Here is a 520,986-nt window from a genome sequence, read left to right on the forward strand (position 1 = left end):
ATATTATGATGGGTGTATTTTTGACACAGGGAACAACAGTATTTATGGCTACAGTAGAATTATAAGTCCCTCTTTATCCCTGACACTAAGCACAGACTCTGGCACAAAACAGCTGCTAAATAAATATTCATCAGGCTGAACATTGAGGGAGATTATACAAGTTAGATGAAATGACTAGAAAGGAAAGCAAAGCAATAGTATAATGAAAAGCATAGAGCCCCAGATATGAGTAGCACACAGTTTAGGGAGTGCTGAGTCAGTGAATAATGAGTCTTCAAGGAAGCTCCAAGTTGGACATTAAAGGTAGAAAGAGTGTTTGGCAGGTGGAAAGAGGGACAGCATTCCAGAGAAAGATGGTACTGGCAGCAAAGGTCAGTAGCCCATTCCTTGGTGATCCTATAGTCTAGGTCTTCTATGTGGATCTCATCTCATATCACTGAGTTCTTTTTAGTGGAGGTCACTGATCAAATGAATGTTTAAATGTAATTTAATTTTCATACCTTTGTAAGTTTTTCATATCAATAGATTTGCAAATCAAAATATATATCTCAATATTGATGAGGAAATACGGGTACAAATTTCCTATAAAAAATTTGCATTTAGAGATGAAAATCTCCTTTTAGGGGGGCGCAAATGGATTCAAGGAAACCAAAGCCATGGCATTTTCCTTTGTGGCTTTGCTTTGGTTCACTTGCTTGTCAACTGCTTCCATCCTGGTTATGGAGGATAGAGAGAGGTCCCTGCCCAAGACAAAGTGAAAACCAACAGATTTGTCATAAAATGTGTGAAATTTATTATGTAGTCCTATGTTAATATCCTTTTAAGAATTTTACTTCACAGAGGACAGGCAGCTTTTAGAGCTTCGCTGCTCGGCAGTTCTGGGACCACCAACATCAGCATCACTTTGGGAGCTCGTTAGACATGCAGATTCCTGGGCCCCACCCTGGACCTACTGAATCAGAATCTGCATTTGAACAAGCTCCCAAGTGACACAAATGCCACTGGTCTGCACACTGTACATTAAGTAATGAGACTTGCCTCCTTCTCACAACCAGCAATCCTTATCTAAACCACAGAAACAAAGAAGGTGATTTGAGAGACTGTTTTCTCACTCTCCCCAAAATACACGAGTATTATACTCTAGGTGCAGGGGTAAGAAGTTCATTCATTATATACATAATGGATATCTTGGAGGATGAAGGCTTAGTTCTTTCGTAGAATCCCAACTGAGAGAGGCACCCAGAATCCTGAACTTGAAGATAATTCAGGTTGCTTCTATTACATTTAAACCTCCTTAAGTATGAACACATTGAGTTAGGCAGGTGTGAGCTGTAATCTTACTGTGAGATGTGTGCCTTCCCATTGGTGAAGTCCTGTTTTTTATTATTCTGAATTATCAGAAAACATAACCAGCTCACTACAAACAGCAGCATTCTAAAAATTCAGCAGACTTTGCATGCGTAATTTACAAACCCAAATGGTGCAGATCTAGCTGAGGCTGGGTTAAGTAAATAAGAGTATGGTATTTTTTTTTCACAGTTCCACATATATGTTGTATTTAAATAATTTTAGACTCCAAATACATTTTTCTCAGACTCCTAAAATAAAAATGAGGTTTTTTTTCCTTCTAGAAAGTGTAGAACAGACACTGGAAGTGTGGTAAAAGGAAAAATGAAATTTGTCCATCTTCTGGGCCCATGAAAATGGGACCATCAGCAATACTTTCTGGTGACTTTGTCCATTAGCATTCATTACTATTGCACATCTGTCCTGTGCATGGAAGTATGCGTAAGATCGGATGTGGGGAAAAAAGAAGCGTCTTTGAGTATGAAGCAGCATCTGGTCTCACTACCTGGAGTAAGAAATCAGGGAAAGCTGAGGCACATTAACAGCCAGGGACTTCTTACAGTGACCTCCTGCAAAATTGGATCAGGCTTTTCCCTGGCAGTTGTATTAAGCTCACACATTTGATGAAATGTGCTTATGAAGTCGGCATATTTCGCTGCTTTCTTTCTTTCCTTTTTTTTTTTTTTCTGGGGGATAGATTCTTTATTATCTGCTGAATTCATTTCACTCTGTCAATATTCTATAGAAAAAATGATGGACATTCTATAATTTTGACTTTGATATTAATTCATAATGTTGATGGTTCTAGCTTAGGGCTGCTTTCTCTCTCAAAGCCTTTCTTTCTTTTCCTCCCTCCTGCCCCTGACTCTAGGTCTCACGTTGTTCCATTCAGCAGCTGAGTTTATGACAGCTGCGTCTCTCCTTATTGCCTTAGCACACGGCAGGTCTTTTTTCATATTAAACTCACGATAACGGCAATGAAATTCAGATTTATAGCTGGAAATCAGCCTATTTGTAATATAAACATAAACATTGGTGCATTTGAAACAGCTAAAGAATTTTTTTTCCTTCTTTGTATTTTTCCTTTCTTGGAACTTCATGACTTGAGTCTCAAACAAGTGCTATTTAAAAATTTTCTGGCACCATGTAATGTAATTGATAATAATGTTTAAGCAGCATCTAATATCATCCAGCATAGTGCAAAGTGAGCCATCCCAGGATATGAGCTTAAAAAATTACATTAACACTTAGACAAAATGAAATTTTTATACTTGATTTGCTCATGGTTGGACGGATGCAACTAAACACAATTTGAGCTGTCACTTTGCAAAGGGGAAAAAAATATGCAACTTTGGAATGTTTCAAATGAGCCCAATATTAGATTCTATAACTCAGAGTGACACAGGAAATACTATTTGCAACATGATTGGTTCATTAATATTTGGTAATTGTAGTACATCATTTTAAGGGGGAAATAAAGTGCAAACAAATGTTCCTAGCTTCCAGTCAGTCACAGCTGCTCAACTGCCACCACCAGGAAAGGTTTGGAAGCTAAAGGATACATGGATTGGGGGACGTTATATTTTACCCTCCCCATTTTCATTTTGGAAGAATAATTTTCATTATAAACCAACATGTCAGACAAAGCATCTACATTTAAAAAAATATTATTTCACGATTTTTCACATGCACGTTTGATGTAAACCCTGGAGGTGTATTCCCTGAGTACCTATTACCTCCATTTTAGGGAAATTACATTAAATTATTAGTGACAAATTTACTTGTCTGCCAATGTATTTTTCTGGAATTTTACTACAACATCAATACTTCGCTGTTTTATATGGGCCCTCATTTACCTGTCTTTAAAGGCAGCCACCCCGTGGGGAGCTCTGTCTGTCACTAACAGAAGCTGGAAAGAGTCTTTAAGTTGAACATTCACAGTTTTGAATTAGATGGAAAAAATATGTTGCACTTTAAAAATACAGTGTGCCCTTCTGAATTTTACAATTAGGCAACCTGTTTTGTAATCTATTGTCTCACTTTTTGGACAAGGATAAAACAACGTAGATCACCCCCAGGTACTAGGGTAGAAACAACAGGCATTATTCTGAAGTGTGAAATATGTCTGCTAGGTAGCGACAAGACAAGACAGGATAGATGTTCACATTTCTCCGGTTTATTTTAGGGAAATTCACAGAGCGAGTTTCCTGTGATGCAAATGAGCCATAGACTTCAGGGTCCCTCTTACAGGGTGCCCTTAGAGCTGCTGGGAGCTGTGGAGGAGGCTGTAGGTTGGGGGGGCGATACCGGAGTGTCACTAGGAAGCTCCCAGAAATCTCAGAAGAGAGGGACCTAAGTGTCCAAGGCCCCAGCACCTGATTCTGATGGATTTTCTCATTTTAAGTAAATATTAATGTTGGAACATAATTCCATATTCTTTCCTTTTTTTTTTTTTTTTTTTTTGACAGAGTCTCGCTCTGTCGCCCAGGCTGGAGTGCAGTGGTGCCATCTCAGCTCACTGCAAGCTCCGCCTCCTGGGTTCATGCCATTCTCCTGCCTCAGCCTCCCGAGTAGCTGGGACTATAGGCACCTGCCACCACGCCTGGCTAACTTTTTGCATTTTTAGTAGAGATGGGGTTTCACCGTGTTAGCCAGGATGGTCTCGATCTCCTGACCTTGTGATCCGCCCACCTCGGCCTCCCAAAGTGCTAAGATTACAGGCGTGAGCCCCTGCGTCCGGCCCCATATTCCTTTCTTACAGAGAATTCTCCAAATTCTATAAGCTTCAGGCCTCCACAAAACCTGGATCTGTGGCTAAATAAGGATGCTATTTTTCTTTACATCCTGGATTATAACAGAGTTCTGGTAAGCAGAAGATGCCTATCTGAGTCGTAGAATAAAAGTTACATGTTAAACTGTAAAGTCCTGTTGAAGGAACTGACTTCTGGTTGGGTGAGCCGGAAATACATGGAAAGCTTGAAGCAGAAACAAAGGGAAAAATGAAAAATAATAAGCAAGGATGTCAGTTTCAGGGAGGGGCTGCGTCCATCTCTCCAGTTTCCTGTTGATGTAGAATTCTCCTCCATTAGAATTTACGGAAGCAATGCTTGGCTCTGATGACATTTCATATCCTCCTGTCTTGTGCTGTGCCTGGTTCTCTGGTTTGCATATCTATTTTTATGTTTGAAGCTCCTAAGTTGTTCGGTGGAAGATTTCGGTTCGTTTTCAATGGGAGATCTGGGGTCCTCAAGCTGATCAAACCTTTTTCTCTCTTGAGAAAAAAAATATGCTAATATTTTGTGATTGTAGATATATAACGTGGAGTTGAGAATTATGCAGACTTTTTTTTCCCCTGAATTCTCAGGAACTATTTTTCTGAGACGTGTGCAGCTCCCCGTGGTTCAAACTTTGGCGAGTGACTGTTCTCCCTCCCCGATGCTATGCTAGCCAGGAGCCTCTATTTGTAAAGGCCTTTCCCTTCCCTCCCCAAATAAACACAACCATTTAGATCAAATTAACTAGAATATCTGTTTCAACTGACCTAAATCCATCCTCTGCTATGGCTTGGGAGATTTGACCTTAATTAAACCTCTATTTTGCCAGAGAATGAGACTGCTGGAGGGAAAGACCATATGAATTTCTACTTTCATTTCAGGTGGAACATTTGTAGCACCTGGGGACAGATTGTTAATGAAATATTTGCTTTATCCAACAGCACTTTATCGAGACCTAGAAATTTGGCAGTTTGGCAAATTTTAAATGGGGGAGAATCGCAGGTAACGCTGCAGAAGGGAAACGATAAGAGGCCAGTCCTCCTGAAGGAGTTAAAAGGGATAAGGACTCAGGATACAGTGGAGGGAGACCTACAGATGTTATGACAGGAGGATTCCCTTTCTAACTTCCTCCCTAAGACCCCTTCCTCAGTAATGGCCCATGGTGCTAGGCCACTAAAATTCAGTATAATTTTAATAATCACAACCCCCCTGGAAGATGGATGCTACAATCCCCATTTTTCCCACAAGAAGACCAAGGAGAAGGGAGATGTAACAATTTGCTTAAAGTCATCTAAGGGTCTGGCTGGGATTCCCATCAAGCTGTGTTTCACCCAAAGATCTGGTCCTTTTCTCTTCTGCTCAGTCATCTCTCATGCATCTACTAGCTTCGAATGTTGACCTGTTTTGAAATGTTTACTCTTGATTTTTGGCCAATTTTAGTATATCTTGAATGGTACTTTGTAGGCTTCAAAGATATTATCAAAAGTGGAACAAGAAGAAGTTAATAAATGGAACAAAAAGAAGTTAATAAATAAGGATGCACTTCGACTAACTTTGGTCCCTAAGGCATTGTCGTCACTACGGGGAAAAGAATCAATTCTGAACTTGGGAATGAAATTTGTCAGAAAATTGGACAAACTTGTACTCACCATCTGAAACTGCATCAGTTCTGAAAGTATGTAATAAAGCACTGTGGGTTCACATTTATTCAAACCAGAAATGCTGTCCTAAGTGTTGAGACATTGTTGTTAATATCTCCTGTCCCTCCACCTCTGACAGCCACTGAAGCTTCATGATTACTTTAAACCAAAGGTTGGAATTGGTGAATGACAGCCACCCAGTGGAAATGTCGTCAAAGCCTTTTGTTTTTTCCCGCATTGATTGCCATAAGAACAATATTTATGTTCTTTGACGCTTGAAATCGATGCTTCCCTTTATGAGTCTCAACCTGAGAAACACATGTCTACTATTATACTGCTGCTTTTGTGCTTTTGTGCTTAAGGTGCTACCAAAACAGAACTTTCTTCTTTTGCTACTTCTAGTATCTTGGGTGCCCCTGCCCATCAAATGCAATTGTAGCTCTAGGATTGAAATGGTAGCTTGTGTGGACAAAACTGGACCATGACTAAGTATTTATTAAAGCCTACTAAGAGCCTGCATGCTGGTGCGTACCTGTAGTCCCAGCTACTTGGGAGACTGAGGTGGGAGGATCCCTTGAGCCCAGGAGTTGAGTCTAGCCTGGGCAACATAGTGAAAACCCCCACTCTTAAAGTAAAAGCCTACTAGGGTGCTACGTATTTTGGAGGTACAGAAAAAATATAAACCACATTCCTAAATTTAGTTAGAGAAACAACCAATAGTAAGGTTTATGGCCTCCCATGAGAAAAAGTTGAGATGTGGGATAGAGATTGTCGTGCATATTCAGAAAAACTCTGGAAGCCAGTGATAGTTTTGTGGAAGTGGGTGGGAGTGGGGTTTGGTAGGCAGGAAATGGGGTAGAGCATTCCTGGTGGGAGGCACAGGTCGGGCTGGAGGGAAGAATGTCTGCATCTAAGCCTGGGCATCCAGAAAAGGTAGGAATACACTTGGATTTGGATAAGGAAGCCAAGGACTGTAAACTTTACAGAGTGTCCAGCATGAGACATTAAAAGAACATTGACTCTCTGAGTTCAAAAAAAGGCAACGCTATTGAAAGAAATGCCGATAGCTTACAGATATATATGTGTATTCTTTTTTTTTTTTTTTAATTGAGATAGAGTCTCACTCTGTCACCCAGGCTGCAGTGCAATGGCGCAATCTCCACTCACTGCCAGCTCTGCCTCCCGGGTTCATGCTATTCTCCTGCCTCAGCCTCCCAAGTAGCTGGGACTACAGGCACCCACCACCATGCCCGGCTAATTTTTTGTATTTTTAGTAGAGACGAGGTTTCACCATGTTAGCCAGGATGGTCTCAATCTCCTGACCTTGTGATCTGCCCGCCTCGGCCTCCCAAAGTGCTGGGATTACAGGCGTGAGCCGCCGTGCCCAGCCGCAGACTGTATTTTTATTTTCTCCATAGTGCTTATTTTTATTAACGTTTATATAGCTTTGGGAAGAATTTTGAAAGTGTCCTTGTCTTGAATCTTCTCATAAGACAGTTTTGATATTGAATTTTTCTTATCTTCCTATCTTAAACACCCCTTGATATGGGAGCTAATCAATGTTTTAGTAAACTAGGATATTCCTGATTTAAAATATGCTCGCTTTCCACCTCCCTCCTCCAGAAGTGCCCTCTAAATTATCCATGGTAGTCAGCTGTGACAAGTCATGGTCCCATCACATCTCATGCCCCTTGTCACAAATTAGGCCAGGATTCTAGTTCAAAAATGTGATTTTCTAAGCTACCGAGGAAGAACAACAAAACATGATGAATGAATGTCCAGGATTCAATCAATTGGTACCAAAGATCTAATGTGTCCACCTGGTCTCTTTGGTGTCATCCTTAGTTTGGGGGCACAGCTTCACCTTCAAAGAATTATCAGAGCTTGTTTTGCCTTTTTCAAAGTTCAAATCTGTTTCCATCAACAGGAGACTTTTTCAGATATAAACTAAGGGAGCTGGAGTTGCAGCCATCTGTCTGTGGTTTGAAATTCACATGTGAGTCTTGACAAAGTGCTTCTCAGCTCTTTTATCTCTCCATAAGGTGATAGAAATAAATCTAATTTTGAATATCAACCTTGTCATTATGAGCTGTGGAACCCTGGGTAAGTTACTGAAATTTTCTGAGCTTCAGTGTCCTCGTCTGCAGATAGAGAATGACAATAATCCTCCTAGGCTTATTATTTAAAAATTACATTTAAAATGTCAAGAACCTGGCCAAGTGCTTGGCTCATCAGAAGATCTCCTGAATCTTCTCTATCTTTGCATTTGTGATGAGATAGAATTTTCCAATCACAGGATGTGTTACAGTTCAATTTGGCGGAGAATCACCAGCAGGTTTTTTGAGCACCAGAGGATGGTGATGGCCACCTAACCTCTTACAGCCTGGCATCCTCAGATAACTCAGATATGAGGAACTGCCCTGAATGTCGAATACTATAATGATCATTATCGATTATCGACTGGACTGTAGACACCGGACCACACTGCTAGTGTCCAGTTGTAACAAATTCATTTGCCAGGCACAAAAAGACCCTGTGGGTTGCATGGATTTTCCATTATGAGAGATCTGACAGTGCCTGAACATTAGTTAATGACGTAGAAAGAAGTGGCTCTATTGCAGTGTAGGCCAATGTGCAGAGCCAGAAGTTCATAGGCAGCACTGCCTTGGGAGTCAACGAGAGATGACAAGGACATTATTTAAGACACTCAAGTGGGACTGCATGAATAGAAAGGATAGCATCTGCGTAGCTGGAGGGAGGCGTCATTTTCCTACCCAGAAAAGATGTCAATTCTTAGGATTTGAGTTAGATTTTTTTAAAAAAACAAGTTAACATTTTGAGAGCCCTCCCTGTGGTATACTTTTCTATAACACAATTGCCTATCAAAAAAGTTTCCTCAGTGATTTTCTCCTGTAAACACAGTCCCAACAAAGACAATACCTTTTGCTAATAATGGCTCAAGTGACTGTATTTATTTTTTCCATAAATTTTAATAAATAAACAATTTTTAGGCATGTACATCTTGTATGGAAATATCTGTTAAGTAAATTGTAGAAATTTATGTTCCTGGTAAAAAGCATTGAAGTAGATGGTCAGTTTTCCTGATTTTGTTTTGTATGTTGTATCATATAACTGTCAAGCTATCGGGACTACCTATTTAGAATATAAATAATTATATTGTAGGGATGAATGAATGTACCTGCATGATCCCCAGTGTACATTTCAGCAACTTCTCTGGGAAGAATTCACATCTTGAATCGGTCTTAAATATTCAGTGCCTTTGATTTGCCCTTTCTATTTCCCTCACCTCATTGTCAGAGCTTGCTCAGAAGTCAGCCACCGTGTGGTCTGCAGCTAGATTCCCATGTTATAAGCAGCCCATCATATCAATTACAGCTGATAATAGGGCCTCTTCCTCCCAGTTGCAGGACTTATGTACCTTTCAAGATGGTGGAGAAATAGGGGTTTAGTTTAGAGCAGAAAGAACTCTGTGCATTTGCTGTTTACGAACTCATCTGCACCTAATCTCTCATTGCAGCTCAAGATGGAGGGTTTATGATTAATACTGTTGACACAGAAAATGGCCGAGTGCTTAGCTTCTTTTAAATATATCATGCTCAGTGCACACAGACCCTGAGCATCCGTTAGAGAGAAGTGACAGCGGACTTGACCTTTCTCTCTGAATCTCATGTGGAAGAAGGGAATTAGCTTGCTACAATAGCACTTGAACTTGCTTTAACTTATCGCTTTCCTCTTTAGAAGGAGGAATGTACGTTAGAAATGTGAAATCACCTTCAGGCCTCATGTTGTTTAAAATGAAACTAAGCTTCCTCATAATATTAAATCGGACGTGTCTTTCAAAAGAATTTGCTAAGGGGATAATAAATAACATCCAAGATTTCTTTTCCCATTTTTTCTTTCTTGTTAAGTAAACCAATATTTACATTTAGTGTTGACATGCATTTTATACATGTGCATATATGTACAAACACACACACACACACACACACACACACACACACACACTGAATTTTGCAATGGCCATTGAGCTTCCCCAGGAGAACACAGGAACAATAGGTCCACTAGTGAGGTGTGAGTTACAAAAGCTTTTAAATTGGCTTCCATGTAACTGGAAACCAAATAAATGGCTATGGAAAATGCAAAAGGAGACCTAGCAGCACATTGGTGTTTGTTTTTTTATTCTCCATAGTTGCCAATTACTGCTATTAGATCTAGTATGCTCCGCTTAGACCCGAAACAGCTGTGATTGACACAGACTTCAGCCAATCATAGTGTTTCCTTGTCAGCTGTCATTAACCTGTGATCAATTACCGTGATTTTAGACTAACTTGAATGGAAAGTAAAAGCACATTGTTACCCAAAAGCTCATCAGGTAAATATGCCATATAAAGAAATAGATCTTCTCTGACCTCTCTGACATTTTCAAACTGTTTAAAAGCTGAAGTTAACTCTTTCTGATGGCCTTTCATCTCTAGTTGACAACAGAGAGCCCCGGAGTGGTGACAGCCCTTGTCAAGTGGGACCGTCTTATCAAAAACAATACCCTCCGGATCTTTCAATCCAAATATTCTAATCTAAAATAATTGCATTTAAAATTTCATGTCGCTTTTATGTCTCCCCCGAACCATCCTGGTATGAAACTACACAAATCTCTTCTTCAACCCCCTTGAAGATTCTGTTTTTCAATATGGCTAGTTTAAAAAGGCATCATAGAGGGGAACAGGCGAGTGTTGAAATTATAAAACTGTAGCTGGAGTGAACGGTTACAATTTGTTCTACTGTGTCTTTTATTTGTATCTACACGCTTCCAAGGTGTTTCTGCAAGTGTCAGTCCCTGTTCTGTCTCGGTATCACTGTACTTCTTGTGCTCAGCCCGAGCGGCATAAAATTATGTCTCTGCAAATATAGCAGAGATCCTGGATTTAGTTGTGAGTTGCTGTGAATCATCCACTGAGTATTTAGAATTTTAACACTGTGTTTTAGTTATATCTTCTGAACTCTCTTCAATTTGGGATTTGGAGGAACCCTGTAATTGACATGTAATTGTAAACAGAGTGATTTTAGTGCACATCTGCACTGGATCCCAAGTCACTTACAAAAGGACTTCGCTAGTTTATAGATTAGATGGCAAGTACCCCTCACCTGTTACCAGCCCCTTTGAGAAAGAGTCTAGTGTTGCAAAGGACTGGTTTATATTTTGGTTTCAGAAATGTTTCTTTTTTGACAGGATTCTGCCACAGCCCTGTGCTTGCCTTACCTCCTGAGAGCTGGAATCGCCTTTCTTACCCCTGACCAAGCCCTGTCACATCCGTCATCTCTGGCTATTCTTCTGGTCTGTCCTCAGCAGTTGTCTTGGGACATACACGGTTCATTTGCCTGTTCCTTCCCCTCCCTTCTCCTTTCTTGTAGGCTAAACTCCTGACCGGGGCCCCTCATTGTGTCAAGCTATTTTTTTTAAATAGCTTTCCTCCCTTGAACATATTGTTTAGTAAAATTTGTTCAAAGAGAGGATCTCATTTTAGATTGAAAGAAAAAAGTGGCCAGGCATGGTGGCTCACACCTGTAATCCCAGCAGTTTGGGAGGCCGAGGTGGGTGCATTGCTTGAGCTGAGGAGTTCGACCTCAGCCTGGGCAACATGGCGAAACCCCATCTCTACCAAAAATACAAAAATTAGCTGGGCATGGCAGCATGTGCCTATGGTCCCCACTGCTCGGGAGGCTGAGGAGGGAGGATCATCTGAGCCTGGGAGGTGGAGGCTGCAGTACGCTATGATCATGCCATCGCACTTCAGCCTGGATGACAGAGGACACCTGTCTCAAAAAAAAAAAAAAAAAAAAAAAGAAGAAGAAGAAAAAAAAAAAGTTATCCTACTCAGATCCGTTTTTATCATGAAAACATAGCCGACACACTTTCTATTCATAAAGGTGAGGCAGGGCTACCCAGTCTTTTCTCCTGTAGAGCAGTCAAAGGTTCCAGATTCCAGCAAAGAGAGCCAGGAAATAAGATCCTTTCAGATCTTCCCTGATTTCAACCCTGAGAGAAAGCAATAAAAGTGGAGACATGTATTCCCTTCAGTGTTAGCTTTTCTCTTAGATATATAGTGCCTGTAGAATCTTTTCATTTTTTATTTTAAGCTTTTACTCAAGATAAAAAAGGAGAAAAAAAGGGGACCAAATGGTATTTACATCTTTCAAAAAACCAACAAGAGAAAGAAATGATGTGTTCAAAATAAGAGGCTGTTTCAGAGCTGGAAGTCTGTCCACTCCTGGGAAGACTGCTGTCCGAGTCTGAGCTGTTTCCATACCACATGCAAACTCCTGAATTTTATTTGTAAATGGCTGCATGACCACTCAGAGATGTTCCTGACCAGACCAAGTCTTTCCTCACCAACCTCACTTCTGCCCCGTACACATCACATGTGTTCACGTGAGAAATGTTGCTGGACAGCCTCTCTCTGTTCACACCTATTCTTTTTCCTTTCTTTTGTTAGGAAGAATGCTTCATCCTTTTCTTTCCAGACATAGATATCACCAAGGATATTACCTAAACCTTAACATTTAGCACTACATTTCAGGCGGCAGAAGATGGAGGTAGCAGAAAGCCCGGATTCATTGCATTGTATTGCTTGAGCTATTGGATCTAAAGAAAAGTTCTAATAGAAAACAGCAGTGTGCTGAGGGTGTAAAAGAGGTTAGGGTTCAGATGCCTGAGGCTGGTATCAGTAGGACATTGGTAGCACTATGACCGCACCCTCCCCCTGCTGCAGCAGCAGGAACTTGGTCCTTGACTGTTTCCGCCAGATTAATGGGCCTAGGGTTATTTACACAATACTACTTGTGAAATGCACAGATGCGGGCACCAATCCTGAACACCATGCCCAGTGCAACGGGGCACATAATCTCCATAGAACAGAACCTCCAGAAACATTTCAAAGTAGCCATAACACTCCATTTAGGACCCTGTGAGGTTATTTTTAGGGACGACCAAGGTCTCATCAGGCCTGTGCTAGGGCAATTTCTTCCAACTTTACTCTCATATAAATCAAGTTACCTTTGTTTCAAAAAGAGCAAATCACAACCATCCTGCTTCTAGAAACTTCCACCTGTTTTCCTAGTCAGTGCACTGTTCATTGTGAATCTGAGACTTCTGCCTCACCTCCAGAAAACAAAACAAAACAAAAAAAAGCAAAAGCTAGGAACAATTTTGATTTTCCATGTGTAAATGAAAAATAAGGAGCCAATATTTTTTTCTTTGTTATTTTATCCAGATGTTTATTTCTCTTACGAACATTAAGGAAAAACCCTGAGTGGGGGCCCTGGGTGGATCAGAGCTTTGGGAATGGCATTATTTATGTTCCACGTGAGCCTCAACTACCCCAAAAGAGGATGCAGCTCTCGCGGGTCCAGGTGAAATTGTTTTGACCCAAAGACAACAAGGGAAGTCTGGATGTGTTTTTCTGTATTAAAAATTACCAATATTAATCTTCTAAAATCTAGATGTTAATTTTGACTATATAAATAAAAACTTGCTTTCTATTTCATCTGTTCCCCAAATTCTAATAGAAGGAAATCCTCCAGCTTGATATCTTATTAGTCTTTCCTCTTAGAGAATTTTCTCCTCCAATTTTTTTCTGTCAGAATGAATAATAAAATATATGGAGTTTCACTGAGATATGCCCTCATCTCCTTTTTTTAACCATCCTAAATCCATACTTCTTTTTTTTTTCATTTCATCAAAATCATTTTTTTCTATTATATCAAAAGCTATCAAAAGCAAATTATTTTGCCACGTTTACAGTGCGTGTTTCTGTGCTTTCAGAATACAGCTAATTTCATGTAATATTTGCAAATATTGGCACTATTTTATGAGTTTTCTTGTAGTTTGAAAATCCCTCATCACCAAGTAATCCTTGTTTTCTGATCACTGATAGGATGGTCCTCACACTGTCTTCAATTCCTGTTTGCCCCCAGTGGAAATATACCTCATTTTGTTTTGTTTTTAAACAGCTTTATTGCAATGTAATTTACATACCATACATTTCACCCATTTTAAGTGTTTTGAGGAAACAGAAGCCTTCCTTCTCATTCAACTGCAAAAGTTTATTTATTATTTGAAACTGGAAAAGCTACAAAACATGATCAAATAGAAATCTTAAAACATTCTGGGAACCCCATTCTGTTTTAATGCATAATTTTCCTATTACAGCAGCGTGTTTGCACCTCTGGAGTTAAGGTCATGGCAGCGTTTGCATTATAAACCCTTTTTTCAAGGGTTTATAAATGCAGCTGCTATTGTTTGCCTAAGACTGAAGCTCGCCTCATGAGGTTTCAATGCAATAGAGCAGCTTTTTGGGGTTGAGTTTTCTTTAACTAAATTAAAATTTTAAAACACCACATTGCCCTTTAAAAAAAATATCATTGCAAGTGTCAAAAAGCCTAGCTAGGAATTTCTCCCCAAATAACTTTTTTATGTATATGCAGTTTTTAATTGCCTTTAGTTTCCCAAAACTCTCCACCGTGCTCAGTTTGTGATTAGTTATTTGCCTCAAATATTTACAAACCTAAATCCAACTTGGTTTATAAACTAAAAAAAACATGTTATGTACAATTGCTGTCTTTCAGCATTAGCAACAGAATTATTTTACGGTGTGTAATATAGCCCAAAGATAGTTTCAAAAGATAGATAGCCTGTCACATCTTATGAGAAGTTGTATGTGTGTATATGTGTAAATGGATATTCTCTAGAAGATTTAAAATATTTAGAAAGAAAACCATTCACATTTTAGGATCATATTTTGCCCTTTTCAAAATAATAAAAGTGGGTGGTGGAGGGTACAGAAACAACTATAAATTATTAAATTAGCTTTAAACGTTAAAGAACAAAAAAAGATTAAACAAAATACAATATTAGAATGGCAGTTTAAATGAAGTATAATTGAGAATCCTGACTTTGTTTGCACACAATTGCCAGAAACTCCTAATCAGACCTTCACTGGATAATTTTAGAAGGTGTTTTCTTTTCAATCACAGAAGAGTATGTGTTTGCTTAACTATCACCTTATGCTTCAGAAGTTGGGACTCATGTAGTTTAATTTTATTTAATTTCAAAAAATTTTTTATGTAATATTTTTCAGGCAAATTTATATTTTCTATGGAAAAGATGAATAAAATCAGATAGAAAAGATTATTAATGAGTATTGTGTTCTAACATGTATGGTTTCATGAGAAACAGCTCTTTCTCCGCCAAATCATCTACAGTGCTCCAGACAAAAGCATTTTTTATTCACATCTGTTTTAGGGGAAGCTAAAAGCCCCCAGGAGTCAGTGACCCCCTTCTCCCCCACATCTACATCTTGCCCATCCATGGTCTCAGTGCCTTGAGGAAAGGTTTGTTGAATGAATAAATGATTGTCCTGCTTATCTGAGAAGAACCCCGGGAGCTTGTGGACAGTCATCAAAAACTAAAAAAAAAAAAAAAAAGAAAAAAAAAAAAACAACAAAAACTGCTTTTCTAACCCTCTTTCTTCCTCCTGCTTTTCAAAAACAAAATAAGATCAGCAAACAAACAGAAAGGTTTAATCTGGATTTATGAGACCTATCACAGGGGTGACAGCTTGAGTTGATGTTTCAGCTGTTTCTGCTCGAATTGAGGTTCCAGCAGCGGCTGACAAAGCCTCCATCAGGTAGGTGCAAGAGAAAGGTTGTGTCAGAGTCTTCCTGTTGTCAGAGGCTTCGGTGCTGTCCTAAGCCCTGAAATGCAGTCGCTCGGCTTCCCAAGCCCCTGGCTTTTGACAATGCTTTGAATTCAGAATCTATGTATCTAAGCCAAAATTTTTGTCACCAAATAAATAGAATCCTAAACTAGTGTTGAGAAAATAAACATATTTGTTCCTTGCTAAGATACTTAACAATCCCTCTCTATCCCAGCCTGATCATTTTTATTGGGAGGTTCTATTTATCATCCTGTTTCTTTAACAAAGTATTGTTTAATTTAATCATACTCTAAACTCGGGAACATTCAAGGAATGGGAAAGATAATTTTGTAAATTCAGTGCTAAGAAGTTTGTTCTTTAATGTATTTCAGTTAACAGACTGTTTGTTTTTCCTGTGGGTAAACAATAACAAAAAGGTGCCTTGGAGTGCTTTTATCCCCAGCAAAGCAAAGCATTTTCAGAGCAAGAAATGTACGAAGCGGAGGGGGAAAATGCACAGTGTTTCTGTATAGCGATGGCTTGGGAACAAACATGCCTCCCTGTACCCGACATTCATACGTGTGTGAAGAAAAGGGGCACACAACACCCGGAAAGCAAATACAGTGATGGAGGTGTGAAACCATCTCCTTTTGTGAGTGATTGCGTCAGATTTTCATTCTGGAGTGAAAATAAATCCATCAGGCCCGGCCCCTCTCCATTTCCCATTAATCCCTCAATCGCTGTTTTTTTTTTTTTCCCTCTAAAGTAAACGCTTCTGAAAGTGCATACTTGGCTCTTGAAAAATGCAGAGTGCAGGGCTCCCTAAGAAAAATTAAAATCCTGCTTTCTGTTTTATGCAGTGGGACAAAATATTTTCAGGTCTGGCTGAGATGAAGAGGAACGAGGGACATTGCTCGTTTGAAATCTCAACTCTCCTACACAGAATCAGTAACAGCCAAGAACCATATTGCCTGACTGTCCCCACCACCCACCCCCCCACACACCTGGTCTAAATATGTATTTACAAAATATAAATACATATTTACACATTTGAGTAACAACTGTGGAATTTTCACAGCTTAGGCGATTTGAGAATAGCGTTTCTTCTTTCTATGCCATGGGCTAGAATGAATTAGGATTTGACTTGATTGGGTTTGAATTTTTGGAGGTAGCTGTTTTTATCTGGCATGTCTACAGAGTTTTCTTAAATGAATATACATATGCCTCTGACTAATTACCCCTCCCTCCTTCCCTCCCTTCCGCCCTCCCTCCCTCCCTTCTTTCCTCCTTCCCTCCTTTCCTTCCTTCCATCGAGTTACCTATGATTTTCCTGCTAAGTCGTCCCCCAGTGGTTGAGGGTAAAATCCACAGTCTGAATCCTTTTTAAGTTTTAATTTAAAAGTAAAAATGTGGGTGCTTCCAATTGTGTCCACTGATACCCTCTGTTTAAACCAAAACATTCTAAAGGAAAACTCCTTTCTATTGTCGGCAGCCCCTTCAATTTCTCGTCTGCCTTTCTTAGGGACAGTAATGAAAGGCTTTAAATTGATCCTTTTATTTTTTTGAAATGGAAGTAGTGTCAAATATTCGAATTTGTCTTGATCATTTATTTTCCACGAGCAGGGAGCAAACACTGTGAGTGACACGTGCACATTCTGTAGGTGGTTATGATTAATAAATTGGTTGTATGATGCAGAAATCAAATGATGGAGCGATGATGATGATGAGCAAATCAAATGTCTTTGCATTGCCTTCTCACTTCTGAAATGGCATGAAGCAGGGATTTTACCAGAGTCAATCCAGCATCTGCATTTCTACCAGAATGAAAGTTGCAACTTGTGCATATTGAGACTGGGAGAAGCAGAGGGTTTCTGCCAATTTAGAGGAGGAAAACATCAGATTGTTACAAAGTTTATGAGTAATTGAAAGTCAGTCACTACTGCTGCAATGTATAAAGTCTGAGCACCCACAAATAGTGAGGAGAAAATATATGGGAGATAGAACCTAAAAGCTAAGAAAGAGTAATTAGAAATGCTAATAATTCAGTTGTGTATGTTCATTGTGCAATTTTTCATGGCCAAACTCTCTATTTTGTTTGTTTTAAAGGTTTTTGTCACTTTTTTTTTGTAAAATACCTTTTAATACTTATTAAATCTGGATCTAGAAGTCATTAAGCAAAAGCTCTGCTTATGGACCAAGGCTGACAAACATATAGTACCCTTTTGCAGACAGAGCCTGAATCTACTGGCGGATAATTGCCATGGATTTAGTCATTAGTTAATATCACACCACATCAAATAGAGGAAAAGCCACGAGAATGCATTTCTCCTGAAAAAATTTGTTGTTTTCTGCTTTTGAATAAAAGCATTAATAAGTATTGAGCTCTAGAGAAATTTTTTCAGTATCATCAAGATAAAAAACAATGTTGTTGTTGTTGTGTTATTGTTTTGTACTTTTCAATAATCTCTGAAACTGAGCCAGTAAGTCATTTCACCTGGTCTATATTTGTAATCTGTTCCTTCAAAGCAGAGTCAGCTGAAATATTCCAACATACATGTTTTTAGTGCCTGCTGTGTACAAGTAATATTAAGCCAAGTGTGAGTTAGAATTTCTTATGTACACTGTCTTGCCATGGTGGGAAGCTTTGAGCACTTATCTTTGGGATTTATGGTCAGAATATGGGACCAGCTTCAAGAAAGCACCCGGGGAAATGGGAAGGAAGTATAGGGTTTGTGGACAAAGAAGTGCTCTGGGGCTTAAAGCTGATTTCCACACATTTTGCCCATCTCTAATCTTCAGTCTAGGTGGGGATTGCAGTGTTATTTCTCGGGTCATCTTTATGAAATACACCCTTCTCCTATTCTTTTCTTGTTTTTTTTTTTTTTTATTTTTTGAGACAGAGTCTTGTTCTGTTGCCCAGGCTGAAGTGCAGTGGCACGATCACAGTCCACTGCAGCCTCAGCCTCCTGGGCTCAGGCTATCTTCCTACCTCTCAGCTTCCTGAGTAGCTGAGACTACAGGCACGGACCTCCATGCCTGGCTGAATTTTTTATACTTTTTGTAGTGACAGGGTTTTGCCATGTTGCCTAGGCTGGTCTCAAACTCCTGGGCTCAAGGTATCCATCTGCCCACCTCAGCCTCTCAAAGTGTTGAGATTACAGGCATGAGCCACTGCACAGGACCTTCTCCCATTCTTTATGTGAGAGTGTTCAGTATTATATTTTAATATTTTGTGACAGTTGCCAGTTAAGAAGACCCATGTCAGGTTTTTTTATGATGAAACTTGCCTGTGGGTAAGTAGTAGTATTCATAATAATACCTTGTGTTGATATAGAACTTTTAGTTCAATCACGGTTTTTTTCACATTTGTTCCCTCGTTGGAGCTTCAAAAACGATCATGTTGGATAATTAGGGATACCTGGTATTTTCCACATTTTATAGAAGAAAAGTGGGCATTTGGGTTGATTCTACATCTTTGCTATTGTGAGTAGTGCTACCATGAACATACGCATGCAGGTATCTTTATAATAGAATGATTTATATTCTTTTGGGTATATACCCAGTGATGGTAGACAGGATAAAGAAAATGTAGTACATATACAGCATGGAATACCATGCAGCCACAAAAAGGAATGAGATTGGCTGGGCGTGGTAGCTCATGCCTGTAATCCCAGCAGTTTGAGAGGCCAAGGTGGGTGGATCACCTGAGGTCAGGAGTTTGAGACCAGCCTGGCCAACATGGTGAAACCCCGTCTCTACTAAAAATACAAAAATTAGCCAAGTGTGGTGGTGGGCATCTGTAATCCCAGCTACTCAGGAGGCTGAGGCAGGAGAATCACTAGAACCTGGGAGGCAGAGGTTGCAGTAAGCCAGAACCATGCCATTGCACTCCAGCCTGGGCAACAAGAACAAAATTCCGTCTCAAAAAAAAAAAGAGAAAGAGAGATCCTGTCCTTTCTATTTGTTTTTGTTGTTATTGTTTGTTTTCCGAGACGGAGTCTTGCTCTGTTGCTCAGAGCTGGAGATTACAGGCGTGAGCCACCACGCCCAGCCGAGATCTTGTCCTTTGCAGGGACATGGATGGAAGTGAAAGCCATTATCCTCAGCAAACTAACCCAGCAACAGAAAACCAAACGCTGCATGTTCTCACTTATAAGTGGGAGCTCACCAGTGAGAACACAAGGACACATGCGGGGAAACAACACATACTGGGGCCTGTCAGGGGAGGGCGGGAAGTAGGGGGAGAGCATTAGGTAAAATGGCTAATGCGTGCTGGCTGTAAACCTAGGTGGTGGGTTGATAGGTGCAGCAAGCAGCAACCATGGCACCGTTTACCTATGTAACAAACCTGTACATCCTGCATATGTAGCCCAGAACTTAAAATGAAATATAATAAAAACTCATTTACATTAAAGTGACACTGAGCCAGGGGGTCCATACGCTGAGGCCCTGGGAGCAAGACAAGCATGGTTTTTTTTTTTTTTTTTTTTTTTGAGGCGAAGTCTCACTCTTGTCCCCCGGGCTAGAGTGTAAAGGCGCGATCTCAGCCCACTGCAACCTCCGCCTCCCGGGTTCAAGCGATTCTCCTGCCTCAGTCTCCTGAGTAGCTGGGATTACAGGCACCTGCCACCACGCCCACCTAATTTTTGTATTTTTAGTAGAGACGAGGTTTCACCATGTTGGCCAGGCTTGTCTTGGACTCCTGACCTCAGGTGACCCGACCACCTCGGCCTCCTAAACTGCTGGGATTACCGGCGTCCGTGAGCCACCTTGCCGGCTCCGCATGGATTTTTCTTTTTTTTGTTTGTTTTTGTTTTTGTTTTGTTTTGAGACGTTGTCTCGCTCTGTCGCCCAGGCTGGAGTGCAGTGGCCGGATCTCTGCTCACTGCAAGTTCCGCCTCCCGGGTTTACGCCATTCTCCTGCCTCAGCTTCCCGAGTAGCTGGGACTACAGGCGCCGCCACCTCGCCCGGCTAATTTTTTGTATTTTTAGTAGAGACGGGGTTTCACATTGTTAGCCAAGATGGTCTCGATCTCCTGACCTCGTGATCCACCCGTCTCGGCCTCCCAAAGTGCTGGGATTACAGGCGTGAGCCACCGCGCCCGGCCCCTGCATGGATTTTTTAATGGCCCTGTGAAGAAAAAACGTCTTTTATATTTTTAAGTGGTTACATTTTAAATGGTTTGGTAAGTACCCATATGATAGCTTTCACTTTACCTCTTGGCCTAGACCGAGAAAGCCCCAAGAATTTACTATCTGGTCCTTGAAGAGAATGTTTGCTGTTCCCGACATCCTTCTCTCCAGCCCCCCAGTTCCACGCCCTACACCAGCCTTCCCCCTGTAGCCTACCCCAGACTCCCCTCCTATGTTAGATTATTGACTTTGTAAGCAGATACCCGCTGGCTTTTTCCTTAGTGTTTGGCATGCCAGGTACAGGACTCTGTATGTAGGAATTTGGCTAATACTATTTGACCATTTAACTTACCCAGACAAACCCAAGTATGCCAGCTATGCCTGGAATCCTGACTTAATTTGGGGCTAAGGTTAGAAATGGGGATGTGGTGGAAACGTGAAAGATTAGCTGATTGAACGTTAGGATCTGATTTCCAGTGTAAAATGTGTTTTAAGCAAACCTGGGATCCCAGAGATAGTGTTTTCTCTTGCGCACTTTTATTCTAAAAGGGAAAATGCTTATTGTGTTTAATTTCTTACTCCTTCCCCGGTGAGATTTTTCAGTGAGCTGCTTTTAAGCTCCCTTTGCTGCCGTGACTGTTTTGAAATAAAGACAATAGAAGAGACAGTGTTGCTAGACATGGTTCCATTTTAAGAGTGTCTTGAAAGTGTTTGAATGACCACATCCACCACCGGTAGATGTTTCTTAGGATGAAACTCTCAGGCCTAAATCATTCCTTTTTTAGTTACAGCAGAGCCCAAGCAACCTTTAAAGCAGAATGTGGTCTTGTTAGGCAATCAGAGCTGGGGTATAACAGTTACCGTTGGCTCAGTAGTCCACAAGAAGGGTGAATTCAGCTAAGCACATTTAGTAAATTAAGTAGAATTTTAAAAGAATAGAAAACACATAGGTGAAAAAAAAATGGACTTTCTTCTGCCTCAGTCTACCCCAGCAGAGATTTAAAAAACTGTCCAGACATGGTGACCAACACTGGTATCTTCTAGGAAGCCTGGAGCCAAACATTCTCCTTGCACTGTTTAGCACAGGGCAGACAACACCCAGCAACTCCTGATCATGGGAGATTTATTATTTTTTATTTATTTATTTATTGACACGGAGTCTCCCTCTGTCGCCCAGGTTGGAGTGCAGTGGTTCAGTCTCTGCTCACTGCGACCTCTACCTCCCGGGTTGAAGCAATTCTCTGCCTCAGCCTCCCGAGTAGCTGGGATTACAGGCGTCCGCCATCACGCTCAGCTAATCTTTTTGTATTTTTAGTACAGACTAGGTTTCACCATCTTGGCCAGGCTGGTATTGAACTCCTGACCTGGTGATCTGCGCCTCAGCCTCCCAAAGTGTTGGGATTACAGGCGTGAGCCACTGTGTCCAGCCCATGGGACATTTTAACGAGGCAACTTGCTAAACTAGGGCGTATCTGATTAGCTGACCTATGTTTCCAGTGGATTAGATTTAAAATTGCCTGGGTAGATGATTTGGGGCAATGGCGACTTTTCTTTCTCTTTAAAAAATAGTGTTTCTTTGGTAATTACTGAATTATAAAATGTAACCCAATATAGAATACTAGGGGGAAAAAATGGGGAAAAAAAGAAAACCTATTTAAAGCCATAATCCCTCTGCCCAGAGCCACTAGAGGTACTATTCCTGCACATTTAGTTTTATTTTCTGTTTATATAATCTATCTATCTATCTATCTATCTATCTATCTATCTATCTATCTATCTATCCAAACAGTGTTGAGATTATACTACATTGGTTTTCTAGTCTAATATTTATTTTAATAATATAGCATGGCTGGGCTTGGTGGCTCATGCTTGTAATCAGCACTGTGGGAGGATGAGGTGGGCAAATCACCTGAGGTCAGGAAAGTTTAAGACCAGCCTGGCCACATGGCAAAACCCCGTTTCTACTGGAAATACAAAAATTAGCGGGGCGTGGTGATACATGTCTGTAATCCCAGCTACTCGGGAGGCTGAGGCAGGAGAATCACTTAAACCCAGGAGGCAGAGGTTGCAGTGAGCCGATATCATGCCACGCCACTGCACTCCAGCCTGGGTGAAAGAGGCAGACTCCATCTAAAAAAAAAAAAAAAAAAAAAAAAAAGGCATATTTTTTTCCTGAGTATTTTTAACAAGCATATTGATGACAAAATATTCCATTTCATAATGATATAATAATTAATGTATTCATTCATTCTCCGTGTGTTGGCCATGTAACTCACTTTTGTGTGTTCATTTGTTATAATCAATAATGTTATTTTGAATTTTTGTAGGAGGGATTTCTGGAGGTGGGATTACTGGTTTCAAGGTTCTTAGATAGTTTTCAGGCTCTTAGAAAGTTTTCATCAACTTATATTCTTATTAACTGTCTATGGGAGCACATCTCACCAGCTTTCAGTATTCTCGTATTTTTAATCTTGCCCATCTTGTTTAAAGAACGCCTCAATGTCTTAATTACGTTTAATTTTGTTATAGGCTTATTAACCAGTTGTATTACATCTGAGAGTTATCAATTCCTGTCTTATGCCCATTTTTTACTGACATATTTATCTCTTTTTCTTATTGACTTGCATGATATCTTAAGGGTATCAGATGGTAATTTTTTTTTTTTTTTGAGTCACAGTTTTGCTGCGTCACCCAGGCAGGACTGCACTGGCACCATCTCGGCTCACTGCAACCTTTGCCTCCTGGGTTCAAGCAATTCTCCTGCCTCAGCCTCCCGAGTAGCTGGGACTACAGGTGTCCGCCATCACACCTAGCTAATTTTTGTATTTTTTTAGTAGAGATGGGGTTTCACCATGTTGGCCAGGCTGGTCTTGAACTCCTGATCTCGTGATTCACCCTCCTGAGCCTCCCAAAGTGCTGGGATTACAGGCTTGAGCCACTGCACCTGGCCCAGATGGTACTATTTTTAAGTTATTTTTCCGTAAAGAGTGAAAGAAACTGAGTGGATTAGGAGGTTGAGGTTTTACATGGAAGATTTAAATAGACACACATAGTTCTTCCTAAGAATACTTTTTGGGGGTGTGGTATATATGGACGATTAAAGCAGGATAAAGGCCTTGATTTTCTCCCCTGCCCGTTGGAGGAATCGTCTCGTGAGACCAAAGAAGGTCTCGTAATAGAGAGACATTGCTTCCTTGCACCTACCTCACATGCCATGGTGAAATGGAAGCTGCTTGTTCTGCAGTATCTATACGGTCTCAGCACTGCGTGATACACGTTTATCTCTAGGACTAAATTTTTCATGTCCTCCCAAATTAAACAGTTGAAACGTCATTTTAGAATAAAATATCTTACGTAAAACCCACCACCCAGATTTTTCAATGTTTAACATGTTGTCATAGTTGCTTCAGAACATTTTTTTCTGTTCTTTTCTGTTCTTTTCCTTTTTCTGTTTTGTTTTGAGACAAGGTCTCTTGCTTAGGCTGGAGTGCAGTGGTACCGTCACAGCTCACTGAAGCCTCGGCCTCCCAGGCTCAAGCAATCCTCCTGCCCCAGCCTCCTGAGTAGTTGGGACTACAGGCATGTGCCACCACACCTGGGCTCATTTTCTTTATTAGAAAGAAAAAAGTCACAGCCCCCAAGCCCACTCCCTTCCCTCTCTCCTGAAGTTGGTGAGTTTTGTTCTTGACCATGTTATACTTTTGCTACACTCAGATATTTTTTTCCATCATTTCCTTTATTCTGTGTTCCTAAATGTTATTCTAAGCATCTGTTTCAGTAATGTGCTTTCTGTTCACTTAACATTATTTTCTAGATGGCTTCACCTTTTAAAATATTAAAGTGCATATTGAAAAAAGCTCTAGAAGCCAGGGAATATCTGATGGGGTAAAGGTGGAGAAAGTGATGAAATTGAAGGAAGAACAGTACTGGGCTACGGAACCAGAAATCAAAAGAACTGTCTGTTAAATGCCCGTTCTGTTGGATTACTATGGAGAATGTACCAAATCATAAACATATTTTCTGCCCTCAATGAGTTTTAACTGAAGAAAAAGGAAAGTAAAACTAACCACATGATGAATTAAAATAGAGCGCCAAACAATGTTTTTCTTTTTTCTTTTTTTTTTTTTTTTTTTGAGTTGGAGTCTCACTCTGTCGCCCAGGCTGGAGTGCAGTGGCACGATGTTGGCTCACTGCAACCTCTGCCTCCCGGGTTCAAGTGATTCTCCTGCCTCAGACTCCTGGGTAGCTGGGATGGGATTACAGGCATGTGCCACCACGCCCGGCTTTTTTTTTTTTTTTTTAGTAGAGACGGAGTTTCACCTTATTGGCCAGGATGGTCTCAATTTCCTGACCTTGTGATCTACCCGCTTCAACCTCCCAAAGTGCTGGGATTACAGGCATGAGCCACTGTGCCTGGGCCACACAATTGTTAACAGTACAAGAATTTTTAAATGTCCCAAGGCAGTATATGCTTCAGTATCAGGAGATGAATTGAGTTCTCTCATACTTAAAAGCCAGTCTGGAAATATATTTGCTAATAAAACACTCAACATTTTTGTTTCAAAAACAAAAAAGGCTATCACTCATGGTGCTGAGGTTGTCCTCAAATATTTACTGACCACCTGCTTTGGGCAGGACATTATGCTAGGTGTAAAGAATAGCTTGCAGATCTGGAGTTAGACTGGGTTCCGATCCCCATGTTCAGGGCAGTGGTATTCCATGACAAACCAGATTTGGGTATGTGCCTACTCTTCTGGAAGGGGTTGGGTGTGAGTGGTAGGCTAAGCCTGTGTTGACAAAGACAAGCATAATGGTGTAGATTTGAAAAATCCATGATGCTATTAGAAGATAAAATGACTGGGTGCGGTGGCTCACGCCTGTAATCCCAGCACTTTGGAAGGCTGAGGTGGGGGGATCACAAGGTCAGGAGATCGAGACCATCCTGGCTAATATGGTAAAACCCCGTCTCTACTAAAAATACTAAAAAAAAAAAAAAAAAAAAGGCCAGGGATGATGGCGGGCACCTGTAGTCCCAGCTACTTGGGAGGCTGAGGCAGGAGAATGGCGTTAACCTGGGAACCTGGGAGGCGGAGCTTGCAGCGGGCCGAGATCGCGCCACTGCGCTCCAGCCCGGGTGACAGAGCGAGACTCCATCTCAAAACAAAACAAGACAAAACAAAAAAAAGTAGAAAAACCAAGGTCTATACACAGAGCTAAAAGACACAGCAGCCATGGAGATATGGGGTGAGGAGCAACAGAACGGGGAAGAACAAGTCCAGTGCCTTCGTGGTTCTTGGTGATGTCTCAGGTACCATCTCTTGGGAAGTTTCTCATGATTTCTTCCCAGGGATGATGCTGCTTCTTTAGAAACAGTCCATTTTGGGTCCTTCTCTCTGGCTTTTAGTCTGATCTTGTTAATACGACCTTATCCAGATTTGGAGGTTATTTACAGTTTGTGTGCACCTGCAAGGCATCCTATATTCTGATACAAAGAAGATTTCAGAATTCTCTTACAAAATGTTGGCATGGTGCCGTGTACAAATAAGCTACTCCGTATCTTCTTACTGACTCCAAAGTCCCGCAACCCCAGCCCTCCCAAACTTATCCCAAAAGTGGGTGGGGCAAACGAGGAGAGAAGAGCCATCACCATCATCAGTAGCTGTTAGGCTGACATCTGCGGCAAACTCCAAGCATAAAACAGAGTAACCCGTCTATCCGATCAACAGTAACTGGCCTAAGAATCCACAGAGTAAGAATTCCATTCTCCAAAGAGAGGCCTCATCTTTTTCTGCCCTGAAAGTGAGTCTCCTTATCCCGGTAGAAGTGTATTCACCAGTGGGCTGTTAAAGGTTTAGTTTAGTTTTGTTTTGTTTTTTTAATGACATTTTAATCTGGAATTTATTATTCGTTGTGTAAACCATTTATATAGTTCTCAATCAGCTGCCATCATTTTTGATGATCTCTCCTAATGGAGGGAAGCAGTCGTGGAGAAAATCCAAAGCGATTTACAATCCAAATGCTGTTAGTGTTTGCTTGTGAAATGTAACGTCTGGTTTTCAACTGGAGACAGGACCAGCTTCATGGGCAGGCAAGCTGTGCGGTGGCATGGAGCCCTGTACCCAGATGGGCCCCACTTCTGCTGAAATGCTGTGCAGTCACTGCCTTGAAATTTGAATCATTTTTGAACAAGGGGCTCCATATTTTCATTTTGTAGTGGACCTTGCAAATTATGTAGCTGGTCCTGGTTTTAGACTGACTTTTCTTGGATAGCTTGTAATACGACTTTGCATCTCAGAGGACATCCACACTGATGGAAGAGACTTCCAAAAGGCCAGTTGAGTGTCTGACTCCAGCTCATGGCTCTCCTCTACTGACACCCCCAAGGCTAATGGAGGGATAATAGACATGCAGTGAGATCCACTGAGGGCTTAGACCAGGAAGCTGGGTATTACCTGTATCATAAGACTTTAAAGATCATAGAGAACAAACTCATCCTCTATAAGAACTATGATAGTATGAAGAAACCCACTCTTTAAGATAGTATTTGAAGGCCAGGCATGGTGGCTCACACCTGTAATCCCAGCACTTGGGGAGGCTGAGACGGGTGGATCACAAGGTCAGGAGTTCAAGACCAGCCTGGCCAAGATGGTGAAACCCCGTCTCTACTAAAAATACAAAAATTAGCCAGGCGTAGTGGCAGGCTTCTGTAATCCAAGCTACTCGGGAGGCTGAGGCAGAGAATTGCTTGAAGGCAGGAGGCAGAGGTTGCAGTGAGTGGGGATTGCACCACTGCACTCCAGCCTGGGTGTCAAAGTGAGACTCCGTCTCAAAAAAAAAAAAAAAAAAAAAAAAGAGTATTTGAAGAAATGGGTGATCAAGAATGGTGTTCTAGGCCAGGCACAGTGACTCATGCCTGTAAACCTAACACATTGGGTGTCTGAGGTGGGAGGATTGCTTGAGCTCAGGAGTTTGAGACCAGCCTGGGCCACACAGAGAGACCCTGGCTCTACCAAAAATTTAAAAAATTGGTCGGGCATGGTGATGCGTACCTGTGGTTCTAGCTACTCAGGAGGGTGAGATGGAAGGATTGCTTGAGCCTGAGAGGTTGAGGCTGTAGTGAGCCAAGATCATGCCACTATACTCCAACCTGGGCAACAGAGTAAGATCCTGTCTCAAAAAAATACATAAAGAAAAAAAAAAGAAGAAAAAGAATGGTATTCTAGCATCACAGTATGAAATGTATAGCCTACTCTTGACCATCAAAATAAAATACTTATGAACTGAGATTTTTGGAGAAGAGGTGATATGGCTTGACCTAGCTAAGCCAGAAGAAATTGTCCTGGAGAAGGCATCTGATGGAGAGAAAACAGCAGAGAAAATAAAAGTAGATGCAAGCTAGCGAGCTCCCTGAAATGCAGAAATTTGTTTTACTGAGAAGTCTCATATGTCTCACAGAACCTGCCTTCCCCAATTGTCCTGTCCCTCCCTTCTGAACTGCACTGGAATCCAAGCCTCCTGGAGTTCCTTAGCAGCCTAACAGGAGCCCTTGGTCCCCTCTGTCATATTGAATCACATTTGAAGTTCCCCCTCATGAAGAGATATTTGGGAGCTGTTACTGACCATCCCAAATCCCAGCGGTCATAGCAATAATGTCACTATATGCTCCAGAGCCACACAAGGCCAGCTTCAACATTTACTCATTTTTTCATGCAGCAGTTGCTGAACTTCACACCCAAGAGCTATACTGAACTCTATTGGATGCCCAGTATTAGTTTCTAGGTTTGCTTTACTATGTTAGCATGAACTATGTGATTTAAAAGCAATAGAAATTCATTTCCTCGCAGTTCTGCAGGCTAGAAGTCTGAAATCAAGGTATTGGCAGAGCTGTGCTCCCTCTGAATACCTAAGACTGGAATCTGTTCCATGTTTGTCCACTAGCTCCTGGTGGCTGCTGGCAGTCCTTGGCCATCCTTGGCTTATGGATACATCATGCCAGTCTCTGCCTCCATCTTCCCATGAGGCTCTCCTCTCTGTGTCTTCTCATGGTCTTTGTGAAAAGATGCCAGTCATTGTGTCTAGGGCCAACCCTTATCCCATATGTCCTCATCTTAACTAATTACATCTCCAAAGACCCTATTGTCAAATAAGGTCATATTCTGAGGGGCTGGGTGGACACAAATTTTAGTGGGACCCTATTCAACCCAGTACACACAGATTTTCAAAAAGATACACTAACTGCCCTCGAGGAACTTGCCCTCCTGAGTGAGAGAAGGCAAACCTAAATAGATAGTCGACAGAGTAATGAGGCCCAAAAGAAATATACAGACCAAATGTTATGGAAGGTCAACAGAAGGGGAAGCAATTTCCAGAGGGTAAGATTGGGGAAGGCATCATGGAAGAGTTGACGTGGTTGTTGGGTTCTAAATGAGAAGTTAAGTAGCACTGAGATGCATAGAGATAATGTACTGAAAGAGGTTGGAAAAGAACACGAGCCAGGGCAGGGAGGTGCAAATCAGTGGTGCACACAACCATGAAATATGCGTCATTCAGGTTGACTAGAGAATGGAACATACAGTGGTGAACAATATCCAGAAATGTCTGCTGGAGCAGACTGTGGACACCATGAATGCCTAGCTAAAACATCTGAACTTTTGTTCAGCATTTACTGAGGAGTCACTGATTTTCTTTTTAAGAGAGGTGATAGGTTGTGCTTTAGGCTTTAAGTAGAATCAATATGGCAGAAGTGTGTAGGATGCCTTCATTCATTTCTTCATTTGTACAGCACATATTTATTGTCTACTAGACACTAAGGACTATAGCAGATCTGAAATAGAATAGTGAGTTATAGTGACGTTTCTTACCCACTAGAAGCTTACTGTTCAGTAGAGAAGAAGAGAAATAGATCATGGAAGTTGAGTGTCATGATTGAACGTGCTATGATGGATGCTATGGAACATAGAGGAGAAATGCTTATCCTAACCATGGAAAGCTTTTTGGAAAGAGTAATATTAAAGCTGAGATGGGAGCACAGGTGGTGAAGAGGGCACTAAAGTTGCTCTGGGCAACATGTTTGGAGGTTCATAGGCGAGGGCCATCAGGGAAGGCTGAAAGAAATCCTCTTGCAGGAGGAAAAGTAGTAGGTGGGGATGACCAGCACAGTGAGGCTAGAGGTGCAGGAGGAGATCAGAAAGAAAGCTAGACAGAGACAGGAGCAGGCTGAAACTCCACCCTGGAGGCAATGACAGTGCTATAGTTTAGCAACACTCCCATTTGGAGTCTTATGAAAAAGAGATTAGAAAGTAATGGTCGAGGCCGGGTGTGGTGGCTCACGCCTGTAATCTCAGCAGTTTGGGAGGCCAAGGTGGGTGGATCACAAAGTCAGGAGATGGAGACTCACATGTGGCTAACACAGTGAAACCCCATTTCTATTAAAAATGCAAAAAATTAGCCGGGCGTGGTAGCATGCACCTGTAGTCCCAGCTAACTCAGGAGGCTGAGGCAGAAGAATTGCTTGAACCCGGGAGGTGGAGGTTGCAGTGAGCTGAGATCACACCACTGCACTCCAGCCTGGGCGAGAGAACGAGACTCTGTCTCAAAAAATAAAATAAAATAAAATAAAGTAATGGTCGGGAGAGAGAAAACAGTGGCGTGGCATAAGGCAGTGGAAATAGAGAGAAGATACCTGATTTGAAAGCCACTTTGGAGATACAGTCTACTGGGATTTGGGACAGATGAGATGCAGAGGTGAGGGAGAGGAAGGTGCCACAGATGGCTCTCAGGCATAGGTAACCGAATGCATAGTTCAGTGAGTTAGAGACCAGTTCGGAGTGGTGATTATTGAGGGGGAAAGATGGTAAAGTCAGTTCAAGTGACTTTGTGGCTCTTGGGAGATATTTAAGAAGAGATATCAGTAAAGTGACACGAATTTGGGTATCAGTCAAGATAATCTGGGCTTCGATAAGTGTCAAAGCCATCAGTATATCTATGGTAATTAATACCACGAGATGTATCACACGCAGAATGTGAATAGAGTCAAAATGGACGAAGGCCCAGCCCAGAACCATGGCGCCTGAGCAATTATGGAATGAGCAGGTGAAGGGGAGCAAAGGGTGTGGCCAAAGAAGTAAGGTAAAAACCAGAAAAAAAGGAGTCATGGAAGCCAAGGGAAGATACTATTTCAGGAGGGGAATTGTCGATGCTTTTGATGCAGCTGAGAGGTCAAGGAAGTTAAGGACTGAAAATAGTCCATTGGATTTAGCAAGCAAGCAGTCCTTGGTACACTTTGCTAGAGGACATTGGAGGCCATGATCCGGCCCATGGGATGTGCTGACCCGGAAGAAGAGAGCAGAGGCGGAAGTAAATATGATGATGGACAGTTGGGTAAGCAGTCTCGAGCTTGGGTAACAGGGATGATGGTGATGTGATTGACAGAAAGAGGGAGACAGAGGGAGAAGTTATTTGTGTGCAGGAAAGGAGAGATAATGAGCTCCATTACTCTCAGAGAAAGCATCCTGTGTAACATCTTCCTGCTTGTGCAAGCAACCGCATAACAAAACCCCTCATGTTCCTCATCCTCATGGGACCGTGTTCCCTTAGAGACCTGTGCAAGGACTTCTCCAGGGTATTGACAGGAAATGGAACTGTGGGTCCATACCTGAGTTATAAGAACACTGGCTTCCCACATGGCTAACGATGAAATTGGACCCTGTACTCAGACCATACACAAATATTAATAACAAAAAGATAATGATAACAAAAACATGAAAATCTTATATTGGAAACAAAAGCACATTTCTAAGTATTTCATGGCTTGAAGAGAAACTGTCATGGACATTAGAAAATATTTGGAACTACATGATAAAATATCACATATCAATGTTAGGCTTGTGGGCGGCCAGTGGTTCCAGCGTCATTTATTGAAAAGTTCCTCTTTTCTGCACTGATTCTGCAATGTCACCTCTGTTACCTATCTAGAGCTCTATATTCCCAACTCCACCTCTAGACTCTATTCTGTTTCATTGGCCAAGTTATCTTCTATCCATTAGTATCACACTGTTCTGATTAATATGGCTTTATGAAAATTCTGGCAAGATAAGTCCTATCACCTCCCAGTCTTAATTCTGTCTTAATTAGTCTTGTAAATTTTCACTAATAAAACCTCTATTGGTTGGGATTTTCACTGAAATTACCTGCAAGCTATACATCCATTGGGAGGTAATTGATTTACTTTTGTTTTTATATTTTTACCTATTGAAGCTTCCCATCTATAAATATGGCATGGTTCTCTATTTGGATATTTTAAATTATTCCAGTAAATATTTAGATTTATTTCTAGCTGTATTTTATACTATTTTACATATCTTTTAAAAATTTAATTTGATAACTCAATTTGATTATAAAAATATAATTGTTTATTGTCCATTGAGTCAGTATAATATTACCAAACTCTCCTATTAATTCTAATTTCAATTTAGATTTCCTTTATTATATTACTTTCACAGTCATGTCTTATATAAATAATTTTGTTTCAGCCTCTCAATCATTTTTACCCTTCATGCCTCTTCTTGCACTGGCTGTGACCTCCAGTATAATGTTGAATAGGAGTAACAAGAGTGGGCACCCTTTCTTAATTCCCGTTTCACATAGGAAGCTTTCGGTATTTCACCATTAAAAAGAGTTTGACATGGGTAAATACGTTGTATCAGACAAAGGATATTTAACACTATTTCTAAGTTGCTAAAAGTTTTTATGTTGAATAAATAGATTTGAATTTTATCAAGTTCTTTTTTGATTTATTGGGTTAATTGTATCATTTTTCTTTTTAATGTGTTAATGTGGTGACTTACAGTACAGTTATCTCTCAGTATCCATAAGAGATTGGTTCCAGGATCCCTGCAGATACCAAAATCTGCAGATGCTCACAGTCTTTATATACAGGGTCGTAGTATTTGCATATAATTTCCTTCCTTCTTTTTTCCTTCTCTTCTCTTCACTTTCCTTCCTTCCTTCCTTCCCTCCCTCCCTCCTTCCCTCCCTCGCCTGCCTTCCTGCCTGCCTGCCTTCCCTCCTTCCCTCCCTCCCTTCCTCCCACTTCCTTCCTTCCTTCCTTCCTTCCTTCCTTCCTTCCTTCCTTCGTTCCTTCCTTCCTTCCTCTCTTCCTTTCCTTTCCTTCCTTCATTCTTTCCCTCCCTCCCTCCTTTCCTCTCCTTCCTCCCTCCCTCTCTCCCTCTCCTTCCTTCCTTCCTTCCCTCCCTCACTCTCCCTTTCCTTTCCTTTCCTTTCCCTTTTGCTTTTCCTTTTCCTTTCCTCCCCTTTCCCCTTTCCCCTTTCCTTTCCTTTCCTCTGAATACTATATTTCAATCCATGCTTGGTTGAATCCACAAACACAGAACTTGCAGAAATGGAGGGTCAGCTGTAATTAATTTTCTAATGATAAGCAAACTCTTCATTTCTGGGATAAAACCTGTTTGGTTATGATATGTTATCATTTTTATTTGTTGCTAGATTTAGTTTGCTCATTCTTGAGAAATTTACACCTATTTTTTGATTGATGTTTTCCCTAATTTTTCTTTCTCACAATGTCCTTGTCGGAGTTTGACATCCAGGTTTTGCTAGCCTCATAAAATCTGTTGGAAGACTGTTCCATTTTTTCTGTTCTTCAGAATAATTTGAGTAATATTAAAAGTGTTTGTTCCCTGGTTATTTGGTAAAACTCATTGCTGAAGCCATTGAAGCCTTAGTTTCCTTTGTAGGAGGATTTTTGATTACTGATTCAATTGGTTTTTCAGTGTTCATGGTGAATATATTTTCTTTTTCTTTTTGTACCATTTTTGGTAAGTTGTATTTTTCTAGGAATTTGTCAATTTTATCCAAACCTTCAAATCTATTCATATAAACTTATTTATGATCTCTTCTTATTTTTTACATCTGCACATCTGTAAGTCATTTTCATTCTCATTACTAATACTGTTTTTTATATTTCCTATTGTTTTCTTGGTTTCTTGTCTTACCAGTAGTTTCTTTGTTTTTATTAATCTTCTAAAAGTTAGAGATTCGAGTTTTGTTGAATTATTCCTCTGCATATGTATTTTTTCAATTTCCATTTATTTCTGCTCTTTTATTGTTTCTTTCTATTTTTCTCTATTAAAAAACTTTTTATTATGAAAAATTCCAAGCATATGTAACAGTAGCAAGAAGAGTAAAATGAACCCTCAGGCCCCTATCATTTACATTCAACAGTTACTGACATATGGTCAATCTTGTTTCATCCACATTTCCTCCCACTCTCCCCTGCCCCAGGATTATTTTCAGGGCATAAGGCCAGCCAGTATGCCATTTGCTTCATAAATATTTTAGTATATATCTCTAAATAATATGGAAAGTTGGTAGTTTTTATTTTTATACTTTATTTTGGAACATTTAAAAAATATACAAAAGTACAGGAAATAGCATAATGAACCTTCATGTACCATCATCCAGTTTTAGCAATCGTCAATTCATAATATCTTATTTCTTCCACATCCCACGCCCTTCTCTCCCCCACAGATTATTTAAAGAAAAAATCTGTACATGTTTTTATTTGCAACCATCTGAGTATCTCTGCAAAAGCGAAGAACTTCTTTTGTTGTTGTCGTTTTGTTTTTGTTTATTTTGAGACAGTCTCACTCTGTCACCCACGCTGGAGTGCAGTGGTGTGATCTCAGCTCACTGCAACCTCTGCCTCCTGGCTTCAAGCAATTCTCCTGTCTTGGCCTCTCGAGTAGCTGGGATTACAGGCATACACTACCACGCCCAGCTAATTTTTGTATTTTTAGTAGAGATGGGGTTTCACCATGTTGGCCAGGCTGGTCTTGAACTCCTGACTCAGGTGATCTGCCCATCTCGGCCTCCCAAAGTTCTGGGATTACAGGCACGAGCCACCGCACTGGCCAAGAACTTCTTTACAAAATATAGCCAACTAACAGTTTATACCTAAAAATTATTAACAACAATCCTTTAATATCATCAAATATCCACTAAGTGTTCATTTTCCCAACTGTCTCAATTTTCTTTTTTACCATTTCCTTGAATCAAGATCCACATCCAAGGCCGGGCGCGGTGGCTCAAGCCTGTAATCCCAGCACTTTGGGAGGCCGAGACGGGCGGATCACGAGGTCAGGAGATCGAGACCATCCTGGCTAACACGGTGAAACCCCGTCTCTACTAAAAAATACAAAAAACTAGCCGGGCGAGGTGGCTGGCGCCTGTAGTCCCAGCTACTCGGGAGGCTGAGGCAGGAGAATAGCGTAAACCCGGGAGGCAGAGCTTGCAGTGAGCTGAGATCCGGCCACTGCACTCCAGTCTGGGCGACAGAGCGAGACTCCGTCTCAAAAAAAAAAAAAAAAAAAAAAAAAAAAAAAAAAAAAAAAAAAGATCCACATCCATTTCATTCATTGATAGATCTCCTGAGACTCTTTTGATCTATAGATTCCCCATCCCTCCGTTTGCTTTTCTCTTTTTTTTTTTTTTTTTTTTTTTTTTTGAGGCAGAGTCTGGCTCTATCACTCAGGCTGGAGTGCAGTGGTGCAATCTCTGCTCACTGCAACCTCTGCCTCCTGGGTTCACACCATTCTCCTGCCTCAGCCTCCTGAGTAACTGGGACTACAGGCACCTGTCACCACACCCTGCTAATATTTTGGTATTTTTAATAGAGACAGGGCTTTGCTAGTTAGCCACGATGGTCTCGATCTCCTGTCTTCGTGATCTGCCTGCCTTGCCTCCCAAAATGCTGGGATTACAGGCGTGAGCCACCATGCCCTGCCCCCTCTGCTTTATTTTCTGGATTTTTTTTTTTTTTGAGACAGAGTCTTGCTTTGTCGCCCAGGCTGGAGTGCAGTGGTGCCATATTGGCTCACAGCAACCTCCGCCTTCCGGATTCAAGCAGTTCTCCTGCCTCAGCCTCCTGAGTAGCTGGGATTACAAGTACCCACCACCGTGCCCAGCTAAATTTTTTTGCATTTTTAGTAGAGACAGGGTTTCACCATGTTGGTCAGGCTGGTCTCGAACTCCTGACCTCATGATCCACCCGCCTCAGCCTCCCAAAGTGCTGGGAATTATAGGCATGAGCCACGCACCTGGCTTATTTTCTAGTTTTTGAGGCATTGGTTCTGTAGATTTTTCCCAAGATTTGGATTTTGCTCTTTGCATCCCCTTGTCATTTAATGTGCTTTGTTCCTGTATTTTGTGTAAATTCGTAGTTAGATCTACAGGCTTAGCTGCATACTGGTTTGATTTTTTTTTCCCAAAAATTACTTTATAGGGGATGAGATATCATCCCCCATTAGGAGATGACACATGATGTCTCATTTTCCTTGTTGTGATGTTATAGCCATTGGTGATCATGACCTTGATCCATTGGCTCATTAGTGATTGTGAAATGGCAGTGTCCTATGACGTGCCTTCTATTTGTTATTTGGAAAACTTTTCAAAACAAAACTAAACAAAAACGTCTCCCCAGCAAATACCCGATTACAGGTAAAATTTGTACGCTGACAAACACTTGATTATTTCCCTGCATTTCCAGTTTTCAAAATAATGAGTTGGTTCTCTCGAATACTCTAATGATGGCCAGTGTCATCAAAAATGTTACTGTGAACTCTTGGATTTAAATATATTGATGTGTTTCTGTGTGCTTAGGTTATTGTTACTGTTGCTGCTCTTGACCCCCTTGTAGCCAGTGGGAATCCCTTTGAATTGGTTCCTGTGTGCTTTTGATTTAGCCTTTGTCGTCACTGGCACCATTCTTGTTTTCCAGCATGTCCCGTGCTCATCTTGTACAATTCCTGCCCCAGATGGGAAATCAATTATTTTTCCAATGAGCCCTGGTTCCTATTGGTTGGGAAGAATAATTAGAGACACAATCTGGATGTTAGACCTGTTCATTGGTAGTAGGTCCGTTATGGTCTTTAGGTGTCTTTAATAGATAATGTTGGAAAATGTTTTGTTTATATCATGAGTTCACACTGATACTCCCAATTCAAATTCAGAGCTGCAGGTTTTTACTCACCTACATCACCTCTACATCTGCTGGTCCTTTCTCCCGTGCTCCAAATTCCTATGCCAATAGGATTGCTTCTTTTCTTTATCCTACCATATATGTACAAAAATCTCAGCATAACAATACGAACACTACCACCACCAATACAATTATTGAAAATGGTGAACTTTTAGAGTATATTCCATTTAGCTGTACCGTCAACTTGTTTTTTAAAAACACTTTGAATAGTTCTTCTCTGAGAGGTAATGTTTCCAACTAGTTACACAGTTAGCGTCGCTTGTTTCATTTTACTTTCAGTGTTTAGGCATTGCATTTCTAATTTATTGCTGTTTTATACTTTTACTAGGTTCCAAAGTCAAATGCACAAGACAGGGTGTATTCTTTTTTTTTTTGAAAGAGCGTCTTGCTCTGCTGCCCAGTTTAGATTAGAGTATAGTAGTGTGATCATAGCACACTGCAACCTTAACCTTTCAGGCTCAAGTGATCCTCCTACTTCAGCCTCCCAAGTAGCTGGGAATACAGGTACATGCCACCATATCTGGCTTTTTTTTTTTTTTTTTTTTTTTTTGAGATGAGAGTCTTTATCTGTCGCCCAGGCTGGAGTGCAGTGGCACAATCTCGGCTCACTGCAACCTTCGCCTCCCAGGTTCAAGCGATTCTCCTGCCTCAGCCTCCTGAGTAGCTGGGATTACAGGTGCATGCTACCACGCCCAGGTAATTTTTTGCATTTTTAGTAGAGATGGGGTTTCACCATGTTAGCCAGGATGGTCTCGATTTCCTGACCTCATGATCTGCTAGCCTCAGCCTCCCAAAGTGCTGGGATTACAGGCGTGAGCCACTGTGCCCGGCCAAGCTCATTTTTTAAAATCAATTTTTATTTGAACGAGACTTTGGGCTCTCTTGTGTTCTAAATGTTTCTCCTCTGTCTGTGTCTCTCTGTCTATGTCTAGATCTCCCCCCGTTCTCTCTTGATCTTTCTTTCTCCCCAACCCCCAGCAGTTCATTTGTTAAAGAGAAACAGTTTGTTATAGAGAATTTTCTACGGTCTGAAATTTGAATATTGCATGTCCTTGGGGTGTTGAATATATTCCTCTCTCTTGTTTTCTTATACAGTCATAGTTAGATCTAAAAATCTTAGCTTTCTGGACGTACCTTATTCTTTTTTTCTGTTTTCTTCAGATAGATGTGTATTCCTTTGTAAACTTTTAAAGTGGTATCATTTCTTCTACGTACAACTTTATCTGCATTCGTTAACTTTTAAAATGTAGTTCAGCATTTTCATTGTCATTCAATTTTAATAGTTGCTAATTTGTTATGATTCTTTTCTTTGATCTATGGATTTTCTTCTTTAGGAATGTTTCCTAAATTCCTGATTCATAGGAGTTTCCCTAGTTACCTTTACGTTGTTGAGTTTTAGTTTAACTACATGTATTCAGAGAACATTGTCATTGCAATCCTTTGAAATTTGCTGATATTTGCTTTACCATTTGTGGCCCAGTGTGTGCCCCATTTTTGTAAAAGTTCCATAAGTACTTGAAAATAATGTATATTCTGTTCTGTGGTTGGTATGTTGTACTATGTTTATTTAAGTTGTACTATATGAAATTGCTGTTTGTACAGGTCAAAATGAAAATTCTTCATTTTTTTTTGAAAAGGATGTTTTGTTTATTTAAAGTGTATGCAATTAGCATTGATAGTTTTTCTTGGAATGGACTATTACATGATATATTTCATTTTAATAAAATTTGACATTTTTAGACTGTGAATTACTCAAACTCTCCAATTACTATTTCTCCATTGGGTGTGTTTTCTTTACTGGAAAGTGCTCCAAATCCTGAGAAAAGTGGCAACACATTGGATACAAGTCTGGTGAGAATGCTGGACACATGTCATAGCCCAGTTCTGTTGCTTTTGCTATGGGAATTTATGATGAGTGTGGTGGAGTGTTGGCATGCAAACGTTTGGGAATATGTCTGGTAACCAATGCAGCTTGCTTTTAGTTCAATCTCTGTTGCTTAAATGCAGTCACTAAAAGCATTTTGGGAACAGTTACGGTTTTGGTCATGTTTGGTGCAGCTTCATCAACATCTAACCATTGTCCAGGTCATTTGCAATTGTTATACAACCAAGTTTTGTCACCAATTATGGTTCCCTCTGAAAAGCAATATGTATACCTCCAAACATCTCAGTTTGTTAAAAAGTATTTTATCTGCTGGTATATTTACTTGCCTAAATTTTTCATCTTCCCTATTGCTGATGTTAAGGCATTGTCACAAATTTCAAATTGTAATTTGTGAAATAGCTTTTATCATGGTTCTGAATTGATCTTTTGAAACAGAGTTGGGCCTCTCATAGGCCTTTGAGACTCAGTTCTTCAGAATGTAATTTTTGAAGAACCAGGCAAAAATTTCTCTCTTTCTTTCACAGAGCCATCTCCAAAGGCAAAATTGATGCTCCAGCCTGTTTCGGTCATCTTGTGTCTGTTTAAATTCATATTTTTTAAAAGTATTCAGCATTCTTTGGAAGAAGTCAGTATTTACATAGTGGAAAAAATAATAGCAAAAACAGCCCAATTATCAAAGAAAATTAAGGAATAGAATTCTATTAAAAATGCTAAAGAGACTGTAGAATATATATAAGATATCAATTTCACTAACCTCAGACAATTTTTAAGTCATCTAATACTAACTGCTTCACGTGGTAAAACAATATGTCCATTAGGTCAATTTTAGTTCTGTGTTTTTCGAATCTTCCGTGTATTTGCTGATCTTCTGTCTGCCTCATCTGCCAATAACACAAATGAGTTAAAATCTTCATCAATGACTGTTGATGTGCTTGTTTCTCCTGGTAATCCTATCACTTTTTATTTTATATATTTGAGACTGTGTCATGGAGTACATTTTATTTTTTCAAAAATCTTTCTTAGGAACTGATATTCATAGTACATTTTTAAATTAAAGTCTGTTTTGTCCAATAATAGTATAGCTGTGGTAGGTTGCTTATTTTCCTCCCAAAATGTTTCATTTATGTTTTTGTTTTTGGTTTTTTTCATTTTTTACCTCCAACTTTTCTGTATGGTTATTTATTTATTTATTTATTTGTTTGTTTATTTATTTATTTAGAGTCTTGCTGTGTCACCCAGGCTGGAGTGCAGTGGTACAATCTCAGCTTTCTGTAACCTCTGTCTCCTGGTTTCAAGTTTTTCATGCCTCATCCTCCTGAGTAGCTGGGATTATAGGCATGTGCCACCATACCCGGCTACTTTTTTTTATTTTTAACAGAGATGGGGTTTCACTATCTTGGCCAGGCTCATCTTGAACTTCTGACCTCAGGTGATCCTCCTGTCTCAGCCTCCCAAAGTGCTGGGATTATAGGCATGAGCCACCATGCCTGGCCTTTTGTGTATGTTTTAATATGTCTATTAAAAACAATATATAGTTGTAGTCCATGTCTATTTTCTTAGTTTAGAATTTTCTTATTTTGTTTTATTATCTTATTTTGTATTTTATATTTGTATTTCCATATACATTCTATTTCTCTCTTAGCTTCTTTTGGATTAGTTGGTTATCCCATGTTTATTTTTCTCTACTACTACTCTGGAAGTTAAATGCCTTTTTTTCTTTCTTTTTGTTAATTAAATATAAGTTATTCAAATTCTAAAATTAATCAATATGTTTTCCTACTCCTGAATCATCCAAGACCTTGAAACATTTTAACTGCACATACTACCTACCAACTGCTGCTGCCATGATTTGTTTCTACTCATTTAATCCCACAAGTCATTACGTATCAAGTCAATGTTTCTTTAGATTCACACACGTAGTTTTCACTCCCTGTGCCTTTTATTCCTTATCACATCTTTTTGTTGTTTGTTTGTTTTTGTTGTTTTTTGTTTTGTTTTTGTCGTAAGTTCTGGGATACATGTCTGGGATGTGCAGGTTTGTTACATAGGTAAACATGTCATGGTGGTTTGCTGCACCTATCAACCCATCACCGAGGTATTAAGCCCGGCATGCATTAGCTATTTGTTTTTTATGCTCTCCCTGCCCCCACCCCCCCGACAAGCCCTAGTGTGTGTTTTGTTTGTTTTTTGAGATGCAGTCTCGCTCTGTTGCCAGGCCAGAGGGCAGTGGCACCATCTCAGCTCACTGCAACCTCTGCCTCCCAGGTTCTAGCAATTCTCCTGCCTCAGCCTCCCAAGTAGCTGGGATTACAGGCACATGCCACCGCGCTCAGCTAATTTTTGTATTTTTGGTGGAGATGGGGTTTCACCATGTTGGCCAGGATGCTCTCAATCTCTTGACCTCGTGATCCACCCACCTTGGCCTCCCAAAGGGCTGTGATTACAGGTGTGAGCCACTGCACCTGGGCTGTTTGTTTTACCAACAGTGTAAAAGTGTTTGTGTCTCTCCACAATCTCACCAGCATCTATTGTTTCTTGACTTTTTAATAATTGCCATTCTGACTGGTATGAGATGGTATTTCATTTTTTGGTTTGCATTTCTTTAATGATTAGTGATGTTGAGCTTTTTTTCATATTTGTTGGTCACATGTGTGTCTTCTTTTGAGAAGTGTCTGTTCATGTCCTTTGCCGTCTTTTTAATGGGTTTCTTTTCTTGTAAATTTGCTTAAGTTCATTGTAGATTCTGGATATTAGCCCTTTGTCAGATGGATAGTTTGCAAAATTTTTTCTCCCACTCTGTAAGTTGTCTGTTTGCTCTGATGATTGTTTGTTTGCTGTACAGAAGCTCTTTAGTTTAATTAGATCCCATTTGTCAATTTTTTGCATTTGTTGCAATTGCTTTTGACGATTTCATCATAAAATCTTTGCCCATGCCTATGACCTGACCTTATCACATCTTCATCTTTGACTTAAAAAATTTTTCATAATGTCCAAAGTATATCCTTTAGACTTTCCTTTAGTAATGCCCTGATGTTGGCAAGCTGTTTTTGGTTTTCACCTTTGTTCTTAAAATATTTTTCCCCCACTATCTGTTGAAGTGTATACTTTTAGTTACTTATTCTTAACATATTGCTGATTGTATTCTATGGGCTTCTCACTTCCATTGTTGATGATCAGCAGTCAGCTGTCCATCTGTTTCTCCTCTGAAGATACATTATATGCTTTTAAGGTCTTTTGTTTGTCTTTGCTGTTCTGAAATTTTATTATGAGGAGTTTAGATATGGATTTACTGTTACTTGTTCTACTTAGGATTTACTAGGCTCTATTAATCTGACTTCCATTACTTGTCTATTATTTTAAACACATCCTCTGCCTCATTTGCTTTCTTTCTCATTGTCTGGTACTTCAATTAAATGTATGTTAGAACTTATCTCTCTAAATCTTACTTAACCACTTTTTCACATTTTCTGTACTTTTGTCTTTCTGTACTATGCTTTGCATGAGTTATTCAGATAAACCTTCCAATTCACTAATTCTATCTTCACCTATTTCCAGTCTGCTCTTTAGCCTGTTTTTTGAGATTTTAGAATTCAATGTCTAAGCATATATTTAAAAATTAGTAAATGTACTATTTATTTTTGATTTGCCCTTTCGTGTTTCATAGTGAGTTATTTTTTCCTATGCTTTTTATTATTTCTTATATAGTGTTAATCATTTTGTATACATTCATATTACAGTCTCTATCAGAATCTGATCAGAATCTGTCCAGTTTTATTAGAAGTTCTAGAGGGTCTTAATACTCTGTTTATTGAGTTTTGCTGATTTTCTTTCAAGATAGTTTTTTTATGCTATATTTTGTCAATTGTGAGTTTATTTCCAGTGGGACATTTGTTACATGAATTGAATTGAGCATATCTATCTAGAAAGATTTTGTAGTGCATTAATTTCTGGGATTTGTCTTGCCTGTACAAGTATAACTTATTTTCTACCCAAATCCCAGGTAGCAATAAATTTCATTATTATCTCCCTGAGGAGAATGGCAACATTTCTTTGATGGTCCAAAATTATGTGGAGGTTATTTTAACTCCACAGCACACAGGACACACAATCTTATTTTCTATCTCTACCTAGTGATTAAAACTGGTATCTCTGGGATCCTAAATTTGAAATGCATGCCCTATTCTTACTACACTATCCACAGTGTCAGCTCATGCGATTAACTCTCTGGTTTTCAGCCTGTTTTTTCCTTAGTACCACAGGTTTCCTTTCTTCTTTTGTAAGATTAATTGTGGATTTCAAAAACTTTTATTTAGATTTTCTAGCTTTGTTTTAAATGGGAGCATATTCATCTGGAATATTTTCCCTCTTTTCTTGGGAAAGAGGGATGTACAGGAATGGTAGCAGATGAAAAGGAAAGGAACCTGACTGGCCCAGATATTGTCACTGCAGGCTGAGTTTTTTGGAAGTATTTTCCAAGGCCATGTCAGGGTCCCCATAGCTGGGAAAGCTGTGGTATGTAGACACTTCCCACAACCCTGCAGTTTTAATTCTCCTACATCCTAAGACTAGTGCAAAAAAATGAATCTTATAGCCTTTTATGTTTGGATTAGTCAAATGCTACAGTTTAACTTAAATCAAGGCAGTACAACAATGACTGGAGCTTCGCAAGGTTGTTACTACTTGGAACGAATTCCCAAATCTGAGCGTGTGGATTTTATCGGCTTCTTAAGCACTCGTGCTATGTATCATCTGATATAACTCCAGTGCAAGAGTTGGGTTCAGATGGGAAGTCTAGATAAAAAAAATAGTTAATGGCCAGGCACAGTGGCTTATGCTTGTAATCCCAGCACTTTGAGAGGCCAAGGCGGGTGGATCACCTGAGGTCAAGAGTTGGAGACCAGCTTGGCCAACATGTGAAACCCTGTCTCTGCTAAAAAAATTACAAAAAATTTGCTGAGTGTGGTGCTGGGCGCCTGTAATCCCACCTACTCAGGAGGCTGAGGCAGGAGAATGACTTCAACCCAGGAGATGGAGGTTGTGTTGAGCCGAGATCACGCCATTGTACTCCTGCCTGGGTGACAAGAGTGAACCTCCATCTCAAAAATAAAAATAAATAGTTAACATTAGATTTAGGCTTAATTTTTTTTTCTATCTTCCTGTATCCTAACTGTGAAGAATGTTAGAGGTATGTAGCAATGAGATGTTATTTGTCCATTTGGGGTTTTGTGGAAGTGAATGCATCACAACTTTAGGTTTATAAAGTTTAGACAACCTCATGGAAGATGAGTGAAAGCTAATGTGAAGAACATATTTACAAGGGTTCCCACTTCACCATGGCAGACTTCTCCACAGCTCCTTTAGGGAAAATGCTCTTGCCTCTGGGGTGTTGTGCCACAGTTTTTCTCCCTCTCATTTCTCCAGTAAGCTGAGACTCTGTTTACTTTTTGTATTCCAGAATTTCTAGCCATTGTTTAGGTCTGTATCATCTATTGTAGTATAATTATGCTACCATTCTTTTGAAAAGCCATAATGTAGGAAAGGAAGGGGAAGCATATAAACGTACCCAGTTCACGACTTTGAATAGAAAATACGTTCTAAGGCTGGGTGCGGTGGCTCACGCCTGTAATCCCAGCACGTTGGGAGACTGAGGTGGGTGGATCACGAGGTCAGGAGATCGAGACCATCCTGGCAAACATGGTGAAACCCCATCTCTACTAAAAGTACAAAAAAATTAGCTGGGCCTGGTGGCACATGCCTGTAGTCCCAGCTACTTGGGAGACTGAGGCAGGAAAATTGGTTGAACCCAGGAGGCGGAGGTTGCTGTGAGCTGAGATCATGCCACTGCACTCCAGCCTGGGTAACAGAGCAAGACTCCATCTCAAAAAAAAAAAGGAAAAGAAAAGACATTCTAAGTTTTATGCTTGACCAGTGACATGGATGGTAATGCAAATGTTAGCCATTTACAGTTCTCATAATAGAATTAATAACTATTTAAATATAATACTTCAAAAATCACTGCTGTACTTAAATTCTTCAGCTTGATTCTTAGGACCTATTTGAATGTAACAAGGGTCCATTAGTATAAAACAATTTTTGTTCCTGTAAATGACAAATCTGATTTCAAATGTGAATAAAGGAGTCAGAACAATACCACTTATACAAACAGTATACAAAAGTAGAAATAATTAAGCTTTGTTTACAACTGCTGTAGTTGAAATTTTAATGTAGATAGGACTTTGGAAGGAATTAATATATTTCATGTGAAATCATAAACATAAATGAAGGTGAACCATTCTTTCATTAATGCCACTATTTTATTCTCTATGTTGGTGGGTTTCTGCCTATATTATAATATAAAATATTTTCCTCTGTTGAAAATACTTGAAGAAGGCCAGTAGTTTCACCATTGCTTAACTGAGAAAGTTAAAAAAATTGAGAAAATAAAGAACATTTTTCTAGAAAAGACAAGATGAGCATTTCCTAGATCTGTCCACTGAACAGGTCTAAAAGTAATGGCAACCCCAAAGTAATGAACACACCTTGTGTCTAGATTATGATCTCTAAATACCATTCCCCACTGAAAGGAACTAAGGCTTCTTAAAAGGCTGGCTAGCTTCAGCCTGTGGCAAGAAATATATAAGGTCACAGCAAGATATCTTGTTGTGCCAGGAAACAAAGAAACTATAAAGTCTAATGGGTCATGTCAAAAGAACACAAAAAACCATGAATGGGTTCCTATAGGCAATAAATGGGACACTGTGAGCATCAAAAAGAATAAGGAGTGGAAATACTTTAAGCCCAGTGACCTTCAAATAAAAGGTGGCAGGGGAGTGCTGACAGAGAGAGATGGCAAACCAAAAGCAACCACAACCAATGCATCACTAATTGAATACCATTAGAATTAATTCTTTACCCTGAAAGATAGGCAACTAAAAGAAAAAAAAAAGCGTTTATCCTGTCTTTCTTATACGAGTGGTATGTCTAGGTAACTAGATAGTGCCAGTTAATAAGGGAAACTTCTCTCTTTTTTTTTTTTTTTTTTTTTTGATATGGACTCTCGCTCTGTCACCAGGCTGGAGTGCAGTGGCATGATCTCAGCTCACTGAAACCTCTGCCTCCCAGGTTCAAGAGATTCTCCTACCTCAGCCTCCTGAGCTGCTGGGACTACAGGCACATGCCAAAATGCCCAGCTAATTTTTGTATTTTTAGTAGAGAAGGGGTTTCACCATGTTGGCCAGGATGGTCTTGACCTTGTGATCCGTCCGCCTCGGCCTCCCAAAGTGCTGGGATTACAGAATTGAGCCACTGCACCCAGCCAGTAAATTCTCTTATAAAGAAAAATTCCAGCTAACACGTAGAGAGGAAATTATAAAATTATATGATCACTATTTTAAGACACCTAATAGAATAATTATTTCTTCATAATACTAAAGACAGGATGCTTTCATTTAATATTTATAACAGGTAAATTTTTTATACATTGTCCAAGGATAATGTTTTATGTATTTATATATTTAAAATATATATGTGTGTATTATAATACATTATATAATATATTATGCATTATATTACACATTATAATACATTACATTATACATTATATATACTTTACAATACATTATATAAAGTTATACATATATAATAATATGTATAATATATATTTGTGAACCCAAAAGTATTTGATAATATTTTTTACATATACAGGAGAATATTTTTATAATTAAAATTTATACACTTTGGGAGGCTGAGGCAGGTGGATCACGACGTCAGGAGATCAAGACCATCCTGGCTAACACAATGAAACCCCGTCTCTACTAAAAATACAAAAAATTAGCTGGGTGTGGTGGCAGGCGCCTGTAATCCCAGCTACTTGGGGGGCGGAGGCAGGAGAATGGCGTGAACCTGGGAGGCGGAGCTTGCAATGAGCTGAGATCATGTCACTGCACTCTGGCCTGGGCGACAGAGTGAGACTCTGTCTCTAAATATGTATGTGTGTGTGTGTGTGCGTGCGCGTATATATATGTATTTATAATAATTTGTAATTTATATATTATACACATTTTATAATAATGTGTATTATATGTATTTGTGAACTTGAAAGTATTTGAGACAGGTCTCAATCAATTTAGAAAGTTAATTTTGTCAAAGGTTAAGGATGTACCCATGACACAGCCTCAGGAGGTCCTGATGACATGTGCCCAGGGTGGTCAGGGTACCGCTTGGGTTTATACATCTTAAAGAGACATAGGCATCAGTCAGTTCATGTTAAGATGCACATTGGTTAGGTCTGGAAAGCCAGGACAACTGGAAGTGAGAGGGCTTCCAAGTCATAGGTGGACTCAGAGATTTTCTGATTGGCAATTGGTTGAAAGAGTTATCAATAGAAAGCGACGTCTGGGTTACGAGAAGAGGTTGTGGAGACTAAGGTTTTATCACACAGATGAAGCTTCCAGGTGCAGGCTTCAGAGAGAATAGATTGTAAATGTTTCTTATCAGACATAAAGAGTCTGTTCCATCAGTAATTCCAACTGGGAAGAGGGTGTAACAAGGCATGTCCAGCTCTCCCTTCTCATCACGGCCTGAACTCGTTTTTCAGCTTAACTTTGGAATGCCTTTGGCTGAGACGAGAAGTACATTCAGATGGTTGGGAGCCTTAGAATTTTGTTTTTTGGTTTATATAGACACAAAATACAAAGCAAGAAGTAAAGCAAAATCTAGAGAATTATTGAATCTGAGTGATGGGGTTATAGATGTTGCTGTCTATTTTCACTACTTTTAAATATGTTTGAAAAGTTTCATAATAAAAAATAAAAATAAACACATTTGCCTCAGTCAAAAGGAGTAGAGTGGGAATCTGGAGGCCTAGATTCTAGTTTAACTCCTTATAAGTGGGAGTATTTTAAATAAAACACACCACTTCCTTGGGTGTCTCTTTCCTTGTCTGTGAAATAGTTTGTATTACATCTTAGTGTTTGTGTTACTATAAGCTTGGAAGAACCTGCATATTATATTCCCCTCTTTTAGAATCATAAAGCCTCTTAGCATTGTAAAGCCTCTGAGCAAACTAGGAACCAAACAACTGAATTTCTTTGCTCAAAGTTTCCCAAACATATTTAATGAAAATATCCTTCCCTTTTTTTTTTTCATTTAACATCTACGAAACTTGAGCAAAAGCCCTAGACCATATATGATCTCTAAAGACATCTTTAGTGCTAAAATTCTATGTATCTATGATTCCATAAGTCTTTAAATGTGTGTAGAAAATCCAAATAACCAGTTAATACAGTGGGAAAAAAATCAATCTAATCAGTTGTCTGACAGAAGTACCTATTTAAGTCAGTCCAAATGTTTTATCAAGTAACCCCAGGTATACCAGCTTGAGTGTTTAAAAAAAAATAATCTTGGCAGCATCCTATGAATCTGAGCTGTGTTATATTTGCAAAATGCTGGGCTTGAGCAGAGCCACACATCCATTTGGTCTGTCGTAGTGATCAATGCTGATTGCTCAACAACCAGTTTGGCTGGAGTGATTGACATCAGTCAGCAAGCTCAACATTGGAAAAGTTTATAGTCTGCATGTTGCTGAGAATCAATGAAATGACCACCGTAGCCTAATTTAGAATGGGTTTGATATTTAACCTGGAACGTGTTTGTGACTATGATGTTTCTTCCATACAAATTATTTTGCTACTCTTCACTGAGTTATTAAGGTTCGTAGGGTAAAAACTATAAAACTATGGGGGAACATAAGGAGAAAATAAGCTGACCATCATTTAAATCATTGATTTCTTCTAAAAAATTTGGATTTTTGCTTCTTTTATTGAAGATAAATTCAGAATTTTAAAAACAAAATTACACCTTCAGTCCCGTAATCTTGAGGAAAGAGAAAGCTGTTGTCCACAGTCTCCTAGTGTTTGCTCTTTGAAGAATTTTTTGGGAGGTTGGGAAGTGGGGACTGGGGGACAGGCAGGTGAGCAGAAGTGATTAATTAGCAACATAAGAAATAGCCTGCTCAGTTCTGTGTCTATTCTATAGCTATACAATTTATGAGCTTTTAAATGTAACTTTATATATTTTGAGATAATTGTAGACTGCTATGCAGCTGTAAGAAATACTACAGAGAGGTATGATATACTCTTTAGTCAGTGTATTTTGTAAAACTCTGTAGTACAATATTAGAACCAGGACCATGTGCCATTTTAAAGGGTTCACAGGAGACACCAAAAGTAAAGAAGAAGGAAGTGGCTGAGATACCGTTTCTACCTGAACTTTCTTTCAATTGCCTACCTGTCTCCCATATTTTAAGGGAAAAAATACAAAGTATTATTTTTTTTTTATCAGTAACAAGATGTCTTGATGCTTTCTCTGTCTGCATTTGTGTAAGTAAATCATACATGTTTTTGCTGGTAGAGACCTGTTCACATACTCAGCAATCACACTTAGAAATAAGCAGAGCCAGTAAGATGTTGTGACTGCTCCCACACCCTCCTCCCCTACAAAATACATTGAGTTCCAAAGTGTCTCAAGGTGCAAACCAAAGTAAATTTATTAGAATCTAGATCTAACTAAAAGATCCCATGGATTGAATCTGCTGTCTTATGAGGTTTTAAACATGTCATTTATTTTGCACTGGGGCCTACTTGAGGATGGAGAGGGGGGAGGAGCGAGAGGAGCAGAGAAAAAAAAACTATTGGATACTAGGCTTAGTACCTGGGTGACGAAATAATCTGTACAACAAATCCCCATGACGTGAGTTTACCTGTATAACAAACCTACACTTGTACCCCTAAACCTAAAATTGAAGTTTTTTTTTTTCTTTAATGTTGTTTAGTTTGAATGTTCTAAGGAGGATTACGAAGAACAGCTGTCTGCTCTTGGACATAGATGTTAAAACAGAACTGTCAGCAGGGTGTCGGCAGGTCCCCATCCGTTTACCTTTAAAAGACTTTTACTTCCGTGCGTGTCTATGATGACGGAAGAATCATTTCTCGTTTTTCCTCCCTTTGTAATAATTATCTGTCCACATGCTTGTGCCAGGTGAAACGTGCTGCAGCCATAGGTGCATTATCTATTCTTGACCATCACTCAGGTCCTTTGGTGATGCAGATGTGTGAGTGTGCCCAGGGTAAATATTTGACCACTGTTCCAGCTACCATTGCACAGCCCTCGAGTGACCTTGCATTAATTAGCTGAGAATTTCAGGGCTTTGAATCTGATTGAATCAAAATATTGTTTTTACAAGTTGATGAAGGCTCTTGATTGATGTGGGCCCTGCTGATTCTTTAAAGGATTAAATTGTATGTACAGATTACGGAGTCCTGGCTGTCACTGCTTAAATGGGGATCATTTTTTAACAAAGGTTGAAAAAAAATAGTGCCATGAAGTGTTTTCTTCCCAATGGGCGCCATGCTCATTTTAGTGGGTGTGTATAAGTATTAAAGAGAATTAGAAAAATTGAGGGAAATGGTCAAGAAAAATATCAAGAGGCAGAAGGGAAAGACAAAAAGAAATGGATGAAGGAGAAAGATGGGACTTGGCTTCCATTCATCCTGAAAATATATTTTGTGTGTACATCTCCCACGGTAAAGCCTGCCATATTTCTCCCTGGGTACAAGAGAGAAACACAATCATTGCGGTATGAACTGGTCAGGGCTTAGAGGAATTGAATGGCACAAAGCATCTCTAGTGAGATAGACTCACATGGCCCCAGGTCACACAACTCTCTGCCTGCTGAACCTAAGAGCCCCACGGCACGAGTGAGATGTGACAAGACCCAGAGTCAAGCCCTCGTCCAGAGAAAGGGCAAGACAAGCAAAGCTCAGGAGGGAAACTGACACAAATAGGGATGGAAGAAGAAGGAACACAGATTTTCTCCCCCTGAAAGTTCTTCCATGTGAATGAGAAATATTCACATGCCCAAATAAGACAAGTCTTAATATGTTGCCCTGGATATTTCTCTCACTCCAGACCCCTTCTATAGGTCCTACGTTGATGTTTTTTCCACCTGCACATTTACCAAACTTTAATTTCATCCTGCACCTGTTAACTGGAAAAATGACCTGTTCTCATGGACCCTGTGTTGTATAATGAATCAAAACCAATCAGCATACAGAGGAAACAATAAAACAAAGGACAAAACATCACGTGCCCAGAGCAGGGAGATCGCGAAAGGTCCTAGCCAGCAACTCCTTACACAGCTTCAGAGAATTAACCTTTGGTTTTTAAATACTTTTGGGAGCCTGTCGCTTCCTGTAGGTGTCTTCTAGGACAAATTAGTTGGAATCCTGGATGCCTTTTGAAGTTCTATTCTCACATATACTAGGAGCATGATTCTGAAAATTTAATGCATAATGTGTTATGGGGTGGGTAGGACACCTCAGTAGATAACTGTGATGTGTAACATGGCAAGAGGGCAGCTGTAAGAAGTCAAACTGTGCGCCACTGGCTTAGTTTTAAAAAACTAATCAAACACACAAAATGGCATGAGGACCATTTAAAAGAGCATGTGGATAAGTGCAAAGTGGTAGCTTGAAAGTTAAACACTTAAAGATGGAACAAAGGAGAATGCTGAGTAGAACGTCGTCGGTGGGGAAGACCTTCAGGGGGCTGTGGGTCATTAGAGGTGCCTTGAAGGGACGTGGTGGATGTGAAGGCAGTGAAACAGAGGGAACTGTCCTGCGTGACAAAGAAATCATGGCAGTTCGTGGTTGTTTGACTTAGTTGAAGCAGGAGAGTGATGTGGATGAAGGAGCAGAAAGATAGTTCAAGGAGGTGTCTCTTGACCAAGGACCTTGACTCTCAGACTAAGATGCAGAAAACAGAGGTGATGAAGACCCATCATAGAAATCTGTGCAGAGGCATGACAGGAGGAAAAACCCCTATGTTAGGAATCCCTTCACCCATTGTCACTGTTGCTGTAGAAACCACACAAGTCAAACCTTAACTGGGCACGTTTTCAATCTGGAGGGTTATCAGATCATCTGGGGAATTTTTTAAATATACGAGTATCCGGTCTCTACTCCCAAAGAATTTGATTTAGAAGATCTGAAGTACAATCCAGAGATGGGCAAATAAAAATTCCCTAGGCTACGGCTTCCAAACTAAGCTACATGAAAATGACCTGCGGATCTTGTTGAAAAGTAGGCTTTGATTCAGTGGGTGCTGGGTGGGGCCCGAGAAATGACGCAAAATTTCACCCGGGTCCGTTACAACGGAGGCATAGTCACCCACCAGATGAAATTTCTCACCATTTCTTTAAGCAATGAGAAATAAAGAGGTGATTTCTTTAGAGGGCTTCAAGCACATCCACAAAGTAATGAGACCATTTCTTTTTTGCATCAACAAATGAAATCAGTCTCATTGTACTTTAGCCTCACATTTAGGGGAAAGGGATAAGAAAACAGAAGTCTTAAAGTTTCCTTGGAGTCTATGAATAATAGATTACCCTTCTACATTATTCTTCCTGTTTTAAGGACCAAGCTGGTATTATTTCGAAAGAAAGGAAAAAAAGGAAAACAGAAAAGAAGGGAGGAGAGGGAAAGGAGGAAGAAAGAGAGGAGACAGGTAAGCAGGCTGGAGAGTCATGGTAGGTATGGGTGGACCAGCGAAAAATGTAGCTGTGGTGAGAAAAAGGAGATATAAAGCTATACCTAAATTTTATGTAAATATGTACACGCACATATACACATTTATATAATGTAATAGATCATGATATTGTGTAGTTTTCTATTCATATACACAGGCATAAGAGAAACAACCACACTGGTGGAAAATAAACCATTTGATTCTAACACGGTTGTTAGAAATATCATAGTTATATACAGCATCTGTATTAATATAGGTTAATATAATTTAATAGATTAAGTCATCATCATAAAGTTAACCTTACTTGATACCTGCCAGTGGCAGCAGCATGGTAAGAACCAAGACTGTAACACACTTGACCAAAACATTTTGAGTCCAATGCAACTACAGCTAAGACCGTTGATCACTTTCATTCTCATCTTCTATTCTAAGCATATGCTAGTTCCATCCTCTTTTTTTGCAGGCAAAACTCCTGTTCTTTTCCTGTGAAGGGCTGGGGGTTTTATGTGCTGTGGTTTCTGTTGGTGCAGAACCTGCATCCCCTAACCCAGAGCAGCGCGAGAGAAATGAGGTTTGACCATCACCAGGAAGTTCAGGTCTTCCCCAGGTTAATTTGCCATCCCTTCACACTGGGGAGGGTGGTGAGGGTCTTCAGTGTCAGAGCACGAGTGAGAGCATGGGAGTGAGGCATGGACTTCTGGGGGTGCCTGCGGCAGGTTAAATATCATTGCAGAATCACAGTGCATAAAATGCAATAAAATGCACCCTGTCCCCTCATTCACTATAACTCTCTTATTATCTTGGGCTCAGGTGTGTTGTATGAATATACAATAATGGAGCTAACAAGATGGTTTGGGGTCACGGAGGGATAAACCATGGCGTGATCCAGCTTCGAAAGCTGTTCCAATAATGAAAATTGTAGAGCGGTCTTGTGGCTAGTTTTGTAATAAAGATATACAAAGATGAATATAGGTTTCCAGGAATTAATCTGAGAGCATTTGATCCAATTTATACTGGAGTGGCCGCATTGAAGGCAGCTCAGTAGACAGCATTCCAATTTAGGTTGATAGAGTGCTTTGGGATCCCAGGGAGGAAGGGTTCCCTGTAATTGGGAGATGATTTTATTTTTGAAATGCCCATCTCTTGGCTTTGTCAAAGGCCACATATCTGTCTGCCTTGCCTGTGAATACAAGCCAGGCACAAGGCATCGAATCCCGTGGTGCGAGCTTCTGGTTCAGTATTCAGCATGACAGACAGGCTTCCAGTTTTATTCTTTCAGAGGGGACCCCAGGACACACTGCATTTTATTGTTGTGATTGTTCTGTGGACCAAGCAACATTAGACCTACGGAGAGGGGAGGCTCAAGACAGCTTTATGTTGCCTTCTCCTTCCTCCCTTTCTGTTTCTGACCTGCTAAAAAGTGCCCCGGTTTAAGTCTCCTAAGAGTTTTCGCTCTGAAGCCAGGAGCGTGGGTCTGAGAAGTGTGTGGAAAGCTGTTCTTACTTTGTCCTTCAAAGTGTGTCATTCTTTGGCAGATGGCCAGGTCGGGGACAGAACTGAAGACAGCTGAATGCAGGCCGTGACTCTTTAAGAACTGGAATTCCTAGCACACTCTTAATAAAACAGCCCCAAACCACCCGAAGAATGTTGACTATGCCTACCTTATTGTGATGCTATGTTATCTGTTTGATTCTCTGAGCTGCCAATTCAGAAAAAGGTTTTTTTTTTTTTTTTTTTTAAGAATATTTAGATTCAAAATCCATTTGATGCTTTCGGTTGACTTTTCTTTTTTAAGTGGCATTAGGGAATTATTCTCCTCAAATCCTGCCTGGGTAGCTGTTAAGAGAGGCTTGTGTTAAAACTCCTGTTCTGCTTAAGATGAATCAGAAAGCATTGTGACTTCTGGCATTTTCCCTTAGAACTTCTGGGCTGCTTATTTGTAATTGTATTTAGTCGGTCTCACTGATTTAATTTATACCTATATGGGTGATCTTATATATTTTATCATATTAATATATGAATTATGTATTTACAGTTCACAAAAATTATGTATTTACAGTTCATACAAATGTATGAATTATGTATTTATAGTGGTCATTGGAAAGCCCTTCTACACTCAATTTGAGACACCCCTTTCACGACAACCAAAAAGCAGTTTGTGCAACACATTTTGATTTGTGCCATAAATTACGACTTAGTGTTTTCACACCAGTATTTAAGAAGTTGGCTCTGTAACTATTTGTTGCAATGTGTGGGAATGAAATGTAATTATTGTAATTACTATTGAAGGCTTTTTTTTAAAAAATTTAATTCTATTTTAATACTTCCCTAAATTATGTGTGTTGGCCTGTATACCATACACCCAAGGTGGTGTAAGATGTGAACCGTCTTTAATAACAAAAAAGCAGTTTGCATTCAACCGAAAATAGCCCACAGCTAACATGAAGGATATAGTTCTGTAGCCAGTGAGCCCAGAGAGAGTTTAATCATTTAGCCTGAAGATTACAACTTAAGGCATTTTTAGAGGATTTAAAAATATATATATCTTCATACTCTGGAATTTGCTTATTACTTACATAAATCACCTTTTTGTTTAGCACAAAAGAACTAAGCTTTTTAGTTCATTTTTACTTTAATACTATCTGAGCTTAGATTATCTTTGATGGGAGGTAGGAGCGGTATATCTAGATGCTGCAAATGAGGAAAAAAATGCATTTTCAATTGTCAGTAAAATTTAATTTCTATCAACAATTTCTTAATTGTTCCCCTGAAAAGCAAAGCTTTAATGTGTCAGCCTAAATTATAATACAAAAGAAATAAAAAATTATGCTGTTACCATTTCCCAGTTTTAGAAATTACTGATTAGATTAGAGAAAATTATTCTTTATAATTTTACTATAGAAAAGCTATACGTCTAGTCATATCACTCCATCGAAACGAAATTAGGGAATGAATGATGTCTTAACACAGTGTTTGCAGACTTTTTTTTTTTTTTTGAGAAGAAAAGGTTGCAGCATCTAATTTTAGTCATGATTTGTCTTTATTAAAAGCTCTTGTCAGGGAATTAAACTTTTTAGTTCTGGGCATTGCGTTAAAAATACTAAGCCTATCATGATGTTAGTCTTATAATAAAAATTAGACTGATTTTAATTTAAAGAGATTTATAAGTGACTCTCGCGGGAATTTGTTGTTTTATTCACCAAGTTAGTACACCAATAGAAACATACCAATGATGTTTAGCTTGCAAGTTAATGAAAAACAAATCCCCTATTGAAATAAACTAGATTTTTTTTCTTTTAATATAGAAAGATCAAGCTCATGCCCAAGAAACTTTTCAAAGAGAAAACTCAACTAAATTTCTTTCTCATGTTTTTAAGATCAAATGCTTTCCATATCATGAAAGTCGCCATTTATTTGGGAAAACCTGCCTGCTTAGGATTTATTAATGCCATTCATTTGATGAGATGGAATTTTTACAAGTGTGATATAAAGGTCTAAACTAGAAAAAACTAGGAAGGAATCAGAAAAGCATTTTAGTCTTAATTATTCACCAATAGACATCTTAAGAAACATGTTTATTGTGCATGAGAAAACCATCCCCATGTTGTAAAAGAATGCTAAATCAGTGTGTATTTAACTTCAGATAAAAGTTGCAAAGCAGAAACAAGCACCCATTAGGGACACATTATATGGGGTTGCATTTGTGATGGGAATCCTAAGGATTTTTCTGAATATGTTAACTTTTTTTGGATAACTCAGTGATGAAAGCTTACGGCAGAGCAAGTGTATTTCTTCACACAAATTTGTAAGGATGGCTTTGATATCTTTATCTTTAATGTTTCAAAGAAGCTTTGTTAAAGTCCAGTTCCTGTAAAATATATACCTGGGAAGTGTCAGATCACAGGAAAAGAAGACTTTTAATATTCAAGGAATAACTGTTTTTTAAGGAAAGCTTGGGAAACTGCCTGGGCAGCCTATTTTTAGGACTTCACACCCTCTGCCTCATGGCACACTCTGCCTTCTCATGCAGGGGGTGATTAAGGGAAACGGGTGGTTGCCCTTTACAGTAAATGATCAGTTTGTTCTTTTACTTTCCAAATATGCAGATTCAGATAATAAAGAAGCGCCAGTGGGTTCCTTGTGGGATTAACTGTTCTCAAGCTCCATCCGGGCATCTGTGTGCTCTTCCGGCCCTGCCCAGGAGTGCGCATGTGTGTACATCCAGGTTTCACTGGCAGACCTAATTTCAGAATACATAATGCATGATTTTGAAACCAATTTGTTATTGTAATAAAATATTTTTTAGGAATGCATGGAAGTACTCGAGAGGAGAATGTTAAATTATACATGCATTGTGGCCGAGTGGATTCATTTAGCTCAGTCTGCAGGTGAATCTCCTTGTGACCTTGGCACTTGCTGGCTAGTATAGAATAACAATCAAAGCTTGGATTGGAAATCCGACCATTTCCAAATATTAACAACTTCTTTCAAAGGAAATGCTGATTTCAGCATTTATGTTAATGGGAACATCAGTATCTCTTTCAGAGTTTTTAGGGGAGGGCGGAGAAATTAAAAAAAAAAAAAAAGCAGCCATGATCTTAATAGGATTAAAAGCCAGGCTTTTTATTTTCAAAACGCTCATTTGTTTTCTGCATTCTGTTTTCGTATCAGGGCTGTTATTCACTACTCTAGGATCCACAGGCCATGGAAGACTCACAGAATTGCATTGGTAACGACAGGAAGGTGACATAAAAGGTTTCTGTCTGAAAGGAATTCTATATTCCTTCCCAGCCCATTTTCTCCTTTCTTATAAGTCAGCTTGGGAAAGAGCGTTCCGAGTTAGAGGGTGGAGAGGACAGACATGCTCAGGTCCCTGGCTTGACTTCTCTCTATTCCCCTTCCACATTAGGGCGCACACTTGAATCATTAGAGAGGCATTAATTGAAACAGCCTGTGACCCATGCGAATCAGATGAACTGCCAGGGCTGGAGAAGTTTAGCTGTGAAGTTGAGTCGCCGGAGGCACATGACATTCTGTAATCTTCTTATCTCGGAGGCTTTCCACCGGCAGCTCACCCACGGCTGTCTGTCGGAGCCGGACAGCGGGGCATGGAGAGTGGCCCAGAATGGAGACAATAATTTACCATGTAATTTGTTTTGAGATTCCTTTGATAGATTTCACCACCAAAGAAATTTACAGGAGGATGAGACCCCAACCCCTGAAGCCAGCTCGATCCTGTGGCTAGCGCCGGGGTAGCTCCATGCTGCAGCCTCGCGGATGACGGTGGTGAATGGGACTCACGTGGACTTACCTGGTGGGAAGAGGGCTTTTCTCCCTTTTCTCTTTCCTCCCCCTTTTTTGTCCAACTGTGGGAGGAAGAGAGGATGTCGAAAATCAAGTTCCACATGGGTTGAGGAAATCTGGGTGTAGCACTCCAAAAAGGCAGGTAATTTGGGAGCTCTGGTCTGTTTGGCAAATCACCTGTCCCATTTTGGGGGAATACATGTTCCTGTTTTGGCATAGCAGGTGTGCTAAGGCAAGGCAGGTTTCCCCTAGCTGCCTTATTCAGGGGATGTTACAAATGGAAAGATGATGGAAATGCCCACAAAGACATTAACAAAAATATTCTCACCCTCAAAATTGTTTTCTGAAAAACCAGGGAAAAGAATATCAAAGGAAAAATACGCGCGCTTTGGGTTTTGCTCACTTGTGTTTTTAGTAGTTGCTTAATGACCTATAATGTCACTTCTCTAACAAAAGGAACGTAGAGGAATTTGGTAACTTAAAAAAAAAAAAAAAAAAAAGAGTTGGGGGAGAAGGACATTTTCTTCCAGCCTCTGAAAGAAACCAAATTGACAACTTTCTGCGGTACTTTGAATGGTATTTGCAACATTCACCTTTCCTTCCTGATCGACTTTGTTGAAGAACGTAATTTGAGGCTGTTTCTTTTTCCTGCCAGAAGAGTTGGTTGGTTGGGGTGGTACTTTGTTTTCTGTTTGAAGGAATAGCAGATAAAAGGGGAGGCATCACTAGATTTTGCTTAGTAAATTGGTTTACATTGAATGTCCTTTTGAGAAAAAAAAAAATCTTTCAATTAGCGTTTTTCACTGAAACAGAGATTGTACTGTTCAAGGCTCGTTATTGAAAAATTCGAAGGCACATAATATTGTTGCCTGTTGACATGAAGATGATCTGTGAGTCATGTCTTAATTAAAAGGGCTCTTAAGCTACAAGGGATGCAGGCAAATCCAGACTCAGAATGGGAACAAAATGAATGGATGAAGTCAGTCAACATCCTTTCCAACTCGAAAGGATATTCTCTGTCTTCACATGGAGGTTGAGTATGTACTGTGGGATCTAAGGAAAGAGAAGACACTGGATATTGGTTCCATGGAATGACCTTGGCAAACGAGAATGTTCTGTGTAGAGAAAAATGCAGGTGAAGAGGGCTGATGTTATCCTGGTAGAGAAAGCACTGGCAGGATGGCCCAAGTAAGGGAGATAAGGAGCTCTTCTGGAGATGACAGTGACCATTGTTCTCCATCTTCTGTAAGTTCAGAGCAAGAGAACTTGGAGGATTAGTTCAAAGGAAGAAAAGTTGTGAATGCTTGAAATGGAATAGTGTTCCCCCAGAATTCATGTCTACCTAGAATCTTAGCATGTGATCTTATTTGGATATAGGGTCTTTGCAGATGTAATTAGTAAGGAGCTCCAGATGAAATAATCCTGGATTTAGGGCATTCGTGTCCAGTGATTAGTGTCCTTGTTAAAAAACAAACAAACAAAAAACAAGAGGGACCCATCTGTAATCCCAGCACTTTGGGAGGTTGAGGTGGGAGGATCTCCTGAGCCCAGGAGTTTGATAACAGCCTGAACAACAAAGGGAGACCCCCCCCCCCAATCTCTACAAAAAATTTTAAAAGTTAGCTCAGTGTTGGCTGGGTGCAGTGGCTCATGCTTGTAATCCCAACACTTTGGGAGGCCAAGGCGGGCGGATCACCTGAGGTCAGCAGTTCGAGACCAGTCTGACCAACATGGAGAAACCCCGTCTCTACTAAAAATACAAAAATGAGCTAGGTGTGGTGGCATGTGGCTATAATTCCAGCTACTCCGGAGGCAGAGACAGGAGAATTGCTTGAACCCGGGAGGCAGAGGTTGCAGTGAGCCGAGATCGTGCCATCCATTGCGCTCCAGCCTGGGCAACAAGAGCAAAACTCCGTCTCCAAAAAAAAGAAAAAAAAAAGTTTGCTTGGCGTGATGGTGCACACCTCTAGTCCCAGCTACTCAGGAAGCTGAGGTGGGAGGATTGCTTGAGCCCAGGAGGTTGAGGCCACAGGAATATGTGTGACACACAGAGACACTGGGGAAAAACCACATAAAAGCAAGGAGCGCAAAGGACACCAGAGCCACCAGAAGCTAGGAGCATGGCATGGAGTGAATTCTCCCTCGGAGCCTCCAGAAGGAATCAGCCCAGTTGATACCTCGATTTCAGACTTCTGCCTTCCAGAACTATCAGATAACACATTCGTGTTGTCATAAGCCACTGAGTTAGTGGGAATTTGATATGGCAGCTCTGGGAAACTCATACAGCCAGAAATGTACCACTCATTGTGGGTATTTTAGGTCTATGAAGAGATCATCTTAACAGGAGAAGCCATCTGATTTTCACTTGCCATCTGCAGGGGCCTCTCAGTCTGGCTTATGTCTATGAGGGTATTGGTGGGACCAGGGCCCTCCCGCCTGCATATGGAGACAGACTTTCAGTCCTATCAGGAGAGAGACAAGGCTGCACCAGGACAGCGTGCTCTGGGAGCCTCAGGCTAGTGTTTCTACAGCATTGCCACAGCTCTGCATGAGCAGGAGTCTTAGACAAGGGGTCTTCTACCCAAGTAGATCTAAATCCAAGTATCTTCAGAACTCATCTTTTCTCCTTGGTAATCCCCCCACCAAATTTTTATGTGTTAATTTTTAAATCCTAGAATTTGGCCAAGGATTCTTGAGAACACAAGAGAGTCACCAAGACCCCACTGGTCCCCTGACTGGCAACACAAGTGAGGCACAGGATATAAGTTGCACCGGTGCATCGAGAACTCCCTAGCTTGGCAGATGTTGATGGAAACCCTATTGAGAATTTCTTACTTCGTATAAAAAAGGGACTAACCTGTGTAGGAGAGTAAAAAAGGGCACCAAACCTAGACTTAGATGGGAGATCTAGATTGGGCTGAGTTATCTTGGACAGGTCACACAACCTAAGGAGACCTTATTTTTCTCATTTATATATTTAGAACACGAGACTAGCTAATTCTTCTCTGAGTTCTGAGAAATAAACAGGACAATGTGTGTGAAAATATTTGTAAGCTATTAAGTGCCCCCAAAACCTTAAGTATTCGAGGTAACCTTTGGGGAAAAGGACCCACAGTTAATTTTTTACCCCTTAGCACCACCTTGTGTCCAAGTTACTACTCTTGAATTTTAGAAGTTCTACATTACAGTATGGACCAGAGGCCACTGAAGAATTCATCGGGGTTTTCTTCCTGATGCCATCGATATGAAACTAAAAGAGAAAATTGAATAAACTTTGGAGGACCTCACTATTTCCTTAGAATTATCATCAGATGCAAATATTTGAGAGTAAAGGCCTTTTTTTTTTTTTTTTTTTTTTTTTTGAGATGGGGTCTGGCTCTGTTGCTCAGGCCAGAGTGTAATGGCACTATCTCGGCTCACTGCAGCCTCCACCTCCTGAGTTTAAGTGATTCTCCTGTGTCAGCCTCCTGAATAGCTGGGACTGTTATTCAGGAGGCCTGTGCCACCAAGCACAGCTACATTTTTGTATTTTTAGTAGAGATGGGGTTTTGCCATGTTGGCCATGCTGTTCTCAAACTCTTGACCTCAGGTGATCTGCCTACCTTGGCCTCTCAAAATGCTGGGATTATAGGCATGAGCCACCATGCCTGGCCCCATAATGTTTCTTACTACTAAGAAAGCATGATGACTGAGAGGTATCCCCAAAACCATCGATTCCAGTTTGCTTTTCCCTAAGAGAAAAAAGAGACACCTCAAAGTTAAATACATTGCATAGCTACTAGCATTTAAGACCATAACGTGGAGATACAGAGTTTTGGAAAATTTACCATCTAATTTTTATAACCTGAACAGACTTGAACATTAGGTGTAGAGAGACCTCAGTGGTACAATTTTGAAGTATGGGGAGTAGGAGTGGGTCAGGCTGGAAAACAGAGCCTGTGGAAGTTCTAATACCCAGGGTGGCCAGAGGGCCTGATTATAGAGTACAGGGGGCTGTTGGGTCTGAGCTATGCCCTTGTTTGTACTGAGTTTGCTCTGGCTGGGGTAGGGATGAAGGAAGATGGGTGGAAGAGAGGCAGTCAAGGAGCCGGAGTCTTGGGATAATGGTGGCAATAACTGGAATCCTGTGTAGTGATGTTGGAACTCACATCTTCAGATGCTTGATATAATTTGAGGGTAGAGAAAGCAAGTTCCATCTTGAAGGGATGGAACCGAGGGATAATGGAGATGAAGCAGGGGCTAGCATTTTGGATGAGAACTGGGGTGTAAACCCCAGTGTGGGGTCAAAGCATGGAATCGGTGGAAGCTGTGGCTCAGCAAGCCTGCAGCCACCAAGCCCTTGGTCCAGGGCACCTGGGGTTATGCACAGAGCGAGGATGATGCTGACCATGATACGTGGCCATCTATTTCCCACAAACTCAGGATAGGGAGAGGTTGAACAAAACCCAGAGGTCAAATGTCTTCTACACATCTAGATGGAGACTTGTGACAAGGTAGGAAGCAAACACTCACCTCACCTTTGCTACTCCTGGCTCTGACTGAGTGACAAAACCACAATTAAGCTTGGCCTATGGTCTATCCCTAGTGTGCATCCTGCTTTGGATTTCAATTGAAGCCATTTTTGAATTAACTCATTCACTTGCTTCTTTTTTATAAATACATTTTAAAGAAATGCTTTGAGTCCCTTGAGAAGTTGATCTAGTAGTCTTCATCCAAGACGCTGTTACGTCATTTTTCTTTGGGTGTTTTGTCTTCCTACCTAGATTACAAGCTCCTCAAGGATATTGTCTATACCTTAAATTTTTTTTCTCTCTTGAAAAAAAGAATCCTAGGACTCCAAAACAAAATGTTCTAAGAACGCAAGGCTAGGAGTATAACCTGTTCCAGGTGGTAATCACTTTCCTTCTGCATTTTGACAGGTAGAAGGGCAGGGATGGGGGAAGGCAGGATGTGGAGGGTTGGAGGATAGGAAGTGATACTGTACGTAGATTATTGCTGTTTCACACAACACAGAGCCAGGCAGGAACCAATGACATCCCCTAATACTGTAGATTATTACGTGTGATATTAATGTGTATAAAAATTGGACCTTTAAGACTGCACTTTCAGGGAGGCTGAGGCAGGCGGATCACGAGGTCAGATCAAGACCATCCTGGCTAACACGGTGAAACCCCGTCTCTACTAAAAATGCATAAAACTTAGCCGGGCGTGGTAGCGGGCGCCTATAGTCCCAGCTACTCAGGAGGCTGAGGCAGGAGAGTGGTGTGAACCCGGGAGGCGGAGCTTGCAGTGAGCGGAGATGGCGCCACTGCACTCCAGCCTGGGCGACTGAGCGAGACTCAGTTTCAAAAAAAAAAAAAAAAAGACTGCACTTTCAGAGGCTGACCACCTCCTTCAGCACCTCCTGCCTTGACAAAGTCTTAGTCTTGGTCTTTGTCTTCATCTGTAAAGATCCTGGGTACTGCTGGTTAACTAAAATTTTCCAGAGCAATATTTTGAATCACTGGCATTAGAACTGCCACTGAATGGTTTACACATATTTCAAGCAAAGGTTTCGTTTATGGGAGGCAAGGATTTTCTGCTTATCTTCCTGTAATGGTGCAGTAGCCTTGCTAGGGGGTGGATTCTGAAGTATCACTTAACAGCAATCCATTTCCTTAAGATTCTTGATAGCATGGTTTGTATTTCACCACTAATAAATAGGACCAGTTTTATAGAAAGGCTTTTAAAAACATGGGAACATTTGATTTGCCTGTACTCTTTTATTTCCAAATAGTTTTGTCTGATCTTTTTTTGACCCTCTCAATGTCATTTTAAAGCCATCTTTGAAAAGGGAGACATCATCTCTGTCTTCTCTGGTGAGACAAGTGAATGAAGAGGCTTCTCATAGCCACTTTTTTTTTCTTTTTTTTTGAGACGGAGTCTCGCTCTGTCCCCCAGGCTGGAGTGCAGGGGCGCCATCTTGGCTCACTACAAGCTCCGCCTCCCGGGTTCCCGCCATTCTCCTGCCTCAGCCTCCCGAGTACCTGGGACTACAGGCGCCCGCCACCACGCCCGGCTAATTTTTAATGCATTTTTAGTATAGACAGGCTTTCACCGTGTTAGCCAGGATGGTCTCGATCTCTTGACCTCATGATCTGCCTGCCTTGGCCTCCCAAAGTGCTGGGATTACAGGCGTGAGCCACCACGCCAGGCCTCTCATAGCCACTTCTTAAGATGGACACACCACCGTGGCCTTTGCAATTCAGAACTGCAGGGCACAGCCTTCACCCTAGAACATTTCAGTGACGACTTTGACAGAGAGATTCCTAGGACAGGTGCTATCTTGGCAGAACCTAGGGAATATTCAGATCCAGAATGCATTGCCCAAATCCCAAATATTTTGCTGCAGCAGATACATTGGCCAGACTCTCTTTGAAGGAGGATGTTAATGACCATATCCCACTTGGATATTTAAAAATGTATTCACTTGTCTCAAAAGAGTTGCCGTGTAGATTTTTAGAGCTCTTTCATTTTAAACAAAATCTATTTCAGCACTTTCTTCCCAAGTTAGGAATCTAGGTCCATTCAGGTTTTTCATTTTTCAAAGTTGAAATGCAAAACTGCTCCAGGGTGGAGAGGTGGCCCCCACAGCATAGCCCAGTCACCCTGATGCCCACAGAGACAGATCAAATACACTATGAGGGTCTGGAACAATTAAAATGGACTTTCGATTAGTATTATCGTCATAGAACTCGGCAGTTTTGTTTCCTTTTGAGGAATAAGCCTATTTTAGGTAGCTGGATTTTTGTTGTCATCAGAAGGGAAAAGAGAAAGAAAGCGTTGGGAGAGAATTAGTTGTCTTCAGTAAAGTATAAGAATAATAAACCCTAGTTACTTTAAACTTGAAAAATTCCAAATTTATGATAAGTTGACCTTGTTAAGAGAAAGTTTAGGTGTCTGTTATCTTTCCACTAATTTTCTAAATTTGGACTGTGACAAAATGCAGTGGAGCATTTTAAAACGAAAGTAACTAAACTGTTTTTAAGGGTTTGAGCTAATTAAATTTGATATGTAAGTATTTAACACTTGTTATCTGCGTATCTTTTCTAAGGCCTTCTACTTAGAAATAGTTCTTTCATTTTTGGAGGCTTAGATAATTGTATATGCAGTAAAAGTGGTAAAACAATATTTTTATTGAAAAAATTCATAAATGCAGATATTTCATGAAGAATGACCTTAATGCATAGTTCCCATCTGCACACGGATGGAAACTTAACACATTACCTACCTAATGTCCACTGTCAGTGGAAAATTCTAGAATTTCAGTCTTCTGTCTCTGAAAATCAGACTGGTTCGAATCTGGTATAGCGCTGTCAGATTTAGCAAATAAAAACACAGAACACCCAGTTAAGTTTCTATTTCAGATAATCAACAAATAATTTCTTTTCAGTAGACACTTGTCCCAAACACAGAACATCTTTTTACTGACTATTTTAACATATTATTTCTTTATATAATACTTCCTGTATGTTATCTGATAGCCCTAATTAGGGATCAATTTAGATTATGTTTGTTCCTTTTCACTAATGATCTCATACTTTTTTGTCTATTTGGTTAATTAACTCTTCCAAGGTCTCTGTCTTTTAGATAAGTAACAGAATACCACCTCCTAGTCTGGTGGAGCGTTTTAACTTGGCCTGTCTTTAACCTGAGGTGCTATGAAGTAGCACCGACTCACACAAGTGAGATTTTGGAGGCTCTGAACTAGAACACAGCTGTATCCCCTTCCCATCTTCTGGTTATGGAGATCTTATCTTTAAATCAGAGACAGTACTCGTGTGACCCACATGCTATCGATCAGGTAGTTCACAGCCTGCTGCCGAATCCCCAACCTGGGCCGCTCCTTTCACACCTGGGGATTCCCCAGGGATTTTATACTCTGGCCCTGGATTTACCCCAAACCCGCCAACAATTAAGATGATAGTGATGATGATTCAGGCTTTATGAAGTACCGACTTGATGGGGTAACATAAGAGAAGAACGACAGGGCCATATGTGTAGAAAACGATCATGAAATCTGTGTGAATCTTGGCATCAAAAGAGCATTTAAAAGTCAGCCCTGACAGTGTCTTTAGGATAAGATGGCATTGACTTCTGAAGGGAGTCGGTAGCCAGTCTGAACACAGATGGGCCTGAGAATGGGTCCTTTTTTGCTTCCTCCACTACCTGTATGTCAGCGGCGGAAGGAGGAAGATCTGGATTTTCAGTATGATCTTTACTTAGCAATAATAAACTGAGCATCTTTTGCACATTTGCGGTCTCCGAAATAGTCCTTGAAAAGATTCCTGTAATTGGGAAATCTTCAGCATCTTAGGACTTTAACATTTGGTGCAAAAACCAGTCAATGGAAAACAATGAAAGCAAAACAGAGAAGGAACTTGACAGACAAGCTCCTGATCATCAGGCACTGGGTTTTTTTTTCCCCCCTCAGGTCTTTAGTGGATGAAATGTCAAGTGAAACAAGCCCTTTTAATTCTTCTATTAAATCCAGCTTTTAATAACAAGCATCCTGGAAGAAGAACAGATAATATTTGTCTTATAAAATGTAACAGCCGGTTCCCTTCCTGAACACAAACCTGCTCACAGGACTTTGTCTTAGGCTCAGGCCTGACACGTTTGCAGATGCTCCAGCTAGTTAATTAATCAGGTCCAGATGCTGCTGCTTAACGATTTTCCCACTGTCCCTACCTCCCTTACCAGGGAGGGCACGATGGCAGAGAGGGAGACAGGGTAGAGCCAGAGTCCGCCACATACCTCTTTATTCCAAGAAGTTCTGCCATGTTTTCTTCTATGTTTGACTCAAATGTAGAGCATTTGCACTGGCCAGCAAGGAAGTGTGTGTGAAAGGGCAGACACCCATCAGAGACAGCGGCTTATGTCAGATGCAGCAACCGGACCTGAGATGGGGATGTGCACCTTCATTTCCATTGTTTGCTCTTCTGACAGCTCATTAGGTGGCCCAGTGTCTTCTAAGCTGAACTTGGAAGGGATGAACAGGCCCGAGAAAAGATCTGAAAGAGGGTGCTTTCATCAAAGCCCAGTGTTGCACAGCTAATGCCATCACCTAAATGCAGTGTCCATCAGTGAGCTGCCCACGGAACCCTTGACTTGTACTTGGAAGTTGCGGGGAGACTGGGTGTGGTGGCTCATGCCCATAATCCTAGGACAGAGGCTGAAGCAGGAAGATCTCTTGAGGCCAGGAGTTTGAGACCAGCCTGGGAAACATAGTGAGACTCTGCCTCTATAAAAATAAAAAAATTAGCTGGGCATGGTGATATGTGTCTGTAGTCTTAGCTACTTGGGAGGCTGAGGTGGGAGGATAGCTTGAGCCCAGGAGTTCAAAGCTGCAGTGAGCTGTGATAGCGCCACTGCACTCTAGCTAGGTGACAGAGTGAGGCTCTGCCTCTAAACAAAAAAAGAAAAAAAAAGAAAAAGGGAAATAGGGGTGCTTAAGGAGCAGAGAAGGGAGAGGAGAGGTAGCTTATGCCTGTAATCCTAGCATTTGGGAGGCCGAGGCAGGTGGATCACTTGAGGTCAGGAGTTCGAAACCAGCCTGGCCAACATGGTGAAACCTCGTCTCTACTAAAAATACAAAAATATGAGCTGGGCTTGATGGCAGGTGCCTGTAATCCCAGCTACTCAGTAGGCTGAGGCAGGAGAATCACTTGAACCTGAGTGGCAGAGGTTGTAGTGAGCCGAGATCGTGCCACTGAACTCCATCCAGCCTGTGCAACAGAGCGAGACTCTATCTCAAAAAAAAAAAGAAAAAAAAAAAAAAAAGCCCTTTTCTTCTGTGGATGTGCGTGTGGGGGGAGGGGCTTTAGGTGAATGCAGAGCCCATCCTTGGAGGTTTAGGGTTCACCCTTCACCGTGGTCCCTCTAGCCATCGTTGCCATGCAGATACTGCGTAATAACAGCACTGAGCTTTCTGTGTTTAATCGACTGTCCCGCATCTGCTTTTGCTATGAGAAATGAGAGGCCTCGACAGTTACTCCAGGCGTGGTGGTAGAAACAGACCTCAAGCTTCAGTACCATTTGACAAGGCAAAGAATTGCCCTCCCACCACATTGTGCTGCTATTTGGAGGTGCTTTCCTTTAGAAAGTACCAGGTGCCTTTCCTCTCTGAGCATATGAACTGTTTATGAGTCAAAGTTGTCTTCATTTATAGGGGATCTGTTTTCTTTCTTTCTCTCTTGAAAAAACCTGTTATTCAGTGGGCTGTAAAATGGAGAATAAAGATCAGAGGTAGTGGAAATAATATCATGTACGTGGGCATACACATTAGAAATCTCCCATAAAATGTAGGCATTTAGAAATTTGCACTCTATTATTTTACTGTGGCCTGTTGGGAAGCCATTCTCCCTACTTGTACTTTCAGTCTTGTCCTGGAACATCTTCATAAACTGCTGTTCTCTCTTCCTTTAACTCTGCTAGCTTTCTGAAGGAGGGAAGGCCCATTCAGAACCACTGTAGATGATGGAATTTGGTTTTCTGAGTTATAATTGCTTTGATGCAGACTGAGATGTCGTGCTTCCACTGAAAGACTCCAGAATGGTGTGTGTTTGGGGGTTTTTGTTGAGCAGGTTGATTTCATTTTTTTGCCCATCCAAATGTCACAGGTATGTGAACCAGAGCAACTCCATCTTGAATAGGGGCTGGGTAAAATGAGGCTGAGACCTACTGGGCTGCATTTCCCAGACAGTGAAGACATTCTAAGTCACAGGATGAGACAGGAGGTCGGCACAAAATACAGGTCATAAAGACCTTGCTGATAAAACAGGTTCAGTAAAGAAGCCAGAAGCCGGCCAAAACCCACCAAAACCAGGATGACGACGCGAGTGACCTCTGGTCATCCTCACTGCTACACTCCCAACAGCACCATGACAGTTTGCAGATGCCATGGCAATGTCAGGAAGTTGCCCTATGTGATCTAAAAAGGGGAGGCATGAATAATCCACCCCTTGTTTAGCATATCATCAAGAAATAACCATAAAAATAGGCAAGCAGCAGCCCTCTGGCTGCTCTGTCTGTGGAGTAGCCGTTCTTTTATTCCTTTACTTTCTTAATAAATTTGCTTTCACTTCACGAACTCACCCTGAATTCTTTCTTGTGTGAGATCCAAGAACCCTCTCTTGGGGTCTGGATCCAGACTCCTTTCCTGTAACACAAGGGTCTAATAGTACAGTACTAACAGATTGTTTGTTTTCCCAAAGTGCTACTCCCCTTGGCCTTTCGGTCTTGCTTCTTTGATTGTCCAATGCAGCCTTTGTTGGTCTCCCATGACAGAAGACCAGGCAAAAGGCCTGGCCACGTATGGCCCTCATTCATCCTGCCCCTCCTGGGGTCCTCAGCTGCCTCAGCTCACTGAGGCCTTCTTAAAGCCAGTCTTATTTTAAACCACATCCTCTAGTGGAGGGCATTGAGTAAACAAGGCCAGGATGGGTAAGCCCCCCACTCCACTCTAGACATCACCTCAGCTTGAGCTAAGTCACCCCTCAGGACTCCTTCCTTTGGTCCTCCTGCAACATCTATCCTTTCTATCCTCTTTCCTAACCCTCCCCATGCTTTCCTGCCCCCACAAAAACCCCAGTAGATTTTTCTCCAGAGGACAATAAGCCTCCGTCTTTGGTGCCGTCCAGAGCTCAGAGGGAAACTTGAGGTCAACGTGGCAGGCTGTACCGCTTTCTTTTGAAGCAAACAGATGGTGAAGGTTAAATGACAGCTCTCTGACTGCCTCTTTTGAAGTAATTGGAGATAATTTGTATTTTGAATCAGAACTTGACCATTGTCAGAAGGGAAGAAGGTTAATATGGAAACGATTTTACATTAGCCCCTGTTTCTTCTGCCACCCCCCTCCCCACTCCTTTCGTTCTCTCCTTCGGATCCTTGTTGCTTTAATCCTTGCTCCAGGCAATTGGTAAGATTGTCTCTGGGCTCGGTGTGCCTCATTTTAGGCAGTGGCTGTTATGAAAGCCAACAACAGCTTATTAAGGCCAGTGATAATCTCTTCCACTGATGCATTGTTGCTTTCCAGAGGTCCAATTAAGGCCGCACATCGGAAACAAGATCTTGTAAACCTTACCTAGAACGGTTTGCAAACAAATGCTCCGGCTGCTTCCTCATCTCTGCTTAGAAACACAAACTGACTTCATATCACAGAAAACACTGTGTCTGCATTTAAGAAACGGACATGCTTGTCTTTCACTACCTGCCACCCTCCCTCTCCAGATACTTAAACAAAATGTAATTTAATTTCAAAGCCTGGCTTTGGACCCCCCTGCCATATGAAGTATGGTATTGTTTACCTCCTAACTGCATCCTTTTTTTTTTCTTTTTCTTTTTCTTCTTTTTTTTTTTTTGAGACGGAGTTTTGCCCTTGTTGCCTAGGCTGGAGTGCAGTGGCACTATCTCAGCTCACTGCAACCTCCGCTTCCTGAGTTGAAGTGATTCTCCTGCCTCAGCCTGCTCAGTAACTGGGATTACAGGGGCCTGCCACCACGCCCGGCTAATATTTTATATTTTTAGTAGAGACAGGGTTTCACCATATTGGCTGGGCTGGTTTTGAACTCCTGGCCTCAAGCAATCCACCCATCTCGGCCTCCCAAAGTGCTGGGATTACAGGTGTCAACCACCGTACCCGGCCAACTGCATCCTTTCAAAGAGTTTACAGTACTTCCTGAAATCCCACTGGGGAGGGAAAGGGAGGGACAGAGAGCCCCTTAAAAATACAAAATGCCAGCCGGGCATTGTGGCTCACACTTGTAATCCCAGCACTTTGGGAGGCCGAGGTGGGTGGATCACAAGGTCAGGAGATCGAGACCATCCTGGCTAACACTGTGAAACCCCGTCTCTGCTAAAAATACAAAAAATTACCCAGGTGTGGTGGCAGGCGCCTGTAGTCCCAGCTACTTGGGAGGCTGAGGCAGGAGAATCGCTTGAACCCGGGACATGGAGGTTGCAGTGAGCCTGGGTGACAGAGTAAGACTCTGTCTCAAAAAAAAAAAAAAAATGAAATGCCTTGAATGTTCTAGAAGAGCCTTAAGAGAGTGGCACGTGGATTCCCCCGCCTCTTGCTCCCGTCATAAATTCTCCCAAGGCTAGCAGATTCTTAAAGATAAAAGGGAACAGGGAAAGAGGCTCTATGTGACCGTAAGTGTTCACTTAGCGGGCATTGGGTAGGAAAGATGCTGCCTTCTGGAGGTGGCCGTGATAGTCGTCTAGCTAACTCATACCTGTACCACCAGGGAATTGCCAGGTCCAGAGACACTGAGGAAGGTCAGGCCTATTTATAATATCCTGGCCTAGTGGACATTGGACCTAATGGAATCAGATGGTGAGAATAAGGGAGGCTGTACCTTCCTAGGTGAGCAGAGTTCCTGGGAGGCTGGCAACTGCAGGGACACTGAGTAGTACAAGCAGTCACCTTCCATTCCACGCCTCCCAAGTGTGTCAGCCACCAGAGGAAAATATGACCACCCACGGGTTGAAGATGAAACTCAGTCCTTCCCATTCTGAGGTCTGTGAAAGCAAGAAATTAGCCACAGTTTGCCATAAAAGGAATCTTAATAACTAATATTTAAAAATGAAAGTTTTAGTCTATGCCACCCTGAAAAGTCTGAATCCATAGAATGTAAAGAGAAGGTGGGAAAGTGAAGACTGAGGTCTGTCTACAGCATGTTTAAGTGCTATTTGCAACTGAAGTGCTGAAGGCAAGATGGTATTTTATTCATATACATCTGGTTTATTATGAAGCACTTTTTTTTTTTCCACTAACTTGGAGAAAGCAAAGAAGATATTGTCATGTTATTCCTGGCTTTTTCTTAACCATCCAAAGTAAAGAAATGGCTGCAAACCTTTAGAAGCAATTCGAGTACCTCGGTGGCTTTCATCAGATGTTCTCTGTACAAGGAAAAGAAAAAAAAATCGTTCTATCTTTTTATTTTTACTTTGCTTTAATCTTATTTGATGATGTCTCAACAGGCTGGGACATGCTTTCTTGGATGGCAATTTCCCTGCACCATATGTGTCTCTCACAAGATAGCAGAGTGAGATGAATCTTGGCAGGAAGAGAACTAAACACATCGACGAAGAAAAGAAAAAATTTATTTACTTAACTCCCTGTTGCCTGCATACATTTCCCCCCTTGTACTACGACTCCCGGTGCAGCAGTTCAGACTTAGTTTGTTATGAACAACCGTGTGAAATACAGCCGCCATTTATCACTTTTTCTGATCATCTGCCCTACTTTTTCTGAAAGCTCACATTAAGCATTTCAGTGATCAGATGATGAAACATGATGAATGGAAAGAGAAAATCCAATTCTTCCATAGACCCCATAGATGGGATAAACCCCAGGCCTGGCCCCTAGAAAAAGCCCCTTCTTCCCCACCGCACCCTACACTTGGTGACAGACCTGGAGTCTATGGTGCTATCTAGCCAGGTGGGATCGCCATCATGTCCTCAAGTTGGCTTTGAATTTTGAGTTGCCATTAAGACATCATTAACAGATTAACATGACCAGTCTATGCTGTCGTTAAATATAAAGAGGTTGTGACCAGTGACATTGGAGGTGACTAGTGGTTTGGACTATATTGGAAAATGGCTCTGAGATACCAATGTTTCATCACATTCACCGCAGGGACCAAGGATTATTTCAAAGGACAGACCAGAGCCCTGGTCTGGACTCCGTGCTCACCTTTTAGATGAGGAAGGGAGATCGTTGGCTGTCATGCATTAGTGTCGTGGGGGTTAGAGTTCCTGATGACAATGTTGAAACTGTGGAATCTGTATATTTTTATCTCATGTGATGCTTTCAGAGAATATCCTAGTGACCTTCTTGTGACCCCTAGAGAGCTAGAGCTCAGAGAATGAAGTTCAATGAGCCATTTCAAAATGTGCTGAGATTAAGGTGAAATCCAAAACTAAATAAAAAATACAAGGAATCTCTTTCATCAGCCATTATTCTGAAAAAGAAAAAAAAGAAAAGGAGTTACAAGACTTCTTTTTCAGGTAGCAATTTAAAACATTGGGAAACACTGGTTTATTGGGATAAAATGTCCATGTTTGATTTTTCTCATGGAACCAATGAGCAAATGGCATACATGGTGCTTGTCACCCCTTGGATCCAATTTACAGGCGATGTGATTAGGACAGTTAGCAGAGCCCGGCAGAATGTGACAAAAGGTGCTTGAAGGATAAAGTTTCCTTGGAATACTCAGGCTGTGGATGTGAATGAAAATCCTGAGAAGGAAAGTTAGGTCACAAGAAGAGAGAGTTAAATTCAGAATTAGCTGCCTTCAGAGGTGCATGTTAACTGGTATGTTATTTTCCAAGAATTTTACAGGCAGACGTATCAGTCTAGAGCAGGAAAATCTAAGGTTTTTTTAATACATAAAAAGCAATATAAATGCAGCACGACAAACAAGTATCTAATGTTCTTTTGCTACTGAACAAAATGCCTTTCTTCTCTCATTTATACTCATGTCCTCTGAGAACAGAGTTCAGAGAAAATTTCGTCTTCTAGTCCTCAGAAAAATATCTAAGATTTTGTGGTTGTATAGAACCCATCCCAAGTCTACTGATTTTTTATTTGGAATGCTAGTGGTGGTGAGAAAACGAGAGTGTGAATGTGGAAGTGCAGTTTCTAACTGTTTTAAAAGTCAAGGTGATTTTATTAATATCATAGATTCTATGTCTTACAATGTTTTAGCTTCTGCCCATTTGGATCAGGATGGAATGATCATTTTTGAATGAAACGGCATGATGTTAGTCAATATGGATTTTATGGCTAATTTTTCCAATTACTAATGGTATACTTTTTAGGTGCCAAAAACATGTACAGGGCATAATAGGTATGCATTTCTCTTCATTGTGCTCTTGCTTGACTTTGCAAATTGAAAGGAAGAGGTGGGAAAAAATTACCGAAAGCAGGGTGGAAAGAGAAGGTTACTGGCAATGATGTAATTTCCCTTTGGTATCTTGTCCCACTAAAAACTCAAGATCGCCCCATTATAAATACCAGATCAATGCAATTTATTTCATGAGTTAGGGCTCTAGTTAGAAGGCTATTTCGATGAGATGAGTAAAGGATACATGACTGTGTGCTTTCTCTCTCTTCCTCTCTCTCTCTCTCTCTCTCACACACACACACACACACACACATTCATTCACTCACAGACGCATCTATGCTAGAATTATTTCTATCCTTTCAACATAAAACATCAAGATGGAGTTAGTACATGTTGATGATACCTGTTTATATGCATGCATTATACACATAATATTAATAGCACATGGAAAGAAAATGAGTTACTCTAACACCTCTTCCAAAACCGTACCAAAATATAAACTCCCTGAAATCATTTGAAGTCTCTGAATCTGTAAGTCTTACTTTCAGGCTTCGGGGACAGGATGTAATGAAGTGGGGGGTGGGTACATGTTCTAATTTATCCAATTTCTCTAAAATGAAGCTATGTACATTGATATGAAAATGAGATGTAATCTTTATGGTTTGATAAACGGACTCCTTTTAAGAGAAACAGTTCTGAAGTTTAGCCAGCTCTAAAGGTTCCAGACCGCATTAGGAAACAAAGAATATGAACTCTGGAAAAGTCTCTCAGGTTTGGATAATGGAAAGTAGACAATGAGAACCTGAGATTGAGTCCGCCTCCCTCACCCTTGGTTAAACGTAAAGCACAGCTGCTTCCTTATTTATCAGAAGGACAGTTAATAGTTTGGTAACTAGATTATCTTTTTAATTAGATTTTTACTTTTAAGACAAAACAGATGCATAATTTGGTCGTATTAGTTAGCTCATTTGTACTCACTTTTTTTTTTCTTCATGCTAATTGTGTACTTAGTAACTGGTATTGTTTGAAGAAGGGAGGGTTGTTTCTGTTGGACTGAGTTTTTGAGTGTGGGGGCCATTTGAAAACCCCTCGCATTTTCCCTTCTCATGAAATATCAGTTAATTCTCAAGAGGAATTCAGACAAGGTGTTAAAACTAGGATAAAAGCATTTTAATACCAGAAAATCTGCTCTGTCAAACCAGAGGCCGTTTTGCTGGTGGGAAAGCAGCAAAAGTAAACAGTAGCGATCTCTCGTGTAACAGAAGATTTAGGTATAATTTGTTTAAATAGTAGCAATAATGATTATTAATTCACCCTTTGAATGTTAACAAAGACTTGGTTTTTGTTAGTTTGTACTTTAGATTCATTTCCAAGCTCAAGTTTGTTTTAGGCTAATGCTCCCATCAATGGGAAATGCAATTAGCTTTAGATTCCTATTCCCCTCTCTCCCCAAAATATATTTGATGTTTGGTAATACAAAATAAAATAATTCCCTTTCAGAAGACTGCCTTGGAAACCTTATGATCACAACAGAGTGAATTCTTGTTGAATTCTTCTCTACTTCCCTGGGAAACAATAAGGAATTCTTTTTGTTCTTTGCCACAGAAGGTATAACAAATGGATTTCAAAATACCTGCACTATATAAGCGGTGCTTAGAAGAAAGAGAAAAATCAAAGCAAGAAATAAAAATTACAAAATGGTAGAGCCAGACCACTTCATCCACAATTTGTATCTGACCTCATCGTCGAAAAACTTTGTGAAGGATCACGGTGGCTTGTTTTTCTCCCTTTGACGCTGGAACATTAAAACTAGTTTTAGTTCTGTTTTATCCTGTGTGGTGTAAAAGGGCCAGAGTCCCTAGAGGACCCGGCCACAGGGACGGTGGGCATTCTCCAAAGGCCAGCCCCACACTGGGCCTACTGTAAACATAGGCAGACTCAAGTGCAGGGCCCAGCTTGTCCCGTCAAGTTTATCGTCCACTCCATCAAAGGGTCTAATGGTCAGCAGAGGGGGCTAAATGTGTCCCCCGTGACCTGACATTAACGGAGTGGACTGGTTTAAGTGTTACTGAGGGTGTCTCAGAATGATTTGGACGCCAATACCCGTTTGCCTCAATGAGCCGTCATCTGGGTCATGACTCAATACAGCTTTGCCCTGACACAGCCCAGCCCCGAAGTACTCCTGGGGGACCTGGCCTCACCTCGGAGACCAGCAGACAGCAGGGCTGATCAATGCCCTCTGACGACAAGTGAAACAATCACCTTTTCCCTCACCCCTCTACCCTTCGCACCTCCCACCCCTCGCCCGTCTGACCAGCTTGAAAATGATAAAGATAAATTGTTTTATCTAAACATAGAGTCTGACACTGAGAAAAGACAGGAGTGAGGAGACCCACCCAGTTTGTCTAGAGCCTTAGATTCCAGCTTTTTGCTTCTCATGTAATTTTGATGGGGAAAAAAAAAAAATCAGTCTGTATATCAAATGTAGAGTGCGTCTGATCCAGAAAAAGAAAGCAAGAAAGCAAGAAAGAAAGAAAGTGAAAGAAAGAAAGAAAAGAAAAGAAAAGAAAAGAAAAGAAAAGAAAAGAAAAGAAAAGAAAAGAAAAGGAAAGGAAAGGAAAGGAAAGGAAAGCAAAGCCAGGAGTTGGTGAATATTTTCTGCTCAGATTTAGGCTGGCCTATAAACATTAGCTTTGGAGGTATTAAGGAGACCCGGGGCATTTTTCTGTGTTTGGACTGGGATTTTGACAAAACCATATGCATAGGAAATACATTTAAATTATAAGGTTCTTTAAGAAGCAGAGTGTTTTTTAAAAGGAAACCAACAACATAATACTGATGTGAGAAATCTTTAGAAAAGGCTTGAAATACTTTTAAGGAGAAGATTCCCTGCAGAGTTCTAAAATAACCATTTAAACCATTTTTACATTCCTATTTATTTGGATTTGAAACCAAACTAAAGAAGATAGAAAAACGTAAATATTCTCTTCCTATCATGACTGTCGTTTTCTTCCTGACATTAAAGAAAAAAAAGAACCTGAATTAACACCCAAAAAGAATTGTGATGTGGATAAAAATATATATGAAAAATATTTTAAATATATTTGAAATACCTGAAAATAAGTGGATTAAAATGTTTAAGAATTACGTTCCATTTACTAATAATGCTATTTTTCATATTGATTTCCATGTAATATTTCTTCATAAAATAATTTAAAAATCATTTTCCTTTAGGCAGAAAAGGAAAAATACATTTCTATTAGATTGAGACAATCCTTACCTAAGAGGTGAATATTTTCAAAACTGTATATCTGAGTATTTTAAAAAGTGTATCAAAAGAAAATTTAATCTCAAAGCATCACCTTGTGAACAATTTATAAACGTCCCTTTTGTAATTTCTGAGAAGTAACTAAAATTGCATATACATGTTTTTTTAAAACAAAAACAAGTGCTGTTTTCATATTTTAGCTGCTGAGAGCCATCTCCACTCATATTTTTTCATTTGCTGAAGTGAACTGGGAAAGTAAATCAATGGGAAAAGTCAAATAGTTTCATATTTCTTATAGAGAACTGTAATTTACTAACTGTGCTTTTTATCATTGATGTCTAATTTGTTTACACAGCAATTCAAAGGCACATTTTATTTACATAATTATTTATACAAGTTATCTTTCCTTCTTGACTCTATTAATTTTTTTATATTTTGTTTACACCTTCTAGTGGAGTGGAGTAAATATGTTGTATATACAATGTTTCCGTGTGTTATTTCAAAAATAGTTCATGCCATTGTTTAAAGATGATTTTTTAAAATGTACATATTTATGTGGGTTATTTCTAACAAAAGAGTGAAGTACATTTTATTCTTTGTATATGAGCATCAGTAACAGATGAATGTCTTCCTTTCTGGAAGGACAAATATTTATTATATAATTGCACTTTTTTTAAAAAAAGGCTAAACACCCAAAGTGTCAAAAGTCAAGCTTAACAAATTTAAAAGCAATGAAATGAAAACCCAGTTAAGCACAAAAGGTCTTTTTTGAATTTAGTGAAAAGCTGTTGCAAGAACTAAAGAAGACGAGATCTGTGCCTCCAGTGTTCGGTTTATTAGGTCCAATGCTCGTCTTCAAAGGAATATCACAGCCGTGTGGCATTTAAGGATTTAGAGGAATTCTGAGAATTTGAGTGCTTTTTGCCAAAATGGATTCCGTGTGCACTTTAGCCATGAAAACTGATTTAGGATCTTTTCCTCTGGCCATATTTGTCCATTTAGATAACTACCAAATTATCAGTCTGCAAAGACAGAAAAATCAAGGAGGGATGGAGCTAAACAGAAATCGTACATATTTGCAGAAGAAAAATCAGAGTCGTGTGTTTATAGCAAGGACTGTATAAGTGTGGTTATAGAGCAACCAAAATGGGGTTCTGCAAGTTTTCAGATGCTAAAGCAGCATTTGGGTAAATCTTTATTTGCTCCAAGCATGTAAAGATGCTAGTAAATGTTTTTAAAGTAACATTGAGCATTGTGTCTGTGTTCACAAGTTCCAAAGTAATCAGGAAGACCATATTTTTCCTGCACTTTTGAAAGAGCAGTAGCCACAGGAATATGGTTTGGAAGGGTCCTGAATGTTTGAGGAAGGCGCACAGCTGGGAGGGAGCCAAGATGTGTCACCAGGGCAGACTGGGTTTGTGTCCATCAGGGACAGGTCCCTTTCTTGAGTCAGGTTCAAATAAGGCATTTTAGACTTAGTGTTCGGATAAAAAGAGCACAGAGTTGACCTTGTGGTATGAAAATCAAGCCCTACTCACTATCAAGATTTTTGTCAGTGAAGCTGTGTCTCCCCTCTTGACAAACCCCCCATCCATGGTTGAAACCTGGTTCTAGGATTAGCAAGGAAAGTGGCGAGGATCTTAAGAGACCTAATTTGGGGACAAGGGCTTCCTGTCCCTGGAACTAAAGGAAAAGTCAAAGAAAGGGAATGTTTCAGGAGAGAGGCTGAGATAAAGAAATTCTGAACTTTGAACAAAAGGAATGAAGTAGGATTTAATTTAAACCAGGGTATTACTTTCTTTTTATTAGCTTTGATTGTACAGGTTTTGTTTTTTTTTTTTCTTTCTTTCTTTCTTTCTTCCTTTCCTTCGTTCTCTTTATGTTTAATTTAAAGCCAATTTAGTAACATGGGGCTTGCTCTGTAAATATAAAAATAGAATAGTACCATAGCCCATGTGCGGGGGGGAGGAAATGGGGCATGTACCCTCGCTAGGAACATCACTGCATTTTTACACAAAGAACAAATCTCTCCGTCCTACATTGTCATTAGGATGGAGAGATTTCTTTTTCTTTTCTTGTTGTTTTTCTATCATTTCAGTGTAAGAAAAGGACCCCTCTCAAGATGAGGTTCCTGCTTTTGCAACGTTGGATATGTTATTATTACAAAATGTGGTTATATTCTCTGCCTCTTACATTAACAATGGGGACAGGGGTAGGGGGTGGGTCGGAGGGGCCTGAAATGACAGAATGAGGGACACACAATAGGATGGCCGTGACTCTGAACAAATAAATAAAACATGTGAATCACAGTCTCTGCTCTGCTCTGCCTCCCTCCCCCCCTCACCCCCCAACTGTGATTAAATTTGCTGTGGTCATTTCCCAAATGTCTGCCTGATTAAAAAAGGAGAAGAAGCCGAAGAAGAAGCAACAGCAGCAGTAGCAGCAGCATCAGCAGCACCCATAGCTTTTTCTCACACCGTGGCTTAAAGCGAGGACCCTTCCTGGGGCTGGCAATCTCCACTCCTGCCAATCAATCCTACGAGCACAGACACGCATGCCGCTTTCATTACCGAAAATGCTCCACATCTGATTGCTGTCCTCTTCCTACCCGCCTCCCCCAAAAAAAGAAAACAAAACAAAACAACTACCGACCCTGTAATACCAACTCTGCCCCCTTAATAAACAGCTACCCAAACTACCTCCAGCATCACACTGAAACCCTAGCCGCCTGGGGCTCAGTAATGGGATTTCTCATACCCGGTCCTACAACCTCCAACGCAGCTTCCCAGAAACCTATTGGATGCACAGGGGGAGAAAAAGAATACATTTTAATAAATCGAGGGGAAAAATGATTTGGGTTCTGTAGCCCTGTTCTTTAGTAATAGAAAAAGGTGAGGTTGTAGTGGGGGAAAGGGAGGGGGAATTTAATATTGAAGAGATAATAGCAACTATGTTAATATCCGGAATTTTCAATGTACCATAAGTACATTTTGTTTTTCCTTTTAGCACGATTTATAATTAAAGATTTTAATCTGGCTTCACATTGAGTTAATAAGCCCTTTGATTGATTAGGATTCATAAAATTGCCATTTCCCGCTGATGCTTTGTGTTTCTGGGGATGTTCTTTTGAAAAGCTGGGTTAAGGTGAATAGGAAGCCGTCATTGTTTAGGCTGAGCTGTGCCAATTCTGGGAACTCAGAACTGCTTTATTCAGAGTTTGTCCCCTGCAATATCTTGTTGTTCAGCCAAATTAATGCAGATAGGATCTGCTGGGCTGCAGTTTACTCAGTTTTTAGGGGAAAACTTTTTTTTTTTTTTTCCTCATTTCAGCAGGTGTTCCACCCAATTTCTGCCTCTGTTTCCTGACCTGTTCTTTGGCTGCACAAAACAAATAAATAACAACCAGGAGGAAACAGCATCAAATTGATAAATAGAATGTTATCAACTGTTTCAAAGATAAAGGCGAGAAGAAGAGCACAAACTAAAGACATGTGAATGCAGCAAACCGGGGGAAACTGGGCTCCGATTTTTCTTTTTAAAAATTCAACTTCAGACTGTGTGGCCAATAAATTATCCTTTTGCATGAATGGCCTATAGTGCAATATGTGGGAAGTATCCTCCTTCAGCTAAGGGGATGTCTTAGAAATGTAAACACAAATGAAAAAATAGGAGAGAGACACCGAAGCCAGGAGGCGGCCCAGCGCTGTGCTAATGCTGTTTATCAAGTTAAATAATATACCCTGCCACCCCCTCCCTCTAAAACCAAACCAAAATTAAAGGCAAAATCAAGAAACGACGATAAATTCTGAGAAGAAAAGGAAAGACAGAAAGAAAATGGGAGAAGGAGCCTGTGATTTGAAATGTCCTGCCAACGGGATAGGTTTATGATACCCTGGATGTCTGTATGGGGGTCTGAGAGAGAGTGCTCCCCACGCTTATTTTTAGCGGAGGTGGGGGTCGCGGGGAAGTGACTCTGTTTAGCTTCCCAAGGGCCTCACTGTGGAGACTGAACCAGAGCAAATTCCCTTTGTGTTTCTTGCTCTGAAGGGACCTGCTATTGTTGTATGAGGGGCCTCTTATAAGATCCAGTCGAGCTGGGGCTGTGGGTAAAACCTTTCCAGATAACACTCAGCTTGTTTTGGAATGGATACTGACTCTCCTCTGCTCATCATCCTCCCCCATTTACTTGGCTCGACTAACACTTTAGTATCTTTTTATTCTCATTTGGATCCTCACCAAAGGCAAATGTTTTTAGGGCTAATGAGAAAAGCCAGAAGTCATATCCATGGCCGGGGAGCCCAGAAGTGTCCCCCAGGTGGACTGGGAGGTGACTGCCAGCCTCGCTTCTCTCCCGCACCTTTACCTGGCATTCTTCTGTGACCTGAAAACCCCGTCTCACTCCCTCCCACAAGCATCTTTGGTCCCTTTCTGGCTGGATCCCCATCAACATCCTCAACATCCCCTTGCACAGCCACAGGTCTCCTTTCCCCAGGCTCCCTTTCCCTGGAGGTTTCTGGGTTTTGCCCCAGAATAGCAAACACCAGCACACAGTAGATAGCAGCCAAACCCGTGGAGGAAAAACGAGTTTGGGTTTCCAGCCAGCCAGCCAGCAGTGCCCCCACCCTTCCCAACGAGTTGTTGCTTGGCCGTCGCTGACCTCCTGAATTCCGGACCCGGCAGGCCTGATTGGTGGGCTTTTAAACGTGACTAATGAAGAAAATTTACCCTAAGCGGGGAGGGGGCCCCTCCTTACAACCAAAGAGAATGTGCCTTGATGCATTCTATTTTTAAAAAGAAGAGAAGAAAAAGAGAAACCCCGACACATGCATTTGTGGCGATGCGGAAATACATTTACAACAAACTCTCCCCTCCACCCCCCTTTTTTTTTTCTCTCCCTAACCCAGGTCCTAGGCAATGACAGCAGAGAACGAATAATTCCCGGTGCAGTGTCTTACAGCTAAAGGTACCTTTGAATGAATGTCAGCTCCTTTCTACCTTACTGCAGTCGATCGATGCTTCATTAGGGCCGAATTGTCTTTGCCCATGCAACCTTGAAAATAGTCCTTTTAATTACCTGTGAGGAAGTCGGGGACCCTCCTTTTCCCCTCTATCTCCCTCTCTCTCTTCCCTTCTCTCTCTTGTACCTTTTTCCCTCTGCCTCTCTCCCTCTCTCTCTCTCTCTCTCTCCCCCCCTCCCCCACCCCCTTCTCAGCAGAAGGCTCTGGGAAGTGGGGGTGGGCAGATGGGGGTCACTCGCATTTATTCACAGTCTGAGTACATCATTCCTTGATAGAGAAGCTGGGAGGAGAAGAGAAGGTGGGGGCGGGGGACTTGGGCAGGGGAAAAAAATGGAAAAGAAAGAAATATCGGACCCTGAGGTGAGAGGGCAGGGTTCAAGTCCAGACTACAGATCTATTGAAGAGGTTTCAGCCAGGCAGGCCTCCACTTGACTTTCTCATCAACCAGCTTTATGGATTCCCAGCTGCTCCCTTTACACCACGGCTCTTACATCTCCCCGCTGCTAATTACCAGGGGTTTCTAAATAACACAGAGCCAGGCCCTGCCGGTGCCTCCAAAGGATTCCGGACGGGCTTCCTCCAGGTCACAAGGAAAGGGGGGACCTGTTGGCGAAATATTTCAGAGGGACCAGGCAGAGATGTACAGCTCAAATTAATCCCTCCCATTGAAACTGAAGGCGTTCCATATAATTGTAGGCCTGGCAAGTTGAGTACTGGAAGAAAGTGCATAAATAATCGTATTTGTTATGCACTATTAAAAATTCAGAAAGATTTTAAATTCAAGTGATAATCTGGTCATCCTGAGGGATAGGCTTGTATTTAATAGCCAGGTATTTTTTACCTATTCAGTTATGATGAGAAATATTCTAATGAAGTCATAAACCTCAGCAGAGGAATGTTAATCACCTGTGTGCGCTCTGTTAGAGCCGTGTTGAAAAACATACCTGCCCGAGCTGAGCCTCCTCCTCACGTGGTGATTCAGGATCGCGTGTGCAACCCTTCTCCTTCTCGTGGTCCCCAGGCACCTGGAAATATACAGCTAAAAACTACAAAGCTCATCTGATCTCTTCAGTGGCCATATTTCTATCCAAGCAAGGAGCCAGGGGTCAGGAATACATTTCCCCCAAAATTTACACAACAGAGTGAAGTTCCATTGCTCTAACCCCTTCCCAACACACACACACACACACACACACACACACACACACACACGCACACACATGCACTCTGAAGGTTTAGGGTTCCCAAATAAAATACAACATGCCAGTTAAATTTGAATTTCAGATACATGATAATATTTTTTAGTATGAGTATGCCCCAACTATTGCATGAGACATATTTATACTTTAAAAAAACTGTGCATTGTTTTTCTAAAATTCACATTTAACTGGGCATCTTTTTGTTTTAACTAGCTAAGTCTGGCAACCCCATGCAGATTCCTTTTAAATCCAGATATTTCCTGCTATATCAAATGAAGATAATGATATCAAGTCACTTACAAAAATGCCTTATCATGAAAAGATTTATTCAATATTTTAGGGTCTAGTTTGTGACACTGAAAAATGAGGGGTTACCCTGTAGACCAATACTCCTGTTAAGAGTCATCTCATTCCACCTGGACATATAAACTCCACCAATTCAAGTGGTCACAATGGACAGGTGTCTGTCCATTTAGCTCAGTTGTATAAAAATAAGGACGCTAGGGGAAAAAAAAAATCTGCATGTTTAGAAATGCTCAGGTCGCACTGTCATCACCATACTGTCATTGAAATATCTCAGCCCAGTCCTACCTTGTGCAGCCCCCGCCCCAGGCCCACCCGAATGTTCTGGTTCCGCTGTGAGCAGGCAGCCTTCCCACAGGCTCCATTCGGTCGCTTCAAAGTGCATGGGAGAAAAACGCTTCCTGCATTCATGTGAGGGATTTGACCTCACTCAGGGAGCTGTGATGTCACCACATTAAGCTAAAAGAACCACCAAACAGGGCCGGGCGCAGTGGCTCATGCCTGTAATCCTAGCACTTTGGGAGGCCGAGGAGGGCAGATAACGAGGTCAAGAGATCAGGACCATCCTGGCTAACATGGTGAAACCCTGTCTCTACTAAAAATACAAAAATTAGCCAGGCGTGGTGGCAGGTGCCTGTAGTCCTAGGTACTCGGGAGGCTGAGGCAGGAGAATTGCTTGAACCTGGGAGGTGGAGGTTGCAGTGAGCAGAGATCATGCCACTGCACTCCAGCCTGGGTGACAGAGCGAGACTCTGTTTCAAAAAAAAAAAAAAAAAGAAGAAGAAAACAACAACAACGAAAAAGAAGAACAGGCGGGCAGGAGGACAGGGCTGCTGGGAGGGGAGACAGAAGGAGGAATGGCGACTGCGCTCCTGTATTTGCTTTGCAAGCCACCTCTCTCTCATCCAAGCGTCCCACGTAAGGAAAAGGGGGGATGGCAGGACCAGGTGTCCGTCTCTACATGCAGGGACCAAGCACATGCAGGGACCAACACATGCAGGCACCAAGTGGGAAGGTATTTTTAGATCCTCTGTGTCATCTGCCAAATAAAAAGAATTGGCTTCCTAGTTTTGTGTGTTTGATAGCATGGTTTTTTCAGTTTTATTTTTATTTTTTTGAGACCAGTCTTGTTCTGTCCCCCAGGCTGGAGTGTAGTGCTATGATCACAGCTCACTGTAGCCTCAACCTCCTGAGCTCAAGCGATCCTGCCACCTTAGCCTCTTGAGTAGCTGGGACCGCAGGTGTGCACCCCCAAGCCTGGCTAATTTTTTAAATTTGTCATAGAGATGAGGTCTCATTATGTTGCTCAGGCTGGTCTCAAACTCCTGGCCTTAAGTGATCCTCCCGCCTTGGCCTCCCAAAGTGCTGGGATGATAGCATGTTTTTAATACTTCATGGGGTCTGTGGAGAGGAGAGTAGGAAGGTCACATCAAATCTCACATGAATTTGCTGGGCCCAAAATAAATATTCATAAAGGTGGGGACATGCTCCAGGCTGCAGATGGGCAGGTAGAGAATGAGGCTCTGGGTCAGGCTGACCTGGTGCTTTGGGGTAACTCCTGCTGGGTAGGCAGGGCCAGGGCTGCTGTTTCTGGAAAGAGCTGGGGAAACCAGGTTTCTGAGATGACCCCTACCGTCTATTCCAAAAGAGCATCTCATTTTCCTGGGTCCGAAATCCCTGCATTTAGGAAGCATAGCCCACGCAGTACATGCCTGCATCTCTCTGTGTGCCTGGGCTCAGCCTGGCCCTCACTGATGTCCTCAGAGGCTTCTGACAGCCAGCAGGTTGATGACTTTGCATGAGACTGACTCTGGAATTGGCAAATATGGCTTTCATGGTCTTGGTTGCCATTGAGGAGTATGTTCACCAAGCACAGTATCTGATCTAGAAAACGGTGAAGGTGATGCACAATGAGATTATTTTCAGATTGGTATTATTTAAAGAGCAAGTGGTTATAAATTACTTGAAAAAGTCAAAGGAAACTGTGTACGCAACTTTTTAGGAGCCAGGGAATGGAATTTTCTGCATGGGAGAAAATAACTCTTGTTCTTCTTCCTGCTTTTACTTCTGGTCATATGATTGATCTTTTTTCTCTGCTAAGGCTGGACAATAGACTAGATCCTCTGAGGAGATTCTAATGAGACTAAAAGTTAGGAGCTGGGATCTTTGGGGACCTGAAGGAAAAAGGGGTTATTTCCTTTGCAGTTTCTTATTGTGAGAGAAAACATACCTTCCCTGAAAACAGATGGTTAAAGTAACTTTAACTATTTGGGAAAAAGAAAAAAAAAGAGTTTCATGTGAAAGCAGGAGCGTTCTGTTTCATTTCTACTCATCTAGGACTTCGCCTAGCCCATGTGGTTGTGGAAGCAGTTATTCCTAAGGGCTGCTAAAGATGTTTTCCTCTTGGGCCCATATCACATGCAAACCAGCACCCACCTCAGGCCAAAGAAACATGCATTTTTGGCCGGGCGTGGTGGCTCACACCTGTAATCCCAGCACTTTGGGAGGCCAAGGCGGGCGGATCACGAGGTCAGGAGATTGAGACCATCCTGACTAACATGGTGAAACCCTGTGTCTAATAAAAAAAAAAAAAAAAAAAAAAATTAGCCAGGCGCGGTAGCAGGTGCCTATAGTCCCAGCTACTCGGGAGGCTGAGGCAGGAGAATGGCATGAACCTGGGAGGTGGAGCTTGCAGTGAGCTAAGATCGCGCCACTGCACTCCAGCCTGGGTGACAGAGCGAGACTCCGTCTCAAAAAAAAAAAAAAAAAAAAAAAAAAAAAAAAAAAATTTCTTTCTGTATGATTTGTCTCCATGAAACATTATGACAATGAGCTCCAACATTCTCCTTCTAACACTAATCACCTAAATATATAGCTTATGGCAGTCTAAGTACTGCTGATTAACAGCGATCATATCTGGAAGACAGACTTCTGCTTTCATAGCACAGATGTCCTTAGCAGAGTCTAAATTCCTACCGATATTCGTATGTGTGAGTGTGGGGAGAAAAACAGTTTGTCTGTATATACTGGGTGTCGAAAAGCAATTTCTTGCTGCAGTGAGTTTAATGTATTCAGTAACCTTCTATTTATTTGGGTATTATTTGCTGAAAACATTTGGAAGGCTTTGGCATAGGAGTGTAAGAAAACCCAGACCAAGTGTTGATACCGAGCTTCCCTCTTCACACACCAGCGGCCCGGACCTACACGGGCAGGCGGTGGAAGAGCCGTCTCTCTTTACTGAACAGCATCAAATAAGGTCAGTAATGCTGCTTGTGCGCCCTTCTTCTTTTATTGTCCATGTTATCGAGGAAACCTATAAAAGTTCCCTCTTTTGATATCTTGACCCACGGTGTTGCTCGCATGCTGCTTTGTGGTTTAGAGATTTAAAGAAACAGAGAGGGAAAAGGAGTGAGAGAGAGAGTTTGCCTTAGGTAATAAACAGCGGTGTAAGGCCAGAGGCCTTATAAAAAAAAAAAAGAAGAAGGGGAAAAAAATTTTAAAAAGAGGAGAAGCAGCCGTAGCAATGAGGAAGTTTAGAAATGTTCAGGGGGCTGGAGGCTTGCAGGTTTGGCGGGTGGGTGCGCAAAATCAATTTCACCTGATAACAATGTGGAATCGAATTCTGGACATTCCCAAACTCATCTACACCCTGACTTGAATGCAGTGATAGGTGTACGATGTATGTGTCTACCAGGCCACACAGTCGCAGAAGAAATACTTGGAAGCCCACAGATACCCTTGTTCAATTCTCCTAGTTTTCAAAGACAAAAAAAAGAAAAAAGAAAAAAAGAAGTTGTTTGGTAACATAGGGTATTAGTTTCTGTTTTTAGTGGAAATTTAAAATTCAGTGCTGTCGTTTCCCCCTGCACACAGTCTTCCCTCTGGATCATACCTGCTTAGGGGATACATCGCATGTATCTCCTGCCTCATGTGTTACAGGTGTTGTTTCTGCCAGTAAGGTATCTCAGAGACTTTGGATTTGACTAATGCTTTTAGGTTAGTCCACTGTACACTCTGTATGGTTTGCACGGACCTATCTAAGACATGTTTATTGAAAAGATGGCAGAAAATGGTGCTTTGTTGTCGTCGTGAGTTTGTCCGATGACTATGGAGGGCAGATCTGTTTACTTTTTCTGACTGCTTCCATGTGAGGTGTCAAGCTTGCGAAGGTGGGATTTCTAAACTCTCATGTCTCCGTGGTATTAGCCAATGGGCGTGTGGCAGATATGAGGAATTAGGGGCTGTGCAAGAAACAAGGCCACTTGCCTGGGAGATGGGGACATTTGTGTGTTACTTTCCCAGATCTTTTGTCCAAATGTCTCCTCTCATCCTTGCTTCGATGGGAGATAAGATTATTTCCTTGGCGAGGAAAGAAAACTTACATGACTTTTTTAGGGAGGTATCATTTTATAAATATTGAAGCTTTTGTTTCTAAAATGCAATTAATGATGTACTTCATGCAATTAATGATGATACCTTCAGAGCTGAAATTGAGGTTGATTACTCAAGTAGAGGATGACTTTCTTTTATTTTTCATGAACTTTTTATTATATTTTATTTCAATAGCCTTTGGTGAAATTTTTTTCCCCAAACTCTGTGTAGCAGAGGAAACAGAAGAGGGCATAAGATGAAAAACTGGTGACATGAAGTCTTTTCCATTTTTTATTTTAGGCTGACTAGTGTTAAAAAACACACACAATGATACAACAGTCATTGACGTGATATGTACATGCACTGCGTGATGACGTGCTGCTCACATTCATTGCTCGAAATGCTCTTATATGATCACTTGGACACTCCACCTGTTTATTTGTACAGTTTACTCAGAAAAAAAAATCAGAATGCAAAAATGAGCAGTCAGCATGACTCTAGAAAACATTTAAGGCAGTGAGCCCCGTATGTGAAGAATGAAGGCAAGGGTAAGAGTTACTTTTAGCAATGGCCTTTTCAAGATTGTATCGATAAGTCAAATTCCAAGATACTATTTCATGGCTTGCAAGTCCATAGGATTTTGAAAAAGCCATGACCCTAAATGGCCAGCTTTTGTCTCTTCGCCACATGTCATATCTTCCTGGTTAGGTATAAAAGCAGCCTGACTTGTGGCACCAACATCTTTTCACAGGACTCCTGAAGAATGAACTGCTTCAGGTATGGAGAGGGACTTGGGCTACTGACTCATCTTTGGATCCTCAGACTTTGCCTTCCCATTAAGCACAATTGTAGCCTCTATATTTGCTGATCTTACAGGCTACTTGTTTAAGTCATTAAGACGTGATCTGTAATCCCAGCACTTTGGGAGGCCGAGGCGGGCGAATCACGAGGTCAGAAGATCAAGACCATCCTGGCCAACATGGTGAAACCCCGTCTCTACTAAAAATACAAAAAATTAGCTGGGAGTGGCAGCACGTACCTGTAGTCCCAGCTACTCAGGAGGCTGAGGCAGGAGAATCGCTTGAACGCAGGAGGCAGAGGGTGCAGTGAGCCAAGATTGCGCCATTGTACTCCAGCCTGGGCAACAGAGTGAGACTCAAAAAAAAAAAAAAAAAAAAAAAGAAGTGACTTTAGAGCTGGAATTGGAACACAAGAAAACATTCCTGAGGTTTTTCTTTTAGGGCTGAAAGTTGTATTGCTGATGCTGAACTCTGAGCTGCTGAAGTTTTGAAGATAAGCATCAGCCCAAAGCATCATGTCTACTTAAGGCTTGGATACTCTGCGTTGAGAGAATAAATTCAATTGGTCATAACTGAGACAGGTCTCTTATTTGCCCAGCATGTGATGAAATAGATACCTTATTGCTGGTATCTCTTGGATGCTCAGGTCAGATAAACCCTAAGGCAAATTAACATGAAGTTGAAAGGTAGGATTGGCCGCTGTTCACTGTGTAAGTTTCTTTCTTTCTTTTTTTTAATAAAGAATGTCATTGAATTAACCTATGCAAATACATCTTCCCAAATAATAAAACACAGATCCCTTAGTTAAACGTATGCCTACCATGTATTGCTCTCATTTTAATAACAGCAGATTAGTTCCTCCCGTCCCGGAGCCTGGAAACGTAGTCCTCTGACAAATGCAGAGTCTTGTGGGCTATGCAGGAGTGAGGCAGAGAAAACCTCATGTGTCAGGAGCAGCTTTAGAGAATCAAGCCTAACTGGTGTGATGTTTTCCTGAGTGTGTCCTGGGTATCATTTTAGGTGGCACACACAGCAGCACTGCTTAAAAGTAGCTTATTTAATCGAAAGTGTATTAAAATATGATTAACATATTAAATCCATGATTTTATAGATACTTTGGCTTAGGTTACAATTAAATGAGGTTACACTTTATGCGGATGGAAGAAATTGCATTTCTTTTCTGCAATGCGTTGACTTTGGTGGCACACCATTACAGCAAGAATCATGAAAGTGATGTCTAAATTTAGTGTATGATGACTTTTTGGGTAACACTCGCCAATGTAAGCTGAGGCTGTAGCTTCCAAAATTTTCACTACCAAGAACCTGTTTTATTATTTTTTTCCTCGTGTGAACTTCATATTTTGAATGATTTTTTAAATTTTATTTTTCTGATATAAACTTTATATTTTGAAAATGTTTTAGGCTTACATAAATGCGCTTATTATGTAGTAATTCACTTTCTATTTAAATATATTATACCTGTAGACAAGCATAAAGTTATCAGTGTGCCCGACTGCACTGATATAACCCCAATCAACTAAGCATAATATATGCTGAGAGCACTTGTTTACAAGTATCTAAAACCATCTCCAGCTTACACAATGTTAGAAAATTTATATTAAAAGATGATGGGCTCGGCCAGGAGTGGTGGCTCACACCTGTAATCTCAGCACTTTGGGAGGCTGAGGTGGGTGGATCCCAAGGTCAGGAGATCAAGACCATCCTGACTAATATGGTGAAACCCCATCTCTACTAAAAGTTTAAAAAATTAGCCAGGCCTGGTGGTGGGCGCCTGTAGTCCCAGCTGCTCAGGAGGCTGAGACAGGAGAATCGCTTGAGCCCAGGAGGCGGAGGTTGCAGTGAGCCAAGATCGCACCATTGCACTCCAGCGTGGGTGACAGAGGGAGACTCTGTCTAAGAAAAGAAAAAGAAAGATAGGGGGCACATAGAATCCAAGGGCCAACCCTCTGAAATAGCTGGAGTCAGAAATTGAAAGGTGATGGGCACCACAGGCAAAATTTTTTCTTGGTCTCTTATTGCTGGTTCTCTTTGCAGATTGTTATTCTCTCTCAGTAGACTGTCTTTTCCTGCTACCCTATCCTCACGGGAAAGGGAGGGTATCTATCCACAGTTCCCAACTTCATCCTCCAGCAATATGGAAAACTGGTTCTCGCAGGTTTAACTCCCTGTCTGTAGGGGAGACTCTGATTGATCCCATTTGGGTCAGATAGCTGCTCAGATCTCACCAGTGGTGCACTGAACTCTCCTCATACCAGCTCCCGAGAGTTGGTTGTTAAATTCCTAGGAATTTTGATAAGCAGGTTGTTAGCACAACCTTTATGAAAAATGAAATTAAACTTACAATTAAATAGCAATTACTGAAAACTGACCACTTCCTAATTATTTTCAAACATTTTACTCTTATTTGTGCTCTTGAAGTTATGTATGCCCATTGTATCTCTGGTGAAATTAGGCTGTTATGGGGTACTACTTATTGTACATCTTTTCAACTCTCTCCGTTCGGGGACATAGTGTTGGAAGGTTGAAATCAACCACAGTGGGAGAATTTACACCAGGGAAATTGGCTAACACTACAAATCAAAATTTTTTTCTTTTTTTTTTTTTTTCTTTTTTTTCTTTGAGAGCTGGTTGTCAGACATTTACCAGCACATGACTTAATCAAATCCCCTCTAGGTGGCTATCGGGCCTGGTTCCTCTGCCTGTGAAAAGGGCACTGAGAGCATCCCACTCCATACATGGGTCGTAAGAGTGAAATGATTGGGGAGTCCCTGTGAGATGGATTATACCCACCAAAATCTAAAGGCTTTCCTTGTGTACAAAGAAAATATCCTGGTGATTATTCATTTGTCTTTACATTTTAAGTTCCAAAATGCCGCAAGAAAGACTCAGACACACAATTTGGCAACTGTGACGATTACAATGATGCTGGTGGTGGTGGTGGTGGCAGCTAGCATTTATTGTGCATTATTTTGAGAGCTTTACGTATATGAAGTTTATTTCATCCTCAGAACACCTATCATTCAAACCAAATTCAATTTAATTCAGCAAATATTTATCAAGTACCTAATATCTGCCAGGTACTGTTCTAAATGTGTGAGATCTATCAGTGAGCAAAATAGAGATCCCTTGGTGGTTACATTCATTCTGGGGCAGACAAACGATAAACGCCATAAAGTTACGTGTTATAGCATGTAGTAGACGGTGATGCATGCAATGGAATCAAGCTGAGCGAGACAGAAGGGTAAGAGAAACTGAAAGGTCTGGAGTTGGTGGCAGGTTGCAATTTTAAATGGGATGATCAGGGTAAAACTCATTGAGAAGATATTTAAGCAATGGGTTGAAGGAGATAAGAGAGTTGCCTTTGTGGATATTTAAGGAGAAGAGCATTCCAGAGAGAGATAACTGCAAGCACAAAGGCCCTACAGTGGAAGTATACTTTGTGTGTTAAAGAAATATCGAGGAAATCACTGTGACTGGAGCCGAATGGGCAAGGGGAAGAGAAGTAGGAGGTCATAGAGGTAAGGGAGGTAGGTGTTAGATCACCTTGCAGGCCCTTGTAAGAACGTGGGCTTTTACCTTGAATGAAAGGAGGAGCCATCTGAGGACCTTGAGCAGAGGAGTAACATGATCTCACCTGGGTTTCAGGTGTGATCCAAAGGATCTCTCTGGCTTTTGGGATGAGAATAGACAGCATAGAAGCAAGGGCAGATCAAGGGCTATAGCCATGATCTAGGTGAGAAATGCTGTTAGCACTGACCAGGGTGGCAGCAATGGGGAGACAAGAAGTGGTTGGGGTTGAATTCTGTGTACATTTAGGAGGAAGCACCAAGAAAATTTCCTGATGGGTTAGATGAAGGCTGTAAAAGAGAGGGAGTTCAAGATGACCTCCCAGTACTTTTTTCTTGAGCAAATAGAGGGATGAAGTTGCCATTAACTGAGATGCCTAAGGCTGAGGGATGAGCAGATTTAGAGGAGAAAAACAGTTTGACTTAATTGATTTTCAGATGTCTATTAAAAATTCAAGTGAAGATGCTGATTAGCCCACTGGATATTCAAGTTTGGATTTGGAAGGAACGTCTGAGCTAGACATACAAATCTGGGACTCCTTGGGACATAGATGATATTTAAAGCCATGAAACTGGATCTGGTTACCAAGAGAATGAGGATAATGACCCCGTAGGAGAGAGAATTATTGATGATGCAACAGAGGAAGGGAGAATAGCTGGAGAGAGAGCCTTCTGTTGGCACGAGTAGGATCTAGTATGAAGTAAAGTGTTTCGCTTCAGATAAGAGCATGAGTGGTTTATGCATGGTAACTAGAAGGCAGAATATTAAAATGCAGATGCTGGTTGATGGGTACAAGTGATAGGCAGGAGTCCTTGGAAGTTCACTTCTGAATCCTTCCCTTTTCTCGGTGAAGTAGGAAGCAAAGCCCTCAGCAAAAAGTGAGAATGGGGAAGAGGCATTGATGGTTTGAGATGAAATGAGAAAATGTCATAGTCATCTTGGAGTGTGAGACAGTACATGGATGGATACGTACACTGATGGTCAGGCAGTATAACAGGATATTTGGGGTCCTTGATCATGAGGTGGTGCATTAGTCCATTTTCACGCTGCTATGAAGAAATACCCAAGACTGGGTAATTTATAAAGAACAGAGGTTTAATTGACTCACAGTTCCACATGGCTGGAGTGACCTCGTGAAACTTACAATCATGGCGGAAGGCACCCCTTTACAGGGTGGCAGGAGAGAGAATGAGTGCTGAGCGAAGGGGGAAGCCCCTTATAAAACCATCAGATCTGGTGAGAACTCACTCACTATCATGGGAACAGCATGAGGGAAACTGCCCCATGATTCTGTTATCTCCACCTGGTCTCACTCTTGACATGTGAAGATTATAACAATTGAAGGTGAGATTTGAGTGGGGACACAGAGCTAAACCACGTCAGGTGAGTACAATTATTATTCCTAGTACAATAAGGAAACACAGGCACAAAGAGATTAGGTTAGTTGCCTAAGGCTACACTCGTAGAAAGTGGGGAGTCAGGATTCAGATTCGGGCAGCCTGGTTCCCATCCGTCCTCTTAGGCACCATGAGATATGCTTTTAGAGTTAACTAATGAATGGCTGATTTGTGCTTCTGGTGATGACTACTATATTAGTCCATTTTCACGCTGCTGATAAAGACATACCTGAGGCTGGGTAATTTATAAAGAAAAAGAGGTTTAGTGGACTCACAGTTCCACATAGCTGGGGAGGCCTCACAATCATGGTGGAAGAGAAAGAGCAAAGGAAGGTCTTACATGGCTGCAGGCAAAGACAGAGAATGAGAGCCAAACAAAAGGGGTCTCCCCTTATAAAACCATCAGGTTTCCTAAGTCGTATTCACTACAATGAGAACAGTATGGGGGAAACCACCCCATGGTTCAATTATCTCCCCCCAGGTCCCTCCCACAACAAATGGGAATTATGGGAGCTACAATTCAAGATGAGATTTGGGTGGGGACACAGACAAACCATAGCGACTACTACAATAACAATATTCTGTCTTTTTTAAAAAATATTTTTTAGAGACAGGGTCTCACTCTGTCACCCAGGCTGGAATGCAGTGGCACAATCATAGATCACCGTAACGTCCAACTCATGGGCTCAGGCCATTCTCCTACTTCAGCCTTCCAAGTAGCTGGGATTAAAAATGCATGCCACACACCCAGTCAATTTTTAAGTTTTTTACAGAGTCAGGGTCTCACTCTGTTGCCCAGGCTGGTCTCAAACTCCTGGTCTCAAGCAATCCTCCTGCCTTAGCCTCCAAAAATGCTGGGATTACAGGTATGAACCACTGTACACAGCCTAAAAATAACAATATTCTATCAGTAGGACATAGCAAATCTGCAGTTCACATTCATCAAAGGAAATATTTTTTTTTTTGATACAGGGTCTTATTCTGTCACCCAGGCTGGAGTGCAGTGGCATGATCATAGCTTACTATAACCTCTAACTCATGGGCTCAAGCTATCCTCCTGCCTCAGCCTCCTGAGTAGCTAGGACAATAGGTGTGTCCTGCCATACCCATCTAACTTTTGAATTTTTTGTAGACATGGGGTTTCGCTACATTGCCCAGGCTGGTCTTGAAGTCCTGGGCTCAGGCAGTCTCCCCACCTTATCCTCCTAAAGTGCTGGGATTACAGGAGTGAGCCACCACACCTGGCCAAGAAATATTCTTAATTTAAAAAACTAGACAAGTCCTGCATAAAAATCATCACATAAGAAAGGCAGAGAAGTAAGTTCTGGATTAGTGTTTTTTGAAGGGGAAGTTATTATTGAAAGGTTTTCAAAAGCATATAAATAGTAAAAGACGTTGACCTGAAAGGTTAGAAGAGAATCATCTGGACATACCGAGCACTGGGGATATATTTAGCAGCACTGAGGGCAAAGAAGGGTGGCCAAGGCTGTGCCAAGACTGAGCCCAAAACCAATTAGACTGGCAACAAAGATTTATATTAGGAAAGGCAAGACATCTTGAATCTCTAAAAAGCCATGCAACTGGTAAATTTCCCAACAAATAATGACAGCTTGGAAGAAAAAGGCTATTTGGCATGTTTGACCAAAAATAATGTATACCCCTGTTTCATCTCTCCTGTTAGGAGCATAAAGACAACTTTCAGGTTTTCAGCATGTTGGCGTGTTTCTCCTGTGCAGAACTGTCCCAGCTGGCAACTGAATGTGTAGCCTTAACCAAGGGGCAGAATTCAATTCAAATCCACACCTGGTTGTTAAGCATTTTCTGGGCAGACACTGGCGTTATGAAGACAAATAAAATGCAGGCATGACCTCATAAAGATTGTAATATAAAGATAATATAGATAAGCACACAGACAATCATGGTGCAGTGTGAAAAGTGCATGGACAGCAAAATATATAAAAGACAGCCCCTCAGAAGGGATAATGAGCTTTTCTTAATCAATGAAAGCCTGCAGAAAATTGAGGAATGTTGATAGGGTTAAAATCATAGTGTAGAATCTTGCTCCTTGAAAGGGGTCCCAAAAGGGGTCCACAGACCCCACTGGCATCATTTTGGGAGCTTTGTATGTATATTACAGTCTCTGAGCTCTGATTTAGAAACCTGAAAAGCCTATTGTAACTTTTGTAACTATTGTAACTTTTGGAATGGGAGAAGTAGTTTTCCAGACATGGAGACACATCTCTGGAAGTTCTGGTCACACCTGAGCTGCTTAGAGGAGGTAATTAACTCCTGTTTGGCTGTGTCCCCACCCAAATCTCATCTTGAACTATAACTCCTATAATTCCCATGTGTTGTGGGACAGACCCAGTGGGAGATAATTAGCGGGGCGATTTCCCCTATACTGTTCTGGTGGTAGTGAATAAGTCTTACGAGATCTGATGATTTTATAAGAGGAAAGTCACTTGGTTCTCATTCTCTCTCTTGCCTGCTGCCATGTAACACGTGCCTTTTGCCTTCCGCCATGCTTGTGAGGTCTTTCCAGCCACGTGGAACCGTGAGACCATTAAACCTCTTTTTGTCTGTAATTTACCCAGTCTCAGGTATGTCTTTATCAGCAGCGTGAAAACAGGTTAATACGTTAACCAAGGACACAAGCCATACATTTCAGCTATCAAATACAATGGAGTGGTTCCACCCCAACACACACCCACCCAAAATACTTCCTCATAGAGCTGAATTTTGCATATATGGGGAATTACTTTCTAGGAAATTTCTGCTGCCCAGATGCTACGCATCATCACACAGCCTACGATCCCCTAAAGAAGCCACTGAGAAAAGGTGCATCAACGGGGATACCTGCAAATGACACAATTATTTCTAGCACTCCGAATCAGGAATTTAGAGGGGGGTGAACATCATTTTCCACCGAATTACTATCTAGGTGAAGGCGTAAAGTTACAGTGCCATTGACTTCCTCAGAGGTATGACTCTTTCTGGAATTATTCTTTAGATTCTGATGGGTATTTTCCCATTTTTCCCCTGGACACCGGGCACTGGCCAGAGAGCAGTTTCATCAAGTCTACTAGCTGACCTCAGCAGGCTCCCAGGAGGCAGGAGCCAAGCAGGTCTTTGCTGTCTCTGAGTGTCACCGCTGCCGGGGACCTGCCAGCAATCTCCCTGCCTGGGCGGGTGCCATGCTAAGTTTCTGTCTGTGGGAGGCTCTTTGAATACATCACATGAGTGAAACCTGCTGAATTGGCTTCTCTAGAATGGACAGAATATTTTTTATTAATCCTGTTCCTTGGCGCCAAACCCTTTGATTTCTTCTCCTTTCTTATAGAGGCATTTTTAAGAGTGTATCTGAAATTAATAGCAAATCCTTTGACCAGGGCAGCTTTTCCCTCAGCAGCCACTCTGTCCAGTGGGCAAAATTATCACACACATGCAAGGGGTCTAACCAGAGGAATGAAATACAGGACTGACCAATGTCCAGATAATTTAGACCCTCAATATATTTCACTCCATTTTCAAAGTAGAGGAAAAACTGCCCACCTCTAGCCTCATCACGAGTATTGTTTTCCTGGAATGTATTTATGCCGTGTGACCTCTTTCTTGGCAAACTCATATTTTATTCTTTGTTGTCCTCAAGGAAACCCCTAGCTTATTAATTGTTAAACATGTTATGGAACTGGGGATTCATTACAAGCTGTTCTCAATTCAGAAGGTTGGACAGCCAGATGCCTGTCCTGCATCCAGGAGGTTGATGTTCTGTAATGTATCATTATAATGTAGCCGGTGTCATGAAGCTGCAGTCCTGTGTGTGATTCCCATGGTGCCAGTTACCTTGGTTCTCTGGCTACAGACCGTAACTCCATCCTGATGCTGTGCTTCAAATGTTTGGTGTTGGTCAAAGTAAGACTGAACAAGAGGCTATGGCCAACACATCATCACTACTTCAGGAACAAGAGTTCATAGCACATTTCTTAGCATTCATGTATATTTCCAGGCTTTCTTCAAGCCTTCCCCAGTCAGCTGAATTCTCCCCCATCTGACTCCCTCCTGCACTTTTCTACTCTCGTGATTGCTTATCCCATGCTACTTTAGATTCCAGTAATTAGTGTCCATGCATTAATTTCCCTGCTGGGATTGTAAACTCCTTGAAGACATAGACCATATTGAATACATTTTTCTACCTCTTACGGGGTTTTCACATCCTCAATAAATAGTTGTTGAAAGCATAGATAGAAGGATGGATGGTTGGAGAAATGGATGGATGAATATGTGTGTAAGTTATCTTTTCACATTTGTTGGCTAGTACTGCTATTGATATCCATCAAGGACAGATAACTCAGAGATATAAAATATAGTGTAATAATCATGCCTGATAATGATGCTACATCTTCCACAAAACTCATAAATCTGATAAGGTAGTGTACATTAAATACCCATAATACAGTGATAATGTATTGAATTTCCCTTCCCACGAACAGAACCAAATCCTTGCGGATGTTTCCCACATGTCAAAGCTCTCTGGGAGGCTGCTCCCATTTTAGAGAAAAGGATACTAAAATGTAGAGCAGTTGAATTGTTCTGCATCACACAGTACATCATAGGATCAGTGGAATTAGTGGGTGTATTCGTTGTCTATTGATACATAACAAATTCCTCCAAAATTTAGCAGCAACAACAACAAGCATCTATTATGTCAGTTTCCCTGGGTCAGGAGTTTGGATTTATGTAGGTTCGCTGGGTACCTCTGACTCAAGTCACTCTTTAGGCTGCTATCAAGAGGTTGGCTGCGGTGGTCATCATTTCAAGGCTTGAGTAGGGATGATTCATTTCCAAGTTCACACACGTGACTGGTGGCAGATCTTGGGTCCTCACTGACTGTTGGCTGGAGCCATGCATTCCTGATCTCGTGGGCCTTTCCATAGGGGCAGTTGTCTGCTTGCACACATGTCTGCTTGCTTCCTCCAGAATGAGGGCCCTGACAGAGTGAAAGAGAGAAAGGAAGACAGAAGCCACAGTCTTTTTGTAGCCTAGCCTCAGAAGTGACAACCCATAATGTTTGCTATATTCTGTTCAACTGAAGTGAGCCCCTAGGTCCCTCCCACACTCGAGGGGAGGGAGTGACATAAGTGCCCAAGTACCAGGAGACCGGACTCACCGGAGAAGTTCTCAGATATTGTCAACCACAGTGGGTCCCCAAGGCTCTCAGAGGGACCGTCTGTGACCTGCCTCTTGCCTGTCTGTACGTACAGTATTTAGTCAGAAGGTGGTGCCAAATAGGAGTTCATAGACACAACCTGTCTCAAAAGTGCAACGTCTTTTCTCCTTTTTGACAGAATGCAAGGTAAATGGGGCTTCTTGCTGGGAAGTTCTGCCAACAACCCGTCACATCCTGAGTGTCACCTAAGCCTCCTACCTTCACCACCTGAACTCTTTTTAATAGACATTGATGAATTTCTGGGAAATCCAAAAAACTGTATAGTCTAGCCTTGCTCTGCATCCACAATGAGCACCCAGGCTGGAGCTGCCTGAGATGGTAAGATTGCTCTCCCAATGGGATCAGTGGTCAAAATGGTGAATGTGTGAGTAGAGAAAGGAAAAAGCCCTTCTTGATGGTTGGTGGAAGTGAAACCCCATCCTCAAGCTAGTTGTCTCTTATATTGGGAAGGAATGCTTCGAATTCACTGAATTCCCTGGGAGTTTATTCTTTTGTGTCCCTTAAAGTGAGGATTGTATAATAAATGTAATCAAAGCGATCCCGAATACTAGATAAGAAGCAGAGGGTGTATTTAAGCCCGTTTTGCTTCGAATGGTCATTTGCCCTGCAAGTCCACTGTTATTGCCAAATCTCCTTAACTCCTTAAGCAAGATAATGACATTTTATTAAAGAGCAATTGCTAGATTATTAGCCACTGGGCTTAAAACACTGGAGGTGTCATCATTCTCCTGCTTCCCTTGGCTCGGATCAACATGGTTTAAGCTGCTTCTGAGATGTGAAGTTCATAGCCAGCAGTTCTCCTCATCCCCGCTCAGAATTAACCAATAAATTAGAATAACTAAGTGAGAAAGGGTGAGACAAAGCCAGTGTCAAAACTGGAGGCCAGGGCCTGGGTCATTTTGAATATGAAACGAAGCATGGTTTATGTTTTGTATTTTATAGGTTTTAAAACTAAGCTAAAGGATAACGTTAAGGATCAAGGTCAGGGTGTTATCTTTTGTGGGGTGAACAGGGTGGGGGTGGCGAGGTCACAGCTTATGCTCAAGACCTGGCCCCTCCTTTCTCTGTAACATTTATTTTCTGGAGCTTCTGTCTAATTAATATAAGGCCTTGCTAGAGCACACTGGCCCTCATTGGGCCTGTCACTCGTTAATCAAGCGACCCTTCTAGCCTTGGGTAATGACCTTGAAAGAATATATCAGCCCATGATGGCGGAAGTGAGGAATTAAATTGTTTCTCTGAGTGCTTATGGTCATTGCTGACAATTTATATCTCACAGCTGCCCTGGGCTGGCCACGCTGGCCATTGTGCAGCAATCATTTTCCTGGCTGGGAATGGATTGTGTGCCGGACAGGGACCGAGCTGGCTTCCTGCACGTCCTCATCTTTATGTTATTTCCTCCCCCCTCCCCAACCACCTTCTTTTAATCATGTCTTTGTTTGAGAGGCAGGGATTGTACAAAGTTAAAAGCTTTGTCATTAAGGCCACCAAGAGTCAGAAGCTTGGGGTAAACCATGCGTCTGGCTCTCACCTGCTTTGTCTCCAAACACACTGCTTTCGCCTCTGCTGATGTAAGGCTTAAAAGGGAAGTGTCTTGAGAATTATGTTAGCTCAAAACTCATAAGAGAAAAATTACTAGAAATATTAAAAGGTTGCAAGGGGTGTATTGTGTACAAGTGATTAAGCCTGAACCCTTCCTGGGTCTCTCTAGGAGGTCAGGGAGATATTGGCTGCTGGTCCTGAGGGGAACAGGCAACGAAAGGGACTTCCGTCCTTTTACCTTTTATGGTGGTATTTTTGGGCTTAGTGGTATCTTGGGGTACGCTGGTGTGCAGCCAAAATTGTACCCTCGTACCAAGATAAATGTAATCTGTACCTGAAATTAAGCACTGTATGTCCACGCAGAGTTCGTGCACCCCTTCTCTTCTGTTTATTCTTGAAACTAAGTAAGTGAATTTTAAGAGCTCTTTTCCATGAGATCCTCTTTTTCATCATTTTATTAGATAGGGTTGGGTTTGCACAAGAATTAAGAGGGAGGGTCTTCACAGTAGCTAAACTCCAGCAAACAAATTGTGTCCCTTCCCATATCTACTTTCAAGCTACACGTTACTGGATTTTGTGTGCAAAGCTTTATAAACACAGTGGCATGACTTTGGCTTGTCCTGAGTTTTGTCTTGTATGTAGACATGACACAGTGATCACTAAATGTATGTGCTAAAATCTCAAAGAAGAAAAATCACCAACAGAAATCTCCCCGGGTCGGGAGAGAATTACGTGTACGTAAAACCGAAGCTTGACTTGTAACACCCTCATGTCTCTGGGTCCCTGTTCGCCCTAGGTCTCTTTCTCCTTATTGAGCAATGCCTTCCATAGGCAGGGAATTTTTTTTTTCCTTGGGTCTATATGGCATGGGGGTTTCTACCAGTCACAGCTCCCCCTCGAACCCGGAGACAGTCGTTCTTACGTGACCGTGTTGTGTAGAGTGTTTAGCTGAAGGAAATGGACAGTGAGAAGAGCTTCTGTTTAATTGCTCAAGTGTACTGGCCGTCTGTGAAAATAGAACAAATATTCATTCTGCCCTCAGCCCACCTGGGGAAAGACTGTGTACAAACATGGAAAACGAAGATCTCTGACCACACAGATGACTCTGAAGGCAGAAGAGCAGAATACCAGCTGACCACTTGCACACTAACCCTAATAAGGGTCGCATCTAGGTGTTTGCTCTTTAAGCAGAGAGCTCATGGAAGGCCAGGGCTACATCAGTTTGATCTTTGAATTTTTTACCACGGCAAGTCTAGAGGCTTCCATAGAGTAGGACACTCAAGAAAAATGAGCTGCATTGAGTGATGGAATTAGTTCATTCATTCCATAATCAGAACATGAGAATCAAGCTGTTTTCACAGCTCTTTGGGAAATGGTAGGGACAGAAGGGCCACAAAGATGATTTCTGCCCCTCTGCCTTTCTGTTTTCATCCCATGCATATATTCTCATGCAAAGGTCACAAGACTTCAGTTGATGTTTTGCCATGCCTCCCTCAAACTCCAACTTTGCAAGAATCACCTGTTCAATGAAGGGGTTGGACTTGCTGTTCTCTATGGTTCTTCCTAGCATGGCATTTCTGTAATTCTAGTGGACTGCCTGTCACTTTCTGAGGGAGAAAGCGAAGTAACAGGAAAAGAATGTGTTTATGTATAAAAAATGGCCAGTGTTGCCTGTATGCCTTGCACATGGTAGGTGACCAGAGAGATGGCTTGGACTGGCTGGTGAAAGGAATTAGCTGACAGATGAGAAATTACTCTATTTAAATCACCCAGCCTTCTGTCCTTCCCTCATGCGGACATTCACGCCAACCCCTTACCATGGTTCCTAGCACAGCAGAGCTGCCAGGATGTTATTTTTCTAATATATACTTCTAATGATAAGGCTACTATTTACTGGAAGAGTTTACAAACTGAAATGACAGAGATTTTGAAAGTTTCATTTGCTTTTCTACTGAAGTTTTCAAAATCAGTTGATCATCCCCTTTTGCACAGTGAGGTGGCTGGAATATTTTTAACCACCTCTGCTTCTATATTTTCAATGGTGGATGTCTGAATTGCCACATCTAAATATTGTAAGTTTGTTTGTTTTAATAAAGGATAGAGTTTCTTCAAAGCAGAAATGAGGTACATGCAAGAGACAAAACAAAATCAAGGAGGGGAAATTTAGAATTCAGGAAGAAGTGAAAGACAGAAGACTTTATCCATCTCCTTTATTTTCTTTATTTGCCTTTCTTTCCTTCAAAATACACACATAAAACAAAAACAAAAACAAACAAACAAACAAAACAGCTTCCATCCCCTGCCCCCCACCCCCAGCACTGTGTAAATTGCGGTGAAACATGCCAAGCATCCAGGGTGAGGGGCCATTTGCAAGGTTGATTTTGCCATCTGGGCATGTGGGAAAATGCCACAGGGTGTAAAGCATACCCCCATGTATGTCAGTGAACTCAGCACATGGGACAGGGCCACCCTGCATGGGAAGACAGCACCAATCCCGCCTCTAGGGTGGCACATCACATGCTGTCAGCAGAGCATATAAAATGCAGGGAGGTCACATCTGGTCATGAGTTCGGAAACCATGTAGTAACTGCATCAGTGCTGAAATTGGAGTGGGAAGAGATCTCATTGTACCAAGCAGGTGCTGTATTCCAAAAGTTCTTTGCTAAAGAACTTTCATGTCTTTATTTGCTGGTTTAGCCTGAATAAAAAAATGATAAATTATAATCAATCCCAAATCATTTCAGAAGAAGTCGTGTGTTATGTTCCCATATTATGGGAGAGAGGAGGAGAAATAAAAGAACAGTGAAACTCCCTTTCCTTGTGATATGGTTTAGCTGTGTCCCTACCCAAATCTTATCTTGAATTGTAGTTCCCGTAATCGCCACCGTGTTGTGGGAGGGACCCAGTGGGAGGTAATGGAATCATGGGGGCAGTTACCTGTGTGCTATTCTCCTGATAGTGAGTGAATTCTCATGAGACCTGATGGTTTTATAAGGGGCTTCCCTATGCCCCGCTTGACTCATTCTTCTCCTTGCTGCCACCACATGTAGAAGGATGTGTTTGCTTCCCCTTCCACCATGATTGTAAGTTTCCTGAGGCCTCCCCAGCCCAGTAGAACTGTGAGTCAATTAAATCTCTTTCCATTATAAATTACCCAGTCTTGTGTATGTCTTCATTAGCAGTGTGAGAACAGACTAATACACCTTGGCACAGAGTAGACACGAGGCACAGCTTGATAGTAAGGGAGGTGGTCTTTAGGGCACCCTCTCCTCAGGATCCCCAGGCCCTCTTGACCTAGATTTCCTGGCCTGTTTCCTGCTCTGGAATTGGACCTGGTCCAGGCTGCTTAGTCGACTAAGCCCTCTGCCAAGTAACCTCCTCCCTCACTGCCCCATATCATTAACCATTTTTTCAAATCCTAGTTCTGTACCAGATCCTGGGGTATGGATATGGCATATGGGATACACAAAATGCCTCGGAACTCCTCTTATTCCTTAGCAGACCCGATTTCAAGTTAGACAAAGAGAAACCTTTGTGGAAATCAGAATCCAATTGAGCAAGCGTTTCCTGAACAAGAAGACCAAAACGTATTTCACCTTCACAATAATGCTTCAAAGGAAGTTCATTATGTCTGTTTTATGTCTTTGCTTTTTCCAACCATGGTTGTAATATTTTAAAGATGCTTTTAAATTCAAATGAATTTCTGATTTATCAGTTCCCAATTTTTCACAATTAATTTTTTAAAATCTGGTATTTGTTATGCCCCAAATCAATGGACATCCATGCTGTGATGTCAGACTTCATTGATGGAATAATAATGAATTCTCTTTCCTATATTCATTAAGTAAAGGCATATATAACTGACAATCAGAGCTTCTGTGCATCATTAGATAACCAAGGCTGCCATGCAAACTTGCTATTTTTTTGGCAAAAGGGAACGGAAGTTGACATTTTCATCAAGGCTTGTGAAATATTTCTTATTATGGGAAAATAAATACTACTTTAGCAGAGTTAGAATTCTAAGAACACAGGTCTGGAAATCGCTACTTTCATTGGTGGAATTTTAGGTATTATAATAGGCAAAAGTGAAAAAATGTGGTGATTATGAGTATCTGCGATTTTGAGCAGGGTTCCAAATTTGTTATTAACTAAAATTCATTTTAATAAAATTTAAAATGCTATTATTTAAATTTTTAAATGTAAATTATTTTTATTTTTTTATTTTAAATTATTTTTAAAATCTTTTTAAAATTCTTGGAGTTTGCCCAGATTTCCACTTCTTTCTACTTTCACTGCATTTTCTCACAATGGCCTCTATGAGAGCCACCGGGGGGACAGCAGAGTGATGTGGGGCCTGGGGACAGAACAAGTACGGGAGTCAGTGTGAGACAGAGACATTGCCACCCTGCCTCCTACCCGCCCCCCACCCTGTCTGTAGGGTTTATCTGTTTATACAAGTAAGAGATGACCGGTACTATTGTGGTAGGTTCAGAGTTAGTGGCACAGTGACTAAATGAAAAAAATGATTATTACTATCATTATTATTCTTGCTATTATCAATGGTAGCTCACATTCGTCAAGCTTATTATGTGCCAAACTCCATTCTAAACTCTTTACAACAATCCTTTAAGGTAGATATGATTGTCTGCATCTTGTGGATGAGGTTGCTCCACAAGAAAGTGGCAAAACCTTTTGAACATCTGAGCTCTAAATCTGCTACATAGGGGTAACCAACCAACTAACCAACCAGCCACAACAAGACATAGTTTAAGCTTGATAATTGAAGGCCGGGATTCCTTAACTGCCTTAAAAATCAGGTGGCTATTTGAGATTTTTTCGTTCATTTGTTTTGATTTTGTTCTTTGCGTGATGATGTTCTGAAGTGTTGAATCCAGGAATCTGGAATTCTGAAGGGTCCGAGGATTGTTTTGTACACTGCGTTTTGTGATAGTTTTCCTAGTCTCTCTGACTTGATTGAGAGTTTATATCTTCCCTCTCTTCAGAACTATTAGCTGTGCCAACATATTATCAGTATCACTTTGGTATAGAATGATCTCTGTCCTTTTCTCTGTATTATTTTATAAACTCTTCAAAGGCAGAATCTATGTCTTCATAATCATCTTTTATTTTTCCATTGTAAATAGTAGGTGCTAAATAAATATTTGTTAATTAAATTGATTTTGTCTAAATTTGCATGTAACACCATAGGTGACTTGGTTTTTTCATTCAATTAACATTTATTTCAGGTATGTCTATTACGTATGCTTGCTAGACATCAGATGTTTGTAGAAAGAATGCATGAAACAGTAGACTTCTTCCCGAGCAGACAGGGCTTGGTGGTGAGAGAGCCAGATGGAGAATTTGAAGGTGCATCAGCTGTTCCTCTAAGTCCATTGAAAGAAGCCCAACATTTATGAGCTGAAATTTACCAAGACAATTATTTTATAATTACATAATTTTTCTAAAATATCCTCATCTGATAAAAGCTTACAGTTAATTTTTACTTAATACATGAATTTAGAAAAACTTAACACAAGTTTGCTAGGCTATGCCTTTGTAATTTTAGTTTTCATCTTAGATGAAGACAAAGGATTCTATAATTCCAATTTTAATTTATAGAATTTGGTACAATTTATGGAAAGTTTCAGAAAATGAGACTTCAGGGATTAGACATAGTCATAAAACATCACAATTGTAGAAACACCCAAGTATATTCCATTAAATCTTTTTAAGAGTGAGAGTTGAAGCAACACTTTGAAAATGGGTTCATTATCTAAAAGAAGACCTCATTTTTCTATTTCAAACTTGAGTTTGTGAAAAAGTGCCTGGTGTGAAATTAAATCAAGTTTACAATGAGTCTATTTAAACCAATCTCAAATGGCAGCAGTTTCCATACATTCTTTTATCTTTAAATATGTGTTGTACCTAAAATATCATAATTTTAATCTCTGCCTTGTACCTAAAATACCATAATTTTAATTTCTAAAAAAAAAAAAAAAACAGGCATAAGTTTTTTCACTCCAATTACACTGCTGGTAAACATACTTCATTTCCTAGAAATTTTTGTTTTGAAAAATGAAATGGTCTTAATTCCTAGTCGTTTGTGAGCAATACCACTTCCATATCTGAGTATGGTTTGCTAATCAAATGGTGTCTTGGAGGCGAGTAGCCCCTGGTAAAGGAAGTAGAAGTCGATGGAGTGGTAACACTTCAACCCCTCTAGTGGGAGTACTCCTAACAGGAGTATTGAGGCTGACTTCTGGAACCTTCAACCTTTGAAGTCCCTAGGAATACAGACTCCAATGAAGCAAGAATAAAAAGACAAGACAGGTGGCATGTGACCAGGGAGAACCAGGGACAGAGAATGGTGGTCTCCTTTGGGAGGTAGAAAATGGGAAGGAAAGAAATTTCAATCAACCGAGGTACAAAGCGCAAAGGTACATCATTCTGAAAGTAGGACAACTTATGAATGAGAATGAATCATGGGCCCAAGGTAGGGAAGAATGGGAAGAAGTTAATAAGGAAGGATTTTTTTTAAAAAGGCAGATAATAATTGAGAAATAAATAGGTATTTTAGAGATGTAGAAAAATATTTTTAAAATGTATAGAATAATCCTAAAAAGAGACTGATTAAATGTTGAATGTTTAATCCTAAATAAGTGAGGAAGAAATGGGTTTATAAGCAATAATTCAAAAAACATCTTTTTTTTCCAATGGCAATTTTCTGTCTCCTGATTTACTGGTGGTTTAACTGTTTGTCATAAATAACTATCAATTAGAAATACTGGAGAAAATTCCTAGGCTTCAGATCAAGAAGGATGAGTGATTTTCAATCCTGGAATTCAGCAGATCTCCCTTTTATCCCCGAGAAGTTGATGAGCTTGGAAATGTTTATATCTATCTGCTTACTTAAATGACCTGGGAAATTCACATTTTCCATTAGCAGACAGTGAACACCACTTAGTGCCTTTGAGACATTTCTGGACTTTGCAAAATCTCCTTGCCTTCGCTGCTTTGCCTCTTATGTGCCACGAATCTCTCTTGGTGCTTCTCGTTCCGTGGCATAATAGCCACTGTTCTGTTTAGCTGGGAAGACGTGTTAACCTTTTAATGGCAAACTGGTCACCGAGTGCCCATCCAATGCTTTTCAAAGACTTTGTTGGACTCAGAAATGAATGCAGGCAATAGGGCAGAACAGGGGGAAGAAAATAGCTGAAGGATAATTTAGGTTAGATAGATGGTTGTTTTGTTTTTTGTTTTTTTCTCTTTCAGCAAAACCTGAAAGCATTTGCTCAAATTGTTATTAGAGGAGTTTGCTGTATCTCCCTCTTTGGAGGTCTTTAAAATTCCCGTTTCTGCATAGTGGTTAAATATGTCTTGCTGGGGGCAGGGTCTTCCCTCTGCCAGACCAGGAGCAGAGTCCCACTCTGCTGAGGTTTGGGCTGACACATCTCCTCTCTGTCCCCTGAATGGGAAATTAATGGTGATTTCTCTCACAAAAGGTTAGGGACCTGTGGATAAAGTGACTTCCCAGAATCTGCCATTTGGCAAAGGCTAATTGAACCAGGCAATAAAAAAGGAACTAATAGGGAAATAACAAAAGGAAATCCTAGTTGTATATGTCCTTATTCAGGGAAATAAGACCTAACTACATGAAAAAGTAGATAACATTTCTAAACACTGTATGCTGAGTCTTAGATCAGCACTTTAAATAGTCCAGCGAAAGAAGGCGATGATCTCAGTGACTAGCAATGATCCATGTTTAAGTGACCTGCCTGTATCCCTGAGACCTGTCCAATATGGTAGACCATAGTCTCTGTAGCTAACGAGCACCTGAAATGTGATTAGTCCTAACTGAGATATGTGGAGTATAAAATATATTGCAGATTTCAAAAACTTAGTACCAAAAAAAAGTTAGTATCTCAATAATTTATGTTGATTACATGTTGAAATAATAGTAACCTGGGTAATATACTGGGCTGAATAAAATGAATAACAATAATTAATAATAAAATACATTATTGAAGTTAATTTCACTTTTTAAATCTTTTTTAATGTGACTACTAGAAAAAATTATATATGCAGGTTGCTTTTGGGACTCACATGATATTTCTGTTAGAAAACACTGCTTTAGACCTGAACAACTGAGGATCTACATCTCTGTACCTGAGGGCTACTTCTGGTGTTACACCAGATCAAAGTGATTGGGAATGTATATTCTCTCCTTTTTCCCTCTACCAATAACTTTTAGGAGTTGGTGTATAAATACCCCAGCTCCCTCGCCTCATAGGTGGGATAGTTGTAAGATACTATGTTTGCTACATTCATGATATTTTTCCTACAGTTACTCATTATGGTTTCACTCTTTGCTGCTCCTCCCTACTCTTCCCAAATAAACTTGATGCTCTCAGATTTCTTGCCTGGCGACTGAAACAACTAACTCAAACTGGGGCAGTGAGGGAAGAAAGCTGTAGTGTTAGAGATGGCATTTGAAAGGTAGATGGGATTTGCAAAGGTCAATGAGAAGGGCATTCATCTGTACATTTATTCATCCATGAATTTTGTAGATGGATATGCAGAAAAATATCATGAAGGTAGAAATGGCCAAGTCTGTTGGGGGAGCATGAGATGATAAATATTTCTAGTGCAAAGGAAATGAGTGAGCCATAGAGGTAGAAAAATGCAGAGATCCCCGAACAGGGATGACCTGGATTGCTTTGGAATTTAGTAGTCCACAGGAAGCTTCTTGTTGAAGGTGATGGATGGCAGAACAATACAGTCACTATGGCGCTTTAGTGGGTATCACTTTAATGGGAATATGGGAATGAAATAAAATGAGACTGAAGGAAAACAGACTGGTTCAGCCTGATGGATTTGTTATGGGAGGATGAAGACTTCCACGAGGGTGCTGGCAGGCAGAAGTTGAAAGGAATAATTACCCTAAATGTGCATGGTGTTGATCATGCATTTTTCTGTACTTGATCTCATGTATCAACACAGTAAGGGAAACAAATGCAAATACACCTCTTGAAGAAAGAAATGACAGAGATTGGTGTATAACTAGAAAGGAAAGTATTCAAGATGAACCCCATGGTGGAGAAAACAGTTACTTCAGTGTCCATCCACCCAAACCATTCAGCACCTATTCTCTGCACACCTACTGTGTGTCAGACACTGCTCTGGGCCTTTGGAATACAGACAGAGCTCCTGCCCTCCTGAGTTCATGTGATAAAAATTAATGGAGAACAAAGAAAGAAGAAATTGATTTGAGGAGAAAGGGATGATTTTGGTTTGGGGTATATTGGTTTTGAGGTTCAATTTTCACATGAAAATACCTAGTTGCCTACATGTTATTCCAGATAAGGGGCTGAGCTGGAGGTATGTCTAAGCCTTACATCCAATGAGGCGATACTGGAAGCTTCTAATCACCACCCTATTGCAGCCACATGCCATGTGTCACAATATAGAACATTTAAACAATCAAATTTGCATACAATGTAAAGTTGATAAACTTTGGGTACTTGAATATATTTTTATGTGTATGTGAGTTTGTGTATCTCTTGTGTGTCTCTTGTGTGCGGTTAATGTACACGTGTATGCATGCACACACACACTCGTATTTTCTTTTCTAATTCTACAGTTTTATGGACATCAGCCACGGTAGGAAGTAAGCCCTGGTTACAAAGAACACGCTGCTCTAAGTCCCGCTGTGCAGCCCCAGCTCTAAGAAGCAATTTAACGTGGTGGTTCTCTTTTTCTCGCAGTGATTATACTTAGCATTAGCATTTCGTGTGACTTGTGTAGCTTTTCAAAATGCATTTGTATAGCTCATGGAATGGTATTCTTAAAAGAACCCATGGGTCAGTGTTCAATGATAATGGTGAAGAGTTAGTGACAGAGGTGCTAACATGGTTTCCCCTGCTCTCTGTCTTTGAATGTAAATGTATTTCATAGGGATTACTTAGTTTCATGTTATATTCCATGAATGGCAATGACCAATGGAAACAATGTGCTTGCATTTGCACAGAGAATGTAATATTTTGACTGACTCTACATCATCTTCCAGATGGGCTTGTTTGACTGATTTAGCCCATCAGTCCAGCCACATAATCGTTTCGTTTAAACAGCTGGTCAGATGATCAAAATGGTGAGATACAGATATGGCTCCAAGAAACTTCTCCTAAATAGAGTCCCAGATTCCTCCATGACAGATTTTAAATTATCCCAGATTCCCTCTAGCCATAAATCATTTCAAGGAATTATTTTCTAGCCTCTTCGATATTACGTACTTCTAAAGAAACTATATCCGTAGGTTCTTGAATTTGTTCTCCTTCAACTCTTTCTCTCCCTCTCTTCCTCTCTCTCTCCCTCTTTCTCTCTGTCTCTCTCTTCCTCTTCTCTCTGTTTCTTCTTTTTCCTCTCTTTTATCTCTCTCTCTCTTTCTCCTGTCTCTTCTCCTCTCTGCTCTTCTCCCTTCCATCTGCTTCTCCATCCTAGTTTAAGCCCTACCACATTGGCACCATCTTTGTGACTCAGGGATTCCTTTACGTATTTGACTTGGTCATCCTTAACCAGTACATCCTGCTTGTATTGAAGGTGGTGTGTCTTGCACATCCCCCAGTGCACAGAATTGGTAATTGTCAACTGAGGAAGTTTAACAGAAAGACGAGAAGACTTGTTAAGTTTCCATTGGGCTGCCCTTCTGCACACACAAATACAATTTAGGTCAATGAAAGTTATGCAGATAAAAGTGTGGACAGGGGCCTTCAGGAAGCACATTTCCTGGCCTATGCAAGACTCTAAACATTCTGGGAAGGAGTATTCATACTTTGTAATGAATATGCTAGAATTCTTTTTATTTCTTTATTTCTAAAACTTAAACACTTTTGTTTCATGAGAAGAAAGAAATGGAAATATCAAGATTGTAAAAATGGCCAAGGCCAGCTCAGTTGTCTATCACTGCTTATGTGGCAGAGAGAGAGGAAAAGATGGGAGGAGGAAGGCTGGGACAGCGATCCTGGTAATTTAAGTCAGGCACATTGAAAGTTCATGTCAGTTCATTCATTCGTAACAACCTTACCAAGCTCAGCAGCCCACCCACCCCTCACCAGCCTTCCTCCTTGGACTTTTAGGAAGGGAATAGGACAGACATAGAGTGCTTTAGCAGGAGGTAGTCTCAAGGAGACCTTGGTCACTAAGGCAGAGGTTCAGCTTCTTTGAGCTTCAGCTCATCACTTGCAAAATGAATAATAATATGTATCTCAAAGAGTTATGACGGTTACATGAGATGATAGGGCGCAGTTTCTTTTTAACCAATAGTAACTATTATCAGTATTGGAATTATAGAATGAGAATTGTAAAAATAGTAGTTCAGAATATTCAGCTTCCTTATATATAAAGTAATAATAATGAGACCTAATTCATAGTTATTGTGAAGAATAAATTTGAAAATAGGTATAAAATGCTTAGCATAGTGTTGGCATATCACATAACCATGAATAAATGAAAGCCACTATTATTAATAGTAGCAGCAGCAGCAGTAGCATTAGTAATAGTATTCACTTACCAAATACAGACTTGTCCTTCATTGTGGCTCCTGCAGCTCCAATATTACTTTTTTTTTTTTTTTTTTTTTTTTTGAGATGGAGTCTCACTCTTTCACTGAGGCTGGGGTGCAGTGGTGCAGTCTTGGCTCACTGCAACCTCTGCCTCCCGGGTTCAACAGATTCTCCTGCCTCAGGCTCCCGAGTAGCTAGGACTATAGGTGCGTGCCACCACGCTTGGCTAATTTTTTGTATTTTTAGTAGAGACAGGGTTTCACGGTGTTTGCCAGGATGGTCTTGATCTCCCAACCTCGGGATCTGACCTCCTTGGCCTCCCAAAGTGCTGGGATTACAGCCACTGCGCCTGGCCTCCAATATCACTTTCTTTGTGCAGCCTTCTTCTACATACCAACCCCTCCTGCCTCTCTGAAACTAATCGTCTGGCATAGCCAAGAAGCAAAGAAAGCTGACAGTCCATGGGCTGCATCCTTCTGGTTGCTCAGTGTCTTCTCTGTGTTGGGCATGAGACAAAGAACCCCACAGGCTTTGTGCTCATTCCCGTAAGTCCATCAGTAAGTCTCCTTCTCAAACCTCCTGCTTTTCCATCTTCCAATCTTCCTCCTTCCAGGCTCCCGACCAATGAAGCATTTGCCACTGCTCAGGAGTCTTTGTAAATCTTTGTCTCGGACCATTTTATCCTCACCCCAAATTGGGGACCAAGTGCACAATTCAGAGCTCTGCGTTATGAAAGATTTATCCATCACCATTGTCTTGGGGGCTGCCCTTGAGGGAGGCTATTAGATCATGTATAGTTCACATCAATATATTGCCAATGTGTCTGTAAACCAGCCCCAAGGTTCTTTCTCCTCCATCAGTTAGTCATAGAAAAATGCTCCTACCTTGGGGAAATTCGTGTGGATTGAGAGAGGTGTCAGTGCAACAGATTCAGTCAATGTAAAGATCTGGGCCACCTGTTCTGGACCTTCTCAGGCCTAATCCTGAATATTCCTACATATCCATTATATGACCATATGTTGGTATGTCCATTCAACTTTATGACTCAATGGATCTAATAATATCCAGCTACTGAGTAGTAACTCCAGTCACATTGTCACCTAGAGCCCCATGGTCACAGTTCAGTTTCACGCCAGGGACTGCTTTTCAAAGAGCTGTCCATCTGTCTCACCCATCAGAACATGCCTCTCATCTATGTGCAGAGATCTCTGGTTGGCAGCTGAGCCTTGCCAGCCATTACAGTAATGATAACCACTCTGCCTTGAGTTATGTACCAAGTGGTTATGTACCACTGTCTGGCCTGTGCTAGTCTAGAATTCTATCATCCTCATTGAAACTAGGGAACCCTGTTCTATGATAGCATTTCCTTTTGTCCACCCTGATCTACAGAGGTCAGCCACCGACGGGTTTCACAGAGATGTTATTGCCTGCCTGCTTCACTAGTGTGTTCCTTACTGACTTAGCGAAGGGAGTGTCCTCTGGGCCCTCCCAGGCAGCATAGTCAGGTGGTGGGTTTTATGTTCTCAAACAAGACATTTATTCTAACTTTCCCCCCTACTGACCCTCTGACTTTTCCTGAATGCAATGCCAGAGCAGTTCTTGTTCTCTTGCCTGTTTACTTCAGACCATCGCCGCGGCCAAGCTTTTAAGATCTAGCCCAGGCAGGTACTAAGACTGGCTCCAGGTATCTTTGCCAGACCATCAGATCCTGAGTCATAATGGAATCTTATTATTCCATTAAATTCTTTGCCCATCTGCCTCCTTTTCCAACCGTTCTGTTCCAATACCCTTTAGATCTACTCTTTAACACATTTTTTGGCCAGGCGCGGTGGCTCACGCCTGTGATCCCAGCACTTTGGGAAGCCAAGGTGGGTGGATCAGGAGGTCAGAAGATCGAGACCATCCTGGCTAACACAGTGAAACCCCATCTCTACTAAAAATTCAAAAAATTAGCCAGGCGTAGTGGTAGGCGCCTGTAGTCCAGCTACTCAGGAGGCTGAGGTCTTATTTTATTTTATTAAAGAAAATAAAATTTATTTTAATTAAATAAATAAATAGTTTCTTTATTTTTATTTTTTTGAGATGGAGTCTTACTCTGTCGCCAGGCTGGAGTGCAGTGGTGCAATCTCAGCTCACTGCAACTTCTGCCTCCCGGGTTCAAATGATTTCCCTGCCTCAGCCTCTGGAGTAGATGGGACTACAGGCACGCACCACCATGCCCAGCTAATTTTTTGTATGTGTATTTTAGTGGAGACGGGGTTTCATCATGTGGGCTAGGATTGTCTCCATCTCCTGACCTGGTGGTCTGCCGGTCTCGGCCTCCAAAAGTGCTGGGATTACAGACATGAGCCACCACGCCCGGCTGATCCATTCTTATGGAAGTCTCACATTCCGCATTTCCCATGTCCTGCCATTCCTGCAGCGTGTAAGCTGTTTCTTCCCAGGACAGATACTTGATTTCTCCACTTGAGTCCTCCTGAGATCTAACCCTGGTATTGGGCTGCAGGCAGTGAGAGGTTGTGGGATGAGCCTTGAGGACCACAAGCATGATCTTACGGGAACCTGGCTCATGCTGGGTCTTTGCAGGTGAGTCTATGTGAGGGGAGGTTGCTTTTGCCAGCTTTAAAGTTTCAGGGAAGTCCAGAAATTCAAGATTCTTAGAATCATCTACCCAAATTATTGAATTTTAGGATTCAAAGTCTCATTCTTTTTCTTTCAGAATCCTGGCTCGGGCATAGGATCCCTGCTAAGACTGTGCATTTCATCTCCTTTGCCACCCTTGTACCCTCAAAATGAAATCCTTGGCCTGGTTTTGTGCTCTATCTGCCATGTTGGAAATGAAGGTCTCCTCAAATGCTGCCCTAGAGAGCCCCTGGTTTTCATAGCTACCTTGGATTGATAGTTATCCAATCGGAGTTTATCATTTTTTGAAGGTTTTCAAAAACAGTTAACAGAAGTCATTCAACTCCATAAATTTGCAATGACCCTTTCCTAAGACCAAGCACATTTCACAGAGAGCACAGAATTTCATAGTCCACCTTCTGCTCATGCTTTATCACTTTCCAAGACAGGTGAGGGTCTTAAGACTTGGATGCTACTGCATGTCAGGGTTTTCACCGTGCCTGGCACCAACTGCCTTGGCCTAGGTTTCCCTAGAATCAAGAGCAGGGGAGTGATGTGGGAATTGACCTCAGACAGTAGGAGTGAGGTCATGGTGGGAAAGAGACATAGAACAGAGGAAGACCAGTGCCAGGGTGGATTGTTGAGTTGGCCACTGCCATGAGGGATTGGTACTGAATCTTACCTGGAACTTCCGAGGAACTTTTCAAAATCAGTCTCAGAGCTCTTTACCCCGGTAATGAAAGGTAGAAGCAACTTTTAATTAACTTCCATTCTCAGTCGGCCAACTTCTAGGTGACCATGCCTGAATGCGGAACAGGTTCCTACAGGTACCTCATCTGACAACATCAAAGAAGCACAAGGCACAAAGCCAGAGGTACGAGGCACATCCAAAGGCAAAGCCCTGTCTGGTTGTACCTGCAAAAATCTGGTCAAAGCCTGTGCATAATTGGCCATCACATTAATTGCTGGAATAGACAGTAGGGTAGAGGAGATGTGCCACAGCACGTGTGAGTTGCCCTGTACAAGAGCCCACTGAGGTCTACCTCTGAGGACCTTTGTTATCCTAAGGACTTAGGGAGAAGTTGGCCAGAGCAAGGACATGGAACACTGAGTTTCTTCCTAGAAGAAGAGGTGAAAGAAAAAAGTCTTCCTGATTTATCTCCTTGATAAAGAGAAATCTGAGCTGCTGTATGGTTGCTCAGGTTGGATACTGCACAACACCATGTGCTGCTATTCACATCACAAAGATATAGATTGCTCCCCTTTGGAGCTGTCCAGTGTATCACCTGCGTATCACTACATGGTGACCCTAAGTAATTTTCCTAACTTTGTAGTAAATAGTTCAAAGTAAACAAAATGCAGTCTCTATCCTTCAGATTTCATGGTTTAGTTGAAGCCTCAGATAAAAAATTAGGATATGTGATATGACTGATGTTATAATTATGGTCCACATGAAATGTCGTAGATAATGAATAGCAAGTAATAAAGTATGCTGGCATTAGGGTTAGGGCACTCATTCAACACAAATGTATTAAGCACTTATATCTAGGTGCCAGGGACACAGTGGCAAACAAGATAGACAAGGTTTCTGCTCTGATGGAGAAATGTAAGATTCCAGTGAGGCAAAAGACAACAAGAAAATAAATAAACAAGCAAGTGTCAGGTCATGAAAAATGCTATGGGCAGGATTAGAAGAGAGTGGTATAATTGCAAGTGGCTAGATGATGCCTTCAGATTTGCTGATCAGGGATGTCTTCTCAGAAAAGGTGACATAGCCAAGATGAGAATGACAAGAGGGAGCCAACCATGCCAAGCTCATAGGAAAACAGCATTTGAGGGAGAGGGAATAACTCGTGCAACTGTCCTAATGGACGATGCCGAGCATGTTTGAGACAGGGAAAGGCCGGGCGTGGTGGCTCATGCCTGTAATTCCAACACTTTGGGAGGCTGAGACGGGTGGATCACTTGAAGTCAGGAGTTCGAGACAAGCCTGGCCAACATGGTGAAAGCTCGTCTCTACTAAAAATACAAAAATCAGCTGGGCATGGTGGCAGGCGCCTATAATCCCAGCTACTCAGGAGGCTGAGGCAGGAGGATTGCTTGAACCCAGCAGGCAGAGGTTGCAGTGAGCCAAGATTGTGCCACTGCACTCCAGCCTGGGTGACAGAGTAAAACTCGTCTCAAAAAAAAAAAAAAAAAAAAGAGAGAGAGAGACAGGGAAAGAAAGCAAAACTGTCTGGATCAAGGTGGGAGTGGTAAGAAGGGAAGTGGGAGATGTAGTCAGAGCCCACATCACGCAGAACTGTGCAGTGTGACTTTTATTCGAAAAGACCAGGAGACATTGAAGGGCCTGGCTGATGGATTGTTTCAGGGGTGAAGGGGGAGAAAGGAAGTTGGTAGAGAAACAGAGTGAAGAAGAGATGAGAACCGGGTACGTGGTAGTGAGGTAGTGCCATTTTCAAAACAGAGGGATCTGAGTTTTAATGGCTGTAGGTGGCAGAGGAGAAAGGGCATTTTAAAAAGAAGGAACATAATCAACAAAGCCAAAATATGAAAGCATTCCATTCCAGTAGTCACCGTTGTGACCAACTTGCTTCTATGAGAATCAAGGCCAAAGACAAAGTAGCTATTCCAGAGGAGGGAAGACCTTGGAAATTTCTCATCAACTACTATCAACTTTGTGCACACGCATTTCTCTATGACACTGCATTCGGGATGGGTTTGGTCCATTGCCATTGAATCTCTCTAGCCATCAAAGAGTCTAAAAGTTGCCATAAGTATTATTATTTGAGGCTTTGTAGATTCAGTACAGGGCTATCTTTTTCCTGAGATTGATTCAAAAGACATCACAGACACTCGGCACAGTTCTTACATTGGTTGAAGTGTCAAAGACACAGCCTCCTTTGACAAAGGAGAAGGACACACTGCTTCTATTTTTGCCTTTTAGGGCCTGTGTCTCACTAAGTCACAGTATTCATTCATGTCTAGACAATAATATGTACCACTGCATCTGCGCATATTTCCAATGTGTACTATTCTCTCTGGGCTGTGTTTTGCCTGTTTTTGATGATGGCTTGTTGGATGATGGAGAATCAATTGAGTATGATTCAGAGTCATCCAAAGTTCAGCTCCCACTCTTTCCCCTAACTGGTTCCATGTGATCACATACAAGCTTTGTTTTCATGCTCTGCTCCTCCTAAGTCACATGTGTGTAATGACAGTGCTGAAGAGCTGCATGTCTGTGCTTGAAGTGTAATATCCTGTCCCTGGCATGGAGTATTCCATGGTGGTATACCCAAATCTTTTTCCTGGAACATGCTTTTTGCCGTTGCTCCTGCTGCTGCTGCTGCTACTGCTGCTGCTGCTCCTCCTCCTCCTTCTTTTAAGATGTGTAAAGAGGAACAGCAACAAAAAAGGCAGTCAGTACTGGATCTAACTTTATTTCATAAAAGTTAAACATTTTCCCCAGAAGCATGTTAATTACCCCACATCTTATTGCTTGCACGTGGGCTATCATCTCACCCCTCTCACAGATGGTGTTGAGGCCTAGGAAAAATAATTCAGCATCCTAGTGGCAGAACAAATTCACTAACCTCTCTGTGAGCCTTGATTCGATATTCCTGGAGTGCCAGGTGGATTGCAATGGATTTGGTTTGCTAATAGGATCAATGAGCATTTGAGGGAAATCATCTTATATCAATACCATGTATCAACCGTAAGCATTTTCAAGAGGATCACACATGTTGTCCTTGCCCCGCTGCCTTGGTCCTAACATTTGTTAAGCATCTTTTACGTCTAGGTACTAATCGAATCTAATCTCACAAAAATTGTGCAAACTTATTATGATTATTCCATTTTATTGATGGGGTGTCCAAGGATTAGAAAGGTTAAAAGTTTGTCTGTAATCTCCCAGGTAAAAAAATGGCAGAGGCCAGGCACAGTAGCTCTTGCCTATAATCTCAGCACTTTGGGAGGCCAAGGTGGGAGGATTGCTTGAAGTCACGAGTTCAAGACCAGCCTGGGCAACAAAATGAAAACCTATCTCTACAAAAACTTTAAAAGTCAGCCAGGCATGGTGGCATGTACCTGTAGTTCCAGCTACTTGGGAGGCTGAGGTGGGAGGATCACTTGAGCCCAGAAACGTGAAGCTGTGGTGAGCCATGATCGCACCACTGTACTCCAGCCTGGGAAACAGTGAGACCCTGTCTCAAAAAAAAAAGTGGCAGAGCTGAATTTCACGCATTTTCTGATACAGCCTCCAGTGCACTTTCCACTGTGTCCATCTTAGGGGGAACACAAAGTACCTGGTTTAAACGGTTCTCCTAGGAGTCACTGTGGGGTGGGAGGTATTTTGTATTGAACTTAAAGGAATCTGGCCTTCAGCCCATTAAACTCAGGATCTATTCTATGCGTATACAGTAAGCACAGTCTATTCTGGATGTCTATATTGCCTCGTTTTTCTATTTTATTCCCTCTTTACTGATACAGTTTCACTCTTCTCCCCACAAAAATAAAACACCTGAACCAGGTTGTACCTGTCTAAAGGAATCAGAAAAGCTGTAGGCAGACATTAGGACAAAAAGCCTTGCTAAAACTGGACTGGGTATTGAATATGTCCCAAGAGTGTCAGTAGAAAACAGGTGAACCCAGAGACAAAGGAGGCTGTGCGAAGGAAGACGCATTCCACTTATGCGTCAGTGGAAGAGACCAGATGAGAAGGGTCAGGTTGGAGCCCTTGAGGTAATACCGTCTATTACACGCCGCACCGTTTGGAATGGATTTCTAGACACAAAATACGCATTATCGCCTTGGTTCAGCCAGAAAGAGGGCTCTCTCAAGCAGTATGCATATTAAAGTGTGTAATCTTGCCGTTACTATGGGGAAATAATTTACAGGATCATACAACCTGCTGTCTCCTGTCATCTGCTGGGACCCTGTGGTTGCCGTGGCTGCACATGGGGACTCAGCTACCGAGTTAATGTCACCTACTGTGTAAAATTGCACCTAAGCAGAAGGAGAAGGCTGATTGGTCGCGGTCAGGGCTACATGTGGTGAAGGCTTAACTAAGAGAAAAGCCATCTGCACCCCTGTGGTTCTTGGCCAGGGGGTGTCAGAGCCAGGCTTGACACGGAGACCTGCTTTGGTCTTACAGAGTAGGATCATTCTGGCTAATACACATGCACCTTGTGTTAGGTCTGTGCTCAACTTTTTCTTTGGGACTCTGTGTTAACCTGAGAATGTGATTATTCAATAGGGGAAGGAGATCTGGAAGCCAAGGCAGTATTTCCCACCATGCGCTGTTTATCTTAGCGGGGACAGAGTTAGGGAAGGAATGGGAAGTAGAGGAAGGTGAGGCAGAAAAATGGGGAAGAGCTCAACTGTTAGATTTCTTAGGCATTTCTACATACTGGGTCTGGGCCAGGTGGCACTGTGGGAGTTTTGAAACTAGTAGCATTTCCTGGAAAGATAGACAAACTTGCTGTTAAAAACCTAGACATCTTAGATCTGACCAGGCCTATGGCTTAGGAGACCGCAAGATCTAGTCTGCAGTGAAACAGCTGCAGACCTTAAGCAAATCATTGATCCACTCTGGGTTTCTATTATCTTTGTCTGCAAAATGGTGAAGTTTGAGCGAGGTGAATCTCATGGTCCCTCTCTCTCTGACCCCCACATCCCGCTGTCGTGTGAGTCCCTGAGTCTCTCAGTATCCCAAACCCACTGTTTAGAAGGGTGCCTTGCACACAGTAGCGACTCAAGAAATACTGAATGGATGGAAAGAGAATGTCCAAGGGCAAGTTACCAGTCTTCGCGCACGGAGTGGGAAGGATTCTGCTGTCGTGAGCCTATTCATGCTCATGTGTCTCTGCTCCTTGGCTGTGCTCTGCAAAGCCTCAAGTTTTTCCTGGGAACAGTGACAGTACATTTCAAGGCAGGCAGGACAGTCTTATAGTGTCAGCTGCTGGGGGTAAAGTGAGAGGCAAAATCTGGGATCCTGAGACTGAGAGCCGGTGAAAGAAGGCAAGTTTTAAGCCTGCGGAGTAATTAAGTGTTGGATCCTTTAGACCTGAATTGTTTCATTCTTACCCTGACTTTGCTGGGCTTCTGATTTTATTAATACGTAATTTTTGCCTTTTTTTTTTTTTTTTAATCTCCAGTGCGTTTCAGCTTTAGTCATTGCCTAAGAGTGACTGTCTAAGTAGTTAATGGACAGATTTCTTAGGAATAAGGAGACGAATTGCCCCTTTACTTTGCAATCAAACCGGGCAGGATGGGTCATCACTGAATAGGGTAGGAGGAAAGAGAACAGCTAAAGAGAAAGTGAGCAAGTGGTCAGCCCCACTGTTCATGTCCTGCTTCTTGTAAGTGACGTAAGCTTTCTCAGGGAGGTGAGCATTTTGTTATTATTATTTGTTTATCTCCACTATCAGGTGGTGCACTGACTGACGTTCTGAATTCAGACAGCAGAGCAGGCAGGATATACATATATATTTATATTTATTGTAGTTTATCAAGCACATTCATCTGAAAAGGCTTGGGTTGATTAATATTTTCCGCTGTCCGGTAACCATGGCAATAGGGTCAGCAGATATAATACTTAATTTAATCTTCCAGCTGCCTCAGTGTGCTTCACCAGTGTCCCGAATCATAGAAAGCTTTTTGCCTCTCTCTCTTTTTCTCTCTCCCTTTCTTTTTCCTCCCTCATCTTTGCCAGTGGCTCTCTCACATGACCCAAAAGGAATACACTGGGTTTTTTTTTTCCTCATTTCATTTTGTTTATGCACTTAAAATAAATTCCTGTGTGATTCCGCTTCCCACCAGAGCCAGTCTCCCCTCAACAACCCAACCATCCTCTTCCCCTACAACCTCCACTCCCCACCGCCCCCCCAACCCAGCACTCCAGCAGCCAATCTCCTCGGAATGACAGGAAACGTGGGAAGATCCTGATAGCTTTCATAGCTGCACCGTAAGGTTTATGAAACACACTCCTCAGCCAAATGAACCCATGCGGACCGTCCTCCCCGCCGCAGACCCAGGCGATTGGCTGAGAGCGCCTTGCTGGTCCGATGTGCTCTCCAGGTGGGTTAAGTGCATTGCTTTGTCTTTATCTGGTCCAGTTCCCTGTGTCATCTCTCTTTATTTCCCTTCTCTTTCCTTCCTCCCCCTTCTTTGATAATTATCATCTTCTTCTTCTTCTTCTTTTAAGCTACCATGTTTTTGCACACACTCCATATTTGGCTGGTTCTAGGAAAATGGAAAATTGGTTTTGAAACCTAGGTAGACTCTGATGCAGAAATAAACCAAAAAGAAAAACAGTTTGGGAAAGAGGAAGGGGGTTGAGGCTTGCAATTGACATTTTTGGTTTTCCGCTTTCAGAAAAGCTGATGTGAATTCTTTGATTTGAGTTCACTTGTTTCTTTCCTTCTTTGGTTTATCATCTTCCAGCCACTGTTTATTCTATAGCTATTTAAAAAAAGAAAACATTAAGATTTTTAAAAAGACATTCTTTCCAAAGCTGGGGAGTGGGATAGGAGGTGGGGGGCATTTAAAAGAGAGAGATGGGGGAGAAAAAGAGAGAAATGGCTGGAGTATGGATTATAAAAAAAACTGTAGCAATTTTTCCATTTCTGTTTACTTATTAATCAGACTTTTATTAATCCTGTCATTGACTCAAACAGTAAGCGTATTTTTCCATTTATGCCCCTCTTCCACCTTTTGTTGTTGTTTTTGGAATAAAAAACTATTTCTAGAGCAAAACAGTATTTTTTAAAGATGAGGTAATGAGTAACTATCACCCCAATTTCTTCCTCGGAGGAGCACAAACCTCAGTTCATTCCTTCCGGATTTCTTATTTTACTTTTGGAAGAAACAGGTCAAAACTGTTACCGAAAAATGCCAATTGTGGATCCGTTGACATTGGTCTAAAATTGACCCAGTTCGGTTGATTACATTTAACCAACATGGAGGAAGCCTCCCCCATGTTTCTCTGAGGATGTGTTTTGCGTAGATATGCATTTGATATCTTTGCTCTTCCAGGGCCATCCTGCGTTCCTTCCCCCATTCCCCTATTCAGGAAATCATGCCTCCAGGTAAATCAAAACACTGTAACTAACACAATGGTAATTGAAGGCATGGGAGCCAGGTCAGGAAGTGGAGGAGAATGGATGTGCAGCTGTCATTCTCCTCCAGGAGAGTAGGTGCCGCCATGGAGTACCACCCGCAAGAGCAGACATGTGCGGTCAACTCCTTTTGCAGGCAGGTCTCATGTTAAGCCATGTGACATTTCTCAGACAGATCCCTTCTATGTGAACAGTTATGACTGAAAGCAAAAGGAAGCCCCTAGTTGTCAGTGTGCCCAACACCACAGACACCCTCGGAGACAGATACCTGAGGATTTACCCTGGGCTGCAAATGCTATTTACCTAAGTGACCATGACATATAGATGCTGCAATGTGACACATGCATACAGCTAAGTATGGATATTTAGATAAGTGCCTCTAGCTCATCACCATGGCTACAAACACCTCGGAGATGAAATTGTGGATATCCACAGGCCACCGATCCTGTGGTGTGAATGCTGACTCCCATTTTAGGGATGCATCATCCAGTTCTGATTAGAGCAGCCCCTGAGAGAGCTGAAAAGGGGGCCTGCCATTCTGAGTGAACACAACATAATGGGATTGATCATCCTGTCACGAAGCCATGTGGCACACCAGTGAAAGCACCACGAACAGGGATTGCCATCGTGGTTAGCGTTATCATGTTGGTGAATCAGGGAGGCACTTTTAGGTTACAAGGAGCCAAGACGGAGCTTGCCTCAGTTAATAGACGCTGTTTTAATAATACCCAGGGAAGTGAGAAGTCCTTCAGCACACAGCTAGGAATCAGAAACTGGAATATTTGGGAACGTTCAGTAGCTGTAGTGGGTGTGCAGCCTGTGTTCATTGCATGGGGATACCAGGTCATCTTCTCACTCTTTCAGCAGCTGATATCCATGGCTTCTACCCCAGCACATCCACTGAGTCCAAGACTGGGTGTCTGAGAGATCGACTGATCTCTTTCTCTGTTTCCTTTGGTGTGCTTCTCAGCTCTGTACTGTCTACCATCTTTGGAATCCCTCGGCAGATCTGAAGGCCACATTCTCCACAAGTGAGAATTGGAGTGGTTAGACACCATGCAGGGCAGGACAGCTTTTTGGGCCAGACCACTTCATGGGCCACTGTCCCCAGTACCTATGATTGACTTGGGATCAGAGGCCCATTTCTGACCCTATTAATTGTGGTCAACTACTGGGGCAAGGAGTTACAAGGACAGCATGGCAACCTCATCAAAAAGAGAATGTAGGCAATGGCGGGCTTTCCGAGTTTCTTAAGGAATACCTTTAATCATTAAAGTTTCCATGGTCCTCGATCTGACACTGCCTGGCAGGTCTTGTTGGCACAGGTCATCAGATTTTGTCAAAGAACACCAAGGGGAAAAAAAAAAATGCATTTCCCAAGCTGTGTTCCTTAACCTTCTTTTAGAAGCTCCCGTTTACATTCAAGATGGCCTAAACACATGTTTCTTGATCTATGGGCTTTCCCCTACCCCCCCATTAGTGACTTTTAATGCTGCACCTTTAATGACTTTCCAGTGGGTTTACCTCCTGGTGGAGAGAAACAGAAAAAAAAAGAGATAACCCACTGCTATGGGAGACACAGATTATCAAAGTAAACAAATAGTTCTTTGTTTAAAAATAAAAATAAAAATCCTATATAACAGTAGTCAAACCTTTCCTCTGCAAAGTCCTTCCCCAGGGAGGTAAGGAGGCTACTTTCGGCTCCTTGTGCCCTTGCAGAGGAGACATTGGGTACGACCTGTCATGCCAGGAACAGCTTCCAATGGTGGGGAACAAGCTGCCTCACGGAGCTTCCATCTTCTCCACACAGCAGCTTTTCTTTCAGGGTTCTTTTAATTTTTCTAATTAATTTTGAGAGCTCTTTGAGACATTTTCCATTTTGTTCACAGTTTGAGTCCTGCTCTGAGGTGTTCTCAATAAATGTCATGGTGTCTTCAGCGGAATTCTTCCCGTGTAATGGATCCTTCGAAAGAGACTCGTATTCCTGTTTAATTTAGATGCCTGATCTGATTGTCAGTTTCAATCCAGCAACAGCTTTGATTATTGACAGTGACCCATAAATCATAAGGACTCAAAACACATTCAGAGCAGGGAGGGAGGCTGCTGGTTAAAAGTTCCAGAATAAGGGAGCACCTGTAGGGTACGATTTTTTCTTGAGATTTTCTGGGGTAGCTTTTCTTCTGAAACAGTTGGCTTATTTAATATCGACGTCCCAGAGTCTCAAATGGTCTGTATGTGAGTGTGTGTACAACCGTGTATCACTTAACAATGAAGACATGTTCTAAGAAATGCATCATTCGTCAATTTGGTCATTGTGTGAACATCGTAGAGTGTATTTACACAAACCTAGATGGTATAGCCTACTACACGCCTGGGCTATATGGTTTAGCCTATTACTCCTAGGTTATAAGCCTGTACAGCATGCTACTGTAATGAATACTATAGGCATTTGTAACACAATGGTCAACATTTGCGTATCTAAACATATCTAAATATAGAAAAGGTATATACAAAATGTGGTTTAAAAGATTAAAAATGGGTACCGCTGTATAGGACACTTACTATAAATGGAGCTTGCAGGACTAGAAGTGGCTGTAGGTATGCCAGTGAGTGTGAAGGCCTAGGCCATTACTGCACACTACTGTGGACTGTAAGCACTGTACACTCAGGCTATGTTAGATTTATTACAATATTTAATAAATATTTAATTTCAATATTCTTTCTTCAATCATATATTCACTTTAGCTTACTATAACTTTTTTACTTTATAAACTTACTATCTAAAAAAATTTGGAGTAACAGCTTAAAACACACATTGTGTGGCTATACAGAAGTATTTTCTTTATATCCTTATTCTGTAAGGTTTTTTTTTTTTGTATTTAAAATTTTTTTATTTTGTTTACTCTTTAAACTTTTTAAATTAAAAACGAAGGCACAGGCTGGGCGCAGTGGCTCACACTTGTAATACTAGCACTTTGGGAGATCAAGGTAGGCTGATTACTTGAGCCCAGGAATTTGAGACCAGCCTGGGCAGCGTGGTGAAATCCCGTCTCTACACAAGTAGAAAAATAGGCCGGGCATGGTGGAATGTGCCTGTAGTCCCAGCTACTCAGGAGGCTGAGGTAGGAGGATTGTTTGAGCCCAGGAGGTCAAGGCTGCAGTGAGCCGAGATCACACCACTGCACTCTAGCCTGGAAAACAGAGTGAGCCCCTCTCTCAAAAAACAAACAAACAAACAAAAAACCAAAAGCCCAAGTAGGCACAAACACACATAAGCCTAGGCCTACATGGATCAGGATCATCAGTATCACTGTCTTTCACCTGCACATCTTGTCCCACTGGAAGGTCTTCAGGGGCAATACCATGCATGGAGCTGTCACCTCCTATGATAACAATGCCTTCTTCTGAAATGCCACCTAAAGGGCCTGCTTGGGGCTGTTTTACAGTTAAATTTTGTATTTTGTAAGTAGAGGGAGCACACTCTAAAATAATGACACAAGTTACAGTAAATATGTAAATCAGTAACATAGTCACTATTACCATTATCAAGTATTAAGTACTGTATATAATTGTATGTGCTATACTTCTATATGACTTTCAGCACAGTAGATCTGTCGGCACCAGCAACATCACAGACACATGAGTAGTGCCTTGCACTGTGATGTTATAATAGCTATGATGTCACTGGGCCATAGGAAATTTTCAGCACCATTGTAATCTTACAGGACCGTTGCCATGTATGCGGCCCCTCCTTGATTGAAACGTTGTCATGTGGCACAGGACTATATTTTTAAAAAGACAAAACTTTGCAATTTGATTTAGTGTAGCGTTTTGTGACAGTTGGAGATTTTTCCTGTTTACATATTTTCTTCTTTTAATTATTAAGATCCCCTCATACATCTGTAGTCTCCATTCCTGAAGAGTTGGGTTTTCTCAGATTTGCTTTCATTGGTTCTAGTGTAAAGCTGCGTCTCTCATGTTTGCACATCAGGTGGGTATTTGTACCGTAACAGGAGGAACTTGAAGGCAATTCAGCTGTCTTCCCAAATGTGTGACTTGGAAAGATCCAGTGTTCCGCAATATGGAAAACACAGATGTCCTCCACTTTAGAGAAAGCCTGTCAGTCAGTTGCCACCTGTTCAGAAAAGGAACCACCAAACGCAGAGTGGCAGCTTGTTACCAACCTCTCAAACCCAAGTGCACTAATTGACTCACGTCCCCATCAAGCAGACTCATTTACAACCCGTGGGAAGTTGCTGCTCTCTCTGGCATGGTGGTACTGAAGGAAATGCCCCTTTGGTGGCTGAATCTGAAGCTTCCATTCTTTGTTGTCTGTGACCCAACAGAGGAGGCAAAGGACATGAGGGACTGAGAGCATGCCTCTCAGTTTCTCCCATAGGCCATCCAGCTCTCTTTAGATGCATGGTATTTGCAGGCTGCATATCCTTGCTACCTGGGATGCTAAATGAAATCTTTATTTGGATAAAGTTATTCTGTAGTTTTGCCCATGACTCCAACCCCCCTTCAGGTCTCATAAACATTTTGGGGAAGGGGTTATGGGTGAGAGTGGCATCTGTTCCTTACTTCTTACCTTGTGGAATCTTCCAGCACCATCCAGGTCCATCTCCCACATCAGAACTGAAGCACTTACTCCTTGCCCCCCCAGTTACTGGAAATATTGGAGGCTGACTACTTTCAATAAGGTCCTCTTTTCAGTAGTTACCCCAGGTTAAACCCCCTTCCCTAGGGGACAGCCTGCATTTCAGCTTGAGAGCTCCCCTCTCAGTTGAGGCCTTAGTTTTGTCTGTACCATATTTCAACTTCTTCTGCTACCCAATCCTGCTCCCTTTACCCCAGCCCAGGAAGTGTCGATGAACTTGGCTCTCTGCTAGCCAATAATTACTCCTTGAGTTCACTGTGTGTCCACAATGATTGCTAAATTCCATAAAAATGCTCTTTCTTTAAAAAGATGCTATTGCTATCACTTTTCCATAAAGAAATTCCTTCTTCAACACTTCAGGGTCCAAGGTTCCAGGTCTTTTGAAAAATGATTATTTTGACATTTTTCATTGATATGTGTAAACATATAATAAATAGTGCAGGTCTTGAGTGTACAGCTTACAGGTTAATTTTTACATATACACATATGTGCACATTCACGGAACCAACCCATATCAAGATGTCAAACATGTCCATCATTCCAGAAAGCTCCCTCATGTCCCCCAATGTTTCCCTGCCAAAATCCAATACCATTCTAACCTCTATCCATGTGAATTACTTTGGAGCGATTATTTTGCATATTTTAAGTTTCCATCTTTCATCTATGGTCTTCAAAATTTGGTGAGTGTTAATGGGGGAAGTCACCATTTCTGTTATGCTTTTACAAGGAGATAAAAACATTTAGAAGGCAGCATGCCTAAGAAAGGAACTCACAACTCAATATTTACATGAAGCACCAAAAAATATAAGCAATGGCCATTGTTAATATTGCACAGATGTATTATTTTACAGGCATTTATAGTTTGCAGAGAAGTGGCTGTAAAATGCTGCACCACCAAGTTGTCAAATTATTTACAACTTAGGTTGAAAGAGTGATTAGGCTGGGATTTTGAAGTTGAATTAGGATAAGCAATTTAAGCTCTGGATCTATTCAACTTTTTGTTTTCTAAAAGAGTGATAACATATTACAAGGCATCACCTTGTAATCCTTATAATCCTTTCTCCTTTCCCCAGCACCACTGAAGGTCTCCACCTTTTTCTACCCATATCTTTGGGAGTGTTTCAACCTTTGGTCCCATTCCTTCTTCTGGTATTGCCAGGATTCCCAGGGAGTTTCCAGTTCTTTTTTCTTTTCTCTTTTTTAAGACAGGGACTTGCTCTGTTGCCCAGGCTGTAGTGCAGTGGCATCAACATGGTCCACAACAGCCTTGACCCCTTGGGCTCAAGTGATCCTACTGCCTCAGCCTCCTGAGTGGCTGGGACTACAGGCATATGCTTCTACACCCGTCTAATTTTTTTTAAATTTTTTGTAGAGATTGGGTCTCACTTTGTTGCCCAGGCTGGTCTCAAACTCCTGGGCTCAAGCAGTCCTCTTGCCTCATCCTCCCAAAGTGCTGGATTACATGCATGAGCCACTGCACCTGATCTCAAGTAGCGTTTCATGAGATCCACAACTGAGTCTTTCTCCAGGAGGAAGAGAAAATCAAGCTATTGTGTAATCTTTGGTGGTTGCAGTGATTTTGTCGTACAGTTTTTGAGTGGCTGAGGACTGGTTAAAGCTGGAAGCAAATTTATATTTGGCTCCTTGTCCATACGCTTGTCAGTTGGAGATGATGGAATAGCCTCCAGGGACCCCTGAATTAGTCAGGTCCTGGCCAGGAAGACAGAACCTATGTATAACACTTTCCATAGGAAAGTTAATATGGAGTCTAGTTTAAAAGGGTTAAGCACTGGATGGGCATGGTGTGTTGTGGCGGGGGAGGAGACACTGGAGAGACTAGTAACAGCAGGAGGCTGACCACCCTCAGCCTGAAGGAACAAAAGGAGGAGATGGTAGGACACAGCCCAGAAACCAGGGCTACCTGTTGGAAAGTGGAATCACAAGAAGGCTGTCTGACAAAGCTGGGGTCATGGAGGAGAAGCAGCAACTTCTGGTGAGGTCACCCAAGGCAGAGGGAGGAGGAGAGGGGAAGCCTCCTACCTGACTCCTCCCTCACTCTCACCCTCCAGACTCCTCCCAGTGCCTCCCATTTGGCAAATCCCAAGCAGAAGTCATTTGGCAAGAGAACTTTCGGGAAACATAGTTTGCACAGGGAAGCCCCGCCCCACAGAATATGGAGGACAACAGAAGACTAGGGAGGGTTGAATCTGAGAGCAGAGAGTCCAACCACCAACCAACTTCCTTTCCCATCCTTCGTTAATCGGTGAAGAGCAAACCTTCCCACCACTTTGGTACAGAGCTAATTTTTAAAAATGTGTTTCTTTTTTGTTTGTTTGTTTGAGATGGAGTCTCGCTCTGTTGCCCAGGCTGGAGTGCGGTGGCATGATCTTGGCTCACTGCAAGCTCCGCCTCCCCAGTTCAAGTGATTCTCCTGCCTCCTCCTCCCGAGTAGCTGGGATTACAGGCACGTACCACCAGACCTGGCTAAATCTTTTTTTGTATTTTTTCTAGAGATGGGGTTTCACCATATTGGCCAAGCTGGTCTCAAACTCCTGACCTCAAGTGATCTGCCTGCCTCGGCCTCCCCAAGTGCTGGGATTACAGACGTGAGCCACTGTGCCGGCCAAGATGTGTTTCTAAGAAAAGCAAAAGGCCAAGCATTGGGCGCGTCTTTGTTTTCAGGGCCTAGGGGCTTCCAACTAGAGTCTGTGCTAAGGGGCTCTGTCTCTTGCTCCTTGGGAGTTTATGGATGCAGTGCCTTACTTTAGGATTTATAGGCTATCTCAGTTTCATAAATCAGCCATGTGTGCTCCGTGTGTGCGAGTCTGCAAATTCTAAACTAATATGTCGCTCTCTTTCTGTCTAGCATCATATTTATGTTAAGGCTCCATAAATCGTGCTCTACGTTTCTGCAGCACGACCGTGATGAAAGTGATGTAACCCACAATAGGAAAGAATGGAAATTAAAATGCAAGAAAACAAAATGAAATAAAAATTCACGTGAACTGCAATTTAAAGCTGTTTATTTCAGAAATGTGCACTGATGAGGGGAAGGATATCAAGTGTTCTGTCTGCATTTAGCTGCTTGGCCACTAAGCCATTCGGTCCATCTTTGCCATGCCAAATGGGCCTCTTGTCAAGGTCCTAAGATTTGTTTCTGGGTCAGAGGTGATGGTGGTAAGCTTCTGAGCCTTAACGTCTTTTCAGGGGCAGTATTTCCAGAGGGATGTTAGGGATCAGTGTGTTGAGGTGAGATTGTGAGGGCAAAACTGCCTTTTTCAAGGGCCAGATCTCCAGCCAGCAGGTGAAGGCAGAAGCGATACCTGAGGAAACACTTTCTCAGGTTTGAGCCTGGAATTTTGCTATTTCCTGGCTGGCTTAGCAGACCAGAACAAGGAGGATTTCAGCTGTTCCATTTTAGCCAAAGCATTTTTTTTCAGACGGATTTTAGTGTATTTCATGTGCACCAATTTCTTTCCTTTGCATCCAACTCCTAGACAGCTTGACTGGATCAGAGCTAAAGAACAACCCTGCTAAGGAGTTCACTTGACTGGCAGAGGGCATGATTTACAATGGAATTCACCTCCGATACAGAGCATCTTCCATTTCTTTAGGGTTATTCGCTTTTCAAATTGTTTATTACATTTGAAAACTGACTGAAACATCAGGTTATGCATTAGATCAGGGAATAAAAGGTAATATTTTAACATGCTAAAGGAATTCTGCCAGCTAGTCATAAGTATCAATCCATCACAATTATTAGAAACAATGTACTCTGCAGTAGTAAAGAGATACAGCCAATATGCAGACACACACTAAATAAATCCCCTGTTATGCTGTTTCCTCCCCTGCCCAGGCAAATGCAGGAACTATTGATACAAAAGAGAAACAAGGCGAGTGGAACTCAACACCACTCATTTTTTTCTTTCTGGTTTCAATCATTCCTGTAAGAAAGACTCTGAGTGGAATTTGTATCAGCGCCCCAGCTTCCCTCTTAAGATGGTAGTTTTGCTGGGCACAGTGGCTCACACCTGTAATCCCGCACTTTGGCAGGCCAAGGTGGGCAGATCACCTGAGGTTGGGAGTTCAAAACCAGCCTGACCAACATGGAAAAACCCCGTCTCTACTAAAAAAAAAAAAAAAAAAAAAAAAATTAGCTGGGTGTGGTGGTGCGTGCCTGTAATCCCAGCCACTCAGGAGGCTGAAGCAGGAGAATTGCTTGAACCCGTGGGTAGAGGTTGCGGTGAGCTGAGATCGCGCCATTACACTCCAACTTTGGCAACAAGAGCAAAAAATTCTGTCAAAAAAAAAAAAAAAAAAAAACCCAAAAACATAGTTTGTCCCTGGGTTGGGGAGTTTTAATATACACAGAACAAGATTATAATACTAATGATTATGTCTGTGCATCAACAAGGAAAGAAGGCCAATGGGGAGGAAGAAACAAGGGGGTAAATGGAAGAGGCAAATTGATTCAACCTAGAAAATAGACTTCGCCTGAGTGTTTATGCACAAATGGATGCCCACTTTTGTTTCCACTCGCTTTCCTTTCTTTTCCAGCCCGATCTTCATTAGCAGAGAGAATGCTGGAGGCCGCCCCCTCTTTCGTGCAGTCATTTGCTTTACGTAAACCAGCTAGCAAACCGCTCCGTCCGTATTGATGTAGACATTACCACAAATCGCCACTTAGGGACCTGAACGAATTGACTAACTGGTTTCAGATCCAATACACATAACTTGATCAGACACAAAGTTTAAGTACACTTGCAGTCGTGCCAACTGCACCTACCGGGAAGCGACTCTTTGGCTGCCAGCTTCAAGAGGCCCTGAGGGAGACCCGGGAGGAAGGCATGCAGACCTAGGCAGGGCCAGTCTGGAGGCTTCAAGGAGAAGGTGGAAAGAAATAAGCCACTCTGGGCAGGAAGCGAGGCCATTTCAAAAGCCACATGGCTGCTTCAGTCTAGGGTGCACTTGATACAACTTTTAATTTGGCTTTTTATCATGCATTCTAGCAGCTGTGAGGTCTGGGGACAGAGTGTCAGATGACATGGGAGGTGGGGAACTCAGATCCAAAAAACCTTGGCTGGCTGAGGGTCAACCGTGTGTGCATGTGTCCACCCATGAGCCTGCCACACCCAGGAACAATGGCTTTTGAGTTCACCATCTTCTCAACAGCTAGGAAATTACCTGAGTAGATCCAGGGAAGACCTTGGAAGGAATGAACAGATTGACTCTAGCAGCTCAGGACTGCTCTGCTATGTGACTGGACCCGAGCACCATGCAAGCCTGTCCTTCCTAGGTGCAGTGGGCCAGCCTGGCCCTGCCCGTACTGGAGGCAGCCGTTCACTTCAGACCTAATCCAGCTATTACTGAGTTGACTTCACCTCACTCCTTTGGGTTATAAATGTTTGTCTTCCTCCAGTCAGCTTGGGGATAGAAATGCTGTCTTTGTGTGACATGAAGCTTTCCTTCAGTGTATGATGTGATAGAACTTACAAGCCTGGATGTATCACCTCTGGGCTGAAACAGGTAAAAGTCGGGTCCTTTTCCATCTCTCTGCCCCTGACAAAATAACAGCCAAGGCCATATTCCAGATGACTCAGCTTCAAGAGGAAAGAGGACTTCCTAAACCATGTCAGCCGTTGTGTGGATGTGATATGTCAAGCCACTGAGATTCAGGGGTTTATTTGTTACCACAGCAGAGCTTAACTTTATCCTGACTAATAGAAATCTCATTAGTGTAAAAAGCAGGGTGAGCAAGAATATTTTGATGACATTTTGTCAAAGGTATATCCACTTTATAGGAACATGACAACCGTATATAAAAACTGCACCCAACAGAGTAACGAGATAAATATTAGTCACAGGAGAAATCTGACATTATATTATATATTCGTTCAAAGAAATACCAGTTAGCTGTCACCTCTGCAGTTTCTTAGTTTTCACTGGAGAGGTGGTGTTTTATTTTATTTATTTTTTGTGAGACAGGGTCTCATTTCTGTTGTCCAGGCTGGGATGCAATGGCACCATCAGGGCTCACTACAGCCTCGACCTCCCGGTTCAAGTGATCCTCCCACCTCAACCTCCTGAGTAGATGGGACTATATAGCACGTGCCACCATGCTTGGCTAATTTTTGTATATTTTTTAGAGATGGGGTTTTTCTGTATTTCCCAGGCTGGTCTCAAACTCCTGGGCTTGAGCTATCTGCCTGCTTCAACCTCCCAGAGTGCTGGGATTATAAGCATGAGCCACTGCGTCCGACCTATTTTATTGTTTTAACACAAAGGGATTTGTTAAATGGTGTTGTGTCAGTGCAAGGCGGAGTTATGTAACATAGCAATTCAATTTTTATTTCAGACATATCAGGTCCACCTTGAAACTAATTTCCACATTGGTTAAACCAAAATAAAATTTTCAGTAGCGTGAACAGTAAGAGAATATTTTTATGCCATTAAAAAGGTTTCAATGGGAATTGGGCAAAAATTTACAAACCTGCCTTGGAAACATTATGGAAAGCTTCCCATCTTTGGGAATATGTTAGTGGAAATACTGGAGTTAGTGTGACCATCCTTGAACTGGGTATCTCAATAGATGTAGCAGCTGATGTGATTCCTCCATTCTGAGCTGCAGCGGAATTCTTGATAAAACTGTCAATGTGTCTACTCATAGTATTTCCATTAAGTTAACTTTAAGGCGTGAAATGTAAAGGTTTTAAGATACTCTTCCACAAGTATTTGAATCGCTGCAATGGAATTTTGTAGAAATTGGTTGTACAACAGAAATTTGTAACAATTATATAAATGGCACATCTCATGTTTTTCCACTTGATATGATGTTTTTCATATTTATATAGCATGAATGGAGACACTGTTATCATTTTGTGATTTTATTGAAGTGCAGTTCAGACAAATTTTGACATTGTAGAACACAAGATTTCAGTGACTAATCTCCACTCTTGAAAGAATGCTAATGTTGTTACAATTACTATGAGCTTTGTTTTATTCAGTCAGAAAAAAAAAACCTATCACAGAAAAATCGTTTTAAGTGTTCTGAGTCAGAATTTTGTTTCTTTTTATAAAGTGATGTTACTGGGTTTTTTTTTTTTTTTCTACCTAATTCTACTCTTTAAAAAAAGTAAGGAGAGATTATTTTGAAATAAATTATTTGTGAATATTTTTTCTTAGAACTGAATTTAAGAAAAAAGATTTCAAAGATAATGCTGCTTAAAGTAAGCAAGTTACAGGGGGAAAAAATTGCTAGCATTGGTATTTGTTGCAATTTGGATCTAATGCGTCAGGTAACAAGGGTGTATGATGTTAATTGCTGAATTATTCCAGACCTTTGAAAGGCAAATCTTAGTGCTTCTATGAATTATGCTGGATTCAGCTGGAAAAAGCCCTAAATGGAATGATCTAGAGAAGCAATGGAATCATTTCTACGTTGCTCATCTCACTTTGTCATGAAATGATCTTTTTAATGAACTTTCAGTTCTTAAATCATATCTTAATGAGAACTTGCTAGTCAGATGGGATAAAAATAAAGATCCAATACAGTTGAATGTGCATCAAGATTTTCATCAGGAATGCATTAGAATGCCAAACATAAGGGAGGTATAGAATTATCTTGTCTCCCTCCCAGATTCAAATGCTGGGATCAAGAGGGCATTTTCCCTAATTAATATGTTTTAGGTATCACAGAAGTTACTGATGATGTTCAGATGATGAAATTTTTCTTGATAATCCATATGAATTGCTCAGAAAATCTGGAGTTCTAAATAGCTATCGAAAATAATCATACAACTCTTAGAGTTTGCTATGCATCTGATACTATGCTAAACACTTCGTATAATTTCATTTAATCTTCACAACAGCCATATGAGATAGAAACTATTATTAGTTCCATTTTACAGATAAAGAAAACTAAGGTTAAATAAATTGCAAGGGTCATTAAATAGTGGGTGATTAAGCTGGCATTTGGTTCTTTCTAGAACAAACGCTCTTAATCTCCAGTCTGTCTTGACATCGTAACAACTGGGTATATATTGGACATCAACTTCAATAGCAATGGGGTGATGAAAATAGAACAGTAATGTCTGGGGTGACAGACAACTTTTGCTGGATTTTGTACATCTTGTCCTACAGCTTTATTTTCCAGGGATCCTATGGCTTCCTAAGTCGCAGACAACTACCTGGAATAGGGGAAACTTGATAAGTGAAGCTTTTCCCAGTGGAATCAAAACATCACCCCCATCCCCAATGTTTCTTTGCCCAGGATCCCAGGAGGCAGCCATTGAGATTTGCTAGTTGTTTCCATCCATGTCAATATCAACACTTATTTTCATACCCCTGTGGTTCCTCCAGATGGGCTGACAGTGCCATGGCCTGCCACTGGGCCATGAGGTCCCTGCTGATGTGAGCTCTGCTATTCTTTCCATCACTCTGGCCTCCCCTTACCCCCACCCCACCCCGTGCAGGCCCATGTTGCTCTTTTCATCACACTATAGTAGGCTGTCCCTCCTTCCTTTGCCACCCGTATGGCTGCTGCCCTCAACCTGCCATGGTAGTGCAGCACTTCTGATCAGCCAGCCTTAAAGGATGGTGCAATTCCTTTAGCTTTGTTCAGTGTTTGCAGCTCTTACATTAGTTCCCAAAGGAGCAAATTTGTTCTCTCAAATTCTTCTAGGCTCCTTTCGTGAGGACCTTGTACCAGTTATTTATTGCCAAGTGAATAAATCACCCCCCAAATTAGAAGCTTAAAACAAAAGTGATACAGTTGCTCACTACTCTGCAGGTAGACCATTTGTGCTAGACATAGTTGGGTGAGTGCATTTCTGTTCCACATCATGTTGGCTGGGCTTGCTTAGAGGTCTGGGACCTCTCTTTCCATGTGGGTTCTCATCTACAAACAGGCTAGCCTCAGCTTTTTGCATATGGTACTAGAATGAGTCCCAGCAAAGAGCCAGAGAAGACAAACTCCTATGAATGAGCACTTTTCAAAGTTCTGTTTGCATCACATTTGCTAAAGTCCCATCAACCAAAACAACTCACAAAGCCAAGCCCTGAGTTAGTGCTGGAGGAGGCTAAGAAATCACATGAGCTGGGCACAGTGGCTCACGCCTGTAATTCCATCACTTCGGGAGGCTAAGGTGGGTATCACTTGAGCCCAGGAGTTCAAGACTAGCCTGGGCAACATAGTGAGAACCTGTGTCTGCAAAATAATAAAACATTAGCTGGGCATGGTGGCATGTGCCTGTGGTCCCAGCTACTCAGGAGGCTGAGGTGGAAAGATCACTTGAGCCCAGCCCAGGACATTGAGGCTGCAAGGAGCCATAATCATGTTGGCACTCCAGCCTGGGCAACAGAGCAAGACCCTGTCTAAAAAAATAAAAAATAAAAAAAATAAAAAATAAAAAAAAGAATCACATAGATAACAGAAAGATGTGATTTATTGGACCTTTGCTATAACAGATCTTAATAAGAGTCCTCCTGGGATGGGTTCAGAAGACATTTGAGTGGTACAGCGCCACACCCCAGCTGTCCACCATTAACTGAACTGTTTCATTTGTTATTAAAGTCTCTCACCCATGTGGTCCCTATCCAAACTGATTTTTTTACAAACCTCCACTCAGGAATCCTCTGATCTAGCACTGCCCCTATTGATGGTCTTTTGCCATTTCCTCCAGGTCAAAAACCCTTGCTTTTTTCTAAATAGCAAGCTATTTCAGCATAAGGAACACTATTCTTCTACCTAACTCCAATCTCTCATACCATTTTCCCTCATTTTAGTTCTGTTATTGCTGTCCATTTATAAGTCTTATTTTTCCAAGCAGGTTTTATGCCATAACACATATATACCTAAGATATAAATACCCAGTAACCCGAATTGCCTTGGCCTTACAATGGAAAGAATTTGTCTCAGTGTTACCTGTGAATTTCTTGTAAGAGTTGAAGTGGTCTTGCTCCAGGTTCTGGGTAAAGCCTGAGATCCTGAAGTGCAGAGTGGACCACAGCACATTGAACGATGGATTCTTTCTTAGCAACATTTGCAGATGAAAGCAAACTTCATTCCTGAAGAGAAAAAGAAAATGAGTAAGAGAGACCCTAGATTTAGCAGGAAATCAGGAAAGTCCTGGGCTAGAATAAAAACTGCATCACACCTGTAATCCCAGCACTATCCAGTTAATTTTGGTGTTTGGAATCCTTGCAGGTCTATCTTTATGTGGGGGACCCTCTGGGATTCTGGAATTGATAGGTATTCCTCAAAGGCAGAATTCCTCAATGCAAAAGCCAAGTGTTAGAGACGCGTTATCAAGTGATACTGTTACTGGTGGAGGGTGTCCAGGTTCTTGGCATCTTGAACAAAGAATTGAACAAAACACACAAACAAAGCAAGGAAAGAATGAAGCAACAAAGCAGAGATGTATGGAAAATGAAAGTACACTCCACAGGGTGGGAGTGGGCCGAGCACAGGGGCTCAAGAGCCCCGTTACAGAATGTTCTGGGGTTTCAATACCTTCTAGAGGTTTCCATTGGTTACTTGGTGTATGTCCTAGGTAAATGAAGAGGATGAAGTAAAGTTACAAAGTCATTCACTCCATGTATGCCCTATGTAAATGGAGAGGGTCTGTCCTGTCACAGCTGAATCAAATCCATTTGATTTAGTTCTAGGATGTCAGCATGAATCAGCCTTACGTTCCCTGCCTTCAGACCCTATTCTCCTGCCTCAACCCTTTAGGCCCGCAATTAAGCTTTTGAATAATCAGATGTCATTCACTCAACATGTTTATGGCTCAACTGCTATGTGCCAGGCACTGGGCTAGGAACTTGGGACACATTGATGAATGAGAGAGGTGGTGCCTGCTCTCCTGTTGCTCACAGCCTTGGAAAAGTGATTAGACAGAAAACTGTGTCATAAGTTCTGGCACTAGGCGCTTGAGAGCAGATGGTAGGAGGGGATTTCACCCAGACTTAGGAAGTCAGATAGGGCTGGAAGGCTGCCTGGGGGAAGCAGTATCTAAGCAGTGACCTGAGGAAAAGGATGAGGATGAGCCAGCCCGAGGGATGTGTGCATACCTGTGTCACTTGGTAGGGCGGTACACAGGGACATCCAGTGGGCGGAGGGAGTAGCTTGTGTGAAAATAAGAGATAAGAAAAAGCATATTGGGTTCAACACACAGAAAGACACTTAGTGTGGCTGGAACTCTGAGAAGGGAAGAGAGAGAAGTTGAGCAGGATACTGGACACTGCAGCCCTTATCAGCATGTCAACGGGTGGACCTAGAACAAAACCTAAACACAGTCCCAACATGGTAGAGTATTTTCATCAAAGAAGATTTTTTTCTTAAGAAAAAAATCATTGTAAATGCTAGAAAGTTTTTTTTCTGCCTCACTCTCAAGTTTACCTTCAAAGAGACTTGAAACCTGAACTGTATCTAAACAACTGAATGTTCTTCATTTAAAACCAGCAAGGAACGGGGGCCAGTAATTCACTTGTCTACCAAAATGGCATTTGGACATTACACAAAGGAAAGAAAGCAGTATCATGGTTGGCTATTTTCCTACTCACTCCATTCCTGAGGTCACCCATTGGTCCCTTCTGCACTGACATTGTGCAAGTGAGTTGTCATTTCCTCTTACTCATTTTTCAACCCTCTATTTGACTTTGCTATGACCTGATCTATTTTCAGTCCTCCTCCTATTTTTGTTAATTTCCCAAATGCATGCAACTAGCCATTAGTTCTTTCTTTACCCTTTGGAGGACAAAATTGGCGGGATCCTTTTATAGTCATGTCTCTGAGGACATTTCAAAGCTTATGAAAATTCCATTTCTTTTTTCCTTATGGGAAATGCTGTCTGGTTCTAAAGGCAAGTATGTGGCAGTATCCTTCCAGTTATCTAAGCAGAAGGTTTCTATTCCTTTCTGTGTTTTAACATTGTACATTTTTATGAAATACTACGTAAAAATAAAATGCGAACCAATGCATGAGATGTTCCTATGTAACTGGAGGAACATAGAAGAAAGACATCGTTATTTCCAGAAAGCCCTTCCTCATTGAAGGTGTTCCTCTGGCCGAACCAACAGATGCTAAAACACCGGAAATTGGAAGTTGTTTTAAAGGAGAGAAAACGCTTTGGGAAGTATTTGTCCTTTGCTCCTCATGTGGGTCTGCATTGTAGCTTTGGCATCACAGTTCTCTGCCACCCTGGTGATACCGTGCCTCTCATCTGGGGCAAACTTGGCCCCGAACGGACCATTCCCCCTCATTTACTCATGCCCTACAAAGGGCTGAGCTCATCATGGCGTCATCTGATATTCCGGTGGCCCATCTGGTCACCAGGCACCCAGCTCCCAGGGACATGGAATTAGGCCATCTCAAGGGAATGCCAAGGGCGAGAGTCTGCAAACCTCTTCGGCATGAGTTCGGGGCTTCATGCATCATGACTGGAGGTTTTTCAAGCCCATGTCTGAATTGTTAAGAGATTAGAGTCTCAATCAAGCCAGAACTTTAGACTATTTGGGAGTGAGGTGGAGGATGAAGCCCAGCTATGCTCCAGGAAGAGATGTTCTCTGCACCCTTACAATACGGAGAGGATGTTTCATGGAAAGAGCGTTTTCTTTGGGACATCGGTTTTTAGGCTTCTCTCTTCACCCAGGACTCTGGGCGGGAAGTATTTACTGCTGCACAACCGCGCCTTTCCTACCTGCAGCTCGCGGGCTCAGGCAACAGAAAGCGGCTCTTCCCCCTGGACCCTCCTGCAAACTTGACATTCTTGCAATCAAGTCCGTGCACTGTCTAGTGGGGGATTTCAGACTGTTTTCTTATTACTAAATGGAGAGGTATTAACAACACAATGCAGAAATTAAAAAAAAAAAAAAATAAAGGCAGAGGGTGGGGAATGGGAGGAAGAAAAGAAAAGACAGCCGCCTGCTCTTTTCTTCTTGGTATTATTATTTGTGACAAAGCCCTCGGTCCATTTTTCTTCATAATTTGCAGGACTCCTAATGGGAACAGCACCTCCCAATTACCATGGCTGCCAAAGGCTAATTTGGTTACCCTCCGGATCCACAATAGCGAAACTGTGTCGAGCCTTTGTCGATATTTGCATACTATACATACCAGGAATGTAAAACAGCTGCCTGGCCCCTCGCCACTATCATGGCAATTATGGGTCATTAGCTCCCCCGCCCCCCACTCTCCCTTTTCCTTGTTCTCTTCTTCCAGGGTCTGGTAGGCCCTTGTAGGCAGCTGACGGATTTGCAGAGACAAGAAATGAGAACGCGGAGCTGCGTGGCCTATTTGTTCAGCGTCGAGGCTGACGGAACTGCCATTTGAATTGGCAGAGCACAGCCCCCATGCTTTTATTTCTTGATTACCTCCTTCTCATCTTTTCTTCCAGCCTCTTTGGTCCCCACACTGGCTCTCAGCTCTCTTGAGGAAGCCTCTCTCTCTCTCTCTCTCTCTCTGTCTGTCTGTCTCTCTCTCTGTCTCTCTCTCTCTCTCTCAGGCTCTGTGCACGTGTCTATGTGTACGTATTTGTCCTGGCAGCCCGATGGACCTCCGGGCCAGGCGTGTGCTGACACCTGGAGCCGGGGCCCACGTGTTCTCTTCCTCCCGGGTCAGCCTGGGAGAGATCCGGCCTCAGATGTGCACAGCCAGCCCCCAGACCCTAAGCTGATCCACATTCAGAGGAGGGGATGTTTCACTTTCAAGTTTGTTCATTGAATTCTAACCCCATGGAGGGGGAAGAGGGGGCGGAGGAAAAGAAAAGAACAAGAAAGGATTTAGTATGAAGCTCTCTCTCTTTTGCAACGATGTGTTGTGTCTTGCGGTAGTTAATGGGAAGTTATGGTTTTGAATATAATTTTTTCCCTTCAAGCTGCTAATTTTATTGACAATATGGATAGATTGAAAGACCCAAAGCTTTTGTGTTGTTTTGTTAAAGCAAATAAGTGAGGCACAAATGTAAATTACATCTCCAGGTTCACATTAGAGGTTTGCAAATAATACTGAGCTAATGGTTATTGCAAAGGAAAATAGCACTGGGATCAATATTCTATACAGTGGAAGACGATACCTCTCTCTCTTTTAATCACCTCATTGCAGAAATGGCATTGAAATTTGAAATCTCATTTTCTCCATTTGTACAAATTGAACATAAATCACTATGAGTGAGGGGAGGCGGCAGGCAGCTTCGCTCTTTGCGGGATTGCATTACTAATTAGTGTTGGGCTAAAGCCCTACACAGCCTGGAGAGGCTTCTCGAGACCTCTGGCCAAATGCAAGATGCTTTGGAGAGTCTGGATGTGTGCAGGGAGGGGCCGGGCCCCTCTAGCGGGGAGTGGGTGAGGCTGAGGTCAGCCCTGCAAAAGAAGGGAGATGAAGGGCAGATCCTCACACATGATGCCATTTTCTGGGCTAGGACAGCAGATCTCCACCAATTAATTCTCTTAGATTTCAGTGGAATAAGAATGGATAGGACCTTACTATTCCCAGGAAGGGGCAAGGTAGATGTTGGTTTGCAAAATTTGCCTTTCATCTGTGGCTGCAGGAGTAGGGAGCAGGGAACCAAAGGATGAACAGCCCGGCTTAACACAGGCACTGCTATATCAGCTCCCAAGGCCACCGCCTGTGTCTCAGCACCAGTCTCCACTCCCTTCCCTCTGCCCTTCCCTTTCCTTCATTTTTCCACTCGTATACACTTGCACTGAGTGGCTCTCACGGCTCTAAGCTGGGTGATAGATATTATTTACAAAGGATATTCAGAGATGTCAAAGGGCCTCTGATATGTACCCACTTCAGTTCCATTTTCTCAAATTGCTCAAATGTTACTTACACTGGACTTGATTTATTGGCTATGGGGTCATCATGACAACAGGACTCAAGACCTTTCTCACCCTCCCTAGGCTGACATAACCCATGACCGTGCATTTCTGGGCTGGGCAGATATGGGAGAGTATGCCGTATTTTAAACAAAAGGGTGAGGAAATTGACATCTAAACTGTGGTAGGCAACCTGGGCACATTGATTCATGCCTGTAATCCCAGGACTTCGAGAGGCAGAGGTGGGAGGTTCACTTGAGGCCAAGAGTTTGAGACCAGCTTGGGCAGCATAGCGAGACCCTATCTCTAAAAAAAAAAAAAAATTACCTGGGCATGGTGGCATGCACCTGTGGTCCCAGCTACTCTGGAGTTTGAGGTGGGAGGATCGCTTGAGACCAGGAGTTTGAGACTGCAGTAAGCCGTGATCATAGCGCTGCACTCCACCCTGAGCAATAGAGTGAGACCCTGTCTCTTTAATTAATTAATTAAAACGTAACGCTAAAATTTGGTAAGGGGAGAGGAGAGGATAGGAAAGCAATGTGTCAACTTGGCTGGCAGAACTTCTGGATTTAGGACTTTGTTCTTTTTTTTTTTTTTTTTTGAGGTGGAGTCTCACTCTGTTGCCCAGGCTGGAGTGCAGTGGCATGATCTCAGCTCACTGCAACCTCCACCTCCCAGGTTCAAGCGATTCTCCTGCCTCAGCCTCCCGAGTAGCTGGGATTATAGGTGCGCACCACCACGCCTAGCTAATTTTTGTATTTTTAGTAGTCGGGATTTCTCTGTGTTGGCCAGGCAGGTCCCAAAGTTCTGACCTCAGGTGATCCACCCGCCTCAGCCTCCCAAACTGCTGGGATTACAGGCCTGAGCCACTGCACCCAGCTCCGGATTTAGGACTTTGCTCTTCAAGAGTTGGGAAGACAGCACAGGGAAGAGTAGCCGAGACCGAATCCTTGATATGTCTGTGCAGTGGCCACTTACCCTTTCCCTTGAAGTAAATAACATTCAGTTGGGTGATTAATGGAGGATGTTTAGTTCATTAAACTTGATACCCTGAGGGCAGGATTAACTGGAAAAATATGTATATATTTATATGTGAGGCTGCTCCCATAACGGCCCATGTGTATAGATGAGCCAAAAATGGAACAAGCTAGTGTCCGGTAATGTGGGCCTCAGCAACAGCCACTGACACTCGCATCCCCCCATGGCGTTTAGGGGTCCCGGTAAGATTGGAGGCAGACGCCTCTCCGCTGCGGCCGGAGTGGCCGTTGAGAAGGCCACCGTGCATGCTGCTGCACGGAAACAGCACGGTCAGGCAGTTGCAAAGCCAACAGCACCGCAGACATTCAGGGCACATTCTGCCCTCCATTGCCTGTCACTCCATCCCCACACTGCGGGGGAAAGGCAGAGTGACTCCCGGAGACTTACCACCCAGGGAACTTTCCGTCCTTTGCCTCATCCTCAGCAGTGGCAGGAGGAGTTAAAAATAGGGGAGGTGAGGGGGAAAACTGGAAACAAGGTTCATTACCTAAGGTTCCTCTCATCCATTTCAATAGATGAAAGCAAAGAAAATAAAGCAAAACCCATCCAAACAGTAAGCAGGTGGTGGCCGCTAATAGAGAAGAAATAAAAACCTTTTAGAAATCAGAGCCGACTACCAAACACACTGACAAAGTGGAATGAAAGTTCTGAACAATCAGTTCAAAGAAAAGGGTGTTTGAAATAAACCCTTAAAAACATTTCAAATGCTGAAGGAAAAAAAAAATAGCTGCTTTAGATATTTGAAGCCAGGATGATTTAATCCGGAGAGGGGACTTTTTGGATATTACTGGAGGAAAAAAGAAAAAAAAGGAAAGAGATTGAGAGAATGAACTGAGGAGTCCTTGAAAGTAGTGAGGTTCAGAGAACAAAACCCACATCGGGTCCCCACGACTGCCAATCACAGCAGGTTCACCACCAACTCCTGGGTTGACCCGGGGCTTTTAACCTCCCCATGCCTCCATTTGCCTAGCCATAAACGGGGGTTACTAATAGGCATGTCCTCTCACCCTCCAGGTCCCCAAGGAGGTTTAATAGAATAATGGACCTGATCCTATTGATGGAGAATGTGTAACTGCCGCATTGTGACCCCTACCTTTAGAGGCCAATCAGGTATGCTCCTCCCAGAGCCTTTCCAGGACCCTCCCCTATTTGGTGAGTTTCAACATTCATTCAATCATTTCCCATTACATATGCCTGTGATGTCGCTATATAGCAGGCATGGTGGCACAGGATGATAGAATGAGGAAGAAAGAGCACACGGTGCCCTCCCTCAGGCTGATCACAGGTTGAATGGGGCAGGTGTATTAACAGGTGATCATATAACAGGGTGCAGGAGCATGCCTGGGATGTTTCAGGAGTGCAGCCCAGAGAGGCTTCCAGGAGGAGGTGATGACTAAGTTTGTTTCTGGCAGAAGGGCAGAAGTAGCTGGATGTCAAGGCTGAGAAAGGTATCTCCAGCCAAGGTAACAGCGTGGATGAAGGATGAGTGTGGAATGAGTTTTGTGACTTGTATGGCAGGGTTTTGGGGTGCAAGGACAGAGTGAAGGCAGAAGAGCCTGGAATGGGAAGCAAGAACTTCAGCCACGTGTAATTGTTTAGTTCAAGAATTGCAATCGGCTGCTGGGTCTGGAGGTTGGTAATGAATAAATATGGCAGCTCCCCAGTCATTAGCAACTCTTATTTTTCTGAACGACTGTCTTGAACAGGTGGTTTCCATCTTCAAGCTCATGTCATTGGTAAGGAAGGGAGGGTGGATAGGGCAGAACCACTCTGCAGGCTCTAGCACAGTCTTTTACGACAAGGGAGGGGTGAGTCTGGTTTTGTTTTGTTTTGTTTTTTATTTATTTATTTATTTATTTTTGAGATGGAGTCTTGCTCTCTTGCCCAGGCTGGAGTGCAGTGGCATGATCTCAGCTCACTGCAACCTCCGCCTCCCAGGTTCAAGCAATTTCCCTGCTTTAGCCTCCCAAGTAGCTGGGATTACAGGTGTGCACCACCATGCCCGGCTAATTTGTTGTAATTTTAGTAGAGACAGGGTTTCACCATGCTGGTCAGGCTGGTCTCAAACTCCTGACCTCGTGATCCTCCTGCCTTGGCCTCCCAAAGTGCTGGGATTACAGGTATGAGCCACCGCACCCGGCCTGAGTCTGGGTTTTATCTGGGGAGTGGTCTGTGACCTTAATCATGATGGGATTTGCAGTCATCCTGTACCACATCCTATCAGATATTTGCGCCTCACTTATCTGTTTATGCAAGAGCTGGAAGGATGGGCACATAGGAAAACACTTTGAAGAGAAAAGGATAAGAAACTTTGGACATTTGCTCGAGTGAAAACAAAACCCAATACTCTTAATACATAGGGTACCAACAGGTCCCAGTTTACCCCGGGGAGTCCTGGCGTATACCTATTATCTCTTCATCCTGTCCACTTTGAATTTGTCCCAGATGATTCCTTTATTAGTTTTAGCAAAGTGCTGTTATTTATTATTGCATTAAAATAAATCAGTAAGGAGGGAGCCTGGGTAGCTCAGTTGGTAGAGCATCAGACTTTTAATCTGAGGGTCCAGGGTTCAAGTCCCTGTTCAGGCATGTCCTGTGGCTTTTGGCACCTAATTCTGACTCAATTTTTTTTTTTTTTTTTTTTTTTTGAGACAGTCTCGTTCTGTCGCCATTGCAGTGGTGCAGTCTCGGCTCACTGCAACCTCCGCCTCCTGGGCTCAAGCCATTCTCCTGCACCAGCCTCCCGAGTAGCTGGGACTGCAGGACCACCACACCCAGCTGGTTATTTTAAGAAGACTTTCCTATAGATGAATTCACATGTGAATCTGTAGCAGGTGGACTTACAGATTCTTCTGCAAAGCACGATTTTCCATTGATATCAGATGACTGTTTCTTTGCTAAATTTCTAAAATTTTTTTCTTCCAAGTTTTTATTATGCATGTGCAAATATGTAGTGCCTGCACTTAATGTATTGGCACTTGAGACAGAAGAAAAATTGCAAACAGTTCAAAGGCTCTTTTATCAGTGCTATTAGAGGCTTCACAAAGAAAATGCATAAGTTCTAATAATTGGTTCAAATTTTCACTTCCCATTCAGGAAATCAAATTATTAAAGTTTCTGGAAGTTCATTCTAAAGAAGGTGAAACATCTGATCTTATTGTTAATACTAGTAATACTCCAGTTTTTTAATGAACTTGTTAATTTAACAGTGAAGATGAAGTTACTAAATTTTGTGGCGATAACACCCACTCAAAATTTGGTGAAGCACAAATTCATGGTAAAAAGCAATGTCAATATAAAATTAAGAAACTTATGAGACACAAATAGGTTTGAAATTTGTTTTGATGTTCATATAATTCTCAGCTTCCTCCCACTCACTGCAATGTTAAATCAGTTAAAAATTGTAGTGGTTTAAATTTACAAATATTTGTGTATACTCCGTTAGAGCAATCAAACCACAATATTTTTGCGATGAAGTTGATGACGAATATTACAAAACAGTGTGGCAGTATGAACTTTTTATCTTTTTGCTCCTTGCCGTCAATGGGGTTTTTCAAGAGTTTGCACCTTTAAAGAGTTACTTTGTAAATCAACCTACACCTTATGCAGTGGTTTTGAACTTCTTTTATAAATAAGTCTGTAAATTGTGGTTATATTTTATTCAACACCAGTTGGATATATTTAATCAAAATCTTGAAATAATAGAGTGCTCAAAAAAACTCTGTCTTTTTTTTTTTTGCCAGGACTCTGACTAGTACAGGGACCCCTGGATGAAGCTGTATCCGTATTTTAAACATTTAAAATTTAAAAATGTATTTAGTTGCAATTGTTGAAAATGAAGCTTGCAAACAGGAAAACAATGAACTTCATCCCTATAACAGAAAGAAAATAACTGAACAAATTAAAAGTTGAGGGCTCAAAAATTATGCAAGATTTCCTGTTCAAAATTATGATTTCTTTTTGGAATACCTTGACCTACGGGAAGAATTTTTTGATATTTCCGTTTTTATGTGGATAAATTTATGTTTTTATTCAAGAGAATGAAATGGAAAAACCTATGATTTGGAATCATAAGTTGAGACAACTTATCTGAAGAGTTTTTCCCTTTAAAAATACCTGCCAAGTGCTTGGGAGGTAAAAAGACAGTATATAAGAAAATATTTGGGCTAAAGTATTTACATATTTTAATCTGAAAAAACAGAAAATTGCAATATACTCTAGCAGTTTGCTCTGAATTTATAAGACATCTCAGTAACTTTGGAGAAAGTATTTTCTTAATTAGAAATATTATAATCTTCAGTAACATTCAACTGAGGAACAGTTTCAAATTTGTTAACAACGAAATGCAACTTTAGTATTTTTTATATGTAATACTTCAAAAAGCATTAAAGTACAACTTTAGGGAAGAGTATATGATACGCAACTTTATGAAAAAAAGATTAAAAAATAAATCCATGTCTAAAATATACATTCCTTAGGCAAATACTATGATATAATAATATTAGAAATAGATATGGCAAAAAAATAAAATATATGCTAAACAGTATTGTTCTGCTAATGGTATTGTTTAGCATCCAAATAAGAGATTCAATAAGATAAATTATTTTCATTTTGCCTTCATGGAAACAGATAGATGTTATATTTATTTGGTAGAAGGAATTTTATTTTTGAAACTATGTTTTAAATAAAATTATTTTGTAAGTCCACAAATATCAAGTCAATGTATTGGTGAATATGTTAATATTTTAAATTACATAATTTTGATTATTCCCAGCACTATCTGTCACTCTAAAAAATGTGAGAGTGGCCTCCCTATAATAGAAATAAAAACTGAAGAACTACTCAGTCAAAAGAGTTAAGAAATGGATCGAAGAGTCAGAGAACAGAGGGAAGGACAGGAAGACAGAGGGAGGGAGACAGGGTGAGGAGTCCCAAGAGACAATAGTGAATCCCTGAAAATGGCCCAGGGACCTCATCATACAGGGTGCCTCTGGTGGCAGTTGCCCACCCACTCCTCCCAGCCCCATTTGGAAAGAAATAATGTATCAACTAGAGAGACAGTACTGTCAATGGTTGATTCTTTTCTTTACCCATTCATCTCCTACGCACTGGCTCCATCATTCATAGGTTCATTGACATAACCAACCACAAAGCATTTGTTGAGCATTTACTATGTGCCAGGCACTGGTGATGTGCAAAATGGAATGAGACGAAAGTCAGGGTGTGCATAGTCTAGTTCCAGAGCAGGGCCAGGAAGTTACCAACTGGGATGGAGGCCTGGGGGGACCCAGAGGAGCATCTGCTTGTAAGGGGGGACTAAAGAAAACTTCTCAGGGGGCTGATGCTAGGTTCTCCAGTTCAGTCAAGCTGCTGCCTCCACTGCCACCCCCACCGCTGCTTCCTCCTCCTCCTCTGGGAATGCTAGTTCGCCTGTTAGAGTTATATATAAAAATGCAAGTCAATGCTCTCTGCTTTTGATATTTTTTAATAGTAAAAGAAGAGGCTGGGCATGGTAGCTCACGCCTGTAATCCCAGCACTTTGGGAGGCCGAGGTGGGTGGATCACCTGAGGTCAGGAGTTGGAGACCAGCCTGGCCAATATGGAGAAACCCCCATCTCTACTAGAAATACAAAAATTAGCTGGGCGTGGTGGCACGCACCTGTAATCCCAGCTACTCAGGAGGCTGAGACATGAGAATCACTTGAGCCCAGGAGGCGGAGGTTGCAGTGAGCTGAGATCATGCCACTGCACGCCAGCCTGGGTGACAGAGTGAGAGAGAGCGAGAATCTGTCTCAAAAAATAAATAAATACACACATACATATATACATCCATACATAACAGAAGAGGGAGAATCCAGACCCCAAAGAATTTCCTTTGGTGTGGTTTCCAACTCCTGTTTCATTCCTGTCTGGTCTCAGACAGTGTCCTGGGAAGACTTTTAGGACCCAGTAGCCATTTCCTATTTCAGGTTCCTTGTGTGTTGTTTCTGAGCACAGAAACAAATCCAATTCAAGCAAATAATGCTGTCATCGGGATCTTGTGCAGGCATCAGAGGGGAGCAGGCCTGGCCAATGGAGTGCTCTGTTTGAAATATCTTGCGATCTTCAGAAACATTTGTTTTTATTCAGAAGCGTTCATTTGATGCTTCCCTGACCCACACAGTTTCCCTATGGGCTTAAGCTCCCATTTGTTAAAGAAACAGACGGGAAAACCCGTTGAATTTGTGTTTGTTTTAGCATTTAAGACAGCTTACCATGAGATGGTAGAGTTTGGATATTGCAGGTAGCAACATGTTCTTTTCAGCAGGCGTGCAAGGGAACAGAATCGTACAGTTGCTTTAGAGAGGTGGAAGCAGGAACCCACCCAGTTCCACGGAATAAATCAGTGGGTGGCACAGAAGTGGAGCCCTGTGATTCTATTCTGGTCTCATATAATTCCAATGAGTCGATCTAACATAGGCCAGGACAGTCAAGCGTTGGGCAGATTTTGCCCACTGCTGTTGGTTTTCTTATATGTCTCCTACCTTATTTTTGCCTCTCCTCCCATTCAAATGGAAATGATTCCATACACAAGTCAGCTCCCATAGCTTATTATTTTGTTTTGTTTTGCTTTGAGACAGAGTCTCACTCTGTCCCCCAGGCTGGAGTGCTGTGTCACAACCAAAGCTCACTGCAGCCTCAGTCTCCTGGGCTCAATTGATCCTCTCACCTCAGCATCCTGAGTAGCTGGAATCACAGACAGACACCATCATGGCTGACTAGTTTTTGTATTTTTTGTAGAGATAGGGTCTTGCTCTGTTGCCCAGGCTGGTCTCAAGCTCCTAAACCCAAGTGATCCTCCTACCTCAGCCTCCCAAAGTGGTGGGATTACAGGCATGAGCCACTGTGCCCAGCCCATCTCACACCTGATACAGCTTCATCCAGGGGCCCCGTACTAATCATGGTCCTGGCAAAAAAAAAAAAAAAGACAGCACACTCAGTGTGTTAATTTAACAAAGACAGTTTAATAATGGGACAATTTATGGAGGTGAAATGGTAATGGGAGTTGACAAGAGATGATGAAATTCCTCAGTGGACCAAGGTGGCAAAAGGAAGAACCGTGTTCCTGGGCTGGGTGTGACCTGCAGCTGTGGGAGAAGGGTGCTCTGCCAGGAGCTGTGACCACAGGTAAAGGGACACAGCCATGGCCCAAACCATGGTGAGGCAGGAAGGAGCCAGACTAACCAATCCCCTCACCACTGACCTCCTTCTGGGCCTTCCCATTGGCCAAACCCAGCTGAAGACAAGAAAATCTAGGTGATGCGGTCTGGAGAGGCCTTTCTCATGGCACAGAGGGTAGGAGGGAGAAGGAGGGAAAATGAAGGGAAAGTCTGGAGGGATAAATAGAGTAATACCCTCCTGACTCAGGCACTCATGATCCATCCAAAACTCAAGAGGCTATTTCTCCCACTGGTGGCAGAAGCCAAAAATGCTCTCTTCCAATGTGGTGGAGCTTTTCGGCAGGGAACTTGAAGCTTTGTAGCTTCATCAAAATCCAGCGTGGGCAACAGCCTGCCAGTACTGAATTTCTTAGTTTTACCAAGCCAGCTAAGTGTGACTTCACATCATGCCACCATAGGCAAGAGAATCCAAGAGTTATGTCTTGGGGGCGTTAGATTTGCTTTTTTTTTTAAAAAAAAAAAAAAAAGAGATTTAAAAAGTAGAATCCTGACCTGAGAGTCTGAAAACATGGGCTCATGTTCCAGGCGGCTGTGGGACTTTTGATAATTCTCTCTGGGTGTTTTCTCATCTGTAAAATGAGGAACTTGGGGGTAGAAGTTGGTTTAAGCCCCTTTTGGTTCTAACATTCAGTAGATCTTTAAATCAAAACCAAAAGACTATTAGGAGGAATGATAGGCTTCTCCAGGTGAATGTCTGAACCAGCCTCAGAAATGAGTCCGTGGGGAGGAAGAGGAGGTTCTGAAGTGCTCAGGGCACTGGATCAATTGAGCATCACCTTGTCAGGATCAGAAGGTGGGGAGGAGGATTATCACCATGCAGCGGGCTTGCTCCCGTTTGAAATGCTAGCTCCTCTCAGATGTCTCAGAATGCTGCAGGGTTTTTTCGAGGCTAAGACTAACCCTAAAGATTCAGGCAGCATCCTCATTTTCTCCTTTTCCAGCAAGAGGAAGAGACATACTTGAGTCTCCTTTATGTGAGTTCTTGTCAAGGGAGATGGTCAATAAAATTCTTTTCCTGTAATTCCTTTTGACCTAGTCCTTGAGGGTATCCTGACCCCTAAAGGGTCCCCTGAGCCCTCCTTTTACACCTATCACCCAAGTCAGTTGGGTGTGCAGCGAAGGGTAGAACTGAAGATGAATGATGTTTAGAAAAGAAAGACATTCATGGCCAGGTGCGGTGACTCACGCCTGTCATCCCAACTACTTGGGAGGCTGAGGCAGGAGAATCGCTTGAACCTGGGAGGCAGAGGTTGCAGTGAACCGAGATTGTGCCATTGCACGCCAACCTGGGCGACAAGAGTGAAACTCCGTCTGAAAAAAAAGAAAGAAAGAAAAGAAAAAGAAAGAGATTCACAAACTAGAGGTCTCTCTTGCCCACGTGTAACCATTGGAGGGCATGAATAACCTACCTTGGCTAATCTCTTCACCTGTGACTTGCAGTGGCACAGCGGTCAATCACTGTGGTCAGTCACCTCGGAAATGTGCATCTGTGCTTCACTTGCCCTTTTGTAAAAACAGCCCCAAGAGCAAAAGCTGTGCCAGTTACACATCCTAAGAGCAATCAAGATTCCTAAACGGCGCCGTTAATTGTTGACTATGATAACACATCTTGTTATCAGCTTTTCCTTAATGAATTCCTGAATAGATGTCATTAGACATTAAGTGCTACATTACTTCCTCTAAAGAGAAATATTTAAAGAAAAAAAAAAAATCATGTCCTGAATCAGCCCTGCATGCCATCCTTAACAATCTCAAACCACACTGTAGGATCCTGTTCTTCTTAGCGAGATGCTCACATTCACTTCTTTGCTTTCTGAGAATATGGATCTTTGAGGATAGAAATGAAGAGTAGAAGCTCACCCCAAAAAGGGGGCAAGAGAGTTTATAGTCTTAAGAAATTGACTGGATCCCCCAGGAAACAGGTAGCCATGATGAGGTATAGATAAACAATCTCAGTTTGTCAGCACCCTGTGTGGGGAATTAAACTCACAACTTCCATGTTAATGATACTTTCACATTTAATTTCCTGTGTGCCACACTGAAAATGTATCTGTTGAAAGTGGAATTTCACTCCATAGAACTGTCTTATTAAGTGAATGCGTGCGAGGTTGTACCTGTCACAACAAGATTCTGGAAGCTCATTTAGAACTATAATTTGGGGCGTGGGGGAGGAAGCAGAAAGGTTTGTGCCTTGTAGGACTATCACTGTTTTCTCGATAACATTATTACCATTGGTAATTGGTTACTCATTAGCACTAAGCATTAATTATTAATATTAATAAAAGCTGTGTTAAGCACCAGTGGTATGCTTTCTGCTGTGCTCAACATGGGACACTCTAGATCATCAGTTTAGCAGACAACACGCTAAACGTGAAGGCAGATACAGTCCATGACTGTCTGGATTTCTGTCTGGGATGGTCTTACTTACTATAGGACATTGCCTGGATTTCTGTCCGGGACGGGCTTACTTATTACAGGACGAGACAGCTTTGCATAAGTAGACGATGCATTGAAGCCCTCGTGGATATAGGAAAAGTGTACATTAGCAGGAGGAGTGAAAGTGTCAAACTCACTACTCAAAGTGTGTTCCCAAGATGGGCGGCATTGTCATCCCCTGGGAAGTTATTAAAATGCAGAGCCTTAGGTCCCATCCTGGACCTCATGAGTAAGAATCTGCATTTCTGTGCCCTCCCAAGGTGATGAATATCCACGTTAGAGTTGGAAGACCATCATTCTGGAGCAGTGATTCTCTAGCTTTTCTGCATGTTAGAATCACGTTGGGAGTTCTGAAAAATCCCAGTGCCCAAGCTTCACCCCAGACCAATAAAATAAAAATCTTGAGGCTGGGTGTGGTGGCTTATGCCTGTAATCCGAGCACTTTGGGAGGCCGAGGCAGGTGCATCACAAGGTCAGGAGTTCAAGACCAGGATGACCAAGATGGTGAAACCCCGTCTCTACTAAAAATACAAAAGTTAGCCGGGAGTGGCGGCAGGAGCCTGTAATCCTAGCTACTTAGGAGGCTGAGGTAGAAGAATCGCTTAAACCCAGGAGGCAGAGGTTGCAGTGAGCTGAGATCACACCACTGTACTCCAGCCTGGGTGACAGAGCGAGACTCTTTCTCAAAAAATAAATAAAAAAAAATTCTTGGAGGCTGGGACTAGGAATCAGGATGTTTTCAAAAGACCCAGGTGATTTCAATGGACATCAACTTTGAGAACTTCTGCTCAAGAAGACAGTGACACTAGGTTAACATAGAATTGTTTGAGAACCTGCAGAACTCATATTCTAATCCTTAGAGTGGATCCAAGATGGCAGTACATATACAGGTGCTCTGTTCTGCCCTGCACACCTCCCTTTGACAATGCTCCCCTCTCCCCTCCGCACCCCTGCTCATCATCCTCCAAGAGCCCCCAGCTGTTCAAGGAACCTTGGCTGGCCCTTCTTGGCCCTATGTTCGCTTGCTGCTTCCCTGAAGTTCTCTTGGACCAGTGTTCTCTTGCTGTCTTCCAGCTTTTGTTGCTTGTTCTCCCCTCCAGGTAAGATCCCTTGTCTAGGATTTCCTGGCTCTCCAGCAGCCTCTGTCCTTTCTTCAGATTATCTATCAAGGTAGAGGGGCTGGGTGGTGGGAAAGACTGGGGAGCCCCACTCTGCATCCTCCTGCACTTTAACAGTGGCCTCTACAGATAAGGACCTTACCAGTCTTTTGAATTGAGGGAAGCCTCCATTTCTTACCTCTAACATGATGATGCTAATACCTACCTTACAACTTTCCTTGTTAAATTCTAAAGCACTTATCACACAGCTTCTTCTTTCCTTCTCCTCCTCATTATGCAATGAATGCAGAAAGGAGACCATTGTTGTGGAGGCCAGCTGATAAAGTCAGAGCTGACCCTACAGGAAGATAAAGTAGAAAACTGTGCATTTGTGATTGGAGCATTCTAGGGAGATACTCTCCTGACTTCTGAGAAAAACTCAAATCTTTTCTCCTCCCAAATCTTTTCTCCCTTTTTTCATAGCAGTATAATTTTTTTCTTTGTGCAGTAGTGCAATCTCAGCTTACTGAAACCTCTGCCTCCAGGGCTCAAATGATTCTCATACTTCAGCCTTCCGAGAAGCTGGGATTGCAGGCATGTCCCATCACACCTGGCTAATATTTTGTATTTTTAGGAGAGACGGGGTTTCGCCATGTTGGCCAGGCTGGTCTCAAACTCTTGACCTCAGGTGATCCACCTGTCTTGGCTTCCCAAAGTGCTGGGACTACAGGTGTGAGCCACCACGCCCAGCTAATTTTTTTTTATTCCTAGGCACGTTATTGCAAAGAATAAGGACTACATATTCGAGCCTCCCTTGCAGCTGGGTATGAAGATGTGACTAAGCCCGTATGTCAGTTTCCAGGAACCGTCCTTGAGGGGTGGCTTGTGCATGCTGTTGCCCTCTTCTTTGTTCCTTCCATCATCCTGCAGCCTGGAAAATGAGGACAGTCATCCCAGGCCAGGAAGCTGAGGACTGTCCTTAGAGGTGTGGTCAATGAGCAGGAAAGGACCAGAGTTCTTGAGATGTTTGAGTGGACTTGGTTGATGTGAGCATGAAATGAGCTTCAATCTTGTTTAAGTCAGTTGTTTGGGCCTGTCTGACATTTGTAACCAAATCTAATCCCAACTGATGTACCACCTAAAGTTTCTTCTCCACTGGCCAAAATTCCACTTCTGAAGATCTATTTCTTTGGGCATTAAAGACTTTCATCAGCCTTTAGGAAAGCTCTGATAAATTACACATTCCACAGGATGGGTTCGTAGTTTAAATCCTTACAAGCATTGTTCTTAGCAGATTGCCCAGCCCCAGAAAGGTAGACAGACAGCATTAAGGAGCTGAAAGGCAGGGGGAAGAGCAGACAAATATCTATCCCTTAACCATTCTGCCAGCTGCTCTTTCAGAATAACTTGTCTCAGGGCCCATGAGGACAACGGTTGATGATCTTAAATCTGTTTCCTTTTTTTCAATTTTCTAGTATGAACACTTTCATACATATAGAAAAGTTAAAACAAAACAAAACTTTTCAGTGAATTCCCATATACTCACCACCTATGTTCAGTTGGTAACAATGGAATATTCCTGATTTATCACAATCTGCCCATCTATTTGTCCCTCTGCCTATCCATCAATCCAACTTTTATTTTTATTGTATTTCAATGTAAATTGTGCCTGTCAGTGCACTACCCCCTGAATACTTCCCTGCTACCTACTCTTGTTCATTTTTACACTTTCTTCTCTGTTTCTGTTCAACCCCCATTTCCTTGCAAGTAAGGGGAGCAGGAGCTGTGGAGCCAAGAATTGTGACCTAGAGTCCACATAGGTAGGGCTTGTCTTGTCTATTCCAAAGCCTGAAGTTATTGGGCAGTTAACAGAAGTGGCAACCAAAGTAAGACAGATACATTGTTCTTTTGGAGCTATCTTGCTTCCATTTCCTCTCTCCTCTTCAAGATGTGGCAAGGCTGTTCTCTACATTTCCTTGAGCTCCATAGGTCTCCCCCTCTTTTCCTGACTCCTGATTCATCCCATTTTATGACTTCTTGAGATGCAAAGATCATTCACTCCCCTGTAGCCAGAATCTTTATAACAACTCCATCTTTCTCTTCAACTAGCTCTTCCTCTATAAAGCTCTGCAGTGTAGCCTTCCTCCCTTTGTCCCATCCTTAGGGCAGCTGGCCAGACATGCCAGGTCTGTCACGCTCAACCTTTGTTACCCTAAAAAAATCAGTTTGCCTCCTCTTTGCTCAAAGCTCATGCTTTGCTCTGTGTCATCTTTCTTAGTGTTCCCTATGGTTGCAACTCAGCCCTCATCAAAGCCCCAGTCTCCTGAACATCCTCCTTCCCACACTCTGAAATTTTCAGAATATGAGACCTCCTAGCTCTGAAGAAGAAATGAGATCCCTACTCAGGATTAGGTCCCGAGCTTTCCAGCAACAACATAGGTGCTTATTGGGGTTTGATGAACGCTGCCATGGGTTGAGAATGGAGAATGTGCCAGGAATTGCCATGGGTTGAGAACAGAGAATGTGCCAGGAATCATCTAAGTACTGTGCACACATGCATGCTACATCATTTTATCCCCGCAACCACCCTTCTAGGTCAGCTATTTTTTTTTCCCCTTTTTCAGGTAAGAAAACTGAGGCATAGAGAAATTAAGTAACTAATTCAAGCTTGCCTAGGTAATAAAAGTCTTCTAGATGTGGGGTTTTGTTGTTGCTGTTGTTGGTTTTGAAACAGGGTTTCACACTGTTACCCAAGCTGGAGTGCAGTGGTGCAATCACAGCTTACTGCAACCCCATCTCCTGGCCTCAAGCAATCCTCCCACCTCAGTCTCCCAAGTGGCTGGGACCATAGGTGTGTACCATCATGCCCAGATAAGTTTTGTACTTTTTTGTAGAGACGGGGTTTTCCCGTGTTGCCCATGCTGGTACCAAACTCCTGGGCTCAATGGATCCAACTGCCTTGGCCTCCCAAAGTGCTGGGATTACAGGCATGAGCCACCGTGCCTGGCCTAGGTGCATTTTTTTTTTTCATCCGATTGGAAAGAATGATTTCTGTGCAGAATGTGGGCCTTATGCTTTGTAGAGTTATAATTAAGTTTATGTTTTCATGTTGCGGGTTTTTGTTTGTTTCCTATGACAATGTTTTTCATACTGGAATCTTCAGACCCCAAGGGTTCACGGGCATTCTTGTGTTTTACCACATTTTCTTTGTAAAGAGCTCTGCGCATTCTTCCAGTTTGAGAAACCGTGGCTTAGAGGTGAGGGGGTGGGGTGGGAGTGGGGGCTGTCCCTCACAGCCTGTCATCTCCTCACTGTCACGGCCTCCTAGACTATAACCTGGGCTGTTTAGATAGCTCTGCCCCTGGAACTTAGTCTCACAGTCCAGAGTCATTCATTTTCTTATCCACCTGATCTGCATTTCGAGTTAGAAGCGGAGCCAAGAAAGGAGAGAACTCAGGGGAAACGGAGAAAAGGAAGCAGTTGTATTCCAGGTAGGGGGAAGACATAAGCAAAGACCCAGAGCTGAGCATTTGCTGTTCTGAAACAGCAGAGGGGCTCCTCATCTGGGGTGCAGGACTGGGCAGGGCAGCTTACCTGCAGAGCCTTGACTGCCGAGCCAGGGGATGTGGACAACGCTGTAGGCGATGGGGAGCTGGAGAAGGAGCAGGTAAGGAGGACCCCATCGGGGTTCCAGTCTCCAGTGAGACCTCAGAGGTACCAGGAGGAGACAGGTGAGGCAGCTTCCGAGGTGGCAGGATGTGAGATGAGGGGTAGACACGTCCCTCCTGCCCGGCCCACCGAGGAAGTGATGCAGGAGAAGAGATTCCGCTAGTCTATCCCTCAGCCATGAGAAGGAAAACACACACCCTGATGACTTGGCTTAGCCCTCAGACCCTCCATCTAGATTTTAGCCATTCTGCCTCTGAAAGAAACATGTTTAATTCTGTGTTTTGAGCTGTCCTCTGCTTTGGCACAGCACGGGCTAGAGTGAGGGATAATATCTATGAACTCCAAGCTTTGAAATCAGGGAAGTGTGCTGGAGGGTTTGCTGTGTCTCTCTCAAGCACCGAGACCATTTCTGACCTCGTGCGTGAGCCGAGGAGACACAGATGAGCAAGAACAGCTGGCCAGTGTGCCGGGTCCTCTCAAATAATGATCGTGCCAGCCTGCTTAGGGCACGTGCACATCCAGCCTGCCTGCCCATGTGAAGGCGAGGCTCTCCCCTCCCGCCCAGCCTTGGTGGGCCCCTGTGATGTCACCACCATGTGTCTGGGCCTTCCAAGGAACCCGTACAACATCAACCACACTGTAGCCTTCGATGGCCAGTGGACATACTAGGAAAATGAACTTTCCCATTTGACAAAGGAAAGATAAAGAGAGAAGGACCCAAAGGCGGGTCTGGGACTAAGTTGGACCCCAAGCCCCTTGGCGTGACCAAGCCCCAGCACAGCTGTGACATTGGCAGCCGGCATTTCAGGCACAATAATAATTCTTCAGATCAAAGCAGCTCCGTCTTTAGACAATTATAGTAAAATTGAAGCTCTCCTCTAAAAGAAACACATGCTCGTGTTGTGTTTTCCCCTCTCCCCCCTCCTTATTTTATTCTTTATGAACAAATTGGTTTTCAGGGCTATAGAAAGAACCGATTGGAAGCTTAAATTCTCACTGTCTACCCAGGGGTGGATTCACAGGGGTGAACATGTAACATCTGAAAGCTGACTTTTTTTTTTCCCCCTTAAATTGATATCCAAGAATAAAAGAGAGAATGGTTGGAGAAGCTGATCAGGAATGAATAAAAGTCTCCTTTTAAGCTGAAATAACCCCCTCCCCCATCTTCCCTCCAGAAGAGCCGGACTGTAATTGCTTGCAATCACTCGGCACAAATTGTCTCCTCGTATTTGCTTTTTAATTTTGTATAATCTGGTCCATTTCGCTCTCTCTGCCTTTGAGCTTAACCTCTCTCTCTCTCTTTCTCTCTTTCTTCCACTTACTCATTCCCTTTTTCTCTTTCCCCCTTTAACTCTTCAGGACTGTGTAAAAATTAGTAATAATTCCCAGTGATATTTGATGGCTTTTACTAAGCAAAGGCACTTAGGAGAAAAAAAATACAGAAATACACACACACTCAAAATGGAAAGGATCTGGTTTGCATCCACTTAAATGTTCATTTCTGCATCCAAAGTATTGTTTATTTTAATGCATTAATACTGTTTCTTAAGGCATGGTAGACGTTTTAATAAATAAGTAGACTGACCCCAAAGTGAGCAAGAAAAGGAGTCAGAACAAGAAAGGTAATTTCTCAGAGTCACTGCGGACCATTTTTTTCTGGTTTCCAGCAGGTGTGTGTCTGCTGCACTTGCTCTTGCTGTAACGAACGCCCCTTCTGTTTAGCGCACCGCACCTCCAACAGCCACCTCCCCAGCCAGGGCTTGCCCTTGTTCTTACGCTGGTGCTTCATGATATGAGGGCCAGTGAATCTGGAATAACACACACCTGTAGGTCTGATTCACTTTCCAATAGTACAAAAGGTGATAGGAAGGTGGGGGGCGGGGTTCGATGGGGGAAAATGTCCAGAGGAAACATCCTCAATGGGCAGAGAAAAGAAGAGAAAACGAAAAGAAGGGGAACGGCAGGAGGGTATAAAGGGAAGCAAACAAAATGAAAAGCACAGGTTATACCAGAAACGATGAATGGGATCTAGGCTCAAATCTCTGCCTTCTATCATATCAGCACCATAGGCTCTGGTCTTCTGAGAGAAATTAGAGGTCAAGAGAAAGAATGTTAGTAGACAGCCTGGCTAAGAGTTTGATTTCTGTCCTGCTTCTGATCCTTACTGTGTGACTGTTCACAGCTTACTTAACTTCTCTGTACTTTAGTTTTCTTTTCTGTAAAGTTGAGGGGACAATATCACCTTCTTTATGGGATTACTTACATGAAATAACAATTGTAAAGTGCTTGGCATGGTTTAAGCACTCAGTAAATGTTAACTATTATTCCACCGTAATAGCAAATGATTTAAGGTACCAGGGTTCAATCAGGGAAGCAGAAACTATGAGTATTATGGACTAAGAAATTTATTATAGGCATTAGACCTTGCATAATTATGGGAGGAGTTGGGGCAGTAAGATCTGGAAGGGGAGTTGGAGTATCAGAAAAGTCACTGGAGAATTCTAACAAACATCTAAAGAAACATTAACACCAATTCTACACAATTTCAATATCATCCAGAAAAGAAGCACTTTCCAATTCATTTTATGACGATAACACTATACTGATACCAAACCCAGACTAAAATAGTACAAAAGAAAACTACAGACCAGTATCTCCCATGAACATAGAGGCAAAAATCTTTAACAAAGTATTTGCAAATAGAATTCAACATTATATAATGAGAATGATACACCATGACCCAGTGGCATTTATTATAGGGATGTAAGACTGGTTAGATATTGGAAAATCAATCAATAAAATCCACCACATTAACAGGCTAAAGAAGAGGAATGTATAATCACATGATTATATCAATTGATGCAGAAAAGTATTTGACAAAATTGAATACTTATTCATGATAAAAACTCTTAGAAACAAAGAAATAGTAACTTCATCAACTTTATAAAGAGCATCTACAAAAACCTACAGCTAGTGTTATACTTAATGGTAAAAGACTGAACCCTTTTCCCCTATCACCAGGAACAAGGCAAAAATGTCCACTCTTAACACTGTCATTCCATGTAGTACTGGAAGTTCTAGTCAATGTGTTAAGGTCATAAAAGGAAATCAAAGGTACATAAATGAGAAAGGAAGAAAAAGAAGTATTTTTATTTGCAAAAGACATGATTGTCAGCATAGAAAATCTCAAGGCATAAGGAAATTTAGGATTAGAATAAAAATGTTTGTAATCCCAAGGAATCTACAAAAAATAATAATGACAAAGCTTTTAGAATGAATAAGTTACTTCAACAAAGTCACAGGGCATAAGATAAACTTACACAAAAGCAATTGTATTTCTGTATACTAACAATGAGCACATGGAAACCAAAATTAAAAATACATCATGTATCATACCTAAAAAATATGCAGGTGTAAATCTATCAAAACATGTACAGGACTTGTATATTGAGAACTGTAAAGTGCTGATGAAAGAAATCAAGGAAGACCTGAATAAATGGAGAGACATTCAATGTTGATGATTTGGAAGACTTAACATAGGAAAGATGTCAGTTTTCCTCAAAATTGATATATAGGCTTAGTCTAATTCCTATCCAAATTCCAGCAAGTTTTTTAATATAGGAAAATTATTCAAAAATACTTATGGAAGGACAAAGGAACTAGAATAGCTAAAGCAGTTTTGAAAAAGAAGAATAAAGTGAGAGGAATTATCTAGCCAGTTTAAAGACTAATTAAATAGGTATAGAAACCAATGCTGTGTGGTATTGTTACATGGATAATGAAGAGGAATAGAGAACCCAGAAATAGACCCATGCAAATACTTACACATGATTTTTGACAAAGGTATAAAAGCAGTTCAGTGGAGAAAAGATAGCCTTTCAGTGACTGCTGCTTGTATACGTGAACTTTCATGGGTAAACAAAAGTGAACCTCAATCTTGGTTTACACCATATATGAAAATGAACCCAAAGTGGATCACAGAATTCAATGCAAAACATAAAACTATAAAACTTTTAGAAAAAAAGAAGAGAAAATCTTCAGCATCTAGGACTACAAAAGATTTCTTAGGCTTGACACTGAAAGCATGATCCATAAAAGCAAAACTGATAACTTAGACTCCAAAATATTTAAAACCTTTTACTCTATGAAAGGCCTTAATAGGAAAACAAAAAGATAAGCAACAGACTGGGAGAAGATATCTGGAAACCACATATCCAACAAAGGACTAGTATTTAGACTATATAAAGAACTCTTAAAACTCAACAGTAAGAACATAAACAATCCAATTAGAAAATGGGCAAATGTCATGAGACATTTCAGCAAAGATGGTATATGAATGGCAAATGAGCACATGGAAAAATGTTCAACATCATTAGCTATTTGGGAAATACAAATTAAAAGGGTGATGAAATATCATTACAAACCTATTATAATAAATAATTTAAAAATAGTGACTGCCAAATTCTGGCAAGGATGCTGTATTAGTTTGTTCTTGCGTTGCTGTAAAGAAATACCTGAGACTGGGTAATTTATAAAGAGAAGAGATTTAACTGGCTCACAGTTCTGCAGGCTGTACAGGAAGCATGATGCTGGCATCTGCTGGGCTTCTAGAGAGGCCTCAGGAAACTTACAATAATGTTGGAAGGCGAAGGGAGAGAAGGTGTATCACGTAGCCAGAACGGGAGCGAGAAAGAGGCAGAGAGGTACCACCCACTTTTAAATTGCCAGATCTCACAAGAACTCACTGTTGTGAGGACAGCACAAAGTGGATGGTGCTAAAGCATTTGTGAGAAACTGCCCTCATGATCCAATTAGCTGCAACCCAGGCCCCACCTCCAACATTGGGAATTACACTTCAACATGAGATTTGGTCAAGGACACACATCCAAACTATATCAGATGCAGAAAAATCAAGTGACTTATACATTGCTAGTGGGAATGTACAATGATTCAGCTACTCCAGAAAATAATTTGGGGGTTTCTTGAAAACAACAACAACAACAAGCAATTATACCACCCTACAATTGCACTCCTGGATATTTATACCACAAAGATCACTTATGGAAACTTGTGTTCACACAAACATTACACATGACTATTTATAACAACTTTATTTGTAATAGCCCCAAACTAGAAACAATCCAGTTGTCCTCCAGTGGGTAGATGATTAAGCAAACTGTAGTATATCTATAACATGGAATACTACTCAGCAATAAAAAGAACAAACAATTGATATAGGCAACCACTTAGATGAATCATGTAAGAATTATGCTGAGTGAAAAAAGCCAATCTCAAAAGTTTACAGACTGTAGGATTCTATTTACATAACATTCTTGAACTGACAAAATTATAGATATGGAGAACAGAGGAGTAGTTGCCAAGGGTTAAGGAGAGAGTGGGAATGGGAGGGAAGGGGGTGTGGCCCAAAGGAGAGCTCCTTGTGGTGATGGAACCATTCTGTATCTTGACAGTATCAAGGTCACTATCCCAATTGTCATATTGTACTGTGGTTTTGGAAATGTTATCATTGGAGGTGATATGGTTAGGCTTTGTGTCCCCACCCAAATCTCATCTTGAATTGTAATCCCCACGATCACCATGTGTCCAGAGACCAGGTGGAGGTAACTGAATCACGGCGGTGGTTTCCCCCATGCTGTTCTTGTGATAGTGAGTGAGTTCTCAGGAGCTCTGATGGTTTTGTGAGGGGCTCTTTCCCCTTCACTCACCACCTCTCCTTCCTGCCACCTGGTGAAGAAGGTGCCTTGCTTCCCCTTTATCTCCTGCCATGATTGTAAGTTTCCTCAGGCCTACCCAGCCATGCTGAACTGTAAGCCAATGAAACCACTTTCCTGGCCAGGTGTGGTGGCTCACACCTGTAATCCCAGCACTTTGCAAGGCCAAGGCAGGCAGATCACTTGAGACCAGGAGTTCAAGACCAGTCTGGTCAACATGGTGAAACCCCATCTCTACTAAAAAAAAATTACAAAAATTAGCTGGTATGTTGGCATGTGCCTGTAATCCCAGCTACTTAGGAGGCTGAGGCAGGAGAGTTGCTTGAACCCAGGAGGTGGAGGTTGCAGTCAGCCAAGATCGTGCTACTGCACTCCAGCCTGGGCGACATAGTGAGACTTCATCTCAGAAAAACAAAACAAAACAAAAAACAACCTCTTTCCTTTATAAATTACCTAGTCTCAGGCCGTTCTTTATCGCAGTATGAAAATGGACTAATACAGAGGAAACAACAAATGATACATATACATTTACCTCTGTATTATGTCTTCATGTGAATCAACAATTAAAAAGATTAGTTTTTATAAAAGGGAACTCACCACATCCAGTGACTCTATGAACTTTTCCATTATTGAAAATTAACTTTTTGTGTTTTTTCTGGTCTGTTTGGAGGAATTATTCAGTATGTCTCACATACGTGTCTACTCTTTCCTATTTCCTCATCTTACCGATACCCACCAACAGGGCAGATAGGTGTGACTGAAAGCAGATGGAAGAGTTTTATTAACTCCAGTAATTAGGCAAATGAGCTTCTTGGGTAAGTCGCTCAAAATGCTATAGACGGGGATGTTTATTCTGTGTGTCATCGTAGGGAGGTTTCAGTTGTTACTAATATGAAGACTTACTGATATGCTAAAATGATATCAATTCCTTAATTATTTAAAACAGGGAAAAGAGTTTACAGAGCAGGCAATCAGAAATCATTTTGTTTTCACTAAGAAGGAAAAATATCACACAAAAGCATAAGAAAATGAGATAAAGGTTGGGGGTGACCTGGGGTAGGGGGAGGTGACCGAGGGCACCAACCCACATTGGGACAAAAAGCAGGGGTCTAAGGAGAAGTTCAAAGATCAGGTGTAAGCTGAGGTGGGTGGATCACCTGAGGTCAGGAGTTGAAATACAAAAATTAGCAGGGCATGGTGGCAGGTGCCTGCAATTCCAGTTACTCAGGAGGCTGAAGCACGAGAATCGCTTGAACCCGGGAGGTAGAAGTTGTAGTGAGCCGAGATTGCACTACTGCCCTCCAGCCTGGGCAATTGAGCAAGACTCGGTGTCAAAAAAAAAAAAAAAAGAAAGAAAGAAAAGAAAAAATAGAAAAGAAAAAAGAATTCTACTTGGGTGTCTTAGCAGGTAACCACTGTGGGGCTGAAAATGTGTATAGAAAAGGAAGAAAGAAAAAGAGAAGAGGCATAATAAGAGAGAGAAGGGGGTTTGAGAGCAATTTCTATAAAGATAGTTGTTTCTGTTGACTAACCAGGAAATAGAGAAATGAAAACCAACAGTCATTTCGAGAACAGGTGTCTATTGTGGGATGGTGCAGGACAAAATGGTTCAAGCGCCTTCCTGTGAAGCCAGCACCTATAAAGGGCTGGAGAATCTGTTAAACACCTGAGCTTAAGTGCCCCTTATTTAGCTAGCTCGTGTCTCCATCTTCCCGGGAAGAAAGTTGGGATGGAAAGGAACTCCAAGCTTTTTGGAGCTACGCTGTGTGCTGAGAATTTCCATGCATTCCCTCTCTGAGTCATCACCATGAAGTAGGTATGACTCTTTCATTTTTATTTTATTTTTTGAGACAGAGTCTTGCTCTGTCGCCCAGGCTGGAGTGCAGTGGTGCAATGTCTGCTCTCTGCAATCTCCACCTCCCAGGCTCAAGTGATTCTCATGACTTAGCCTGCCCAGCAGAGTTGGGAATACAGGCGTGCACCACTACGCCTGGCTAATTTTTGTATTTTTAGTAGAGACAGGGTTTCACCATGTTGGTCAGGCTGGTCTTCAACTCCTGGCCTCAAGTGATCCACCCACGTCGGCCTCCTAGAGTGCTGGGATTACAGGAGTGAGCCACCGCGCCCGGCTGACTCTCTCATTTTGTAAGTGTCTGAATGTGGTTCAGAGAGGTTCAGCAGCTTCTTCAAGGCCCTTCTAATAATGCAGATGTGCATAGAAGGAAAGTTTCCAGTTCACGTGATGCAGTCAAAGCCAGGAGCTCTAGGGCTACCACCGATGGGCGAAACAGTCCTTGAAAGACCAGACCTCAAGGTCTCCATTCCTGATGCCAGCATTTTCTCTTTCATGGGGGCCTCGCATCACTACCGCTTTGTCCACCAGGCTGGTTTCCAGAGAGATGCCACCTCTTGGAGGAAAACTGTCGCTTTCCTCTGTAACAATCCTCCAAAATAGGAAGAGGGTTATGCTGGTTGGTTGGGGGAGGTGGTGCAGGAAAGGGAAGAGAGTGGTTCTTCCAGTTTGCACAGAAGCACAAGGCTCCGCTACCCTCTACACGTGGTGGTTCCACCTCCATTTCTAACGAAAGTAATGAGTAGATTTCCTTCCACCTGAATGTTATCTCCAGCCTGTCCCTTTCAACAGCCCCAGACCTTTCTATTACGCCTCGCTGAAGCGGAGTTATGGGGCAACCCTCTGACTTGGCTGTTCAAGTATTTTGCCTGGAATATAATTGCAAGATGTAAAGGGGAGGCCAGCAGAGAATTATCAGTTTTTAAAGGGCATGCATATGGTTTTCAGTAGTTGATGCTTAGTAAGTCTGTGTTCAATAAATAGTGCAGCTTGATTAAATCTTTTCCATCCTGATAGAAGGTACGTCTGGATCCCATTCTCCAGGCCTTGGAGCGGCACTCTATTAATTTGGAGGTTGTAATTTTCATTTTGACGTTGGAGCAGCTACTCTTTAGAACTGAAACAGAAGAGAGAGAAGCTTGTGGTTCTGAGTGGCACCTTCTTTCTGCCAAAGCTGGCTGTGGTCTTGCCTATCAGAACATAGTGTCCTATCTTTTGACGGTCATTAGTGGTAAGCGTTCTGTAATACTCACCAAGGAGGCCCAATTGCTGTGGATGTTTTCCTGTGAATATGGCTGCTGTGATACTTTGTCTTTTTGCTTTGGGTAGTATGGAAGGTGATCTATGTGACCACATGGGTCTTCCGTGCTGCAGAAGAAGATAAAGAAGGAAGGGAGGGAGGGAGAAAGCAGGGAGGAATGTATCTCTTCTATTTGAAAATTAATCCCAGTTTAAGATTTTTACAAATTGAGAAATCTATTTCTTTTCTTTCCAGGGACTTGGAGAACAAGGAACAAGGAAAATATCCCTATCTCATGACCCTGTCAAGTTCTCAGGGAGATGAACATATGACAGACTGCGGGACATCCTCACAAAAGAGGCGAAAGGCTCCTGACTCCTGAGGAGGACTCTGCTGCCCGCTGGCCCTGTTAGACGGAGGGCTCCCCTGGCATCCTATTCTTACTTGGAGCTTTTCAGAGACCACATATGGTCTCCAGGACTGGAGGAGTCTGAATCACAGTTCTTCCCAGGTAAGGGATATTTCTGCTTCGGGTCCTAAGAAATCTGAAGAACAACAACAACAAAATAAATAACACAATGTGGTTTGTCAAGGAACAACCAGCACCTGGGTAGTGGCGCATGTGCCATGAGTAGGTATAATGCTGGGAGCGTGTACCAACCCAGGTGAAAGGATTGCTCAGATAGGGCCCCCTCACACCAACCAAAATCAGATTCCCTCTGTAGAAATAAATTGGTAACTGCTTCTTAACAAAGCTTTGAAGTTAAAAAAAAAAAAAAGCAATATTTTTAAAAAAGGAAGAAAATTACAAGTGTATTTCTCCTGACACAGTTTTAAAAGCTGTTTGTAGCTGATTTACAATGCTCATAGTATTCAGCTTTTCATTTGAAATTCTAATAAGTCCTTTGAATGGGTTGGAGCTTGTTAGAAAGTAAAAGGAATGAAGTGACTTCATTGAATTATGAGCTTTTGCTGGCTTCCACATACACATCCTGGGTCTCTCTTCAGCGTCACCTTTCTTTTCATGGAATGTTCTTGAGTTGAGACAGGCAACAAAAGGACCTCTGGGGTGGGAAGAATGTAGAACCATCATGTATGTTCCGTTTTATTTAGCCCCCCTGGGTCTTTATTTTCCCTCTTTAGTTTGCATGTTCCTATGATGCACTAAGGAACTGGGTGAATGATCTCTATTCTCGCAATCAATTTTCCACTTTTTCCAAACTCTAAGAATGCAAATGTCAAGTTCCTGGGAAGCCTTTGGACCTCTCGGATAAGAGGTGCTATTTTTATGAACTAAATGCATTCACCTTTGCTCCAAAAGTAGGTGTGGCTGGTGTGAAAACCAGGTCTGTGTAGGTCTTCGTTTCTATCAAGGGGTCATTCTAATTTTATGAGCTACTCCATCTGTGATGGACACCCGACAACGTCATGATGGTTCAAAAAAGAGTCACATTGGGATTTGTAATGACAAGCTTCCATTTGTAAATCGTGTGAAAAATAAGTAGCATGTTCTTGGCAAAAAGGTCTTTATTCTCATTTGGTCTGACCTTGGAGAAGATAAATCAAAGCCAAGTTAGTTTTCTATTGTAGTTTTTTTTTTAACTGTCTTATACTTGAATATTCTAGCTTTCCCAACACTGTTATCATAAATGATGGAAAAGTCTTGAATATTTGCATAACATTATAGAAGATTTGTGACTGAAAGGACAGGATGTAACTTATGCAAAGCAGATACATCTTTTCTTTTGTGTTTGTAGTCTCGCTCTGCTCCCTGAGCCACACACACTCTTTATTGGGTGGAGTGGGCGGGAGGCGGTGGGGGGGTGATACCCTTCTAACTGGGAAAAGGAAGCAGTAATTGTGGAAACTTAGAATGGACTGGGGAATTAATAGAAAAATAAAGAAATTGAGATGTGTGTAAACGGCTTTTTTTTTTTTTTTTTATTTGGCTGTGAGAGTGAGGAGACAGAGTCTCATTTTTGCTAGCGTAAGTCAAATTTCTGAGGAAATTGCTGAATTGAGTAGCTCGAATGGTCCCATTACTGTATTAGAGAATTCAAAGAACAGGAATAAACTCCTCTTGAGATATTTATTCCTTTGGGATCAGCATCACTAAGTCGGTCGCGTCTACTTCAAAGAACCTACCATCTTTGTATCATCTGTAAAAGAGATTCAGGTGGAACATGGTTCTGTCTGGATTTTCTCTCTAGAATAAAAAGTCATGGGTACCCAAGATTGAGACAAAGACATGGTGTATACTGTAGACTCTTAGAATGCTTCTCTTATCTATTGTTGCCATGCACACCATCCCCGAACACAACGGTGTGAAACAGCTGTGATTGTATTATGCTCATGGATTCTGAGCATAATAAAGAATCAAGAATTTGGGTAGGGTGCAGTGGGAATGCCCTACCTCTGCTCCCTGATGTCTAGGGCTGAGCTGGGATGCCTCAGGGTGACAGCAAGATGGGCAGCTCACTGCAGAGCCTCACTGATACGGTTTGGCTGTTTCATCAACCAAATCTCATCTTGAATTATAGCTCCCACAGTTCCCACATGTTGTAGGAAGGACCTGGCGGGAGGTAATTGGATCATAAGGGTGGGTCTTTCCTGTGCTGTTCTGGTGATAGTGAATAAGTCTCACAAGACCTGATGGTTTTATAAAGAAGTGTTTCCCTGCACAAATTCTCTCTCGTCTGCCGCCATGTAAGATATGCCTTTCACCTTCCACCATGATGGTGAAGCCTCCCTAGCCATGTGGAACTGTGAGTCCTTTAAGAAATTGAGATATGTGTAAACAGCTTTGTTTTTCTTTATAACGTCTTTTCCTTTATAAATTGCACAGTGTCAGGTGTGTCTTTATCAGCAGCATAAAAACAGCCTAATACACTCGCCTTTCCATATGGAATCTGTGGGGCTGGACTGTCTGAAATGTTTGAGATGGTTCCTTCACTTGCATGTCTGGCTCCTGGGCCAGGACGGTTAAAACAGCTGAAGGTGGCTGGTGTTACTCTGTTTTCTGACACAGTCTCTTTGGGTGACCAGCTTGAGTGTCCTTCCAGCATGGAAGTCTCAGGGTAGTGAGACTTCTCACAAGGCAGTTAACATTCTCCGGAGCAAATGTTCCAGGTTGAGGGAAGAGGAACCTGCTGGTTCTCTTAAAAGCAGGGCCCAATCTGGCACAGTCACCTCTTCCACATCCAATTACACAAAGCAGTCACAGGCCATTGCAGATTCAGGGGGGATGGAACAGTAGACTCTACCTCTCAATGGGGAATCAACTAGTGACAACTTTTTGGGAAACAACCAGTCACATTGGATTTCATGCCCAGAGGGCCAACCGACAACCCGATAATTCAATCAGTCAACACATATTTATTGTACCTATTACAAATGGCTAATTACAGTGATAAGTAACTCAGATGTGGGACTGTCCTCTTAGAGTTTATAATTTAGCATGAAAGACACACATTAAGTGAATGGATGGATGGGTGGCTGGGTGGGTGGGTAGGTAGGTGAGTAGACAGACAGATACCTCATGTTCAGCCCAACCATGAGAGAAGGACTGCATATGATCTGATGTTTGCAGCAAAGTGGACCAAAGGTAATCTCTTTGAGAAAGAGATTTAGGCCACGTCTTAAAGAAGGAGTAATAAGAGACTTAATGACTTAACATCTGGTGCGTTAATAGAAATGGTAATAATTGGTTAGAAGGCAGCACTTTGTAATAACTTCAGTACCAAATGAAAATTTCTTGCTCCCAGTTCCTCGCTTTATTTGAAATCCTGTTGATCTACCTTGAAACTTTAGACAGGCATGAGCCTCTCCCTTAAGGAAAGTAAATCCAACAAATGGAAGGCCCACCCAGATTTTGGTCTTCACAAATTGCTTAGTTTGGGAGTAGGAATGGTTTTCCTAGGGTCACCATTTGCAAGAAATTCTTACCTATCAAAATGTACTGATTAATTGAGAAGAGATTCTTGGCTGAGTTGAACTAAACCATTACCTCTTCATGATGAGACAATATTTTTGGCTCCTGAACAAGATGGAAAATCATTTAACTACCTAGGACTACTTGCCTGCCTCAGATTTTTTAGTGTCTTTCTGCCAGCTAGAAGAGTTCATTATATTTTTAATGTGATTAAAAAATTAAAATAAAATGGTGATTTTTATATACAGACGTTGATGAAAGATGTGTTTTTAAAGCAGTAAATTAAAATCTCATTAATATTTCAGTGAGAATATTTTGTGCTTATCTGTTTCATCTCTATTTTTGACCTATGGCTTAGAGTTCACAGCATGAAGGAGGTGGTGAAATCTGTTCACCATAAAATGTTAATTATAAGTAAATTACAGCACAAACGTTCAATCAGACACATTAATTCTACATAAAGTGAATTATTGTAGCAGAAAATTTTGAAATGTGACTGAATTTTGTAATCTTTAGTCTCCTTTTTCTACCTCTCCCACTGATTCCCATGTGTTTATCTCAGAAACTCTCAGCTCTTTGTGTACTGCTGAGCTCAGTCTACTTACTGTGTTTTGAAAGTTAAATACAGTATGTAGCCCTCATCTCTCCAAATGATTCTGAATTGTCTATAAGTCTGTTTGTCCATGGCAACTTAAGTGAAATCTTCGATATTTTTCAGGCAGAAAGTTGGGCTCAAAATGAAGGTGTTGTGTTTATCGCATGGAACACTTCTCCCCTAAAATATGTTCAAAATATGCACACGTGTGTGTTATTGTTATAGTCATTTCTTCCTGTATTTAATTCCTTTTTTTAAAACATCCTTTTATGCCCAAAAGCTTATGGATCTCCCATCTGGGATCATTTCCCAGTTAATACAAATACTAAAAGAGTCAAAAATCTCAGAATAGTAATAACCAAAATAATAATTTAGAAAAATGCTTAAAACACCCAGAGTGCAGGTGGCTCACTCCATCAACATGTTAATTGTTCAGTAGTAGGAAAAATACCAAGGCTTTCTTGAACAAGAATGCCTTCATATATTCATTTGGTAATTAGAAATAAGGATGCTTGTCAATGTTAACAGGATATTTAATGTATTGATTAGATGCCTTCAGGTACTGGCTATAGGAGAAGCCGCAGATTTTACGAAATACTAGGGAGAAAAAATTTTCATTACTTGGTGCCACTAACAGTCACCTCAATTCAAGTAACAAGTAGTCTAAAGGAATTGCATCATAGCGGTTCTCGACTCTTAGTTGCCCTCCATTGTAAAGCTTTTTTTGATGGATCTGGCCTGTGTCCTTCCACTTACCAAGTCTAGTATATCCCCTAGTGTAAGCTGAAAGCTTGGGTCACATTTCGGAAACACCCCAGTTCAGATCAGGTGCCTGTCGTTTTCAAATCAGAAGCTGCAGGCCCTTGACTGGCCTCATCTTACCCACTGAGGCAGCATCATTACTCTGGACATGTATTCTGTGGCCTCATGAGAGCCTTATGACTTAGTGGAACAGAATGTACTGTTTGCCTACCGGTGTCTCGCTTCTGTATTAAGGATCCATCTTCCCATTAGTTGAAGGTAGAGTTTTTGCTTTGCTTTGTTCACTCAGATAAGCCATTCCATTTAATATGCTTGAAACTCAACAGAAGGTTAAAGCAGCCAAGAAAAATAAAAATGCTCTATATACTGCATTAATAAGAAAATGCAGAAATGGGAATCATAGTACTATTAGGAGAAAAAGACTCCACCTGTAAGAGAGATGGGGGAAGGAATTTCCAATTTGCTAATGGCAGAAGCTGTTAATCTGCAAATGCATGCAAGCATTGGTGAGTTTTCCTTCAACACGTTCAGGAAACCTTGAGGATTAAAATATCAAAGAGTCTGAGTTAGGGATCTGGCAGCATCAAGAGAAAAGAAGCATCAGTTTCCTAAGAGGCTAGATCTTCTAAAGAAAATAGCGGAGTTTTAAAAAATGTAGTAAAGTCAAGTGATTGCTACTTTCATTTGATACCACAGGCAAAATTATGAAAAACATGAAGATGAAAACCACAAACACATTCACAACAAGATGTTAAAAGCCTATATTTTTTCTTTATGGAATGACTATTTTTTTTTATAAAAATGACACAGGTCTACTACATAAAATTAAAAGTGGTAGAATACAAATAAAGCAAAATTTCATCAAAACTTGTACCACCTAAAAAAGTCTTTCAAATCTGGTGAATGTCTTTCTAAGCATTTGTTTACCATGAATATATGAAAGAAGAAAGAACAGTGAGACAGATACAGAGAATAAAAGATTCAAAGAGGTTAAGAACAGGTTTTAAAAAAGGGATTGTGATGACTGTAATTAACAATACTGTGTTGTTTACTTGATGTTTGGTAAGAGTGGATTTAAGGTACCTTCACCCCCAACAAATACACACAGTAATAGTAACGATAGGTGGTGATAGATGTGTTAATTAATTTGGCTTTGGTAATCAGTAAACAATCTATATGTACATCAAATAATCACACTATACACATTGAATATGTACAATTTTATTTAAATATTTTAAAATAGGGTTATGCATGGCAAAGATCAGAAGTATTGCTTTAATGGTTAGACGTTGTTAGGTTAGAATTTAACAAAAAATAAATATAGAGGTGAAACTGAAGAATTTCTGAACCTCAGAAGAAAACATTTTTTTGCCAGAATATAGTTCTGAACATTCTATGATTAAGAGAAAAAATGGAAAAAACCTTTTTCTAGATCAATTACTTTAACTTCATGCTTCAGTATTAGACAATATTGACTGACTCCTTGCTTAAAAGATGAGAAAATTAGCGCACAGCTACTCAATTTCCTTCCCTTGCCTCCTTTTATTATTATTTTACTTCATCAAGATTTGTAATATTTGTCATCTTCTCAAGCCACATTCATTTTGTCATATTTTATACTTCTATATTAATTACTAAGTGCTCAAGTTTTTTAGATCCATGTTCTTCATTGTTGTGTTTTTTATTTACCTTTAGTTGGATGAATTTTATTTTTAAGAAGACTTTATATTGTTGTTGTTGTTGTTGTTATTTGAGAGGGGGTCTTGCTGTGTTGCCCAGGCTGATCTCTAACTTCTGGCCTCAAGCAATCATTCTGCCTGAGCCTTCTGAGTAGCTGGGACTCCAGCTGCAAACCATTGTGCCCAGCTTGTTTTTAAGAAGACTTTTAGAAGATCGTTAGATGCTCTATTCTAATTTCTTGCATGTCTAAGAATGTCTATTACCTTTATACTCAAGGTACACTGTGAAGGCATAGAAAATAAAATAAAAGTAAACACACAAGAATAAATGAATAAATGAAAGGATGCATTAGCTGGGTATAAAATTTGAGGAATCACACTTTCTTTCCCTCAAATTTGTTAGACCTTTGTCCATTGTCTCACAGTAGTGAATACTGTCCTTTAACTACACAGTTGTTATATTTTGTTTGATTAATACATGGGCTCATGGGTGTCATACTCTGAGAATGTTTCACTGTTGCGATTATATTTAAACATCAACTTGACTAGACATTATATTTTATGAAACGTACTTCCTTGTTCTTTAGAACCTTGTAAATACGGCTTTCTTGTGTTTTGGATGTTATGGAAAAGACTGAGGCTTATCTAAATTTCCTGTTTCTAGAGTACTTGAGTTTTCTTTCTGAATAAATACAGAATTTTTAAATTTGTTCTTTAAGATGTACTCAGGATCAAACAATTCATATCAGTTTCTCATAGAATATACTGTGAGTAGAGAATACAACAGACAGAAAAAAAAAATCGTATATAGGGAAAAAAATGAATGTGCCTTAAAAGAGGAAGATATACACACACACACACACATATATACATATATATATACCTTCCCCTTTTAAGGCACATTCATTTTTCTCCTATATATGATTTTTTTTCTGTCTGTTGCAGTCTCTACTCCAGAAACATCTATTATTTTCTTTTACTATTACCTTCCTTATTTTTTCTTTTCCTTTTCATTCACTAAAGACTTTCTCAAGCCTTTGCCCTATACCCGTTTTTCTGTTTTCAGTCACGTCTACTCCGTACTGTCTGCACTAATTTATTAGTTCTATAATGATGTTTTAGTCCCAAATTTGTTTCCTAAGCTCCATAGTCTTTTTTTAAAAAATCACTATGTTACTTTAATAGCTTACCACTTCGTTTCTATTTTGGTAAATGTGTGCCATATTTAACTATTCTACAGCATAGTACTGAAAAAGATAGTTGTTTTCCCTGGGGTTGCATTTTCTTCCAGATGGGTGTTTCATCTCTTTTGTATACTGCATTCCCTTTTTAAAGTTATTATCCTCAACCTTAATGTATAATCTTTTGGCATCCTGGCTTAATGTGAAGGTTTCTTACAGATGCTTTACCCTGGATGGGCTCTGAGCATTAATATCTGCCCCTGCCCCCTGCCTCACAAACACACAGCAAGGCTGTCAAAACCAACATCCAAATGTGCTGATTTGGCAAACGCCCTTATTGGCGACAGATTGTGGATAAATAATGTTTCCCATATTCTTTTCTTTCAGGGTTCTAGCAGGCCCTTCAGTTTGACCAACTCCTTTATCTCACATCAACTCCTCAATGTTTTTAAGGTGTATTTACTTTTTTTTTTTTTTTTTTTTTTTTACAGCACAATGAAGTTGTTTTCAGCTGAAGCTTTAGTCTGAGAGGGCAAGTTTGCCATTATTAAAAACAGAGTTCCCTTCATGCTGTTATTTATTTTGTTCTTGTGTAATATGTGGATCTCCATGTAGACCTCTTTGTACTAATAGATATTGAATAAATTCTTCTTGACCAGCTTCCTACTTTACCTGAGACCCTTTTTTCCTCCTAGCAGCAGTTTAATGTGTTCCACCTGTTGTCTATATTGGGTCTTTAGTGGGAAGAGGTGCTCTGATGGGCTGTGTCTCAGAGAACCAGGGACTCTGTTCCTTTTCATGAAATTCTGTTAAATGTCCTTATAGAGGCAATGTTCCTGCCTCTAGCAAGAGGTAGAGAGCTTCTGATCTTGAAATTATGTTCCTAACTTAACCCAAGATGCCTATATACCCCTTGGCTTGCTTTTCTCCAAACTGTGGGATATTCAGGGAACATTCTAAGTATTTTCTTTACTACTTTCTATTCATTCTGGGATTCAGGGTACAGTTAAAAGCAGCATTGTGGTACATCAGAATCATTATCCCACTCTTCCTAAGCTCTGACTTTTTTCAAGATTATGGCTTGAAGTTTTATCATTTTCTTTGTTTGATGGTTGCTGGTGTTTTCCTGATTTTTTTTCCACTACTTCTTGTTCCTTTTATTATATGTTGGATCAGAGAGATTCTTTTTTGTTTTATTTTTAAGTTTAGGGGTACATGTGCAGGTTAATTATATAGGTAAACTTGTATCATAGGGATTTGTTATACAGATTATTTCATCACCTGGGTATTAAGCCTAGTACCCATTGTTTATTTTTTCCTGATTCCCTCCCTCCTTTCACCCTCTACTCTCTGGTAGGCCCCAGTATATGTTGTTCCCCTCTATGTGTTCATGTGTTCTCATCATTTAGTTCCCACTTAAAAGTGAGAACATGCAGCATTTGGTTTTCTATTCCTGTGTTAGTTTGCTAAGGATAATGACTGATATGGTTTGGCTCTGTGTTCCCACCCAAATCTCATCTTGAATTGTAATCCAGACTGTAATCCCCACATGTTAGGGGAGGGACCTTGTAGTAGACAGTTAGATCATAGCGGAGGTTTCCCCATGCCGTTCTCGTGACAGTCAGTGGGTTCTTTTATGAGATCTGATGGTTTTATAAGGGTCTTTCCCCAGCTTCACTCTGCTCTTCTCCCTCCTGCCACCATGTGAAGAAGGACATGTTTGCTTCCCCTTCCACTATGATTGTAAGTTTCCTGAGGCCTCCCCAGTCCTGAGGAACTGTGAGTCAATTAAGCTTCTTTTCTTATAGATTACCCTGTCTTGGGCACTTCTTCATATCAGCATGAGAAAGGACTAATACAATGGCCTCCAGCTCCATCCATGTTCGAGAGCAGGAAGATTCCATGATCCAAATGTACTCCACCATTTTCCCCTCAAATTTAAGATTCCACACCTTAATAGATGATAACTTGGTGATACTGAGGCTATGCAAAATGAATGATTGCATTGTCTTCATTTCAGAAACAGATCCTCAGAAAAGTATTCAAGTAAAATTCATTTATTTGTAAGGTGATCCCAGGAACTGGGAGAAGCATGAGGAACAAACAGGAAAAGGGTAGGATGATAATAAAGAGAACATTATCCATCAAGTTTCAACTTTGGCCACAGGAACTTCATTTCAAGACAAAACTCATGGAAGAGTGTAGAACTCATACCTCAGTTATTCCACCTCAGGGGAAAGGGAACTGGTGTATTTTATTTACACACTAACCCTGCTGTGCATTTGGACACCTGCTCCCAGGTGTTAATTCCCTCTCACTTCCTGCCTACCACAGGCACGGGCAGTGCAGCAGCCTCAGAAGGTCAAAGCTCTCAATAAGTGAGACTCCGGAAGTTGGAAGTTGGGTTTCCATGCCCTGAAATGATCAAATCCAGAGGAAGATTTTACCGTGTCTTCTCCTATGCTGGGGCACACTATTTGATTGTAAATTTCAGGGATCTTGCATCTGGGTAGAGCAGGCCTGGGAGGAAGGAAGATCTTCTCAGGGCTGCTCAGATAGTTCCATTTGGCTGGTTTCCTGCTTGATAACAAGTAGAGACCTTGACCATTGATCCCTTCTAGTTGATATGGTCATAAAATCTCTTTAAATCCAATGAAAAAGTCAGGGGAAATATCTTGGGAGGCCTGAAAAATGGTGAAGGGGTGCTATTTTGGTCAATAAAACTGGAAAAATCATGGATGTTCTCTGTGTGTGTGTGTGTGTGTGTGTATATATATACGTAGATATATACGTATATACACGTAGATATATACATGTATATACACACACACATGAATTAGATATTAGAATTATGTATATACACATATAGAACTATATATACACATCTATATTCATTACATATGAAAAGATTTTTTTTTAAATTTTTCAGACAGAATCTCGCCCTGTCACCCGGGCTGGAGTGCAATGATGCGATCTCAGCTCACTGCAACCTCTGCCTCCCAGGTTCAAGCGATTCTCCTGCCTCAGCCTCCCAAGTAGCTGTGAATACAGGCGCCTGCCACCACGCCTGGTTAACTTTTTGTGTTTTTTTCTTTTCTTTCTTTTTTTTTTTTTTTTTAATAAAGATGGGATTTCACTATATTAGCCAGGATGGTCTTAATCTCCTGACCTCATGATCCACCTGCCTCCACCTCCCAAAATACTGGGATTACAGGCATGGGCCACCGCATCCGGCCATAAAAAGATTTTTCTAAGAGGTGAGCACAGGTCAGGTGGCGCATACAAAATAAATGTGCATGGTGTTGCATGCTGCACGGGTGCTGCACTTCACTTGAGAGCTTTAAGAGTATTACTCAGTTGCACCCCCATCAGTTTCTATCTGATGTTCACCAAACAGAGCACATGTTTTTTGGAGGCCACTCACATAAATGTGCTCCCTTGGAATTCAACTTTCAAGAAATGCCCTTTTATAAAGATATTATACTGATTTTAATATTAGAAGGAGCATAACTTTTGGCTGCTGGACATGTCATATATCTGAATGGAGTCTTACAAATACATCCCGTTTATGCTATGTGACCTATCTGACCTTGTGGTTAAAAAGTGGCAAATTACATTAAACCTAAGGGAAAAAACTTAAAAGATTTCCAGACTCATTGAATAAGGTAGAGAGAAACAGTAGAGAAAAATGGTCATTTTAGATACAATACAGTCAAGGGATTCTAATCAGCTGTTTTGCACAATAAAGTGTATATACAGAAAATTATATTTTAAAAGGCAAGTATACTTCAGAAGTCCTACCCAAGGGGATCATATCTGTATGTATATTCATGGTAGAGGGAATAGCAGCTTGTTCACTTCCTGGTACTTGACAAAATTATCCATACTAGAAATCATTATTTTAAAATGTCTGAGTATTTTGTCTAATATTTTATTGAGGAAAAGCTGAATCTAGGATGTCAGGTGGCAGTGGTGGGAGAACGTGTAATATTTATTGACTAAGAGAAAGTGAAGGACTTGGCGTGGTGGCTCAAGCCTGTAATCTCAGCACTTTAGGAGGCCAAGCTGGGAGGGACGCTTGGCCCAGGAATTCAAAACCAGCCTGGGCAGCATAAAGAATACAATTATTTCATTTTACAGAAAATAAAAAAAATTAGCTGGGCATGGTGGCACACACCTGTAGTCTCAGCAACTTCTGAGGCTCAGGTGGGAGGATCACTTGAGCCCAGCAAGTAGAGGCTGCAGTGAGCTATGATCATAGCACTACAGTCCAGTCTGGGCAATAGAGCTAGACTGTCTCCAAAAAAAAGAAAAAAGTCAAGGAGTAACTTAACTGGCTAAATATACGGTGGAATTTTATGTGGATAGTTTTGAATCATTACTCTCCATGTCCACAGAGTAAGAAAAGGAGGGAAGGAGGAAAATAGATTTGCAGGGAGGGAGTGGGAAAGAGAAGGACTGCACCAAAGTCACAAGGCTCAAAATGCTGACCTTTAGCTTCCATTAGCAAGAGATTTGGGTCAGACATAAGGAATAACTTTTTGTTAGGCAAAGTGATAAATGATCACCATGGATCTTCAAGGGATCTTGTGGTATGTCCATTGGAGGAGCCTTTTAGAGAAGAAACGACCATCTTTTACAAAAAGTTTGCATGAAAGAGCCAGGCAATAGGTTGTACATCATTATCATGTCCAGGAACTCTGATTGTTCTCTGAGTGGGGATTGTCTATTTTTTAAGAAAAATGTACACACAGACACACATCTCCGTAACTTCCATCCACAAAGCCATTTTCTTACTCTTCAAATCTTTACAAGTATGTCATAAACATTTGGGCTGCTTCCCATGCTTGCAAATTTGTTTCTTTCCCTTCTTTGTGTTGTCACATAAAGAAAGCTTCAGATCCACCCATGAACTTACACGTTGTTCTGGACTGAATTCTGCCCTCTGAAAATTCACGTGTTGAAATTCTAATCCCCACCCCTCAGAACATGACTGGATTCAGAGACAGGATCTTTAAATAGATAATAAAGTTAAAATGAAGTTGTTAGGGTGGGCCCTAATCTACTATCACTGGTGTCCTTAGAAGAAGAGGAAATTGGACAGCTTGGGCAATGTGGCGAGACCCCATCTCTACCAAAAAAAAAAATGAAAATTTAGCCAGGTGAGGTGGCACATATCTGTAGTTCCAGCTGCTCAGGAGGCTGAGGTGGGAGCTCACTGCAGCCTCAAATTCCTTGAGCCCAGGAATTTCCCAAACATCCATTGCCAAAGCTCAATAGACTGCAGCCCTTATGCCTGGATCCTGCACTCATGGTGCTCCCCTTTATTCAAATCTGGGCCTTTTGGCAAAAAATTAAGGCGATGGGGAAAGAGAAGAGTGGGCATGGCCCTGAGGTGGGTCAGCTACTCACCTGAAGAAACAGGTCTCTTTTAAGATGACCATGTACTGGAAATTCTATCCAGAATTCAATACTGAGACACTAGTTGCTTTTCCACTTTTCTATTATAATCGCCTATATCATCTCATGAGTTTTTTTTACTTACATGGTTATCTATGCACACAAAAAAGTTATACTAAAGATGTTGTTCACTTATTTTTTAATTTAAAAAAGATTCCTTGAGCCTAGGAATTTAAGGCTGCAGTGAGCTATGATCTTACAATAGCACTCCAGCCTGGGCAGCAGAGCAAGACCCCGTCTCAAAAAAAAAAAAAAAAAAAAAGGAAATTGGATACTAATATGGACAAAGGAAAGACAATAAAAAGTTGCAAGGAGAAAAGGGTCATCCATATATGAAGGAGAGAGGCCTCAGAAGAGACCAACCCTGCCAACACCTTGATCTCAGACTTCTAGCCTCCAGATTATGATAAAGTAAATTTCTCTAGTTCTTTAACCCATTTATGCCTAGTGTTCCATTATTGGAATGCTAAGCGTATGGGAGTTATTTATATCCTACTGCTCAAGGTCATTGCTAAGGTCTGATTGCAGAAATTCAAAAAAATTGCAACCTCAGGCATGAATGGGTTTAATCCACTCAGCCTGTAGCCCTGTAGCTATAGCAGCCCTGCAAACTAACATGCATGTCCCTTCCCTTCCACGCTCTTCCTTCCCTTTGCCTTCTCTCGGGAGAAACTTGTCTCAGCTCCCTAATATTTCTTTGATTCTAGTCATCTGTAAACACACCCACCCTCCCTTCTTCAGGTTTTGGTACTCAGAGCCATCACTGCCTGCCTGCCTGACCCAGGTCTCTCTGGAGAAGGCGAGAGACCTAGAGTCCTGTTAAGAGTGAATCCTGGCCAGGCGCGGTGGCTCAAGCCTGTAATCGCAGCACTTTGGGAGGCCGAGACGGGCGGATCACGAGGTCAGGAAATTGAGACCATCCTGGCTAACACAGTGAAACCCCGTCTCTACTAAAAATACAAAAACTTAGCCGGGCGAGGTGGCAGGCGCCTGTAGTCCCAGCTACTCGGGAGGCTGAGGCAGGAGAATGGCGTAAACCCGGGAGGCAGAGCTTGCAGTGAGCTGAGATCCGGCCACTGCACTCCAGCCTGGGTGACAGAGCGAGACTCCGTCTCAAAAAAAAAAAAAAAAAAAAAAAAAAAAAAAAAAAAAGAGTGAATCCTAAGACCCTAACTGTTGAGAAAGTTTCCATCCACACATGATGTTGAATTCCACCATTTTCATTTTTCACAAAAAGTACATGTTTCAGGGAGGCTTTTTGCCTTTGTGCTTCTGTAGCGCATTTCAGTTTACAAAGTATTTTTGCAGATTTGACTTTGCTGAATCTTCCCCACATTTCAAGTCAATGGCTTTTCAAGACACTGAGACTCAGAAGGGTAAGTAACTTGATGGAAATTTCTCAGCTAGGAAATGACAGAGCTGGAATTTGAACCACGGAGAAGATATATGTTGTCACTGACTCCCAGCTCAGGGTGGTTGGCAATGGCTGCTTTATAGGGTAGCTGATTTCTCTCTCCTCTGAGCTGGACTTGCGTGAACTTCCTATTGGCATGAGTCGTTACCTCTGGCTTGGAGTTTGCTTGTGAATCGTTATTGCCCCAACTAAATTGGAAGCTCTGGGGAGGCAGGTTTTGGGCTGTGCTTGCTGTTTAGTTATGGGGTTTAGGGAACATCTGTTGATTGACTGGTTGGCTGGATGGGCTCTTTCACCAAAGGACACAGCACATCTCTTGGCATCTGGTTTTCCAAAGACACACGCAAAAATGACAGGGCATTCAGGAGGATGATCTGGTCTTTTAGACAAAGGTTGGGGGGGGAATGTATAAGAATAACACCGTGGATTGACATTATATTACAATAATTATAATTATTAGACCCTGAATTTATATAGCATCTCTCTCCCTCTCTCTAAGGGGCTCATAGTCCATTTGTAAGCAGTGGGCCTTATCCTGCTGCTAAATAGAAAATAAATTGCTTATCTCTTGGAAGAGAATTAACTCTTTCAGGGCACTGGGGTACCATTTAGTAAATTAGTAATCCTCTAAATGGCACTCTAGATATGTAACATCCCCTATATAAACCTAGAAAATGAACGTGTTCCCAGTGCTTAAAAGAAATCAGGGCATGCCAAACAGAAATCAGACAGCAAGCTTAAAATACAAATAATGTGCTTATCTCTCTTACCTAATAACTTTGTGTTCATTCTCATGGAAATCTGTTTGTGACTAAAGATGAATCTATTTGCTAAAAGCTGGCACTTCTGATCTTTTAATCTACTAATATGAGAGCAATAAAGAGGAAGGGGCAGATGATAGGAAAAGCAGAGTGGTGGTGTTTATGCACATGGGAGCTGCGGGAATTTGTTCAGCTAAACAGATTTTGAGAGACTGATGGATTTTTTCAAAGCCATTTGAAAGGCTGGCCACGATGGTTCCCTTAGGTCCTGAAAATGTTCATCTACTTCCAAAATAGTGACTGATGAATGGGAACTAGCCGCATAGATCTCGTTGGAACCATTACTAAGGTAGGTAGAGGCAGGCACCACTATGAATCAATAATAGCTATTTCCGACTTAGAAATCCAACTCTTAATTTGTTAGAAATGAAGTTGATGAAATTAACACAAACTCGGAGCTTCCGGAGACTTTCCATGACGGGCATGGAGAAATGGGAATGGTTACTTGGTGCCAAATGGGTCTATTTTTTTAAAAAAAGTACATTGACTACCCTTTTTCTGTCTTGTGTTTGTTTTCTGTCTCCCAAATTGATGGTCTGGTCACTTCATCCCATGTAAAAATTTTTGGAGTTCACCCATGGACTCAAATGCCTCTGGGACACACTGGTTTATCTGGGTGTTGCTCCACTGAATTCCGATTGTAGTTCAGTAACACAGTGTTGATGTCTGGGTGTTGCGCCGCTGAATTCTGATTGTAGTTCAGTAACGCAGTATTGATGTCTGGGTGTTTTTCCACTGCATTCTGATTGTAGTTCAGTAACACAGTATTGATGTCTGGGTGTTGCTCCACTGAATTCTGATTGTAGTTCAGTAATGTGGTATTGATATCTGGGTGTTTTTCCACTGCATTCTGGTTGTAGTTCAGTATCGTGGTATTGATGTCTGGGTGTTGCTCCACTGCATTCTAATTGTAGTTCAGCAACGCAGTATTGATGTCTGGGTGTTGCTCCACTGAATTCCAATTGTAGTTCAGTAATGCGGTATTGATATCTGGGTGTTTTTCCACTGCATTCTGGTTGTAGTTCATTATCGTGGTATTGATGTCTGGGTGTTGCTCCACTGCATTCTGATTGTAGTTCAGCAATGCAGTATTGATGTCTGGGTGTTGCTCCACTGAATTCTGATTATAGTTTAGTAATGCGGTATTGATGTCTGAGTGTTGCTCCACTGAATTCTGATTGTAGTTCGGTATCGCGGTATTGATGTCTGGGTGTTGCTCCACTGAATTCTGATTGTAGTTCAGTAACGTGGTATTGATCGTTGAGACTTTCAGTTTAGAGGGTGCAATGAGATAGAATTTGGAAACTGGCGGTATCTTATTGACTTTCTGATTTGTGCTTCTGGGAAAGTCATCGGATGGTCAGATAGGGTGCTGCCAGACAGTTTGGCAGTTCAGTAAACACTCTGTGTTTATTCCTCCGAATTGTGTACTGTTCCCATCGATGAACCCTCACTTAGTTTCCATGTACTTATGAACAACGCACTTGAATGCTAACAGCCGTGCGTGTTCCTCCATCTCAACCCCTTGCCTACACCGTAACCTCTTTTGAAGCCTTGGTCCTCCTCCTCTTTTTTTTTTTTTTTTTTTTTGTCCCTGTCCCCTTCCTGCCCCATTGACAGTCAGCTGCCGGGGGCCTCTTTATACAAGCCTTAGCCTTTCAAGGCAAATATGCCACGTAAGTCCAATTTCAGCAATCCACACACCTCTGAGCCCCTCAAACTCCAAGGAGCACCCTTGAAGAGAAGAATCCACAGGCTGCTAAAAAGAAATCAAAGGAGATCAGCAAAACATCTTGAAAGGGGGAAGGAGGGGTGAGCCACGCAGACTAACAGCCTCCATTTTCCAGGAGGCAACCTGACTGGCAACAAAAATAAACACTAATGAGAAAAATGTACCTTCAGTCTATATAATTGTAGTCTACTTTTCATACATCACACAGGGACTGAAACAGTGTAGCATCGGGAAGTAGCTCAGTGATTTCCCTCACGCATAGTATGCATTTTGCATTTAGTTGCTCTTTGGCACAAGTAGAGGTCCAAATAAACTGGGCTGGAGGATTCCAGGCCCGTGATTCCTAAACGCGCACTTCATCTCAAGATGAAGGTCAGTTGCAATAGCACTCTGAGCTCAAAGGTAGCAAAATCAGATGAACAAAGCTGGCATGAAAAAACAGAGCCACTAATCCATCTCCCAGGTGGCTCTTTTAATATTACAAACTGCGTTTCATCATTCAGCAGCCTGTTCAACTAAGGAGCCCGGTCAGCATCACCCTTCTGCTGGCTGACTCTTCTAACTTTCTAGCAAGTAACACAGCTGATAGATTTCTCACCCCGCCTCTATTGCTGACACTAGACCCTCAGAGAGTTTTCCAGGAAAGAGAAAGCTAGATTCTATTAATTTGCTTTGGTTTGGGGAGGAAGGCAAAAATCCCTAAGGTTGTATCCTGTGATGGTCTGAGACAGATAAGCTGCTCTTGTCCAAATCTCCATCCTTTCCTTTTTGGTATTCTATCACTCACAGGTTTGTACTCTCAGTGCAATGGGAGCTGCTGGCTTCACTGCTTTGAGCCTCTGTCACCTTTGTCTCTGGTTCTGGCTGTCACTTCTCTTGTGTTTTGTGAGTCTGATTTTCTCTCCAGTGGAAAACACCATCACTCTCTGGATAGGAAGTTTCCATAAAGGAAATTGTTGGGGCAATTACCACATATTTTATTCTCAAATTTTTAAGAGGATGCTGAAAATATGGAAAGAGCTTAGAGGTTCTGAAATGCTAATTTAACACAAATCTAGTAATAATAATTAAGGGTTTTCATTAATGTGATTATTCTTCCACTTCATCACTGTATCAAGAATTTTGCATCATTCTTGAGCTTTGTACAATCCAGAGGCAATGCACAGATATGTAATGTAACTTGCATTTGACGTTTATTGTTTTTCTCTGTCAACATGGAAAAGTATAATGCATTACAGTTTAAAATACATTTGGATGATTATTTCTTTTATCTAGTTATGTACATTTTGTAACTTGCTTCACATGTTCTCTTTTTCTGATTTTTGTTGCTTTGGTTCAAACGCCCAAGATTGTATTTGAGCCAGTATGAGTTCATAGTGATTGATGGACTTATCCCAGTGACTGCATTATCAGCATCCACCCTTCTGCAGAGAAACATCTTTACCAGGGAAGAGCCCATTTTTGTTTTCTCCATTTGCTGTTAATCTGACTTTGTGATAATGTCATCAAGCCTTATTCCGTACTGTTTCTTGATGAGCTGAAATTCTCTGGAGCTACGAGTTGCAGGCATGGGAGAGAGTGATAAACTGGAACCACAGAATTAGGCAAATACACTTTTGACATTCCTCTGCCTTGGACATAAAATTGATGGACCTACATTTGCCATTTCTTTTAGGTTTAGAGCAATCCCAGAAGCACCTGACATTCAAATCAAACTCTATTAGAACACCCAACTCAAGAAAAAGGAGCCAAGTAAAAAGTTGAACATTGATGTTGAAAGAGAATATCGTCCTTATTATATTTGGTGTCTAGTGGTTTCAGAAAGTAGCATGATGATAAGAAAGACTACAAAAGAATTTGCAAGGACCATTTTGGTTTCCAAATATTTTGAAAAATTAAAATGCATTCATGCTTAATGGGGAAACTTTGCAAATAGGGCAGACCTGGGAAATAGTAAGATTTGACTTTCTTTTGATTAAATTTCCCACTTGGAAACAGTTTTAGCCTCCACATACTAGTAAACATAGACTTGTTGGTGAAAATACCAATAATAATTATTATGTCATTTATGTAGAAATTATATATAGTAATTTTGAGTATTTGGAACAAAATTTAAATGTCAAAAATAATGGGGGGAAATGTCTTCTATAGGAACAAAAGGATGTAACACAAAATGCACACACTAATACTGATGAGGAAAAATATTTGGGGGAGTCTCATTTAATGTATCTTAGGAATATTTCATCAAAAATATTTAAAATAAAAATAATGCTTTGTGGCGTGAAGGGATACACTTCAATTTCCCACCACAATGACATATGAAACCCCTTATTCCAACGTCAGATAAAAAGGCATGTTATACAAAATCCCTTTCCTAAAAATAGTTAATTGGTATAATACTTTTTGTAGTTTGCTAGTTAAAGATAGACACCAGAAAGGGAACTGAGCATTTGTCCTTGCCTTTGTTACTAGTTAGTTGTGTGACCTTGAACCAGTCATTTAATCTCTCTGGCCCTAAGTTTTTTCATCTGCAAAATAAGGTATTTTATTTTCAATGGCAAAAACCTCAATTACTTTTGCACCAACCTAATATTACTCCAAAATTAAGTTTCTACTATTTGTAAGAAGTTATGTGCTTCCTACGCATCAGAGCTTCCAGATTGGGGTATCAGACAGACTGCTGAGGTCCAGGCCTCCCCAGAATCTGTCTAGCCATACAACTGAAGAAGTTTGAATCTAAGAGAAGCAAGACCGGCTTGAATCAGTTCAGGGCATCCCTGGAGGGAAGAAAGGTGTGATTTAGAATTCAGGGGAATCTGTGTCACTGGAGGGTCCTGGAAGCTCTATGCCTCATCCAGGGAGAAGACAGGATTGCTTTGGTGTCCAGCTAGCAGAGCATGGAAACAAACAAACAGGGGGGAAGCCATTTCCCACACCACCCTCCCCTGACTTCAGCTAGGATGTCACCTGGCTTCCTTGCATCAAACTCACAAAGAACAGTGCAGCCAAAGCAAGGGAAAGTCCTGGTGAGTTGGTGGTAGCAGAAGTCACAGCTTCTTGTTAACCCTGGTAGCAGTGGCAGTGGGTGGGTAGCTGATACGGTTTGGCTGTGTCCACACCTAAATCTCAACTTGAATTATAGCTCCCATAATTCCCATGTGTTGTGGAAGGGACCTGGTGGGAGATAACTGAATCGTGGGGGTGGTTTCTGCCATACTCTTCTCGTGGTAGTGAATAAGTCTCACAAGATCTGATGGTTTTTTTTTTTTTTTTTTTTGAGACGGAGTCTCGCTCTGTCGCCCAGGCTGGAGTGCAGTGGCGCGATCTCGGCTCACTGCAAGCTCCGCCTCCCGGGTTCACGCCATTCTCCTGCCTCAGCCTCCCGAGTAGCTGGGACTACAGGCGCCCACAACCGCGCCCGGCTAATTTTTTGTATTTTTAGTAGAGACGGGGTTTCACCGTGGTCTCGATCTCCTGACCTTGTGATCCGCCTGCCTCGGCCTCCCAAAGCGCTGGGATTACAGGCGTGAGCCACCGCGCCCGGCCCGATCTGATGGTTTTATAAGGGAAAACCCCTTTCACTTGGTTCTCATTCTCTCTTGTCTGCCACCATGTAAGACGTGACTTTGACCTTCCGCCGTGATTGTGAGGTCTCCCCAGCCATGTGGAACTGTGAGTCCCTTAAATCTCTTTTCTGTTGAGACAGAGTTTCACTCTTGTTGCCCAGGCTGAAGTGCAATGGCATGATCTTGGCTCACCGCAGCCTCCACCCCCGGGCTCAAGTGATTCTCCTGCCTCAGCCTCCCGAGTAGCTGGGATTACAGGCATGTGCCACCACGCTCAGCTAACTTTGTATTTTTACTAGAGACGGGGTTTCTCTGTGTTGGTCAGGCTGGTCTCAAACTCCCAACCTCAGGTGATTCGCCCACCTCGGCCTCCCAAAGTGTTGGGATTACAGGAGTGTGCCACCGTGCCTGGCCACCTCTTTTTCTTTATATAATTACCCAGTCTCAGATGTGTCTTTATCAGCAGTGTGAAACAAACTCATACAGCAGCCATCCCCAGTGCACTGGGCCATGGGAGCACTCGCCACCCTTTCAGGGAGCCTCAGCAGGTAACAGGGCTCTGGTGCAGACACTGGTGCTGGGAGGATGCCCTTGAGGTCTGCAGAGGCCACCTAGGCTTCAGCAGCAGATAGCCCTGACCACAAATGGCAGATTCCTAAGGTCCTGAGGGTGACTCATTGGTGAGTACCTGTGAGCCCCAACCCAGAACAGGGGAGAGCTTGAGTGGAGGCCTTGGTTCTAGGATAGAAGGTGAGACACGAAATGGGAACTATGACTCATGACCACCGCTTTATCCCAGAGCTTCTCACCCCGGGCAATTTTGCCCTTCGGGGGACGTTTGACAGTGCCTGGGGGGTAATTTTGTTTGTCACAAATGAGGGGAGAGAAGTGCTAATGGCATCTAAGGACACAAGTTGCTACCGAGTACAGTACAGCCCCACAAAGAATGAATTGGGCCGGGCACAGTGGCTCATGCCTGTAATCCCAGCACTTTGGGAGGCCGAGGTGGGCAGATCACCTGAGGTCAGGAGTTCGAGACCAGCCTGCCCAACATGGCGAAACCCCATCTTTACTAAAAATACCAAAAATTAGCCGGGCCTGGTGGCGGGTGCCTACAGTCCCAGCTACTCAGGTGGCTGAGGCAGGACAATCACTTGAACCTGGGAGGTGGAGGTTGCAGTGAGCTGCGATTGCATCACTGCACTCCAGCCTGGGCAACAAGAGTGAAACTCTGTCTCAAAAAAGAATGAATTGGTTCAAAATATCAAGAGTCCCAAGCCTGAGAAACCTACTTTACCTCCTTTGTGCCAATCCATCATGCAGGTGTGACCTGGGAAAACTCTGCCTCGGTGCACCTGAAAGCTGAACACAATGCCAGCCAGCCAGCCAGCCAGTTCAAACAATAATGAGGATGATTCCACGATCCTAATAACATCATAATATCACTAATAACAGCTAACATGCATTGAGTGCTATTTACTTCCTGCCAAGCACTATGGATGCATTTCAGAAGTATTCATTCATTTAATCCACCCCACAACTCTACTAGGCAGGTGTGACTCTTACCTGCAATGCCCTGTGTAAATAGCCATGCTGCCCCTGACTGGAAAGCATCAGCCAAGCTGCTTGTTTTCCCAGTTTGAGTGGGCACCTCAGGCAGACTCACCCAGAGGACTGTTGAAGTCACTGACCTTCCTCACCTCCGCCATTGTCCCAGCAACTGGAGAACAGAAGGCCAGCCCGGCACTCCCAGCCCCCTGTTCCCCATCTTGAGATCAAACCCAATTAGGTTATCTGACCACCTCCAAAAACACATTATTGTTTTCTGCAGAACAACAGCAACAGCAACAACAACAGCAACAACAACAACAAACACACCATCCGTAGATGAGTCCACACAGCACAAAGTCAAGTGGAAAGGGGTAGGGAGAGAAGCCAGGAACTTGAAATTTCTATTAAAATAGATCGTTAAAGTCTCCAAAGTCTGTTTTTGCCTCAGTTATTCAAGCAGATGCAGATTGTTTTTAAATTACGCAGATAATTGGGGCAGGGTAGCCCTAACCTGTTTCCATGGGACCTTAGTAGATAAACTTAATGAGATGGACTAATTAGTCCTCAGCCCCTGCTTCAGGGGCTTTGGTTTCCTTAGAGGAACACCACAGACCTCCCGTTCACCTTTCATCTCAATCAATCCTCTTGTATTTACTAAGGGCCCCAGGAGTGGGGCACGGGAGGTGTAGATCATTCAATTTGTCGCAGCACATATTTTCAATATTATGATAAGAAAGACAAGGGACCCTGCATTTTGTCAACTTTCGAGTCCAAGATCGATCCGCAAATAGATGGGCCTCCCTGCATTCTGAATTACAGTGTGTTTGGGCGGTTTATTGACAGTGGATAACTACTGACCACTAGTCCTGATAGAGTTACAAAGGTCAGGTCAAGGGAGGTCAGAGCCACAAAGGACGCCTCCTTCTCTTCCAGCTCACCCCCTCCCAGAAGGGACATGCAGGTCAATAACTGAGCCACCTGTGGGGTCTGAAGGCTCTTCCAGTCTTTCTCCCTCTGGCTGTGCCATGACATAACCCCCGTGCAGCCGCATCCTCTCCGGCTTTTACTCTGGCCACTGCCCTGGGAGTTACACAGGTGGCCAGGAAGCCACGGCTCACCCAGTAGGCACTGTGCAGCCACAGAGCGGGCTCAACTCTGTCTCCCGCTGCAGGCTCACTCCCCAGGCCCTTCCAGAAGCATCATTGCCAGCACAGGCTGGTCTTCTGCCTCGTAACCTCAGAGAGTTAAGGACACACAGAGGCAAAGGAAGTGGCAGGCTTCATGGCTCCCCTAGGAGTGTGGTCCCCCTGTGTGTATGCAAACTGCTCTTGGCAAGCAAAAGTTTAATTAAAAGCCTCTCAGAACGCCTCTCCAGCTGGGGTGGGCCTCGGTTGCCAGGAGGGGCCTTATCAAGTGGATTTGAAAACTTATAAACGATAGTCCTTGTTCCCAGGAAATGTCATCTGGTCTGCCTCATTGGGTGCCTTGCTGAGGAAGAGAGGAGTGGGGACTCTGTGTGTTTTTGATGTGGTATCCATTGTCTATCTGCAAGATGCAAATGATATTCAAATTTGGTTCCAGTGTACAGGCTGCGTGCGTATACCCCACAGCAGCCCTCAAGCAAGTGACTAATGGGAACATGTGTTCTTTCTATTTTTATAAGTCTGGGAGAACAAGGGGGTGGAGGGCTGAGCTTGTGGAGTTTCAAATCTCTTTTTGCAGGGGACATGCCACTGTCTGGAGTGATGGTAATACTCAGTGGCGGCTCCATGGCAGCGGGCCCTGACCTGCCTAGATGCCCTGCTGCACGGAGGACCTTGAGCTGAATAAATGGTCCTGCCTGTCCCTTCTATCCACCCAGCCAGAGAGAAACCCAGGGACACAGCAGGGCTCTTAGGACAGTGGGGAGGCCCCAGCCTTTCCCTCCTATGGCTTGGCCAGGTGTTAGTCTCAGCAGGACCTCATTGGGAGCTAGTGGAGTGATCATCTCAATATGAGTCTAGTTGGTACTGCAATGATCTGTGTTTTTAATTAGATGATTCTTAACTCTCTCTGTCAGGTCAGCTGTGGGGAGGCAGGGGAGCTTGAAAGTGACTTCAATAAAACCTGTCTATCCAGAGCCTTGTGTAGCCTCTCGCAGCCCAAGGTAGAAAAAACAAACCAAAACAAAAAACCACAGAACGATTCTAAGATGCTCTTAGGATCACAAACAGTTTCTGCTGCTCAGGCCCCGTTGCTGACATTGCTGGGGGTGCAGCAGCGGGTCTTTCTGTATCTTAATGTCTTCTACTTAAACCTCGATCCAGTGGACAGGAATTACATGGCAAAGAGGCGTGAGGTGACAAACAAGAGCTCTTGCATAAGGGAAACATTCTCTTCATATGTGAATAACAGAATGCATGAATCTTGAAGTGCTGAGATTTGAAGGGATCAGAACAGATCGACTAGATCAGTGGATCCCATAGAATTCTCAAGAGTCTTTTCAGGGGGGAAGGAAATGGGTTGGGCTCTGGACTCCTCACCCCTTTGTCAAAGAGTCTAGCTCCAGTTGATCTGCTTTATATTGTCTTTCAATATCCAGTCTACCGAATGGGGTTATGCTAACTCCAGCCACCTAATAGGGGCTGCCTAGATTGCTGTGCGGAAGACCCCAAGGCCAAGTCTCAAATGTATGAGAGAGAGCATTGTAATCAGTAGGTACAGGATGGGAGAATAATGGCCTAGAAACCATGCATTTGCTATCCCTAATATCAAATTTCTTTTGAAAAAAGGGCTCTGAGATTGTGAAAAGTTTGAAGACCACAAAACTCTATTTCTTGTACTTAGACAGAAATCTTCATGCAGATGTAGGCGGAGACACATTTTGATTTTAAAGATGGAACTTCACGTGTGCTCAGGGTAACCTCGGAACTCAGAACTCACCAGTTCTGAAGAACCTCTTGGTATAAGAAAGCAACACGCTGCCTTCATAAACTCAAACCCAAACATTCCCCTTGCCAAATGGAGGAGAATCTTGGGGATGAAACTAGAGTCCCAAGGTCTAGTTGCTTCTCCAGACACAGAGACTCACCTCCAATGACACTATTGGGAGACCCCAGCTTGTCCCATGAAGGTCATCACCTGCCTCCTTGCATTTGGTTTGAGGATTCCTGGGGTCCAGGTACTTAATACATTTCCAGTATTGTAATCAAAGTGCATCTCTTTGACCAAATTTCTCGGGTTTTCTCTCCCCCAAGGAAATAAATCATGGAATTGTATATAAAAGATAATTCATTACATCATTATTCTAAATAATAAAAACTGGGACTAACCGCGTGTTTAACAATCTAATTAAATTTATAAATAATGACACATTTATGGAATATATATGTACTTTTATAATCGGGAGACTTTTTCTTTTATTCTTTTTTTTTTTTTTTTTTGAGACAGGTTCTCCCTCTGTCACCCAGGTGGGAGTGCAGTGGTACGATCTTGGCTCAGTGCAGTGTACACCTCCTGGGTTCAAGTGATTCTCCCACCTCAGCCTCCTGAGTAGCTGAGATCACAGATGCATGCCACCGCAGCCTGGCTAATTTTTGTATTTTTAGTAAAGATGGGGTTTCACCATATTGGTCAGGCTGGTCTTGAACTCCCGACCTCAGGTGATCCTCCTGCCTTGGCCTCCCAAAGTGCTGGGATTACAGGTGTGAGCCACCGTGCCTGGCTGACATTTAAAAACAAAAACAAAAACAAACAACCCAGATTCCAGTAAAAATCAGAGTGCTTTATTTTTAAGAGTATCCGTAGAAACAGACTACCTTAGCATCTATAAAGGAAAAGCAAGGTGAATTTTCTGTTAATATCCGTTTAGGGTCCATAGACAAATTGCATAATTCAGGCTAAAAAGAAATCCACTCTTTCTCTGTCATTAGATGTTTGTCCGTCTTTATCACAAAACTTACTTCAAATTTCCATTTCTCTTTGCTTCTATCAAGACAGTGAAAATCCACATCTTATGTTCTAGAGCAGCCACAATTGTGACCCACTAGCTGACCCATTTTGTCCCCACCATGTGCCAACAACCTTTTGAGCACTGGAAGCACAAGGTAATTAGTGCAACATCCCTTCCTCTGAGGGACTTTTGGGGGTAAGGGGGGCACAGAAATGGAAACAAGAAACAGTGCCATGTGTCACCTGGTTCAATGCACTGGCCACTTACTTCATGCCAGACATTGTCCTAAGTATGTATGTGTCACCTCTGGTTCATGACCTGCAGCAAAGGCACTGTTGCCCCATTTCAGTGATGGGCTCGTTAATGGCCCACAGGCTCAGCAGCACAACTGACAGGTGGTAGAGCCAGGGCTCTGACCCAGCGATACTCGTCCTTACTCCTGTTATAAACCCTTGAGCCAAAATGATGTTGGAATAGAAGAGGAAACTTCCTCTCTTCTGCCTGCAGCGCAGAAGCACCACGTGCAAAGGGATTTTCTTCTGATCTGTTTTATTCTTGCTGTATCCCCAGCACCTAGAGCAGTGTCCGGAAAGAATGCAAGGTGGATGTGGTGTAGCTGAGGTAGGTTTGCCAGATTTAGCAGAGGAAATAAAGGACACCCACTTACATTTAAATTTTAGATAAACAATGTGTCATTTTTCGTCTAAGTATGTCTGATGCAATATTTAGGGTATACTTTAATTAAATGGATTCATTGTTGACTGAAATTCAGATGGCACTGGGCATTCTAGGATATCTGGCAACCCCAAGTCAAGGCAGTGGATGGCAGGTTGTACTGAGTTGAGTGGAGGAGGGCCAGCAGGGTGACCCGTGCCTGTAATCCCAGTGCTTTGAGAGGCCAAAGAGGGAGGATCACTTGAGGCCAGGAGTTGGAGACCAGCCTGGGCAACATAGCAAGACCCTGTCTCTAAAAAAAAAAAATTAAAAAATTAGCCAAGTGTGGTGGTGCATGCTGTATCCGGCTACTTGGGAGGCTGAGGCGGGAGGATTGCTTGAGCCCAGCAGGTCAAGGCTGCAGTGAGCAGAGATCACACTACTGCGCTCCAGCCTGGGTGGCAGAGCAAGGCCCTGTCTCAAACAAAAAAGAGTGGAAGAGAAGGCTCTCATGAATTACACAAGTCATGGAAGGCACAGCCCCAAGCCAGCTGTGGAGGGGTGAGGATACTCGGTTTTCCCAGGAAGCTGTGAGCAGCCTGCTACGGGCAACCAGACTAGAGAGCAGAGCTCCCACTGGGGGCCTGTGGGTCGACATGTTTTGTTCCATCTTCAAATTTTAATTAGTTCTCAATGCTTAAAATCTGGCAATTCTACATTTTTAAAATTTGGCTTAAAAAAATCTGAAGGTCTTGGCCAGGCGCAGTGGCTCATGCCTGTAATCCTAGCACTTTGGGAGGTCAGGAGTTCGAGACCAGTCTGGCCAACATGGTGAAATCCTGTCTCTACTAAAAATCCAAAACTTAGCTGGTCATGGGGGTGGGCATCTGTAATCCCAGCTACTCAGGAGGCTAAGGCAGGAGAATTGCCTGAACCCTGGAGGCAGAGGTTGCAGTGAGTCGAGATTGCACCATTTCACTCCAGCCTGGGCAGCAAAGCGAGACTCCAACTCATTAAAAAAAAAAAAAAAAAAAAAAAATCTGAAGGTCTTTATTTCCAAATGACATTTGATGGGAGGTGAGTAGCAGCCATCCCCTTGGGTGTGGGGGGAGGCTGGACTCTATTGGCTTCACTCTCCTATAACTTACTTTACCTACTTTGTTCTCTTGAACCATAGAACTTCTGTGCTGTTATCCCCAGAGTAGGGTGATTGGGAGAGTTGCTAGATATGGTCTATAAAATTGACAAAAGATGAAAAAGAAAGGAAGGCCCTGCCATGGGTGTAAAGAGCCCGTAAACCATGCTAAGGGTTTTCCTCTAGACATGGAGGGATCCATAGGGAGTTGTGTAAACCAGGCCAGTGGCATACCCGGATGTCCTTTAGAATATGACTCTGGTGGCCTCATGAAAGACGGATGGGAGCAAGCAGTGACTGGAGTCTGTTGGAGGCCCCCCAGTATTCACGGATATTTAACATGGTGAGGCTGACAGGGAGAACGCAATGGAGAAGACAGTTCCCGTAACTACTGTCTTCAGATCCTTGTAGAAGGGCCTCAGAGCCTCTGGAATCCAGAGGATTGGATTCTACTCCTGAGCAGGTTGTAAACGTGTGAATTTCAATGGGGAGCATGGTAGGTTTAAGGGATAATGACATGTAGTGATCCATACTTATTCTCTCTCTCTGTCTATTAATTTATTTATGGTGGGGAGGGAGGAGGGAGGCAACAGATGGAGTTAGAAACGGACATGACCCTGCATTTGCTCTGCTAACTCCCCTTGGTTTAAGGAAACGTGGCTATTCCTCGGCCCTGCATGCCTGGCTGACCCAGGCTATCCTCACTGGTGGCTGGGGGCAGATGCATTCGTAATGGAAGAGGTGAACTCACTGTTGGGGGTTCGAGGGAGTGCGGGGAGGTGTTTTCTTCTGTGGTAATAAGATTGTCAGGGCGCCTTCCTGGCCCGTGCATTGCAGGGACCGATGCAGGCTGCCAGAATGGGAAGCTCACTCTTCTTAATTAGTCCTAATGCAGTCGAGGCTGTTTTCTTAGCCTGACCAAAGGGAATAGTAATTAATATGGTGGGAGAGACAGACGGAGAGTTCAAGGCCAGCATGTGTGCCCCCGACCCTGGGGTCACTGGGGAAGGGGAACCTAGAAGACAATAGCCTGGCTCCCGCAGGCCTGGACAAAGGCTGGCTCTAGTTCTCAAACCTCAGCTCACTGTGGCCTTCCCATTAAGGAGAAATTCTGTCCTTTCACTCCTGGCAAAGGGACCCGGCTTAGTAGACCTCCCAAATAATATGTGTGTGTCTATGTTTGTGCATATGTGTGTGTGTGTGTGTGTGTGTGTGTTTTAAGGGGTAATTTTTCTCCCACTTAAATAAATTCACGAGGCCTGGGGGAGTACCTGTTTCTTTTCTTTCTTTTTTTTTTTTTTCAAGACAGAGTCTCGCTTTGTCGCCCAAGCGGGAGTGTAGTGGCACAATCTCGGCTCACTGCAACCTCCACCTCCCAGGTTCCAGTGATTCTCCTGCCTCAGCCTCCCAAGTAGCTGGGACTCCAGGCGTGCGCCACCATGCCCAGCTAATTTTTATATTTTTTAGTAGAGATGGGGTTTCACCATATTGGCCAGGCTGGTCTTGAACTCCTGACCTCGTGATCCGCCCACCGCGACCTCCCAAAGTGCTAGGATTATAGGCATGAGCCACTTTGCCCAGCCAAGTACCTATCTTAATGCTAGTCAGTGGCTACTGTTGCTGCTGATAGGGCTGGATTTGTACCACCAACACGCAGGGCACAGGACTCATTTCACCCCAGGTCTTGCACAGCATCCTGGTGCTAGGAGCTTGGAAATGAGTGTGGCCTTTTGCAAGCTGGGAAGAGGCTATCCGGGTGGGAACAGGTAGCTGGTGCCCAGGTACTGCTGCCATTAGCGAGCTGGGTGGCAGGCAGGCCAACAATACACAGTGAGGACAGAAGCCAGAGGCAGTGACAGCTCCATCTCCCAGCGAATCCCCACAGACAGAGGGAATGAGAGCCCCAGAATGATGGTGAATGGGATGCAAGCAACTGTCTCACTCATTATGGATGACCTTACCACTCACAAATGACAGGTAGACACAGAGCCCCAAATAAGTGACACTATATTGCATTTGCAGTGCCTCTTCCTTGTTTGGAGATGCTGATCTTTCCAGCAACAAAATTTAGTTCTTTTTAGGTTTTGCCCTCTACTTTCCTTTGGCTTGTTCTTCTTCTTTTTTTGCTTTAATTAAATATTGCTGCCTAACTCTTTCAGGTCAGCAGCAATGTCACCAGCATCAGCCATGAATCATGGCCGAGCTGACATTTTAAAAATGGCATCGTCAGGGTAGCAAGTGCAGGCCAGACACCCAGGCACAATGACTGGACCCCGTAAATTACACTAAAAGTCTAATCAGAATAATCAACACGCTGACATCTTTATGCATGTGGGCAGAACTCGGGGAAGGAAAAGGCGCTGACTTGGATTGCTCCGAGATTTTGCTTACAGCAGATTCTGGCACTTTCTGAGGATGCAAACAGAATCTTCAAGGTGTATCTTTTGAGTATGCAGTGACTGCTTTCCCCACGTTTATATGTTGTGATTAAAAACAGATATAATGAGTATCTCTCAATAGCATGTTGGTTTATATGCAGCTCATGCAGCCATCATATTTTTTCCTGCAAACCTCCCACATACACATAGTTCTTCATCAGTGCACGTACACATGAATGGCTGTCTCTCTCTCTCTCTCTCTCTCTCACACACACACACACACACACACACACACACACACACACCCTATGATTATAAATTTGAATACATTCTTGGGTACTCTGGCTACAGAACTGCATTCAAACTCTGTCATTATTAGAATGGTTTTCCTAATTCTGACCAGTTCTGTATTAATCCCCATGAATGTGATTTCCTGAGGCCAGACAGGATAGCCACCCTTCAGTTCAGGCCATTTATCACCTTTCTTGCTCTATTTTAGTTTTTGACCTTTTCTTTTTCTTTCTCAAATCTCCCCCTACCCCTGCAACCTCCTTTTTGTCCCTCTAGTTTGCAAACAAACAAACAAACAAGCCCTCCTAAAGCTTTGTCCTCCCTGACTCCAAGGGGTGCTCTTGGCCATATATAATGCAGAAAGAGCACCTCCCAGTGATTAATTGGCCCCACCAGGTCACAGGCACAGAGAGCCCATTTGTCACCAGTGAGCTCTGGCCATCACAACCAGGCTGTCCAGGGCTCATGGGCGGCCCAGTGCACACCAGCTGGGACTCACCAGTTAGTGCCCACTGAGGTGTGGCCAGCCAGGGCCCAAGGGTGAGTGCTATTGGTTGGCTGGAAGGAAGAAGGGGGACACAAAGGGAAGAAAAAGTGAAAAAAAGAGGATCACGGTTGACAGATGAGAAGCTGAAGCATTTTTTTTTTTTATGGTAAGAAAGTAGACTTTGTTTTGCTTTCATGGGTTGACTTTGTTTTGCTTTCATGGGTTTCTCATGTATTGAGCACCTACTGTGTTCCAAGAGTGGTTTGATAGATTCTGGTAGTGGTTTGATAGATTTGACCCGTCTGATTTCTGCAATGCTCTCAAGAGAAGGATATGGCTGATACCTGTATGCTGATTTTTCAGATGGATAAACAGTGCCAGGATCTCTGTGATTTGCCCACGCCAGGTGATTATACCTCCTCCCCTAGAGCTTCTTTTGTTCCATCACACACGAGAGGGGTCCATCAGACTGACCCACCTGCCATCCCCTTGAGTCCTCCTGCAGTGCCCTGACTACAGAACAGCCATGAAACCCATTAACTCCTGGATATAAACACCTAGGCTCTGGTTTCACTTTTTGCTTTTTCGACACACCAGCCATAAGGCCTTGGACAAGTCACTTTAGCGCTTGGATCCTTAGTGTTTTCATCTATAAAATAGGTTTCATGCCCTTAGAATTGTGATGGTTATATGAGATTATAAAACCTGGGGTATTATGCTTGGCATACATTAAGCAATTTATAAATTGCTAGGTGTGTAAGGTACCTACGTATGTATTTCTGTAATCATTCTGTAAGGGCCAGGCTGTCTGGGCACCCGCAAGTGGCCCCAGCGTCAGCACGCATCCCAAGGCACAAGACTGGGGAGAGAGATAACCAAAGAGATAGATGTCTACAAAGTACTTCCCAGGAATATACTTCCCCAGCTTCTCCCTCTCCATCCTCCTGCTTCAGTGGTTCCTACAGCCAAGCATCTGCTCAAGAAGAACTTGCTGATCATTCCACTGGAAAGCACTGTGTCAGGGGCTGTGCACTGGTCAGGGCAGAGAGGGCAGGAGGTGGGACAAGGGCAGTGACAGAAACACAGCAGAAGAGAGGGTGGGGACAGTCAAGACACACTCCCGCTGCTGGTCTTTGGCCCAGTTATGAGACCCCCTCGTGGACATGTTCTGCTTTGGAAAGCTCCAGATAAGAAAGTCCAACCCAGTGAACAATTTCAGGAAAGGGAAATTTCTATAGAATAGTGAACTCTTTTTGCTTTAAAAAAAAAAAAAAAAAAAAGATGGTGAAAGATGGTGATTACTTTTAAGTCAGTAGTTCATACTAGTTCTGTTTTTTGTTTTGTTTTGTTTTGTTTGAGACAGGGTATCACTGGGTCTCCCAGACTCAAGTGCAGTGGTGCAATCATGGCTCACTGCAACCTCAACCTCCTGGACTACAGTGCTCCTCCCATCTCAGCCTCCCAAGTAGCTGAGACTGTAAGCATGCACCACCATGCCCCGCTAATTTTTCGTTTTTTATACAGACAGGGTCTCGCTATGTTGCCCAGGCCAGTCTCAAACTCCTGGACTCAAATGAACCTTCCACCTGGGCCTCCCAAAGTGCTGTGAACAAAACGATCAGTAGCCCAAATTGTTGAGCTGCTCTGCAAAGTTGCATACGCAGGATGTGCAAAGAGAGCCACGTTCAAGCTACCAGAAGCCCCTGGAAGAGCAAAAGCTAGAAATGGCCTCTGTGTATCAGACTCTTCCTCCTTATGAGGCACTGAGTTGGGCACCTTGCATGACAGATTTCACTCAAGTTACACAGTGATGCCACAGAGTGTCATTACCTTTGTTTTACAAATGGGACAACTGAGTTGGGAAGCATGATTGGTGGGTGACTACTAAGAAGTGGTCTGAAGCCTTTCTATTTGTTAGTATGCTTTTGGGGTGAAAATAGTAAACATCTGTTTCAAAGTGGCTTAAATAATATGAAACAGTTTTGTCTCACCAAACAACAAATGTAGTGGTAGCGTGGGCTCTCAGATGGGTGGATTCAGTGGCTCATTGGTGTCATCAAGAAATTTTTCCATTTCTTCCGGATAATGCTCCTCTTGATGTGTTAGCTGGCCCTTCCTTCAGGTCCCCTTTGAATGGTAATATTGGCACAGAAATTAACATCTCACAGAGACCCAATATTGTCCAGAGGTACAAAGGAAGCATCAATTTCTAGATCTCTCTCCATTTTTTTTTTTTTTTTTTTTTTTTTGAGATGGAGTCTCGCTCTGTCTCCCAGGCTAGAGTGCAGTGGTGTGATCTCAGCTCACTGCAACCTCCGCCTCCAGGTTCAAGCGATTCTCCTGCCTCAGCGCCCCCAAGTAGCTGGGATTACAGGGGTGCACCACCATGCCTGGCTAATTTTTGTATTCTTAGTAGAGACAGGATCTTGCCATGTTGGCCAGGCTGGTCTCGAACTCCTGACCTCAGGTGATCTACCTGCCTCGGCCTCCCAAAGTGCTGGGATTACAAGCATGAGCCACTGTGCCTAGCCAATTTCTAAACCTCTTAACAGCAAACTTTTCCCCAGAATCCTTCAGCAGGCCTTCCTTCCATTGGGACATATGACCAGACCTAAACACATCACCGACAAATGGATGAGATCACAGTTTGCTCAGTCTTACCAGCACCCAGTATGGTGGAAGGTGGAGGATAAGACTTGGGTAAGTCGAAAAAGGATGAAGGAGAACTGGAAGTTGAGGCAGTAGTTGCCATTGTCAGCCACAGCCAAGACTCCAACACTCTCTGATAGGAAAAGAGGAAATGTTAGTCTTCTAGCTATAAAACTATGTCTATCCAATACTCAGCAAAATTGAAGGAATTCTGATTTTTTTTCCCCTAACAGCTCTTGAATAACAACAAAGGGTGGTGTTATGGGATGAATTTTGTCCCACCCCAGCCCCTGCAAAAAATCCTGTGTTGAAGTCCTAACCCTCAGTATCTCAGAATGGGACTGGATTTGGGGATAGAGTCTTTGAAGAGGTAATTAAGTTAAAATGGTGAGCCCTAATCCAGTTTGCCTGGGATTCTTATAAGAAAGAAGGGGAGAGTAGGACTCAGAGGGAAGACCATTTGAAGACACAATGAGAAGACAGCCAAGGAGAGAGGCCTCACGCAAAACCAACCCTGCCGACACCCAGATCTCGGATGTCTACCCTCCCAGAGCCTGGGAGGCTTCCTCACAGAGCAAATGTAACTCAGGCTACTTTGTTATGGAAACCCAAGCAAACGAACCCAGGAGGATTGTCTGTTTCACAGTTTCCTTCAAATCCATAATACTCACTGGAGATTGGGAATGACAGAGATGGTAGTGGGAGTTGGGAGGATGACTGCACATTATCAAGAGGAAAGAATACAGCAAAAGGCAGAGGAAAGAGGGCACATGAGTATTGGAGAGGAAATGTGAATGCCTTTGGAAATCTGGCCCATTGGACTGTAACTCTGGACATAAATCTGGGTGCCAGGAAGTCATGAGGCCGCTGACCTCTGGGAATTTGAAAGGGAAAGTTGCTTTGGGCAGAAAAATGACTTTGATTTGGGGAAAATTCTTTTTATTCTCTGTTAACTATGAAATCAATAATTTATGTGTTTTCTGTGTGCCAGTCACTGTGCTTGGGCTTTGAAATGGATAGACGGGGCGGTCCCTGACTTCAGGGAATTGGTATTTACTAAAAGAGAGTAAGTTTAGCATGAGTGGTGGGAGGAAGGTTAGTTTCAGACATTTGATTGCCAACCTCCAAAGCTCTGTTGTCGGGAAGTTTAGGATGTGCTGGAACCATTGATTTGTAAAGACAAATGATCCCATCCAAGGGTTGAGTAGAGGAAAGTATCTGCAGAGGTGGCCTCCCAAATAGAAAAAAAAAAAAGGTTCTGAAAACATCCTGTTTGATTTCCACGGATTATCTTCTTGGGCTTCTTAAATGGCAGAAGAAAAGAAAAAGATGTTTAGATTTAAGTAAAAATAGGTAGAAAGCAAGAACATCCAGAAGATAAACTATATTGCCTGTTTGTCCCTGAAGCGTGGTAGAGGAAATGTACCTTTCTGATGAGGAAGCTCCAAGCAGGTGCCAAGTCTTATTGTATGTTGTGATTTGTCCTGGAATCTTATAGGCCTTACCAGGAAACATCAGGAGGTTGCTCAGATGGAGGAATGTAGATGGGTTTCATGCAGGCTTTTCTGAAGTTCTATGAAATCTAGGGCTTTATTCCCTCATTATAAGTCAAGATAGGGCTTTGCCTCAGGTTTTGCCCTGAGCATGTGCGCTCCTGAAGAGAGAACCAAATCCTGACCAACAAACCCGTCCCCACCCAGACAGAAGCCCTGGAGAGATGAAACCAGGGTGGCCCATCCATCAACAAGCCTAGGTTCCACCACAAGTGCAGATTCTATATCAGTCAAATGATACAGGGAGTTGATGCAGATCCACAGAGATGACTATTTAAGTTCTCCTGCCTAGAATTTCTTGTCTTTTTTTCTGTTGATTTTTACTGGCATAAAATGTTGTACATTTTGTACATTTATCACTATGGCATGATGTTTCGAGGATGACTGTAAATGAAATATGGATGTATCCTAAAGATATTTATGTAATTTAGCAAAATTATTTTGCAAATTCATTCAAAAGAATCTGCTCAGTTCACATCTTGCTAGCATCACAAAACATCTCACAAATCACACCTTAATGTGGGAACAAGTACACATTACTTCAACATACCAAATATGTGAATGCACAAATACTATTTAAAATATTTTATACAATAAATTGTGACCACTCTGTTAAAATACCAGTTTCTAGAGAAAATTGATTTATGAAAAATATCTAATCACAGTACCCCGTGAAAGCTGAATTTTTTCAGTATCATTTAATGTTTCAAGCCAAGAGATTTGGATGGTTGTCTCATTTTGTTTTCCTTTTTTTTTTCCCCCATTCATTTGCTGAACAATCATCTTCTGAAACATCCCACTTCTGCCGTGGTATCAACTGGCACGTTACCAAAAAGATGTAAATGATTTAATTGAATTAGTTTAATTAGGTAAATTAACAGTTAAGCATATCACACACAAGCTTGTTCTGTTTCTACCACGTTATGGAGATAATTTAGTACAGAAGGAGAACGGGCATGACCAAAATTCCAATGAAATGAGCCAGACTAGCTGGCAGAGGGGAAAAAAACACAAAGATAACAGTTGCTGGAATTAAATCTGGGTAAATAATTTATGTGCTGGATTCATTATGTAATTTGAGTCGTAGACAACCAGTTGATAGTCAATGAATGTGCAAAAACATTGCTACTGAGTGGAAGCGTGAAGACGACCGAAGTGTTTCTGACCTTTCCCGAAACATATTCCCGGGAAAATTCCAGCGGTCCTTGGTAATTTAGACAAACTGAGGCAATGCCAGCCAGCTTGGCTAATCAAAAATCTGAATTAAAACAAAAAAACAAATGAACTGTGGTTTGACAGCCTTCAAGTATATGCCATGCCATTAAATCAAACAAAGCAGGGGTATTCAATCTCGGCAATGTGGGCATTGTTTGGGAGGACTGGCATTGGAGGGAGTTTCCAGGGCATTGCAGGATGCTTAGCAGCACCCCTGGCATCTACCCGATAATGCCAGTGAGCCCACCTTCCCTGCGGTGGTGATAATCCAGATGTCTCAAGACATTGCCAGATGTCCCCTGGGCGGGGGTGTCAAAATAACCCTGGTTCAGAACCACTGAGATAAAACCATTGAATACTATCTAATATGAATTGTGAGGAATTCAGCTTTAGTAAATTATTCACAGTGAGTTGTAACATTCATAGCACCTACATAGAATCTTATATAAAATTTGAAAATATTTATTACCTCAAGTATTTGAAACATTTCCTGGCTGGGCATAGTGGCTCATGCCTGTAATGTCAGCACTTTAGGAGGTTGAGGCAGGCAGATGGCTTGAGCCCCAGGAGTTTGAAACAAGCCTGGACAACACAGCAAAACCCTGTCCCTATATACAGTACAAAAAATTAGCCAGGAGAACCTTTAGTCCCAGGTACTTGGGAGACTGAGGGTGGGAGGATTACTTGAGCTCAGGAGGTTGAGACTTCAGTGAGCTGTGATCATGCCTCTGGACTCCAGCCTGGGTGGAGACCCTGTCTCCAGAAAAAAAAGAAAAAAATTTATATATTTTTATATATAAATGTATATATATATATATATCTGTTAATTCTCATTCATTCATTTGGCAAGAAGCAGGTATTAACCACTAAGCACACAGTATCGTTAGATTCAAAAAGTATCAACACCCTCATGGACAAGGAGTTCCAGGCAGACTTGTGAATGAGGAAATCACATAGCCAAAGCTGAGCACGGAGGGGCACACCTATGATTCCAGCTATTTGGGAGGCTGAGGCGGGAGGGAGGATGGCTTGAGCTCAGCAGTTCAAGTCCAGCCTGGGCAACATAGCAAGACCCCATCTCAAAACAAAAAAAAAAAATCACATGGCATATAGTAAATGCTGGCAAAGGTGGGAAGACCGAGGGAACCACATTTTTAAGAGAGCCCCAGCCTTAGGTAAATAGCTTTTAGTTCTGTGTGTCAGCAGGGGTGACCACCAAGGCATCAAAGCCTGAGCGAAGACGTTCACTGATCTAGTGGCAATGAGAGAAATTGGGAGGCTTTAAGCAAAGGAATGTTACATACAGTCAGTGTTGACTTCTGGAAATAGCAAAGGTTTTAAAGTCATACTCACATGAGTTAAATACTGATGTTGTCACTTGCCAAGTGAGGCAAATTGCAGATTTCTGAGCCTCATGTCCATATCAATAAATAATAGCTACCTCACTGCACATGGTGAGTGAGACAGTGTCCATGGAGCATTTAGCATACTATCTGCCCCATAAAAGTCACTCAACAATTATCAGTGCTTCTTTCCTTCATTAGCCGGTCTGTCCCACTCAACATCTTGCTCGTACAGAACACAATGGAAAGCCTATGTTTCCAAGGTTTGCACTCCCCAACATCTGGGTTGTGTTGTCAAACGTCACTGAAGTTGTCCAAAACTTTGCCACTGGATTTTGTTTACTCTAGAGCTGAGTGTTTAAATCCCTTAAATTGGTAACGTCAGTTTGACGTCCACGTTAATCTTCCACGAGATTTCAGGATCTGGAATCTGGAGGTGGCTTTCTCTACCGCATACCCAGGTTTGGAGCCAAATGTGGTCATTATTACCACAGAAATCAGGGAGGACGTGGAAAAGTACCCGTTGGAAGAAGTGATTTTTTTTTAATATACAAAGGAATGTAAATGTTTTGCCAAGCAAGTTTCTGGCAAGAGTGCCTCCAATGCCGGTATTTTCGTGCTGTAAGGAAACAGCGACAAGCAAACAGAGGGGATGGGAGACCTGTTTTACATTTGGAAATACCAGCAAAGCCACATTCCCACCCCTTCTGCAAATGTATCACTAACGTACACAATGCTTTGTATATATAATGGAATGAAGGGCTAAGCTGTTTTGTGTGGGATTCTGACATGTCTCTTTCTTTTTCTCACACACACTCTGCAGTGATACATCTATAAATGAAGGGGACATTTCATTGTCAGAAATATATACACACCATGTAGAACAAACACAGCCTGAACAAAGATGCCCTCTTCCCCCAACCACTGCTTCCCTGGGTACCCACTTCTCATCCTTTACTGTGACAGTGGGACTCCCCATTCCAGGTAATCGGGCCAGGTAGCTTCTGGGAGTTGAGCCTGTAGGGTGGCTGCCCTGAAGTCACTCAACAGCAGTCCTGTTACCACCGTCTACCAGCTGCAACTGATGAGGAAATCGGACTCTTCTTTAATCCCTTCCACACCCTGGGGTTTATTCTCAGAAGTTTATCTAACTTGTGAATGTAATGGCTATAATAATGTACAAGTTCAGATTAACCCAAAAGGGAAATGGCGAATTCCCAGTGGCCTCTGTCCATCTTTTAGGATTTAGAAGGTTCTAGAAGGAACGGTCAGCTGCTGTGCTTTATAGCTCCATCCCATGACCTACTGTCTTTCCTTGCATCACATAGCCTTTTCTTTTTCCCTTTTTTTTTTTTTTTTTGATACGGAGTCTCGCTGTGTTGCCCAGGCTGGAGTGTAGTGGCACCATCTCAGCTCATTGCAAGCTCTGCCTCCCGGGTTCACGCCATTCTTCTGCTTCAGCCTCCTGAGGAGCTGGTACTACAGGCGCCCGCCACCACACCTGGCTAATTTTTTTTTTTTTTTTGTATTTTTAGTTGAGACAGGGTTTCACCGTGTTAGCCAGGATGGTCTCCATCTCCTGACCTCGTGATCCACCTGCCTTGTCCTCCAAAAGTACTGGGATTATAGGCGTGAGCCACCGCACCTCTTTTTCCTTTTTAAAAAATTATTTTGAAATTATTTTAGACAACAAAGTTGGCAAAAATTGTTCAGAGAGTTTCTGCGTATTCCTCACCCAACTTCCCCAATGGTAACAATCCTAGATAACTGTGGTGCAACTATCAAAATTAAGAAATCAGCTGGGCATGGTGGTGCATGCTTGTAATCTCAGGTACTCAGGAGGCTGAGGCAGGAGGATCACTTGAGACCAGAAGTTTGAAGACAAACTGGGCAACGTAGCAAGACCCTGTCTCCAAAAAAAAAAAAGAAAAAGAAATTGCTTTTCTTAATTAATGGGTACAGTACTAATGCCAAAGTACAGATTGTATTTGGATTTCACCAGTGTTTTCACTCACGTCCTATTTCTTGGATCCTATCCACAATCCTAAATGCAGGACAGCTCTTAGCTGTGCTTCCTTCCTCTCCCTCAATCTATGACAGGCTCTCAGTCTTCCCTTGTTTTTCATACCTGGACACTTTTGAAAAGTATTTTTCCATGGCTGGATAGAATGTGTCTGAAGCTTCTCGTGATTTGATTGAAGACATGCATGTGTTTTGGTCAGGAATACCAGAGGTGACATGCCCTTCTCAGGGTGTTATATGGGGGGTGCGTGATGTCAGTGTGGCTTATAACTGATAGTCACTTTGGTAAGGTGGTGTCTGCCAGGTTTTCATGCCGTAAAGTTACTGTTTTTCCCTTTGTAACTGTTAAATATGTTTTGGGAGATACATTGAGATGATGATAATATCCTACTTCCCAAACTTTCGTCTGCTCCATTGAGTACCCTTGGCAGCACTGGTCTTGCCTACGACATTTATGACGGTGGTATCCTCACAGAGACTTTTCCACGTTCTCCCTAAAGTTAAGAAATAAATTTTCTTAATGAATGAGTCCAATACTGGTTTTTGAGTCCTCCCATTCCATCTATGTTTATTCATCAGCCTCCCACAACCTTTGGGCTGACTGTACACAACATTTTTATTTTCACCTTGTAGAATTTCTCCTAATCTCCCACCGTGGTCCCTATAAAGGATTCTGTAAATATTTTCAGAAGTGGAAAAGAAGAGGAGAAAAGCAAAGTAATAAAAGTGCCTACAGTGATCCCAATTTGTGCTCACTGTGTGACTTTGAACAAGTCACTGTCCTGTGAGCTTCTGTTTTCTCTTTTTTTTTTTTTTTTTTGAGATGGATTCTCGCTCTTGTTGCCTAGGCTAGAGTGCAATGGCACGATTTCTCAGCTCACTGCAACCTCCACCTCCCAGGTTCAAGCAATTCTCCTGCCTCAGCCTCCCGAGTAGCTGGGATTACAGGTGCCCATCACCTCGCCTAACTAATTTTTGTATTTTTAGTGGAGATAGAGTTTCACCATTTCGGCCAGGCTGGTCTTGAACTCCTGACCTCAGGTGATCCACCCACCTTGGCCTCCCGAAGTGCTGGGATTACAGGCATGAGCCACCATGCCCAGCCCCATTTTCTCTTCTGAAAACGCCATCTCTAAGCCCCTTCCAGCTCTAAAATGCTGTGATCCTATGACAGGCAGCTGGGTTGTGATGGAATCTGCAGCTGGCGTCACCAAACCGCCCAACAGTGAGATGAACGAACATGGGGCGGCGACAGGACAGACAGGGGAATTCAGGAAGGGGAGGAAATGGTCTATGAATCTTTTACAAGCACTAGGGATACTGACATTAATAATACTTTCCACACGGAGAAATACGTTGGAGGGAATGCTAAGGTTTGAGGAGGAAGCAGCTCCGTTTGGGATGAGGTCTTTTATCTTTGCCTGGCCCTTGAAACATACGAATCAGCCCTTTTCTCCCCAGATTGAAGAATCCATAGTGTGTGTTTTCACCATCTGTTTCATTACTTTGAATCAGGCTTAATACCCATTTAAGGCTTAATGATTGCAGAATTATACTGGATGTAAATATAGTTTTTAACAGTGTGGCTTAAAAGCTGAAGTTTCACTTTTATCCTCTTTATAAAGCTCACAAAACATGCAGACCTCAAGACTAAAAATTTTCTTAATGTCTTATAAGCCAAGTCTGTTTTTTCTGGTTTGCAGCTCAGAGCCAATTTGTATTGATATTTTAAATATACAATTAGAAATTACCGATTATTTTGCCTATCTTGCTAGCTGATTTTAGAACATCAGTCATTATTTAAAAAAAAAAAAAACTGAGAGAGAAACATTTGGAACTATAAAAGGGAGGGAAGTTTGGCTCCCAGGGGTGAACTGTGAATGGTGGACTGGGCTGAACACCCAGCAGTTGATCATGGGTAGAGGTCTTTGTCAAAGAGAGACAAGAATCCAGAGATGAGGAAAATTAAAATTTGTCCCTAGCTGGGGTTATTTAAGCCAGTTCTTGTGAAACTCCTTTCCTAGCTAGTCTGTTCTCACATCTGCTGGCTAATAGAGGAATGTACTGGTTTGGGATCCAGCCTCTTGTTTGGTTTTGTTTTGTTTCAGACGGGATCTCACTCTGTCACCCAGGCTAAAGTGCAGTGGCACAGTCACAGCTCACTGCAGCCTCGACCTCCCAGGCTCAAGTTCTTCCCACCTCAGCCTCCCAAGCAGCTGGGACCACAGGCATGTGCCCCCATGCCTGGTGGATCTTTTTAAATTTTTGTAGAGATGGGGGTCTCCCTATGTTGCCCAGGCTGGTCTCAAACTTCTGGACTCAAGCACTTCTCTCATCTTGGCCTCCCACTTCCCCCAGTGGGATCCTACCTCTTAATGATGCTTTTTAGAGAACTTTTGAAATATCACTGTCATAAAACTGCTTTGGTAAATATAAGTTGAAGAATCACAGGGAAAGTGAGGGTAGGAGAACGAGTGGCCAGTTTGTCACAACTTGTAGTGAAGATTGTGTTATTGATTAAACTGTAAGTTTAGTTCTTTGCAGACAGGGACGTCCATCTCTCGGTGACTGCTGCACTGTGAATTCCATATATAGTGCCTGGCGCATAGTAGGTGATCAATAATCCGGATGCATCAATAAATGGTTAAAGGTAAAAGTTATCTCTGTGTGGATTAGACCCTGATTTGTGGTCCCTCTCATTTACCTTTCAGATAATGGTTGGAGCTAGAGGTAACCTAAAAGGAGTATCTACACTCGAAGGCCTATGCCTTAAATTCATATACTAATTTGTAACAATATTTTTCATAATGTGTTTCTTGGAAGGTTAGTAGATACTATTCAGTAACAGAGTCCTGTGGTCAAACTGTGAACTCCGAAAGGTTAAACAGTTTTTTGTTTACTTTTGTTTTTAACTACAGGACGTGTCAGGGCCTTTGATCATTTGCATGGGTGTTGGGATTTACCGAGGGAGGCATAAACACTTTGAATATTGATTCTTTGTTTTCTTAAAGTATCCTTCATTCTAATAATCCAATGATCACAATTTGAGAAACATTGTTTATAATATGCAGATCATTTTTACTTGGGTAAGTCATCCTAGAACATTTGGTTTCTCCAGTCTTTGACTTTGAACTCATTACATACGTGTAGAAGAATTTCCAAATCAAACGCATAACATGAACAATGCCCCTAGGTACACAAATACTTGCTCAGTGGATGGATAGATGGATGGATGGTTTAGTGACTCTATTAGAGTAATATTGTTAGATAAATGACATCATCAGCACCAAGATCTGGGAGAGTTGTTGAGATTTCTCCAAAACCACAGTGTTCTCACTTCGATTGCCTCTCTCCTCCACCCCAGCCCCTGGCCTAGAGCTACTCATTGCCTTTTGCTAATTGCAGGAGCTTCTAAGTGCTGTTTCCACATCTGGTCTAACTGCCCTCAGATCTGTCCACACCCAGGCTTGCTATGTCTCGGGGTCATTTACATGGCAGTCTTTCCACAGGGTGCCCAGAGCCCTCTCCAACACAGTCCCATCTCATTCTTCCAGCCTCATCCTCCTTCACTCCCTTATGTACAGGTCACGTTTCACCCAAACCAACCTCCCCTCTGTTTCCCAAGTTTCCTTTGAACTTTCTCACTCCTGTGCTGTTCTTTGCTCTGTTTTCTGCCTGGAATGCCTGGGGAATCCTGAGTCATTGATGGCAAGGGCCTCTTGAACTATTACCTATTTTTTTCACTTTCGTTCCAAACTATCTTCTTCATAAGAATGTCTCTAGTCCTGCTATTTTCTGAATCTCTGTGGCCTTCTCTGATATCACTCATAATCGCCAGTAATCCATCTGTTTGCCCCGTTTCCACCTTCCTGCCCAACACGGACACTGTATTGTGAACTCCTGCAAGGCAGCATTCTCTACTTTTTTCCCCAGTACTTTGCACACCGTGGGCCCTCGACTAATAGTTGGTGAGCTGAGCACTCCTGTTAAGATCCATAAATGCATCTGTATTATTGCTCTTCAATAGCATAGCACAGAGAGACAGACATAGATCTTGCCCTAAGAAAACACGTTGCAAATAAGAAAGCCCAATTATCTTCTAGAATTTGGAAGAGTCAAATGTACTAATAGGCTACGATGTTGCAGAAGTTCATTTTAAGTCTGTTGTTTGGAACCTGGGTGAAATACTCCTCTAGAAACAGCATCACACGTGCTGGTTGTGTCTCCCGCCAGCCCACAAAAGCCTATTTAACTTGTAATGTGTCTAAAGTCCAATACTAATAGCAGCCCCGGGGGTTCATCGGCCTCTTCTCTCAGGCCATCAGCAGTCTTAACACTACAGACCTTGCCCTGAGGCAAAGTATGAGGCCGGGATGGAAAAGGATAAGGTAGATGATGGGGAGAAAGGAAGGGGAGGGGAGGGAGTCGTCTACTGTAAGCAAGAATGAGGCAAGCACAAATAACATGGCCATAACAAACTGAGCAAGGGAGTCCGTCCAGTCTGCCATGGCAATTCAGGTGGAATGGGTACAGTGCACTAGTGCAGGGACTTCAGGGGACAAACACGTTGACATTTACTTTCTTTTTTTGAAACAGTCTCTCACTCTGTTGCCAGGGTGGAGTGCAGTGGCGTGATTATGGCTCACTGTAGCCTTGACCTCCCAGGCTCAGATGATCCTCCCTTCTCAGCCTCCTGAAGTAGCTGGGACTACAGGTGTGCGCCACTGTGCCTGGCTAATTTTTGCATTTTTTGTAGAGACTGGGTTTTGTCATGTTACCCAGGCTGGTCTCAAACTCCTGGGCTCAAGTGATCCACCTGCCTCGCTCTCCCAAGTGCTGGGATTATAGACATGAGCCACAGATCCTGGCTGATACTTATTTTTATTGGAACGTCTTTGAAGACTGCCTATCTATGCCTGTCTTAGAGGTTTTTAATTGCTCTTCCTTAAGTTTTAGCCCCAGTAGAAACTAAATACATCAACAAAGAAACCAAGAAAGACTTATTTCACCACAAGGAGGCACCTGCTATCATGTAGACTGGAGATCACAAACTCAAATGTCTAAGGGGGCAGGCAGGCCATGAAAATTCATGAAACAGAACAGAAGTAAGGATGCTGAGCGTGGTGGTAACCTGCAGGGTACATGTCGCATATAAAGGACCAGCTTGAACTAAGCTTCAGTCACATGTGCACCCAGGGTTCAAAATATTCCATGTTTTCAAGAGAAGCCATCGATCTGAATTTTTATGTACTATCTCCTAGATTTTATATGCTGATAGTTAAATTTAAAATTTTAAAACAAGGTAAACTGACACACACACCCCAACCCCCTCACAGGCATACAGGTACACTTTTGGATCCTACCCATGACATCTTTGCTGTATATGGTCATATTTCACTTAATGTGGTCCTGAAAAAAAAAATAAAGAAGTATAAATGGAATTTTTGTGGAGAGAATCATATATTCCCATTTGATGGCCATTAAAATTTCAGAAAGGTATTCCCACAGATAAAGATTTTTTGTTCAACAACACTCTTGAAAAATCATACTTCAGGGAATAGTTTATGTACGTATTTCAAAGGGCAGGTGCCAATTTCTGATGAAATTTTAACAATAATGCACCAATCTCCTATTAAATTTAATTGCTAACCTCTTTAAATCCCACTGTACAAGAAGTCAAAAAATTGAGGACAGTTTTGGCCAAGGACTGAGATTCTAAAGACAGAAATTCACATCAGCATTTCTGAAGTCAACTGTAGCATGTGGCTATTCCTAGTCTCTTCGGATTCTCTATCACAGGGCCCTGTTTTTAAAATTCCAGCAGCATGAAAGCTGTCCAGTTGGTGGCCATCCGTGACATATTCAGAAGTGCTCAATGCCACCGGCAGCTCTAGGAGAGCAACCCATATCCATCTTATGTATCAGAGCTCTGTGCTATGTCGGGATGACAACTGGATATTTACAGCCTGGCATTTTGATTATTCGATGCTGGACTGTAGTTCTGGGCCTGCCACTGGGAACCTGGGCAAGTCACTTCGAGTCTGTGTGCTTTAGTTTCCCATCACCCATGAGTTGTTCTGGGAAGGAGATGGAATCGTGCTTGTGTGTGTAGCACACACGTTTTATACTCGGTAGACAGTAAACACTGTGAATCTTCGTTCTTCGGAATATCATTAGTATCATCAGAGGATGTAACCTCTCTTGTTGGGTCCTTCCTCCATCTACCGGATATTATCCTTTCAGATCACACTGGTCCAGGAGCAGGAGATGGGACAGCACTCATCTGGGCTGTGGCTACAAACCGAAGACATTTTTTTTAATTGTAGGTACATAGTAGGTATATATATTTTGGGGGGTTACATAAGATGCTTTTCTACAGGCATACAATGCATAATAACCACATCAGGGTAAATAGGGTACCCATCATCTCATGCATTTGGCCTTTCTTTGTATTACAAACAATTCAGTCATACTCTTATAGTTTTGTTTGCTTTGTTTTGTTTTGTTTTGAGACAGAGTCTCTCTCTGTTGCCCAGGCTGGAGTGCAATGGCACGATCTCAGCTCACTGCAGCCTCTGCCTCCTGGGTTCAAGTGATTCTCCTGCCGCAGCCTCCTGAGTAGCTGGCGTTACAGACAGCTGCTACCACGCCCAGCTAATTTTTGTATTTTTAGTAGAGATGGGATTTCACCATGTTGGTCAGGCTGGTCTCAAACTCCTGACCTCAAGTGATCCACCCACCTGGGCCTCCTGAAGTACTGGGATTACAGGTGTGAGTCACCATGCCTGGACTCTTGCAGTTATTTTTAAATGTACAATAAATTATTGTTGACTTTCGTCACCTTACGGTGCTGTCAAACACTAGACCTTATTTATTCTATCTAACTACATTTTTGTAGCCATTAACCATCCCTACTTCCCACCTGCCCACCTCCCCCAACCCTGCCCCCTGCCCGCTACCCTTCCCAGCCTCTGGTAACCATCATCCTACTCTCTTTCTCTCTCTGTCTCCCTGAGTTCAATTGTTGTTCATTTTCAGCTCCCACATGTGAAGTTTGTCTTTCTGTTCCTGGCTTATTTCACTTAACATAATGTCCTCCAGTTCCATCTATGTTGTTGCAAATTATAGGATCTCATTCTTTTTATGGTTGAATAGTACTCCAGTGTGTCATGTACCACATTTTCTTTATCCATTCATCACGGACCCTTAGGTCACTTCCAAATCTTGGCTGTTGAGAACAGTGCTGCAATAAACACGAAAGTGCAGTTATTTCTTTGACATACGGATTTCCCTTCTTTGGGGATTATACCCAGCAGTGGGATTGCTGGATCATATGGTAACTCTATTTTTTAGTATTTTGAGGAACCTCCAAACTGTTCTCGATAGTGGTTGTGATAATTTACATTCCCACCAGTGGTATACGATGCTTCCCTTTTCTCTACATCCTTGTCAGCATTTGTTATTGCCTGTCTTTTGAATAAAAGCCTTTATAACTGGGCCACGAAGACAGTTCTTAAAACGAGAGGTGCAAGCATGTTCCAGGAGTCAAGATTTTTTACCATGTATCCGAGGCATGGCTGTCCCCAGACCAAATGAAGCCATTTTTTTCTTGTCTTTGGCCATATCCAGGGTGGATGACTCAGCCAGGATATGTCTTCTCCTTGCTGAGATATATCACTGGGGTCTCCAGGGAACCCTAAGCTTTTAAAGGTCAGGACATGTTCTCCTGGCTTACTGCCTACAATGCTGTATCTTGGCACTGTAAACCAAAAGGTATTAATAGTTGGCTTGGTAGCAAGTAAGCTGCTCATTTGGGTGAATGCTCATGTAGCAGATAAGTTAACACTTCTACTTTACTGTGGCTGGCCTTGACCAAATGAATGAATCCCTGTATTGAATGCAGAGAAAGAAGTGTTTAACAGTGGGAGTCCCTTGCACGAGGCCATCCTGAAATGAATGGTGAGAAAGCCAACATTTTTTGGGGGCGGTGGGGTAATCTCTGGTGTTGATGTCTATAAAATTTGAGCAGGTCTGGCAGATGAGGACAACTTTGGTTGCCTCGCCAGAATGGGAGAGGACCACAACACCTGAGTCCCATGCAAGGCCATGCCTGTCTCCCGTCTGAGCATGGGCTCGGACCCCAGCACACAGCAGCATGTGGCCAATGACCCAACCCTCTGGGCCACTCCCTGGAAATGTCCAGGCCACTGCTGTCCTGACTTCAAGCCTGGAGGGCCCCAAGTTTGGCTAGCTGGGAACCGCATTTCCAAAGCCCCGCTCTGCTCGTGTTCCTCTCATTCCCAAAAGAGTAAGTATTCCCAGACCAGAGGGTTCCATACAATTGAAACATATGGAACCACAGCACTTCCAGCTGTTGGGATACCGAGTTGCCTTTATTTCTTGGCTGGACTGCCCTGGGGATGAAAAGGAAGGGCGGATGTGTCAATGAGGAACCAGTAGCAGCTGCATCTGCTGCTGGTTACAGTTATTGGCCTTCCAAATCCCTTTTTATGTCACCCCATTGGCTTGAGACCTCAAGACCTTGTCAGGGACTCTGGCTTGCCCGAGTTGATTTCTTCTGCCCGAGTTCACCCTCTCTAGTCAATTCTGCGCCAAGATCATTTCCTCCACATGTCTATTTTTATGGTGGATACAACAATAGACTTTTCTTTCTCCTGTGTCCACTCTGATATCATTTAATGCAGAAAAGGCTATTGGGAGGTCAGAATGAACAACCATCTGTTTAGGTCCCAGGCCAAATCCCTCCACCCAAGCAAAAAAAAAAAAAAAGAGCTTCACAGGCATCTGCAACCAGATCTTCTTCCTCACCCACCACCATCCACTCCTGCAGCTCACCCCTTTTCACTCCCGTCCTTCTTGGCCTCCCCAGGGGTCCAAGTCTCCTGTTTCCATCACAAGAGAAGGTGGGTGCACTTCCCCCAACTGCTGTTTGCTTTTCCCAGCCTGTGGGAATCAGAGGTTGGGGTAGGAATTGATAAAAGCCAGCATTTTGCCATAAAAGGAATCTAAGAGGGCAATGGAAGGCCATTCGCACGATTCCCCAGGCTGTCTGTCTTTGAAAAGGAAGATCTGGCCAAACCTACAGAACTGGCTGCCTCTGGAGTTTACTCTCTATTTCACTCTGTGCTGCACATCCTTGTGTATGAATTAAAGATTAAAGTCAACTTAACCTGCATTTTGCTATATCTCTATATGCAGGAGAGGAAGGGAGGCAGCAAGTGTTCAGCGTGATCTCCTGGTTCTAACACCAGACTAGGAGATGGGAGACTAAAGGTGGAAGGATCAGAGGTCTTTTCCTGACCCTGCCACTCCCTCATGCTGTGGTCTCTTGCAAGTCATTGACCTGGACTCTACCTCCATTTCTTGAACCATGGAATGAGCACAGTGACACCTTCTTGGACTACTGATGTGTCCTCTACCAAGCTGTGTGGTTCTCAGAGCATTGATGACATCATACCACAGGCCATGGAAGAAAGGACCCAAGGGGTGAAACACCATTCAGTGGAAAACCAGCATTCGGGCCCCTCCCTCATTTTCCAGTGCAATCGGTTTTGGATTGTACACAGCTGAACTGTCATTCCAGCTGCTTTTAGTCACAAAGCATAGCAGCCACAGTTACGGTCCCTTAGAACAAGGCTTCTAACCTCTGCATGACTGACATTTGAGGCTGGATCGTTCTCCTTGGTGGTTGGAGGTAGGGAGGTCCTGTGCATTGTAGGATGTTTAGCAGCATCCTTGGCCTCTACCCACTGAATATTTCTAGCACTCCCAAGTTGTAACAACCAAAAATATATTTAAACATTGCCAAATACACCCTGTAGGACAAAATCACCCTTTCTGCTGAGAACTGCTGCTACAGAATCAGCCATCCTTGGAGGAAGGCATCACCAAAACACTGATTCAATTAATTGTTACTCTAAGAAACTGAAACATGAATGCATAGGCTAATTTGGTGCCATATTTAGAAACGGGAATGTCGCCAGATAATATAAACCAGCCCCAGCCAAAGCTCAAGATGATAAGACTGCAAAAAGAAAATACATTCCCAAGTCCTTCTCTCTGTTCTTTTGCAGACATCTTCATGCCAGTAATATCCCGTTAGATACATTCCCAAGTCCTTCTCTCTGTTCTTTTGCAGACATTTTCATGCCACTGATATCCCATTAGTGCAAATCACAGATCATTGACCTGAAATAGACCATCCTTCGGCCCTAAAATTGTAGTAACATCTTCTGAGCACTCAAGAGTGTTCCAGGTACAGGCAGGATTTGGGCAGGAGAGTATTTTACAGATGCACATGGGTTAGGTGTGCCTATTTGGCTCTGAATCTGTAGCTAAGTATCTACGTAACAAATGTTAAACAGAATTTATCGCATTCCATATGAATTGTTGAGCCTGGAGCAGCTACATGAAGTTATCCGTATCTGCCAAAAATGAGACTTATTAAGTATCAAATAGAAAAAAGGCAGAAGCAGGCCCTAAAGGTGGACACTGTGATCATCTGAAGTTGTCTTCAGAAAGGTACCCATTGGTCCTGCCTCGACTATAACTCTGTGATAGCTCCTGGGGCTGTAGAAGCTCCAAGGAAGGACTTTGCAGATGGATGTAGTGATGCCTCCATCATTTACAAAGGATAGGAAAACCCACATGGTCAATAAGTTCTATGTCCACAACCAGAAATGCTTTAGAAATGTGTCAGCACAGAAGGAAACAGCTCCTGGTGCCAACATGGGGGTGCCTGTGAAACGGAGGAATTAGTTCGGGGCGTTCTTTGTAGCTGATGCACAGGCATCTGATGGGGCATCCTGAGGCCGGCTTCCCCGTCCAGATGTTTTTGCTCTGCTCCCTCCTCCTAGAGACAATGGAATGTGTGTTCCCTCTACCCCTCCCCTTGGCGTGTGCCCCTACGGGCATCTACGCTGATGCTGCTTGGAAACCACACATCCCTAGGAGGAATTGTTTGTGTGGCACTCTCCAACCTTCCCTGGGGCCAAGAAAAGATTTACATTTTGCTGTGGGTGTTCCACAAGTCCCAGGCATTTCCGCTCCTTTCAAGAAGATTCCAAATGAACATAAATCTTACTCCGGCTCTGACAGCCTCCAGTCATCTGTTTACCAAAATAAACTTTAAGCATACATTGAAAAATAATTCCTAGTGAAATATGCATCCCCATGGCATTCAAGCCTGGTATTTAATGTCTTTTTTTTATGGTTAATAATGCATCAAAAGCATCCCTAGTCTGAAGCTGTCATTACATCACATACATGATGTGCAGGGCCCCGTTACAATGACTAAAAACTTGGAGTTAGTTTTTATTTCTTAAAAAAAAAAAACAAACAAAAAACAAAAACTAATGTATAAATTACAGTGGCCTGTTTCCCTCTATCTGTGTTTCTTTTTAATAAATCTGTGTCTTGATGAGATCAATCCACTGAAAATACCTGGAGATGTTCTTTGCTTTATACAGATAAAGAGACATGCTATATAAACAACTCCAAAATCCCCTCATTAGATCTGGGTTCTGTTTGGAGAGCACCCTGGCCTTCTTTTTTTTATGTTATTCTATTGAAAAAGAAAAATCAGCCAGGATCGTAGAAAGCAGTACAGCTAAGCCTTAGTCTTTCTTGGTAGATGTGGGAAAAAAAAAAAAAAAAAAAAAACAGAATAATTTCCATTCTGGCCCCTAAATTTAAAAAATTCAGGAAAGCCCCATTTGTTTTTGGTTCATTGCAAAACACAGATGACTCTCAAAGTCCTTCTTTATTTCCTTTCTGGCTTTGGTCGCTGATGCTGAGAACAACACGGATGGTGGTAATGATGAGGATTAAAAGTTTCCTTCCTGAGTTATCTAGAGGCTCATATCAGCCTTGAAGAGCAACAGCCCCAGGTCTCATCACGGCCATCGGTAATGACCACATTTGTGCCCAGAAGTGATTTCTCTGCCACCTTGGACCATTGCAAATGGTCTGAGGATGATGTGACTCTGTGGGAACAACAAGCTCATAAGTGCTTGGAGGTTGGGCAGTCTGCTTACCTTGATTTGTGGCTCTGAGGACCAAATGAGATAATTAGATAATGTATGTAAAGTGCTTCGAATGGGCCTTCCACCTGGGAAACACTTCGGAAATGGTAACAGGACTTGGAGGGGCAGCAAAACGATCTGCTAAGAGCACGGCTGTGGACTCAGGTGGTCTGGGCTCGCGGGGACATCCTGAACTCAGAGACTTGGTGTCCTTATGTGTAAAATGGGGATAATAATAGTACTTGCCTTTCTCTATTATATGCTTATAATGAAGATGAAAATGAGGCATGTGTAAGATGTGAAGTATCAACGGATGGCATCTATTAACAATAATGATACCAACAACAATAACGGCAATTAGCGCTGCCTGTCTTCATATATTTGCAAACCTGCAGGTGATGTGATTTAATGGTCTGTTTGTGGCTGCTTCCACTTGCAATTTCCTAATAACATGGCACGAACTTGGAGCCAAGATGCATCCTAGGAGGTCCTATGAGTTTTTCTCTGAGCAGATAGAGTGCATCCCAGTTTTAGGAAGTAGAAAAAGCACTCAGAGATGGTCACTTTCATGTCTTGCAGGTTTTACATTTTGATTGTTCATTCCAGGAAACCATTACAAACCACAGAATAGAGGTTGAAGTCCAGCCCTCTTCTGTGCCTTAAGGGGGATCCTCTGTCCAGAGGCTACAGGCCAGCCTTGTCCAGGACTGAGCTGAGTGGGTTGAGGAGGTGGGAGGGGCTGGCCTCCTTTAGATGGCATTAGCTTTCCCCCAGCCCCTGAAGCTGGATTCTTGGCTAACCCAGACAGGCAGAGAGTTCCCACTGGTGCAAAAAGCATTTTTGGTTTTTTTCCTAGTACTTCTCTAAGATCTGAATTTATGGGGTTCCCAAGGGGACTCCTGCCCTTAAAACTCCCCACAAGAGTCTGTCTTCCATTTTTGCCTGGAAAAAAAAATCCCAAGATCCAAAGGCAGAGCAACCGTGACTCCAAATGCCACCAGCGCCCAGACATTGTGGGCAGTCTGCACGTTTGGCAAATTTGCCGAGCCTTCCTTCCTGGCTCTTGGCCTGAACTCCAGTTTCTGGGCCCCTGCCTCCCAGGGGCTGACAGGCCTCACAATCCAGAGACAAACACTGCTCGCTGTCCCTTTCAGGGCTGATTTAAGAAGTTACCAGTTGGATGTGTTCACCACCGGCCAGCCTTTCAGTGCTGAGCTCCCTCCAGCCCGCCCAGTTCAGACCCTTTCTTAGTTTCCCTATTGTTCTATTCCACGGTACTTTTTAAGTGTCAAAGCAAATTTGTGTTTCCAGTAAGAAAGCACCTTTTGCTTTTTGCCTTTAAAAAAAAAAATTGCATGTGGCCTTCATGATTCTAATTCCCATGGAAAACTTAACTGTATCCACAAGAAAAGGTACAAATGTGCACACAGACCCAGCCCGCAGACACTCCTGCGCCTTCACACACCCTTACAGATGCACAATTGCATACCGCAAAGCTGGCTAATGTTGATGCATCCAGGTTGGAAATGACAGGATATGGTGGAGGACCAGTCACTTAATGAACCCCTGCGGGACCAGTCTTGGTTACTAACAATTTCTCTCCAACTCATCAAGCAGGGGAGTCACAGCCCTCCGTGTTTCACTCCATCACGTCCCCCACTGCCCCTTCTTCCTGCTCTACACAAACAAACCAATTACTGCAACGGATATAAATTGGACCCCCTTTCTGAAAATGCTCCCTCAACCTTTTTTCCACCCTTCCTTACTCAGTTCCAATCAGCCAGCCCGCCAGGTGGACCGTGTGCCCACACATGCACACACATGCACACACATACATACACATGCACACACATGTGTGTGCCTATTTACACTCTTGTGTATGTTCTCTGCATCCAGTTCTTTAGTCCAGCCTGGTGTTAGCTCTATTACCTCTCAATCTACTGTCTTACGGAATACAGGTTAAGAATTACTTCTCTGTAATTTTTTGTTTTTATTTTCCATATGTACGACAGCCACCCCCAAGCCCTCCCCTCCGTCTGCCATACCTTAGGGTAACTTCCTGATTTATTCTTGGACAATGCCTTGTGTAACTCATATTGACATTAACAGCCCTCCCTCTCGTTACCAATTGATTACTTAGCTTGGAGGCTTTGTATACAGACCTGTCCCTGCTTTAAAAAAGGCATTAAAACATTGGATTGACAAATTTTTATAAGTTAAGGAGTGAGCAGTTTCACAGCTGGAAAATGAGCCACCATGGGTAAGATGGCAGGACAGTTTTCTCAACCTCAGTGCTACTCAAAGCGGGTCCACAGGTCGTTCCTGGTCTGTGAACCATTTGATAGGGATTCTCAACAAGTACAGAAATTCAGAGTAAGACTTGAAAAACTTTTATAGCCATCTGACATGACTGCAACATTCAAGCGACATTTTATTTTTCTAGTAATTCAACTTGTATGTATTTTACAAAAGTCTCAGGCCATGGGGAATTGGATATTAGCAACAAAAACAACAACCAAGTTGCCCTTCATGCCAGGTTATTTGAGAAGCAAGGTTCTCCATCATCAATGAAGACGTTCAAGTTTACCTGAGGAAACAAGGGGTCCCTTTGGAAGTTAGATCATTTTGGCTCAATTCAGTCTTTGTTTACAGATCCTTAACTGAGTGGTTGGTGTGATCAAGAAAATGCAGAAAAAGTTAAAACTAATATGTATGTAAATAACGATCACAAGAAACAAAGATAACTCAGTCTTGAAATGCAGATATGTGGGAAACGATCATATTTTGCAAAGATTCCGCTTTGAAATAAGTTTTGGCCAATAAATCTATCATGTTCCTTTCCTGGACTAGTATTTTGGCTCCATTTCCATAAAGAGGGTGACTCTTTTAAAATGCTGGAATCAGGTGATCCTACTAACTTGCCTATGAAAAGCTGGATGCAGTTGTTTTTCGGAGGACATTATTGTTAGTCTTTTGGCATTTACAGGTCTCTGTGGAGTCAGACCCTTGTTGTAACAGGGCTCTCTGTGTGTAAGCCTCCATGCACATTTCAAAGACAGACGTTTGTTCCCTCCGGCATGAGGAACAATTACCCAATTATCTAAGCAGAATGATAGGTGTCTATGACAAATCGTAGGCTGGAGACATTTTAGAAATAATAATAACTGAATTTTTAGTGCACCTTCCAGTTTTTACAAAGCACATGTACCTCTGTACATCCTAACTCTCAGGATGCTCAGAGCCAGCCAGCCAAGGGGACAGGGCTGGGCTTCGTGCCTTCATTTTAAGGCAGGCGTCTGTTACCTAGAACTCAGCACATCCCCTGTTGCTGCGTGTCCATCCAAATGCTGCACAAGGCCCAAGGAGATTCCCAAGGAACAGAAAGAACCTCCCCTTGCAGTCATTTTTGCTCTGTGTGCAAGGAAAACCCACAAGGGGACACCGGTGGAATCTGACAGTCCTCTGGGCTTTTGAGGTGTGTGTGGTTTTTTTTTTTTTTTTTTTTTAAATTACCTGTGGGCTTTATCAGCTGGATCGTGACTGGAGGCAGTGCAGGGGGAAAGGGAACACCGGGCATTAAAAATGACAAAGCACTTTCATTTGTGAGGGCCATCTGAGGAAGGTGGAAATGAATATATTTTTCTGAGGAGAAAGCAATTTCACAAGCCCTGCCTGCGTACAGATGAGCAGGACCACAGACCGGCTCGAGATGGCCACCGACATTCCCAGGGAAAGACAGATGATGGATGTTTCCTCATTAGGTGGCTGGGGATGGAATTTTACGCAAAATTCAAAGAAAGAAAAAAAAATCCCAGTTCCGCTCCTCTTCCTTTCATGAGGACCTTCCTGTACCGGAGCCAGACAAACCTGGCCACAGAAGTGACCCAGAATTACTCGGAGGTGACGGGGATGGCTTCTGGGGCAGATAGAGAAGCTAAACACCAAGCAGGCCTGGTGACTGGGAGAGACAGTGTCCCCTCTGCAGTAGAACAAAAGGTAATAAATGGCTTTTGCAGCAATTAAACACAAGAGCAAAGGTGAACCTCCAACTCCTCAGCATTATCCCTTTTTTAAGGAAAACAAAGATGACCAAGAGCCACCAACTCGGAAGAACCTCACCCCTAACTGGGGACACAAGCAACTGTCTGTTTTTTTTTTTTTTTTCTATCAGTGAACTTTTCGCTGCGGCACCTTATGGCTTTCATAGATCAGATGTTCAGGAGCAGCCGGGGGAGTCCCATTCCATCTTGCATTTGCTAAAATGCATTCGGAATCACATTATTATAGATGATGCAAGATTGGAAGATAGCGAAGATGAAAATGTAGCCCGGGATACTTCTGAGAGAAGGAAGTCAGACTGACCCCGTGGAGACCAAGCTGCGGGCTCTTTGTTTGCCACAGATCTGCTTGCCTGAGGGAATGGTTCAGCTCTTCCTTCCTTTTCATTCCCGTCTTGTGGGAGAAATGAAAACATGAAACAGGGAGAGAATATCCCCGCAAACTCCCGTCACACACCAACAGCTCATGTACACACACACACATGCACAAACAAAACGGGGCCACGGTTTTAGCATTTTGCTCAGACCTGCCACCTTGTTCATGCGGAAACTCGCTTGTGAGAATTGAAAATAAGGAAGGCAGGAACTTGTATCTTCTCTGGTTAGCTGTGTGGCGTCAGGGCAATCACTTACCCTCTCTGTGCCTCAGTTTCCTCATCTGAAAAAACAACAAAGCTTTGGATTTGATAACCTTAGTGATTTTTTTTTTTTATAGATTTGACTTTCTCTGATTCACTAAATTCATCTGTAAAGAAAAGCCTCACTCAGGAAAGCTCATGGGTTTTGTACACACGGGTGTGAACACCTATGTCTGTACGTCTGTTATTGTGTGTGCAGCCTCAGCTTTGCACAGGCAGTAATGCAATAATGCAGTAATCCATTTCATTCCTTCTCCAAGTCCAGCCTCTGGGGGTATACCCTCCGCTGTCTACACACACACACACACACACACACACACACACACACACACACACCACACACACACTTTGCACACACTTGTGATGGTTCTGTTGTATCCAGACAGCTACATCTTCTGAAAATCATAATTAGGGTGATGCGGGAATGACACATCTCTCCGGTCCCCCAGCACGGAGACAAAACAGCACTCGATTCCTGTTGGAGGCAGTGGAGGTAACCACGGCCTGCTCAAGCGTGTCGGGGGATTGGCTGCATGCTCCAGTGCACTGCAGCATGTCGATACTCCTGAATAAACTAATCAACCCATTTGCACCTTCGTGAAAACGCATCTTAGAGTCAATGAAATAGGTGTGGTAGAGACAATGCCAAGACTGAGTGGAGGAAAAAGAAAGAAGGATTATAAAAAACAAACGTGCTATCATGGGGTGCTGTGTGTCCCCAGGGTTGGAGAGATGTCTTAATACCCAAAAAACTGGAGTCCCTTCTGCTTGCTTTCACGGGGCGAAGTATTTACCTCAGCGTTTCCACCCATGCCTCAGAGGAGGGGAACTCCCCAGGTTCCCAGATTGTTTGTAACAATTGTTTAGTAAAGAGAATATTCTACCTTTCTAAGAATTCCACAAAAATCCGGATACTCAGGTTCCCAACCCTTCCCTTTAACATTTTTCTAAGGCTGCTTAAGATCCACTGCCAGCCGGGCACAGTGGCTCACACCTGTAATCCTAGCACTTTGGGGGGCCGAGATGAGTGGATCACCTGAGGTCAGGAGTTTGAGACTGGCCTTGCCAACGTGGCGAAACCCTGATTCTACTAAAAATACCAAAAAAAAAAAAAAAAAAAATTAGCGGGGCATGGTAGTGCAGACCTGTAATCCCAGCTACCTGGGAGGCTTAGGCAGGAAAATTGCTTGAACCCAGGAGGCATAGGTTGCAGTGAGCTGAGATGGTGCCACTACATTCCAGCCTAGGCAACAGAGTGAGACTCTATCTCAAAAAAAAAAATAAAACAAACAAACAAAAAACCCACTGCTACTTACCATGTACTTGTGCTGGCAAGAGAGCAACGCTGGATGGAGGTCTCAGTGTTATAGGAGTTCCCAGCCAATGGGATCGTGCCATCATGTACTACAAATGGTGTGCTTACGGGTCAGCTTATGTAAGAAGTGAGTCAGATGGTATCTGGGCATCCCATGCCATTTCTCTGATAAGTCTGGACACAAAGTATGGAGGGCACCAGTGGTTTGCTAATAAATAGGCTCTCAAAAATTTTTAAAGATCATCCTATGGATAATTTGCTGATTTCTGTGTTATAAATGCTCCACCTGACTTCCACAATAATAGCTGTATTTAATAACTGGCTCACACGACTCCTGAAAATTTAACAAACAGCTCTCATGAGCCAATGCAGGCCAACACCAGCACTCACAGAAAGAAATTCTCATGGTACCAATTGCAATTACCAACAGTGGAGGCTCTTCCCTGCTTCCCTAGAAATGCTGATGTGTTGTTTATCCTAGACACTGGTGAGAAGATGCGTACATGTCTGCTAGACACTTTTTCCCAGGTCTTCTCCTCTTTTTCTCCCATTTCCCTTTCCCTAAGAGCACACATCTAGGTCTATGGCTTTAAATTCTATCGATTTCCCAAAGACTCCTCAGTAATCCCTCCTGAACCCCAGACTCTCCATGTCAACCTCTAACAAGCATCTTAAGCTTAGCACTTTTAAAACAGGCCTCCTGGCCAGGTGCAGTGGCTCACACCTGTAATCCCAGCACTATGGGAGGCTAAGGCAGTTGGATCACCTGAGGTCAGGAGTTTGAGACCAGCCTGGCCAATATGGTGAAATCCTGTCTTGACTAAACATATAAAAATTAGCCAGGCATGGTGGCCGACACCTATAATCCCAGCTACTCAGGAGGCTGAGGCAGGAGCATCACTTGAACTGGGAGGCAGAGGTTGCGGTGAGCCAATATTGCGCCATTGCACTCCAGCCTGGGTGGCAGAGGGAGACTCTGTCTCCAAAAAAAAAAAAAACACACACACACACACACAAAACAGGTCTCTTGATGTCCCCCCATTTCCAAGACCTCCCAAAGTCTTGCCCAGCTTAATAAATACCACCACTACCCACATGCTCAAGATAAGAACTGTTTTTCACCGTCTACTTCCAATCTGTCAGCCAGACCCATTGAGTTTCTCTTCAAACACATCCCTGAATCCAGCCTTTTTCCACATCCCCACTACTAATAGCCTGGTCCAAGCCACCGTCATTGCTCACTGAACCACTACAATTCTGTCTTCGCTTTTCTCATTTCTATTCTTGATCCTTGCAATCTGTTTTCTATGCCATCGCCAAAGGTGATCTTCAACATGCAAATCAAATGCTATCTCTTTCCTTCTCTCCCTTTCTCTCTCTCTACACACACGCCTATACTCACTTTAAGACACTCTAGTGGCTTCACGTCACACTTAGAACTGTCTCCACTTACTCTTCATCTGCCTCCTCTCAACCTCACCCAGTGACGCTCTGAACCCATCACTGTATTGCAGCCACATCACTCTTCTATTCCTCAGACACAAGTTAATTTCTGCCTTTGCATTTGATTTTCTGTCTGCCTGAGCACCCAGATCTTTGCATGACTGATAATCCTTACTGTTCAGGTCTCATCATAAATGTCACCTCCTCAGAGAGGCCTCCCTGATTATCTTTGGTATTTACTGTCTGTCTAGATTATGAAGTCCATGAGTGCATAGACTGCTATTACACATTCGTGTAAGTACAAAGGCTGCTGACAAAGATGCTCCCAAATAGAGCAGCTGGATGAGCAAAGAAGTGAATTTCTTGCTCACAAGAGAGCCGCTTAGGTTCATTTTCTTATGCTGCTTCCACACTGCAGGGGGCATTGCCACCACCTACAGGATCAGTGTTAAGGTCTGGGTAGAGAAGTAGCTGGCATCGCTTAGGCTCATCTGCACTGGTAAGAACTCATCCACGTGGCCCCACCTCACCACAAAGGAGGTTGGGAAATGTAGGCCATCTGTGTACTCAGGAGGATACCCTGGTGCTTAGTGATATGGTTTGGCCCTGTGTCCCCACCAACCTCTCATCTTTCATTGTAATCCCTATGGGTCGAGGGAGGGACATGATGGGAGGTGATTGGATCATGGCGGTGGTTTCCCCATGCTGTTCTGGCGATAGTGAGGGAGTTCTCATAAGATCTGGTGGTTTGATAAGTCTGGTGCACTGCCCCCTTCTTTCTCTCTCTCTCTCCTGCTACCGTGTAAGACGTACTTGCGTCCCCTTTGCTGTCTGCCATGATTGTAAGTTTCCTTTCCAGTCATGTAGAACTGTGAGTCAGTTAAATCTCTTTCCTTTGTAAGTTACCCAGTCTCAGGCAGTTCTTCATAGCAGCATGGAAACAGATTAATACACTTAGTATGTGTTGAATGAATGAATGGAAAAAAAAATAAATGAGTCTTCCAGTTAACAATTAAATATGTCAATTCCCCTTTGAAAACTTTCATTAAAGCTGCAAAAGGAGGTTAGGAAGGTAAAATACAGCCTTCTCCAGTTTGAGCCTACATGGTACACTTGCACTGTGCAAGACATTCATAAATAAGCCAATCTTCAGTTATCATGGGTGTGACCTAATTCTCCATCCCCTCCTCCGCATAAGCCTCTTCCCATCATACAAACTAGAAAGGCATGGAGAAAGATGCCCGCTGGGAGGCTAACAGGGAATATTGTGTCTTTCCATTTTCTAACTCCCCGTCTTCCATTTAGGCCCTTCGGCCACTTTCCCATAACTTCAACAGAATTGCTACATTCCTCTAAGGCCCTGGCCTATTTATTCCAGGTAGGGTGATGATTATGAAATAACAAAGGGAAAAGAAAACCCAAGAAGTGTATAGTAAGCATTGTTTTCTTCTAAACCTTGTTGAAAGTGTAATTCTAAGATGTATATATAAGCATACTTAACAAAGTCCTGTGGGACAACTGGTGTGTAGTGAAACCAATTGGTAGATGTCTTATATATCTGCACTTAAGGTAAGTACTTAGGGACTTCTATAGCATCCCTGGGAAATTTTACTTATCAGGGCCCCTGTTCCAAGCACCTGTGGTAAGGTTCAAGTCTATAGGCCTTTTTAAAGTATTAGGCACATAATCACTTATGAAAGAAAAACAATTGGTGTCTTTTTATGTAGCCATATAGGGTCTTAATAATTTCAGAAAAAGAATCCATTTGCTAATAGTTAGGAGACAACAGCCTACTATGTGCCAGCCACAAGTCTAGATGCTGTGGATAGGATGATGGGCAATTAGTTCAGAATTTCTTAAAGAAAAAACAAGCAGAGCACAGTGCAAGGTGACCCTGTGGGCATGGGGGCCAGATGATTGGTTTTTTGGGGGGATTTTGGAGATGGACCCTCGCTTTGTTACCCAGGCTGGAGTGCAGTGGTGTGATCTTGGCTCACTGAAACCTCCGCCTCCCAGGTTCAAGCAATTCTCCTACCTCAGCTATCTGAGTAGCTAGGATTACAGGCAAGCGCCTCCACACCTGGCTAATTTTTCTATTTTTAGTAGAGAAAGGGTTTCACCGTGTTGGCCAGGCTGATCTCAAACTCCTGACAGTGGTGATCCACCTGCTTCGGGCTCCCAAAGTGCTGGGATTACAGGCGCTTTGTAGTCCTGGCTTTACTAACGTGAACTTTCAATCCCAAGGCAAATGTCTTTACCCTTCTGGGCCTTGGTTTCCTTATCTATCAAATGGGTTAATAAGAATGTGACACAATACGATGAATATAAGATGCTTAGGTCAGTGTCTGGCACGTAGTACACTGAAAATGTTACCTAAGGGGTACAGAGTTCAATTTACTTTGGGACCATGTCAAAGCCTCAATTAATATAAAATCTAAAAAGTTATTTACCATACCAGTTTTTATGATTTCAACAGGGTTTTCTGTACCATTACAAGTATATCTGGGTCCTTTTGTCTCTGTTCATGTAAAGTATTATTTTAAAATATTAAATAGGGCTGGGTGCAGTTGCTCACACCCATAATCTCAGCAATTTGGGAGGCCGAGGTGGGTGGATCACTTGTGGCCAGGAGTTCAAGTGCAGCCTGGCCAACATGGTGAAACCCCATCTCTACTGAAAATACAAAAAATTAGCTGGATGTGGTGGGGGGTGCCTGTAATCTTAGCTACTTGGGAGGTTGAGGCACGAAAATCAGTTGAACCCAGGAGATGGAAGTTGCAGTGAGTCAAGATCGCACCACTGCACTCCAGCCTGGACAACAGAGCAAGACTCTGTCTCAAAAAGAAAAATGTGTGTGTGTATATATATGTGTGTGTGTGTGTGTGTGTGTGTGTGTGTATCATATATATCATAATAGGATATCTGTAGTGTTGGCATATAGGTAGAAAACCACTAAAGAATCAATGTTCTTAATTGAACAATTCAGTATTTTCTAGTACTTTTCCTTTTGAAACAGTGCTTTGACCCACTGGATACTATGGTGATTCTCAAGAGAATGTGTTTTCCTGCAAGAATCATCGTCCTTTCGTTTTGGAGATTAGGTCCCAACTTTCATAGTGTATTCAGTGTGCTCAGAGCTAGGAAACAGCACACAGTATCAGAAGGAAGATTCATGTGAGAAGGAATGCACGTGACTAGTAGCAACTCGATTTTCTCGCCAGCGACTTTAAAGTCGTGAACAGCACCAAATACCTTTGGTATGTTATCATCTCTGCTTCAAATTGGAGTTCATAATTTTGATCTCAAAGGAACTAGCATATGAACAGCTGTCTAGATTGAGAGTACTGAATGTGACGTTTGTATGGAGGAAGGGGGAGGACCAGGAACTGCAGTTTCAGGAATGGTAAAACACTGTCAGTGATCACGGGGGATGTCATGGGCCCAATCGTCAGCCCACTGAGACTGACAAGAACGTACTGACAAGCAACATACTGACTTGATCAAAGAAATGTTCAGCTTAAATTGGAGGGAAGGACCGGGTACAATGGCTCCCATCTGTAATCCCAACATCTGGGGAGGCTAAGGTGGAAGGATTGCTTGAGCCCAGCCAGTCATGCTGACCTGTGAGCCAATGAAACTTCTTTCCTGGTCAGGCATGGTGGCTCACACCTGTAACTCCAGCACTTTGGGAGGCTGAGGCGGGCAGATCACCTGAGGTCAGGAGTTCAAGACGAGCCTGGCCAATGTGGTGAAACCCCATCTCTACTAAAAATACAAAAATTAGCTGGGGGTCATGGCAGGTGCCTATAGCCCCAGCTACTCAGGAGGCTGAGGCAGGAGAATCTCTTGAACCTAGGAAGTGGAGGTTGCATTGAGCTGAGATCATGCCACTACACTCCAGCCTGGGCAACAGAGTGAGACTCTGTCTCAAAAAAAAAAAAAAAAACCAAAGATACACTTCTGAAAACACTCTTGACCTGCCTTATTCAACGTTTCATCTGTCAGAAGGAGCAGAGAAACTGTTAAATCTGGTCTTAATCTTGATAAATCCAGAGGAACTGGTGGTGAAATCAATTCATGGGACCCATTTCAATAGGAATTTTATTTCATTTTACTTTTATCGAAGTTACTTATATACACAGTTTGTAGATTGATACAGTCCTTCCAGCTTTGTTGCAGAAATACACCAAAATCCCCCATCTAGCTCCTACTCCCTTATGGATAAACTCTTTTAATGCTTTAAACTGATTCCTTAGAACTTTACCTCCATACCGCTCAATAAAATGCTTTTTTTTTTTTTTTTTTTTTTTTTTGAGACATAGTCTCATTCTGTCACCCAGGCTGGAGTACCGTGGTATGATCTCGGCTTACTGCAACCTCCACCTCCAGGGTTCAAGGGTCCCGTGCCTCAGCCTCCTGAGTAACTGGGACTGTAGGCACATGCCACCACATCCAGTTCATTTTTTGTGTGTTTTTGAGTAGAGATGCGGTTTTACCATGTTGACCAGGCTGGTATCGAACTCCTGGCCTCAAGTGATCCGCCCGCCTCAGCCTCCCAAAGTGCTGGGATTACAGGTATGAGCCACTGCACCTGGCCTTGTTGCTATTTCTTGATTTTTATTTCTAGGAATTATCTACTGACTTCCCACTGTGAAAAATGAGGGCCCAGCTCTCTTTTAAATTCCCCTTCAAAAAACTCTCCCAAAATTCCCATCTTGCCAATATCGTGGTATTGTCATTTTTATCAGATCAATATTTAGCCTACCCGAGCCATGTAGTGTATTCCGTTTACTCTCCTTTCCTGAAGAACTCTGTTTTCAGTGGTTCTGTTTTTGCTTTTCTTAGTCTTCTGTCATTGACTTATACCTGAAGTCTCCCCCAGTTGTGTGCATTGTCTCTCAAGGTATCCAAATATATTGGGTATTCTACCAATTTCATCTTATGAAAGTTCTTCTAGAGCCTTCTGATCTGCCCCGCTTGGCACTGGTTGATTTCTAAGCCCAGAGCCCAGCTGTTGCTTCCAGATGTCCCTCCCTGTCCATCATCCTGTAGATTCCTTTCTTCTCTTTGATATGTTAGAGTCTGTTTCCTGCTTCCTATTTCATTTTGTCTCCACCTGGTAGTAGGTACTATTATGGGATCCATTTCACAGATGAGCCAAACCAAGGCATGAGGAACTTAAGTAAAATTCCCTAAAGTCTTAAGGTTTGGGCACAAGCAATGCAGCTAAGCCTCAAACTTAGAATCCAACACCAAACCTAGACTTTTTTTTTTTTTCGAGGCAGAGTTTAACTTTGTCACCCAGCCTGGAGTGCAGTAGTGTGATCTTGGCGCACTGCAACCTCTGCCTCCTGGGTTCAAGCAATTCTCCTGCCTGAGCCTCCTGAGTAGCTGGGATTACAGGTGCCTGTTACCATGGCTGGCTAATTTTTAGTAGACACAGGGTTTCACCACGTTGGCCAGGTTAGTCTCGAATTCATCCGCACACCTTGGCCTCCCAAAGTGCTGGAATTACAGGCATGAGCTGCTGCATCCGGCCAAAACCTAGGCTCTTAATTACTCACTGGGCAGTCACTGCACAAGCTGGGCCCTGTCCGCCCCAGGTGACTAAGGGCCTTGTGCAGGCTGTGCCTCCCACGTTCAGGTCAGTGTGTTGCCACAGTCCTCTCCTAAAGCACTTTTACAGGCCCTGACTCACTGTCCCTCATGGCAATTTCTTATTTCTGGGATTAGCTGGTTTAAAAAAGAAAAAAAATAGCTTCTGGGCATGTGACACTATTCTCGGGCCTTTAATGTCAGAAATAATGATGGCGTTAAATTGGAGCTCATTACCACGGAATGAGACCTCATTGAGCCCTCTTTTGCGGGGGGTGGGGGGGTTGTTTAATGATTTTATTTTTTTAAACCTCCTCCTCAGTAACTCTAACATGGTACACCAGGGGGAGAAGTGGGTGTTTGGAGTAGCAAATTTTTAAATAATAAGAAAGATCTCCTTTCATCGATGAAAAAAAAAAGGGTCCATCCTCCATTGTTCCCACCAAATGCTGGCTGTTCCTTTGTTACGGTCTCATGGAAATTTCCTGAGCCCCTTAAGCCACTAATACCAGTTGTATCCCCAGCAGCAACAACACGTCCTTAAGGCATTATTTTCAGGGCAGCTTTTCCCATAATGAGTCTGACAATCCTGCTTTATGATTTGTTGAGTGGTTAATTCAAAATATACCATTCTCTAGAACCAGCTTTCCAGTGGAATCCCCGCTAGGCCTCCAGCCACCGATGCAAAGGCTTGGCATATCCAGCTTCAGAGGGTCTCTTAGGACCCGATTGGATGATGGTGCCACCCTGTGCCGCTGCTTCAGAAAGAGAGCAGCAAGCCTCTGCTCCTGCCCGCCAGAGGCTTCTCACACTTCGTTGGTGAACTCTCAGCACCATGGTGACCAGGAATGAATGCTCATCTTGAGAAAGTGCGTGATGTCTTCACAGTCCTCATGGCTTTCGAAGTTTAAGAGGGATGTTGGCCACCAAGAGAAAGTACAGAGGTGGTGGGGCCTTGAGACCATACCACCCCAGGAACAGGTAAAGGGACTGGGGTTATTTTTTAACCAGGAGAAACAAAACATAAAGGTGAGGCACGTCAGTTACCTCCAGATACTCGATGCTTTATTTTTTTATTATTTATTTATTTATTTGAGATGTACTCTCGCTCTGTCACCCAGGCTGGAGTGCAGTGGTGCAGTCACGGCTCACTGCAACCTTCACCTCCCAAGTTCAAGTGATTCTCCTGCCTCAGCCTCCTGAGTAGCTGGGACTACAGGCGTGTGCCACCATGCCGGGCTAATTTTTGTATTTTCACCATGTTGGCCAGGCTGGTCTCGAACTCCTGACCTCAGGTGATCCGCCTGCCTCTGCCTCCCAAAGTGTTGGGATTACAGGCACAAGCCACCGTGCCTGGCCGATTTTTCAAAGAGGATTGTCCTCCTTTTCCTGACTGGCCCCAAAGGGTAGAATGGGAACCAGTGGGTGGAAATGATAGGAAATCAAATTTTCACTGCAGATAAAAAAGAACTTTCCAGTAGAGCTCTTGGGAAGCATCACAGCTTCCCTGTGAACAGCTGTGTGCTGCCTTGTACTGGAGCCATCAAGAGAAATGAGACGTCCATAGGTATCCTATCAGAGAATCAGGCACTAGGCCATAAGTAGGACTAATAATCTAAAATACACCTTCTAATTACATGGCTCCATAACTCTAAGAGGTACAGGTTTATGAATCACTTTTAAGATGAGAGAAAGACCTTTTGACAATTTTTAAGAAATAGATTTTCTAGATACAAGATGCTGCTTTAGACTAGGGGAGCAGCAAACTTTTTCTTAATGGGCCAGTAAGCAAATATTTCAGACTGTGTGGTCTTTTTTTGTGACTACTCAGTCCTGTTCTAGTGCAAAAGCAGCCAGAATGATACACAAACGAATCAGCAGGTGTGTGTTCCAGCAAAACTTTATTTACAAAGCAGGCAGTGACGGGATTTAGCTTATGAGCCATAGTGTGCCACTGCCCGCTTTGGAGGATGCTGGGTGCTGGGAAACACAAGAGGGACTTGGTGGGGAGGGGGGAAAGGCTATGCTAATACCCCACGTGCGTGTGAGTGTCACACTGATGTACAATATACATATGTGCATCTTTGCATATGGGGATGTATATTTGTGTGAGTGTGGTTTGGAGAGTGGTGAGGAGAGAAAGAAACAGAGCACATGGACGCCCACAGAGAAACAAAACCTCTAAGACGCGGTGGCCATAGTCCGTGAGGGCCAGTTCTCTGTCGTTGTGATGTAAAGACGCCAGCCCCAGAGGTATCCCAAGGGGAGTTGTTCAGAGTGTCTGAAATTCTGACTGCTTCATTCTCTCTGCTTTGGGCATCTGCCTTGGGAAGGAAAAAACCGAGCTGAATGTAACCATGTCCTGAAGGAGGGAAAACACAGTTACTCAGTTTGGTGCATCAGATTGGCTGGTTGTCACAGAGGCCTTCCAGTAGGGAAGTTGAGCCAGATTAGTGTCTGATGCAGCCAGGGGCATTAGGAAGTCTTCAACTCTCAGGGGGAAGGGAGCTAGCAGCAGGAGGTTGGGAAAGGCAGAAACTTGCCTGCCTGCCTGGCAGGTTGGCTCAGGGATAGCCCTCCATGGAGCCTCCAATCCCCTGCCAACTTACCCGGGGTAGTGAAGGGGTCATTTTAAAGGGGATATTTAAAAAATGGCTAGTGAGCATTTACAGGGACTAGGATATTTTTGATTACTTGAGCTGGCATGGTTATATAGTCTCAGGGTGGCTAAAATACTGTAAATTCTGTTTCTTGGGGCCATTGTACTTTCTTGGAGCCTTGGGTTTTCCCAGATCATTACCCTTTGGTGCTGTCTGACCACTTTCCTTGTCAATTGTCCATTCCTTCTAAATGCCTCCCTTTTCTTCACCCTGACTTTAAAAGCCTGCTACCCTAGGAATACCCCACACAGGCCTGGACACACGTAGACACTTCCTCAAGCATCTAGGAAGACCTGTGGCAGCCATTTGCTGCTGCTTCCTGTTTCCATGGCGGCCATTTTGTCATATCCAAGGAGAGGGCAAGAACAGCCTCCTGCGTTGCTTCTCAAGTACACTGTGTAGCACTGATTTTTTCCAATCATCTCTAAATAGAGGTTTCTCTCCCCCTCCTCCCAGCTCAGCATCCGAGGGCACAATGAGCGTGCCCTGCATTTGAAATCTGACGTCTCCCTCTCTCACTCATTCGCTCCGTCTTCAGCTTGGCAGAGCATTTAAAAATTGGTATCCCTTTAACTAGGCGAGCTATTCTTCTGCTGGGAGATGACCTTTTACACAGAAGATAAGACTGTCATACATGATCTCTGACATATGGAAGTTTCCAACAAGGAACAGTAAGTACCACACCAAAAGCAGTGGGTGTTTCTGTGCAACTTGTGTGTAAAGATATATTACTATACATGGTTCTAAATAAATTATTACCAGTTCTTAAAAGTACCACCAGCCCTCTTGAGGCACATCTGTTCAATTTTTTTATTTTAATTGAAAAGAAAAATTTTGTCAAATTTAAAGACTCTTGGGGAAAAAGATGGGGGAAAAATTATTGAAAAGAGGCAATTTTTCCATGAGTTTTGTAGAAATTAATTGTAGTCTCAAAGTTATGAAAATAACCTTTACTTTAAAAAAAAAAAAAAAAAAACCCTCCCACAGACTTGGGGAGTGACCCACTGAATGGCTTTTTCTTCTCCAAGGTATGTTATCCTGAAGTCTTCAGCATGACCCCTTGTTTCTTATAAGAAGCCTAATGTCTGATTTTCCCTCAAGCAGAACATTATTTGTTATTTTTTTGCAAAATGTTAATCTATATTATCATGAAGTTTTGGGATCCACAAAGCAGAATGAAATGTGAAATTTCCAAAATGGGAAATGAGAAGGATCTGCTCACCTGGCACAAATCCACTGGGTACCGCTCTCAGCGTTCATGAATCTTAACTTCAGAAGCTTGTCAGCTGCTCAGATAATGCAGGGACCGTGGGTTTTTAGTGTACCGTGGAAGTAGGGCTCATACAGTCTCATATAATATGTCGTAAGAGGGAGTGGGTTGTGCCAGGGATGTACTGACTCCTTGCAGCTCTCTCTAGTTTGTCAGTTAAGCAAGATGGCTGCTCTTGGAATGGAAGAACTTCTCTCTTAGCTATCGTTGGTTCCTTTCTGAAAACTACTGGAAAAATGGATCCTGAGAGAATTCCTAGGTTATGCGAGGAAGATCACTAACAGATTTATTCATTGGATGATGCTACCCCTGACCAAATAGAAGGAAATCTGATGTGGCAGGAGGTGTATGTAATCCCACCCTAAGCCAGTTCCAGATAGCCCATCAGTGATTATAGCCTGATTATTGCTCAGTGACCCCTCCAATCTCTGGAATCTTTTTTTTTTTTTTTCCACATATATGGCCTGAGTTTCTGATTCTCAGTGTCATTGTCTAAGGACTGTGTAGGGCTCTTGAACACCTTCTTTAAGTAGCCATCTGTCAGATATAAACTTAGCAACAGGTCTGTCACTGAGGCTGAAATTCTGACATTACAGTTCCTAATGTTGGGTTAAGAAAGGAATTGCTCATTATGAAAATGCAAACACCTCCAGGAGGCTAAAACTATATTAATGTTATGTCCGTAATATTATTTTTATGGTTTGATGATAGTCTTACACCTAACCACTATATGCCTTATCTCATCTCCCTATGATAACTCAGCAAAGCATGTATTTTAAAAATAAGCAAACTGAGATTCAGAGCATTTAAGTTGCTTATTTATACATGCACATCTAGTAAGGGGTGAGCCTGGAATTCAAATCCAGATCTATCTGGTTAAAAAACTGGTGAACCTGACTCCTGTGGGTTAATAAGATCCTTTCCTATCCGTTTACTAGTTGAAAGTTGTTTTGGTAAGAGAGTTAAACAGAGAGAGAGACGGAGGGAGAGAAACAGAGGGAGAAAGAGAGCGAGAGTGAGCATTGGTTACTTTAGGGTCAAGAAGACGCTAAGAGAACATGGAATGGTGCTAAAGAAAACATTACCTGGTATAGTTTCGCTTGAGATGATCTACCCTTTGGTAAGTTCTTTAGTGGTTCTTTGTGTTAGACCAAACTGCATCATTTTGTAACCCCACCCCCACCCTCTGCCATTTCATAGACCTTGGTCAAGTGAAACATTCCACGGGGGTTCGGGGCGTGAGACGCATCCTGCCCAACCACCTGACCACAAGGCACAGGAACGTCCTTATCACACCCTGCTGGGAGGAAGTGCAAGGAACATCACATTCCGTGGGAACAAAGGCCAAACTGCCTCATCATGGGCGTGTCTTATCAATATCATTCTGGGCAGCCAGTCATACTGCCCAGACCCCTCCTGCCCATACCTATAAGTACCCCAGCCTGTAAGCAGTAGTGGGCACTGGCATTAGGCTGGTCCTCCACCTCTGGAGGTCTTATGTTGGACATAAAGCCTACATTTGCTGTAGAGCTGCCACTTTCTCTCTCTCTGTATCTTTCTTTAACCCTCACCTTCCCTTCAAAACCTAGCAGTTGACTTGTAGCAGGATTCCTGAACCCTTTCCCAGGATCCCTTCTCTTGTTTTGACTGGAGCTGTTTACAGTTGGAGAGACTGGGGCTGCCAGGGTCTATAAGCAATAGCAGCCTTGGTGATGGTCAAGGCAGCAAGTGCCTCAGCTCTAAGACGGGCAGCCGTTGACTCATGCTCCTCCTGTAGATGTGCCAAAATGTGTCCAAACATGCAGGATTCTCATGCAGGAGTGTTCATGGCCCTAACTGCTCAGCCACAGTCAGATGGAAAGTTTTGGTAACTTTTCCTATCTGAATTTTTTTTCAATTGCAAAGCACAGAAATTGCAACTCCAAATGGCAGAAGCAAAAAGGGATGTATGGGCTCATATAACTGAAAAACCCATGGGAACATCCTGTGGCTAGGGGTATCATTGGATTAGGAGCCTAAACAAAGTCAGCAAGTTTCTTCTCCCCGTGTTGCTTGGAACTGTCCCCTCCATACTTATTCCTTTCCTTCTTAGAGTCCCTTCTTAGGGTCATGAGATACCTACAGCAGCTCAGATTCTATGTTGTCTCACGACAGATGCTCTAGGAAAGAGAGAACATTGTTTTCACAGAAGTCTCTGCAAAGGTCCCATAGGAACACACTGGGACACATGCTCACCCCTGAACCAATCAGAGTAACTTAGGAAGGATGCAAGATGCTGATTGGGCTAAGGCTGGAGTCAGCCCTGCCCAAAGCACATGAATGGAAATGGGAAGAGAGAAATATATCAAAATTGCTGCCATTGGGAGAGGGATGAATGGATGCTGGTAGTCAAAAGGCAATGAATGTCCACTGAGCTGTCTGTCTAGATTTGTGGCTATCGATGAACTAAACAGGAATGTTCCAGTATCTTCCTTGGTGTATGCTGCTAGGCTCGTATCAGTAAGTGAGGCCAATGAGGTGAGAAACAGGGATATCCAAGACTTTCTTTGATTGCAGCTGACTCAAGTTATGTGATACTGCAGGGCCGAATTCATGCCGTGTACGATATTGGTACTTAATGTTTAATGGTTCATCATACTTTTGTTTGTTTTGGAAAAAGAGAGTGCCTAAAACCTTGCTTCACAAAGGGTGGCTCCAAGACTGACTGCATCAACTTCAAGTGAAAGCTGCTTAGAAACATGAAATCCTTGACCTCACCTCAGACCTTCTATATCCAGGAAGTTGCCTAGAGCAGGAGTCTGCAAAATTTTTCTGTGAAGAGCCAAGTAATAAATATTTCAGGCTTTGCAGCCCATATGATCTCTGTTGTAACTACCCAAGTCGGCCTACTGTTAACAGCTCAAAAACAGCCCATAGACTATATGTAAACACAGGGGTGTGGCAGTGTTCCAATAAATCTTTATTTATAAAAACAGGGTGCAGGCCAGATTTGGTCCTTGGGCTGCAGTTTGCCAATTCCTGGCCAAAAGCATCTGACATCATGGCAGGAATCGAATTCACATGGTTGTTGCCTCTGTTTGGGAGTCTACATACCCAGATGGATTATTAGAACATGATTCCAAAATAATCTGCTCATTCATTAATTTATTTCTTCGAATTGTGTTTATGGAGCACCCGCCGTTTGGGAGGCCTTTAAAATGATTGCAGGATCCTGAATTTCCTGAGTGTCTACCACATGGCAGATGCTCTTCAGAAGGCATGCGTTCTTCTGGATGTGCAGAAATGTGTGTTTGTGAAGAGCACAAGGCGCTGCTGTTTTGTTAAAGACCAGCATCATTGGCAAGCAGGGTCCATTGTGCCCATCTCCCTGGGAAACCAGACACAAGCTTGGTCATGGAGAACAGAGCATCCTCAATTGGCCCGGATGCAGCTGTGAGGGGCAGAGTTGGAGGGGAGCTAACACTGCCCACCCCTCACCCCCGCAGTTCCTTCGGATCCACTTTCTTGTGCTTGCTCCACAAGGGATTTCGGGCAACAGAGAGGACTCCACAAAGATAAGCCGCAAGAGCTCTGTTGCTGGATTCAGGGTCCCTCTGCGGCGATGCTATTCTCTTCCCTTTGCAGAAAATGTCAGCTCCGCTGCCTCTCCCCGGCAGCTCTCGTCTGTGTGCGTTCTTTCATTTTTCTCCAGAGATCGCTCCTGTCCAGGATGGTTTTTATTTTACATTTGAAAAAGCGGAGGCTCTGCACGGAGCCACCGAGCCTGAGTTACCAGCTCCAGGCCCAGTGCTGCTCTACAGCCTCAGCTTTTTGCCTCGGGCTTCCTAAACCTTGCAGAGGGAGGGAGGGACGTTTCTTTGTGCTGCCTGTCACTCCAGCTGCTGTTCCAGCTGCTGGGTGGATGGCCAGAGTCTCCAAACCCGTTCCTAGCTGAGGTGAAGCAAGTTGTTACTTCGTTTTGACTATTTATCGCTTGAAAACTGTTGGCTGCACGTGCGGACCAATGACTTGCAGTTAAGTCATTGGGTCCCCAAGCCTTATGAGAAGAGAAGAGATTATTCAGTACAAGCCCTTCCTCCTCATGTAGGAATGTGGGGAGTGTCCAGGCATGTGCTCTGTCATCTCCTGTGTTAGTTTAGGATCCCACTTCCTTGTCAGTTTCATCCCCTTCCTCCTGTGTCCTGCCTCGTTAGACTAAGAATTCACCGGTTCCTTCAGACTGCAACAGGTCTTCTTGCCTCCCCTTTCCATAACCAGAGCCAAGAGGGGCAACCGCACTGAGCCGTGGACGAGAATGGCAGGATTTCTCAGGGGTAGCCCTCATCCAGGCTCCTGGGTTTCATCAACCAGAGACACACGTTTGTTTCTAGTGAAAGTTGAAAAGAGTCCTACCACATTCTGAACCTCACACACCCTCAAGGGAAGGTCAAGGAGTCAGCTCAGGGACCCCTGGCCTAGATGCCATAGCGGGGCACGGCATAGACGTTTTCATCAAAAATCAGCCTACATTTATTGAACATCTATTAAGCCTTCTCTTGGGGGAAGTGGGGTAGTCTGCAAAAACATCCCAGCCAGCCTCCCTGGTTTCCTCATTGCCTCCTGCCCCCGGCAATCCATTCCCCACACAGAAGCCTGAGTGGGCTTTTTAAAACATAAATCATATTATTCTCTTGCTGGAAACCTCCAAGGGTTCCAATTGCACTTAAACTAAAATCCATACCCTTTGTTCATTTTTCGGTTGGGTTGTTTGTCTTTTTCTAGCCAATCGGTAAGAGCCTTTTGTAGATTAGAGATACCAGTCATCCGTACTGCAAACATTCTTCTCAAATCTGTTATCTTCAGACTTTGTATATAACATCTTTGTCGTATAAAAGTTTTACATTTTTATAAATTCAAATAGGTCCAGCTTTTCCTTTATGGCTTCTGAATTTTCTGACTTAAGATGGTTACCCTTCGTAATACGATCGCACCTTATCACATCTGGATTTTTCTTCTAAGAGGTTTCTATTTTACATTTAAGTCCTTGTTCCATCGGGAATTTATTTCTGTATTTGGTCAGAAATGGGGGACTACTTTATTTCCCTCTGAACCAGAGGTTGACACACTATGGCCCACAGGCCGGCTGCCTGTGTTTGCAAATAAAGTTTTATTGGAACACAGCCATGCCCATTCATTTATGTATTGTCTAGCTCTGCTCTCACACCATAATGGCAGAGTTGTGTAGTAGCAGCAGAGACCGTAATGTTTTAGACCAAAGTCTAAGCAAGCTTGTCCAACCCGCAGCCCATGGCTACATGCAGCCGGGGATGGCTTTGAATGTGGCCTGTCACAGATTGGTAGACTTTCTTTAAACATGAGATCTATGCATGGACTTTCGTTTTTTATTTATTTTTAGCTCATCAGCTATTGTCATTGTTAGTGTATGTTATGTGTGTCCCAAGACAATTCTTCTTCCAATGTGGCCCAGGGAAGCCAAAAGATTGGATATCCCTGGTCTACAATATTTACTGTCTGGCTCCTTATAGAAAAAGCTTGCCAACCTCTACTCTAGATGACTAGTCATTGGTGCCAGCCCATTTTTTTTTTTTAAATAAACCACTTTCTGCCCTCTGAAATGAAATTCTGTCTTTGTAATAGATGAAATTTGAATGTATCCTAAGATCTTTCCCAGAATTTTTCCATTCTTTTCCCCTCATCTCTTTGTTTCTCTCTCTCTCTCTGCCCAAACCACTTAGATTTGATTACTGTGGCTTTATATACAGGTAGTCATATCCCTCATCACAATTTTTATTTTTCATGCTTTTTGTAGCTGTTCATAAAATTACCCTACCATCAGAATCTAAGATATTTTTATCCATTTCCAAAAATAATGAAAATCTTACTGGAATTCTAATTAGAATATCATTAAGTTTATATGTGTTTTCTGGGAAGAAAAGGCATCTTACAGTAGTAAGTCTTTCTATCTGAGAAAATATCTATTGGTTTAGTTCTTGTTTGGGCATCTTTCAGTAAGATTTTATAGTTTATTCATATAGGTCTGCATCAGTCAGGGTCTGGAGAAAGAAACCACACCAGTAATTTAAACAGGGAACATTTATGTAACATTTTAACTAGTAAAATAGTGGTTAACTACTAAAAGAGTTAAAAAGAAGACTCTAAGGAAGATAGGAATAGTAAATGCAAAAAGCAGCCACTATATCTAGGACTGAAAGACAGCAAGCAAAGATAGAATAGAGAACCCAGGGTTGAAATTCAGACCTCACTGGTGAAGATATAGTGACCCCAGGAATATATAACTCTGGGTCCAAGTTCCTTTTGTAGAGATGGGGTCTCAGGTTTCCCAGTCTGGTCTCAAACTCCTGGGCTCAAGTCATCCTCCCATCTCGGCCTCCCAAACAGTTGGGGATTACAGGTGTGAGCCCCTGCACCTGACCACCAAAGTTCCTCTTATGTTAAATTTCTAAGTATTTTTAAAGTTTTTAAAACCTTTTAATCTCTTGTCATTTTTTCCCATTCTCATTTCTGGGTGCTTAACGCTAGTGGAGAGTGAAGCAATTGATTTTTGTGTATTTATCTTTACTATCGTTACTGAGTTGTCTAATTTATTTGGCTAGTGTTTCATTAGAGTCTCTTGGGCTTTCTAGGTATTCAGATATATCAACACAAAAGTGAGAATTTTATCTACGTTTCTCAATATTGATGCCGGTGATTTTATTTTGTTATGTCAGTGCATTTCACTAGTTTCTCAGATAATGTAACTTTAGCAAGTTATCTATTCTACTGAGTTCTTTAAAAAATATTGAATTCCCTCTGTTCTTATTTTTGTCTTGTAAATATGTCTAATTCTGAGAGATGTGTATGGATACTCCAACTCTTACTTTCATTAAAATCTTGTATTTTAAGCTCTTTTTTCCCTTATATATTTAACTGTCGTGTTGTATGTTGCATACAGGTTTATGGATATTATATCTCCTTTATCAGCTGTGCTTTTTAACATTATATAATGTCATTCTCCATTCTGTTGTATACCTTCAACCTTAAATTTCATTCTTTCTGATGTCCACATTGCTACTTTTGCTTTCTCTTTTGCTTGGTTATGCTTCATCTATACTTTGCATTTTCACCCTCCTTTGCCAGTTTTCATTGCAGAATCAATTAATGTAGCTATACTCTAGAGTTCCTCCAGGAGCTTCACAGTTACTGTGTTTTTAGTCTCCAAAATTTCTGGTTGTTGTTTCCAGTGACTCTCAGTAGCCCTGGATGCTCCCATCAGTCAGAAGTAAGCATTGCACATACACTGTGCAATTTCCATCCTAATTTACCCCCTGAATTGGAACAGGAATTAGTGCCCTACAGAGTAGGATAAGTACTTTAGCAGTGGACCCCAAATAAGACTCCACCCTTTGTCCCTTATTACCTTGGACATGCCTGACTTTATTTTAGCTCATGTTGACCCAACCTCTTGCTTCATGCCAAGACAGAAATGACCAGCAGGGTCCTCTTCCTTTCTGCTTACATTAATACCTTCCATGCATTGAGTTCTGGCTCTGCGGAGATAACTTTGCCTGCTCTATACACATTGTCTTACTTCATTCTCAGAAGAATCCTGGGGAATATATTACTGTCTCTGGTATGTGGGTGAAGAGAGTTAGGTAGCCTGCCTATGGAGACACAGCCCGTAAGTAGCAGAGGTGGAACTTGGCTTTTATTCCATTTTATCTTGTATGCTGCTTTTCCATTGTCCAGAGACTGGCAGCCCACAATACAGTGCTGAGATTGGGGCTTGTGGGGTGATAGATTGGGGCCTGTGCTGAGATTGGGGCTTGTGGGTCGAACAGAAGCAGAAAGCCACGGCATTCCAGAATGACCCAATAATGGCTACTTACCAACTTCAGCAGACTTCACTATAACCTGTACTTGCCCTTAATACCTTTACTCCTCTGTGACTGTATTATCATTAAACATCTGAAAATTCAGTAAAAACATCATAAAAATATTTGGGATTATGCAGATATAAAGGTATAGAAATCTCATCTCCCCCTCCCCAACATGCCATTGACAGATCCTCCTTCATGGGATCATCAGAATCATCCACACACTGAGTTCTTGGGACTGTACGAAACACTAGCATAAAAGAACCTCAAGGTGTACTGTCTTCTTCCTTGAGAGTTTTACACTTCAGTTAGAACATGTGCCCCCAAAAGAACAATCTTAAAAAGGTAGATGGCATGAAGCATGGGAAGGTACTACAGTAAGTATCTCGGAAGGTCAGAGGTGATATTCTCCCAGGGAAAGATTTAAGGGGATAACGCACTTGAGCTTGGCATAAAGGGAGATAAGAAACTGAGCAAGTGAAAAGAAAATTCTGAGATGAGAGCAATGAGAGCCAAAGCATGGAGGGAGGAATATGTCACATGGAGAAGGAACAGAGAGCAGACCAAGTTGGTCAAGGACGAGGGTTATGGTGGAAGAGAATGCTGAGGTTAGTTTGGTGCAGATCAACCTCTGGTGAAAGACTTTGGCCCTTATCTTGCAGGAAGCAAGAAGCATGTCTTTTATCTTAAATTTATCTGTACGTATTTTTATATTTTTTTTAACCTTTAGCATTTAACCTTTAGAATTTCTTAGAACAGCGAAACCAGGTACTCAAGAGTTGCTTAGAGATAGTAATTTCACAGTGGCATACCTGGTGGATTGCAGTGGTGTCAGAAAGAGCAGTTTAGTAACCATGTAGGAACAAAAACAAGGATTTTACAAAAGAAAAACCTTAAAGGGTCAATCATTTGTGGGGGAGGAATGATTAGTTTTATGTGTTATCAAGTAAATGCAAATTAAAACAACTATGAGTTACCCTTCCTTATTCCCGAAATGCAAAACATTTTAAAGTAACAATATTCCATGTTGTCAGAGGAAGCACGTTGACTCTTTCATAGGCTGTTAATGGGAGTAGCAGACCTTTCAGGAAAGAAATGTGGACCATCCTTTCCCAAAATACCTGAGCCCTTTGACCTATTAGCTCCATCTGATGAATTAATCCTAACCAAGGACATAAGAATGTGTATAACATTTTTAAATACAAAAATCTCCATTGCAGCATTATTTGTAATAGGAAAAAAAACAAAAAACAAAAAAAACCAGAGTCACTTAAATGTTAAGGGATAGGGATTGGTGAAATGAATGGTGGTGCCATGATGGTATGTTCATATGGCTGAGTACCATGTAGCTACTAAAAGTGATGTCTGTGAATGGCAGCTGAGATGGAAAGATGTGCATGAGACAGTGTGCTCATCTTTACACATTGATTTCCAATACCACCTCTGTCATGAAGCAGGCATCTAAATGTGCAAGGGTCTGTTTCTGTCTCTCAGTTCTATTCCATTGATCTAGTTGTCCATCTCTGTGCTGATATTGTCTTAATCACTATGGCTTTATGGTAAGTCTTAATACCTGGTAGGTCTGAGTCCTCCTCGATGGTCACTATGTACGGGACAGATTTGGGCGAGGGGGACAGAGTGAAAGCAGGGAGACCACTGGGGGCACTGCTATAGGAATCAAAAGTAGCCATGGGCCGAGCATGGTGGCTCATGCCTGTAATTATAGCACTTTGGGAGGCTGAGATGGGTGGATCATTTGAGATCAGGAGTTCGAGACCAGCCTGGCCAACATGGCAAAACCCCATCTCTACTAAAAATACAAAAATTAGCCAGGCATGGTGGCATGCACCTGTAATCCCAGCTATTCAGGAGGCTGAGGCAGGAGAATCATTTGAATGTGAGGGATGGAGGTTCCAGTGAGCCAAGATGGTGCCATTGCACTCCAGTCTGGGCAACAGAGTGACTCTCTCTCTCAAAAGAAAAAAAAAAAAAAAAGAAAAAAAGTAGTCATGGTAGTGAAAATGTTTCTGAAAAAACTGGAAAAATTGGAGTTACTATTTTGCAAAGCCCAGGATATTAAAGGGCAATAATTAGAAGGTCTTATCCCAATATATTAGCAGCTTAGTAAAATGTCTTAGATCATGGAGCAACTCTCCAACCAGTTTTATAATTGTCAAGACAGAGAAGTCAGTTGCTCAGCAGGACATCAAATGTAAGGTGGGTCATCTATGTCGTCCATTGACACCGAGGATGCACATCCTCCTCTTCACAACTGCCACACTCCATCCGCCTCTCAACCACACTTCCTGGAAAGCGTAAATCTTCTCCTACAGTTGTTGCCCTTATAAACACCATGAATTAAGATTTCAACATTGACTCCAGCCAATGATGCAAAAAGCACGACGTGGCTGCTCACACAACAAACATGAAAGAGTCCCAGATGGCTGTGCCTTTTTAGAAGAACTAATCAATGATTTCAAGGGATTTCCTTCCTTTCATGAAAATGAAATGAATTAAAGTTCAGCAAGTAGTTGGTAGAAGCCTTGCTGACGTGGCTGAAAAATTCTGTGGACGAGCTGAGTAAAGGTCAGAGAGTGAAAATGGTCCAGAACCTTTAAGAATTTTTCAAGCATTTTCTACAGTGTTAAAGAATTGTAACAAGTCAGTAATAACCTTCTTAAATTTGAACTGTTCTAGGATTTAAAACTGTACTTCAGCAATTATGATCCAGCAACAGTTTAGAAAACTTAATTCTATAATATATAAAACTGCTGATTCTATAACAAAAAAATTATATAAAATCTAACATAAAAAGGTAGCTGTTTATATTGTTTAAAAGAAACCAATTGAAGAATAAGCCATAACTTATCTCAAAGTTACCTGTAGTGGGAAGGAGGAGGAATAGGATAGCCATGATGGCAAGGAGACAGACTTCTCTGAATATACCTTGTTTTGTACATTTGACTTCGGACATATGTAGATATTTACAGAGATATAAACCAAAAGTAAAATTTAGAAAGCCATCCTTCAAATCAAAATCAACATGAAATAAATGAACCCAATAGTATATCCAATGGATGGCATGATCACAGAGAAGGACCCATCTAAATTATTTTAAAGCATAGTAATTTGGTGTACATCCTTAAGGACAAAAAGACCTATAAAAAACAGTAAGCTGTTTTCAGTAATGATGTCCGATGGTTGGATTTCTGTTTTTCTGGGACTATTGGGTGTCTAGTATGGGATAAAGCAAATAAATATTTAGATTATTGTCATGGATAATTGAAATTATTTTAGCATGAAGAAAAGGAGATACAGCTGAAGGATCAGTAAAGTTAAATAAAAACTTGTAACTCTGAATTTGAATTTGAATGAGAAGTGTCAGTATAAACTTATAATGTATTTTATCTTAAATATCTATAAATGCCTATATAGTTATATAATTTTATATGTTACATAGAGTGTATGTGTGTCTACAATTTTTGCTGTGTTCACTGAAAAGGCTTGGAAAGGGTGACTAACCCATTAGTAGTGACCAACCCTAACATCTAAATTATGGTTTCTAAATGCTACTTCTCACTAAAAGGGCCCAGGGCTTTTTGGAGAAATGGCTAGTTTCAAATCTCAGGAAGGAAGTACACAAGATGAGCCTGGAACATTTTGTCACATCGAAAAGCAAGGATGCATGAGTCAAATTGAAGTGCCATTAGCCAAAGACGACACAAAATGATTATCAAAAGTAATAACTACCATGAATTTCAATGGATTGAAACGCACAGATGAACTATGTTTCAATCATGAGTTTATAATGATTCAAAATGAATAAACGAAAACCAAAACCTCAAGGTAACCAAATAGGGGAAAATTTCTCTTTATAGAAGTATTCTAGCTTTATTAAAAAGGGGGAAGAAGAGAAGGAGAAGGAGGAGGAAGAGAAAGAATGATAGAATTGAAAGATGCCCATTTTGTGAACCTTAAATAATTAACGGGTATAAGCAATGATTATAAATAACTGTTCACATCAAGAAAAGAGATGCAAGCAGGCAATGAAATCCCCTAATAGAGATCCATACCATCACCTATGACACAATCTTGCCAAAGAAGTTAACCTGGTCAAGCCATTGGATCTAACCACCAATTTGCCAGAGAAAAAGGAGACAGCAGAACATGTAAACACCACTGTAAGAATGCAATCTGCAAAATCAGTGTGTGAAACTTTATAACTCTCATGACCCAATTTCTTCGACAACAGTTTTTTTAAAAATCCCGGACAAAAAGAGATTGAAAGTTCACCACATTGATTAAAGAGACTTAAAAAGACCTATCAACCATCGTAATGTATGGGCCTTATTGGACCCTAATTCAGGCGTCAAAAGTAAAATGTACGGGACAATCAGAGAAATTTAAATACTGCCTGGATGTTTGATGACATTAAGGGAATCTTTTTAGGTGTAATCATGGTATTTTGGTTATGTTTTTAAACTGTATCACTGTGTTTTAGAGATGCATGCTGAAATAGTTACAGATGAAATTTTAAGTCTGAGATTTGCTTCAAAATAATAAAGTAAAGGAGAATGGGAGGAATAGATGAACCAAGACTGGCCTTGATCATTGTTGAAGCTAAGTGATGAATACATGGAGGCTTGTTATTTTCTATAATGAAAAAAATCTAAGTTATGATTTGTATAATTTCCTATACTATACAATTATATATGTTTGTATATATGTTTAAAAATTCCAAACAAGTCATTCTTTAAGAAATAACCTACCTGCTCTCTTTTGCTTCACATTTTTCCCATTGCCGGCTCCCTCATTTTCTCCGCTAACTGCTTTTCTTGCCTCTGCATTGATGGACCTGCAGAAGGGCTGGAGGATCTGGCAAATCTGCTGCATCCCAATTTACCCCGTGCATGCTGCATTCCATCCCCGTTCTCATCCCGAGAGTGCACATACTATGTAGCTTTGATTTTTGCAGATCCCGTCAATCTCGTGTGCAATAACATAGCGTTTATTTTAGCAGCATAACTTTCTTCAATAGCTTTGTGAGTCATTTGAGTCCAAAGTTTGCACAATCATTAATAGTCTGAAGGGTTAACTCAAAATTTCCAGTTACATTTTCTTGTATTGTGTAGGGAAATCGTACATCATAGGAATGTCAGAGATGGGAGTTTGTGAAGCCCTCTTTGTAAATTTCTAAACCAAAGACATATTCAGAGGCATGGCCTGAGGCACAGAAGGAGAATTTTATCATGTACCGCCTCATTTTGTTCTTTGAACACAGATAATCTTGTGCACCTGTCCTTAGCAGAACCTATACTTTCTGCTTTCAGTTTTCTTCAGCAGTCTAGTTCATTTGGTGGTAGCTCGGTTTTCTAGCTAGCAGGAGTTGAACTGGAAGGCGACAGGACCCCAGGGAGTTTCCACATCCTGATCCGCTAAGACTCTTGGGGGTCACCCCTGAAGGAATCTCTCGTGGACAGGACACTATCAAGAGGCTCTTCCATATTGCCTCCACAAAGATCCATTTCCTGAGGACCATTTGCCGCAGCATGCTCGTTGACCTAGGGGTCAGTGAGGGTAGAATGCAGTTAGTCTCTGCCTATCTGATCCATCTCACGCAAAACTCCTGACCTGAGAGCAATGTTTCATAAAACACAGCACAATTCAGCCAAAGGGCTAGGGAGTGAATAGCTAAACTGGTGAGAAAGTAGAAGGTGAAAAGCAGTCTGACAATTTCTCTCTCTTAAAGAAAATGGATCTGGAGACTTTGGAACCACTCCACCCCCACGCCCCACCACCACCACCCCACAAACTTAAGTCCCCAGGCCCAGGTGTCTCTAATTCTTCACACTGGAAAAGTTAGAAGTCTCAGGACCAGTGGCAACTACAAGTGTGTCTCTGGATGTTCAACTCGTTAAACTCTGTGAAAGCAATTTGACAGCATCTGGGATGTGTTTTGTCATTAGGGGTGGGGATTGGGACTGTTATTTATTTTAGCTAGGAAGAGGTGTGTGTGAAGGTGTCTGCATGCGAGGGTATATGTTTCGGATGTAGGTGTCACTGAGTTTGTGTTAATGGATGAGTGTGAGATTTTTGAGGGTTTCATTACTATTTTTGTTTTGTGTCAGCCCTCTGAAGAAATCCCCCTAAGCCCCAGGACTTTGATTCATCTGGAAATTCTGTGCTTCTCTCCAATGTCACTGGAATCATCCAAGGTCCTGTCCTTCTTTAAAATCATGGGCCATTTTGGCGGTGGTTATTGTGAGCAGCCAGAGAAAATCATCTCTGAAATTTACATTTTCCCTTCCTTCTACCTAGAGGAGCAAGTTGTCATTCTAATTAAACAACAACTTTATTACACGATGCAAGGAATAAAACCTTTGAATTAACTTTGACAAAATTCTAGTTTGAATAAAGTCTTGCAAATAATTACTTGAGTATAAATTATTTACCCATTAATTCTTTATTTGAATTTGGGGAAATTCAAATACGTTTTCTGGCAAGAGCTTCGTGATAAATGACTTGTGTAATTAGTAGTAAACGTGTTATTCTTATAATTTCTAATGTATAATAAGCAGAGCGCAGACATTTCTGTCTCACATGTTCCTTTTTAAACCCTTTATCGCCCTTAAAAAAAATCTTGTTTAATAGATCACAGACATGATCTTTTAAACTGTTTTCAGTAGTTATGCAAAATCTTCACAAAAGTACTGGTAGGCGGACTACAGGGACTTCTGGACTTTAATCAGCCATGAGAGTAGACAGGATTTAGAAGTCATTTCTCAACTCGGGATCACCTGCAGAAAATGAAAAAGTCCCAGGGAAGACTGCTGAGTATAAAATGCCATTGTGTACATAGACTTTTATGGACTCTGAAAAGCCCTTTGACTCCTTGGAAATAGAAGCTATGCTGGAAGTGGAAAGAGTAGAAAAATTCGCGTGACATGTGCATGTGAACGCAGCACTGATGTTTAGGCTTGAAAAAGAGTGGAGAGGTCCAGGAAGGGGGCTCATAGCCACTGAAAATCTTAACTGCTCGCCCAGAGGGGCTGGGCCGAGACCTTGAATGGGAGGGAAAGGGCATCGCGATCAGCGAGAGAGACTTTGAACTATTTACCAGCGACATTGACTTCAGGGCCCCAAACCAGGCAGCAATAAACCAGGAAGTGGAGCAAGGTATGAAAAATGGGCTTAGCATGAGGATGAAGAAACCATATTTAAAGGAAGTATGATAAAGGATAACTCCTGTTCCATAGATGATGCCTCTGTGAGCCTCACTAGTGCTTGCTGCAGCAAACCAAGATGGGCTGAGGGGTACACACTGTGTACCAGTTTCTGTTGGTGGAGGGAGCTTCCTGCCCTGCCTGTGCCACTTCTTATCGTTTAACACTGGGCAACTCACTTAACTTACTTGGGCCTTGGTTTCTTTACCTATACAATTGGAAGTTGGCAGGAGGCAGAGGTTGCAGTGAGCTGAGTTCGCACCACTGTACTCCAGCCTAGGTGATAGGGCGACTCTGTCTCAAAAATAATAATAATAAAAAGTAAAAAATTTGGGGTTGGAATGACTGACCTTAAGAACCCTTGCATATGCAACATTCTACAATTCAATGATGAGGTCTTTTTGTTTTGAGATGGAGTCTCGCTCTCTCGCCCAGGCTGGAGTGCGGTGGTGCGATCTCTGCTCACTGCAACCTCCACCTCCTGGGTTCAAGTGATTCTCCTGCCTCAGCCTCCTGAGTAGCTAGGACTACAGGCACTCACCACCATGTATTTGTAGTAGAGACAGGTTTTCACCGTGTTGGCCAGACTGGTCTTGAACTCCTGGCCTTGGGTGATCCACCCACCTTGGCCTCCCAAAGTGCTGGGATTACAGCCATGAGCCACCACACCTGACCAATGATTAGGTCTTAAGAGAGAAAAACTTGGCTTCCCAAAAGGATTCCAATCAGGAGAGCATCATCTCAAAGAGCTTTTTTGCTCCCTTCATTCCCAAGCATCTTGCACCTCTGGGTTGTCAACCACCCATACATCCATCACAGATTGTCCAGAAAACAGGGAAGAACCCATTACGTCCGAGATGACTGGAAAAAGAGAAAGTGAAGGACAGACCCGTGGCCAGTGAGGCATGTATCGGTTGAGTTTTTAAGCAGTCAAGTACCAAAAGAAAGGAGCCAGCGGCCTCCATGGCAGTCCAGGATGGCCCTTTGATTGGATCAGGATGGTCAGCTGTGCATGGCACCATGGGGACAGAAGCCTTCTGCAGTTGACCGTCATAACCTGGTAATCACACTGACAGTCCCGGGATATATAGTAGGTTGAAAATTACCGCCTGGAAACTCGAGTTGAGCTTGCATCATGTTATGGGGTTAGCACATGGGCTTTACTGGCCCCCAGCTAGCCACTCCAGGGAGCGCTGAGCTTCCTATTCATGTTTATGTGCCACCCAAATGACACCCCATTAATGGCACATGCATGTGCCAGCTTTGCCTTGTCACCACTGCCCTGAAGCTCTCAAATGTCTTAAACCTGCCTCCCCATGTGCTCGAACCTTCATTAATACTTTTGTTCAGGGAGAACGCAGTCTGCTAAAAAATAAAAAAATAAAAAATCAAATGACTTTGATGAGAGGATGCACGTGACTTGTTGGTCGTGGCCATTCTGTGACTCCCGAAGCTGACACCCAGGTGACAATGCAGCTGAGTTACAGCGGCATGTGCCAGGTGGCATGAAAGCCATCACCTTATGATCAGTTTTCTCCGTGGACTGAGGTGTTTCCAAAGAAAGGCTGCTGTGGCATACCCATTCTCACTGGCACTGGTCTGTTCTGGTTATGTGGCAGCAAGAAGCCAGAAGACTGGGGGCGGGAGGCACAAACCTCTGTGTGAAAACTTTGGCCTTGACATTACAGATGCAAGTGAGGAATCGTTCCATGTCTAGTGGTATAAAAGGGATCTTTTGTGTGCCTGGAGCCATATCACAAACAATCTGACCAAGTGATATATTGAAACAATTTCATAGGTGAGTTTCAAAAGATTGGCCCTGCAAATATGCCTTGACTATAATCTTGAGAGAGATGAGAGAAAGGACCATCCTAATTCTAAGTAATTAAGCTTAGTGTTCTTATATTAAAGAATATCTTTGCCGGACACGTGGCTCAAGCCTGTAATCCCAGCACTTTGGGAGGCCGAGACGGGCAGATCACGAGGTCAGGAGATCTAGACCATCCTGGCTAACACAGTGAAACCCCATCTCTACTAAAAAAAAATACAAAAAAACTAGCCAGGCGAGGTGGTGGGCGCCTGTAGTCCCAACTACTCAGGAGGCTGAGGCAGGAGAATGGCGTGAACCCGGGAGGCGGAGCTTGCAGTGAGCTGAGATCCGGCCTCTGCACTCCAGCCTGGGCAACAGAGCCAGACTCTGTCTCAAAAAAAAAAAAAAAAAAAAAAAGAATATCTTTGGCTTGTTAGCACAATCAGAATCACCTTGAATTTTTTAATAACACAAAAGCACAGCCTTGCCCTCCTGATCCAAATCTTCAGGAGCAAGAGCCGCCAGAATCTATAGTTTTAGCAGGCTCACAGGTGGTGCTGGTGCATAGTTAGGATTGAGAACCGCTGGCCTGCTGTTTTGTGGTGGAGCCGGACTTTTTCATCCAACAGCTTGTTTGTTTCTTCCTATAACCTGTGAGGCAGGAATGGTCTTCATTTTACTGATGAGCAATCAGAGAGGCTCAGAAAGTTCCACTGCATTCCCCAAGACCACAGATTGTAGCTAAGGCAGCCTCGATTCCCACCACAGGTGCTGGCTTCATCGGCATTCGATTTGTGCATTTGCAGAGATTCTGGTGCTTAGAAACCCAGTGCTCGGTTCAATGCTCTGCTGACACCATCTTGAAGTCCTTAATGTTTTTTGACAAGGACACCACATTTTACTTTGCAATGGACCATGGAAATTATGTAGCCAGTTCTGCTGCCTAGACCTGTGCACTGTATTGTTTCAACCCTACTAAATCCATGCTGGCGAGTAGAAAGTATTTCTCTCCAAATCGAACCCCAGCCCTGGAGTTGTTAGCTTAAGTGTGCTAGAATGGCATTTCAGGAGACAACGACAATAGAGAACAATGCTTTCATTTATTGAGCACTGTGTTCTGAGCTTTTCCTATTCATCTTAGTCCTCACAGAAACCTAATATAATTACTGTCACCATACTATAGGTGAGGACACCAAGGCAGAGAAGTCACAGAGGTCACATTGTATCTGTCTGTGACAGTGGATTCTGGAGATGGTTTTCCCAGATTCCAGTCTCAGCTCTGCCATTTATCAGCTGTGTGACCTTAGGCAAGTCACTTGACATCTCTGAATTTCAATTTCCTTACCAGTAAAATGGGGCTGGTAATAATTGCCTCCATGAGTTAATTGTTTCAAGAATTAAATGAATTAATGTGGACAAAGTGCCTAGCACATAATAGATACTCAATGAATATTGGGTCCGTTAACAACCTTTGCACTGAAGAATATTACACATTACAGACCGAAATAGGTATTTAAATGGTACCTTACTTAAGGATCTGAAGTGTTTTCACAGCACTGGATAATATAGTCAAGGTGCAATTAGCCATACATTATAATATTTTTAAGTGATTCAAGTGACACTTCTTACGTCTAAGTGTAATCTTTCCCACTTTAGCATTTATCATAGTTTAATAACTACTGAATGCTGTTGAATTAAAATACGATTCTGTCTGGGGATATGTTGACCCTTAGCATGATAAAACTCATCCAAGGCTCAGCTAGAGCCTAGAAAAAAAGCTCACCACAGCCACTGAATTCACACACTCTTTGGAAGCACAAGAAAAGACCATAAGTAAAATAGGGAGCCTGTGACCTCTGGAAAACGAGGCGGCTTCACACCTACACAGGCTAGGAGCTTACTCATATCATGATATTTCTGTCATATTTTACAGAGGCTTTTTGTTTTGCAGCTCTTCCATACTTCATTAATTCGTTTAATCTGCGCAACAACCTGGGTGATAAAAGGGGATGTAGTGTTAAGACCTTCCAGCTGGGCGCCGTGGCTCATGCCTGTACTTCCCCAGCACTTTGGGAGGCCAAGGTGGGTGGATCACCTGAGGTGAGGAGTTCGAGACCAGCCTAGCCAACATGGTAAAACCCTGACTCTACTGAAAATAAAAAAAGTTAGCGAGGTGTGGTGGCACATGCCTGTAAACCCAGCTACTTGGGAGGCTGAGGCATGAGAATTGCTTGAAAACCCAGGAGGTGGAGGTTGCAGTAAGCTGAGACCATGCCACTGCGCTCCAACCCGAGCAACAGAGTAAGACTCTGTCTCAAAAAAAAAAAAAAAAAAAAAAAAAAAGACCTTCCTTATTACCTCTATGTATACGCCAGAGTAGACCTACTACGTGCTTGTGTCTTGTGTTTGGTGCCGTACATACATTCACTCACGGAGTTCTCATGTGATTTGCATGATAACTAAGGCCACCCATTTTACAGATGAGAGGAATGAGGCTCCGAGGATACCGTTGATTTGCCTGGTGGCAGAGGTATTCAAGCCCAAGGTAGGCTGGCCAGCATCTGTAATCCTTAATCCCTTTCATTCTTTCCACACCCACAGCCACATGATTTTCTTGTTCTTTGATGGAAAGGGAGAAACCAAGCATGTGGGAGGTGGCCAGTAAACATTTGGTGACTGAAGGACTATGAGCTGGACCAGAATAGCACCAGAATGTTTTCATGTCTCTGTGAGCCGGCTTGAACACAAGACCCAGTCAAATGTACCATCATTTTTAATTATTCAAAAGCCGTGGAACATTTGTTTTTCTAAGCGGCTATTTTTCTTTGTTGCATATTGTTCTTCCTGCTGCACGCTGTGAAGTGTGCCACCTTGATATAAGGGCATGTGGTCTTCTGGACAGTGAGCCATCTTGGTTCATCAGCCTCATGGGATCTCTTTCTGCCTTGAGTACCTCAGATTGGTTCCAAAGCCATGGATCTCGATTTTCCCATGACCACACACTGGGCGGTGATGTAATGTTTCGTAAAGCCCTATGCGGTCCCTGAAATGATTTTCGTAAGAGATTCCTTCGCTCCTCAGAAGTGTTCCCTAGTGAGGGAGAACCGGGAAGAACTGGGAGAGCAGATGAAAATTACTCACTGTGCGAGAGAAAGTGTGTGTGTGCCTGTGTGTGAGTGTGTAGGAGTGTGTCAGCATTGACTCCAGCAGAGGGAATGCCTGGGCCCGCACACAAATCATTTGTAATGTGGGTCATCAGAATGTTGGGAGTCAGATGTTAGGCAAAAATACTTTTTAGTTATTTCAAAGAACTTTAGAATCCCAACCAAAAATGAACACTCTTTGTGGTACAATAATTCGAACTTTCCTCTATAGTCTTGATGTGATCATAGACCCTTTTAGGAAGTAATGAAATCTTGGAGCTGTCACCTCATCTCAGGAAAAATTGACCCATGCATTGCATGCAGACACACACGCATGTGCACACACACACTTTTGCCGACAATATCACGTAATTAATGGGATTTGTGGGCTACTCTGGAACCATTGCTCCATGGACTTGCTTACCTCTCTCTCTCTCTCTTTCTTTTTTTTGGTTTTGATTTTGTATTTTTGTAGAGACAGGGTCTCACTATGTTGCCAAGGCTGGTCTCAAAATCCTGGGCTCAAGCAATCCTCCTGCCTCAGCCTCCCAAAGTACTGGGACTATCAGTGTGAACCACCATGCCCAGCCCCTGTCTTTCTCTTTTCATCTATTTTTTTGTTTTTTTCCACTTAGAAATCAAAATAGAGCAGAATTTTATTTTCTGTAGTTTTCCCCCACTGTATTACATCATGAGCCTTTTAAAAAATGGTGCTACAAAATCTTCATAATGATCTCTATTAATAGCTACATGGTATCCCATCCAGTGTCCTTCTCAGAATTTTCCTCGGTACTCCCCTATTGCTGGACACTGAGGTAGTTCCACTCCTTTGCTATTTTAAATAACATTTCAGCAAATGATTTGCCAACATAATTCCCATTGCCAAACCTTTTCCATTCTCTTGGAGTATCCTAGTGATCATCACTTGCCTTTATTTAATTTAAATGTTCTTGCATCTAACCTTCCTGCCTGCGCAGAAAACATCTTCTTTATCACCTCCGCTGGATGTTTGGTTTGATCCCATCCTGCCACCATCAATTGTTCCATTTTGTTTTCTCTTGTACCTTTCCTGGGTTCCTTCCTTTTGACCAAGCAGACCCAAGTCCCCTCTTCTAGATAAATCTCTGTTGCCTCTATGAATTTGTATGCGCTGATTCCCTTGTCTGGAACATCCTTTCCTCTTGCCTGCACCTGGGAATCTCTATCAAGCCTGAGCCTAAGAAAGATGTTTTTTAAGAAGGTAGCTCCAGGATCGGGAGGGGAGGAATGTGACTTTCTACAGGCTGTGTCTATTTTGGTGAGCGGGGGGCCAGAGGGCTGATACAGATCTGTGCCCATGTTTAAGGATCTCAGCTTCTGTAGAGATGGAGATCTTGGTCATCTTTGTAAGTTCCTGAAGCAAAACTAGAAAGATCACAGTGTTTAGAATTGGGCTGACATCAAACCAAGTCTCAGCTGCATCATTTGCTAACTCTGTGCCTCTCTATATGTCACTGAACAGCAGTTTCTTCATCTGTAAAGGGATTAATGAGATATTATTTGGCTCGGTGGTGAGCCCCATAGCTAGCAAGTCATAAACAATTTCTCTCCTCCATTATAAGCTTTCATGCCCCAGCAATGTCTAGACTCATGTAAGGGCTCATAGTAGACACTCAATAAATATTTGCTGAATGAATAAACATGGACCGATAGCTCAGAGGTGTGGGCACCAGCTCTCGTCTGCATCCCCTCCTGTTGCCTGCTGCAGCTCCAGGCAATCTGTATGTGAAGCAGAAAAGCCTCTGATTGCAAATGCACGGGCGGCCAGGCAGCAGCTGTCTCCAGATAAGGGGGTGGCACCATGCCAAGTACCGGAGGTCTCTCCACAGAGGCTCAGTAATCATCACAATCCCTCATGGAATTCCTCTGGAGAATGCCTCTCTTCTCGGAACATGTGGCACTTCACAAACATCGTCTCAGTGATCTTCGCCACATGCCTGGGAGGGGGCGAGGCGCCACAGGGCACCCCAGATGCCCTAAGGACACATGGCAAAGGAGGGCCGATAATGAAAAAGGAGGGGGTGGGGTGGAGGTGGCACGTGTCCTCACTTTACAGGTAGACAATGGCAGAGAGAGGTTTCAGTGGCTTACCCATGTGAAATGGGGCACAGGAAGCAAATCCATGGTATCTTGTCCCAATATCTAGACTTTAGCTATAGCACTCCCATGAATGAAAAAATGCCCACAAATGGCAACTATGAGATGGGAGACAAAGGGAGATGGAACCACACAGTCCCAGGGTGCTTACAAGCCAACAGTTCAAGTCCATGGACTCCATAAAACTCAGTCCCAAGTCCTCAAAACCTTATATTAATAAGAATGTCCTAAAACTCACCAGCTAGAGTCATGATGCCATTATACCAAGCCTCTTGCTATGCCTGAGTTCCCTGGCTAGACTAGGCCATTGCTACCCTGTGACCACACTGTGGGGCTTTCCTTTGTAGAACTTGGCTAATTTGTAATTATTTGCTTAGTAGAGTGATTATACATATAATCTCTGTCTCCCTGACCAGACCGAAAGAACTACGAGGTCAGGAAATACTTTTATTTAGTTTCTATTATGTATACCTACTACTATATTGGTTGAATGGCTGGATTTATTATAAAATTTAAATAAATAGGAAATAATAGACGCCAGTGAGAAATCAAATCACAGGCAAGAAAATACCTGTACCAGGATGAGACAGCATTTGTTATGGTTATATGTACCCATAACTTTACTTGTTGCTACTTAAAGGTTTTTTGTTTTTGTTTTTTTTTTTCCCCCATTTTTTAAAACAGAGTCTCACTCACTTGTCACCCAGGCTGGAGTGCAGTGGTACTTTTGGCTCATTGCAACCTCCGCCTCTTGGGTTCAAGCAATTCTTGTGCGTCAGCCTCCCAAGTAGCTGGGATGACAGGCACGTGCCACCATGCCTGGCTAAGTTTTGTATTTTTGGTAGAGACAAGCTTTCACCATATTGGCCAGGCTGGTCTCAAACTCCTAATCTCAAGTGATCCACCCACCTTGGCCTCCCAAAGTGCAGGGATTACAGGCATGAGCTACCGCGACCAGAACTGTAGCTACCTACGGTCCTAACATGAAATTAATTCTATGTTAGGCACAATTAATGGTGTACATTCCTACAGCTCCATGAGGCCAAGGATGCTATCCGTCTTGCTTATCCATTGTATCCTGGGGGTGAGCATAGTGCAAAATACAAATTATGTACTAAGTAAATATTTGTTGAAGAGTGGATAGAAGGAGCTCACAGATGCTTTAAAATTCATCAATCCATGCCCCATTAATTAAGAATATTGCATAATTAAGACATAGTCTAATTGTGTTTTTCCTTTCTATTTTATTCATTCATCTTGTATTTATCATTATTTCCTGCCTCATTTGGGAAAAAAAAATTAAAGTGCCAGCAAGAGAAGTCTATTTCACACTATTGTTTTACTCAACAAATACTTGAGTGCATACTCAGGGGTATGCATAGGGTAAGGAGATGGAGATAAAATGGGAGAAAAACGATGCTGAGTGTCTTTCTTCATAGATTGCATTGTTGAAATGATGTTGGCTGAACAAGTCAATAGAATTTGGAGTCTTTTAAAAATATGTAACAGTTAGCTTTCGCTGCATAACAAACCACCCCAAAACTCTCTATTTTGAAACAACAGCCATTTATTTAATGTGTGATTCTGTGGGTCAGCAATTTGATCTGGGTCCTCTGAGTTGCTCTGCTGCTGCCCTGAGCCAGGCTCACTTAATCACAGCTGGGCTTATTTGTGAACTGGTAGGTTGGCTGGGGACTGGCTGACCATCAGCCTGGTGCCTCAGTTCTATTCCATGTGGCCTGGCCACCGGGACTCACACAGTGTCCTTTGTGCTGTCCTCTACAGCTGAAAGAAAGGCATGAGGCCAGCCCAGATCCCAGGTGGAGAAATAGACTCCACCTCTTGATGGAATGAGTTACAAAGTATTGTGATCATTTGTTTAATCAAATACAACACCTTTACCAAAAATGTTTTAGGTCCTATAGGTTACTTTAGTAGTTCTTACTTGTATATAAACTAAGCATGATAATGAAAGAGATACAAACCTGCCAGGAGTTTTATTTGACAGTACTCTGTTTGCTATTTTAGCTTCCTAATTCAGACAGCCTATCTGCCCTCCCCCTAATTTCATATTAGAGTGATGTTATTATTCATTTTCACCTCCAGGAGATAAGGATGACTTCATAACTGTACAGTCATGAGGACAGTGCCATTGGCTGGTGGGCAGGTACCCTGTTTGCCCTGCCTTGTCTTATATTATGCTGCACATTCTGCTCACATTCTAGGTACTGAAATATTAGATGAACTCATCGGTGGTTCTGAATGTTTCTTTGTGACTCATTTGCAGGATGTTCACTGATCCTTCTTTACACTCTGTGAAGTGTGCGGTGTGTGTCTGGTGAGGCCTAACACCCATTAGACGCTCCTGCTGTAAATTGGATGCGCCATCCCCCGTGAGCTGGTGCCAAGGTGTGAATTAGATAGAGACACTCTCAACTGTTCCTCTGGCCTCTGACTCGGTTCCTGGGCCATCCCATAGGTGGCCAAGCCCCCAGGCAGCAAGCCTGATCTTGGCTGCCCCAGGATAAGGAGACTCCAAAGTAGATAATGGGGGGGAGCTCCGGAAGCCCCCATGTCCCATTTGCAAACTCACACAAAACATTGTGCCTCTCGGAGACCTGAGCTGCTCCTGATTCCTCTCCCTAGATGCAAATATTCCTTACGTAGGGAATGTAGCAGGGAACAGAGGTACTGGGTGGGGGTTGGCAAGGAAGGCAAGGAGGCATGTGGCCCGGAGTGGAAAACCAAACCATTCTTAGCTGTCATCCTCCCAAATCATGCTGGAATAAGTTGTCCCGGATGGATTTATCCTCCATGAGGATATGAGAAATGACAATTGGCTCCTAAATCCCCTGGCTCGTTGATTTGGGTTCATGACAAGCATGAGGGCAGACGGATGGACAGCATGATTAGGGGCGAGTTGATTTTTTTTTTCAGACAATGTCAATGTTGAAAAAGAGAAACCCCTCCTATTGGCCAAACTGTACCACATGTTATGGGGGAGAACTGTCACCTTCATCTTCAAGTACATCAAGGCAGTCGCTTACAATATTGCCCCAAAGTTGCAGTAGGAAGTAATCTCAAAAACTGATGTATTATCTATGAGTACATATTTGTGTATGTGACAGTTTCTTTAAAAATCTTTGTTTGATGGACACCAGACCCCTAATTTGCTTACTTTTACAATGAGGGGAAGGAGACCAAGACTGAGGATGGAACTTCGGCCTTTATCTATAGTATTCTATTTTTTAAAAAAGAATAGATTCCTATATATCATGTGTAATTGAAAATTATATTTAAGAGAGAAAAAATCATTGATTCTGTTGTTTGTTTCTGCATAACCAGACACCTCAAGATTGAGTGACTTAAAACCACAATGGTGGTATTCTCCATGATTTCAGCTGGGCAATTCAGCTGTGAGCTAGGCTGAAGCTCTGTGGTCCCTCTCTCATCACTCAGACCAAAGCATCTTTGCAGGATGGTGGCTGGCTTCCAAGAGGGCAAGCCCCAAGTGCAAGCACCTATCAAGCCTCTACTTGCCTTGAGCTTGCCACTGTCTCATCGGCCAAAGAAAATCACACAGCCAAGGTCAGAGTTGGTATGGGAGGAGGCAAACAAGGGCATGAATCCCAAGAAGTGTGGTTCACTGGGGGCCACCAGTGTGCCAGCCTACCAGAGTCCTTTAGTTATTCCAGACCAAACAATGCTCTTGGGAACAGGACTTAGGCATGCAATGTGGCATTTGCTGACACTTTCCAAGCTTTGATGAGCTTTCCTACATCTCAAACTCAAAATGCCAAAACTACCCCCATTTCCTTATTTGCTTTTATATGTGTGTTTTTGCTTTTTCATTATCTTTCTTTTTATCTTCTTGTCTCCATCATCCAGTATGGAGGCTGGGGTGGCTTATGACCTCTCATTACTTTCTTTTTCATGGATCCCTGCATTGTCCCATCAGAAAAATAGTGAGGCCCTCCAGAATCAGAACTATGATTTCAGCAGCTTGTAAAGACCTAAAGTAAGAGATAGCATGGACTTCTAGGTCTCCTATCAACATATATGCTGTCAATTATTCAGTATCTATTTAGCATCATATACCAGACACTGCAGTCTTATGTTAAAACTGTATTCTCCAGAGTTAACAGTGCCAGCTCTGAACACAGACTACCCAACTTCAAATCCTGGCTTTATAGGGCCGGGCATGGTGGCTCATGCCTGTAATCCCAGCACTTTGGGAGGCCAAGGTGGGTGGATCACTTGAGGCCAGCAGTTCAAGACCAGCCTGGCCAACATGGTGAAACCCCATCTCTAGTAAAAATACAAAAATTAGCTGGGCATGGTGGTGGGCACCTGTAATCCCAGCTACTCAGGAGGCTGAGGCAGGAGAATCACTTGAACCCTGGAGGCGGAGGCTGTAGTGAGCCCAGATTGCACCACTGCACTCCAGCCTGGGTGACAGAGCAAGGCTTCGTCTCACAATAAAACAAAACAAAGCAAATCTCGGCTTTATGCTGTGTAAGCTTTGGCAAGTTTCCTCATTGGGTGGTTGTGATAATTAAATTAGTCTATACACAACCCACTGTTGTGTTGTTGCAATTATTATTATACTATTATTGTCACCTGTATCTTGCTGTTTAATTGTCACAATGACTTCGTGCTATAGATATTGACTGTCTTATTGTCCCTGTAAGGAACCTGAGGCACAGAGAATTTGGGTAACATATCTAATGCTACCCAGCTAATAAGTGATAAACTCAGGACTCAAACCCACATCTCTCTGCCTTCAAAACTGTGCAGTCAATCACTGCATTATGTCTTACTCAGGTTTACAGCACCTCAAACAAGGTAGGTTCGGGTGGGTCATTCTTACTTAGTTTTCTACCAATAGTTATTTGATCATTTAAAAAAATCCCATCTAACAAGAACCACCCCCATGATCAATACCCATCCACACTGAATCTTTAATGTTCTGTCTTATCAAATTAGCGGCTTCTGCCACAACTCAGGGCGGAAATCAATGTTCCCTTGACCTTAAACACGCACCAACTTGCAGACACTCATGCCTCGGGGCTTCAGTGGCTTGTGGGTAATGGGGGCTACTCTCAGACTCACCCACTTCCGGAGAGAAGATAGCTCCAGACGTTCCCTGCTACAGCTGGTCCGGCAGGGGTGGCCTCTCCATCCCCACGTGGGGCCTTTCCTTCCCAATGCCCCTGGGCTCACAGACACAGCCAGCCAGCCTCTGGTCTCCAGTCCTAAGAACATGGCACCTCTCAGCCTTCGGGTTCTTCTGCCTCTAAACTCTCCTGTTTGCAGCACTTTTCACAAATACTGAGCTAGCCACAGAGTTCCCCAGTCCTAGAGTTGAGATTGAGCCTTTGCTGATGGTGTGTAAGTTTCTACGCTAATTGATGTCATTTTCCCCCAGTACTCACCTTCCACTCCAGCCAAGCCTCTTGCCCTCTTATTCACCCCTGTGTCCCTACCTCTGCTTCTCTGCTCATGCCATTCCCTACTTCTTCCTTTTGTGCCCACTTGGAGTCTAATAATCTTTCTTGCCTAGTTAAAGCTTCACTGTGAAACATTCCAGGGGAGTCTCGCCCTTTTTGTTAAAAAAACAAAAACAAAAACAAAAAATAAACCCTCTTCTAAACTCCTTTTAGAACTTAAAGAACACGATGTAGCACCTAATTGTCTGTTACCTTGTATCATCTTCCTTTATGAGCTGTGGCATCTAGCAGAAAGCAAGATGCTCAATTTCCAAAAATTATATTATACCCTCTCTTATCATCCTCGTAAGAGTGATAATAGGCTGCATTTATTAAATACTTATTATGGACCAGGTACTGTTTGAAACAACGTACAAGTGTTATCTAGTTTAATCCTTGCAACCACTTTATAAGGTGACTCTTATTATTACCTCTGTTTCGTAGATGAAGAACTGAATCCCAGAAGGCACGTAACTGACACAGAGTCCTCTGGCTGGAATTCAGATCCTGGTGGTCTGACTTCAGAGGCCCTGCTCTTGGCCACTAGGCCATGGTGCCTCCCATAGCTGGACACAGAGTTGTTTTACAGTCCATACCTGTTGTAAAACTGTCCCCTAAAGCATACACTGTGTGCATATATGGATAAGAAGTCATCTGCATTAGTTATCTATTGCTGCCTAACAAGTTACCCTAAGACCTAGTGGCTTGAAACGTTTACCATCTTAGTTTCTACAGGGCAGGAATCTGGGCACAGCTTAGCTTGGGTTCCTCATAAGGTTTCATTCGGTGTCAGCCAGGGCTGCCCTCATCTCAAGGCTTGAATGGGGAAGGATCTGCTTCTGAACTCACTCACCAGGTCATTGGCAAGATTCACCTCCTCATGGGTTCTTGGCCAGAGGCTGCACTCGGTTTCCTGCCACATAGCCACTTCACAGGGCAGCTCACATCAGAGCAAGTGATGGAGAAGCGAGCGTGAGAGGCCGCCGTCCTTGTGACTTAATCCTGCAGGCGCCACGCCTTCACTTTTGCCATATTCTATCCATTAGAAGTTGGTCACTAAGTCCAGCCCACACTCGAGGGGAGGGGACTACACGAGAGTCCAGATACCAGGGAGTGGACAGTGCTGGGGGCCATTTCGGGAGCTGCCTACCACAAATCCATACAAAGCAAGGCCTCCCGAAGAAGCTAAGCTGACACTTGACAGATACGGAAGAGTTGGCCCAGGTCCATGCCCAGGCCTGGGAAGCCAGGCAGAGGGAGGATATGGTGGGAAGCCCTGGAAGGAGCAGGGCTGATTCACGCAGCAGCAAGATGCTTCCGAGTGGGGATGGGAGAGGGGCACAGGGAAAGATCCAGACGTAGCTGGGTGGGCCCAGGGTGCCCTTCCTTCTCCTGAGAGCAGTGCGAAGTCCCTGAAGGATTTTACACAGCAGTGGGTGGGCATGGAAAGTGGGTTGGAGCAGACCAGCCTGGAAGAGGGAAATGGGCAATTCCAGATGGAGCCAAAGAAATGTGAGGAGTCTGAGAGAGTGACCCGGAAGCGGAATCCACTCAAACTACACACCTCCCAACACAGGCTAGGGTTCAAATTCTCACGCCCTAAAAATTCCTGCCAGGTGCAGCCTGAACGCTACCACTCCCCTGTCTACTGGTCCAAGGGGAACCTATCATTTTAGGCTCCTTTTAGAACCTGGAGGAATGGGGCCTATAGGGTAAGCCCTCTGGTTTTCTGGCAAAACCGCGGTGACATTGAAGTAGCTCATCTGTAACAGGGCCCAGTGTGCCTCCAAGGGGTGCGCTCTCTCTCTCTCTCTCTCTCTCTCTCTCTCTCTCTCTCTCTCTCTCAATTCTAGAAGGCTCTGGCCTTCCCTCTACTCTTCTTACTTGCCATGTCAGTTGCCCTAGGTTACTTCTGTCACCATTTGTTTGCTTCCAAAAGACTTTACCATTATTTTTCCATATTCCTGTTTTCTCTCTCTTTCCCTCTCAATTTTTATTATTTTTTGTAATTAATTTCATTTTAACCTTCTTCCAAGTTGCAAACCTGCTGATGCATTTTGTGCCTGAAATTTTCAGTCGAGTAACAAGTATTATCGCTGGGGTTTTGTGGTGGGGGGTATTATTATTATTATTAATATCTATTATCTTAGTTTGGGTTTTCCCAGAAATAGAACCAGAGATAAAAATTTGAGAAATCATCTATTTGGAAGGTGAAATACTGGTAGAGGAGTGGGGAAAAGGAAAGAGGGGAAGGAAAGAAGCCCATGAAATGTGTATTATGAAGCACATTTCCACCATGGCCAATTGGAGCTGAGCTCCGCTGGGTAACTTTGGGAGGTGGGAGGTGATATGGGACACACACTCAGAGTTGTCCCACCCGAGGGAGGAGGAAATCCCAGTCAGTCTCTGTTTAATGGCTGCTTCCCACCCTGTTAACTCTTGGGCAACTCCCAGCACAGGCCTAGTGGACTCCCATGGCCAGGAAAAAAAAAAAAAAAAAAAATCCCTCAGGTGAGCATCGTAGGTGTTTGCAGCAAACAACCTTCATGTATAGGGTGAGTGTTGAAAGGACGTGAGTGAAACTGAACAAAATCTAATGATAATATTAATAGCTACAAATACTTTCAGGTAATTAGTCTACTTAATCCCCCATGGAAATGCTGGCTCCATCCTTGACACAAGAAGGTGCTCAGCATATGTTAATTAAACTTGTTAGCATTGCCATTGTATTGTCCAAGGTCGCTCAGCTTGTAAGTGTTGGAGCTGGGTCTCCCACTGGATGATCTGGTGCAGAGTCCATTGGTCTTTAGCATGTAGAACAAGGAATGTGTCACCACAGTGAGGGGTCCTGTCTCAGCGTGGGGAGAAGTTGAAGACAAAGCTGGAACTGGTATTACAGAGCACCGACTTTGCCAACATCACCATCTTGCTCTAGGTCAGTCCAATTAGCAGGGTTTGTCTGATAAAATTATGAAGAGGAAAACCCCAGAATGACCCCTGGGGCTGTACGTGAGACTGCAGGAAGAACAAATGAGGGTGTTACAAAGTGCATGCCAGCTGTCTCCATCGGGCCAGCCGTACCAGGCTGAAAAGCATTCAGTTAGGTCCTGTCTTGTGTTTGTTTCTGGAGACCCAAGTAGCTTGCTTATCCAGTGGGTTGGCAATGGTCGGCGGGGGGTGAATCCACCATTCAGAAACTGCTCATTCAACTAAAACCTAGTTGGTTTCTTGGCTGTATTATTCTTGGCCTGGATCTCTTCTTTAATGCTGAAGCCTTGATGTTGTTTCAGAAATGTGGGTCTCCGGGATGAATTCTAAACAGAACGGAAAGTGTGCAGTGGAAGGGTTGCGGGAGAGGCAGCATGAATGTGGGGGAGGAAAAACTCTGGACTTGGGAAGGACAACGGCTCCAGGCTCAACTCTCTCAGTAAGGAGCTGTGTGACCCTGAGTAAGAGAAAGGGAGGGAGCAAACCTAGACACAAGCGCTCCTACTATGCGTCAAGCCCTGTCCTTGGTACCGTCACGCCCTCTTGGAACTGATCAGCAGCACAGCCCTGGAAAGCAGGCATTATGGTCACCTTTGTACATAGTCTGAGATGTAAAGCGACTCGCCCAAGGTCACCTAGATATTAAGCAGAGGGAGCATTTGAACTCAATTCTGCCTGACTCCAACGTCCTTGATCTGTCCTCCCTGCTGTGCCACAGTTTCCTTATGTCCTTTATAGGGCTCTTGTATCACAGAAAGTGCCTTTTCTAAAGTGTCATTTCCTGTACATGACGATGTTGAGGATTGGATGAAGCAGAGCACCCCAGCTCCTGCCCTGCTCTTTAGTGTCCCTATTTAGGAAGAGGTAGCCACCAAAAACTCCATGGCACCTGCCTTTTCTGCCCCTAGTTGAAGGAGTCTGTGGCTCAAGAGAAGAACTCCTCAGTATGTGCAAATCAACGGGACAGGATCTGGTTCTAGTCACAGAGTTAGAAAAAACCCAAATGGAATTTTTTAAGCCAGGTTTCCTCTTATTATTATTATTCATGTCAGGAGTCCACTGGGAAAATCTTTATCTGCATTAAAACATACATAAGAAGAGGACAGAAGAAAAGGCAGAAAAGAGTGTGTCCTACAAAGCGTTTCTTTGAGCCCAGCTCTGTTCCTCTGTAAAGTTCTTTGCTGCGCTCTCCACAAAGATGGAATCTGGGTTCAAGGTTGAATGGAAGCCGGCTCCTAATGGAACACGTATCCCCCGAACACACCTCTAGGAGATTAGCCCGTCATTAAATATTTGTAGGATAACAGGGGAAGCCTAATTTAGTTTTTGTTTCTCTCTCTCTGTGGTTTAATCACAGATGAAAGAGACTAATAGCACTGCAGAGCTTTCTGGTGATCAAAGGCCAATCAATCCTCTTTGTGGAGTAATTAACTATTTGCTAAACTTGCAGAATTGATTTCCATTTAGGGCTAAGAGAGAGGGTTTTAAATGAAGACCGATTCACCAGGCGAGAGGAGGGAATCTCGGGGCTGATGCCAGGAGATACTCAGGGTGATGAATTGGAATCTGCTAATTAGAGACTGAAAAATACAGCCAGAACCTGACCCTATTCAGGAGTACTTTAGGGGAAGGACAGGCAGGAAGAAGGGTGGCTGAGGTTGCTGTCTCTGGCTGCCAGGCAGCTGTGCACACTGAAAGCGGGAAAATCCTTGGCATCCTGTTTGGGGCAGAAAGAGCTTGAATGCAGGCAGATGCTGGACTGGGGAGGAGGTCAAATGCACGTCGTCCGGAGGCCATGCTGGGGTCTGCAGGTAACAGGGCGTGGAAGGGAGACCTCGTGAAATGAGGGCCCCATACGGGCATGCCCCCCAGCACAGAGCTGGGCAGTCATTGTGCATGCCTGAGATTCTACTCGGGCACTTAAAACTTGGTTTTGCAGCCAGTTAAGAATTTGGATCCTGTTGGCGTCTATACAGATGCACTGAGAATCTGATCAGATGAATACACTCGAGACCTTACGTTTCAAGTTTCTGCCAGCTTAAAACTAGAAAAACTTGAGACAACCTCATAATGCCTCTGTCTGGGGATGCCAGACGAAACACAAGATGCCAGTTCAGTTTGAATTTCAGATAAATGGATACATTTTTTTAGTATAATGTCTTAAATGATTTTTAGTTTTAATGTAAGTGTGTGCCAGATGATTTGGGGTTTCTTTGGAGTTCAGATTGAACTGGGTGTCCTGTATTTTTATTTGCTAAATCCCACAGCCCTACTCTGGTTAGATTTTGGTCCCATATGACTGAGTTATAACCTCTCTGAGCCTCAGTTTCCTTCTCTCTGAATGAGATTCATAGTAATAAGTGATTGCTTCATTGTGAATATTAAATGAAATAACCGAATGTGAAGTACTTCATGCAGTGCAGCACGTGGCATATTTTATGCTCTCCATAAATGTTACCTGTCGTTATGGCGAACACTATTTATTTGGTAAATAAAAATAACAATGTTAAGTATTAATAATGTATTTCTCTTTTTCCTATCTCCCCCTGTTCTTTATGCCAAACCTCCTTTCTTCCTTTCTCCTCCTGCCTCTTTTTCTCCCGCTTCCTTTCGTTTTTCACCGCACACTGGGTCTGTACTAGCAGCATTCATGTGATTTTGTAAACTGCAGCGTCTCCATCCACTTTCCTCTCTGCAGAGGGGCAGGATGGCTAAGTGGCCATGAGCTGGTTCAAAGTCCCAACTCTGTTATCTCAGTCATGCTCTTTAACCTCTCTGTGCCTTGGTTTCCTCAGATGAAATGACAGTGATGTTACATGTCAGATTAAGTGAACTGATAGAAGAAGAGCACTTAAATAGTATCCAGCATATCATCAATCTTATTGCTAATAGCATGCATGTGTTAGTTTGGGCTTCTCCAGAAATGGTCCAGAGCGTGCTCATTTCAGTCAGGTTGTTTGAGCCAAGCAGGATCCTGGGCCAACCCAGAGTGAGTAAATGGATGGGAGTCTTCGCCTTGGCTTTCACAGATCCGCTCTGGCCAGGGGAACTCGGTGAAAACCAAAACACCTTTGGCGAAATGAGCCCGTGGGTGATTTCAGTGTTTTTAAACAAACGGGAATATTTTTCTTGTCTCTCGCAGACAGGTTCTAACTGTGTCTTACCATTTGCCTGAGTGGAGCCTCCCAGCAGGTCAGTTGTGAATGAACAGTGTTTCTTGAGAACTTAGATGATCAATTTCTCTCATGGTCACTGCCACCATGAACTCATTGCCACTGCCTTTGTGGATTCCCCCTAGAACTAGGGCGGGGCAGGCAGGGACACATCTCTTCATGTCCTGCTCCACATCTCCCCATCAGCAACCTACCCCTGGACCATGAGGCTTCTGGTCAGGCACACACACAGGCTTGGGACCCCGGCCCCGAACCAAGCCAGTTTAGGGAGGCCAGGCTGGATAGCATGGCTGATTGATCAGTAGACTGAGGGTTTCACAGCAGATGAAGTCCCAGATGAAGAAAAGCTTCAGGAAGGCTGTTTCTATTGGACACCCCTTGTACTACCCTGTAAGTGGCTAATTGTGTCCCTACTTAAAGCTTCTATGTGTCCCAGGTGCAGTTTCAACAGCTTGATGAGTATTGAAGCCTAGGCAACATAGCAAGACCCCATCATTACCCCCCGCCCAAAATTTTTAAAATCAACCTGGGGTGTTGACATGTGCCTGTAGTCCCAGCTACTCGAGAGACTGGGATGGGAGGATTGCTTGAACCCAGGAGGCGGAGATTGCAGTGAGTCGTGATCTTGCCCAGTGCCCTCCAGCCTGGGTGACAGAGAGAGACCCTGTCTCAAAAAAAAAAAAAAAAAAAAAGAGAGAGAGAGAGAGAAAGAAACCAAAGACTTGACAAATAGTGTCTCAGTTTATCCTTATAACAACCTCATGCTACAGGAGCTATCCTTATTTCAAAGATGAAGAAATGCAGTCCAGGCACAGAGAGGTTAAGCTATTACCCATGCTTACACAGCTATTTGATGGTCATTTTGTCATTAAAAATCACTTTAATTCAACTCCACACAGAGTTGCTGAGTACCGCTTTAGGCCATGCAGTGCACTGGGTGTCAAGAGGACAAGGATGCCTTAGACCTCACTCCTGCCCTTTCTGTGGGTGACAGGCATGAGCTAAAAGGCTGTGTATAAAAGGTAGTACCAGTATGGCAATTCCCCAGACTGAGAGAAATATGTAAGTTTCTCTCAGTCTGAATGGAAGTGATGAATGGAAAGGAAAATTGTGGTCTTTGAGGCTTGCCACTATTCTTGCATCCAGGGAGAAGTTATTTTATTTGGATATCCTGGAAATGGTATAAAAGTTCTCATACTCCTTATAATGGATCTCCCAGCTTTGGGAAGCCATTGACATTTAGATACTTTTGTAATGTTCAGCTGAAAGTTTGAAGGTCATACTACATTTGACAGACAAGGACCTGGACCAGAGGCTTTGAGTGAGAGCCTTTTGGGGGAGGGCACTGTGCGGGAAGGTCACCCCTATGGACCTGCCCCCCGGAAGGCTGGAGACCCAGAGGTAATGAAAACCATGCTGCCAAGAAGGCTTTGAAGAAAGGAAGAGGTTAAACATTGAAGCGTTTTAAAAGGATTCCATTTGATTCTTTATCGTAAATTGAATTCACCTATCAAACAGCCAGGACTTGATATTCATTGGCACATGAGACCAAGGCCTCTACCACTCCTTGTAAACAGGGGCAAGACAATGCCCACTTAAGACGGAGCTGCGCAAAATCCCCACTGCTCTTTAAATTTTTTAGGAAGCGGGGAGAAAATTGGCTGGGGGGAAAGAAATGGGTTCCCAAGTGATGTTTGAAGAAGGCCCCTCTGCACAGCTGTCCCCTCTCCTGGGCTGACCAACAGCGTTTAAATGCAGGGGCCGCCGTGAACTGACTCACTGCTGGATAATTACGTTAGGGACCAATACGGCCTGTTGAAAATCAATTCTGTTGGACCAGTGTGTTTGTTCTGAAAGCCACTCAGCCAATTCAGGAGTATATTAGGCAGCAGGCCCAGTGCGGTGACCTCTTCCGGATTGGGGTTGACACTTGAACGAAGGCGTTTGTCCAGTTAAAGGACAGTACTAGCAGCAGGCTCTTATCTCCCCTAAATTGGATTACTCAGATCTGCTTGTTCTCTTTAAAGATAGCTACTCCTGGGTTTTTTCCCCTCTCTTTCTATCTGTCTGAGATGGTTACCTGGTGATTACTGTTTAACTTGCCATCCTTACGTATCCTCGGACTGTTAACGCCAAATGCCACCAGTTTCACTTCCCTTTCCTGTGCGGGGAAGGTCATCGGATGCTGACACCTCCATTTTTCAGGTCACCGATTGGACCGGCGCATGGGTTTGGATCCCGATTAGCTGGCCCGCGTGCCCCCTTGAGGAGCTTATGATACGCTTTCCAGGAAGCAGAACTCAAGCTCTGGGATTGCACAGACTTCCTTGCACACATGCTGCTTCCCTACAAAGAGATTTCTCCCAAGAGACCGTCTTTGGCTCGCAGACTCTCAAAGCTGCTCACCAGTCAGTGTCCCTTGAGTAGAAATGCCACTAGTCACCAGGACCATCAACAGCATTCAACTATCTCGTCTTCTGGAACATTCTAGCACTTGACCGAAGGGTCAGGATACAGGAGAAATGATGAGTGAAACAGGAGCCTATATGAGAAGCCCAAGAAATCCGACATAGGGCCAACTTTCTCAGTTGAGTCTTCACCACCTGAAGCTGCAACAGCTGCCTTCACCACGCCTGAAGTTGTGTAGGGTGTCAAAGAGACACTCAGGAGTCCAGGGAGTCCCAAGTACCACCTCCTGAAAGAATCCAGGAAACACGTGTGGCCAGAATTACGGTTCTTTTAATGACACATAAAATGAAACACTCCACATATCCATTTGCTTTGACAGCTGAAGTTTTCAGTGTGATAAAAGTAGGGCCATGCACACTGTCAGCAGTTTACATTTCACATCCCAAACCCTGTCAGCCAATTAGACTGCAAGAAGGAGCGGCCGCATTTTCTAATGAGGCTATCATCAGGCTGCTCCCTCACCCAGAAAGAGCAGATATTCTTGTTCAGAATGGAACAGGTAATCATCAGGGAAAAAGGGTTGAATAAATCAGATGTGATTTCAGTGCAGCTTGCTATAGGTCCATTATAATTGGAATCTAGGCTGATGAAGACTCAGCATCCCCCCTCAAACTGTTTTGCTTAAAAGAAGGCAGATTTCTCTGTGTGGAAAAAGGTGACTTTCCCTACACAAGGAGAAAGGCTTCTGCCTTGCCAGTTCTTTATTTCAGAATAAAGAACTGAGAAGGCAAAAGCCATGGGTATCAGGCCTGAGTTCTCAAGGATCCATGGAAAGGGGAGAAAAGGAGAGGAGAGGAGAAAGGAGGGGAAGGGAGGGGAGAAGAAGGGGAATAAAGAAGAGTGGAGGGGGGAAAGAAAGGAAAAGAGGGAGGGAGCAAGGGAGGGAAGGAAGAAAAAAGGGAGAGACAAAGGGAGGGAAGGAGGGAGGGAAGAGGGGAGAAGGATGGAAGAGGGGGGAGAAAGGGAGGGAGGGAGGGAAGAGAGAAGGAGGAAGGAAGAGAGAGAGAAGTGGGAGGAAGGAAGGAGGGAGGGAAGGAAGGAGGGAGGGAATGAAGGGAGGGAGGTAAAGAGATAGACTAGCTCTCTACCCAAGCTTCCTCACTTACAAAAACTGATAGCATCTGTACTCCTTATCTCTTGAAATGATTGTGAAAATTAAACAAGATCACCCCAATGAAAGATATAGTTACAATCACCTTTTATTAACACAACTGTTAACACCTCCTGCAAGAGCACACTACACACTGTATGGGATCTCACAAATCCTGTGTGAGTCTGCTGACTGTGAACTTGGCTAGAGATAATTCTTCTGATCAGGTGATCCATCTCCAACTAGGTGTCGGGATTCCAGTGTGACTCCAGTGGGAGGGCGTGAGAACGGTGTGCGACAAGCAGCTTGGGGAATTCTCGGGGAATGTTGCCTTCCAAGCCTTGGCCCTGTCTCTTTTCCAGATTTTAAGATGTTTGATACCTTTGCTGTGGCATAACAAAAGTCTAGAGGTACCAGGAAGCCACAAGAGCTCCCTCAGGAGATCCCTGGGTGGGAAAGTGTGAAAAACACTCCTTGGGAATCTGTTCTGTTTTGATCTGTGTTATTAATTGATGCCCCCAAAAGAAGGCTGAGACACACAAGGTCCTGTGGACCCCCAGGGTAATAAAACCATCCCCATTCTTGCTTCGAAATCTTTTAAAAGTATATTTTCCCACTGTGTTTTAATGAAGTCATGGATTTTCCACTGAACCAATGTATTGAAATGCCACAAGACGGTATCTGATTCCCTACATAGGAACATAAGCGTTGCCTCCAATGAATGAGAAGTCCTTGGGCTTCTGATGGTTGAATTTGCCTCTACACCTGTCTTGGTGAGGGTTGGTCATCCTCAAGGAAATTTCCCATCTTTAACTGAGAATGCGGGTCCCACAAGAGCCTCCCAAATGAGCACCAAGGGTTCAGCGCAAAGAACATGAGTGTGTTGCTCGTGCCAATTGGGCTTGTGTGGCTAATTGCACCGTGTGCAGAAAATAACACCTGCGAAGATCAGTCCGTCTTCTGAACGCCAGACTCTCAAAGTCAACGACAAAGCTCTCCGGGTGAAGCCCATCAGTAGAAACGCCCGTGGAAACATCAAACACGGCTTCAAGTGGGAGGGTGACTGAGAGTGAAACTTTAAAGATGAATGAGAAGGCCACATTGAACGGAATTCTTTCAGGCTCTGAAGAGGATGGAGGCTGGGGTTGGGGGGCTGGGAGGAGGGCAAATGACCCACCCCAAGGGTGACGGACCCTTGCCAGAGAGGTGATTAACAACCCATCGCAGGGAGACTTAACGGAGCTGCTCCCAGTTGCATGGAAGATTCCAACAACACTAGGCTTTTCCTGAGGACTTATTTTCTCACCGATGTCAAGTAAACTTGGAGAAGCCGAGTGCTTGGGATGTAATTACATGGAGTATGTCTTGGTGGCCAGCAGAAAAATAAACCGTGGCTTTGGCTGGTTGGAGGCAGTTTCCTTTTAAGCAGTCGGCCTGCCCAAGTTCAAGAAGATTAGTAAACAGAGATGGAGAGGCCTTGTTTATAGTGAGAATGAAGCAGGCCACACAGTTCCTTTAAAAGGTATTTGTGAAGCTGCTTTTTTTCCCCCTTTAACCAGTCAACTGCCTAAGGAACAAGCTTGATATTCTGCTAGCTTTTTAAGAAAATACTTAAATATCAAAAGTTTTCAGTCTTTCTGTGTGTGCAAAATATCAGCTTCAAGCCCAATGGGAATCAAAGTTCTTGCTTAGCATACAAAGGCTTATGAGTTTTATAGTGTTCGGGACTTTAATCTACAAAGTATAATTTAATCCTCTTTGAGCTATCTGCACCATGGAGCTCTGGTTGTAAATAAACCATATGGTTACAGTGGGTGCAGCCACAGCTGCCTGCCTCCATCACTCACCCTTAGTAAATATTTCTGCAAAACAGATGAAATTAACTACTGTAACAGACAAATAGAGAGTGTAGTTCTCAGTGCAAATGTGTTACCACGGCACTCATGCTTAAACACAACTGATAGCTCCAAGTCGAGCCTCAGCCACCTGCCAATAACAATGACTTTCTCTCTCACTGAGTCTCACTGCCCCTGGTTGCTGGTATCTACCTCTTAGAAGGGTGAGGACGGTGCAGAGACACCCGCTGGGCAAGGAGGTTATGTGTGAGGAACGGGCTGAGTCCCGGATGCCCTAGATGTAGCAGATACTGATATCACAGAGTGTTTCCAGGGCTGGGTATCCCAACGAAGCTGTGAACACCATTGTGGACTGCGGGAATACCTGTTATGGGGCATCCAGGCCTGGAGAGCAGACAGGAATGAAGCTAAGAAAAGGTAGCAATTCCCTCCGGGCTGAGGGTACTCCCAGTAAAAGGAATGGTTGCGATTGTGAGCCCTGCTGTGTCAGGAAGTAGAATCAGATGGAAGAAGTTTGTTTGGGATGATATGAATTGGGGACTTAACTGTGTAAACATAAAGTTTGCAAACATTTATTTGTGTGTCTTCTGTATGGCTCTGGCATCACAGAGACCTGGATTTGAATCTGGGTTCAGCCACCTAGCAGTTCCAGGATCCTGTGCTGGTTATTTCATGACTCTGAGCTTCAGTTTCCTCCCCTTGTAACGTAGGAATGACCATACCTCCTTATAGTGAACATGAAGATTAATTGGAATCATCATCATTATCATTCTTAAATGAAATAATAAGGATAATTACAACAGTGGTAAATAGTTAACTTCATGATTTAGGGAGGAGAGAAGTCTCCTCTTCCTTGGCCTCTTTAGGTCACAGGTCTCTTTGGCTAGGTCTGCGGTCCCCATTCTCAGTGTCCAAAGAGCATGACAGGCTGGGCACAGTGACTCACGCCCTTATTCCCAGCATTTTGAGAGGCCAAGGTAGGCAGATCACTTGAGGTCAGAAGTTTGAGACCAACCTGGCGAACATGGTGAAACCACACCTCTAAGAAAAATACAAAAATTAGCCAGGCGTGGTGGCATACACCTGTAGTCCCAGCTACTCCAGTGGCTGAGGCACAAGAATCGCTTGAACCTGGGAGGTGGAGGTTGCAGTGAGCCGAGATCGCACCTCTGCACTCCAGCTTGGGTAACAGAGTGAGACTCTGTATAAGTAAATAAATAAAGTGCATGACAACTTGGGATGACCCATTCCATAGCTGTTTTGGCCAATCAGTGATTGTTCTTCACCGTGGGTATCACAGGTCTGGGCTGAGTGGGTAGATGCTGCCTGCCCAAACAAAGGGGGCCCTGTGCATCCATGGTGGCAAGAGGACAGATGGTGGGAAAGCCCAGAGTGTTACAGGTGTATGAGGCTTTCAAAGACAAACTGTCAGTGGTCTGGGAGGGACAGATGTTTCCCGAATGCTGCAAAAGTTCCAAAAGGCAGGCAGAGGGTGTATCCATTGGATCATCACACTTGGTCTGTGCATCTGAATGTGATGTTGAGATGGGGATGGTTCGGCTGGGGGGTCTCTCAATGCTCACAGCCAGGAGAGGGGCTGATCATAAGGTGCAGGGCCCCTGAGCCTTGAGGGAAAGAACCCAAGGGTGAGAAGGGTCTCAGAGGGGCAGCTCCCTCATTCTGGCCTGGGAGCCCTCCCCAAGGAATAATACATAGCCCAGAAGGTGCTCAGTAGAGAATCCCAGTGTCTTTGTGGCTCAGTTTCACACCCCAGAACCAAGATGTTCTAAATCCTGGCCACAGCTGTGTCGGGAACCCATCTGTGCCCTAGGGAAGCAGGGCCCTGGGCTGGAGTCACTGAGCACCACAGCCTTCAGGGCAGCTTTCAGGACTTCACACTCACAGATCAACATCATATAGAAAATCGCTGGGTCTCAGCCATCCCATTACTGGGTGTATATACCCAAAGGATTATAAGTCGTTCTATTACAGAGATATATGCAACCGTATGTTCATTGCAGCACTACTCACAATAGCCAAGGCATGGAATCAGCCCAAATGCCCATCAATGATAGAGCTGATAAAGAAAATGTGGTACACCATGGAATACGATGCAGCCATAAAAAGGAACGAGATCATGTCCTTCACAGGGACATGGATGGAGCAAGAAGCCATTATCCTCAGCAAACTAACGCAGGAACAGAAAAACAAACACATGTATCTAACTTATAAGTGGGACCTGAAAAATGAGAACACGTGTATGCAGGGAGGGGAACAACACACACTGGAGCCTGTTGGGAGGGGGTGGGGTGGAGGGAGGGAGAGCATTAAGAAAGATAACTAATGCATGCTGGGCTTAATACCTAGGTGATGGGTTGGTAGGTGCAGGAAACCATCATTGGCACATGTTTACCTATGTTTAACAAATCTGCACATCCTGCACATGTACCCTGGAACTTAAAAACTAAAATTAATTTTAAAAAGAAATAAATAATATTTTTATTGTCTGAAAATAAAAGAAAATAGCTGTGTCTAATTGGATAATATTTCTGTATAAAAAGGATTTAAATCCAGGGCTATGAAAAAAATGCTGTTAACTAAGATTTTGCTCCAAACCATTGACATTCAACCGCTTTAAGCTGAGTAAGGCTGAGAAGTTCCACAAACAGGACAAGGGATACAGGGCAAGTTGGTGCAACTTGAAAAACAAAGGCCCAAGGGACCCGGGTTCTCTATGCAGCTCCCCAGGTTCCCAAGCAAGTGTCAAAACTGAGATGTAGCAGTCGTCCACTCTCAAAGACCTGTGAGCAATGCTTTCTTGACTTTTCATTTTTATTGTCAAAGTTACAAAAAGCAGCAAGTATAGTAGAAAAATTACTGACACTTCATCCAGCTTCCCCAGCAGTTTACGTTTTGTCCCATTCCCTTACCATTCATGCCTTTTCTCCTCTTCCCCACATCCCTGTCTCCCTGTCTGTCTGTCTGTCTGTCCCTCTCTCTAGAGATGTAATTTTTCTCAGTCATTTGAGAATAAATTGCTGGCTTTGTGCTCTTTATCCCTAAACATGTTGGTGTATGTTTCCTAAGAACAAGAACATTATTTTACCTAATCACCGTGCAATTATCTAAATCAGAAAATTGAACGTGAGTACAATACCATCAATGAATCCATAGTCCAAATTCAAATTTTTTCCATCCATCCAATAATGTGCTTTATCTGGAAACACATATTGCTTTTCATTGTCACATCTCTCTAGTTTCTTTCAAAGCAGAACAATTCCTCATTCTTTATCTTCACCCATTCTTTTACTTTCTTTAACCTTGACATTTTTGAAGAGTACAGACCATTTATTTTGTAGAAGGTTACTCAATTTGGGTTTGTCTGATGTTTCCTCATGATTAGATCCAGGTGATGAATTTTTGGCAGTAGCACCCCAGAAGTGATACTGTGTCTTCCTCAGTGCCTCAAGTCAGAGGATATGATTTTGGGTCAGTGCCATTATTTGTGATGTTATCTTTGATGACTTGGCTGAGGTGCTATGTGCCAGGTTTATGCATTATTAGGTTGCTATTTTTCCCTTTGCAACTAATAAGAAATTGTGGAGAGATACTTTGAAGTGACATAAATATCCTGCTCTTCATCAAATATTCACCCCCTAGTTTTAGCATCCATGGACACTTTTTGTTTGAACCAGTTATTACTGTGATGTTTGCCCAATGATTTTCTAATTCCATCATTCCACATTTATTAGTTAAATTCTACTGCAAGAAGGAGCTTTCCCTTCTCCCCATTTAATGGCATATTTATGCATCCATTTATATCAGTATGAATTCATGGATTCTGATGGATTATTCAAGGGGTTGTAATCCATTACCATCATGATTTATTTTGATACTCAAATTGTCCCAGAGTTGGATAGCAGGAGCCCTTTCTGTTCTTTTCACATGTCTTTTTGTTGTTGTGGTGGTTGTTTTAGAGATGGGATCTCACTGTGTTGCCTAGGCTGGAGTGCAGTGGCATTATCATGGCTCACTTTAACTCCTGGGCTCAAGCAATCTTCCCACTTCAGCTTCCTAAGTAGCCAAGACTACAGGTAGGCACCATCATGCCCAGCTAACTTTTTAAATGTTTTAGAGACATGGGCTCTTGCTATGTTGCCCAGACTGGTCTCAAACTCCTGGGCTCAAGCATTCCTCCCACCTTTGCCTCCCAAATAGCTGAGATTACAGGTGTGAGCCACCGCACGTGGCCTCCTCTTCATGCTTTGAGCACTTTCTTGTTTTCTGTAGCAAGATGTTCAGGATCAGCTATAACTTACCTGACCTGGAATTCAGCCATCTCTCCAAAGAGTCCTGTATTCTTTTGGTGAAGAAGAGAATTTTAAAGATCTGAGCTTCAGGGCTACTGGGATATCATTAATTCAAGACTCTTTCAGTGGACAGAATGTATATATACACACACACACACACACATACATACATACATATATATGAGAAACATACTGATACTTTCCATTTCAGTCCTACAACATTTTAGCTTTCCCCTTCCTGTATATTTGGGGGAAAATAAAGTCTTCACTAAAAGAAACCAGACACCTAGCTCTCATGTTTCTCAATATATTCATTCATTTGTTCAATCCTGGAATACATAGGAGGTTGTTTTGGAATTGTTCATGCATACCGCTGTGAAAAAGATACCTGCTAACTAGACTGTAATATTTCAGCGAGTATTTAGACTGAGGATAGCTGGCCAGAACTCTGTTGGAAAGTCACTTGGGGCAGTTCCCCAACCCCACACAGTGTCACTGTGTTGCTCATTTGAAATACTGTTTGGTTCATTTGTTTCTATTAGGGGTGTTCTCCCCATCCCTGTGGATTTTTTGAGTATATAAAACATTAGCATGATCATAAAAGTTAAAATTAAGTAAAAAGGCATATTCAGAGAAGTGCCACTTTCCTTCCTAGCCCTTCCACCTGTTCCTACCCACTTCTTGCAGGAAACCAATCTCTTCCATTTCTGATTTTCTTTCCAATGTTTCCTTTTGTTAAAATAGGTAGATACATGTATCGTTTATTTCCTCTTCTTTCTTATAAAAAATAGAGGATACTAGAAATGATCTTTTGCACTCGTTTTCTTCCCTCAATATATCCTGGAAATCATTCCTCATTGACACCTGGAGCTCTTCCTCATTCTTCTAAAGCTGAATAGTACTGCATTGTCTGATTGCACCATCGTTTATCCAACCAGTCTTCTATTCGTGGCCAATGAGATTGTTTCCAATATCTTTCCATTGTGAACCATGCTTCAATATATAACCGTGTGAATATGTATTATATTGTTGGACAGGTATCTTCAGGGTAAATTACCTAGGTGAATTCCTAAAAGTGAGATTGCTGGGTCACTAGGTGTACAAGTACGTAGTTTTGTTAGCTTTTGCAAAGGCGCTCTCCTTAACTGTTGTACCGATTTGCATTCCCTCTAACAAGGTATGAAAAGGCCTGTTTCCCCCTAACCTCACCAGCAGAATGTCTCAAGCTGTCTAATATTTGCGAGTCTAATAGGTGAGAAATAATATTTCAAGGTAGTTTTTCAAAAACCACTTCATGTAGATATAATTCACATACCATACAATTCACCCATTTTACACTGCACAATTGAGTGAATTATAGTATATTCACATATATCTGCAACCATCACCACAGCCGATTTTAGAAATCTAGTATCATTTACCTATCACTCTCCTGATGTCCCATAACCCCCCACCCTAAGCAACCATAAATCCATTTTCTTTCTATAGATTTGGCTGTTTAAGATACTTTGTGTAAATGGACTCATAGAATATGTGGCCTTTTGTGACTTGCTTCTTTACCTGAGCATTATATTTTCAAGCCTTATCTATATTATGGTATATATCAGTACTCCATTCCTTTTTATGACCCAGTAGTATGCCATTGTATATATACCATATCTTGTTTATCCATTTATCTGTGGAATTTATCTGTTTGTCTGTTATCTAATTAAGTTGTTTCTACCATTAGTCTATTATGAATAATGCAACTCCAAGCATTCATGTATGTTGTGTGTGGACAGATGTTTTCATTTCTTTTGGGTATACCTCTAGGAGTAGAATTTCTGGGTCATATGGCAGCTCTTTGAGTAATCATTTGAGGAACCGTCAAACTGTTTTAATGTTTCATTTGCATTTCACTTATTATGTATGAAGTTGAACATTTTTTCTTATGTATAAAGGCTGCTTACATATCTTTTTTTTGGAATCATCTGTTCCCATCATTCATCGATTTTTTTATTGGCCTTTTTTCCCTCTATTATTATTATTATTATTATTATTATTATTATTATTATTTTGAGATGGAGTCTTGCTCTGTCACCCAGGCTGGAGTGCAGTGTTGCAATCTCAGCTCACTGCAAGCTCTGCCTCCCGGGTTCAAGCAATTCTCCTGCCTCAGCCTTCTGAGTAGCTGGGGTTACAGGTGCCCGCCACCACGCCAGGCTAATTTTTGTATTTTCAGTAGAGACAGGGTTTTACTGTGTTGGCCAGTCTAGTCTTGAACTCCTGACCTCATGATCCGCCCACCTCAGCCTCCCAAAGTTCTGGGACTACAGGCGTGAGCCACTGCATCTGGCCCCCTCAATTTTTAAGAAGCCTTTGTATATTTCAGAAATTAGCCTTTGGCCTGTGATACATATTTCAAACAATTTTCTCCTGTTTGTCACGCATCTTTTGATTTTGCTTATGATGTTTTTTTCCATGCAATTTTTTAAAATGTTATATAATCAAATTTATCAATCTTCTATTGACTGTGGATATTGACTCAAATTAGAAGTCATTTCTTCATGACCAAGAATTCACCCATATTTTTTTCCAGTACTTGTAGGGTTCATTTATTCACGTAGCTCTTTGATCCACTTGGAAGATAGTCTTTTATGTAGTTGGAAGGGATAGATCTAACTTTACTAACTTTATCAAAAAACTGTCTAGCCAGTCGTCCTAGCACCACCTAGTAGAAAGATCAGCCAGGCATGTGACTCACACCTGTAATCCCAGCACTTTAGGAGGCCAAAGTGAGAGGGTCACTTGTACCCAAGAGTTCAAGGCCAGCCTAGGCAACATGGTGAGACTTCATCTCTACAAAATAAAAAAACACGCATACACAAAAACCCAAGGTAGCTGGACATGGTGGCATGCACCTATAATCCCAGCTACTCAGGAGGCTGAGATGGGAGGATTGCTTGAGCCCAGCAAGGCTAGGGTGAGCCATGATCATCGTGCCACTACACTCCAGCCTGGGTGACAGAGCAAGACCTGTTTCTAAATAAATAAATAAGATCATCTGCACCCCAGTGATTGCCAGTGCCACCTTTATTATGTCCTAAATTTTCATATAAACTTGGCTCTATTCCCAGACTGTCTGCTCTATTCCAGTGGTTTATTCAGGCACCAAGACCATGCTGCTTTAACTCTTATGAGCAAGTTCAATAACCTTCCTCTGCTAAGACCTTAGCTCTCTGGAAGTTCTTCCTTGTATCTGAGCATCAGTCTTCCCTACTGCAACGTAAGCCTGTTTCCTCCTTGAGTCTTCCTGATCCCAGAGTTCTCCTTGCTCACCTCCCTCTGAGCTGTCAGGTGCTAGGAGCTGTCTCTTTTTATGCAAATGTGGCCGTTGCTTTCTGGCCCAAAGGTGACTCTCTCATTGACAGCCCTGACTGCCAACTCTACAAGTAATTTGCTGCGTTTGTTGAGCACTGCTGAATCATATCAACGCCATGATCGTTTTTGTCACCACCTACTCTTTAGAGCAAATGAAGGAGCTGCTGATGCCCCAAAGATAGGCTTTATCTGTGAAATATCCAAAGTCCTAAACCCTTGTAGGTCAGTTCATGCCTGGAACTCACCAGAAGAACATCCTGCCAGGATCAATATTACCATATGCCTCCTACTCTTCATGATTGATTAGTTGGCTTATCTCAATGGTTGAATAAGCAACCCACTCCCGCCCCATTGCACTTTGTCTTCTGCTCTTGGTGTGGTGGCAAAATGTCTAATAGAAAAATATAGGCTGGGCGCGGTGGCTCACACCTGTAATCCCAGCACTTTAGGAGGCCGAGATGAGTGGATCACGAGGTCAGGAGATGGAGACCATCCTGGCTAACACAGTGAAACCCCGTCTCTACTTAAAAATACAAAAAACTAGCCAGGCGAGGTGGCGGGCGCCTGTAGTCCCAGCTACTTGGGAGGCTGGGGCAGGAGAATGGCATAAACCCGGGAGGCAGAGCTTGCAGTGAGCCAAGATCACGCCCCTGCACTCCAGCCTGGGTGACAGAGCAAGACTCCGTCTCAAAAAAAAAAAAAAAAAAAAAAGAGAGAAAGAAAGAAAAATATATTAGTGCTTTAAAATTGTTATGGAACAAAAAGACAAAATAGACCTTATATACCTATTTCTCCCATTGTTAGATGGTAGACTATAAGGTTACATGCTTGGAGCAGTTAACCACTATTTGAGTTCATTTAACAAATACCTGGTGAGCAGCTCCTCTGTGTAGAGCTTCGTAATAGAACCTCTGAGGGACTCAAAGATGACTAAGACAAGATGGAGTCTTCTGGGAGTTCACTCAAAACTGGAGGAGATAATGAGAGAAGAGAGACGGGCACAAACAACTTCATTACAAGGCAGATGAGAGCAGGTGAAGAAAGAAAAAGTTGCAAAGTGCTATGGGAGGGTAGGAGAAAAGCTCTTCATTTGGAGCCTCTTTGGAAGGGATGAGACTTAAAATCAGATTCTGGAGCCCAAGTTGGGTGGCCCGAAGTGTATTGGCACATTCTCGCATTGCTATAAAGAAATACCTGAGAATGGGTAGTTTAAAAGAACAGTTTAATTGGCTTACAGTTCTGCAGGCTGTACAGGAAGCATCGCACTTGGGTCTGCTGGGGAGGCTTCTGGAAATGTGCAATGATGGTGAAAGGCAAAGGGAAACAGACACATCATGTGGCGAAGGCAGGAGGAAGAGAGCAAGGGAGGTAGGTGCCACACACTTTAAACGATCAGATCTTGCAAGAACTCACTCACTATGGCAAGGACAGCACCAAGGGGATGGTGTTAAACCATTCACGAGCAGTCTGCCCCCATGAGTCAATCATCTCCACCAGGCCCCTCCTCCAATACTGGGGATTACATTTCAGCATGAGATTTGATCAGGGACACACATCCAAACTATATCACCCAGAAAGATAATCTGGCATTTAAAATGGCTTAAGCAAAATCACAGAGGCAGAAACATATATTGGCGGGAGTGGGGGTGCATATGAAATTGCTGTTTTGTAGGTCAAAGCAGTCACATAAGTTTGCATGATTCCGTCAAATCTATCATGTTTTGGGGATACTATAGTCTGTTTGTAGACCTAATGGAACTGATAGACTAATTTGAAGGGGTTAAGAGGCCCCATATAGGAGATGTGGCTGAACCAAGTTGCAGAGGATTCTGACTGTTAAAATGAAAAAAAGTTGACCTTTATTTAGTGTGATTCATTTAATTACTTACATATCAAATATTTGCTGAGGCCCTATGATGTGCCCAGCCTCCCGGTTGGGGAAGCTCTGAGAACACAGCCATGTTTCAAAAGGATAAAACTGTCAGTAGTGTGTGTGGTGGGCTGGAGACAGGGGAGACGGTGGGTGACAAGACTCCTTAGGGGCTGCCTATAATGGTGTGGTGGGGATTGCTAGGCAGGGCTGAGGGTCCACGTGACACTCCTGGTCATAAATTTAAAGTGAGGCCAGGCAGCCTGGCTGTGCTGTTTTCTTCAGCACATTCTGATGCTCATCTGCAGACTGGGAAACAAATTAGTTAATTAGACATAGGGTTGTGATGAGCAAGATCAGTTAGGGTTTTGATTGGGCAACTTAGGATTTTGATGATCCAGGAGGCTGAGAGTATGCACGAGTTTTAGTTTTAGTCATGAACCCTGGAATCTAAACTGTGTAAGAAGGGAAGCAAAACATGAGGCAGAGGATGGGCATAAAAAGGGGATTAGGACCCCCCCAAGAGGAGACGAAGACTTGTTGAAATTGGAAAACTAGAAGGAGTGAGCTGGGAAGATAGAAGGTTCAAAAAGAGTGGGATGCTTCTAAAAGAGCATTTTAGAAGTGATGACATTGCTGGTGATGACAAGGTCCAGGGTATGACCAGGACAGTGGGGACCTAGAAAAGGTAGGAAAAAGGGTCATTAGAAGTGAGCAAGTCAAGCAGCAGAGAGGCCAGCACATTAGATGGATTGTCTACGTGGATATTGAAGTCATCAGGAGTAATGACAAGCAGGGATGGAGACAAAAACGGTGAGTCAGGCATTAAAAGATTCCATGAGTCAGCAGATGTGCTATGCAAGGTGATCAGTGGCTACAGTGAGGAGGAGGATTCGGTGCACGGTGTGACGGGATGTGCCTCAAAGGAGACTTTGGAGAACAGTAGCCTGGAAGCAGTAATGAGAGGTGTTGAATACATCCACCCACCTCCTGGCACTATTTGGGATGTGGAAGGAACAAAGCTCACCACTGAAGGGGCCTCAGAGAAAGCAGTGGCCTCCAGAGAATACTGTGGCAAAACAGTCAACAGAACATGTGGAGAGGAGGTTCAGGGACAGGGGGTTTTGGTGATGACAGAACAGGAGACCCACATGACATAGGATAAGGATTTGGGGGGCTAGGAATGGATGGAAGATTGGGTCAGGTTAAGAGCACACAGTCATGAAGGATAAGCACCTGGGAACATATGGATGATTGAAAGCCTGGGACTAACAGGTAAATGGAAATAAACAGGGATTTTTGAAACATGATGGTATTGAGTCTGATGGTCGTTTAGGGGAAAGTTGTAAATTATGCCTCACTTTTGGGAGGTCCCTTTGGCAGGCAGTGGTGGTAAGAAGCGGTGGTCAGAGCAGGAGTCCAGGGAACCTTGCAGTTCTGCCTTAAATCTTTCTGAGGGTGATATTAAGGCTGGATAGGGGACTCTTATGGAGAAATGGTAGAGGTTTGGGCAAGTGGGGGAAGGATCATGAGAAGGAAATTTGAAATTGTGATTGTTTTAAATTTAGTTAAGGGTTGATGACCCTTGAGAGTACAGGGGATGAGGTTGCAAAGATGGCAGAGAACGGATTCTGCTTTCGTGAGTGAAAGGTTTGGACCCAGAGTTGTTAAGAGGATTTAATGATTCTACCCTAAAAATACATGCGCACATATATTCATCATGGTACTATTCACAATAGCAAAGACGTGGAATCAACCTAGATGCCCATCAGTGGTAGACTGGATATAGAAAATATGGCATGTATACACCATGAACTACTACACAGTCATAAAAAAGAACAAGATCATGTCTTTTGCAGCAACACGGATGGAGCTAGAGACCATTATCCTAGGCAAACTAATGCAGGAACAGCAAATCAAACACCACATGTTTTCACTTGTAAGTGGGAGCCAAACACTGAGTACACATGGATGCAAAGAAGGGAACAATAGACACAGGGGCCTCCCCGAGGGTGTGGGGGATGGGAGGAGGGTAAGGACCAAAAAACTATCAGGTGCTATGCTTATTGTCCAGGTGATGGATTACTCTGTACACAAAACCCCCGTGACACGCAATTTACCCATGTAACAAACCTGCACATGTACCCCTGAGACTAAAATAAAAGTTAAAAATATAAGAAGATTCAAGGAGATAATTAACACCCAGTGCCTTGGCACAATCCCTGGTGCTTCACAGGTTAATAATGGAGTTAGTTCCCTGCCTCTACACCACCTTCCACTGCCTGCAACTGCCACCCCAGATACACACTGGTGGACACCCCAGAACAAATAGGAGCCTGGGTGTGGAGCTGTAAAGATCCATCTCCAGCTGTTAACACAACTTAGAACATGTGCACTGCTGTGAATGGCTAGAGGCAGAACTGGGCATTGAACTAGAAGAAAAAGAATCTGTGATGTGCTATCTGTAGAAATGTAGAAATGTGGCCAGACGTTTCAAGACATGGTGAGGGCGTGAAGGCAGTGAGAATCAAAAACTCATTAACTGCCCAAACTGCTGAGGACAAATAGAATAATGAACTTCTAGGCAAGAATGAAATACAGTTTTGCTTCCAGGAGACCATTTCCGCTCTCAGAGCTGAAGGCAGGGGGACTCTGTGCCTTCCTCCACTGTCAACTTCTGGTCCCTTTCGATTCAAATCGCAAATGCTCATGATATTGAATTCAGTTATTGGGAGAATCACACGACAGGACCTTGGGGACATTCAGGGACATTATTGTTATGTACATGAAATTTAGCCAAAACAAAGGTGACTGATACCCTGATCATGAATCTTCATTGGCCACGAACAGTAGAAATAGCTGTCAGAGTTGTATCTGAGTTTGTTTTGATGGCTTTAACTATAAAGTCATGGATGGTTACATCAGTGCTTTAAATATATCAATTAAAGGGGAAAAATATTCTGTAGCAGGAACTTGACTCCTGGAAATATTGGATAGATTCAGCAAAGTTACACGGGGTAAAAGAGAAGTCCTTTACTCAGTTGTTGAGTTTTTTAAAATCACTTTTTATCTTTTAAGTTCTAATTCACTCCAGTGTTTGTTTAATTCGGAATTGTAAAATTTCTGGAAAAATCGAAGTCATAGGGAAAAGAAACCTGTCTTTGTTTGTTTGATTTCTTTGTTTTCTGGGGAAAAACCCAGGGCCTAGCACATAACACTTGGTAAATATTATTATTATTATAGTTATCACTTCAACAGTTTGGCACTCTTTTCTTACTAAAATTTATCTTCTTAACGTAGGAGAGTGAAACTCTTTATGTATGTCTTGGTTTTTCTGAGAAAGACTCACATTTTGGATGTTGAAAACTGTGTTTGGTCAGCTAATAATTGGTTCTACATTTGCTAATTGAATTTACCTTGAAATGTTTTAAATTTGGCTGTGAATAGAGCTGCTGAATTCAGTTTAGTTTTGAGGATTTTTTCCCCCTTTGTGCAAAGCAGGCAAACTCAAGAACAAAACAAGCCATCAACATTAGGGTGGAACAAAGAGAGTTCTTATGTCAAGCAGATTCAGAAGCATTCATTTTGCAAAAAAATGAATGAGAAAGAAAAGGAGGAAAAGAGATCTCCTTATCCAATTTAATGGAAGATCACAGGACTGAGAGGAGGAGGGGCCAGGTTCAAACTTGGGGACTCTAAAACCCCTTCCACTTGCCCGGAGCGTCTGTCTTGGAGCCTCTTGAGCTTCCGTTCTTCGTTTCTAATCTCTCCAGGCACAAAGAAGAGCGACTGCGAGTGGCCACTTGGCTGGCGGTCCTTTGAGGAGGGGGCAGAACAATGGCCCCTCTGCCAACCTCGGGGGCTGCAGGGGACAGGAAGTTGACAGCAGGGGGAAGGCACAGAGCCCCACTTCCTTCAGCTCCAAGAGCTGAAGTGGTCTCCTGGAGGCAAAACTGCATTTCCTTCTTGCCTAGAAGTTTGTTATTCTATTTGTCCCCAGCATTTAGGGCAGTTAATGAGTTTTCAGCTCTCACTGCCTTCATGCCCTCGACATCCCCTTCCTCCTTAACCCCCTGCAGTCTGTCCTCTTGCCTACCTCCCTGAAAATGGCCCTCCCACGGATCAGCAAATTCAACAACCTCTTCTCTCTGATCAGCCTGTGTGGCTTATTCTCAGCAGAGAGGCAGCGATGAAGCTGGTGACCCTCCGTGGCCCCCTCTGCTTTCCTAGAAGGACGTCCTCCTCTGGCCCTGACGACTCCATTCTCCTGGCTCTGCTGCCTTTGGGGCAGACCTTCCTGTCCCCTTTCTCCTTCCTCCTTCAGCACATAAGCCTTGTCCTTGACCCCATCCTCTTCTCTGTCTGACTGCATCCTGGACATTCTCCCTCCTTGATGAGTGGGTGCATCACCCATTCTCAAACCAGCATCCCAGACTTGACTCATCTGAGACTGCACCAGCTCAACACTTCCACCTGCACCAGCAGCAGGATCTTCAGCCTGCCTGTTACAAGGTGGAAGTCAGCAGCCGTCCTTACCCTGCTCCTCCTCTTGTGTACCTTCTGTCTCGTGAAGGGACCACTTTTTGTTTTTTTGGTATTGTTTAGTCACTTGGGATAAAAACCTCCTTTGACCTCATTGCACATCTGATTTGTTGCCAAGTCTCACTGTTTCTATTTGAAGCAGATCTCACATCTGCCTTCTCCTTTACCAGTTCCTATGCTGGTTATACCTGGTATAGAGCCCTTGTTACCCCTAGAAAATCCAAATGCTTTCTGACTACCCCACACATACACCCTCATTATTGTTCTTTGTCAAATCATCCTATACCCCACCATCAACTGAATTGTTCTTCAACAAGATTATGATCAGGACACCACTAGCCTGGGCTGACTGGCTGGCTGGCTTGCCTGCTTGCTTGCTTTCTTGCTTTCTGTCTGTCTGTATGTCTATGTATCTGTGTATCTACCTATTTATGTGTCTATCTATGTATCTTTCTATGTGTCTATGTGTCTATGTATGTGTCTACGTATGTATTATGTCTATGTATCTATGTGTCTATGTATCTATGTATTTATGTGTCTGTCTACTACATGTCTATGTAACTGTATCTTTCTATGTGTCTATGTATGTATCTATCTATATATATATCTTTCTATTTATGTATCTATATGTCTACTTAACTATCCATGTGTCTCTGTATCTATGTATTTATGTGAATATCTACTATGTATCTATCTATGTAACTATTTATGTATTTATATGTCTATGTACCTGTCTATCTAAAATCTTTGGGAGGCCGAGACGGGCGGATCACGAGGTCAGGAGATCGAGACCATCCTGGCTGACACGGTGAAACCCCATCTCTACTTTAAAAATACAAAAAACTAGCCAGGCGAGGTGGCGGGGCGCCTGTAGTCCCAGCTACTTGGGAGGCTGAGGCAGGAGAATGGCGTGAACCCGGGAGGCGGAGCTTGCAGTGAGCTGAGATCCGGCCACTGCACTCCAGCGTGGGCGGCAGAGCGAGACTCCATCTCAAAAATAAAATAAAATAAAATAAAATAAAATCTTTCTGTCCTAGAACCGTATAGTAAGTAAATGTGAGGGAGAAGACAGAGAGATGGAAGGAGCGAGGGAGGGAGTAAGGAGGGAAGGAAGTCATAAAGGAAGGAAAGAGGAAAGAGATGAAGGCAAAAAGAAAGGAAAGAAGGAAGTACAAGACAACAACCATAGGTTTGTTTCTAGGTTTGTTGCTAATTTGGTCTCTAGAAAATCACTAGTCTTCACTATGTCTCAGTTTCCTTTTTGGAAACTGTACAAACTCTTGCCACCACTCTTGCTGCATGGAGTACGTTCATTGACTACCTTGAGGGCTCTGTGAGCTCTTTATGGAAAGAGATCACTATATATTTATTCATGCCATTGCCTCATCACTTTTGTTGGTGGTTTGAATTAGTCCCAGGTCCACATAAGTTTTGCTGTTCCAGCGGTCTTCCCATATCCAGTACAGTTAATATTCTTACACACCAGCAAAGGATTTAGTTTCTTCTCCTGACCGGAGGAAAATCTTGAGAGGACTTTATTTGCTAGAGGAAACTGAAAGAGGCAAAAAGAAAATACGTAAGTTTTTCTCTGGGTGGTAGTTCAGCCAGAGACCTGTGCTGCTGGGAAGATGTACAACCCTCTGTAACTCCAGGTGCTCAGAAACATGTGCAGCTAGTGGACATGGCCAAGTCAGGCATCCTGACATCCTTGCAGGAAGCAGGGGCAGCTCAGGCCCCTACACTGTCGTGTAAATGATTTAATCACTCACAAACACAAGTTAGGTTCTTTTCTTTTTCTCTCTAGTAGATACAGAGCTTTGTTATATAATTTTTTTTCTCCCAGTGTGTAATCTCTGTCTCTCAATGACTTCTTGTTTATTAGCTCCAGTTTTCTCCAAATTTCGTTTCTATCATCATCTGCTTTTATTATGTAGTCAACTTTTTTAGGATACTGGAAATGTCTCCTGGCCAGCCCTTCTTTGAGAAGGAACCTTGAGAAAGAGAGAATCAACATTACTCTGATGGCTCAGGCTCTATACAAGCCACATTGTCCGAAGCCACTTAGCATAGGGCATGGAGTTGACCATGGGTAAGAGAATCTCGGAAGATCTCATTTTTTTTCTTCTGCCTTGTTTTTCTTTGGGTGTGTGGTATAGGACTTTTAACCACTGATTTCCCAACTCTTCCTGTGTGATGCTAGCTGTCTTCTTTTAGAATAAGGATACTATGGCAGATGAAAGTTTTACTTGTGGCCATCTTTTTCTAATCCCCAGATACAAATTATTGAAGAGAAATGTCATCACTTAAAATCCAACCCCTCTACTGGTTTTAAATGATGACATCTTCTCTGCATAAGACTCAAGTTCCAGGTCCCTGGGAATGTAGCAGAACTTGCATACAAATGTGTTACTTTAATATACTATATCAACAGCTCATGATCTTCTACAGAAAGTACCAAGACTTCTAGGCATTCTCACCACTGAGAATGAGTTACTCCTCTTAACTACATCTCATGGGTACATCATGACACTTAGGAAAGCACAGCTGTGGATATACTCTCTGTACAGACCAGATAGCATGGTTTTGTTCTGTGGTGACAGAAGAACAAAGGACTCCAGGCATGAGGCCAGGGATGGCTCAACTCAAAGCATGGCTCTTGTCACATTGAGGAATAGTTAACACATTCTTGCCAATCATCTCTCTTGGACGTTTTCTACTCTCAGGATACCCTTTCTACAAATGCTGCTAATATGGTTTAGCTGTGCCCCTACCCAAATATCATCTTGAATTGTAGTTCCCATAATTCCCACGTGTCATGGGAGGGACTCCATGAGAGATGATTAGATTATGGGGGCGTTTCCTCCATGCTGTTCTCATGATAGTGAGTTCTCACGAGATCTGATGGTTTTATAAGGGGCTTTCTCTGCTTCACTCTGCACTTATCTCTCCTGCCGCCATGTGAAGAAGGATGTGTTTGCTTCCCCTTCCACCATGATTGTAAGTTTCCTGAGGCCTTCTCAGCCATGCGGAACTGTGAGTCAATTAAACCTCTTTCCTTTATAAATTACCCAGTCTTGGGTATTCTTTCATAGCAGCGTGACAATGGACCAATACAGCTGCCCACAGCTTTTCCCCTGAGGATCACTAAGCTAGTCCATGACCAGCAAGAACACTGGAAGCGTAAGGATTCATCAGAACAAGGCCAACATGGAGAGAAAGAAGGAAAGCCACCAATGAGTATAGGGTTGCTGTCACTCTTCCTTTCAGAAGGGACAAAGCCAGACCACTGGGAAAATCATCGTGTCTTAAGCCTATTGTCTTACTATCTGTCTTTTAATTACCTCCATGCCTCCACCAAACCACAATCATAAATAGTTGACAATGACCCTTCCTCCCCTCAACCTCAGCATCAACATGCCCTTGCCTCCCCGCTTGTTCAGCGATCATCGTAGCTGAACATATCCATATCCACCCATCAGCCTAGACATTTTTCCTTGCTCAAGCCCACTTCAAAGTTCAACCAGGCCATCTGTGTCTTAAAGAAGACCCTTAAATAAACAACCAAGGCAGTTTCTGACTACAAAATCCTGACATTTGCCTGTATTCCATTCCCTATGTGATACTCAGTGCAAAAGAGTATCTTCTAGTACATGCATGAATTGTTGCCTTCACTTTGCATGATCATCTAACAAACACAATCTACAGCTACTCTTAACCACACCTGTAATCAATCCCCTTTTTAATATCCATATTAACCAGAACCTGACTGATACCATCCTGGTAACTATATTCATTAACCTGCCCAGATTAATTATGAAATCTGCTTTATTTGCCACTCCTACTTTCCTTTCTTTCTTTCCTTCCTGGTCATTAGCTACTACCTGGGCCACCTGGGCTATTTCCCTTGTTTAGCAGTAGGTGGCTCAAAACTCTTTCCTCTCTTCCCCCGTTCTGCCCTAAGTATGAGGCTCCTTCTGCTATTGGAGCGACTGCTCAGACTGACTCTACTTGATCCCTGTCACATTCCTCTGGGCTTGTCAAAGGTCTGTATTGTGTCCCTGAGTAGCTAGGGCATGCCATGAAGAGTGAGCCCAGCCCAGCCCTAATCATGACAACCCAGCCCCTGTGAAAGATGAATAATAACAACTGCTCTAGCCAGTCCCAGAAGAGCCCACTGAGGACGTTTGTTTTGGAATAATGAATATGGAAATTTGGAATCCGTAATAAACTGCAAGCAGTCTTTCAACTCACTCGTGCCGAAAATTCACACTCGCCTTTCCCATAACTTGTCACTTGTGTTTTTTATTGTTCGATATGTAAACAAGGCCGGGAAGGCCTTTGTTCCTTGGTGCCTACTTAGATTTGCCCATTAATCCCAACTCCCCCCTCCCTGCTTTCCCACCAATGCATGCAGGATTACACAAAGCAAAAGTCATTAATTTTTATCTCTGACTATCTGTAGGGTTTTTAATGTGGCCTGGCTTGCTTATGCACCACCAATTACATGTCATAAGTGCTTGTAGATGCTGGAGCAGCATCATGGGCTGATGAATCACTGCCTCCTCTCCTGATTAGTATGCAAGGGGCCGTGTTCCTCTTGGAGCAGCTGGCATGCCAATGAGGATCTGGCTCCGCCGGTCAAGGCATCTGGACATGAATTCAATATGGATTGCTTTAATTAAATGGCTAAGCGCACAAGACGCTGAGAAACAACTCCATCATTGAGTGAAACTCGAAAATATAGTCGGCACAAGCAAGAGGGTGGAAAGGGTAGGAAGATATTTCATCAACACCGCCCACTACCTAAAATCCTTGAAATCCCCGCCGCTGCTCCCCACCGTGTGAAGCAAAACCACTTGCTAAGAGCATGAGGAATTGTGGAATCCACAGTGAAACACCAGAGGCGAATCTGGTTCACCACCCTTACATTTAGAAATCAAAACAGCAGAAGCAAAACCTACTAAAACCTACTCTTCTGCCCTTTGGAAAGGTTTTATTTTAACTAGACACTTGCTTTCACACTACCAATGAGGCTGATTTTGAGAAGGAAGGCAGCAATGAAAGGAGGGTGAAAAGTCTGAACTGAATGTACCTGTGACCAACAGTCCTAGAGGAAAAGAATGAGTTCATGTAGCTTTGCAAATATAAGGAGGACAGAGAGGTCCCTCGATGTGCTAATTCGCTGAAGAGGAGAAGGGAAGAGCAGTGTGGATTTGCACTGCCCACTTGGGATGGGCTTTGCATAGATCAGAAAGATGAAGTATCTGCTTGCTTATATTTGCTTTCAACCTGTCACTTGTTAGTCTGTTTCAACAGGAAGCAAATGGAATATTTTCATAAGGAACAGATATTGGAGCAATAACCCTGGTTTTATCCTTCTGAGCACTTGTCTTTAATTCTGTTACAAGTTCCCTCTTATGTCCACCACACATTGTATTTGGTTTGCCCGTGTATTTCATCAGGAGACAGTATCAAATAATAGCTGAGAGAGAACTCTGGATACAGGTGAGCCTGAGCTCTCATTTCAGCTTCATTAACTTCTAGCTATGTGGTCTTAGGCAACTTATGGGGCTTCTCTGAATCTCCTTTTCAGAATTAAACCTACCTCATCAAAATGTCACGAAGATTGAGTTAATCCACACCAAACCTATAATGCACGTCTTAGACTCTCAAAAATGATGGCTACTACTAGTATCTTGTGGAATGCAATCTGGTCAAGCAGTGATGTTTCACTGACCAAATACAGGGAATACTACTTCCTGATATTGACCAGATTTACCTATCTACACCAATAGGTATTTAAGGAAGACCTTTAAAATGGATGACTGTGCAACCACCGCCTCTCCACTTTCTACCACTTCTCTGTTCCCCACCGAAGATCTGGTAACATCCGTTGATTATAATACTCCCTACAGATGGATCCAAGAATCCAAGACTATTTTCTTTTTAAAATAATGTGAGACCTCATTGTTTAAAAGACCCTGAGTTGCTCTGCCAAAAAAAAAAAAAAAAGGCATAGGAAAATGGTCAAATAGGTTCAGCATTCTGGCTGGTGTTCCTCCCTGATCCTGAGCTGAAAAGGTTGATGACTAGTAAAGGAAATTAAATGCTTGTGTCTATGTTCACCCTGAGTCTACACAGCCCATTCTCTGGGATTTTATAAATCCATAGAGAATTGAGGCATTCCAGGCCAGCAAGACCATTAAGGTCCTAAGAGTCCCCTGGCGGCAAATGACAGAAAGAAAACTGTCTACTGTGCACAAAATTCAGTTAAAACACACATGAGTGTATGTAAGATTGCAGTTATGGTTAATCACAAAGATTTTATTCCAGGGCAACTCAACATATGACACTCCAGCCTGTCAGGTCTAAGCTTCTTGACATAAAGGTGGTATTCTTGAATAGTAAGGCAAGATACTTGCTGAATCCTGTCAGTGTCTTTCAAATTTTCAGAAAGAAGTCCAATCTAGTTTCTCCTTGGAGCATCATTCATTCATCTGCCAGGCGACACCTTTGTAAGGAACTATGTTATTAAAAGTAGCCATCATAGAAGAAGGGACCTGAGGACTGTGGTTTCATCCAACCATGGGTCATCCTTGTTTTCAATAAGGCAGACCCAGATCTGCTTCTAGGGAAGTTGGGGAGGGAATAGAAGTGGGTTATTTGGTTAAGCACTGACTCTTTGAGGGGTGGGAGTGGATTTAGGGAATGAGTCATCATACCTGGTCTCGTGGAATACTTGGAATATTGATCAGCAGTCACCGCAGTTGTGGTAGGTTGTGGCAGTAGAAGCCAACCTACTTGGGTCTTAAAATCAGCTCACATGCCATCGATTGCTTCTCCCTGTTCTACGTACGTAAGAGGAATGTAGAGCATCCACAGAACTCAAGAACAAGTAAGCCAAAAGGCTTCTCTGAACACTACTCTCCCAGCAAATAAAAACAAAAAATAGTTTAATCCTTAAGACCCATGACCATTTGTCTGGGCTTCGTTCCTGCCAAATGTTCTGTTTTGTGTTATTTAGACAAAGCCTTTCAAAGAGCCTTTGTGAGATATGGTTTTCTCAGGACTGTGACTTCTCTTATCCCCAGGAATGTTTATGTCCTATTCTTTGAACCACAAATATGTGTGGAGAGCTATCTAAGATGTCAAAATATGGACTTTGATGAGTTTGGCAAAGGAGTTGATGGCATCGCCTCCAAGGTATGTTGATGTTGGGAGTTTTAATATTTAAATAAATACACTGGAGACCCAAATAGGGGCTTATAGCTTCAGGTTTTGTTAACAACTTTACTGAGATATTATTCACTTACCATAAAATTCATCCATTTGAAGTATAGGATTCAAGAGTGTTTAGTATATTCACAGGTCTGTGCACCCATCGTCATAATCTAAGTTGAGAATATTTTCATCACCCCAAAATAAAAACCACACCCCCATTATCAGTTATACCCTATACTTCCTCCCCTCAACCCTTGGCAACCACTAAACTACTTTCTGTCTCTATAGATTTGCCTATTCTTGGCATTTCAAATAAATAGACTCATACAATATGTCGTCCTTTGTGTCTGGCTTCTTTCACTTAAAGTCGTGTATTTAAGGTTTGTCCTCTTTGTAGTGTGTGTCAGAACTACATTCCTTTACGACTTCGGTTTTAAAACTGCTGAGCACACACTGCATCGCACTGAGAACTGGCAAGTCAGCTCAGAATGGATTTCTGAACTTACTAACTGTTGAACATTAGCCCGTTACTGGACTTAAGGCTTTTCATATGTGGTTCATTGTCTTCTGGTCTGTCCTTTAGCTGCCTTCCAGATTCCCAAATTCTTAAATGGCCATTGACATGATACATCATTCTTTATGATTTATCTGTATTAGGAAATACAAAGTATAATTGAATAAATGATAAAGTATTTTGTCAATCCTGCAGATCTTGAGGCCATGGGCATGCCACTCAGCCGCTTCAGCCTCTGTCTCTCCACCTGTAAAAGGACCATCCCATTCCTGGGCCTCAAACCTCCATGATACTTCCATGACTTGGCAATGAAATGCCAACTTCTTAGTGTAATCACATGAGGTTCTCACAATATAGCCTCAGTTGACCTCAGTACACCGTCCCCTGTGTGTGTATGTAGTATTAGACCAAACTCCCTAATTCTGGGACACATGCATTTCTGTATATGCTGCTGCTTCTAACTGGCATGGCCTTCTGCCTTTCTCTTCTACAAAAAATCACTTCTCATTTGATATTGCTTTGATATTGCTGGATGGTTTTTTTTTTCTAACAATATCATTCTTGGAGGTGAAGAGGCTTAACCCATGTTTTAATCGTCATGGATAAATTAGCAGTGGTATGTTTTCTGTTGTAGGCTTGTTGGATTGATCTTTGAATGTTGTAGACGTGACTATCATTCACCAATACCCATTCTCCTCTACTCTAGACACTTGAAGGGCTACTTCTCACCTACCTTGAAGCAAGGCATGGCCATATGATATGAAATGAGAATGGATGTGACTCGTGTCGCTGTACTGGCCAGCTCCCCTGTGGAAACCTTCTCTAGATTCCCCAGGCAGAGTCATCAGACTCACCCCAGTTCCTAGGGCACTTAGATTCATTCCAGCCATTCTCTTATTGTGCCATAGCTGTTTACCCACACATCTGTCTTAGCACTGCGCATGCCATTTTTAGGCAATCTTAATACAGAGCACCTCTAAGCACCCAGAACCTAACCCCATGCTTGGGCCATAGTATAGCCCCATAAATATTTGTTAAACTTATAAATTAATTAGTTTGAGGGAACTGACCTCAAATCAACCATCCACCTCTCCCCATCCTCATGGCACCATCCTGGACTGAGCTACCACATTGCCTCTTGCCTGGACTACTCCAGGGCCCCTTGTGTTCTTTCTTCTGTCCTATAATCCATTCTCTACTTCGCAGCCAGAGAGGCTGTGAAAGAGTCAAATGAGCTCTAACATACACAACAGAGATTTACAAGTTCCAAAAGCACTATACAAAAATATAAGGTTTTTTATTATTTAATTTTATGCCTGTCCAATCTTGATTTTTAGAATAAAGGTGATCAAGAAAAGAGCAAATGTTGATCCCCTTGAGATACTTGGAAGCACTCTGGCTGTCACAAGACCGAGGCTGAGAACTTCAGGAGGCACGATTATTCTCTCAGGCGTGTGCTCCACACCCAGGGCCCAGAAATTCTAACTTGACCCTTCCAGTCCTCATTTATATCTTCTCCAGAAGTTCTGTAACTCCTGCCAGAGGACGTGAAATCACAGAGTTCAGGTGAAGCCTCGCTAATTTGTACAGTTTCTGAAGCCTAATACTCCCTCGACCAAAGGCCTCTCCCTTCTGTGTGTCATGTTGCAAGTAGTGGCTGGTGCCACACCCATTCTCAAATCACCAGGACAGCTTTCTTCAACCCACTTTCATGATTGCATTCTCTTCTTGTTCTCCATCATGCGATGAGACAGCTCGTAGGGCCACCTTACTTATTTAGTTTGCTTTGTGAAAACTACCATATCACTTCCTCTCTTGATCTTCCCACAAAAATGAATGCCTTACTTCAAGGGAGCTGGGCAGTCCAGCCCTTCACGTGTCTAGAAGTAGAGGTGAATGGGTATTGGTTAATTGTAGTCAAGTCTACCACACTCAAAGATCAATCCAGCGAGCTACAACAGAAAGCATACCACTGCTAATTTACTCAGGATGATTGAAACATGGGCCAAGCCAATTCACCTCCAAGAATGACACTGTTAGGGGAAAAAAAAAATAAATCCAGCAATATCAAAGACTAATCCAAGGTGAATTTCAGCAAGCCTCCTATCTGACTCAGTTGCTTCTGTGAGTATGAGTCCATTCCTCTCCATGTGGTCCACTAGGTCCAGTTTGGCTACGCTTGGCTCTATGCCTAACTCCGAGGTTCTTGTCAGCTACTCCAGTTCCTTTTTACTCATGTGATAGATAATCCCATTCAGTGGGCTTTCTTCTGGGTCAACATCAACCTGAACCACCTCTACCACACACTCAGGGCCAAGCCAAAGACCTCTGCTGAGAAATGTTATCACAGTAAGCAGTCATGGCTCCCATGGAAGGTTGCTTTGATGCTCGAAGAGCCCTTCTGGCACCTAAACAGATCTTTTATTCACTTGCCAATCCTCTTAAGCCCAGATGGGTCCATCAGCTTTGCTTTTCATCCTTTATGAGATGAAGGAGACCATCTGGGAACATTGCCTAGCTACCCACTGCTCTACCCAGAATGTATGTCTGTTCTCTCAGAGTCTTCACTGGTCTTAGAGGCAGGAAGTGATCCTCCTCCTCCTCCTCCATTCCCCTGACTTTCTAGCTTCCTAGATCCTCAGCCCCTTCCTATCTGCTGTTGCCCTTTTACCCAAAGACATGTACAGTCTCTTTTAACCCGGCAAATTCTGCAGTCAACCTTACCATTTACTCAAATTATTAACCTGCTTCTCTTCCTTCATGTCTTGGTCCAACTTCTCTAGCAAGTGGTCCATAGTTATTACTTCCATTTCTTTGTTTTCCTTCAATTCCTTTATCTTCCACACTCTTGTTCTTCTGAACGATAGCACCAGATACTGCTTACCTCCCTTGTTCCCTCGCGTCTTGAAAATCCACTTCTCCCTTGGCTTCAGGAATCCCATACTTTTTTGGTTTGCCTCTCACTTATCAGACCATCCTTCCTGCCAACTGCTTTGGAATGAAACAGGCTATCCTAGCTGGATGGTTAATCTTGCCATCCCTCAAACAGTGGTGCTGCCTCTTTCCTTTGCACCCTTTACTGTACTGTTTGCCCTACCAAGGATGCCTTCTCAACTCTGCTGAGTCTGTCCAGGTCCCACCAGGCCCTCCTGAAAGGCCATCCTTGCATGATCCCCACCCCCAGCCGCGATGATAGCTGTCCTTCCCAACCTAGAACAACCCTTGTTCTTGGCAAACTCTTTTGGTAAAAGGCCAGATAGTGAATATTTTAAGCAGATCACAGGGTCTCTGTTGCAGCTCTTCATCCCCGTCATTGTAAGGAAAAAGCATCAGTAGACAATATGTAAACAATGTGTCTTCGAACACATTGAAATGTATTCCAATAGGACTTCATTTACACAAAACAAGTGGCAGACCAGTTTGGGCCCATCCAGGCTGCAGTTTGCTGACCGTGAGCTAGACCATTTTATTTTCCAACTAAATTATAAACTCCTTGAAAGTGGAAGCTCTTTTTCATACTTCTTAGTGCTTTGAAATGCACTTGAAGAGAATTTATACACATTAATGGGCATTCAGTAAATAGAGAATGGTCGAATATGGAGACAGACCTTATAATGATCTATGTCGTTGGATGTTTCCTAGTTAGATCACCCAGCATAGCTCTCACCACACATTCAGAGTTCAGCATTTTCTGTTTGCTATTCTTCCTACAAAAATACTTCCCAAGCCAAGGGCTACTGGGGAAGATTGGAAACCAAGAGCAATTCTGCCTACAAGATAAGGGCTGTTCCTATGTTTGCTATTCCTGCGTTTGCTCTGCGACACTAGAAGCCGAACATCCTTCTCTAGGTGTCCTATTCAGATTCAATATCACAGCATATTTCCATCACCATTCTACCTGATGGGACTGTACATCAAGACATGCCACATAACCTTATTATTCTGTTATGGCACATTTAAATGGGAAAGTTTCTTTAAACCTAGCTGCCTCACCATTAAATGTGTGAAAAGTATATCATAAGCTGCCAAAAAAAAAAAAAAAAAGTCATGAAGATTCAAATGCCTTCTCTCTTTTCAGTGCTTTCTGGCTTATTTCATCTGCCTCTGGGCTCCCCCACGCCCCCATGCCTTCATTATGCAGACCAGGCTGGTGGACCAGGCAGGTCAGGGGCCCAGGCTTCCTCCCTCTCCTCTCAGAGCTGTGTGTAGGGCTAATGTTGCCAGCTTACTGAGCAAAGTCAGATCGACGGAGGGAAGCAAATGAACTGTGAGGGCTGGGCTTTGATGCCTTTTGGTTGGGAAATCACGAGTTTTATTCTCAGCGTCTACCTCCGGGATTTTTATGTGCTTAACGATTTCATACACTTTGTAGTTATTTTGGTCCTCAGGAGGGAACATGAGTGCAGCTGTCATGGAAAGTTGATAGGTACCAGAAGGTTTCCCTCTTTCTCTCTCAATCTCTCTCTCTCTGTCTGTCTTTTTCTGTACATATAGTTTACCATGCTTAGGAAGAGACACTCGCCCACCCTTTGGAGGAGAGGGACAAAGCTGGTGTTTTGTTAGTAGTCAAAATATAGAACAAAAGGAAAGACATCTAGCAGAAGAAGGCAAGTTGAGCTGCAGGCCAGGCCTGCCTCTCTCTGGTGGCCTGTAGCATGTAGGGAAGAAGGTTCTGGGATAAATATGTCCAAGCTACATCCTATTCTGGATCCTTCCAAAATAGGTGAATAGCCTTTGACCTGTTGTTCAAGAACTTATCATCTGAAAGTCACGTTTTTGTCTGTTGCTAAAATTGCAATGGAAACAATGCTGTATGCCACGAGTGGCTGGGTCCAAAGGGAATAACAATAATTCATAAAATGTACATGCCCTGGACTGAGTTATGTCCCTTTATAACTATTATGTAATTCTCCTAACAACCTGAGGAGGTCAGGTACCGCCGTGCCCCCATTTTTCAGGTCGGAAAACTGGGGCTCAGAGAGGTCACCCAGCTAGCTAGTGACAGGGCAAGTCTCTACTGCAAAGCTTAGGGTCTCACCTCCTGAGCTATCCTGCTTCCCTGTACTGCTTATATGGACTCCTAAGGAAGCCAGAGCATGTTATGGAACCCTAGAAAATTTTAGAGAGCAATATTCTATCACCTAAGACTCAGGAGAAATGTGGGGATGGGAGTGGAGGAGGCAATTTATGAGTGGGATTGGCCTTCCTCTGTGTCCTAGTATTCAGCTCCTTCTGCAGCTCTTAGAGCACCGTGCCTTCCCCCTTCTCGGCCACGACAGGACCTCCTGGGGCTCAGATCCCTCTGTCGGCACCCAGGCATCTACAGCATTGGCACAAAGAAGGAACTGAGTCAGTGGCTCATGGTTAGAGATGAGCCCTGTGCTGGTAGGATTGCTGTCATCCGAAACTATGACATTGCCAAGCTCATCTTCTGCCATTCTCCAATTCAAAAGATATTTGCAGGTGTGAAGCCTTCACTTCACTTTATGGTAATGAGATTTTCAAATAAAGCACAGCCAGCCATACTGAGGTGGGAAGGGGGCAGAATAAGTGAGGGATATGGGAATTTGGGGGCCTCAGGCATCCCACAGATGGTTTATGGTATCACTGGGAGCCCCCAGTGGGATGACAGAGCCCTGAGACTTCTGGCTGTCTCATGTGTGCCACAGCAGTGCTTGCTAAATAGCAGAAAGAAATCAAGCACAGGTAGATAGGTAGGGCTACTGGGATAATATCCGCTGAAATATCACCACCCTTTCGATATCAGTAGGAGGAAAAATTGTCACTACGTTAAAGGAAACAGGAAACCCGATTTCCAAAGGAAATCTTCCCCACTAGCTCTAATGTGAGATGATGTCGATCTGTAGCTGTCAATGGACTTTTATGTTCAATAAATAAATGCCGTGTAATTTGCCACCCTCGCAGTTATTAGAGTATTTTATTTAAGTGGCATTCGCGCTTGGCTATTGGTTACAGCCACAGCTCATGGATGGGTTTTGTTCACTGTTGATGTTTTCTAGAGCCAAGGTACAGCAGGTTCATCTGGAATATGTTTTTTTTTTTTTTTTTTAAATAGGGGGTCATTAGCCTGATGGGCTGATTCGAACGATGAATTCTGTGTCAAACAAAACTCATTGTCCACCTTCTGAATCCCAGGCCCTTGACTGAGACACAGAACTGAGGGTCTTCCTTTTCGTAGTGATTGCATCCCTGCGGTTCTTCCCTCTTCCAGACCTCCAACCTTTACCACCTCCTCCTTTTCTCCCTCGTTTGTACTGGATGCCAGTCTCTGTCCAGCTCTCTCTGGAGATAAAGACTCGCTTTAGCATACAGCACACTCTCCTTAATGCAACCGAGTTCACTCTCATCATTTTAATAGTGGACCTAAGGTATGTTGCCATGTGAACAAACCATCACGTCGCCATAGCAACCAGCCAGATTGCAGCACACCAGTCTGAGGACTGGACCTTTCTCTCTCTCTCTCTCCTCTCTCTCCTTCGCCTGGGCTCTTTCTTTTGTTAAATTTGCTGAAGTGCTCACAATAGGAAGATTCAGTCTGCTTTTTCAAGCGAGGTTTCGTTTAAACCTATAAATTGTTGTATAAACAGAAAGGCCAGTGTGGCACTAGACTTACTTTCAAAGCCAACTGGATGAGGACTTTGAATGTGGACCCCACCCCCACTCTCTGCCATGCCTTACAGTTTGATCAAAAAGAGATGATCACACGTATTGGTGGCATTTGGACTTAACCAACCCCCCGCCCCTGAGTTTCTTCTTAGCTTCCCCCAGCGGGACTTCGTGACTCTCCCGTCTGGGCCTGGTGACCACAGCTAGCCCTCAACGACGCTCGGAAGCCCTTTACAGTTTCTGAGCTCTGTGGGACCCGAATTAGACCCAATTAAAGATGTGGATTCTCCTTCCCCATCCCCTATTGCCAAGTAACCTGTGCTGGTTCCAATTCCAACCGCGTGGGGAGAGTGGGGATGTTGAAAGGATAAAATGATAAAGGGACATGGATCTCGTCTGCCTGCCCATATTCATCAACGTTGCTTGGCCTTTGATGCTCCTAACCTTCTCATCTTTGTTCAGGGAAGCATAAAGAATCATTCTTCCAAGCCCTCACATCTTTTCCTATTTGATTCCCTGCTTTCTTGCACATGGCGCATCTATTACCTGCTCCGGTCCTCGTGCGTCCCCTGCCCCCCATCCCCCACCTCCCCTCCCCTCCCCTCAGCACCTCACCCCCTCCATGGTATTGACTGCTGAGCTGGTCCTGAGAAATGCACCAGTGGGCCAGGCTGCGTGTGGGCCGACCGCAGGCTCAGCTGCAGACGAGTGTGGGGTTGGGTGCACAGCCCTCCACAAGCAAGAAGGTCCAGTTGGGCTTTGTGCATAAAATTACAGCAAACAAGCTTCAAATAACGTAGGACACTTTCATAATTGATTTATGCAGGGGCGCTGAAAGTTCTATTACCTTTTGTTTAGCTCAGGGGGCCTGACTCTATGCAATCCATTGCTGAAACTAATTACAAGATATAATTAAACTGTGACACAAAGATATTATACCGTTAGTTTACTAATGACACCGCGAAGCTGTACCACTAGCGCAGGACAGTGATTACGCTTCATTTATTATTTATCCTTTTGCTAAATGAGACGCTGACATTTTCAAAAATTACTTTGAGGTTTCTTAATTGTCGGCAGCAGGATGGACTAGAAGGAGATCTCCTTCCTCTTAGTTACTTATCCAAACCTCAGAAGCATTATTAGCCAAAAGAAAAAGGAATAAAGAAAAAAAAAAAGCAAAAACAGTCACCCAATAGTAATAAGTAAAGCCTAATTGCATCTTTGGATATTTTTGAATTTTTACAAACAGTGCTCTACAGTATACAGGGTTGCTGACCTGGGGTTTAGGTCCAGGGGAGAGAAGCTGTGTCGTGAGATTAAAGGTGACTCTAATTCTGTAACCTGGACAAGTGCAGGTGGCCCTGGATGTGTGTGGGAAGAGGCTGGGCCGAGAATGGCTGGAAGAAAACTGACCCCATGGTTCCAGCTTTTTCCAGGAGCCCATTTCAGCAGGTAGGGCTCTGATACTATAATATGGTTGGGTTTGGGCTTTTTCATTTTATTTTGTTTTTGCAGCTTTTCACCTTCTCCATGTCCCCAAACAAAACAACTGATTGGCATTACTGACATGGAAACTTTTGCATGTGAGACACTCAAGTCTACCTGACAAGGACCAGGACTAATGTGCACTTCTGGTTTGGCCTTTGCATTCTTATCCTCTGTAGCTGGGAGGACTCCCTGTAAGGACTCCTACCCCAAATGGATGCTTTTGCTTCATTGTAAAGGTTGTTGCCCACCTTTACCTTAATTGTCAGCATCACTCTGGCTATTGGCAAGAAATGCTCTGGGAAAGATTGGGAATGAGAATTCCCTCTATCCACTTTTAGGACCGGAATTCTCTGGGCCCATTTATTTGCCATCCCTTCATCTCCATGTGTGAACCTGGCTTTATTACCCCTCTCATTTATCACATTCTTGGAACAATGAAAGATTAATTTACTGGCTGCCGTTTGATGAGTATTTGATGCCGCGCATGTGTATGTGCACGAGTGGGTCTCCTTAGGGCTCATCTGGGTCAGGCTTCCTTACAAGGTACTGCTGGCCCCCAATGGCCACTAACCTCTCCGTAACCCCAGCAGTGATGCAATCACAGCAACCGCTGTTCGGCTTGAGACAGGGTTTAATTTCTTCTGAGTGTAATGGCATCCGGCATCTATAATTATGCTATTTTCTCTCCTGTGCTGATTAAATACGATTTACCCAGAGAGCTAAATGATGAATATTTGAGTGTAGTGTGTTGAGCCAATAGCTGGTAAAATAGCCACAATAAATAAACTTGGGAGGGGCCCAGCGACAGCCGTGACTCTGCCAGGTAACATTAGCAGGTGCAGATGGGAAGAGAGCAAGCTTAATACTGAAACCAGAACAATACTATCACCACCACCACCACCCAGAACAATACCATCACCACCACCACCACCCAGAACAATGCCATCACCACCACCACCACCCAGAACAATGCCATCACCGCCACCACCACCCAGAACAATGCCATCACCGCCACCACCACCCAGAACAATACCATCACCGCCACCACCACCCAGAACAATGCCATCACCGCCACCACCACCCAGAACAATACCACCACCGCCACCACCACCGAGAACAATACCATCACCGCCACCACCACCGAGAACAATACCATCACCGCCACCACCACCGAGAACAATACCATCACCGCCACCACCACCCAGAACAATGCCATCACCGCCACCACCACCCAGAACAATGCCATCACCACCACCACCACCACCCAGAACAATACCATCACCGCCACCACCACCCGGAACAATACCATCACCGCCACCACCACCCGGAACAATACCATCACTGCCACCACCACCCCCCGGCTGCTGTTTAAAGGGGAAGTGGCCCTGGATCATGGAAGTCTCATCTTGGGAGCTTCCTGAACCTCAGCAGTGGTTATACAACCAGACCTGCCCATCAATATCATGGTTGGGTATTGTTTTCACCACCACCCACCCACCTCTTAAGAATAATCTTTATTCTCTTGTATATAGCTAAGAAATGAAATTCAATATCACCTCTTCCCATCACCCTAGACCTGCCCATCTCATGTCTCCTGTGTTTATTAAAACGAGGCCTGGCTAGTCTCCAAGTTCCTCTGTCTGTATCAGTTTCTCACAGATTGAGTAAAATGTCTTTACATATCTCACAAAAGGGCGATACCAAAATCAGCCAGGAAACACTTGCAAGCATTCCCCCCCTCCCCCCGCCTTAGCTCAGGAAACAAATCAAGAATCTTGAGAAATGACAATTCCTTTCTCCACCATATCCGGATTTTTCTCCAAAATGATGCCTTGGGTGTTTGTATTCTCTGGTCAGGAGTGCAATGTGAATGTGAAGGCCTAAGCATAGCAACTGTTCGGAAGTATAGGTATGAAGGTGATAAAATCAAGCATTTTATCACAAGAATTTGCTGAGGTCACCAAAGTACTAGATCTAGTGAAGTGGGGAATCCCCAACAAGTATAAGACAAGATCCTTTCTTTCAAGGCACGTGGCATGTTATTTGGTAGAAAAGATCTGTGTACATGAAACCATTGGAAAAGAATATCGAAGAGTGTCTACTAAGTATTAGGTTGAATGGTAGAGATTACTTAAATCATCCGAGGTCAGAGAAGGAACAGGCCATTGTGAGTTGGGAGCAACAGGGAAGGCCCAGCATAGGTGATGACCTGTGGACAGTCAAGAGTGTTGGGGGTGAGGGTGGGGCAGACATAAAGGGGCAGGTCTGGAGGGGCTGCCACTGCAAGAAAGGGAGGCAGCCTGTGCCTGGAAACAAAGCCTCGTGTCCTGTCACCTTTAAATTGTATTGCCTGAGACCCTGCTTTTTCTCTCCATTCAGGTTGGTTTTCCTCAGTGACATTCACTGACCTCAGGGTTAGACTGCAAGACAGAGATTTGCAATGGGGATTTTCTCCTGGGGCAAGAGACCTGCTGTCTTTGCTAGAACACCTGAGGTTTGGGTTAGACTAGAAGCTTCCGGATTTATTTTTCCTGTGGTATCACCTTCTTTGTGATAAAACATCCAACAAAGGAGAGAGTGTCCTCTGAGAGCCTTCCCCATGGTCTGGCCAGTGTGGGCCCGCGGTTTCCAACCCTCACTAAGAGGTCAGGGAGGGCTGGTCCAGGCAGGATGAGGAGGCTGATGAGTATGCATCTTGTCTATCCTTGACTTTCAGGCTGAGCATTGCCTACTTTAGTAGCAACACCTTCTTCCTTGCAACTCCCAGGGGGGCTGAAAATAGAGTTAAAAGCTTCTCTTACACATAACTGAAAACAGGAAGCGAGTGGGCAATGACACCCTTGTAGGGAAATATTCTTTGAGTGTATGTTGATGCATACAAAGAAAACACCATTTCCTTAGGCACTTCATGTTTGTTAGTCATTTTGCTTTCCTTTCCTCTTTTGCTAACCTTGCTTTTTCCTTTCTTCTTTACTGCTGAAGGCTCGTATAATAAAACCATTGTATTTCTGTTTGGGTCTGTTTCAATGCCTTTTTTTTTCTTCAATACCTGGTCCCATGGCATGTTTTTGTGCGGCTTTTGTCTGTGTTGTCTTTTTGTTTGGAAATTATGTGAAAGATAAGCCTCCAGAGGAGGATAGCTTTGGATGGTCCAAAGAGATACTGGTATTCATGGAAATCTGGTAAAAGTGAAATTAAACTGAGAATATCAAGAGCGATTTTCCTATCGGTGAGAGGTCTAGTAAACTAAAAGGTAGAAACTTTACCATAGAAATTGCTGAAATCAGGGCAAGGCTTCAAAACTTTGGAAGGCAACAACGTGAGTATTTGTGCATTTCTACCACGTAGGGGAAGCTGAGGAGACATTATATCATTATATGTCACTTGAACTATTTTAAATGTTCTTTTTTCTTTCTTTTTTTTTTTTTTTTGAGATGGAGTTTTCACTCTTGTCATGCAGGCTAGAGTGCAATGGCACTCACTGCAGCTCCCAGGTTCAAGCACTTCTCCTGCCTCAGCCCCCTGAGTAGCTGGGATTATAGGTGCACCCCACCACATCCAACTAATTTTTGTATTTTTATTAGAGACAGGGTTTCACTATGTTGGCCAGGCTGGTCTCAAACTCCTGACCTTAGGTGATCCGCCAGCCTCGGCCTCCCAAAGTGCTGGAATTACAGGCATGACACCCAGCCTGAATTATTTTAAATATTCTGTATTCAAATCACAAATTATCTAATGAGAATCAAGAGTCAGGAGACAAGACAGTTGCCTCTAATTTATGGGAAAGTGGAAGGTGCTCAGTAAATTCTTTTTCTGTTGAATTGAACAATACCAGGAGGAAGAAAAGTTGTTGAGTCTTTTACCCTTCAATCTGTCAAATATTAAGAAATGTCCTAATGTGACAAGGGCTATCTGGAAGAATGAATAAACAGCCATCTGGTAGGAGGAGGAGCAGCCCAGGGATGTCATTCTTTCTCTGCGACTAGCAACTTTTCCTGTCTTGAGAGTTTACCTTTTTCATCCCCTCATTTCATGTCACCTAGACCATAACACACACAACAATTGAGAGAGGAAGGAGCTCCAGAGATTGCCATGTAGGAGCACGGACTACAGAGCCCAGTAGTTGGAGTTTCCATCCCAGTTCTGCCATTTATTAGTCATGTGACTTTGACCCATTTCTTGGATGTCTCTGGGTCTCTTATTAAAATGATGATAATAGTTGTACCTACCTATATTAGGGTTCTGCAGAAAAATAGAACCAATAGGAAATGTATAGGCAGCAAAGGAGAATTATAAGGAACTAGTTCACAAGGGGTGATTATAGAGGCTGGCAAGTCCAAAATTTACAGGGTCAGCCAGCAGGCTCAAGACTCAGCAGTGTTGATAGTGCAGATGAAGTCCAAAGACAACCTGCTAAAAAATTTCCTCTTGCTCAGGGAGGCCTATCTTTCTATTCTATTCAGGCCTTCAACTGGTTGGGTGAGGCCCACCTCTTAAGGAGGATAACTGCTTACTCAAAGCTCACCAGTATTTTTTTTTCTTTTGAGACAGGGTCTCTCTCTGTTACCCAGGCTGAAGTGCAGTGGTGTAATCTTGGCTCACTGCAACCACCACCTCCTGGGTTCAAGCCAGTCTCCCACCTCAGCCTCTCAAGGAGCTGGGACTACAGGTGTGTGCCACCACGCCCAGCTAATTTTTGTAGAGATGGAGTTTCCCCATGTTACCCAAGCTGGTCTCGAACTCCAGAGTTCAAGAGATCCACCGGCCACAGCCTCCCAAAGTGTTGGGACTACAGGTATGAGCTACCATGCCTGACCGAAGTTTACCAATTTTAAATGTTAATCTCATCCAAAAACACTCTCCAAGCTGAAACTTAAAATTAAGCATCATACTACCTCCTAGGGCTGTTGTGTTTGCCTGACACATAGTGTGGCCTATGTATGTATTTGTGCCATTCTTATGACTGGGAAAATGACAGTGATGATGATGAGGATTCCTAGTACCACTGTTACTAATAGCACTAGGGAGTCTGAAATGCCAGGTGTTAAAACCCAGCTCTGTTGCTCATTAGTTGTGTGACCTTGAGCAAGATCTTTAACCTCCTGGAGTCTACATTTTCTCATCTATGAAATAGGGACAATAAGAGAGATCTTCTAGGGTGTTATGGTAAATAAAGTCTTGTAAGTGCAGCATTCCAAATTGTGTTTTTTGACATGTAGTACAGACTGTACGAGTGTTTGTAGCCATGGTTGTGATGATGATGACTAGTACCATTTTAGCATTACTACTGAATCTGGCTGTATTCGTCTGTTCTCACACTGCTATAAATAACTACCCAAGACTAAGTAATTTATGAGGAAAAAAGGTTTAATTGACTCCCAGTTCCACAGAAGAAGCATGGTTAGGAGGCCTCAGGAAACTTACAATCATGGCGGAAGGGGAAGGGGAAGCAAGCATGTCTTTACCATGGTGGAGCAGGATAGAGAGAGAGAAAAGGAGGAGGTGCCACACACTTGTAAACTATCAGATCTCGGGACAACTCACTATCATGAGAACAGCAAGAGGGAAATTTGTTCCCATGATCCAGTCACCTCCCACCAGGCCCCTTCCCTGACACATGGGGATGACAACTCAACATGAGATTTGGGTGTGGACACAGAGCCAAACCATATCACTGGCCCATTGTTGGCCTTGGACAAGATTCTTTACCTAACCAAAACTTATCTGTAAAATGAGGATAGAGGCATAGCACTTTGAACTCTGATGCATAGTACGCATTATACAAATGTTTGCAACTACAGTTTTGATGATGATGACTGTTACTATTACTGGCGTTACTATAGAATCTGATACATTAACTAGCTGTTGACCTTGAGCATGCCCCTAAACTTCCCTGAGCCTGTACTTCCTCATCAGGAAAACGGGGCAAATGTAGAGTCGTGCCTTTCTTGCAAGGTGGCTATAAGGAACAAGTTGGACAGAGCATGTGAAGCATTTGGCACCATTCCTGGCCCATGGCCCATGGCCCACGGCCCACTGAAAGCACTCAATGAATGTTGAACCCTCTGCCTTTGCTCATGCATTGAGCGACAGGCACCAGGAAGGCATGAGTAACATTGCTGCTCTCTCATTTTCCCAGCCCGCCATCCTCCCAGCAACAACCTTGATACACTGTCATTAAGTCAGTGATCGGGACCGGGTGACTTCCCAAGTTAGCCACTCTATTTTGGACAACTCTAAGATGTAGAAGAGTTGTGTTTTTTTGTTTGTTTATTTGTTTTTTCTCTGTGTTTGGAAATTATGTGGAAGAAGATAAGTGATCAGTTCTCATCAGTGATTAGTGCCAGCTCTGTGGTCTGGGCCCATGCATAGCACGTGTGACCCTCTCCTTATGACAGCCCTCCAAATACTTAAAGATAGCTCTCACACCTCTCCTAAGCGTTCTTGTCATCAGACTAAACATCCCAACCTCCTTCATCCTTTTGTCATGTGACACAGTTTCAAGCTCCTTACTACTTTGGTTGCTGTCATCTGGACCTACTCCAGGTTTTCAACAGCCCCCTTAAAATACGTCACACACGACTGCATTCAGCAATCCAGATGAGTGCCCCACAGAGGCCTGCTGCATGCGTCATCCTGGCGCAACCTTTCATCAAGGTGTCCTAAGTTCGGATCACTCTTTCAGCAACCTCATCAGGTCTCTTCTGTTTGATTTTGTGCTTCCATTGACTCACACCCTTTTTACGTAAATGGCTCATAAGCTAAAGCATCCTGCTCCTGCCTTTGACAACTGACGCTTTGAACCTATACGTAAATGTTGCACAGTCCAATTATATTTCATCTTGTTAAGTTTGGCGTATGTTTCAAATCACTGAGATGTTTAGAAAAAAACATTTTATTTTGATCAGAAAATTAATTCATGCTTATCATATTTCAGAAATATAGAAAAGTTCAAAGAAGAGAACAAACATTTATATCTACCAATCCAGAGATAACCATTGTTGGCTTTCTGGTGATTTTTTTTTTTTTTTTTTTTTTTTGAGATGGAGTCTGTCTCTGTCGCCCAGGCTGGAGTGCTGTGGCATAATCTCGGCTCACTGCAACCTCTGCCTCCCAGGATTAAATGATTCTCGTGCCTCAGCTTCCCCACAGCTGGGATTACAAGCGTCTGCTAATTTTTGTATTTTTAGTAGAGACAGGGTTTCACCATGTTGGCCAGGCTGGTCTTGAAATCCTGACCTCAGGTGATCTGCCTGCCTCGGCCTCCCAAGGTGCTGGGATTACAGGTGTGAGCCACTACGTCCAGCCATTTTGGTTACTTATTAACAGTCCTCTGTCTTGGGGTGTTTATGCTGGTTTTTTTGTTTGTTTGTTTGTTTGTTTTTTGGTAGAGGGAGACAAAGTCTCACTCTTGCCCCCCAGGCTGGAGTACAGTGGCGTGATCTTGGCTCTCTGCAACCTTCGCCTCCCGGGTTCAAGTGATTCTCTTGCCTCAGCCTCCCAAGTAGCTGGGATTACAGGTGCCTGCCACCATGCCCAGATAAATTTTGTATTTTTAGTAAAGACAGGGTTTCACCATGTTGGCCAGGCTGGTCTCAAACTCCTGACCTCAGGTGATCCACCCGCCTCGGCCTCCCAAAGTGCTGAGATTACAGACGTGAGCCACCATGTCCAGCTGGGGTGTTTGTGTTTATGATGTGTGTGGGATGCATTTGTTGTTACAAAATTGGGATTGCAAGTATACACAGCTTTGATTCTTATTTTTTTATTTAATATTACAGGGTGAGCCTATATCAAGTTATAATGGAAAACATGACTGCAAAGTACATCCTGTGGACGTATGATAATCCATGATTTTTTAAACCATTCCTTTATTGCTAGAAATGAAGATTATTTCCAGAATTTTGCTGTTAAAAATAATGCTTCATTGAGCACCTTTGTATATATCAGTGTTTCTGAGCCTCATTACTATTGACGTATTGGACTGGATAATTCATTGTTGTAAGGATGGTCCTATGTACTATAGCATATTTGGCCTCTCCCTATTAGATGACAGCAGCACTGCTGCCAGCCCAGTTGTGAAAACAAAAAATGTTTCTGGACATTACTAAATTTCCCTGGGGGTAAAATTGCCCCTATGGAGAGTTGCTGGTCTTTGTCTCTTCAGTTGCATATGCAGGAAAGGAGAGAGTGAGAGCAGGGAGCCTGAGTGCAGACGACAAAGGAATGCATTGTCAGTTTTACAACAATCACAAACCGACTAAAAGTTGGTCACTTTTTATTACCATCCTGTGCTAGTAATATTAATAATAAAATTAGTCTTCCTGCCAGGGTAGAATGTTCCCATTTCACTACCACCATCACTACCTCAGATGGTTTTGCCATTGTCTCTGTTAGAAAGAGTCCCAAAGCAGGCCAGGTGCAGTGGCTCACACCTGTAATCCCAGCACTTTTGGAGGCCAAGGCGGGCGGATCACAAGGTCAGATGTTTGAGACCAGCCTGGCCAATATGGTGAAACCCCGTCTCTACTAAAAATACAAAAATTAGCCAGGCAAGGTGGTGGGCACCTGTAATCCCAGCAGTTTGGGAGGCTGAGGCAGGAGAACCGCTCGAACCCGGGAGGCAGAGCTTGCAGAGAGCGAAGATCGCTCCATTGTACTCCAGCCTGGGCGACAGGATGAGACTCCATCTGAAAAAAAAAAAAAAAAAGCAAGGAGAAACAGAGTCCCAAAGTATGTTTATGCCTCCTAAAGTTTTACAGAATTTTAAGAAAACTGCTATTTTGGTCCTCACAGGTCTCAGACCACTTGAGGACAGGGCCAGGAGACTGTGGCTATACTCCGAATCATCTCGTCCCTCTGTTAAGCATTATCGTCCTCCTGGATCAAGTTCAAAGGGCTTATCTCTTCTCTAGGTTCCTGAGAGTACATGCTTGAGGCTCTGGGATCCTGCCCTAGTTTCTCAAAACATATTCCCATTGTAATACTCCTCTGCTTAAAAATCACTTTCAGTATCTTCCTTTACTGCTAATCAAGTATAAATCCCACTTTCATCTGTCACTTCCGAGATCATCAAATTTGATTTTCCACAGCCCCCTCATGGGTTCATTCCACTGCTGTGGACTAGTTTCCTTGCAGGAGTGCACATTAAACTCCATAAAGAATTGTAGTTCATAGATAGCGTGGAATACTATGCAGCCATAAAAAAGAACAAGATTATGGCCTTTGCAGGAACATCGATGGAGCTGGAGGCCATCATCCTTAGAAAACTAACACAGAAACAGAAAACCAAATATCACATGTTCTCACTTATAAGTGGGAGCTAAATGATGAGAACACATGGACACAGGGAAGGGAACAAGAGACACTGGGCCCTACTTGAGAGTGGAGGGTAGGAGAAGGGAGAGGATCCAAAAAACCAACTATGGGGTACTAGGCTTAGTACTTAGATAACAAAATAGTCCATACAACAAACCCCCGTGACACACAAGTTTACCTATGTAATCAAACCCGCACATGTATCCCTGAACCTAAAATAAAAGATTAAAAAATCATAATAAAAAATAGTAAACTAAATAGCTTCCCATGTATGTTCCACAATCTTGGAATACCCTTGCTTGCAAGTTTTTCTATATAAACCCTGTCAGGGGAAGCCTTTCTTGGGATCTAACTTCCTCACTGATAATTCTGCTTCTCCAGATTCTTACCTTGATTGTGTAGTCCCTATCATATCATGTCATGTAATTTTGTCCTTAACTTACATATCTATATATTTTTAATTGTTTTAATGACTTAGTCCCATCTCAACGATTAAGAATGTAAACTTCCTGCAGGAAAAAAAAATGTCTAATACTCATATGTCTTCTCAAAAATGAGTCTGAAAACACTCAAAAAATAGTTGATGATAAATGCATAATTTGTTCCATTCTAACATTACTTAATCAATTTCTTCATTTCCTAGCTTAGCGCTATAAAATTCAATGTGAGAATTAAAAAGTAGGCTGGGTGTGGTGGCTCAGGCCTGTAATCTCAGCACTTTGGGAGACCCCGGTGGGTGGATTACCGCCTGCTGAACTCCCACCTGGTCAGGAGTTCAAGACCAGCCTGGCCAACAGGGTGAAACCCCATCTCTACTAAAATTACAAAAATGAGCCAGGTGTGGTGGTGAGTGCTTATAATCCCAGCTCCTAGGGAGACTGAGGCAGGAGGCGGAGGTGGCAGTGAGCGGAGAACCCAGGAGGTGGAGGTGGCAGCGAGTGGAGATTGCGCCATTGCACTCCAGCCTGGGTGACAAGAGTAAAACTCTGTCTCAAAAATAAATAAATAAATAAATAAAATATATGTATAGATATATGCATGCGCATGGCTCAGATAATCTAAACTTAAAATTAACTAGGTAGACATCCAAACCTAAATCTCAAAATATGTGCTAGATTTTTTCATTACTTATCTCTCTGACAAGTATTTTCTACAGAAATCAAATGATCGGTAACACTCTCTAGTTCTAGGTGCCTTTTTACCCTCTTTGGCTGTTTATATCCTTTAGCCTTCAAACCCAAGCCATCATTTAGCATAGGCTGCAGAAATCACGGGAGCTGGCAAATTTGGGGGTGAGTGCTGGTCCTACAGAATTAAGGAACTTCCTGAACTTTCTGTTCAGTGTTCCCGTAAAAGCAATTGCTCATCTTCGAGGTACCTGGTGCCCATTTCTAAATGTCATCCTGTAGTTCATTTAAACTGAAAATAATGCTGAGTACTTCTTGTGCCTTCCCCCAATTTTTCAAACTCTGAACTTTTAGGAAATTATCATCACCTCGTGGGTATAAAATTTTAAGGAAAATTTCAACTGTGACTTTTAACAACCCAGGATACTAAGAAACCAAAAAGATATAAGAGAAGGAAAGGGTGAGAAGGGAAGAAAAGAAAGATCTCATCGCTGTGTTCCTCTTGAGAATGAGCCTATTTCTCCTGTTTCTGCAGCTGTGGTACCCACCTGTATACACCAGAACAAAATGAACTTAACCTTGACTTGGTTACTGGCGTGACTGTTTTGAAGGACTGTCCTAGAACAGACCAAATTCTGTTCCGAGAATATGTTTTTGCAGGAAGAAGCAGTTTTTCCCGTTTCAGAGAAATGAGAGTTCTTTTAAGTCCAGCCTCCAAAAGCTCCTTGGTCAACAACCTTCAGTGCTCACTGTCCTCGTGGGGTCAGCCCAGATTGATTTAGTGATTAACTCCAACATTTTTCTGGCTTCTCCACTGCACCAGCACATTTCAGGTTTCTAAATATAGGTCAACCCAGGCAATTAGGAGAGAGCTTCTATTTTTCAAAGGTATTCAGCAGGCAGGAAGCCCAGTTTACAAATGAGTGATCATGTGTACGATGGTTGGCCTCAGATGACTTGATGGACAGGGGCTGCTATCTTCTCAGCTACTGTGTTTAAACATGTTGGGATGTATGAAAAACTTCTGCATTTCTTACTCCAAAGATCATCTTAACCATAAGAGACTTTATCATCCAAAGAGGAATTCGTCAATGATCTTGTTATCACCTCCATTTTAGGTTGTCAATTGTGTGGTCTTCCTGTTCTTGTTGTGTAGTAGATGAACTGGTCCCACTGACCAGCCTGCCATTGGTAACTTGATCATGAAGGTTTTCATTTAGTCTTCACCTAACTCTATACCCTTCTCTCAGTAACGTCCCAGCTGGGAAATTGATCTTACTGCCCCAGGAGGCTAGAAATGATCATGTAGCATTGGCTGTGGGTAGAGCATTTGCCACCATGCGAAGCCAATATTCTGCATAAACCATCTGATTCCCTGTGGGCAGGGTCTAGCAGCCTATCACTGCTGGGCCCAAAGGTAAATTGGCCTCTATCTTACACTCAGAGAGAACCTCAAATATGGATTCTTGTCATCATCTCCAAGTGAGATGACACTTTCCATCTGGAGGCATTAAAAATATTCATGTGGGCCAGATGCAGGGGCTCACGCCTCCAGTCTCAGCACTTTGGGAGGTCAAGGCGGGTGGATCACTTGAGGTCAGGAGTTTGAGACCAGCCTGGCCAACGTGGTGAAACCCTATCTCTACTAAAAAAAAAAAAAAATACAAAAATTAGCTGAGTGTGGTGTCGGGCACCTGTAATCCCAGCTACTTGGGAGGCTGAGGCAGGAGAATCACTTGAACCTGGGAGCCAGATGTTACAGTGAGCTGAGATGGCACCACTGCACTCCAGCCTGGGCAACGAGCAAGACTCTGTCTCAAAACAAACAAAAACAAGTATTCACGTATTAAATGCAAATATTCAAATCATCACAATTTTTTAAACTCTGCTTTGATATATATTGATTTTTTTTAATATATGAAGAACAAAGAACAAAATATTTGAGAACGGAGAAACAGACTGGGTTCTCTTGGGTTTGGAGCCACATATACACTCTAGGGCAGGAGAGCAGTAGGTACGCAGTAGAAACATGGTAGAACCTAAAACCTCATTCCTTAACGTGTGGTCCACAGGTCGCATCAGCGTCACCTGAGATTTTGTAAGAAATCTGGACTTGCGGGTTCCACTGAACCAGAATCCGCATTTGAGGATCCCCAGGTAATTCCTGTCTGCTTCACAGTTGGCAATACTTTCATTTAAAAGTCTGCCAAAGTTTTGGTCTGTGATTGTGTGGCTCTTCACGCACAAAGAAGCTAGGCCTATGTGTTTTTCCTGCCAGGATGCTGAACTGTGCCCTCTTCAAAGAGGAAGTAGCTTATAACACAAAATATTCCACCATCGTGAGACGTTAACATATCAAAGCCAGCTTTTCTTTCTTCCTTTCCTGGGCACCTCGCCCACCGTAATGGATATGGCTGGCAAGTTAGAAATGCAGAAACTCCCAGGGACTTGGGGCATTTCGAGGAAGCGGAAATTCCTGGGCATCGGTGAGTTTTGGCTTCAGCTCTGCCGAGTGGTCTCAAGTTGCAGGGCTGATAACTAGGAAAATGCACACGGCCATGTGAGCGCTCCCTTCTGGATTAGCAAAGACATGTGAGTTAGTGAAATCTGGGAATCAACTGATTGTTATTCCTAAGCTACAGGGGTGTCTTTCTTCCTCATCTTTCCGACCATAACAACTCACTTTGGAAGTCATCTCTGGGCTATTTCTGAATCCACCATCCTCTCTGAGTGGACTGATTGCCCAGTATCTTCCCAGGGCAATGACCACCTAACTAATGTTTAGGAACAGCTTTCTGTTGCTCTCCTTTATAATGATGTATTGACCCAAACTTGGGCTTTCTTCTTATCTGACAACTGTATCTAGTAAGAAGCTCCTTCCTCCAGGCTCCCCTAGTGAGTTGCTTCCATCCTGAGGACTGTGAAATTGCCCAACTTGCACCCTCCTTCCTCCCCCTGGCCACCCCGCCTCATGTTGGCAGCTCATGCCGCTGCTGTGAGGTGAGCGTGGCTCTTTCTCTCCGATCTTGGGCCATTTTTCCTAGGCTGCTTTTTTTTTAATTTTTTATTTTATTTTATTTTATTTTATTTGTGGTCTCTGTCATTCTGCCGGGGCAAGGGGGTAAAGAGATCTGACACTAAGTGCAGGGAAATGCTGAATCTGGAATTTATCTTCCAGACGGCGCAAGAATAAAAATTCATAGCAGGACAGCAGCTACTGACACGCTCCCAAAGACATATTGCAGGTAGCATTATTTATTGTGGCAAGGAGTTCATAGAAGTGCTACCTCAAAGCACCCTGAGAGATCCTAAAAAGCCCATCTCCCATCAGGTGAGGCAGATTTATGGAGGCTGCTCTTAGAGAGGTCAGGCGGTGCGGCTCAGGAATCAGGCTCCTCACAGAACGCCTGGATTCCCTTAACATATTCAGTGCAGTTTGATTGGTTCAAAGGAGGGCTTGAGTCTGTAATGTTGACCATAAAATTGCAGTGACATGCTGCTTTAGATAAGAGGGCTGGAGGAAGGGGGCAGGGATGCTGTGGGCACTAGAGCAGCCAACACAGGCGAGACCAGAGCATGCGCTCATATTTTAGGTTAATGTGCGGGGGGAGAGTGGGGGATGGGACCGGGCAGATTAATACTTGCACAAAGGAAAGCTGAACCCACCAGCCTGGACACAGCAGACAACCCTGCCTGTCTGCACATAAGACCACTTGCACACAAACACACAGAGGCACGCGGGGACCTCGAGGTGCGTTATGTCTCCACCCAGATAGAAATAGCATGGCAAACCCACACCAGCCAGTGTGACCTCACTATTGTTCCAAAGTCACCCAGAGGAGGGGCTCTTTTCCCATGACCCCTGTGAACTTCATCAGGGGTCTCCCAGCTCTTCATCTGCCCTGTCTACATGACATCATTTCCCATGCTGCTGGCTAACCAGCCTCGGAGGCACAAATCCCGACTCGCACCCTGAACCCAGATACAGACCAGAAATGAGGCTCTTCTGCAAGCTCCGTGAGACTGAGACTGGTGGGAGGCTGCCAGAGAAGGGCACTGAATTCCTCTCTTCCGGAATCAGTGACATTCACGCAGGACCAAGGGTAGAGCAGATAACTTGAGGATGCACAATACAGAGAGATGACTTTCCTGCATTTCTTTCTTTCTTTCTTTTTTTATTTGTTGCATCTAGGGTTTTGGAACCTCTATCAGATCGGGTGAGCATCACTTAGTGATTCAATGCCAATGTCTTCCACATCAGTTTCTTCATCCTGGTCGGTTTCCGCTGATCCTGTTTCGAGAGTACCACATTTGTTAGTCCAAATCGGTGGCCTCCTGTGGGGGGCTTGGTCAAGAGACTTAATTGCTGTCGACTTTCCACATCCAAGTTAGAGAGATGGAGTATATAAGGGAGTGAGATGGCCATCTAAATAATTGAGGTGATTATCTTTTTCTGAATTATTCAGCTAGGACCTAAATTGTCCTATAAATTCATAGAAAGGTAGGTTTTTGGTTTGACTTATACAGATAATAGCTTTAATTCTTCACTCAAACCCAGAGGTCCAGTTATAAAGTGACTTTTTCTCCTTTTGTTGAAACTGACATCATTGAGGCCTTTGGCTCCATCTGTTTTTAAATGAGCCTTCAACCAGGTGTCTTATTTGTGTGAGGTGTTTGGAATGTCCACGTCAATTGTAAGGTCAGCCTCCGGAATGTGAACCATAGGAAGTAGGAGCATGAGAGTTTTTATATATTGAAATGAGCCTTCTCTCATTATGTTCTCATCAAAGTGGAGAAGCTGTTAACATTTTTCCATTGCTCGGCCCAACGTAATGGCTCATGCCTGTAATTCCAACTCTTTGGGAGGCTGAGATGGGAGAACTGCTTGAAGTTAGGAGTTCAAGACTAGCCTGAGCAACACAGCAAGTCCCCATTCCTAATAAAATTTAAAAATTAGCCAGGCATGGTGGTGTGTGCCTGTAGTCCTGGCTACTAGGGAGGCCGAGGTGGGAGGATCACTTGAGCCCAGGAGTTTAAGGCTACAGGGAGCCAAGATCACATTGCTGTACTCCAGGCTGGGCAACAGAGCAAGACCCTGTCTCAAAAAAAAAAGTCTCCATTGCTTTTTACTCTTTCAGAATCCTGCCCATTTAGAGAGTCCCCTCATCATTTGCATACTCTGTTGATCTCTCCCATCTGTGATTCTAAAAATGTAAACACCTGCCGTTGTTTAATGCCACCTGCTCACAGCAAATAGTCCAAGGCATTGCTGTTTTTCTATTTTGCTCTCAGTTCTAGCCTCCCCGTGCAAGCTCTGTCCTGAGGGATGTGGCCACTGCCTTCTCCAAAGCGAGGAGGATGCTCAGAGCCTCTGAATGCCACTGCTCAGATGGTCATCATCACCCACCGGCCTTGACAGTCGTTCCTCCGAGTACCACTGTTGAACCCCTGAGGCCCCACGCTTGACCTCATTAATACAAAAGGGGAGAAAGCTAAGTGAATGTTTTCACAGCCTCCTTTTTCTCCAGGCCAACTGGAGGTTATCAAGGCCAGAGGCTGCTCTCTAGTTCATAAACCTGTTAGGGTATTCGGAGTCATGATTCTCTTATTCAACTGTCTGTGCTTTTCCTTGGGACAACTAATCCCTCAGCGTGACTGGTGGAAGCCGCAGTATTGATTTCTGTGTCTCTCTAAACCTCAGTTGTGTTCAACGCTTGTTAGACATCTGAAGGAATATCCAGTGGGCTCTGGGGGCAATTTGAGAGCCAGGCTCAATAGGCTGCTCTTGAGAGAAGTTTCTGTAAGGTTGCTGGGCAAGCCAGTTGAATGGATTTTTAAATGAGAGGGAGAGAGAGAGGAGAAAGGGAGGGGAAGGAGGGGATGAGAGACAAGAGAAAGAGAAGGGAGGAAGGGAAAAAGATACAAAGGAAAGAGAGAATCAAGAGAGAGGAAAACTAGAAAGGGCAAAGAGAGGGGGAAAAGAAAGAGAAAAGGAGCTTTCTTCTGCTAAGAGAGATCTTGAAGGATTTCCATCTTCTGCTCCTTTTGTCTTCTGTCTCCCTTTGTTAATAAAAGGGGATTTTTTTTTTTAATTTTCCTGATCAGCACTACCTGGAATGAGAAGAGGGTGTCCCCAAGTGTGGCTGGTGCACAGGTTGGGGCGCACCTGTGTGGGTTTGTGACTTACGTGGACTCTGTCGGGCCTTGTGGTGGCTGCAGCACCCACAGCCCTTGTCCAGGTTTCATCTCTGCTTCTTGGCAAAGGTGGGGGCTTGAGGATCCTCCTGCCGGATCAGATTGAAGCTGTAAGAAAGGCTTATGCACACTGCAAGATTCTCTTTAGTGTTAAGAGAATCTTAAATGAATGCTTGTAACAAAAAAAAAAAAAAAAAAAAAAAAAAGAGGCTGGAATCAAGTTTCTTTCCAGGGAATATAATCACGAGGTGAAAGACTGGCTCATTGCATTAAGCCATGAGGGACTTGGCCATGATATTTCTCTGCTTTTTGGTATCTGGACCTTGTTGAGGTGCCCACATTGCAAAGCCTCTAGGATTGTCTAGGCCAGTGGTTCTCAACTGGGGCTAATTTTGTATCCCCCTAACCCTGTCCAGAGGACATTTGGAAGTATCTGGAGACGTTTTTGATTGTCACAACTGATGGAGGTTCCAGTAGGCATCTGGAGGGTAGAGGCCAGGGGTGCTACTAAAAATCCTACTATGCACAGGACAGCCCCCTCCAGTAAAAAATCATCCCATCTGAAATGTCATTAGATCCAAGATTGAGTGACCCTGATGTAAGCTCTGAAGAAGTATGACTTCCCATTTTTTTCTGTCCTATTTGCTCCCCACTTTTACCTCAAACCCTTCTTTCTTCCTCCAGAAACATATGATAGTCACCTCTAGGAGGTTTCTTTAAAAATAAGAGAACAAAAAGGAAAGACAAAGGATGTCCTTAAGTCCAGGCCACAACTGCCCAAGTCCTCCTAAACCAACCTCTCTAGGGATGGCCCCAAGAATCTCTACTTTGAAGTTATCCAAAGGACTCTGATACACAACCAGATTTGAGACTTCTGGGAAAAGCTGGTCCCTTCAAGATGCCATTGAGTGTCCAGATGCTGAACATGTCCAGATTTCTTTCAATCAGAAATCTATTTCCTGACTTCTAGAATTGGATGAGGGTCCACCCATCTGACGCAGCCCACAGCCATGCAGGCCCATCTTGTCAAGCTCTCCAGCATCACAGTCCCCTTCTCCAGCAAAGATCAGAGACTGCTCCAGCATCAACGTGCTGGACACTTCCCCATCACAGCATTCGGAACCAGTAAAGCCTGGACCACTGGTCTGCAAAGTCAAAGAAGACTAGGCCAGTCATGTTGGCTCACGCTTGTAATCCCAATACTTTGGGACGCCAAGGTGGACAGATTGCTTGAGGCCATGAGTTCCAGACCAGCCTGGCCAACATGGCAAAACTCCATCTCTACCAAAAGTACAAAAATTAGCCAGGCATGGTGGCATGCACCTGTAATCCCAGCTACTCGGGAGGCTGAGGCATGAGAATCACTTGAACCTGGGAAGCGGAGGTTGCAGTGAGCCAAGATCACACCGTTGCATTCCAGCCTGGGTGACAGAGCAAGATTCTGTCCAAAAAAAAAAAAAAAAGTTAAAGGGCACCTTTGGCTGTTAGACTCCCAATATCCCATATCCTGGCACCCACGGCCACCTGTGGGCCATGCCCGCAGGACATCTTTGTGCCTCAGTGTCCTCCAGGTAGAGTCCAGAGGGGCTGCTCAAGTGTTCACATGCTATTTCAAACACATCAAACCTCATCCTTATAATGACCTCATGGAATCTTTATTTTCTACAATGAGGCATTTTAGGGAGTCCTTTTTTTTTTTTTAAAGATAGAGTCCCGCTCTGTCACCCAGGCTGGTGTGCAGTGGGGCAATCATAGCTCACCACAGCCTTAAACTCCTGGGCTCAAACCTCAGCCTCCTGAGTAGCTGAGACTACAGGTGCACACCACCATGCCCAGCTAATTAATTTACTTTTTGTCCTTTGTCTTACCAAGTGGCCCTTGGAGCACATTTGGGAAGGAACAATAGCAAAGGGATCACACCAAACTTGTTAACTAAAAAAAGCCAAAGCAATTCATGGTAGTATCTATCACAGTCAAAATAAAGTAGAGACTTCAGATGAGAACACAAATCATTCAGATTTGTAAAATGTTTTCTTTCTGCCACAGAAGAAAGAGAGAGATCATGAGACTACCCTAAATGTTTTTGGTAATTGTCATAGGTGTGCTTTGCTGGGCCAGTGGAAAATTGACTTAGAAGCATAGAACGCTTCTCATTACCTTTTGTTTGCTTCTGTCAAATCCTGCAAACATGGTAGACCCTGTAATGTGCACCGTGAAATACGGGGCATTTTGGGTAAATAAACGGCTAGTCGGCCTGCCCTTTGCAGGCCCAGGTCTCAGCCTGCTCCTTCTGGGCTGGGACATGTTCTTGGTTTTCCTCTTCATCTGCAGCATGGGCTCTTGCCTCTCGTCATGATCATTACTTTTCCAGAGACTCGGGCCTGCCCCTCATCAAGATTTATATCGCCACATTCATTAGGTGATACAATACTGTCAACAGAATCAGCAGTGGCAGCGGTGGCCTCATTATCTCAGTGGTTAACCCCTGCTTCCCCAGTGTTGGGCCCTGTCAGGGATTTTAAATTCAAATTAAATTTTAATGCGGCAGCTTTGATGTTGGAGGTAGAACTGCCTAGTCAGGAGGTGGCTGGGGATGGAGACTCCATTGTTAATGTTATTTCACCCTCTTATGAACTCCAAGCAAAATGTCCCTGGAAAATGCTTTTTCTCTTCTAGGGGATGAACAGCAATGTTCGAATGCTATAACTTATTTCAATTTGTGGCTGCAATAATAAATTAAGGAATGTATGTTTCAAATGTATAGATTGTACTAGATTGTCTAAGGACTATCGTAGTAGGGGTCAGATGCTGTATGTGACTCTAGCAGCTGGTGAAAGGACCCCAGTCTGTGAAATAATCATCATCATAATTTATATTTAGAGAGAAAATTAGTCACTTTAGAGACTCTTTGACATTAAAAAGTAACAGCACTCTTTTCTGGAACTTCATCCCCTTGTAGTTCTCCCTGTCTGCACAGATACTGGTGGTGTTTGAGATCTTTAAAAAATACACATAGCTTTTGTTTTCATGCATTTACAAACTGAAGTGAAATTGTTCTGGCTGTATTCACAGCTCTGCAAAGTAGAGACCTTACCTTATGTCAGGCATCATGATCAGTAATGAAACAAATTTTCACTGTGGTAACTGGCATAGGGTAGGTATTCCCGGAATGTTAGTTTCTTTTCTGCTTACAGCATCTTCCTCGCCTGCCCCCATGCCTGTCTAAGTTGGGATTCTCAGTAAAAACCCGTCAGTTCACATGGCTGAGCTCGGCCTCCATCCATCGGCCTCATAGTTAAGAACATCACATCACAGCTGGTCACTGCAACCCCTTGGTAAGGCCTAGAAGTCTAAAATTTGTTCTGTGAGCTTTCTACTTAATTGCCCTCTATACAATCAGCAGTCTCTCTTAAAATTATTGATTAAAGGAGTGAAAAAAAAAAAAAACCATAAATAGGCCAGGCGCAGTGGCTCACACCTGTAATCCCAGTACTTTGTGAGGCTGAGGTGGGTAGATCACCTGAGGTCGGGGGTTCGAGACTAGTCTGACCAACATGGAAAAACCCCATCTCTACTAAAAACACAAAATTAGCCGGGCATGGTGGCGTATGCCTGTAATCCCAGCTACTTGGGAGGCTGAGGCAGGAGAATCGCTTGAACCTGGGAGGGGCAGAGGTTGCAGTGAGCTGACATCAAACTCCGTCTCAAAAAAAAAAATCTGTTTTTTGTTGTTGTTAGAGACAGGGTCTTGCTCTCTCACTCAGGCTGGAATACAGTGACTCATTCATAGCTCACTGTAACCTCAAACTCCTAGACTCAAGCAATTCTCCTACCTCAGCCTCCCACATAGCTAGTGTTATAGGCACATGCCACCATGTCTGGCTAATTTTTATTTATTTATTTTTTTTTAGAGACAGGGTCTTGCTATGTTGCCCAGGCTGGTCTCAAATTCCTGGCCTCAAGCAATCCTCGACCCTGTCGGCCTCCCAAAGCACTGGGATTATAGGTGTCAGTCACCAAGCCTGGACAAAGGCTAATATGAATTGTGTTCTCATTATGTGCCAGGAACTGTGCTAAGTGCTATCTCATTTATTCAGCTGAACAACCCTACAAGATAAGGTTATTATCACACAGACACTTTTCAGAGAAGAAATGGAGGCTCAGAGAGGTTCTGTAACTTGCCCAAGGTCACATAATAAAAGAACAGATTTGAACCTGGTCTGCATATCTCCAAAGCTCATCGACATTCTCCTTACACTCCTTCTTGTTTCTCTTTTAAAATGAGAAGTCCATGAGGTATCAGGGCTACATCTGTCCTGTTTGACTCCTACATGCTAAAGTAAGCAGGTTGTGGATAGAAGGATTTGGCTTACTTCTACCTTTAATAGTTAATCTTACATTTACAGGTTTACCTACTGAAGCTACATTATAAATAAGACCAAAAATAGGGGTTGGATACTTGTTGTAAACATACATGTTGGTAGCACTCCTACTGTGTCCATGTCAGATAACAGGGTTACCAGCTGTCTGGGGAAGGACAGTGCTTTTCAACGCACAGGTAGGTTTGTCCTAGGATCAGTGGCTACAACACCAGGAACATGAGAGGGTTCTTCATCATTAAACACGTGGGCTTTGAGACCTGGGTTTGTATCTTGGCTCCACCACTTGCTAGCTTGGCAACTTTGATCAATTACTTAGCCTTTCTTAACCTCAGTTTCCATATCTTAAAAAATTGTTAATAATCATGCCTGCTTCACATGGCGATTATAAAGTAAATGAGAGGATGCCTCTGAAGCCCTTTGAATAGTAGATGGCCCATGATAGGTGCTTTATTGTCACTATGACGTTGTTCATTGCCATTATCATTGTCAATATCATTATTAGTAGTATTTGTCTTAGACAAATCGATGCAAAGAATCTACCTGTAACCATGATCCAATACATAACTGCCTATCTTAGGTAACAGATCAAGGGTATTAATTCTATTTATACATCTCTCTGAATAAGGGACTGGGGAATAGAGGAGTGAAAAGCAAGAAGGAAGCCATTAACAGAATTGTTATCTGGTAAATTCGTTGGGCCTTGTAATGTACAAGTCAATCTTAAACACTGCTGAGAGAGAGTAATTTTCTAATTGTATTCACATAGATTATCATCATATTCGGACAGTACTGTCCTTGGGTATATCTTCAGAGCGAGTCCTAGAAATGCTGCTGTTTAGCATTCATTTCCCACATCGAGGGCACGGAAGGCCCATTAAAGTTCTGCCATCCTTCCTTTGTGGACTTTATTTCTGCCATCTTCTTAATTCAGTTGTAACATTGCACTTAACCATTATCATACAAGGTCTTAGCTTGTAGTGATGTTTTTAAATGAGAGAGTTTGGACATTTTTATGCTTTTTCAGTTATGTCTCTTAAATGAAATTTCATAAGCATTTAGCCGGTGATATGAACCAATTGCCTACATTATTTCCAAACAGAATATGCAAAAGTCAGGATATTATGGTTTGAAACAGACACAGACACACACACACACACACACACACACACACACGATTGTAATTAAAGGACTAGAACTGTGCATTTCCCTAGGAATGATGCATGGACTGTGGCTGAACCATTAGACCCCATCCAGGGAGCCAACAGTGCCTGGGGCACCATTCCTGCTGGTGCCATTGGAATTGGGGGAAGAGCCACAGGTGGCTTTTCCACAGTAGGATTGGAGAAAGCTATTTCCTGCAGAGGAGGTGCCTGTTGGGTAAAGCCCAGCCAGAGCTGTGGTCTCCCTCTGTCCCCTGTTCTTCTTGCTTATGCATCTCTTCCATTGTCACCATCCCTTGTGCCCCCAGTCCCTTGATAAAGTGTGAAAGGGCAGCCACTGCCTTGTCATCCATCCCCTGTCTGGCCTAGGCCCCCACTCCTTGCTTTTTCCTGGTGACCCTCCATCAGCCACTTCACAGCAGCTTCCCATCTGTGCTACTAACTGAAAAGCAAATGGACTTGCTGACATCGTAAACGTTCTTACCCAGTTCTGCAAGTGGAAACCAGGCAACCCTGAAAATTCTGCAGATTGCGCGTGCAAATGGTTGTCAATGTTCAGAAAATGTGCTGAAATGTAGTTGGAGCTTAATTCTCAAAGCCAATGAGAAATGTTTAATAACTGTACAAATTAAACCTTTAAAAAATTCATACCTTACATTCGATACTCTTTCCAAACCAGCAAATGCCCAGCCACTACCAAGTTTTGTTTTCTAACGCTAAAAACAATGAGGAAACAGGACATTGGAAGAGGGAGAAGCAAAGATTCGAAATCATCCCTCAACTGGCTCAGTAGTTGAAGAGTCAAGAGTTGGCCATTCTGGAAGAGCGTAACTGTGGATGTTTGTTTGTTTGTTTGTTTGTTTTTGAGACGGAGTCCTGCTCTGTCCCCCAGGCTGGAGTGCAGTGGCACAATCTTGGCTCACTTTAAGCTCCACCTCCCGGGTTCACGCCATTCTCCTGCCTCAGCCTCCCAAGTAGCTGGGACTACAGGTGCCCACCACCATGCCCGGCTAATTTTTTTTTTTTTTGTATTTTTAGTAAAGATGGGGTTTCAGCATGTTAGCCAGGATGGTCTTGATCTCCTGACCTCGTGATCTGCCCGCCTCGGCCTCCCAAAGTGCTGGGATTACAGGCGTGAGCCACCATGCCTGGCCATGGCTGTGGAGGTTGAGACTGATATCTGTCCACAAAGGAAAACCATAAGAATTCATATTTCTGCCTCTTCCATGGCCAATATGAGCTCTTCTGTTTGCATGCTTTGGTCCCAGGCCTGTTTTTTTTCTTGTTTTTTTAAATTTTTATTTATTTATATATTTATTTTGAGTCAGAGTCTTACTTTGTTGCCCAGACTGGAGTGCAGTGGTACGATCTAGGCTCACTGCAACCTCTGCCTCCTGGGTTCAAGTGATTCTCCTGCCTCAGCCTCCCGAGTAGCTGGGATTATAGGCACTCACCACCAAACCCAGCTAATTTTTGTGTTTTTAGTAGAGACAGGGTTTCACCTTGTTGGCCAGGCTGGTCTCAAGCTCCTGACGTCAGGTGATCTGCCCGCCTCAGTCTCCCAAAGTGCTGGGATTACAGGCATGAGCCACCGCGCCCAGCCCCCCGGCCTGTTTTTAAACTGTATGTTACTGAGCACCATCTTCTTGTATTCTACTGTCTCCAAAATAAGCACATTATCCAGCCCCCCACTCTATAGTTTTAAGAATCCTTGCCGTTGTTTGTAGAAAACTTAAATATGATCGACATGTCCATCCTGGGGGAGAGGGACTGCTTATCTTGGGAGAGGCTTTGAGGCTCAGCATGACATCCATCACCTGGCTGTTTTTATGATCTTTGCAGATGTGGTTCTCAACCTTCTAGGCTAAGAAACAAATGACGCCTACCTTCCAGGAATGGACCCTCCTCCTCTCAGGGACAGACTCCCTTAAGCACATTTGTGAAATAAAACAAGGACAGTTTACAAATGTACAGTACTGTATATATCCAATTGTCATAAATATCCCAACACAACAAGCTCTGTCACTAAAATCAGAATCCAACTATAAATGTATTAATTTACAGTGAGAATAACTTTTCCAGAAACTAGATATTTCAGAGTTTTAATATTGAGCTTTGTTTTTTTGGCATAATGACTTAGAAAGCCAAGGAATAATGCAAAGGTTTTCTAGTGAGCATTGAATCTGATCAAAGTAAAACAGATGAAACAAATGTACAATGGAAGGTCTTGCCAGTGACCCCAAGTCCCCGAGGTCTTTGGCCAGCGCTCACTGAATCTTTATCCACGTTGACTTTGCCAATAATACTTGAATACTGCTTCAGCTCTAGTGAATGGTTCTTAGTAGGTGCTGGCAATGCTGGTCTCCGTGCATCACCTTGCCCTGTGCTGCCCAACCCTGACCTACCCTGCTTCTGATGGACACATTCTTCTATTACATCCAACAGGCATGGCCACGCTGGCCTGGGCTTTAGTCTGTCTCTTTGAAGTGACTGTGTCCAGAAAGAGTTAAACTTTAAAATCCACACTCCTTTAATTCATTTTCCTCATTCCCAGACCCATGGGGGAATCTTCTCACTATTGTCTTCATGCACCAATAGCAGAAAATAGAGAATAGAAGATAGTTAATTAAACTACAGGGACATTATAGGCACCAAAATCTTAAAAGTACTATTTATCATGATTTCTGGCTTTCATTTAAATTTGTAATCCCCTTCCTAGAAATTCCAGTGGAAACTCCTAGTTCTCCTCCTGCAAATCAGTCAGTCTTTACCCTCTTGGTGTTGGGTGCTTCAAGGGCTTTGTGGAGTTGTTTCCTGGTCTAGCGGGATTCAGAGTCTTGTTCATAGCCTGTTTCCCAAACTTTTACCATCTGTGACTCCGGTGTTGCCCGGGTATTCTCTCTCAAAAATTCTAACTTTGCAGTGATTTATTACACCTGCCTCTGATGTGATTCTCGTCCCCATCCCCATCTCCTCATCCAAATCTATGTTCCTCTTCTGGTAGGTTGGTCTAAAACACATGCAGCAACTGGGTTTGAAGGTGGGTTCTACCTGTAGACACAGCGCAGTGTGTCTGTCCTTTTGTTTCAAGGCAGTTAGGACAGCCTCTCTCGGGAGGCCACGTGCTTTCATGGTAGATGCCATCTCTGAATCCCAGGTGTGTTGACTTGGCTTCTTCCAAAACTCTCAGCAGACTATCTGCCTTCTTCAAAATTCAGGTCCCGTATAGAACATACCAGAAAGTTTCTGCTTCCAGCCCGAGGAATACCTCCTCCTTTAGTCCATGAACAGAACAAAGATGACTGATGTGTCTTGGAATCAAGCCTACCTGGGCTCAAGAGGCCACCCCTCACCATGGCCTCAGGCTCTCCCTTGTGACCCATCAGGAACGCCATCCCCTTCTTATGTGTAGCACCCACCACACACACACACACACACACACACACATCACACAATAGGAAGCATTCGCACCAAGGGAAGAGCTGGGCAATTTCTCTTAGAAGCTTCAGGAAAATGTTTTACCTTAAGATTTGAAAGGAGCTGATGGACATAAAGGATCCTTTTTCAGGTGATTATTCCATTCCCTCCAGAATTTACATATTTTGAGTTTTCATTTTAGCCTCCTAGAAGTGTTCTACTAAAATAAAACCTGGCATTTCTATAAACTAACTCACAATGTCAGGGGGTTCTAGATTTGGGCTGGAAGTTAAAGCCACGGAATGCTGCCATGGACCATCACCCTGGAGTAGGGACGGTCAGAACTTCTTTGCAGGCTCTGAATACCTTAACTGCAGGCCTGAGATATCCTAGCCATCTCCCTGGAGAAATATCTGCACCCAAATGTCACACCCTGTGCTGTGCTGGGTAAAGTACACTAATCACAGTCAAGGTCATTAACCTGCCCTGATTCCACTTCTTTCTCTTCTTAATAATAAATTTCCTTCTGTCTTCTAACATGGGCAGTGTTTCCCTTTGATTTGTTTTATTTTTGCTTTTAGGGTTTTCTCCCCAGTCTATACCACTATCTATAAGATAAGTAACATAATGAAATTGAACGTGGTCTTAAATGACTTCTCAGAACCTCACTAATACCAATACTTAGAAACTTCAGTTCTAGGCATGCCCTCTGCTTACCCAGAGGGGAGGTACAGAGTGCTCTATTCAGACCATTTCTACAAATGTACATAAAACATTATCAAACAAAGACAAAAGTGAGATGCTTGCCAAGTGACTAGCACCCAAAAGTTCTTTCCAGAGTATGTGGCATACTCAGAGGCAGCCCCCAAGCCAGGCCCTGTTAACCTTGACAGTTTATATAGATCTCTCATGTAAAATGATCAAAAGCATCTTCTCAGAAGCCTATCCAGCCTTCTAGAAATGGCCATGATGGCTCATGACAGATTCTGGGCAAGGCATATAGTTAAAGGGACCTGCCTATTCCTTCAGGGACAATACAGCTGCTCACCAGGTGCTTAGACCTCTTCTGGTGGCCGTCCATTACAGAGAGGGAGAGGCGAGAGAGCAGATGCCATTCACACTTCAGGCTTTCTAATCAGGGGTGAACAGATGCTCTCCTGAACAACTCCATGTTGAGATGCCATTAATGTAAAAATTAGTGTTTTTTTCTTTCTGCCAGAATGCGGGATTTACATGATCCTTCGCACGTGTCTCTGGAGGACTGGGGTATAATCTCATAACCAGCAAGGAGCCAATAAACCTTTATTCCAGAGAGAATGTTCAAGTACCTGGAAATTCCGAGAGCATTTTTCCACTGGCAGCTCCCCAGATTCCTCAACCCTGCTGTCCCTTTGATGATGGTCATGATGATGCCCTCCCTTTGATGATGGCCCAGCTGTACCCTAGGCAGCCAGAGACGTCAGTGGGGATGAAGAAGGGGTAAAGCCCATGTCTAGGTGAACATATACAGAGCTGGTGTGGGGTTTGATTGTCAGGAAGCCTAAACCGTGGGTACCGTTGGAAGGAGAATGGGATAATTCTACAGACATTGAGAGCACTTGGGCATCAGCTTCACAAGCTGTACTTCTGTGCTGTGGGGTTTGGTTGGATTGGGTTTGTTGTGGCAGGCGAGGTCAACTTGATTGACTAGAAGGTGTTTCTAATGGCTTTACATCTTCTGAGCCCTCCTGATCTGCTGCAGATGTCGCCAGCCCTGGTCAGAAGGTTCTCATGATGTTTTTTCCCAAGGCCATGTTTTCTAGTTCTCTATGTTCTGCATTTCCCATTTGCTCCCAAAAGATCCTCCTGGCTTTGCTTTGAATAGAAATTTACCCCACTAACCAAGGTTTCTTCATTCTGCCAACAGAGCTAAGCCCCCAAGCTATCTGGGAACTTGAAAAATAGACTGAGAGGCTGGTGGCTTTGCAAAGCACCTTTGTGGCTATTTCCTCCTCTGTCTACCCTGAAACCCAAAAAGCACCAGGGAAGGGGGCAGGCCCCCATTGAAAGCCAGGCACCTTTGTGATGTGTAGCATAAGAGAAGAAACCCATCTCACTGTTGGTCCCACACTCTGAGCCCATGCCCAACTGGGGTCCTTTTCCACCTCTCTTCCCTGTCCACCTCTGTTTCTCCTGGAAACCTACTAGGCTGAAACCTACAAGTTAGACTTCAGGCTTAGAACATTTTTAGCTGAGGACCCCACGGCGTCCTCGTTCTATTGCATTCAGCAGGCCCTTGCCCACCCCAGGACCTTTGCACAGGCTCTTCCCTCTGCCTGGAACATCTTTTCACCTGCTTCATGCCAACTCATCTTTTCCATCTCCACTTTACTGTGTTTTTTTAGAGGAGCCTTTCCTGACCTCCCAGATGAGCTCCAGTGTTTCTATTAGGTTCTCATGGTGCTGAACATTGCAGTTTTATACTCACTTCCCATCGTTTGGTCAGGGGCTGTTGGTTAGGAAATTCACTAAGCTGTAATCCCCATCAGGGAAGGCGCAGGGTCTATTTGGACTCATCCCTGATTCCCCTTTGCCTAGCCCTGGGGAATATGGCGAGCACTCAGTGAATACTGTTTGAAACCTTGTGATTTACAGAGATGAGCTTATATTCTTAGTTCATATATAAATGTCTGTATTTGTGTGTGTGTGTGTGTGTGTGTGTGTGTGTGTGGTTATTTCTGTCTAACACCTGTCACTTCCACATTATAATCTTCACATTAGAACTGAAGCTTAGAAAACACCTTTCCTCAGCACCCCTGAAGGGGGCACCCCAAAGGGGCCCCACGTAACTTGGCACAGGGGGCCTGGTGTGGACACCCCACCCAACAAGGCCTTCTGCAAAGCCCCTTCCTCTCACACTCCCTCCTGGATTCCTGGTTTGTAGCCACATTTTGGTGCACCTGGTAGGGTCCCTTGCTCCCCCGGGGGCGCACCAGAATGGTAAATGGGTGCTAGTTTTGTCTCATTAGCCACCACTTACCAGTAGGACTGAGACCAGCCGCCCTGGCTTTGCAGAGCGGGTGTAGTAGGAAAGGATGATGCAGCTCCTGCTTGGGGATGGCCCTCAGGGTGCCCTGGGGACAGGACTTGGACTGCCAGCCTAGGACCTCAGCTGTGGATTAGAGAGTAGCAGCTCTGAGCTGCCGAGAAATGTTTCATGTGCCTCATCCCCTCCTTATTAGAGATACATGTCTGGGGCTATTCACATGGGGTGCAAAGCCAGGAGGTTCTTTCTCCACCTCGAAAACACACAGCTGGGCTCCCCCGAAGATGCTGTTTTGAGTCACCCTCTTACATCCCCACCAAAAGGGTAGAGTAATTGCTGATGAGGGAACCACCTACCTCCCCCTAGCCTGCCCTTGCTCTGAATGACTGGAGCGGGAACACACATATAATGAGTTACAGGAGCTTTAAATCACCAACTAAAACCACACGCTCGATTTCCCCTTTGGAGGGGTGTTCAGCCAGACACCGGCATTTTCCTCCCCAGCCACACGGTTTTTAAATACTGCATTTCAAATAGGAACCGGCCAGCGATCAGAGGACCTCTCCCATTTTAGGAGAGGAGCCCCTCTTCAGTCCTGGCCTTCAGTTCATCCACTTTCTGCTTTCCTTTTGAAGGAGTCGGGTTGATTCAGTAGTTTGGGGACTTGGTGACATTAATTTATCTGTTTTATGTAACACAAAGTCGTTATTAACAGCATCCTAGATCATAAAAAAGGTATAACAAGAGACAAAGAGGGGTTTTTTTTCCCCTTGAAGATAATAGCAGTCTTGCTGAAGAAGAGAGGGGTCGCGGAGCCGCTCTCCGATTGGTGGCTTAGACCCCGCATTGACATTTCTGCAGTTTCATCAGAAATTCTAAATAATCCATGTGAAAACGGGCGGTTATTTACCGAAGATATACGCACTGCATGTGCCCGTAATGCACTGAAGACATAATCTTGGCTCTCAGAGCTGCCTTTTGTGTAGGGCGGCAGCAGCTGCTGTAAAAGCCTCAAACGAAGCAGTCCAAGACATCTGGGGGAAACTGAGTTTGGGGGCGACAAATATGAGGGCTTGATAACACGAACGGTAAAGAAATCCATCTCCGCTGTGGACAGCGGGAGGAGTCGTTAAGTAGGCACATCTGGACCACATCACAGAGCCTAGACCCAGGGCCTTTTTGTTTTTTCCAAGCTGGTTCTCATTTTCTGTAGGTGAAGAAAAGCATCTTCAGCTATCAGTGCAAGGCCAGATCCTGTGCGATCTCGTCCCGTCCATTTTGTCAGTGCCCATCAGCAAGGAGGTCTCAGCACCTGGCCTTCCTTTTCCTTCTTATGCTAATAGGACGGGATCAAGAAACAACCACATGGAGGGATCGAGAGTCCAGCGTCTGTCTGGGACTGGGATTCTGCGATCCCCTGGCTGGATTTTTATTTGGGAAATAATTCCGGCTGCTTTCAAAGGTCCCCTTTCCATCTTCTTCCCACCTCTCCACCCCCAGCCTGCAAAGTCCCCCTTCTCTCCCTCCCTCCTTCCATGGGGTGACAGGCAGGAGAGGCTGATAAAGAGCCAGACCCCCACCCTCCTCCTTGGCTCCCCGCTGAGATTGAACGGCTAAGAGCAAATGTGCAGGGTCAGAACATTAATGGGGGCACAGGCAGTCCATCTCCGCCGGCCCAGATGCTGGGGACGCTCTCCATCCTGTGAGAGGGAGGAACGGAGAGGAGACAGCAAGGTGGGTAGGAGGAGGGCCCCTCCTGAATGGGGACGTTTGTTTTCCTGGATTTTCATGAGCCTGCTGCTGGTTCACACCCACACAGCCGCACACCAACCCACACATCCCCACATATCCACACATCCACACAATGACCCACACACCCACATATCAGCTCACACAGCCGCTCACCAACCCACACATCCACACACATCCACACAATGACCCACACACCCGCATATCAGCCCACACAGCCGCTCACCAACCCACACAGCCACACAATGACCCACACACCCACATATCAGCCCACACAGCCACTCACCAACCCACACATCCACACAATGACCCACACACCCACATATCAGCCCACACAGCCGCTCACCAACCCACACAGCCACACACCGGCCCACACAGTCACACACTGACCCACACACCCCACAGCCACACAGTCACACATCAGCCCACACAGCCGCTCACCAACCCACACATCCCCACACATCCACACAATGACCCACACACCCGCATATCAGCCCACACAGCCGCACACCAACCCACACATCCCTACACATCCACACAATGACCCACACACCCACATATCAGCCCACACAGCCGCTCACCAACCCACACATCCCCACACATCCACACAATGACCCACACACCCACATATCAGACCACACAGCCGCTCACCAACCCACACAGCCACACACCGGCCCACACAGCCACACACTGACCCACACACCCCACAGCCACACAGTCACACATCAGCCCACACAGCCGCTCACCAACCCACACATCCCCACACATCCACACAATGACTCACACACCCGCATATCAGCCCACACAGCCGCACACCAACCCACACATCCCCACACATCCACACACCCACATATCAGCCCACACAGCCGCTCACCAACCCACACATCCACACACCGGCCCACACAGCCACACACCCACACAGCCATACAGCCACACAGCCACACACCAACCCACACACCCACACACCGACCCACACACCCCACACAGCCACACACCAACCCACACAGCCACACACCGACCCACACACCCACACACCGACCCACACACCCCACACACCCACACACCAACCCACACAGCCACACACCAACCCATATAGCCCTCACCAACCCACACAGTCACACACCCACACACCCACACACCAACCCATACACCCACACATCAGCCCACACAGCCACACACCAACCCACATAGCCCTCACCAACCCACACAGCCACACACCGACCCACACACCCACACACCGACCCACACACCCACACACCAACCCACACACCCACACACCCACACATCAGCCCACACAGCCACACACCAACCCACATAGCCCTCACCAACCCACACAGCCACACACCAACCCACACACCCACACACCAACCCACACACCCACACACCCACACATCAGCCCACACAGCCACACACCAACCCACATAGCCCTCACCAACCCACACAGCCACACACCGACCCACACACCCACACACCGACCCACACACCCACATACCAACCCACACACCCACACATCAGCCCACACAGCCACACACCAACCCACATAGCCCTCACCAACCCACACAGCCACACACCGACCCACACAGCCACACACCAACCCACACACCCACACACCCACACATCAGCCCACACAGCCACACACCAACCCACATAGCCCTCACCAACCCACACAGCCACACACCGACCCACACAGCCACACACCAACCCACACACCCACACACCCACACATCAGCCCACACAGCCACACACCAACCCACATAGCCCTCACCAACCCACACAGCCACACACCGACCCACACAGCCACACACCAACCCACACACCCACACACCCACACATCAGCCCACACAGCCACACACCAACCCACATAGCCCTCACCAACCCACACAGCCACACACCAACCCACACACCCACACACCAACCCACACACCCACACACCCACACATCAGCCCACACAGCCATACACCAACCCACATAGCCCTCACCAACCCACACAGCCACACACCGACCCACACAGCCACACACCAACCCACACACCCACACACCAACCCACGTAGCCCTCACCAACCCACACAGCCACACACCAACCCACATAGCCATACAGCCACACACCAACCCACACAGCCACACACCAAACCACACAGCCACATACCGACCCACACACCCAACAGCCACACACCAACCCACGCACCCACACAGCCACACACCGACCCACACAGCCACACACCCACACACAAACCTATACAGCCACACACTGACCCACACAGCCTTACCAAGGAGACCAGGGTCTGGAACACTTCCTATTCACCAACTGCACAATTTGATTTCAGATCAAGTCTTGTACTTAAGGTCACAGCTTGGGGTATTTGAAGAACATACTTGACGGGGGTTCATAGAGCCATTTCCCTAATTTGGAGCCGCCCAATCTATAGGGTTCTGAATTGTTGCTTTTCCCAAGGTTACTTCGCTTGATGATTTTTGTGCAGCTTTGAAAATCAGATTTATTCCTAACAGAGCTTTCCTCTGGGGCTGTTGTTCCATTACTGTTTTTATTATTTATCTGTATGGGTGTGACTGCAGGAGGAGGGGGAGAGGGGCATGTGTGTGAGAGAGAGAGACAGAGAGAGAGAGAGGGAGGGAGAGACCATGGGAGCTGCGGGGGGAAGAATTGGTTGGCCCCGTCTAAAGCATTTGTATGAAGGCCCTTCCAGAAATGTGTTTACATGACAGACTGTCTCAGATCCAGCGAGGCAGAGGCTGCTTTTCTGTGCATATTATGAATTCCAAAATGTATAATAAATACGAGTTTTACAAAAGCAATATGTGTTTTAAAATATAATATATGCAAACAATCTTATAAATCACCAGACTTGACACTAGTCAGCCAGAGAGGCTTCTGGGGAAATGGTGTTGTGCGGGTGCGTGTGTTTTTAATAATGTACAAATATGTGTAATATGTTTGAAAAACAACAGCCAAAAACCCCTTCTACCTGCCAACTTTACAATACTTATTTCCCCAGAGCCGGCTGTATCCTAGACTCTCAGAGAAATAACAGGGGGCTTAAATAAAAAGTGTAAATATGAGTAAGATGTGAAAGCTCCACCCATCTCGGATATATTTCCCTGATGGACATGACCAGCCAAGACTTCATATGTCAAAAAATATGCATTTCATGGTCTTCACGCAGAGGTTTCCGTAATATTAGTACATGAGGTAGAGCCACAGATGGCAAGAGAGGGGAGTTTCGTCAGATCCCCGGTCCCGACGCACCCCACAGAGCCTCATGCTGTCGTGGTGTGTTAAGGGCTAAATGTCAACCCAGAGTATGAATTTTGTGCCCTTTGTCAGCTGACGACACCCTTTGGATATTTTTTCATGCCCACTTTTAGTATTTAATGGTTTAATGGCGCTCTCCTGGTGTTAGGTGGTAATGGTCACAATGGGATTTCTGACTCACACAATTACCTTCTACCAGATCCCTTAATCTCTTCAAGTGGTTATGTGGACCTCATCGCCTTGTGGGTACTGCCTCACAGAGCATCGATATCCTAATCCTAATGAAGGTTGTCTACCATTCCTCCCACCCCACCAAAACTAGCAAAGAGAACCACCATTTCTCAAGTGTTGCAACCAAGTTTTCAACACAGGAACGAGACCAGCTCCCAAAGGAGGTAAAACATATTTATAAAGAAGAACTCTTTTACCAAGTGCATACTGCTAGCCTGGGCAACAAAGGGAGACCCCATCTCTACAAAAAAGAAAAATTTTAAAAAGCATTAGCCAGACGTGCTGGTGCATGCCTGTAGACTCAGCTGCTTGGGAGGCTGAGACAGGAGGATCCGTTGAGCACAGGAGTTTAAGGTTACAGTGAGCTGATCCCGCCGGTGCTCTCCAGCCTGAGCAACAGAGAGAGACCCTGTCTTAAAAACAAAACAAAAACGAAGCACCCTGGCAGGAAAAAAAAAAAAAAAAAAAAAGAATATATGCCTATTTAGGCGAAAGGATACTCATTCCAGTGTTGATCATAGGATTGAAAAAATAGAAGCAAAGTAAATTCCCAAGAAGGAGAGATTCTTTAAATAAGTTATGGTACATCTGTGCAGTGGACTACTATGCAACCATTGCCAAAAAAAAAAAACAAAAGAGACTTATAAAAGTTTTCATGATATATTCGTAAAGGCAAAAAGCAGTTTATAAAGCAGGCCAATTTGAGAGTATTTCACACTCTGTGACATATGTTATTGCTATCATGTATTACTTATTGATGGCTGCAAAGTGCTACATATTCAGTATGAGTCCATTTTAATGTTAATGTTTTAGTATTAATAATAATACATTTCACATATATTCATATTTTATATAGATTTATATTTTGAAGAATGTATCTAGAAATGTTAACATTAGTCATCTTGGGATAGTGGATTCAGGATCATATTTATTTTCTTTCTTTCTTTCTTTTTTTTTTTTTTGAGACAGAGTCTCACTCTGTCGCCCAGGCTGGAATGCAGTGGCATGATCTCGGCTCACCGCAACCTCTGCCCTCCGAGTTCAAGCAATTCTTGTGCCTCAGCCTCCCAAGTAACTGGGATTACAGGCGCCTGCCACCATGCCCAGCTAATTTTTGTATTTTTAGTAGAGACGGGTTTTCACCATCTTGTCCACGCTGGTCTTGAACTCCTGACCTCGTGATCCACCTGCCTCGCCCCCTCAGTGCTGGGATTATAGGCATGAGCCACCGTGCCCAGCCAGGATCATATTTATTTTCTTCTCTTTGCCTATCCGCATTTGTCTCTGCAGTGAATAAAAACTGTTTTCCAAAATAAGAGGGCTTTTTTGAGACAGGGTCTCACTCTGTTTCCCAGGCTGGAGTGCAGTGGCACGATCATATCTCATTGCAAATTCAAACTCCTGGGCTCAAGCGAGGCTCCCATCTCTGCCCCTGGAGTAGCTGGGATGACAGCTATGTGCCATCATGCCTGGCTAATTTTCTTCTTTCACTTTTAGTAGAGATAAGGTCTCAGTATGTCGTCCAGGCAGGTAATAAGAATTTTAAAATGTATTTTTAAAGTATTTTTGTGGCCTAGGAAAATAAGCTGGCACTTACATGTTTAAGTGTACCTACCATGTTCATAAAAGGAGCAGGCGGTAGAAGCAGTACTAAGTCAGCAGGTGTCAATGCAACGTGCCTGTGACCTCTTACTCCATGAGGGAAATGTCATCGGTGGATCCCCATGTTTTCTTATTATCTGGGTCCCCTGTTAGTTGATAGTCATCCCAGTAGCAGGCCTGGAGAATTGCAGGATGAAGCCAGTATCAGATTCCAACTTTCACGTTCTTACATACAAAAAACCAGAAATAGATCATGGCCAGGAGAGGTCAAAATGACCCTTTCCCCTTGGTCTTGAAATAATTGTAAGTGAAGGAAAGGGCTCAACACATGTCCTTGGGGATGGTCATCATCCTCCTTTCTCTTCACTGGCCTGCCCAGGACTTTATACCTCATTGTCATACCATCAGTAAGCGAAATGACCTCAGAAAGCAATACCAAAACGAGGACGAGAATAACATCGGTAAATGTAAATAGTTGCCTGGAAGCACGTGTCAGCAAAGTTTTCTTGGAACACAGCCATGCTCATGAGTTTACCTATTGTCTGTGGCTGCTTTTGCAAGGCAGTGGCAATGGAGAAGCTGAGAGTTGAGCAGTTAGCCAGGAGCTCACAAACCCAAAATACTGGCCATCTTGATGCTTTATTATAGATTTATTCATTTGTTGTTTGACTTCTCTGTCTGAGATGTAATGTCCATGAGGGCAGGAATGTGGTTTCCCTAACAGGCCTTTCCCTAACTTTAAGAATAGTGCCTGGCACAAAGTAGATGCTCAGTAACTCAATATTGAACGAAGAAAACTGAACACAAAAATGACAAATGAAGGACTTAATCTGGAAGAAAACATAAGCCAAGAAAAGGAAGACAATTTTATGCAACTGCACATGTTGTTAAAGAATGAAATAACATACATAGTTTAAAGGAAATAAAAGATTATAAACAATGAAACAAGAATAAAAGAAAGACTGCAGAGTTAAAGAAGAAACTGAGGGCTAAAACAACACTACCATAGAACTGGTAGATAAATTAGAATAGCAAAGACTGAAATACAATTAGCTACCTTAAAATTCTGATATAAAGAAAAGGCTTAATTTAATCGCAGTGAGTGTAGAGAACACAAGGCAAAGCAATAAGAGACAATGTAATCAATATGGAAGACAGTCAAAAAGTGATCAATATAAAAACAATTGATGTTCCTGAAATAGAGAACTCACCAATGAAAAATCCTTCAAAGATGGAATAGCCAGAAGATTTCCCTAAAATAAAGAGATAACAGCATTACAGATAAAAAGCAAGTTAATAATAGACTTGTAGAGAAATGCTAACCTTAAGCCATATGCTGGTTAAAATTTTTCACCTTGAAAACAGAAAAATTGTGTAGATTTCTAGGCAGAAAATGCAAGTCACTAACAAAGGATCACCATCCTTCCAGGATGAAGATCAAATAACCTGTTGGCTTTGCCAAACCATTGCTTACTGATGAGTAAGGGGGTAAAGGTTCCTCAGGACTGAAATAAGAAATGCACCTGTGGAATGGGGGAAAAACACAAAGGTAAAAGTTTGTTAACTTTTCAAACAATTTCTGGAAAAATAAAAGATGCACACAAACGCACACACATAATTTGTGGACTTCATTTTCTTTAGAATTGCAATTAGTTTTTTTCACGTTGTGTGTCATTTTGGCATTTTGGATTCCTTTGAGGTAGCTTTGTGCTGTGAGTCTTAATGAATCCTCATTTAGTTGTCCCTAAACTTGGCTTCTCCATGTCTGGCCCCAAAACAGGCCGAGTAATCAGGTATGCTGCCTCTGCAAGCCCAATGATACTCATATTCTCTGATTAGTGTGTTCCACAAGCCTTTTGTTTGTTTGTTTACATATTTAATATATAACCTTATGATCAATTTGGGGATAAACATCCATGAAACCCTCACCATCATCAAAGGTATAAACATATCTGTCACCTCTCAAAGTTTCCTCCCATGCCTTTTATTATGACTGTTGTTGTTTGTTTTGTTAAGATGACTTAACACAAGATGTACCCTCTTAGCAATTTTAAGTACACAATACAGTACTGTTAGCTATAGGCACCAGGCACAGTATTGTTAGCTATAGCCTTAGCTATAGGCACTAGGCTGAAACTCTGTACCCTGTAACCATCACTTCCCAGTCTTCCCCTTCCCCCAGCCCCTGCAACCACCATGCTACTCTCTGCTTCTATGAGTTTCACTCTTTTAGGTTTCACATATAAGTAATATCATACAATATTTGTCTATCTGTGTCTGGCTTATTTCACTTAACATAATGTCCTCTGGGTTCATCCATGTTGTCACAAATGGCAGGGTTTCCCTCTTTTTTAGGGCTAAATAATATTCCATTGTGTATATACACTACAATTTCTTCATCCATTCATCTATCAACTGACATTTAGATTGTTTTCATATCTTGTCTATTGAGAGTGCTGCAATGAACATGAGAGTGCAAATATCTTTCCACCATACTGATTTCAATTCCTATGGATAGATACCCAGTAGTGGGATTGCTGGACCACATGGCAGTTGTATGTTTAATTTTTGGGGAAATCTCTATACTATTTTCTTTCTTCCTTTCCTTTCCTTTCCTTTCCTTTCCTTTTCTTTCTTTCTCTCTTTCTCTCTTTCTTTGATGGAGTTTCCCTCTTTTTGCCCAGGCTGGAGTGCAATGGCACAATCTTGGTTCACCACAACCTCCGCCTCCCAGGTTCAAGAGATTCTCCTGCCTCAGTCTCCCACGTACCTGGGATTACAAGCATGCGCCACAACGCCCAGCTCATTTTTTGTATTTTTAGTAAAGATGGGATTTCTACATGTTGGTCAAGCTGGTCTTGAACTTCCGACCTCAGGTGATCTGCCTGCCTCGGCCTCCCACAGTTCTGGGATACAGGTGTGAGCCGCCGTGCCCAGCCACCTCTATACTGTTTTCTATAATGGCTGTACCAATTGACAGTCCCTCCAGTAATATACAAGGTTTTCCTTTTTCCGCATCATCACCAACACTTACCTTTAAAAAAAGAAAAAAAAAATGAGTCATCCTAACTAGCATGAGGTGATACCTCATTGTGCTTTTGATTTGCATTTCCCTGATGATTAGTGATAGTAAGTGACTTTTCCTGTGTCTGTTGGTCATTTGTATGTCTTCTTTGGAGAAATGTCTATTTAGGTCCTTTGCCCATTTTTTAATCAGGTCATTTGTGTAGTTTTTTGCTATTCAGCTATATAAGTTTTTAATGTATTTTGGATATTAAACTCTTACCAGATATATGGTTTGCAAATATTTTCTCCCATTCTATAGGTTACCTTTTCATTTTATTGATTGTTTACTGTGCAAAAGCATTTTAGTTTGATAGAGTCCCACTTGTTTATTTTTGCTTTTGTTGTCTGGATTTTTGGTGTTATATCCAATATCCCTATGTTCCCGTATGTTCTCTTCTAAGAGTTTTATGGTGTCAGGTCATTTAAGTCTTTAATCCATTTTGAGTTGATTTTTTTAGTACGGTGTACAACAGGAGTCCAGTTTCATTCTTTTGCATGTGTATGTCCAGTTTCCCCAACATCATATATTGAAGAGACTCTCATTTTCCTATTGTGTATTCTTGGTACCCTTGTTAAAATTTAGTTGACCATCTATACATGGGTTTATTTCTGGGCTCTCTATTCTGTTCCATTAGTCTATGTATCTGTTTTTTACAAATCTTACCGTCATGCATAGTTGTTATCACAGACTACAAGAGCATCTGAGGTACTTTTTAATTTGTTGCAGTGTCTTATTTATGGAGCTAGTGATTGCTTCATTTGCTCAGTTGCAGGACTCTGCTCTGAGAGAAACAGGGTTAATATTCCGTGCAACCTCCTTCAAGCTGCAGCTGTATGTCTTCATGTCTTCAGCCTGTTCTGCTTGAGAGATGAGTTCTAGTGCCTGCCAAGCTTCTAACTACAAAGAATAATACCATTGTTGAAAAGATCCAAAACCACGTGAATGAAAAGACCTGATTGCCTTTACAATGCCGTATCAGGACATGAGAAATGTACAGACAAAAGAATCACTCAGTACCGACACCTTAGAGAGTCTGCTAGCACTTTCCATTGGGTTCCTCGTTACCTTTGTCTTAAAATTATTTTCTCAATATAAAAGATGCATTATTCCACTGAATATGAGTTCATTCTTTTTTCTTTATAACCATAAGATAGTATGTCACTTTCAGATCCCTAATATATGATAAAATGTAAATATATTGTATACTTCTGACCCCCTAGTAGGATAAAATACCCAATAATTTATGGGTATTTTGTGTATGACAGATATATTAATCTTTGGGATGTTTGATAACAAAAACCTGATTACTATCTGGGACTCAGTTTTCTGAAAACTCCTTGGAGGGAAAAAACCAATACCTTTGATAGGTTCCTTGGGTCAAAACTTCTGTCCTAGCTTAAAATTTGTGCAAAATGAATTAACTCTAAGGTGAGAAAAAAAAAAAATCCCTAAGATGATTAGCATTGTAATTTGTAAAGACTACAAAAAGAATGCATAGACAGGAAGTTTAAGACTGTAAAGGAAGATATATTACATTTAACTGAGAAGTATGGGGATGCCCCCTACTTACTAGTAGAAAAAACAGAAGACAGGTGAAAATTTTTTGAAGCTGTCCTGCTAAGAGGTGAAGCCAGCTGGACTTCCTAGGTCGAGTGGGGACCTGGAGAATTTTTCTGTCTTACATGAGGATTGTAAAATGCACAAATCAGCGCTCTGTAGCTACAAGGGGATTGTAAAATGCACCAATCAGCACTCTGTAGCTAGCAAGAGGATTGTAAAATGCAGCAATCAGCACTCTGTGAAATGCACCAATCAGTGCTCTGTAAAATGCACCAATCAACACTCTGGAAAAAGCACCAATCGGCAGGATCCTAAAAGTAGTTAATCGCAGAGAGGACTGAAAAAAGGGCACTCTGATAGGACAAAAATGGAACATGGGAGGGGACAAATAAGGGAATAAAAGCTGGACACCTCAACCAGCACAGGCAACTGGCTCGGGTCCCCTTCCACAGTGTGGAAGCTCTGTTCTTTTGCTCTTCACAATAAACCTTGCTACTGCTCACTCTTTGGGTCCATGCCATCTTTAAGAGCTGTAACACTCACCTTGAAGGTCCGTGGCCTCATTCTTGAAGTTGGCGAGACCACGCACCCACTGAAAGGAACCAACTCTGGACACACTGCAAGCAAGCAACCAACCACAGCTTACTTCCTCCATCATTACACTTTACCAAAAACATGCATGCTGGGATTAACTCACACTTTTGACTGTCTGAGACTATAGTGATAAAGTTGATTAACAAGAGATTTTCTGCAACAGCAGTAACAAAAACTTTATTTTAACTTAGAATATCAAGATTCTTATTTTTGTAATTATTTAGTTTGAGAAACTTGGGTTTAAATGATCATTTGCCAAATTAATGGAAAAGAAAAAAGTATCCAAAAATATTCCCTTTTGGACACAAAAATGTAAATAGACTGGTAGGGCTTAGATTTGTATCCTCACCGAATTTCATGTCAAATTGTAATCCCCAGTATTGGAGGTGGGGCCTGGTGGGAGGCGACTGGACCATGAGGACAGATACTCCCCTCGCTAATATCATTGTGATAGTAAGTGAATTCTCATGAGATCTTGTTGTTTAAAGGTATATAGCACCTTCCTTCTTTCTCTCTCTCATGCTCCTGCCTTGTAAAACACCTTGCTCCCTCTTTGCCTTCCACCATGTTTGGAAGCTCCTTGAGGCCTCCGCAAAAGCCAAAACCACTATATTTCCTGTATAGCCTGCAGAACCGGGAACCCACTAAACCTCTTTTCTTTAAAAATTACTGGGTCCCAAGTATTTCTTTATAGCAATGCGAGAATGGATTCTCGCAGAGACATTTCCCTTTCCACCATAAGCAAGGCAGATGAATTCGAAGATGAGTGAATCAGAAAATCTTCAGCGATGACTTCTCTAGCTTTATTAGGTACATTGGTGACCTACAGACACAAATGCTTGCATTGGGTGACATCTACAAAGCAGACAAGGTCATGAGAATTTAATTCATCTACAATTTGGGGAGTTATTCTCCTCTATAAATGGTAGCCCCTGAGGATAAATACTATAATACTTTCGGATTTTAATAAAGATTTCATCTACCCAGTAAGAAAGACAAATGGGAGGACACATAGAGCTAAAATCCAGAGAGCCTGGCCCTGCTGTGGGCCTCTGGAGACACAGTGCTGCCCTTGAGAATGATTTGTCATCTGAGGCAAGGTTGGTATTAAGTAAACCCGGGGTGACTTTCAGTTCATTCTGAAAATTAAATATTTTCATTAGATAGAAAACAAGGACATCAACATGCAGTTTGTCAGCCCTGAGATTTGTCATGATTAAAATGCTGAGATCGTGCCAACCATGTTTTGTAAGTCAACTTAGCAAGTGTTTGTCAAGCCCTTAGCAAATCCTTTGGAGAACATTTTTTAAAGTGTGAGGCATATTCACTCATCTTAAGGAGCTTGCCAGTACGTTTAATGAAAATAACTCAGGATACCCAAAAATGTATCATGTAAATTAACCAGCTTCTCAGTTTCTATAGAATCTCTGCTCTAGAAAACATGGCATTTTGTCCATGTCTGACCTCTTCTAATAGGGAGAAATTCCTCCTAAACCTTGGAAGGTAGAAAGGAACATGGCAGAGGATAGTTTCAAGGACGTCACAGTCTGACTTAGCCCATATGATAGAAAGTTTGTCTCATCCCCAAACATCCTTTCTCCTTATGTAATCGACTATTTCCCACATTCATGGACAATTTAACATTTGTCTTGAGTGGTTCCCCTGTGAGAATATGAAAGCATTACTACCTTTGAAAAAATGAGAAAATAACCACAGCAGAAATATGACAAGATTTCACATTTAAGATCCCAAAACATCATTTCACTCTGTATATCAAAACATCATTTTGTACACTTTAAATACATACACTAAAAAAAGGAAACATTTTTAAAAGAACCAAAGAAATGGGAGAGTATATTTTTTTTACTTTCTGTTGTTTTCAATATTATGTAAACCTGTACCATGTGCAATACTGTAAGAAATACAACCACTGGGGGTGGGCACAGTGGCTCACACCTGTAAATCCCAGCACTTTGGGAGGCCAAGGCAGGCAGATCACTTGAGGCCAAGAGTTGGAGACCAGCCTGGACAAAATGGTGAAATCCCATCTCTACTAAAAATACCGAAAATTAGCTGGTCTGGTGATGTACACCCCTAATCCCAGCTACTCTGGAGGCTGAGGCAAGTGAATTGCTTGAACCCAGGAGGTGGAGGTTGCAGTGAGCCAAGATCACGCCATTGCACTCCAGCCTGGGTAACAAGAGTGAAACTCTGTCTCAAAAAAAAAAAGAAAGAAAGAAAAGAAAGAAAAGGAAGGAGGGAAGGAGGGAGGGGAGGGAGGGGAGGGGGGAAGGGAGGGGAGGGGGGAGGGGGGAGGGGAGGGGGGAGGGAGGGGAGGGGGGAGGGGGGAGGGGGGAGGGAGGGGAGGGGGGAGGGGGGAGGGGGGAGGGGGGAGGGGGGAGGGGGGAGGGGGGAGGGGGGAGGGGGGGAGGGGAGGAAGGAAGGAAGGAAGGAAGGAAAATACAGCCCCTCCAATGCCTGGTTTTCTAATCCAACAGCACAACCAACTAGATCAGAGAATTCATATTAAACAATCTGCTGTGTAGGAAAAATGATAAGAGTTTTAAAAATGGGGCATGTATGCTTCATCATGTATTAAGTTCACAGTATCATCCTTCCCTATCCCCACCCATCACTCTTGACTGCCTCTAACTTTCGAGTTAGATGTGGAGCAAAGGATACTGCCTATAGACTAAAGCTCAAAAGTCTCACTGGAAAGCTGAGCAAAAATATATACCAGGATACCTTCTTTTATTGTCCTTCACTTTACGGCACTTCACAGATACTGCATTTTTTACAAATTGACGATTTGTGGCAACCCTGCATCAAGCAAGTGTATTGGCACAATTTTTAGCACAAGAGCATGTGCTCCCTTCATGACTTGGCATCAGCATTTGCTAGCAATAAAGTGTTTTAAATTGGGCTTTTAAACATAACGCTATAGCACACTCAGTAGACAACAGTATAGTGTAAACATTAACCTTTCCATGCAGTGGAAAACCAAAAAATTTGTATGACTTACTTTATTGTGCTACTCACTTTATTGAGGCAGTCTGGAATCAAACTCAGAATATCTCTGAGGTATATAGTGGAAATCTTGATTATGCATGGGGATTTTAACATATTGGAGTTTCTAGATGTAAAAACAAACCTCCAAAACAACCCCTAATGAAAGATAACCATGTGATCTTGTCCCTAAGCCCCAGCGGTCATGACCACCCGAAGCTTCGTCAAGTGATAATTATGCTTCTAGATTCTGAGAATCTCTTTTTAAAAACCTAAGAAGGAAATACACACACACAGATTTCCTATCAGGAGGGCATGGTAAATTCACACATTGACTCACTCCCTCTGTTCTAACATGTAAAATAGAGGAAGAGAAAGGTAAGTAGGTAACTGGACTCAAAAGCATGGTAGATTTCCCTATGGACCAGAAATGGAACACAAATACAAAGTAACAAATAAGACTAAAGGCAGGGACCTCTCAGACTCTCTGTCCAAAAACAGTCAGGGGCAACCTGGAATCCGTCTACTGCATGGTGATATAGACTAAATGTTCTTCAAAAAAGTTGGGAAATTAACAGGCTCTTTAAATCTCCGTGCTTGAATCTAGAGGCTAAAGCAAGTTTTTAAACAGAAAAAAAAAAAAAAAAACTGAAGACAAAAGTCCTGCTTGCTTACTGCCTGTAGACATAGCTTTATAGGGAGCTACAGTTTCTCAGACCAATAAAGGGTATCTATCAGAAATACACACCAGATGTCATTCAGAATATTTACAGCATACCAAGAGGCATTTCCTTTTGGTAAAGAAAGTTCAGAAAATAATACTGGTAATTATTGTGGCATAAATATAGCAAGGATTCTTCAGGGAGGAGGTAGGGAAGTCTAATGGAGTAAGCTGTGCCTATTAGATTATGAAAACAGATTAAGAAGCAACAATAATTAAAGCAATTTGGTATTGCTAAAGAACTAGACAGATGGGTGGCATCCAGAAGTAGACTTAAACATAAAAATAGGGTATCAGGTCAGGAAAGAATAGAGAAATTACTCAATAAATAGTGTGGAACACCTGGCTAAACATTTGAGGAAAAATAAAGTGACATCAGTAAACCCAAATAAATTCCAAATGGATCAAAGACTTTCAAGTAACAAAAGCATAAAAGTTATGAAATAGAACATAAGTGAACTCAGCATACTGAAGTAGGCACACTTCCTAAAACAAAGATGAAGACCAGAAGCCACAAAGGAAAAGATGAGTAAGTTTGACTATATACAAACCACTAAAGAAAAGCTGAACAAGCAAATATGAAAATAAGCAAAGTAAAACATCGATATCATATCAAAAGTCAACTAACAAGTTGGAAAAAATACAAAAATTTGAGAACACAAATCGCTGGCCAAGAATTACACCACTGTTCTTCACAGGAATACAAATTTATGTACCTTTTTGCAAGGCAATTTGGTAATAACTATTACAATTTTTTTGCTGAGACAGAGTTTCATTCAGTTACCCAGGCTGGAGTGCAGAGGTGTGATCTCAGCTCACTGCAACCTCCAGCTCCCGGGTTCAAGCACTTCTCCTGCCTCAGACTCCTGAGTAGCTGGGATTACAGGTGCGTGCCACCACAGTGGGCTAATATTTTGCATTTTTAGTAGAGATGGGGTTTTACCATGTTGGCCAGGCTGGTCTCAAACTCCTGACCTCAGGTGATCTGCCCGCCTCGGCCTCCTAAAGTTCTGGGATTACAGGCGTGGGCCACCGCACCCAGCCTACAAATTTAAATATATATATATATTCTTCTAAGCAGCATTCCACCTGTAGGAATTTGCAGATATGCCTCAAAAGTACACTAAAATATCTATACAGAGACACTCGAAGGCATTATTTGTAACAAAAGACATTAAATATCTGGCAAATGGGAGATTGGTTTTTTAAAAAAAGAATAGCCTCTGATAGAATACTATATATCCTTTAAAAAGAGGGGGATAGATCTTAAAAAACTGATAGAGAATTATCTCTGGGATATATTTTCAAGTAAAAAGCAGTGGAGAAGAGTGTGGTTCACTATGACTCCTTTGCCTTAAAAAAAAATTGATGGATTATGTGTATTGTATTATGTGATGTGAGTTTTATATATAAATTTTGATGGTATATGCATGGAAAATATGTCTGAACAGATACATGGAGAGGGCCTACTGAGAGGAGTCAGAACTCATTTTTATTTTATGCTCTCCTATTTTTAAGTTGAATTTTCTAGCCACATGATGAAATGCTTTTTATTTTCATATCCAACAGGAGTTAGATAGTAGGTTTATGGTTCATTCTTTGTATTTTAATATTCTTTATATTTTCATAAATGTCTTTCAAATGATCCATAGCCCTTATATCTATGCTTTTTTGTTAGAAATCTCATTGCTGTCTGCACTTCCTCCTTGTAGCAGGTGAACCCCAAGAATGTTACCAAATGAGGGTTAGAATACCCTTATCAGTTTAGCCTCATTAGCGGCTGATAGACTGGTGGAGAGATAGAAACGTTGTGCCCTGTCTAGTGGTATTTTTCTTCTAAGGGTCAAAAGACACCCTTGGCTGGGCACGGTGGCTCACACATGTTATCTCAGCACTTTAGGATGCTGAGGCAGGAGGATCACTTGAGCCCAGGAGTTCAAGACCAGCCCAGGAAACATAGGGAGATCCCATCCCTACAAAAAATTTTAAAATTAGCCAGGTATGATGGCACCTGCCTGTAGTCCCAGCTATGTAGGAGGCCAAGGCAGGAGGATTGCCTGAACCCAGGAGGTTAAGGCTGCAGTGAGCCATGTCACTGCCACTGTGCTCCAGTCTGGGTGACAGAGTAAGACCCTGTCTCAAAAAAACAACATTGCATTAAAAACACCCTTAGCAAATATTGATATTCATTGAATATTTTTACAGTATTAATATTTCTGTTGAAATATTGATTGGTTATGCTAGCAGCAATGTTCCTTTTTCTCCCAACCTAACTGTTGGGCATGATGCTAGGTTCTTTGAGGGCAGCAGTCATGTTTTATTTGTGTCCATAGACTCTAGCACAGTGCTTGGCACAAATTAGGTGCTCAATAAATAGCGGTGTAAATTAAATTAGGAACTGAAAGATTTTCTCTTCCTTCCTTCTGTTGGCAACAAGTTTGCATCAGGAGTTAATGTAAAGTGTCATATTTATTGATTTAACCAATACAGATTGAGCATCATTTTATATACAGCTGTTTTTTAGACTAACAGGTCTCAGATTTTTTTACTTCAAAGACCAATAACATTTTACCGGAAAAAAAACTGGGAGAGAAAAATATAGAATACTCAATTTATTTTGCAATGTAAAGTCATTTAAAAAATCTACTGCAACCTCCTATCACTACCATGCCGTTAATGAAAGAGCATTTAAAATTTTTTTAAAAGGGGGTAATATAATCTCCAAATAAAAGCCAGTCCTTTAAGTAAATGCGGTTAGCTCTACCTTCTCTTTTCTTATTTTTGCCTCAGATGGGTGAAAACTTCGGCATGGATGAATGTTATCCCATAGGCTGTGTGATCTTAGATGATTATACGGCTCCCTGAGGTATTAGTTGCTTGTCTGAAAAACAGACATTCAAAAAATGTTAGCTATTATTATTTTGTGGATGATGATATTGTAGCCTTGGAATGACCACTATAGAAGGAAGGGTGTAAAACCTTGTCTCTCCCCTCTAAGAACCCGGCATCTAATTGAGAAGGGAAGCAGGTGATGAGACACTGCCCTATCAGCAGTGTGGCCGGTAGAGACAAAACATTGTCAGAGAAAGAAGGCAGTTCGGTGGAAGGGAGGAAGCATGGCATAGGGTGGACCAGAAGATGGGTAGGCGTCAATCAGCCAGACGGAATTCCTCCTTTTTCAGGCACTGGCCATGCTCCTGGCCTGCAGCAGGAGCTTTACCATCCTCTTTTCATCTTCATTTGGAAGCTATGCGGCTGTTCCTATTATCATCCCCATTTTACCGATGAAGAAACTGAGGCACAGGGAGGTTAAGGAACATATCCAGGGGCACAAAGCTGGTCAGTGGCCGAGGTGGGATTTTGATCCAGTTCCCTCTGACTCAGAAGCGGAGCTGCAGTGTGGACTCGAGCGTCTGCCCCTACTCCGGAGCAGCCTGGACTTTCACCAGTGGCTCGGGAAAAGCCACTGGGGAGGAATGAGCAGGGGCTGTGACCTGCCAGTGGGTGCCATAGGGAGATGGCCTCTGGGACACATTGAAATAGGAGGGTCTCAAAACAAGAAGACTGACTTAGAGGAAAACAAAAAGGGCCCGTTTGGTTGAAGGGCTGATGTTTAAAATGACAAGGGCTCACACATGACTGGGATCTTTCCTGACGGCTTGCAGCCTACACCTGGTCATTAGTGGACGCTGTAACCATGTGGTGCAACCCTGAGGCACATTCCACTCAACGCCAAGCTCTAAAAATTGCCAGGGCCTGGGCCACACCCCAGACAAATTAAATCACAACCTCTGGGGTGACACCCAGCAGTGGCAGATCCAGGTTTTGTGAGAACTTCTTAATGAAAAACAGAACAAAATGAAATCACCAATTAAAAAAAAAAAATTCCATGCTTAGTATTGCTTTAAAAGGAGGGAAGAAACCATACACATTACCTAGTCAGGTCCCTTGGTTTGGAGATCTTTTCGAGTGTTATAATTGCAACCTAGCTTCTTCCCCTCCATACCTAGAACACTCTAGAACTCCGAGGACCTCCCAGCACCCAGTGGGTACCATGCAGGTGAGCCTTGAAGCTTGAATCTCATTAGCATCAAGGTAAATCCACCTCTGGTCCTGGGCATCCATATGTTTTTAAACTCTTTCCCTGGTTCTAATGAGCAGCCTGATAGGGGACCGCTGACCTCCATATACCATGAATGCCTTCCACTGGGCAGATCTTTTACTAAGTGGTCAATCAGCCCTCTCTAGTTCTAACACCTCACACTACACAGGCACACACCCTAGTCATGTCCACTGGGAACAAGAGCCACCATCTTGCTTCAGTCAATCATCAAATATTTATTGAAGCACCTGCTGTTGTGTTTGACCCCGGGCTGGGTGCTGTGGGAGATGGAGAGGCTCGGTTCCTCCCCTGAGATGAGCTCAGCATGGAAGAAAAGTTAAATAAAGCAGTTCCTGTTCTCCAAGCACATCGATGGTCATGGCTATGTTTTCCTTTTCCTGGGCTGCATGTTTCTAAGCACGTGGGAGAGATTTGACAAATTCCCACTAAAATAAGTTGCATGAGACCTGTCTTCAACATGAATTTGAGCAGAGTAGATTTAAAGTGATTTTTAAAATAAATTATAACATGAAAAGAATCTCAGTATCATTAGTCCTTAGGAAAATGCAACCTAAAAATCACAATTAGATACTTCTAGATCCTTATCAGAATGACTAAACTTTTCAAAACTTGCAATACCAAGTGTTAACAAGGAAGAGCAATTTTAGCTTGCATATGTTGCTGATAGCAATGCAAGTTGAAAAATATATGGGCAGGCTGGGCATAGTGGCTCGTGCCTGTAATCCCAGCACTTTGGGAGCCCAAGGTGAGTGGATCACCTGAGCTCAGGAGTTTGAGACCAGCCTGGTCAACATGGTGAAACCCCGCCTCTACTAAAAATACAAAAGTTAGCCAGGCATGGTGGCACACACCTGTAATCCCAGCAACTCCGGAGGCTGAGGCAGGAGAATCGCTTGAACTCAGGGGGCAGAGGTTGCAGTGAGCCAAGATCACAGCACTGCACTCCAGCCTGGGTGCCAGAGCGAGACTCCGTCTCAAAAAAAAAAAAAAAAGAAAAGATAAAAAGAAAAATATATGGGAAGTTTCTTGTAAAGTTAAATATATGACAAAGGACCAAGCAATCCCCCTCCTAGGTATCTACCCAAAAGGAATAAAAAATATATATATACTCACACAAAGATGTACATGAATATTCATGGCAGATTATTAATAATAACTAAAAGTTGGAAATAGCCCAGATGTCCATTTGCTGGAAAATAAACTACAGTACATCCATGCCGTGAAATACCACCTAACAATAAAACAACAAACTGCTGATACACAAAGGAACATAGATGGATCTCAAAGGCATTATGCTAAGTGAAATAAGTCGCTAACAAAGAACACTGAATTATTCCATTTATATGGCATTGTGGAAAAAGCAGAATAATAGGAACAAAAATTAGATCAGTAAATTCCTGAGCTGGGGGCAGGGAAGGGTAACTGACAAGAAATGAACAAGAAAGAATGTTCAGGGAAAATAGAACCATCCAATGGCTCCCTGGTGGTGGTGGTGGTGATGTGCATGTTGACATTTGTCAAAACTCATAGATCCATACACTTTAAAGGGGAGAATTTTCCTGAATATAAGTTATTTTTCAAACCTAACTTTAACAGGAAAAAGCACAAAAATCAATAAATGATCAATACCAAATTAGGACAAAAAGTATATTCTTAGAATAAGCCCAGGTACTAGGTTAGATGATGAGGCTAAAAGAAAACAATAACCAAAGAGCTTTTTAGCTTAAATGTGGAGGCAGTCCAGGTCTTTATTCCCAAGTATTGTGTCTGCGGTGACTTTCGAAGAGTCTCCAGTGGCGGTTACTGCTGTAGACCAAGCTTCTGCACCTCTGTGGAGTGTCCCTGGGGCCCACCCTGTCTGCAACTGCCCACAGTAAACAGCTGCTTGGGCTCCCTGTAGCTCGCTGTGCCCCTTTGTAGGAAGCACGTCCCGGGGATGGCCACCAGGATGCACTCCAGGTCTCCCCTGGGTCTCCATGGTTATCCCTGACCAAGGAGAGAATGCAGTGTTTTGGGCTGCACCAACCCCTCATTTTAAAACAAAAGGCTGATGAAAGGGCAGGTGCGCCCCGAGCCCTCTGTGATTAGCTGTAATTCTTGGCAGAGTTGCGACAGGCTTATTCTTCTGAATTAGCACAGAGCACAAGGCATTTACCACGGTGCTAATTGCTATTGGATGAAAACAAGCAAGTCCCAGTGTGTGGGCTTGAGGCAAGACAAAACAGATGCCAGAGCCATTCAGAGCCATGCCCTGCGTCGGGCGCGGCGCCGGTGGTTGAGAACAAGTTTGTCTAAATGTCAGTCTCCTGTGGGTAGGGTCCAAGACATGATTCTCGCTGGATAACTGGGCAACCACACATCCTTGTCCCTCCCCAGCAATGCACTCAGCATTCTGTTCTGTTCTTCAGATTCATGTAGAGTTTGAGAGGAATCGTGCACCACATTCTAAAGCATCTCCCCCAAAACTCCAGTACACGGAATTTCCTACTCCATATGGGAATAATTGTGCTCAAGCAAACCCAATCGGAGGCCAAGTTTAACTCGTACCACCACGCTTGTTACAAAACCCAAGTCTAGGGAAAAAAAGGAAGAAGAGTATGATTTCAGTCATTTATTGTGGAAAAAAATGGATTTATTCACATCCTACTTTGTGTTTCTTTTTGACTTCCCACTCATCACCATAGCCATACAGAGATGGAAATATTGGGTAAATCAAATCTTCTGAAATCTTCCAAGTATAACAATGGGGGTTAATAATAGTGCTAATATCACTTTCCATTTTTACCAAGAAATACATTAGAGGTGGTGATGAGGAGACACCACAAATTGAAAAAATAAATACACATCCTGGGATCCTTAATTACTTCTCCTTTAGTTAAAAATCAAACTCTGGGGGGAAAAGTAAAATGAGGAAGAAGTTCATTTAATGAAAATTTGCGTATCATCTTCAAGATGAATGGAAGCAGCAATGCTGAGTCTTTGAGAATCTACTGGGATAAACTGGTCTAGCCCAGCGTCCCCTCAAGGTCTAGCCCAGCCTCCTCTCAAGGCTACCCCAGGCTAGACCAATCTGCCCATGGAGGGCTTTGACAGGCAGAGGGGTCACAGAATGCAAAGGTTTCATGGCAGGTGGTCAGGGTTCAAGAGGGAAAAGGCATCCTGTAGCAAGGAAGCCACCATCTGATGTCATCGAGGCTTGTCCCTTTTGTATAAAAATGCCCCATGATTTAGTACATGTCCAATTTGTAAGACTGGGATGCTGTATAAATACAGATCTGAGCCTGGTTAGTCATCACCAGGGACGACTCCATATGCCCAAATTTCACTTCTTCAAACTGAGTCAGAAGTACTCTCCCCGCTGAAACCTAGCTGTTCCATCATAGTTGGGGGTGGCCATGTTGAAGCCTTGTGTTTCCTGTGTAAGCAAGATGACCCCCAAGACCCTGTGCCCTAGACCCAAGATGAAGTTACAAAGGAAATGTGTATTCCACAGGCCCCAGGGAGAGATGGTAATTCAGCGAAGTGCTTGATGCTGCAGAAAGATGCATCAGAACCCCCTTCTCCTTCTGCCCTTCCCCTAATCCCAGTCAAATGTATCTGCCATCGATATTTTTCCCTCTTCAATGACACCACAGCCCTGAGGCTCTCATGAAAGTGTAATCAAACCACAGGTCATGCTTGTGCTTTTTTATCATCATGCACTTGACTACAAGTGTATCCTGAATGTATACTGGGATTGGAGTCAATATATCTAGGCTCAAATCTCCTTTCTGCCTTGCAGTACCTGAGTGTATTAGTATGTTTTTGTGCTGCTGATAGACATACGCAAAACTGGATGATTTTTAAAGGGAAAAAGTTTAATGGACTCACAGTTCCATGTGGCTAGGGAGACCTCAAAATCATGGCGGAAGGCGAAAGGCCTATCTTACATGGCAGCAGGTAAGAGAGCGTGTGCAAGGAAATTCCCCTTATAAAACCATCACATCTCATGAGACTTATTCACTATCATGAGAACAGCACGGGAAAGCCCCACTCCCAGGATTCAGTTACCTCCCGGCAATTCCCTCCTGTGACATGTGGGGATTGTGAAAGCTACAATTCAAGATGAGATTTGGGTGAGGACACAGGCAATCCACATCACCAAGTGATCATGGCCAAGCCCCTTATGTGCTTGGAATCTGTCTTCACGTCTGCAGGATGGAGACATGTGGGTGACTGTTACTCCTTCACAGTAGCATTGTAAAAATTCCAGGTGCTAACACTTCTCATGATGCCTGGCACCTCCTAGCTCTTCATTTAGTTCTTGAATCTCAAAAGGGAAGTATAGATATTATCTTGTATGTAAGTTTGCTTTGGAAACTAATATTAAATAGAAATAATATAAACTATACTAAATAGAAACTAAATATTAACTAATACTAATTCTTTAAAATGTGTAGCAGTAACATTCTGTACCCACCCACCAATAAATGCAGAATTTGTGATGATACGTTTATAAAAATACTAGAATTGAGAAAAGAACCCAGCCTCAACTGCGCACTGGGTAGAGGCGGTGAGCACTGCCTTTGCCTATAGGACCTAAAGGTTACATTTGCATTTGTAATCACTGTCCTGCCACATTTTGATGAATGGGAGAGCAGCTAGATCTTTCTCCTGAAAAACTTCAGTGCCTTTGCTGTAAAGAGTAAGTGGTTTGTTTTCGAAATGGACTTCCCCATTGCTGTGTTTCCTCTCCTCTCTGTTAGCAATGGAGAAAGTGATCAGGTTTGGGAAATTTCTGCTGGAAGATGAAATCGCTCAGATGGCACCCACGCCTGGTAGCTGTTTACATTTTCCTTACTGTCCTTGGGAGTGCTTGCTTTTCCCTTCAGGACCCTTTATGCTTTGACCAGCATCCTTAATGCCCTACAGAACAGAGCCTGAACTGCTCTCCTGCATCACCAAACAAAACGCTGTGAATCACTGCTGCCATTTTTATACAAATGCCCAGAATATTCTATTAATGTAGGTGATTTGCATTTAGGACAGAAAACTGACCAGGGAAATTCCAGGAGGGCTGTTGAGGTCATGGACCAGAATTTCCAGGTGATGACACAGATTTCCTCATTCCTCTTCTAAAGCATTTCTCAAAAGTACCAAATACCTGACAGGTGAATGGGAATGGGTGAAACCACTTTGCTCCAAACTGCATGGTCAGTGTACCTCAGCTTATTCCAAGAGTCTTGGGTAGAAACTTAGCATTCACAAAAAACAAACAAACAAAAAAAACCCCACCATTTTAGAGTTCAAGGGTGATGGAATTCTGAGAACTGTATCCAGCACCAAGTTAGGCAGCATAGGAACTAGCCCTGGCAAGAAGGAAACTGCAGCAAAGCTGACTCCAGCTGACTCCTCCCACCAGCATGGCTCCTCCCATCAGCCTGGCTCCTCCTCATGACTGCTGCTCCGCCCCAGGATTTCCAGATACCCAGGTGATTCCACCCTTGTCTCCACAATCAAATGTTCCCAAGAAGTCACTGGATGAAAAAGATACTTGCACATGTGTGTTTATAGCAACACAATTCACAATTACAAAAATGTGGAACCAGCCCAAATGCCCATAAAAAGGAATGAATTAATGGCATTCATAGCAACCTGGATGGGATTGGAGATGATTATTCTAAGTGAAGTAACTCAGGAATGGAAAACCAAACACTGTATGTTCTCACTCGTAAGTGAGAGCTAAGCTATGAGGATACAAAGGCATAAGAATGATATAATGGACTTTGGGGACTCAGGGGGAAAGGTTGGGAAGGATGTAAGGGATAAAGGACTACAAATTCAGTTCAGTGTATACTGCTTGGGTGATGGGTGCACTGAAATCTCACAGATCACCACTAAAGAACTCACCCATGTAACCAAATACCACCCGTTCCCCAAAAATATATATAAATAAAAAACTTTAAAAAAAAAAATTGAGTGTTCCTTTGTCCATGTGTCTTTGGTCTCTTCGTAATACTAGAGTAGTGGAACTTCCTAAGATTCTGATTGAGAGAATCTTGGGGCTTTCGTCAGGAGCCTGGCATTTCTAGAATCTTCTATGTGAGGGCAGTTAGGGGGAAAGTTGTAAAAGAGAAAAATGAAAAGATTCCTAAAGTTGGAAGGAGGGGGAATGAGTAGAGGATATGGGCATTAAATTTAATGGAAACCAGGAAACCCTTCATGTATTTCTAGAAATGGATATGGATACCTTGAGGAAACAGGAAAGAAAATATTAATGGAAGCCAAGGAAAAGGGAAATGAGGGATAAAAAGAAGAGGGGGAGTGAATACTTGGAAACCTGATACTCAAGAAACTCACTCTCAGGCCCTTTTTTTCCCCCCAGATAGAGTCGTCCTCTGTTGCCCAGGCTGGAGTGCAGTGGCGCGATCTCAGCTCACTGCAGCCCCTGCCTCCCAGGTTCAATCTATTCTCGTGCCTCAGTGTTCCAAGTAGCTGGGACCCCAGGCACCCGCCACCACGCCTGGCTGATTTATGTATATTTGGTAGGGACGGGGTTTCGCCATGTTGGTGAGGCTGGTCTCGAACTCCTGACCTCAAGTGATCTGCCCTCCTGAGCCTCCCAAACTGCTGGGATTACAGGCAGGAGCCACCGTGCCCAGCCATCAGGGCTCTCATTTTTAAAGGATGTTCTTTCCCTGTTGCTTATCACCTTCCAGCCAGTGCCAGGTAAGGACCTTTCCTTCTAATCCTGAGTAATTTAATGATAGTGTAAGTGGCATACCCAGTAACAGGGGTCTAGAGTCTGTGAAGTAAGAGGTGGGGCAGGAGGACTCCTGCAACTAGCAGCTATGTGGGTCCTGTACCAATCTCTGTTGCTGCTGCTGCAGAAGGATGATGGTCTGTGACTCTGGAGGTCATACATTTATCCCTCCCTTCATAGGATCCCAGGGAGAAACAGAAGCTGCTGCTGGGAGGAGAGGGACCTGGACCAGGCAACATGTGGGTGGGGAGAGACAGTCAATCTACGTGGAAAATTGGTCACCCAAGACTTCCTAGAGGCTGGGCACAGTGGCTCATGCAGTGGCTCACGCCTGTAATCCCAGCAGTTTGGGAGACCGAGGCAGGAGGATTACTTGAGGCTAGGAGTTCAAGATCAGCCTGGATAACATATTGAGACCCCCATCTCTTAAAAAATAAAAAGAAAAAGAAATTAGCCAAGTTTAGTGGCATGTGCCTGTAGTCCTAGCTAGTCAGGAGGCTGAGGTGGGAGGATCATTTGAACCCAAGAGGCTGAGGCTGTAGTGACTAACTGCACTCTAGTCTGGGTGACAGAGTGAGACTCTGTCTCTAAATTTTTTTTTTTTAAAAAAGGACTTCCTAAAAATGAATTGTAAATATGGTTTCATTGAAAAGAGGCTATCATTGGGTTTGTTATCAGTTAGCTTTTGCTGTGTAACAAACGCTCCAAACTTAAAACAACAAGCATTTTATTGATTTATCTCATGGTTCCTTGGGGTGGCTGGGATGGCTGGGTGGCTAGGGCAGCTCTTCTAATCTGAACCAACTCAGTTGGTTTCTGTAGCCTGCCGGTGGCTTGGTTGGGCCTGGGAGCTCTGGGGCCCCTCACTCTCATGCCTGGCAGTCGGCCAGCTGATTGGCATGGGAGGGCTTCCTCTGGGGATTCTTGTCTCTGCTCCACGTGGTCTCTCATCCTCCCACAGGCTAACCCCGGTTTTTTTTTTTTCACATGGCAGCAGCATTCCAAGCGTGAGAGGAGCAAAAGGAAACCCAAAGACCCCTTACAGCCCAGGCTTGACTCTCCCACAACTTCATTTTCACTACGTTACAGGGGTAGAGGGAAAGACTCTTTTTCTTGATGAGAGGAGCTGCAAGGAATTTGTGCCTATCTGCAGTCTACCTCCTATGTTCTAGGGCCAAATCTGCTTCTGGTTGATGATGCCACCTTGGGCAACCACTTTGTCTCCTCATGCCCTTTTTTACCTTGTCTGATCATCTGGAAAATAAGAGACACAGATTAGATCATCTCTGAGAACCCTTCTAGCTCTAGAGGAACCTGAGGCAGAGAGAGGTTGAAAAACTTGTAACTTGCTCCAGGTCACACAACTAGTATGGCAGTGTCAGACTATGAATGTAAGTTTCCTGACTCTAAAACCTGTGGCATCAGCTGCTAGGCTGTGTTGCTTCCCTGGAGTATCACAATTCTTATGTGAAGTATTGGATCACAAGATGCATTAACACAATCTGTCTACCTTAAGTCTGCTCCTTAAATTTATTCCTGTGCTTTTGAGAGGTTTTTCTTGAATCTCAATCAATTCAACATAATTCTTCTCCCATCTTCCTTCTCCTATAACTTTACCCATCCATGCGTTCATTCTTTTGTTCACAAATATTGATTAAATTCACCTAAATGTGAAAATGTGGCATTATTAATAGTTACAGTAGCCTGGCACTTTGTGTTTTTAGACTGCTTCTCTTATTACTACTGCTTCAGTTTCATTTTCTCTGGTATATGGGTTAGTGATGTTATTATACCATATTACAGATGAGAAGTTAAGTCATGGAAGAATCACAGGGCCGGGCGCAGTGGCCCACACCTGTAATCCCAACACTTTGGGAGACTGAGGTGGGCGGATTACCTGAGTTTGGGAGTTTGAGACCAGTCTGACGAATGTGGAGAAACCCTGTCTCTGCTAAAAATACAAAATTCGCCAAGCATGGTGGTGCATCCCTGTAATCCCAGCTACTCAGGAGGCTGAGGCAGGAGAATCGCTTGAACCTGGGAGGCGGAGGTTGCAGTGAGCCGAGATCGCGCCATTGCACTCCAGCCTGGGCAACAAGAGCGAAACTGTGTCTTAAAAAAATAATAATGATAAAGAATCCCAGGAATGTTTGCATTTATACAAAGGAATAGTGACCAAATTGGAGTTTCACTATTAGTTAGCCAATTTTCTTAGAAAACAGAATTCCCCTTCTGATATTTGAGTTATCAATGAATAACTTAGGTTAAAATAATGCTTTATTAATGCTATATCTATTTTATGTTTTATAGTATTTTATTTTTAATACTTCATATAGTCCCAAATTTAAGTGGAACAGCAAAGTTTATAGTAAACATCATCTTCCCTCTGTTCCCCATGCTACCCAATTCTCTTCCTCACAGTCAATGTTTTTGGCTTCTTGTGCATTTTTCCAGCGATATTTTATGCATTTATCAGCAAGTATATACACATATACATGTAACCGTATGTATATTTCTCCTTTTCGTAGTGCATAAATGGTAATGCACTAGACACAAAGTTGTATTTTTTAACAATATATTTTTGAAGCACTTATTAATCGTTTATGGATACATAATATTTCATTGTATGGATTCAAATAATTTTTTTAACCAGTCTCCTATTAATAGATCTTTAAGTTATGTCTAATCTTTTGCTATCCTATATAATGCTGCAGTTAATAACCTTGCACATAAATCCTTTAACAAGTATGTGGGCATATCTGCGGCAAGAATTCCTGAAAGAGAAATTGCTAGGTTAAAAGTTAGGTGCATAGGCTGGGCACAGTGGCTCACGCCCGTAATCCCAGCATTTTGGGAGGCCAAGGCAGGTGGATCACCTGAAGTCAGGAGTTCGAAATCAGCCTGGCCAACATGGTGAAACCCCACCTCTACTAAAAATATACAAATTAGCTGGGCCTGATGGTGAGTGCCTGTAATCCCAGCTACTTGGGAGGCTGAGGCAGGAGAATTGTTTAAACCCAGGAGGCAGAGGTTGCAGTGAGCTGAGACTGCACTCCAGCCTGGGCGACAAGAGCGAAGCTCCATCTCAAAAAAAAAAAAAAAAAAAGGTGCACCACTAACAAAGAACATGCCTAGTACCCAGATCTTGGTTTCTAAATATTATTCTCTACTTACTGGAAAATGGCCCATTCCAGGACAGGAGCTGGGAAAACAGAAGATGAACCTGGGATATCTTATTGTGCCAGAAAGTAAGGAAATGCTCATGGAAAAATGGGGACATGTCAGAAGACACACATCAGGAGCAAGAATGAAAGGGTCCACACTGGCCAAGCATGGAAAAATTTGGACATGAAAATAAACATTGATATTACTCAGTATATAACACAGTATAACTCATTATATCCATGAGTCCATGCTGATATAAATAGAATGTTTCCACAGTCTCACAATATCTCCCAAAAAGATACTTACCAATTACAAAAAAGGCAATAGAAACCTGGCAGACACCACTCTAACCAAGCAATTGAAATGACATCACCAGTATGGGGACAAACTGACATATGGAGCACACAATGTCAATTCCATGTTATTTTTGTCAAAAATGCATACTCTGAATCTAATCATGAGGAAACATCAGACAAACCTAAAATGAGGGATATTCTTCAAAATAACTGACCGGCACTCTTAAAAAATATCAAGGTCCTAAAAGACAAAAAAGGGCTAAAGAATTATTCCATATTAAATGAAATTGAAGAGACTTGACAACTCAGTACAATAAATGATCTCAGAGTGGATCCTGGAGGAGGAAAAAAAATATTTTACAGTTAAGGACAATAGTAAGGCAGTTGATAAAATCTGAATAAGATGTACAAACTAGGTAATGGTATTATAGCAATGTTAATTTCTTGATTTTGACAACTTTTCCATGGTTATATAGCAGAATGTTTATAGAAAATTGTCAGAGTTAACATCATTGGGAAAATAATGTGTGTGTACATATAATACACATGCACATAAACATTATAATTTAAATGTGATTAAAATGTTAATGCTTAGACAATCTGGGTGTACAGAAATTCTCTTCACTATTTTTGCAACTTTTCTATAATTTTGAAATTGTTTTTTACGTTCAAAGAAAATACGTCTACGTTTGAAATTTTGATAGATTTCATCAAATTGCCTGCTATAGAAACCACATTTTCTCTCCACTGCCAGCAATGAACAAAAGTGGCACTTCATATTTAGAAAATGCATTCGCATATTACACCAGGAGAATTTATTACTACTCCAAGAAATCGAAAAAGGTATTTTCTCCATTTTACATAACTGAAGCTTCAAGAAGTGTAGACAGTAAGAGTAGTGGTTAAGAACACAGGCTTTTGAAACAATAATTATATGCTATTTCACCCCAATCAGACTGGCAAACATTATAAAGTTTGAAAATACTGAACATTGGCAAGGATGTGAAGAAATGAATACTCTTGCAGTGTGTTGGAGGGAGTGTAATTTAGTACAATCATTTTGGAGAGCAATTTAGCAATATCTAATAAAGTTGAAGATATGCACATCCTGCAACCCAGGAATCCCACATCTAGCTGTCTTTCCTAGGGAAACGCTCACACGTGTGTACACACACACACACACACATGCCATGTTCCCCGCACTGTGACTTGTAACAGTGAAAAACAAGAGACCACCCAAATGTCAAGCCATTGTGGTCTATTTATTCTCATACAATAACAGTAAAGGAATTGAAACTGTAGCTCCAACATAGAAAAAACTCAAAAACTTAATGTTGGGTAAAGAAAACAGAAAAACAGATTGCACAAGCATTTGTACCTTTATGTACTTTTCTTCAAGTGCTATATATCATTTATGAGACTACTCATGTACATGTAAGAAAATATAAACTCTTTCGCGGGAAGGACATGGCAACAATCTCAGTAGAATGGTTATTTGGGGGAAAAAGTGAGAGGGAAAGAATTGAGAAAGTCTAAAAGAAAGATCCATCTCTATTTATACCATTTTATTGTCCAAAAACATAGATATAAAGCAATGGGAGAAAATATTAGCAGTGATCAAAATGGAATTCTAAGTATATAGTATAGGTCTTTATTAGGTTATCCTCTGTACTTTTCCAAATGCTTAAAATATGTCATAGCAAAATAATAGGGAACAATGAACATAAGCCTTGAAGTCAAATAACTCTGGGCTCAAATCTTTTCCAATACTTGCCAATTGTGTAATATTGGATGATTCCCTTAACATCTCTGGACCTTAGTTTCACCATGTTTTGAATAGAAATAAGAATGCTTGCTTTGAAAAGCTAGTGTCAAGACTGAATGTGAAGATATATATTAAGTCCTGGCACAATGCCCCTAAAAAATAGTAGTTACTACTATACTCCAGTGGTTCTTTTTTTTTTTTTTTTTTTTTTGAGACGGAGTCCTGCTCTGTCGCCCAGGCTGGAGTGCAGTGGCCGGATCTCGGCTCACTGTAAGCTCCGCCTCCCGGGTTCACGCCGTTCTCCTGCCTCAGCCTCTTGAGTATCTGGGACTACAGGCGCTCGCCACATTGCCCGGCTGGTTTTTTTGTATTTTTTAGTAGAGACGAGGTTCCACCGTGTTAGCCAGGATGGTCTCGTTCTCCTGACCTCGTGATCCGCCCGCCTCGGCCTCCCAAAGTGCTGGGATTACAGGCGTGAGCCACCGCGCCTGGCCCACTCCAGTGATTGTTACCAGGGACATTTGGCAAAATCTGGAGATGTGTTTGGTTGTCATAACTGGAGGGTGGGGTGATGCTACTGGCATCTAGAGGCCAGGAATGCTGCGAAACATTTTACAGTGCACAGGACAGTCCACACGCCCCAAAATATTTATTCAGCCACAAGTATCAATACTGTTGAGGTTGAGAAACCTTCCTATAGCCCAAGGTCTCCCAGAACTTGACCCAGGCCACTTTACTCCCACTGAAGTGCTCTTGCCTGTATAACCAACCTGTAAGGTTGTTAGGCCTTGGCCTTTCTTCTAAATTATTATAAGATTAATAACTAATGATGGGTATTTGCCCTCCTTTCAGGCAATCTGTTTCACATTGGGTTAAAACCTGCCATCTTACTGAATAGAACAACTGCCTAGCACATGAAAAGTTTTCATAAATCATTCTTGAATGAATGAATGAGTCAATCAACCAACCTATCAATGAGTGCAAATATAAACTCTGAAATCTTGAAGATCTAGTCACTCTTCTTGGCTTGCCTTCTCTGACTTCCCATTCATTTGAAATAAGGTCGTATTCAGTTTTCACTCTCTTCTAAAAGGGGAACCAAAAAAAAAATGAGTCAAAATTTCTCAGCGCTTCATATCCCATGTCTGAGGGAGTCTTCTATTATAACAATTCAGAGTCAAGTCCATGGGCTAATCTTCCATTGGCCCTTACCAAGACACATCTGGAATTTGCTGAGACACAGAACTCTTCAGCTTAAACTGACAATGGAGACACAAAGTCAAGTGAGGTATTGACCTAGAGGTGATGACCATATTTATGACACCTCAATCTGGTTTGACTCTAGAAAGGCTTGTGGAAAGCATGTCCTGTTCTTTTGATACAATATCAGGAATATGTACAATAAAATAGTTTTTTGAAACTATTTATTTTTTGCTTTGTTATAGACTCCAATTTGGGGAACCCAGATGTTGTGCTTGTTCACAGAATAACTTTGAGACCTTGCTATCTTCATCTTAACCATCGATTTGGAGAAGGTAGGTGCCACTTCTTTCTGAATTCATTTTTTCTAGTGTTTGTTTTGGCAACACTGAAGTTCTCAGCAGTTGTTTCAATGATATAAAAATTATCCACGTCATTATAATTATATTATAATTTAAATAGTATCATTATAATGCGTTTGGATTATCATCCAATGTACACTAGTTTTTTCTACTTACTTGTGTACATGTCCAACAGGACTTGACGGAGAGGAGATTCACCAAATGAAATGGTACAAAGGGCACTATGATTAAAGGTTGCTTATCATCCTAACTTTGTACTTGTGACTGTCTGAGTGACCTTGAGAAAGTAACTTGACCCCTCAATTTTTTCATCTGCAAAATAAGAAATTTAAACTGGATTACTTTGAACGTATTTCCCTAAACTCTTTACATTGCACCCTTGCAAAGATTGAGAAACACTGATTTAAAGCAATGATTTCCAAAAGCATTGGACAGACCATCTGCTCCCATCACTGGAGTGCCTGCTAAAAACATCCTCATCCCGGATCTACCAAGTCAGAATCTCTGAGGTTGTAGAACAGAAATCTGCTTTTTTTGAACTCTCCAGGTGATTGGGATGATCAGTAATGTTTGAGAACCGCCATCCTAACCATTGGAAACATTATATTGTTCACATGTATATTCAGTTCTATAAGATGTGATGAGCTAGGTCTGCACCATGCGGAAACTGGCTGGAATCATCTTCTATTTGTAGAAAACATAGCAAGGTCAGCACTTGATGGCTGTATTGCCTTTTGATTCCTGGCTCTCTAATCCTCTATTCAATACTTCATTGGTAGATCTAGTTGTCTGGTGTATGCTCATTGGCTCTGCTTCCCTTGACTGAAATTGAATGAGAGTAAAATTGTTTTGGAAGTGACCTCTGAAGAATGGCATCTCCTCCTAGATGATGTTCAAGCGTGATCTTGCCAGTCTGTGTCACTCCCTGAGATGTCATGGTCATCGCCTCCTAATTTGCAATGAGCTTTGCTGTCGGTCTTTTGTTATGGAAGGTTGCGCTTCGCTCCTAAGGGTGTCATCACTGTGAAATGACTAAGGGAATGTGAGTCCTAGGAAATCATGTTTATACGTGCAACCAAGATGGCAGACTCCTAGAGAGAAGGGGCCATGCCCAGATCAAACAGCACCAGGCCATGGTCAGAGCTCTGGACTGTGAATCAGAAAACCCCTCAGACCATACTGTATCCAATTCAGTTGCCAATACAGGATTATGTGGCATTTCAGGCTTTGCAGATTGTGTGCCTAAACCCTCAAGGAATCGCAGGGACCCCTGAAAAGACTTATGTCTGAAAGGAAAACTAAATCCTGGCTTTGAAATACAAACAGTGTCTCCCAGTACTGCCTACAGAGACTCCCCACCAGGATCAGTCTAATTGCTCAGTGGGGTGACTGTTACTCTTCTCCAGGGCTTCAGTAGACATTATTTTCTGGCATCAAATAAAGGGAACTGGAGCCTTAAGAATATAGTGTTGCTGTTGTCTACTGTGGGCTGGATATAAAACTCTTCTCCCAAATCACAGGCAAGGCATAGTATGTGATCTGTCAGGTAAAATACTAACAAGTGCCCCTTCACGAGATAACCACTCACCCATAAAGAGCATTCCACACAACACCCACTGCTGGCTGGGATGGATGTAGGCTTTATTTGATTTGGGGTTGATTTATTTGTTTGCCTTGTTTCTCGAACAGCATAACTTGGATTTAATGTCTCGAATACTGAATCCAATACTTCTAGGTTCACTGACTTGTTATTATTTAGCATTTATGAAGTATATGTCAATGCACTTGGCACTTTACAATGACTCATAAAAAGGCATGATCTTAGCCATTGAGCATAAGGTTGCTATCAGTTGAATTACTGCCAATGTGGAAATATTCACAGGACTGATCTGGATATTCTTTGCCAACGAGACACCCTGGTTCCTCATTGCATCTGAGCCCAAACAGAAGCACAATAGCTGCTGCTACCATTTTGATGTTAGTATCTCAGTGCAATAGAAAGTGCATAGTTCCTGACGCTAGGGAAAGGCTTAACAAACATGGATGGATGGGTGGGTGGGTGGATGGATGGATGGATGGATGGATGGTGGGTGGGTGGGTGGGTGGGTGGATGGATGGATGTATGGATGGATAAACAGGTGGATGCAGAACTCTTTCCTCAATGGACATCTCTCATTTTCTATTTCCTTTTCACCTGCAGCTTTATTTATGTGTCTTACAAACCTTGCAGTTATAGAGCCGGTTTACTTAGAAATAAACTACTACTTAAGTGACTTTTTGCAATGAAGATGAGATCAATATATCTATGAGACAAAAACATGATGAGAATCTGATTGCATAAAATCATATAAACTGGTTGTGAATATTATATCGATGTCAATTTCTTGGTTTTAATATCCTTCTAGACTTATATAAGATGCTGCCATTGGAGCAAGCTGGGTGAAGGGTATAGGGGATTCTGTACTATTTTTGCAACTTCCTGTGAATCTATCATTATTTCAAAAAAGAATCCCATGATTCTTTCTCGTCGGCCTCATATCTTTGTAATCACACCTCACTGCCTACACTTTTCAGTTACTAAACCCTCCATGAATAATTAGCAATTCCAGTTGTGTCAGTTCAGAACCTCCAACAAGCAGAAGCCAAAACAATTAGACATGCGAGAGATGTATTGGGGGAAATTTCCTGTGAATCATAAAGTGAGAGGGAGCTGGAGTGGGCAGGGAAAGCTTCAACCTGCTAAGCAGTTCCAACACATGTGAAAGGAGAGAGGGAAGGAAGGATCCGGTAAGAAATGCTTCAGACCACGTGTGTGTAATTCAGAGAAAAATCTCAGCTGGGCCAATGAAAAGTCCCCAAGCAACCATTGCCTGTTCGAGGAGTCCCACAGGGTTAGGAATGGAATGCCACAGTTCTGGTATCCCCACTGTTCTCAGTCATTACCTGGAACAGCCTGGGAGCAGCATGGCCTGGAATGAATGCCAGATGGATCCAAAGGTGCAAAGACAACTGTAGGCTGCCAGTCAGCTCTGCTTCCAGAGCAGGTTATCTTAGAGAGAAATTTGAACTGGATACCTCCAAGGACACTATTAGCAGGCTTTTTTTTTTCTCTTAGTCTTCTTACATTTCTAACCTGCCCTTTAGGGACCTTGACTCCTTCTCCCTCTGTTGGCCTCATAATCAATCTCTTAAACCAGAGTGACATCCGCTCTATGTCTTCTGTCCCTGCTTCTTGCCTACCCGGTGCATTATAAAGAAAATCATAGAACCAATCCAACTGATGCACCATGTGTGTGTGTTGTCCAAGATCAGGTGGTCGTCAGTGTTCCTTGGTGTGTTTCACTTTCTCTTTCCTGTTGATTTCATTTCTCACAGTCTTTATTGCAACCCCGTTCTCCTTTTATTACACCCACAGTCTTGCTGTTTTCTGGATACAGCCTTCCCTCGTGAAGTCCCTAAGTATTCCTCATCTCCCTGCTCCATATCTGTAGCTTTCTTGATCCTCTCCTTCTTTCTTTACATCTCAGCCAGGCCAAGGAGGAGTCCTTGAGCAAATGTTGCCTGTTGGAGGAGTCCCATGGGGTTGGGGGTGGAATGGTGCAGTTCTAGCACTTTGCCGTGCTCAGTCATTGCCTGGAACAGCCTGGGAGCAGCATGACCTGCAATGAATGCTGGGTGAATCCAAAGGTGCAAAGACAGCTGGAGGTTGTCAATCGACTCTGCTTCCAGAACTGCTTTCCTGCTCTGCTTTCTCTGCTGGAGAAAGGTCATTCTCTCTAAGCTCCCCTCTCTTTGGACTCTTGGTGGCCTTCCACCAGCGTGCTTTGGTTGCATTGGTTGTTCCTTTCTGTCTCCTGCATTTTCTTTCTCTTTGTTCCACTGGAGTCTGCCCCTTGATCTATGAATATTGGCTCCTTTATCCTCTGCTAAAGTTTCTCTGGCTCTTTCCACCCCTTTAAACTGTCCTGACATCTCTCTTCTTTCCTCATGATCAGTCCGTGTAACAGATGTTTCTACATTTGCTGCTCCTCCCCTTGCTCACCAAACACTCAGCCCCAGCTCCTCTCCTCCCGCTCTGAGCTTTTGAAGCTGCTTCTGCATGGGGCTCTGCTGCAAAACCCAGTGCCTGCTCTTGGGTCTCATCTCCGTGACCTTGCACCTTGCCTGTCACCCCCTGCGTTCTCCAAATATTCCCCTTTCTTGGATTCCAGGTTATGCCGCCCTCATCTCTCGTTCTATCTTTCTGGCTTCAACTTTTCTGACTTCTCTTCTTATTGCCAGTAACCATAAATGTTGCCTAAGGTTCTGCCTTCGTCACTCCTGATTTGACTCCACATTTTCTCCCTTCGCGTTCACATCTATTTCATGCTTTTACATCTCCATGCTCTGCGGGGGTTCTTGGTCCCAGCTCTGACTTCCTTCTTAAACAACTCCCAGAGCCCCTGTGCATCTCGCCAGGGCCTCATATTCTGTGCCTGCACTTCCACTCCCATATTCCCTTCTTCTCCCAGCTTTCCTATTTCTCTTCATGAGACCCCCACAGCCTATTAGCCATTCAGGTTACAATCTTGCAGTCAACTTGACTTCCATACCCACTGTTCTACCTGTGCTGCTTCTACAGGGTCTCTCTCAGCTTCTCTGTCCCCAGGCTACTATCCCAGCTCCAGCCCTCACTGCCTGCCCTGCACATTCCTGTAGACCCCTCTACATTGACCTTTCCACCTCAAGTCTTTTCTTCTTCCAGGCCCTCATACTCATGGATCACAGTTTTATTTTCCTGAAAGCATAGTGTTCATTATGTCCCTTTTGTGTTGAAATCCTTCAGTAGCCCTGCATTGTATACTCAACTCCTTCCTGCCCAGCAGCTGAAAATAATCTCTTCTCAGCTAAACTGCCATATTTTTTCTAAATGTTTTTGTTTGAGCAGTTATTACTGACTGGCTAATTCCCCAAGCTCCCTCCCCACCCCTCAATGACCCCCAAAGACATAAAGATGTGTTCGTGTGTGTGTGTGTGCATGGTGCATATGTATGTGTGCATGGTGTGTGTGTGTGGTGTGTGTGTGGGGGGGGGGGGTGTATGTGTGTGAATGTGTGTTTTACTCTTGTCCCTAACCTAGTCTATCTGTTTTTCATTTGGAATATCCAGCCTTCCAGAAAGAATGTGAAAGTCGAGTATTCTTCTGGGTTCTACTGTTCGTTTGGGGTTGTGGTGCAGTGACTAAGACCAAGGTTCTGGGATTATCCTGCCTGGGCTCAGATGCTGTCACTTGGACACATGATTCACTTCTCTGAGCCTCAGTTTCCCCATCTATAAAATAGGCTAGTAATTGTCCGTATGCCATGGGGTTGTCATGATGACCAAATAAGGTAATACGCGTAACAGATTTAGAGCCACGTTTGGCCCCTAACAGTGCTCCGTGTTCGCTGTTGTCATTATCATCATCGTTACCGTTTTATCAAACTTGCGGCGTGACATTTTCCACAGCTTAATGATTCACTGTTTAGCAAGAGAGACTAACTTGGGGATTGTACACAGTTGGTGAGTTAATACCCATAGTACCCCCACTGAGAGTCTGAGCTAGTCATTTTTGATACTTTGGATTATCTGTGAGGGGTCTCAGAGGATTCTGAAACCAAGAGTCTACATTATTCCTAGTAAGAAGGGACACTTTTTTGAGTTTTAACTGCCCGTAGTTTAATGGCAGCTTCTGCTACTGGACAACTGTAAGCCAAATTGAAGAAGAAAAGAAATTCTTTTGACACAGAGATCTCTGGTCGCCCAGATAAATAATTCATGTAACTCGGATTGTAAATGAGACCAGGAACTGGCAAAGATAGTAAAAGATGAAATGTAGGAAGAAGGAAGGGCTATATTGAAGGAGGGGAAAAAAGAAGAAATTTGAAATACAAAAGTTGACTTTTATAATTCAGATATTAAAATGAGGGTAGCTGGGCGTGGTGGCTCATGCCTCTAATCTCAGCACTTTGGGAGGCCGAGGCAGGCGGATCACGAGGTCAGGAGATCGAGGCCATCTTGGCTAACACAGTGAAACCCTGTCTCTACTAAAAATAAAAAAAAAATAGCCAGGCATGGTGGCAGGCGCCTGTAGTCCCAGCTACTCGGGAGGCTGAGGCAGAAGAATGGCATGAACCTGGGAGGAGGAGCTTGCAGTGAGCCAAGATCGCACCACTGCACTCTAGCCTGGGCGACAGAGCGAGATTCCGTCTCAAAATAAATAAAATAAAATAAAATGAGGGTTGACACTGGACAACTAGATGGTTATTCATTGTGAATGTAATTAATGCCACGGAACTGTACAATTAAAAATGGATGAACTGGCAAATTTTATACTATATAAATGTTACCACAAGAAAAAATAAAAATGCACACCCCTCCCCCCAAAAAAAACGGAACAGCTAGAATATATAGCAATTGATAACATCTTACTTCAGGAATGTTTTATTATATGACAGATATGTCAACTTAGTGTTCACTGAGCATCTATTGTGTACAAGCACCATGCTTGGTATATCACGATATGTAGCTATTTTATGTATTAGTACTCAAGTGATACATTACTGTTGATGAAAGCATGCGATTGTACCTGAAAGGGTAAGAACCTATCAGTGCAACCGTATCATAGACTTGTGGGGAAAGTACACCTGCCTTCATTGAAAGAAAAGAAAAATAAGGACCTGGTCTCAAAATCGAAAAGTACTTTCTGCATTACATGGACAACACTGAAGTATGAGCCAAGTAGCACCAACAGTGTAGGAAGTTGCTGTCATACTTTATATCCATGCTGACACTTGTTATTGTCAGACTTCAATATTTGCCAAGTTGGTGGGTGCGGGAATGGTCCCTCATGATGATTTTAATTTGCATTTCCTTAATTGCACCGATTGGTCATTTGAGTTTTGTGTGTGTGTGAAGTGCCTGTTCAAGTCATTTGCCCATTTTTCTTTGAGTTATCTGGGTTTTTTTTCTTACTTATATGTCAGTACTATTTACTGAAGAAACTACAATAGAATTTTCACTAATGAATTTTTAAAACCTGAAGAAATCTTAGTATAGTGTGACAAAATATCTGATGTGGTTTGGCTGTGTCCCCACCCAAATCTCTTCTTGTAGCTCCCTTAATTCCCATGTGTTGTGGGAGGGACCTGATGGGAGATGATTGAATCTTGGGGGTGGTTTCCCCCATACTGTTCTTGTGATAGTGAGTAAGACTCACGAGATCTGATAGTTTTATGAGGGGTTTCTCCTTTCACTTGGCTCTGATTCTCTCTTGCCTGCTGCCATTTAAGACATGCCTTTCACCTTCTGCCATGATTGTGAGGCCTCCCCAGCCATTTGGAACTGTGAGTCCATTAAACCACTTTTTCTTTACAAATTGCCCAGTCTTAGGTATTACTTTATTAGCAGCATGAGAACAGACTAATACAATCTCCTTTAATAATAGCAAGAAAAAATTAGAGAATTATTTTGATAGCCTCTTTTTGCAAATGGCTTCAAATGAAGTAAGTTAGGGACATTTTCTTCAAACAAGTTACTAAGTCTAGAGGCAAAATCATGTGGAGGAATTATCAGCATTCCCCATACATCCGCTGAAAATGTGTCTGCAAGTACAAGGCCATCTTTAAGTGGCAATAATGCAACTGAAATAGATTATTTAAGGAAAGGAGGTGTATTATTGAAGCCAACGTGACCACTGGCACCTGTTAGCTTGTCTCTGAAGAACAAAACACTGAGCAACAAAAGTTTAAAGTGAATGAAAACGTATCTAATCCCAATCTAATGAAAATGCCTTGGGTGCTAGGGCAGAGAGTAGATTTGGACCACAAACTAAACATTTTTTTAAGGTCTTAAATTTAAATTACTTGAATTATTTTTAAAGTGCCATCCTACTCAGTCTTTGGAATAAAAACATGTTTTTCAATTAAGAAAAATACTTCAACATAAGGATGGAATGCAACTTCTTTGACATCACTCATGTGGTCCAGAAAAGCAGACGTTCCATTCTAGTGCATACTCAGCACGTAGTGGAGACACCCAGCATAGCCTCCATTGAGCCACAACATGCACACACATGCACACGCATGCACATACCTTCTCCACATACAGGCACATAGACACACAGACACATACACAGTACATATACACACATGCACATATACACACAGACACATTTTATACACAGTACACACACATATATGTACACACACGTATACGCAGTATCTACACACACACACGTATACACATAGACACATTATATACACAGTATACACACACATGAACATACACACACAGACACATTTTATACACAGTACACACACACATATACACAGTATACACACACAACACATACAGGCACATAAACAGACACATTGCACAGTATACACACATATATACACACAGACACATTATATACACACACACACTCCACATACAGGCACATATACACAGACATATATACAGTATACACACACTCATACACTCCACATACAGGTACATATACACAGACACATTATATACATAGTATATACACACTCATACACTCCATATAGAGGCACATAGACACACAGACATATATACATAGTATACAAACATGCATATAATCCACATACAGGCACATAGACACAGTATACACAGTATACACACACTCATACACTCCACATACAGGCAGATATACACAGACACATTATATACACAGTATACACACACACTCCACATACAGGCACATATACATAGACACATTATATACACAGTATATATACACTCATACACTCCACATACAGGCACATAGACATACAGACATGTTATATACACAGTATACACATACACACTCCACATATAGGCACATATACACAGACACATATACACAGTATACACACACTCATATACTCCACATACAGGCACATATACACAGACACATTATATACACAGTATATATACACTCATACACTCCACATACAGGCACATAGACATACAGACACATTATATACACAGTATACACACACACATATACTCCACATACAGGCACATATACACAGACACATTACATACACAGTATACACACACTCATACACTCCACATACAGGCACATATACACAGACACATTATATACACAGTATACACACACACATATACTCCACATACAGGCACATATACACAGACACATTACATACACAGTATACACACACTCATATACTCCACATACAGGCACATATACACAGACACATTATATACACAGTATACACACACTCATATACTCCACATACAGGCACATAGACATACAGACACATTATATACGCAGTATACACACACACATATACTCCACATACAGGCACATAGACATACACATTATATACACAGTACACATACATACATTTACACTCCACATACAGGCACATAGACACACAGACACATATGCACAGTACACACGCACACACAAATGCATACAGACATGTCACATACACACATATGCATACACATCCACACTGGCACTTAGTGCCTGAAAACCTTGAAGCAAATATACACATACATGAAGGAGCATAAAGGGACATAACTTCCTCTGAGGACACTAAATATTACATTACAAAACTTCTACAACCCTCAGTTTCTCAACCAGTCAAGAATGAAGGAATCATTTTAGAATTACTAGTTTCTATAAAACTTTATTATCTAGGAACGGAAGTCAGTTGCAAGTTTTAAAAGTGAAAAAGTGTACCCTAAATTGCTGCTTATTTTAAGCACATCATGTCTAAAGAACATGTAGACTTGCTTTAAGATACGAGCATTTAGAAGGACATTGTGGTGTTATGGCTCTCTCCTTTTTAAAATAAGTATAGATGAACAGCAAATAGAGATTAATCAAGAGATATGTTCAGCTGGGAAAGACCACTTTACAAGGCTATGGTCATGGAGGAGACGGCTTCCAAAAGCCTGGCCCACCCAGCACCTCAGGGTTTGATGGCTGGCGATGACCCAGCTGGCTGTTTAGGGGTGCAGTCAGCCTGGATTCTGTACCATTACCCACAGACTTCTGAACCGGAGCCTTGTGTTCATAGCTCCAAACCTGGATAGGGACAGAGACCTCGTAGATACGTGACTTATGAGCCTTTCATTGGCCAAGCCTCATTCTCCAAAGCTCCTGGCTGGGAGGGGAAAGCCAGTCCCAGCACTCACCTGATGTTGCCAGCCATGCTTGGTGTTCAGGATGCTTCACTCCTGGCTCATAATGCCTCGGCTGTCTCCAAAAAGGTCACAACTCTGAGGCTTGGAATCAACAGACATGTGACGGCCCTGTCATCTAGTGGAGCTCCTCTGGCCAAAGTGCCACCCTTATTGGAAGCATAACCAAGAAACTTTGGCTGGGAGCCTGGGACTGCTCACGGGAGTGGAGCTTCCTTATTACATCCTGAGAGAAGGAAACAGGGGAATGGTCTCTGTTGTGTGGAATGGTCTCTGTGCACATCCCACAGCAGCCCAAGGCCCACACCTCACTGAAGTATAGCCAATCATGGGCCAAGCCCAAGGACCCAACCCTCTTAAAGTTTGCAGACCTAAGGAGACAGGACGAGTTCATCTGTCATCTCTTCTCACCTTCTAGGACCCTTACTCTTACCCTTTCACGTCTTCAATTACTGAGGGTTTAAAGTAGTTGAGTTGTGACCCAGCCACCCTCTCTGCTCACCTCAGGGACACCTAGATCAACACTAGGAGCTACAATCTGATGAGTTTCTGGGGGTTTCTGGAAGGGTTCAGGTAGGGGCCAGCTCTGGACGATACAAATTCCTACTAACTCCTCATGACAGCCTCCCCAGAAGGAGCTCTATGTCTTTGGAACAACATCCTTGGACACCATCTTGGCTTATTTACATAACCACCTCTCATTTGAGGCCATCTCATTATTATGACTTATTCATCATCTGTTTATTCATCCAACACACCTGGATTGCGTGTCTGCTGTTTGCCTGACACAGGTGTTGAAAATTTGGGACATGGGCCGCATGCAGTGGTTCATGCCTGTAATCTCAGTGCTTTGGGAGGCTGAGGCAGGAGGATCGCTAGAGCCCAAGAGTTTGAGGCTACAGTGAGCTATGATCATGCCACTGCACTCCAGCCTGGGTGACAGAGTGAGATTGTCTAAAAAAAAAAAAAAGCAAAAACCAGAAAAGTGTGGATGTGAAGATGAATAAAATATAATTCCTTTCCTCAAGGAGTTTACATCTTGCAAATGGAGACAGATGAGTAAAATCAACAATAAGAGGACAGTGTGGTGACTGCTGTGAGCTTTGGGGGAAATGTAGGCGCAAGGTTCTAAATCAGTTATCATTGTCCATTCAAGTGGAGTTTGACCACCCATCCTCCCTTCACAGAGTTTCCAGGAACAGGTTGCTGAGATCACCAGTTTCTCCAGTACACGTATACACAGCTTCCACAGCGTGGAAGGAGACCTGAGTGGGTTGCTGCTGCTGGCTGGGGTGGCCAGCTTTTATTCCCTTATTTGTCCCCTCCCCATGTCCTGTTTCTGTCCTATCAGAATGCCCTTTTCTCCCACAATTGATTACTGTTAGAATCTTGTTGATTGGTCCATTTTACAGACCAGGTCACAGCAGTATACAGCTGGGCTCTGTTAATGTAGTTGGCTTTGACCTCCACCTGCAATTGAAGGACCCCCACTTCTGCTCCAAATTTCCCCCAGGTACTCTGGGGAGTGAACTGGGGAAGGGGATGTCATGTGTGCTCACATCAGTCTTCTCAGCCCCCACTGGCTTCTAAGTCCTCTGCCATGTATCAGTCTTTGTGAGAGTGCCTCATCCTGCTCTGTCCCTGCTGCTGGGAGGGCTCTTGGTTGCTGTCCATGCAAAGGCAGTCCCTCCTGTCCTTTCTCAAGCTGGTGGCATCATTGTATGGCATCACCATAGTTGGTGATATCACATGTTCCAGTCACTAAGGGATCCCACTGGAGATGGGGCTGGTATGGCCATGAGCACAGGTGTCTGCTTTGGGTTGAAATTCCCTCAATTCTACTTTGTCATTTTCACCTTTGGCATTTCCACAGCCTGGAAACTCCGCCATCGCTGGGAAAGAATCTCTTTCCTTAACTTTTATGCCATAATCAGTTACCTTAGTCCCAAAGCCCTTCTGGCCCCAATGTCCTGTCCCTCAAAGAGGCTTTGTATGAAAGTCGTTCTTGAATGTTTCACTTGTCACTGGGACTCAGCCTCTGTGCTGGGATGTGGCTTGGAGGATGGAGGAGACAAGGACAATCTGTCTTCTTCACAGTGGAAGGCATGCTGTACCCCAAATCCGCCCACCCCTTTCATTACTGTGTCATCCTTCTTAAGTCAAGCCTGTGTGTCTGACCCTCTCCTTGGGATGAATACTTTTCTAGAATCCTTCATCTGTCACTCAAAAATATTCCCAAACAACCTCCTCTAGTGGACCAGTGCTGCTACCTCCAATCCTTGCAAAGACCAAACTTGCCTTCTTGCAAATCCCACACTAAAAAAGATCTAAGATCCCAAGTCCTGACTTTACAAGCCTTTCTTTGAAAGGAGGACTGCCTAGCATGGTGCATGATCCCCAAGGGCTCCTGGCCATCAGTGTACCCTTCTTAAAACAGACCTCACAGCCAACTGAGACCAAGCTCTTGAGGCGCTCTCTGCCATCTCTGAATGTCCATGATGTCACTTCAGTGACAACTTCTCCAGCTTCTTAGAAAACATTTATGATTATCAATTCCAGACAAGTAACATGGTTGCTGAATAGTTAGATTCTGGGTGAGTGATCTGTTACATAAGTCCAAATTAAGCCACTGAACAGACTATACAAAAAAAAAACACATATCATGTTGGATATTTATGTATATTTGTTGTGATTTTTTTTTCTGTCTGTAGGGTGGTGACATCACTGAAGCAAAACCCCGACGAAAGCTATTCACAATTTAGCATTTACCATTGTATGGAAATGTCAGTTCCATCTAGCAATGAGAATATTACAGGGATGTTCAATATAAAATGCAAATATAATAGCTTAGTGGGTTGGATATGTCAGCTGTGTTTCACTTAAACCTATTACCTTGGCAGATTAAATATAGTTACAGATCTTTCACAAAGAGGATATTCTGATGAAGTTATATCTGATATCAGCCTTTGTGGATCCTCAGTTCAACTGGCTATGAGTACAATGAGGACAAAAATGGGGGAAGAATAGAGAGTGAATGGGGACACAGCCATGGAGAAATAGGATCTGCCTGTTGCCTCCAGACCTTCCAATACCCTTTAAGAAATATTGTTCTTTGCTGAAGCATGAGCAATTTATAGCAAAGATTTATCTCTTATGTGATGAAGGAGCACCCATCCCACCAGGCCTATATAACCACTTCAAAATGTTGATACCTGCTTATATAACCCAACTTAGCTAAGCAGAGGTGAGGCAACCTGAGCTGTGCCACTAGCTCCAATCTTGGTGCTTCTGTAGCCATCTGGACCACTCAGCCCTCATGGCTGAACTGCACAATGGTAGACCCTTCTCATTTAACCACACACTCCAGCTTCTGACCTCCTCTTCACTGTCAGGGCCCCCACTAAGTGCTTCATGATTTGTCTTACTATTGCCGCATCCTTCTGGTTATAACTTCTTGCCCAAATGCCTTGTAATTCTTTACTCTATAGCACTGCCCAGTTCCTGCAAGTGCTTCCCCAGGACTGTGCTATCTTACCCTCTACCCCACACCTCCACACTGATGGCAAGGTTGCTGGCACCTTGAAATGGCCCATGTTAAGCCTGTACTCCACTCCAACACAGGCTTGGTCGAAATTAACCAGCCTCATCCAGTTTGTCCAGCACAGCTTTCTTTCTTGTCTCATTATTGCATGATCAGTTATAAGCTTTAGGGTTTATGTATCCAGCAGCATTTCCCTGTAGGCTTTTCCAAGGGAGCATCTTACAAATTGCTACAGAGAACTGAAGAAATAATTGATCTCTTTTAAAAGGAGCATTCCTTCTGTAGCTTCTGTGATCCGTTGTGCTTTGTCTTATATTAATATGCTGTGAATATTATCTGTTCATAGCTATTTATATGTATAGTCAAGAGACATGAAAAACTCACACCCAGTGGTTCCTGCTCTAAAAAATTCTACTTGGCTGATGTAGCGCCAAGTCTTTCTGCCAAAGAAGACACTAACCCATGCAGCAGTAACCACTGCTATTGGGGTAGGGGTGGGGGTGGGGGTGGCAGACAGTTCATAGTTGTAGAAGGAGGATCTGGAGTGGAAATCTAGGCACACAGCACCCTACTGTATAATTGTGAACTGGGCTTCAGGGAGCTGGGTTCTCCTTCTGATTCTGCCCTAACTACCTTTGTGATACTCGTACTGGTTGGACCCCACTCAGCCTGCTTTCTCCCCTGGAAAGTAGGAAGTTGACCCAGAGCAGTTCTCTTCAACTCCAATCTTCCACATTTCCATGAATATGCACAAAAAGTCAGATAGCTAGTTAGGAACCCAGAAGATGCTAGCAAAAGCAATGATTACCAGCTTTCTGCTGGACTTAGAACCCAGCACTTGACACAAGTTATCTCGTTTAAGCCTCACTGATTCCGAGAGTTTGGTATTGTGGTCCCATTTCACAGAAGACAGTGCAGTTCTCAAAGGGGTCACTCAACTTTTTAGGATCACAGTGCTAATAAATAAGAGCAGAGAGTCTGATCCTGATGGAACTAACTCCAAATGCACTTTTAATAAGAGGTAGTAAGAAGTTCCTTTTTTGGTTTTTGTTTGTTTGTTTGTTTTTTTAAGCGGAGCTTCGCTCTTGTTGCCCAGGCTGGAGTGCAATGGCTCAGTCTTGCTTCACCGCAACCTCCGCCTCCCAGGTTCAAGCAATTCTCCTGCCTCAGCCTCCCGAGTAGCTGGGATTACAGGCATGCGCCACCATGCCCAGCTTATTTTGTATTTTTAGTAGAGATGGGGTTTCTCCATGTTGGTCAGGCTGGTCTTGAACTCCCGGCCTCAGGTGATCCGCCCGCCTGGGCCTCCTAAAGTGCTGGGATTACAGGCGTGAGCCACCGCGCCGGCCCCTAACCCTCCTTTTATTACTCTCAGTTTCTGAATCTCACTACTCTTCTCCTCTCGGTCCACTCTGCATGCCTGAGTGACCCCCTTTCCTGACATCTAAAACACACGTACCTCTGTGCCTTTGGTTAGTGTGAAAAGGGTAGCATTGCATTTTAGAATTCTCTATCCATTGTTTGCAACAAGATGGGACTCAATAAGCAAAAAGCAAAAATGAATTTCTAAGCAGCTGCTTGCCATATGAAATGTCATGAAGGTATAACTCAAAAAGGGCAAGATTTAGCTCAAAAGAATACTTTTCAGACTATCATGTGTAATCCTCTGTATATGGGCACAGGTGTCTAACGTGAGTCATCTGTCATTTCGCCAAGGCCAACTTTAAATCATAAACAGCGGGAAGTTCTTCAGTTTCCAGTGGGGTCTCATTGATTGCCTAGTCTTTGCCTCTCCATCACCCCATCCCCAACAATTAGATCACTTCTGGTAAGTGCCAATTATTTATATGAAAACTTCTAAGAAAGCACAGATGAACTTTGCCAGAAAGTAGATGTTTTGTACAATTTAAAGAATGGACTTCAAAGTCAGAAATGCCCTGTGAGTTTGATGATCCTATTCTCTATTTGGAAATAAGCAAAAGCTCTACGCTTTCGTCAATATATCCTGATAGTATATATTACCTCATTATTCACAGTCAATCCTCATTATTCATAGATTCCGCATTTGCAAATTCACCTACTCACTGAAATTTAGTTGTAACTTCAAAATCAATAATTGCAGCACTTTCATCATTATTCACAGACATGTGCAGAGAGGTGAAAACATCAAATCACCCAACGTGTGTGTTCCCAACTGAGGTCAAATAAGGGTCTGCTTCCTGTTTTGTCTCTTATACTATAAACAAGTGTTCTTTTCACAATGCCATGTTGTTGACATTATGTGCTTTTAGTTGGTGATTTTGTCATTTAAAATACCCTGCAACGCTGGGCACAGTGGCTCACACCTGTAATCCCAGGACCTTGGGAGGCCAAGGCGGGCAGATCACTTGAGGTCAGGAGTTCGAGACCAGACTGGCGAACATGGCGAAACCCTGTCTCTACTAAAAATACAAAAATGATCCAGGTGTGGTGGTGTGTGCCTGTAATCCCAGCTACTCAGGAGGCTGAGGAAGGAGAATCGCTTGAACCCAGGAGGCGAAGGTTGCAGTGAGCCAAAATGGCACCACTGCACTCCAGCCTGAGTGACAGAGTGAGACTCTGTCTCAAAAAAAAAAAGAAAAGAAAATATTCTGCAAGCATGGTGCAAAAGTACTATCTGGTGATGCTAAGCACAAGAAGGCTGTGATGGCCCTTACAAAGAAAACACACATGTAAATTAAGCTTCATTCAGGCATGAGTTATAGTGTTATTGGCCATGAGTTTAATGTTAAGTAACTATATGTGTAGTTACATATATATATACACACACACACACACACACATACACACACACACACGCAAAATAAGATTCTTAAACCAGAGGCTTGCAGGAACCTAACTGTCTGTTTCCCCTAGGAGCAATGGTTCAGTACCCGAATTCAGTGTTTGTGACAACTTTACAGAGCATAACTACTGCAAATAACAAGAATCAGTGCATTTCCAAATTTAGAAATTACAGATAATATCTTGAGATATTTCTTGGGACTGCCAGGGAGGTCTGGTACTACTGATCTCATGCCCTTTTCTGCTTCATGGAAAATGGGAACTTACGAAACCATCCCCATTCCTTCTTCTGTGATGAGCAGATTTTCTCACTATTCAACTCCGCCAGGTACTAACTGAGTGCCGCAGAATCTACTGCTGCTGGAAGATAGGCAAAGAATCAGTCCCTGACCTCAAGAGCTTTCACCTGTGTTGGAATGACTGGGCTGAGGGTGGCAAACGTACCCAGGTCAAAAGGAAAATGGAAACATCTTAGAAATGGCAGAGAGAAGAACAAACTCTCTGAGGCATAACATAGGGAAACAGGCCATTTTTCTAGTAGTAACCTTGAACTGTTAATTTAGTGTTTCCTCCCAGGAACTCCGCAAAGGAAGTTTGGCCTTAGCCAGAGTTTCTAATTAACTCCAAAGTTTCTACCACATCAGCAAACACCTAAAGGCCACCCCAGTGCTTGTCTCTCTCCTGACAGAAGTCAAAAAAGTGATGTAGGTGAGAATTGCCCAATAGGAAATCCTTTTTTCTCTATGGGAAATGGTCGCTGTATTTCCCTCAGCTTGATTATTTTGGAGGCCTGTAATCTTACAGCTGGAAAAATACCATTTATGATACTTGGAATAAATATAGTAATATTAATTTATTAAGCACCCAGTTTATGTCGGGATCTGTGCTGGGTGCTGGGAAGACAGGGATGAAAGACGCGGTCTCTGGCTCTACGTGTCTCGTGGTCAAATGGGCAAACTTGGTCATTGTGAAAGTGGAAAAAAAGTCATGCCGTGGGAGAGGGAAGCAGGAATAGGGGCTTGCAGCAGCACATAACCCAGCGCGGGAGGTTACGGTGTGTGGAGAAATGCTTCTTGCTGGAACAGTCTTGAAAGGGGAGGAGAAGTTGGTCAAATGAAGGAAGCCGAGGTGAACATTCCAGGAAGCAGGAACCTCATATGGAACCCTAGAGGCATGAAAGCGTTATGGGGCATTTTATGACCTGAAAGCACAGCGTGGGCAATGGACGAGTTAGTAGAGAGCAGGCAAGGGAGAGGCAGCACCCAGGTCATGAACAGCCTGGAAGGGCATGTGGGATCCTCAGAAGGATCTCACAAAGGCGAGCAAGTTAATCACGTTTGCACTTTCTGTAGGTCAGTTAGACATAGTACAGAGAATGCATTGTGGGCAGGGTATATCTGAGAATGATGAGAACAGTTAGGCTTTTGGAAAGGCCACTAGGAAAATAAGAGAAGAGCAGTAGGAATACAGTAAAAGAGAGAAGTTAGAGAGAAATAGGGAAAGAAATGACAGAATTTGAAGAGCAGCTGGGGGAAAAAGAGAAGAGGGTGAAGGAAGGCAGGTTTGGGGATGATTTGGGGTACCCTGAATTGGAGGGCTCATGGACCATCCCAAGGAGGTTACAGCAGGGAGCCAGAGATCCTGGGTTGAATTCAGGAGAGTGGTCTGGGATGGAGATGATAATTGATGATCATTCTGTAGATGATCATTGAAGCCAAGGCTTTCCATTACACAAAGCAGAGTGTATACAGTTAAGAATAGAAGATGGCCACAGAAACCCTCTTCAGAAACACTAATATTTAAGGTATTAATAAAGGAAGCTAAGTCTGACCTGAAGCTAGAGAGGAGGTAACCAGAGATGAAGAAGGAATAGAATGATGCCAGGTATGACAAAGGAGACATCTTGCAGGAGGGAGTGGTCACCGAATAGGATGATACAGGGAGGAAGGCACAGTGGAATTGGTTGTTAATGACCTAGAGCAGTTTTAATGGGAAAGCAGGAATGAAAGCAGATAGCTCTGGGTAGAGATGCAAAGCGAGGTGAAGAAGTAAAAACAGTGCAAATGTAGACCAGCTCGTGTGTAAAGTTGACTTTCAAGGAAAGAAGGAACAAATCGAGGGGAATGGGAAGTTAAGGAGGGTTTCTGCCTGTGCCAGTGGAAATTAGCTGTGGTTCTTCCTTGCTGGCAGGATACAGGGAGCATTTTCAAAGTGCACATAACTACAAATAACACAGGCTATGAGACAAAAACAAAAACAACAACAACAAAAAAAAACCTCATGGTGAAGAAGTGATGGGGGATGAACGTAGATGAAGAATCAAGGAAGGGGCTGGTCATGATGACTCACGCCTATAATCCCAGAACTTTAGGAGGCTGAGGCAGGAAGATCACTTGAGGCCAGGAGTTCAATACCAGCTCAAGCAACAAAGCAAGACCCTGTTTTCTCCAAAAAAAAAAAAAAGGCTGTGTATGGTGGCTCACACCCACAGTTCCAGCAATTTGGAGGAGGATTGCTTGAGGACAGGAGTTCCAGTCCAGTGTGGACAACATGGGAAAACCCCATCTTTTAAAAAAAATTAGCTGGGCATAGTGGTGTGCAGCTATAGTCCCAGCTACTTAAGAGGCTGAGGTGAGAGGATTGCTTGATCCCAGGAGAATAAGGCTGCAGTGAGCCGTGACCACTCCAGCCTGGACAATACAGCAAGACCCTATCTCTAATGACTTTTTTTTTTTAAGAATCAAGTGACCTTTTAAGTCATGGGTTCTAAAGAGGATGTTTTTTATAAGAACCTATGAAAAATACTAAAATGGCACCAGATTAAGACCCAGAAGACCTGCAACTGCCTCTTATTAGCTTTCAACCTTAGGCAAGTCCTCTCTTTGTGAGCCTGAGTACCCTCATCCATAAAGTCAGCTAAAGACTATCTGTCTCGCCTGTATCACTGGTTGTAGTGAGAATTAAACAGGATAATATGTGTGAAGAGCACCGTGGAAATTGGAAAGCCCTGCACGATTGTGAGATGTCATTGTGTGAGAAGAGGAGCCTCCTTGCTGCCTTCACCATTTGCTGAAGTGCCCTTTGCTGTTGAAGTTATCTCAGGCACCGTGTGGCTTCTTCCAAACTACAGGCAAGATCTCTCTCTTCTGGGGATTTCTGTCTTTTTCTTACTCACTCGAAATGAAGAGTGCTGTGGAGGGGTAAGAAGAACATTTTTTTAGATCAAAAAGAAAAATGTTGAACTGACACTAATCACTAATCATTTTAAATCGTTTTGATGAAAGAATTTCTAGTCTTTCATCAAAAAACAAAAACAAGAAAACAAACACAAAAAAGGATCTGACAGAGGACATAGTTAAGTGGCTGGCGCGCATGGCTGTGCCGGCTTCAGAGAGACGAGACGGCCATTTACTGATTGTGAGGAGGGGGTTGACGTCCTTGGTTATGCAAGTTCATCTCCTGCATTTAACATGTAGATCTGCATCAGAACTATTTGAATGCATTTCTTTTTAGATATTTAACCTTCCCAGTTATGACCCTTTGGGGGGAAAAAACCCTTTGTAGAGATCACACTACTTACATTTTTTTTAAGATGGAGTCTTACTCTGTTGCCCAGACTGGGGTGCGGTGGCGTGATCTCAGCTCACGACAACCTCCGCCTCTCAGGCTCAAGCAATTCTTGTGCTTCAGCCCAAGTAGCTGGGATTACAGACACATGCCACCATTCCCAGCTAATTCTTTGTAGAGATGGGGTTTCTCTGTGTTGGCCAGGCTGGTCTCCAACTCCTGATCTCAAGCGATCCACCTGCCTCAGCCTTGCAAAGTGCTGTGATTATAGGTGTGAGCCACTGCGCCCGGCCAGAGATCACTGCTTTAAAGAAAGATGGCATTACATCGTGCCTGCTAAAATGGTGGTGACCATAGGGCAGGCAGGCCACACTGACATCCATTCTCTTCCTCTCTTTATTGCTTTAAATTAGCATTTCCCTCCTAGTCCAGCAAAATGCATACTCCCTTAACGTATGCCATGTCCTTGCTAATATCTATATTTTTAGTTAATACAAAATAGAATAAAAGCCAAAACACCTGTGCTAGGAACTTTAACACAAAGACTACAAAGTAATGTCTGTAGGCAAAGACTGTCTTTGTGAATATGTTTCACTTAACTCATAGATAGTTTTAAAAAGATTGATATATTTGGGCCAGGTGCAGTGGCTCACGCCTGTAATCTCAGCCCTTTGGGAAGCCGAGGTGGACAGATTGCTTGAGCCCAGGAGTTCAAGACTAGCCTGGGCAACATGGTGAAACCTGGTGGCTTCAAAAAATACAAAACTTTGCCTAGTGTGGTGGTGCATGCCTATAGTCCCAGCCACTCTGGAGGCTGAGGTGGGAGGATTGCTTGAGCCCAGGAGGTCACGGCTGCAGTGAGCCATGAATGTGCCACTGCACTCCAGCACGGGTGACAGAGCGAGATGCTATCTCAAAAACAATTGATATATTTGATATTTCCACATACCAGTCTCTACCACCTCTTGGAACAGTGGAAGATCAGGCAACACATGGCAGGGCTTTTATTCCCCCAAACATCAGGTGACCAGAGCCGAGTGTCTCTCTGGTCCATTTCGTCCCAAGCCCCACTCCTCCTCATCATCTCTTCAGGCTGGTGTGCACAGGTGCCTGGAGATTTCAGAGTGTATAACCCCTGGTTTAAAGCCAAATCAGTGAAGTACAGTAGAAAGAAAGAAGTTTGTTTCTGAGGATGAAGTGGATAAAATAAACAAAAAGTGGCCAAGCGTGGTGGGTCATGCTTGTGGTTCCAGCACTTTGGGAGGCTGAGGCAGGTAGATGACAAGGTCAGGAGATTGAGACCATCCTGGTGAACACAGGGAAACCCCGCCTCTACTAAAAATACAAAAGATTAGCTGGATGTGGTGGTGGGCACCTGTAATCCCAGCTACTCGGGAGGCTGAGGCGGGAGAATCGCTTGAACCCAGGAGACGGAGGTTGCAGTGAGCTGAGATTGCCCCACTGCACTCCAGCCTGGGTGACAGAGTGAGACTCTGTCTCAAAAAAAGTAAATAAATAAAAAAATAAAGAAAAAGTAAGTAAACATTTCCCAGCTTAAATACTGGGGCTAGTATGCCTGATTCTCAACTTTTAGACAACATTGTCTGCTTTAGGATGAGATTCTCTAAGAGTGGACATCAAATTGTTTTCTCTGTGTACTTCTTTGTATGACAGAGATTAAAATAAAAGCAGCTACTATCTTTGGGGAAGGCCTAATGCACAGCCCAAAAGAAAAATTTATGTCACTTCAAAAGCTGAGGCAATTGGCCAAAAAAGTCCAGAAGGCACTTCCTACCCCAACGAGGTCAAGAAACTTTGATAACCTTGAGCCTGGTGGAGAGACATCTGGTAGACCACACTTCTCTTTTACAGTTAGGAAGATAAAGTTCATTCTCAGTATTATTAACGCAGACACACCAGTCATGGCCGATCTGTGCCACACAGAAGAAATATTCCCAAGCAAAGCATTCTTTGGCTCTCGTCAAGTAGTCTGCTGTCTGCGGAATTTCCTATTCTCCAGCCCCAGAGCAGAAAGCAATCCCCGCTCGCCTGGCTTTGGCCGTCATGAGGTTTAAAGAGGATCATTTGTTTTCATTACAGCCCCTTGAAGCCCTTCCTTCCCTCCTCATTAATGAATTTCCAGTCTTTCATCAAAAAACAAAAACAAAAAAACAAACACAAAAAAGGATCTGACAGAGGACATAGTTAAGTGGCTGGCGCGCATGGCTGTGCCGGCTTTAGAGAGACGAGACGGCCATTTACTGATTGTGAGGAGGGGGTTGACATCCTTGGTTAGTATGCTAATTTCATCTCCTGCATTTAACATTCAGATCAGGTCTGTACAGGCCCTCCACAGCCACAGAGTCCAGGGATGGGTGACTGTCTGCCTTGCAGCACTGAACATTCTCTGCATGAATTACATAAATACCCAAACATTCCGCCTGTTCTGACTTCGCTCCCTTTCCCTCCCTCTCGGAGAGACACATAGACACGGAGCCACACTCATGCAAGCATACATTCCCCACGATGCCATCACACACACACACACACACTGCAGACACGGGTCTCTATGAATGCCAAACACATGCGATGGAGGGTGCCCGAGTCATCCACAGCTGGCTTATTTCCTCCTCATTTGGGTCTCCACGGCTCACTTCTGCAAGATCTATTTCTCCTGCTCAGGAAACTTGGAATGTATTGGGGAATCCTAAATAAGGAAGCAATATGAAATTAAAACCTCAATCAGAAAAGAAGGAGGATATCTTAAAAGGGTGACCTTACAGTCCCAGAAATCCTTAAAGAGCCCCGATGCCACTCATGTGAAAGAGAACCATTTAGCTCAGTTAACACCCAGAAAGAAAGAAAACCCGGCTCATTTTATTACTTGGGGTCCCCACTTTGTCATGTGCGTTTGGAACACTGTATTAAGAGAGTCCTATTTATGGGTGGTTTGGGACTCACCAAGCCACAGCTGGGTGACAACAGAAGAGGAATCCCAAACTGGCACCCCCATGGCTGTCCAAATGGCAGACAATCGCCTGGCACAGTTGCCAGAAACCCAACCAATGGAAAACTGAATTTCCTCAACCTCCTTTTTGCAGCGTCTTTCCGTAACCTTGCAGCAGCTTCTGGAGACAGAGACTCAGCAGCTCCTACTATCAGAAGGCACATTTGGGGGTTGCTTTTAATAAATTGAAGCAGAAGCCTCCCATAACAAGGAAAGGACACAAGTTGGTTTTTATTGTTTTGGTTTGATCTGGTCTGGTTTTGGGGTTTTCATTTTTTCCTCCACGTACGACATCACTGTGTACCCTGGCATATCGTGGCTCTTTCCTCCAGACTCTGGTGGTCCCTCATTCTGTCCCCTTGTGCCCACACAATATTCCATACTTGGCTAAGGAACATCGGGCAATTCCTGTCGGAGCTTCCCACTGGAGCGACGGGTGTTTTCTCCGAGCTGCAGACTTGATTTGCCTCGATTTTTTTTTTTTTTTTTTTTTTTTTTTGGCTCTGGTCCAAGATGTTTTCCTGTCATCATTTCACTGTCTTTTCCAGTAATCCCTTTCTTAAACATTGCCAACAATTAGTCGATCTATCTCTACCATCACCACTACCCCCCCAACCCCATATCCACGCAAACACACCCTCCACTGAGCCCATCACTGTCTCGTCTTGCCTTGAAGTATAAGAAATTACAGCTTCTCATTAGCTGGAGAGCACGATTGGAACGGCTCTGTGTTTACTCACTTAGTAAGTGATGCTGGCCTTTTTAATTATTCTCCCTCCGCGTGCCATCAGAGAGCAGCAAGCTGTTCAAGTCAAACCAAACGACTGCACATCCTCCGCAAGGCAGTTGGAAGTAATCGTGTTTTACCTCACTGCTGCTGCTGTCTTCCTTGCCTGTCAGCAAGCCAAGGAATCCCCCCAAAGCTCTTACGTAGGAGATACCAAAACTGTGAGTCACTTTTCACTCCCAGAGCAGAGAAAGTCCACTGCGTCCTGCACGTAACAGCAGACCCAAGATGGGGGTTTCCTCCAAGCCATCGAGATTCCCTGGGACCAGATGTCCGGTCATCGATTCCTTTTTTCTTGCTATTGCTCCCTCTTTCTCTTCCACCCTTGTCCATTCCTTGGTTTTGAGGTGCTTTTCTCTTTTTCTCTTCCCTTCTGTGTTGCCGACAGCCGCAGACCCAGCAAGAGCTGGGTCCCTCTCGCCTTCTGTTATTTTTTTCCCCCTGCAGCAGCCTTTGGCTGCTACCTCTGCAAGCTGGATCACCAAAGACACACGACTCACTCACAATGAATAATCAATACGGATATTGATCTGGGGAAAATGTTTGTAAATTCCTGAAAGGGAATCAGGAGCAGGGGCAGGGAGGCTCGTGGAGGACGACACTGCAGTGCTCCACGGCCGGAGGAGGCAGAACCGCATTTGGATCCCAGGTCTCGCTGGCTCCGAGGTGACGGGTACCGGAATGCGTGCGAACCAGGGTGTGCGCGTGTGAGGAGGGGGTCCTGTATTCTCATTTCGCTACAGCTGCTTTCCCCGAAGAATCAAGAGCCAAATGGTCGGGGAGCTCCCGTCAGCGCCATGTCTTGGCTGCGGGCCAGCACTGTTTTGTTTTCATTATCACACGCTACTTTGCAATTTGCATAAATACAGGGTTATTTTTTATCGTGTCGCCCAAAAGATAGAAAAAAAAAAAAATAGAAGTCTTTGTTGTATGCAAGAAGGGCTTGCTGCCTACTCATCGAGGCTAAGGATTTACCTCCAAGGCAGGGCTTCGGAGCCTATGTAGAGAGCTCCAGAAGAAATACGCAAAGAAGTGGTAATCACAGAGAGAAAAGAATACAGGAGACAAAGAATGGAATTTAACGAGAACTGAAGGGCACTCGGCGTGGCGAAACCCAATATTAGGGATACATTTGCTTCTTGGAGAAGTGGCGTAGACTTAGACAAGCAAAGTAGAGATAAGGACCACCAGGACCTAACCCGTGTCCCTGTTAGACAACATTTCACGCTCTCAGCTGGAATGAACTATTGATCCCTGGAGGAAAAGGTATGCAGGACAATGAACTCGAACTTGCCTTCTTACCCCCTTGCTGCTTCCAAAACGTAGAAAGAGTGAGCACAGATAGATAGAGCGTTCCCTCTCAGCTGCTATGCGCTGATGGTTTTCCAGCAGATGAGAGGTTTTAAATCTGGTCTTTTTCCCTCACTTGCCCTACACCTTGAGCAGTTCAGCTAAGCTCCCTGAATTGCACTTGCTCTAGTATTGAATGGAATTTGCATTGTCCCCTCGGTTCTCTCATCTTCAGGAAAGTGAATGCAAGAGTGTGTTCAGCTAAACAACAAGATATAGGTGGCTTTCTCCTGCAAGCGCCTCTTGGCTTTGGGGATGAGACCTCAGATTCCTGAAGTCGTATCCCACAGTGATGCTGGGTATGCACCTGTGTCCCAGGGAGTGGTACCTCATTTCAGAAAAGCCTTCCAGCTCTCTCAGGCCATTGGATGGTGGTCCCCGCCCCTTTCATCTCTCCCCACACACTCTGTTTTTGCAATTTGGTAATAAAATCTCTCTGGGCTCACATCACCCTTTCTCCCATTGCCCTATCTATCTCCTCCTGGTCTGGTGACAGAAGGGCTGTGTCGCCTTTGAGATAGCCATCTAGAGTGAGACCTCCGCATGAGGATTCAATTCCAGCTCCCCCTGCCCTCCTGTCCTGAAAAGAGCTGTCTGCTTTATCAGCCAGCAGCAGCAGCGGCAGCAGGAACACTGATTTTTTTATTCCTTTTCTGGCTTCTGATTAGCTCTAGCAATCCAATTAGCAGAGGAATTTATATCACACGGGCTGAGGTGCCCCTACTCATCACAGTAGCTCAAACCCACTCATAAATTCTGCCAATCTTACATCTGCCTGTGACATGGATTAATTACAGCACCAGGCCTTCCAGAGTAGGTCTACTGATGAAGGTACATGTGAATATCAGAGTTAAGAACAGGCAAAAAGGGATGACTTTTGTGTATCACTAAGGATGTATAAAGGCTGCCCAGTGAAGTCACTTTTTTCTTCCGCTTGCATGTTGTTCTAAAGAGGCCAAATGGGCCAGAATGGGGCACTAGGGAGGATTCAGAAGTGGCCTAATCATGGCACACTCATGTATTTTTTTATATCATTGAGACACATATTATGAAACTTCAGGGCTCTTTGAGACTAATTTTCTGCCACCAGTCCATACGTTCCCAAAACAGTTAAACTATTTAAAATAGTTCCATGAAGAGAAATGTCATTATCTTCATTGGTTTTCCATTCCAGTTGAGTACAATCATAATATTGTCATACCCTTGCATCTATCTACAATTTCATTCCAAATTCACCCTTACATTCATCAGTCTCTAGCATCTATCCATTCATCTAGCGATATGCATTTATATATCAACTATTTATTCTGCTTCCAAGTCATCTATTCATCCATGTGCATCCCGCTACTCATTTTCTAACCATGTATTGATCTATGAATATCTTTCTATTATCTGTCATCTCCTTGTCTATCCATTTGTGTCTCTATTAATTCATCTGTATTATCCATCTATCTGCTTTTCTATCTATTCATTAATCCATTCATGTATCTATCCACTCAATCATCTATCATTTGCTTATCAGTTACCAATCCCTTTTTACTTTACTTTGTGCCTTTTGTTAGCTGTAATCTTAGCAGAATCCTAGATTCACATTCTCAATCATTTTTAAGGTAAATAACGCCCAATTTCCAAATGAAGTCTATAAAGGTTATATATTTGGTTCTCTGTCCTCTTTCAAAGAGTCTTATGAACTAAAGTCAGTCACTAGAATCACAAGATTTTAAATGAATTAAAAATTACAAGGAAACTATTTTATCCTGGATTTCTGCAGCATTTTCCTTACTGAATAAAAGCATGTGTTACTAGTCCCTTTTGAACCATGCTGCCCTTAAAAGAGGGGAATTTCAAATAACGTCTACATGTAAATCTCATTCCATCTGTCATATCTACCACTGAGAGACTTTCATGAAAGGGACCCAATTCAAGTAGACCTTAATTGAGATTACTTTTATCATGAACCAAAACGGATATTAACCCTAAAAGTATCATATAGTTATACATGTTTGGCTTTCTCCTATATCCAGGTGGGAGTTGAGGAACAATTTGGAAACTAAAAATAGTATTTTCTCCCACATTACTTTTATTCAAAATATATTCAAGTCTGGACCAAACCTTAAGATTCAACACCTTCTCAGAGTGGCCTCTAGTCCTTTAGCTCCAAAGACAATGGGTCAAGCAAAGCGTCACTGGGTTGGGGAAAGATTCTAATGGATAAATCATATTTCTGTCTAAGACAGAAACCCCAGTTTGTTGCTGTGAGCAGAGAGTGCTGGGGAGCTTGGTTGGGCTTTCTTTCTGTTTCAGAGAACCACTTCCCAAGCAATAGCACAAGTCAGAATCCTAGGTGAGCAGCAGCTCTTGTTATCTCTGACAATACTGACCATCTCTAATATGCTATTACTTGCAGGTAGGATTATCAGTTAAGAATCCTGAACAGAATTATACTGAGGTAAAGTCCATAGAGACCACATCAGTTCTGGAGTTGTAGTCCTAAAATAGCAGGCAGGACCCAAGCCATGATGTCTTCCAAAAACACAAGGGAGAAGGAAACCAGCTGTTTCCTTTTCTCCTGTTAATGACACTTATTCTGTCACCATAGTTTTCTGGATTCCATTGTCATCAGAAATGAGACCACAGAATCCCAGGTTCTGGTCATGGATTTATCTGTGATGCTAACCAAGGCTGACTTCTTCATGAACTACAGTAACTCAGTGCCTCAGGCCCACAACATTTTTAAGGGCCCTTAAGAGTGGTTTTCGGTTTGGTCTTGTTTTTTGAGACAGGGTCTCCCTCTGTCACCCATGCTGGAGTACAATGGTGCAGCCACAACCCACTACAGCCTTGACCTTCCAGGCTCAAGCAATCCTCCCAGCTCTGCCTCCCAAGTAGCTGGGACTACAGGCACATGTCACTACACCTGGCTAATTTTTGTATTTGTTGTAGAGATGGGGTTTCACCATGTTGCCTAGGCTGGTCTGAAACTTCTGACCTAGAGTGATCTGCCTGCCTCAGCCTCCCAAAGTGCTGGGATTATAGGCGTGAGCCACCATGCCTGGACTTGATTTCTTTTAAACTCATTTAGAAAGTAAACTTTTAGGTCAAAGAAAATGTTTTAACACATAATATCTTTAATTTTAATATTTATCTCTATACCAATGCAGTCATAAAATATAAGTTTAATAATTTTTAGAAAGGAAGGGGCCCTGTAGGTAAAAGCACACAGGGCCTGCAAAAGTCATATGTAATGTGGCTTCAATGTTAACCAGATTATCAATAACTTGGTTGTTATGCTCCAAAAAGCATGATGTCTAAGTACCTGTATAGGAGCCAGACTGCCTGGCTTCAAATCCTGATGGCACTATGTGCTAAAGTCATTTTCTTTCTCTGGTTCTCACTCTCCTTATCTTTAAAATGGAGATAATAATAGTGCCTAATACATAGGGATGTTGTGAAGGGATGTCAGTTGCTTAGTATAGAGTCTATACATAATGAAGCCTACATAAAATTTGCTATAATAATTGTTGTTGTTTCAGCTTTGATGTCTTTTTTTTTTTTTAGACAGAATCTTGCTCTGTTGCTCAGGCTAGAATGCAGTGGTGCGATCTCAGCTCACTGCAATCTCTGCCTCCATGGTTCAAATGATTATCATGCCCTCAGCCTCCCGAGCAGCTGGGATTACATGCTCACACCATCACGCCTGGCTAATTTTTGGATTTTTAGTAGATATGTGGTTTTGCCATGTTGCCCAGGCTGGTCTCGAACTCGTGAGCTCAAGCAATCTGCCTGCCTCGACCTCCCCAAAGTGCTAGGATTACAGACTTGAGCCACCACGCCGGTCTAGCTTGCATGTTTTTGCCTTAAAAGCATATCTCTCTGTAATCCAGCAGCTATGACCAAATCAATTCCTTTTCTTAAAAAAAAAAAAAAAAAGATTATCTTCTAGTCACCATGGAAGGAAGAAAAAGGTGGTAATTGAAGTTTCCTCCCTTCTCTGAAAATCAGAAAATTTTCTCTCCTATAAGTAGAAAGTTCTGCAGTCTACCTGGAGCTAGGTCTTTATTCTGCATTATAAAACTCCTTCAATAAATCAGCGTCATCTCTCCTGATCGGGGATTTGATTCTTTCCTAACCTAAAACAATCCTGCAAAAATCTTATTAAGAACCACAGGTTAAAAAGAATATTGTCAAAACTTTCTCTCTCCTTTTCTCTCTTTACTTTATTATCTCCTCATTTTTTTTGTCATTTAACTCCAATTATGAGATGCTAAGTGCTTTTGGAAATTCATTGTTAATATCTTCTTACAGTGCTATTAACGTAAATCAAGTTTAATAGTGTCCCAGCAAGTGTAAAAGCAATCAAAAATTCAGTACTCACGAATCATTCTGTAATTTCAGCATAAAATGTTAATAGAAATAATATCTAATACCATAAAATATCGGTAAATTCAACTTTAAATATACGTGATGAATTACTTCACTATCCTATAGCATTGGTGGAATATTCTAGTATGAAATACTTAATTGGCCAAGCCATACCTCAGTCACGCTGAGGCTGCTGGAAGACCCCTCCTCTGCTTCATACTGACTAGCCAATCCTGGATGAATGAATAGTTCAATCAAAGGCATTTCCTTATCCCAAACAGACTGATGTAATTGGCAATAAGAAAAAAATGTGTAAGATTAAGGTGGGAAGTACCATCAATTTGGAAGAATTCAAATACATGCAAACAAAGACATTGGAGTTCAAGTGTAAGAACACTGATGCATAACTACAAGGCCTTATTCTCTGTGCAATCGGCAAAGGTGGCTACAGTACACGCTCTGTCTTTGGGGAGCTCACATCTCATGAGACAGGCCAAGGCCAAGACCCATGGCTAACATTTCAGACCCAGCAGTTAAAACGGCTTTCCTCCGTGCTCATAGGAAATCTCTCATGAATCCGTACTTGGTCAATTAATTTTAAATGTTGACTAAAGCAGGAGCACACTTTTTAAAATAGCATATGCTTTAAACATTTCGGCTTAGAACATGTGTACATTCACTCACAGATTCTTAGATGTAGGACGAAGCCGTTCCTGTGAGTGATCCACTTAGAGTTCCACACTGTCTTATTGCAGGAACCAGCTCCCTGTTGCTTGTCTACAGTTTCCTGTTTCCATTTCTTTGGAAGGAAGGGAGATTTTGAGGCACTTGGGAGGCCCTGGGTGCAGAATCCTTCAGTTACAGTTGTCCTGCCTACATGGCTATTTATAGTGACTGACGTGATTGTTTTCACAGAGCTAGTTTAGCTGTCACAGAAGCAACTCTTTCTGTGCCCCTATGTCCCCAGTTTATATTTTATTTCATGAAGTGGTGTATTTTATGAACAAGAATTACTTCCATGAAGAGGCTTGGGGGCAAACACTTTTGACTCCTAGGAAGGACACATCTCAGCTTCTGGGGCCAGGAGCTCAGGTGCTCAAGAGTGTAGGGTATTACCTGGGACTGTGTGGAGTGCAGTAGGCGTCGGTCAATAGGGCTTCCAAAAGGAACGGACGGTGACTTCAGTTCAGTGAGTTAGTGAAGTGGATGTTGCTTACAGAGCTTACAGACAAGCAGTGCAACAGTGGGTGGGAACGAAAAGCCACATGGGCCAATATTCAGCCTGTGTTCAGATGACACTATGCAGAACACAGTCTTCATGGGTCATGACATCAGAGGACCAAGTTGGTATCTTCAGTACCCCTACCTGAACAGCTTGTGGCGGATATGACCTCTAGACATTTATTCAAATCTTTTCAATTTTTTTTTTTTTATTTTGAGACAGGGTCTTGCTTTATCACCCAAGCTGGAAGGCAGTGGTGTGATCACAGCTCACTGCAACCTCAACCTTCCAGGCTCAAGTGACCCTCCCACTTTAACTTCCTGGGACCATGGGTGTGTGCTACCGTACCAGTAAGATCTCCCTATGTTGCCCAGGCTAGTCTCAAACTCCTGGACTCAAGCATTCCTTTCACCTCGGCCTCACAAAGTGCTGAGATTATAAGTGTGAGCCACCACACCAGGCCCTCAAATCTTTTTAAACCTGGCTTGATTTATAGCCTATAAGGCTGTTCAGAAAAATAAGCCTCAAATGTTTACTCTCTGTTGTAGACAGTCATATTTTCCATATTTGTCCCCAAAAAGGATTCCTTAAACTAATGCCTCTCCAAGTGTGTAATACATACCCACGGTGATGTGAAAGACAAGACTTGGCAGTACGCTAATAATTTTTTAAATTTTAACATCTATGCATATATAAAAATATATAGCCAGTACATAGTCTCATGATTTCATAGATATTATCTCTTAGGATGAGGCTAAATCTATTTAAATAAGTATGAGTCCATTGCAAGAAAAATAATCACAGTGAAGGTGGCACAGAAATAGGGCAAAATCATGAAGGTGATAGGCAGGTGACTGAAGTTTAGGAGAACCAGCTTAAGCTTTAAGAGGTATCTCTAAATCAGAGCATTCTGCAATTCAACCACCTCCACCGTTCCGACTTTCCAAGCAGAAGATCATGGAAGATAGTCTGTGTTTATGTCAAGCAACTTTCCTTTTTGATCTTGTGCCAGTTACTGGTACACCGTCATTGTCTTTGTCCATTCAGTTGAAACATTCAGGTTTCCACACATGAGCCTGTGTTTGAAAAAGACACCTAAGAGGCATCTTTTTAGCAAACAGTCTATGTGGCTACTATAGCATTTCATCAGTCAGGAGACAATAGAGTCCTTTTTCCTATAAGGGAGACTCTTTTGGCCACGTTTCTGCAAAATGTCTAGAAATGTGGTGCCAGGTACTTACTCAGAAACAGCCTTTGAGAAATGCTAGCTTGTGTTCCTTGACTTGTCTTGGTCAGATGAGGCCCATCTGCTTTTCATGACTTGTTCTTGGAAAAGTGCATGTCAAGCAAAGAAATGCAACCACATAATGTGGTAGCTGGTTTGAACAAGAAAAACCTCCAATTATTTTATATGTACATTGTGATGCTAAATCTACTTTTTGTAATACGCTTTCGAGCAGTGTACGCTCACAGCAAAATTGAGGAGCAGGACAAAGAGTTCTCATTTACTCTCTGCCTTCACACATGTGTTGTCTCCGCCATTATTAACATCCACCACCAGAAGGACACATTTCTTACAACTGGTAAACCTACATTGACACATCAGTATCACCCAAAGTCCGTAGTTCTCATTAGGGTTCACTCTTGGTGTTGTACATTCTATGGGTTTGGACAAATCTATAATGACATGTATCTACAATTATAGTACCATACAGAGTAATTTCACTGCCCTAAAACTCATATATGCCCTGCCTACTCATCCCTTCCTCCTCGCTAGCCCGTAGCAACCGCTGATCTTTTCCTGTCTCCACAGTTTTGCGTTTTACAGAATGACATGTAGTTAGAATCATGCAATATGCAGTCTTTTCAGACTGGCTTTTTTCACTTAGTAATATACATTTATGTTAATAGTGTGTTTCTTTTTAGCACTGAATAATATCCCATTGTCTGAATGTACCATGGTTTATTCATTCACCTACTTAAGGACATCTTGGTTACTCTCAAGTTTTGGCAATTATGAATAGACCTGTTATAAATCTCTGTGTGCAGGTTTTTGAGTAGATGTAAGTTTTCAACTCATTTGGGTAAATACTAAGAATAGTTGCTGGATCATGTGGAAGAGTATGCTTAATTTTGTAAGAAATGGTTAAACTGTCTTCCAAAGAGGCTACACAATTTTACATTCCCATCAGCAGTAAATGAGAGTTCCTGTTGCTCCATATCCTTACCAATATTTCATTTGATGTTGTCCTTATTTTGGATGTTGGCCATTCTAATGGGTGTGTAATTTGCACTTTCTTAATGATGTATGACATGGAGCATCTTCTCATATGCTTGTTTACCATCTATATATCTTCTTTGGTGAGATGTCTGTTAAGGTCTTTGACCCATTTTTTACTTAGACTCTTGTTTCCTACTGTTGAGTTTTAAGAGTTCTTTGTATATTTTGGATAACAGTCCTTTATCAGATATTTTGTTTGTAAATATTTTTTCCTAGTCTGTGGCTTGTCTATTAATTCTCTTGACCATGTCTTTGGCACCGCAGAAAATTTTAATTTTTATGAAATCTAGTTTATCAGTTCTTTCATGGACCATGCTTTTGGGGTTATAGCTAAAATGTCATCGCCAAACCCAAGGCCATTTAGATTTTCTCCTATGTTGTTATCTAGGGGTTTTATAGTTTTATGTTTTACATTTAGGTCTTTGACACATTTTGAGTTAACCTTTGTGATGGGTGTAAGGAGGTTTATGCCTAGATTCATTTTTTTATACTGGATGTCCAGTTGTTCCGCCAACATTTGTTTAAAAGACTATCTTTCCTCTGTTCAATGGCCTTTCCTTCTTTTTCAAAGATCAGTTGACTATTTATGCAGGTATATTTCTGGGCTTTCTATTCTGTTCCATTGATCTGTTTGTCTATCTTGTTACCAATAATTTACTGTCTTAATTGCTGTGCCTTTACTGCAAGTCTTGAAGTTGGCTAGTACCTGTCCTTCAACTCTTTTCTTCTCTTTCAATATTATGTTGGCTATTCTTGGTCCTTGCCATCTCCATATAAACTTTAGAATCAGTTTGTCAGTGAACATAAAATAACCTGCTAGGGTTTTGATTGAGATTACACTGAATCTATAAATCATGTTGGGAAGAACTGACATCTTAACAATATTGAGTCTTTGAATCCATGATCATGAAATATCTCTCCATTTTTTTGAATCTTCTTTGATCTTCCATCAAAGTTTTGTGGTTTTCCTCATCTAGATCCTGTACATATTTTGTTAATTTTATACCTAGGTATTTCATTTTGAGGAATGCTCATTGAGATTGTATTGTGTTTTTAATTTCAAATTCCATTTGTTCATTGCTGGTATATAGGAGAATGATTGAGTTTTGTATATTAAGCTTGTATCCTGCAACCTTGCTATAATCACTTATTAGTTCCAGGAAGGCTTTTTGTTGATTTCTTTCAGATTTCCTACATAGACAATATCATCTGTGAAAAAATCTTATGATATAAGAGAAAGTAATAATACTTTAAAGTTAAGTACTTTAAATGCACAACTTTGCATTGTCTATCTTAGTGTATAACACTCATATCAGGAAAGATTATTCACACTTAGTATTGCATTTGTCTTTGGGAAATAATTACAACCGGAAGTGACTACATCAGGGTTAGCAGTATTATAGGAGTATGAAGAAAAGATGTAAGAAGCTCTGAGAAACAATCAGAGATGTGAAAAAAAAGAGTTCATCATTGAGTTATATATAATAGGGAAATTTTTAAAATAATGTCCAACAATGTATTAAATAAAATACAATTAAATATTTAACTTTATTAAATAAAATATGGTATGTCTGTACAATAATACATCGTGCAGCCATGTTGTGAAGCGATACTTAAAGATATGGAAAGAATATACAATATAGGCCGGGCGCGGTGGCTCAAGCCTGTAATCCCAGCACTTTGGGAGGCCGAGACGGGCGGATCACGAGGTCAGGAGATCGAGACCATCCTGGCGAACACGGTGAAACCCCGTCTCTACTAAAAAATACAAAAAAAACTAGACGGGCGTGGTGGCGGGCGCCTGTTGTCCCAGCTACTCGGGAGGCTGAGGCAGGAGAATGGCATGAACCCAGGAGGCGGAGCTTGCAGTGAGCTGAGATCCGGCCACTGCACTCCAGCCTGGGCGACAGAGCGAGACTCCGTCTCAAAAAAAAAAAAAAAAAAAAAAAAAAAGAATATACAATATATTGATATGTGATTTTTTCATTTTTTTTTTAAGAATGAGTACAATAGAGGGTCTTTTTATTTGAATAGTACTTTACAGTTTACAAATCACTGATAACAAAAGATTTTGATCTTTTTTAGGACGTGATCTCTTTGAGAAGATGATAAAAACTACAGACCTTATTTTCAGAAAAAAGAAACAGTACGTTACGTACACACACAAACACAATTTTACATACAATTCAGAGAAGATGGGAGTTCCCATACATCTTTTCTTTTTTTCAATAGTTTTTGGGGAACAGGTGGTTGTTGGTTTCACGAGTAAGTTCTTTAGCAGCGATTTCTGAGATTTTGGTGCACCCGTCACCTGAGCTGTGTACACTGTACCCAATGTGATACGTGATTTTTTAAGAGGTTACAGATTAGTATAGATAGGAGATCGCAATTTTATTTCAAAATCTATAAAAATGTATGCAATTTTAAAAATAAAATGTAGGCCAGGTGCGGTGGCTCACGCCTGTAATCCCAGTAATTTGGGAGGCCAAGGCAGGTGGATCCACGAGGTCAGGGGATGGAGACCATCCTGGCTAACACGGTGATACCCTGTCTGTACTAAAAATACCAAAAAAAAAAAAAGAAAAGAAATTAGCCGGGCGAGGTGGCGGGCACCTGTAGCCCCAGCTACTCAGGAGGCTGAGGTAGGAGAATGGCGTGAACCCAGGAGGCAGAGCTTGCAGTGAGCCAAGATCGCACCACCGCACTCCAGCCTGGGTGACAGAGCAAGACTCTGTCTCAAAAAAAAAAAATAAAATGTATACTCATGTATAAGTAATCTATAACAATAAAATATATCTTTATATATGAAGATGTATAAAATAGATACACCAAAATTATAACCATGAATAGAGGTATTAACAGTGATTTTTATTTTCTTCTTTGTATTTTTTTGCAGATTACAAATTTTATACAGTGGGCACACATATCTTTTGTAAGCTGAAAAAATAAGACATGTATAATACATAGAAAAGCACATTCTCAAGTTCAGTCTTCTACGGAGGTCAGAAGCAAGTCAAGTTCAAAATCTCAAATATGATGACTCGATTTCAACAATAGGGTTATGCTGTGCCTCCCAAGAGTCTTTGTCCCTAATGAATTCCATGGTGGAATGCCCCCAGAGATCAATCTTTGGATTCCTTTGCCCTTGATAACAGTGCTTCTCCCCAGCTCTAGGGCTTTCCCCATATAGGATAAGCCCAGAAATTCCCTGGATCACTGTTGTCCCTGAGTACACCTCCCTCCCATACACAAAAACATCCATCCCCCATGCGCCACCAAAAAGGGTTCAGGGACTTCACTATCCTATAGAGCATCCTTATGAAAATTAGAAAACGGAGGACATTAGTAGGCAAACTGTAAACACACACACACACACAAAGAATGCAAGAATGCAACCCCTCTGGGTGAACACAGCCCCGCAGACACTTGCCTTGGCAAGCAAAGTGCAGGGTACATACATCTCAGCTCCCACTAGCCCCCTTCACCAGATGCCTTTGTATAGCACAAAAACTGCACAGTGAACATAGCAGCATGAAGGGATTCTATAGCCAAAGAATTTTGGAAAATACTGCATACTATGTGTCTGGCCTATTGGAGCTTTAGGATGTACATTGCAATATTAAAGCCTCTGGGAAGGCCTGTAAACCACAACCTATTTAACGTCCTTTAACATAGTATTTCTGATTTGTTTGTCAGTGGAAGCCCAGTCCTTGTTTGTTTGTTTGTTTTATTGGTTTACATTTCACCTAGCTTTCCCCCATGTTTTCTTTTTTTATGTCAAAATGTTATTTTATTGTTTTGTAATTTCAACTTTTATTTTAGATTCAGGGGTACATGTGCAGATTTGTTATATGAAAATATTGTGAGATGCGGTGGTTTGGGATACGATGGATCCCATCACCTAGGTGGTAAGCATAGTATCCAAAAGTTAGTTTTTCAACCCTTGCCCCTACTCCCTTCCTATCCTCTCTAGTAGTCTCCAACATCTATTGTTGCTATCTTTATGTCTATGTATCCCCAATGCCTAAACATGTTTTTTTTGTTGTTTGTTTTTTGTTTTTGTGTTTGTTTGTTTTGAGAGGGAGTTTCGCTCTTGTTGCCCAGACTGGAGTGCAATGGCACAACCTCAGCTCACTGCAACTTCCACCTCCCAAGTTCAAGCAATTCTCCTGCCTCAGGCTCCTGAGTAGCTTGGATTACAGGCATGTGTCACCACACCTGGCTAATTTTTGTATTTTTAGTAGAGATGGGGTTTCACCATGTTGGCCAGGCTGATCTCAAACTCCTGACCTCAGGTGATCGCCTCACTTAAGCCTCCGAAAGTTCTGGGATTATAGGTGTGAGCCACCACACCCAGCCTCCAAACATATTTTTCGAAAGAAGCTTTGCCCAATTTCCTGGGTCCCTGCTGACTGGACGAGGCAGCCTTCAACTCTCACCAGCATGATTCCAAGATAGGACCAGTCCGGAAGAAGCCATCACAGTACTCTCTACACACTGCCTTGTGGGCCATTTCTTTATTTCAGAATCTCTTATCAGCTACCATTTGTTGAAATACTGATAGGAAATTGCAGTACCCCTCAGACAGCAGGGTCTCTTAGATGCAACAGGGCTTTAACTGTCAACTGGGCATGCCTCAGTATTATCCTGCCCCAGTTGTAGGGTGTCTCTACAGCATGACATGTTCATATACTGCCTGCACCATTCCTTAATATTTCCTGTAGTTCTTTCTTTCTTTCTGGCCTGCCGAACCACAGCCCTAGAAGCAAGAATGTGAACTTTCATCAGGCAGCATGGGTTGAGTGCCTATCATGCTGGTACTTATTAATGGTGATTGACAGTACAATCTGTTAATAACATGGCGTGTTAGAAACAATCACAACAGCATAGGTCTGTATGCTGTTTCTATGAATTTTGGTTACCATAAGGAGAACCAAAAACCACATCTAAGAACCTAAATGTCCATTGACAGATGCATGGACAAACAAAATGTGATCTATCCATACAGTGGAATATTATTCAGTCATTTAAAACATGAAGTTCTGATACATGCTTCAGTATGAATGAACCTTGAAGACATTAGGTTAAGTGAAAGACCAGACACAAAGGGCCACATATTGTAGGATTCCATTTATGTGAAATATCTAGAATGGACAAATCCATAGATTCAGAGAATTGATTTGTGGTGGCCAGAAGCTGGGGGAAGAGGAGATGGGAGAATGACTGATGATAGATATGGGATTTCCACCTGGGTGATGAAAACATTCTGCAATTAGATAGTGATGGTTGCACAACATGGTGAATGTACTTCATGGCACTGAATTATACGCTTAGAATGATTATAATGATAAATTTTATGTTGTATGTGTTTACTTTTTTATTTACTTATTTATTTATTTTTTGAGACAGGGTCTCACTCTGTTACCCAGGCTGGAGTGCAGTGGCACGATCTCGGCTCACTGCAGCCTCCACCTCCCGGGTTCAAGCAATTCTACTGCCTCAGCCTCCTGAGTAGCTGGGATTACAGGCGCACACCACCACACCCAGCCAAGTTTTGTATTTTTGGTAGAGACGGGGTTTCGCCATGTTGGCCAGGCTGGTCTCGAACTCCTGCCCTCAAGTGATCTGCCCACCTCAGCCTTCCAAAGTGATGGGATTACAGGCATGAGCCACCACACCTGACCTGTATTTGTAGTTTTTAAAAAACCAAACTAATTTTAAGAAAGCTCTGGCACTGCTGAGATGCTTAAAAGAGTTAATTGGGTCATTCCTACAGCCAGCTCAGCACTATTCTCCATAATCCTGTATTTCCTCATCCAAGAAGTTTCACTGGACAGACTAGTCATCACATCTCTGTTATGAGATTTTAAGACTGGAATTTCTTTTAATCATTCAGGCCAAACCGAACCTGAATGAAAAAGGAGTTTCCTTTTTCTTATTTAGGCATGGTTGTGACGCACTACAAAATTTTTCTGATGTGCTATCTCTAGCCTCCTAATGTCTATAAATATCGATAAGGCCACACCATGTGCTGGGCTCCATTCTGGCTACCCTATTCTGCAGGATGGGCGGTTCTACACTGCACTAAATACACAATCACTGAAGGCCCATTAGGGTTGGAGGAGAGGATGGAGTAACAAAAAGCTTTTATTCTCGGAATAAAACTGGAGGGCACCAGAACTTCTATACTCTAGCAATGACTTATGGACCATATCAATCCCTAATAAAGATTGTTTAGTTTTGGCTTTTTTCAATCCTGGTGTCTGTAGGTTAAAAGAGTTGAATTTTTTTTTTAGGTTAACTACAAAGCCACCAGCAGGGGGAAGTGTGCAAAGAGAAGTCTGGACCGCCTTTGGGGCCCCAAAATGTCCTGGGCTCCTCTGTAAATAGGGAGGCTTCTTTTGTGCCTTGGGTAGAAAAAATAAATAGCCCTATTGTAAGACTGTGAGAGAAACAACCTTTAATCCTTGCAAAGCCCAATAATATTATGTATATTGACTGAAACCCCGTGGAGTGGGCCTGACGGGTTTTTTCATTACCAGGGTACATTGTAACCTAGCTACCTTTGAAAAGTAACCAACATCGAGAGGTACTTGACATTTGCAAAGTATTATGGGTGTCCTCTCTATGTCTTCTCAAGTTCACAAATTTACAATGGTCTTAATTTAAAAGTTAAGCCAGGGGATCAATTGCTTAGTGTAGGGCCAGGCTGCCCTTTTTAAAACAAAACAAAAAATACCAAACCCCTGTGGGCCAGTGTGACCTGACTTCCTTATTTGACTCAGATTTTGGTGGGTTGCATGTTGCCTTGTGTTGAATTTCAAAGGAATGTGTCTGAACTCAAATCGGACAGTCATGTTCCACTTCTCCAGGTGTTGCTGAGACATACGAAGGCTGCAGCAGCTGGTAATGAGTTGGTGAAAATGAAAAAGGAACATAAGTAGCTTCTTTAGCAAATCCCCTGGAAATGACATGGAGCCTTGAGGATCGATAACATCGACCCATCTGAGGGCTACAGCACTGCTCCGTCTCACTCATCTGCAACAGTCACAGCCCAGGGAAACAGCAGCATTATTACGGGCAAAATTGTGACCAAATCAACTGGGAAAATCAAACTCCAGCCTGCTTTCAGCTCACTGTATTTGGGCAATGGCTGTGGGTCAACATTAGAGCAAGGATCAGGCTGAAATCCCAAGGGAGAAGTTAAGTGGGCCATGGCCTTGCTTTCGGAACATGTCTTTAAGACCTTCGGCGATATTTGCACCACTGTCTCCTTCTGAAACCCAGATCATTGTTCAGGAAGCTGAACTCCTGAATTAGAAAATTAGAGGAAGGGGACACAGAGTCCAAGTTACTTTTTTGAAAGTATTCAGATAATATTTGAGTTTTTTTTTTTTTTTTTTGAGATGGAGTCTCGCTCTGCCTCCCAGGCTGGAGTGCAGTGGCACTATCTTGGCACACTGCAAGCTCCACCTCCTGGTTTCATGCCATTCTCCTGCCTCAGCCTCCCGAGTAGCTGGGACAATATTTGTGTCTTTTGTAGTCAAATGATCTATCAGCGTTTCCTATCAAAATCAGGCAGGCTATCATCTTTGCTAAGTAAGTTCAGTTTGTTTACCATAGGTTCATGCTGAGACTACAAAGATGAATGAGTTGACTCTTGGCTTTGGAGTTCACGGTCTTTTGAGGGAGATGGATATAATACTAGCGATATCCATTTTTATCAGTACTGTTGCAGCAGATCACTGGAGGGCTCTGGAAACTCAGAGTAGGGGAACCAATTCAGTTGGGGAAGGATTTGCAGAGAAACTGACACTTAAACTAGAGCTGGATTGCTGGGGACCTTGAATGACATGGCACAGAGTTTGGACTTGACCTGTAAGCAGCAAGAAGCCATAAATCAAGGACTAACATAATCCCATGGCAGTGTTGGAAAGATAACTTAGGTGGCAAGTGTATCTGTCAGCGACTGCCACAATAATGCTGTGTAACAAAGCTTCCCAAAATGTAACATCTTAAAACAGCAAGCATTTATTTTTCCCTTGTGTATCTATAGGCCTGCTTTGGTTCTTCTGTGCTTGACTGGGATCAGCTGAGCTTGGCTCCACATTGCAAGATGGGTTCAAGTTAGCTGTGCTTTCTCATTCTTCTCAGATCAATCACTATCTACATCGTATCATTCTCATGCCACATCATCTGAGAATAAAAGCATGAACAGAAATATGCAGTGTTTCTTGAGGTCTCATTGTAGACCTAGCATGCACATACACACGCACGTGCGCACGCACATACACACCTCTCTCTCTCCATTAGCCAAGTCAAGTCATATGATTGAGCAACAGACCAATGCAATGAGGAAATATGTTCCACCTTTAATGAGAAGAACCACAAAGTCACAGGCAAAAGGTGTAATGTATAATTCTCATTCACAGAGGGCATGATCAGTTGTGAACAGTGATTCATTCTGCACCGGGGGAGAACAAGCTAAGGGTGGAGAAAACACAAGCAGCTTGTGATACTTTGAGTATGGGGCCATGTCAAACAGAAGGAAATAATCCATTGAGCAACACAGAGAACTCTTCTGAAACTGCAGGGTCCTAGCAAGTTAGCCTCACTCATATATTTAGAACAGGGAGAAAACTCCAGCTAGAACATTATTAAATGGCTGGTTGAAACATTTAGGAATTCCCAGTTGAATTATAGTCTTGGCAGCAGCTGCCTTTCAGACCCATCTGGTTTGAATTGGCAAAACTGCAGCTGTGCTTGTTGGTATGGGTGAGCCTTTCTTTTGAGTAATGGGCCTGCGTGGAAGGGGTGGAGAAAGGATGAAGCCGTTGTCATGAAAAATGGGTAGAGAGAACAACAGAGCTACTACTGTTTTGCTTTGTAACATGGAAGTAGGCCTGTGGTTCTGGGCTGGAGGACAGATTCTTGCAGGATTACTGGGTCTTCTCAGCTTCTCTAGAGCTGTCATACCCAGTAGATGCTGTCACATCGCATACTTTGGTTATGAATTGGTTGTTTTGCTTTTATGGGACTGGTATAATTAGTTTCACATTTTTAATTTATAGCATCAGCTAAGCTTTTTAATCCGTTATTTATGGCAAAGAACTAAGAACTAAATTGCCTCCTGCCCCCTCTACAGAAAGCATTGCAGTTCCATAGTTTGTAATCAGTTGTTTGGCTAAGCCTTGTGGCCTCCTTAAAGGAAAAGTTTTCCCACAGAGGAGTTGGTGTGGTTTCTTTGGATTTCTTCATCCTGAATTATGGAAACCCTGAACAACGAGAGAAAAAATAGGTGGGGCCGGGGGGCCTCCTGCGTTTCAATGGAGTAATGTTTCTCCAAAGCCCTGCTTTAGAAGAAAGTGAAGCTGGCAGGGATGAGAAACTCATGCCAGAAAATTTCCATCTGAAGAAAGGCTCCTGTGTTGGGTTGTATTTTCTGTCTTGGGCTTCCCCGCCATGTAGTACTCAGGTGTATCATAACTGAAACAACTAAGAGATCTTGATCACATGGGAAGTGAACTCAGATGTCTTGGATGTGTGTGAAGAGGTCACCACCATGAATCAAGGGTCGTGAAGATTAGGCAAGTGAAGGACAAAGCAGAGGGATGGACTCAGAGAGCATCCTGGTGTATATCTAGTTTATTTAACAGGGCTCCGATGCATCTAGCCTGGTTTGAAAGAACAGCTGGGAGATTTTGGAATCTTCCTCCTTTTTTTGCAAGGAATTGTATTGAAGGCCATACCATAAGTCACCGAAAAAAAAAATTCACAGTCACACTGTAGGGCTGGAAATACAGGGCACCCCATAGCTCATACTTGGCTCTGTTGCTGAGATGGCATGAGGAGAACGTGGACTGCATCCAGCCTGGTAGCCCCAGTGGGAGCCTGAGCTGTATGTAAGCTGCAGTTTAGGCTTTCATCCCGACTTTGACTCTTGGCCCAAGCCCATTTGAGCTGGAGTGTTGAAGGGTTAAAGATGAAGCACTGGGCTGTGCAGGAGCAGTTTCTATAGGACAAAGGGGCACACTGACACTGAGCTGGGGTCCTCCCCCTTCCCCCTATCTAGGCTGAGGGGTCTCCGTGTTTACTGAATGTTAAATAAATACCGATTGAATCATATGTTTAATGAGGTGTATCAAACATGTAATAAGATACATATCTATTAAACAGTTGTGAAATCTCTGTAAATATGTTCTTAATAATAAAGGGTGCAGATGGCTTACAGATTGGAGCAGAGAACAAAGACCAAAGCAGCTTATGGAAGGAATAGGAGAGCCATCTTCTGAAAACCGAGAGGACAGCTGATTTTCAACCAGAATTTGAGACACGCATCTGCACTCAACTAGAGGAAAAATGGGACCTGGGCCCATAAAGGAGAAAGCCAGAAACTTCAAAACCTCAAGACTAGGATAAACAGCAACTAAAATTGAAGACAGAAAACATGGCTATTCACAAAAGCATCACCCGTGTTTTAAATACACCTTCAGATTTCAGCAGTACGCAGTTCTCATTATCATGCACTTACCCCCTGAATGTCCCCAAACTGCGGGGACCAGCCAAGTATTAGAAAACAAAAGAGTTACATGAGATGTAGGTAAAGGATTATTAACTTGTTTTTCTTTCCCTAAAAAGTGATAATTACGATATTATATTGCAAAATGCTATTGAAATGACCTCAGCAAACTACTGTTGAAAACCGATCTCTTTCTCCTTGCACATGTAGGTCAAGCTAAGTGTCTGGTTAATTGTGATTGTTTGCCAAATAATCGGTGCTTACAGTTGAGAGAAAAGAGAAGGAAAGGAAAACTTGGTGAGGCAGGGCGTCAAAGTAAAATCTGAAATAAACACAAAGCCCATGACCACGTTTCCCCACCTTTCTCAAGTCACTGCACATGACAGAAGTGATTCTGTTTGTAATCAAAGGTTGGGTGCTATCAGCCCAGGGGCTCTGATCCCTCAGGCCTTGCCAGATGATCTTCAGGGCAAAAGAATCCCTCTCTCATCATACCTTTTGGGGAGCTATGTCCTATGCCATATGGAGAGACACAGATCATCAGGGACAAAGGTCACGTTCTGTCTTTCAGATCAGAAACCATCCCAGCTCGGAAATAGTCAAAAAGAGTCAAGGACACTAATAATTAACATCCTGATTACTTCCTGCATTTCTGACGTTGTTCTGAGTGTTTATACGTATGCACTTTTTAAACAACACGATTACTAGGAGGCAGATATTATAATTACTTCCACTTAAGAAGTGAGGAAATTAAGGGACACACACACAAAAGTCACTTACCCAAGATCCCCCAGCTGATAGAGGGTGACCCTGAGACTCAAAGTCTGCTGCGCTGGCTGCAGAGGGCATATTTGTAATTCTAACTCCATATCAATACTCTGCAAGAATTTCAGAGTCATGGGTCACATAGAAAAGCACATGTGTAGACTATATTGAGGTAAACACTAGGGGCTGCTCACAGCCCCAGGTGATGGTCATGAGTTGGGGGCAGATCAGCAAATGACCCAGGTGGTTCCATATCTCCACACACCTGTGACCATTTGCAATCTATCAGTCTGCCAGAGCACAGCAGTTAGAAGCTCTGCTCTATATAGTAATCTAGAATGTTCACAGCAGGATTGTTTATGATAGCAGAATAAATACCTTACCAGAAGGCACTGGATAAGCTGGACGTATGATAGAAATGATCAAGTCTACATGCTAACATACTACACAGCCTTTATAAAGTATGATGTAGAAGTATGTTGATTGCCATGGAAGTTTGTTCATAATATACATTAATAAAATCAAGTGACGGCCGGGAGCGGTGGTTCATGCCTGTAATCCCAGCACTTTGGGAGGCTGACGCGGGCGGGCGAATCACGAGGTCAGGAGAACGAGAGCACCCTGGCTAACACGGTGAAACCCCGTCTCTACTAAAAATACAAAAAAATTAGGTGTGGTGGCAGGCGCCTGTAGTCCCAGCTACTCGGGAGACTGAGGCAGGAGAATGGCTTGAACCCAGGAGGTGGAGCTTGCAGTGAGCCGAGATTGCGCCACTGCACTCCAGCCTGGGCGACACAGCGAGACTCCATCTCAAAAAAAAAAAAAAAAAAAAAAATCAAGTGACAGCGTGTAGAGTATGTAGAGTTTTTATTTCTTTTTTATTTAAAAAAGGATGTATAGATATATATGCACAGAAAAAAAAAAAAACAGGCTAATAAGTTGTTACCAAAGTTTACAGCTGTGATTTCAGGATTGCAGGATTAGGATGGGTGCTTTTGTTGTTTTCTTTTTGCTTATCTATTTTCTCTGTACTTTTTAAAATAATGAATATGGATAACTTGAAACTTTTTTAAAAAAGAGAAGTCACCTGCTGATTTCCTACAGAAGAATTATTAATGTTCAGGGTCCATTTCAGTCTAAACATAGTTTCCCTGGATCAATGACTTTCAACCTCTCATTGTCATTGTTTTTAGCAGCAAAATTCTTTTTCTAATAAAATCTTACTCCTAGCCTCAATATATAAAAACAGATCAAATAGAGCTGCCCTGATTGAAGCCAGGTGTGAGGCCCAGGCCCACTACTCACTTGCCACCCGCCTCCCCACCATTCCATCCCCAAGACTCCTGGTTCAGAAAACACCACTCAACCACTGCAGGAGAATCATGCTAACCCCCAACAAATATGCTTTGCAGGAATAAATCTATTTAAATAATCAAAATCATAATAACCAAGAGAAAGAACAGAAAACTTGATTGGTTAGAAAAAAAAAAAAACATAGATTCTTTGGGATTTAAATACAAATACATGGAATTTTGCCAGATCCTGCTCTGTGGACACAAAATAGGCTCCACCAGGGGCTTTCTCCATCTGGCAGCCTCACTGGTAGCTAGCAGGATGCCTTCATCATTGATACAGGTATATTTCTCCTTGCTTTGTATTTTTACTTACGTTGAATTTCTGCTCATTTCTATATTACCCTGTGCTTTGCCTCTCTTTAAAAAAAAATGGATAAATTTATCTGAATTGATACATTTAAGTGATAAAATCTGAGTGATAAAACCAAGCATATAACCCCTCCATAATCACTCTGAAGTGTCGTTGGTCATTGACTTCAAGAAAAGTCCAGAAAGAAGCCCAGTGCCCAGAAACTCTGTTTTTCCACACTTTGCTTTCATGATATTCACCTGCTTCTTAAAGAAGCAAATCAATTGCCATTTGGTAAAAAATGATTGTGAAGAAAGCTGGGGGGCTTTAAAGTGATATGGTCCTCATCAACCAACCAGTATTTGTGACTGGTAAAGTAACGGCAAAGTGAGAAAGATCAGAACCAATCCATGACATTGTCCTGATGTGAACTTCGAATGTAAAGCCAGGGGTCGTGGGCCTCATCCTCTATTTCTGTGGAATGGACCCAAGAGTCAACTAAAGAGACTGCTCATCTGTACCATTCAGTCTTAATGGGAAAGTTGAGTAGAGCCGTAATGCACAAGACTATGATGAGTCATCATTCAATCGTTGGAAGGCTATGGTTCTGCTATCTGTGCATCCTACCTGCTCAGGAAACCAAAATGACATTTGAAAAAAATCTTTTAGGAAAAAAAAGAAGCTAAGATGCTTCTGCCTCTTTCCTCTTTCCGTGGTTTTCTTGTCTGCCATCTCTCTTGTTCCCCCACATTAGAGGAGCCTCATGACTCTGAGAGAGGATTAATTGTGACACTTTAAGCTCAGCTCTGCAGAACTGACTTGAAACCATGTTCTGTATGCTACAGGTTATTAGGGTTAGCTGAAAGAATGTGCATTTATTTACTGAAGGTACTTTATAAATCAATACCTTGTTTTTGAATTCAGGTCAATAGGAATAACTCTGAAACACAACCAACAACTACAGCAACCCTAAAACAGCACTTTCAACGTATTGATTTTTAGAAAAGTATCTTTTCCTGGCATTATTCACACACTCTTGATAAGCAACTCAATGCAATCAAAAAATTTAATGGATTTCTTTTACCCCCAAAATATATATTTATATTTTTTCAACCTGTCTTTGAATTGCAGCCAGTTAGGTTCTTTGAAAAAAGACAAGTTTGGGAGAGAAGTGAAAGATGGAGTTTGCCCTTATCCCTTGCCATTTGTATGGGGAGGCATTTTGCTGACTCAGTGTTAGAGCACAGCTAACCAGATCCAGCAGTTATTTACCATTTAATTTCATTTAATCTTTTGGCGATTTTAGACATTTCTCTAATTTTGCTGAGAAATTTTTATTTCATTTCATGCAACAGTATTTATCAAGCACCTTAACTGAGCATGGTCTTGACCTGGGAACTTCAGCATGCAAAAATAGCCAGAATAATTCTTACCTTCCTTCCAGGCCAAGTTCTTAATCTGGGGTGTCCATAGACTTCAGGGTATTAGTGAACCCCCAAAGTTATTTACAAATGTGTGTGTACATATGTGTGCATGCTCATTTCTTAGAGAAGGAAGAACATGTATGGCTTTTTGGGGAACCATGACCCTGAAAAAGTCATGAACATTGACTGCCTCTCAACGTGTGGTCTGGGGACCCCGGGTTTCTACGGTCTCTGAAATCAATACAATTTCCATATTAATACAAAGGTATTATTTGCCTTTTTCACTCTCATTCTCTCACAAGCGTACAGTGGAGTTTTCCAGAAGCTACATGATGTATAATATTGCAAAAGATTGAATGTCAAAGCAGATCAAAGAATCTAGCATCCTTCTCTTAAACCAAAGATTTACAAAAATGCAAAACAATACCTGCTATAGTTTGAATGTTTGTCCCCTCCGAAACCCATGTTGAAATTTTACTCCCAACACAACCATGCTGGGAGATGGGAGCTAACGGAAAGTGCTTCATGGATTAATGCTGCTATAAAAAGGGCTTGTGGAAGTGGGTTTGCTCTCTTTTGCTCTTCTACCATGTGAGGAACAACGTTCCTCTCCTCCATAAAAGGATGCAGCATCCAAGGCAACATCTTGTAAGCAGTGACCAGGCTGTCATCAGACACCAGACCTGCAGGTGCCTTGACCTTGGACTTCTCAGCCTCCAGAACCATGGGGGAAAATTTTTATTGTTCATAAATTACCCAGTCTATGGTATTCTGCTCTAGCAGCACAAACAGACCAAGACAATGCTATTCCGCTCCTAAATTATTTTTATTTGGGAAATACAATCATTTTCACTGAAATATATTACTTATATTAACATGCAATGGGTTATTTTGGTTTTAAATGAATTTTTTTAGTATTTCTCCATTTCAATCTCTAATGTATTAGTAGATATAACTCACACAAACAAAACTCTTGTTTTTATGTTGTTTGGCCTTGGCTTTGTGGCTACAGAAGTAGAGAGTATGATAATTAATTTGATAAGTAGCCATTTCTTCCTCATATAGTGGGTTAAACCATATGAAATTGCCAATATTTGACCATTATTTGCTTACAAAAAAATGGTAATTGCATTGGCAAAACCCAATAAAAGGATGACACATATTATTAATCTACCAGATGAGTTACTGTCATGTGGCATTTCCAAGTTGTTTGGGGCAGTACTGATAAAAAGATTTTCACTGTTTTATCTGCACACTCTCACCTAGATTCATTTTGCAAAATAACATTTTCTTTCCCAAGTATTTTATTCATTATTTCCAATTATAAAAGTAATACATGGCTTGGAGGAAGTACAGAAAAGTAGGCATCTCTAATCCTACCATCCAAAGATAGCTACCTGTGTAGCATTCTTAGCAGTGTATTACTTTCGGTCTGTTTTATAGGCGTATTTGCCTAGATAAGAGCATATTGTGCCTTTCCATCTTGAATCCTACTTTTGTCATTTAATGCTATTTTATAAACATTTCTCATTTTGTTTAAATTTCCTTATTTTTAAAGACGTAAATATTTTTCCAATTATGAAAATTAACATGCTATTTTCATTTAAATCTTTGAACATTTAGAAAACTGTGAAGAATTAAGTCACTCTTCATGTCACCATCTGGTATAATCCTGCCTGTGATGTTGGTAGATTTTTCTCCATCTACACATGTTGTTTGGCACCAATGCTATATTGTGTACATGGCTTTATATTCTGTTTTTCATATGATAAACATGCATTGTGTCAGTGGAAAACTTGTCACACACATCAGTTTCTTACAGAATAATATTTTATCATATGGATGTAACATAATTTACTAACTATCCCACTGTTATTATGTTGCTTATACTTTTTCAAAAACAAATAATGTGCTAGGAACATTTTGGGGCAGACATAAATCTTTTTTGCTTTACTAGAGGCTTTTTGTGTGTTGTTCGTTTGTTTCTTTGTTTGAACCTTGTTTCTCAAAAATGGAACCATCCAGTTTGCTCTTGGAGGCTTTTGTCACTCAAACGCCACTGCTGATGTTAAAGTCTAGGAGATAGTGCAAAGAATGTTCTGGAGGAAAGTGACAACTTCCACAAATCCATAGGATAGATTCCTTAGAAGTAGAAAAACCAAAACAAAGGGCATAGACATGTATTTGGCTCTTCTCTTGTCATTTTTTTTTTCCCAAAACGTTGGCCCAATTTACACCTGCCATGTTAGAGTGGCTATTTCACTTCTCCAGGTCAGTACTGGGTTTTCTCTCTGTCTCTTACTTACTGTTACTTATTACTTACTGTTTCCTCTCCTCTCCGCCCCTCCCCTTCTCTTCTCTTTTCCCAAGTAACTTAATGGACAAAATGTTCCCTTATTTTAATTTGCATGACTTTGATGTTTACTGATGTCAAAATTATTTTCCCAAATAATACTTGCTGGCCACTGATATCACCTCTCTAGTGAGCCACTTATTTTCGAGATGGTTAACTTGTACTGGAGTCAAACCTTAATGTCTACTCTGCTTATTAAATGAGTGAAGCCAACTGGCCCAAGGGGTACTGCTCTCGTTCTTTTGGCTTTATTATTACCTATTTACTAACCAAATGAACCAACTGGCCACTGTTGGAAATATTTCTGGCTAGAAATACAGAATGTTGAAACCACAGGTAGTCTTCTCATTATATCCTACATTGGTAAACACCCTGCCACAGTCTAATTTTGTGCCCTATAATTTAAGAGGAAAGTGAACAACGTTTACTTCATAAAAGAGCAGTAACAGAAGAATAAACTTGAAACTGGCCTTATTTAACTGGTCCAGAAGCTCTAGAACCATGTGTCATCTAGTGCTTGCTGGCTCTTTCCTTTAGGTTTAAGTTTCATGAATGTTCTTCACAGCCTTTATATATGATCATCAATATATTTGAGATAGTAAACCTTGCAGTATACAGACTGAGTCAATTCTCTTGTTACCATTCTGCACAAATAGGTCCTTCTTTTTATTTTTTATTTTTTTATTTTTATTTTTTATTTATTTATTTTTTTGAGACAGATTCTCACTCTGTCACCTGTGCTGGAGTGCAGTGGCGTAATCTCAGCTCACTGCACCCTCCACCTCTCAGGTTCAAGCGATTCTCCCACCTCAGCCTCCCAAATAGCTGCAACTACAGGTGCCTGCCACCACACCCGGATAATTTTAATATTTTTATTAGAAATGGGGTTTCACCATGTTGACCAGGCTGGTCTCGAAATCCTCAGATGATCCACCCACCTCCCAAAGTTCTGGGATTACAGGCATGAGCCACCACGCCCAGCCCACAAATAGATACTTTCTGAGAATTCTGTTTAATTGTATATCGAGATGATGGCCATGTGTAGTGGGGAGAAAGAAAAATGAGTAGGAGAATTGTCATAAATGTATTTAATTGGAAAAAAAATACTGAATACATGTTGATAAAGGAGAAGACTACAGATGCCAGTATGAATCTTTGAATGAGAAAATATTGAGAAATCTTACTATGATGTAACCAAGCTCTGGCCTAGATAAGAAAGGCAGTAGTGAACTATAAGCTTCCCTAGGGATATAAAGAGATCAAAATTGAAAGGGAGACACCCTGACATAAATGTCTAAAACAGCAGACTCCCTGTTTTCCTGTGTTTTGTTGGCCAGATCTCTTCATTAACTATCTCCCATGCCTCCCCAGTATCAATAGTGGTTCATAATGATGACCTGGGGGCACAGCAAGATCTTGAAGTGCCCTCTGACTCATCAAAGAAATATTAAATTAAATGTATTTTCTGGTGGCCTAATTCTTTTAAAATTGGTAATCCATGTGTGGTATATATGATAATTCCCTATTAATTCAATCTTTGATTCAACCAGAGCAATATTTGAGTTATCCATTTCCCAACCACAGGAAAGCGTTGACGGTAGTTTTTAAAATGTAGTCAATCGCATCTCTATTGTATGTTGCCCAAAGAATTTACATAAGCACGGCAGACTATCTGTTGTTTTCTTGCTCTGTGATAAAAGTTCATTTTTAAAACCTCAAATTGCGATTTGTCAAAGTCCATTTGCCAGTTCTTTAACAATTTCAGCCAAATTGTAAATTGTATAACTGTCTGCATCATTTGCATACATAATCATGTTAGAGTGATGGTATAATCTGGGCACATCATTTATGAGAAGAAGGAACAATAGAAGCCAGCTTTCCATTCTTGGGATACTCAAGAGTAATTTATTACAAGGCTGATGTTTTCTTTCTAATTTCCACCAAATGATCTCTTTTAGAATGATGAGCGCTAAGGACTGCTGTCCCTTGTGTATTATTTTTACTGCTTTCCTAATCTTGAATTGAAAGCCAAAATGAGCACCATGTTACAAAGCTGCTTCATTCACGCACACATACACACTCACAGCCACACGCGGTCATTTCAGTCCAAATAATATCACAAGAGTTCAATGAAACATCCTCCTCAAATGGTGCCCCCATGTTAAATTAATTTAATCTCTGGATCTCGTTATTGAGGATTCTTTTTTCTGTGCATTGACAATTTGCCAATTGCTCACTTCCTATTTTTAATCAATCTTGCAGATAATTTACCAGCCAACTAAATCGTTTTACTGGCCTATCATACTTCTCAACCCAACAGAGAGCAAAAGTAAATACAATCAGTCTTGTGTTGCGTCATCAGAAATTTATGATGACCCCGGGCAAGTAGCTTTCTGCAAGACTAATTTATGTATAGTCATATCTGTCACTGTGGCACTTGGACACGTCCTAGGCTTTTTTATTAGTTATTTCTGGTAACAACCCTGTGAGATTGTAAGGTGGGTTAGGTACACCCTTTCTCGAGAGGCCTCTGAAATTGCATTAGATACCTACATTTTGGGACTCAGCCCTTCACTCAAGACTATGGTCCAGACCATCAATCAGGGTCACTCGGAGTCCTAGGACTGAATCTTTGAGCAGCCCACATTCGTTATTCCACTTGCTAGTTTCTTACCCCAGAATAAACACTGCAGCCCAGAAAGAAAATCACCTCCCTGGGGTCATAAAACAATTTAGTAGTAGTAAGATTAGGCTCCCTTGTAAGTTAATGGTTAATACAGACTCAGATAAGCATGGATTGAAATCCAAACTCAGCCGTCTACTCATGCAACAACTATGGGCAAGTTGCCTAACTCCTTTTGTAGCACTTTTAACCTCTTTGAAATGAGGAAAACCGTAACTACCCTGCTAAGGTTATTGTGAGGGTTCAACTAGCAACAGCTCCCCATCCAAGTGTTTTCTGTGCTAGGCTATTTATGCTCTTTACTATGTTCAATCTGCACTGTATCCTTGCAAGGTGGAGGGTTCCTGATACAAGGAGTATAGAGCTCCCAAGACAGCAGGGATCCCGCAGAGACTGGTACCAGTCCATGGCCTGTTAGGAACCAGGTCGCACAGCAGGAGGTGAGTGGCAGGTGAGCAAGGGAAGCTTCATCTGTATTTACAGCCACTCCCCGTGGCACATTACCACTGAGCTCTGCCTCCTGTCACAACAGCAGTGACATTAGATTCTCACAGGAGCACAAGCTGTATTGTGAACTGCACTTGTGAGGGATCTAGGTTGCGCACTCCTTGTGAGAATCTAATGTCTGATGATCTGTCACTGTCTCCCATCACCCCCTAGTTGCAGGAAAACGAGCTCAGAGCTCCCATTGAATCTACATTTTGATGAGTTGTATAATTATTTCATTATATATTAGAATGTAGTAATAATAATCGAAATAAAGTGCACAGTAAATGTGATGCGTTTGATTCATCCCCAAACCATTCCCCCGACCCCCAACCCATCATGGTCCATGGAAAAACTGTCTTTCATGAAACCGATCCTTGATGCCAGAAAAATTGGGGACCGCTGCAGTGGAGAATACCACCTCAATTATCTTTCTTTCCTGTCTAAAACCAACTATTTGTTTACTAAAAACGTCTTGAAATTCAGAGAGGAATCTTTTCCATTCAAGTTGTAAAATCATAGGTTAATGGAATTCAAAATAATTTTGGCTTAACATAGTCAAGTGTGGGCAGAGAGCAATTGATGAAGCTCTCTGCTAATTCTTAGAACAATTCCAGCTTTCATATACAAGCCTGAAACCCACCAGACCCAACTCTCTCCCCTGAGGTATAGATGGAAAATTGTCAGTGGCTCAAATGGAAGTCATGTCCAGGTACCACTGAGCATTTGTAAAGTAGTGGTTTGATGCATATAAGTCTCTTAGTACAGCCTGTATACTGCAGTAAGTGCCTGGTAAGTGTTAGCTAGCATTATTACTATGAGCATTCACCTATCCCCAGCCCACCCTACTGCTTAGGTTAGATGGACCAGATTTTTAAATATCCAAAACTAGGAAGTTTCCTGTCCAGCTCAGAATTTGTTTGAATGGTTTTCACATGTTTTCTGGCCGAACGGTACCATATAATTTTCCACAAATGTTTACGGAACAGAAACAAATATGTACCCACTATGAACAAGGCATCTTTAGGGATATAAAGATGGAGATTGAATTCTGACCTCAAAGAGCTTACACCCTACTGAAAGAGAGAAGCAGGGCCTATCTGTAATGCAAGTCAAATTGTGGGAATTTTAAAAAAGAATGTCTATATGTAAAGTACAAGAGGGCTGGATGGGCTATGGAACTTTCTAGAGGAAGTTACGTGAAAGCAGGGCCTTGAAGGATTAAGTCACCCTTCCTTCCTTCCAGCCAGCTTTCTCTCCACCCACCCTTCCTACTGAGTGCCAGGCACTAAGTGAAAGGAACGTAAAGTCAGTTGATGCATGGTCTTGACCCTCAAGGCCATTCCAGGCATATGGAAGAGATACACATGTGGGTCAGTGACTCCTGGACAATGGAGTAGATGCTGATAAAATAGGCATTGAGAGACTGTATGGGCATGAAGGAGGGTCTTCTGAATTAAAAGGAGAGATCAGGGAAGGCTTCCAGGAGGTGGTGATGCTTCAGCTAAATTTAGAAGACTAGGTTGGGGAGATCAAAAAGAGGGTAGAAGACAGGAAGGAAAAGAAAAAGTTATGTGGAGACATGGAGGAAAAAAAAGAGAGAGAGAAAGATGAAGCCTTGCGGCACCCCAGGTAGTTCAGAGTGTGCAGAAGGGCTGGGGATAAAAGCACAGTAAGGTGTGTGGCATGGTCATGACTTTGATGGGGGTGGAGGAGAGCAAAGGAGGTGGTTGTTCCAGAGAGAAGGACCCGCATAATCAAAGGCAAAGAGGTGTGAAAAGTGCATCACATGAAAGAAGGCCAACGAGCAGTGGAGTGTGGCTGGAGCAGAGGGTAGCGGAGAGGTGAGCCTGGAAAGCTAGACTAGAGCCGAAGTCCATCTTCCTGCTGTGGAATTCCTGTCTGGTTCCCTCAGCACCATCTGGTTGGCCCAGTCTCAGCGTTACAGTGTAGTCATTTCGACTCCATCAGCCCAAACATCTTCCCCTGCCATAGCGATGGTTTTACGACTTTGATTTTGATTCTGGGCCAAACTGGCCATATGGCTGGGCTGCCTTAGTACAGAAACTCTTTGAGCTATTCACCCTGGGTGAGGTTCATATTTTCTTCTCAGGCTTCATATTTCTCTTCCATGTGGCTTTTGATTGGCATTCTCTTTTGGCCAACAGTTAGTATCAGAAAGAGATGGTTAGGAAATAACTAAGAGATGGTTGATTCAAAATGAACACATTCTTTTAGTGGTGTTCATTCTAGAGAGTTTCAGGGGCTCAGAAATATTGAGTCTAGCCCAGGTTTTGGCCACATTTGTGAATTCTAACAAGGACAGTACTCTTACACATCATCCAGGGACAAAGAATGGGTGGTTGGCGACATAGACGTATAGTGAATAATATTGAGCCTCAGATCTTTGCATTTAAATGCCTTTTTTAAGAAAATGATTGTGAGTCACAGTAGGAAAAGAAAAAAAGGTTCTTCCTGCTAATTTATGTTCTTGGTATTTTCTGGGAATTTTGTCAATCTTCAGAGAAGTCTGATCATTTTTGGATTGTGTTAAATTCCTGAGAAACACTGCCACGCTGTAAGTGGCTTTCATTTTTTTAATACGTAGGAAGCATGAAGAACAGACAGCAATTCTATCTAATGAGTTTAGTCCAGTAATCCAGTAAATGCCTACTGTGCACCTAGCTCTTTGTTTGGTATTGCAGATGCTGAGGAAATACAATGCCTATTCTTAAGAAGATTTCATGTAATTCAATGTTACCTGAACCAAAACAAAACAAAAATAGTGAATCTTCATCTTCATTATTACTTTTAAGGATTTTTCAGCATCTCTCTTCTTGCTCTAGTAGAGCTTTTCTCATACCAAAGCATTGCACAGTCAAGCCTAAGATGCTTTTTCAGCATTTTCCTCTTGGATGGACAACAAAATTGTTGAAGCCTTTCAATTTAGTGAACCTGCCTAAACATTCCAAATTTATTTCAGATTAAGTTTGAAACATGCAGATTGTTCACAGACAGAATTGTCCTAATTAATCAAGCCTCTTTGGGTTGAAACTAACTATAACCAAATTCACATTAGCTTAAGTAAAAATGGAAGTGTTTTAATTCATAGACTAAAATGCATGGGTTTGGCTGCTTTAGGCTTAGCTGGATTCAACAGCTCAAACAGTAATATCTGACTCCCCTACTCTCCCCACACCTATTTTGGTTCTGTTTTCCTCTGTGTTTGCCTCATTTCCAGGTGGGCTATTGGCATGTGGTAGCCCCTGGCAGCCCAAGTTCATATCCCACCAGCATAAATACCCCAAGGGCACAGAGCCCCCCATTGCCAGTGGTTTCAGCAAAAGACCTCGTTTTGGCTCTCATTGTCTCAGCTCATGTCCATCACTGTAGACAGGGAGGTGTAGTGTCCAGTTGGCCTGGCTTGGATCAACCTAGAGCCAGGGAGTAGGGTCTGCCCTGCCCAAAACAGGGAAGAGAGCAAGGAAAGGTGCTTCCCCATCAAAGAAATCTAGAGTGCACATTTCAAAAGAAAGGGAAGCAATATAGAGCAAGCAAGCACCATGTTCATTACAATTATCTCAGTAAGTCCCAAAGCATTGGAAAATTGGGTGGTATACATCAGGTGAAGTATGAATAATCATAAGCATAACAGGTAATAGATAATTAAAAAATAAAGTATGTCATCAAAAAATTGGCTTTTAAAATCTTCAAATGCTAAATAGCTCCTTTGATAGGATTATTTTTCCCTGATTTCAACAAATTAACTATAATTGATCCAGAAGCTTTCTAAATTCACTTTAAGCTTAAAAAAAAAAAAAAAAAAAAAAAACCTCTGTGATTTGTGAATTAGTTAGGTTCATTGTTTTGGAAGCATCCAGAAATGGTTTTCAGGTCATAGAGTTAGGTAAGCTACATGATACTGTGTAAACAGTCTAACATTTATCGGTTTTTTCAGACTATGGCTTCCTCACAAGGCCAATCTAAAATACACTTCTTCAAGGGATCTTTTATTTAATATCATTTTATAGTGGAAGTAACAAGAGAATTCAATCCTGTCTTTGGTTGAAAAGGCATCACATCATTTTTCATATGATTATTTGATAATATTAAATTTTCCTTCAAATGTATAAATCACATTCTCACCATAATTCTAAATATATAAAATAAAAATTCATGAAGGGGTTTTATGGCTGAAACAAAAAATATTTCCTGGTAATATATAACAAAATAGCTGAGTAATTTTTTTAATTATAAACTTTTGAAGGCAAAATAATGAAATCTGGATAGGAGACTTTAGAAATTCTACCAGTTTAATTTGATTTATTACTATTAATCAGAATTATACCCTTCTGCGTAAAATGTGCATTTTTAGTTTATTTTCTTCTTCATAACACTGGAATGTTATACCCAAAAACTCTTCAGAAGACACTTACTTTATTCTATCATGCTGACATTTTTCTTTACTTCCATTTCTTTTTTCCATGTGGAACCTTAATTACAACAAAGGCAAACACATATTTTACAAATTGATTAGAGTAGTGATTAATTTTCTAAAAGATCATAATAAATCCAGTGTTACCAGCTTTCGGGTTATTTCATAGGCTTTCTTTTTTTTTTTTTAACTAAGAACTGCCAATCTATAAAACTCTGTATTTCATTCCCAAAATAAAAGTTGCATAGACTTCAGTAGTGTAACAAGAATGTGACAACATCCATTTTGGAGTTGGCCTCGTTCACCCTCTCACTGTAGCACCTGGAGGATTGTGATGCTACTTTCCATCCACCGTGGCCTCCCAAAGGAGCCTGTGTTAGCAAGGAGACTCACCAATTTTTCATCATTCTAGAAAAGAATGTCTCTCTCTAGTGGACTCAGTGATCTTACCTTGAGGTGTTAAGAATCGCTAAGGGCTGTAAGGACTTGTGTAAATTACAGCCATGCAGAGAGGCGTTGAAAAATCAATAAGTAATGAAATAGTACTGGAGTGAAGTAGCCAAGAGAGCAATGGGTGGGAAACTCCCAAGGACGCAGTTTCATTTTGTCAGAAGGTAAAAGAAGATGTTCTGATGCGTTCCTATAAAACGGGCTTCCTTGGAAGCAAGAGGCTTTGGGCATAGATGGCAGCAGAGTCACTTTCATGGGCCATGGACTTGGTGCCACTGTTTCATTTTAGACATTTCATTTTAGTGCATTTTATCCCACTAAAGCAGTAAATATGGCAATTTCTTTGTCACCTTAGGTGTCTGCCTGTCAGCAGGTCTTCTGTACTCTGGGTACCCAAGTGTACCCCCTTATGCCCCATGTTACGAGGGACCAGCCGCATTGTCTACACAAACCGTCCTCTTCCTTTCTGATCATACGTTAGCAATCTTCTCCAGAATTTGATGATATAGTTGAACCTGGACATCAGTTTCTAAAGGTTCCCCCCTATTCACAGATGACTCTGGAAACATACACCTGGAAGGTAAAACTGTCTGGTCTCGGCCTAAGAGTCAAAGGGCTATGTTTTGAATGGGACATTCATAAGGTCGAGAGTCCCTGAGCTGACATTTGAATCTGTTTATTTCTTTTCTTTTTCATTTAAAATGACATGCAAACCATGTTTTTGATGTTGATGGTTTGCTTCGAGAAGGCAGAACTGATTTTTTATAAAAAGAAGAGGGTGAAGTATTTGAATATAACAAGCAGGTTGGGGGAAAGGATCCAATTCTGTTGACTTTGCCTGGGAGAACTTGCTTCCCTCCTTTCCCTCCTGCATCTGAGTGAAGGTCCTCTTGCGTTTCTGCCCTTCCCAATGATGACAGAAGCCCTTTGCTTCTAACATGTCCCTGTGGTGTGTTAAGGAAGTTTCTGTAGCGAGGATGAGCCACCAACTGAATCTGAAGGTCTAGATGTAGGAAAAGGAAACCATAAAGATGTCACCCAATAACTCATCTAAATGATGGGATTGCATTTGCTTTTTGTGTCTCTTTGTTTTACATGCAGTTTTGGGGCTTTGTTTCTCAATAGACCAATGAAAGCTAGAGAAGATCCCCAAGCTCTCATTTGAGTCCATTGCTGTCACTCCAGCAATGGAGTTAAACTTCAAAAAAAAAGATACCAGCATGGAAGAGAATAAAGTAACCGATGGTGTTCATGCAGTTAAAAGACTTACAGTCTTTGTGATAATGGTGACATGATTCTTAAAATATCAAATAAGGGGGGCCGGGTGCGGTGGCTGACACCTGTAATCTCGACACTTTGGGAGGCGAGGCGGATGGATCACGAGGTCAGGAGCTCAAGACCATCCGGCCTAACACAGTGAAACCCCGCCTCTACTAAAAATACAAAAAATTAGCTGGGCATGGTGGCACATGCCTGTAGTCCCACCTACTCAGGAAGCTGAAGCAGGAGAATTGCTTGAACCTGTGAGACAGAGGTTGTAGTGAGCCGAGATCGTGCCACTGCACTCCAGCCTTGGTGACAGAGCGATACTCCATCTAAAAAAAAAAAAAAATCACCAAATCAGATACTCTACTTACTTTCTTTTTCTTTACCGACACCCAAGTACATTTGGAACACTGACAAGAAGAATCTTTTATACCTGAAATAAAACAGGGTAATACCCATAAACTGAAAAGCACTGGGATTTGAACCAATGGCCAGCCCATTCCCGGCCCACTTAGTCTATGTCAAGTAAGTTTTGTGATAATGAATGAAAGAGTTGTAATTATTGTTTTTTACCCTCAGGCTATATCTGCCTATAGTATGTAACATTAGAAAGGAAGACATCTATCATGTTTAGTAGAAATACACATGATCAAAACCCAAAAAGAAATATACTTGTCTCTGAAATATCCAGATAAGTCATGGGGAAGTGGTTTAGGTGGTTTGAATTATCTGCTTAGTTGACTTTCCTCACCTCCTTGCATGAGCATATACAATCCAATTGCTTTATGTTTACTCATGATTTGCTACAATGTCTGGATCAGGGTACCAAGATGAAAAATACAACAGACATGGTACTTGGGCCAATCACCATATCCACCTTGCTAGCTTGTCCTCTGCTTGATGTGCTCATAGTAAATCCTTGCTAGTCACGCTCTCATGCCGTGGATATAGCCATACCCACCTCCTCCAACAATTCATCTGTTGATGCCATTATCCATTGTTTATGACATTGTAACCGCAGTAATGAATTGATATGTCTTGATCTTTGAAATGCTTAGACAGGAGGCCACACATTATAAGAAAACAACAATGTCAAGACTCAATTCTATTCGGCAGGGGTTAGAAGTGGATATTGTGCAGAAAAATGCATTAAAGTTGAAGGGGGGGTTGTTTAACATGATGGTTTTAAAGATATAAACAATTATGGTGGGTAATAACTCCTTCGGTCAGAAGATGGTAAAGAGGCCCTACTTAGGCCAGGGTTGCTGGTGGCGTTCCAAGTCGTGCTACCAACATGAAACACTAGGGGTCACCATGTTAATACCAGTGCCCCAGCTCCATGGCCCTCTAGAACTACCAGAGTCCTGGGCTCCCTGCTCATCCAAGGAATGCCGCTTAGTGCCTTTCATGTGGTATGGGACCATTTGCAGTTATTTCAAGCATGGCTGAAATAGTGAGGTTGAGTCCCCTCTAAACCTCATTCTGGTGAATGGTATTTTTTAAGTGCCACCTACACTTATGGGTCCATTATTTGGGCTAGATGTCATTATAAGGAGTGGACAGACCGGTCATTCAAATATGGCACATTTTCATTCCATAGCTACATGGGATTCCAGCTCAGACGTTCAGCTAAAGTCAGATTCTCTAAAACCAGGAGAACACTTTTTTTTTTTTTTTTCTGGCCAGGATGGACACTACTGTTGAGTGTTAACCACAAAATTAGTGTTTCTCTTGTCCTTTATTTCTCAACTCTATGTTTTCAAGCCCCAGCTCAGAAATTATTTTTCAGAGAAGAAATGTAAGTAGTTGTCTATAATCTACAGATATGATGTCACCAGGCTCTATCGAAGTCTGTAGCCATCAGGATGGGAGATTGCTGGCCCGAGTCCTCAGGGAGCCCCCAAGCTCACCGTGATAAGATTTCCGCATCCTCCTATTGTAATCTTGAGGATAATCTGACCCTCCCCACCACCCCAAGTAGGAAGCTCTAGATATCCCATTTGGGGCAGAGCTTCTGAAGCCTGGGATTAATTAAAGTAGTTGAAGATCTGTGAAGAGCATTTAAACTGCACCACCCCACCTCACACCTCCCGACCCCGAAAAAAAATATTTCAAGATGGCACTTGATAATAATGGTAAGATCACAGCCTAGATAAAGCACACTTCTAAGTCAAAATTAATCTGAAAGCTTCTGGTGTTTTACACATCCTCTTTGTTTCTGTTTCATTAACTTATTGAGTACCTAATATGTACACGGCATGTGGGTCAGGCAGTGAGGGAGATATAAAGTTATACGTGTACGAAAACGGTAACTAGTGGTTGCTGCATTCTCTTCCCTCTCTGCACCATTGGCATAACTGCCTGCCCCAAATCTATCTCTTCTCCAACCACCACTTCTCTCCTACCTGTTCAGTCAGGCCCCTCACTCGCTCTAGCACTTCCTGCCGTTCCTGATTCCCCTTCACTGACCTTTACCTGTCCTTTTTTTTGCTCTTTCTAGTCACTTTAATTGGTTGTAATAGCAAAGACACAGGCCAGGCACGGTGGCTCACGCCTGTAATCCCAGCACTTTGAAAGGCCAAGGAGGGTGGATCATGAGGTCAGGAGTTCAGGACCAGCCTGGCCAATATGGTGAAACCCCATCTCTACTAAAAATACAAAAACTAGCTGGGCATGGTGGCGCATGCCTGTGGTCCCAGCTGCTCGGGAGGCTGAGGCAGAAAAATCACTTGAACCCAGGAGGCGGAGGTTGCAGTGAGCCCAGATCACGCCACTGCAGTCCAGACTTGGTGACAGAGCAAGACTCCATCTCAAAAACAAACAAAATAGTAAATACACAACCGTATTTTGTGGTATTTCTGTATCTTCTCTGTACTTAATTTTCAAAACAGGTATTTGTTTCCCTGAGAAAAGAAAATGCAGATACTTGATTTTTTTGGGTAGCCTTCAATCAGTATTTCCTGTGGGTTGTCAGCCCTTAATAGGAAAAACAAAGGGTCCTCCCCTTCTTCCTCTTCCAAACCATATACATGGTTTGGTGAGAAAGTGATTTAAGTTATTTCCATGTGGCAAATTAATTTTGCAAAGCCAATGGTATAGAAGTAGAGAAATAAATTGAGAACATGCAAAAGGTGGTATTTGTTAAGTAGGTATTTGGGGAGACTTGAAATATGCTTCTGTCTAACCTGAAAATGAAACTTTTGTGGGTCTAAGCCTTAATTCCTACCAAACTATAATGAAGTCATCCACGTAGAATCCTATCGAAAGGTATAGTTGCCATTATTTGCTTTTTGATTCAGGTTTTTGCAAACCCTAGCCTATAAACACCATACTTGACAGTTCTTCATAAAACTTAAAATAAGGAAACTTCCACTATTAACTGAGAGGTTCATGACTTTGACGTTCCATTTCTCCAGAATTAGGAATTCTTAACAAAGTGACTCTTGGCTATTCACAATTGACACGGAAATAGAAGCAAAGAGAAAGTGTCTCCAGGGTTCTCTCAGAGCAGTGTACATTGGGTGTGTACAAAAACTGCAATGATGTGCATCAAAGGCATACCATTCAAGAAGAAGATTTATGAAGCCTAGCTTGGGTTCATTTATATCATACATTTTCTTTCTTTTTTGGACCTCTAGTTGATGTAACCGTAACATAATTTTCTGACCAGATACTTATCCTTACTATATCCAAAGCTGTACTTGGATGATCCTGGCAACCTAGCAAATAAGAAGGCAATAAGGTTGGATGCAGTGGCTCATGCCTGTAATCCCAGCACTTTGGGAGGCCAAGGTGGGAGGATCCCTCGAGCCCAGGAGTTTGAGACCAGCCTGGACAAACATGGTGAAACCCCGTCTGTACTGAAAATACAAAATTAGCTGGATGTGGTGGTGCATGCCTATAGTCCCAGCTACTCTGGAGGCTGTGGTGGGAGGATTGCTTGAGCCTGGGAGGTCAAGGCTGCAGTGAGCCGTGATCGCACCACTGCACTCCAGCCTGGGTGGCAAAGTGAGACCCTGTCTCAAAATAAATAAATAAAATAAAATAAAGGAAGGCAGTAAAATAAGAAGTTCCTAATCCAGGGTCTGTGAACCCCAGCAAGTTCATGGATGGGTTGAAACACCCTGAAGATATATGTGAAATTTGGGGGCATATGTTAACTCTTCTGCAGAGAAAGTTCATAACATTTATCATACAAGCCATGACCCCCAGAAGCTTAAGAAGACACTGGACTAGAGGGTCCTAGCAAGGTCTTTCAGAAACGAATCAGGCTTCATCACTGCATGGACCAGAAACATTTGACTCGTGACGATTATACTCTCACTATGTCTTGAGTGTGTGCCATGTGCCAGGGCACGGTTTAAGCATGTGGTGCACATTTACATAATCCTTATCAGATGGAAACTCTTATTATCCCCACTGCAGCTGAGGATGCTGAAACACAGAGAGGGAGGCGGCTTCCCAAGGACATAGGAGGGAAAGTGGCAGAGTTAGAATGTGACCAGGGTCTGGCCCCATAATCTGTGGTTTTAACCAGCTGCTTCACCACTATGCAGTACTGCCTCTTGACTGAAGGCTCCTCCCAGCCAGGAGTTGTCCCCTTTCGAAACAAACCAGAACTGAGAGTCTGAGGAACTGTGAACCCTACAAAGTGAGTAAGATAATACATACCTTAACTTGCTTCACTCCAGTCCTTACCCCCAGGATACTGGAAATTCAGGGGGATCCCAGCAAACTGCCAACGTGCTCCTTGGCGCCAGGGAAAATGCCAGCGGCAGCAGCAGAGCTAGTTAAGCATCGACCTTCAGGACCCTTCACACCTAACATCTGATTACCGCTTTCCATTGGCAGTTCGCCGCCCCCATCTCTCCTTTCCTCTCTTGCTCCCCAGCTGCCCTGCAAAGCAGACAGGGTGGAGATGAGGTTACAGGCTAGAAAACTGAGGCCCAGAGAGGAGGTGCCTTCCCGAGTGAGGGTCACAAGACTAGGTTATAGCAGAGCTATGAATAGGACCCACATCTTCAGGCCCCCAGTAACAATTCTCTTTCCACTGCTCTTTGCTGTCTCACCCACCAGTATCACTTGGCATTGAAGAACAGGGCACCCCAAAAAGCAAGAATTCCACTTGCATCCAACTTTCCTGCAGAGGGCACATTTTTGTTTGTGAACCTATAGGAGGCATTACCCTGAACCCATGCAAAGCACTTTCCTTCCATTATTTCATTTAATCCTCAAAACAACCCAATGAGGTGGCTGTTATTCCTCCAGTTTCACAGACAGGGAAACCACGGCTTAGTAGCATAGTTAGGAAGTTACAGACTTCAGACCCACATATGTCCAACTCCCCACCGTTGGCTCTTCCCCGTTGGGCCAGTCTTTCCGCCGAGAAGACAGGAAAAAGGAGAGGGAAGGAAATGAATGACCTCGTTTGTACGATGAGCAATGCTTTCTACCTTCTCTGAGGACGGACAAACGGAAATCTGTTTAAAGCACCAGCGCATGAGGTTAAAATTAACGAGGACAATTACGAGCGATTCGTCACTGGAGTGGGGCTCCATGGCTTCTTCAAAAACAGGACCGGCCCTCACTCACTTGGACCCAGCACAGAGGAGCCATCAAAGAAGTCTTTTTCTAGGCCTGTGATTCTGTGATTAGCTGTTTTAAAGGAGCCAGACAGCTCAGACGCATCAGAAACAATGACTCTATTTCTCAGGAGCTGTCGAGCCCAGCGGATCCTGAGGAACTTTCTTTGGCACCCGGCGATCGTGAAATTAACACCAGGGCCACTGGCACCGGATCGCTCTCCCTGTTGTGTCCCGGGGAGGGGAGAAGTCACTCAACCTTTTTTGTCCAGAAATCCCAGGAAGCCAGGGCGGCAGGTGGTTTGGGTTTCAGCACTTCTCAATGCCTCGTTTCAGTCACTCTTCCTAAATTTTCATTCATTCCAAGGTCCTAAGAGAAGCATCCTGAACAGACAGAGGGGCAGGGAGGGCTTTGAAACAGCGGTGGGATACGGTGTTTGGGGAGGAGATCACTGGACATCTGATCCCAGGGGCTGAGACTTCCAGAACTGGAGGGAAGGTAGCAAGTGAGGCTCGTGTGCTAGTGCCAGGGAGGAAGGCGCCCCTCTCTCCCCAGAGCCCTTGGAATAAGAAGAAAAGCAACCTGAACAGTTTTGCGTGAACCCCCATCACGCGGCCAACTAGGGCGACTGAGCTGCTGCCAGCAGCACTTCTAACGGGGGAGGCCCAGGGTGCTGCATCTTTGATGTGTTCAGTGGGTCAGTTTCCTCTTTGTGGAAACTTCCCTCTGCTCCCAACATATGTCCACTAAAGCGTGTTTGCACAGCGTGAGGGGGCCTGGCCCCACCGCAGCTGCAAGCCAGAGAGGCCAGCTTCTCTCCTTCTCCTCTTTTAAGAGATTCCCAGGGCAGCCCAGTGCAGGTACCTGACCCCAGACCACAGGGAATTCAGGATTCTCTTCCAGCAGAAAAAAAAAATACAGCTCCAGGGTTGTCTCTGAAAGAGCTGTGGGTAAGAGGGGACCAGAGAGAGATCTGACTTACTGCCACTGTAAAGAAAAGGCGAGAAGCTGGGGGGAAAAATCGAGTAGGATGGAGGCGAATAAATGGGAGGGGTTTGGTTTGGGTTTTTGTTTTTCTGCAGCAGTTTCTCTTTTGGAGATCTAAAATCTGCAAGTGTTACGTCAAAGCTTTCTCCAAATGACTTGATGAGGGTTTTTTTGTTGTTGGGTTGCTGTACCCCCGGGACTCATTGGGATGGCAGGATAAAAATTAATTAGAGGCAGTTTGGAAGGGGCTTTGCAAGACAGCCTGAGGCTACGCTTCAGTCTGGTTGTTAGAAGCAATATCATCACCGCCTCCTTGCCCAGCGAACAGACCTGTGCTGGGGCAGCCGGGGGGAGCCACGGAATGTTCAACACAGACATCAGAGCCAAGACTTCCTCCCAGAGAGATTACTTACCACAAACCAGTGGATCTACCTGCTGACAACCTCAGAAATATGTCTTCTTTCATTTTCAGATTTTTAAGAGGGGTTGCATAGAAAGCCCACAGAATCCTCATGAAACAGCTCCTGCAGGAGGGGCTCTGCCTCTCCCATGCCTCTGAATATGACATCAGGCTGGGCAGAGCCACCACGTAGCTACCAGGAAAGCAGGATCCTTTTCAGCCCTGGATTTGGCCCTATTTTTAGGGGGTGGCAAACTAAAAAGGGGTTTTAATAAGCCAACACATTTCTCCTGACCAATGATTATTTCAAATTCAGGCAATTTACCAAAAAATTAAAAAAAAATCTGGTCCCTCTTTACTCTGGTCTCTGTCCTTCTCCCTTTTCTTCCTTCGCCCTGTAGCCCCTCATGTCCTCACTGTGCTCTTACCCACACGTAATCCTCCTCTACCTGAGACACTGGTTCAGTGAGTGACCTTGGAGTCTGATTAATTGGAAACTGGCTCCTTAAATCCGGATAAAACAGTTCAAAGCATGATATCAGTGCTGGCATTTCATCAGCCACAACAAGTAGCTTTTCCAGCTGTGTATCTCACCCTGGAAATGGAGACAGAAAAGTGAACAGATGCCTGGGTCCCCTTCTTACGTGCACCTACACTGTCATGAAGGATCCTTTTCACTTATGTAACAGAGTGTGTCTCCAGGCCAGTGTAAAAATGTGAGCTAGTTCGTCCTTACAACATTTTCTGTGATGCAAGCAATCATTAAGGTCCCTGTTTTATGGCTGGAAAACCTGAAATTGTTCTTCTTTCCCATGTCCAGAAAAAGGCAATCTATGTGTGAGCTCAAAGAAAACTTGGAAACTCCTAGGGCCTGTCCCCATTCTCTCTAAACTTAGCTGTGTCTTTTTTATTGCCTATAATTGTTTCCTTGCATCATAGTGGGGATTGGGGTGGGGGAAGCCAATGGGAACAATTACCAAAAGAAAAACAGCAACTTCTTCCCCCAAAACAGCCACTTCCAAAATGAATTCACCAGCTGTGTAATACAAAGTTGCACCATTGCACGTGTCAGCAGCTTCCTGCTTCCAAAGGTGTGTTTCTTAAGGCGACTCTTAGTCCCTTGGCCTCAGATAAGGAACGGTCCAGATGTTCATTCTATCTTACGAAGAAACAAAAAGACTTCTTCCTAGGGAGGCTCACCACTGACTCTGAGCACTTGGCTTATTTCAAGAGTGGATGTGAGATGTTGGTGAGCCCATAACATCACCTCCATTTCTCAGTTGTGTTCTTTAGGCTTTTAGTTTTTAATTTTTTTTTTTTTTTTTAGAGATGAGGGTCTCCTTATGTTGCCCAGGATGGTCTTGAACTCCTGGGCTCAGCCTCCTAAGGCACTAGGATCACAGGCATGAGCCACCATGCCTGCCCAGTCCTTACACTTTCACAATTCAGACAAGGAGTCGTCCCTGCTACACAGAGACACTCCTACCTGGTTGGTGAGCTCAGGGGGAATGCCCAAGACAACTCCTTCCCCATTTGCTCCCTACCAAAGAGAGGTGAGAGGAGAGATGCCAGGGTTGCCCTCAGAAACCACATGTGGCCTAAAGTGGGCATCAAGGAACATGGCTGCAAAAAGCCAAATCGTCTCCACTCACTGCTTCCAAAACTAACCAGTCTGCCTGAAAATCAATCTTCCGCTCTATAAGCAGCCAGCATATTTAGAACCATGGAAATTAAAGACGGAAAAGACCTATTAAGTCTTCTAGATCATTCCCTAGGGCCCAGTGCCGGCTCGTTCCCTGTAGTACATTTGTTATTGCTATGTCAGGCCTAATTTCAAGTGTCTCAAGCAATGAACGTAAAGGAAGCAGAGACAGGGTGTCTGCCCACCCCAGTGAACAATGATCATGTGATTAGAATTCTGCTAGCTGCTCGCTGGCCTTTGGCATGCCTGGAAAGGGTTTGGAATCCGCGGGGTGTGGCCCAGGAGCTTCTAGAAGGTAGAGATATTGGAGAATGTCTTCACCCTTTTGTGTTAAGCAGGAAAACATACTGCCTCTTAGAAATATCCAGACATGGCCAGGCGCAGTGGCTCACACCTGTAGTCCTAGCTACTTGGGAGGCTGAGGCAGGAGAATCACTTGAACCCGGGAGGCGGAGGTTGTAGTGAGCCAAGACCGCGCCACTGCACTCTAGCCTAGGTGACAGAGCAAGACTCCCTCTCAAAAAAAAAAAAAAAAGAAATATCTAGACTCTAACCTCCCTGTAAATAGACAGCCATAGGGGAAAAAGAGAGAACCTAGGTGTTTCAGGATTTATTCTGAAACTAAACAAATCCTACACCTGGAAATCTAACATTTTCTCTCCCAGGTTTTCTTCTGGGTTGGTCACCAGTCAACAGAGCCACCTTTCCAACCAGTAGCAAACTAGCGGAAATATTTTCAGAGATGCCAGTGCTTCACTCTACAACATGCAGGACCAAGTGATAGGAAAATAAGGGCAGGTGACTTCACCGTAGTTTAGCCAGGGTTTTCTGAAAAAAAACTGTTTCTCTCTTTATCCCTGTTCCCCCGCTAGAGAGGAAGCAAGTCAAATTCACCATTTCAGGTGAGAGTGTCTTCACAGGAAAGTGGACGGAAGCTCATCAGCTCGAGAGGACGAAGGGATCCAGACAAACTATTAGCAAGGTTCTTTTTCCTTCTCTATTTTGAAATGGCTGCAAAAGTCCCTTTAGGGATCCCTTTTAAGGGGTAGGCCTGGTGACTCATGCCTGTAATCTCAGTGCTTTGGGAGGCCAAGGCAGGAGGATTACTGCAACCTAGGAGTTCGAGGCCGCAGTGAGGTATGGTTGTGCCACTGCACTCCAGCCTGGGTGACAGAGCCAGACTCTGTCTCTTAAAAAGAAAATAATAATAATAAAGATATCCCTGTTAAAAATTCCAAACCTGGGCCAGGCACAGTGGTTCACGCCTGTAATCCCAACACTTTGGGAGGCCGATGCGGGCGGATCACGAGGTCAGGAGCTCGAGACCATCCTGGCTAACATGATGAAACCCCATCTCTACTAAAAGTACAAAAAACTAGCCGGGCGTGGTGGCGGGCACCTGTAGTCCCAGCTACTCGGGAGGCTGAGGCAGGAGAATGGCATGAAACCCGGAGGCGGAGCTTGCAGTGAGCAGAGATGGCACCACTGCACTCCAGCCTGGGCAACAGAGTGAGACTCCGTCTGAAAAAAAAATAAAATTCCAAACCTGTGCATTACAAAGCGCAACTCTGTTATACAACGTGGGTGAAGTGAAAAGGAGTGCTTGGTCCACTGTAGAAACTACACAACAGTTTCTCTACACCAAGCATCATGAAAATGTCACCACTTCACGTGATCAGACAGGATCACCCAAAGAGGGCAAATCGCTGTCATCCAAAGAGACGCTCCTGCTCCATTTCTGGTCTAGAGGATGAGACCCGTTTTCTTTACCAGATACTTTAAGCAAAACTGAACTTTGAAAAGCCTGAAGTTTGACTCACAGGCCAGCAGCACATTCACTTCTGAAATGCCCCCATCCTCCGCAGGAGTCTCAGCAGACTCCGTTTCTCTTTCCTCTAAAACATTATCTCATCTCAGCATTGCAGCGTTTTTAAGTTCAATGTCAATAGCTAGTTAGGAGAGGGCAGGGAGGTCAGGGATTAGGACTACAAACTGTCCTTGACGTTTCTCTGTAGGCTGATCTGCTGTTTGCATCAGCCCAATTAAAAAAAAAAAAAAAAAATCCCTCTTTACTATCTGAGAAAAGATCAGAACAGGAAAATGTCAGTTTGAGAGCTGACAGAATTCTGATAAGAATGAACTGGAAATAAGAGAAAGAAAGGAAGAAATGCTGTCACTCTAAGAAGTTGTTAATTTAATGTTTTTAGACAAATACGTTTCCCATTGAGTGTGTGTGTGTGTGTGACATACAACTTGTCCATTCCTCCACCTCTTTTTCAAACCCTTTTCTTGAGAGAAAGGCTGTCTATTTTGACTTGATTTGATTTGATTTCTACAGTCTTTCCACAACCTTTCAAAGATCTGGAAGGGTCAACCTTTCTGGCCTGAAAGCTGTGAGCACATTCACTCCCACAGAATTTCTTCTAAGCCCTGAAATAGTTTCCCCTTTCAGTAGTATCTGTACATATTTTTAGAGTTAGAGAGATAATTTAAATTCTCAGGCTTAATTGAACCGACAGAATGGAGAATGGAGTGCTACAGATGGAAACATTTTCCAAGTGTGACGACCTCTGAGGTCAAATTTAATACCTACATAATAAAGGCCTGAAGATAATGTAATGGGCATTGTTTCTGTTGCCCTATTTTTTTTTTAACTTGTGTAGCAACTTTATCATTAAAAGAAATGGCTGGTGTTTTTAAATACAGGATACATGAAACATCGAAAAGCGACCCCCATTAAAAGATGTTTTTCATGAAGAAAAGGCCAAGTTCTTTGATGCATAAAACACTCAATAGGAGTTGAGTGTTCTGAGTTAAAAAAGAAAAAGAAAAAAAAACTTTTCCTGGAAACTAGGGAATTGCCTGGTAGATCTACAAAGTGTTTCTTGAGTAGCTACTATATACCTAGCACACTACTGGGCATTGGATGTCATCTCATTTCACCCTCTAATAACTCTACCAGGCGAATGCTATTGTCCATGTTTTGCTGTTGAAGATAGTGAGGCTGGGTGAGGGGGGTTCTAGTCATGATCACACAACCTAAGGTGTGACAGACCCAAGGTACACACCTGGTAGGGCAGCAGTCCCACACCTTTTTGCCACCAGGGACCAGTTTCATGGAAGGCAGTTTTTCCATGGATGGTGAGGGGGTATGGTTTTGGGATGATTCAAGCCTGTTCCATTTATTGTATACTTTATTTCTATTATAATTACTTTGTAATATATAATGAAATAATTATACAACTTACTATCATATAGAATCAGTGGGAGCCCTGAGCTTTTCTTGCAACTAGATGGTCCCATCTGGGGGTGATGGGAGACAGTAACAGATCATCAGGCATTAGATTCTCACAGGGAGTGCGCAACCTAGATCCCTCGTGCGCAACCTAGATCCCTTGCATATGCAGTTCCCAAAACAGTTTGCACTCCTGTGAGAATCTAATGTCGCAGCTGATCTGACAGGAGGCGGAGCTAAGGCGGTAATGAGAGGGATAGGGAGCAGCTGTAAATACAGACGAAGCTTCACTCGCTTGTGCACTGCTTACCTTCTGCTGTGTGGTCCAGCTCCTGACAGGCCATGGACCAGTACTGGTCTATGGTCTGGGGATTGGGGACCCCTGTGGTTGGGGATCTAGGGGGCCCATGTATACAAGTCATGTCCTGTCCTTAATCATTTTGTCTTCTGTCATTATTCACTTTGTCAAAATGCCCAAATTGTCCTGCATTCAGCTATTTTTAACACATTACAAAAATTCATTAGAGCAATTCTTCAAATTTAACTGGGAGTCAGTCTTGCATTTTTATGTGCTAAAACTGACAAGCCCAACCTCTGAGTCTCATGCCCTCAAATCCAGAGGTTTGCCCATTCCACACAAAAGGAATAGCTTTTGGAGGACACTTGCTTACTCCTTGATAAAGCAAACACTGTATACATTCAATTTGATCTATAGTAGTTAAGAGTGTGGGCTCTTGATTCAGTTAGACTTGGGTTCCACCCTTTGCTCTGCCACTTGCAAACTGTGCAACGTTGGGCAAGTGTCTCAACCTCCCTGAACCTCAGGTTGCCATTCGGTAAAATGAGGACAGGAATAATGCTTACCTCATAGGGTTACATGGGGATTTAAAAAGAGAATGCATATATAAGACAACCCACTTCCCGGCACATAGTAGGTGTTCAAGAAATATTAGCCATCACCTATGCCCTCAACATCATTCTAATATGGCTCTTATAAAGCACAGCTCTGCTCAGGTCCTCCCTTCTTTAAAACATTCACTGCGTATAGAAGATGGTACATGTAGTCCCAGCTACCAGGGAGGTTGAGGCAGGAGGATTGCTTGAGCACAGGAAGTCAAGGCTGCAGTGAGCTATGACCGTACCACTACACTCCAGCCTGGGTGACTGAGACCCTGTCTCAAAAAAAAAAAAAAAAAAAAAAAACAGATGGTGCAAGTTCCTTAACTTTGCACACAGTATCTGCTGTGCACTGACCCTGCCAATATCGCCAGCCTGGTTCCTACTTCCACACACAGGAGATAATCAATTTACGTTTCTCAGGATAACCTGTTGAATTTCAGGTCAAAATTGAAATTCACTCTGAATTTCATTAAGGGAACAATTATGTTTTCAGGTTTACATTTGAAATTTTTTTTCTCCCAAATAGGGTTTCACTGACATCGAATCCTTGGGCCTCCTCATCCTTACAAATGGATTTCACTTTTTAATTAAAGATGCCAGGCAGGTGGGGATGTTCAAGGACCCTGCAAGCAAGAACCCCACACTGGGGTGGCCAGAATGCTAGGGAGAGTGTCGCTGGGAAGGCTTTTCCTAGGAAGAGTCAAGATTTTGACTCTCCACCTGCCCCACAGGCTCACGACCTGCCCTTCCCTCAGGCTGAGCCCATTTGAAATAAATCCCCACTTGGGCAGTGGCAGCGTACCTCCTGGCTTAGAAGTAGCCAAGCCATAAACACAAAGAAGGAATTTTACTGGCTTATCCTCACCTCACTATTTTATTGTCTGTCTGGCATTTCCACTTCCACTGCCTTCTCTTGAAAACTGACAAAAATGTCTTCCATAAAACCCTCGTTGGTCTTCCAGGCTTGGATTCACATTGGCTGCAAAAGTCTGTAGGTAGCTGCCTTGCTGTCTCTTGATCACTCTGAAAGTAGAGGTGTGGGCCCCTGCCTGGACGCATCCATCACTGACCTGAGGAAACACTGGTGACACCACTGAGCCACGTGGCAAGCCCTAGCACCCCTGGAGGTGGGACAGGGTAGATGGTGAGGTCAGAAGGGAGGGTCTGGTCACAACCGAAAGCACATACCTCTAGGAGAGAAAAGACGCAGTAGACCAGAAGCTTGGGGCGCTCAAAGCCAGACCAGGCCTCTTTAGAGACACATGGCCCGCATCCCTGAGGCCCTGCTCTTTACAGATTCATGCGCTGACAAAAGTTCTAAATTGCTGCCAGTTTCACAACTGTTTTTAATTTAAAGGGCTCCGGGCCATGATATTCCAGGGCAAAGAGGTTTTTTCAGCAAGCAGAGCATAAGAACGAGATCAGAGCGCCCCCACGGTTCGCAGGAGCCTTCCCAGCTCCCGAAATCGTCATTTCTTCCCATCTCCAAAACGCGCTTCAGCTCACAGATAAGGACGCACCCTGGAAACCATTCAGAGAAGAAGGCTCACAGAGGGCAGAGCAGTTAAGCACAGCAGCTATAAACATAACTTCCTTTAGGAAAAAATAATCATAATAAAGGACAGCACAGAGTTTTCCGGAACGTGTGACGTCTGGGCAGTAGCAACAACCATCTCGAGAGGCTGATGGAAAGAGGGGTTCAGTGACAGCCCTGGACAAGGAGTTCCCTCACTCAGACAGGGAACCCTGGACGGATCCCTTCAGGGAGAAAACACAAAGAAACGCCCACCTCACTTTACAGTAAACCAGTTGCGAAAGGACCACAGAGCCAGCCAGGATCGTTCTCCAGACATTTTATTATTCACTGCTGCCTTTTAAAAGGCAAAGAGTGAACGTCTTTCTTTTTTCTTTTTTTTTTTTTTTTTGCGTTTTTATATATTTAGAGGGTACACATGCAGGCTTCTTATATGCATATATCACACAGTGATGAAGTCTGGCTTTTAGTGTCCCCATCACCCAGATAGTGAACATTGTACCCAAGAGGTAATTTTTGTTTGTTTGTTTCAGACAGAGTCTCACTCTGTTGCCCAGGCTGGAGTGCAGTGGCACGATCTTGGTTCACCGCAACCTGCGCTTCCTGGGTTCAAGTAATTCTCCTGTCTCAGCCTCCCGAGTAGCTGGGACTACAGGTGCCCGCCACCATGCCCCGCTAATTTTTGTATTTTTAGTAGAGATGAATTTTCACCATATTGGTCAGGCTGGTGTTGAACTCCTGACCTCAGGTGATCCACCCACCTCGGCCTTCCAAAGTGCTGGGATTACAGGCGTGAGCCACCACGCCCAGCCCCAAGAGGTAATTTTTCACCCCTCAGTCCCCTCCTACCCTCCCGCCTTTCACAGTCTCCAGTGTCTGTGATTCTAATCTGTGTGTCCATGGGTGCCCATTGTTTAGTTCTCACTTAGAAGTGAGAGCATGCAGTATTGGACTTTCTGTTTTTTAGCTATTTCAGGATAATGGCCTCTAGTTCTATTCATGTTGCTGCAAAAGACATGATTTCATTTTTCTGATGGCTGAATATTATTCCATGGTATATACACACATTTTCTTTATCCAGTTCTCCATTGGATAACACTTAGGTTGATTCCAGGTCTTTGCTATTGTGTATACTGCTATGATAAATACATGAATGCATGTGTCTTTTTGATGTAATGATTTATTTCCCTTTGGGTAGATACCTAGTAGTGGGATTGCTAGATCGGATGGTAGTTCTATTTTTAGTTATCTGAGAAATCTCCATACTGTTTTTTTGTTTTGTTTTGCAACAGAGTGTCGCTCTGCCACCCAGGCTGGAGTACAATGGCATGATCTCTCAGCTCACTGCAACCTCTCCCTCCCAGGTTCAAGCGATTCTCACGCCTCAGCCTCCCAAGTAGCTGGGATTACAGGCGTGCGCCACCACACCCAGCTGACTTTTGTATTTTTAGTAGAGATAGGGTTTCACTATGTTGGCCAGGCTGGTCTCGAACTCCAAACTTCAGGTGATCTGCCCGCCGTGGCCTCCCAAAGTGCTGGGATTATAGGCATGAGCCACCACGCCTGGCCCTCCATACTGTTTTAGAGGATGAACTTCTGAATGCTCTAGTTGGGATCTTCTTCACCTATACTTCCTCCCAGCTCTGAGGAAAAGGTCAGAAGATTCTGAGCCTTGTCTAGCCTATTCTGTACCCTTGTATCATATGAAACAAGATGCCCTCCTCCGGAGGAACAATTAGAAAAAAGTGCTCCCACTCAGTAGACAAAACTCAAAGAGCTGCTGGCTTGAATAACCAACTTCTCCTTGGTGTGAAGAAAAAGTTACCTGTCCCTCTTGGTGGATGCCACCCTGCGTCAGGGCATGCATGGCAGATTGGCAGGTAGAACGTCAGCTGCTTTCAGCCCACAGTTGCGCCTTCAGCTGGTGCCTTTACATAGTCCACAGAACGCCCAACCACACACAGGGGCCCTGACGGGAACTATATCCCCAACATACTTCTGTTACTTCTTGACATTGCATAGATGATCATTTCCCACCTCCCACTCATTAAAGCCCATTTGTCCCAGAACACGTTTGCTCAGTTCTCTTTAAGTGATGATTGTATATTCACAGTCAAGGGCACAAGAAGAGGGGATAGAACTTGGGTTACAAGGGCAAAATTTAACCCCAAGACTACTCATGAATAATGGAGCCAGTGGTGACGTTAAACAGCCTCTTGCAGGTTTCCCCCATTCATCAGACATAAACCTATATTGCCTTTTATTGGGATACAGTGGTTTGGGGTGATGGTCCTACTCCCACAGGCAGAGCTGGGAAGAAGAAATCCATGAGGCTCTAAAAACTAGCTGCAGCTGGCTGGGTGGGATGGCTCATGCCTGTAATCCCAGTACTTTGGGAGGTCGAGGCAGGTGGATCAGTAGGTCAGGAGATCGAGACCATCCTGGCCAACATGGAGAAACCTTGTCTCTACTAAAAATACAAAAATTAGCTGGGCATGGTAGCATGTGCCTGTAATCCCAGCTACTCAGGAGGCTGAGGCAGGAGAATCCTTGAACCAGGGAGTCGGAGGTTGCAGTGAGCCGAGATAACGCCACTGTACTCCAACCTGGCGACAGAGCAAGACTCGGTCTCAAAACAAAACAAAACAAACAAACAAAACTAGCTGCAGCCTTGCTTCTAAAGCCCTGCCTACACAAATGACTCCAAGACATTCCCAAAAGGTATTTCTCTTACTCAAGGAGAATGCCATTTAAAGAAGCACAATGGGCGGGGCTCACACCTGTAATCCCAGCGCTTTGGGAGGCTGAAGTGGGTGGATCATTTGAGGCCGTAAGTTTGAGACCAGACTGACCAAAATGGTGAAACGCTGTCTCATCTAGAAGTACAAAAATTAGCTGGGCGTGGTGGTGCGCACCTGTAATCCCAGCTACTCAGGAGGCTGAGGCATGAGAATCGCTTGAACCCGGGAAGCGGAGGTTGCAGTGAGCTGAGATAGCACCACTGCACTGCAAGCCTGGGATATAGAGCAAGACTCTGTCTCCCAAAAAGAAAAAAAAGAAGCAGAATGGCAGTAAGCATGTGATACACACTGAGGGACTGGGGTGGCAGAGCAGAGATTCATTTCCCCTGGAAACACCAACATGAGCACCCCAGAGAGGGTAAACATGGTGGATTGGCATAGAAAGCTGATTGGCTCTACATGCAAGTCGTGAACCTCTGATGGGCGTGGCTTCGTGCCCACTCATGTCTCCTACATCTACCTCCCTTCCGCATTTGTAGCCTCAGCACCTCTGCTGGCCGGCAGGGTATACAGAGCAGCTTTCTGAGTCTTTCTAGTGAGTCTAGACCAAACTTCAGCGTAAACACACACAAAAAAATAATAATAATAAAGAGAAGAATGAAATAAGAGGATTCCTTGTGAATGGATATGAGCCCTGAATCTCTTCCCAACACGCCTTTAAATTTTCCCTACAAATATTTGGATCTGTGTACAGCAAGCCTGCGTTTCGTGGAGTAACTTGCTCTCTCGGTGACCCCTGGGTCCAAGAGTTGGCTGGAAACAGGAACGACTGGCCAAAGCCTGGATGGATTCGGCTGGTCTCAGTCCCTGCAGGCTTTGTTCTTCAATCTGTTTATACAGTTTCCCGTAGGAGTCTGTAATTTTAATCAGTAAATATCTCCCTTGATTTATCACCTTCTATTGACATAGTGGTAATTCAAGCAGTGGAGCTAAAGCTGGGCCTGCTGTGTGTTTTTTCCCTTCATTGTGCCCGAGCTCTGTTTGATTTTTCTCAGTCCTCTTAGGTAATTGGACCGCCTCTGACACACTCTGTATGACAAGGCTGTGGTCAGGGGTCAGTGAGTCCCCCTTCTGAAGGGCAAAATGCTCAGACCAATCATGGCGAAACCCCATCTCGAGTTTGCTAAAAGCAGAGCAGACAAACCACAGACTGATAGGGCCCAGTGGATTTCATTTAAAAAGCAGAAATCCAAGATGCTTATAAAGGACACTGTTATTCATTCCCTCTAGCCCCAGAGACAACTTGGAGACTTAATCTCCTGATTTAGTGTCTCTGAGTTGAGCAGGGAGACCCTCCTTCCCGAACCTTCTAAAGCTGCCAATTTCCACGTGAGCACATTGAGCCCTCTACAAAAATGGGGTTGGATAAGGCCTGGTACTTAGTTCTACTATTTTTTTGTTGTTGTTTTTTTTTTTTTTTTTTTTTGAGACGGAGTCTCGCTCTGTCGCCCAGGCTGGAGTGCAGTGGCGCGATCTCGGCTCACTGCAAGCTCCGCCTCCCGGGTTTACGCCATTCTCCTGCCTCAGCCTCCTGAGTAGCTGGGACTACAGGCGCCCGCCACCGCGCCCGGCTAGTTTTTTGTATTTTTAGTAGAGACGGGGTTTCACCATGGTCTCGATCTCCTGACCTTGTGATCCGCCCGCCTCGGCCTCCCAAAGTGCTGGGATTACAGGCGTGAGCCACCGCGCCCGGCCCTATTTTTTTTTTTTTTTAATTAATGCACTTATTTGTTTGGTATTTGTGCTAGTAAATTTGTAACATGTTTTGGGCACTCAGCATCCTGATTTCAATATCACCTTTGACCAAAAGTGTTCATGAGCTCCTTGATGGTCAAAGAAATGAAAACTTGATAGTCATGGAGGGGAGTGAAGTCGAAGCTGTCTTGAAAGGCCCAAGTTTCTGTGCTAAGCTACTTGTGTTAATTGTAGGTGGCCCAGAAATAAAAGGAATGGTTTGACGTTGGAGGACAGGATCTAGAATCCCAAAAGATCTCAATGAACTAAACAGTCGACTGAAACTTAAAATGGTAAAATGAATATAAGTGCTGAACTTTGGTTCCAGAAATCAAATGCCAAGCCACCAAACACGGGCAATCTGTGTAAGCATAAATTTTGTGAGAATATGTTAGAAGTCCAGGTATCCACAAGATCAGTAGATGCTAACTGTATGAGTTACGGCTGCCAAAAATACTAATAAAATCTTTGGTTGTGTTGGTGTGTGAGCATGGTTCCCTCCAACCATTGTCTCACTCAATTTGACTTTCATTTACAATTTTCATCATTGTATCCCCTGTAGTAACTAAACAGTGCCTCATATCACAAAAGCTTATTTACGTATTGTTGGATGGGTGGGTGCATGGATGGATGGATGAATGGATAGATGGCAGGATCGATGGACAGATAACGGGGCAGAACTGACTCACTAGTCAACACATATCTAAAATAATATATTGCTTCTGCCATGCTTCTGTGCCTGTAATCCCAGCTATTTGGAAGGTTAAGGTGAGAGGTTCGCTTGAGGACAGAAGTTTGAGACCAGCCTGGGTAACATAGTGAGACCTGGTCTCAACAAAAATAAAAATAAAATAAAATATTGTGTTGAATTTTCAATGCCATGTTTAAGGATGAACATGAATAAAGTGGAATTTATCAAGAGAAGAATGCCAGAGAGTGAAGGACTGGGGAATCATGCCATAGGCAAATGAGTTGAAGAAATTGGTACATTTAATCCAAAATAGGAAAATGGTGAAGGAGTCTTTGGGGTAGGGGCACTGGGGAAAAGGAAAGAAATGTCATCTATGGCCCGGCACGGTGGCTCATGCCTGCAATCCCAGCACTTTGGGAGCCCGAGGCAGGCAGATCACTTGAGGTCAGAAGTTCGAGACTAGCCTGGCCAACATGGTGAAACCCCATCTCTACTAAAAATACAAACAATTAGCTGGGTGTGGTGGCGGGTGCCTGTAATCGTAGCTACTCAGGAGGCTGAGGCAGGAACATTGTTGGAACTGGGGAGGCAGAGGTTGTAGTGAGCCAAGATCACACCACTGTTCTCCAGAGTGAGACCCTGTCTCAAAAAAAAAAAAAAAAAAAAAAAAGTTATCTACATTTAGAATTTTGAAGGATGGTGTGTGGGAGAGGGATTAAACTAGTTTACATTGCTTCAGAGGACAAAGCTAGAAGCACACGGTGGAAGCTACAGATAGGTAGATTTCAGCTCTGAATAAGGAAGCTAGAAGGACTCCCTGATGCCTGCAGAGAGGTAGCCTGCCCCGACTGATGGTCTGTTTCTCACGTGCGGCTGACTGTTATAGCGGCCCCTGTTCGCGGCAGCTCTTTCCCTACCGTGCCTCTGCAACTAATTGCCAGTGTCCCTTGCTCAATGCTTTATTTAACAGTGCTTTGCATTAAAGTGAGCTCGTATGTCTGTCTCCTCCACTAAGCTATAAATTCCTTGAGAAGAAGGCCTATGCCTTTCCTACTCTTTATATGTAGCAGAAACACAATCAACATTTACTTCATTTGTTCAGTTAAATAGGAATTGGCTGCCTTTTCTCTTCAAGTCCACTACCCAAAAAAATGCATTTGGTCTAGTCTGAGATCTGCAGAAACACAGCAACTCCTGAATGGTAATATAACCATACTGGCTGTATGCCAGTGTTCTGTGTATTTTGGGAAAGGTCACATCTGTGAATCCGTTCTTCCCATCTTTAAAGCAGGGATACCTACATTCTTGAGGCTCACAATGCTGTGCACATAATGTTTCATATGCTTTCAAAGAAAAGTAATCTCTAAATGTAAGGTGCCATTAGGATGATATATGTCACATTAAAGAAACATTTTCTCCTTCCCCTTTAACATTAGCATTCTCTTTTGTTTCCCAAGTTTTCACCATAAGATTCTAGAAAGTTCATTTCAAAAAACCCCATTTATCTGCTACCCATTCAAACATCTACAAACCACTGGAACTTCTTTGGCATAGAATGGAAGATATGTTTATTTTCCCTCCAACCATTATCTCACTTAATTTGAATTTGACTTGGGTATTTGGTTGGTTGGTTGGTTCGTTGGTTGGTTGGTTGGTTGGTTGGTTGGTTGGTTGGTTGGTTTTGAGATGGAGTCTTGCTCTGTCACCCAGGCTGGAGTGCAGATATTAATTTTAGGAATTCATCGTTATTTGGGCTGTTTCTAATAACTCACGTCATTGAGTATTTTGGTCTGAGGGATATACAAATGTCACCTTCAAGTCACATTAATTGGACGGAGTGCCTCCAACGTGCTGATGAAATCAACTTGCCTCCATGACTTAGTCATGCTGATGCTGCAAATCTAGGTGGGGCCAAAGATGAAATGATGAAGGCACTTTTCTTTATGCTTATTCTGTGGATGAAAAAAAATTGCTCTGATGCAAGCCTTGTGCTTGTTCTCATTTTTACGTCACTGCATTCCCAGCATATTAGATGGCAGGGTCTTTTCTCCACTCTTAGCTCTTGTCTAGCCTACATTTTATCACACTGCCACATTCCTTCCCAAAGGTGGCAGCATTCTGGAGAATGGTAAAGTGAAATGATTTCCAGAGAAGTAATTAGCAAAATGCATAGAGGCTTAAAGAAAAAAAAAAAAAAGGAGAAGAAGAAGAAGGCTATCAATCAATAAATAATAAAAAATTCAGCCAAGAGCATTTTCCATCTTGGTGTTCTTGGCTATGAGAGCGAGAAAGAGAGATTCATGAGGACAGGTCAGGTTACCCCTCCTTAGCTCACATTACACAGCTTCAATATAATGCAGTGTACTCGCATAAAGGGAGGTGATAAGGAACAAAAATGGGAACTATGCTTTCACCTGCACTTGACTTCCTACCATCACTTCAGACTTTCAGGTAGCACTGTAAGATACCTGATCTTAGATATTCATGGAGTAATTGCATCAACATTGATCTCTTAATGGTAGATGATGAGTTAATTCATCCCCAAACCCTTCTGACTTGGCAGATGAGGAGTCATTAGTCATTGAACTTATTCTGGGCATTACACATTCTATTATTTATCATTTACATATAAATGAAAGTGTGAGCCTCCTAGAGTGATGGGACGGTGCTAGATGGTTTAGAGATTTTTCCATTGCCAGGAGACCAGAGTCAATAATGCAACCCGATGAGAGAATAAGTAAATACAGGATTTGGAGAGAAGAGTTGGCATAGCTGACGAGGTGGGTTGGGGATGGCTCTGGTATTAGAAGAAGAAAGGTAAGGAGTTATATTCACTCATTTATGCATTCATTCCACAAATATTCCTTGTGCTAGATAAGATTATTAGACATAGCCCTGCCCCTCCAAGTAAACAAATCATATGTCATCCCAAGTTGGGAAAAGTGCTTTGAAGGAAACAGACAGGGTGTTGTAGGAGAAAATAATGGGAATGGGGGTTCAAGGGTTGGGAGTGTATTTGAATAGACTGGTTAGAGAAGATCTCTAAAGAGTTAACATGTAAACTTGAACCCAAAGGATAATAAAGAGCCAGCCATATAAAGGGGAAATGATAAGTGACAGAGGCTTTATGAGGCCTTGAAGCGGGAAAAGTCCTTGGCAAATTCAAAGAAGTAAACTGTTAATGGCACTTCCCTTTATCGAGCACCTATCATGGCCAGACCCTGGTCTAGATGCTTTGTGTGTGTTAATGCATTTACTCCCCCAGCCCTCTGAGCAGGCGTTGTCACATCCCCACTCTACTGGTGATGAAAATGAAGCTAGTGTGGCTGGAACATAAAGGGTGAAGGGGAGATGGCTCAAGACCAAGTTGGAGAAGCAGGCAGTAGCCACCAGTGTTTTTTTGTTTGTTTGTTTGTTTTTGTTTTTGGAGACAGAGTCTCACTCTGTTGCCTAGGCTAGAGTGCAGTGGTGCAATCTCAGCTCACTGCAGCCTCTGCCTCCTGGGTTCGAGTGATTCTCCTGCCTCAGCCTCCCAAGTAGCTGGGATTACAGGCACAAGCCACCACGCCCAGCTAATTTTTGTATTTTTAGTAGAGATGGGGTTTCACCATGTTGGCCAGACTGGTCTCAAACTCCTGACCCCAAGTAATCTGCCCACCTCGGCCTTCTAAAGTGCTGGGATTACAGGTGTGAGCCACTGCGCCCGGCCAAGTGGGGTTTTCACCAGGGAAATGGGCTTAATCTGATTTTGGTGTTTGATTGGTTGGTTGGTTGGTTTTGAGAGGGAGTCTTACTCTATCACCCAGGCTGGAGTGCAGTGGCGCTATCTTGGTTCACTGCAGCCTCCACCTCCCAGGTTCAAGCGATTCTCCTGCCTCCTGAGTAGCTGGAATTATAGGCATGTGTCACCATGCCTGGCTAATTTTTTTTTGTATTTTTAGTAGAGACGGGGTTTTGCCATGTTGCCCAGGCTGGTCTTGAATTTCTGACCTCAAGTGATCCACCCGCCTCAGCCTCCCAAAATGCTGGGATTGTAGGCATGAGCCTCTGCACCTGGCCCTGATTTGGGTTTTTAAAGGATCCCTCTGGGCTGCTCATTGATGAGCGGACTGCAATGGGGCAGGAGAAGAAGTGCGGGGACCATTTAGAAGGCATTACGGGTTTCCAGCAAGAGGAGATGTGACTGGACCAGGAGGGTTACAGCAGAGGAGATGACAGGAAATGATGGGTTGGAGGCAGGTTTTGGCTGCGTGGAGAGTTGAGAGGCAGCCCAAGCAGTGAGGATGCAAAAAGAAAACACATGAACTCAAACCTAATACCAGCCTCCTTCTACCACTAAAGAGAGGGAAGAGAGAGAGTCGCAGAATAGATTCCTTGAAATTGGAAGAGTTTCAGGCATCTGACCAGGATCCTGCCTCGCTGTCAGTATAAAACTTAAATACCCATTGCCTGCATGTTGCGGTTTGGCAGTACTTATTCCTCCTTTTTGTTGTTGTTGTGGTTGTTGTTGTTGTGTGAACACACACACCACCCACTCCTGATCCACTGGGGCCTTAGAAGGCATCAGAAAGCGAGGTTTCCTCCTGTGGCCAGGAAGGTCTCCATGCAGAGAAGAGAAGTCTGCTACCCAGAAACTGAAGTGAAGGAAAAAAAGGTGGCTCACCTGGAGGAAACAGGTCCAGCGAACTGCAAGCCAATCATTAACTCTGCCCAAAGCCTTGAGGACACTCACACACTTGGGAATTTTGGGAGCCCGGAAACTAACTGCAAAGTTTACTTTCAGAACAAGGCCCAGAGAAGGAAGCAAAAGATAAACAGGGACCGAATGTTTTAATTATTTTACATGGTTCCACCCCAACACCATTCCCTAAATCTTAAAGGATTGAAGGTCCAAAGGGGTTTATGGGAGAGCATTTTCTTCCTTCCCCTCTCTGCCATACAGGCTTGCAACTGCCCTGCGCCCCCACTTCTACAGCGTTCCCTTCATGGGAATGGCTGGGTATATCCGTGGCTATCTTGTGACTTTGACCAAACCTGGGTGTCGGAGCCTGGTGAGTTTCCTGGGCGGTTGTGGTCGGCTTCACAACAGTAGCCACACGGGATGCTCTCCAGGGACTGCCTCTGAGTTTCGTGGATACAGTTCTTCATCTGGGTTTTATAGAGAACAGGGGTCCTGACCTTGGAGTGCAAGAGAGCAGAGCTTTGTTAGTAAACTGTCCAGGGAAGACTTTAAGGAAAACGAATGAGGTGGGGAAAAGGGAAACTGGGAAGGGCCAAAGGAATCCAGACCCTTCAACACGTTCAGGCACAAGCAGACTCCCTGGGTGTGGCCGTCGGACTCACAAAATCAACTCCAGATATCTTGGGGAGAGCAAGAAGAGAGGACAAATATGCAGGGGCAGGAGGGTCAGGGGGAGGGTGGGGGGAATACCTGCTAATGCAATCAACTGCAAGTGGAAACAACGAGCCGTCGCCCACGGAAGATCTCAGAAAACACAGCTCGAAAAAGTACAAAAGTCCTTCAGTGTGAGGAAATGAGGCGCATCTAATTATATTTAAGAAAGAAACAGCAAGAACTGCTTTAAAAGCCTCCTCTTAGTCTTCCCCTCTCAAACCAGTAAGGATCCCAAAGCCAGAGACATCGTTGCTTCACAGAAAGTGAGGAATTGAAGAGCGCATCACAGGAAACAAGGTTATTTTCCCAGAACTGAGAAAAACTATCACCCAAGACCTTCCCTGCCTGTTCTCTTTTCCCCTCCCAAAAAAGAAAAAAAAAAAAAAAGTCCCATCAGGAAACAGCAGGGGGAGAAAGAAAGAAAAAAAAAAACCACAGGCAACGCCACCATGAGAAATGAAGGCAGTCGAAATGACATTTGACACCGCCAGGCCACAGCTGAAGAACAAGGGAAAAGTTTTAGGGCGACTGTCAATGACCCATGCTCCTTCACTCCTAACCTTGCTCCTAGCATATGTTTCTCATTTCCTTGCTTATAGCTGGTCCAAGCTAATGATATGTGTTTTGGCCGGGATCCCGTGCTTGGCATACAGCCGGTCTTGTTCTCATTGTCCGGGCTACTTACAGAAACCTCTTTCTCTGTCTCTTTCTCTCTCTCAAAAAACCGGCTTTAAAGAACAGTAAATATGCAAAACAGCCCCCACGCTCTATAGAGCTACCATCTTGAACACGGCCTACGCCATCCTCACACACCCCATCAATAAAGGCCTGAAGAGACTGCCCACAGGAGAGGGGTAAGTTCAACACAAAAGCAGTGGAAATTCAAACAAATTGGCCCATTAGAGTCTCACACGGCTATAAATACAGCTCGGCTGGGGCTATTTTGAGGGACGGTGGCATGGGAAAGTTCGGCCTGGAATCTTGAGTCTGTCAAAGGAGACGGATCTCTCCCAAGACATGGGAAGAACGCGAAGCGCCTGGCGGGCAGGAGGAAGGAGGGCGCTGGAGCTGGTCAGTTTCAGGGCCAGGTTACACGTGGATGGCTGAGACAAGGCCGGGCCTCGCCCTTGCACTCCGGGGCTGCCGGACTTGCTGTTGGAGGCTTGGGCTCCGGTGTCACTCAGAGTGTCCATAACCTCTAAAAAGGCCGAACATGCCCTTTTGCTCCTCGGGTCAATGGACCATTTCACTCTTCCTGAAGGACCCGGCAGGCGGGTGGAGGAGGGGTGGGAAACGGAGGGGCTGGGGAGTCTGGGCAGGACCCGGTCTGCAGTCAGCATCTCTGGCGGACCCGGAGGGGAATTTTTTTTTCCGTTTTTTTATTGATACATAATCATTGTGCCTATTGATGGGGTAGGTGTGATATTTTGATATAATGTGTAATTATCAAATTAGGGTATTTAGGGTAACCATCATCTCAAGCATTTAGCATTTCTTTGTGTTGGGAACGGTTGAGGAGGGCATTTTTGCCCATTCAACCCCAAAGGTTGACACCGGGTACGTATATGTTACGAAATTAGGGGCACAGTAGCATGGATTTGAGGAAATGGATCCCATTAACAAGAGTTAGTAAAATATGTAGGCAGAGAATATATATGCAGATGTCAAGAACTGCTTAACATTCCCCCTCAGGGTGTGTCAACAGATGGCAATTAACTGCTAGCAGTTAGGAACCAGTAAATACAGAATACACAGATGCTTATGCTTCGTGTACCTGCCTGAGCTGCAGGAACACAGATTCCCCTTTGCGGCTGTGAAATTGCGAGGAACGTTTGGGTTCTCTCTGCACCCCCCGCCTATTTTCTGTTCAGAAAGCACACCCAGGACAACTGTAGACTTACTGAATAAGTCTGAGCATTCACTGTAGACCAAGCACTTTCCCAGGCACAAGAGTCACACAGACAGAGCTCCTACTGCCTGAGGCTTTCAGCCCAGTGGATGCATTTGATTGGTCCCTGACCCTATAGTTTCCTTGACAATGCCTCTGCATTTCCCTGGAACAGCCCAGTTTATATCTGTTATCCCAGAGTAATTATTAATAGCACTTCTTTTCACTCTCAAAAGCGTCCCAGTTTGGATGATAAATTATATGGCTACTCTATCTAGAGTCCCTTTTTTAAAAGGGTTTTTTTTTGGGGGGGGGGGTATGAAATCTAATACACAGAGATAAAAAGTGCAAAAATATAGCATCCTCTATTTGAGAGGCTCTTTGGAACTTGCTGAAGTCAAGAGAGGGTTCCCAAATGATGAAGTAAATGGCTTTAGCAGATTAAATTTTAATTAGTTCATAACAGGTTCCACCTCATTCGGGACTTGAATCTCTGCCGCATGCTGTCGCCGGTTCTGTAGTCCCAGACATTGTCGGCTCTGGATTTTCCACAGTGCGTCAGAAAACTCAAACTGACTGCCCTCTTCCACCAAGCGCGGGGACAGCTGGGGCACATGAGGGCACTTGTCCCCACACAGCCTGATGGGGAAGAGCCAATTCAGGTTACCATGACAACACCCTTTCCTGAAAATCTCTGACTGACACTTCCTGGGGAGACAGGAAGTACCGACAGGAAGATCCCGAGGTCATTCTTTTCCTTTGTCCAGCTTTTCCCACCTCCCAGACTCTCTGATGATTTGACCTTTCCTAGCTCAGCATATCTTCTGCCAGCCCCATCAGCAAAGCTGGGGGCAAAAAGCAAGCAACTGTTTCTGTCCGCTTCTTCCCAGCAGGCCAGTGGAACGCCCAAAATATTTTAGTAATAACCTGCATCAAAGTAACTACAGAGGGCTGGGCATGGTGGCTCACTCCTGTAATCCCAGCACTTTGAGAGGCCGAGGCAGGTGGATCACCTGAGGTCAGGAGTTCGAGACCAGTCTGGCCAATATGGTGAAACCCTGTCTCTACCAAAATACAACAAATTAGCTGGGTCTGGTGACATGTGAGTGTAGTCCCAGCTACTCAGGAGGCTGAAGAATGAGAATCGTTTGAACCCGGGAGGTGGAGGTTGCAGTGAGCCGAGATCATGCCACTGCACTCCAAACTGGGTGACAAAGTAAGACTATGTCTCAAAAAAAAAAAGGAAAAAAAAAAAAAAAAAAACTAGTGAAAGGACGATGCTTCAAAAAGTGATAGTGCTGATTCGAAAGTAAACGAATAATTTATGGACTGCCTGCACTTTTGCAATTAACATCAGGACATTAATAATCATCCCACAAGTGTTACTGAGTGCCTACCACATGGCAGGCCCTGTGTTGCAGACAGGGTATTAAGTATTGAACAGAATGGATATGGCCCCTGCCTCCATGTAGCTTACAGTGTCCTAAGGGAGACAGACATTCAATGGATAATCATACAGTAAATACGCAACTACCAATTGTAATAAATGCAGCAAAGGAAAAGTACAGAGTAGGAGCGGCCGGGCTCAGTGGCTCACGCCTGTAATCCCAGCACTTTGGGAGGCCGAGGCGGGTGGATCACGAGGTCAGGAGATCGAGACCATCCTAACATGGTTAAACCCCATCTCTACTAAAAAATACAAAAAAATTAGCCAGGCGTGGTGGTGGGGCGGGGGTGCCTGTAGTCCCAGCTACTTGGGAGGCTGAGACAGGAGAATGGCGTGAGCCTGGGAGGTGGAGCTGGCAGTGAGCCAAGATCACGCCACTGCACTCCAGCCTGGGTGACAGAGCAAGACTCTGTCTCAAAAAAAAAAAAAAAAGAAAAGAAAAATGCAGAGTAGGAGAGAACCTACAACAGGGGTACCTAATTTACAATTGGGTGGGTCAGAGAAACACCAACTCGTAAAAAAAGCAGCTTTAATCTAAGACCTGAAGGATGACAAGAGGTAGGCAAAGAATGAATATCTGTCATCCACTTATATCAAGAATCCAGGCGTCTCCACCATACCGGGCATAACCTTGATACTTTACTGAAATATTTTACTTCTAGTCCAAAAGAAGATTTCCCTCACTAGTTACTTTTCTTTTTTCTTTTTTGAGACATCGTCTCACTCCGTCGCCCAGGATGGAGTGCAGTAGCGCGATCTTGGCTCACTGCAACCTCTGCCTCCCAGGTTCAAGTGATTCTCCTGACTCAACCTCCTGAGTAGCTGGGATTACAGGCATGCGCCAGCACACCCAGCTAATTTTTTGAATTTTAGTAGAGACGGGGTTTCACCACGTTGCCCAGATGTTGCCTAGAAGTCATACCTCATGGTATGACTTTCAGGCCTACGTATTTACAACCTGCATTAAAAACAATACAAGAGATTCATAATGCCACCATTCTAGATTGTTAGCTGTGCTTGAAATGTAGGAAAAGTTCAGAGCATGCCCTTCATCTATTTCAGCAAATCTCTCATATCTGAATCCCCAACACCTAGCATGACTGAAAGCATTGTTACCATGTAATCGTTTTATGTATTAGGCGCTCAATGTGCATTGAATAAATGAAGGTATCAATGAACAAATAAGTGAACTTTAATAGGTGTCTTCTATGGACTAGGCGTGTGCCAGATACCCTCACAAATATCCTCCAATTTCAACACCCTAACCTTATTGCACCTTTCTCAAAGATAGGAGTCTAATGTGCTGAACCAAACAGTAGTTCTAAAAATAATTCTGAAATATAAGCTGAATGAAGTTTGGAGATGCAGATAAGGGAGAAAATGCATTTTCAGAAGCATTTTGAAATAGCAAGGCAAGATGGCAGTCAGCAAAACGAAAGGGTGCCATGCTCTCAAGGGTCATAGATGTGGACAAGGAGGTGACTTGAAAGGGAGCAGAGGTGTAAAGAGGAGTACACGGTCAGTATTGCTGAAACCCAGAGGGCAGCTGAAGATCCTGAGACGGTGCACAGAATGTGTTGTCGATGGAGATGATACATTTGTATTCTGTTGCTCCTGGAACAAGTGCTGAATACACTCCCAACAGTCTGGGGGCAGAATGGGGGATGTGGGGAGGGACAGTGTGGGTTTGGAGAGAATGGAGAGAAGAGAATTAGGGCTCGGTACAACATTTAGGTGCAGAGAAGCTTCCAAAACTGTAATGCTAGACCAGATACAGTGGCTCACACCTGCAATCCCAGCACTTTGGGAGGCTGGGGTAGGAGAGTTGCTTGAGGCCAGTTCAAGACCAGCCTGGGCAACACAGCAAGACCTCATTTCTTGGCTGGGCGCGGTGGCTCACGCCTGTAATCCCAGCACTTTGGGAGGCCGAGGTGGGTGGATCTCGAGGTCAGGAGATCGAGACCATCCTGGCTAACACAGTGAAACCCCATCTCTACTAAAAATACAAAAAACTTAGCCAGGCATGGTGGCGGGTGCCTATAGTCCCAGCTACTCTGGAGGCTGAGGCAAGAGAATGGCGTGAACCTGGGAGGCAGAGCTTGCAGTGAGCCGAGATCACACCACTGCACTCCAGCCTGGGTTACAGAGTGAGACTCCGCCTCAAAAAACAAAACAAAACAAAAAAAAACAAAAAACACCTCATTTCTACAAAAAAAATTTTTTTTCACTTAGCCAGGCACTCCTGTAGTCCTAGCTACTCTGGATGCTGAGGCAAGAGAATCTCTTGAGTCCGGGAGGTCAAGTCTACAGTGAACTATCATCATAGCACTGCACTCCAGCGTGGATGACAGAGTGAGACCTTGCCTTAAAAAAAAAAAAAAAGAAGAAAGAAAACAAAAGAAACTATAATGTTAAAAGGCTGGCATTTATGGGGCAGGTGATAATAGAGAAGTCTTTTGAAACAAAAGTAATGAAAAGAAGTGTGAATTCAGAAGTAGCTTTACATCTCACTAGTATAAGAAAGAGCATTAGAAAAGGAAGGAAAATAAGCAGATGATTTTATATTTTAAGAGGTTCTTCTAGTCTAAAAGGAGCAGGTCTTACTGTGAACAATTTAGACAAAAGAAAGTTTAAACAGAGGTAGGAATTTATTTCAACAAAGACGACAGTGGGAAGCATTGAATCGTTTTAGGGTTGGAAATCTCTACATTTTTAAACCATTCACATTAGACTGGGGATGAATGGGAAAGGGAAGTGTCTAAAAAGGTTCAAGGGGGTAGGAAAAAACCCAAAGGCAAAAATTATTGCCCCTGGTAGGAACCTCTAATATTCAAGAGAATTTTCTGCAGAAAAGGATGTTTGTTCTTCTCTTGAATCTCTGCAGTTCCCTGAGCTGGTGACATGTTCCATAATTGTTCTAGCTTTATTGTTTTTTCTCCACAAAGCTATTTGTGAAAGAGCCATAAAATTGTCTTACCCAACGTTCTCAGTTTCAAGAAATATGATACACAGCAGATCAGGAGAAATTCTTATTTTTTTTTTCTATTTCACAGCATCTTGGCACAAGTTCAGCACTGAAACAGTTAAAATATCAGCACATTTCACTAGTCTTGGGTTACTCATAAACATTCAGCAAAGCAATTTCACTCAATCGCACATATTAACTGCTTAAGTTCTTCTCTCTGAGGATGTGGACTGTTATTTTATGCCAAAAGTCCTGTAATTAAGTTTGACATAAGCGCATGGATTAAATGTGTGGCTGGGAGGGAGGGGAGCTGGTCCAGAATGGAAGAGTTTCTCCCCTTGCCTTCTTGCCATATGGAAACTGTAACCAAATAATGTGCAAAAAATTTTAAGAGAATTTCCAATCCTATTACTCAGTGTTGTTTATCAGGTAAATCTCAAGGCCAATATAGTTACAAAGCCAGTTTTTCTTTTCCCCAATTTTGCAATAAGTACAACAACAAAACATTAACCATCCAACAGCCCAGGACGCTCAGATTATCATTTTTACAGGGCAGAGAACAGAACAGCTATTAGAAACTCTTCGGATGGGCAAGGGACTGTGGCTATGGTTTGGAACTAATTTATCAAACTGATCTCATTCAGGGAAGTCATGAGGAGGATGCTGTGTGTTGTGTTGTGTTGTGTTGTCAATGACATTAAGGAATGCAACATTCTGATGCACTTTGTTCAGATGGCACTTTGATCTCATCAAGATTTTCCCTGTCTGGAGGGTCCTCAGGTGACTCTGAAAAGGCTCAAATCACTTAAGCAACATAATAACAAATTTACTTTCAATTTCTGGCCATATTCATGAAGGTTTCTTGCGGTTTGAGAGAGGAATGCTCTTGTTCCTGCCTTCCTAAAAACAGCTGAAAATAGCTTTTCAAATGTGTGAAGGAGAAAACATCCTCCTTGAGTTTCCCCCAAATCAGAGGGAGCATGCAGGAAATTAACTCGACAAGGGTAACCAGGCAGTAGGCCCCTCCCTGCCTCTCCTGGTAAATGCTGCCCCGCACTCTTGCCCAATCCGGCTCTTCCTTGCTCCTCTCTTTCCATCGGTTGAGCTGGGTTGACTGCTGTCTTGGTGGCTTCGTCTAGCCATAACTTCCTTAAAGCATCCAGAAATGTTATCCAAATGCCTGCCAGGTTCAAGTTCTTTATACTTGAGCCATCATTCTAAAAAAATCTCATTGCAACTATTCCCAGCTTCCTTCTTGATTTGTCTCTGTTTGTCCAAACCCGACTCTGAATCTCTTCCTCTTAGAGGACCACAGACCAGGCAGTTCATAACACTACCGTGCGAAGCCCCATAAATCTCCATGTCACACCGATTTCTGGTATGGGTTTCTGACCATTTTCACATATCCATTTTTATTTTATAATAGGTGGCTCAAGGGGAGCCCAGCATTGAGATAAAGCCTTAAAAATCTGCTACACAGGAGTGAATAATTTACTTAGGCCCAATGCGGCTCTCTGTATTCCCCCTAATTTGGGGAGAATATCTGCCACATCTTTTAAAAGCCCATCCCAAGCCCTCCAGGAATATTCTTGTTTCTCAGTTTATCCTCCTGGTTTTATAGTTCATATTTCTGCTCATTAAATTACATAAACCTGTTATTAGGCCCACAGTCTTAATGTATTCCAGGCATTCTGAATTGTCCTGTACTCTTCTATATTATCCCCCAATTTGGTACAAAATATAATTACTACCTTCGACTCTATTCTCCATGTCATTGTTGGGAATTGCCTGGTTCTCTTAAATAGCTTTCACTTACCCGGGGCTTCTTTTTCTTTGATATCCCAGGTAGTTCTTTTTATTCCCCAAACTTATTCTTTAGAGGGGCCAGCTCGTAAGACTAGCCCAAGAGAGGTAATGGAACACGTACCTCTACCCCACAGCTGGGCTCTTGCTTTGGTCGGGAGGGGTAGGAAGAAAAGACTTCAGGGGTTTGCCATTTTCTGAGTCTAGTCCACGACTTGACATTAATGGGATTGACCCAGGCCACACTGAGAACAGCGAGCTCGGTACACTTTCTAACTATGTCTGGTTACGTTTTCCATAGACCAAGTTTGCCATTTTATTCTGCCAATATCTGATTCCTCCACAACAACTCCAGAATGAAGCCACAGCAAAGACACATTGCCATAGGCGGGGCCCAGGCAGAGTACGGATGGGGTTCCCTGCAGCTGATTGAAGTGGGGCAAAGTGTGGTATGTTAAGAATCCGGAGGCTTCAGCATAATCGTACAAGACCTCCTTGAAGTCCCGTTGAAACACTTTCTGCACCTGAACCTCTTCTACGTTTGTCCCCAAATATAATAACTTAGTCCAATTTTTCCTCCCAGCTGCCGGCGTGTTTTGCATCTAAGCTGGGGTAATTCCAGCTTGGACCTTGCATTCCTCCTGCACTCCCTGTCTTCCCTCTGAGAAATCTGTAAGACTAAGAACCTGGTAGAATTTTTTGAGGTCCATGCTCACAGCTTTCTAAATCTGACCTCGCCAGGTCAAAGAGCATGGCCATTTCCTGTGCAGTTTATGCATAGCGTCTTTTGGTTCCAAACTTCTTGAGCAGGATTCAAAATTATACATCCTCATGCTTCTCAATGAGTGGCAGTATGGAAGAATGCAGTAAATAAGGATGCAAGCTCTGAAGCCTGGATTCGAATTTTGACTCAGACATTTTATTAGTTGTCTAACCTCAAGCGTGTGAACTCCTTGCAACACATTTGCCTCATCTGTGTAATAGGTACATAATAGTACCTACTTCTTGAGGTCATTGTGAGGATTAAACACATAAAGCGTTAATGAGAGTGCTTGGTCCATGGCGAAGCCTTCAGGAAGTGTTGGCAATAGCCAAACAGATGGTGTGGATTCCAAATTTTCTTTTTCTTTCTTTCCTTTTTTTTTTTTTTTTTTTTTTAAACAGAGTCTCACTTTGTCACCCAGGCTGGAGTGCAGTGGTGCGATCTCAGCTCACTGTAGCCTCTGTCTCCCCTGTTCAAGCCATTCTCCTGCCTCAGCCTCCTGAGTAGCTGAGATTACAGGTGTGTGCCACCATGCCTGGCTAGTTTTTGTACTTTTAATAGAGATAGGATTTCCCCATGTTGGTCAGACTGGTCTTAAACTCCTGGTCTCAAGTGATCCACCCGCCTTGGCCTCCCAAAGTGCTGGGATTACAAGTGTGAGCCACCATGCTCGGCCCCACATTTTCTAAGGGCATCAGACACATTGTTTTTGGGAGATGAGCTGGTCCTTGAAAGATCTGAGATGCTCAGGCGTTCAAGAGGATGAGTGACAAGCATATCCATGTCTTTGGGCTTATCTTTACTTTGCAGGATTTAAACATAGCCTTATATCCAGACTCACTGTCAAACCATGCATGATTCAGCTTCTCACAGCCTAGCATTACTGAAGGACAGAGAGATTCAGGAAATGGAAAAATTGATATAAAAATTAATAAAAGAATTTAGTTTCAGATTTCTTACTGTTTTGTCTGCTGCATATAGTCACAAATTGCCAAGTTCTCCTGTGAGCTCCCTATAAAAATCAAAACCTTGCTGCAGTTGTAGGATTGGCTTAGCAGCTCTGCAATGCTTTCAACCGACAGCAAGGCTTTCAACCGACAGCAAGGCTTTCAACCAACTTCTCTGACGGTCATCTGCCAAACTGGGGTAATTCACTACCGTGCCTCACAAGACTATAGCAAGCAAGAAAGAGAGTGAAAATGTTTGGAAATATAATCGTTGTTATTATTAAACATACAGCGTCAGTTAATCTACCTTAAAATTAATAATAATATTTTCATTTATTTATGTATGTAAAATACTGATATGGAAAGTTGCCACATACCCTTGGATTACTCCATCTTTCTCATCTCCTTATCGAAGTTCTACTTTTCTCTAATTTCTCTAAAAAGCCACCCCCTCACATACACACACAGACATTGCAGGAAACATTCACTCTTCTGAACTCTTAGTCCACTTACCATTGTCCTTTCACTTGCTTTGGTATTTAATCATCCACTTCCAGGAGTCAGCAGACTTTTCTATAAAGGTCCAGAGAGCAAATATTTTCATTTTTGCAGGCCATACTGTCTCTGTTGCAACTACTCTCAACTGTGCTTTTGTAGCACAGAAGCATCATAGAGAATACATCAATGAATGGACATGACTGAGTTCCAATAAAACTTTATTTAGAAAAACAAGTGGAGGGCTGGATTTGGTCTGTGAGCCACAGCTTGCAGCCACTAATGTGCAGCCTGGTTTTGTGATTAAGTCCCTTTCCTGGTGCCTTTATTTTTTTTGTCTACCTGATTAGACTGTCAGAACCTCAGAGACAAGACTCATTGTTAGGTCTTTAGAATACCCTATCCCCCAGGTCTCCAAATCCCTGCACCTGGCTCAGTATGTGCTTGTTGGATTAAGCTGTCTCGTGGGACAATTGTATATTTATTGTGAGTAGATGGACTTAGGCAATCAAGCCAGGCAGAGTTAAATTAGAAAAAATACATGTGCTGTCCCGACTGAATGAAAGACGGCCATCTATGTGTCAAAGACATCAGTACAGGAAAAATGCTGCCTACCAATCACTATCAAATCCTGGGGGAAAAGCTATGGAAAACACCTGAAGACCACATGTTCCTGGAATCTGAGCTCCGTGCATGAATCATGCCATATAAGACCAGCAACAAGGGTAGCCTGACTCTTTTCTGAGGACGTAGTTATAATTCTGAATTCACAGATGACCACCATTCTTTAGAGACAACTCTTTCATCATTATCCTTGAGTGTAGAAGAATTTCCCTTTTGTTTCTCATTTAGATTCATCTGAAAATAAATATTTTTATTTGTGGAAAATATGATATTCCAAGGTTAAGAGCGGTTAAGCCTGTAATCCCAGCACTTTGGGAGGCCGAGGCGGGCAGATTGCTTGAGCCCAGGAGTTCAAGACCAGCCTGGGCAACATGGTGAAACCCCATCTCTACAAAAAAATGCAAAAATTAGCTGGATGTGGTTGTGCATGCTTGTGGTCCCAGCTACTCAGGAGGCTGAGATAGGAGGATGGCTTGAGCCTGGGAGGTGGAGGCTGCAGTGAGCCAAGATGCAGACACTGCATTCCAGCCTGGGTGGCGGAGCGAGACCTTGTCTCAAAAAGAAAAAAAAAAAAAAAAAGAATGTTTAAGAGCAGCACGGCCTAGAGTTTGACCTAAACTCAAATCTGTGAGCCTTTAAGTAAGTCACTTAACTTCTCTATGCCTCAGTCTTCCTTTCTGTGAAATGGGGAATTTGTTAAATGAGACCATGTATGTGAAGAACTGAGTACAAGCTCGGGATAAACACTCAATAATTATTAGCATCCAGTAATAGCCATAGTTTAGCAGTCAAAGTCACAGAAGTAAAAGATATTTCTGGCCAGGTGCAGTGGCTCACACCTGTAATCCCAGCACTTTGGGAGGCCAAGGCAAGCCGATTGCTTGAGCTCAGGATTTTGAGACCAGCCTGGGCAACATGACAAAACCTTGTCTCTACAAAAAAACAAAAATTAGCTGGGTATGGCAGCACATACCTATAGTCTTAGCTACTCAGGGGGCTGAGGCATAAGAATCACATAAGCCGGCCGGGCACGGTGGCTCACACCTGTAATCCCAGCACTTTGGGAGGCCGAGACAGGCGGATCACGAGGTCAGCAGATCGAGACCATCCTGGCTAACACAGTGAAACCCCATCTCTACTAAAAATACAAAAATTAGCCGGGCGCAGTGGCGGGCACCTGTAGTCCCAGCTACATGGGAGGCTGAGGCAGGAGAATGGCGTGAACCCGGGAGGCGGAGCTTGCAGTGAGTGGAGATCTCACCACTGCACTCCAGCCTGGGCGACAGAGCGAGACTCCATCTCAAAAAAAAAAAAAAAAGAATCACATAAGCCCAGGAGGTGGAGGTTACAGTGAGCCAAGACTGTGCCACTGCACTCCAGCCTGGGCAACAGAGTGAGACCCTGTTTAAAAAACAATAATAATAAATAATGATTTCCTTTGCTAATCATAGAGCTACCATATGACCCAGGAATTCCACTCCTAGACATATACCTGAGAAAAATGAAAACCTTGTCCCCAACACAGACTTGTACACAAATATTCATAGCAGAATTATTCACAATAGCCAAAAAGTGGAAATAACCAAAATGTCCATCAAACGGCAAGAAAGAGAAACAAAATGTGGTATATCCAAATGATCAATATTGCTTGGCCAGGAAAAGGAGTGGAGTGCTGATACATGTTACGACATGGAAGAACCTTGAAAGCATAATGCTACACGAAAAAAGCCAGTCACAAAAGACCACATATTGTATGAGTCCATTTACATGAAATGTCCAGAATAGGTCAATACAAAGAGACACAGCGTAGATTCGTAGTTGCCAGGGGCTGAGGTGGGGGAAGAAGGGAGGAGGAGTGATTGTTAATTGGTGTGGAGTTTCTTTGGGGGGGATGATGAAAATATTCTAGATCATGGTTATTGTTGCACAACTCTGTGAAATACTAAAAACCACTGAATTATATACTGCCAAAGGGTACCTTTTATGGTATGTAAATGATATCGCAATAAAGCTATTATTTTTTTCAAAAGCATTTTCTTTAAGAAAAAAAAAAAAATTCAACTGGGCGTGGTGGCTCACGTCTGTAATCCCTGCTCTTTGGGAGGCCAAGGCAGGCAGATCGTGAGGTCAGGAGTTCAAGACCAGCCTGACCAACATGGTGAAACGCCGTCTCTACTAAAAATACAAAATTAGCTGGGCATGGTGGCAGGAACCTGTAATTCCAGCTACTTAGGAAGCTGAGGCAGGAGAATCACTTGAATCCAGGAGGCGGAGGTTGTAGTGGGCCAAGATCATGCCTCTGCCCTCCAGCCTGGGCAATAAGAATGAAACTTTGTCTCAAAAAAATCACATTCACTCAGCTATCCTCATCACAAATTAATCTACATTAAATGCTGCTTTATCCTTGATATAAGCTAGAAGTTTGTAGTTTAAGAACTCCACACACACACACACGCACAAATGTGTTATGTGCAGATATCTTTTAAAAGCGGATTTGCTTTTAGTTAAGTTTCTACATTCATGATGCTTAATGTACTTGTTGAAGGTGTGCATCCATAATCTTCAAACTCTAGTTAATTATAAGAATTACTCAAAATAAATAAAATTGTGTATTGAGGACCTACTGTGTACCGTGCATTACCTTGGACATGGGGACATGGCAAAGGATAATGACTTTATTCGTAAAATGAAGGTTCCCAACCTTTTTGGCACCAGGAACCAGTTTCATGGAAGATATTTTTTCCATGAACTGGGGGTTGGGGAGATGGTTTTGGGATGATTCAAGTGCATTACATTTATTGTGTGCTTTATTTCTATAATTATTCCATTGGAATATATAATGAAAAAATTCTACAACTCACCATCATGTAGAATCAGTGGGAGCTCTGAGCTTGTTTTCCTGCAGCAATACAGTCCCATCTGGGGGTGATGGGAGACAGTGACAGATCATCGGGCATTAGATTCTCATAAGGAGCACACAACCTAGATTCCTCACATGCACAGTTCACAATAGGGTTCCTGCTCCTATGATTATCTAATACCACTGCAATCTGGCAGGAGGCGGAGCTCAGGCGGTAATGAAAGTGATGGGGAGCAGCTGTAAATACAGATGAACCTTAGCGCACTCACCTGCTGTTCACCTACTGCTGTGTGGCTTAGTTCCTAACAGGCCATGAACTGATACTGGTCTGTGCCCCAGGGGTGGGAACCCCTGCTCTATAAAGTCATTAAGCTAATCATTCAGCATTCTTTATGCATCACACCAACTGAGATTTGGTCATTCTCCACTTGCCTGAAGTTTGTATCATTATAACAATGGGCTGTTCCCAAGTATAAATCATATTATTATCTCAAATGATGCCTTTCAAACCCTGTTTCTTAGAGGCAAACCCCTCTTCTTCTCAGTTGAAAGTCACAGTTCTGAGTTCTAGAAGGTTCAGTAAGTCTAGGATCCCTAGGTTTTGCGTCAAGAATTAAGGGGTCCACCAGGCCACCTATGGATTAAATTTGCCCACTTGAGGGCCTGCAGAAAAGAGGGATTCTCACATTTTTATGAACCTAAAAATGACCTTGACAGGTTGTTTACCATGCAGATTCCTGGGCCTTCCTAGCAGAAAGGCAAACTTATTAGGTCTTAGAAGGGTCCCAGAGGTGGTGAGACAGTGTTTAACAAGCACTCCTCATCACGCTGACGCACGAATACACAAACCACACTTTGAGAAATGCTGCTAGCAAAGGTTGGAAACCAGTGCAGTGCTGAATGTCTACTGAGCACCAACCTTAAACAATGCCCTCTGCTAAGCACTTTGGGGGCACAAAGACATAGAATCCCTTCCACAAATAGCACATAATCAAGTCTGAAGACAGTATGATAACTGAGTATGCTTGTGGAATGTGATCAATAACCATTGAGCAACTGAGACTCTAAGGCTCCAAGAATTCAGAAGAGCAAAGCATCTCCATGAGCCAAGGTGGTTGGAGAAGACTCTATCAAGGAGAGGGGTCATTTAGGTCTAACCTTAGAAAGTGACTGTGGGCAGGGTGGTGACTCACACCTGTAATCCTAGCACTTTGGGAGGCTGAGACAGGAGGATTGCTTGAGCCCAGGAGTTCAAGACCAACCTGGGCAATATAGGGAGACCCTATCTCTACAAAAATATGTTAAAAAGATTAGCCAGGCATGGTGCCAGGTGCCTATAGTCCCACCTACTCAGGAGGCTGAGGCAGGAGAATCGCTTGAGCCTGGGATGTGGAGGTTGTAGTGAGCTGAGATGGTACCACTGCACTCCAGCCTGGGTGACAGAGCCAGTACCTCTAGAGGGTTTGTGTCACCTTAGCTATCAACCCATTGGCCAAAGAAAGTCATAGACCAGAGTCCGTGAGAGGGCATCACTCAAGGACTAGACTAAAAGGGGAGAAAATGTGGACCATTTTTATCACCACAGCAATATACATCTAATATATTATGTACCTCTAAAGGAAGTGCTAATTATCTTGTAAATTCTGTCTCAAAAAAAATAAATAAAATAAGTGTGCCATGACAGAATTCCTGTTTGCTTAAAAGGGTAAAGCAATCCAAATATCCTTTCTTTCTTGCACTCATGGTAAGAGAGATGCTACCTTGAACCAAGCAATTAAGGAATGTGATTATGATGGCAGTAATGAGGGAAATGCAGATGGAAGGAGGGTTAAACCCTCTATGTAGATGGAGGGAGGCTCAGAGATTACAAAACGTGACTGTGGGGTAGGAAAGAGAAGGGGACAGAAAACCACACCTGCTAAGCCCTGTGTGGGTGCGGAGTTCTCATCCTTAGAAATTTGCTCAGGATAGCTAGAATGAGAAACACTGCTTCCCGTGAAAGAGGGCCATCAACATGCTAGAAACAACCTTGGCAAATCACCATACTCACTATTCAGGAAGACTCATCAGGTCCTTGGCTTTTTTTGGTTGGTGGGCTATTTATTACTGATTCAGTTTTGGAGCTCATTATTGGTCTTTTCAGGGAATCAGTTTCTTCCTGCTTCAGCATTGGGAGGGTACATGTGTCCAGGAATTTATCCACATTTTCTAGGTTTTCTAGCTTGGATAAGGAAAAGGAACAACGCTCTTACCCAGAAAGGGAGCACTGCCGTTGCATAACAGCTAATCATCTCAAATCCGAACAATGCCTTATATTTAAGAAAAGATGTCCCTAATAATCTAGCTTAGGCCAGGCATGGTGGCTCATGCCTGTAATCCCAGCACTTTGGGAGGCTGAGGCAGATGGATCACTTGAGGTCAGGAGTTCAAAACCAGGCTGACCAACATGGCAAAACCCCGTCTATACTAAAAACACAAAAATTACCCAGGCATGGTGGCGGGCACCTGCAGTCTCAGCTACTTGGGAGGCTGAGGCAGGAGAATCGCTTGAACCTGGGAGGCAGAGGTAGTAGTGAGCCGAGATCATGCCACTGCACTCCAGCCTGAGTGACAGAGCAAGACTCTGTATCAAAAAATCATAATGATAGTAATAATAATAATTGAGCTTAACTGACAAAAATATCAACTTTGGTTATGGCGTGTTATGCAGCTTTTGCCATAATAACAAAGCACCTCAAAACTTAGTAACTTAAAACAATCAATTATTTCTCACAATTCTTGGGGAAGCTGGGCCATTCTCCTAGTCTCAGTTGGCTTGAGATGGATAAACAAGAATGGCCTGCCTTTGGTGGTCTGGAGTAGACTCCGTGTCAGCTGAAGTAGTTCCTCATCTCTCAGCAGGTGACCCTGAGCTTGTTCACATGGTGGCCTCAGGGCTCCAAAGGACAGCAAAATAGCAAGCTCCAGTGCACACGTACTTTTCCAGTTTGGGTTTGTGTCACATTATCTATCATCCCATTGGCCAAAAAAAGTAATATGGCCAGACTGGAGTCTGTGAGAGGGCACCACCCAATGACATAGATAAAAAGGGGGAAAAATGTGTGACCATTTTTACCATGACAGCAATGAACATCTAATATATCATGTTTCTCTAAAGGAAGTGCTGATTGTCTTGTAAATTTAAGTTCCTTATAGATGCTGGATATTAGACCCTTTGTTAGATGCACAGTTTGCAAACATTTTCTCCCATTCTGTAGGTTGTCTGTGTACTCTGTTGACAGTTTCTTTTGCTGTGCAGAAGCTCTTTAGTTTAATTAGATCTCATTTGTCAAATTTTGCTTTTGTTATGATTGCTTTTGGCATCTTCCGTATGAAATATTTGCCTGTTCCTATGTCCAGAGTGGTATTGCCTAGGCTGTCTTCCAAGGTTTTCATGGTTTTGAGTTTTACATTTAAGTGTTTAATCCATCTTGAGTTGATTTTTGCATATGATATAAGGAAGGGGTCCAGTTTCAATCTTCTGCAGGTGGCTAGTCAGTTATCCCAGCACTGTTTACTGAATAGGGAGTCCTTTCCTATTTGCTTGTTTTTGTCAGCTTTGCCAAAGATCAGATGGTTGTAGGTGTGCGGCCTTATTTCTGGGCTCTCTATTCTGTTTCATTGGTCTATGCGTCTGTTTTTGTACCAGTACCATGCTGTTTTGGCTACTGTAGCCCTGTAGTGTAGTTTGAAGTCCGATAGCATGATGCCTCCAGCTTTGTTCTTTTTGTTTATGAGCGGCAATGATGTATTCAATTCTACCTAAAGAAGCTAGAAGGGTAAGGGTCAATGTTGGTTTATGCTGTATATGTCTAAATGTAAACGTTTGAACTCTTGTGAAAAACATTTACAAGCGTATATAACTGATTTTTTAAAAGTTTTTAAAAGAAAGAAGAGAAAAGAGAAGGGAGGGGAAAGGAAGGGAAGGGAGGAAGGAAGGGAGCGAGAAAGAAAAGAAAAGAAAAAGACTTTCTTGTCATATTTAGTTTTATTACTTTGCACTGGCAGAATACTACTAGTCGTATACAGATTTTAAACTATTCCGTTGTCATTACTTTTTCTTGTAAAAAGGCTTCCTATCTCCTGAACTCCTGGCTGGGTTAGATTTCAACACTGTAGAGAGGTACTCGTGGTATGTGTCCAGGAACCCAAGTTTCTAATCCCCAGAGTGGTAAATGCCGGGGCTGCCGTCCCAGCCTTGGAAAGAACAAAGATGCAGACCTGCAATGTCCCATTCTTAGGACGTAATTAATGTGCTGGTAATTTTTTTCATCAACAAAGGATTACCAAAATACCGCATGATTTCCTCCAAAAATGTGACCCTCCCTTTCCTGTCTCATTTTTCTTTTCCTGGATCCAAACATGGTTTCCATTGGCCTCACAAAAAACAGTTATTTCTGTTCATTTTCCTCAACTCATCTCAGTTCCTGCATCCCAAGAAGTCCAGAAATGCTAATGCCAATTATTAGCAGAGTTTTAAGGGGCTGCTTCTCTCTCTCAGAGGCTCTTCTCTGAAATGTTCCTTCTCCCTTTGAGGCCAATGGCGTCCACAGCAGCCCACAGCAAACCTCGTGGTATTATAAAAAGCCAACTAACTAAATAATGCCATAGGAATCTTAATGACTAGGGCCATTTGGCCAACAACATTACACAGTTTTTTCCTCTCAAAATTCAAGCATTCAAAATTACAAATATCCCATCCAATTTAGATTTAATTACCACTGTTCAAACTTTAAGAACTTTCTCAGTTTCAGTTAAGCCATATTGGAAACAATAAACTGCTAAGGGATGGTGACTCGACCCCCTTTTTTAAGGAGGAGCAGAAAAATGACATAATTGTTATGGCAGATAAAATGTCTGTCGTGGACTGGCCGTTTTTTTTACCAAACATTCCTAAATCACCCAGGACCATTTCTCCACATTGATCATAGCCAAGAATGAAGTTAACCGGTGGCGACCCCTGATGTCTGATTGGGCCACAGACACCATTGTTTCCACAACACAAGTCCATGTCTGACAGCTGAGCTGATGCAAGGTTTTAGGTATGGCAGAGGGTATTTAAGGGAACAACTGTTGTGGAAAACCCTGGACTTAAGAGGCACCATCTACCCAAACATACCTGGAGCTACTCTGTACCGTCTGCTGGGTAAGGAAAGGGAACTAAAGGAGACAGCCCTTTGGGGCCTTCAAATGACTACATTCATGACTTGTCCTCCCTCCTGTGGGCGGCTACACTTCAGAGTCAGGCATATCTGAGTGTGCTTTAGAAATGGGGCTTATATCCTCGGCAATGTAGTGAGAACTCGTCTCTACAAAAAATTAAAAAGTAAGCCAGGAGGCTGGGTATGTTGGCTCACGCCTGCAATCCAAGCACTTTGGGAGGCCGAGGTGGGCGGATCACAAAGTCAGGAGATTGAGACCATCCTGGCCAACATGGTGAAATCCTGTCTCTACTAAAAATATATAAATTAGCTAGGTGTGGCGGCACGTGCCTGTAATCCCAGCTACTCGGGAGGCTGAGGCAGGAGAATCACTTGAACCCAGGAGGTGAAGGTTGCCGTGACCCGAGATCGCACTACTGCACTCCAGCCTGGCAACAGAGCTAGACTCTGTCAAAAAAAAAAAAAAAATGCCAGACATGGTGATGTGCGCCTGTAGTCCCAGCTATTTGGGAGGCTGAAGGTGGGAGGATCACTTGAACCCAGGAAGTTGAGGCTGCAGTGAGCCAGGATCATGCCACTGCACTCCAGCTTGTGGGACACAGTGAGACCCTATCTACAATTTAAATTATATTAAATTAAAAGAAACATGTCTTCTAAAAAAGCAAGACCAGGAGCAAAGGCTTAGTTTAAGAGAACCCTACCTATTTGGGAGATGTCTTCTTGAAATAATGATGGATCCATGGTAACAGTTCTCTGAAGATCCATTTCAGTCTGCTTGGCAATCTACCCCATTGTCGGTAATGATCATCTTTTTTAAAAACCACAGTTTTCTTTTAGTACCTCAAATCATTTTTTTAAATAGGAACTACCCACCCACCTATTAGCTAGTTCTTATAATAAGCCTGACTTTTGTGTTACTGAAAAAGAACACTTTATATATATTCCCTTTTTTTTTTTTTTTTTTTTTTTTGAAACGGAGTCTCACTTTGTCACTCAGGCTGGAGTGCAGTGGCGCAGTCTCAGCTCACTGCAAGCTCTGCCTCCCAGGTTCACGCCATTCTCCTGCCTCAGCCTCCTGAGTATCTGGGACTACAGGTGCCCGCCACCACGCCCAGCTAATTTTTTTGAATTTTTAGTAGAGGTGGGGTTTCACTGTGTTAGCCAGGATGGTCTCGATCTCCTGACCTTGTGATACGCCCACCTCGGCCTCCCAAAGTGCTGGGATTACAGGTGTGAGCTACTGTGCCTGGTCACTTTATATATATTCTTATACGTATATATGTATATGATATGTACTATATATAATGACATATGTGTCTCATATATACACATATACATGTACTTTTTTTCTCTCTCTCTCATCGCTCAGGCTGGAGTGCAATGGTGCGATCTCGGCTCACTGTGACCTATGCCTCCTGGGTTCAAGCGATTCTCCTGCCTCAGCCTCCTGAGTAGCTGGGATTACAGGCACGTGCCACCATGCCCAGATAATTTTTTTTATTTTTAGCAGAGACGTTTTTTCACCTCATTGGTCAGGCTGGTCTGGAACTCCTGACCTCAGGTGATCCACCCGCCTCAGCCCCTCAAAGTGCTGGGATTATAGGCGTGAGCCACCGCGCCCAGCCTTTATATATGTTATTATATCATTGTGTCATTATATCACTAGCACTTGTTTAAAATGTGCTTCATTTTGTCACCATTGGCTGTTCTGCTTCCATGGAAAGCTGAGATATTGGGGCAAGGGCTGAATTTCCACTCTGTTTCCTCTTGGGCAACAAGATCCTTGCCATCTGGGAGATGCTCCTAGCTTCATGTAGGACCAACGTCCTTTATATTGACCACTGAAGCCTAACGCCCTAAGAATTATTTACCTTTGAGCTTAATGTTGTTTTGGCTTGGTAGATCAAGTGGAACTATTCAGAGTATACCTGCCAACTTTTTTTTTTTTTTTTTTTTCTGAGACAGAGTCTCACTCTTTTGCCCAGGCTGAAGTGCAATGGCGCAATCTTAGCTCACTTGCAATCTCTGCCTCCAGCGTTCAAGCGATTCTTGTGCCTCAGCCTCCGAGTAGCTGGGACTACAGGTGCAGCCACCATGCCTAGCTAATTTTTGTATTTTTAGTAGAGATGGGATTTCGCCTTGTTGGCCAGGCTGGTCTCGAACTCCTGGGCTCAAGTGATCCATTCACCTCGGCCTCCCAAAGTTCTGGGATTACAGACGTGAGCCACCACCTGTAATCCCAACAGATATCTTTCTTTATCTTTATGCTGGAATCCAATTTATGCTTCTTTATTTTCAAAATCTTAGCTTTTGATTTTTTTAATGGCCTTCACTACACACGTCTCCCCCTTTCTTCACTCATCTTTAGTAGTATGAAGCTTTTGAAGGTTGAGCATTTTGCATCTGATGTAATGTCCACTTTTTGCCCAGAACGTATTTCTATTTTTCAAAGTCTCAAATTACCATAGTAACTATCAAGAGTCCCTAAAATGTATGTTGCATTCTCTGGACTCAAACCTACTGCAGAGTCACCGCAAATGCCCTGGGGATTGTGAGCTTCATCCTGAGCTGCGAGAAGAGCCGCCCACCCCCAAATCATTCATTTCTATCCATTTTAGTGTGTCTTGGGGGAGACTGAGTGCTAGACCTGCAAGGATAGTGGAATCGTCAGTAGAGGCTCTGGTTATTGCAGACAGGGAGTGACTGTCCAGTGGCCGCCTGTGCCCAGTCACTGGTGTAGGAGAAAGAAGAGGAAGTACAGAAAAACGGAACAGGAAACAGATGGGAGACATGATCTCTCAAAACTCGAAAACTTCTGAAAAACCTCAGACTAGCCTGGTTGCTTGAAGATTAGGACAACACTGAGATCTGTGCATTGACCAAAGAAAGGCCATCGGAAGCAGGCCCCAGCAAGGAGCCATGTCACGTGGATGCCAAATCCTGGGGGCTGCAATTCTGCAATACCCAAGGGAAGTGAGAAAGCAAGACAATCACTGAGTCCATCTGGGCCGAGATGCCGACCAAAGATTGCACATTTTCGCAATGGTCGCCTTCACTCCAGCATCACATTGACAGCCAGAATCTCTGCAGACATGTGATTTGGGGTTAAGAATGCTTGTTTTGAGGTCGGGCACCGTGGCTCACGCCTGTAATCCCAGCACTTTGGGAGGCCGAGGCGAGCGAATCATGAGGTCAAGAGATGGAGATCATCCTGGCCAACATGGTGAAACCCCGACTCTACTAAAAATACCAAAATTAGCTGAGTGTGGTGATGCGTGCCTTTAGTCCCAGCTACTCAGGAGGCTGAGGCAGGAGAATTGCTTGAACCTGGGAAGTGGAGGTTGCAGTGAACCGAGATCATGCCACTGCACACCAGCCTGGCAACAGGACTAGACCCCATCTCAAAAAAAAAAAAAAAAAAATTGAAGTAAAGTAAAGAGTGCTTTTTTCTTCCCTTGAACTTAAGAAATATTTATTTACTGAAAATTAAAGCCCGTAATGGTGACCAGAGGGAAAGGACTCAGTCTTCCTCATCTGCAGCCTTTAGAGCTCACACAAGGGAAGGAAGGGGACAGAACCTGGAGTTAATGTGTTGAGGCCGTTTTCAATGACTACAGTGCAGAAAAATATAAAATAATCTAATGGGCTTCATTAAAATTCACCCCAAGGCTAGGCGTGACTGTAATCCCAGCACTTTGGGAGACCGAGGCAGGAGGCTTCTTTGAGTCTTTGAGCTGGAGTTTGAGATCAGCCTAGGCAACATAGGGAGACACCCCGTCTCTAAAAACATAAAATAAATTTAAATTTAAAAATTCATCCCAACGTGCAATTATTTATCAAAGATGATTCTTACGCCCAAAGTTGAGAGCTCTGGGAGAAACTTTCCAGGCAAGAATGAACATTCAGGCCTCCACGTTCCCTTCCTTCACTGGTTTGGCAAGTGGTTTGGGGTGGTGGGGCTGGAGGGATGGAAGAGGGTCTCTCCCTAACAACCAGAGAGTTGAACCTGCTTCCTAAGGAGATGCTAAAATCTGACAACCTAGCTGACCTCCTCCTAACAAAGCCTGATAGCAAAACCATCCAAAAATTCCAGACACCCCTCCCGCTTCCCAGCAACTGCATTTCACTTGTGACCCTGCTCAGCCTGTGGTCAGGAAAGAGCCTTTGAACACATCCCCAGAGCTGCAGCGATTAGAAGGGCTTTGATTACCCAGCTCAGCTGGCCCTCTCTTCTCGCGATTACTCCCCTCCCTTCCCCCCAGTCCCCTTCCCTCGCCTCCTCACCCCCAGTAGCCCAGACCAGGGCTTTTTTTTTTTTCCCCCCCAGTAACCGATTTTTTTTTTCTCTCTCTCTTTTCATTTTCCTATAGCATCCTAAACCTCAAGATGTGGTTAACACTAATCCTGATTTATTTAGGGTTTATCTGCATTATTAATTCCAATCACGTGAAAAAAAAAAAGAAAAGTGCTACAGGCTCCTAGTTTGTATACAAAGTTTGGGTGTTTGTGAAAAGAGCCAGCAATCCCTAAGAAACATATTTTCTTTAGTTATCATTTAAATCCAAACAACTTTCTTTTCTAGTCTGAAAATATTCCTTGAAATGGGCCCTGTCCTTAATAATTTCATTTATTATTATTTCCACCCCAGTCAATATCCTTTGAAGCTACTTCCTGCATTAATCTGGACTTAATATGGATTTAAACATTGACAATGGAAAATAATTTGGGTTAAAAAATAATCTTCCTTGATAAAGCTAGAAAAGTCCCCACAACTGTCACCATCTCTGACAGCTGGGAATAGAATGAGATTCTTGAATCTGCATATTGAAGACGAGGAAAAGCAGAACTAACAGGCTGTATGTTATATTTTATATTTGTCAGCTGTTATGACTGACTGGAGTTGAGTGATATCCAGGGTCTTGACTTGTTGTTTGAATGAATTCATCATCGTTTGGGACATATGAGCAGTTATTTGGTGCCTGGGATGCTAAAAATATCTTGTTGGAGTGAGGGAAGTGTCTCAGGCATGGAAGCTTGCGTGTCTCCTCCACAGAGTGGCTTCTCAGTAACTAACAGGGTCTGGAGGTTCTAAACCCCCTTCCCAGCTCTCGTCTCCACCCCTCTCCATTTTTTAATTTTTTCTGGGGGCGGGGGAGTCTTTTTTCTTTCTTTCTCTCTTTTTTTTTTTTTATACATTCTTTTTTTAACTGGTATAATGCTGGAAATAGTAAGTTCACTTTTCTTTGGGTTAGGCCCCCGGCAAGGCCAGTGTTATCATGTGAATTCTTCCTGACTTTGACTCAAGGAACCCATGGAGATTGAAATATTTTCATGGGAATTTAGAGGAATTCAGATTACATCTCCAACTCTACTTCGTCAGACCTCAACACGTAGGACAGACCTAAATGTGTTTTGATTTCTCGGGTACTTGCAGAATGAAGGCTCCTGGAGGAGTAGAAAATGTGTGGCATTGATTCATCATGGCCCATTCCTATGCCCGAGCAGATATCACCAATCAATCACGATGTTCTTTCCCACTGAGCAGGAGGCAGCAGCCTCTGTATCCTGATATCAGGCCCAGATCCTTCTCACAGTTCCTCAAGGCCTTCCTCCCACCTGCCTCTGACTGGTTCCCCCTTTCACTCCTGCTACGGAATGCTGTTCTCTACATGTGACATTCCTTTCCCAACCAGGAAGCCTTCTCCAACCCCCACACACCTTCCTTTCCCCTCGGAGATGCCTGACCTCGGTAACCAAGTCTCCCCTTCCCTCCACGTCCCTCACCACTTTTTGTTTGTGTTGTACGTTTTATTTTAATAACATTTACCTCTTTCCAAAGTAATATAAATTCATTGTAGAAATTATATACAACATAGATATGCAAAAAAGTGCGGGGTTTGGTTGCCCTTAGCAATCACTAATCTATTTTCTGTCTCTATGAATTTTTGTGTTGTAGACATTTGATATAAATGGAATCATTCAATGTGTGGTCTTTTGTGACTGGCTTCTTACATTTAGCATGTTTTCAAGGTTCTTCTACATGGTAGCGTTCCTTTATTCCCTTTTATTGCCAAATGATATTCCATCATATTTGCCCCTTCTGTGTAAGCCTTCCTGTGTTGTTTTTGTTAGAGTGATGCTGGTTTCAACACTGTATTCATGTCTGTCATCTGTGCGCACACTTGAGTTGTGACAGTGATTATTTTTGGTAGCATTCTACTGAATTTACAAAGAAATCCAATTCAGGGCCGGACACAGTGGCTCATGCCTGTAATCCCAGCACTTTGGGAGGCCGAGGCTGGCGTATCACGAGATCAGGAGATCGAGACCATCCTGGCTAACACGATGAAACCCCGTCTCTACTAAAAAAATACAAAAAATTAGCCAGGCGCGGTGGTGGGCACCTGTAGTCCCAGCTACTTGGGAGGCTGAGGCAGGAGAATGGTGTGAACCTGGGAGGTGGAGCTTGCAGTGAGCTGAGCTCGAGCCGCTGCACTCCAGCCTGGGCGACAGAGCGAGACTCTGTCTCAAAAAAAAAAAAAAAAAAAAAAAAAAGAAATCCAGTTCAACTTAGTTCAACAGACACATGCTAAGGGTTAAAATGTACAAGGTTCTTTGCTAGAAAATGCTGGAGATACAAAGATGTGTACAGCCTCTGTCATCCGGGAATTTGAAATTTATTTACACCAAATCATGAGAGCAAATCATGTCCACCAGTCACTCTGATACCCCTGGCTTTTAACTAGTCTTTTAGTTTACATTATATAGATGAAGACGTGTAAATGTTTTTCTAGGTTATTTCATGTTTTTCTGTTTATATACTGTTATCCTCTAAGCCACTCCAAAACAGAAACTAGGGCTTCTATTTCTTTTCTATTATAATAATATAATTACAACAGCTGCCACTTGCTGTGTATTTATTTTATTTGATATGCAAAGCAATGTGTGAGGTGGTTATTGTTACTTTCATTTATTGATGAGGACACTGAAGCTGACAATGAGAAGTAACTTGACAAAGGTCATCTGCTGGGAAGGGGCAGGAGCAGGACTTGAACCCAGGGCCATCTTACTTCAAAGAAGCTCACACATTTGACCACTGAGCCACACCAGCCCCAAACTACAGGGAGAACATTCTTAGCAACCAGTAGATGACATTGTCCACCTACCACTCTGGCCAGCCTCTCTGCACCTTGGTCTGGACGACCTGAACCAGTCTATGGTGGGGGAAGAGTGAATCCAAAGGGGTCTGGAGCCTCCATCCAGTGGCATCTACGGTTGTGTCTGTTCTGCTCTTCTGTTGACAGTGGTGGAAAATGTAACTGCCCCAAGGTACATCTTGTACCAAAATGTAACTTGCTTGGTACAAGAAATCATTGAATGTCATCTTTGGAAACGACCACTCTGGACTCAACCTGTAGAAGATGCACTTAGGGATAACAAATTAGAAACCAGTCAACCCAAAATGTGCCCTTTGACAGCGCAGGTCTCAGATGAAAGCGTCTGAGAACCTGGGCCTCCAAAGCGGTCCGACTACTTCCCCAGACACACCTGCCTGCACTCTGCTGTCATCTTCAACAATAAGGCAGGTTACATCTGTGAGTCTGCGTAGCACAATGAATACAATAAATATTAAATAATAATTATTGTTTCTTTCACATTCTCTGACAGGATAAAATCCAGGTAAAGAGCCTTTAAGGTCTAATTACTTCGTAAGCGTTGAAACCAAACTGCTAGTTGAAAAATTAATTGTGGAGCAGTCGGAGACGGAGTAGTAGGAAGTTGTTTTGAGCGGTGGTGTCACTCTGAGATGCCGCAGAAGATGTAGAGCAATAAACACCAACGCAAAGTGCCGAGAATGACTGAGCAAGAGAGGACTAGACGTGCAGCTGGTATCGCATGGACCTTGGTTCATTTCCTGATTACTTTGGCACACAACAGATGTGTGGAGTGAGTGGCCAACTGAATTAATTAACTAATAAGCAGAAATGTCATTAGGGATATTTAGAACAATATGCAAGTGATCTTTACAGCACGAGTGAAGGCCCCACGTATTAATAACAATAATTTATACTAATATTATACTATATACTAATAAAATATTATATTAATGTCAATATTATTAATAAAGTACATCTGCTGATAATGTTATATAATAATGTCATTAATGTAAAATATTATGTTAATATTATAATAAAATATAGTAATGACATTAATATTAATATTATAAATATAATATAAAATATATTATAAGATAAAATAAAATGTATTGACATTAATCTTATTAATAAAGTATAATATCTGTTGATAATAGTCTATAATATTAATATAATTAATATAAAATATCAACAATAATTACATTTACTGAGCTCTATGAGCCAGGCCCTATTTTAAGTGCTCTATTTATATATATAGCACTTAAATATATATATATAAATATATATATAATCTCATTTAATTCTTACAACAAATTGTGAAGCAAATACAATTATCCTTTTTTTTGAGATGGAGCCTTGCTCTGTCTCCCAGACTGGAGTACAGTGACACCATCTCGGCTCATTGCAGCCTCCACCTCCCAGCTTCAAATGGTTCTACTGCCTCAGCCTCTTGAGTAGCTGGGACTACAGACTCATGACACCACACCTGACTCATTTTTGTATTTTTATTAGAGACAGGGTTTCTCCATGTTGGCCAGGCTGGTCTTGAGCTCCTGACCTCAGGCGATTTGCTGGCCTCAGCCTCCCAAAGTGCTGGGATTATAGACATGAGCCACCACTCCCAGCCCAACTTTCTTTATTTTTAAAATGAGGAAATGGAAGCACAGAGGAGTTAAGTAACCTGCCCAACATCACACAGATAATAGTAAAAAAAAAAAAAAAAAAAAAAGCCCAACATTTGCCAGACGAAGGCACATTTGCTGCCATTCTCTAATCTCTTAAGAAATGACTGAGTTTCTAGGACCTTAAGGAAGTATCCAGAGATTATCCAGTTGATAGTTTTCAAACTGCTCCATGGAACCATGGAAGATGCTGTAGAATTTCTACCAATGATGGACTTTTTCTGCCAAACAAGGAAGAGTTCAGCTTCCTGTGGAAATATTTGTTTCTTGAACCTGCTTTGCATATTGAATTTCCACATAAGATTTTACTTTTAAAGAGAGGAAAGAATGTTCCATTGTTGCAGGTCAGGGCTGGCAAACGTTTTCTATAAAGGGCCAAATGGTAAATATGTTAGGTTTCCTAAGCCACACTCTCTCTGTCGTAACAAGTCAACTCTGCTGTCATGGTGCAAAAAGAATCGTAGACAATACATAAATGAATGAGTGTGACTGCGTTCCAATAAAACTTTATTTACAATAGTGGGCCATGGGCAAAATTTAGCCTGCTGGCCATAGCTTGCTAAGCTCTGGGCTAAGTCATCTTCCTGTGGTCAAATGGAGTTTGCCGAAACTTTCTAAATAGATACTAGACTTTCTTGCTCACAAAGAGAAGATATATCATCCAACACCTCATATTTAACAATGTCCATCATCAAAAAGCCCGGCTATGGTCTTTTTTATTTTTGTTTTTGGGAAAGGATCTCGCTCTGTCACCGAGGTGGAGTGCAGTGGCATGATCACGGCTCACTGCAGCCTGAAACTCCTGAGCTTAAGTGATCACCCACCTCAGCCTCCTGAATGGCTGGGACTACAGGCACACGCCATCATGCCTGGCTAATTTTTTTATTTTAATTTTTGTTTTTCAGTAGAGACGCAGTCTGGCTATGTTGCTCAGGCTTCAGGCTATAGTATAAGGCAAAAGGAAACTATTGTGTTTTGAAGGTTGAATTTGTCTAACAGTCTAACAGTTCTACATCCAAATTCATCCCCGTTGTACCTGTGTTGGGTGGATGGCATGATCCCCTTTAACAATGAAGAAAATAGGCTTAAAGAGGTATAAGTAGTACCTTGAGTCATGCCAATGTCTCCCCATATGCCATCACACCATATTGGCATGGCCAAAGCAACATGGCTTATCCTACCATGGAATACAGTGGAAGGTCATTGATGTCACCCCTAACCTGTTCTTTTCCAAGAAAAATGATTCCACTTCACTTCCCAGCCTCAATTTACTGCCTAAGATGTTTTACTACTTCTATTAATAAGAGGCTTAAGAACTAGTACTTCCAGCCAGGCATGGTGGCTCATGCCTGTAATTCTAGCACTTTTGGAAGACCAAGGCAGGTAGATGGCTTGAGCCCAGGAGTTCGAGACCAGCCTGGGCAACATGGCAAAATCCCATATCTACAAAAAATACAAAAGCATTAGCTGGGCTTGGTGGCTGCACTTGTAGTCCCAGCTATTTGGGAGGCTGAGATGAGAGGATTGATTGAGCCTAGGAGATCAAATTTGCAGGATTGTGGCACTGCACTCCAGCCTGGCAACAGAGCAAAACATTGTCTCAAAAAAAAAAAAGTTTAAAAAACTAGTACTACCGTGTTCATATGGTTTTCTCAAGGCACAACTCAAGAGGAGAATAACCTTGCAATTTCAACAAGCCATTCTCGCATTCATGCTTTCTAGTCATTTATTGTCTGTCTTAGCAGAGGCTGCGTTGGGGGTTTGTATTAGCTGATCCTCCATGGTCCATATGCCTTTTAGAATATCTTTTTTTTTTTTTTTCTTTTGAGACGGAGTCTCGCTTTGTCACCAGGCTGGAGTGCAGTGGCTTGATCTCAGCTCACTGCAACCTCCTCCTCCCAGGTTGAAGTGATTCTCCTGCCTCAGCCTCCCAAGTAGCTGGGACTACAAGTGTGTGCCACCACGCCCAGTTAATTTTTGTATTTTTAATAGAGATGAGGTTTCACTATGTTGGCCAGGATGATCTCAATCTCTTGATCTTGTGATCCACCCACCTCAGCCTCCCAAAGTGCTGGGATTCCAGGCGTGAGCCACCGCAACCAGCCAAGATCATTTTTTTATCTCTATACTTTGTTTTTCTCCTCCTGTTTTTGTCTCTCTTAAATTCACACTATCTTGGGAAATTTTGGAATTCTTCCACTTTGGTAACCTCATTTTCATCAAATATTTAGTGGCACTACTAGCCTGGTTATAGGCCACCAGTAGATAAAGAAATATAATTTCTTCCTCCTGCCTGAGATAGGTGGAAAATTTGAGGCTGGGCTATTGATAGTTAGAATACTAAGTGTCTTCCAGAACACATTGATTGTCTCCTTTTTATGTTCGCCGAACTGTCTTGGACTTGCAGGACCTCTTACATCTATTTTTCAATTCATTCTGGATTGATTTCATTTCAAGAACCTAATCAGCCCCATTCAACTGTCAATAGGAGGTTGGTGCCATCCCAGAAGTCAGTGACAGTACCGCCTCTCGTGGCTCTCAGTTCCAGAAAAGTCTGTGTCCATGCGTCATGCAATCCACCTCCATGACTGAATGGAAATCCAGCTGCATGTGAAACAGAAGAGAAATCCATCATAAGTGGAAAACTCAGTCATCAATAAGTGGCTCTGCAGGCCTTTCAGTTAGGGACCAACCAGAGAACCGGCTCTCCATCAACAATCAAACAGTCTTTAGCTGTGATCAGCCACTTCCATCACCTCTGAGACTGGCAGGTTTCCAATAAAGCCAATCACCCCCTCCCCCCAGGGTAAGGTCCTCAGCGGGAGGCCGCCATTGTCTTTTAGCCCAGCAATTTGACAACAGTGTTAGCTGACACTCTATTAGCCAGCAGCTACACCCTGACCTCTGACCCTGACATTGGCCCCTGGCATTGGACCCTGACGTTGGCTACACCCTGACCCCTGACTTTGATCATTTGAGGTGGCCCGCCCTGCTGGTTAGCGTGAGAGAAGGCTGGCCAGGACAGAGCGGGGCTCTCTGATCACCCTGCTCCCCCAACAGGAGACTTAGGCTTGAAGTACAGAAACAAGCCAGAGTTGAACCTAAGATGGCGAAGGTGAAAGTTCAGAAGCGTGTCCATCAGCAGCCTGTCACCACAGGACGATGTACAAACCATGGGGGCTTTTAGCACAGGGATAACCGTTGTCACCAGACAGTTCTGCTCCTTAATGGAAAAGACGTATCAAAATATGGCTTACAAAATACAAAATAATGGACTGAAATGTACATTATATGAGGGTGTTAGATTGCAATGTACTTTACAGTGGGGGAATTAGATTGCAGTGTTATGCCAGGGTAGTTAGGTTGAAATATGGATTATCCCAGGAATGTTAGCTTGAGATGTGCTTTATAACACAGTTGTTAAATTAAGATGTGCTTTTCAGTGCAGGCATTAGCCAAGAGATGTGCATTATAGCGAAGTTGTTAGGGGAAGATGTGGATTCCACTTTGCGGGGAGGGGCGGGTAGGAGAGAGGAAAAACACCTTGGGTTGAATATCATTCAAGGTTAGGGAATGTCTTCTGCATTCGATGGATTTCAGGGGTCCGAATACGTGGAGTAGGACAGAGCATGGTGTATAATGTTCCTTCTCCTCTCCTTTCTCCCCGGCCAAACAATCTGCCACTTTCCCCACTTTTCCTGTTAGAGACTTAAAGGCTTCCCCCATCAATAAAAACATTAGCTCACTAAACAGCCTGATGGCTTTTCCTTCCCTGGCTTAACCCTTCGGGAGCTGGGGTTTCCTTTGGATTTGTAAAGATATTGATTCCAGATAATGTTTGCCTTTCTAACTCTCTCTTCCTTAGACTTGATGGATAGGTTCAGGGCTACATCTCGGCAGCCAACTCACCGCAGCTACCCAGGGAAAGAGGAATGGAAAACGAGGCAAGTGTTCAGTAGTTAACACCATTTGAATCCTTTTCCCGGGATGGACAGGCAGAAATGCGGTGGCCGGGAGAAACTCGAAGGCTGACGGTCACATTCAATGAGTATGGGATTTCACTCTCAGTTTCTCTCATCCTTGTCCTGATCCCGCTACCAGTATTTCTTTAGTTCAACTTAGAGTGTTTTATGATTTTTAATTAATATCAGATGCTGTCTTGAGGTTGGCTGCCCTGAGTTGCATTTTTAAAAATGCCTTTCCCAGTTCAAGAATGTGCTTTTCTACAGCCTAGGCAACATAAGTGAATACAGGGAACTGTGTCATTTGCCTATGATGCTGGCTGATGAGGGGGTGACTTGAATAAACCCTCAACCTAGAAACAAATCTTATTTAAGAAAAATAAGTGAAAAGCAATGGGAGAATCATCTCATTCATTAACCATTCGGCCTACGACGGTTTGCCAAACACCTCCCAACCGTGTTTTTCTCCTTTCTTTTCTTCCTCAGCTCAGAAGATATAAGTTACAGCCCCCAGAAGTCTAGCCTAGTGCTATTGGATGGTGTCCAGCTTTGCCGGAATTAGAGAGGTGAGTTCTAGCTTTCTTGTTTCTCAATGAAAGAAAATGTTATACCAGGTGAGTTAACGCAGTCAAAAAAGACTAACCAGCCAGACAACGACGCCAAACAAAACCAAACAGTTCAAAGGAAATTGCTGTGTTACTAGACACCTCTGCAGTGTGCCTGGGGTTTCAAGAAAGAGACAAGCGGGCATTTCTGTGTGCATTTTTCAGGCTGTATTTCTCTAGTTAGAAAAGCGGGTTTGCTGCAAAACAACAGCGTTTACCTTCCCTGGCTGAGCTTTCCATGGACAAAACACAATGAATGTGACAGAAATATGCTGTTCGGGTGAAGGAAGAAGAAAAAAGCAATTTCACCCACCCTACTATGTCTCTGCCAATATTATCTTTGTCAGTCTTCTCACTTCTCCTCTCTGAGCATTTCTTGGTGAAGCATTTGTTAGAAGTTGACCCTATTCTCCAGCCTGGTGAGTTTTCTTCTCTTCTTGGGGTCCATTCCTGTCTCATTTTCTAATGTCATGCTTTCCTTAAAAAATAGGCTACGAGAGCTAGTTCTAACCTCCATCAAGGGATCCGTCCAACCAGACTCCCATGAGATGTGAGAGTGAGCTTAAACCAATCCTGGAGAAGAAAGGGGGAAAACAAGGTTGGCTTATTCCCAGACTCAGTTTTAAAAGAAAAAAAAAATCTGTTGGATCAAGTGAGATATTTGAGGCCCCTCCCTAGAAGGGAAATGACAATATGGTTCTCCTTAAACATCACCTAAAACCCCACCCCAAAGAAGAGACCAAATTGTATCCTGGCAGAATCATGGAAGCCTGGGGATTAGGAGCAGCTTTGGAGTCAGTTCCTTCCCCATCACTTAATTGCCTTGGAATATGGACCAATCACTGGGCCTTTTTGGATGTCAGTTTCTCCATCCATGAAATGGACATAGTAGTATCTGACGTATAAGGATATTACGACTCTCAAACAGGGTAGTGCATATAAAATGCTTAGTCTTGTGCCTATAACCACTCAACGGATAGTAGCTGTTAACTTTATCATTTTCTTACCGTATCAACAGCTAGCCAGAGCCTCATGCCAATTCACACTAGCAAGAGCGGCACTCTTTATCACATTCCACACTACCCCTCACACACTCATTAATGCATCTGGTTTTAAAAACACAATGTATCTCTTAGCCTCACTCCTTTATGTGACTACTGTTTATAAGGATTTTCTCTGTACAGGAAGAAAGGTAGCCCTGCTGATGGGGGGAGAAACAGATTACAAGGGCCTCACTGATGGAATATAATCCCCCTTCTGTACTCACTGGTTAACTAGCCATGATTGTATTTCAAAGGTAGCAGTTCTTCTCTACGGCGGGTATTGGCGTGCAGTCCGTAAATAGGACCTAATGTGATCCGACAGCCCTGATTTCTCTAGATATATATTAAAACAACATTCCCAGTGCTGATGGCTCAGAGGTCCTGACCTTTGACAAGGACTTATGACGTAAGGTAACCTGCCCAGGAGAGCAGGCAGGGCAAAAGGCCAGAGGGACAAGGTCATCGGCTAATGAAGTGGTCAGCATTGAGTTTCTGTCACTCAGCTGGTTAAGAGGAAACCGAAAGAGAAGTAAAGGAAAATGGGAACATTTAAGAAACAAAGGGAGGGACCATGTTTGAGCTAATGCTCTGAAGGTGAATGATACTGTCAGAAGGCAGGGTGATGATGTGCAACCACCTGAGCCTTTATCGCGGCCTTGTTCAGTTTCACCTGCTCAGCACGGGCTGGTTGAAAGAGCGTCTGCAAGAAGCCAACTCAATATAAACCCTGAGTTAGAATGAAAATAAACAGGTCCCAAACCACCCTGCTCTTTGTTGCAAATCTGCCCCAGACACACAGTCAGGAAAGAGATCAAGATTACAGGCTGGGAAGTGGCTTCCAGACCTATTCTTTCTCCGCATGGGCAGACTACCTCCTGAGCCTCAGAATCAGAATCTGAAAAACTGGAATGATAATGCCACCTACCTCAGAGGGAGGTTGGTAGGATTAAATTAGAAAATTTATTTAGCTCAGCATGATGTGATGCCTTATGCCTGTAATCCCAATACTCTGGGAGGCAGAGGCAGGAGGATCGCTTGAGCCCAGGAGTTTGAGACCAGCCTGGGTAACACAGCAAGACCCTGTCTCCACAAAAAATTTAGAAATCAGTCCTACACAGTGGAGAACAACTGTAGTCCCTACTGCTCGGGAGGCTGAGATGGGAGTATCCCTTGAGCCCAGGAGTTCGAGGCTACAGTAAACTATGATCGAGCCACTGCACTCCAGCCTGGGTGACAGAGCAAAACCCTGTCTCTGGGGGAAAAAAAAAAAAAAAATATATATATATATATATATATATATACACACACACACACACACACACACGTATACATATATGTATACGTGTGTATATATATATTTAGAGATTAGCACAGTGCTTGGCACAAAGTGACCAGTCAAATGTCAGCAACTACTTTTGTCATTCCACATACTCTAACAATCTCAGAAAGTGTGTGACCTTTTTTAAATGGGTAATATATCGTATATTTCAGAGTAAAACAGTTCCATGAGTTTCTCTGTTGCAGTCTCTAAGGTATTTCCTTGGTGGAGTACTTTGAATTTCTGAACCATTCACCCAGTCGGCAAACATCTATTGAAAACTGCGGTATTAGGTCATAGGCGTGGTATTTATATTGACTCAGAATCATTCTTGACTTTGTTCTTTCACAGCCCGACTGGGGAGGCAGAAACCTCAAGATGTAGAGTGTAAGTGGCAGCATATTACAAGAATGTGCTGTGGAGTAGGATGACCAGCTGCTCTCGAGAAGGCTAAAGAGAAGTCAAAGAGAGGGACTTCTTAGCTCTTCCATCACTTGATCCTCCAAATGATGCCTTCGGGAGTGTAAGGCCAAGCTTTCTCTCCCATTCATGTTTTTTTGGTTCGGTTGTTTGTTGTTTTGGGGGCAGAGTCTTGCTCTGTCACCCAGGCTGGAGTACAGTGGCACAATCTCAGCTTACTGCAACCTCCACCTCCTGGGTTCAATTTATTCTCGTTCCTCAGCCTCCCAAGTAGCTGGGACTACAGGCACTTGCCACCACATCTGGCTAACTTTTGTATTTTTAGTAGAGACAGGGTTATGCCATGTTGGCCAGGCTGGTCTTGAACTCCTGACCTCAAGTGATCCACCCACTTCGGCCTCCCAAAGTGCTGGGATTACAAGTGTGAGCCACCACGCCCGGCCTCCCCACCTGTTTTAGGTATGAAAAGGTTGAGACCTAGTCAGGTTAACCCTTGCCTTTGTTTGTCACTGTTAATAGTAGAACTGAAACCTTTAATCCAAACTCCAGACTTCCCTGAGAGCACTGTCTCAGCAGATAAGGACGAATCAGGACCCATAATGGCCATAAGAGGCCCAAAAATATTCCTCTTAATGAGCACTTTGATCACAGCCAGATTATAATCCAACTCTTGAACATCCCTACACACAAAGATACAGATGGTTTTAGTTTCATTTCCTGAATTATTAAAAAGGTTATTTTATTTTAAACTTTTGTGTTTTTTGAGACAGGGTTTCACTCTGTCTCCCAGGATGGAGTGTAGTGACATGATCATAGCTCACTTCAGCCTCAAACTTAAGCAATTCTCCCACCTTAGCCTCCCAAGTAGCTGGGAATACAGGCATGTGCCCACCGTGCCCAGCTAGTTTTTAAATTATCTGTAGAGATAAGGTCTCACTATGTTGCCCAGGCTGGTCTCAAACTCGTGGCCTCAAGCGATTCTCCCACCATGGCCTCCCAAAGTGCTGGGATTACAGGTGTGAGCCGCCATGCCTGGTTCCATCTCACTTCTGAAATTGAAGCACTAGGGGTTCGTGGAAGAAGCCCTGAGCTGAGAGATTGAGAACCAGTACACTAGTCTCGGCAGTACCATTGTCTCCCTCAAGTCCCATAGCCACTGATGTCTCGGGTCCTGAAATTTTTCTTCTTATTCCCTACCTACCTCTGCCTTACAAAGATGATATGAGGATGAACTTGAAAGCATTGATCCAAGGAAGCACTTTGAGTGTTTAGTAGGGAGCATAAAGTTTTAATGGAAATGATTATCAAATTAGACTGTCGTAGCCTGGGAATAAAGAGTTGGAGCATCACGGGGCAGCCAACTCCCTGTTCCCATCATGACCCAGCCAAAGCTCTTTCCCAGGATTCAATGCCATGGGAAATTTTTTGGGTTTGGAGACTTTAGGAGAACAGCGTAATGACTCACATACCATTAACCAAGGCTGTTCTTTTTTCTCTCAAATGTAGACCTAGCTTTAAGCTTTATTTTTCTGATTAAAAGATGATGTACAATATCTTGAGAAATGCAAGCAATTTATCAACGCATAAAAATTAATATCGCCAAAAATTCCACCACCCAGAAGTAAACATGGTTAACCTGGACTTCATCCTATCAGATGTCTCTTATGCATACACATATACATGTTTTATTTCATGCCAGTGGTATCATAGTATGCATACTGTCTGCAACAGTATACCATGTCATTGGGTTATAGATTTTCAATAATGTTTGATGATTTTTCATAGTTTCATTGCAATGACCACATTGCATTCCAGTGTTGGATATACCATCATTTATTTAACTAATTTCCCTATTAATGAGCAGTGATGTTGTAAACAATGATGTGATGGACATCTTTGTGCTTGGTGAATCTGTCTCATTGTCTCATTAGGATACATTTCTATAAGGTGGAATTGCTGGAGATGCTGTCCCCTTCAACCAAATGTTGAAAGGGATTCACATGGTGTAGTGAGAGAATAAAAGGGCAGTGACCAGGCAGGGTGCAGTGGCTCACACCGGTAATGCCAGCCCTTTGGGAGGTCGAGGCAGGAAGATTGCCTGAGCCTAGGAGTTTGAGACTGGCCTGGGCAATACAGTGAGACTCTGTCTCTACAAAAACGTTTTCAAAAATTAGCCAGGCATAGTGGCGCATGCCTGTGGTCCCAGCTACTCAGGAGGCTGAGGTGGGAGGATTGCTTGAGCCTGGGCAGTCCAGGCTGCAGTGAGCCATGATCATCCCACTGCACTCCAGCCTGGGTGACAGAGTGAGACCCTATCTCAAAAAAAAGTGGGGGGCAATGACCAGCCAAGCTGAAGAGTCCCATCAACCCTGGTGACCTGTAACAACTGCAGGAAAACATCCACTCATCCATGGGGAGTGGAGGGTGAGAGAAGGGGAACTTTCATATCCCTGGGGTTAAGCATCATGCCTTGATATTCGAGAACCAGATGTTTGTTTTCTTTCACTCCCTCCAAGAGAGTCTCCTACTCTTCTTGTCCTGGTCTTTGGAGCCCTGGCATATCTCACAGCTCTCTCTGCAGCGGGCAGATCCAGTCTTCATCCCCGACCCTCTGACCATCAGCGGGTGGGTGCCACCTCCTCTTGAATGGGCTTCCTTCCTGATTGCTTCTCTCTATACAGGGCCCAAACATTGATTAACCCCTTTGGGTAAAAGCAGGCACTGGGACCAGCCAAGCAGTGAGTGGAGTTGGGTGATTACATTGCAATGTTTTAATTTGTCTTCAGACAAATTCTCATAAGCTTTCACGAGAAAATCTCCCATTAGATGTAGTCATTTAATTTAAGAACAGTTGGGAGAGGAAGATGAACTAAGATGACAGATGGAGGAATGCAGATGTATGTCTTAGAGGGACTCAGAAGCACTCTGAGGATTTGGCATCCAGCGAAACACAATGTCGGCTTCTACTGATTGTGTCCATGGACTTGAGAAATTGTCAAGAAATCATTAGAATACAGGGGATTTTCTCCGATGACAAGCAGTTTTCATTATTTCCTTCTGTCGGTAAAGTCATAACAAGATCAACTAAAGAACTGGATATTCCCCCACCCCCCAATACCCCAAATCTAAGAAATACAAAAAAAAAATTTGAGTAGCCTTATAGGAAGGCAAAACAAAACAAAAAAACATTATAACAAAGCTGCTGTTTGAGAAAAGTTTCCTTTGGTCACACTGCCACAAAGATAATGTTTTTAATTCCATGCTTTCTCTGGCTTCCTTCATACAGATTTTCTGAACATCCTAATTTGGTGTTTGTATCATTCAACATCTATTATTGTTTTAGGATGACAGTTATTATTTTAATTATAATTTAAAGCTGCCTAATATACCCGGAGGTCACTGGGCACCTAAAAGAAATAAATAAAAACAACTTGCCATTTTTAAAAGCAGCATGTTTATTTGCAAGTCCCACGAGCCACTCAACCAAGACATCATAAAACCTTCAAATAAACTAAAACGGAAACAAAATAAAATGCCCGTTCTTAATCTCCTTAGAAGGCAAGCAGGAGAAAGTTGCAGCTAGCTGAATGCTGGCATGAGAACTCTGAGGGTGATTTCATTACTGAGTTCAGGAACTGAAGTATGTATCTCAACATTCATATTCCATATAGTCCAAGCTGCCGTGGGTTTATAGTCCCCGGGCCTTGATGTAAAGTTTTAGCCAATGAAAGATCAGTATAGTAATGAATCTGGTGCAGAAAAAGAAAAAGGGTAGGTGAGAGGCTTGCAAATGCCTACCCACTGTCTACTTTATCCAGATAGCACTGGCTGGCTCTCTGCAGTGTAGGTATCTACAAAGGAGTATCGATCTCATCAGCTCTGATATTTTAAAATGTAGAATTGCTGAAATATCAAAGTCTAGTGATTTTATATTTAGAAGGCAAAAGAAATTTCAAGACAGTTCCATAATGTTCCTACATGTGAGTTTCCATAACAGAAAACAGTAAAATCATTTTCCAATCATTTACTGCTAGCATTTTCCATATAATCAAAGCTGTTATGGTTTGTTAAGCAACAGAATTATCTAGTGGGCAGGAGGCTTATGCTGCTCCAAGACCTGCTAGCTATACAAATATGCAAATCACCGAGTACTGTAGAAGCTATTAGATAAACATTGTCAGGATCTTCAGCAGAAAGCATCCCTTCCCTGCACCCCTAGAATTGTCTTATTTGATTGGTGCAAAAGTCATTGCAGTTTTGGCTATTACTTTTTTTTTTTTTTTTTTTTGAGACAGACTCTCACTCTGTCACTCAGCCTGTAGGGCAGTGGTGTAGTTTCGGCTCACTGCAACCTCTGCCTCTTGAGTTCAAGTGATCCTCCCACCTCAGCCTCCCAAGTAGCTGGGACTACAGGCATGCACCACCATGCCCGGCTAATTTTTGTGTTTTTAGTAGAGATGAAGTTTCACCATGTTGGCCAGGCTGGTCTCGAACTCCTGACCTCAAGTGATCTGCCTGCTTTGGCCTCCCAAAGTGTTGGGATTACAGGCATGAACCACCGCGCCCATTGGCCATTACATTTAATGGCAAAAACTGCAATGACTTTTGCACCAACCTAATAGATAGTTTAGAATGATTCTTTTTGGGAACCAAAGAACTGGACTGTCAAGTTTGGGTCATCCCAAATTCCAAAAACAAGGCAGAAGAGTGATGTCCTCAGAGTGACAAAAATAGAGTCCCCGAGATCTCCTTTTTCACTGTGAAAGACATAGGAATAAAAGAAGGACAAGAAGAAGGAAAGGAAAGGAGTTAATTGATACCCAAGGTGGCAAACTCAAGTGGTTCCATGGGTTAAGTAAACAATATAAATAATCACATCTGTAATCTCAGCACTTTAGGAGGCCAAGGCGGGTGGATCACAAGTTCAGTTCGAGACCATCCTGACCAACATAGTAAAACCCCATCTGTACTAAAAATACAAAAATTAGCCAGGCATGGTGGCGTGTGCCTGTGATCCCAGCTACTCAGGAGACTGAGGCAGGGGAATTGCTTGAACCCAGGAGGCGGAGGTTGCAGTGAGCCGAGATCGCACCACTGCACTCCAGCCTGGGCGACAAAGCAAGATTCCATCTCAAAAAAAAAAAAAAAGAATATAAATAAGTGAAGTGAGCCTAGTATAAGGCAATAGGGAGAGGTAGGGACTATGGAAACTATGCCCAGCCTAAGAAGCAGCTGCTGCTCAACTCTAGTTGAAGTTTCCTAAGCCCAGTGTAACCAAGGCTTTCAATTAAGAGAAGCTTGAACTATTTTTTTTAACTTGAAATATCTCAAATTTTGATTGTTGGCAATCAATTTGATTCAAACATCTGCACATAGAATAGTGTTTTATTTGGTATGTTAAAAGACTTCCACAGGCCACATTCAGTTCATAGGTCATAAGTTTGCAGCCTCTAAGAAACATGAGCAATTTGGAACCAAAAATGGCAGCAGGGTCGAAAGCTTGGAATGGATAATTTACATTGACAAGTTCTTTCATTCTCTGTCCTTGGATAAGGGACAGTCTCATCAGGCCTTTGTACTAATTCCCATCTATGAAAGAAAATAAATCCTTTTTCTCTCCCATTCCATCCAATGTCCTGGAACCTAAAATAACATTTAGTCTTCTCCATCTCTTCCTTCTGATTCTCTTTGTACATATTGAGTGGTGAATGAACTCCATGTGTACTGAGCTAGGCAAGGGTTTATGATCTTTTAGCCTTCTGAGATGGAGATGGATAGATGCACAGAAAGTATTCACAGAAGGTAGAAAGCTGTTTTGCAAGATTTCTTGGATAAGCTATAATATAGTTTATTGGTTATTTAAGAGTATGCTTATTGATTAAAGATATTATCCTTACAACAGTCCTGGCATTTCACTTAAATATATTGGTATTCAGAGAGTGTATCAGTCAGTTTTTACTAAGCAATGATGCAGTAACAAACAACCCCTGAGTCTCGGTGGCTTGCAACAAATATACATTTTTTTTGCTCACAGGTTGATTGCATCTCCCCTCTATTTTGTCTTTATTCCGAGACCTGAGCTGAAGTTGCTGCTTGGGCCTAGCTTCAAAGTATTCTCATGCTAGAAGGGAGAAGAGAAAAATTGCATGATGACTTTTAAAGTTTCTGCTCAAAAGTAGCAAACATCACTTCCTCTCACATTTTATTGGCAGCCAAAGCAAGTCACATGGCCAAGTCTGATGTTGATGAGATGGGAGAAGGATAATCCTCCCATAGGGAAGGGTAATATTTGGAAACAATAAAAAAAAAAATCTCCCACAGAGGGTACTGTCTCAGGCACTTAGAAATAGAGAAATAAGAACTAACAGGGAGCCAGGTACAGTGGGGCACACGTGTAATCCCAGCACTTTGGGAGCCTGAGGCAGGAGGATCACTTGAGCCCAGGTGTTCAAGACCAGTCTGGGCAATAAGCAAGACCCCATATCTTAAAAAAAAAAAAAAATGTTTCGTTAGCTGGGTGTGGCACATGCCTGTGGTCGCAACTGTTAGGGAGGCTGAGGCAAGAGGATCACTTGAGACCAGGACTGAGCCATGATCATGCCACTGCATGCCAACCTGGGTAACAGAGCAAGACTGTCTCTGGAAAAAAAAAAAAAAGAGGTGGGGAGACTAACAGGGAAGGTCACTAACAGCCATTGTTAGAAAAACAAAGCTAGTCCCCAAAGTCTGTTCTGACCCTGCTAGGGGCCATTGAGGTCATCTGAGTGGTGAGTGGTTAAAAGCATGGTACCTGAAGTCAGACTTCCTGGGTTCAAATCATAGCTCTACCATTTACTGTCTGTAAAACCTTGGATATATTACTCAACCCTTTTGTGCCTCAGCTTCCTCTTTTAAGCACACCTACCTCATAGGGCTATTGGGGGGATTCAACGAATGAATATTAGATACAGATGTAGACATAGATATAGACAGACACAAAGAGACAGAGAGAGCACTTGGAACAGTATTTGGCACATAGTAAGTATTGGCTGTCGCTACAGCTATGATGACTGGAAAGCCATCAGTCCAAATGCATCTCAGCTACCTAGATTACTCCAGGTAAGAATCCCGTATTAAAATGCAGGTACTTGTGAGAGGGCTAAAACCTTAAGTTCAGCTAATACCTTCTTGGGGATTACTGTGAGAGCAGCTTCTAACAGGATATGACCCAAGAGAGGAATCTGGAGATGGAGAAAACGGAAGTTGGTGGACAGGAACCCCCAAAATACCACAAAGAAAGTATGACAAACTAGGCGGCTTCAATGACAGAAATGTATTTTCTCATAATTCTGTAGGCCAGAAGCCCAAGATCAAGGTGTTGGCAGGATTGGTTTCTTCTGAGGCCTCTCACCTTGGCTCGTAGCTGGCCATTTCCTCCCGGGTGTTCACATGGTCTTTGCTCTGTGTGTCTGTGTCCGAATCTCCTCTTCTTTAAAGGACCAGTCTTATTGGATTAGGGTCCACCCATATGCCCTCAATGTACCCTAATTACCTCTTTTTTTTTTTTTTTTTCTTCCAAGTGATTCTCCTGCCTCAGCCTCCCAAGTAGCTGGGATTACAGGCACCCACCACCACGCCTGGCTAATTTCTGTATTTTTAGTAAAGATGGGATTTCACCATGTTGGCCAGGCTGGTTTTGAACTCCTGGCCTCAGGTGATCTGCCCACCTCAGCCTCCCAAAGTGCTGGGATTATAGGCGTGAGCCACCACGCCCAGCCTCTTTAGTATTTTTTGTAGAGACGGGGTTTCGCCATGTTGCCCAGGCTGGTCTTGAACTCTTGACCTCAGGTGATCCACCCACCTCAGCCTCCCAAAGTGCTGGGATTATAGGCGTGAGCCACCACGCCCAGCCTCTTTAGTATTTTTTGTAGAGACGGGGTTTTGCCATGTTGCCCAGGCTGGTCTACTTCAGGTGATCCACCCACCTCAGCCTCCCAAAGTGCTGAGATTACTGGCATGAGCCACCGCGCTCAGCCCCTAGTTACCTCCTTAAAGGTATTATCTCTAAATACAGTCACATTCTGGGATACTGGAGGTTATGGACATAATTCCACCATAACACTCAGTTACACATTAGAATCCCCAAGAGATGCCCAGACCAGGCCCTAGACCAAGAGCATCAGAACTTCTGTGGGTGAAATACAGGGCTCTGACCTTCTTAAAACACCCCAGGGCCTCCTGTGTGTTGCCAAGGTTGGTCAGCACTGGAGGAGCTGGACTTCCACTCAGAGCACTCTTTGGTGGTCCATATTTTGCTGTGCCATGCATCTTCATGAATTTCTCCATCATGATCCAGCCGAACTGACCAGGAGAAGAATGCTTGCTGACGAAGACGAGAGGGAGAGATGGCCAACATCGAGCATTTGTCTTCCCTCTCCTCCTGATTGATCACTTTATACAATAATAAAACTTTTAAAAGGTTGAACCTGAACTGAGGCTGTGACTGTGACACAATTAATCAAACTCTTGAAGAATCATGTTACATTATGTGCTTCAAGCATTGATCCACTTCACTAAAAGTTGGCCTGAAATACAGCCTAGACACAGGATATTGGATCTGTAAGAAACGGCCGGGATGCTGTCAATTGCTTTGTGTCTCTGTGTGATATGTGGTCCTCTAGCAGACCAGACCATAAAGCCGGACAAATTCCAATGCATCAGAGAGGACATCATCCAGTCCCCAGCTGGCCTCAAATTGCTAGGAGTGGAACTACAGAGAGGAGAAAGCTGATTACAGCATGTTCCTGAAACCTGCTATCATAATACCTTCATCCACGAGGCTCCCAGTCTCCTTCCCTCTTCTTGAATTGACTCCAGACAATACCAGGATCTCTGACACCATAAAGTTTTATCCAGAGAGGCACAAATTTGGGTCCTCTCTAAATCAAAGTTTTGAAGGACCAAGTGTATCCCCTCTCCACTCTTTTTTTTTTTTTGAGACAGAGTCTTCCTCTGTCACCCAGGCTGGAGTGCAGTGATACAATCATAGCTCACTGTAGCTTCATTCTCCTGGGCTCAAGTGATCCTCCCACCTCAGCCTCCTGAGTAGCTGGGACTACAGTTGTGTGCCACCACATGGGACTAATTTTTAAATTTTTGTAGAGATAGGGTTTCGCTATGCTGCCCAAGCTGGTCTTGAACTCCTGGCCTCAAGCAATCCTCCTACCTTGGTCTCCTAAAGCACTGGGATTACAGGTGTGAGCCACTGCACTGGACCTGCATCCCTCTTGCATTCACAGGGAGGCATCAAGCCAGTAATAATATCTAGCATCTCTGTGCAGTGCTTTCTAGTTAACCGAGCAATTAAGCATCCCCAAACATTTGAGCCTCACAACAGCTCCGTGAGGTAGGGGAGCCTCGATTTCTGATCCCCATTTCCCAGAAAATGAAACTTGCTGGGAAAGGAATGTGAGTTGCCAAGATCATAGAATATGTGGTAGAACTGGAATACAGTACCTAGTTTTAGGACTCAGATCCCAGGTCCTGTGGCTTTTGGTAACTCCCTGCTCCAGGCAACATTGGAGACCACAAAAGAAATCAGATATTGTACTGGCCCTAGGCAAAATCAGGTAAAGGCAAAGTTCCTTTGATGCTTTGGTCCTCTCCTCTGGATATCCCTCCCACCCTGTGGCACTCATTGCGTCAGCTCACACTTTGACTAGCATCTCTGGGTCCTAAAGTTTCTCTGTCTCTCTGTGTTCCCCTCTTAAAACTACCCTGTCTTAGCTGGCCCAGTAGGAAGAATCAGACGTGCCCTCAAAGCCCAGCTTGACCTAGCTGCATGACTTTGGGCAAGTTACATTTTGCTTTTGTGTTCCCTCCTCTGTGAAATGGATTTTTACTGGAACCTACTTCCTTAGGGTTGAGTGAAAGATTGTATGAGTCATGTACATCAAACACTCTGGACCATGAATCGTGTTTATCAAGTACTTCACAAGGGAAGTTGTTTTTTTTTAAATGATTTATTTTTAGGCGTTCATTATCTATAACAGGCATAGTAGCTGACCTTTTGCAGGTCCTGCTATGTAATGCTGTGCATTGACTTGTTCTCATGGTATTTTCATATATTCTTTCATTGAATTCTCATGTCAACCCTAGAAAACAAGTCCTATTATTATTCCCACTTTACAGATAGAGAAACTGAGACACAAAGAAGTTAACAAGAGCCAGCAAGGGACAGGACCTGGAGTGCAGCTCAGAGGGTCTAACTCCAGAACCAGCACCACTAACTCAGGCACAAAGCTGCAGTTGCAGAGGGGTTGGTGACAAATGTCTACTAGTGCCCCTAGCCATTTGCATTTTTAAAGAAGACTGTCTGGTCTCAGCATGGTGACTCGCGCCTGTAATCTCAGGACTTTGGGAAGCTGAGGCAGATGAATCACCTGAGGTCAGGAGTTCGAGACCAGCCTGGCCAACATAGTGAAACCCTGTCTCTACTGAAAATTTTTATTTTTTATTTTTTTTTTTTTTTTTGAGACGGAGTCTTGCTCTGTAGCCCAGGCTGGAGTGCAGTGGCCGGATCTCAGCTCACTGCAAGCTCCGCCTCCCGGGTTCACGCCATTCTCCGGCCTCAGCCTCCCGAGTAGCTGGGACTACAGGCGCCCGCCACCTCGCCCGGCTAGTTTTTTGTATTTCTTAGTAGAGACGGGGTTTCACCGTGTTAGCCAGGATGGTCTCGATCTCCTGACCTTGTGATCCACCCATCTCGGCCTCCCAAAGTGCTGGGATTACAGGCTTGAGCCACCGCACCCGGCCTCTACTGAAAATTTTTTAAAAATTAGCCAGGTGTGGTGGCAGGTGCCTGTAATCCCAGCTACTTGGGAGGTTGAGGCAGGACAATCGCTTGAACCTGGGCAGCGGAGGTTGCAGTGAGCTGAGATCGCCTCCACTGCACTCCAGCCTCGGAAACAGAGCAAGACTCTGTCTTAAAAACAAAAACAAAACCAAACCCTTGTTTTGTTTTGTTCTTTTTTATTTTCTTCCCTATATGCTCCACACTTTAAAAAGTGATGAACCTCATGTTTTAAAATGATAGTGTAAACCCAGTCACTGGCTCCATGTCAGTGTCACTCTCCTTGTCCTCCAGTTGCCTACTGTCTCACTGCAAAGCTAGACATTGTAGACCCTCTCGGAGAAGAGCGTATGGTGCCAGGGATCCTGGTATTGTCTGCAAAGACCAAAAGGATGAAAGAATTGGAGCACATAGCAAGATGGGATATAATTAAGTGCCCGAGAACGCAGAGCCATCTTTTGAGACTGTAGGAGTACAGCTCTCTTTCCAAACATGGTATTTTCCCTGATGTGTTTTTTTTCCTCCACCAAAAATTTTCCACTTTAATTATGTGGGTTAGGTTAGAGGAGCTCACCTTCGGAACTTTACATGCGCAAACAGCTAATCCCTTCCATAAGACACATTTCTGGGAAAGCCCAAAAATAAATGTTTACAGTCTGTGCTGGGATAACAGAACCCAGTGGGATTAGAAATGATTTAAGCATTATAGGTCTATGCCCTAAGAAACAATTTTGGGAGAGCTCTCGCCTCTGCATTCTGGAATTCTGGCCTTCATTGTCACAAAGAGTGGAATCACTGGCAAAGCTCTCGGGTTAGACGCTTTCCCTGTTTTCCTGCTTTTGCCTTAAACACAAGGAGGATGGTTAATTAAAACCATATTTAAAATATTAAGTCAACTACCTAACGGAATGAAGTTTATTAAAATTGCTAAGCATTAAGTACAGAAACTTAAAATAGCCTGAGCACACTCTCCTTAGCCCATGCCCAAAATATCGGTTGAAAAGAGCCACCAGACATTGGTGACTGGGCACACACACGCACACATGCACACACACACATACACACACATGCACACACACACACACATGTATGCACGGGCGCATACACGCACATGCGCACACATCTGCATGCACACACGCACACATATGCACACACTGTACACGTCAATACATTGATATATCAGTAAACAGAATTCATTTCTCAAGTAACCAGCATTTGACAAGCAGAGGGCAAAGAAGATCTCCTAATTAAGGTATTTAGAAGACTGTTACTCCTCACAATTGTGAAATGGTCTCATACAGGCTCAGAGAAAATAGAGACGGACACTAGATATCACTTCAACTCTGTGTGTGTGTATGAGAGAGAGAGAGAGAGAGAGAGTCTCTGCCACCCAGGCTGGAGTGCAATGGTGTGATCTGGGCTCACTGCAACCTCCACCTCCCAGGCTCAAGCGATTCTCATGCCTCAGCCTCCTGAGTAGCTGGGATTACAGGAACCCACCACCACACCCGGTTAATTTTTGTACTTTTAGTAAAGATGGGATTTCACCATGTTGGCCAGGCTGGTCTTAAACTCCCGACCTCAAGCAATCCACCTACCTTGGCCTCCCGAAGTGCTGGAATTACAAGCATGCCCCTCCATGCCTGGCTCACTTCAACTCTTTGAGGCTCAGTTTCTCCACCGGTCATCTGGGGTCAGTGGTATCCCCTTTGGAAGAGTGTGGGGAAGGTTTAAGGAGAGACTTAGCACAAAGTAAGTAGGCACTTGTTCAGTGTAATGCCGCTTTCTCCCTAGGATCTCTTTGGGGTTCAACTGATAAAAGATGAGCATTACTCCAACAACCCCATGAGGTCAGTGTTATTATCCCAGTTATATAGATGAGAAACTCTTCCGAAAGGTATTCTCTGATGGTCTCTTCTAATGCTAAGGAATTCCCTTGTTTGTATCGCAAATGAGTGGGGAATTGATCTGGAGTTTTAGAAATAACCAGGATTTGGGGAACAAGTGGAGAAGGATATTTCAGACAGGATCAAACCCTACATAGGCTTGTAAGGGAATAGGGAGTATAAAATGGTAAAAGATCAAAAGAAATGCAATCTTTTTTTCTTCTCCTCCCATATGGAGTGCTTGAGTACGGGTCAGTCAATGAATTTATTCCTGGGCTTACAGTACCTGTCATTTATTAAGTACCCAAGCTGAGAGGCAGTATAGGAAAATGGTTAAGAAAAAGTGTTCTGGAATTGGTCTGCCTGGGTTTGAACTCTTGCCTGTCATTTATAAGCTGTGTGACCATGGGGAATTCTTTCAACCTCTCTGAGTGCTAGGTTTCACCATTGTAAAATGAAGATAAGAATAGATTCTTCACACGGTTGCTTTGAGAATTAATCAAGTTAATATATGCAGAGCTTTTGCCATGCCTGCACCTGTGAGCATTCAGCACATGGTAATTTGTTGTCGTTGCTGTTTTCATGTGCTTTATATAAATAAAACAAGATTGGGGTGGATTAAGAAATAGACCAAATCACCCAAATAGTAACAACTGGTAGAGACAGGATTCTAAAACCCAGCCCCCCTGTATTAGTCAGGAAAGGTTCAGTTATGCTGGGTAACAAACAAGCCCAAAAATTAAGTGATGTGACACAATAAAAGTTTATTCCTTATTCACACAAAATTCATTGCAGTTTTGGAAAATTATCCATCCATTTGCTTAACATTCCAGACGGTTTCACTCTTATCCATATCAACACTAGTACCCAGGATCACAGTGGCAAGCAAAGAACAGGAAGGTTGTATACCAGTAATTAAATGCTTCTACCCAGCAGGGACATGCATCACTTCTATTCAAATTTCATTGGCCAAACAAGTTACGTGTTCACATCTAATTCAAGGAAAAGAACTACAATCCTTCGGAGGGCATAAAAGTTCAGGAAAATAAGTCATCAACCAGTCTTTTAACTACACTACATGGCACCATTCTGCTTCTGTCTGTGATAGGACCAGCCATTGTCCAACTTTCTCTGCAGCCGTTAGTTTCAACAGCCCTTACTGAGGTTCAGGAAAAAGGATCATGGTTTTAAATGAACTAATTAATCAGCAACTGTTCCATAACATCCAGCCTGCACCCTGTTCCTTTCTTGCCTGTGAGCAGTGCTCTGTGGTCAGTGGCGGTCCTCGAGTGCCCCAGTCAGCTCGGCTGAGCCCAAACACTCCCATCTCTGCATCTAGGGGCTCTCTTCTTCCCCCATCCATCACCAGGGCCCAGTGATCATGCCTGTCGATGCCCAGCTCTCGCTTGATGTCTCAGTTCCGGAACAGAGATGCTCCAGCTGCTACCTGGGAAGGCTCTGGCCCCAAAAATATTTAGTTAGCAGCCATTCAGTTAAGTGGAATTGACTTTTTATCGGCTTTCCTCTGTACGGCTGCCACGAGCGAAGGCTGTTTCCTTCTTCCCTCTTCTCTGCCTGTCAGTTTCCTCCACATTCCTATCGGCAGCCTTTAGCTCTGATCGATACTAACCGCTGTGTAACAGCTCACGCACGACTGCTCTGGTTTGCATCGATCAGACCCTTCTTCCAACAGGTAGTCAGCTATTTGAGGCAATGACTTGAGATAAACACCTACTTTTACTTCAGGCTAATTCATTTCAGGTGGATTTCAAGGAGGCTGTGCACCCCGTCTCTTAGACAAGCTGAAATTGGAGAGTCGAGATCCACGCATTGCATGCTTGAGATCCTAGGAGACCTTTCTTCCTCTCCCCTTTTCTTTTTCTTTCCCTTGTATTTTGTAAGTGCCACTTATAAACAAGATACCAGGACTCCGGACGCTGAAAATGACACTTCAGAAAATGTGTCGGCCATCCATCCCTCTATCCTTTTAATGAGATGCATCCGGGACTGCAGGAAACCAAAGCTGCTGCGGAGGCAGCATTGTTGCTGGGCAACCAAGCATCCTTCTGGCTGCCCCAGAACGAAACTGACAGTGTCCTGCAACCCTGGTCCTCTCACTGCCTTAGGGGGAGGTCCTTGAATCCACCCCATCCTTGTTTCAGGCTCACAAGTGAAATTTACCAGGAGCTGATATTGCAAAATAGATTGCTATTTCGCAATTGATTGCGGTGTGTGGGAGTGGTACGACTTATTAACATGTACACTGTAGCTAAAGAACACGCAAGACTGGCTGATATACACTTTTTTTTCCAACACTTTTTACACTAAGTGTTGCTGAATGATACATCTGATACTATCACTTACCTATCACCTGGCTCCCAAACTTCCCATCTGTTTCTGTTTCTTCAGCCCCTACTTGACACATCCCGTACTTCAGTTCCCAAGTCCTGTTGTGCTTCCCCTGGCAGCGCAACGCCCTTGTCTCTTCCCTCCATCTAGGCTGCTATCATCCTCATTCAAGCCCTCATCACCTAGTGCTTGGACCGCTGCAGTATCCTCTGGCTGACTGCCTGGCTTCCAGTTGCTCCCTGCTTTGTTAGTTTGGCCTTGCACACAGATAAATTTCCTGGTGCCCCACTGTGATTGCCTTTCTCTTCTCTGAAGTCCTCAGTGGCTTCCCAGAGCCTCCCAGAATGGAGGACAAATTCCTCCGCCCATCATTCTGGTCCTTGGCTCTCTCCCCAGACTGTCTTTCCCCATTCTCCAGCACAAACCCCACACTAGTCCGTGTGAATGACTCACTGCTTCCTCTATGTGCATTTTTCAGCTCTGTGCCTAAGAAACAAATGCTGTGTCCCACACCCTCTTTGAAATTGGTTCAAATCCTGGCTCCATTACTTATTACTGTGTGACCTTGACTGAGTTATGCAACTTCTCTCTGCCTCAATTTCTCATCTGTGAAGTGGGATAATGTACTGTATTAGGGTTCTCTAGAGGGACAGAACTAATGGAATAGATATGTGTGTGTGTGTATATATATGTGTGTGTGTTTGTATATGTATATGGGAGTTTATTAAGTATCAACTCACATGATCACAGCATCCCACATTAGGCCATCTACAGGCTGAGAAGCAAGGAGAGCCAGTCCAAGTTCCAAAACTGAAGAATCTGGAGTCCAATGTTCAAAGGCAGAAAGCATCCAGTATGGGACAAAGATGTAGGCTGGGAGGCCAGGCCAGTCTCTCTTCACATTTTTCTGCCTGCTTATATTCTAGCCGCACTGGCAGCTGATTAGATGGTGCCCACTCAGATTAAGGGTGGGTCTGCCTTTCCCAGCCCATTGACTCAAATGTGAATCTCCTTTGGCCACACCCTCACAGGCACACCCAGGATCAATATTTTGTATCTTTCAATCCAATCAAATTGACACTTAATACTAACCATCACAGTACCTACCCCATAAAGTAGATATGAGGACTAAACAAATTAATGTATGTATGACATCCAGAATGGTAGCTGCACATAGTAGGTTCCATGTCAGTGTTTGCTCTATTATTTTCTTCAACTCTCCAAGCCACAACTCAAAGCAGACCTCCTCCATGAATATTCTGCAGGTCACCCTAGCAAAAAAAAAAAAAAAAAAAAATACTCAATTCCTCTTCTGCCACCCATAGCTCTTGGTTTCTTCTGATAATATAATAATATTACAGCAAACAGTGATTCGGTGCTAGGTACATGATCAGTGCTTTCCTATGCATTATTGCTTTTAAATCCGTGAACTGGATACCTTCCATTTGCCCCAGATCTACTCTCCCACCTTCTCCACCTTGCGTTTTGCCACAGGAGGCTGATTTGAAGCCCAGTGGCTTCCAGTTGGATTTGGCCAAGGAGGATCACTGGCAAAAATAGGCAAGAGGAAGAAGTTAGATCAGAGTTTGTATTCTCCCAGCCCCCTCCCAGCCATGTCACTGCAGAACAGGCTCGTTTCTCAACACAAGGTTATGGGTCCTGTTAAGCAGCCCTCTTGACCCTGCTGCTCTGTCCTCAGCTTCTCATCACCATGCCCTGTCCTTGCTTCCCACCTGGGTGCTATCACAACCCCAGGGCACTACACCCTCTCTTGTGTTTCTCTGAACCCTGACCACATCTTTGTAGATGTAGTAGTCCCTGTATAAACTCTCCTCAAGTTATCCTAATGCAGGTGTGTGACCCTGGCCAACACAGTTCTCATTACAACTCTGCAAAGCATGTACTGTCACTGTTACCGTTGTTACCAAAGGTGTCCAAGATTATATCCGAGTGGCAGGACTGAACCTGCCTGGCTTCAAAGCCCACACTCTGAATCGCTCTAGGGTATGGTCTGAATGTTGAAACCTAACCCTCAATGTGATGATATCAGGAGGTAGGGACTTTGGGAAGTGATTAGGTCATAGAGGTGGAGCTCTCATGAATGAATGGCTTTACTGATCTTATAAAAGAGACCTAGAGAGCTAGCTTGCCCCTTCCACCACATGAAGACACAGTAAGGAGACACCGTCTGTGAACCAGAAAGCAGGTCCTCACCAGACACCAGATCTGCCATCCTCAATGCCTTGATCTTGGACTTCCCAGCCTCCAGAACTGGGACAAATATATTTCTGCTGCTTAAAAGCTACCCAGTTTGTGGTATTTTGTTATGGCAGCTTGAACAGGACAAAACACACCGTTATAATAGCTTTCCTATACAAGGTTGTAAGGTGGTTATTTCTACATGGATTTTTCCACCTGTGACTCAGACTGTATTAGTAGGTTGGTTGGTTGGTTTTGCCATCTGTCTTAGTCCATCTGTACTGCTATAACAAAACACCACAGACTGGGTAACTTATAAACAATAGAAATGTATTTCTCACAGTTTTGGAGCCTGAGAAGTTCAAGATCAACGTACTGGCAAATTTGGTATCTCGTGAAGTCCCGTTCCTCATAAACGGCATCTTTTTGCTGTATCTTCATATTGCAGAAGGGGCAAACAAGCTCCCCTAGGCCTCTTCTATAAGGGCACAAGTCCCATTCAGGAGGGCTGCATTCTCATAATCTAATCACTTCCCAAAGGCCCTACCTCTTAATGCCCCTAAATTGGGGATTAGGTTTCAACATATTAATTTCCAGGCAACACAAACATTGAGACCATAGCACCATATTTTTAAAATATCCAAAACTTAAGTGGCTTAAAACAACAATTATTAATTAGCTCACCATCCTAGGAGATGGCAGTTTGGGTTGGGCTTAGCTGGGAAGTTCTTCTGCTGAGTTCACCTGAACTTGTATATGTGGCTACAGTCACATGAGGACTGTCTGAGGCCTGGTGGTCCCAGATGGTGTCACTTATGTGCCTGGAACCTTGGCGGGATCCACAAGGGTGACCAGGCTATGTGTCTCTAGTAAGCCAGTCTAGATTTCTTCACATGATGGCTGGATTCCAAAAATAGCAAAAGAGAGCAAACCCCCCTGTGCAAGCACTTGTCAAGCTTCTGCTTGCATTAGGTGTCCTGATGTCCCGTGAGTAGTATAACCCAGATTCAAGGGCTGGTGAAACTGACTGCACCTCTTGGTGGGAGAAGCTGCAAAATACTGCAGCCATTTTTTTTTTTAAATGTACCCCATGGGACACTCCTTTCCGGAAAGATCTATGCCTTGACAACTTCACATCCTGTATCCTCATAACCCAAGTCAGAAAAGCAATGTGGGGGCTGGCCCTGTGTTTTAGAGGGTGGGGAGTGTCCTCTTTATAGCTTGGTGAACATCTGACACTCTTCCTGCCTGTTACCACCAGACTGAAAATAATTCTGAAAGGGAAGTCTCTTAAAACGTAGCATGAGGGAGTGGAATTTTTTTTAATTAGGCATCAGCCGAATTTTTAAAAGAATCTTTTCTTTTCTTCAGTTGCCTCTCCCTTGTTATACATTTTAACTCCACCCAGCGGCCGACCACATCCAGCCTGGGCTCTCCTTCTTGCTGCTCCACACCAGTGTTTGCTTGGCAGCAGTGCTCAGCTCCCAGGGCCACGGAAAGCCGAGGGAGAAGTCTTGCTTCCTGTTCTCCTCACTTCTTATTTTCTTTCCTCTGCTCCTTCTGGGGCTCACCCTTAACTGCTCACTCCTGCTCTGTGCCCTTCCAGTGTCCCACTAAGGACAGGATGCTAGGAAGGGCTGGACAGTTTGTCTATAGGGAATCCCCTGATGGCCCCCCAAGTGGGGCACTGCACCCCACTGTGGCCTAGAGACACAGCCAGAAGACTTGACCTCCAGGAAGCCCCAAGACAGAAAACAAATCCTAAAAGTAGTTATATGTGGCCAGGCACGGTGGCTCACACCTGTAATCCAGCATTTTGAGAGGCCAAGGCAGGCAGATCACTTGAGGTCAGGAGTTCGAGACCAGCCTGGCCAACATGACGAAACCCTGTCTCTACTAAAAAAAAAAAAAAAAAAAAAAATTACAAAAATTAGCTGGGCATGGTGGCATGCACCTGTAGTTACAGCTGTTCAAGAGGCTGAAGCATGAGAATCGCTTGAACCCAGGAGGCAGAGGTTGCAGTGAGCTGAGATTACGTCACTGCACTCCAGCCTGGGTGACAGAGTGAGACTCCATCTTAAAAAAAGTAAAAGTAGTTGTATGTGAAATTATATTTAAAGATTCTTGTGAACTTGATGTGGCTATCCATTAATTAATTTCACAAGTATGGATAGAGTACCTACCATGTGCCAGGCCGTGGAAATACAAAATATAGCTCCTGCCCCTGAGAAACATATGGTCTTAGTGGGGAGAGAGACACACGAAGACAATATGAATTAATACTCATGAATAATAATATTCATGAAGAGAATACAATTAATATGAATAGGTTGGAGCAAAAGTAACTGCAGTTTTCGCCTTCAAAAGTAATGGTGAAAACCGCAATTATGGTGGGGCGCGGTGGCTCACGCCTGTAATCCCAGCACTTTGGGAGGCCGAGGTGGGCGGATCACGAGGTCAGGAGATCCCGACCATCCTGGCTAACACAGTGAAACCCCATCTCTACTGAAAATACAAAAAATTAGCCGGGCGTGGTGGCGGGCGCCTGTAGTCCCAGCTACTTGGGAGGCTGAGGCAGGACAATGGCGTGAACCCGGGAGGCAGAGCTTGCAGTGAGCCGAGATCGCGCCACTGCACTCCAGCCTGGGGCGACAGAGCGAGACTCCATCTCAAAAAAAAAGAAAGAAAACTGCAATTACTTCTGTGCCAACCTAATAAATCCTATGTAAGAATATATCATGAAAGATGTTAGAAGGCCCCTGTGCCTAGCCTGAGTGATTGGGAAAACTGTTCTCAAGGAGATGCTGTCTGATATGGTCTAGCCCAAAGATGTCCAGTAGAAGCATAGTACAAGCCATGTGTGTAATTTTAAATGTTCCAGTAGCCATAATTTTAAAAGTAAACACAAACAGGTGAAAATAATCTGAAAATATTTTATTCGACCCAATATATCCAAAATATTACCATTTCACTATGCAATAATGTAAAAATTATTAATGAGATATTATACATTCTTTTTATTGTACTAAGTCTTTGAAAGCCAGTGCATATTTTATACTTACAGTACATCTCAATTTGGATGCCAAATTTTCAACTGTTAAAGTAAAATGTAGTCCTATCAAAGCAATAAAGCTGTGTTTAATGGAAACATATATTGCTTTGATTTAAAATTTGTAATTTAAATTAATTGAAATGAAATAAAGTAGAAAATTCAGTTCCTCACTGGCAGTAGCCGCATTTCAAGTAATCCATAGCCACGAATGACTGGCAACTGCCATATTGGAGAGTGGAGGCTTAAGTGGATAAATAGATGTAAAACAAAGAAAGTAGAGAGGATAGGGGACCGACACGGTGGCTCACACCTGTAATCCCAGCACTTTGAGAGGCTGAGGCGGGCAGATCACGAGGTCAGAAGATCAAGACCGTCATGGCTAACACGGTGAAACCCTGTCTCTATTAAAAATACAAAAAAACATTAGCCGGGCGTGGTGGTGGGCGCCTGTAGTCCCAGCTACTTGGGAGGCCGAGGCAGGAGAATGGTGTGAACTCAGGAAACTGAGCTTGCAGTGAGCCAAGATCACGCCACTGCACTCCATCCTGGGTGACAGAGTGAGACTCCGTCTCAAAAAAAAAAAAAAAAAAAAAAAACGAAAAATTCACCAGGCATGTGCTACTCTCTGGAGGTTGAGGCAGGAGAATCGCCTGGACCCGGGAGGTAAAGGCTGCAGTGAGCTGAGACCACACCACTGCACTCCAGCCTGGGTGACAGAGCGAGACTCCGTCTCAAAAAAAAAAAAAAAAAAAAAAAGTAGAGAGGATAGTGCAGAAAAACAAAACAAAACAAAACAAAAAAATAATATGAAGAAAGGCACATGAAGAAAAGTATGGGATTTGGCCAGGCACAGTGGCTCATGCCTGTAATCCCAGAATTTTGGGAGGCCAAAGTGAAAGGATCACTTGAGCCCAGGAGTTTGAGAGTAGCCTGGGCAATGGAGTGAGACCCTGTCTCTACAAAAAAATAAAAATATAAAAAATGAGTGGAGCATGGTTGCATGTGCCTGTGGTCCCAGCTACTCAGGAAGCTGAAGCAGGAGGATCATTTGAACCTGGGAGTTTGAGGCTGCAATGAGCTACGATTGCACCACTTATGTGCACTCCAGCCTGGGCGACAGAGCAAGACTGTCTCTAACAACAATAACAACAACTACAACAATAGTATGGAATGTGGAACTCTAGGCAGCTTAATATTACTGTGATTCAAGGGGCAGGCCTAGAAATGGGAAATGAGCCAAGGGTAGTGAAGGCATAGATCAGAGACAGTCAGAAAGAGCCTTGGGTGTGAAAAAAACAAACAAAAACAATCGAATATGAACTGTATGTTTCACTTAGTATGGGCGAAATTGAGCACAGAGGAACTTTCAGTAAGGATGCCTATTGGCTCACATGGAACATGGCAGAGGTAAAGCAGGCCACATGGCTGGTTGGTCCAAGTACTCAAGAGTATAATGAGGGGCCCAGAGCCCTTCTTCCTCTCTACCCCATCATCCAGAGTGTTGCCCTCATCCTAAGGCCGGCACCCCTTGGAGTCACAGTGTGGCTGCCAGCTTAGTGTGGAACCCCATGGTAGAAAGTGCTTCTGGGCCGGGTGCGGTGGCTTATGCCTGTAATCCCAGAACTTTGGGAGGCTGGGGTGGGAGGATCACTTGAGCCCAGAAGTTTGAGAACAGCCTGGACAACATAGCGGGGCCCCATCTGTACAAAAATTGTTTTAAAATTTAGCTGGGCATAGTGGCATGCACCTGTGGTCCCAGCTACTCAGGAGGCTGAGGCAGGAGGATCACTTGAGCACAGGAGGTTGAGGCTGCAGTGAGCCATGATTGCACCACTGCACTGCAGCCTGGGCCACAAAGTGAGACCCTGTCTCAAAAAAATAAAAATAAAAGAGTTTTAAAAAGAGAGTGTTTCTGCACTGTCATCTCAAGTAGGATCCTGAAATTTACCTGATAGGACCATCCCAGAACACAGTGCCCACCCTGAAAGGAGTGACTGTAATCAGGGAAATAAAAGGTGCTGCCTGGCTCAAGTTATTCAGGGCTCTCAGCTGGAATAAGCAACAAATTCCATGGGCTGCATGGGGATATAATTACCTGAAGGAAAATCTGGATACTGCTAAAGTGGAGGATAGTTACATGGGTGCTGGGTGGCAACCAACAAATGTCAAGTGCTGTGCACCCCTTTGGCTACTCAACATGTGCTCATACCTATCTTCCACAGAAACACCCTTACAAATGCCCATACCCACATAAAAATGCATGCAACTCAAATGCCCATACCCATATAAAAATGCATGCAACTCAAATGCAAGAGCCCAGAGGCTTGTATAATTACTACACCCTGTGAAATTTCTCTTCTTGAAATTCACAGGTGACTCCTAGTGGTCCAGTGACCTGTGATTAAATAAGTTATCTACCCCCAGTACACCCAATACAGTGAAGAAAGAATGGGAGGTATACAATAAAAACTTTGGGAAGATGGGAAGCTGCACATATCATATCCTAAGAACAAAAAATAGGCCAGGCATGGTGGCTTACACCTGTAATTCCAGCACTTTGGGAGGTGGGGCAGGTGGATCACCTGAGGTCAAGAGTTCAAGACCAGCCTGGCCAACATGATGAAACCCCATCTCTACTAAATTTACAAAAATTAGCCAGGCATGGTGGCACGCATCTATAATTCCAGCTACTCAGGAGGCTGAGGCATGAGAATCGCTTGAACCTGGGAGTCGGAGGTTGCAGTGAGCCGAAATTGTGCCACTGCACTCCAACCTGGGTAACAGAGTGAGACTTTGTCTCAAAAACAACAAAAAAACTAAGAACAAAAAATAAGTAAGACATCTGGCAATAGAAAGAATTATTGGTATCTAATATAGACCACAGAGGGTCATTTTTGTCCATCTGTCCTCCATGGGCATCTCTGAGGAAGGCATTGGGAAGATGCGTTCTCTGAGGACTGTAGTGCTTTAGCAGTTCACTACCTTTGGTGCGAGTTTGGGTGTGTTATGGCCATAACAAACAACTCTCTAGACTGGATGGCTTATAAACAACAGAAATGTATCTCTCATGGTTCTGGAGGCTGGAAAGTCCAAGATCAAGGCACTAGCAGATTTGGTTTCTAGTGAGGGCTCACTTCCTGGTTCATAGACAGTCATGGTAGAATGGTTGAGGGAGATCTCTCGGGCCTTTTCTATAACGGCACTAATCCTATTTGTGAGGGTTCCACCCTCATGACCTAATGACCTCCCAAAGGCCTCACTTTCAAGTACCATCATATTAGGGGTTAGGATTTTAACATGTGAATTTAGGTGGGGACACAATCTCTAGCCAATAGGGGCTAGAGATGGACTAAAAGTATGCCTAACAATTTAAACAATTGCAGACTATTGTCACCCTTTATTGCCATTTCTTTGCAATACACATCCCCCAAAAAACTAATAGGCTTTTCATATTTTTGCCTCTAGACAACTCCATTAGGCTGAAACCATAGCCAGAGGTTTTGTTTGATCATGTGTTTTCAACCTGGAAATTTCTACTTTCTGGCCCCAAATCTCTATGCTTCACCTGTCTACTAGTTTTCAAATTTTTTGGCCATGACCCATAATGAGAAATGAATTTACTTCGTGACCTAGTATACAGTTATGCATGTGCATATTGATATGTACTTATGTATACCTAAATCATAAGTTTTACACAACAGTATTTATGGTCACTACCTGTGCTACATGCTAATATTTTCTATTCCGTTGAAAGAGGAAGGAAGGAAAGAAGGGAAGCAGGGAAGAAGGAAGGAAAGAGGGAAGGAAAGAAGGGAAAATAAATGAAAAACAAGCCAGTAACAATCCACCCAATTGAGTTTACAGTCCACTAATGTGTCATATCCAGAGTTTGAAGCACCACCTTTAGTTCAGGCCTAGTGTGTGGCCTCTTCCTTCATTTTAGCCTCTGCTTTGTAGGAAATAAAGACAGTAACCTTGGGTAGGCAGATTCTTATTTCTTCATGCCCTCAGACTGTTTCCAGACACTTCACAAAGCGCATGCATCCCCCTTACTTAGACAGACAATGTTCCCCGGGACAAGCCAGGAGACAGCCTAGGATGAGGCAGGCCAGGCTTTTTCTGTGTTCTCATCTCATCTTCTGAGAACCCTCCCTGTTTCTGGGTGAGTAAACTGGGTTTGAGATAGAAAAATGTGGATTTTCCAGCCCTGCAGGACCCAGGGTTAGGACTTTGGGTCATTTAAATTACAGGCCACAGGTGGAAAGAACCTCTCTTAGCCAACCAGAGTGCTTTGACTTCTTGCTGGAAAACAGAGCACCTTCAGCCTGCCTCCCAGAGTGCTTCGTTGAAGGCTGCTGGAAGAAGCCAACCCACTCCAACATCCTGAATGTTTTCTACTAAACTAAGCTTTGATAGGTACACAGTCTGCATCCCCAGGTACAAAAAGTGGCAGTTTCATCCTCAGCATAATGGAGGCCTCCAGCTTCCCAGCCTGCAGTCTGGCACCCTCCCCAGCCACTCCTGGCCTTCTCCACTTGCAGTTCCACAATGTAGGGAGTGTTTGTTACACACTTCTGGTTCAAACTCTCATTCCTCCTCTTGTGAACAAGCCTCTCTTCTCCAAGCCCTCCTTGTCCTAAGGAAAATGCCTGTGAGTGAGTGACTGCCAGCAAATCCCCATTAATGACATAGTCCATATTTTCATGGGACACTCCCCAGCCACCCACCCATTCAACACGGCTCTGGAGTTTCTGGATTTCAGCCAGGAGACTCTTGAAGGTAGGAACAGTTTTCAAGACCCAAAGGGCATAAGCACTAAAGGCAGAAGGAAGCAGTGGAAGCAGAGAGCAACTTGGTTTGTTTGTTTGTTTGTTTGAGACTGAGTTTCACTCTTGTTGCCCAGGCTGGAGTGCAATGGCGCGATCTCTGCTCACTGCAACCTCCACCTCCTGGGTTCAAGCGATTCTCCTGCCTCAGCCTCCCGAGTAGCTGGGATTACAGGTGTACGCCACCACTCCTGGCTAATTTTGTATTTTAGTAGGGACGGGATTTTTCCATGATGTTGGTCAGGCTGGTCTCGAACTCCTCACCTCAGATGATCTGCTCTCTTTGGCCTTCCAAAGTGCTGGGATTACAAGCGTGAGCCATCGCGCCTGGCCAGAGCAACCTTTTAGAACCAGGCAACCCTGGACTTGATTAGTGGCTTCATCACAAACAATGTGAACTTGAACAAGTTATCTCACTAAGCTTCAGTTTCCTCGTCTGTGAAACTGTCTATAGCAGTGCCTCCTATAATTGTGAGGGCCAAATGAAAGATGTAAAGCATCTAGCCCTATGCCTGTCCTTGAGGAGGTGCCCCAAGAAAGTTGCTATCTGGTTCTAGAAGCAAGGAGATGCTAGAAGGTAGGAGATGCTAAAGGAAGCCAAGTATGGATACTGGACTCTTGGGAGAGGGTCCCACTCTGTCACCCTGGCTGGAATGCAGTGGCATGATCCCAGTTCACTGCAGCCTCGACCTCCCAGGTTCAAGCAATCCTCCCCACCTCAGCCTCCCAAATAGCTGGAACTATAGGCACGTGCCACCACACCCAGCTAATTTTTTTTTTTTTTTTTTTTTTTTTTTTTTTGTAGAAACAGGGTCCCATTATGTTATCCAGGCTGGTCTCAAACTCCTAGACTCAAGCGAGCCTCCTGCCTAAGCCTCCCAAAGTGCTGGGATTACAGGCATGAGCCACCGCGCCTGGCCTGGACCCCGTAATCTTGGGGCAGTGATAGATCTTGGACCTCTGGAGTCAGACTTAATGGTCTACTGCAAGGCACCAACTCAGCAGCATCTGCTGAGACTTGGAGATGAGGGGCAGCCAGGATCAGGGTCTAGTTTTTCCAGCAGTTGGTCCTGAACTTCAGGACGTTGACTTCCCCAAGAATTGCTGGTGGCCAACAAAGAAGGCCTAGGGAGAGAAGCTGAAGAGAGTAGACTCTTGAGGAATCGCTGTAGAAGGGCCTGGGGTCCCAGGGTAGAAATCGCAATCAGCTAGGCATGGTGGCCTGTGCCTGTAGTCCCTACTGCTTGGGAGGCTGAGGTGGGAGGATTTCTTGAGCCCAGGAGTTTGAGACCAGCCTGAGCAACACAGCAAGACCCCATCTCTTTAAAAACAAACGAAAATTAGGAAATAGCAGTAATCCTTTGCTTGTGAGTTGGCCTTGTCATCAAAGACAGGCTGACCATTCACGATGTGGCAAAACTTATTTCCTTGCAGAAAACTGCTAGTTTTCCCATTTTATTTTATTTTATTTTATTTTATTTTATTTTATTTTATTTACATTTTTTGAGACAGGGTCTCACTGTGTCACCTAGGCTGGAGTGCAGTGATGCGATCATGGCTCACTACAGCCTCGACCTCCTGGGCTCAACGGATCCTCCCAGCTCACCCTCCTGAGTAGCTGGGACTACAGGCATGTGCCACCATGCCTGGCTAGTTTTTAAATCTTTTTCATAGAGATGGGGGTCTCACTATGTTGCCCAGGCTGGTCTTAAACTCCTGGCCTCAAGTGATCCTCTCACCTTGGCCTCCCAAAGTGCTGGGATTACAGGCATGAACCACCATGCCTGACAGTTTACCAGATTTCTGATAGCAACCCAAGGGATGATTAATAAAGAATATTAAAAAGGTAACTTTAGTTAAGAAAAGTCCAACTTACCTTCAACCATCGTATGAGACCATCACCAAATAGCCTCAGAAAATGAGTAACATACACGCAAAATCCACTCCCTTGAAAGTTTCCAGCCAGACACAGTGGCTCACGCCTGAATCCCAACACTTTGGGAGGCTGAGGTGGGAGGATCACTTGAGCCCAGGAGTTCGAGACCAGCCTGGGCAACAGAGTGAGACCCCAACTCTTTAAAAAAAAAAAAAATAGCCAGGCGCGGTGGCTCATGCCTATAATCTCAGCACTTTGGGAGGCCAAAGCGGGTGGATCACAAGATCAGGAGATCGAGACCATCATGGCTAACACAGTGAAACCCCGTCTCTACTAAAAATACAAAAAAAGTAGCCAGGCATGGTGGTGGGCACCTGTAGTCCCAGCTACTCGGGGAGAGTGAGGCAGGAGAATGGCTTGAACCCAGGAGGCGGAGCTTGCAGTGAGCCGAGATTGCGCCACTGCACTCCAGCCTGGGTAATAGAGCAAGACTCCGTCTCAAAAAAAAAAAAAAAAAAAAAAAAAAAAAGTTTCCAAAAAAGAGTCTCAGTCATGGGAAAAACTATTTGTTTTAACCTTCTGCCCTTGAAATGTAGAAACGGACACATGGTACCCCATTAGTAGGAACCAAGACCCGCCATCCGTGTTTAATTCCACTTTCTCGTATCTCTTCTAGAACATTCCTTCCTGTGCATTTGTTGCTGGCATTCACCTCCTTGCCTCTTCCCAGTAGCTCATGTAGTGGGTGTATGAGATTATAGCCCATGGAATTCTTGCGTAATTGTAATTACTCACATTAAAGCAAGGCCTCGAAGGATGCCTCATTCTCCAGGCTGTCATGTGGACATGGGTGTGGATAGACGTGGGCTGTATTTATCGTGGCCTGTGAGTTTTAATTTCTTGGAGGCAGCTTTATGAAAGCTGGCAGGAGTTTTTGTACTTCCTCGGGCCTTTTACTAATCCTCAACGACAACTTGTTCTTAATTTCCCAGGCCAGTTTATTGACCTCCGGGACGTGGTGAAAGATCTTATATTGTTCCTTCCTAGGAATATAAAATGTCTCCTCCCTCCCTTTGCTTCCTCTGGCAGCTTCTCCACCTCCTCGCCTGGTTCCGTCTCCCCGTCTCTTTCTCCAGGCCTCTTGCCCTCCTCTCTTGCTCTCCTTCTTTCTGACCTTCTCTTTCTCTAACTCCTCTTCTCTCCTCCTCCTCTCATTCCCTCTTTCTTTCTCATATTCTCTCTCTCCTTTCTCCCAAAGACTAATCCAGCTGGTTTGCTGGATCCTAGGGAAAATCCCTAAGACACTAGGGATTTTCAAAGTTTGTCCAAAGAGCCAAAGTTTGTCCTGTGAACCAAGACGCAGGGCTGCTGTGGGTGGCTGGGTCCAAAGTGTGCAGGATAACTCCAGGGCGCACCTGGCTCCGCTGGGGCTGCGTAGCCGCTCACCTGGTCAGCCAGGCCCCAGGGGCAGCAGCTGGGACCCTTCTGCCTGGATGCAGAGGAAGGTGGGTGGGGTCTGGGCTGCTTCTTTCCGCCCTTCACTAACCTCCCCCTTTCTCAGTATATTGGGGGAAAGCACTTACTTTTTTTTTGTTTGTTTTTTGTTTTTTGATATGGAGTCTCACTCTGTCGCCCAGGCTGGAGCGCAGTGGCACAATCTCAGCTCACTGCTACCTCTGCCTCCTGGGTTCAAGCGATTCTCCCACCTCAGTAGCCTCCCAAGTAGCTGGGACTACAGGCGTGTGTCACCATGCCCAGCTAATTTTTGTATTTTTAGTAGAGACGGGATTTCACCACGTTGCCCAGGCTGGTCTCGAACTCCTGACCTCAGGTGATCCACCCACCTCAGCCTCCCAAACCTGGGATACAGGTGTGAGCCACTGGGTTCGGCCTTTTTAAAATTTTTTAAAATCCTTCCTGCCTGGCTTTGTTGTCATCCTTTTAATTGATGAGACTGGGACTCCCAAAGCTCCTTGCCTCACAGGCCCCGCGCTTCTTCCCTTCCTTCCATTTTTCTCTGTCTTCCTATTTTGTCGACTCCTCCGTAGGCTCCTGCTTGGGGTTCTCCCTCTCTGTCTCTCGTTATCCCACCCCTCTCTTCTTCTCTGTCTTCCCTCTTTCTCTCCCTCTTTTCCCTCTTGAGATCGCGTACTACGGGCAGACAGGAGCAAAGAGAAATGGAAAATCTGGAGAGAAGTTTGTCCAACGTGCCCGGGGCATCTCCCCAGGTGTTTTCTAGAGCACTCCTCCTATAAAAGGAGGAAAAGGACTATGAACCACCTAGACTCACCAGTTTGAGATTCTACAACTGCAAACCTGTTCTCCAGTCCCCTCTAAAGCGATTCTTGGTAGAGGACAGCTTTGGAGTCAGAAAGGACTACGTTTGAATCCAGATTCCTTGAGAACTTACACGAATTTGTTAAACCTCAGTTTTCCCATCCATAAAATGGGGACAAGAAATACTTCTTGGAGTTTCAAAAACTAAATGAAATAGCATATACGGCAGGGGTTTAGAATGTGTTAGGTACACGGCGAATTCCTTCCTTCCTTCCTTTCTTCCTTCCTTCCTTCCTTCCTTCTTCCCTCCCTCCTCCTTTTCTTTTCTTCTCTTTTCTTTTTCTTTCTTTTCCTTTCCTTTCTTTCTTCCTTTCTCCTTCCTTCCTTCCTTCCTCTCTTCTTTTCTCTTTCTCTTTTTCTTTCTTTCTTCCCTCCCTCCCACCCTCCCTCCCTCACAGAGAATTTGGAATCTGCAAAGACTTAGGATAAACAGCAAAGCTTGGCAGCTGAAACATAAGAAAGTGTAGAGTTCCGTTTATTCCTTTCTGAATGGGTTGGTGCAATTTCCTATAGATGGTAAGAGCCCCCAGGTCAACTTTTATTCTGTGTATGCTGTGTAACTGCATTTGAATCTTTAATGTTTAAATAGTGGCTGCTTCCCCTAAGCTAGCATGATTGTTAGACGTCCCATTAGTGTGTTTATCTATTTTTAATTTCACTAGCAATGTGTAAAAGCATTCTCAAGGGAAAAAACAAAAACAAAATCAAATAGGATAATAGAAAAATGCTGGCTGGGTGCAGTGGCTCACGCCTGTAATCCCAGCTCTTTGGAAGGCCAAGGCAGGCAGATCACTTGAGGCCAGGAGTTTGAGACCAGTCTGGCCAACATGGCGAAACCCCGTCTTTACTAAAAATACAAAAATTAGCCAGGCATGGTGGCAGGCGCCTATAATCCCAACTACTTGCAAGAGTAAGGCAGGAGAATCGCTTGAACCCTGGAGGCAGAGGTTGCAGTGAGCTGAGATCGTGCCACTGCACTCCAGCCTGGGTGAGAGGGTGAGACTCTGTCTCAAAAAAAAAGAAAAGAAAAATGCCCCTTGGCTATCCCCAGAAATCCTAACTCTGTCCCCAGAGGTAACAACAGCTTGGTGTGTGTCCTTTTCCATTTTTATTCATATGCATATATGTACATGCAGAAATGCATAGGTTTATCTTGTGATTGTAAACATAAAATGTGGCCAGATGCGGTGGCTCGTGCCTGTAATCTCAGCACTTTGGGAGGCTGAGGAGGGCAGATCATGAGGTTAGGAGTTTCGAGACCAGCCTGACCAACATGGTAAAACCCCGTCTCTACTAAAAATACAAAAATTAGCCGGGCATGGTGGCGCGCACCTGTACTCCCAGCTACTCAGGAGCCTGGGGCAGGAGCATCGCTTGAACTCCGGAGCCAGAGGTTACAGTGAGCCAAGATTGCGCCACTGCACTCCAGCCTGGGCAGCAAAGTGAGACTCCATCTCAAAAACAACAACAACAAAAAAGAAACATAAAATCATACAATGCATCCTTACTGTTACTATTCTGCAACTTGGTCATTTGTTTCTTTATTAGTTTAACATGCTAGTCCAGGCACAGTGATTCACACCTATAATCCCAGCAATTTGGGAGGCCAAGGCAGATGGATCACTTGAGCCCAGAACTTCAAGACCAGCCTGGCCAACAGCAGGAGACCCCATGTCTACAAAGACAAAAAAATTAGCTGGCTGTGGTGATACGCACCCATAGTCCCAGCTACTCAGGAGGCTGGGGTGGAAGGATCATTTGGACCCAGGAGGTTGAGGCTGAGCTATGATCGAGCCACCATACTCCAGCATGGGTGACAGAGCATGACCCTGTCTCCAAAAAACCTGTGACAAAATACAAAGAATTAGTGGGCCTGTGTAAAGAATGTATGGAAATTTTAGGAGTGTTTTTTGTAATTTTTCTTAAAACTTGAATTCTTTATGTTTTTTAAATTACATAATAAATACAATGTCGTGTCAGGGAAATTCAAGTTAAAATATCACTGACATATCTTTTATTACAATTGAATTGTCACAAACAAAATTATACTATCCAAGGACCAAGGAAAGGGCATACTCAGATACTACTGTTTGGTGTGCAAATAGACACAACCTGTTTGAATGTATCCTACTGAGATACTTGCACAAGTACATGAGAAAATGTATAAGGATTTTTAGGATTTAAATGAAACTCTTTTTTTTTTTTTTTTTTTTTCTGGAGACAGTCTCGCTGTGTTGCCCAGGCTGGAGTACAATGGCGCGATCTCGGCTCCCTGCAAGCTCCGCTTCCTGGGTTCACGCCATTCTCCTACCTCAGCCTCCGGAGTAGCTGGGACTATAGGCACCCGCCACCATGCCCAGCTAATTTTTCGTATTTTTAGTAGAGATGGGGTTTCACCGTGTTAGCCAGGATGGTCTCAATCTCCTGACCTCGTGATCTGCCCATCTCGGCCTCCCAAAGTACTGGGATTACAGGCATGAGCCACCACGCCCGGCCCAAATGAAACTCTTTAATGCCGTTTCATTTGTTTTGTTTGCTTTTAAAAGTTTTTAATATGAAAAAGTTTTGTGTTTTTTTTCCTCTTTTTTTGAGACCAAGTCTCGCTCTGTTGCCTAGTCTGGAGTACAGTGGTTCGATCTTGGCTTACTGCAACCTCTGCCTCCCGGATTCAAGTGATTCTCATGCCTCAGCCTCCCTAGTAGCTGGGACTACAGGTGCACACCACCATGCTTAGCTAATTTTTGTGGTTTTTGTAGAGATGGGGTTTCACCCCATTGACCAGGCTGATCTTGAACTCCTGGCCTCAAGTAATCCATCTACCTTGGCCTCCCAAATTACAGGTGTGAGGCACCACGCCTGGCCTAATAGGAAAAGTTTTAAACAAAAAAATATGGAATGCTTCACAAATTTGTGTATCCTTCCTGCTCAGGGGCCATGTAACCTTCTCTGCCATTCTGATTTTAGTGTGTGTGCTGCCAGAGCAAGCACTGCAGCTTTATTTGTAATACCAAGACACGGGTGGAGATGGTCAAAATGTTCAATCACATTTATGTGGGTAAAATGTATTTGGCTTTGTTCATGATCTGGATTAATATGAAGCTCTTCAACAGAATGACATGGAAGAGTGTCCAAGATAGATTGTTGGGTGAAAAAAACAAGCAATTTACAGAACAAAATGTTTCCTATGATTGCATTTTTGTAATAAAGACACGAAACCTATGCACACGCATGTGTTCACATCCTCATTCACTCACTCACGTTTGAATGTGCACAGGAAAAAGTTTGGAAAAATACACATGAAACAGTTACCAGATCATTCTCTAGAAATTCCTCTAGTCCTGTGGAAAGACCACCCAGCTCCGTCTCTCAAGTCCTCAGGCTGGCTGTGGAGGGTCCTCTCCGAAGAGCCTTGTGCTGGAACAACAGGGGTGCCTCCGGCCAGCCAGAAATCCCCAACCGGTGCCTATCGGCTTGTTAGCTGCACCTCTTTGCTGTGCCACCAAATTGCTGGCAAACGCCCCTACCAAGGGCTGCTGTTTCCAGCCCCATAATGGCCAGGGCCCCTCCCCATCGCCACCAGGCCTGCAGGGCAGGCAGGGTCATTACTGAGTTCCAATGAAGGGAGTGTTTATTATTGTTGTCGGTTTGATGCTGATCCCAAAAGGACCTAATCAACAGGTAATAAGACCTCATGGGAGTGATTAGAAACCTCAACTTTAACCCTGTTAGAACCGCAGTGGAGAAAGCCAGAGTCACTTCAGGACTGTGCCCCACACTCCACAGGGCCTGATGGGGAGGGGGCCAGAGAGGTACTGGTGGGTGTGCTCCAAGACCAGCAGAGAAGGGGATCTAGAGGGAGGAGGAGAGATCCAAAATTTAGTTTACACAATAATATACATCCACGGGGCATATCCCAGCACTTTGTGAGGTTAAGGTGGGAGGATCATTTCAGCCTAGGAGTTTGAGACTGCAGTGAGCCGTGATCCCACCACTGCACTCTAGCCTGGGCGACAGAGCAATACCCTCAAAACAAACAAACACAAAATAATATACATCCTCCTCCTCTTCATCATCATCCTCCTCCTCCTCATCATCACTATTCTCTCTCTTTTTTTTTTTTTTTTTTTTTAAGGTAAGGTCTTGCTCTGTCACCCAGGCTGAAGTGCAATGGCGTGATCACCACTCACTGCAGCCTCAACCTCCCAGGCCCAAGCAATCCTTCCACCTCAGCCTCTTGAGCAGCTGGGACCATGGGGGCACACCAGCATACCCAGCTAATTTTTAAAATTTTCTATAGAGACGAGGTCTCACTATGTTGCTCAGGCTGCCCTCAAACTCCTAGGCTCAGCGACCCTGCTACCTTGGCCTCCCAAAGTGGGACTGCAGGTGTGAGCCACCACACCCAGCCCATTATCATCATTCTTGATTGAAAACCTGTGCTAGGTGCATGGGGTTCCAAAGCAAATAAGCATGGTGCCCTCAAGATGCTCACAGCATGGGAATAAAGACTCAAAACGCCATAGGAGCTATGCTACAGAACAGGTTTGTTCCAGGCACGGGAGTGATGCGGAGGAGGGAATTCTCAACCTTGCTGGGTGAGTCAGGGAAAGCAGATGCCCCAGTAAAGTGATATTTTGTCATACACAGATGTGACAACATTTGTCGTTTGAGCAGAAAGGGCTTATATTTAAACACCCACCTCTAACGTGGATCTCCTTTTGTCTTTGAAGCTGCCTTATATCCTTTTTTTTTTCAATAAGATTTGATATGAAATATATAAAACTAAAGAGGAATCAATTTTATTTTATTTTTTATTTTATTTTATTTTATTATTTTTTGAGACTGAGTCTCGCTGTGTCACCCAGGCTGGAGTGCAGTGGTATGATCTTGGCACACTGCAACCTCCACCTCCTAGATTTGAGCAATTCTTCTGCCTCAGCATCCCGAGTAGCTGAGATTACAGGTGTGCACCACCACACTCAGCTAGTTTTTTTGTATTTTTAGTAGAGACAGTATGAGATATGTTGGTCTCGAACTCCTGACCTCAAGTGATCTGCCTGTCTCGGCCTCCCAAAGTGCTAGGATTATAGGCATGAGCCACTGCACCCAGCCTAAAGAGGAATGAATTTTAAAATACATACTTAAATACTTGCTTTTTTGATATTACAAGTGACTCACCTGCTAACCAGTTAGATGGATTGTTAGTCCCATCCATTAGCAAAACTTAATGCCTGATACAACAGCAGCGTCCTGACCCATTTGTCATTACCCACATGGTGACCAAGTGCATTGTTACATAACTGTCACATGAGGACACCCTTGGAACTAGACTGACTAATATACGCAGGGGCACCCTCATTATTGTCAATGGATAGTTGATAAATGTTTTGATTACTTAAACTTTCTAAAGCAGGGCTTCCATGATGAATGAGGGGAACTTGGAGACAAAGTCACATCTACACAGGCCAAATTGGCCCCTGGCTTTTTCCAACTTGCACAGAATTACAACAGCCTCTCTAGTTATTGCTGTGCAAGATTTTGCATCTTGCATAAAACTAGCTGCAAATGTCATATGAGCTGGGATGACTGATTTGACCAGG

General features: G+C 42.9%; 2 long non-coding RNA genes and 2 other non-coding genes across 4 annotated transcripts; 2 read left to right on the plus strand and 2 right to left on the minus strand.

The window, feature by feature from the left end:
• The first annotated feature begins 145,365 nt into the window (after window positions 1–145,365).
• Window positions 145,366–145,438, plus strand: TRNAK-UUU (transfer RNA lysine (anticodon UUU)). Its single transcript has one exon. It is a non-coding gene; the product is annotated as a tRNA-Lys (tRNA).
• Window positions 145,439–166,350: 20,912 nt separating this feature from the next.
• Window positions 166,351–483,230, plus strand: LOC135968873 (uncharacterized). The gene is made up of 3 exons (XR_010583883.2): window positions 166,351–166,606; window positions 366,613–366,702; window positions 483,131–483,230. It is a non-coding gene; the product is annotated as an uncharacterized lncRNA (long non-coding RNA).
• Window positions 202,137–235,856, minus strand: LOC107128432 (uncharacterized). Its single transcript, XR_006694654.2, has 3 exons — window positions 235,421–235,856; window positions 203,550–203,688; window positions 202,137–203,123 (listed from the first exon to the last, which is right to left on the minus strand). It is a non-coding gene; the product is annotated as an uncharacterized lncRNA (long non-coding RNA).
• A 35,040-nt stretch (window positions 483,231–518,270) lies between the features above and the next one.
• Window positions 518,271–518,374, minus strand: LOC123570784 (U6 spliceosomal RNA). The gene has a single exon (XR_006695025.1). It is a non-coding gene; the product is annotated as a U6 spliceosomal RNA (small nuclear RNA).
• Between the last annotated feature and the right edge of the window lie 2,612 nt (window positions 518,375–520,986).

The sequence above is a fragment of the Macaca fascicularis genome, chromosome 20 (assembly GCF_037993035.2).
Source record: "Macaca fascicularis isolate 582-1 chromosome 20, T2T-MFA8v1.1".
NCBI lineage: Eukaryota > Metazoa > Chordata > Mammalia > Primates > Cercopithecidae > Macaca > Macaca fascicularis.